Below are 490,493 nucleotides of genomic sequence, written 5' to 3'. Positions count from 1 at the left end.
GGGGGGGGGGGGGGGGGGGGGGGGGGGGGGGGGGGGGGGCGGATCACGAAGTCAGGAGTTCGAGACCAGCCTGGGCAATATGGTGAAACCCCATCTCTACTAAAGATACAAAAATTAGCTGGGCACGGTGGTGGGCGCCTGTAATCCCAGCTACTCAGGAGGCTGAAGCAGGAGAATTGTTGGAACCCCGGAGGTGGAGGTTGCAGTGAGCCGAGATCATGCCATTGCACTCCAGCCAGGGCGACAGGGTGAGGCTCTGTCTCAAAAAAAAAAAAAAAAAAGAAATGTTAGCCAGGCTGGTCTCAAACTCCTGATCTCAGGTGATTCCCCGGCCTCAGCCTCTCAAAGTGCTAGGATTGTAGGTATGAGCCACTGCACCCAGCCCCAAAACACCTAATTATTTCTAATGCCAGCTGTCATAGTATGGCTGTACCATAACTTATCTAAGCAGTCTTCTGTTGATGGACATTTAGGTTGTTCTCATTGTTTAAAGTATTACAAATTAATGATGCAACAAACGTGCTTTTACTAGTTCATGTAGGGCAGTATCTTAAAAATGGCAATGTTTAAAGGATATGCAGGATACTATTTCTTTCTCTCTCTCTCTTTTTTTTTTTTTTTTTTTTTTTTTGAGACAGAGTCTTACTCTGTCGCTCAGGCTGGAGTGTGGTGGCACGATCTCAGCTCACTGCAACCTCTACCTCCTGGGTTCAAGCAATTATCCTGTCTCAGCCTCCCGAGTAGCTGGAATTACAGGTGCCTACCAGCACACCTGGCTAAATTTTGTATTTTTAGTAGAGATAGGTTTTCACCATGTTGGCCAGGCTGGTCTCAAACTCCTGACCTCAGATGATCCACCTGCCTCAGCCTCCCTAGGTGTTGGGATTACAGGTGCGAGCCACCTTGCCCAGCCAGGATACTATTTTTCAACACGAGTATTTTTTTTTTAAGGTTAGTGTCATTGTTATAAGAAAAATCTACATTAAGCAGGATATATATATTTTTTCTTTGCAAAGGGCAGGTTTCTCTAGCCTTAACACGAAGAAAAGAAACAAATATATTTGTTCCTGGGTTTAGAAGGTGCTTATAAACTTTGAAGGGGACTTCTCATTTATTTAGAAAATCATGAGTGACAGGAAGTAGGTGATTATAAAGCAAGAGGTAGATTTCCTTTTCTAATGTTTTTAACTCAGGCTGATATGGAATTGAATGTAGATTCTTCAAAATTCATGTTGACACTTAGAGGGAGGCTCATCGGAAGGTGACAGCCAAGAGGAAACCAGCTTGAGGCAAAAAAAAAAAAAAAAAGTGTGATGTGTGACCCACCAAAAATGAATAAGAAAAATGACTCTGCTGGTCATACTGATGGATCATGGAAATACAGTCAGCCCTTCATATCTGTGGATTTGACCAATGGCAGGTCAAAAATATTTGGTTAAAAAAAAAAAAAAGCATGGTTGCATCTATACTGAGCATGTACAAACTTTTCTTCTTGTCATTATTCCCTAAACAATAGAGTATAACAACGATTTACATAGGTTTTTTTTGGTTGGATTGGTTTTTTTTAAGACAGGATCTCACTCTGTCACTCAGGCGTAATGTAGTGGTATGATCATGGCTCACTAAAGACTCAACATCCTGGGGTCAGGCAATCCTACCACCTCAGCCTCCCAAGTAACTGGGACTACAGGTATGCACCACCATGCCCAGCTAATTTTTAAAATTTCTTTTGTGGGGAAAAGAATAGGCTCTCACTATGTTGCCCAAGCTGGTCTCGAATTCCTGGGCTCATGCAATCCTCTTACCTTGGTCTCCCAAAGTGCTGAGATTACAGGTGTGAGCTACTGTGTCTGGCCTTGAATTAGGTATTGTAAGTAATCTGCAGATGACTTAAAGTATGTGGGAGGATGTGTGTAGGTTAAATGCAAATACTACATCATTTTATATCAGGGACTTAAGCATCTATGGATTTTGGTATTGGTCGGAGAGCCTGCAACTAATCCCCCTGCAGATGCCAAGGGGTGACTGCATAATGGATTCCAGTAATATGACTGTGTCAGCCTGTCCACCTCTTCATCCTTTGTTCACAGATGGCTAATCTGTAATTTTTGGGGGGTCTTTTTTTTCTGGCAGAGATGGGTTATTAAAAACTTCTTTGCTGGACATGAAATTCTGACACATGCTACAACATGGATGAACCTGGAGGACATTATGCTGAGTGAAGTAAGCCAGACACAAAAGGACAAGTATTGTATGATTCTACTTACATGAAATGTACAAAATAGGTAAATCCATAGAGACGGGAAGTAGATGAAGGGAGTTATCTCTGAGGGTAGGCGAAACGGGAGTTAGTGCTTAGTGGGTACAGAGTTGCTACTGGGGACGATGAATGTTTTGGAAATAGCGGTGATGGCTGGACAATATTGTGAGTGTGATTAATGCCACTGAACTGTACACTTAAAATGGTAAAAATGGCAAATTTGATGTTCTATATCTTCACACACGTCTTTGCTGGAGCAGAAGCGAGAGGTTAGGTTCTGTCAGTGTTCCCATGGCTTAGCCTTCCCTTTTGTTTTTAAAAGAACAACCTCTATTTTTAGGGATTTTCACACAAAGGCTTGTGGGCGTGGGAAGTTCTCCCAGCTGCCCTCCTGTTTCTCAGAAGCCCACATGGAAGCCTCACAAGTTATTTAAGGTTTAGGAAATATGCCAGATTGGGAATGGAGATAATTTAATCTCTCTGTATGTTAATTTAGGGTTTTTTTTTTCCTGCAACATGAGGCCCTGGAAACCTTACTTCACCCCTAGGAAAGGCAGTTCTGGGTCTTGCTGAAGGTGGTAAGGGTAATTCACCCCTATACAGCATGCCCAGAGCACTTTCCTGGCAAAAGCACTTCCATGCCCTCAGAGTCCTGATCATGCAGCCAGGCGCACATGGAGACCCCCGGTACCGGGGTCTCGGTCAGCTTGTCCAGACGCTTCTCGGCACCTGCCCAGGGTGTTGCGGGTTTCCCTGCACTCCGGGCTTACCCCGGGCTTTCTCAGTCCTGCGTGCAGTGCTCACAGCCATTCCTCAGAGCCGCACAGGGTAGGCTCCTGTCCCTAGCCCCCTGGTCCCGGGGCTGGGCACCTCCGCTGGTGGCACTGTCGAGGGGGGAGCGGCAGTGGCTGGTCACGTTGAGCCTGTGGGCTTGCGGCCCCTACTCCCTGTTTTCTCCCAGCCCTGCCCCTGCCCAGGTGAAAGTTCTTGTCCAGTTAGGCGCGAAGGCCGACCCTTGCGGAGGGAAAGCTTCCGCACCGCCGCCTCTCCACCTGGGCCCCAGACTCCCGGTGCTGGCGTGGCAGGGGTGCCCCCGCCAGGACAGGACAGCTGGGACCCGTGCAGCCGAGCCGGGGCAGCCACGTGGCGGCGGGGCGGGGACCGGGCGGGCCCGGCGCTGGGAGCTGGCTGTCCCGGGAGCAGGTGAGGGCGGAAGGGCTGTGGGGGGTGGAGAGGGTGGTCTCGGGACAGTTCCTCTCCCCGGCCCGCAGTTGGGAGCCAGGTCTGGGGTCACCTTTGCCCCCACCTCCCCGCCCAGGTGGATTCTCCCCTACCGCCGGTCACCCGCGCGCCGGCACACGGGCGTGGCCCCAGTACTCGGGGTGGGAGTTCGCGTCTGCGTGGGGTACCAAGGGGTCCGGGTCCCAGCGCGGCCCAGACGTGAGGGTGGGGGCTCCGCGGAGGAGCGGGCTCTGCGGGGCAGCGGGAAGGGCGGGTTGAAGCTTGGGGTCCCTTGCTCTGTGCGGCGCGGGCAGCCGGGGTCACCCGGGTGCTCTGGCCCCTTACCTTTACCTGTCACACGGCTTTTGGCAGGACTGCAGTCTACGAAGTCCCCCAGCCTTCCCAGCTTCCCACTGGGCTAACCCTGTTCCCCCAACCCTCCACTCTTAGTGCCCGGGCGCCTTCCCTCCTCTCCAGCGCTGGCTGCTGTCCTTAGTCGCCTTCTTCCCAGGATGACCAGCTCTACCCTTCCCTCTTGCTCTCGTCCTCCCCCTTCCTCCTTCTTCCAAAGGGTCCTGAGCCCCGTCTACCTTGCAGCACTGTGCTGGGGAGAAGGGCCACACAGATCAGGGGTACAAACTCCCCCCTCCCCTCAAGGAAAGCCAGGTCCAGCACGAAGGGGTGGGTGCCTGGGGGTGGACTGAGGAGCTGCCCTAGTCCTGTCCAGCCTTTTCTCACCCACCCTCTTCACTCCCCTACCCTTCTCTGGCCCTGCTCCAGAAGGGCCCCAAGACAGCCTCCTCATATGAGGCCGCTCTCCCCTCTGCTCAGCTACATTCACTCACCACCTGCAGCCAGGTCTAGTGAGTCATGGTGCCCTCCGCCTGGAGAGAGGGGTTCACGAGGCACCTGAGGGCAGGAGAGGAGTGTGACTCTGTGTCCTCAAGGCTGGGCAGCTGGGCTGTGACCCTCACATATTTAAGGAGCTCAGGGAAGAAGGAGAGAGCTGGGAGTGCCTGAGGCTTTAGGGCAGCAACGCTTGAGCACAGGTGGGCTCTGAAGGACCAGCAGGATCTACTTGGGTACCAAAAAGGTAACCCGGCCAAGTTTTCAGATGAGGCAGACAAGGCTTCTTCCCCCGCCAGGGCCTTGCCTGGTAGTTTGAACAATTCTAGTAGAGGGAAAGGATGGACAACAAGAGCAGAGGAGAGGAGGAGCCAGCCTGACCAAGGATGCTGTTACCTTCCAGAGCAGTCTCCCTGTCCAGATCACCAGGATCCCGTTTGCTGGAGAATGACCCAGATGTCCCAGGTGCAGGAGCTCTTCCACGAGGCAGCCCAGCAGGTAGGCTCCGGATGTGCTGGGTCTGTGATGGAGGCCTGTGAGCACCGAGATCCCCAGAGGGTGGGCTGGATGCAAACATTACAGTGCACTCTTTAGACGTAATTAACTCCAAAGTCTTTTTTGGTCATCCAGTTTAATGAGAAAATATAGCCAAAATATTATAGCCGTTATTAACTGTTGATGTACAGAAAACTTTTGGCATTATCTGTGGTGGATTTTGAATCCTGAGATCTCGCACAACTCCAAACCCCATCCTGAGAGGCCTCCCATGGACAGTCACAGTGAGGACTCACATAATATGAACTCATTTTAATTCTGGATCAAACCAATGTAAGAAGGTAAATTTATTTCTGAAAAAACTCTTATGTTCTGAAGCCAAAAGGATTTCTGGATGCCCTAGTGTTTGCTGTTTTTTTTTTTTTTTTTTCCTTTATCTTCTTCCTGCTGATCATTAGTTATGGCAAATATGCATTCTGTAGATATGGAATTGAAGTGGCTCTCCCCAGAAACAGAGAACTGGTCCCTGAAGAAATAATAATAATAATAATACACCATACTAAGGTGTTTATCCAGAAACTACGCACACCCAGGGTCTTTGCCATCCATGATCACTCAACATGAATTTTTCCACTATCTCTTGGGCTTCTGCCCTGCTTTCTAGAGAGGGGCAGGAGGGTTTCCCAGCCTTATAACAGGGGAACAAGCCCCACCAGTGGGGAGAGAACCAACATGAAACAGAAACCCAGATGGAAAACGTGAGGCCCCAGGAATTCCCAAAGGAGGCAAATAAGCCATTCTGGGCTCTCCCCTGTGAGAGCATCTGTTCCTCTCTCCCCTGTTTAAAACCTTTGGTGTCTCCTCATGTGCACCACTCAGGGCTCAAACTCTCCAGCCTCAGCCCTACACAGTCTGACCCCACGTGAGTCTCAAGTCGGGTTCCCCACGTCGTCTTTTTCCTGCCACACCTTCCATCCAAACCACACCATTCCCCAGGGCTTATATCTTTCCCTTGATCTTTGCTGATGCTTCTTATCGACAATTTGTCATTGAAACCTTCACCCAAGGTAGGACCTGGTATTTAAGTGGACAGTAAATGTTAGTTGAACAAACAACAGAAAACTACAATGCAAGTTAAATTGTCCTCAGTGCCCTGAGAGAGTTGATTTCTAAAATGTAATGGATACAATGACCTCTGTGTTGCCTCCTTCTCTCTTAATATCTAAACATAGAAGGATTGGACACTGCCCAATGCCCAATTTTAAGGCCTTCGGTGTTCATGATCTAGAAATCCATCCTTTCTTTCTCTCTCCTTCCCCTGCACTGTCTTGTTAAGGATACCATTTCTTGATTGGATGATTCATACTCTCCTAACTTCTTTTTCCACATTGCTACTAAAGCGATTCTTTTATGAAGCATACATCTGTACATTTGACCCCTCTGCTTAAATTCCTTCAATAGCTTCTCACTGTCTTCAGAATTCAGCTCAGACTCCTCATCTTGGCCCCCAGGGCCCTCCGTGATGGTTAACTCACCCCTCCTGTTCCACGGCATCCTGTGTCACTGCACTTACTAGGTAGCATTGAAATGAGCTGTTTCTTTTCTGTCTCCCTTAAGGCTGTGAACTTAAATTCAAGGGCATGTCTTATTTATTTTTGTATCCCCAATACCTGGCGTGGTGGGTTGTGTGTAGAAGATGCTCCATCAGTGTTGCTTCTACTGAACTGAACTCACCTGGCTAGGAATTGGGTGAGCTGCCATTTGCATTAAGTCTTAAAGTAATGGTGGAAGTGGAACATATGGTGGACTTGGGAAGCATATTCCAGGTGGGAGGGTGAGAAAATGATAATAGCTACCAATTAGTGGGCACTTACTGTATACTGAGCACTTAATATGCATTACCTCATTTATCTCCACTATAACATTCTGAAGTTGATATGATTATTTTGGTTTGACAGAAGAAGAACTGTAGCACTGTAAAGCCAGGGATGTTCGATGCCAAGTCCCAAGCTTTCATCCTTTTTGCTATGTGCCTCCTGCTCCAAATGGTATAAGGAAAGCCACCCAGATGGTAAATCAAGGACCTCTGCGGGGGAACAGAGTAGGTTAGGTGGCAAACATGTTGGAAGCTGAACTCTAGGAGTGGCTGGCCCTCAAGAAATTTCCTGTGAACCTTTGAAAAATTGTATTCCAGTCTTGGGGATCAGAAATTCTGCTAGGAGATTTGGGGCCTGCAGAACACAAGATGAGGAGGCAGTGCCCAGTGGGAAGACAGGCTAGTGAGTGTCATGCCACCTTCAGTCTTGACCTGCTCTTCTCTTGGTCACGGTGATTAGAAAGTAGCTCACAGGAAGTTTGGCAAGGGTGGGGACACTTGGAAGTTAGGTGGAGGGTGAATGAATTAACTCTTGGTTTGCTTTAATCATTTTAGGACCAGATAGGGTAGCTCTGTCTCTCTCTCTCTCTCTCTCTCTCTCTCTCTCTCTCTCTCTCTCTCTCTGTGTGTGTGTGTGTGTGTGTGTGTGTGTAGACTGGTCAGTAATAAGTGAACCAGCTAGGAAGGAGCTGTAGATCTGAATGTTAATGGTGTGGTGGTCGAGGGGGCATGTGCTACCTGGGTCAAGTCCTGGCTGTAATGCTTTGTGACCTTGAACAAGTTTTGTAACCTCACTAAGCCTCCATTTCCTCACCTACAAAATGACTGCCCGGTGATTGAAACTACTGTAGAGATTGAAGACAATTAAAAGAGATAATTTGCATAAATATTTGGTATAGTACTTGGTTCCTGGTCAGCATTCAGCTTATGTTATATAAATGGCTAATAATAAAACTAAGGTGGGGAGTATGTATTTAATCCAGGGGGTACTGGTATAAATAAGCAAAAGAATCCATTGGCAAATAAATGCATGACTCAGCACAGCTGAGTCAGACGGAAGACCTAAGGCAGGAGTCTCAAACCCAGAATCATACCTTGGACCAACACTAGAATGTAGGACATTGTTCTAGACAACCTGCTGGGTGGACAGTCTATTGAGGGTGGTGGGTGCTTTCTAGGCCTGGGTGAATCTGGAGTGGTTTGGGAATATGAGTGTGTGTTTGGAGACCCAACGAGCTGCCGGCAGGCCAAGTCTTGTTCCAGGGGCCTCTGTCCGGAGGCACTTTGTGTGCTTTGGTGGTAGACTCAAACCTGGGTTCTGGGTTTCCCATTCTGACCGTGCTGCTGGATAGGCTGGGCCCTTGGGCAAATTACCCACGGGTTCCCAGTCTATTTCCACAACTATGTGATGGAGTCAGTGGACCTGATTCTCAGGGTTTTTATGAGATTAAAGGAGATGCCATATGTGGAAGGGTCTGGGCCAGTGCCTCTCACATGACAAGCACTGAGTAAAATGCTCGTTTGATGATTGGATGAAGCCAATTGCACACGGAAACCCAGCGGAGTAGGCTGTGAAACCTGGGGCTTAAAAACTAAGAAAGAAACAGCCGGTGCAGAGGGATGTGAATGGAAGGCTAACGAGCCTTGATTGGGTGCTTGTCTCTGCCAGGTACTGGACAGAGAGAACTGTTGCAATCTGGTTGTTTCAGGAAGACTGAGCTGGCAGGAGAAAGCAGGTAGCCTGAGACAAAAACAGATGGCAAGCTGACAAGCTGTGTGGAGGTCTGAAGTCCAGCAGAATCTCATGCTCTTAGCGTCGGGAATAGGGAGAAAACTCGGTTTCATTTACCAGGTGTTTATTGAATGACAGTTCTTGCCAGAATCTCCAGCTCCTGCTGGAGATATTAAAACAAACACAAAAACAACAGCAATCTCCTAGTTCTTATGGAACAAGAAGTGCCTGCAGCTAGACTGAGGCTTTTGTCTTCCTTCTCTCAGGGTTGGAGAGTCTCAATAGCAACTTAAAAGGGAAGCTGGCCTGAGAATAAGTCACCAAAAGCCAGTTTACCTAGTATACCAGATTCATGCTCTTTCTTCTGCATTCTGCTTTACCACAGAGACTTGAAGTGTGGCACTAGTGGGTCCATGTGAACCCTTTTCAAGGAGGTCTGCAGGCCAAAGTCTGGCTAATTGTTCTAGGAAAAAACCCGCTGCCAGCCGTGGGAGTAGGCTCCCCATCAGAACCATGGTGTCTGGCCCCAGCGCAGGAGGAGGAGTTTCCAGGTCGCTGAGGCCTGCCTGGGTTCTGACTCTGCTCCCTGTCTTCTTGTGCAACGTCCCAGCTCTTTCCCTTCTGTGTCCTCTCCTCCCTTGCTGTCTCATGGTTTGGGTCTGTGTCCCCACCAGATCTTATGTTTCATTGTCATCCCCAGTGTTGGAGGTAGGGCCTGGTGGGAGGTGATAGGATCCTGGGGGTGGTTTCTCATGAATGGTTTAGCACCATTCCCTCGATGCTGTTCCCATAGTGAGTGAGTTCTCATGAAATCTGGTTGTTTAAAAGTGTGCAGCACCTCCCAGGACCTCTTGCTCCTGCTCTGGCCATGTAAGATGCCTGCCTCCCCTTTGCCTTCCACCATGATTGAAAGTTTTCTGAGGCCTCCCTGGAAGCAGAAGCTGCTATGCTTCCTGTACAGCCTGTGGAACCATGAGCCAATTCAACCTCTTTTCTTTATAAATTACCAGTCTCAGATATTTCTTTATAGCAATGCAAGTACGGACTAATACACACTTTTTCTCTGTCTTTTCCTCTTTAATTAGATGGCTTACCCGAGTTAGCTTGGCATGGTAAGATAGAGTCTGGTCAAGTTTTGGGGCAATGGTGAATAGGGAGGTGGCACCGGCAAGAGAGGCAGATAGAAACAGAACCAAACAATCAAGACACAGAGGAGTCCTCAGAGATCCTCTGGTCTAGTCCCTTTGCTTGCCGTGTCAAGAAGCAAGCCCAGAAACTTGAGTTCCAGCAGTAGTGGGTCCAGGAGGACACAAATGTTGAATGACTTGCCCAGAGCCACACACAAACAGTGGCAGAACCAGATTAGAAGCAAGGCTACTGGCCCCAGAGCATAGCCCTGAGTTGACCCTGACACATCCAATTTTGAGTATGGGTGTCCGGCTTCATTACAAAAGCTTAGCTCTTATTTTCTGAGTGTTCATTAGCCAGTGTATGGTTAAGAACTGACTTTTATTTTTACGATGCATTTTTCAGGGCTTTTTTAACATCTTTAAAAAGCCATTATGCAAAGTGAGCCTCGGTAGCCACATGCCAGGTAATAGCATATTGCTTTATTAGTAGATGTAGAGAAATGAATGCAGCCGAGGAGGAAGGAAAAGGGAACTTCAGACAAGACGGTCTTGTTAGCCCCTCTTTTTTTTCTTTAAACATATTTCTATCTCTTGAAGCCCCTCTTTTTAAGATGAGGACACTGGGGCCCAAATGGTTGGGTGGAAGAGCAGGACTCGCTTCTGGGATTCCTAGGGCCATGACCCCCTCACTATCCCAGGTTTTGTAGGGCATGAAGCTCATACCATTTTTATGGACTGTCTTTAGTAGAAAGGATACAAATTGCAAATAGAAAATTTGGCATAATCTTTGGAAGGGACCAAATGCCAAGTGATGCGTCCTGAGGCTTAAGCTGTTAGCTTCACCATAAAACCACCTCTGGCCAAGGGACAGAAGCAGCTTTACAGGCAGCAGAAGACAAGAGGCTAATGCTCCTGGAGTTGGAGAGAAATGGCAGATCCTGTTCTCAGGATTGAGATGCGGCACAAGTATTTCATGTGCACACTGATATCCTTTCCTCTATTTCTCCTCTGTCTTTCCACCTTTCCATTTTATAGCCCCGTTGGTTACTTTGCCTGAAAATGACAACTGGGCCCCAAATGCTGCGTATTTGTAAAAAATAGAGTGGGGATATTTTCTGGATAAAAGTGTCCTACCTAGAAACTGGAGTGACAGTGTTCTTCACTGAAATGAGTTAGGCAGGGTTCTGTGACTCATTTGTACCTGCAGGCTTTTAACTTACAGAGGTGAGAACATGGAGAGGTCAATGTCACTGAAAGAAGATTTTTGTTACTTACCTTGCTTGAGAAAAGAGAATACACTATGCCACGCAGGGCCACAGGGGAAGCACTAGGGATGCTCAGGGGGCTGAAGACAGGAGTGAGGGGAATGCCCAGCCCAAAGCCTTTATTGGGGTTTTTTCAGGAGAGGAAAGGCAGGGCACGGTGAACAGCTTAGGATTGGCAGTTTGAACAATTCTAGTGGGCTCTGGGTTGTAGGGGTGGCCTCTGGTTGCCAGATGCGTGGCTCTGGAATGATTTGGGTCAGGAGAAATCTTGGTGTGGTATGTGAGTTAGATGAGGAGGTGGTTTTTGGAGGTATAGACTCAGCATTGGTTATTTTGCTTAAGAAAGGTATGTTCATGGCTAAGCCTTTTGCTATCTCTGAGAATTGGCTAGGTCTGGGAGGGTCAGTCTTTCCTAGGCCAGCAAGATTTTAAAACATTTTGAAGTTGATATATAATAATTATACATATTTATGGGGTACATGTGATATTTTGGTATATATATACAATGTGTAATGATCAAATCAGGGTAATTGGGGTATCCATTGCCTCAAACATTGATCATTTCTTTGTTTTAGGAGCATTTCAAATCTACTCCTCTAGCTGTTTTGAAATATACAATAAGTTACTGTTAACTATAGTTACCTTACTGTGTTATAGAACACTATAACTTACTCTTTTTATCTAACTATACAGTTGTACCCATTAACCAACCTCTCTTTATCCCCCAATCCCCTTCCCACCTTCGGATAACCATCATTCTACTATTGACCTCCATGAAGTCAACTGTTTTAGCTTCCACATATGAGTGAGAACATGTGATATCTGTCTTTCTGTTCCTGGTTTATTTCACTTAACCTAATGACTTCCAGTTCCATCCATGTTGCTGACATGATGGGATTTCATTCATTTTTATGGCTAAATAGTTTTCCATTGTATACATTTACCACATTTTCTTTGTCCATTCATCTTTTGATGGACACTTAGGTTGACTCCTTTTGCTATTGTGAATAGGGCTGCAATAAACATGGGGGTGCAGGCATCTCTTTGATATACTCATTTCGTTTTCTTTGGATAAGTATATACAGTGGGATTGCTGGATCATGTGGTAGTTCTATTTTTAATTTTTAAGGAGCTTCCATATCGTTTTTTATAATGCCTGTAATAATTTACATTTTCACCAACAGTGCACAAGGGTTTCCTTTTCTCCGAAGCCTCACAAACACTTGTTATCTTACATTTTTTGGGTAATAGTCATTCTAACAGGTGTGAGGTGGTATGTCATTGTGTTTTTGATTTGCGTTTCCCTGATAATTAGTGCTGTTGAGCATTTTTTCATATGCCTGTTGGCTATTTGTATGTCTTCTTTTGAGGAATGTCTATTTAGATGTTTTGACCACTTTTTAATGGGATTAGTCATTTTATGCTGTTGAGTTGTTTGAGTTCCTTATATGTTCTGGATGTTAGTCCCTTGTTGCATGAATATCTTGAAAATATTTTATCCCATTCTACAGGTTGTCTTTTCACTCTATTTACTGTTTCCTTTGCTGTGCAGAAACTTTTTAGATCAATATGATCCCATTTGTCTGTTTTTGTTTTTGTTGCCTGTGCTTTTGAAATATTAGCCATAAAACCTTTTCCCAGACCAATGTCCCAAAGCATGCCCCCTATGTTTTCTTCTAGTAGTTTTATAGTTTGGATGTTACGTTTATGTCTTTAATCCATTTTGTGTTGCTTTTTGTATAGGTCGAGAGATAGGGGTCTAGTTTCGTTCTTCCGCATGTGGATATACAGTTTTCCTAATACCATTTATTGAAGAGGGTGTCCTTTCCCCAATATATGTCCTTGGCATCTTTGTTGAAAATCAGTTGGCTGTAAATATGTGGATTTATTTCCAGATTCTCTATTCTGTTCCTTTGGTCTATGTGTCTGCTTCTATACCAATACCATGCTGTTTTGGTTACCATGGCTTTGTAGTATATTTTGAAGTTGGGTGTTGTGATGCTTTCAGCTTTGTTCTTTTTGCTCAGGATGGCTTTGCGTATTCTGGCTCTTTTTTGTTGTTGTTCCATACAAATTCTAGGGTTTTTTTAAAAATCTATTTATGTGAAGAATGTCATTGGTATTTTGATAGGGATTGTATTGACTCTGTAGATTGCTTTGCATAGTATGGTCATTTTAACAACAGTAATTCTTCTCATTAATAATTCTAAGCATGGGATGTCTTTCCATTTGTTTGTGTCCTCTATTTCATCAGTGTTTTGTAGTTCTCATTGTAGAGGTTTTTCATGTCCTTGGTCAGCAAGATTTTTAAGTTGTCATAGCATCATTAGATACAGATTTAAAAAAAAAACAACGTGGTTAATACATTCTGCCTAGCTATTAATAGAGGGATTAGGTAACTTCAAACCTTCTCACTGCCTTAAGGTAAATTTCATCCATAGTCAGATATAGACAAAATACTGCATTTGCCATCATTTAATCTTCTGGGCTTTGCAAGGAACACCTAGATGCTATGGTAATGCCTCTGAAGTACTATTCTTGTAATTTGAATAAGGTGCCATTAGGTGGTGCTTTTACTCTGGCCACCTGGCCTCATTGAACACCCTAGCTTCCTGTAGGGGAGAGTAACTGAGTTTTAGCTTACTTTTTCATTCATTTTATACTTTCTCTGACCAAAATATCTCTCTTCAGAATAACGGTTAAAACATTAGACAGTTCTGTATTCCTAGAACATTTTCAATTAATTGTAGTAGGATAAAGAGAAATATGCATATGGCTGGGCGCGGTGGCTCACGCCTGTAATCCCAGTGCTTTGGGAGGCCGAGGCGAGCAGACCACCTGAAGTCAGGAGTTCAAAACTAGCCTGGCCACCATGGTGAAACCCCGTCTCTACAAAAATACAAAAAAAATTTAACCCGGTGTGGTGGCGGCTGCCTGTAATCCCAGCTACTCAGGAGGCTGAGGTGGGAGAATCACTTGAAACTGGGAGGTGGAGGTTGCAGTGAGCTGAGATCAAACAACTGCACTCCAGCCTGGGTGACAGAGTGAGACTCCATCTCAAAAAAATTAAATTAAATTAAAAAGAAATACACATACTTCAGTATAATTCAATTCAGTATCTCTTTTTGCTCTTCAATAATTATCAAGTATAATCGAATTCCTAAATTTTTTCTTTCTGAATTTTAACACCTTAATCAAAGGGTGGGTGTGCTTGACGTGAAAAGTCTTTAGAGGTAGTACCTAGCTTTGATGCTTCTTCTACTTCTTATTTTTTTCAATCATGACTTACTGTAGCCTCGACCTCCTGGGTCTGAGTAGCTGGGCCCACAGGTGCATGCCACCATGCCTGGCTATTTTAAAAATATTTTGTAGAGGCAGGGTTTTGCCATTTTGCCCAGGCTGATCTCGAACTCTTGGGCTCAAGCAATCCTCCCACGGGCCTCCCAAAGTACTGAGATTACAGGTATCAGCCATCTCACCCAGCTTTGATGCATTTCTAATACAATAATGCTTTAACATTTACCACTGCTTGGAAGAAAGGTCCTATTTACATTCCCTTTGTTTTGTGTTGTTTTGTTTTTAGAGACAGGGTGTCACTCTGTTACCCAGGCTGGGGTGCAGTGATGTGATCATAGCTCACTGCAGACTTAAACTCCTGGGACTCAAGGGATCCTCTCGTCTCAACCTCCCAAGTAGCTAGGACCACAGCACGTGCCACCATGTCTGGCAAATTTTTAAATTGTTGTAGAGATGGGGTCTCACTATGTTTCCCAGGCTGGTGATGAACTCCTTGCCTGGCCTCAAGTGATCTTCCCGCCTCAGCCTCTGAAAGCACTGGGATTACAAGTGTGAGCCACTGTATCCAGCCTGTTTTTGATTTGCTGTGTGAATGTCTTCTTCCCCACATGAACAGCCAGAAAGAAAAAAAAAAGGGTAGTGTGGTAAAAATCACTCACCTGTGTAAAAATTCTAGCATGTTCTTTTCCCAATCTGCAGATATCCTGTAAATAACATCACTGTCCCTGGTTACAGGCTTTAGGGGCTTACTGATTAACTTGAGGCAATGGTGGCCGAGCAACCTTCACTAAGCCAAAAATAGTTGCGTTCCTGCTCTGCCATGAGTCTCTGCATTCACAGAATTTAACTTAAAACAAAAAGCCATGACTCATTTTGAGTCACTTTCCTTTTTAATTTTAGGTAGTTATTAGTAACGAATAACACAAAGCAAAAACAAATTTAAAAACTTAAAGATACACAAAAAAATGTTGAGGTAGGCATTGATTTTACAAAAGGATTTACCATCTTTAAGTATTCCATTCATTCAATACATTTTAAAATGTAATTGAAATTACAGGAATCTTTTGGTGAATTCATCCACTGAATGAAATGACATATAGCCATAAATGGTATCCCTAACACTAGGTCAGCCAAAAAACCCATTCTGGTTTAAAAATATTTCTAATAATGTGGTAATTTTTTCTTTAAATATAAAATAAGTTAGTTGTTGTTGTTGTTGTTTTTCTTTGAGACAGAGTCTCTTTCTGTTCCCAGCTGGAGTCCAGTGGCACGATCATGGCTCACTGGAGCCTTAACCTCCCAGGCTCAGATGATCCTCCCACCTCAGCCTCCTGAATAGCTAGGACCGCAAGGGCACACCACCATGCCCAGCTTATTTTTTTGTATTTTTAGTAGAGACGGGGTTTCGCCATGTTGCCCAGGCTGTTCTCAAACTCCTGGACTCAAGTGATCCACCTGCCTGGGCCTCCCAAAGTGCTGGGATTCCTGGTGTGAGCCACTGTGCATGGTCTAGGGTTTTTGTCATAGAAGTACTACATGCATGCAGTGAGAAGGATTCACACAATACCGCATGACATGAAACGAAAAGCCTTCTTTCCCTCTTCCTTCACTTCCATTCCCCAGTGGCAGTCATTGCTAATGGCTTCTGGTTTTCATGTCTTCTAATTTTTCTCATTGTAACTTTAAATAATATCCTTATACCTTAGGTTCCTAATTTGTTATCATTTTACTTCCTATTTCCCATGTGAAATATAGGACATTGGCACACATACACTTCCTTCCATTTCTCTCATTTCATTTCCATTTTTTAATAGTTGCTTTATTATTTTTACATTGTCGAGGTTTATACCATTTTTTTCTGTAACTATATTTTTGTGTTTATTATAGTTGGTTATAAAAATTTATTTTATTTTATTTTATTTTTTGAGACAAGGTCTTGCTCTGTTGCCCAGGCTGGAGTGCAGTGGCGTGAGCATAGTTCACTGCAGCCTCGAACTCCTGGGCTCAAGCGATCCTCCCACCTCAGCCTCCCAAGTAGCTGGGACTACAGGCATGTGCCACCACACCTGCCTTTTTTCTCTTCTGCAGAAAGGTTCTGATTATGTTGCCCAGGCTGGTCTCGAACTCCTGGCTTCAAGTGACCCTCCTGCCTTGGCATCCTAAAGCGTTGGAATTACAGGCATGAGCCACTGCCCCAGGCCTACTATCTTAACTATTTTTATGTGTAGAGTTCAATGGTATTAAATACATTCATAATGTTTTGCAACCTATTTATTTATTTTGACAAAATTTTACATTTATAGAAAAGTTGTAATAATACAATAAAAAACCCCACATACTCTTGACTAAGTCGATTCGAATTGACCACTTGTTAACACTTTGCCTTTTTGCTTTATCATTAGACCATTCTCTCTATACATATGTATATATTTTCTTTAAACCGTATAAAAATGATTTGCAGACATCATGTCCTTTTATCCATGAATACTTCAGAGTCTATTTCCTAAGAACAAGAATCTTCTTTTACCTAACCACAATATCTGTTTCAGGATCAGGACATATAACATTCAAAAATCCTATTGTTGGCCGAGTGAGGCGGCTCACGCCTGTAATCCCAGCACTTTGGGAGGCCGAGGCGGGCAGATCATGAGGTCAGGAGCACAAGACCATCCTGGCTAACACAGTGAAACCCCGTCTCTACTAAAAATACAAAAAATTAGTCAGGCGTGCTGGCATGTGCCTGTAGTCCCAGCTACTTGGGAGGCTGAGGCAGGAGAATGGCGTGAACTTAGGAGGCGGAGCTTGCAGTGAACCAAGATCATGCCACTGCACTCCAGCCTGGGTGACAGAGCGAGACTCCATCTCAACAAAAAAAAAAAATAAAAAAAAAAAAATCCTATTTTCTAATCCATAACTCTACATTAAAATTTTGCCAGTTATCCCACTAACATCCCCCAGCTTCTCCGCCAGACCTCCTTCCAGGATCCAATCCAGGATCATACATGACCCTTAGTTGTGATAATTTCTCTCTTTATTTTATTTTATTTGAGACAGAGTTTCACTCTTCTCGCCCAGGCTGGAGTTCAGTGGTGCGATCTTGGCTCACTGCAACCTCTGCCTCCCAGTTTCAAGCGATGCTTCTGCCTCAGGCTCCCGAGTAGCTGTAATTACAGACATCCACCATCACACTCAGCTAATTTTTGTATTTTTAGTAGAGATGGGGTTTTACCATATTGGCCAGGCTGGTTTCGAACTCCTGATCTCAGGTGATCACCCACCTCAGCCTCCCAAAGTGCTGGGATTACAGACGTGAGCCACCACACCTGGCCAGTTGTGATAATCTCTTTAGTCTCTTTTAATCTGGAGCAGTCCCTTGGCCTTTCTTTGTCTTTTGTAGACTGTCCTCAGGTTTTCTTATTTTTGTTTTTTGATATTTTATAGGCAGAACTGGGGGTGATGTCCCTCAGTTTGGGGCATGATCTGTCACAGGTAGATTTAGGTTTTCTATTTTTGGTAGGAACACCACAGCAGTGATGGCGTGCTCTTCCCAGAACATCATAGTAGGAGCTACGTGATTTCCATTTGTTCCGTTGTTGGTGATGTTAACTTTGGCTGTTTATTTAAGGTGGTGTCCACTAGGTTAATCCACTCTAAAGTTACTAATTTCTCTTTGTAGTTAATAAGTAATTTGTAGAGGATGCTTTGAGACTATAGAAATACCCTGTTCCTCATTAATCCTTCACTCACTAGCATTAGTATCCATTGATGATCCTTGGCAGAACTGGCTATTGCTGTGATGGCTGCAAAATGGTGATTTTCTAACCCCCTAATTCCTTCCATATGGATCCGTTGGCTTTTCACTGTAAGGAAGGGCTTTCTCTTCTTGCTGCCACACGGGAATGATACCTTGGCCAGGGCCACATCAACATGAAAGGGGATATGTTTGGGACTACAGCAATTCCAGTTGCTCTTCCAGCCCTCAGCCTCCAGGTCCACTCAGTGACAATGAGCAGAAATAGATATATTATGATTAGTCATGGCCAGGTAGGGTGGCTCATACCTGTAATCCCAGCACTTTGCGGGGCAGAGGCAGGAGGATCACTTGAGCCAGGATTTTGAGACCAGCCTGGGCAACAGTGCAAAACTCTGTCTCTACAAAACATATAAAAAAATTAGCTGGGCATGGTGATACACGCCTGTAATCCCAGATACTCAGGAGGCTGAGGCGGGAGGATTGCTTCAGCCTAGGCAGTTGAGGCTGCAGTGAGCCATGATCACACCACTGTACTCCAGCCTGGGTGACAGAGCAAGATCCTGTCTCAAAGAAAAAAAAAAAAAAAAAAACAGTTAATTTATTTATTTATGTCCATATGGACTCAGATTCTTATTCTATTCCTTGAATATTCTATTGCTATTGTTTACTTTCAGGACCAAATTGTGCCAGATTTGGCTAGTGGGAGCCCCTTCAAGTGGGCTCTTGTGTCCTTTTGCACATCCTTGTCATTTTTTTTCTTTTTAGCACTTCCCTACTTTCTGGCACAAGATATTCCAGACTCATTTTGTACGTTCTCCGCCCTAGCCTTGAATTAGTAACTTCCGCAAGGAGCCCTGGCTCCTTAAAGTGAAGAATGATAGATCATTCTATCATTCTTAGAAATCCTTCATTCTAAGATAGATAGAATGATCTATCATTCTTAGAAATCAAGATCTGGGTGCTAGGTATGTTCGTTGCCACTGGGATGTCTTGGCTTATAGTCACTTTTTTTTGTTTGTTTGTTTGAGACAAGGTCTCCTCTGCAGCCCAGGCTGGAGTACAGGAGCATGATTGTAGCTCACTGTGACCTTGAATTCCTAGGCTCAAGCAATCCTCTTGCCTCAGCCTCCTATGTAGCTAGGACTACAGGCACGCACCACCACACCTGGCTAATTTTTCTATTTTTTGTAGCGGTGTGGTCTCACTATGTTGCTCAGGCTGGTCTTAAACACCTGGCCTCAAGCAATTCTCCAGCCTCTGTCTCCCGAAGTGCTGGGATTACAGGTGTGAGCCACTATGCCTGGCCTTATAGACACTTTAAGTGGGCAGAGGGAAGGAATGTAAATATAAATATGTACATTGATCTATCTGGGTCTCTGTATATTAAAAACCATAAATTCATACTAATACGTCTCCAATTCATCACTACGGGGGTTATTCTTCTCTTCTTTCCTTAGTTGGAATTCCTTCTCCAACCATGAGAAACTTCACTCCTATTCAATATATTTTGTTATTCGCTTACAATTCACAGAAAGCAGATTTAGAATTGGTAATTCATACTCCTACAAATACTCACATTTTCGATCCGGCCTTTAATATTACTTGCAGTTGTTTTTATTTTAGACTGTGATACATAGTCAAAGTACTATGTTCATAAGTTACTCCGGTTAGTTCTTTTTCCACTTTAAGTATGGTTATGACATTCATTTGAAATACAACTAGGATAATTTGTAGCTCTTTGCATTCTATTTAGATTTTGAACTCTCATCTTTGTTGATTTAATTGTATTTGATGTTGAGTATGTAAAATATTAACATGATTCCCAAAATTTTAACTATATGGATGGGTCTCCTCACTCCATACGAATTCTTAAATGTATAGAATATTGGCTGATCCACTGAAGCACCTGGAAGAATAACCTTTTTGCAGCTGATGTTTCAGTGGTTCGCCTGTTACTAGGGGGAGGGGGCATTAGGGTCTATGTTGCTCCTCCTTGTGTTAAATCCAGGTAGACTTCCTTGCGGCAGCCCGAGTCCAGCAGGAAAAGCTCTGCCCTTTTGCCAAGGAGGTTGGGAAGGGCAGAGGAAGCCCTTGTTTAGGTGGCCTTGGCATGGCTGCTGTGGCGTTTTGTTGTTTACCAGATGACATCAGGTGTCCAGAGCTCATCTCTGGGCTCTGAGTTCTGAGGCTGCTGTGTGGTTCTGGGAGGCAGAACTTCGGCATCAATGTTTTCACAGCATCTGACGGTCTTGCCACCTTGGATGCTGAGCCATGTGTGACCAGGTCATGCGCTTGTGAGAATCCCAGCCTTGAACAAGTGTGAAGATGCACAGGTATGGAGAAAAAAAAAAAAACAGATTGAGTCTGTGGGAACGACTAGATTTTGACCACAGCTTTCATACCAGCTCGGTGGTAGAAGAGACCGACACAGCCACGAAGATCTCACATTCCTAGGAATGACTAAATCTATACAGACCAAGGGTGCTGCCCAGATCCTAATCCAGGGAAATAAGACCTTGATGGCTCCAACTGGATCCTTGCTTCCTTGGCTGCAGAGCCATTTCATTTCCAGCATCAGTCGCATGGCAGAGCACTCACTGGAGGTCCATTCTGGAACTTCCACTACAAAACAGAAGGGATGGGCTCTCTTTCACTCAGAATGCCTGGGCTGGGCAGGGGTTAGAGACGTAGCTTTCAGGGCTGAGCTGTAGAGCAAGGATTCTACTTTAAACGTGAAGACAAGTTAGCTGGAGAAAACAGCAAATGCAGTCAAAAGACTTCTTTGTCTTCCTTCCAACTTCCCTGAAGAAATCCTCGTATGTATTTAAAATCCTCTGTTGTGTTTTGTGTTTACACAAGCTTTCACAACTATCATCTCATCTAAACTTTACAAACCCCTCCTGAGGCAGGTATGTAGCTGCACATATGGGCTGTAGCCCATGGAGCCCACGGCCATGCTGGCACCCGGCCCAGCTCTCAGTCCCTGTGGTCCAGCACATGGGGCCGGTTCAGAGGCAGGGGAAAGGAATGAGGCTCCTCAGTCTGCCCATTGGATTGCAGTTCAGCAGCAGCTTGGGCATATTCTCTGATGTTTAATTAATAATCCAATAATTAACTTTGAGGAAGCCATCTGCTGGTTTGCATGTGTGTGTAATCCAGGTGGAACCAGTCTCTGCAGGTGCACTTTGAGAGAAAGGGGCAGGCCAGGTCTTGCTTTGACCTACCCCTGACCTGCATGGACAGAAGCAGAATTTCTCAACTGATTGCTTTTCCTCCAGCTCCCAGAAGGGAGAAAAGGTGTCATCTCACATTTCAAATGCGTTCATGAAGACTTAGCTGGTGACTGAGGCAAAAGGCTTCTGGGGCTGAGCTCAAGTCACTGCCTCTGGCAGAACTTTCCAGCCTCTTACTCAGCTGCTTGCTGGATGCAGGATTGAGATACTTCCCACTCAGGTGCAACTTCCCTGCCTTTCTAGACAACCCCCTATCCCCCTCAACCTGCCCCCCACCTTGCTCAAGTATGGAGATTATTCACAGGAGAACGACTTCCCCTTCTGAACTAAAAACACCCACCAAGCAGTCATGGTTTTTCCAGCATGGGGCGCAGGCCCCCAGGCTCAGACAGACAGGAGTCTGGCTTCTTGTCCTGGGTGCTTGGGTAGGAAGACCCTAGCAAGGAGGAGCATGGCAGAGGGATCATCCTGGGCCAGGCGCCAAGTCGCCACACCCCTGGAACCTGTCAAGCTGGCCCTGCCAGGCTGAGGGTCTTCAGGGAGGAGAGGACTCTTGCCCTCAGGCATGTTTTATGCCTCTGCCCTTTCTGAGGGACCGATTTGCCCCTTGCTTTTCTTATCCCCCTTATCCTCTATCTCTACTTCGCAAAAGACCCAGTGCTGAGTATAGGGGACATTCCATTTCCCCAGCCCATTATGTCTATGTAATAGGATGTTGAATGGGATGCATGTTATGCTGGAATTGATGACTGGGGCCCAAATCTGGGACACTAGGTCCTAAAGAGAGCAACCCATGGCTGGGACCAGACCTCTCTCCTGGTGTTTCACAAGAGAGCCTAGAACTGGCCTAACCTTCAGCAACCATCACCCCAGCCCTTCCATCCCTTCCTCCCCTGGGCAACAGAAATGACTGGGTGGTGGCACTCAGAGAATCTTAGCGTGGACTTTGCGGGAGGGCCTATTTGGGGTGAGGCGTTCCTTCCTTCTGCCTTAGGGGAAGGAGTTGGGGATGCAGACTCAGGAGAATCCAGTACTTTGTGTGTATGTGGAGGGGAGCTGACGTTCTGTCCTCCTGTTGCGTGTCTGCCCGTACTGCAGACTGTGGCCCTGCCCCTCAGCCTGTCAGAACAGGAGCTGAAGAGAACGGGAGAGCACGCAGGACAGAGCCAGAGCTCTCATGATGCAAGGGAGCCGCTTTGAGTTCTCCAGCCAGTCCTCTCCCGAGAGGCGAGCTCTGGGCACTAGCTAAAGTCTGAATGGCGTCACAAATGTGGCGAGGCTGGACAAGGGACCTGTGAGAAGAGCGGAGACACACAAGCTGCTACTTCTTTTTTTGAGACAGGGTCTCACTCTGTCACCCAGCCTGGAGTGCAGTGGTGCAATCTCGGCTCACAGCAACCTCCGCCTCCTGGGTTCAAGTGATTCTCATGCCTCAGCCTCCCGAGTAGCTGGGACTACAGGCACGCACCACCACGCCTGGCTAATTTTTGTAATTTTTAGCAGAGATGGGGTTTCACCATGTTAACCAGGCTGGTCTCGAACTCCTGACCTCAAGTGATCCACCCACCTCTGCCTCCCAAAGTGCTAGGATTACGGGCATGAGCCACTGCACCCAGCCCCAAGTTGCTACTTCTATGCGGATGCCTGGGAGGCAGTGTGGCATCTGGGAAATATCCCTTGGGGGACTATTTGGTATTTTATTCTGGGGCTTTCCATCTCATCCTCTTCCCCTTTCTCTCTGTTTTGGTTTCTTCTTTTTCCTTCTTTCTCTCTCCTTGCTGAGCTTCCGTAGTGTCTGTCTCTTTCTCTCAAGAACATCAGGGTTACTCCCTTGGGGTCAAACCTACGCTCTTCCCACCCAGTCTCTGATGAGCAGACTGTGGGAAGACTTAGTTATATTTTTTTGTCACTCGGTGCGAAAAGGTAGGCACACACCCCTAAATATCCTGAAACAAGCTGCCAGGGCTCAGTCACCAAACCCATTTTCAGTCAGTTATATTTTCATTCTCTGGGTAAAGGGTTTCCTGAAGTTTCTACCTGCTCTAAGTTTCTACCCTTGAGGCTGATTCACTAGTCCAGTAAGATCAAGGAAATGAAAGGCTTTTCATACACCAGCAGGTAAACAAACGCATATGCAAACCAGCCTTCAGAGTGGGAAAATGAAGGCGCGCATGAAAGAGGAATAAGGTTTCTATCATCACAAAGGCATTCATGGTTAAGGCAGATGTATTTGCTGTTATGCAAAGTCCAGAGTGTTAGAATTTGAAACCCGAAAGACTTAAATTTAGGGGCAAAAAGGGCAAGTAATGTTTAGCTGAGTGTGGTGCAGGGAAAATCACAGATCTTGCAAGTGCTAGGGGAAGCCCTGGCTGTGAGAAGCCCTAGCTGTGAGATCGGGCCGTCAGGTTTCTTCTCTCAGCCTCCGTCTCCTCAGCCCTCAGCGGGGCCCCCTTCCTGCCTGCCTCACAGGGCTGCTGTGAGGAGCAGAGCAGAGGGCTCCTGATGGCACTCTCTATAGTATTAGTCTTTCTGTTGCTGAGAGTCACTGTTATTACTGAGGAACGGTAGGCCTGTAACAAGACACGATAGGAAGTGGAACACAAGCAGAGACAGGAAGTTGGGACCTATCCTGAATTTCGAGATTAGGATCCTGGGAAACAATCCTGCATTCCCCAGACAGGTCCTTTGGTACCATTTGCTCAAGGGCAAGCCTAGACTGGCAGAGTGTTTGTTCCGAACCCCGAGGACTGTTCTGACATTTATTGACTTTCAGGAGATTGCTCATTTGTGGTTTGCGAAGGACAGGCAAGCAGTCATGTACATGCATAAATGAAGCTTACAGAGTTGGAGACTGATGGGGACACAAGGGGTCCCCGGACTCAACAGTCCCATGTGGCTGAATTGAGATCCCTGAGTATTTCTCGAGGCCCCTTCTTGATCTGTGGATGTGTGTGTGATACAGGAGGTGGAAGAGGAGCTGGGATCCTCCCTTTTGGTTTTGAGCATGTGCCGTTGGCCTCAGCCTTTGGTCCTAGATCCTGGGCGCACCCATTGTTCTCAACCATTCAGCAGCCATGCCCCGTGGACTCTGGATCTTAGATTTTCCCCTAAACTCTTGATTTTTCTGCCTTTTTATTGTGTTTATGGATAACATTTGCTCACTGGTCCAGAATCATTGCACATGGTGACTCCTAGCTTTGGATGCCTCCCTCTCCCCACCCACCCAACCCAGCTGAGAACAGTAATCACTCCTGTAGTCGTTTGCCGTCACTGGAAGACTCTGTTCATGCCTGAGTTTAGATTAATTGCCAGATCTACATAAGAGCGTTCACAGTGTGAGTTGCTACTGGTTTTGTTTAAGATCATTTTAGTATGTCCACAAAGTTATGGTTTTTTTAGTAAAGGGTTTCCATTTGAGTGTTTATAAGTGCCTTTGTTATTTGTGAATTGGAAAAACGAGCAAGGAATCTGTTGATGTGTTATTCGCCTCTGATTCCAAACAATTGTCCAATAATGCTGTAGAATCCTGGGGTATCAGCAGAGATCACTGGTATCAGTGCTCAGTCAGGAAAACAGAAATAACTCCAGTCATTTTAAACAGGGAATCTCATCGACAGGGCTGATTGCAGAGGTGTTAGAAGGGCTGAAGGAACAAAGAGCACCCAGTAAGGTTGGCCATAGGTTAGTAACTGCCGGAAGCTGCTGTCCCTGCTAGGACTGGAGGATGAAGAGGGCTCATGACCATGAGCCCCAGGAGGTGAAACCCAGAATCTTACACTCACTTAGAAGCATCATCTAGTGCTTCTGCCCGCATTCCATGGGCTGGAACTCAGTCACACAGCCACAGCTCCACCTCCCGCAAAGGGGCTGGGAGTCTACCTGACTCCCTGGCTACTTGAATGATGACTAGAGGTAAAGGACTAGGTTTGTGAACAATGAGTCTCTGCTACATGTGGGTACGGGAATCACTGTTGTTATGAGAGAACAGTGACCCTTTTGTAGAGGTATGCTTCAGGATATGTGTGTGTGTGTGTGTGTGTGTGCATGTGTGTATACACACACACTTGCCCTGGCACAATAAGACAGGATTGTTTTTAAGCTGAGTTCTCCGACCTCCCTCCTCCTGTTCCACTCTCACTCCCTCCCCATGCTATCCCTGGCCCTCCCCTCAGCTGATTTCTGTGTGTTCTGTTTGCAGGAGGCCCTGGCCCAGCCCCAGCCCTGGTGGAAGAGCCAGCTGTTCGTGTGGGAGCCTGTGCTGTTTGGGACCTGGGATGGTGTGTTCACATCCTGCATGATCAACATCTTTGGGGTTGTGCTCTTCCTGAGGACAGGCTGGCTGGTGGTGAGTGCTGAGCTAGTGGCCTGGGGCCTCTCACGGGCCTGAGACAGGAAAGCTCTGCCCCTCTTGGCATTCTACAGTGCAGGCCACAGATTCCTGAAGCACAGATACTCCTGAAACATGAAACAGAAGCAAGCACTGTGAATAGCTAGCATTGCTTGTTAAATGAGCATCCTACGAACATAGGCTTCTGAGGTTGCGATGGAAACCTCACGCTGTAGATTTAACTGTGGAATAGGAGCACAGAAGTCGGGGTCATCATGGGCAGGACTCCAGATGGGTCGGAGAGATCATTGATGGCAATTTTGCCTCCAGCTTGTGGCCCTCTGTAGTTTTCCTGGTATTCTTCACTTCATCTTGGGCCTGCCCACATGGTTGCCTTCCCCCACTGTACCGCAACCCTGTGGGTAAGACTGTGCATGAGGATGCTTGGTCATAGGTGTGGGCCGCCTACCTCTAGGGATGGATCGCCTAGGATGCACTCTGCTGTGTGAGATCCTGGGGGTCAGTTCATCTCCCTCTGTAGAAGGAACAAAAGGCCTCTTCTTTAAGTCTTATGCAAAAGCATCCTAGGACCTTCCAAGCAGATGTGTGCCTGAAGCAGGTGTTCTCAGTCCCACACACAGTGCCATCTCATGCAGTGGGACTTCAGTAGACCACACAGGTGTGCAGAACAAAAGGCAAGCCAGTCACCATCTAAACATGGCTGAGCGCCTGCTGTGGGCCAAGCACTCCTTAGTGCCAATGGGATTACAAAAGACAAGACATGGCCTGGGGCCTCATCCCCTCTTCTCCTCCCCGCCCCGCCTCATGAGCTAACAACCATGATGGGTAGATATCACATTAGGAGAGTTCTCAAAACAGCATTAAGTCCCTTGGGGTGGAACAGGCTATGAGTGCTGCAGTCACTGAGGTGTCCAGGAAGGCTTCCTGGAGGAGATGTGGTTGAGCCAGGCTTTGAAGGGTGAGCTGGACTAGATGGGCGAAAGAGAGGAGGCCATTCAAGGTGTTGAATCTACTAGTCAGGATTCTCCAGAGAAACAGGCCAATGCCAGCAGGAGATGTAAGTATATCAGGTATATATTAGCAGGTAAGGATTGATGCTGCAGTCTTGAGTCTGAAGGCTGGAAATGCAGGAAGAACTTCTGTGTTGCAGCCTGGAGGCAGAATTCATTCTTCTTTAGGAAACCAGTCTTTGCTTGTAAGGCCTTCAACTGATTAGATAAGGCCCACCCATACTATGGAGGGTAATCTCCTTTACTTAATTAAGGTCAACTGATAGTAAATATTAATCACATCTGAAAATCACTTTTACAGCAACATTGAGACTAGTGTTTGACTAAACGTTAGTTGCCATAGTCTAGCCAAGTTGACATATAAAATTAACCATTACATGGGCAAATTTCGGGAGATATAAACTCCTTTATAGTGGGATGTACAGGATTCTTAGCCCCCATAAGAAGTCTGGGCAAGGTCAGATCTTCCTAAGCTCTCATTCTATGCCACACTCAGATCCTCAGCTCAGGGTTCAGCCTTAACCACAGCCAGGGTGGGTCTCAGATCAGCAGTGGAGCCCCTGAGCATTATATTATGAACACTGGAACAGAGTACAACTGACTTCCAGGGCAATTTTCCAGCTCATGTTAGGTCACCCAGCTCTTGAACTGGCTCTGCTCACTCCTAGTTCTCTCTCCAGCACCTGCAACACGTGGAGTCTTGACTATCAGGAGTCTTCCTTGCTTCCTATTGCAAAATATGTGACATTACAGCTCCTTCTTAGATGTGCTGTGTCCATTTCCTCTCAGGAACTCTTGCTTTTCACACTGAAATGTGTCTATCTACATGTGTTCATCTCCAGGCGTGCATGTGTTTGTTTATTCGCTCAACAAGCATTTAATGAACACCTATTTTGTGGAGGTTATGCTAAGCACTGAGAATATGAAGGGGAAGAAAACATGATCCTGCTCCGTATTAGTCCATGTTGCATTGCTATAAAGGAATACCTGAGGCTAATTTATAAAGAAAAGAGGTTTATTTAGCTCACAGTTCTGCAGACTGTACAAGAAGCATGGCACCAGCATCTGCATCTGGTGAGGCCTCAGAAAGCTTTCACTCATGGGGGAAGGTGATGAGGGAGCAGGCGTGCCACATAGCCAGACAGAAGGCAAGAGAGGTGCCAGCCTCTTTTAAACAACCAGCTCTCCTGCGAACGAACAGAGTGAGAACTCCCCCATTACTGTGGGAGGACACCAAGCCGTTCACAAGGGGTCCACCCCCATGACCCAAACACCTCCCACCAGGCCCCACCTCCAACAGTGGGATCACATTTTGACCTGAGATTTGGAGGGGATCCAAATCCAAACATCTAAACCATGCCATCCTCGCCTGGAGCTCACAGCCTAGACGTCAAAACCGGCTTGGAAACAGACTCAGTTTGGCAAGTCCTGTGAAAAGCACTAAGCCCCGGCACTGGAGGAGCCCAGAGAAAGGGTTACAGGGCCAGCTTCCTGGTGAGAAATCCTAAACACAGGCCTAAAGGATATGCTGCAGTTAACCTGACAAAGATAGAGAATGAGCAGGAGAGCGCTTCCAGGCAGGGAGTCAGCATAGGGAAGGGTGGGAGTGGGGAGAGAACTTGCCGCTGCATGTTAGGCACAAAGTGAGATTAGGAGGCACCTTGTGGGGGCATTGGCAGCTCTGACTGTACTCTACAGTGCGAGTAGAGTGCGAGAGTCATTGAAGAATTTGCAGCCAGGACGCTTCCCTTCAGTTAGAACTGCTTCCTGGCCTTGGCTCTTGTGGTGCTTGCTTTGTCCTTTTTAGTTGTCCTGACTCTGTGCCCCCACCCCCGGCCCCATTTCAATGCTGTGGGAGGAGGGGAGGTGGTCAGTGCTCCCAGCAGGGAGCTGGCGGGGCCTTCTCGCCTAACCTAGTCTCGCTCCTTGCTATTCTGCTGCAGGGAAACACGGGAGTGCTCCTGGGCATGTTCCTGGTGTCCTTCGTCGTCCTGGTGGCCCTCGTCACGGTGCTGTCTGGCATTGGTGTCGGGGAGCGCAGCAGCATCGGCAGCGGTGGCGTCTACTCCATGATCTCCTCGGTCCTGGGTGGGCAGACGGGAGGCACCATCGGGCTGCTCTATGTGTTTGGCCAGGTGAGACCCGCGCCCGGGACACTTCCCCTGCCTGGCCCTCTGCCGCTTTCTTGTCCATTTCCTCACTTGACCTGGTGAGAGGCGAGGGTGGGGACGATTGCCCCATGTGACAGACGAGCAGGCTGGGGCTCTGAGGGGAACTCAGCAGAGAGCCAAGTCACCATCTGGGGCCTGATCCGTTAGTCCAGCACTCCTTTCCCTCTGCCACTCCCGCCTCTGGGATGCCTGATGTGACCGCGGGGCAGGGCCTGGCCAGCACATTCTCGCTGTTCAATCTGGGGACCAGCATGTATGACAGTGGCTGAAGCCCGAGTGGCAGCCAGGTGGCCTGGGCCCTGGGGTGCTTTTTTACTGAAAGCAGGTATTTTGCCTGTGCCAAAGGGCTTTGCTAGAAGCAGGCACTTCTCAAATGAGCTGGAGCTCCCCGACAGCATTTGATAGCTTGGGTGGCCTTTACAGGGAGGCCGGCAGCCCCTTGTGTGGACGCCCGGTCTGAGAGGAAGAATGTTAATGAGGAGCCTGCTTCATCAGAATGGACGAAGGCACTCCGAAAACAAGCGAGTAGGGGGAAATCCTAAGGCTTTTTTAGCTAAAACACAGGCATGGTGACTTAATGCTGAGGGAACAAAGTACAGACATTAAGAAGTAGTTCTTTGTCAGCATTTCTTGGATTGAAAACGGCTTTTATGAGAGTGCAAATGGTGGTGGGTGGTTGAAAAAACAGTTTAAAGAGAAGAATTTGTCTAAGTAAGAGTGTGCAAGAATCTCCCCAGAGAAAGCATCGGTTTTGTTTCTTTTATTTTTAGGCAGCAGGAGCAGGGTGCTTCAGCATAAATACATCTGATTCTCGAACGGCACAGAGCCGCGTGTGTGCATGTGTGGGTGGTGGGGGTGCGTGTGTGTCTAGGACGGTGCAGGGAAGGCAAATGGATGGCCTCTGCACTCTTAAAAAGCACTTGCCTTGACTGCAGAAAGTTCTTTAAGTATAGTAGTTGGAAAGGGGAGTAATAAATGGTCAGTTTACTTTATTACCCTGGGGATTTGGGGGGTGTGTGTGTGTGTGTGTGTGTGTGTGTATATATTTTTTTTTTACTTCTCTGCTATTTTATAGCCAACCAGGCTGCAAGGTAGGCAAAGTCCTGCTTTCCCCCTCTCGGTGCAGACACCAAGTGAGCCTCTAGAAGCAGATGCCATGGGTGGACACCGGCGTGAACACCCCTGGACAAAGAGAGGGAGCTGGGCTGCTAAGAGTCCTCCTTATGTGGGCTGATTTGGAAAAAAGATGTTCACAAATAAGATGTTTTCTAAGCACTGGCAGCCACAGCCTGAGACACCATTGCACCAGCATCCCAGCTGTTTTGCCGCCTTTCCACTTGGGCCTTGGTCCCAAACATTAGAGTCCCCCTGGTCACTGTCTCTGGAGTGCCTGTGCTTTTAGCTGACGCAGGCCGGGAGTCCCTGATCAGGGTGTGGTTACTGTGTAATCCTTTTTATAAATTGCCGAATTTGGTTTGTTAACATTTTGTGGAGGATTTTCGTGTATATATTCATGAGGAATACTGGTCTGTAGTTTCCTTGTGATTCTTTGTCTGGTTTTGGTGTCAGGCTAATTCTGGCCTCACAGAGTGAGTTGGAAGGTGTTGCCTCCTTCTCTATTTTTTGGAGGAATTTGTGAAGGGTTGGTGTTAATTCTTTAAACATATGGTAGAATTTTGCCATGAAGCCATCTGGTCCTGGGTTTTTTTTTGATAGAAACTTTTTTGGTTACTAATGGAATCTCTTTACTTATATAGGCATATTCTGATTTTCTACTTCTTCTTGATTCAGTTTTGATAGTTTGTATCTTTCTAGGATTTTGTCTATTTCTTTTCTTTCTTCTTCTTCTTTTTTTTAATCTGGGAGTTTTTTTGTTTTGTTTTTTTGAGACAGAGTTTTGCTCTTGCCTCCCAGGCTGGAGTGCAATGGTGTGATCTCAGCTCACCACAATCTCTGCCTCCCGGGTTCAAGCAATTCTCCTGCCTCAGCCTCCCGAGTAGCTGGGATTACAGGCATGCGCCACCATGCCCAGCTAATTTTGTATTTTCAGTAGAGACGGGGTTTCTCCATGTTGGTCAGGCTGGTCTTGAACTCCCGATCTGAGGTAATCCGCCCGCCTCAACCTCCCAAAGTGCTGGGATTACAGGCATAAGCCACCACACCTGGCCATGAATTTGTTCGCTTCATGTAGGTTATCTAATGCACTGGCATATTACTTGTCTATGGATTTTCTTATAATCCTTTTTATTTTTGTAAGGTTGGTGGTAATGTCTCCCCTTTCATTCCTACTTTAAATAATCGTCTGTTTCTTTTTTCTTGATCAGTCTGGATAAAGGTGTGTCTACCAAGAACTAATTATTGGTTTGCTGATTTTCTCTATTGTTTTTCTGGTCCCTCATTCATTTCTACCCCCAGACTCATTTTGAGAAGATGGTTTAATTTTGGGCTGTTATTGCTTTCCTTAAAGTAAGTCTCTTTGGTTTCAAGCATCCTTATTTACAACTTATATTGCAAATTTCCAGTGATGGTGCCACCATCTATTTAGCATCAACAAAGTATCTTATGATATTCACAGCTAGCTGCTGCTTCCTCTTCTTCAGCTGTGAATAATAACAAAGTCATAATGATAATGATGGTAGCTATTATTATTATTATTATTTTCTGCCCAGGCTGGAGTGCAGTGGCGTGATCTCGGCTTTCTGCAACCTCTGTCTCCTGGGTTCAAGTGATTTTCCTACCTCAGCCTCCCAAGTAGCTGGGACTACAGGTGCGCACCACTGCGCCCAGCTTATTTTTAGTTTTAGTAGAGATGGAGTTTCACCACATTGCCCAGGCTAGTCTCAAACTTCTGGCCTTAGGTGATCTGCTCACCTTGGTCTCCCAAAGTGCTGGGATTACAGGTGGTAGCTATTGTTTCTACAACTCTATCAGTCAGATATTGTTCTAGGACTTTACATAAATCATCTCATTTAGTTCTTACAGTAACCTTCTGAAGGTTACTATCATTATCTGTGTTTCATGGAGAGGTTAAAACGCTTTCCCAAGTCAGCTAGGATTTGGCCTTAGATATTTTGGCTTCGCAGTTCATGCTCCTAACCACCATGCCCTTACAAGCCTCCTGAGGAGCTTCCCCTGCCCCCTACCCTGCCCCATCCCCTGTTGCTGGCATCTTTGGGCTAAAAAGCAATTTTAGATACAAACCAGAAAGATGAGATCCACTGGAGTTACTGGGAACAAAAGGCAGCATTTACAGCTTGGCTCACTTTGCATGAGCAAATTGTTCTGCTGCTAGGAAAAAAAAATCAATTTGGAAGCTTCAGATGCAAATGGTCCCATGGCATCATCCTCTGCATGTCAGAGACATCAGGTACCTGGGAAAATGGTGCCCATATTAATGGTATTCATTGCTACATTTTTGTCATTTCTTTTCTTTCTTTTGCTCAGATAATTTTGACCATGAAGAGTCCTGTTGACCTGGCCAAATACTGATGAAATAACCTCACTATCACACATCACACTCTTGGTGTTTAGTAAAGAGGAAGTTTGAGTTCTGAGATGAATGCAGGAAAACATTAGTCTCTCTCTCTCTCTTTCTCTTTCTCTCTCTCTCAGAAATGATTGTAATTCCTTCACATTTCTTGGGCTTTCCACCTCACCCTAATATGGATAGAAATGTTTGTCATTATGGGATGCTGGAATAACTGTTAAGCTGTGTGTAAATTTGGGGGATGCTGACAAACAGGACATGTGCCTAGTTGCAAAGTGAGCTGATCTCACTGAAGAATGGGGCTTTGTTCACAAGCTCCTCTCAAATCCAGAAGTTGTATTACTCTCTTGCCTTTACATGAAAGTGCTGGAACTCATGGAGCCTGCTTCCCAGAGCACCTTTTATATGATCAGCATATCACAAAATATTTATCGAATGTTTGCAACATACTTAGCAAATGCAAGTACTTGAAGAGGTACAATCAGCATAAACAATTTTTTAAGATAGTTGCATTCTTGGTGGTGGGGTAAGCAGACAAACTTATGTGCATGACATGATAATAGAATATGGAACCAGATAATTAATTGTATGGCCCTAGCAGTTTGCTTACTATTTATTCAGAAAAGGAGGTTGAGGAATTCATGGAAAAGGAGGGACTTGAATGCATGAGGCCCTAATAGAATTTGTTCCCAGAGAATGGCAAGGGCAGGGCTACAGTGATAAGAGTGTCCAGCTGGCCCTGGGGGCAGTGAAGGACAAACCCGAGGAGAGAAGGAGGCTGAGGCTGAGGAATTAGGAAAAGTGAGACTGATGTTATTTTCAACAATTTAATTTGAAATGATCTTTCAAGTATTTCCTAAAAGATAAAATCATGACACTCAGGCAAATATAAGAAAAACATGTGCCAAGGATTTCATTTCATTTTTATTTTTTAAAAAAGATTATATAACAAATATTCATAGGAAGCCTCACCTGGACCAGGGATTTTATTTATGAATTAATAGAGGAGCCAATAAGATGTTAAAGAGCAGTTGTGAAGGATGCTGGGTGGATAGAGGTCAAATTTGTAAATTCATAGTTAGGCAGTTGAATAAATAAATGTTAGGATAAGATTGATGGGTTAGATAGAAAACCAGCTAATATCTTACAGGACAACAAATCCTTATCTTTTGGGTTATATGTTCCACTGGACAGAAGTTATTTGCATCTGTACTGGAAAAAATCCATAAGGTAACATGCAACTTTATTAAATCTGGGGCATATAATGCATTTAATCAACAGCAAATAGCAAGTACAATGAAGTACATTCACCTAGATAGTCCTTGGGCAGCCTTTGTCACATATGACATTGAAAAAGATGTGCCACTCACTTTTTTTTTCTATTGCTAAGTTTTAGATAATTTTAAAAATAATACTGACCTACAGAGAAATGAAGAAAAGTCTGGTTTACTGCAGTGCCCTTTTAAGGCTCTGTAGATGGGACCTCCTGTGTGTTCTTGTTCTATATTTAGTACTTGAATAACTCCGACCGAGAAATCTGGAGGCCTCTTTGGCCCAGTGTCCCATCTTCTTCCTCCCATAGTCTTTTCATCTTTGTTACCACTGACAGCCGGCTCTCAGCTTGGGTTCCTCCTTCATTCTTTAGTTGAGATGTAGACAAGCAGAAATGGGGCCTGAGGCAAGTTCACAGGTGGGAAGGGCTGCTTTAACCCTGTGCTGGTCCCAGACGCTGAGCCTTGGTGCCAGTGAGCGCATCCGATGGGGGTGCAGAGTTCTCAGCGCTGAGTGGTTCTGCCTGTGGGCCCATGCCTTTCTGTCCTGCTGACTCTTCTACCTGGAATCGCGTGTCAGTGTGTTGCAGGGGCCATGTACATCACCGGCTTTGCTGAATCCATCTCGGATTTGCTGGACCTCAGGAATATCTGGGCTGTGCGAGGAATTTCAGTTGCGGTGCTTCTGGCCTTGCTGGGCATTAACCTCGCGGGTGTCAAATGGATAATCCGCCTCCAGCTGCTGTTGCTGTTCCTGCTGGCCGTGTCCACACTGGACTTTGTGGTGGGTTCTTTCACCCACCTGGACCCAGGTAAGCCTTTCGGAGTCCAGTATGTGGCCTTATAGATCTTCACTGCTTTATAGATGTTTGTAGGGTGAATTTGCCAACCCCATCTCCCCCTAACCCCATAGGCTTTACCTACAATTGCTGTGGGCTGTTCCTGGATCAGGTGAGCGGGTATGTCTTAGAGCAGCTTCATGAGGTTGGAAGCTCCTCTTCACACAGACGTCGCCTAGCACATTTTCTATGTGTCCTTTTGTTTTCTTGCTATTAAAAAAACCAGGCCAGGCACGGTGGCTCACGCCTGTAATCCCAGCACTTTGGGAGGCCGAGGCAGGTGGATCACCTGAAGTCAGGAGTTTGAGACCAGCCTGACCAACGTGGTGAAACCCTGTCTCTACTACATAAAAATATATATATATTATTTAGCGAGATCTGTTTGATGCTAAAGCTGTTCCCCGAGGTGAGAAGCGGGGCCTGTTTTTGCACGATGGCACGGTGACTTTCTGTGACAGCAACTCTGCTTTTCCCTTTGGAGGCCACCCCGATGTGCCTCTACACAATCCTGTCTTTTAGAAAAACGTTGGTTGTGGGAAGGTCAGCATTTGGTTGGCATCCACTCATCTGGCCTTAGTACTTCTGAGCATGTTAAAATCTTCTGTTGGAAAATTGTCACTCCTCTGAACTCCCTGAGTATCCCCTACCCTCTGGCATCCTGGTCCCTCCCCAGGAACCTTCAGACGGCCCAATGATCCGGCACCTAAAGGGTTAACCCTGGGGCCCACTCTTTGCTCGGGGCCAATGTGATGTCCATGCTGATCACCTGGAGCCCAGGCCTTGCAGCTTGCTAAATATTTGACGCATCTCCAGGAAGGAAACGGTGATTTTTTTTTTTTTTTCCTGGCCGTGTACCACCCTGCAGAGATGGCCCATATATGGAGGGAGATTGCTGGCCTTTGGCCCATCAGACTGTCAGTGAAGGAAAGACAGAGTCCACTCAGGGTCCCTGATTCCTGGTACTTCCCCCTCCAGTGACACAGTTGCTGGAAGAGCTTAATTAGTTAAATTGCAAGGCGATACTACTGGCTTCTTTGAAACCTCACACTAGCCTGATGTATTTTCCTTCTTCTTGATTAGAAGTTTTCTTGGCTGCTCTTCTAAGTTACTCCAAATATTTTTCCTTCCTTCTGGTCAATACATTAGTAGAGTGTAGTGTGAAATGAAATTTATTTTCAGTCATTCCCATAGCAACTGGCCCCTCAAGAATCTGTTTTTGGTATCACTGATGTTTCATATGGGATATTTTCTTTGTGGTTAAAAATCCAAACTGAAACCAAACTATAAACCTTCAGAATGAATTTAGCAGAGTGATTTCAACTCTTAAAAAATGAGGACATATACATAGACATTTGAAAAAAAGACTGGAAGGAACTATGCCTAAGAGTGACTATCTTTCTGTTGAGATTCTATGTGGCTAAATTATTTTATTTCTACTTTTCCTTCCATTGACCAATGTTACTATATTTTTTTTAATTAATAGATTTACTTTTAGAGCAGTTTTAGGTTTATGGAAAATTAAGCAAATAGTACAAAAGTTCCCACATACCCCTTTTCTCCCTCCCCCACCACAGTTTCCCCTATTATTAATATCTTGTATTAATGTGGTACATTGACGGGAAGTGATGAACCAATATTGATATGTTATTGCTAATAGTTTAGGGTTCATTCATCGTTACACAGTCTATGGATTTTGACAATGTACAATGTTATGTATGCAACATTACAGCATCATACAGATGAGTTTCACTGACTTAAAAATTCCCTGTGCCTTGCCTCTTAATGCTTCCCAACTTCTGGCAACCACTGATCTTTTTACTGTTTCCATAGTTTTGCCTTTTCCAGAATGTTGTATAGTTGGAACCATACAGTATGTAGCATTTTCAGTTTGGCTTCTTTCACTAGTAATATGCACTTAAGATTCCTCCATGTCTTTTTCTGGCTTGATAACTCATTTCCTTTTATTGCTGAATAAAAAGAAACTGGATGTAGCACAGTTTATCCATTCACCCACTGAAGGACATCTTGGTTACCTCCAGTTTTTGGCAATTATGAATAAAACTGATATAAACATCCATGTTCAGGTTTTTGTGAGGATACATTTTTAATTCATTTGGATAAACACCTAGATGCATCATTGTTGGAGCATATGGTAAGACTATGTTTGCAAGAAACTGCCAAACTGTCTTCTAAAGTGGCTGTACCATTTTGCATTCCCACTAACAATGAATGAGAGTTCCTGTTGCTCCACATCCTCATCAGCATTTGGTATTATCAGTTTTTTTTTTTGTTTTTGTTTTTCAGTAATTCTAGTAGATGCCCAGTAATAGCGCATCATTGTTTTAATTTGCAATTCCCTAATGACATATGATATTGAGCGTGTTTTTTATGCTTGTTTGCCATCTGTGTATTACCTTTGGTGAAGTGTTTGTCAAGATCTTTTGCCCTTTTAAAAAACTGGTGTTTTTTTTTTTTTTTTTTCCTATCATTGAGTTGTTTTGTTTTGTTTTGAGACAGGGTCTTGCTCTGTCACCCAGGCTGGAGTACAGTACAGTGGCATGATTTTGGCTCACTGCAACCTCTGCCTCCCGGGTTTAAGAAATTCTTGTGCCTCAGCCTCCCAAGTTGCTGGGATTACAGGTGCACATCATCACACCTGACTAATTTTTTGTATTTTTATCAGAGATGGGGTTTCACCATGTTGGCCAGGCTGGTCTTGAACTCCTGGCCTCAAGAGATCCACCTGCTTCGGCCTCCCAAAGTGCTGGGATTATAGGCATGAGCCACCATGCCCAGCCACCATTGAGTTTTAAGAGTTCTTTGTATATTTTGGATTCAAGCCCTTTATCAGATGTGTGTTTTGCAATTTTTTTCTCCCCAGTCTGGGGTTCTTTCATTCTCTTAACAGTGTCTTTTGCAGAGCAGAAGTTTTAAACTGTAATGGAGTCTATCTTATCAATGTTTTTCCATGGATCATGTCTTGGGTCCTTGTGTGCTATACCTAAAATCTCTTTGCTAAACTCCTAGATTTTCTCATTCTAGAGGTTTTGTTTGACATTTAGGTCTATGATCCAGATTGAATTAACATTTTGTGAAGGGTGTAAGATGAGTGTCCTGATTATTTGGGGTTTTTTGTTTTTTGTTTTTTGTTTTTTGGCACGTGAATATCCAGTTGTTCCAGCTTCAGTTGTTGAAAAGACTCTCCTGTCTCCATTGAGTTGCTTTTGTGCTTTTGTCAAATATCAGTTGACTGTATTTGTGTGTTTCTGGGCTCTTTTCTCTTCCATTGCTCTGTTTGTCTATTCTGTCTCCAATACCATACTGTCTTGATTACTACAGCTTTATAGTAAGTCTTAAAGTTGGTTAGCATCTATCCTCCAACTTTGTCCCTTTTTGCCAGTGGTTTTTTTGGTTTGTTTTTGAGACAGAGTTTCACCCTTGTTGCCCAGGCTGGAGTACAGTGGTGCAATCTTGGCTCACTACAACCTCCATCTCCTGGGTTCAAGCAATTCTTCTGCCTCAGCCTCCCAGGTAGCTGGGATTACAGGCATGCACCATCACATCTGACTAATTTTTGTATTTTTAGTAGAGACAGTGTTTCACCATGTTGGCAAGGCTGGTCTCGAACTCCTGACTTCAGGTGATCCACCCGCCTCAGTCTCACAAAGTGCTGGGATTATAGGTGTGAGCCACCACACCTGACCAGTGTTACTTTTAAAATCAGAAAAAAAGTTTTTTTAAAGTACACTTAAGCCTAACTTTATTTCTTCCCATTTCTTTAAATATAAAAAATGAAACAATTCCAAACAATCCTGAAATGTATAATGTATAATGTAAAAATGTAAAAAGTAAAGTAAAGAATGAAAGTCTCCTCCTTCACTCAGTTTCTCCACTTCTTTCCAGAGGGAGATTGGTCCATGTATTAGTTACCTATTATTGTCAAACAAATTACCCCAAAATTTAGTGGCATAAGATAACAAGAAACATTTGTTATCTCTGGCCTTTTCTGTGGGCCAGTAATTTGGGTGTGACTTGGTTGGCGGCCCTGGATCAGAGTCTCTGGTGAGGTTCAGTCAGATGTCCTCAGGGGTTGTGGTCATCTGAAGGCTTAATTGGGGCTGGAGCATCTCACTGGCAAGTTGGTATTGCTTCTTGTTAGGAGGCCTCAGTGGTCCATGTGGTCCTTTCCTGAGAGCTGTTTTAGTATCCTTAAAACAAGGGGTAACTGACTTCTCCCAGAGCAAACAATCAGAGAGAGAGAGAGACAGGGAGAGAGAGAGAGAGAGAACAGAGAAGATGAGAGCTTTTTTTTTTTTTTTTTTTTTTTTTTTTTAAAGAAGGAGTTTTGTGGTTGTCACCTGGGCTGGAATGCAGTGGCAGGATCTCAGCTCACTGCAACTGCCACCTCCCAGGTTCAGGTGATTCTCCTGCCTCAGCCTCTGGAGTAGCTGGGATTATAGGCACTTGGCATCATGCCTGGGTAATTTATATATTTTTAGTAGAGACAGGGTATCACCATGTTGGCCAGGCTGGTCTTGAACTCCTGACCTCAAGTGATCCCCCTGCCTCTGTCTCCCAAAGTGCTGGGATTACAGGCTTGAGCCACCATGCCCGGCCTAATTTTCACCTTTTCAATGGAAAAGTGTCAAAGAATTTGAAGGCACATTTAAAAACCACAATAGTTAATTTTAAAATCAGGAAAATGTTATAAATACACTTAAGTCAAACTTATTTTTCTCTTTATTTTTATTTTAAAGACAAAATCAACGTCTTTGTTTCATAAAAATGAAAAAAATTCTGAAATTTTTCAAGTGAAAAGTGAAAGTTTCTTCCCTTCACTCCATTTTCCCACTCCAGATCAGCACATAGCTTCCCAGTCTATTTTCTATACATGCACAAGCTCACATGCGCACGTGCCTGTACCTAAACACACGCAGCACGGCTCTTTGTAAAAGTATAATTAAATTCCACATTGTTTTGCTACTCCCCACTCTTTAACATATCATGGATATCCTTCAATGTCAGTACATTTAGGATTTCCTATTCTTTTAAAACACCCACATACCATTCCATATTAGAGTTTTAAAATACTTTACATTTAAAGATTAACTCACTGATGAGTATTTAGATTTTTCCAGTTTGTTGCTGTCACAAATATTGCTGATGTGTACATCCTGTACAAAAGTTTGAGCTAATTGCTGCAGGATCTTTGCTTATAAATGGAATTCACAGGACAAAGGTCAAACACTTTTAAAACTTTGTTAGGTTCTACAAGATTGCCTTCCAATAAAGTTGTTGCATTCTGAATGACCACTAACAGAAGCTAAAAGTTACTGATTCCCCATACCTTGGAAAAGATTGAAGGGGCTCAATTTTTCAAGTTTCTGTCATGTGATGGGCAAAAAAATGTAACTTTTTCTTTTAATTTGCCTTTCTTGAAACATTAATGAGGGTTTTTTTTGTATTTTATTCCCACTTGTATTTTTTTTTTCTTTGAATCATTTATAATCTTTCTCTGTTTTTGCTTTCTATTTCCCTATTTTCTTTTCCAGATTTCTTTTTCTACAATCTTGTTTTGCTCTCCCTGTCAGGTGCTGCCAGCTTTCTCCAAATGTCTGGTAGTCCTTGGCTGCCCATCCATTGTTGGTAATGAGGCACCACAGAGCTGATTGGGAGTTCCATCCACAACCCGAGTGGGTGGCAGTTGTGACAGGTGGGCATCACAGTAGGGTGATCGGTGGCAAACTGCGTTGTTTCATTGGAAGTCTCGCAAATGTTCGTTTCTGCAGGTCTTTCTCTGGTATAGTCATATTCTCCAGAGAAGAATTCTCTCATCTCCTGCCAGGGACATGCCCAGCTGCCTCAGTTCGGGGAGCAGAGTGGAGGTGGGTGAAAGGGCTGGCAGCCTCATAGTCAGGTGCAGACTGTCATTCGTCAGATGCTTTCCCCTGGCACACCCTTCCCTCCAGTGTGTCCTTCCATCTCAAGTTGTCTTCCCCTGTCACCCTCACTCTATGTCTTGTCTCTCATCTCATCTCCAAACTTCCCATAACAGTGGGTCCTCCTCATCGCCCTCACTTCCTCATCTCCTGACTTTTTGATCTGCAGCCTGGCAACCTGGGCCCCTCTTCCTTTCTTCATCTCCTGTCCTGTCCTTCCAAAAACAAGCATCATTGCATAAGGCTCTCTGAAGACACAGAGCTTCTTCACTGTAAAAAGCTAAATAGCATGAAAACTTAATTTAAACAAGACCCTCTCAAGAATTTGTTTGGCTTAAAGCTACTAAAATGCCATTCTGTTGGCTCATATTTTCATTTATGTAAGATGAGTGTCATGCCAAAATGATTTTATTGCCATAGAAGTCAGGCAAATATAGAGGAAATACATTTTAGAAAATAAAGTGACATGTGGCACATTTGAATTCTATGTTCTGCTTTTAAAAATGAAATCATGCCTCTCCAAGCTTAAGTTTTTGGTTATCTAGGAAGACGGTAGCCTGGTCTCTACAGGGTTCCACTCCAGAGCCCACATTGCACACTCTCTGCCCTGCCATGGCACTCTGCCATCTGTGGGAAGTGGGTCAGTTGGGCCAGGCCAGGCACAGGTCCATCTCACGCTGAATGTAGCAGACAGGAGCTGCTTCTGCTGGCTGAGGGAGGGGGCTTGTGCTTGGCTGTGAGGACAAGGTCACTGCTTTGGAGCTGTAAAAGGGGTGGGGCAAGCATGCCGGCCTCTGCTGTCTGCTGAGATGCCTTTATCTCAGGTGCCCATAATCTCCTGATCTTCAACCCCCGGACCTTGACTCATTTCTTATTCTTGAAACGTTTTGCACTGTTGACCACCTATGCTAATTTGAAATGGTCTCTTCCTATTTATTCCACAACGCAACACTGGCTTAGCTCTCTTCTTGGTTTTCCTGTTCCCTGATGTGGGCAGGGAGGCCACGGGGCTCAGTCCTCTGCTATCACAGCATTGTTTTTGTGCCTTTTTCCTCGGAAATAAACTTCCACCATTGCTGCACCAGTGCCTCTCCCCCGCTTCTCCAGCTTTCTTCAATATAGCTCTCATATCGCCAGCTCCTGTCGGATTTCTACCTGGCTGTCTGGGCACCATCTTGAATTCAAGTTTAAAATTTAAAAAACTGAATTTCTCACTCCTCTCTTTACTTAGTCTCTTCTTCCCGAACTGCCCTTTCACCAGTTAATCAACAAGCCAAGAATCAGCTCATCATCTGAGTGCCTATCACCATTCCCCAAGCCTGGAAAACCTGGAAAAGAACTTTCATTTCTCTGTCTAGTTTAAGCTCTTCTATCCTTTACAACCCCACAGTTCTCACCTTAGATCAGCAGATGTCATTTCCTCTGTGGGCCATTTAGACAATGTCCAAATCCAAATTTATCCCTTGAGGATCTTCCCTTTGGTTGTCCCCAGCCATTTCCTAAGGGTGACTGACACCTATGCACTGAAGCCAGGTCAGTTTTCCTACAACAGTACTTTGTCTCGGTCACTCTCCAGCTTAAACAGCATCAGTGTCTTTCTATTGCTATAGGACAAAACCCAAACCCATTCTGTTTGCATTCAAAGAGCCACATGGGCTATCCCTAAGTTAATTACCCATTTGGTTGGATCTCCAATTCAGGCCCTTTCTGAACAATTCCCCCCAAAACATGTTTATTCACTGATTTATGAAGCATATGAATACAGCTCTGCTTCTAATTCTGGAATTCTCTTCACCATGCTCTGTTGGACCTAAGTTCTTGCTCTTGGATGAAGTAGTTCGGGAAATTGTACACGAAGAAGGCATGGTCTAAAATCCCGGATCCCCTGTGTGGTCTTGAGCCACGTTAGATGTTCTGAGCCTTGGTTTTCTCATTGGTTAAAAACAAGGATGAAAATCATATTTACATCTCCAGGCTGCCTTCCTGACTGTCTGCGCATGGCTGCCAGGCCCAAGGCCCGTGGAGATCCTTTGGGTGAGGGGCTGTAACAGTCTGCTCGGGCCACCAGGGACTTTAATGAGGACATTTAGGACTCTGGTTCCTTGTTAAAATTTTTAAGGCTGGGCACAGTGTCTAACGTCTATAATCCAGCACTTTGGGAGGCCGAGGTGGGTGGATGACCTGAGGTCAGGAGTTTGAGACCAGCCTGGCCAACATGGTGAAACCCTGTCTCTATGAAAAATATAAAAATTAGCCAGGTGCGGTGCATGCTTGTAGTTCCAGCTACTTGGGAGGCTGAGGCAGGAGAATCTCTTGAACCCAGGAGGCGGAGGTTGCAGTGAGCCAAGATTGTGCCATTGCACTCCAGCCTGGGCAATAGAGGGAGACTCTGTCTCCAAAAAAAAAAAAAAAAGGTTTAAAAATGTACTGATGAACACTTCCAAGTATATAGGAAAGAATGTAACAGATATTCATTTCTCCACCACCTGAATTTAATGGATATTATTTTGCCAGTTTTGCTTCAGAGCTCTATTTAACATAAAATAAATAAAGTATTACAGATGTAGTTTAAGCTGTACCTTCACTGACCCCCTCCTGTCCCCCAAGGGACCACTGTCCGGAGGCTCATCTTCCCCATGTGTTTTTATTTTTCTACCATATGTAGATGGCCCTAAGTGCTGTCTGCTATTGTTTAGTGTTTGAAAATTTCATATACATTGTATCATACTGCATGGATCCTTTCATTTGATACATAATTTGAAAGGTGAATGAATGATTTTGCAATTTGCTTTCTTTCACCCAACGTATCTTTGCAATTTATCCATGTTAGTGCATGTCATGGCACTTCATTCATTTTAACTGTTCTTCGTGTAAGGAAGACCCAGAAAAGTTACTGAGTGGGGAAGGTGGTGTGAGAGGGGTTTGCACAGGGCACCGGAGCTCCTGGCACTCCCCGTGCAGTCGGAGAGGCAGGAAAGACTTTTTAGAGGAGATTCCCTGGGAGCTGTTAAGGGGGACGGAGGCAGAGGCTTTGTCAGCCACCCAGCGGGGCTTGACTCAAGTTCACATTTTAGAAAGATTGCTCTGGTCCCAGTACAGAAACTGGCCTTGGATAGGGATGAAGAAAGGAGGCAGGACTCACTTGAGAGGCTGCTACGGCAACCCAAAAGAGCCGGGCAGGGCCTCTGGGGTGGAAAAGAGACGAGATGGGGGCGGGGTATGGGGTGAGGCCAGGAAAAGGGATAAGGCTGACACGTGGCTGGCTGGCTGGTGGCTTCATGTTCTGGGACTCGGGAGGAATATGGCAGCTGGAACAGGTGTGGGGGAAATGGCGAGGCTAGTATGAGAGGTCAGCTGAAGATGGTGGCCCAGAGCTCGGAGGTGTGGTCACGGCTGGGGTGAAGCACCCTCAGCGTGGGAGCAGTAGAAGCGCTGGGCTGGGCGAAATGCTTGGGCAGCGTGTGCTGGTTTGGAAGCGGAAAGAGCCATATTTGTTGAGTGAATTTGATTTACCAGAAGAGGCGTTTTCACTGTTCTATATATTTTTTTAAAAACCTCTCTGACAAAATTCCAAACATACAAAGTGGGTAAGCTAAAAATTAATATTCTTTACCCAGAAACACACCCAGAATCTCCCCAGGTGGCTGTTCCATTCGGGATGCAGGGAACACATGGATGTTTTGGCTGCTCTCTGGGCCTCTCAGCTGGCCTGCACTGTGGCTGCGGAGGGCCAGGCCTGGGGTCTTCCTTCCACGGTGCTGGCCTGTTGTAGGTATTCAGGAAATATTTGTGCAAAGAGCGAACACACTGCATGGAAGACTCTGAGGCCTGACTCAGCGGCCTCTTCTACCTGGACAGGTGAGGATGGCTCATCCATGGGTGCCTGGAGGGAGCCCTCCACGCCCCCGTGGGGAACACCTGCCTGGGTCCCCCTTCGCTGGGGCTCTGTTATCCTCCTGAGATGAAGAGCCAGCAGTTAGCTATCACCAGAATTGTGTCCTCCCAGCGGGGCGTGTCCCTGAGCCTCCCTTGTGGCTCCCTTCGCCGCGTGATGGAAGAGCATCTGCGTGGCTTTGCCAGGAAGGGTCTTCTGGGCTCCGGTGAGCTAGGGCAGCCTGGAAGGGCCCTGCAGTGCCCAGGATGGCCTCTGTGTGGAGTAGTGATTCTGACTGTTTGTTTTCTGGCCTCTGATGGCTGGAAAGGCTCGTCCCAGGACAGCTGGCTCAACCCTTCCTCGCTGCCCACAGAGGTACTAAGAGAAAACACTCTTTTGTGTGAAATGGCTGTGGGATCCTGGCGTTCACACTCTGCTTCTGGGCTGGCGGGTGGGTGGTGCTACACAGCAAGGCCTTCCGCACGCTCTCATGTGACTTTCGTGATGACGGTGGCAGGGAGGTGTGCTGGGTTGCTCAAAGAAGCAGGACAGTGACTTAGAGAGGTGAAGTAACTTCAAAGCCCAGGCCTCAGTCTCCAGCCCCTTTCCTGGCCCAGCAGAAAGGAACAAAGTCTCGGAATAGCTGATGAACTGTTTAAGTGGGGGCCCCAGCTTCGCAGCCTGGCCTCCATCCCTGGGGTTCTTAACCCTGTCTGCACATCAGAAGCACCAGGGAAGCCTCAGGTGCGGAGAAAAGAATCCCAAGCTCCATCCCAGACCAAGTAAATCAGCACTCTGGGGTGGGCCTGGTGATCTGTATTTTCAAGTGCTCCCGGTGCTACTGTGCAGCCAGGGTTGAGAACCTTTGCCTTTCAGCCTCTACTCATGCAGGCTCTGCTCTGTTATCTGCAGAGATGGGCACCCAGGCTCAGTGGAGGAAACCAAAGCAATCCAGGCCAAGTACCTCAGAGCTCAGGCTGGCAACACCCTGGAGACAAGACTGTCATCCCGTTTACACTGGGCACGGGCTCAGGGCCGGGACTGGAACTCTTCTTCAGTTAGCCCCTGATGTAAGGACTGACTCCTTTTCCTCCTGTGTTTCCCACTCGACCTGCACTCAGCTGAGGGCCAAAAGTACAGCAAACATCTGCTTAGTTTTGGATATGGATGTGTGCGACGAACTGGGAAGGAGCGTCAACTCTGTGTCAGGCACTTTGCATAGATTATTTATCTTTGAAACAACTGAGTGAGATGGGTGAGATGGTTATTGCAGTTTTACAGACAGGGAAGTCAAAGTCCCAGAGAGGTTATGCAACTTTCTCGAGTTTGCATAGTCCATGGCTCATCCAGGATTGAAACCCAGAGGCACCTGACTCCAAAGCTCCTGCTTCCCTGGTGCTCCCTGGCACCTGCTGGCTCTGGGGTGCCCTTGGAGGAAGGTGGTGAACTCCTTACTGCTTCCTTTCTCCTTTCGGATCAAGGGGGTGTGAGAACCTGCCAGTCTCTGCTGGGCCCGTTCATGCCTGGTTAAAACTATTAGGGGTGAGCTTCTTGAAGGGAAAGCAGGAGATGAGGTGTGGACTGTGAGGACCAGCAGCTGAGGTGGCTAAAACATACCTCCCCAGTGCCACCAGGAACAGAGGCCATAGACACGCTCAGTTCAGGACCAAACTCAAGTCCCAAGTCAGGCGGGGAATGGTGTCCGGCCGGGCAGGGGCGCTCCTAGTTCAGCCCACAGGGCCTCAGCAGCACCTCCTCCTGGAGCACACAGGGTAAGGCCAGCTTGGGAGCCCAGCCGCTCGGCCCCAGCCCTCTGCATCCTTGGTCTCAGGCAGTCTGACCCCAGCATCACGGAGAATTTCTGCCCCTTTTTTGGATGATTCCTTGGAAGGTTGTGTTAATCAGAAGTACAAAGGGATCACAGGGCCCCTAAAGAGGCAGCAGACCTGCTGGAATTTGTGGCCACAATGAAAGAGATGGGAAGCACCAAGTAGCATTTCTTTTTTCTTTTCTTTTCTTTTTTTTGTTTTTTTTTTTTTTTAATTTCTGAGACAGGGTCTTACTCTGTCACCCAGGCTAGAGTGCAGTGGTGTGATCTTGACCCACTGCAGCCTCGAGTTCCCCTTAAGCGATTCTCCCACTTCTCAGCCTCCTGAGTAGCTGGGACTACAGTTGTGCACCACCATGCCCAGCTAATTTTTGTGTCTTTTGTAGAGATGGGGTTTCGCCATATTGCCCAGACTGGTCTCGAACTCCTGGGCTCAAACAATCCCCCTGTCTTGGCCTCCCAAAGGGCTGGGATTATAGGCATGAGCCAACGTGCCCGGCCCCAAGTACCATTGCAAACCTTTATTAGGCCTCTCTGGTTTCGTTTTTTTTCCTTTTTCTTTCTCCCCATCCCTTTCTGACTCTTTTTCCCCTTCCTCTTTTTCTGGTTCTGATCTCTTTCCCTCTGCCTCTATTCCTGGCTGGACCCTTGGGATGAGCTACTGGGTGGGGGTTTCTGGCCAGGCCTGGGATGCTTCCTCTTAGTGCCCTCATTCCTCTTTGTGAATCACCATTATGTGTATGTTATTTACTACCTAGGTAGGTTCTTCTTGTATTGCAGATGCCGATAATGAGCAGGTGTTTGGAGGATCCAGAGTGGGTAGCATTGATGGTTTAGTCTTGTAAAGTTTACTCATTCACTTGGTCCAAGCGCAACAGAGGCCAGTCACCATGTCCCGCCTGCCACTTGGCTGTGGCAAGAAAGTTCTTAAGACCAAAAACAATCTGAGTCTGGAAGTCCTTGCTGGTGCTAAGGGAGGGATGAAACCCAGGAGGTAAGGTTGGGCTGGTGGATCCACACCGTGCTCCTGTTGCTTTCACCCTCTGTTGGCTTTGTCTCTGGTGACGTGATCTAAGGGACGCTACTGGTGGGATCGATACTGGGATTGTAGAAAGGTGGTTTCACTGGGGGTTCCAGGAGTCCCAGGTGTCAGGGTTGCTCCCCAAGTGGCCTGTCTCAGCAACATGAGAGCCTTGAGGACAGGAATTTATCTCAGTCAACTCTGTGTCCCCCAACACCAGCACGGGGCTTGCTGTGGGCAGGAGCTCAATAGGTTTGCTAAGTGAATGAATGAAGGATGAATCAAAACCAGTAAAAGAAGTACAAGAGAAAGGCTCTGAAACCCACATGGAGGTATGGAGAACCCTAGCCCCTTAGCTGCTTATCTGCAGTCGCCTGGGCAATGGATACTCCCCAGGCCTCCCTCCAGAGAGGCGCCGACCTTCCTGTGTTGGCAGCAGTTTGCAGGTATTCTGTCTGCACAGAATGGCAGAGGATCGCACAATGCCTGTGTGGAGGCCCAGCCCAGGGTGGGGCCAGCTTGCAAGCCCAGTCAGACCTTCTTGGGAAGAAGGAAGGAAGGAAGGGTTGCAACTGAGAAGAAACTGTGGCTTTGAAAGTTTTCCTCCAGGGTTTTTTTGTTTGCAAGGAAAGGAGATGCTTAGGGAGGCGTTATATACCGGACAAAAGAGTGCGGCTGGGTCAGTGGTAAAATCAGAGTGCGTGTCTTTCCCACAGCAGGTCAGCGGGGATAGCTTTGTCTGCGAATGCCCATGTGCTGGGAAGACGTTGCAGCCTCTGGTGATAACAGCTCTGTGTTTCCGGATTTCTTTTTTCTTTTTTGAGAAAAGTACATGTGCTTCATATTACCTGTGTCCACAGCGCAGTGAGTAAAATGTAAACAAGGATCCAGATAGCTGGGACGAAGAGTCTCCTGACCTGTTCTTTCTGACTGTGCAGGTTTGAGAGAAAGATCAGGGATCTGGCAGTGTTGGCCAGACATTCCTGCAGGTCAGTTGGAATCCGGTTGGGGATTTGCTGATGTGAAACATACGTGGACACTCACACAACCCAACATATGGGGCCGAAAAGCAAGACCGACTTGACCTTAAACAAAATCCTCCTTTGCTTCTGAACTATGCATCAGGCAAGACAAATTCAGGGAAATGGGAGTATGGATTTCTATTTGTTAAAAAAGATACAGTTGTTTCTCATCAGGCTTTTCCAGTTATAGCACATAGGATTGCAGTGACCTCATTTTTGATCAATGGCCAATGCATTCAACTGTCTGGTGGAATAATCTATTAACTGGGCACCTGCCAATTGTCTAGAATAGGAACTAGTTTAGGCATATGTTTTAAAAAGTGATAACATTGTTACGAGCCCTGCCGAGACAAGGGGATGGGAAGCTCAAGCAGGTCAGCACTGGCTTTGAAGTCAGTTTGGGATGATGGACTGCGTTTTTCAGTAGACTCACTGCCCTGTAACTGACCTCCCTCTCTCCCTGCATTAATTACATGGTATTTAAAGGCAAACCAACAAACCACTTAAGAGTGCCAGAACCCGGGCGTGTGGAATCTGGATGAGTGACCTTCGCTGGGTCACACACAGCCACTGTTAGAACCCAGTTCTCCCAGTTCCCCACCCAGTGCTCTCTGCCCTGTGCCCCCGTGCAGCTTCCTCCGAGTCCCATGTGACCACCTGTGTTTATGATAAGTCATCACTCACTTCTGTGTATTGATTCTGCTGCGAAGAGGCCCCTTGTGGCACTGGCTGGTGGAGGAGGCAGCTCTGCAGTCTGACAGGCCACCAGCAGGCTAAGTTGGCCACTTTCAGGGATCCATGTCTTAATCCTGAGCGTGAAAAGACTTAAGATGTTACAAGTGTCACCTGCTTCATCTAAACTCGCATCTGCAACCAGTGGCTGATTGAGAGATGGCAAAGGCTGTGGACACCAGGAAGCCATGAGGAGAAAGACCCCCTCAGCAAGGCCCAGGACTTGTGGACCTTTGGATGGAAAGAACTTCACTTGCAGATCGTTATCATGTGTAGTCAGACGCTGCTTATCTGTAATAGTGAGGACAGTGGTAGCTAACCTTTACTGAGCATTACTATATGCCAGGCACTGGTTTTTTGTACTTTATATGTATTAATTCATTTAACTCTTACAAAAGAAGTAGATACTATGATTCCCATTTTACAGTGGGGAAACGGAGGTGGTGAGAGGTGAGTACCTCACCTACCATAGGTAGAGTTGAGAATCAAGTCACACTGGGTGCAGTGGCTCACCCCTGTAATCCCAGCAGTTTGGGAGGCCAGGGTAGGAGGATCACTTGAGCCCCAGAGTTTGAGACCAGCCTAGGCAATACAGTGAGACTTCATCTCTAGAAAACTTTTTAAAAATTAGCTGGGCATGGTGATGCACACCTGTTGTCTCAGCTACTCAGAAGGCTGAGGCAGGAGGAATCACTTGAGCCCAAGAGTTTGAGGTCACAGTGAGCTGTGTACTCCAGCCCGGGTAACAGAGCGAGAACCCTGACCCTAAGAAAGAAAGCAAAAAAGAAAGAAAGAGAGAAAGAGAGAGAGATGGGGAGAGAGAGAGAGAGAGAGAGAGAGAGAGAGAAAGGAAGGAAGTAAAGGAGAGAAAGAGAACATTACCAGTACTATTGCTTCTCTCCAGTTGCATCTCCACAGCAGTCACTCTTAGACTTTTGGTTATTTATTTACCTACTTTCTGTTCATAGAGTCAAATCTGAGTCCCAGGAAAGGGCATGTGTCTGGGCAGCTGGAGGGGCCGTTATAGGCCTGGGGTTCTAGATGACTGAAGGGAGTGCTTGGGAGAGCGAGCTGCTCTGTATTTTGCTTCTAACCTCCTCATTGCCTAGCTCTAGGCCTCGGGAGTGGGTCAAACCAGAACACTGCCTGGGGGCCAGTGGCTCACGCCTGTAATCCCAGCACTTTGGGAGGCCAAGGCCTCCATCTCTCACACCCACATCCAGAAATACCTGGTGCTGTCAGCTCCTGAGACCTCTGAGAATTTGTAGGGCTAAATCAGATTGGTTCTCAGATCTTCCCTCTGCTGACTTGACATTCCATTTTCTTGGGTCTGATATCTGTACCACTGGACCATCTACTTTTTAACTTCCAAAATTTTGTTGCTGTGTTCTCCTGTCTTCCCCATTCTTATGGATTTATATCCTTTAAAAAATGTCTTTGATGGGTACAATGACTCGTGCCTCTAATCCCAGCACTTTGGGAGACCAAGGCGGGAGGGTTGCTTGAGTCCAGGAGTTTGAGACTAGCCTGGGCAACATGGTGAGACCCCACCTCTAAAAAAAAGTTCTTTGATATACATTGGTGGATGTGGGGAGGGAACAAAATTAGGTTCATGTATTCAGTCTGCCATCTTAACTGATAAGTCTGGTATTAATATTTTTCAATGACAAACTAACCATACTTAAAATTTTTTAAATTAGATAATTTTATTATTTTCCCTCCAAAAAGTATTATTTTTCATTTAGAAAGGTTTAGTAGTACATCTCTTCGTGACACATCATTGTCTATCTCGCTCTGGCAAACTTTACAGTCCTAGATTCAGGACTGTGATCACTGCGGATTCTACCCCTGATTCTAGGGACCGTTTGTGGAAATCTGAATAGTGCTTTGTAAACAGATTTCTGAGTCTTTTTGAAGTCATTTGGGATGATATCATGGAAGAGATATGAAGAAGGTATTTTCTCTTGGTGGGTTGCTGCAATATGATTTCTGACTTAGTGTCATAATAAATATTTGAGGCTACTTGTTATTTTCAGTAGGTGTTACCTTATGGGCTGATACTTAATCACAGCAGTCAGAAACTGAATTTGCATGGTGACACCCTTCCAAAGTGACTGTAAGAGCTTTCCTCCCTGACTTTTGAGGATGTGCAAACAGCAGAGAAGCAAGTTTTAGGTATCGCTCCAGGGAAAATAGTGATTTCATGCTTGAAATATGTGGGAACAGTATCTAAAGAAAAAGCTTAAGTTGTCTAAAGAGGATCTTATAATAGTTGGATACACTTATGATTAGAAAAGCCCACTGGGGGTCCAGGTACTGTGGCTCACACCTATAATCCGAGCACTTTGGGAGGCCAAAGTATGCGGATCACTTGAGGTCAGGAGTTTGAGACCAGCCTGGGCAACATGGTGAAACCCCGTCGCTACTAAAAATACAAAAATTAACTGGGCGTGGTGGTGGGTGCCTGTAATCCCAGCTACCCGGGAGGCTGAGGCAGCAGAATTGCTTGAACCTGGAAGGCAGGGGCTGTAATGAGCCAAGACAGCGCCACTGCACTGCAGCCTGGGCGACAGAGCGAGACTGTCTCAAAAAAGAAAAAAGCTGATTTGACATTGGGGCTTACTAGGAACAAATAAAAGCAGAGAAATGGTCTACTTAGAAATGAAACCTTAGATTGAAACGAGAAAATGTATTTATTCCCGAAAAGATTTCCCACAGTGAGTCATCAAGTTGTGTCTTACTAACATTCAGTCCCAGACTCCTTCATTTCCACTGTCCTTCCTTGGCTCGTTTGTCTCTTCATCTCTGTATTTCTTTGTCTCCTCCCCACCTTGATTTCCTTCTCTCCTCCACTCCAACCAGTTCACTGGAAAACTTTTCCTGAGTCCCACTGTGTGCAGACCCAGAGCTAGAAATCGAGGATACACACAAGAATAAGGCACAGTCTCTCCCCCAGCCAAACAATCACCATTTCCTGGGTCAGTATTTTAAAGGAAAATATGTAAGTTGCAGGTGGAGGAGAGTGGAAGAACCTTGACCTTGGGGTTTCAGAGAGGTCTTCAAGGAGAGGGTGATGTGAGTGTACCCGAGAGGTCACGCAAGGGTTCACCTGGTAGTAAACTGGGGATGGTGATCCCAAGGAATGGGAACAGCATATGTGAAGACTCAGCGTGCATGGAAGAGTTCAGAAAGTGCAGGAAGGTAGGTGTGCTGGAGCTGAGTGTGCAGGGACAGGAGGGTGTGGGGACAGAGGGCCAGAAGGGTACAAGGCCTTTTCAGGTTCAAGAGAGAGTTCTTCCCAGTTCCCTGAGGTGATGGTGCTTCAAAGCAAGGAGGCAGAGGGAAGATCAGGGAACTCTCAGCTTCTAGGGCTTCCAGGACCGGTTTGTATCACAGACCTTGGTGAAAAGTGGAAGAGTAGCTTGTCTCTGTTCAGATCATAGCCATTATTTTTCATTTATCACAGGTTTATCGGGACATGGCCCCACTGAAGGTCAAGGAGCATCTGTATTTATAATTAGTATATTTCCTTCTGGTATTCTTGCCTTCCATATTTGTATTCATATTTGTGAGTAGATAGTACCTACTAAATTATAATTTTAACTTATTTTTATTAAGAACAATAAATATTTAATTTAAAAATATGTCTAAAAGCTATTTCCTTATAGCTTTTTTCCATCCTTTTTGCTTTTAAAACATAATTGAGCTCACATAGTATATAATATTTTAAAAGTTAAAACTAATGTAGCAACATTCAGAAGTCCCAGATGGAATGTACTATAAACAGAGGCTTGATGACATATCTTGAGAATTTTCTTAGTCTCTCTAGTTAGAAAAGTAAACAAACAAACAAAATAACCAGGAATAAGTTTAAAATTCAGCATGTGTTTTAAAGATACAGAAATCATAAAAGCTGAGCAAAAGGTCAGTAGGCTTTTCTTTGAAGCAGGGAAGGGGTTGAATCAGATTTGCTCTTTGGAGCCCTGCCTAGGGTTAGGGTGGGCACAAATGGGGAGGCACTGAGGCTGGGGACCTTCAGAGGTGGTTGCAATTGCCCAGTCTAGAGAAGACACAGCCTGGACTGATGCAGTTGAGGTGGGGTAGAGATGAAGACCAGACGCAGTTTGGGAGACAGTTTCGTGATCTCATTCTCTTGATTTGTTTGTACATGCCTCTTAATTGTTTCCATTCCCGCCCTTCTCATCCCACCTCCCATCCTGTCTTTGGTCTACCATCGCCATTGGGAACATACACTCAGTTGTTAAACTCAAACAAAATGTATTTTAACCAATGAGAACTTTGATTGATTTTTTGTCTCATTAGTTTACAATCCAAAACAATGATGAAAAAATTAAAAAGCGTCCAAGATCCTGCCGTAAGTATTTACTTTCCTCGCACCACTGGCTATGTGAGTGGGTGCACACATAGACCCATGCATGATCACACACGCTGATGGCCTGGCCCAGAGATACTGGAGAGAAAGCAGCCGGCACCATGTCTGGCGCATGAGCGCAAACACTTCACTTCCTCTGGTAAACCTTGGCCAGCCCCATCCATGATTCAGTGACGAAATGCCTTCTCACTCTGAACTAAATTCATTTGCATGGTTTCTAGTGTACTTTGTATTTTTAGTCTTTTTCCACACATGGCCTCTCCCATTGGATGGCAGACTGCCTCATCACAGCACTACAGCTCAGCCACATGCCCCGTGAGAGCATGATAAGGCAGCCGGCCGGGGTCTGTGCCTGGCCCGGGGCCTGGATTATCTCTGTATGTGGCCACCATTTGCATGTGAAAATCATGTCTGGCTCACAAGTCTGTGGCCCAAACAATAGTCTCTTTCACCCTGAGCATACAGTCTAGGGATGTGAAGGGAAACTTCCCTTGCTTCTCTGAGAATATGTGCCACTTTTCTGAAAAATTAAAAATAATTGAGTTATGAAGTTGAGATTTTATTTTTTGCAAGAGTAAGCAATACTGATTAAGAAAAGTGGTTCATCAACTGTTACCCAGCTCTTAGTCCTTTCAAACTGATTTCTTATAAGTCATCAGAAAATTATGTCAGATGTCTACATCAATTCCTGCGTCAGAATCTCACGGTGTCCTTATCAGACATTCTTTACCAAACGGTCTGGATAAAATTAATACTTTTTGAAACACTGAGTATATTTCTGCTGTAAGCAGAGAATAAAGTTAAGTGGAATAATTTATTGAGATGAGAAAAAAGTCCTGGGTCCATTCATATTGCTGTACATTTCTTGAATTTAAGATTTGAAGGTGGTGAGGTGAGCAAGGAAAGTAACACAGTAGCCCCCTCCCACCCACGGCTTCGCTTTCCATGGTTTCCATTACCCGTGGTCAACCACAGTCTGAAAATACCAAATGGAAAATTCCAGAAACAAACAGTTCATAAGTTTTAAATTGCCCACCATTCTGAGTAAGTAGCATGATGAAATCTTGCACTATCTCACCCGAGAGGTGAACCCTGCTTTGTCCAGTGTGGCCACACAGTACACACTAACTGCCATCAGTCACTTAGTACCTGGCTTGGTTATCAGATCAACTGTCAAGTAGCAGAGGACTTGAGCTCGAGGCCAGTAATAGCCAAGTGCTATGATGCCTGCGTCATCCGCCTCACTTCTTCTCGTCACGTAGGCATTTTATCTTCTTACATCATCACAAGAAGAAGGGTGAATACAGCATGGTAAGCTATTTTGAGAGACAGATGTTCACATAACTTTTATTATAGTATATGGTTAGAGTTGTTCTGTTTTATTGTGAATTATTGTGGTTGATATCTTATTGTGCCTAATTTATCAATTAAACTTTACCCTAGGTATGTATATATAGGGAAAACACGGTGTATATAGGGTTAGGTACTATCTGTGGTTTCAGGCATCCCCTGAGGGTCATGGGATGTGCCCCTGATGGATAAGGGAGGAGGGGATACTGTAATAGCTAATGTTTATTGAGCATTCTCTATGTGCCAGGTGCTATACTCAGCATTATACATCTCATTATATCCTAACGATATCCACAGGGTCCCTATGCTGTTATTATCCCTATGGTAAAGATGAGATAACTGAGGTTCAGAGAGCTTATCTTGCCCAGCAGTTGTCCAGCTGGTAAGCAGTGGAGCCAGAATTTGAGCCCTGGCTTCTGACCTCAGGGTTCATGTCCTTAACCATCAAGCTCACATTGTTTCCAGCCGCTGGGGCCGCCTGCTCTTCACTGACTGAATTAGAAAACAAGCAGGACACCTAAGTCCCATGTAGGGCATGGCATTGAAAATGCAGTTTGCGAAGTTGCTAACTAGTGAAGTGAAAGGGGACGGTAGTTGAAGTATTTTGCACTGGGAGACTTGAAGCCAGTATTCTCTTTACCACTGTCTGTGGGACCCTAGGCCAGCACCCTAATATCTGTGGGTCTTCAGTTTCCCCATAATAAAACTTGATTTTAAAATTCATCCTCTGGCCGGGCACAGTGGCTCACTCCTGCAATCCCAGCACTTTGGGAGGCCGAGGTGGCTGGATCACCTGAGGTCAGGAGTTCGAGACCAGCCTGGCCAACATGGTAAAACACTGTCTCTACTAAAAATACAAAAATTAGCTGGATGTGGTGTTGCGTGCCTGTAACCCCAGCTAGTCCGGAGCTCAAGGCCAATAATAGCCAAGTGCTGTGTCACGATGCCTGCATCATCCGCCCTACATCATCTCATCTCCTGCTGAGGCAGGAGAATGGCTTGAACCTGGGAGGTGGAGGTTGCAGTGAGCCAAGGTCACACCACTGCACTCCAGCCTGGATGAGACAGTGAGAGCCCATCTCAAAAAAATATAAATAAATAAATACAAAAAAATTCATTATCTCTTGGAAGTCAGCAGGCTGCCCAGCCAGGGGCAGAACTTAGTGTGACACTTGCCCAACTCCTGGTATTTGTCTCGTACTTCCCAGCATGGGAGATGTGCCCTAAATGAAGAAGCACAAGAACATGCTATTGAGAAGAGTCCCTCAACTGGGGCCATCATTTGGTGTCTCTGAAAGTAACAAAACAAGGCATCAGAAATAGCAGAAAGAAGCACTGGTGGTAGCTGAGAGTTTGATAGGCAGCTACAGAAAATCCCCATACCTTGGATGTTGAGGGCACGCGGTGCTGAGTAGGAAATGCAGAGGTCATTGTTTTTCAGGCTGTAAGAACCTCAAACACAGGAATCCCATCTTATTGCCGTTTTATCCCAGCATCTTGGAAAGTACCAGGCACATAGTTGGCTCTCAGTTGCACTTTGCTGAGTGACTGACTGGAAAACACACCAGAGTGGATCAGCATCCAGTGAGGCAGATGGATGGACACAGTCCTAGGAAATGTAATCTGAGCAGCTTGTGAAAGTGTGATGAGAGTCGCAGGAGAATGGAGTTGATGGAACAGATTGTCAGAGCACTGTCTCCAAAGAAGAGGAGTGGCAGGGTGGACAGAGCACCTGGCTGCACACACACCTGTTCCGCCTCCCTTTCTTTCTTCCTCCCATCCATCCACCCCATAGGTAGTCATTGAAGCCAACGGGGTGCCAGGAGGTAGGCTTTGGGTGAATAGTATAGCGATGGTCCCTCCCCTCATGAAACAGGGAATCCATGTCAGCAATATGTGCTTTTCTGATTAATGCTATCAGAACACATGCTTCTTGTTAGCTGTGTGGCTGTGGGCAAGTCACCGAAACCCTTTGAGTTTGTTCATCTGTCTAATGGAAAGAGATACCTTCCTGGAAGGGTGTTTTTTTAAGGATTAGAAAGAATATGTCCAAAGTAGCTATTTTTTCTTTGAGTTTTGGGGGGAGGGGTGGTTCCTTCTCCCCCTCCCCCTGCCAACTGTTTTCCAGAAAATAAGCACTTACTGGATATTGTAGAGAATAACTTTTGGGTTTTATTATTTTGAAGATGGTTTCTTCTGTTAAACTTCTTCTTGCATCCTCTTGGACTTGCAGAAATCAAAATGCTAGATTTTTAAAGGTATGACACTTTAGAATCCTGATTCTCAAAAATGAAAAACATTCTAAAGTAACAAATTTAAGCAGTGAATCTGTAATAACCGAATGAGCACCATTTTATTTATTTATTTATTTGAGACGGAGTCTCGCTCTGTCGCCCAGGCTGGAGTGCAGTGGCGGGATCTCGGCTCACTGCAAGCTCCGCCTCCTGGGTTTACGCCATTCTCCTGCCTCAGCCTCCCAAGTAACTGGGACTACAGGTGCCCGCCACCACGCCCGGCTAATTTTTTGTATTTTTTAGTAGAGATGGGGTTTCACCATGTTAGCCAGGATGGTCTCAATCTCCTGACCTCGTGATCTGCCTGCCTCAGCCTCCCAAAGTGCTGGGATTACAGGCGTGAGCCACTGTGCCTGGCCATGAGCACCATTTTAAACTCACACGTACCAGAGGTGATCGTGGCATGAGGAATGAGCACGGTACATTCTGAAGTCCCTAAAGTAATCAAGGGACTTTTGTTATTGCCTAAAGCAAACAAAGAACAGCCACCAAATAAACCTATATATATTTATATTTTTTTCCCTCAAATTTCTACTTGAAGCAAAAGGAAAGTCACTTCTTGCTTTCTCTGCCCCAGTAACTCTGGGTGGCAGTCACTTTTTGGAGCAGTTCTCCTGGAGCAATTACTCTGTAATCCCAAATTCCTACTGTATGAACAAATCTGCTCATACATTATCAGGGAAGAAATACTGGAACCTGGATTTTAGTCCCGGCTCTGCCACTTTCTCCATCCTTGACCTTGGGGAAATCACCTAAGCATCAGTTTTCTCCTCTAGAAAATAGAGAATAATATATGTCTCACAGATTATTTAGAGATTAAATGAGGTAATAAAACATATTTCCTCAATTCCAAGTCACCATCAATTTTAAGTTACACCAAATTTTCAGGTGGAAAAAAGCGTTACATTAAGTCCTCGTGTTGCTTATAAGACATCCAAATTTCAGAAAATCAAAATGTTTTTAAAAAATTATACTCAAAATGAGCAACTACTATAAGTACAATTGCCTTGGCAAAGGAAGGTTCTAAATAAATGTAAGACAGTCTTATTATCGGGGTCATTTTCCCTGGGTGGAGGATCTGCAATCTGTGCCTGGGTTTCCCTGTTGCCACCAGTCTGCTAAGCAGCCTGAAGCAGGGCTGCCCCTTTAGCATTTCTCTTGAGACTCACCCCACCCCCTCACAATCCCAGATCAGATGCCAAACCCAGTGTGGATCGGGCACCATGACGAGTCCAAACCAATCCATGCTGGGCTTGGCATCTGATCTGGGATTCTCCACCTTGCAGAGAATTGGAAAGTATCTCCACAATTTCTTTTGGACCGAGCTGTTCTTCCCTTTCCTTGAGTTTCTTTTACACCTGACCTAGAGCCTCTCAACCATTTTCATGTCACTGCGCAGTCAGAAAATGATAATATTTGTATAGCACTCCAGGGAAAAGGGAGGAACAGTTGGGCCAAGAGGCCAATGACTTCACCATCTGGAACCCATTCAGGGCATTCCAGTGTGGCCCACCTTCTCCAATTAGTCTCCTCAATGAAAAAGAAAGAGGGGGAGGAAGAGAAAGAGAAAAGAAGAAGAAAACCCTGGTAATGTTCACTGTTTTTTGCTTTAGAATTATAAGGGCACTTTAGTTTTTTGAAGCCTCTTTATAATGGTGATCTGGTATCGTGATCAAAATACCCTTGGGCTTGAAGAGCCATAAACAAACAAGTTGTGATACTTGCATGTGTATCAGAATCCCTGAGGAAACTTGGGGGGTGTGTGTATGTGTGTACGTGTGTGTGTTTCCTAATAGCCTGAGGCCTGGGAATCTGGATTGTAAGAAGTGCTCCGGGTAGTTTTTTATCATGCTTTTTAAGTCAGATCTGGGAACTACTGCCTTCAAGGCCCTGGGAAGGTTTCACCGGGCACTATACCTTTCATGTGCTGCATTACTCATTCTATTTTCCCCTGTAAAGGTAGCCTTTTTGATGCAGTAGTCCAAACCTCGTCTTGCGGTGCCCTTGCATATGCGCTCAGTCCTGCCCCCTAGTGTACAAGAACTGCACTGCAAGGAGTAGAGAATCAGCTGACCTGTGGGACCAGAAGCTCAGCCTCTCAGACTTGGAATTTTCTCTGAAAACAGTGTGTCTCAGCGTTTGGTGTGGGAATTTCCTGTATCAGAATTATCTAGAAACTCATTAGAAAAACAGTCTGATCCATACTCTCAAATTTTGGACTAGTAATCTACATTTTAGATAAGCATACTGGAAATTCTTATGTATATTCAGATTTGGAAACTACTACACATATGGGATTTATTAATCCTATTGATCTGTAAAGGGTTAATATGACTCACACATTGTTACCTGGGTCAAACACAGGCCCTTTACTGCAAAATAACCATCCATGTACACAGTGGACCCCTTGGAGTAGCCAGCCTTGCTTCCAATACGACTGCTGGGGTAGTAACCAGGAAAAGGTGCTTAGGCCCCAAATTCTGTCACTGAAGCCAATGGTATAATTAAAGCTCAATGTGATGACTTGAATGCAACACATCCCACCCTCATTTTACTTTCATCTGGCAGTTGAGGTGTTTTTGCTTTTGCCATTATGGGTCTCCCAATCAGAGTGGAGCTTCTAGAATAAGTATTTTTAACATAGAGTCCTTGAGCTCTGAAGTTGCATGCAAAATTGTATGAAAATAAGTGTATTTTTCCAGCACAGGGTTCAGAAGTACTGCCAGATTCTCAAAGGCATTCTTGACCTGAAGGGAGAAAGATTAAGGATTAGAACAGAGGCATTTTAAAGGGTTAGAACAGTGAAGAATTATAAACAAAGGCTCATGTCCAGGTAAGGATTTCTGAACTTCTGCAGACCAAGTCTGACCAATTGTCCAGCATTCCCCCAAATCCACCTGCTCTCCCTCCTCTTTTCTTTCTGCCTCATCCTTTCTTCCTTTATGCTTGTCTCTCTCTGTTTTTTCACCCCAATCCTTTTGTCTCTCTTTTTCCCCTCTGCCCCCACTTTGCCATCTCCCCATCCCTCCTCGCCTTCCATTTCTTCTCTTTCTCTCCCTTCGTGGCCTGAATAGGAAGCAAAGCATGTTCTTTGACTTGTTCCACCTGTTGAATATTTTCAGTATTACACTTATTTTATGTTGGTGGTTCTTGTTTGTCAAATTATGTGAGATGCACATTTAATATTTCTCTAGTTAGGTGAGAAACTAATGCTTTAGGCATCCTTGTTCCCTGATTGTTTGGATCCAGCCCTTGTTAGAAGGCTTTCTGTGGGCAGTGGTCCCCATCACCCCTGGCCAGCAGCAGGCATGCCTTAGGCCTCCCTCTTATTCTGAGATTGATTCTGATGAAGAAAAAATGGCTGACCAAAATCCCAGAGCCCTGGCTCCGAGCCCCTACGCTGATCCCACGACCCAGCTGTCTCTGTTGAGTTACTCTCATTTGCTGGCTTTGGCTTGGGGATCAGAGAAAGGAGCCATGGGTTGAGGAGGCCGTGTGTCCTGGTAAAGGTTGCAGAAGGAAGTGCAAGTGATCGCTGCCCAGCTTTGGCCCCTGAGTCTGCTCCCCCTCTGTGACTCTGTGAGCAGGAGGGATGGGCTGGCCCAGCTCCCTGTCTGGGCGTTCCGTTCCGGGGATGGATGCCACACTTCTGAGCCTCGCCCACCTCAGCCCTGAGCAGCTGGGAGTTCCGAGGAGGCGGTGGGTGACCGCTGAGGGGTGGGCTGACACATCCCACCTGTGCCCCCCGCTGCTGGTTTGTGTTCCTCTCACTGCACATGGCCAGTGTCCCCCGGCTGTGGGGAATTTGCAGATTACCCGTCATGTGACTGTAGAAGCGTACCTGAAGGCACTTCTGGCTTCACCATTTTGGGGGTACCTCCTGGGGTAGGAGGCAGGATGGTGGGTCTGTATAAGGCACAAAGTGGGAGATGTGCCCTCAAGTCACTCACATTTGGGTAGGGAGCAAGGCGGCCAGCTACAGACCCAGAGAACAAAGTGGGACGTCCTGGGCTGCGAGTGGGCGTGCAAGAGTGGACTCTGTGGTGTGAGGAGCCTGTGAGTGCTGGCTGAGGGTGGGGGTGGGAGGTAACCCAGAGGTAGAGCTGGCAGGAGAGTGCTGCCTCCTGAGGCTGGCAGGAGGTGATGCCCCAAATCGCAAATTTGAAAGTTAAATAATATACAAAGGACCCATGTGGGCCCCCACCCCCCACCCCCACTCTTCTCCTTGCTACCCTCACTCCAGGGCCCAGACAAGGCCAGTGCTAGAGCTTCCAGACCTGCTCACAATCCAACTTACATGTCCCTCTTGCCTGGATCTTCGTGCTCCCTGGGGACTGAGGCACGCACCTTCATCTTCAGGGATGTGTTCTGAAGAAATATCAAGGCCTCTGCCATAGGGTTGACCTAACCCCAACACATAGGTGTCCACACCGTAGGCCAGCACTAGGCAAGGGGGCAGCCTCTAGACATCTGCCTGGGGATTGCCTTTGCCTTTAAACCTCTGGGCCCCATAGAGAGTTGGCAAGTGGCTGTCACTGCTGGCCTGATGTGAAAGACTGCATCACATATACTACAGTCGTCAGAGACATGGCTTTGGAGTCAGACCTCCAGTTTCAAGTTCCGGCTCAGCTGTAATTTGCTGCATGGATTTGATCAAGTTAGGTAACCTCTCTGACCTGCTCTTTTTGTTTCTGAAAAGCAGGTCATAGCACCTGCCTCGCTGGGTTGCCAAAGCATAAAATAAGATAATGTTTATAAGAGGCCTAGTGTCATGCCTGGCACAAAGTAGGTGCTCAATAAAAAATTATTGTCATTATCATTGCTTGTCCTGGAAGAATAGTTCCCTGGAGGCCCTGGGTTATACTCTAAGACAGTGCTTCAGGATCTGGGGAGCTTGTTAAAATGAAGGTTCCAATGCCGCAGGTTGGGGACTATACTTTGCATAGCAAGGTGGTTTCCTGGAGCACCTCAATCACGTTCAGTCAAGAGCAGCAGCATCCTTTCTTCTCCTCTTGCTCTCCCCGCGTGCTCTCTGGGTTGATCAGTCATCAAAACACTTCTCAGGCTGTCCGGGCAGGATGTGGGGCAGGATGTATGGTCACTGGACTCAGCCAGCACCCCAGTGACTGCAGCCACCTGGGGATGAGGAGGCGTTCCCGAGGGAGGCTTGAACTTGTCTCTGACCTTGAGGATTCCTAATCTGACAGGGAGATGGTACAAACACACCTCGCTCTCCATAAGCGCCTGCAGAAAAGGCACACAATGGCTTGCAAAAGAACACACAGAGACACAGGAAGGGGCCACTTCTGGTTTCCTCCTCTCAGAGCCAGGAGGCCGAGAGCAGAGCGCCTCTGCCAGCCCCACAAAGGGAAGCAGGGTGCAGCCTGAAGCTGCAAGGTCAGGTGATATGGCACTAGCCCAGGGCAGCCCGGGTTAAAGGCACACTCACTCAAGGCCAGCTGTCATTTAGTGGGACCGCAGGTTAAACGCTGCTCCCAGGCCTTGGGTCCCAGTGACCAGGAAAGTTTTGAAAATGAGAACATGTGCTGACCATAGGAGTAGGACAACAGCACCCTTGATTTTGCAGAAGTCTTCCCTGGGAGTTGGGCATGCTTGATATTGAGACGCTGCAGCTTGTATTTCTTGACAGCTTTGCTGCGAATGCTCACACACCTCACCCTTGAGTAAAACTCCACGGATTCCAGATGTCAGCAAACTCCTGAGCACAATGGTCCTTTCCACCTAAACCCCTGAGCACACAGTGAGTTCGCCTACATTGGTGACTGGTGGTCAGAGGGCTTGCTGGACAGCTTCCCCGCCTCGCTTCTCGTGGAGGAAGGACCTTCCTGTGGTGAGAAGAGGTGTCCCCTGTGGCAACAAACTGAGACCTTGTCTCTACAAAAAATGTAAAAAATTAGCTGGGCATGGTGGCGCTGGCCTGTAGTCTCAGCTAGTCTGGAAGCTGAAGTGGGAGGATCACTTGAGCCCTGGGGGGTGGAGGCTGTAGTAAGCCGTGATCGTGCCAATGCACTCCAGACAGGGCGACAGAGCAAGACCCTGTCCCCACTATCCCGCCAAAAAAGAAAGAAAAGAATAAAAAAGACATTTCGAGATGAGGGAGAGAGACCACATTCGTAAAATTTTTATTACAATATAATTGTGTTTTATTATTAGTCATTGTTGCTAGTCTCTTACTGAGCCTAATTTATAAGTTAAACTTGATCACAGGTATGTATATACAGGAAAAAACATAGTATATACAGGGTTTGGTAGTATCTGCCATTTCAGGCGTCCACTGAGGGTTTTGGAATGGATGCCCTGTGGATAAAGGGGAACTACTGTAAAGGGAATTATACAACATTTGTCCTTTTGCATCTGGCTTCTTTCACTTAGCATGATGTCTTCAAAGTTCGTCTGTGTTGCAGCATGCATCAGAAATTCATTCCTTCTTATGGTGGAATAATATTCCATTGTATCGATATACCACATTTTATTTATCCATTCATCTGTGGATGGATATTTGGGTTGTTCCTATTGTTTGTTAATATTAATGTTTTATATTTTGTGCATGTCCCCTGGGGCTAGGTGCTGGAGATACCCCAGAAAATAAGAGAGCATGGTGCCTGCCCCCACCTGGCTCATAGTCTAGTGGAAAAAACAGGCAAGTAGCCAGCCAGTAACAGCAGAGAGACAGGGACGCATAGGACATATTGGACAAGGGCTTGGCCACACTGGGTTCTGGTCTCCCCTGAGCAGCTGCTAACTTTGTGATGTGGGTGTCTCCTTTCTCAGGCCTTAGCTTTCCCATCAGTAAAATGGATTTAAGGCTAAAGAGTGCTGTGATGCTAACTTTCTACAGTTCTATGATACCGAATCTTTAGCCATGGGATTCTAAGGGAGGCCCTGCTCTGTTTCTTGGGTAGGACTTGGGGTGGGGGAGAGCTGCCTATGGCTGCAGAACTTGGTGGGGAAGGGGGTCTGAGCATGTGAATATTTTCAGCCTGGTGCTTGGCAGGAGGGGGGCTCTGCTTACGTATCTGTGTGTTGATACTGACTGCCCCTTCCCTGCAGGGGCCACTTGACCTCCCACCCCCTCTCAGCTGCCTGCCTAGAGAGGATATCCAAGCAACAGTGGGGCAGGGCAGACTCCTTGACCAGCTTGGAGCTGTGCAGGGGCCGCTGATTTGAGGGGGCCATGAGTTGAGTTAGGATTATTTTGGGGGTGTTGGGGGTCAGGAGTTGAAGCGTGAGAAGTGGGATGCCAGAGGCAGAGACAGCCAGAAGGAATAAGTGGTGGCTGGGAGGGACCCACAGCCAGGGTGGAGACTTCCCGTTAAAACAGCCCCTTATCCTGGCGGGAGGGAGAGCGCATTCCTTTCCCCCAGGAGATAAGGAGGCCAGATTTTCCTTTCTTAGGGCTCCTTTCTAGGGCAGGCTAGTGGGGGCTCTATGGGCTGGGCTGGGGGCGGGGTCTCTCTGGACCCCTCTGCAGGGTCCCAGCTGGACCAGCTGGAGCCCCTGGCACTCGTCCAAGACTCCCTGCAGCCTTGGACAAGCACCGCCGCAGCAGTGGCAACACGATGTTTGAATCCCAGTTGCCTCTCTGTGCCTCAGTTTCCTTCCCTGAAAAAAAAATCCATCTACCTCATAGGGTAGTTGTGAGGCTTCCGTGAGTTAATACGTAAAGCACTTGGAACGAATGGTGCACAGGGAAGTGGACAGCACTGTTCTCACCCCGAGATGCCTCTTGTTTCCTGGGGCCCAGGCGAGAACCTAGTGGCTCCTCAAGTCAGATTCTTTTCACATTCTTGGACATTTGACAGCTCTTTCCGGCTGGAGGCCTCTCTAGGCAAAAATCCCCTCTCAGCTTACTGATCTCAAGGCCATTATGAGAAAAGGTTCATTAAGCATTTAAAATAGAGCCCGTGTTAACAGATGGAACAATTTCTTGGTTATCAGAAACCATTCTTCATGAAGAAAAAGCTTATCTTTCCTTTCACAAATGAGGAATCCTTAGCTCAGAAAGAGCCCCGGGACTGCCGTCCTAGACCACAGGGTGTGGCGGGAGTTGCTCTTTTTATGGAACACTTTCAACCGCTTCCCTCCCAGGCCAGGGAGGCTGCCCTGACATCCCCCAACCTGGCCCTTCATCCCCTGGGTTGCCCAGCCCTGGGGCTTCTTCCCGACAGCCAGCCCTCCCACAGGGTGGGGGCCCTCCCCATGGCCAGGCAGGGGTTCCAGGCTGCTCCTCCCTAGGCGGGCTGGGTGGGACTCCCCTGGCCCTCTGGGCAGGTCCAGCCCCACTTTAGATTTCCCTTCTGGCCACTGCTGGAATGCCCAGCCCTCCCTCTGTGTATTTTCTCTCTGGGTGGGGTCTTGGGCTGGAAACCCTGTGCACATCCTCTCTCCACCCTCTCTTTGGAGGACCAAAGTCAATAGGGCTGAAGCCAGAGAGGAGACTGTGGTCCGAGGAAGGCTCCAGGCTCACGCCCAGAACTCCGTGGGGACCTCTTCGAAAACTGTTATTATTTCCTCTTCCAAATCTCCAGGCAGTGATCAATACAAGGCAATACAGCCCAATTCAGTTTAATTTCAAAACAGTCCGATGCAATATAGCCCGAGTCAGTTCTATTTCAAAACACTTTTATTGAACACCAATAGTTGTACCAGGATTGTTATGACCCAGTTCAATGGGAGAGCCCAACAGATTGGGACTTGATACTATCTGGACTCCAAACTGTACTCTCAATTAGGGTTACTGTTCCCCTTTTGACTCTGCATGTCTTTTGAACAATTGGCTCCAGCTTGCCCTTCGGTTTCCTCAGTTGTTAAAATAGGCCAATGAATGAGACCATGAAGGTTTCCTCATCTCTCTGCCTTTCCATATAATCTCTCATTATCGGCCAGTAAGGTTTTATTAACATACGAAACTGTGGTAGGGAGCTTGTTTCACGGTTCTGGAGCACATCCCGTATCAACAACCACAGAGTCAGGGTAGAGAGGGGGGGCATGTTATGGAAGCTGGTTTGGGATTTTACCTCTGCCATTGGAAACCAACTGTGTATTTGGAGAGTGTGTCCTGAGAGGCCTGAGAGTGGGCTTCTGGCTGGGTAGACTTCAGAATTAGAAGGGTTCTGAAAAATTATCTCGTACTCCGCTATTGAGAGTGCGATCTGCAGGCAGGAGCGTGGCATTACCGGGGAGCTCATTAGGAAGGCTGGGTCTCTGGCCCATGCCAATCTCGCTGACTCAAAATTTGCGTTGCAAAGCTCCAAGGGAAAAGGGCTTGTTTACAGTCCCACAGTGAGTCCTCGCATAACCAGGGCCCTAACCCAGCTGTCCTGATTCCTGGTTTTGCCACTGTTCTTGCCTTCCTCCACCCAGAGATCTTCAGGGTCCTTGTGCCTGGAAGGGGGCCCTGTGCTTCATGCCGAGGGAGGATGAGCATGGCGGGGACTTCTCCCAAATCTATGCTTCTTGAGTTCAGTTTTGACTGGGCTCCTCCCTGATAACCTATAACTGCTTCACCCTTTGCAGCTCCCAGAAGAAAAACCCCACTCCCAGCCCAGGCAGACCGGTCCTGCTGTGTTTAATTGCCCATCTCTGTGCCTCTTAGCCCATCTGGGGCTGGGCAGTATCTGAGTGAGTGAGTGTCCGAGTGAGGGTGGGGCTGCTTGGGAAGGAACTCTTGTGGGTGACAAGTGGCAGGATGGGGCCTGTGGACACTCCCTTTCCTCCCCTTTCCTTGGACCCCCTGGGCCAGGCAGTTTCGGATTGGCTGCAGATCCCCGTCTCCGTGAGGCCGCGTCTGGCGAGGTGCAGGTGGTGAGACGCACCGGGCTGTCCAGAGGCTGCGCGCGAGGCCGGGTGCGAGGTCCCGCGTGCGCCCGCGCCCACTTCCTCTGCCGAGGAGCCTAGCGCAGTCTCCGGGGCCTCCCACTTCCCCTGACGCCCCTCCGGCGTCGTCGTGCGGGTACCTTCCCAGAAGCGGCCTCTCCTTTCCCTTTCCTCGCAGAGCCGCTCTTCCTGCGCCCTCCGAGCCCCACCCTCCTTGCTCCGTCCGGAGCCCTTCCTCCGTGCTGGCTATTCTCGGTTGCGCCAGCCTCTCCTATTGTCCGTTCCCAGGAAAGGGCTGTCTGACTGGTCGTCGGTCGCTGGTCCAGAGGTGGGGGACCCAGAAGAGAGCGCCGCCGGAAGCCCCCGCCGCGGCAGGAGCCCACAGCCCGCAGCCCCAGCATCATTTTTAGAAATCTCGCTTTCTAAGTTAGTCAGCAGTGCAACCCGACGCCCACAGGGAGGGGTATGACTTCCCGACTCCCTCTTCTAATTTCGGCAGCCCCCAGCGGCGTCGGTGGCGGGGGGGAAATGTCGGGGGCACCACAGGTGCCACCCAGAGCCCCCCAACAGCCACCTACCCAGGCCAAGGGCCCCATGCCCGGCTGCTGGGCACCCCAACAACCCTGCTGGAGCAGCTCTGGGTCCCACTAGTGACCCCCGCTGCCTGCCTTTGGCTAAGGGGAGGAGGGTAGGCTCCCGCGAGCACCCCTTGGGAGCAGATGGTGGGCCCTGAAGAGCCACAGCCCACTGGCCACATCACAAGAAGCCCGAGTTACCCGAATTCCGGGTGGTAAGATCAAACCTTTCTGCAGACAGAGCTTCAAGGACTTTCCCTCTGCCTGCTACTGCCTGGGTCTTGCCGTCATTTGTTCTCTCTCTTACCCGCCCCCCGTTTTGTTTTTGTTCTTCCTAAAAGCATACAGCTCAAACTGAACCAAAGTATTTTTATTCCTTGGATAGAGAAACAGATGTTCAGGTCAAACCCAGATCCATTCTCATGCAGCAGCTGCAGGGCCCAGGCATCCCACGCCTTTGAGAGTCGGAAGATGTCAGATGACAGGACCCCAGACCACAGTCTCAGTTTCACCAGCAGAGGAATGGAAAGCCCAACAGAGAGGCAAAGAGACTCTTCCGAGGTCAAGAAACAAGTGTTGGAAATCCCTGGGGAGGCCAGACGTCGTGGCTCACACCTGTAATCCCAGTGCTTTGGGAGGCTAAGGTGCGAGGATTGTTTGAGGCTGGGAGTTTGAGGTTGCAGTGAGCTACGATAGTGCCACTGCACTCCAACCTGGGTGATAGAGTAAGACCCCGTCTCTTTGAGAAAAAAAAAGGAAAGAAAGAAAAGAAAAGGAAATTCCTGGGGAATGACTTTGGGATGGATTACAGAGGGACAGTGTGGTAGATGGAGACCTGAATTCACTCAGATGTGGGGTCCAGGACGGGCTGTGTCCTCCCAGCTGTGTAAACTCCAGCCAGTCACATACCAGTTGGCACAGGATAGGACTCCTACCTGCCCTACACAGATGGGGCCGGGGGAGATGCCGTGATCTCTGTGGGCATGTTTCCTGGGGTTGAAAGGCAACCTGTGCTGTAGGTATCTCTCTGTAAGGGGGTGCAGTGCCAGGGCCTGGGGACCCACCTCCTAGAGAAAGAGGCCTGGGTTCTGCCACCGGGAGAGGCAGTGGGTGAAATACAGACACATCTGGCTATGTGACCTCGAACAAGATTTTTCACCTTCCGGATCCTCGGTGTCCTCAGTTAGTCGTTGTACAAGTATGACATTGTAAGGTCTTGGTGCTCAGTGGCTGGCACATAGGAAGGGTTCAGTCATTGGTTGCTTGGCATTATTTTCAGAAGTGAGGTTGCTCTGTGATGTTCTTGGGGTGACCTGCACAATCTCTGTGCACACAGTCGTGGCCATTGCTTGGCAAGGATTATGGCATTAAAACATTATTGGCTGCGTCACTCTCAGGGCTGCTGTCCATTCTGAGGCAGGGCACGGCGGCAGTCAGGGCTTGGGAAGTTGTGGGTGCCTCCTGGCGGGACAGTCTTAGGTACAGATGTAGCTGCTAGAGTAGAGGTCTCGAACCTTAAGGTCCGTGCCCTCCAGAGAGACTTCAGAAATCTGCCCTCTCCCAAAATGATATGCAAAATGTGGTGTCTATGGGGACAGGGACCATGGTTTTCATCAGACTCTCAAATGGGGCAACTAAAAGAATTAGGAACCTTTGGTCTGGGCATCAGCAAGTCAGGCATTAAGAGCCACTGTTGGAGGGCATGGCAGATGGCGTGGACCTCAGCCCTAATCCTGGGTGTGACCTGCTGACCTCACACCGTGCTTAACTAGCCAGTACCGGCCAGTCAGAGCCATCAGTTCCTCCCCTGGGCACCCACTCTGCATAAGCCCAACAGAGAGTCAGCCATGCCTCAGGTCTGGCTGGGCCACCAGGTTCAGGGTGTGGGAAGGAGACCCACGCCCCAGCAGGCAGGATGGGGACCAGTGAGGAAGACTCTTTGGGGACTGGCTCAGGATTGGGGACCCTGAGGCGGGGTGGTGATAGGTGAGGGGTGCAAGTCATAAGGGCCTGGGAAGATAGGGGCAGAGGAAATGAGGCAGGGTCCACTGTGCCAGCTTTGGGGGCTCCTTTTTGTCCACTGGAAAGTGGCCCATGTGAGGGATGGGCCACCAGATCCAATGCCCTGCCTCAGTGAGCTTGGTCAAAACAGAAAATTCTCTCTGAATAAGGCCTCAGACTGTGGGTCATGCAGGTACAAGTAGGGGTGTTCTCACCCTCTCTCTCTTTTGCTCAGTTTCTTTCTTCCTTTGGTCCTTATTTTATTTTCCCTGTCTTGTTTATGTTTTTCTCATAAGCCACTCAAATCATTTTGGGAAATAGAGTATAAACAGAAAGAAAGAAAAGCTCTTCATACATAGAAAAGCTTTCTGGAGAAAGTAGGCTTTCAATTGTGGGATGTTTTGTTTGTTTTCCTAAAAGGTATTATTTTTTGATGACAAGTAGATTATGTTCATTTAAAAAAATTATTTTGTCACCCAAACTGGAGTGCAGTAGCACAGTCACAGCTGACTACAGCCTTTACCTTCTGGGCTCAAGTGATTCTCCCACCCCAGCTTCTTGAGTAGCTAGTACCATGCCCAGATAAGTGTGTGTGTGTGTGTGTGTGTGTGTTTTGTAGAAGGGGTCTTTCTGTGTTGCCCAGGCTGGTCTAAAACTCCTGGGCTCAAGCAGTCCTCCCGCCTCAGCCTCCCAAAGTGCTGGGATTGCAGACATGAGCCACTGCACTCAGTCCATTAACTTAAATGTGGATGTTTTGTAGAAATAAAAAAAAAGTAAAAGAATTGCCTGTAATTGCATTATACAAACAACCACAGTTAGTATTTCAGTGTGTTTTCTTCTAGCTGTTTCTTACATGTATAGATTAATACACCTTTTTTTTTGTATTTATACTATAAATGGTATCCAGTTTTCTGAATTAACATATATTACATATAACATGGACAGTTTTCTCTCATACTAAAAACTCTTTATAAGCTTTTAAAATGTCTCAGTCTCACATAGTTAGACATTTAGAACCTCCTCTGATGTTTTTTATTTTATGTTTATTTTTAAATTTTAAAAAATTGAGATAGAGTCTTGCTCTGTTGCTCAGGCTGGACTGCAGTGGTGCAATCTTGGCTCATTGCAACCTCTGCCTCCCGGGTTCAAGCAATCCTCTCGCCTCAGCCTCCAGAGTAGCTGGGACTACAGGCGTGCCCCATCACACCTGGCTAATTTTTATAGTTTTAGTAGAGACGGGGTTTCAACTTTTGGCCAGGTTGGTCTCGAACTCCTGACCTCAAGTGATCCACCTGCCTCAGCCTCCCAAAGTGCTGGGATTATAGGCGTGAGCCACTATAATCGAGCCCTCCCCCGATTTTACATTATTGTAAATAAAGCATTAACACGTATTTTTGTCCATAGTGTTCTTTGCAAAGTTAAGACTATTTCCTTGAGCAAGATTCAGTACTGAGCTTGGCTCCAGCTCAGAGCAGCCTGGGCCAGCAGCAGTGTGAGTGTGAGTGTGCACTTGCGAATGTGGCAGGGCTCCATTTCTCATTAGCCCTGCAACAGAGGGCAACTGAGGCAGGCCCACAGGCAGCCAAGTGACTCATTATCTCAGCCTGCCGGTCTTGCTGAAGGAACAGGCGAGAAAAGGCTTCCCAGTGACTCATCTGTTGGGCCTGAAATCCCTCTGAACCTTCAGGCTGGCCAGAGCAAAGCCCTTCAGGCCCGGTGACCAAATATTCCCATGTGTCAGGGCCGCCCTTGGGCCCTTGAAGATGAATGCGCCTGATGAAGTGTTTTATGTCCTGCAAGGCGGGCCTGCCGGGCACGTACAGCCCTCCGCTCAGATGTGCTTTCCGATCTGCACATCGGTCCAGCTTGGCTGAGCTCAGTTCCAAGGCAGGCTGGGCTGGTTTTCTCCTCCTTAAGACTCATCAGTGAGGTCAGCCAGCGGATAAGCTAAAGTTAACTTAGCTATTATTGCTTTTTTGTTAATGAGGGGAGGGCCAGCTATGAAGACGCCAAACCATTCAGAAAAGTTGTACAGCACTTAGGATTGAATATGCCAGAACAAATTCTGTATTCAGGCAAAATAAAGCAATTGACAATGATTTAAGTCCTGACTGAACTCTCAAGGGTCCCTTGTGCTTCCCTGAGGTTTCGTTTTATTGTTTTTTTAAAAAATGTTTTTCTTATGAAGTTGTGAATCTTGGAAGCTGTGTGAAGCGCGGGCGACCTCACTGGACTCATCGGAGTGGCAGGAGCCTTCTTTTGTGGATGGAAGCTTGGGCTGTAATTAAGCTCCAAGTGGGTGGAGGATGAGGCTTGGGGAAATTCTGTCCCTGAAACCCTAGGGTTGGCTGTGGAGTGAGAGCTGAATACCCATCCTACGGCACCACAGGGGTTGAGGGAGAAGGAGTAGGGATTGGCTTCTCTTGGACAACAATTAATAGGAACAAACCAACTCCTTCTCAGAGATGAGATTCAGAAGCAGAGGCTGAATATCCTGGGTGTTCCTGAAACCAAGAACACTTGACTTGTGTCTTAAAATTCCACAGCTCACTAGCGTGTTCACAGATGCTGTTCAAAGTGACCTCCTTTGACAAAGAAGCAATGTGCCTGCAGGGTTGAAACCACTTGAAAAAACTTTGTTAAAGTCGATGTACAAAAATGTTTAAAATGCTTTGAGGAAATAAGATCTGAGATGTTCCTGCTATAAAGTAGTCTGTGAACAAGTCAAATTGAAAGTGTGGAAGCGAGATGTGCCCATAGGCTGAGAGATCTAAGAGAAAGGTTCTTTTGAGCGTGACCCATATTTGCAACCTAGCTACTGTGCACCAGTGCAGTGCTTAGCTCTGGGGGATAGAGACCTGCAGACCTGGATTTCGTGCCTCAAGGAATCTAGTTGGGGAAGGTCTTACTGTGGCCAGACCTAGCGCCAAGAGCAGTGAGGAGGGAGGAATAGATTCTGATTAGGGAGTCCTTATAAAGCCCAAAGGAGCACCATTTGAGCTGAGCTTGAAGAGTTGGCCCAATATGATGCTTAGAGATGTGGGAGAAGAGTCTGGAAGGCCAGGAGACTGCTTAACGAAGGCACGGGGGTGGGGGTGGTGGCCTTCCTCAGGGTGTGGCTGCTGGGGAGGAGAAAAAGCAAGGGATGAGTAGGGAGTGGTGGCTGTTGCCAGGTTGTGGAGGCTTTGATAGGAGTTTGGACTTGATTCTGTAACTATTAGGGATTCGTTGAAGGTTTTTGAGTAGGGAAGTAACTTGCAAATATCGATTGATTTTTTAAATGGAAAACAAACACATAAATACATGCTCATTGAAAGATATTTCAGCTATATTAAAGTCTGTGAAGCAAAAGATGAAAATGCTCCCCTTCCCAGAACTAACTACTGCTTCCTTTCATGTTATTTCATCCACCTGTGTCTATGGGATCAGCACACAAAAGTCAACCTTAGAAGTGGGAAGGAAGATGGTTCTGCAGAGCCGCTCTGTCACTCTGTGTCACACACATGCCCCTACCTTTCCAACATTTAAAGTAATATATGAAGTAGTACTGTCATCTGGGGAAATGCCTCCTGTGTCTTCTCACTGGGCTCATGTTGCTCTCCATTGCATTATTTCAGAACATGGTTTCATTGGATATTCACCCGAACTGCTACAGAACAACACGCTGCCCGATTACAGCCCCGGGGAATCTTTTTTCACTGTGTTTGGGGTTTTCTTCCCAGCGGCTACAGGTATTGTAATCTGGGTTCCTTTTTACTCTCAAATTTGGGATATAAGTTCTTGGTTCCAAAATTCAGCATCATCATTGGCCTACATGTGCTCTTGGTATGTATATCCAACTTTAGATATGGGCTTAGCTTTGACTAAAATGTTGTTATTTTGTTTATTTTTGTATGTATTTTGTAGAGACAGGGTCTCACTATGTTGCCCAGGCTGGTCTTGAACCCCTGGCCTCAAACATAAAAATCTATTATTTTAACAGAGTTTGCCGAAGGCCCTCAATATGATTTAATCCTCCTCACTCCTTACACATTGCACCTCTTGTTCATAGAAAGGACACATATCTCATAGGGCTGAATGGGACAGATTCCTCAGCAGGACAAGCTGCTCTTTTCACAGGGGAATAAGTGCATGCCTGGAATGGAAGGGAATGGAATGGAAGGGAATGGAATGGAAGGGAATGCCTTCCCTTCCCCCTGCCCATACCAGCACATCTTCTCCCAGAGGGCAGAGAAACACTATTGTCTTTTCTTGCTGTATCAGGTGTGAGCCAAAACAATATTCCAGGGGTGAGGAATGAATCTCCTTACCCTCCCTTCCCCAAGTTCCTGCTCTACAGTGACTGTAGAGGAGTCTCCCACAGCCAAGGTACCTGTAGGACCCCTGCCCCATGCTTGGGTCCCTGGCCTGGAAGGCAATAAGCTAACATGTTGACCAGATGCTCCATAAAAAATAACATTTGCTAGTGACTGGGTTTGTCCCAAGGGAACAGACTCTTAATGAAGAGAGAAAAGCATTTCACTCTTGATCAAGAGAGTGTTGATAGCCTGGTGTGTATTTGCCTCATCTCCTTGTCTCTCTCCCTTTTCCCTCTGCCCTCCTACATGTGGCCATTTCCTAACTTGTTGTCCCCACCCCAAATGGGATAGGGACAGAAAAAGAAGGAGAAGCTACTAGAATGTCTAAGATTGAGAAGATTGTCCATACAAGTGTTAGCAAAGATGTGGAGACATCAGAACCCTCATGCGCTACTGAAGGGAATGTAAAATGGTGCAATGACTTTGGAAAAAAGTTTGACAGTTTCTTAAAAATTACATCCAGCTATTCCATGCCTAGTTATCCACTGCAGAGGATCAAAGGCCTATGTTCATCTGAAGATTTGTACATGAACTTTCAAAGCAGCTTAAACTTTAATAGCCCCCAAACTAGAAATAGCTTGAATGTTCATCAACAGATGAGTGCATAAACAAACTATGGTGTAGCCACACAATAGGAAAACACTCAACAATCAAAATAAATAACTGGCTGGGCGTGGTGCCTCATACCTATAATCCCAGCACTTTGGGAGGCTGAGGAAGGCGGATCACCTGAGGTCAGGAGTTCAAGACCAGCCTGGACAACATGGTGAAACCCCGTCTCTACTGAAAATACAAAAGAAAATTAGCCTGGCATGGTGGTGACAGGCATCTGTAGTCCCAGCTACTTAGGAGACTGAGGCAGGAGAACCACTTGAACATGGAAGGCAGAGGTTGCAGTGAGCTGATATCGTGCCACTGCACTCCAGCCTGGGTGACAGAGCGAGACTCTGTCTCCAAAAAAAGAAAAAGAAATAACTATCGATACACACAATAATATAGGTGAATCTCAAAATAATTATGCTGAGTAAAAGAAGTCAGGTCAAAAAAAGAGCAAATAAATACGATTGTATACATCTCCATTTATATGCAGTTCTAGAAAATGCAAGCTATAGTGACAGATGCCTTGGAATGGGAGTGAGAGGAGCAGGAAGAAGGGATTACCAAAGTGCAGAAGGAAACTTTGGGGGGATGAAAAATATATTCCTGGTCTGGCATGGCGGCTCATGCCTATAATCCCAGCACTTTGGGAGGCCAAGGCAGGAGGGTCTCTCACGCTCAGGACTTTGAGACCAGCCTGGGCAACATAGTGAGACCCTGTGGTCTCTACAAAACATGATTAAAAAGTTAGCTTGGGCCGGGCTCAGTGACTCATGCCTACACTCTCAGAACTTTGGGAGGCCGAGGTAGGTGGATCATCTGAGTTCAGGAGTTCGAGATCAGCCTGGCCAACGTGGTGAAACCCCATCTCTACTAAAAATACAAAAACTACCTGGGTGTGGTGGCATGCACCTGTAGTCCCAGCAACTTGGGAGGCTGAGGCAGGAGAATCACCTGTAGTTCCAGCTACTTGGGGGTGGGTGGTGGGTGGCAGGAGGACTGCTTGATCTTGGGAAGTCAAGGCTGCAGTGAGCCTTGGTCACGCCATGGTACTCCAGCCCGAGTGACAGAGTGAGACCCTGTATCAAAAAAAAAAATTTGTGTGTGTGTGTGTGTGTATTACTGATTATAGTGATGATTTTACGGGTATATTCATATAGCAAAGCTTTTCAAGTTGTTACACTTTAAACATGTACATCTTATAGTATGTTAGTTATACCTCAATAAAGCTGTTAAAATGAAAAGGACAATAACTTTAATCATCTTTAATTGATTTTCCTCAATCCCATTTCTCTTTATAGCAATAGCCTTTCCCTCTCCTCTTCATAGCCAAACATAACATGTCTCGCCATCTCCATTCTTTTATCCCCATCCCCTGCTCAACTCTCCCACTCTTTCCTTTGGGAATTGCAAGCCTGTCTCTACAACGACATGGCTCTGTCACTAGTGACTTCCTTGTTACTAAATGCAGCACGCATTTTTAGTTTCTCACTTTATTTGACCTCTCAGCAACAATGCACTTCCCTTTGCATTTCTCTTGCCTTCCATGGTGCAGCCTTCTCAGCTGCCTCCTACTCTCTGACTTGCCTTCATAGGTGCATCCCCTCTGCCTGACCATCCAATGTTGGGGATCTTCAGGCTATTCCTAGGCCCTCGCATCTCTTTCTCAACTATTTTCCTTGGAGTCTCATCCATGCTCATTGTTGAATAACCACCCTCAAAACTGATGACTCTAAAATTCACACTTCCAGCCCAGACTTCTCCTCCAATCTTCACATCATGCATTCAGTTGCCCATGTGACATCTTCTCTTGAGTATCTTGGACCGAACAAGTTTGACCAAACCCATCTCACCTACCCCTCAACTCGTCCTCCTCCTGTACTCCTGATGTCAGTAAATGGCACCTCCACCCAGCCAATTGCTTATGCCAGTGATCAGACCACCCTGTTTCTTTCCAGTGCCCTCTAAGTCTTGTCAATTTTACCTCCTAAGAGTCGCTAGATTCTCTCTACTTCTCCTTATCTCTACCATCTGACAACTGTGGTCCCAGCTTCATCTATCGCTTGTATCACTGCGTCAGCCTCCTGCCTGACTTTTCTTAAGGCTCAGCCATGGAAATGAGCCTGGAACTAGGACTTGAAAGTGGCAGGTCGAATCCTGATCCACAAATCCAGATTTGCCAGAAATAGTGCGTTTTCATTTTTATAAAACAGGAAGAGTCAGTCTCTGACTCTAAGCCTTCATTCTGCCAGGATGGCTTAAAATTAACATCAGTAATTCAGCATGCCTCCACCTGCTCCTGCCATGCTCTGCACCAGTTCCAGGGGCTTAGGGTTTTATACAGTACCCAGACATGTTTGGGGGGCTCTGCAACTCCTTATCTGTAAACAGAACCAGGCCTTCCCATCGTCCTGTCCATAGGGCCTTTCAGGTTTGTGCTGCCTCTGAGCCGCGTTCAGGGACCAGAAATCTGAGATTGGGAACCCTATGCTTAGGGTCTGTGTACTCCCCAAGTACATAGACTGGGGGTCTTACCAGCTCCTCACCAGTGCTGCCAGGGAGTGGGGGGGGTCCCAGGTCCTCATTTCCCCAGAACCTGTGAACAGCCTCTCTCTCCCCCTGCCCCAAACTCCAGAACCAGTTTTCTGTCAAATATGGGGGACACTCCTGTCCAGGGCCAGCGTTCTGGGTGTGTGACCTATGCGTTCACACTGTCCCTACCCTGAGAAGGGCCTCATGCTTGTTTTAAGCCTTTGCTGTTTCTAAAATTCTTGGACCGGGCACAGTGGCTCACGCCTTGTAATACCACCACTTTGGGATGATGAGGTAGGCAGATCACTTGAGCCTGGGAGTTCGAGACCAGCCTGGCCAACATGGTGAAACTCCATCTCTGCTAAAAGTACAAAAATTAGCTGGGTGTCGTGGGACATGCCTGTAATCCCAGCTACTCAGTAAGCTGAGGCAGGAAAATCGCTTGAACCTGGGAGGCAGAGGTTGCAGTGCGCCAAAATCGTGCCACTGTACTCCAGCCTGGGTGACAGAGTAAGACTCTGTCTCAAAAAAAACAAACAAACAAAAAAAAACTTAATAATTTTTGATTCTGCATTTGTATTTTTATGTGGCCGCACAAACTATGTGATAGTTTTTCTCCTTGTGCCCCCATGGTTTCCCCAGGCATTCTGCTGTTTCTTTTCTGTTTCCCTCCAAAATCTTCTCAGGACCTAGGCTTTTGAGAAACAGAAGCCAAAACAGTGGACAGGCAAATTCTGCTTCCTCTCTGCCTCCTGTCTCCCACGAGGCAAGAGAATATAGGTCAGCTTCCTCTTGAATGGACAGAAAAGGAAAGGGGAAAAACAGAGGGAATTAAAACAAAATTAACATCTGTAGATGTTTCCCAGTCTCTCTTCCTCTCTCCTTCCACACACAAATTGAAAACCATCTGAGTGTTCCCCGGGGCCTGGCAGTGTCCCCACTGAGTGAAGACCCCTGGGCCGAGATGCCAGGTTAGCATTTACCCTAGAGGCAGGGGCAGAAGGCCTCTTTGCCTGGTCACACTGTGCAGGGAATGTCCCGGGCGTACTCCGGTGCACCAGGGGGTTGTCTTGGCAATGTGGCCCTGATGCGCCCCTCCACCCTGCTCCCACGGCTGGCTTTCCTAAGAGAGAGGATGCCTGGTGTGAGTGGGGGTTGAAGCGATTCTCGTGTTTCAGCTTCGTAAGTAGCTGGGATTACAAAAGCATGCCACTATGCCCAGCTAATTTTTGTATTTTTAGTAGAGATGGAGTTGAGATCAGCTAGGTTGGCCAGGCTGATCTCGAACTGCTGACCTCAAGTGATCCACCCGCTTCGGCCTCTCACCTCCCAAAGTGCTGGGATTAGAGGCATGAGCCACCATGCCTGGCCTATATTCCCTTTTGATAATGATACTAAAAGCCTCACAGACACGGGACATTCTGGCTCAGAGATGGAGTGTCGTTGTCCTTCCGCTGAGAAAGCTATAGCTACCTAAGACGATGAGTCAAGATTTGTTTTCTCTGGTTTAACTTATGAGTATTATTTTGTAAGATTTCAAATGTAAAATGATAATAGTGCATAGATTGTAACTACAAAGGCCTCTCTGCCCCACCCCTTTTAGGGGACATGCTTTCCTGTCCCTCCCACTCTCCTTTGGCCCAACCAAGGCGAAGAATCATTGATCCAATCCTTTATTTTACCAGATGGGGGAGGAGGTGTGCAGAGGAGCTTGTGAAGGACCTGACAGAGGTTACGCAGCTGATTAGTGGCCGGAGTTGGGCCGTCACCCTGCTGTGGAGAGCTGCCCTCCGTGTCTCTGTCTCTGTTTTTCAGGGCCCCAAATGTAAACACGATAGGCAGGACGAATGGTTTGTATGACTTGCTGTCTCCTGGCAGATGTTCAGTTAAGCTATGAAAAGCATGGATGATTGGCAGTTTCCATGGTGATAGATTTGCTAAGGATTAGCTCCAAGTGAGTCATGGCTGGGGCTCCCTCCAACGCCATCCTCTTCTGGAACAAGAGAACCTCCAGGCTGTGGCAAGGGGAGAGTTTTAAAGAACAAACCTTTCTGTCCCCCAGCCCCCCATCCTCCCGTCAGAGATATGATAGTTAAGGACGTTTTATCCCAAGGGCAGGCGACCTCCTGGGAGAGCGGCTGGAGATTTGGTCTGGGGGCTCCTCTGGATTTAGGAAGCTGTCCCCCTGCCCCCTCACTGCACTCTTCTCCATTACACCCTGTGCTGGTGGCTGCAGGGGTGGAGTGGGGGACTTGGAGTGGACACTGTACTTGCTTTGCTTCTCAACATGTGTTCCTTCTCCAAGCTTCACTACCAAACTTTCCCTGAGAAACAGACATCCCCTCTCTAGGATTTCACACACACCACGCGGATGCAGCCACTCCAGGGATCCAGGAACACCATTCACGGAGGAACTAGGAAATGGAAATTCACTGAGAAGAACGTCAGTCATGTGAAGTCCTGTAACCCTTGTTCCCAGATTCCAAACTCTTACTGGAAGGGATAAGAGCCTCTTTGGCCACAGCCAACACATGGGCCTGTGGTTGACCACACCCAGCACGAAAAAATGTGGTAGGAAACCTACAGCCTTTACTGAAACGTCCACAGTCACCTTCCTTTTCAAGAGCCCAGCTATTTCTGTGATGCCCTTTGACCTCTCTGGGCCTGACTCCTCTCTCCTGCTCATGTACACACTCTGAGAAGCTCTGGGAGTTTGCTGGGCCCTCCAATTGGCTGGTTGTCTCCAGGCCCCTCAGCCCGGCTGTTAGTGCTCACCCCTCCTCTGGTCTACTTCCCCGATTCTCCCCTCCCAGGCGTCCCCTGGGTCTCCTCACAAGTTATGTGTCTTATGAGTGAGAGGACAAGAACCTGCTTAAACATGGGGATCAGAATGGGGTCCCCATGTTTAAGGACTAGAGAGCCCCAAGTAGGGACAGTCTGAAGATGGGGGCTCACTCCACTCCCTTCATTCTGATGGACTTGTGAGCAGGAACAGGAGACAAGATGGAAGCTTTGGCTGGGCTCAGTGGCTCAAGCCTATAGTCCCAGCTACTGGGGAGGCTGAGACAGGAAAATTGCTTGAACCCGGGAGGCAGAGGTTGCAGTGAGCTGAGATTGCATCACTGCACTCCAGCCTGGGTGACAGAGTGAGACCCTGTCTTTAAAAAAAAAAAAAAAAAAAAAAAAGGCTTAGGCCAGGTGTGGTGCTCACGTCTGTAACCCCAGCACTTTGGGAGGTCAAGGTGGGCAGATCACTAGGTCAAGAAATCGAGACCATCCTGGCCAACATGGTGAAACCCTGTCTTTACTAAAAATACAAAACTTAGCCAAGCGTGGTGCATGCCTGTAGTCCCAGCTACTCGGGAGGCTGAGGCAGGAGAATCACTTGAACCCAGGAGGTGGTTGCAGTGAGCTGAGATAGCACCACTGCACTCCAGTCTGGTGACAGAGTGAGACTCCATCCCCCAAAAAAAAAGCTTTATAATTATTATACATGTCTATTTTTTGTGATTTTATTTATGGAATTAATTTATAATTGTTTTATCAAAATAATTATACATATCAACAGTTTGTATCAAAACAATTATAAATATCGACAATACTTATTATCATTACAGTAACCTATTATGTCAGGCACTAAGCACTTTGTGTATAGTTTTCCATTTAAACTTCTCCACAGCCTGACTGGTTCCATCAGACACAGAGCTGCCATGAAGTAGATGAAGCCTGGGCTTCAAGGTCCCTCACTTGTGTGGGCTCCTTCCAAAGCCCTGTTCCTAATTTTATATTCATAATTTTGTACTTTCAAAAAAATTTCAGGCCCCATGGAACCTAGATCCTCCCACAGGTTCTATTATTTACCCATTTTACAGATGAGGAAGCAAAGACAGAGAGAGGTTATTTCCCCAACTTCTCCCAGCCAGTAAGCGGTAAACCCCGTTACTTCCCACGTACTGAGAGAGGATGCTGAAAGACAGAACACACAATGTTGGTGCTGCCCCTCATTCAGAAGCCAATAAATCTTGCCTGGGTCCTGGAGATGGCAAGTTGCATTATTTGACACTGTCTGTCCCAGCAGGATCTCTAAAACATTGAGAGGGAAGGAAACTCACAAGTTTTGCTCCAAGAACAGAGAAAGAGAGGTTTAGAGATTTTTGCAGGAACAGCTAAACAAACAAACCAACAAGCCAGGTATGGGAAAGGAATGGGGTTTGGCAATCAGAAGGAAGGTAAGGAGAGGCAGACCAGTCTTTAGGAATCTGAGGGATTTCTGAGTAAGGAGCAGAGCCCATCTCTCCTGGGTGAGCATTTATTTAGCACCTACAAGGTGCCAGCCACTATGCTAGGTGCTTGTGAATATCTGTTCCAACTTCACCACAGCCCTGCAAAGCAAATAGTATAATCCCCATTTACAGGTGAGGAAAGCAGGGCTTGGAGCCACATTGCCTCCAGACAGTAATAGATCCCTTTTGTTTTTTCAGTTAAAAAAAAAGAAGGCAGCAGATGAGACTTGGGCACGTTAGTGCATGTGTAGTCTGCCTTCATAAGAAAGAAAAATAAAGTTACGAACTTAGAAAACAGGCAGCAGAGAAACAATTAGCTATAAATGGAAATAAAAAGTTGAAGAGTTTCTCAGGACACAGATTTAGATTGAAAAGTCCCCAGGAGGAAGCTTGGAAGTTCCTTGAGAAAGAGTCAGTTGTCCTTTGTGAACTAACAGGAACCTGAAAAGCCTAGAAAAACTGTTGGGCTTTTCTTTTCCTACGAATCTTCATTTTCAGGAACAGAAAAGGGAATTGGAGTGGGAAGTGGGCTTGTGGTAATTGGTGATAAGTAAGGACTTTGGTCTATGTGTGCCATTGGGTGATTCAGGGGGCAGGGAAGAAAAGAGATGAGCTGCCCACTGGCAAATGTTGGTAAGTGTTCATTGACATTTACACTGGTTATTTTACCCAAGGATGTATATTTGAGAGCTGTAAGGGGTTGATTCATCTTCTGGCCATCTGTGTCTTCTGTGAGACCAGACAACGGAACTAGGCGCTGACCCCAAGCCCCCTGTTCACCATCCATCGAAAGTGTAGGCGTAATGTCAATGTCTAGGTGGCTACGGATGCCACTCGAGGTGTAGCCTCATAAACCGAAGCTGGTCAAGTGATGGCTGACACCATCAGACTTGCATATTACAGCTGAGATCATAAAGCTGTGCCTGAAGGCCCCAGGACTGGTGTGGAAGACCAAGCCAGAAGGCTTTCCCCGTATTAAGGAAGCTGTTTACGTAAGTCACATGGTAACAGTGTGCAGACCAGACAGATCATCGTTGTGATGCAGGGAGAAAAAACATTTTTGGGTAAAGCAATTAACTGCTTCCTGGAACTGGCGTTGAAAACTCAGAAATGCCATCAATCCAGCATGGTCTAGAGATGAGGAACTGGTGATGCAAGCGCCTGTGGGGAAATCAATACGCTGTGCCGATTGTAACTGATAAGCTCAGCCTTGTGGTGGGGATGTAACCCCACATTAATCATGCAATTACTGTTTCAGAAGGGGAAATCTACAAAGAGCAGGGGTGTTAGGAAGAAATGGAGAGGCTGTGTGATGTAGTGGAAAGAACACTGATTTGGAATCAGGAAACTTGAGGATTAGTGCTGGTTCTGTTAGCAATTAGCTTGGAACACTTGAATCAAATGGCTTCCCTTCTTTGGGCCTCCGTTGCTTCATCTGTGAAATAAAAGGTTGGAGTAGATGATCGCTAGGGTACCATCTAGCCTTAAGAATCATGATTCTAAATAGCCGTTTTATTTTTTATTTTTATTGTTTTTGAGACGGAGTCTTGCTCTGTCGCCCAGGCTGGAGTGCAGTGGCGTGATCTCGGCTCACTGCAACCTACCCAGGTTCAAGTGATTCTCCTGCATTAGCCTCCCAAGTAGCTGGGACTACAGGTGCATGCCACCGTGCCTGGCTAAGTTTTTGTATTTTTAGTAGATACGGGGTTTCACAATGTTGGTCACACTGGTCTCAAACTCCTGACATCAGGTGATCCACCCACCTTAGCCTCCCAAAGTGCTGGGATTACAGGCACGAGCCACTACATCCAGCCCTAAATAGCCAAATATAAACAATTTTTGGAAGCCCACCAAGAAAAGTGTCAAGACCAAATAGTAATTATAAAATGGGCACTGAGTGTTTCCCAAACTGTGCTCTGTGGAACTTTAATAATGAACACAGTGTTTCATTTCTTTGAAAAAAAAAAAAGGGGTTCAATGCCAAATAAGTTTTGTGAAACACTGTATGCTGTTCTTAGAGATAGACAGTGAATATTAGCATATCATAAGCACTACAGTAGCCCAGCACTGAAAACCTCTCTAATGAAGGTTTTCCCAACCTTGTTTTCCATTGTGGAACTTTTTAAAAAATGTAATATTTGTAAAACACCTGGGCACTAATGCTCTGGGAAATAGTATTTGTTCTATTACGCCAACCCTAAATGTAACTCTAACCTTAACGATAGTGTTTTAAAATTGCACTGGATGCAAAAGGAAAGCAAACTAGAGAATTTCTGTAACACTTAACACAGATGGGAAAAAAAATACTAAGTCAAAATACTTTTTCTAGCTCTAACTAGCGAATCAGACATTTATAATTCACCGAAGCTAGAGAACATTGCCCAAGAATTATGTGGTAACACAGAGGTAGAATTTTGGAAATGACAGTAACAGTGTGTGAGCCCCTATAACAAATGTGCAGGCCGGGCACGGTGGCTCATGCCTGTAATCCCAACACTTTGGAGGCCGAGGCAGTCGGATCACCTGAGGTCAGGAGTTTGAGACCAGCCTGGCCAACATGGTGAACCCATCTCTACTAAAAATACAAAAATTAGCCAGACATGGTGGCAGGTGCCTGTAATCCCAACTACTTGGGAGGCTGAGGCAGGAGAATCACTTGAACCCAGGAGGCGGAGATTGCAGTAAGCCAAGATTGCGCCATTGCACTCCAACTTGGGTGACAGAGGGAGACTCCATCTCAAAAAAAAATCCAAACAAACAAACAAAAAAACACAAATGTACACTTTGCCATGGGAACCACCCACATTGCCCCAGCAGGAATCACCCATGAGACTTCTTGTCTGCAGTCCGAGTTGCCTGCATCTCCTTGTCTGTGACTCTTTGTGTCTGTGATACGATCTACTTTCTGGCTTCTCTGTTTTGTCTCAAAAGCCAGCTTTCTGGCCATATCTGGGCCTGGCTCATTCCCGTGTTACAGTCAGTCCTTTCTCCTCCCACTGACCAGCATCCTAATGTACTGCACATCAGGAAGCCTACACAGAACCTGGGGAAGGAGGATAGGGGGTTTGTTATGGAGACAGTATGTGTTTGGAAGCAGGAAGCAGTTAGGATCAATCAGTCACTTTCTTCCACAGAAGCATGTATCGCTGTAGTGTTCTCAGGGGTCTTCATGGGTTAACTTCTGTATAAATGATCTGAAGGAAGGTGTACAAAATGACCTGACAAACTGTAGGAGGTACAACAATGGCGAGGAATAAAGAGCACTATGTCATGATATGGTTAGGCTCTGTGTCTCCACCCAAATCTCACCTTGAATTGTAACAATTCCCACGTGTTGTGTGAGGGACCTGGTGTGAGGGAATTGAATCATGAGGGTGAGTCTTTCCCATGCTGTTCCCATGGCAGTGAATAAGTCTCACGAGATCTGATGGTTTTATAAATGGGAGTTCCCCTACACAAGCTCTCTCTTGCCTGCCGCCATTCAAGACGTGACTTTGCTCCTCCTTCACCTTCTGCCATGATTGTGGTGCCTCCTCAGCCATGTGGAACTGTGAGTCAATTAAAGCTCTTTCCTTTATAAATTACCCAGTCTCAGGTATGTCTTTATTAGCAGGGAGAGAACAGAGGAATACAGCAGATCCTGGATATTCCTTTTTTTTTTTTTAATCCAAATAAGACCTGTACATGATACAAAATAAAACAGCACAGGGGCTTGAAATACAAAGCAATAGTCTCCCACCCCACCTTTCGCTATCCCCAATACTCCTCCACAGGGACAACCACTTTAATCATTTTTAGTACTTTGAGAGCTGTGTATAACCATGCAACGTAAGCATACCTATAATTTGGTTAATCAAAGTCAGACATCGTCTGTTGACTTTATGCTAGGAAATATGAGAGTTAGCTCCCTCATCCACTTTCCCATGTTTGATAGTTATGTTTGTAGTTATACTTATTTTGATGATTACATTGATAATTTTAAAGAATATACTTAAATCTCTGCTATTCTATCAGTTTTAGGTTACATCCCTTCAGTTCTTGCTGTTGGTGTGGGAAATTGAGATTCTGTGTTGTGTTTTAAGATTAATGTATTAGAATTATATTTATTTTATGTGTATCTTTATTTTTATAAGGAATGCTTTAGTTATTGTCCTAATTTTAAGGGAATCTACATAATCCTTTTGTACTTGAATTTTTAGAGCATTATCAGGAAAACTATAGATAGCAAGTTGATTATTAGCAGGCGAGTGGGCAAAATCCTATGAAAAATGTAGTTTAAAACTTTAACTGAACAAATAGTTTCTCTCATACACACACGCGCACATACAAACACACACACACTTATTAAAAATATTTTTTGCCTTAAGGTTTCAAGTCAACTATCTTTGGAACTATGAAAACAAACTGCTTCATATATTTGACATTTCTTTGCTCTGCGTAGCAAACACTGAGAAACTCAACTTTATGATAACAAGATACAAAATAATTAACTTAAAATTTATTGCAACTGCTATGTAAATATTTGCTAGGTTTTTCCATAGCTACCTACCACATTTAACAGGTAGCTCAAAAGGCATGGCTTAGATTACCTTTTAAATTTGCTTATTAAACTAATTGAAGCTTGTAACATTCAAGTCAGGCCTAGTGAATGAACATGAGACTTATATATTTTTGTTTTCTACATTACTATGATGAAAATATTAGTGCTTTTTCTCTTCCCTTTCCTTCTCTTTCCTCTTTTCACTTCCTAATATCAGTTAGCTATAACCTTCTTTTACATTGTCAAGATAGATAATATTCATATTCTGTTTCATAACTATAGTTGCATTAGTTCATTCTGGCACTGCTATAAAGAAATGCCTGAGACTGGATAATATATAAAGAGGAGGTTTAATTGGCTCATGGTTCTGCAGGCGGTACAGGAAGCATGGCAGCATCTGCTTCTACGGAGGACTCAGGGAGCTTTTACTCATGGCAGAAGGCGAAGGGGGAGCAGGTGTCTTCATATGGCAGGAGCAGGACCCAGAGAGAGGGCGAGGTGCCACACACTTTTAGACAACCAGATCTTGTGAGAACTCTATCACAAGAACAGCACAAAAGGGATAGTGTTAAAGGTGCTAAACCATTCATGAAGGATTCACCCTCAAGATCCCATCACCTCCCACCAGGCCCCACCTCCAGCATTGGGGATTACAATTGAACATGAGATTTAGGCGGGGACACAGATCTAAACCATATTAATAGTTACGTCCTCTGTGCTCTGCCTATAGGCCAATTTTAGAAGTTAAAGAACAATAAGCAAATACACGATTATGACTGTGCAGCTGTTGCTCCCTGAAGAGCAAAGTGTTGGGCTGGAATTTCATTTTCTTCACTGTGATTCTCATATAGCCCTTGTGTCATTTAGGAGAGAAAGTTCCTATACCATGGTCAAATGGGAGAATTTTTCTAACATTTTATTAGTTGTTTAAAATCATGTCACATTTTGGTTTGCTTCATATTTAGACCTTAACTTTAATTTTTAAATTAAATTTTTATTTTTTAATTTATTTTTTAACTTTTAATTAAAAATTTTAAAATTGACACATAATGGCACATATTTTTGGGATATGTAGTGATACATATAATGTATAGTGATCAGATCAGAGTAATTAGCATATCATCTCAAACATTTACCATTTCTTTGTATAGGAGACATTCAATATCCCCCTTCTAGCTATTTGTAATCCTTAACTTTCTTGTTCACTTCTCCTGGAGTTTCAATAACTCTTTTAGCAGCCAAAATGATTTATTAATTGAAAATAAATAAGCATAGACATCGTTCTTTTCATGTAGATATATATGGTCACAACTACCTTGCCTCTTGCCTACACAAAGGTTTTGTCATTAACATTTCTTCTAAGAGCATTGAGTATTTTGCTAGCAAATTTTGCTTCCTTCTCAGAGTAAGTTCTCTGGCCCCACATCAGGACAGCACTCTATAAAATGTGGACCTGAAGATAAAATCCTGGTATATCATATTCTAAAGATGATTCTGAGTGGTAAAAATCACTCCACCTCGAACACAGCCAAGAGTTCACCACCACAGATTTAATGGTATACCTTTTCCCCATCTTTCCCATCTTCTACTAACTGTAACCCTTCCACAACCCTTTTTGCTGAACACAGTAGACTATATCTAACAATATAAATTTCTCCAATGCTCATAGGCTTACCTATACTGTGGTAACAGTTTGGACTCACAACTCTGAATCTCTGTAAAAAGAGTAAACTAAATGTATATCAAAATGAAAAATGCAAACTGAGATAACCTGTATTAACATGATTTAGTTCTTCCATGAAAACTTTACCCAGGAAAGATAAAGACTATAAACCACTAAATATTGTTTGCTTCAAGATATTAATGAAAATCAATTTATCTGATTCAGTAGTTTGATTTCTTGGACAAAGAGCTCACCTGTCAAATAATAGTTAATCAATTCTTCCCATAAGATACTCACCTTATTCTGTCCACCAATACTAAACTACCATATCACAAATTTTACCCAATCTCTATCCTCCTTCCATCATGAAATACCTTAGACCCCAACATCCTGTGAACATGCACTCTCCCTTGGGAGGTACAGCTGATACCCTGGCAAGGTGGTGGTCTACCTCACTGCAGTGAGTTCTAATAAATATATTTGGCTTTGCTGTATTAAATGACTGTTTTGTGATATTTGAAGTAGTTCAGCAAAAGGGAATGTCAACGGTGCTCTACACGTTCAGAGAAACTTCTCTAATAACAAACTATAGAAATGATCCCTGAAAGTTAGTCTTAATAACTCTTCTTTTTGTTGCCAAAATGTGCAGTCAGTATATCCTTAAAATCATTCAGTTTAATTTTATTGCCCATTGTGCTGGAAGCATTTCCTCTCCAGAGGCATCCCTCCAGGAGCCTCCAGTTTTTGCTTTAATCCCTGGCAGTTTCTCTGCTGTGCAACCCTTATTCTGGAACTTAACGCCATTCCTCAGTTATCACCACTGATATCTGAATCTCATGTTTTCCTTCTTCATGGTTTACATCCTCATTTTGCTGGAATACATACTTTAGTATCTTCCTTGGAAACAATATGGGGGAAGTAAATTTTCTGAACTCTTATCTGAAGGAGCTCTGTCACCCAGGCTGGAGTGAGTGGCATGATCTCCGCTCACTGCAACTTCTACCTCCTGGACTCAAGTGATCCTCCCACCACAGCCTCCCAAGTAGCTGGGATTACAGGCATGCACCACCACACCTGCCTAATTTTTGCATTTTTAGTAGAGACAGAGTTTCACTACGTTGGTCAGGCTGGTCTTGAACTCCTGACCTCATAAGATCTGCCTGCCTTGGCCTCCCAGAATGCTGGGATTACAGATGTGAGCCATTACACCCGGCCTCAAGTGATCCTTCTGCATTGACCTCCCAAAGCGCCGGGAGTACAGGCATGAACCACCATGCCTGGCCCTTAAATCTATTACATTTTTAATTTTCGTGATCATATTTTTAATTTCCAAAAGTTCTTTCTTGTTCTTGGATTTTTTTTTTTTTTTTTTTCACAGCACCTTGTTTTATAGATAGAATATTCTTCTTGGATGTATCTGGAGCTACTAATCAGTGTTTTCTTCCAAATTCTCTCTGTATCCTGATTTATATGTTTCTTCCAGCCTGGGTGGTTCTGTTTCTATTTATGCATGTATTTGTTTATTTGTTGCTGGTTTTCCTCACACATTGGGCGACCTTGGTTGTGGGCATGGATTTCCCCAGCTGCCATGTGTTTAGGTCTGTCTCCCTGCTGGGGCCCTACCTTGATGAGAAGTTTGTGAGTGCTGTTGATTCTTGAGCAGGGCTTCATTTGGGGTGCAAACGTCCAGCCCTGGTTTTCCTCGGTGTATTCAGATCTTGTAGAGAAGCATTCCGAGGCTTTCTTTCCTTCTCTTTTCCTCTGTGTTATGTTCTCCATTTTCTGTTCTATGTTCCAGACATTTATGTGAACCTTTCATCTACTTAGGGTCCCCTCCCAACTTCTCTTTACTTACAGGAATTTATCCACTTTCCCGTTTACTATGCTTTCTTTTTTTTTTGAGATGGAGTCTTGCTCTGTCACACAGACTAGAGTGCAGTGGCGCCATCTCGGCTCACTGCAAGCTCCGCCTCCCGGGTTCACACCATTCTCCTGCCTCAGCCTCCCTAGTAGGCAGAACTACAGGTGCCCATCACTACGCCCGGCTAATTTTTTTGTATTTTTGGTAGAGACGGGATTTCACCATGTTAGCCAGGATGGTCTCGATCTCCTGACCTCGTGATCCGCCTGTCTTGGCCTCCCAAAGTGCTGGGATTACAGGCGTGATTTACTATGCTTTTAATAGGATCTTGGAGAGGAGGGAATGAGAGGAAAGAAAATGTGCCTAACATGCCGTTAAAAAACAACAACAACAACAAAACCTTAGAAGTTAGTTTTCACGTGTTTCAAAATGATCATTGTAGAAAAGTGAGAAAATATAAACAGTCAAATAAAAATGACCTGTTCTTTTATCACCCAGAAATTACATTGTTAATGTTTTAAAACATGTTCTAGTTCCTTTTTCTATATATTTTTATAACAATGGGATCACACCAGATGTGTTCTGTTTTCTAATATGCTTCTTAAAACTAAGCAAAAGCTTCTAAACATCTTTCCATGTCACAACATATCCCTTACAATATTCTGAGACCTAGTATTTATTGAAAGCTATATCACTTATTTAGCCCATCCTCTATTTTTAGATGTTAGGTTGTTTCTAATTTCCACTATTCTAAACAAGCATTTATAAAAATGTTGGGCTAAATCTTCCCTCATAGCCTTGACTATCTACTTTGGGTAAAGTCCTCATAACGGAGTTGCTGGGTGACAGTATATGCACCCCCATCCACAGGCCAGCATTCAGGGTTCTCTCTGAAATACACTCCCCTACTTTCACTTTCTGGTTCCAAACTGTCACTTCACTGCTCTTCACTTGGATTCTGTGAAGCATTATGGCAGAGACATTGAGAGCATAATTTTCAGAGTCAGACAGACCAGGGTTGAATCTTAGCTTTGCCACTTATTAAATGTGTGACCTTAGACTGTTTTAATTAACCTCTTTGAGCACTTTTCTATAATATGAGGAAATAATTCTACTTTTCTGATGAGGTTGTTATGAGAATTAAACAGGATAAAAAAGTGCCTGTAAAGCACTTGACACAGGCCCAGGCAGGTTGAAAGTGTTCGCAAATCATGGTGTTGGATTCATTCCCGTCCCTAAGCCCGTTCGAATCCCTCTTTCAAGGCCACATTCAAGCTGCACCCCCTCTACGGGGCTTTCCTGAACAGGGCAGCCCATCACACTGAGTTGTTATGGCACTTGTGGGCTGGATCCTCATCCGATGTTCAGAACACCCTGTCTTGTTGTTTTCATATATTTGTTTGTAAGGGAAGAGGCAACACCCCCACCTCACCATGCAGCACAGTGCTGTGGGTCCCTTATGGATTCATTCATTGTCATTAGTGTTCTTGCAGAAGAGAGGTGATGATGAAAAGGAGCTTGTGACTCCATGTCAGTGGCATCAGGATTGGTTTTTCTGGAGTTTATTTCAAACCCTTTGGTAGCTCAGGGGCTTGGAGGATGGTACCTGACCCCAAGGACACAGGAAGCTCCCATGGAATCAGCGGGCAGCAGAGGCAGGGAAAGCCACTGAGCAGGAGGCTGCCAGACCTTTGTAACGCTGAGCCTCTCCAGGGCATTGTCCCAGCTCAGCACGCAGCGCAGGACCTCTGTGTGCCCTGCAAGCCGCCTTCCTCCCCCTGGTTGCTTTGCGCTGAGCGGTAGGATGCTTTTGGAGCCGACCTCCTGAGTCTCCTCCAACCCACAAAGGTCCCTTTCACGCCACAGGGATGCCTCCCTAGTTGCCAGGGGAGATGGAAAAGCAGCCTGTGCGCAGAGCTGCAGCTGGAGGGCTTGCTGTGGGACAGCTTCCAGGAGAGGGTCCGGGAGGAGAGGAAGGGGCAGCCCTGGGGAAGGTGATGCGTGGAGAAGGCTGCTCACCCCATTCCCCATCTGGGTGTCTTTCAGGAGTCATGGCCGGTTTCAACATGGGGGGCGACCTCAGGGAGCCTGCCGCCAGCATCCCCCTGGGCTCCCTGGCAGCTGTTGGCATCTCGTAAGTTCCCCTCATGGCAATCAGTCCGAGCTGGAGAGTGGGAGAGAGAACCCCAGGCAGAAGAGGGATTGCCCCTTTTGTTCTGAGAGTGCCCCGACTGTGACCAATCTATTTCGTATTCCGATCCTTCTTTTAACACTCGGTGGGCTGGAAAATTCACGTCTGGTGGGTTCAGACACTGCCCTTTCATGCACCCTGCCTGGGAATGCTGCCGAGGAGGAGTGTCAGGACCCAGATCACAGATCAAATCCTTTCTTTCCTTTCCTCGGCCTCCCGCCCCCGTCCCTCCTCAACCTCCATTTTGAACTTGGGGACTTTTTTAACCACCAAGTTTCCAGGATCCCTGAAGGGAGCATAAAGATGAAGAGTTTTGCAGTCAGACAAATTCTGGTTTGCCTCTCAGCTCTGCCGTTGATTGGCTGCGTGACTCTGGATAATTTACTGAGTTCTCTGAGCCTCCATTTCCTTTCCTGTGAAATGGGGATGATGACAGTATATGTGCTTCATCGACTGTGGGGGAGAGAGTAGAAGGCACACAGTGGAAGCTCAGCACCCAGCTCTCCTTCTTCCCCCAGTGAGCCTCCCCTCCTACTCCCCCAGGCCATCAGGCCTCTGGGGTTTTAGTTCACACTGTGCCACCCACACAAGCAGGCTGGGTGACTTTGGGTCTATTTCTGACTTTTTAGAATATTGTTTCTCTCTGTAACACAGGAAGAAGCTTCTCTGCCCTTCATTGGGTGGGTGTGAAGAGGCAATGAGATCAGAGACCAGAGACAATGACTTGAGAAGTTAAAAGGGCCTGTGTTATTGTAACCACAGTATTTAGAAAATATTAATGTATCTGTTTCACAAACACTGAATTTGCTCTTAGCTTATTGCAGTGACACCTTTGCTATCAGCCTGGAATACAGCATCAGGGTATTTTGTGCAAAACAAGGCAATACCATTGGGAAGAAAATGAAGACAACAGAGATAGAATTGAGTGTTGGGAAGGAAATAAAAGAAAGAGGCTTCTGTATGAGGACCCTGTCTTGTTTCTGGTCCCAGCTGGGAGGTTCCAGGATGAACCCTTGGCCCATCGTCTTACTACCCAGATGGGAGTGAGGAGACCACAGGAACCTGGGTCTTGTTCAAGGTTACAGGGCATCTTGGGGACAGAGCCAGGCCTCTGCTCTCTGCCTTTTGACTTTAGTTTCCCTCTTTATTATCTGATCTAAAGATAACAGACCAGCAGGACTTAGAGGCCTGAAGGATCATCAGCCTGTTCTTTTGCTGGAGGAGGCTGGGATGTGAGGCTGGGGGGCAGCCCTGGCCTGAATCCTGACAACCTAGAGGCAACTGGGCCTCCCGCTTCCCTACTCAGAATGCCCGTTGTGTAGTTTTCTTTTTTAATGTAAGAAAGAGAAAAAACAGTGCTCACTTCAGCAATACATATACTAAAATTAAAACAATACAGAGATTTGTGTGGCCCGTGCGCAAGGATGACATGCAAATTCATGAAGCATTCCATATTTTTATATACATTTAAAAGTAAAAAAATAAACAAAACAATGGTACTCCTTTTTTGGTAAGAAATATGCCAGAAGAGAAATAGTACAAAAAGTGTCCTCCCAAGCCAGCTGGGGAAGCTTCATGACTGGCCTTTCTCTCATTCTGAGACAGGTTCCCTTTGGAAACAGAAGGTTGAGTCGGGGGACTGGATGGGGCTGGGTGAGGTGAGTGGGGGGCAGCTCTGTTCTGCTCTTGGGTTTTCAGGTGGTTTCTGTACATTGTCTTCGTTTTCCTCCTGGGCGCCATCTGCACGCGAGAGGCCCTTCGCTATGACTTCCTGATAGCGGAAAAGGTGAGTAAGGCTTGCGCTCCTCGAAGGGCTCAGTCTGCTGGAGTCATTTGTTTGTTTTCACCAACAAATGGCCACCTTCCCCTTGCAGTACTGTCTGGGAATCCATATAGTCGTTTAAAAATTTAATTTATTTTTTGAGACAGGGTCTCACTTTGTTGCCCAGGCTGGTGTGCAGTGTTGCAGTCTCAGCTCACTGTAGCCTCAACCTTCCAGGCGCAAGCAATTCTCCTGTCTCAGACTCCCAGGTAGCTGGGACTACAGGGGCATGCCATCATGCAGGGCTAATTTGTTTTTAATTTTTTGGTAGAGATGAGGTCTCACTGTGTTGCCCAGCCTGGTCATAAACACCTGGCCTCAAGTGATCCTCCCGCCTTGGCCTCCCAAAGTGCTGGGATTACAGGCCTTGAGCCACCGCGCCCAGCCTCCCTAGAGTCTCTAGCCCAGGAATGAAGTGTTGGGTTGTGATGGGGAAGAGAGATGGTAGAAAAGGTACAGGCTCTGCTTAGGGATTTCGAGAAACAGATAACGATGCCCAGAGAGATTCACAAACATGAGGGGCTAGATAATGGTGACATCTCTTCCTGTCAAAAATCAGGACAGAAACAGAAGAATTTGTTCACCCCAAATTCCCAGCTAAGCAAGTGCCTCACTTTTGCTAATAGCTTCACCTTGCATGATGAATAGAATGTGCTGTTCAGAAGTGGCAAGTGGAGAAAGAGGCTGGGAACAGACAGAGGTGGAGGGAGAGGGAGGAAGCCCAGCGCCAGGGTGAGGGCCAAGGCCCTCCTTGTCTCTGAGGTCCTTGACCCCTTTTGCTTTCCTGAGAATCTCAGACACTGCGGGTTGATTTGGCTGCAACATCTTTGTTTCTAGAGTCCGCACCCTGCCAGGAGAGGATTAATGAATTCCTGGCGTTCCTCTGTTAGCAGGCTGGAGGTCATGTGACATCAAGGACATTTATTTGGCATCCTAGAATCCACATAAGATTTCCAGATATTTTTCTGGAAATCCCCAAAAACTCCTACCCTCCTTTAAGTTCTTGGAGAAAAAGTAAACCCTGAGATTCCCATCATTTTTCGGAGAAATGTAGTTGGTTAGGGAGTTTTTCTGTTAACTCCTGAGTATCGCTGCTTATATTTTATGTATTTTTAAATTTAACTTAATATTTTAACTTTTTAAAGACAGGGTCTCACTCTGTCACCCAGGCTAGAGTACAGTGACATGAACATGGCTCATGAGGGCATCAACTTCCAGGGCTCAAGTGATTCTCCCACCTCAGCCTCCCAAGTAGCCAGGACTACAGACATGCACCACTACACCTAGCTAATTTTTTTTTCAATTTTTTTGTAGAGACAGGGTTTTACCATGTTGCCCAGGCTGGTCTCAAACTCCTGGCTTTAAGTGATCCTCCCACCTCAGCCTTCCAAAGTGCTGGGGTTACAGGCGTGAGCCCCTATGTTTGAGGATGGAGTACCATTTTCTCTTGGTGTGAGGCTTTGCACAGCAGCCCTGCTGATCTTCGTGGAGGGCCAGTGCCTGGGGCAACCTGGGCCAGGAAACTCTGAATTTTCTTTTGAGAGATACGTTTGAGCTTGGTTTTCACATTAGCACAGGTTTCTTTTTAAGGCTTGTAGGCACCCATGCAAAGGTGATTATTTGTTTTCAAGAGGTTTGACCTTAGTATAAAAGCAGGTTTTTTGAAAGGCGGTGCAGTTCAGGTAGTGAGAGAACTGATACCCACCTTTCAGCACCCAAGGTCACAGACCCCCAGGCGGCAAGGTGTGCTCTCGAGGCAGGAGTCTATAGCCCTCCTTTGTATCTACATGCACGCTTCCGTCTGGAGTTTCACTCCCAAGAGCCTGTTCTCTAGCTGCGGAATGAAAAGCTTGGCTGCATGACAGGAATTGAAGGCCTGAGGGAGCAGCCTGGGTGAGGCTGGTTTAACCGGGGGAAATGCTTCCTGCTCGTCTGCAGCTTGCCAGTGGCTGGCCAGCTCTGCCTGCTTCTAAAGTTCCTTTCTCGTGCTTTCCTTCACAGAGGTCCTTCCACCCTTTAGAGACTCTGATCTGATTATCCCCTGGGCCGCGGCTCCTCCTTCCTCTCCTTCCCCTGCTTTTCAAAGGAATGCCCAGAGTAGGCATATGGGAGGGCAGGCAGCTTTGTATCTAAGGCCACAAACAGCACTAGGGTAAAAACAACCTAGACACAGCATCTGAGAGCCTTTGTGGGTGGAAATTCCACACCTAATAATAGGCACACGAACCGGGGGAGCCTCCTTTGGAATGCCACCTATCCCGACAGTGAGCAGGTAGGCAAGCACTTAGCCAGCTGGGGGCACCTGCGGCACCAGGCCCAGCAATGACACTTGGGAATGTAATTATGCACACACTGGGATGAAAGGTGGAGATGTAGTTTTTGGAGAGGACAAGAGACCGTTCCCTGGAATAGGCCATTGTAAAGCCTATAAAGGAACAAAGCTACTGCTCTTGGTTCTCAGTAGAAATGGGCAGGTGCAGCAAGTCAGTGAGCCGTGATGGAACCGACCCTGATGACTTCAAAATAGCAGCACCTGGGTCTTCTGGTTCCCACTACCCACTCCCTAAAGGGGACCACACAGGAGTTTCCTCCCACACCTTTTGTGCTTTCCTGCTCCCTGGTGTCGCTCCTTGGGACTGACTCCGCTGCCGCTGCAGGAGCAGGTACCATGCTCAGGCAGCAGATTGGGCCACAGATGTTTTTACTGGCAGTGGCTGGAGAAGGGGAGGGTGCAACCTACACTGGTTGGGAGGTGCAAGTGCAGAGTCTCTTTACCTTGGTCACTTGACACAACCTGCCACCCTGATAACCTATTCACCTCAGCTTCCTGTCTTACCTGTGGCTTCAGTTCTGAGCCAGCGCATCTCTGAGCTTTCCTGGGCCTGAAGAAAGGCCTCTTCTGTATGTGTGCCCCGTGCATCACCTCTGGACACTGAGACAGGGCGGGTCTCTGACCTACTCTCCTTGGCGCTCGTTCACACGCTGCTCCCCAACGCACTCCTCTCTCTCTCGGGGGCTTTCTGCCAGAACAATTATCTTCAATGGCTGCAGGCTGCCCTGGATTCCTTTCTACTGATTTGCAGCTGGTCAGTTAATCTGTTTCTGTCTGGGTTTCCTACAGCTTCTCTGATCTATTTCTAATTATTTGGCTTCTCAACTCAGTTTCTCTAAGAAGCGTCTTTTTACTTTTTCTTTTTTTTTTTGAGACGGAGTTTCGCTCTTGTTGACCAAGTTGGAGTGCGATGGCATGATCTCGGCTCACTGCAACCTCCACCTCCTGGGTTCAAGCGATTCTCTGTCCTCAGCCCCCCAAGTAGCTGGGATTACAGGCACATGCCACCATGCCTGGTTAATTTTTTGTATTTTTAGTAGAAACGGGGTTTCACCATGTTAGCCAGGCTGGTCTCGAACTCCTGACCTCAGGTGATCCGCCTGCCTCAGCCTCCCAAAGTGCTGGGATTACAGGGGTGAGCCACTGTGCCTGGCCACATCTTTTTACTTTTTATCCCAACCACAGAGGAATTTTCTCCCAGCTCTCAGGTGTATGTGCATTCTTAAAAGTCTTGTATACAGTGGTGGCTCTGAGATAGCCCATGAAAGCACGTAGTAGGTGCTAATTATAATACATTTTACCTGGCACATAGCAGGTGCTAATTAAATTTTAACTCCCTTCCGCACTCCTTATGGGCATACCCTTACAGATCAAAACATTTATTTTAGGAACACATTTTCTCCCCACAAATCCACCACATTTAATAGGAAAAGCCAAAATAGTCAATCTCAGTATTATTTAGTTAGAAAAGGAATTGTATAAACCACAGTGTTAGTTGGGGTGAAATAGATTAAAATGTTTCAAGATAAACTTGTATACAGTCCAGGAAACAGATGTTTATTACAAATAAAAAAGACCAAATATCTTAGGAGTCCTGGGGCTTGCTAACTAGCAAAATAAGAGCAATCTAAGAAGGAAAAATATCCCATAAGTATTGTTGTTAAGACTAGGGAATCTGGCCAGCTCATGCCTGTAATCCCAGCACTTTGGGAGGCCGTGGTGGGCAGATCACTTGAGGTCAGGAGTTCAAGACCAGCCTGGCCAACACAGTGAAACCCCATCTCTACCAAAAAATACAAAAATAAGCCAGGCATGGTGGTGCACGCCTGTAGTCCTAGCTACTCAAGAGGCTGAGGCAAGAGAATCGCTAGAACCCGGGAAGTGGAGGTTGTAGTGAGCCAAGATCGTGTCACTGAACACCAGCCTGGGCAATAGTACAAGACTCTGTTTAAAAAAAAACAAAAAGCCTAAAAAACTGGGTAATCCCACAGAGCAAACTCTGATTCCTGGATTTAATAGTCATGGTTTCACATATTCATGAGGGACCTTGGAAGCTCATGACACAAGCTGTACAGGGAAGATGGGGATGGGACAGCGCTGGTGACTAGGGAGTGAGTCCTAGTGGGCCACTCAGCACCTGGGAGTGGGTCAGCCTGAGTGTCCTCTGCCCTCCATCGTGGACACAGTCCTGCCTCTCAGGAAGGGAAGCAGACTAGGTCTCATTATGGAAAATGGCTCTCAAGTGAGAGGTAAAACTGGACTGAAAGTTGAGATGTTGATCAGTTCGTGGAGCGTGGAGAGTGCTAGGAAAGTCATGACTGTGGAAATGAGATGTGGGAGGAAAAAACCAAAGCGTTGTTGAGACACGGCCTTATTAATACACTTGGGATTGTAAAGGTTTTTAGGGTGCACTCCTCAGTGATGTCAGGGGGCCACCGGAATTAGATGAGACAGAATTAGCCCCTTGCAAATGACTTTAAATCCTGTCCTTCAAGAGAAGAGAGCAGCCAATGAATGAGTGGAGTCCCTCAATGACCGAAGCTCAAGTGGGAGCTGGGAGAAAATACTAAGAGCAGAGAGATGGAAGTAATTATTTTAATCAGTAGTTACTGAAGAGAGAAATCAGGGTAGTTCGCACCCCATGTAATATTTTGGAAAGAGCTTTGAGGGGGATGGCTCAAACAGGTGTATGCCGGAAAAGAATCACTTTTTATTTAAAAAGAACTGTTGACACACCTCTACACAAATAAATCCTCACTTCCACCTCCACTGGCACATTTAGCAAATTTTCAGTCTGATACGAATAGAGAAAGCAATTAGGTTCTTTTAGGGCTGGGAGCAGAGCTGTGTGGTTCACTGTTGTGTCTATAAGCCTTGCTCTGCCTAGCACTGTGCCAGGAACATAACCTGTCCTTGGGAAATGCTTCCTAAATGGGTGGATGGATGGATGACAAATGAAAGAAGGAGATAGGATTTAGGCAGGAGAGATGGAATGAAGTTTTTATAATTTGTCTAGATGTGGGGACCAACATTTCATATATTATTCAGAAAATAGACTGAATAATATTTTTATATTTTTTAAAAGTGGTAAGTGAACAGATCATTCTACACGATCGACAAACTGGACATAAACAAGTTGCTTTACTTGGCCCTGTCTGACCCCAGCTCTTAGGGCTCTGGAGGAATCCCAGGGTGTGTCTGTGGGAAGGCTGGCCAAAGACGGAAGCCACCATATCGTGTACTCATGGTGCCAGAGGCTCAACCTAGTTCCTGAAGTCAGTCCAACTCTAGGAGTATGACAGGCTGGAGCATTCCCACTCATTCCTGCTCTGAGTAAATAGACAGGCTTTAAATGAAAAAGAGTTGTAAAAATTCAAATATACATAACCTTTTAGGTAAGAAGCAGTGAAATTTCTGCAAAGAGATGCCACGCCTGACTCTCCCAAAGAATTTTTTGAGGGGAGAATGCAATGGCTACAATGTGTTGTGTCCAGGGGTTCGCCACATCGGCTGCATATTAGAATCACCTGGGGCCGGGGGGCTTTCTTAACATCAGCCACGTCTGTGTCTCACTCTACACTAATTAAATCAGAATCTCTGGGTGATTCTTATGTTTAGCCAGAGTGGGGAATTATTGACTTAACTTTTCAAAAGGCTCTTTCTTGATAAAATTTCATCATAGAATCTGTTTTTTTAAAAACCAGTCAACATAGGATGCATTTGGTAGAGAAGACAGAAATAAAGGTTATAGATGAATGATCACATCTCAGAATGGACTGAGGATTGATAATGGACCCAGCTTATCTAACAGTTTTGTAAGGCACCTAGGGCTCGATGACAGCAAAGTCGTGAAGCTGCATGAATTCAGCTGCTGAGCTCTGCTTGCCTGATTCTGCATGAGCTGCTGGGGGAAGGGGGCCAGGATTCATGATACAGCTCTACCCGTGAGGCGCTCAGGGTGCTGGCAGGATAAGCCATGAGCATAACTATCCCACAGGATGTAAAGTAACAAAATGCCATCAGATCACACAAAGTGATGGAAACACTAGATGACATTGATTTTCTGTAGTAATAAAACGGTGAGTAGGGTGGGTAGGACAAACCCAAGAAACCTGTGACATTGAAAAAAGAGACAGGCGAGATTCTTTGGGGATAAGAGAGATGATAAAGATAGGGGAAAGGAATCAACACTGAATTAAAGACAAGGTGGGCTCCGTAGTGGACCTTAGTCTTGTTCATCAAGCCTCTGACCTTCCTGACCATTTGGGGGTTATTCTACCAATTGTCTTGAAGGGAGGGAGTAGCCCTATTCTGCGTAATAGCAACCCAATGGACCAGACCTCTCTTGTCTGTCCCTTTGCACATGACCTACACTAGGCCATTGCGTGCTCCCATTGTAACCAACGAAGCAAAGATAAAGAGCTGGTGAGAATCCATCCACAGGGCAGCAGGGGTGCAGCAGCATCCTGGCCAAGCTGTTCCTGGGGAAGAGGCTGGGTATGCCTCCAGGCTTGGTCCTGCCCTTTTCTGAGCCTCATCCTTTAGCCTCCTGATGATTCTACAAACTGCCAGTGTCCTACAAATATATTCTTTTTTTAAGAAAAGTATTTTTTTCCCAATCAACTGTCCTGACTGATTCATCAGTCAGTCAAATTATTCCAGTGATAATTTATGAGCCAGGAAAGAAGTCTAGCCAGTGGCTTGTGTTCAGTGTAGCTTGATGACACGAATCCGGTGCTTTGCTGACACAAGGAAGTAAAAAATGGGGCAAGGAGAGCCTTCATCAAGAAGGGTGTAAGTGACAAAGCTGAATATTAACTCTAACCTATCTGTAAGCATTGGACACATGAGTACTTGGAATGTACAATTCTGGCCACTGTGCCTAAAGTAAAGTAGAATGGAGAGGGCACCTCAAATAAGAAAACAAAGGTGCTTCCCTATGGGTACAGATGAGGTCTGGCCCAGGAGGGTGAATTAATGAGTGAGAGCTTGGGACCTGGCTGCACATGGCAAGCAGTCATGCAGCCACCCAACCCCTTAGCACTTTTAGCACTGGGTTAGCTAGTAACATCTTAGACCCTGATCTTTTGTAAGTTGACACCAAGAACAGCTGTGCCCTCTTATTCTATCTATTGTTGCCTTGTGGGTCATGGATCTCATTCATTCATTCGGCATTTATATTTCTGTGTTGGGCACCAATAATTCTAGGGTAAACAAGACAGAAGACCTGCTTAAATGAAGCCTCCAGATTAGTGGAGGGGTCACCATGATAGGTGCTGTCCTAACGTCATGTTGGGGATGCTATGGAGCACTGAGAAGCGACTACTGTAGTCAGGGGAAGAGGGGATGGCCTCACAATGGAGGTGAGGTTGGTGCTGAGTTTTGTAGCACAATTAGGAGTTTAACAGACAATGAGTAGATTAGGGGGTGTGGACAGAGGCTTCCTACAGACAGAAAAATCATGCTGATCAGACTCTCAGTGTGCCAGGTGTGGAGCTAAAGAGGTCACAGACCATGAAGAGCCTTATATGTCAAGACAGGGGGAGCCTTTGATATGTCTGCAACAGAGACATTGTGATTAGATTTGAGTTTAGAGAGGTCACTCCCGCAGAGGCTTAGGGGATGATTCAGAGTGAATCATCTGAATGATTTAAACTCATCTTTAAGGGTGAGCTTAAAGGCAAGAGGCCAATGAGCATTGTAGTTGGCCAGTTTGTTCTCAAAGTGTGGTCTCTGGGAACCTGTGGGGAATCCGAATTTCTAGGCCCCACCCCAAGCCTACTGAACCAGAAACTCTGAGGAGGGGGCCCAGAAATCTGTCTTTAGCAAGCACTGCTGCTGAGTCTGGCAGACGCTTCATTTGAGGACCGCTGTGCAGTCCATATGAAATGTAGTGGCGGATTCAGCTGAAACCATGGAATGAATGGGGGTGAGGCTGGGGATGTAGAAACTGTATCCCAGAGATCAGATCCAGAGGACTCAGTGGATGATTGCATGGGTGCAGGTGGGTGGGTGCTGGGGGAGTAGAAAGGCACAGGAGCAGGTTCTGGCACTGGCGAATGAAACCACTTCTCACACAGGTGTCCCTCGTGGGCTTCCTGTTCCTTTTGGGCTTATACATCTCGTCCCTGGCTTCCTGTATGGGAGGACTTTATGGAGCTCCCCGCATCCTGCAGTGCATTGCCCAGGAGAAAGTGATCCCTGCACTTGCCTGTCTGGGACAAGGGGTGAGTAATCCTCTTTTCTGTTTGTTTGTTTTTTGAAACATGTTTTGCTGCTAACCTGATTGTTGGCCCATCAGTTGGTTAAGCTTCTCTGATCAGAGCCTCTGGTCAATTTCTTTGGGGTGACACAGAAAATAATGCAGAGGTCATTTCTTTCAGCCGTGTCCTCCGGCTGGCTTAGGTTAGGGCTAAGTAGATGAAGCATGTTAAATGTCACAGCCACCCAGCCCCTTAGCACTTTTAGCACTGGGTTAGCTAACCAGTCCTAGTAACATCTTGGACCCTGAGCAGCACGAAAATGCAGTGCCCCATCCTTTAATAAAAATGAATTCAGGATCCTCCAGGTTTAGCATAGAAGAAAGCATGTTTTGGTCAGGAGGCGAGCTGGTCCTTGAAGCTCTAACTCTGCCCTCAAGGCTCACCTGCCCCTTGGGGGTTGCTGTTTGATGATTTCCCACACCTCTGGCCTCTATACTTCCTGTTAACCGTCAAGAACCAAACCTTAACTGATACCTAAAGGACAGCTCAGTTGAGTTAAGGCTGGGATGATTAAAATAGACATTCTAAAGCCCAGGGGAGGACCAAAGAGACATAAACAGAGAATCCCACTTCCCAATAATATGGTTTGCAAGCTATAGTTCATTTTTGTCTTGTTGAGGTACCACAGAGGGCCTCCCCACCCACTTCCAATTTTCACCCTCCCCCTGGTTTAGGGAACACATCGTTGCAACTTATTCTTGATTTCTTCCTTTACCTTCTTTCAAAAACGCAGTTTGGTTTTGAACATTGTTCATTTGAGATCCTATTAGACATCCACTGGGAATGTTGTGTAGGCAGTTGGATATGTAAGCCTGGGTTTCAGGGGGAATGTTTTAGGCTGGAGATTCAAATTTGGAAGTTGTCAATATAATGCCAGTATTCAAAGCGTGAGTCTGGTTGAGCTCACCAAGGGAGGGAGTACAGACAGAGAAGAGGTCTGAGGATGGAGCCTGGGGCTGCTTTGAATGTGGAATTCAGAGATGTGAAAAGCCAGCCATGGAAACCAAGAAGGAGCAGCCAGTGAAGAGGGAGGTCAGTCAGGAGAAGTGAGGTGAAGAAAGTGTTTCGAAGAGGAGGGCGTAGCCAGCTGGGTCAAAGAAGACAGGGACTGAGAAGTGACTGTTGCTTTTGGCTCAAGAACTATGTCAGTGACTGTGATGAAGAGCTCCCGGGAGTGGCAGCTAGCACCTGTTTTCCATTCCTGTCCGCCTGAAGGTCACCATTACCCACCTTCATTAATAACAGGTGTGTGTAATGTGTGTGCGTGAGCATTTGCTGATGTTTAGGGTCAGAATTCCCCTCCTCCAGCCACCAGTGATTCTGCTGTGTCTTCCGGAATCTTCCTCTCCCTGGGAAGAATCAACTTTGCATCTCTTTGATTTTCTATGCTAGTATCAAAACCCAATGAAAGACAAAAGGAGAAAATAGTTGGGAAGCCAAAGTTCTATAATAATGCCACATGTTCATAGTTATTCATACAGGCTGGGCGCGTTGGCTCACACCTGTAATCCCAACACTTTGGGAGGCCGAGCTGGGCAGATTGCTTGAGCCCAGGCGTTTGTGACTGGCCTGGGCAATATAGCAAAACCATGTCTCTACAAAAAGCACAAAAATTAGCCATGCATGGTGGTGTGCACCTGTAGTCCCAGCTATTCAAGATGCTGAGGTGGGAGGATGGCTTAAGCCCAGGAGGTGGAGGTTGCAATGAGCTGACATCACACCACTGCAGTCCAGCCTGGGCAACAAAGCCAGACCCTGTCTCAAAAAATAAAGTTACTAACGCAACTAATATCTGTGGAGCTAATATCAGTCTATGTGAAGCATTTCACATGCATGAACTCTGATCTCACAATAATCCCATGGCTAGGATACTATTATCTCAAGTTTATAGATGAACAATCACATGGGGAGAAGTGGCTGAGTCATTATGAATTGTGTTTCTAGCCTATAACTTCTGAAATCTCTGAAGCATTCTATCTGAAATTTTATGGTCCTGCATGTTATTTTTGTTGCTGCAGAAGGGGCCAAACAAAACTCCTGTGGCTGCCATCTGCCTGACCAGCTTGGTGACCATGGCCTTTGTCCTTGTGGGTCAAGTGAACGTTCTGGCCCCCATCGTCACCATCAACTTCATGCTGACATACGTCGCAGTGGACTACTCTTACTTCTCCCTGTCCATGTGTTCCTGCAGCCTGCCCCCGGTGCCTGAGCCAGTGCTCAGGGAGGGCCCGGAAGGCCTCCACTGCTCTGAGCACCTGCTCTTAGAGAAAGCTCCCAGCTACGGCTCTGAGGGACCTGCCCAAAGAGTCTTGGAGGGCACGCTGCTGGAATTCACCAAGGACATGGATCAGTTCCTCCAGCTAACCAGAAAGCTTGAGAGTAGCCGGCCCAGGCAAGGAGAGGGTAACAGGACCCCAGAAAGTCAGAAGAGGAAAAGCAAGGAGGCCACCAAGCAGACCCTACGAGATAGCTTCCTCTTGGACCTCAAATCCCCTCCTTTCCCTGTCGAGATACCTGACAGGTTGCCCGCTGCCTCCTGGGAGGGGCAGGAGTCCTGCTGGAACAAGCAGACTTCCAAGAGCGAAGAGACTCAGCTTGGGGGATCATATGGAGAGCAACTGGTTCCTGACCTGTGCAACCAATCTGAGTCCAGTGGAGAAGGTGAGTGCTCTGGCGTCACACTGGGGCCTCTTATTTGGGGATGACCACTGATTATCCTATCTACCCAGTTATTGTGAATCAGTTATAGCTGGGTTTAAAATCCTTGTTCATTTTGTGCAATATTTTAAAACATTGTAGTCAGGTATCAGCTGAATTATTTGTAATTCTACTGTCGTAGATGGTTGATTTTAAACAGAAATTTCTATCTACTTCTGTATATTAGACCTGGGAGCCACAGCTAGTAATTGGGTATCAATTTCTTTTCACTCAAAAGTGAACTGAAGTATAAAGCCAGTGTGAGTAAAATCAGTCTCTCCTTACAAGGGAAGTGGAAATGTGTTGTGATAAACTACCTGTCAAGGACGCAATATGTTTTCTTTGTGGAAGATAGACCTCCCAAACCAGGCAAGAGGCGATGGAAAGAAGGTGGCTCAAACTTTGTTTTCTCAAATCTATAAACACAGAGACACAGAGAGAGACACTCACAGGGAGGGCATGAGCAATTCTGAAAGTGAGAACTTGTATTTTCAAGGACCTACCATATTCTAGGTACTTTACGTCTATTACTTCATGTAATATAATATATATTAGCATTTTCCATTTTACAAATGAAGACCTTGTGTCCCCATGAGGTCACAGAGAAGACCCTGAGCTGATTCTTTGCACAGCTGGACATCACCCTGCATTGTATTGTCTGTATTTGAGGCCCATGTACTTTCCTCTACATTATGCTTTCCCTGGAACTATATATAGACAGGTGTGGGCAAAGAGGAGGAGATGAGGGACATAGAAGGAGGTGTCTAAAAAATAGTGTTTTGGCCGGGCACAGTGGCTGACATCTGTAATCCCAGCCTGACCAACATGGTGAAACCCTGTCTCTACTAAAACTACAAAGAATTAGCCAGGCGTGGTGGCGGGTGCCTGTAATCCCAGCTACTCATGAGGCTGAGGCAGGAGAATTGCTTGAACCCGGGAGGTGGAGGTTGCAGTGACAGAAGAATTGCTTGAGCCTGGGAGGCAGAGGTTGCAGTGAGCCAAGATCATGCCACTGCACTCCAGCCTGGGCGACAGAGTGAGACTCCATCTCAAAACAAAAAAACAAAAACAAAACAAAAACAAAACAAGCCCCCAAAAACCTAGTGTTTTACGTTCTCCCAGAAACCTGTTTTTCCTTCTTTGCCTCTAAATTGCCGGGAACTTCTAATTAAAAATTAAAAATTATTTTATTTTAATCAATGTACTAAGCGTACGGTTTAGTAAGCCAAATAATATTAAAAGTCACGTAATCAGAAACAGTAGTTCCTACTCTTTTATACCACCCCTTTTACCCTTCTCTACTTCCAGTCCCATTCCCAGAAAATCCTACTTTGAACCAAAAATTTTCCTCTTCTGTTAATCTGTCACTAAATAATGTATTTGCATTGCTACTTCTTGATATTTCAGTTTCTGACATCGTCTTTTGACTTCCTCTTATGATAAATGAGGATTTGATGCAATCTCAGCTCACTGCAACATCCAACTCCTGGGTTCAAGTTGTTCTCCTGCCTCAGCCTCCCAAGTAGCTGGGATTTCAGGCACCCACCACCACACCCAGCTAATTTTTGTATTTTCAGTAGAGATGGGGTTTCACCATGTTGGCCAGGCTGGTCTTGAACTCCTGACCTCAAGTGATCTGCCCACCTCATCCTCCCAAAGTGCTGAAATTCCAGGCGTGAGCCACCACACCCTGCCTGGATTTAATTCTTGTATGCCACTCTGACTTCTCCTTATCTAATGCCCCAGAGTAGTTATCCCACAGTTTTTTAAATTAAATTAAAAGCTAGCATTTTTGTTATCATGACTAAGTAAATATTGCTCAGTTCTGAGCCATATGTTACACTATGATTACATTTCCTTATTTGCTCAACTTTTGCTGTTTCCTAGAATTAATAATTGCCTTAGTTTTTTCTTTGCTTGATTTTCTGTCATCATTTTTCTTTAAATGCTCTGGCAGATCTGTCAAATGTCTCTTTGCATTGTTTTCAAAATGCTCCAATTCTTCAGAAATATATTCTTTTCTTTTTTCCCCTCTGTCCTATGGCTCCATCTTTCTGTTCCACTCTAAAGTGTTTGTTTGCTAGGTCTGCTACAAAGCTGTTGTCTTAGAATTCCTCTTGTTACCACACTTCTGTGTCAGATCCAGGAAACAAGAGATTTCTTACCAAATTCATGCTTTTACATAGGTTTTCTTTGATAATTCCGCACCCCCATCCCTCCATCCCCACTCTATTATCTTGATTTTGTAGCTTCTTAAATGGGTCTCTAATTTTCTTTCTTTTCTCTTTCCTATTCATTTATTTGTTGTTTTTTCTGGACTATTTCATGGATTTTCTCTCCCAAGTCTCTAATGATTTTTTTTGAAGGGTTGGTTGTTGTATCAGTCATGATTAGTTTTGACTGAGGATAACAAAATTGCAAAATAATAGTGACTTCATCTAGCTCATACACAAGGATCCAGAGGTGGGCCGTCCTTGGATGCCATGGCAGCTCCATGGTCCTGAGTGACCCATGCTCCTTTATCATTTTCTTTACCATCATCCTTAGTATATTATTCTGTGATCCAACATGTGGTTGCTGGGGTCATGCCATTACATTTATATTGCAGGCACTAGAAAAAGGAGAGGGAAAAAGGGCAAAATGGTGAGCCTCTAAATTGAGTCATTTGGAGGAGGCTTCCTCAAAAGTCCCATTCCACACTTCTCATATTTCACTGGTTGGAATTTAGTCATGTGATTACAACAAACTGCAAAGAAGGCTGAGAAATTGTTTTTTAACTGGTCATATTACTACTTTACATAAAATTATGTGTTTTTTCTTTTTTTCCTAAGAAAAAAGGAGAGATAGGGTAGCAACTATCAGTCTATGCCACAATTATCCAGTTTTTAATTTCCAGGACCTCTTGGTTGTAATCTAATTTGTCCCTGTCTTTTTTTTTTTTTTTTTTCTAATTTGAACATCATCTCTTTTTGTTCTATGGGTACAATGGCTTATCTTCTGTCTCTGATGATATTATTTTTCTTTCCCCTTTAAAATTTTTTTCTGAGGCTAGACATGGTGGCTCACATCTGCAATCCCAGCACTTTGGGAGGCTGGGGCAGGAGGATCACTTGAGGCCAGGAGTTCAAGATCAGCCTGGGAAACATAGTGAGACCCCATATTTACAAAAATTAAAAAGGAAGTTAGCTGGGCATAGTGGCATGGGCCTGTAGCCCCAGCTACTCCAGAGGCTGAGGTGGGGGGGATCTCTTGAGCCCAAAAATTCGAAGTTACAATGAGCTGTGATCACTTCACCACACTCCAGCCTGGGTGACAGAGCAAGACCCTGTCTCTAAAAATAAAAGTAAAAATAATTTTAACAAGTTTTTCCGTTCCTTTCACTGTTCCTGTTTTCTTTAGTTCTTTTCTCTTTGGTTTGGGCTCTCTCTCTCTTTTTTTTAAATCTTGGAGGCTTTTTCTGAAATGTCCATTGATCTTTTGACTTCTTTTTGTACTTAAAAGTGAAGTACTGGCTGGGCACGGTGGCTCACACCTGTAATCCCGCCCTTTGGGAGGCTGAGACAGGAGGAATGCTTGAGCCCAGGAGTTCAAGACCAGCCTGGACATCATAGCGAGATCCGGCCACTACAAAAAATTTAAAAATTGGTGAGGTATAGTGGCACATGCCTGTAGTCTCAGCTACTTGGGAGGCTGAGGTGGGAAGACAGCTTGAGCCTGGGAAGTTGAAGCTGCAGTGAGTGGTGATCGCATCACTACACTCCAGCCTAGGTAACGTATTGAGACCCTGTGTCTACAAAAAAATCTTTTTAATGAGCCAAGTGTGATGGCACATGCCTGTAATTCCAGCTACTCAGGAGGCTGAGGTGAGAGGGTTGCTTGAGCCTGGGAGACTGAGGTTACAGTGAGCCATCATCTCACTACTGTACTCCAGCCTTGGTGACAGGGTGGGACTCTGTCTCTGTCTCTTTTTTTTTTTAAGTGAAGTACTAAAAATCTGTTTAGAAGAGCTTTGTACATTAGCAGGGCTTGTTCATTGGGGCACCTTGTTGTAGAATAAGGAGGAGTGGGCTAGACTTTTTACTGGAGGACCCCCCAAATGTGAATATCTAGAGGTTTTCTCTTGGACTCTTCAGTATGTTCCTCTAGAGGAGGGTTCTGTAATCCCTTGCTCGCGGGACACACAGATAGGTACTTGCATTCTGGGAACAGGACGAGATGAGTGAGTTGGAGAGGGGTCCCACTGTTTAGGGTATAGATGTGCATTTCATTCCCTGGCTTCAAGTTCCATTTCCCCACTCTTTGCTGTGCCTGCTGTGCCAAGTTTGGGCACTCTCTGGCTTGATTGTTTCAGAGGAAAGCCCCCTTGGAGAGGGAATTGAGCAACAGAAGGGTTGTTACTTGGCTGCATAGGCAGAGAAAAGGATCTTGGTGTACAACAAATATAGACCTCCCATCAGCCCCCTATACCTCACCACTGCTTGGGATGTGGTGCTTCCTGGTTCTGAACCTGGTCTGCCAGAGTGAACTGGGCTGCTGCCTGTCAGCACTCTCTCTGGAGGCCCTAGGGCTCATTCTCCTCTGCTGTGCTCAGTCTGTCACCACTGTCACCTTTCCATCTTCCAGGGCTTATTTTTATTTTTCCTCTCTCATTCTCTTTGTGTTTGTGGGTTTATGTCTGTCTCATTCCTTTTCTGTCTTCTCAGTGGGTTTTCAGGAGAGACGTGAACAGTCTGTAATGTTTAATCAAGGAAGTGGTCACTGTCCAGTTGCCTAGTCTTAGAAATGTCATAGACTATTCCCTCTCTCCCACTCCCTGCTGTCTTTACTTCGGTGCAGACCCTCATCATCTTGTACCTGGACTCTTTCTAAGTCTCCAAAATGCTCTCCCATCCCATTTCTCCTTCATGCTGCCCACTGAATGATCTTTCTAAAATAAAACTCTCATCATGTGTCTCTTACTTAAAAACCCTTGCTGGAATCTAACCCCTTCCAGGTGAAGTCCCAGATTGTGTGTGCGATGCAAGGTTCTTCGCAATCCAGCCCTAACCTACCTTCCTGGCCACCCTTCTCATGACAACCCATGCACTGTATGTTCCACTTTCACCCAAACTGATATCCTAAACACACCATGTTCCTATTCCTTCCTGCCTTCATACATCCTGTTCTGCCTCCTCTGATTGCTTCACCTCCCCCTTCTCCATCTGGAAAACTCTGACATCATTTCAAATCCATCTGACTTTTAACACCCACTTTGCCTCTTCTGAAGAAGGATTCTGCGATGTCTTCCACTGTGCAACCATAACATTTGATTCATATTAGTAATATAAACTATTATATTTATATCACATCATATTTATGTCATATTTGTTTACACATTTGTCTTTAGGTTTATTTGTCTATCTTAAGGAAATAAATATTAATCTCATTTGTTTGCCACTAGATTGTCAGATTCCTTTGTTTGCGAACTGTCTTTTCACCTCTGTACTCATCACCATATTCCCACACAGTACACATAATGTAGCCCTCACTAAAGCCTACTTTAATTGATGAGCAATTGAGCAAATATTGGCTGAAACGTTGAAGCATTGATCAAATAGAAAGAGTTAAACTATTACAAGAACCTAATCGTTGACAAACCAGATGCTATAAAATAGTAATAATCAAATCACGATGAAATAAATATTCCTGAGAGCATGGATTTTAAAAATTAACTTGAGGCTGTATTTTATGCCTTATGTACACAAGAATTCTTTATTTACAACAGCTGTGCAAGAGACATATTTCTGACTATGTAGACGTCATCAAAGACAAGGTATCTGATTAAATAGAAATAAAAAACATTTGCACAACACAGTGTCACAGAAGGAAACAATTATTCTTACAAACACAACTGATAAAAGCATACCTTCCAAAGCATATTATTTTTAAAAACAGGAAGGTCCAAAATCTAGATTTTACTGAAAAGATGTCAGGTGAGATAAATACAAAGTTTAACATTTGAAAAATCAATGCTCACTCATTCATGTCAAGTCAACAAATGAATTCTTATTGTTAAGTATTATTAGTAGCTAAAAATAGCCAGCACTTATCGAGCACATCCTATGTGCCTGGCACTGAGATTAGTATTTAATATGAGTTATTTCACTGAAGCCCAGATTTAGGCATTGTTCTGTCTTTCTACAGATGATAAAACTGAGGCTCAGAGAAGTTAAACACTTGCTCATGATATGAGACAGTCAGAATTTGAACCCAGGTCAATCTGACTGTCAAACCTGTGCTCTTAACCACTACACAATGTGTATGCCACCACTTGCAATGAGTATTTGTTTTGAACTAGGCCATGATATTGATTATTGAACACAAATTAAATCATCTTTAAGATATCATTAAGCTGGGCATGGTGGCTCATGCCTGTAACCCCAGCATTTTGGGAGGCCAAGGTGGGCGGATCACCTGAGGTCACGAGTTCAAGACCAGCCTGACCAACATGGAGAAACCCCATGTCTACTAAAAATACAAAAATTAGCCGGGCGTGGTGGCGCATGCCTGTAATCCCAGCTACTCAGGAGGCTGAGGCAGGAGAATCCTTTGAAACTGGGAGGTGGAGGTTGTGGTGAGCTGAGATCGTGCCATTGCACTCCAGCCTGGGCAATAAGAGTGAGACTCCGTTTTTAAATAATAATAATAATAATAATAATAATAATAATAAATACATATATAAGTGCATATCTATTAAGCTATAAAAAATAAAATAGCAGATTTGTGATAATTAGGTGTATGTACACATTTCTAGAGGCAACATCAGTTGATTCATTCCTTTCCTATTGATTAAAGTTTTTCATCAAATTTGGGAAGTTTTTGGCTAATATTTCTTCAAATATTTTTTCTGGCCTTTCTTTTTCTCCTGTCCCTATGAGACTCCCATTACATATTTGTTGATACACTTGACATTATCCCATTAGGCCTCTGAGACTCTCTTTCTTTTGCTTCCACCTTTCCTTCTCTGTTCTTCACTTTGGATTATTTTTGTCTTCAAGTTCGCTGATTCTTTCCTCTGTCATCTCAAATCTTCTATTGATGCCATCTAGTACATTTTTCATTTCTGTTACTGTATTTTTTAACTGTAGAGTTTTCATTTGGTTATTTTTTATAGTTTATATTTCTCTCTCTCTCTCTCTCTCTCTCTCTGTCTTTTTTTTGGATGGAGTTTCGCTCTTATTGCCCAGGCTGGAGTGCAATGGTATAATCTTGGCTCACTGTAACCTCCACCTCCTGGGTTTGGGTGATTCTCCTGCCTCAGCCTCCTGAGTAGCTGGGATTACAGATGCCTATCACTATGCTCAGCTAATTTTTATTTTTAGTAGAGATGGGGATTCACCATGTTGGCCAGGCTGGTCTTAAACTCTGACCTCAGGGGATCTGCATGCCTCAGCCTCCCAAAGTGCTGGGATTACAGGCGTGAGCCACTGTACCTGGCCTATAGTTTATATTTCTCTATTGGTATTCTTTATTTTTAAAGTCATTGTCATCCTAATCTTTCTCACTAACATTATATAATTCTTTAAACATATTTTTAACAGCTGTTTTGAAGTTTGAAGTCTTTGTCTGCTAAATACAATATGTGAACCTACTCAGTTTCTTTTACTTAATGTTTTCCTTTCCTGAGCATGGATCACAGTTTTCTGGGACTTTTGCATGTCCTGTAATTTTTGGTTGAAAACTAGATAGTTTAAATAATGTAGCAACTCTTTATTCTGATATGTATTTCTGAGTTTTTCATTTTTTGTTTATTTTAGTAAATTGCCTGGATTTAAACGGTGGCATCTGCCTCCCCTGTGGTGTGTGGCTGCTGATATCGTTAGTCTGCTTTTTATTCTTATTTTTATTTGTTTAGCCTGGTTTGCTAGGAGGTTGCCCCCTGTGTCTGCATAGCCCTTAAGGCTCTAATTTCTGCCAGTGGATCTGTGTGTCACTTGGGAAGCACAGTCAAAGTTGGATCCAATTAGTTCCCCACTCTCCTCTGGATTTTATGTTTTGCCAGGTTCTTTCAGGCCTCCCCAGGCATGGGCATAGTTTTCTAGTCATCCAGGGAAATGTGGGGAGGTTATCTAGTCTTTCTATGGTGCTCTCATTTCCAGGATCTCCCCCATTAGATTTCTGCTGGTCTTCTGCTCACCCTAGCTGGGTCTGCACTTCCAGGCTAGCAAGGATTTTCCCCCATTCATTTTTCTACTGTGCTTATCATATTTAGCATATAAAGCCACAGCCTTTTGCCCTGGCTTCAAATCAAGTTTGCCCCGTTGACAGCAAACTGCTGGTTTCTGACCAGCTCCATGCTGAATGGGAGCAGCTTAGGCAAGAAGGCCACAGGCTTTCATATTTCTTACCCTCAGCTTTAGACATTTTTGAAAAATAAACACTTCTCAATTTGTTTTCTTCATCTGGTAAATTTCTGGAGCTCTGAAGTAACTGTTTTGGACTATTTTGTCTAGTATAATACTTCTGTGTGTGTGTGTGTGGAGAAGATTCACTGACCTCTTCATACTGCCATGGCTAGAAGTCCCTCTGGTTCATTCTTTGTGGAGAATGATCTTTCAAGATGTAACAAGAAACACAAAACTGTTTAATTGCCCTGATTTAGTAAGTCTATTTGAGGGAAACGTTTGTCAAGGAAACAACCCCAAATCAGCCAAACAACAAACCAAAAAATATGTACAAGATTGTCATAGCTGCATTGTTTGTGCTAATGACAAATTAGAAATAACTTAAGTGCTCAGCATTTGGAAAGTGGTTAAGCAAATTATAACATCAACAAGATAAAATACCACAGGGATTTTAAACATGATTCTGTGTGTACTATGGCAATATACATTATCAGTTTATACATGCTAATTAGAACTACGTGTTTATTTATTCTGATAAAGATATGAAGTGAATTTTCACAGAGGGTTTAATGTTTAAGTAATTTCTATAAAATTAAATTTATTATTTAAAAATTAACATAATTGGGGTTTCCCCCTTTATTCTTAAAGTGTTTATATCTGCTGTGAATATAGAACTTATACATATCACTAGATTTTAAAAGTCAATTTAATATTTGCATATTTGTTATGTTTGACATTTTTAACATGCACGATGCATGCTTGTTTATGAGTAGAGGCTTGATATAACTTCCTAGTATTTCTAGCATGAGAAGCTGTCCCCTGCCCCCTTGACAAGTTTGTACAACTTGCTTTCTCTAGCAAAATTTGAGATGAGAAAAAAAATTCCTTTAGTCACTTTGGAAGAGTTTTGAAACCCTAGCTATTCAGAATTACGAATAATTGTCTATTTTATAGTACCTATTCAAAGAGTCATTGGGCATCTTCGCATAAATTCTCCCTTACATTGCTGATATATAAAACACCATTGTGGCTGCCTAGAGGACAAACTTTTCCTACTACTTCTGCCCAAGTTCCTCAGAACACACACACACGCACACAAAATTCCCTTTAGGTTCAGTAAAATTGAGGTTGTATAAGATCAAGTGTTGTAAAAGCGTGAGCTTAATAGGTGACAGATCTCAGAGAAAGGCAAAAATGTAAGTTCTTAACCAATAGTGAATAGTGTTTCTTCTTCTTCTCCTTCTCCTCCTCCTTCTCCTCCTCCTTCTCCTCCTCCTTCTCCTCCTCCTTCTCCTCCTCCTTCTCCTCCTTCTTCTCCTCCTCCTTCTCCTCCTCCTTCTTCTTCTCCTTCTGCTTCTTCTTCTTCTCCTTCTTCTCCTCCTCCTTCTCCTCCTCCTTCTCCTCCTTCTTCTCCTCCTCCTTCTCCTCCTCCTTCTCCTCCTCCTCCTTCTTCTTCTCCTTCTGCTTCTTCTCCTTCTCCTTCTTCTCCTTCTCCTTCTTCTTCTTCTCCTTCTCCTCCTTCTCCTTCTTCTTCTTCCTCCCCCTCCTCCTCCTCCCCCTCCCCCTCCTGCTCCTCCTCCTTCTTCTCCTTCTTCTCCTTCTCCTTCTTCTTCTTCTCCTTCTCCTTCTCCTTCTTCTTCTTCCTCCTCCTCCTCCTCCTCCTCCTCCTCCTCCTCCTCCATTGCCCAGGCTGGGGTGCAGTGGCGTAATCTTGGCTCACTGCAACCTCAGCCTCCTGGGTTCAAGCAATTCTACTGCCTCAGCCTCCCAAGTAGTGGGGATTATAGGCACGTGCCACCATGCCCAGCTAATTTTTTGTATTTTTTGTTTAGTAGAAACAGGGTTTCACCATGTTGGCCAGGATGGTCTCAATCTCCTGACCTTGTGATGTGCCTGCCTTGTCCTCCCAAAGTGCTGGGATTACGGGTGTGAGCCACTGTGCCCAGTCTAGTGTTCCTTCTTAATAACCAAGGGGGCAACTGTATTTTACTAAGCCTATGTTTGCCATTAATTAAATTGTTAAAATTAAACAATTTTTAAAATAATTCTGTTATGATTGCCATTAATTAAATTGTTAAAACTTCACAATTTAACATGCTGAATACACATAGAAGGTTTTTGCTGTTATAGAGCTTACATTCTGGTAGGGGAAGACATATGATAAATAAGCAAATACACACTGTGATGTCAATAAGTGATAAGTACAAAACTAAACAACCAATTTAATTAAATTGTTAAAACTATATGATTTAATTAATGGCAATCATAACAGAATTTTTTTTTTTGAAAAGTACTAGAGCCATCCATTCAGATCAATCTTGCAGACTTTATTTTAATCCGTAATTATTAAGGAGACTTTTACTGAGCGCTTCCTATATACAAACTTCTAAATGCCTAGAGTTGGCATTTAGAATATAAAAGAGGGTCCTTGTCCCTGAAGGTGTAGATGTATAAAAAGATAAGCATAATACTTGGAGGCACATGATGAATGCAAATAGATGTTGAGAGGATGAAGTCTTCTCAAGGTATAGAATGATTTATTCATTTACCCACATTTATGGAACACCTTGTACATTCCAGACACTGTTCTAAGTGCTGGGGGAACATGCTGAATAGACATAGAAGGTTTTTACTGTTGTAGAGCTTACATTCTAGTAGGGGAAGACATCTGATAAACAAGCAAATACACACTGTGATGTCAATAAGTGATAAGTATAATGAAGAACAATAAAGTGGAGTAATGGGATAAAGAGAGACCAGGGTGGGGAGGAAGATGCACTGTTTCAGATAGATTTATTAGAAAAGATCTCACTGGGAAGATGATATGTTAATGGGGAACTGAATTGCATGAAGCAGTGAGCCATGCAGAGAGGTAGAAGAAGAGTTCCAGGCAGAGGAACTGGCATGTAAAAAGGTCCAGGTGGGAATTGGACTGGCAACTCATCAAGAATGGCAGAGGCCCAGTAGTGACTGGAGAGCGGTGAGCCAGGGAAGAGAGGTGAGAGGAGTCCAGTGAGGAAAGTGGGGGACAGTGCTGTATAGGGCCATGTGGGCCATTGTGAGTGTGATGGAAGGCTCGGAAAGTTCTAGCTACAGCTACAATGTGACCAGAGTCAGGCTTTAAGAAGATCAGTGACTTTTAGAGGTAAAAGAGAGAGCCAAGGCCAATTTGGAGGTATATTAATTAGGGTAGGCTAAACAAATAACCAAAAAATGTTATTTACTTGCATTACAGTGCAAGAAGGGTGTTCCAACTCCGTGGGAGGCTCTCTTCCATGCATCCACTCAGGGATCCAGGCTCCTGCCATTTGTACGACTTCACTCTGCCCTCGAACCTAGTCATGTGCACAGTCAAGACTGAGTTACCACATTCAGATTTCAGGCAGAGGAAGGGGAAAGTGCACAGAGAAGAGGCACACGTTCTCTTGAAGACCTTGGGCCAGAAGTGGCACTTACTGCTTCTGTTCACTTTCTGTTGCTGAGAACTTAGTCACATGGTTACACCTAACAGTGAGAAATCCTGGGGACTGTACTCTCTAGCTGTGCTCTGTACCACAGGAGCCCACTACAGTAAATGGATGAAAGATGAAAGGGGGTTGGATTAGGACGGGAGCAATGGAGGCAGTGAGGAGTAATTGTATTCAGCATATATTTTGATAGTAGAATCAACAAGGTTTATGGATGAAATAAGTATAACTGTGAGAGAAAGAAGGGAGTCAGGATGAATCTTACATGTTTGTGTAAATGGTGGTGTTATTTATTCAAATGAAGATTTGAGGTGAATAGATTTCTGTGTTAGTCATGTTAAGTTTAAGGTGCTTATTAGCCAACTAATGTGTGATATTGAGAAGACAATGAACTATTCAAAATTTAAGTTCAAGGGAGAGGTCAAGAATGATATAAACTTGGAGTCATCAATATATCAGTAGCATTTAAAGCCATGGGACTAGAAGAAATCTCTTAGGAGTGGGTATACATGGGAAAAAGGAGTGCTGAAGACAGAATGTTGGAATACTCCAATATTTTCAGGCTGGAAGGAGGAGGCGAGTCAGCAAAGAAGACTGAGAGAGTGGGCAGTGACATAGAAAAATCAAGAGAGTGAGGCATCTTAGAGGCGAAAGTGTTTCAATAGGGAGAAAATGATCACATGTATCAGATGCTGCTTGAAAGATCAAACGGAATGAGGACTAGGAGTTGACCACAGATTTTGAAAAGATTCAAATCATTGGCAACTTTGGTAAGAGTAGTTTTAGTGGAAAAGTGGATACAATCTTAAGAGTGGGTTGGGGAAATAATGGGATATAGAGACTGCATAGGCAATTCTTTTGAGGAGGTTTGCTGTAAGGGAAACACAGAAATAGGGCAATAACTAGGGGTGACCTGTAGACGTTTGTTTAGGTGGGAGAGATGACAGTGTATTTGTATTTGATGGGAATGATTCAGTAGGGGATAGAAAAATTGATGATGCGAGAACAAAGTCCTTGAACAAGCGAAAAGGGATGGGATCACGGCACAAGTGGAGGGATGGGCCTTAGGATCAGAGGCTGTTCATCCACTGTGAAAGAAAGGAAGGCAGAATAGAGAGTATAGATGCAAGTGAATTGGCTGATTTGGTGATGAGAGAACATGAAAAGTTCTCTTTGGAGAAGAGAGCTTGTAAATTTGTTCTACCAGAGAGTAGGAGAATGAGTTGCCTAGGTATGAGGCTGCTGAGTAATGCTGAAGCATGGGAGCAGATGTGTATATAAGGGAATGCTGATAGTTTTAGATGGTGGAACCCAAGCTAGGTAAGAAGGTAGGGAAAGTGGGAGGTAGGTGATGGAAATCAAAAACATACTAAGGCAAATAATCTAAAGGTCCCTCTGTAGACTATGAATAGTTGGAATGAGGAACAGCAGAGCAAATGAGCTTAACATTGTTTTTAAAGGAGGTTATGGGCTGAGAGCAGATTGCTTAAAGTCATGATTTAGGAAGTGTAAGGTTACTGGTAATGGCACACTGCAAGTGCAGCTAAGGGAGTCGATGGTTGGGATGAGTGAAAGAAAATGTTATTAGCATGAGGATTTCAAGGAATCAAGAAAGCAGGGCCTTGGATGAGTTGTTTTTGTAGAAGTCACCAAGGATGACAATGGATGCTGATAGAGAAAAAGATGGTGAGCCAGGGGCTGAAATATTTAACAAGCAAGAGAAGAATAACAAGTTGGTAAAAGACTGTAATGATAAAGGGTAGGGTGTGAAATAGTCTGATGGCATGTGCTTCAAAGGGGCTAGGTCATAAAACCACAGTGACCAGAGAGGATGGGAGACTTGGTCTAGGAATACTTAGTGAGTTCTGCTGCATGCCAAGCCCTAGGCTCAAGATGGATGTGGACCCTGCCCCCATGAAGCATATAATCCAGTGGGCATGGAAACATGTAAATACGTATACAACTACAAATGATGGTAAGTGCTGTGAAGGAAATGGGTCATAAGGAAATATTAATGGTATGAGGGACTATATTTAGATTTTCCTGTGGGGGCTGATTTCCCCGAGGAAGTGATAACTGAACTGAGACCTGAGGGATGCATAAGAGTTAGATAAGCAGAGGGCTAGGGGATTCATGAGTTGTGGATCCCAGAGAGATTCCAGGAACCAACACATCAGGGGTGGTTGAGGTGGGGAAAACTCTGGTATATGAGACAGGTTCTGGACTGTAGTGAAGAAGGAAGGGCCGGGCAGAGGAGATGGCACAGTCAAGACAGTTTGGCTGAAGCAGGAATTTGATATTGGAGAACAGAGAAGGGCTATGTAGGGAGCTTTCTACTGTATTTCCTGAGCAACAAACTATGAAGTTGAGAACACCTGAAGTTTTGGTGTTGAAATGAAGTATAAACATACTGTGAAGTTAATCCAACATATCATTTGTTTGAAACATTATTGTGTGTTCATGGTGATTAGACCATATTGTTAAACAATCTAGATGCATTTTCATAAATTGAGCACTTCTGCAGAAATAGAAAGTCAACTGCCTCATGTTTTCACTTATAAGCGGGAGCTAAATAATGTGTACACATTGACACAGATTGTGGAGTAATAGACATTGAAGACTTGGAAAGGTAGGAGGGTGGGATGGTGAGAGGGGAATTGAGAGATGAGAAATTGCCTAATAGGTACAGTGCACACTATTTGGGTGAGGCTTACACTAAAAGCCCAAACTTCATAACTCTGACATTAAAAAAAATTATTATTTTTTAAATTGAGTGCTTTTGGAACCAGCTGTAAACTGAGAATGCAGAGCCAAATAGAACATGGCATAGCTCTGAGAAGCCCTGCTGTGCCTGAAAGGATGAGGCAGGACTATGCATTTGCTTATTGCTGGGCCCCTTTCCCCTCAGGCATTTCAATTGCCAGAGGAAGGAATCAGAGGAGCAATTCTCCCTCCATCTCTCTGCTTCATCACTTTCTGGTCGATACCTGAGACCAGTCTAACATGAGCTAACCTTCAGAGTCAGAAGGTAGCAAAGACCATCTCTCATTAGACAAAAGCCAACCTGCCCTAGCAGTCCCAGTGGTCACACCTGGGAGCCAAGAATACCAGATGTCTAGTTCTCCCACTCTAACCCCTTACATCCAAAAAAGAGGGGAGAGCTGAGTTTCCAATTCCCTCCCCCCAGATGACATATCTGGACAGATGTGCCTTGGGCATCAGAGGACCTTCCTCTCCACTCTGTCTCTCCCTTTCCTTTCTTTCTCAGATCATTGGCTGGTGGGAGGAGGCTGTAAACACTTCTTTCTTCCTCCTCCAAGAGCAAGCCCTGGGAGTTGTCTTTCAGGCTAAGTTACAAAATTGGGGAAGACGAGCTCATAGGTATTTCCTCCTAAAAAATAGTAGAGGGTTGATAGCAATTTGGCAGCCAAATCTTTGGCTATTTTTTAGATTTCTTCTTGAAGTCCAGGCTCCAAGAACAAGATATCTTGAGAAGATCAACTTCTTTCTATACCCACATGTGCAACCCCTGGGTCTCCCTGTTGGGGGTGAGTAACTTCATCTCGATCTCAATTGTTCTTGGGACAGAGTTCAGGTGGACACATATGTGATCTTGGGCTGAGGGGGAGGAAAGATGGAGGGCCTAATTACAAGCAATGTGATTTAATTGCCTGTTGTATTAGAATTTAGATGAGACTACATATGGCAAGATTACATTCAATGAACTGCTTATTTTAATCAATAATTTCCTTTTTAAATAATTAATTATCTATGATAACTTCTGGGTTACTAAATTTTAAGGTACAACTAAGTTATACTTTCATCCTAATTTGTTTCTTATAGGGAAGAATGGGACAAGGAGGTAAGATAAAATATCTAATTGATAGTTTTAATTAAAAAGTTATTTTCAGAGGGTATCTGCCCAAATATCTGCTTAAATGAGGTTTTTTGAATTATTCATAAACTTCAGTTATTCAGACTTTTACAGTGATCAGAAGTTGGTGAGAGGGAATGTTGCTGAAGACATTAGCCTTGTGGCTTGCTTACCATGTAGAAAGCCATTAGGTGATTTGCTCTTCCTATTCTGTTTTCACAGGCTGTTGGGTCCCTTCTCATCATGTTTGTGATACAGTGGGTGTATACCCTGGTTAACATGGGTGTTGCTGCCATCGTGTATTTCTACATTGGCCGGGCTAGTCCAGGGCTTCACCTTGGTAAGCAGCAGAGCCATTTTGCCACTGGTTCCCTCATTCTCTTTACCATTCATTGGAAACAACAAAAAAAGTTTTGAATGTCAATTGAATGCCAACACTGATTCATATGTGAATCCCGTTTTCAAATAGTTTATAGTCTAGGAGGAGAACTGTGACAAGCATATGAATGATTACAAATAAAAATAATAACTTAGTATGAGGTTTATAAGATATGTAGAAGTAAAATGGATAACAACAGTACAAGAGCCAAGAGTGAAATGAAAGCATACTGTTGTAAGTTTCTTATACTTTGTTAAATACTATAACATCACTTGATGATAGATTGTGGTAAGTTTAAAATGCATACTATAAACCCTAAAGCAACCTAAGATAACACAACAGTTATATTTCAGCCAATAAAGGAGATAAAAAGTAATCAAAATAAGGCAGAAAAAGAAGAAAAAGATGATAAAGGACAAATGAGACAAACAAAAAACAAATGACAAGATGGTTTATGTATATGTAATCCCAACCATATCAATAATCACACTAGATATGGGTGGTCTAAACACCCTAATTGAATGCCAGAGATTGTCAGATTGAATGAAAAAGCATGACCCAACTATATGCTGCCTACAAGAATCCTCATTTAAATATAAAGACACAAACATATTACAAGTAAAAGGATGGAAAAAGATATATCAGGCTAACACTAATGAAAAACAAAGCCAGGGTAGCTATATTAACATTAGGCAAAGTAGAGTTTGGAGAAAGGGATATTACAGGGATAAAGAGGGTCATTTCATAAAGCTGAAGGGAAAAACACATCAGGAAGACATAACAAACCTTAACATTTATGCACTTAAAAACATAGCTTTGAAATACGCAAACCAAAACCTGATAGAACCACAAGAAGAAATAGATAAGTTCACAGTCGTAGTCAGAGATTTCAATACCTCTTTCCTACTAATTGATAAAACCAATAAGTATACAATCAGTAAGTCTATAGAAGACTTGAATAACACTATCAACAAACCTGGCTTAATTGACAGAGAACATTCTACCCCCAAACAGCAGAATATATGTTATTTTCAATTATACATGAAACATTTACCAGGGGAGACTATATGCTAGTACATAAAAAACATTTCAATAAATTTAAAAGTATTCAAGTCCATTCAAAAACAGAGTATGCTCTCTGACCAAAGGGGGGAGTAATTAGAAATAAATAACAGAAAGATATCAGAAAATCCTTCAATAAGCCAGGCACAGTTGGCACACACCAGCTATTTGGGAGGCTAAGGCAGGAGAATTACTTGAGGCCAGGAGTTTGAGGCCAGCCTGGGCAAAATAACAAGACTCTTCCTCCTAAATAAAAAATTTAAAAAAAGAAAAGAAAATCCCCAAATATTTAGAAACTAAAGAATATTACATAACCCTAATTAAAATACAGAAAATAAATAATCCATGATTCAAAGAAGAAAGCAGAGTGAAATTACACTTTTATCTTGAACTGAATAAAAGTGAAAATGGAACAGCAAAATTGTGGGATGTAGCTAAGGGAAATTTATGGCATCAAATGCTTACATTAGAAAAGAAGAGCATTTGCAAATTAATGATCCTAACATCCAACTTAAGAAACTAGAAAAAGAAGAGCACATTAAACCTGAAGTAAGAAGAGAAAAGAAAACAATAAATCAGAATAGAAATTAATAAAATGTAAAACAGAAAAAAAATAGAGAAGGCAAATGAAGCAAAAACCTGATTATGTGAGAAGATCAGTAAAATTGATAAACCTCTAGCCAGAGTGATCAGAATAAAAGAAGCAGCACAAATTACCAATACCAGGAATGAGTGAGATGACATCATTAGAAATCTTATAGATATTAAAAGTGAAATAAATGAATAATATGAACAGCTTTCTCTTGATAAATTGACAACTTAGATGAATTGGACAAATTCCTTGAAAGCTCACTCAAGAAGAAATAGATATGGGGCTATTCAGGTCATCTCTTAAAGAAATTAAACTGGTCATTAAAAACCTTACCAGAGAGAAAAGCCTATGCCCAGAAGGCTTTACTAATAAATTCAACCAAACCTTTAAGGAAGAAAAAATACTAATTCTATAAAAACTCTTTGGAAAACTATAGACTGACATATCTCATGAATATAGATGCAAAAATTCTTAACAAAATTTTAACAAATTGAATGCAATAATATGTAAAAAGAATAATACAATATGATCAAGTGGGTTTATTCCAGGAATGCAAGGTTCATTTAGCATTTGAAGTTAATCAATGTAATTCACCATATTTACAGAGGAGAAAAGGAAAACTACAAAGCGTTTCTGAAAAAAAAACTAAAGAGTAAATTAAAGAAATAAATGAAGAGATATACTATGTTCATGAATTGGAAGACTTAATATTCTTAAAATTTCAAGTATCTCCAAATTTTTATATAGATTTAACATAATCCCAGTCGAAATCTCAGCTGCCTTTTTATAGAAATTGTCAATCAGATTCTAGAGTATTTATATGGAAATGCAAAGGACCTGATAGCCCAACCAATTTTGTAAAAGAAGAATAAGGTTGTAAGCCTTGCACTTTCTGATTTCAAGACTGATTTTAAAAGCTAAAGTCATCAAGACAGTATGGTGTGGAAAAGCTAGACATGTGAATCAATGGACAGGGTAGAGGATTCGGAAACTGACCCACACATATATGGTCAACTGATTTTTGAAAAAGATTCAAAGTTAATTCAGTGGGAGGAAAGAATAGTCTTGCAACAAATGGCACTGAAACAACTGGAAAGCCATATGCAGAAAGCAGGCTTCCACCCATATATCATACCATATAAAAATATAACTCAAAATGGATATTAGAACTAAATGTGAAACCTAAGCCTATAAAATTTCTAGAAGGAAATGTAAGAGAAAAACCTTTGCTACTGTTAGTTAGCAAAGATTTCTTAAATACAACAAAAGCATAAAAACATTTATAAATTGGACTTTATCAAAATTAAGGACTTCTGAGCTTCAAAAAACACTTGTGAGACTGGGTTTAATTTATAGTGACAGCAGATCAGTGGATACTTTTGAATGGGAGTGGAGTAAGGATATATGGGAGAGAGATCTTATGAAGTAGCTTGAGGAAACTTTTGGAGGTGCTAGACATGTTCATTATCTTGCTTATGTGATAGTTTCACAGTGTATACATGGTTAGATGTATGTATGTGTATATACACATACACACATATACACACACAGACCAAATTGTATACTTTAAATATACTCCTTGACTTAATGATGGGATTATGTCCTGATAAACCAATCATAAAGAATAATTGCAAGTCATGGACTGTCTTTACATGCAGTTTGTTCTGCAGATGTACCCAGGATTTGTTTTAATCAGATGTGGTAAAACACACAGACCTGGAAATGACTGTCATGAAGGAGGAAGATCATTAGAAACAGGAGGTTTGGCATGACATGCAAGGCCAGGTGGGGATGGACCAGGGTCAGTCATGGGGCAGAAGAGGAAGAGGGGAGATCATGGCCTAGAGCCTTTTTTGGGTTTTTGTGAAAAGGAATGAGCAAGGCAGGGTAGGTACACTGTGTAAGGTTAGGATTGAATAATTTGAGTAATAGTAGCAGACTCTGGGCTATAGGGATGAACTATAGTTGTCTCGTCCTGGTGTGATTTAGGGCAGGGGTAATATTGGCTTGGTGTGGGAGAGTTTGATAAAGAACTACATTAAAGGGAGGGTCCTGGATTGGTTGGTTTGTATATCAAAAGCCCACCCACTGGAGAATTGTTTGCTATTCAGTATCTAGGAATTAGCTAGACCCTCCAGGATCAAGATCCAAAATGCCCGAGCATCCAGAATATAGAAAAGAAGAAAATATAGTCAATACACAGTTTATTGCATATCAATTATTCCTTAATAATAAAGCTCTTTAAAAATACATTAGAGAGCCCTTTTCAGCAAAATTCTATGATGCCCCAATTTAAAATAAAGCAACTTATTATTAAAGTTAAAACTACTAACTAAATCAAATGGCCCATAACTATCTAGGCAAACAAACAAACAACAACAAAAAAAGGGTTTGCTGGGCATGGTGGCTCATGCCTGTAATCCCAGAACTTTGGGAGACCGAGGTGGGCAGATCGCGAGGTCAGGAGTTCGAGACCAGCCTGACCAATATGGTGAAACCCCATCTCCACTAAAAATACAAAAATTAGCCAGGCATGGTGGCAGGCGCCTGTAATCCCAGCTACTCAGGAGGCTGAGGCAGGAGAATTGCTTGAACATGGTAGTGAGAGGTTGCAGTGAGCAGAGATCAAGCCAGTGCACTACAGCTGGGCAACAGAGTGAGACTCTGACTCAAAAAAAAAAAAAAAAAAAAAGGTTCTTTAGAATTAGAATAGTCTGATGCACTTCAAACACTTTGAAAGAAATGCACTTCAAACATTTCAAGTCGTGTGTATTAAAAATACTGATTTAGAAAAACAGTAATGTTAAGAAGAGGTCCTTATGTTAGCTGACTTCATGGATAGAATGTATTTTAATTAACAGTGATTACTTCAGTGATTGCTTCTGTATTTCTTAAAAAGTAGTTTAATCTTAAGAAATTTCAATATTTCCTAGAAATCTATTCATAGGAAAACATGAAATCAAATTTCAGGCCAATGTCCATGTAAAATTCAAATAATTTAGAATCTAAATTATCACACTTAAGTAGGGTGAGTTAATAAAATGTTTATGTTTATTTTCTTCCTTCTGACTATCTCAAAATATATTAGAAATCTTCTCTTTGCAATTGCAAATGCAGATCTAAAATTTATCATCCCTTTAGCCATAAGGGCCTAAATTATATTGAGGAAACATGTTATCAGCTGCATACTGTTGATATTTGTGGAGATTCTAACATAAGCCTCTTAAAATAATGCTATTTTCCTGATCGTATATTGAACATTATCTAATCAATCAATTTGCAATCATATGTATGTATAATTTAGAAAAGCATTTTCTAAAATCACATTTGATTTGTTTCTCTAAAGTTATATATAATTTACTATGTGAATTTTTTTAAACCTACACCAAAGGAGGGATGGATTTTTATCAATTGATGAACCCTATTCTAATCAGTGTGTTTGATGTCAGGATTATTTGGCTAGAATCAATAACAGTGTCACTTCAAACTTCAGCTCTAACGTTTCTACATGTGGAACTATTTGATTCACTTAACACCCGTTAAAAAATTCTTAAGTTCCACATCCCGTGAGGTACTGTGATGATTATAAGGATGAAAAAGACATGTTCCCTATTCTCAATGACTGTATGGTCTAGTAGAAAATTTCATAGCGTGTATTCAACACTTGTCAGTATGAGTCTTAAAAAATTATCAAAGTTTTTTAATTGCTAGAACTAAAGTTAGCAAGTCTTCTGCATTTTTCCTTATAGCACTTTATCCAGTTTTTTGGGAGTGATTTTGGAGTTTAGAAATAAATTTTTGAAAGATTCACATGAGTAAAAGTCCTTAGTAGGCTGCTGTCATTGGAGGATTACAATGAATATTGTTTGGTTAGACTGAAAAAGGAAAACATTTGTGTTAATTCTGTGCGTGTGTGTGTACTGGGGTGTGCATTCACCCTATTAAAACTGAGCTTCTAGATGCGTATGTAGAACCTTCAAAAATGGTTATGTGTATGTCTTCCCTGCAGGATCAGCCTCCAACTTCAGCTTTTTCCGGTGGATGAGGTCTCTCTTGCTCCCCTCCTGCAGGTCTGTGCCAGTGTGGAGCCAGTACCAGAATGGATGAGTGTCCAGAGTCCTGGGAGGTGCCAAGGGTGTCCCATTCGTGGCTGGGCTTGGGCCTAGATTGTGGCATGGGAACCTAACAACTGGGCACCTCAGGGAGACCAGATATTGCTCTCATCTGCACTCCACCACTCGGCCCCCAGATTCGGCTCATCAGAAGCTTTCTCTAGGCTCATGTCCTCTTCCCTTCTTGTCCTCAGTCATCAAGAACAGAGGCTTTATTTAGAATCTGGTTGCTGGGGTGATAAGTCATTACTCTCAGTGAGTTTACAGTCGAAGACACATTAGCATCAATGCATAATCACACACAAGATTAAAGCCCAAGGGAAATGTAACGCTAGGACGCACATTATTCCATCTGAGTCAGAGGTAGTTGACATGATGGGGTTGGGGACAGTGCAGAGGCCAAGTATAGAAATAAAGTGGAGATCCTGGAGGATTTCTGTGGGACCTCTATGGTCAGATACACAGGAAAGGGGAAAAAAAACTTTTCCTAAGAAATAGAAGCCTCCTAGAGAAGGTATATTTCACATGTGCCCTAATCTCACTCCTTCTCCTCCACTCTTGCAGTACCACTGCTTCTTACCTTTTAAGGCCCTGGGATTCTGGGGAATGACACCCTTCCGTCCCCTTTCAATATCAGTGAGGAGCTAGAGCTGCAGGCTAGGAAAATCCAGGCAAAACCCAACCCAGTGTTCATTTGGTTGCATTTTGTTGGTTTTTGAGACTCTAGATGTCCGAGTTGTACTTGCTAGTATTTCCACCCTCCATGTCCAGACATTGCTAGTGGATCATGGGATCCTTTGCCGTTGATCCCAGATGTAACTTCATAGCCCTATGAAGTTGGGTGCTGTGGCTCATGCCTGTAATCTCAGCACTTTGGGAGGCCGAGGCAGGCAGATCACCTGATGTCAGGAGTTCAAGACTAGCCTGGCCAATATGGTGAAACCCCATCTCCACTAAAAATACAAAACTTAGCTGGGCGTGGTGGTGTGCCTGTAATCCCAACTTCTAGGGAGGCTGAGGCAGGAGAATCGCTTGAACCCGGGAGGCAGAGGTTGCAGTGAGCTGAGATCACGCCACTGAACTCCAGCCTAGTTGACAAAGTGAGACGCCATCTCAAAAAATAAAAAAACAAAAAAAAAAAGGCCAAGTGCAGTGACTTACACCTGTAATCCCAGCACTTTGGGAGGCCGAGACGGGTGGGTCAGCAGGTCAGGAGATCAAGACCATCCTGGCTAACATGGTGAAACCCCATCTCTACTAAAAAATAGAAAAACTTAGCCAGGCGTGGTGGCGGGCGCCTGTAGTCCCAGCTGCTCGGGAGGCTGAGGCAGGAGAATGGCGTGAACCCAGGAGGCAGAGCTTGCAGTGAGCTGAGATCGCGCCACTGCATTCCAGCCTGGGTGACAGAGCGAGACTGTATCTCAAAAAAAAAAAAAAAGTGAAATACATGTAACATGAGATGTACCATCCTAGCCATGTTTATGTGCAGTGTGCAGTTGAGTGGCATTAAGGACATTCACGTTGCTGTGCTATCATCACCACACCCATTAAACACTCTCCATTCCCAAGAATCCTTTTGAAGACAACTCTTCACGAACATTGCCAATCTATTCAAGATGGCACAAGAGATAAAGCCTTCCTGCTGGAGCTTGGGATGACAAGAAGGGCTATAGAAACCAACAGGGAGAGGGCCCAGGGATGGAGGCTGGGGTGCATGGGGAGCACGCTGTCATCTGCTTACTTGGGCCATCTGGGCTCAATGTCCCTTGTGGAGCTGTAGGGAGGGTGAGTGATCTCTGCCTCTTGTCCTGTCTGATGCACAAGGTTGGGTGAGCCAGGTCACAACACATCTTCACTGATCTCTTCTCCCCTACAACCCAGTCCTGAGAAAGAGTAGAGTTTAAATGGAAATAGATTCTGTGTAAAAGCTGCCTACAGATTCTGGAGCTGCAAGTGGTGTGTGGGTGAGACTATTTTGCCTTGCCTGATTTACAGGAATATTTTTAGTCATTTCTGGTTTTAAAGCCTAAAAATGCCATGGAAGGTCACCGTTCCTTATGTTGTACTCTGAATTCCTACGATTTCACCTTGGAGGCCACAGCAGTGCTATGTAGAAAGAAGAATGTACTAGGGGGAGATTATTCTTAGAAAAGGACAGTACTTTGGTTGGAGTAGAATCAGTCCACACCATTCATAACACAAAACCAGGCTCTGTAGGCTGTGAGGTGGGCGGCAGAGGCCTCAGCTAAATCAACATCAAACTTATTGGCCTCACCATGGCTGCTGGGTGATATTTTGGGATGGTTATTCAGGAGGGTGAAAGGACCAACAAAGGCTGGGTGCAGTGGCTCGCACATGTAACCCCAGGACTTTGAGAGGCTGAGGCGGATAGATCACCTGAGGTCAGGAGTTCAAGACCAGCCTGGCCAACATGGCAAAACCCTGTCACCAGGCATGGTGACAGGTGCCTATAGTCCCAGGTACTAGGGAGGCTGAGGCGGGAGAGTCGCTTGAACCCGGGAGGCAGACGGTGCAGTAAGCTGAGATCACAACATTGCACTTCAGTCTGAGCAATAGAGTGAGACCCTGTCTCCAAAAAAAAACAAGAACAAAAAAACCCAAAAATGGTGATTTATTTTAAAATAGAGATTGGCCAGATGCACTGGCTTATACCTGTAATCCCAGCACTTTGGCAGGCTGAGGCAGGTGGATCACTTAGGCCAGGAGATTGAGACCAGCCTCAGCAACATGGCAAAACACCATCTCTACTAAAACTGCAAAAGTTAGCTGGGCATGGTGGTGCACACCTGTAATCCCAGCTACTTGGAAGGCTGAGGCATGAGAATTGCTTGAACCTGGGAGGCAGAGGTTGCAGTAAGTTGAGATCAACCACTGCACTCCAGCCTGGGGAATAGAATGAGACTGTCTCAAATAATCAAAATAAGACAAAATAAAAAAAAAAAAGAGATTGGTAGCTGTGTTTCTGCTTTGTAGTTTTAAGTTCCCCTCCCAATCCCCAACTATAACCCCCAAAATGCTCTTCAAAACCAAAGAAGAAGAAGAAGAATGTAGAGTGTGTTTTGGCAGAAGAATTTGGCTAGGTTACTTCCTCCGTTATGCCTACAATTCCTGTGAACTCTGTGAAGTTGAGCCTGTCGTTGAGAGGGCTTTCTTTCTTGAAGCACTAGCAACTGTCCAAATGAGGATTTGACCGTCATTCTAGACTAGAGAGTGAAGTATTTTATTTCTCCAGACTCAGAAGAATGTAATGGTTTCACCTAAAAATCAAAACAAAAGCATTAGCAAGCAAAAACACTTACATGTTGACTGGTATGACATTTTTGTCACCTCCTAACCTTTTTGGAGATTCAGACTTCATAGAAGTTAATTCAGTTCTCAAGAACCCTCAGAGACCTATGTAATTTATATATGTTCTCAACAACTGGCTGTAATGTAGTCATGTAATCTGAACTTCTATAGCAGGACCTTTGGCCACAATCCATTGAAACTTTCTGTTTAAGTTCCACAGATCTATAACATTAGATTTCTACCTTTTCGCAACTCTCAAATATATTCCATATTCAAACAATTAAAGCTTACTATTCATAAAGTAGATGATTCTTTTAGAGTAAAAATTTTAAGAGGAAATCCATGTCTAAGTTATGACTTAAGGACCTAACACAGACTATAGGAACTGGAAGAGAACCGGGAAGATGAGAAAATAGAGACACGAGGAGGTAAAGAGGCTTCCGGAGGCCACCTAGCTGATTAGGGACAGAGCTGTGACTGGGTCTGCCTTCTGTAGCAGCTGCCCGGACAGCCAAGCTGAGCTTTCCTCACTCCTTTCTTCCTCTTAGCACTTTCCCTATGCATCCCTAACATTTTTCTTTCCCAGTTTACCCCAACCAAAACTATATGCAAAGACTCCAGTGACAATGGGATCCATATGGGACTTGTTCACTTGAGGCCACCTTGGTGTCAAAAGTCTTTGCAGTCCCTCTTAGCTGCTTGCTGTGTGAGCCTTAGCTCTTGAAATCATTCCTTATTCAACTTTATTTTCAATACATCTACGAGAAGTTTTCTCTTTCCACTCTTGTCAATGTTCCAGCCTCTCCATTCCATTATTTTTGACCAAAAAAGCAAAGAAAAGCTACAGAGCCCCAGCATAATACCATTTGGAAGGCAAAACCTCTCTTTGTCAGTTATTTCCTATCAGGTAGGTACAACTTTATACTTTCTACTTAGGGAGGGTAAATATCACACACACTCTCTCTCTATTTTATTTGATACTTTGTATTTCTCGTGCTTTGAGTTCATATATTCTTGTACATATACCTTTTAACAATTATGTTTTAAACATTTAAATGTATGTGTGTTTACAAATAATTTCTCTATGCCCAGTAGACTCACCTCTACTGTTCAGTCTCTGTTCTGTCCTCCTCACCATCCTCTGTGTCTCTCTCACTGCAGGAGCTTGCGGTCCCCTCAGGAGCAGATCATCTTGGCGCCATCCCTGGCTAAGGTTGACATGGAGATGACTCAGCTCACCCAGGAGAACGCAGACTTTGCCACTCGGGATCGCTACCACCACTCCTCCCTCATGAGCCGGGAGCAGCTGATGCCTCCCTACTAGATGCAGCGCTGGGACCTTCCTCTTTCGGAGCTGTCCCACGCACAGTGGACCCAAGCCCGGAACCTTCGTGGGGCTGCTTCTCCTCCCTGAGAAACTCAAGGCCCATCCTTCCACTGTCACTTTGGACAATAGAAATCTACATTTTCTTCCTTCCTTCCTTCCTTCCTCCCTCCCTCCCTCCCTCCCTCCCTCCCTCCCTCCCTTCCTTCTTTCCTTCCTTCCTTCCTTCCTTCCTTCCTTCCTTCCTTCCTTCCTTCCTTCCTCTCTCTCTTTCTCTTTCTTTCTCTCTCTCTCTCTTTCTTTCTCTCTCTCTCTTTCTCTCTCTCTCTTTCTTTCTTTCTTTCTTTTTTTTTTTTTGGAGACAGAGTCTTGTCCTGTCACCCAGGCTGGAGTCCAGTGGCACAATCTTGGCTCACTGCAACCTCTGCCTCCCAGCTTCAAGAGATTTTCCTGCCTCAGCCTCCTGAGTAGCTGGGATCACAGGCATGCACCACTACACCCAGCTATTTTTTGTATTTTTAGTAGAAGCAGGGTTTCACCATGTTGGCCAGGCTGGTCTTGAACTCCTGACTTCGTGATCCACCCACTTCAGCCTCCCAAAGTGCTGGGATTACAGGCGTGAGCCACCACACCTGGCCAGAAGTCTACGTTTTCTTAGAACATGTGGAAGAAGGAGAAAGAAAGACAAAAAAGGAAATCTGCATTCTGAGGACCACATCTCACCCAGGGTGATATCAGGAATGGTGCTAGCCTCTGCAACCTAAGACCCAGTCTGAAAAGCTCTATACAGCCACTAAAACTAGCAGGGGACACCAAAACTCCCAGGTGTGGAGAACTAGAACTGACCCACAACCAGATTGCCTGTGCAGAGGGCCACAATAAATGTATGTTTTATATTTTATTGTATTATTTATTTTTTGAATAAATAATACACTCACATGGTTCCAAACCCAAAAGTTATAATTATGTATAGAGTGAAAAGTCTCCCTCCAATCCTTGTTCTCCACCTGCTCAGTTCCTATCTACCCTGGCCTAGAGGTAACCACTGTTCTCATCCATACATCCAGCATTTCTTTATGGACACACAAGCAAAAATAGAAATGTAGAGTCTCACATTTTCTCTTTATACACAAAAGTTAGCATGTTATACACGTGTTCTGCACCTTTCTTCCCTTAACAATCTATCTTGGAGACATTTCATATCAATTCATATGCCATTTCTTCATTTTTTTTCGTTGTATAAATGTGTTATAATTTATGTCACCACTTCCACAATGATGAGCGTTTGGATTCTTTCCAATCTTTTGCAATGACAATCAGCTCTGCAGCGAATAATTTTGTACAAATGTACAAGCATAAAATGTATCTCTAGGATAAATTCCCAAAAGTGGAATTGCAGGATCAAAAGGTACATGCGTTTGTAAACTACTATTGTTTAGTGAGGGTCTTTCTAATTAAAGAGTTAATATGAATCGCCTAATGGTGACTCATGTTCTCAAAAGAATCTGTGGTCCTCAACTCCTGGAATGCCTTTGCAGCTGTTTTGCAGCATGAAAGACATGAGGGGACAGTACTCTTTTGGTTTCCTTATGAGCTCTGCCTGACATTCATCACAAGCACCCAGTACCAGGGACTGTGGCAGTAGCTTTCCCCAGAAAAATTTAGCACTTGGCCCAGGGTCAGACGCTTTGCCATCGAGCCACAGAGGGAAGTATTGTTGGATCACTTCTGGCTCCTTCTATGGTGGAAGTTCTCATGAGTCAGTGTGCTAACAATCACCTGGGAGTCTTGTCAAAAGTGCAGATTTCAGGCCGGGCATTCGTCGTTCAGGCCTATAATCCCAGCACTTTGGGAGGCTGAGGTGGGTGGATCACCTCAGGTCAGGAGTTTGAGACGAGCCTGACCAACGTGGTGAAACCCCGTTTCTACTAAAAATACAAAAAATTAGCTGGGCGTGATGGCAGGCACCTGTAATCCCAGCTACTTGTGAGGTTGAGGCAGGAGAATTGCTTGAATCTGGGAGGTAGAGGGTGCAGTGAGCTGAGGTTGTGCCACTGTACCCCAGCCTGGGCAACAAAAGCGAAACTCCATCTCAGAAAAAAAAAAAAGTGCAGATTTCTGCACCTCACCCCTAAACTTTTTATTTGGCAAGTCTGGGATGGAGTCCTAGACTTTACATCTTTAACAAGTGCCTCAGGTGATTCAATGCAGGCAATCCTTGGACCGCATTTTGAGAAACACTGAGCTGTTGAATGGAAGGGGCTTAGCGTGGGTGAGGGCTGGGAAGGTCAGGATGAAGGGTCAGCTAGATCCTAATGTTCTCTCCTGGAAGATGAGGTTTGATTTATAGTTACTGTTCTCGCAATCCGGCTTTGGTTAAATACCAGATTTCTGAGCATCATTAGAAAGCAGAGTCTGAATTGGCAGTAGGCATGTAGGAAGGAGAAATGCTGAAAAAGACAGATTGTAGCCATGAAGGGCTAAGTTGGGTGACCTTGGAGGACCTTTGTATTTATTTCTGAGACAGAGTCTCACTCTGTCATCCAGACTGGAGTGCAGTGGCATGATCATAGCTCACTGCAGCCTCCACCTCCTAGGCTCAAACGACCCTCCCACTTCAGCTTCCTAAGTAGCTGAGACTACAGGTACACACCCCCACGCCTGGCTAATTTTTTTGGTATATTACCCAGGCCCTTTTTAAAAAGAAGCTGTTCTAGTTTCCTATGGCTACTATACCAAATTACACAAATTGGATGGCTTAAAAACAACAGAAATTTATTCTTTCACAGTTCTGGAGGCCAGACGTCTGAAATCAGTAACACTTAGATGAAATCAAGGTGTCAGCAGGACCAAGCTCCCTTCAGAGGCTCCACGAGGGATTTATTCCCTGCCTCTTCCAGCTTCTGGTGGCTTGTGATCATATCACCCAAATCTTTAAGGCCAACATTTTCAAATCTTGCTGTTCCGTCTTTACATCACCGTCTCTTCTGTTTGTATGAAGTCTACCTCTGTCTCCTTTCTGTAAGGATACATGTGATTGCATTCAGGGACCACCCAGATGATCCAGGATCATCTCCACATGTCAAGAGCCGTACTTTAATCGCATCTGCAAAGGCTTTGCCAAATGAGGAAACATTCACAGGTTCCAGGGGATAGGATGTGGGTCTTTTGGGGGGTCCTTTTTCAGCCTATCACAGAACCTTTACTGAATCTGCTTTTTTGAATTCTATATAACAAGCTAAAAAAAAGTAACCACTGTTAAGCCCTTTGGGGGCCCTTATTGCCTCCCCATTGACAGGTTAGGTAAGGACATGATACAACCTTGGCCAAGAGCACCTGAGATGGGGTCTCAGGGCTTTCAGAGATGGTTGCCCTTTCTCGTGGATATTGTTGGCTCCACACATGATGCCTGTATGAGACTCATCGAGTTTCCAACTCTTCTAGCTCAGGAGTTGCCTGCCTTACACTGCCCTGGATTGTGTGACAAAGAGTTTAAGCCACTTCAATACTGGGGTTTCTGCTCATTGCATTGGATGGATTGAGAATAGAATCAGGCACTGCTGGCCTTAAGCACCAAGTGCAGGAGCCACCTGTGCTCCCAAGGCGTGTGCTTCAGTTGGTGCTTTGTCACAGTCATTTACTGGCAATAGTTTAATAGGGAAGGGAAGGCTTCTGTGGGGAGTCCTGACTTTGCTTCAGAGAGGACAGCAGAATGGTAGGGAATAGGTCAAAATTCAAGTGTGGTCTCATTTGCATTGTTGCCCAAGAGCTTCCTGGAAAGAGTACAGAGCTCTGTGGGCCAAATCCTGTGGCCTAGATATCATGACTACATATTGGGCCTAGAGCTCAGCCTAAGGGACCACAGTTGTGACAGCCTCTAGTAGTTCCTGGAGCAGCAGGAATAAGGTCTCTTGTTTAGAGGATGTCCCACACTCCTCAGCAGTGTTGCGAAGAGGCTGTCTCTAGCACCTGCCCAGGAGACTGGTCTCGAAAGTCTAGAAACCAGTAATCAGATATCACTGACTGTAGGATACAAGTGGAATGATATTCTACTAGGAAACAAGCATTTATTTAAAAAATTACAAAAATGTAAACTGGTAACTGTGATAAATGCTTAAAGCTGACATCTCTGATGGTGTCCATCTAGACTAAGCTTGATTCTCTCCATTTCAAGACCTCTGGGTCAGTCCTCAAATCTGTGTCCTGAGGGCTCGAGGTAATCACAGCAACTGGCCCTGACTTTTCAGTGGACAGATGCTTATCGTGTCTGCTCCTTTCCTTTTGTGCTGTTATGACTAATTTTTTTTTTTTTTTTTTTTTTTTTTTTGGCCTTTGAGACATGGTCTTACTCTGTCTCCCAGGCTAGAGTACAGCTCACTGCAGCGTCAACCTCTTGGGCTCCAGCCATCCTCCCGCCTCAGCCTCCCAAGTAGCTGGGAGTGCACCAGCATACCCAGCTAATCTTTGTAATTTTTGTAAAGATGGGATTTTGCCATGTTGCCATGCTGGTCTCAAATTTCTAGGCTCAAGTAATCCTCCTGCCTCAGCCTCACTAAGTGCTGGGATTACAGGTATGAGCCATCCCACTTGGCCATCACTAATCTTAATATATCTATTTCTGCTCCTTGTCGTTGAGTGGACCTGGAGACTGAGGGCTGGAAGAGCAACTGGAATTGCTGTAGTGCCAAGTATATCCCCTTTCATGTTGATGCCACCCTGGCCAAGGTATCATTCTTGTGTGGCAGCCAAGAGAAATCTTTTCAAAAAGAAGCTGGAGCTCTAGTCTTGTGGCTGCCAGTTGTCTTCAGGTCCTGGCCTTTCCTGCCCCCAGGCTCATCTCTATCCAGGACTGCCTGGAAGTCCAGCTCGTCCAGTCCAGAGGTAACAAGCAATGTTATTGTAGCTTTATGTAAAATAACCAGAAAGTAGAAATGACCCAACTCTGTATTGACAAGAATGGATCAACATCCTGTTGCATCCACGCAATGGAATCCTAGTGAGTATTAAAATACTGACACAGGAAACCATGTAGCTGAATTTTAAAGCACTGGGTAAGTAAAGGAAGCCAGGCACAAAAGATAAAATACTTGAAGTTTTATTTGACCTCCAGGAAAGGCAGTAGCACAATTGACAGAAAGCTGGGTCTGGGTCTGGGAGGGGATCGATTGCCAAGGGCATGACATAACTTTTTGTGGTGAGGAAATTCTTCTTCTTTTTTTTTTTTTTTGAGATGGAGTCTTACTTTGTCACCCAGGCTGGAGTGTAGTGGCATGATCTCGGCTCACTGCGACCTCTGCCTTACAGGTTCAAGTGATTCTCCTGCCTGAGCCTCCCGAGTAGCTGGCATTACAGGTGTGCACCACCACGCCCAGCTGATTTTTGTATTTTTAGTGGAGACAGGGTTTCACCATGTTGGCCAGGCTGGTCTCGAACTCATGACCTCAAGTGATCCTCCCACCTCAGCCTCCCAAAGTGCTGAGATTACAAGCATGAGCCATTGCACCTGGCTGGGGAAATTATTCTATAACTTGATTTTGGTGGTGGTTTTATGATTATATCCACTTATTAAACTCATTGAATTATACACTTAAGAAAGTAACCACTCTAAAAAGGAGAATACTGAGTTTGAAAACCAGTAGTCTGAAAAAGATGGTACCAAGCTTAAAAACCAAATGCCATAGAATATCCAAGTATCCAGGAAGAGTGTCCTCCTAATGTGATTGATTTTATGGAAAAGAATAAGAGAAGAATGGAGCGTGATAAAGAATTCAAACATTATTTTCCACATTGGGAACCACCAAAATAAATGGCTCAGTCTAGTGTAGGAGGCAGGTGCTACACAGGCTGACTTTCTAATGAAGTCCAAAAATCTTGTATTTCACTCCAGCTAGATTGTGAAAATAGTAATAGTAACCAGGTCTTAGCCTGGGTTTCTCAGAAAGTGGAGGCTTATGAGCTATCCCTTGATTGGAGAGTGCAGCCAGGGAAGCAGGATGAGAGGAAAGAGGGGTAAAGCAGGGGAGGAGGGCTAGCAACCACTTAGTATCACATGCAAATGATGCTTCACCTCAAAGGACTCTGCTGAGAAACCACAGGAACCCTAGGGGTAGGAAGGGATCAGAATTCATCTACTGGCTTCTGCTTCCCATAAGCAAAAGTTAGCTCTGGGTGGGCACCAGCCACCCTGCCATTGTGACCTGTACAACGTGAGTGCTTAGCAGGCTGCAGCAAGTGTCTTCTTGCTGCAGCCCACCAGAACTGGTTCCAGTGGCGGCTGAGATGGAACAAGGCCTTGCCCCAGAGATGAGTGGAGCAGAGAGGATCTGAGTTGGCACATTAAGAGGGATTATAAATAACCTGTATATTGACAGAGGTCAGTAGTAAGTACAGGTTGTCAGAAAGACAAAACATGCATGTCATTGGATCATTCTTATGTAAAGGATGCCCCCAAAATGTCAGTACAGCCAGTATATGTGACAGTGAGACCAGCAACATTTTCTAAGATAGGGAGAGGGGCAGATTCCTGGCCTGAATTTTACCAAGAAGTCCACAGTTGTAGGTGAGAACGTCTGAATGAGTGAGTGCTGTATCAGACCTTCTGGGCCCATGAATGTCTCCCTTCAGAGCAAACAGTCTATAGATTGACTCATCCAATGATCCATCTACCCACCCACCCACCTACCCATTGACCTACCCATCCATCCATCCATCATTCCATCCACCCATCCATCCAAGGCTGGAGCACCTGTACTCATAACTTTGTAGATGGGTGCCTGAAACCATCTCATCTGAGTCAGATACACCTCACCAGTCTCAGAGCTCTATCGTGTAAAAATATGATCATAGGCCATGCAGGTAAAAGCAGACTCCCCAGCCACCACCCTCAGACCTTAAGGATGAGTACAGCCCAATGCCAGAGCATTCTTAAACTCGGGTGATGAACCAGAACGGCAGTGATTTTCTCAGCTGTTTCCGGGAGTCATGCTAACAAGTCCTCTCACCTATACAATAGGGGGTATCCTGCACAATGATAAATTAGTGTGGGAGTTTCAGGTCCAGGATTCCATCATCCTTCCTTCTCTCTAGGTTTTCGACTGAGGGGATGGGAAACAATGTGTCTGTTAATGTATTAATACCAGGAAGAGGGTGCACAGTTTTTGTTAAGAGCTGTAGTGGAGAATGCAGTCGAGATCAGAGGGTTGACACAGGTCCTCTAGAGTCTACCTTTATTCCTCTTAAGTCTAAGAATCCAGAGACCCCATGAGGATGGATGAGAAGCTGGCACCAAGAGAAAGAATGCCCATCTGGGTGATGAGGGCAGCTGGTCTCATCACCCAGTGACAGATGGACGGAGACCATGTGGTGGCCACACATTACCTTTCAGCTCAGGGCCCTGCCTACCAATGCAGGGTGGTCCAGGCAGTGACCAATCAGATCGCCCCCCACCGTGGGGAGGAGGAAATACAGGATGGCAGAGGTGGAGCAGGGGACAAAGTGTTCCCTCTTCTTTGTCATGGAGGAAGGGAGTTGGGTGGGAGTTCCATCCTCTCCATAAGTAGAGGAGGGAAGTAAGGACTGAAGAAAGGAGTCCAGTGTGGTGACAGTGGAGAGAGCGGCAGAGCCAGGGTCCATGGGTGGGCAAAGGAGCCCCTAGCCCACTCTGACAATGGTCAGGGAGGGTTCCCTGGAGGAGGAGGTAAATGACCCACACCCAAGCAGTTAGCTGCAGAGAGGACGGCTGGGCATCTACACAGAGGGGACAGTGTGATCAAAGGCAAGGAGATGAGACACAGTGTGTGGGGACTGGCCATAATTTAGGCTTTCAGGAGCCTATGGGCTGCAGCAGCCTGAGGCAGGAGAGGTAGGCAAAGTCGGATCCTGAAGGGGCTTGCAGGCCACCCTGTGAGCCTAGAGAATGAGGAGGGAGGCTGGAGAGGGAGAGCAAAAATCAATCCTGTAAATGTTACAGGGTTTTATTTTTAAAATGAATTTGCATGATCCAGGTTCAGGAAAAATCCAGCTTATGATCCCCTCTTTCCCTGACACATTTGTTGGTTCCTGTTTCTGCTCTCCTTGCTACACTGGAGAATAGGGGGAGGGCCAGAGGGGGCTTTCCACCCCTGAGCCTAGGCCAGCGGGAGGAGAGGCTGAGGAGCCAGCCCAGACCCCTGGAGGGGCAGGGGCCAGTTACTTGTGGTTCTCGGAGCCCCCAGTGTATGCTGAGCTCCAGCGGCACTGGGGGCCTGTGGAAGTGGTCTTGAGGGAGAGTAGAGACAGGAACAAAGTGAGCAGTACACCCAGCCCTGCAGTGTTACTTTCCTGTGACTGCTACAACAAACGTGTACACGTTTAGTGGCTTAAAGCAACACAGATTTGTTATCTTACAGTTCGAGATGTCAGAAGGCTGAAATGGGTCTCACCGGCTAGAATCGAGGCGTCGGCAGAGCTGGGCTCCTGCTGCAGTCTCTGTGGGGTGGTCGGCTCCTTTCTTTCTCCAGCTTCTAGGGTGTCTGCTTTCCTTGATCGGGGCCCTTGCATCTCCAGCTCCAGCAGGCAGCAAGCACATCTCCTCCGGCCTCTGCTTCTGCCATCTCACCTCCTTCTCCGGCTCTCCTGCCTCCCTCTTCTGCTTTGAAGGACCCTTGTGATTAGATTGGGCCCACCTGGATAATCCAGCACAGTCTCCCCGTCTCAAGATCCTTAATTTAATCAAAGCTGCACAGTCCTTTTTGTCCTGTAAGTGACATCTTCACAGGCTTTGGGGATTAGGACCAGACCATTTTTGGAGGGGCATCCTTCTGCCTGCCATATGTGACTTGGGGGCATGCGGGAAATGGCTGGAGCGTAACCACAAAGCATACAGCACGCAGCCAAGCAACATGCTACAAGATGAATCCACAAGTGCCGGGGAGACAACCAGTGAGGGAGAAACCCAGGAGACTTCTTGGAGGAAGCGAGTTTCGAACCAGGTTGGTGAGAGGACATGGCAAGGCTTCTGAACCAAGAGAATGAGATGGACAGACACACGGGGCAGAAGGCCCCAGGCAGGAGAGGGCCGGCCTACCTGCAGCCCAGGCCTCTTGTTCCTGCCTTTTACTTTTAAGTGAGGTCACCTGAGAAGGAGGTTGGTGTCGCTGCAAATTCATGGGAATTGGGAAAGCAAATCTCTGGTTTCCATCTTGGCTCTGGCACTTACTAGCTCTGTGGCCTCGGGAGGGCTTCTTAATCTCCGAGCTTTGGTTCCCTTCTCTGTAACATGGGAATTATAATCCTACCTTCCTCCACGTGGAGTTGTGAGTACTAAAACAGTGAGACACATTTTTTTGGAGGAGATAAAGATGGGGTGTTGGTGGGGGATGTGGAGGAGCATCTCAAGAATATTCTCCTACCACCCCTGCTCATTCCATGCCACTTACTGTAGGCAACACTATAAGAAAAAAACAAAAAGCCATGAAAACTGCAGTGTGTCTTGGCACCTGCTCACCCGGAATTTCGGAGCACAGTGGGGTTCTGCTTCAGCAGGTCATGCGGTATCGCGTGAGACACAGACACAGCGGCGCACCCTCACTAGCCAGCGCCAGGAAACCTGCAAGCCCAAATCAGAGAGGAGAAGCTGCAGAGCTGCCGCTCAACTGCTATTTCAGCTCTGCCCACCGCCCCACCCAGCCACCCCCTTGGCCTATCAAATTTATTTGGCCACTACCCTGTATCACTCCTCTGCCCAGCCTTCTCCCTCCCTTCCCAGAGCCTTGGAAATTTTTTATTTTATTTTATTTATTTAGAGACAGGAGCCCACCCTGTCACCTAGACTGGAGTGCAGTGGCACAGTCATAATTCCCTGCAGCCTCAATCTTCCAAGCTCAAGCGATCCTCCCGCCTCAGCCTTCTGAGTAGCTGGGACCACAGACACTCACTACCATACTCAGGTAACTTAAAAAAATTTTTTATTCTTGTAGAGACAGGGTCTTACTCTGTTGCCCAGGCTGGTCTCGAACTCCTGGGCTCGGGCGATCCACCTACCTCATCCTCCCAAAGTGTTGGAATTACAGGCGTGAGTCATTGCACCTGGCTGGAAATGTTACTTAAAACCTACCTTGCTCTCCAGTTCTTTTGAACCGTGGCTTACCCGAGAGTAAACAACTCACGCCTTGCTCTGTCTTATCTCTTTGAGGTCCTCATAGACGTCTGAGAGGAGAGGATCCACTGTGGAAGTGTGTGGGCTGGAGATTTTTCTACATTGCTTGCACTTCTCAATCGGCAGGGGGATTGCAGAAATCTGTGCTCACCAAATACTGCTGAGCAGTCCTGCATCTTGGAGATGTACCTGGGCTCCTTTGGGGAGGCTCACAGCAGAAACAGATGCCAGTTTGTCAGCTTGAGGCAGGAAGGAGAGGCTTAAGCCCCTGACTCTTGATAAGGCACTCTTCTTGGGAAGAAGGCCACATTCAAGTAGAAGGCAAAGCAGATGGTGAGAAAGGCCCACCAGCATCAGGGGTCTCCAGCTGGCTGTGCTTCCGGGAATGCAGCCCATTCTGCAGCATCACGGCTGGCACCAGCTCCCTGTTCCCAACCTCCAACCAGCCAAGGGTAAGTGGAGGACGCAGGCTCACCACCATTCATTGGCGTGAAGGGGGACATAGCCACCTTCTAAAAGATGCAGAGTGATTCTCTAAATGAGAGTCTCTAAAATATTGGAAAGCCTGGGTTTGTTTTTTTCTGTTTTATCTTGTTTTAAATAACACACACCAGTGCATGTGTATATGTGTGTACTTTCTTGTTTCTGTTAGAGAAGGTTGAACTCACCAAATGTGAAGCCTGGCTTAAAATATGGGCCATGTGGTATACATCAGATTCACTTTGGGGAGCTCTGAGGGCAGGTGGCATTTCAAAGAATTAGCAGTCATGCCCCAGCAGCCAGCAGGAGGGCTTGACGAGTGCTGATCTGTGCGATGTGACGTATACCATATGTATTAAGAGGCTGACGATGGAGAAAACAACACTGGTTTCAAATATGAACCCCAAACTGAAAGCCATAAGGATAAATGCTCCAAATGGCAATGTCAATTTCTATTCTACTTAAGCTGCTTCTCACATAGGCAACTCAGTGTAACTCTGTGTGTCTGTGTCAGTCAGGCCAGAGTTGCTGCTGTAACAAGCAGCCCCCACATTGCCGTGACTGAACACTATAAATTTATTCTTAGTGCATGTTACAGTCCAGTGCAAGTCAGAAGGGAATGAGAAGTTTTTCTTTACACTGTCATTCAGGGACCTGACCTCCTTCAGTTGCATGGCTTGAACATCTTCTATGACCTCAGAGTCTTCCCCTGAATTCTCAGCACCCAGCTGGCAGGTGAAAGAAGAGGGACACATGGAGGAACCCAGAAAGGTTTTAGGGGCCAAGGCTGAAAGGGCTCCTGTCACTTCCTGCATTCAGTTGGCCAGAAGTAGACACATAATCTGTCAAACTGAAAGTCAGTCTGGGAGTTACAGAGCGGCTGTGTGTTCAGGAAGAAGAGGACTGCGTTTGGTGGGCATCTGGCCAGTTCCTGCCACCATGCTGCTGGATGAGAAAACTGGATGAGGTTCCTTATCAAGGGCAAATGAGTGAGTCTCCTGACTTGACTAAGTTTGTGCCTTCAGAGCTCTGTCTCCTGTGGTGAATCACACACTGCAGCCAACAATTCTGCCATTCTTCAAATCATGCTTGGGATTCCATTTTTGGTACTCTCTTCAGAGCCTTTGAATATTCTAATGAATGATAAATTTTTATCCTTTGAGAGTTCTTTTGATTCCTAGAAGCACCAGAAATCATTTGGAACCAAGCCTGGGAATAAGGGGACTGATCAAGCTAAATCACCTTCTTTGGGTCAAAAATGAGGTGTGACCATAAAGTAAACCAACTCTTGAGGCAAATTCCAAAGATGAGATACCCACGCAGCACATTTTGAGGATTGACTGTGTCACTGGAATAATTCTGTGAGGCTTCCCAAGGGGCTGATTTGGAAGGAACAACATTCATTTAGATGCAGTCTTATGCCGCATGATGACATTTGGGTCAATGACAGAACACATATATGACAGTGGTCCCATAAGATTGTATAAGAAAATTCCTATCACCTAGTGATGTTATAGCCATTATAATGTCATAACACATTACTCATGTGTTTGTGGTGATGCTGGTGTAAACAAACCTACTTAACTGCCAGTTGTATAAAAGTATAGCACATATTAATACAATTATATACAATACATAATACTTGATAATAAACAACCATGTTACTGGTTTATATATTTAGTATACATATATATTTAGTATATATATATTTTTTATTATTTTATTTTTTATTTTTCATTTTGTTTGAGACAGAGTCTTGCTCCATCACCCAGGGTGGAGTGCAGTGGCACGATCTCGGCTCACTATAACCTCTGCCTCCCGGGTTCAAGCGATCCTCCCACCTCAGCTTCCCACGTAGCTGGGATTACAGGCATGCACCACTACACCCAGCTAATTTTGTTTTGTGTTTTTAATAAAGACAGGGTTTCACCATGTTGGCCAGGCTGGTCTTGAACTCCTGACCTCAAGTAATCTGCCCTCCTTGGCCTCCCAAAGTGCTGGGATTACAGGTGTGAGCCACCACACTTAACCTTTTTATTGTTATTTTAGGGTGTACACCTGCTAATTATTAAAAAAGAGTTAAGTGGTGTAGAAAAAAGAAAAATTAAATCTGCTAAAATCTCTTTTTAAAATTTAAAGTAAACCGAATCTGGTATTTCCAGATTAAAAAAAAAAAAGAGTTAATTGTAAAACAGCCTCAGGCAGGTCCTTCAGGAGGTATTCTAGAAGAAGGCATTGTTATCACAGGAGATGGCAGCTCCAAGTGTGTTATTGGCCCTGAAGACCCTCCAGTGGGGCAAGATGTGGAGGCGGAAGACGGTGATACTGATGATCCTGACCCTGTGTAGATCTAGGCTAATGTGTGTATCTTGTTTTTAACAAAATAGTTTAAAAAGTAAAAACAAGTAAAAAAAATTTTAAAAGTGGAAAAAAATTAGAAAATTAGAAAAATAATAGAAAAGTAGAAAAAAGCAGAAAATATAGAATAAGGATGTATAGGATATAAAGAAAGAACATCTTTTTGTATAATACAATGTGTTTGTGTTTCAGCTAAATGTTAATACAAAAGAGACAAAAAGTTAAGTTAAAAAAATTAAGTTTATAAAGTAAAAATGTTACATTAAGGTTAATTTATTATTGAAGAAAGAAAAATATTTTTATAAATTTAGTGTAGCCTAAACACAGTGACTACATGAAGTCTACAGTCATGCACAGGAGTGTCCCAGGCCTTCACATTCACCCACCTCTCACTCACTGACTCGCCCAGAGCAACTTCCAGTCCTGCAAGATCCATTTACCGTAAGTGCCCTGTACAGATGTACCTTTTCAGATCTTTTATACTGTATTTTGCTGCACCTTTTCCATGTTTAGATAAACGACTACCATTGGTTACAGTAGTCTACAGTATTCAGTACAGTAACATGGTGTATAGGTTTGTGGCATAGGAATAGTAGCCTATGACATACAGCCTAGGTGCATAGTAGGCAGTACCTTCTGGGTTTGTGTGAGTACACTCTATGATGCTCAAACAACACCACAATTGCCTAAGGATACATTTCTCAGAACGTATCCTTGTCATTAAATGCCACATGACTGTATATACATTTTGATAAATTGAGTGTGTGTGTGTGTTTGTGTGTGTAGTGGATGACTTTGTAGTTTAGGTTCCTACACTGTCATTTATTCATGATCTGTGTTGGTCTTTTTGCCCAATCAACTGAATCTGCAGGAGTAGAGGTGTATCTTCTGTAAGCAATCATCTCAATTTATGGTTTTAAGTATTCTTGACATGCTGTCAGCTTGTATAACCCATCATGGATTTGTTCCGTCACTCACTAAGTATGTATTAAATGCCTACATGTGCAAAGCTATTTTGCTTGATTCAGACAAACTGTGATACTAGATGACAGCAACCGCTTCCCTAGCAGCCTGAAGCTCAGTTTGTAGGTGCTAGCAACAGAGTGTTCTAGGATGAAGAAGTGAGAATCGGGCACAGACCTCTTGGATGGCCAGCATGAGAGCAAACTGGTCTTGGAATAGGCTGCACTTGATGGTTCAACTGAAGTGTTCTGAGAAGAGAGATTACCCATAACATTTTCTTACTGGCTGAAGAACACTGGATCAGCTCTTCTCTGGACTGGTGTTTTGCTTTTCTGGATAAACCCAGTGTCTTGGAACATCCTCACATTTATTTCAGAATTACTCATGTTACCCCAAGAAATACAACCTCAGATTATCTTTTTCTCATGAGCAATGAGGAAGAAGCATAAGAGATAAGGGTGGACCCTGCCGTATAGCCGCAGTCCAGGAAGGAAGTTGGGGACCTCCTTGTACCATCATACGACTGCCTTGAAAGATGAGGAAGTAAAGCCTTGTGTCTGAAAGTGTAGTCCTCAGCTCACTGATGTAATAAAAAATCATCTGGGATGCTTCTAATATACAGATTTGGGGCCCTTCCATTTAAGCAACCCGTCCCCAGGTGATTCGTTAAAGCTTGAGAAGCACAGGTGGAAGGGCTTTGGGCTGCCCTGAGTCCATGACTAGCTGTCTCCATCAGCTCCAGGCTCTGCAGTGAGCAGCAGGAGTCCCAGACCAGAGCTTCATGTGCTGGTGCCAGTGAGACACACTGGTCCACACTGGGGTCCAATACACCACACGGCAGCGAGGCCCGTCCCTGTGGGTCAAGTTGATGAGCTGGAGACAAAGCACTTCAGAACCTTGTTTTACTAAGCATGGTGGAGATGGGCTGCATCATCTTGGTGTGTATGTGTGCGTGAAGTTTGTGTTTGTACCTGTGGGGTCTATTTCTCTGTAGATCTGGAGATATACATTTTGTTCTCTCTGCCACTGACTAGTAGGGCCTCTTCCTTTACCTCCCACCCCAGCCCCAACTCCTCCCTTCTTTCCAGTCTCACCTCTCTGGCTGCTAGGGCTCCAAGCCCTGCCTGGACGCCAGTCCACAGAAGAGCTGATCCATGATCAGGGAGCCCAGGCAGGGCTTGGAGCCCTAGGAACAGCTAGGGTCTTGCAATTCATAGTCAATCCTAAAATTAAATAAGAAAATCTTTATTGACCCTTATGCTAGCCACCTACATTCATTATCTCATTTGATTCTCAGAACAATGCAATGAGTTAGGTACTCTTTTCCCCCATTTTATAGAAGAGGAAACTGAGGCTCGGGATAAGTAAATAAGTAATTTACTGAAAGTCCCATAGCTAGGAAGTGACAGAGCCAGATTTGAACTCAGATCACTCACTGGTCACTGTTCCTGGGACCCATGGAAGCCAGCCCAGCCCTTGTCTTCTCTAAGTCCCCAAGTGCTCCTCCCCCTCCTGCCCTTCACCCTTCTTGCCCCACTGTCTAGATAGAACAGGTGTTTGCAAACTACAGCCCCATGGGTCAAATCAAACCCATGGCCTGCTTTTGTTTTAATTGAGGTGAAATTCACATAATGTAAAATTAACGATAGTAATCACTGCCTGTTTTTGAAACGAAAGCTTTATTGGAACACAGCACACCCACTCACGCGTTGTCAGTGGCCACTTTTACGCTGCAGCAGCAGAGTTCTGCAGCTGTTGTGACAGACACCATAGGGCCTACAAAGCCTAAAATTTTACTGTCTTTCCCTTTACAGAAAATGTTTCCTGAACCCCATTTTAGATAATTTTGATCTATTCTCTTTAGATAGGACCTGGAACCTGGGGAACGTTTTCTCAGACATCTCTACCTCTATTAAGAAATGCCTGCCCTAGTCAGGCGTGGTGGCTCACGCCTAATCCCAGCACTTTGGGAGGCCGAGGCGAGGCGGATGCATCACTTGAGGTCAGCAGTTCGAGACCAGCCTGGCCAACATGTCAAAACCCCGTCTCCAAAAATTAGCCAGATGTGATGGTGTGTTTGTAATCCCAGCTACTTGGGAGGCTGAGGCACGAGAATTGCTGGAGCCCAGAAGGCAGAGGTTGCAGTGAGCCAGATCATGCCACTGCACTCCAGCCTGGGCAACAGAGTGAGACTCTGTCTCAAAAAAATAAAAAAGAAAAAAGAAAAAGAAAAAAATAAAAAGACATGCCTGTCCTCTCTAAAGGCAAACTCTTCCCCCTCTGTTGGATGCCATGCTCCTGTGCCTTACGGACCATGTCCTCAGTGACTCCTGTTTCCCCCTCCTTTCTCTGGTCTCAACCCACACACAGGCCAGTCCTGGCAAATATGCTGGTACTTGATCTGCCAGGTGCCACCCCTGTTCTTTCCTTCTCCTGCCAAGTGCCTGGTGTATATAGTTTGTATCTGGATATTCCACTTTCTCTCCTTATATTTTCCTCCTTCACCTTCTACAATCCAACTTCGGTCCTTCTGCTAGCCTTTTGGATATATCTCCGTGTGGATGTCTTGGAGTTAAACAAAATTTAAGTCATCTACCCAGCGTCCTCAGTCTTTGCTATTGCTGTGTTATCTATCCCGTTGTCTCAAATTAGTCACTGTGGAGCCGTCTTCACCTCTCCCTCTTTCTTTATCTCTGTTCTGTTACCAAATTCCATTGCCTTTTTAGGAAATCTCTCTTGGGTTTCTCCCTTCCTCATTCCCATTGTCAATTCCTTGGTCCAGCCCTTCATCACCTTACATCTGAATCACTACCGTGGCTTCTAACTGGTCTACCTTCCTCTCTCTTTTCTGATCTGCCCTCTCTGTCTCATTGTTCAAATACTGAGAGCTCAGATAGAATTCAGGCCCTTGGCGTTTATCTTCCCCATTCTTTCCAGCCTCCTGTCCCCCTCTCCCAATATTCCCTGAGCACACCTGGTCCCCACAGGACTCAGCACCTGTGTAGTACTCTGTCTTCCATTTATAATGTTCTCCTCCGTTTTCTTTGCTTGGGAAACTCCTAAACATCTCTGAGGAAAGAGTTCTAATATCTCTAAGAATGCTTTCTCTAGCAACTTTCAATGTCCTTAGAGCACTTGGTTCATACTTATGTGAAATAACTTCCCTTACATCACACATATTTATGGATCCAGTTTTTTCTCCTAATCTGTTGGCTGGACAAGGGCAGGCACTTACATATATTGTTGTGTCCAGGCCATATCTTCTTCATCTTTGGATAGCCAGAGTAGGTGCTCACTAAATGTTCTTCTAAACATTTTATTTTAGATTCAGGAAACACATGTGCAGGTTTGTTACATAGGTATATTGTGTGATGCTGAGGTTTGGACTTCTCAGGATCTCATTGCCCAGTCAGCATAGTATCCAATAGGTAGTTTTTCAGCCTTGGCCCTCTCCCTTCAATAAATGTTTCTTGAGTGCCCTTTGATCATGTCCTTCTGCTGCTGAAAGCCTACACTGAGTCTCTGTTTCCTAGTGCAGTAAGTTTCAGTTCCAGGTGTGGCCGCACATTAGACCCACTTGGGAAGCTTTGGAAGAATACTGATGTCCAGGCCTCACAGCCAGTGATTGTAATGGAGTAGGGGGGTTCCAGGCACTGGCATTTTGTGAAAGCTCCCCTGGCACGTGTGATGTCCAGCCAGGGCTGAGAATCACCAGTTTCATGTAGTTTTCAAGGCTCTCACTCATTTCCCTGTCTCCCCAGGAAGCTCTCAGGAGCTCTTGCCTCAGAACCCCTCTCACATGTTGCTCATCCTCAGAGCCCCCTGGCACTGTAGACCCTTCCTCACTCATATCACTCTCTGTCATTCAGGCTATACTTCTCCCCTCACCCAGGTGGGAGTGCCCCAAGGGCAGGGAGCCTGTAGCTTTGTATCCCCAGAGCACTGACCGCAGGGCTGCCGGTGTGGTGGGTAATCACAAAGAATCTGTGGGCTGGTTGCTCAAGGTCTCCCCTTGTAGAAACCATCTTGGCAAGGCCTGAGGAAACAACACATTTCAGGGCATGAGCCTCAGGACACTAGGTTTGTTTTGGGTGGATGAGGAGGAAGAACTTGGGTGGGAGGGCGCCCTGCCTATCTTTACCAGTGTGTGGACTCCAGCAGACTCCATAAACTAACAGATGATCCATGCTGGTGGAGAGTGAAGAGTCTTAGATTGGCTCTGATGGTCGTCAGACTTGGAGTCCTGTCTCCTACCCACACTCTCATCAGATCCTTGCTATATGAGGTTGGGCAGTGTAAGGTAGAGGATGGGGCACTGGCTGCTGTCTGAAGACAGGTCCAGACCTGGCCTTCTGTGCATCCTCTGTGGGTACATGGCTTCCCTTGAGGGGCTGGAGTCTACCCCTAAGGTCCCTTACAGCTCATTCAGTCGGTTTTTCCGTTGCTCATCTAGACCAGGAGTCCCCAGTTAATGCGAGACAAGGGCCACCTGGAGGGGGAAAAACATGGCACAGGCCACATGTTACCACTTGCTCATGCTAAACATAGACCTTTGGAGATTGGACATTTTGAGACATTTCTCTTTCATGGCCCACAGTGGATCAGGGATTCAGGAGCTCTCATGTCTAATGAAAGTCACAAGTTCAAAATTTAAAACAGATAAATCAAGAGCATCACATTATTGCTGTTAAATTTTTCTGTAATAAGAGAAATAAATACCATACATTATTATTATTATTATTAAACAGGGTCTTGCTCTGTTGCCCAGGCTAAAGTGCAGTTGCATGATCATGGCTCATGGTAACCTTGAACTTTTGGACTCAAGCGATCCTCCTGCCTCAGCCTCCAAAGTAGCTGAGACTACAGGTGCATGCCATCATGCCTGACTAATTTTTATTTCATTTTAGTTTTATAGAGACAGGGTCTCACTATGTTGCCCAGGCTAGTCTTGAACTCCTGGGCTCAAGAAATCCTCCTGCTTCAGCCTCCCAAAGTATTAGGATTACAGGCATGAGTCACCACACCTGGCCATTATTTTTTGCATGATACCTTAAAAATTTTTTTTTCCTCATGTCCATCATCTCATTTGATTGTTACAGTTACCCTGTGAGGTAGTAATGCCTACCAATGACAGGCATTACTGTTCATATTTTATAGATAAGAAAACTGAAACTCACTGAGGTTAACTGATTGGCCCAAAGTTGTAGAATTGAGAATGGAGAAGCCAGAATGAAGACTTGTGTTCTGTCTCCTACTCCAGAGTCCTTTTATGAAAACATCCCACTTGGCCATCCCCATCTTTCCAAATAGAAATAGTTTTCTTTCCCCATCTTTCCAAATAGAAATAGTTTTCTTTTTTTCTTTCCTGATTATAACAGTAACACATGCCATTAAAAGACATGTACATGAATTTTAACCACAGCATATTTGTAACAGCTGCAAATGGAAACTACCCTAATACCTATTAACAATAGAAGAGAGAGTAAATTGCAGGATAGCCCCACAATGGCTACCACCTCACAAGGACAATGAAGAGTCCATGCCTAAATGCAACAAAGTGAGTGAAGCCCTGGACAGTATAAGCTAGACCCAACTAATCAATATGACTGCATTTCACTTCCATAAAATACAAAACCAGGGATTTGGTCTTTTATCAAAGACAGGAATCCATGCTGAGAGAAGTCAGGGCAGTGGTGACACATGTGGAGGAGAATATTGAAAGGTAACATAAGCATCTTTTAGTCCAAGATGTGGCTACACAAGTGTGTTCAGTAAGTGAGATTCTTGGAGCTCTGCATGGCATGTTTTTGGCATTTCATGGGCACTTTTTCCCACAGGCATTGATATGGTTTGGCTTTGTCCCCATCCAAATCTCTTCTTGAATTGTAGCTCCCATAATCCCCGTGTGTCATGGGAAGGACCCAATGGGAGGTAATTGAATCATGGGGGTGGGTTTTCTGTCCTCATGATAGTGAGTAAGTCTCACAAGATCTGATGGTTTTATAAAGGGCAGTTCTCCTGCACACACTCTTTTGCCTGACACCACGTAAGACGTGACTTTGCTCCTCCTTTGCCTTCTGCCATGACTGTGAGGCCTCCCTAGCCATGTGGAACTATGAATTCATTAAACCTCTTTTTCTTTATAAATTGCCCTGTCTCATGTACTTCTTCACAGCAGGATGAAAATGGACTAATACAGGCATTGTATTTTAATAAACAGTTTTAGAGAATTACACATACTGTTATAAGAAAATCAGACAACACTGAAGAATACAAACATTTTTCAATCAATTTTAGAACTAAACACCAGAGAATGTGAAAGCATATTCCACAAACCTAAGAAAAATGTATTTAGTTCTGTGTCAACAGTCACTTAAGGAGAAGAAACAGAAGAGGGAAGGAGAAAAAAAATGGGGATGAATTGATTAGAAGAAAGGCAGACTGATGGAGAGGTAGAGGAGTGGCTGGGCTGGGAGGCACTTGGTGACAAAAAGGGAGACTTGAAGAATAGAGACTGCGAGACCCAGAAACAGGCTCAAGAAGAGACACCTGCAAACAGAAAGCAACAACAGAAAAGCCAACAGAATGAGGGCCCAGGGGGCTGGAGGGGAAGAATCCATCCAGACTCACAGAGCGAGTGAGGTAGAGAGGCGTGTGGACATTGCCCCCGACTGTCAACCTGGACTGTGTGAGGAGAGGAAATCATCGCTGCTTTTTGCAGTCATGTGGAAACACCGTGTTTCCAGTGACTCCACCAGAGCCTGGCGCTTGGGACGTGTCTGGCAAATATTTGTTGAGTGAGTGATTGATGAACAGATGATTGAAAACCCAGGTCCCTCTGCCCACAATGGGAGCTCCACCTCTAGACGTTCTGCTCCTTCCCTGGGGCCCTGGACACTCTGCCCAGTGTTGTGGCATCCCAGGAATTTCCCTGCTTGCTGTGGGGAGGATGTTTCACACTGGAAGGTTTTGCAAAATAGGACTGCTTTATCAGAATCCTGTTGCACTGGAGAATGTTCCTGGCTCATTGATGTTTACGGTGTGTAACCAATTTTTATCAAAGGAATGTTGTTTGGAATGGAATGGTCCTTTCAGATGGGCAGACAAGAAACGGAAGGTCATTTGAGGACCTGCCCCAAGCTGTGTTAAGTTGGAGCTCCGGGATGCTGCGTATGATGTTTGGGAGCCTGGCCAGCCCATGAGCAACCCTTCCTCCCTGGAGGAGGTTCCAGCCAGTTTTCAGAGGGATTGCGGTGTTTATATTCTCACCTTGGACCTGCAAGGCAAACTCCCCTGGAGCTCAGCACTGGTGGGTGGAGAAGCAGCAAGGGCTCCCTATGCCCAGGGTCCAGCAAAGAGGTCAACGCAGCCTGGACAAAATGATACTGTTTCTGACATTCCAGAAAGGAGAGAATAAGTCTTCTTCTGGGGGATTAAAAAATAAGGAGATGGGTTTATTCCTTTCATTCTTTGGTGAAAATCCCAATGCACCTGCTTCTTGGAGCTCTGAACAAAATACTGTAGATGTAGCCCATGTGCCATGGGGGGCTGCAATTCTGCTCTTCTATGACATCTCTGGCCCTGCAAGAGTTCTTCATGTATCTTGGGGCAGAGAAAGGGACGGAATGGGAGGTAGAGATGGAGGCTGAGGCAGGAAGGGAGGAGGAGTCAAGAGAGGTCAGAAGGTTCCGTTCTTGTGGGAGGGAAACCTGCCCTGCAGCAGGAGAGGGCTGGGGTGCCCCAGCTCTGCCCAAGGATGCCAGTGAGCAGAGAGGTACAAGTGGGAGAGCAGCTGATGCTGCAGCGTACTCTCATTATTGGTTTATCTTCACCAGTCCCCACGGGCCTGTGACAGGGCTGGGCATGCTGGGACATTTCTCTCCCTCTCTACAACTGTTTCTAAATGTCTTAATGATGATGGATAGAATTATGTCTCCCCAAAAGATATGTTCAAGCCCTAACTTCTGGTATCCATGAATGTGACCTTATTTGAAAATAGCGTTTTTGCAGATGTGAATAAAATGAGATCAGACTGGATTATAGGGGGTCCTAAATCCAGTAACAGTGTCTTCTAAGAAGACCATGTGAAGACAGACGCACACAGTGGGAAGAAGACCATATGATGATGGAGGCAGGGGCTACAAGCCAAGGAACAGCAAGCATTGCCAACCACCGCCAAAGCTAGGAAGAGGCAAAGAAGAGCTCTCTCCTGGAGCCTTCAGAGGGAGGACGGGTCTGTTGACATCTTGGTTTCAGAATTCCAGCCTCCGCAACAGTGAGAGGATACATTTCTGTTGTTTTAGGCCACCCAGTTTGTGGGACTTTGTTACAGCAGCCCTAGGAAAAGAATACATTGGTGTTTCTCAGAATTTTAAATCCCTCATGCCTGCCCCTTCGTTCCCTCCACTCACAGCAAGTCGCCTCTCTTACAAGTCAAGTCCCCTACTTTACCAAGAAAACTGAAGTCTCAGAGGGAAGTCCAGGCCCTGCAGTACCCCATGCCCTCCTCTTTTCCTCTTCACAGTCCGTCCACCTGGGCTAGGGATTCCATCCCGTCCTGCTTCTCAGAAACCTTATCCCATCACCTTTGACTTTCTCCCTCCCACACAGACCATTTCCATGTCCAAATGTTCCCCCTAAAAACAAGAACTCCCCTCTGCTCGTTTCCCTGTAGTTACTGTCCCAGCTCACTCTCCCACTTCAGAGCCAAACTCTCTTGAAATGTTATCTCCACCAGCTCCACTTCCTCGGCTCTCACTCCTCCCACTGTTCTCCATGTGGATTGTGCTCTGAACACTCCTCTGAAGTCACTTTTGTTAGGATCACTGGTGATTTCCACGTTGCTAAAACGAATGGCTATTTTCAGTCTTCACCTCACTTGACCTTTCGGCAGCGTTGCACACTGTGAGCCAGGATCTCCTTCCCTTTGCTGGGGTGATGTCACCTTCTCCTGGGTTTTCTCCTATCTCTCAGAGGCTCCTTTCCAGTCTTTTTTCTGGCTCAGCCTCCTCTCCCAGCCATTTCATGTTGTGTTCCCCAGGACTCATTTTCAGCCTGTCTTCTCTGACTATGATACTCTCTTCCCTACGTAATCCCATCCCCTTGTACTACAAACCTTAAACTGGGACCTCTCCCCTCAGCTCCAACTCTGCAGATTCAAATAGTTCTTGTCCACCGTTCCCTCTCCTTGTGAATGGTACCACCATCCATCCAATCATGCAAACCAGAAACCTGAGAAACCTTGCCACTCTCTCTCTCCCTCATCCTCCATGCCCATCAACATGTCTGGTGGATTTTACCTACTGCAATCTCTCAAATCCATACTTTCCTCTGAATTCACTTTCATTACCCTTATCTAAGAATTATCACTTTCCTCTTGGACTCCAAGAGTCCAGGCATCAGTTCTTATTTCTTTCTAAATTATTCCTCTTATCATATTATTCCTCTTATCATTATCCTCTTATCATCTTAGAATGACGATTTCCAATCCCAAATCATGTCGCCCTCACCCCTTATCTCCCCCTCCTCTCCTCCACCTTCACCGTACTCTACCTTCTCTATTTAACACTTTATAATGACTTCCTTTAACTCTTAAAATAAATAAACAAATCCTTAAAATGAACTGTTAGGTCTCCCTGATTTAGTTCCTATCAAATCTCCAGGCTTACCTCCTTCCATGCTCTTCCTCACTCTCTATCTCAGTCACAATAGCTTTCTTCCAGTCCTTTCCGTGTATCCCACTTCCTCCTGTCTCAAGGGCCTTGTACATCCTCTCCCCAGTCTGCTTTGCCTGGTTAACAGCCTACACAGCTTTCAGATCAGGGTTCAATTTCATGTCCACGGGAAAACCCAACACACCCTCCTGAGTGCTCTCCTTCAGGCACTTACACATGACAAGTTTACATTTATACTCTTCTAATTACTGTCTGTCTCCTTCAAACCCTTAAGCTCTACGATGTCACAGACTTGCCCAGCACTCAGCACAGTGCCGGGCACAGTGCAGTCACTCAGTAAATATTTGTTGAATGACTAAATAAAAGAAAGTCTTATGTTGGATTCTGAGGATATAAAGATGAATAAAGCACAGAGCGTCCCAGAAAGCACCTTGTAGATTAAGAGTGGGAGGGGACAAGCAGATGAGAGGATGAGTAAACAGACTCAGGGTTTAATAGGATGATGAGCAGATAACAGAGAAGCCATCAGATGCCCCAGTGGAGACACTGATCCCTGGGCCCAACCTACCTGTCCCTAGGTGGAGCTCAGTCCAGGTTCTATTAACTGATCTGTCAGCCCTCAGGTACCCCTAGGCATCAGAGTCCTGAGTGTCCCTGGGACATTACTGCTGTGCATCTGCCACTGCATCCCAGCCATGGCAATGCCAACCTGCGTGACCACAAATCCTGCACAGGCACCATCCTCAGGAACTGGGCACACCGTGGGGCCAGGTTAAAATGCAGTGTTATAAAAGTCTCTGGCTACCATAAGGGCACCATGCAGACCACTGTAGTCAGAAGAGTTCCTGGTACCTTCTGGGCAGTGATCTCATCATATCCTCAGACCAACCCCAAGAGGCAGCAGAGGGAAATGATTTTTCTCCCTGCTGGGCAGCGAAGGAGACAGATCAATAGAGATCACCTGACTTGGCCAAGGAATGAGAATAGCTTCGGAACAGAAGTTAGAGAGAACCCAAGGTCCTCTCTGTTGAGTCTACCAGTCAAGCTGCAGATCCGCTGTGGCAGGAACCTGTACAGTTTGTTCACTTTGGTGTGGAAGGACATTTCATGGCCCCTTCATACCACTGAATGTTAGATTAGGTGGCCTTGAGAGATCATTTGATTCAACACCCTCATAAAGAAGGAAACGGAGACCAAAAGATGAATCTTTTTACTCTCCCTTTCTTTCCCTGCTCTACTGATATCTAGAGGTAGGGCAGAGATTGTTAGCAGTCTACCCAAATCCCTTCTCCCCTTCTTTGCCTCTGTGGTTAGACTACATTTCCCAGCCTCCTGTGCAGTTGGGTGAGCCATGTGTCCATGCTCTCTCCAGTGGAATGTAAGAGGAGATGAGGCACTTCCAGACCGGGCCCACCAAAACCTCTGCTCACACCACCATGTTCTTTTCACCTCTGGCTGACTGGGATGCCAATTCCCAGAGCAACTTTGGAAGCCATAGTAGAGTATGGCAGACCCACCATAACATGGATTCATAATGTGGATTCCTGTTCCTTTAACAGCCTTACACACTGACGTTCAGCTCAATGGGACAGCTTCTTCACGCAGCCTATTGAGCTGAACATCAGTGTCTAAGGCTGTCAAGGGAACAACAATGAAATGCATAGGGTGTTAAGCTGCTGCATCTGAGTGGCCTATTTGTTACTACAGCCTAGCCTAGTCTGACTAACACAAGTAGAGGCAGGAAAGCCCTGGCAAAAGCTCTGACTACATGAAGTTTCAGGTGGCAAAGACACTGGGCTCCCTGCTGATTTCACTGTCAATTACATTGGGGTGCCCCCACTCCTACCTGTGGAGAGGTCAGGAATGCCTGTTAACTCACTCAGTCCTGGAATTTGTTCTGAGCTGTCTTCCCAGCTGTTTTATCCTAGATCAACAGATTCCCAGGGCTGGAATGGGTCTGAGAAGTCATCTGATTTATGACCCTGGCTCCAGATAGGACCTCTCAAGCTATCTGAGATGATCAAGAATCTTGTCTGGATTTTCACATCCCTGGGAAGGAAACACTACAGACGTTCTTAGATAATTGTTTTAGTCTATGGCCGTACCACCCTAAAAGTGCCTGATCTTTTCTGATCTTAGAAACTAAGCAGGCTTGAGTCTGGTCAGTACTTGGATGGGAGATACCTATTTCATATGTCCTTGCTACTGTGCCGGAAGTTCTTTACTGAACTCTAAAACATCAGAGCTAGAACTCTCCTTAGCAATCATCTAGGACCATCTTTGTTTTAGAGATTGGAAACTGTGGCCCAGATCACACAATTAAACAGTGGTAAAGGCCGGGAAAGAAGCAAGGGCTCTAGCACCAAGTCAACTGTTCTTTCCAAGGTTCTATACTGCCTCCAGCTCTCTCTTGCTGTCTTGCTGTTTTCTCTTGTTCTGCCCTAGGAGGAGAAGAAAAAGAGCTGGAATCCATCTACACCATGATCAATCTTTCCACGTTCTCCCTGTGTGTCCCTCCCCTAATCTGCTGGTTAAGCCCTTTCTAGTTGGCAGTTACCCTGAACTTGGGCATTTCTCTTAGAAGGCAGAGAGAAGATTAGAGAGAGATAAACCTGTGGTACTTAAAGTGGGAAGGGATTGGGGGAGTGAGGGAGGATTGTGGGGAGGTGGCAGGTACGTGTTTACTCCTTGGGTCTTAGTAGAGAAGGCAGATTCTCTCATAGGATCCCTGAATCCACACGAGAAGCCTATAAGGGCCATTCTACCCTTAAACCTTCCTGCTTGCCTGGGAGTGCAACCAATACTATGTGACATGGTCTCCTTGGAGGGGAGGGAGTGGCAGTGACCAGAACCTCTGAGCACAGTCCTAGTCTGTTGGGGCTTGTCTGACTGGGTCTGGGCAGCTGTGCAGTCCTGCCTGTTAATGTGAGAGCAGCATCCAGAGAAGTTGAGCTCAGGCCATGAGAGCAAACCAAGTCAGTTTCAGGGGGGTTATTGTTTGGTACTTTCTTGGAGAGACCTGGAAGTTCTGTGTGAGAGCCCTGGAAAGCTAGTTTGTTTAAAAACAAAACAAAATAAAACCAAATCTTTACTCCTCATTCCCTCGTTTAAGGTGAGTTTGTTTATACACAGCCTCCTTTATGTTTTTTTTTTGCCAAATGACTCACTTGTACTGAGTCACCAGAAAGTGGGCCTAGGCCCATCTGCAGCTGCCCTGAACACCACGATCTCATTCTCCTGGAGGTGGGTCATGGAGATCTGGAGACAGAGAAACAGAGAAGAGCAGAGAAACGGGATGGAGAGCCAGGCCTGAAAGTGAGGTGCATACTCATATTTTCATGAGCATTTGGTTGTCAGACAGGGGCCCCCAACAGAACTGGCAAGATCCCCAAGGAGCTGCAACATTTGTTTCTGTTGCAATACTATTTGTTTCTGTTTGCAAATTATTGCAAACTGTGAATTAGGAGACCAGAATTAACAATATCACACGGTCATTCACAGATCAATCATTTCGTCTTCGGGTCTACCTTCAGAATCTTGAGCAAGTTATTTTCCCATCTGAGGCCCTCTTTCTTCACTTAATGAGGAGGCTTACAGTCCTAAACTTTAGACATTTTATTATTCATTTACTGGGGAGGGAGTGGTTGTGGAAACAAATGGAACTTTATTTACCAAGAAAATTTGTTTACATGAAATCTTTGAATCTTTCCCCATAGGTTTCCATTTAAAATTCTGTGATCTCTGGGCATCATTTGGTTTAATTTGCGATCTGCAGCTCTTTTCCTGATGATGAGTTTGCCCTAGCCTGCCTGAATTCACAGTTTTCTTTTCCCTGCAGCCTGTTTGGGTGTCCTCGCGGTGACATCTCTGCAGAACTCTGGTGTGAGCCAAAGGCAGTGGTCGGATGGGAACAGCATCCAAGCTTGAGAGGGCGTGGGGGATACTCGGATTCTCGCGTTGGCCGGAGGGTGAGGTGTTAGGTTTGGCAAACACGAGTTCATCACCAGCCCTGGGGCCTGAAGAAGGGGAAGTGGGGGTGGGAGTGGGGACACTTCAAATCAATTAAGGGCGGTGACAGCGCGGGCTGGGGACCAGGGGACCATTCCCTTTCTCTCTCCTATCAAAGCACTTGGGATAATCTAGTCTGGTGCTAATCACATTACCCAGGACCTGCTTTTCACCTACTTCTTGTGCGTTTAAGGAGTTGGGAAAGTGGTGCCCGATTCAGAAGACTCTATGCGGAGCATGTGTGTGACAAAAGTTGCAGCACCGTGGCTCCGCTGACCTCATCCCGCTGTCCCGGGCCGGGCCGCTCTCCAGGCGCCGGGCCCCAGCCCCCTTCCTGCCCTCTCCCCGCCCCCGGGCCCGCCGCGCGGGGCCGGTGATGTCAACCGAGGAGGAGCCGCCCGCCCGCCAGCGACCCGCCCGGGCTAATTAGCATGTAGCGGCGCCGCGGGCCGCCTCCGCCCAGCCCGCCCGGCCCCCGGCCGCCCTCCCGCGGCTCCGGACAACTTTTGAGGCGGGGGAGCGCGCTCGCAACCTCACTCTGCTCACTTCCCCCGCCCCGCGCGGCCCCCGCCGCCCGCTGCCCGCTGCCCGCTGCCCTCGCCTCGCGGCCGCCTCGCGGCCGCCCCGCGCCCGCCCCGCGCGCCGGGCATGTGAGCGCGGGCGGGCGCCGTCACCATGGCCTCACCGCGCGCCTCGCGGTGGCCGCCGCTGCTCCTGCTGCTGTTGATGCCGCTGCTACTGCTGCCGCCGGCGGCCCCCGGGACGCTGGACCCGCCGCCTTCCCCGGTCCGCCGCGCGCCCCTCGCGGGCGCGGGGCTGGAGCTGCAGCTGGAGCGCCGCCCGGAGCGCGAGCCGCCGCCGCCGCCCACGCCGCCCCGGGAGCGCCGCGGGCCCGCGACCCCCGGCCCCAGCCACAGGGCCCCGGAGCCGGGCGCCGCGACACAGCGGGGACCCTCCAGCCGGGCCCCCAGAGGCGGGAGCGCGGGTGAGTGAGAGCCGGGAACCCGGCGCCGGGCCAGCCTGGGCTGGGGGCGTGGGCGCGCCCCGGGCCGTATCCCCAGCCGTAGGCCCCTCCGCGCCGCGCGACCCAGGGTGGGGGCTCCTCGCCCGGCGTGTGCGGGACCCTGAGGGTCGGCGGGTAGGGAGGGACGCTTTCGCCGTTGGCTGGACTGAGGGATGTGATCATCCCGTTCTCCCCCAACCCTTTGGAAGAAAACTTATTTCCTATGGGGTACCCTGTATCTCTTCCACCCCACTTTAAGAAAATGGAAAGGAAAGGAAAGCAAAAGGGAAAAAGGCTCCAAAGCATCTCTCACCTCTGATATCTGGTCAGCCTGTCCCCAGTTTCATTTTTTCCGCTATACAGAACTGGCCTCTCCAGGTACAGGGCTCGACTTTCTCATCTAAATAACTGATTTTTAAGGGGTTCTAGCACGGGATATTGTAAAGGACAAAGGATGTACGTAGTTTGAAACAAAACGCTCTACTGGTTCGACTTAAAAGCAAAGGAACGCGGTTGGGGTTGCATGGTTGAACCCCTACAAGGCACAGGCTGATATAGGACCATCCCTGAGCCTCCTCCCTCCCCTTTCCTTTCCCAATGAACTGTTGCTCCGTGATAGCCACTGCCCGTTCCACGCAGAGAGAAGGAACTGACCTCTTCTCCCTGCTACCTTTGTGTCCAGTTCTTTCTTATGATCTGGAAAAATATGTCACAGACTGAGTGGAATTCTAACCATAATACCATTATGACCTTGGGAATGTTGTTTCTTTGAGCTCACTTTCTCCATCTGTGAAATGGAAGTGATGATGCCTGTTCCTTCTAGCCTCCTAGTGATGATGTGACAAAATGAAAGTAAAAATAAATGGAAAGTGCTTTGAACAAAGTCAGCAACGTGGTGGTGTTAGCCTTTGCCTTCCTGTGCGTGACACAGGGCATATGCTCTGTCCCGGCTATTCAAAGAAGCTGGGTTGCTTGCAACACTGGACCTTGATTTGGAGGTTCCCTGAAAGTTGAGTTTTTTGTCTGCGTAATTGACAATTCATTTAAGTTTCTCATATCATGCAGACTTTCTGGCATGTGAATTAGCTTGCTTCCTCCAACCTAGAGGTGCTTCTTAGAGTTAAATAAGAAAAAGTTTGGATTTTTAAAAATCAAGTTCTCCTGTAAAAACTCAATTTCATATTCAACAGTATTCCCATTATCGCAAAATGCCTTATTTTGTGAATTTTTAAATCACTGGTATAAGATTGAGAAACCCAGGAACAGTAAGAAAAGGGAGAGGAGCGATAAGCTTCTGAAGACTTGTAGGAGACACATCCCAGAGTGACCCTGACTTGAGATTACTTACAGCATACACTGTTTTGCTAAGTTCCATGGGAAGGAATCAAGAACATAAAAGAGCACATTTCCCGACTTTCTCCAACTAGAAAAGTAACTGAGGAACACTGTAGTATTTTGTGAGTTTTTCTAAACAGAAGATAGAGTGCAGAGAATTGAGAACATTTCAGAGGAGACACCCAAGAGCTGAAGGCAGATTTCTCTGGGTAGTAGTCAGGCTTTGTTAGCTAAATGGCCCCCATCTTGTTGTTAGGGGATAGGTGGGAGGGACACTGACTTGCAGGGGCCCTGGCTGGATGGGGCTGGCACATGAGTCTCTTTCCGTCTCTTAGGGGTAGGATCTCCAGAGACCGTAGAGAGGTAGGTATTACAGAGATAGGGACAGTGGAGGCAGCTAGCTTACAGGACTCAGCTGGTAAGAATTGGGGCCTTATGTGACCCAAACATCCCTCACAGGTGTGGCAGGTAGCACTGCTAGTCTTGGCTTTGTGGCTTTCCCAGTTTGATTCCTTTGCAGAGGTGAGTGATGGAGTCTTCAGGTATATGAGGTACTGGAAGGAATACGTGTGAGAGTCCCAGAAAGCAGCGAGAGAGTAGTTGGAATAGTGCCCACCTTCTCTTACCTAAGTAGGCTCTCCTGGTCTCCTGCTGTCCCACAGACACCACCCAAGGAGTGCCTCCTCATCAGTGGCTCGAAGGCCCAATCTCTGAAGAGATGTTAGAAAGATGCGATTAGAAGAGATGAAATGAACACCTGTTGAAGCTGCTAGAAGCTACTCATATGGCCAAGGATCTAGGCATGACCTGTGCTTGTTTTTCTGGTAGTGGCTCAAGCAGTGTCATTTAGGGATAAAAAAGAAACAACACATAAGAAAACCAGTGTTCAGTGATTTCAGTGAGTCTGACTTTTCTAATAACCAGGATTGGGGGCCTTTTGGATTAGCCCTCATGTTTCACTAGATGCTATCACTTATTTCACAAGGCAGCAAGGTCTTGATGCTGAGAGGTCCTCCACAGGTCCTCCAGTCCACACTGTGTTGCAGCAGATGTCTGCCCCTGCAGCACCCCTGACAGATGGTCATCCCTGCTCTCCCTCAGCATTTTTGTGTTTGGGGAGGTGCCATGCTACTGCTGCTAACAAGCCCTGAGTCTCACAAGTAACGTGCTCCATTTGGTTGCTGGGGAAGCTGCCTGCAGCCCCTTCGTGCCATGGGGATGCTGGTAGTCAGGGCCTGGCCCCTGGGACTTCCAAATACACTAGTGTCAGCAGCAAGGGCCACAGATGTCCTTTTCTTCCCTGTGGGCCATTCCCAGCTCTTCTCTTCCTGGCAGAGTTCAACTTCTCATTGCTGAGTAACCGCATTTGCATTCTATTATGTGGGTTGTTTGCCTGTATTAGACTGTAAGTCCCTGGAGAGCAGCTCCCTGTTTATATAGCCATTGTTAAGCTTTTGCGCCCACCCGTCACCCTGCTGGCTGTTCAGTTGATGTTTATTGCTGATGTTTCAGCCAGTGGTGACAAGATGCTGAGACCTAGAGGTTTTCTTTTTATGCGTGTGTTTTTCTGCCACTCAGGACTTCCGAGTCACAGTTCTAAGCTGAATGCAAAGTTTATGTGCCTTGATTTTGTGATCCATATGCTATGCTTTAATTGTGAGATCTGCAGATGAGAGGGAGAGAAGGCTTAAATCATAATAAAAATCAATGCAGAAGGAAAGAACTTTCCCACCCAAAGGGGAAATGACGCTGAGTAGCTGAGCAGCCAGCCCAAGAAATAATAATCTTAGAAAAATGCAGCTCCCTAGAGGAAAGGAAGTGCTTTGAGCGGAGCCCCTTCTGAACTATTAAATAGCTGTCGCCTGAATTGCTCTAACTTTGTGGGCCAACTTCGTCATTTAGCTTGGCTGCTGGGAGAACCATTACAAGGTGCAGCGGGCAAGAGGCAGCCCCTCAGGGCAGGGAGAGTGGCTTTCCTCCAGAAAGCCGCTACCTCACTCCTGGCGGAGGCTTGCGGCGGGTGGTAGTGGGGATTCCTGAGAAGCCTGTTTGCTTTGATGGAGGGTGTCCCAAATAGAAGGGGGAAGGCGGGAGGGGGCAAGGGACTCTCCGTGGTGCATGAGTGTTTAAAAGCCACATCCTTTTTACTTTGCAAGAACCCTTTTATTGCTTTCCTCAGCCTGTGTGCACATGCTGAACTGTTATTTTTTGCCAGAGACCTGAATGGTGTGGACTGAGGGAGACTGAAAGGTATTTGCTGCCTAGGTGGGCAGTTTCTGCATCCTTGTCCTGGAGGCTGGGGAAGGAGCCTCTGCCCTCCCGGTGATCTCTCCTACCTTCCAGCAGCCCTGCCCAGCTGGCCGAAAACAGTGTTCCTGAGGTTTAACTTGCCCTTGTCCAGAGACACTCAGAAAGCAAAGAACAGATGGCAGTTGCGGTTTCGTTAGCCACTTACTGCCTTCTTCAGTGGCTTCCCTCTGTCTCCAGCGTCCTTTTTGTATGAATGGGAGGTTTCAGCTGCAGTAAATGTTCTCTTCTAAGAATCCTGGGGAGGCAACAAGGAAGGAAACTAGTTGGGGTCTGACTTTTGACTCCTTGGCCTTTGAGCACCTATGTATGGTCAGTGCCTTCACACTCCTTGTCCATTTAACCCAAAAACAAGCCTGTGAGGGATGTTATTTCCCTTTTACAGTTCTGGAAACAGTAGCCTGGAGAGGTTAGATCACACAGTAAATGGAGGCAGCAGGATTCAAAAAGATTTTGACCAAATCCATTTGCTAGTCCCACAATATCAGGAGGTCTCAGTTTTCTCATCTGTAAAATGAGGTGCCAGTTGTCCTAGATCTCTAAGATCCTCTCCCGCTCATCATTCTTCTTCCTCCCTCCCTCCATTCCTTGCCTTGCTTTTTTGTAGAGATTAGGGGCCAGCGTTGGGGTGGGGAAAATATGAGGAGATGGCAGTAGCAATGAGTTTTTACACCTATTGAGTAAAAATGTTTTAAAAATTTTGTTTGAAATTGCCTGAGACAAGACCACAAGTCTTTAAAATGACATTTTATATAGAGATTGTAAATTATACGCTACTCATATGCCAATCCATAGGTTATTGATGCTAGAGGTTGCTGCATTAATTATAAGCCAAGCTGAATGAATTGGTGACTTTCTGAATGGGCCCTCTCCTGGGAACGTGGAGCAGCAGCTGACATTGGGAGGCAGTTGTTATGAATACCTGCCCAGTAGGAGGCGAGGTTAAATGGTACTCCATACAGATGCTGTCAAATTGCTTTCATTTGAACATCTATGTATGCTGTCTTCTACCCACTCACCATTCATCAGGCATAGACAGAAACAAAGACGTTTCTATCCTGGTTTTTCACTCTTCTTTTGTTGGAGTATGGCAGATGTCTCTGTGTCGAATTGGACTGATTTGTAAATCAGGAAATATTTGCGGAAGGCTTGCTATGTGGAAGAGTCACGCCAGGTGATGAGGTTGTATTGCATGTCTGTGATGCCCCCAGGGAACATTCAGTCTTGTTGGAGCACACACATCAAGGTTGTAAAAAGCAAACTAACGATGCATGAGTGATTCACAACTGAAGAAATGCCACAGGAGATCATACTGACCAAAGGAATGGTGAGGGTGGAGATGGGCATGCAGACGTGGAAACCACTGGGGGCTGGATAGTCCAGGGAGACTTCAGTGGGAAAGGGGGGAGTTGATTTAACTTTGAAAGTTGACTGGGATGTGGATAGACAGAGAGGTGAAGGATGGGCTGGGCACGATGGCTCATGCGTGTAATCCCAGCACTTTGGGAGGCCAAGGTGGGTGGATCACTTGAGGTCAGGAGTTCGAGACCAACCTGACCAACATGGTAAAACCCTGTCGCTACTCAAAATACAAAAATTAGCTGGGCATGATGGCATGTGCCTGTAATCCCAGCTACTCAGGAGGCTGAGGCATGAGAATTGCTTGAACCTGGGAGCCGGAGGTTGCAGTTAGCTGAGAATGCCCCACTGCACTCTATCTTAGGCAACAAAGTGAGACTTCATCTCAAAATAAATAAATAAATAAATAAATAAATAAAAGAGATGGAGGATGAATGGCATCTGCAAAATCCCAAATGTTGAAAAGCTCAAGACTTTTCAAAATGGAGGTGATCAACAGCCAGTAAGGCTGGAGAAAAGGAATTGAAGAGGCCAGTTAGGCTCCCAAATCAACTAATCATTGAAGACAAGACTGGAAAGGAGGATTAGACCTGATTGTGGAGGGCTTTAGAGGCCTGTTAAGGTGTTTGTCTTCATCCCATCCACACCAAGGAGTCCCGGATGGCTTTTGAACAGGGAGAGCATAGTTTGCTTGTTCATTTCTGCTTGAAGCTGGGGTCTTATAGATGAACCACATGCATATCTGCCCTCACTACAGCCCCGTAGTTGTTTAAGAGGCACTGGAATGCTGCTGGGCCTCAGATTGATATGTTGGGAGGAAAGACTGAGGACAGAGCCTGGGTTAGAGTGGAGGTAGTGGAAATTGAAAGGGAGAGATGCAAGTGCCACTAAAAAGAGTAAGGCTGGAGTACTAGACTGCCTGGCCACGGGGATGATGGGACAGAATGGAGAGGAGCTCTTTGCTGTTAAAGAGGCTCCTTCAGTTTCAGCCTTTCAGTGTAAAGATTGCATGTCCCCTTGGAAGTATTCTGTGGATGGCTGAGAATGTGGAACTGAACTAGAGGGAGGCCAGGACCAGATTCAGCCCTGAGGGGAGTAGTTAAAGCCACAGAGGAAGAGGAAATCAGCTCCAGTCGGGTGGAGAACATCCAGTGTGGATGGTAGGGAGGAAGGGATGCCAGCCCCGCATGAGGGCGCAATGAGAGGTGGGGGTGACTTGCAGGCTGGCTGTGGATTGGCAGATAATCTGAATGTAGCACGGTTTACGCATCAAATGTGGAGGTCTGTGAAGGTCCGTGTAAGTTATCATATTTCTGCTTTCTGCTTTGACTTGTCTTCTCATCTGGAAACTATCTGAGTTAAAAGGCAGAGGGAGACTGGGGAGAATGAGGTCTGGGGAAAGGCCACTGGCCTCTATTCTGAGCTGTTTAGTGGGACTTTTAAAAGTGCGGGAAGAAGCCTGCCTACTGTATGATAGGCATGGAAGGCCTGCCTGTGACAAAGTTTGACGGTGAAAAAGAATAGGAAAATCAGAGAGAATCAGAATCCTTGATTCTCACCCCCTAACCCTGCGTCAACTCCTGCCTCTTCCCATGTCGGGAGTTAGCAACACCATGCACCTAGTTCCTTAAGCTAGAAGCCTAGAAGTCACCCTCTATTCCTCTCCTTTCCTCACCCACTACCGTGATTCTTTCTTTGGCAACTCCAAGTGATTCTGTTTCCAGAATACATGGTGAATCTGGTCTCTTCCTCCCCACTGCTCTTTTCTGTTCTCTGCATCCACTTATGCTCTCTCTCTAATCTGTACTCAGAGAAGCCAGAGTGATCTTCTTAAAATGTAACTCAGGTCAACCTTACTTGGAGGCTTAACACCCTCCAAGAGCTTTGCATTGTACTTAGAATAAAATCCAGACCCCCTAAATTGGAATATGAGGCCTGCAGGATCTGACCAGCCACCTCTCTCACCCTCTCTTGCTCTGCTCCCCACTTACACCAGACAATTGTTAATACATGCCAGACTCATTCCTGTCTTGGAGACTTGGCACATGGCGTCCCCCTGCCTATAGCAGCAAGAGCCTTCCAGGCAGGGGGAGCAGCCAGGGCAGATGATCTAAGATAGGACTCAGCTTGCCTTGTCTCAGGATTGGCAAGAAGGAAGGCCAGGGTGCCTGTATCACCCAGGGCCGTGAGAACCATGGTAAGGAGGTCAATTTTCCTCTAGGTGCCATGGAGGATCATGCAGCAGGGTCTGTACCACCACGTGGTATGGGGCTCTAGTTGCAAGGATTCTTAAGGAGCTGGAAGGACCATCTGCAAAGTCTACAGAGGCTATTAAAAATGGACAGTTTCCTTTTGCTTAATATTTTAGCTCTGAAGTACTTGAACTTCATTCTAGCTTTCCTGTCATGTAAACGTTTTTGAGGAAAGTTTACAGGTCAGATGGCATGGCAGGGAGGCAAGACCATGTTCCCAACTCCTGGAATGTCTTGGGGGACTTGAGGGAGGATCTGACCTCACTGAAGACCCTGAATAACAGGAGCCCCCATCTATCCGTGCAGAGAAGGTGCTGAAGGCAAAGATGGATTTAAGTTGGCAAGTTTCTCCTTAATGTCTCTGATAGGCTGGGAAATGAAGATGGGAGAGGAAGAAAAGTGACAAGAAGAGGGCAGAGGCCAAGGTCAAGCTCTTCAGGTGGCCCTGCAGTTCCACCTTGGAACTGAAGAATCAAATTGGAGGAAGGAGTAGCAAGAGTCAGGAGAGAGATGCCTGCTTGTCATCTGGAGGGATGTTCCTTGTGCAGGGCTGTGACTAGTGATTATCATATGTTGGGCTAGAATTGAAAACCACTCCATTTTCCTTTTCTGGGTGATAGGAGATGGAGACACTTCAACTTAGGGACGGGTTTCACTCCTGCCACCTCCCTGGCCACCAGGACCTTTATTACGGCCATGTGGTGAGACTTTTTCAGGGGTCATCTTTTGCCAGGGTGTGGATGAGAGTCCTGCTGGTGTTGCAATCACAGGCCACAGAGGTCCCGGCTTGGAAGGATCAGACAGTCTCAATTCAAACCCCAGCAGTGCCACTTGCCAGCTGTAGGACTGTGGTAGGTTATTTAGCCTCTCTGTGCGGTCAGTTTGTCATCTGTCAAATGGGCTATTAATAGAAAGAGCCCTGCTCAGCATGGATAAGTGCAGTATAACACCTATAAAGCAGACGGCTTGATGCCTGGGCAGGAGAGCTCTAGAAATGCTACTGAAACCAGTGCCCATTTACACTGGTCATTGTGTTGACAGCAACACTCTCCCCGCCCCCAAGCGCACCTTGCCCTCCACGTTTATTGGACAGCGGGCAAGCTCCCTGCCTAGGGTTCAAGTCCATGTTCCAAAGACCTCTGTTACCTGGTCTTCCCCTCGTTGGACCCCTGCCAACCTCACCCTTTGGTATCCCTAGAACTCTCTCTTGCTTCTTAGCCTTAAACATGAAGAGGAAAGAGCCAACTTTCATGATTTGAAGTCAGAAAAACCAAGTGCAACAGCCCTCACCTATGGTCATCTGAGGAGACCCGATGACCACATAGAAGGCAACTAGGATTAAATAAAAGCAGTATGCCAGGTGTGACCTCAAAATAAGAAGCCTTTGAAAATCAGTCCCACTTGGACCTCTGTGGTCAATGAATATTCTTCAGATCAGAACCTTTGGGGGTTATCAATACGTGCTTCACAAGTGTTTGAAGGAGTTGAGAGCCACCTTCAGAGTGTGTGTGAGCCACACAGGCAACTCCCTGTTGTTTCTTGCAGCAAACCTCCTGGATTGAAAATGGGGTCGCGGATCTCCATCTCCTGCATCTTTCATCAGATCGTCTTTGAAGTTTTGTGTTTCCAAAATAATCCAACATCATTATCAAGAGTTGGAAATGTATCATTATTCAGGAAACTCAAGAGAATAATATTCTGCAGGCTCTATTGAAAATTAGCCAATTGGGTTGGGCACAGTGGCTCACACCTGTAAACCCAGCACTTTGGGAGCTGAGGCAGGAGAATTGCTTGAGGCCAGGCGTTCAAGACCAGCCTGGGCAACATAGTGAGACCTCATCTCTATAATTTTTATATATATATATATGTATGTGTGTGTGTGTGTGTGTATGTGTATATATATATGTGTATATATATATATGCACATACATATATATGAAAAAAAGAAAAGTAGCAAATTTTAGAAAATGGTTTGAGCAATAACAGTATTGATGGAGTAAGTATTGTCTTATTGGGACCTCTTTGAAGAGGACCATATCCACTTGGGTAGGGGAATTCTTGTGGTTTGTTAGGAATTATTTCTAGTACAGTCATGCTTTATGGTAATGGAGTGCTACTGACTGTGGCTGCTGGCAGAGTTGGGGAGAGATGCCGTGGAGCTCTGGCGGGGGTTGGAGGACCTGTGCTTAACCCCTTCTGCTTTCCGCCTCTGTGGCATTGGATAGCTGCCTAATGTCTCTAGGCCTTAATTTCCTCATATTAAAATTGGGGATAGTAAAGACTTTCCTGCTCCTAACAAGATTTTTGAGGAGGGGCAAATACAATTATGGCTGTGAAAGCACTTGTAACTGGACAGAACAATGTTTTAGTTGTGATATAGTGAACTGGCTATGACCTTGGGCAAGTCATTTAACTTTTGTACCTGCTTCCATATCTGTAAAATGGAGACGATAACTGTTTTGTTGACTTCACAGTGTTGTTGGAAGGATGAATGGAACTGATCCACATGGACACGCTTTGTAAACATTCATGTGCTGTGTACATGTTAGTCATGAACGCTTCCTGGGAACACATCAGGCGTTATGTCTCTAAGAGAGGCAGGCATCAGGAAGAGGTAGACATGGAAGGATGAGTGGAAAGTTGGAGAGGAGCTGGAGAAAGGGAGAACATTTCTCGGAAATCTCAATAGCCTTTTCAGTTGTTCGTCTCTGTCCTGTCATCTGTCTGTGATTGCCATGGCTAACGCTTTCCCATCTCTTCTGCCTCCCACCAGATGGGATGTCCTTCACAACTCTACCCTTGACCTTCTGCCTCCCCCTCGGTTCAGTGAACATTTATGGAGTGCCTGCTGTGAGCCACAGTCTCTCATAAGAGACCTAGGAGTGCGAGAGAATAAGCTAGAATTGTGTAACAAGATAAAACAGTCCAGAGGGAGAGAGTTGTCTCTGGGGAAGATTTCTTGGAAGGGGTGATCTCTGAGCTGATTTTGCCAGGAGGCCAAGGGGAAGGAAGTAGGACAGTCTAGGTAGAGAGAACTGTGGGACAAAGGATTGGAGAGAAAACACAGTGTGGCTTCACTTGTGTGAGCGCTTCCAACTATAATCCAGTTCTGCGTCTTCCGCCATCTGCCAGCATTCACACAGGTCTAGTGAGCTTCACTTTAAACCAACAGGTAACAGTTATACATGCAAATACGTCATCCCTTCCTCCTCCAAAACCTGACCTCCCTTTGCTTGCTAATGGTCCCAATAATCTCCCAATAATGCACTCAAACCCATCATCTTCGTCCTTTGCCGCCTTTTCTTACTTGCATGTAATCAGCATGGATTCCTCGCTCTCCCTTCCTCCCATCCTTGCTCCTTCCCTTTCTTCTAAATCGTATCAGAGTGCTGAATTCCATTTGGACAGTGAGTTACATAGGACATCAAGATGTCATATCCCTGTTTGTGTCAGGAAATTGCAGTTTGGATCCCAGTGTTGTTAGTGGGACATCCCCGAAGCCCACAAGGAGGAAGCCTGGCTCTGTCCTTTCTGGCTTTTGCTTTCAGTCCATGTTACCCTTTCTCTGGAGCGCTCAGTCTTAGTTTTGCTCTTTCTTATTTCATTCTTTCTCTATTTCTGAATTTTTTTAAACTGGGTTTTCATTGCAGTCAGACAGACCTGGGTTTGGATCCAGTTTTACTATTTGCTGTGTAACCGTAGACAAATTACTTAATCTCACTACACCTCAGTTTCCTTATCAGAAAAGCAGGGATAATCACGGAAGGACCTCATAAGGCTGTCGTGAGGAGGACTGAGACAGTGCATGTGAAATGCTTAGCACAGTGGCTGGCGTGGAGTGGATGCTACCTACGTTTTGGCTGCAATATAATGATAATAATCATTATTATTGTCCTGCTCTGGTATGTCTTTTGAAAAAATTCCTTAGCTTCATTTCTTTTTGTCTTATTTCTCTTTTCAGCCCCCTTCCTTTCTTCCTCTTTCTCTGTTTTATCTCTTTCTTAACTGGCTATGGTATACAACTGATTTTTTAAAATACTGGTTATATTTGAACAGAATGTCAGGTTTCCCAATCTTGATTTACAAAACGCATTCGCAGACTTTACATTTCTCCCTTAACTAGATTTTAGCCTCTCCCCTCGGAGGCCCTGAGGCTCCCTCCCGTCAGCCAGCGCAGGCCTCAGAGCCCTTCGTGCTGAAACATCACTCCACGGCTCCATTTTCTAGCAGTCGTCAACTCTCCAGACAAATTATTTCTATGATTTCCTCAGAGTCCTGGGCCACTTCACAGAGGTCTGTTGAGTAAATTAACCGCAGAGCTTCTGAAAGTCAGCCTCCAGCCATGTGGCCTCCGGGGCCCGGGCCCAGGCCGGGCTGCCCAGTGCGCACACCCCCGGGAGCAGGCCCGTTTCCTCCCGCCCCTCCTGCGCCCGCCTCTCCCCCCTCTTCCTCCTCGGAACCAGGATGTTTTTCCTTGCCTTTTTATTGTTTCGCTAACCTGGCAGGTCTCCTTTGGTGGAGCCCTGCCACCCAGCTTCCTCTCTGGGTGTGATCGAATGTGGCGGTGACAACACAGGAGACCCGGAGGCCTGCACCACCCCGCTGGCGCCCTTGGCCTTTGTGTCCAGCGGGGACTGGGAGCTACCGGCTTCAGCTTCTTTCTGGAAACTCCCCCTTTACCAAAGAGCCTCCTCTTCAGCCACTCTGTTGGATATTTATTTGTCAAAGGATGAGAGGGGCAAAGAAAATGGAGGCAGCAAGGAAGGTGCCCCTAGAAACAAGGTAGACCCCCTTTCCTGCCTGCAGAAAGCCTTTTTGTTCACTTATTTAACCAAATGGGAATCTTGTGACCTTTGACCCTAGGACTTTTTCTCAAGGCCTTGGGGGGAAAAAAAAACCTATAGAATTCTTTTTAAAGCAAAGAGCTTGAGGTCACCTCAAGGTCCTTCATCTTTCACTCCTGCTGGGATAGGCTGCATCCCTCCTTCATGCCCAAGGCCACCTCAGAGCCGGTTCTATTTCTAGAAGGCTGACCCTGACTTGGGAGCTCCAGGCCAGGCCTCCCCTGGGTCTGGGTTCAGTCCAGCAGACGTCTGTCACCCGGAGAGAATGCTCAGCTGAACAAGAGCCGACCCCTCACAGGGAGGGGAGGTAGGTTTTACTTTCTTCGTCACTAGAGTGCTTGCAGGGGAAGCATTTTAAAAATCTGATCGTCAAATCTCAAGTCCAGCACTTTCCAACATGCTTGATTTTTCTTAGGGCTGCCTCTTTCAGGGCAAGAACAAGGAAGGAAACGAAACTCCCCGAGAGCCCTGGACAGTCCAGATCGAGGGCTGAGTCTTTTGTTCACAGAAACTCATTTGGCTTCTAAACGTCCTCCACCCAAAATCATTACATCCGCAGCAGCGTTTCAAAACACAGCCCAGAGTGGCCTCGCTGAGTGGGTGGCTGCTTTTCTGGGGAGGCTGCAGCCACCTTCCCACAGGCCCCCAAGGTTCTTGCATGTCCCAGAATATCCCACTGCTGGCCACTGGCCTGAAATCCCCCTCATCGGGAGGACCCTTGGGGGAAGGTATCAGGCCAAGAGGGCCTGCAGGGGAAGGGCTCCTGCTATCTGAAGGGGACTGGGACTGACAGCCGTGGAAGGGAGGATGGGTTTGTAGTCCCAGCCTTGCCCCTTCCAAACTCCCAGGCACAGTCTCAGTATCTACCCCTGGGGGGCCCCTTCTCATACCTCAGAAGCATCATAGAGACCTATTAACATGGTCCAGCTCTCCTGGAACTCCTGGAGGCAGATTCTATACCTGATTCATCCTTGTAACCCTCACAGTGCCTTGCTTATGGTTGGTGTTCAGTAAATACATACTTTTTTTTTTTTTTTTTTTTGGAGACAGGGTCTTGCTCTGTCACCCAGGCTGGGGTGTAGTGGTATGCTCTTGGCTTACTGAAACCTCTGCCTCCCAGGTTCAAGCGATTCTTGTACCTCAGCCTCCTTAGTAGCTGAGATTACAGACACGTGCCACCATGCCTGGCTACTTTTTGTATTTTTAGTAGAGATAGGGTTTTGCCATGTTGGCCAGGCTGGTCTCGAACTCCTGACCTCAAGTGATCCACCCGCCTTGGCCTCCCAAAGTGCTGGGATTATAGGCATGAGCCACTGTACTTGGCCTAGTAAATACATACATTTCTTATTGTAGTAAAATATGCACAACATAAACTTTACCATTTTAACCATTTTTAACTGTACAGTTCAGTGGCATTGAGTATAATCACAATGTTGTTGCAATCATCATCACCATCTGTTTACTGAAATTTTTCATCATCCCAAATAGAAACTCATTAAATAATAACTTCCTGTTCCTCCCTGCTCCCAGCCCCTGAAAACCTTTATTCTGCTTTCTGTCTCTGTGATTTTGCCTATTCTTGATACCTCATGAAAATGGAATCATATAATATTTGTCCTTTTGTGGCTGGCTTATTTCACTTACCATCATGTTTTTAGGGTTTACCCATGTAGCATGTGTTAGAATTTCCCTCATTTTGAAGGCTGAATTATATCCCATTGTACATATATACCACATTTTGTTTATCCTTTCATCTACTGATAGATAGCTGGGTTGCTTTCATCTTTAGCTGTTGTGAATAATGCTATGAAAATGGGTGCATAAGTGTCTGTTTGAGTTCCTGCTTTCAATTCTTTTGGATATAGACCCAGAAGTGGGATTGCTGGATCAACTCATAACTCTTAAGGTTTTGAGGAACTGCCATACTGTTTTCTACAGTGGCTGCACCATCTTACATTCCCGCCAGCAATGCAGGAGTGTTCTGAGTTCTCCATATCCTTGCCAGCACTTCTTTTCCATTCTTCGTTTTTGATAATAGCCTTCCTAATGGGTGTGAAAGTATTTTTTGAGTTGATAAATGCTACTCATTAGTTGGATTGCAGATTTGAAACTGTTACTCTTCCTCTCGGACCTCAGTCCTGTGATGGTCAGGCTAGCTGGTTGCTTTGGTCCCTAAGGGTAGTGGTCACCTTTGCAGAGGGATGGGGGCACCAGAGACAATCCAGGTAACTTTGACCAGAATGAAGGAAGTAAATCAGTGTGGATGCTAGCTAGTAGAGCTTGCCATACGCCGGAAATCAGTTTAGCAAGAGCTTCTCTCTGCTCAGTCCTCACTGGTTTTCGTTTGAAAGTGGTCAGTGAGGAAAGACACTGGAATGAAGGGGCTGGTCTCTAGTCTCCGCTCTGCCACCTATTTTCTGGGTTAACCCGGGCAGGTGACTTCTGTACGGAGCCTCAGTCTCCACTTCTGTAAGACAGGGCAAGAATTACCCTCCTGCCTGCCACTCAGAGGGTCAGAATCTAAAGGGATAATTTAGGCCGTGAAATTATCCCGTGAAAAGTACTTTGTCGATTGTAAAATGTGTGGGAATTTTTTTCTTAATTTGATCTGTGGGAAGAGAAGCACAGATTCACTCTCCTGGCAAGGACCTGTGAACTGTGAACAGTGCTGTGCCCCTCTTCAGTCTGTGGCCGTCCATCATACTCAAAGGGGATTTTTAAAGGAGGGTGCTGAAAGTCCTTTAAAAAAAAAAAAGAAAAAGAGTCTGTTTTCTCCCCTCCCTGTATGAACAATTAAATTTTAGGAAAATGTTTTAAAATGACAAAGAAACCCACTCTCATAGGTGTAAGGATCCGTTGCCGGTATCTACAACAGTGTAGGTATATTTTCATTTGAATGTGGTCCACCAGACCCCAAATTGAGGATCCCAGGAATGCTCTACCAGGGAGGCAGGAACGGGGAATTCCGCAGCTGGGGATCAGTGTCTTACTGTTCTGGAACCTCTTCCTTTTAAGCAGTATGACTTTCATCTTTCTTCTACCAGGCAACACCCTAGAAAGGCCTAGGGACTTTCTGTAGGGCTGGTCTCACTGCCTTCCTCTTCACTGGCTCTTACCTTTAATTTTATCCTATCCTTCCCTTGTCATCTGTGTCTCTGTCACTGGCTCTTCTCCTGTCTCCACATTCAAGTTTTCCCCAAAATCAGTCCTTGATCCTTGATTTTTCCCTTCGTATATCATATCCTGGCCTTCTCCTAATCAGCAGTCCTGAATCTTTAACTGTCTGCCAGACGTTTTCACTTGGAAGTTGTAACATCACCCCGAATGTCACGTTTCAAAAACAGACTTTTCTTGTTCCTCAAGCTCGTTCTCCATTATGGCTCCACTCTTTCTCTCTTATTCTTTCGTTATGCATAAAAATCCTTTCTGAGTTAGAAGCTGATTTTGAAGTCCTCTTGCTCAGTCTTCTAGCTAATAACGTGCAGCTGTTGTCAAATCAAGTCTGTCTGATTCCAAAGCCCATGTGATAGGCAGCATTTCATTCCTCTTAGGGAGAAACAAGGTCAGCACAGTTGTGTTTCAAGCTGCAGTTTGGCTTTTTGTGGGGGGCTTTTTTTTTTTTTGGCTCTGCTCTTCTGGCCAGTGCCTTAAAGCCTCACGGAATAAGCTGCATACAGTGTGATGGAATGAGCCCTGGGTTCAGACTGTGTCTGTACTGCTATTGAGTGCGTGACCTGGAACAATCACTTAATCTTTCTGACCCTCAGTTTCCCCATGTGCCGTATGAGGATAATAATACCCGCTTGACAGGGTATTAATGAGATAATGCATGTGAAAATGTTTAGCACGTGGTAAGCCCTAAATAGATGTTAGTGAAATCTGAATCCAAATGGAGGGAAAAGAAAATAAAGGGCTTGTTCTTCAACTGTGTGCCTCAGAAACACAAGCTTGTAGCTGGCAGTGCTTGTCATTTGGCCCGCTGCGGGGGTTGACGCTGAGGTGTGGGGGTGGGGTGGACCCTCCAGGAGGAAATTGCCTCTTTGGATAACACAGCACACTCCCTGTATGCTCCTACTCACTCCACTGCTCCGAAACAATGCAAGTTGAAAAGCCCCAAATCACGGGCAGGGAGTGGAGGGTGGCAAGGAGTTGACTCTGTAGCAGCTGCTAATTAGGAAATCCTATTCTTGGGCTGTGCTAGCATCCCTGATGATGCTGGTTCACAAACAGATGTTTTGGAACATTAAGACGCTACAGAAGTGGAAGTTGTCAATTAGGAGGAAAAAAAAAAAAACAGGCAAAGCAAGCAATAAAACTCTCTTGTTAATTTAATCTCCATTCATGGTACAAGGGAAAGTTACAGCCCAGCACAGGGGGCTAAGTACAGAGGGAAGGATGGTATTTTCAGCTCAAAAGATACCTGAGAAATGGGATGTCTCGTCTCCAACATGAAGAGGGTTGGTGTGAATGGGGTTTGAATGATCATCTCCGACCATCTGCGAAGCTGGCCTGGGTGAGGTGCACAGCACCAGTCTACTGAGCCTCCAGGGTGCCCCCTCCCACCCCATGAATGTCTGAGGGGGCACAGCCTCTTCTCCTTACTCCTGACTTCATTGGGCGCAGGCTCTGAAGCTTGAGGAATCTTGTCTCCTTTCCATTTCTCCATGGTCATTTCTCTTCTCCACCAAGAATAAGAGCAGGTTCTTTGACACCTCGCCCCCCATGTGGCAGGTTTATTCCAAATTACTCTCTATTCAGGGTTTACACAGGTGCTGAATAGGGAGCCATACCCTCAACAGAATTCATCCACAGCGGCCCTAACTAACTCAGGGCTTCAGAAAGGATCAGTCATTGGACTTCAGTACATATTTTAGCATTTGACCCGTTGTCCCTGCTGAGATGCCGCTGGGAATGGTGTAAAGCACTTGGATGTTCACAGTCAAACAAGACCTCCAGTGGCAGTAGGGGTGGGCTGGGGGTGTTGCCTGCCCCAGCTGTGTGGTTTATTAATCCCTTTCCTAAGGAAAAGTTCGTAGGCAATAAGAGATATAGAGGGGCACCCGGAGTTCAATAGGGGACAGTGGGATGTCTTTCATATTGTTTCATATTGTTTCCCAAGGATCAGTGAGGAAACTCATCAGTCTTTCAGCTATGCCATCAAAAGCCACTCACACGCTTACATTATGTTTCAGAAATGTCACTGGAACTCCTACCTACACACTTGGTTAGTAGCAAATTGCATGAGCCAGTGACTTCAAGAGCTTGCTGTGCTGGAGGTGGTCCCAGGTCTCCCCCTGTGCGCCCTAAGCTCTCCCTATACCTCCTAGGAGAGGTGTCGTGGAGTGGAATTCAGCGAGGCCCAGACTGTTCCTGCAGCCATTTGTCTAGCCTCAGTCCTTTTGTTGGAGTGGATTCCTAGCTTCTAAGAGGGCTTGGGAGCCTGGGGCCGCTCTGGTACGGGCTCTGGTCCACTACCTGAAGAAGGATTATAGGACACTGAGCTTTGATTGATTAGCAGTGCCTGCCAAGGTCGTCTACCCAAATCTATTTCTTAAAAGTTGACAACCCTAAATCCATTTAATAGCTATGACATATGTAGCATTCACTATGTACCAGGTACTCTTCCTACGCTCTTACATGTCTACATTCCACTGGTTTTCACAACCACCCAGTGAGGGAGATACTGTTAATATCCTCATTTTACAAAAGGCAAGCTGGGGCATGGAGAAATTAACAATCTCACTTAAGATCATAGGGTATGAAAGAGGTGGAGCCAGAAGTCTAACCTCCATGGTCTCACTTGAACTACAGTCTGTGCATTCCCCCACTGCCTCTCTTATTAAGAATTGAATTTCTAGAGACACGGAAAGCAGTAGCTTCTCACTAGTGCAGGCGACTCTGGTGCCCGCTGACTAAGGAGAAGAAGTGGAGGTGGAACCACAGAAGGCAGGTCCTTGGGGCCAGCAGGGGCCAGCAGTGGCTGCACTGGCCAAGGGTGTATCTTGTGTCTGGCTGCTCTGGGGAGGTGGTCATGAGCCACCAGTTACGGCCAGGACTGTTACTGAGAGTAGTTAGGCATCCAGGGGCAGAGCAGCCAAGGCACAAGGAAACTCATCAGTCTTTCAGCTATGCCATCAAAAGCCACTCACATGCTTATATTATGTTTCAGAAATGTCACTGGAACTCCTACCTGCACACTTGGTTAGTAGCAAGTTGCATGAGCCAACTTTCTATAAAAGGTCTACAGACTTCACCTACCTTAGGAGGCAGTCTGGGGATCCCAGAAAGCCCATTCCTAAGTGGCTTCTCCAGGTCCGTAGACCTGGGATCCTTTTATCAAGACACCAACCATTTTTGTTCTTTTTCTTAGGAGACACATTTGTCATAGATATATTTTTAATAACATGGAATCATATGATACATACTATTTTGTAATTTGTGTTTGCATTTAACAATATAGTGTGAGCATAATACTTAAGAAAAACTGTATCAACAATATATTTTGGTCAGTCCTTTAAAATGTTGTTGTCTCGTAATTAAGTTAACTAACTCCCTATTGTTGAAATTTAGGTTGTTTCCACTTTTCATTATTATAAACAATTCTGTGATAAACTTCCTTATACCCGAAACTTTGCACACTTCCTAATCATTTCCTTAGAACTCATTTCCAGAAATGGAATTCTTGGGCCAAAATATATACCTATTTTTAATGCTTTTGCAATGGATTGCTAAATTCCTCACCAAAAAGACTGTTAATTGTATTTTTACCAATATCGTATGAAAGTACCTGTAACGACATTAGATATTATTCTTAAATCTTTGCCAATTTGATATGCAAAAATAAACAACTAATATAAAAGGTCTTTTCTAGTTTGGGTTTGTACCTTGCTTTTCAACAACGCTTTCATGTATTTATTCTCCACTTATATATTTCCTTTTGTGAATTGCACATTCATGTTCTTTGTCTACGAGGGGTACATCTTAGGGATTTGAAAAAGTTCTTTGTGTGTTAAGGATGCTAAACATTTTTATCAGGCACTGCAGACATTTACCCTTGTTTGTCATTCAACTTTTTACAAATATAGCTTTTATTTTTGTCAGACTTATACATAGTTTGAAGGTCAAATAGATTGTATAAGGCTGTAATAAAACTCTGATTACTCCTATCATCATCATTTTTTGTTCCCCACAATCAAACATTCTCAACCCTTTTAACTGATTATCTTAGTATTTTTTTCCATATCTCTAACCTGCTTATGTTGCTATCTATTATTGATTTTTTTTTAATATTTGGTTTTAGGCAGTATTCATTTTCTATCATTCCAAGCTCTACCAATTTGGAAGTGACACATTCTATTTCTATTCTTTTTTTTTTTTTTTTTGAAACAGGGTCTTGCTCTGTCATCCAGGCTGAAGTGCAGTGGCACCATCACAGCTCACTGCAGCCTTGACCTCCTGGGCTCAAGCGATCTTCCCACCCTAGCCTCCCAAGTAGCTGCAACTACAGGCATGTACCACCATGCCTGGTTAATTTTTTTTATTTGATAGAGACAGTATCTCACTATGTGGCCCAGGCTGGTTTCAAACTCCTGGCCTCAAGTAATCCTCCCACCTCAGCCTCCCAAAGTGCTGAGATTACAGACGTGAGCCACCATGCCAGGCCTCTATTTCTATTCTTTAGAGAGATATTTTAAATGCGTTTTTCACAGAACTCAAAGTTAACCTTCTCCTACGCACCATGATTCTAATTATCCCATGCCAGACTTATGAGCTATTGTTATGCAGGATTTGTTCCATCTTGTTTTATTTCACAAATGAGAAATTATTGTTATTATTTCATAAATTCAGTGTTCCTTTAGATTTATTCACACATGTGTTGTTTTCGTTGCTCATTACATTGACTTGCATCTGATATCTTTCATTAAGGATTGTTTTTCTTCTGCTTGAAAGAAATTTGTTATAATTTCCTTTGGTAGGAATGGTTGAAAAGCTTAATTTTGACTGAATGTGTTTTTATTTGATAGTCTGAAGATGTTTCTGAAAGATAGCTTTGCTGAATGTACGATTATAGTTTTCTCTCTCAGCACGTTGAAAATATTTATCCACTGTCTTTTGGCTTCCATTGTCACTGCTGAGAAATCAGCTGTAATTGTCACCTTCTATGGATGATTTATCATTTTTTTCCCCTCTGGTTGCTTTTAAGACCTAGTCTTAGTCTGTGGTTTTTGTGCAGTTTCACTATGATAGAGGTATATGTTTCTTTTTCAATTTAGTCTCCTAAGAAGCCTCCATTAAAATGAAGGTTTATAGTTCTCATTAGTTTGGGAAATTTTCCAGCCATTACCTTTTGAAATATTACCACTTCTATAAGCCCCACACTTTGGGAGGCTGAGGTGGGCAGATCACCTGAGGTCAGGAGTTTGAGACCAGCCTGGCCAACATGGTGAAACCCCATCTCTACTAAAAATACAAAAAAATTAACCAGGTGTGTGGCACACCTGTAATCCCAGCTACTCAGGAAGCTGGGGCATGAGAATTGCTTGAACCCAGGAGGTGGAGGTTGCAGTGAGCTGAGATGTACTCCAGCCTGGGTGACAAAGTGAGACTCTGTCTCAAATAAAAAATAAAACAATAAAAATTAAAGAAATATTTTCACTTCTACTTTCTCTGTTTTCTCCTCCTAAACTCCAATCCATTGTGTGTTGGACTTTCTCATTCTTTTTGTCTCTTAACCTCTTTTTCATATTTTTCTGTTTTTAAATCTCATTTTGAGCGTTCTATTATCATTTATTTTCTAACTCTTTTTTTTTTTTCTTTCGAGATGGTCTCACTCTGTTGTCCAAGCTGGAGTATAGTGGCACAATCACAGCTCACTGCAACCTTCATCTCCCGGGCTCAAGCGATCCTTCCACCTCAGCCTTCCAAGTAGCTGGGACCATGGGTATGCACCACCATACCCAGCTAATTTTGTTTATTATTTGTAGAGACAAGGTCTCACTATGTTGCCCAGGCTGGTCTTTAACTCATGGGCTCAAGTGATCCTCCTGCCTTGGTCTCCCAAAGTGCTAGAATTATAAGTGTGAGCCACCATGCCTAGTGAATTATAATTATTTTCTAATTCTCACTTTGGTCATATCTAATCTGCTGTTGAGTTTTTAAAATTTCAATTACTACTTTTTTATTTCTAGAATTTCCATCTAGCTTTGTTTCAAATATTTTGGGTTATTATTTATAGTCTCTTTTTTAAACATTTTTTTCTAATGTAGTTTTATATACTTCTTTGTCTGGTAATTCTAGCATTTGAAGTCTTTGCTTGTCTAATTTGTTGGCAATTGTTTAACAAGCAAAGACTTCAAATACTAGAGTTACCAGACAAAGAGGTATGGATGTCTTGTTTCCTCATGGATGCCTCATTTTCTCATGTATTTTGTGATTTTTGACTGTGGTCTCTTATTCCTTAGAATGTTATCAATAAGTGATAACAACTGGTTTGAAGATATGTTTATCTGGCGAGCATTTGTATTTGTGTCTACACAATACAGGTACCTGAAGGCACTATCCATCAGGACCGCCCCTGCTCCATTATTAACAGGATGTGTGTGTGTTGGAGATATAATTTACATCAGTGGTCCCCAACCTTTTTGGCACCAGAGACCGGTTTCATGGAAGACAATTTTTCCACAGATAGGGTGGAGTGGGGTGGGCTGGGGGTTGGGATGAAACTCTTCCACCTCAGATCATATCAGGCGTTAGATTCTCAGACAGAGCATGCAACTTAGATCTTTCGGACATGCACAGTTCACAATAAGGTTCTTGCTCCTTTGAGAATCTGATGCCACTGCTTAGCTGGCAGGAGGCGGAGCTAAGGTGGCAATGCTCGCCCGCCCACTGCTCACCTCCTTCTGTGCAGCCTGGTTCCTAATAACCCATGGACCGCTACCAGTCCGTGGCCTGGGTGTGGAGGCCCCTGATTCACATGCCATAAAGTTTACGCTTTGAAAGTATACAATTCGGTGGTTTTTAGTACATTCGCAGGATTCAGGACCACTCGTAAATACATCCTTAGTTTAGACCACAGAGGTAATGTGACATGCGGCACACCCATACGAGGGCTAGCTTTATGGTTATATATTCTTGGGTGAGATTTATTTCTTCTTTCACTTGAAACCAAGATTGAAGGGCCAGGTTTCTTTGCTGTGCCCTTCTGTGGGGCAGGTTTGTTTCTATTTGCCTTACACCCAAGACATAGCTGTGTAAAGTCCCAGCTTTACACAGTGGTTTCCTGTTGGATTGCCTCCTTGAGAATCGTGTCTCCCATCTCCTGATTCTCGGCAGCCATCAGAACAGAAATTCAAGGTCACAAATGTTGAACAGGTGCCTCCAGGGCAGCTGCCAGCCTCAACATTAGCTCATTTCTCTGGATTCCTAGTCATGGTTCATTTTTGGCCTCAGAAGATTTGATTCTTTACTTACTTGCCAGCTCAGCAATGCTTTCAGAAATTTTTTTAAAAATATATTTTGTTCAGCATTTTGAGTTGTTTTTAGTGGCAGGGTCATTGAGGATACTGCAGGACTATTGTCTGCCTTTTAGTGTTGTTTATAGCATGCATTTTTTCTTTCTTACATCCTTAGTCACCCCTCCAGGAAGAGAGCGCAGGTCAGTGTGGGTCCTGCCCTGTCTGCATGTGGCCGTTCTTTTCCCCTCGGAGACTGCACTGGAGTTCCCTGAGCTGACTGGGCTCTGGGACCTCCACTCCTGGTCCCTGGAGAGGAAGGGAACAAAGCTGCCTCCTCAAAGGCCCCATCACACTCACCAATGGCTGAGTCTCACCTTGTCTGAAGGTTGTAATGGAGCCAAGTTCATTGCCTTCCCTTTGCTCACAGCTGGCCAGCTTTGGGGCATAGGTTTCGAGTCCCTTCTGCTTCCCCACAATCGCTTCTCTCTGGCTTCCTTGGGGAATAATTTCTTATTGTGTACAGTTAACCAAGAGGAGAGAGAAAGCATCCTCAGACCTTTCACCTCCTCCCAGGAGACCAACTTGCCTTTGTAGCTCCCAGAGGTAGAACAAAGGGAGCGTGTCCTGTGGGCCACTGCTGTCTGTAACCCTAGGCTCTCAAGTTGAACTTGGAGGCCTTGTGGCTACCCCTGGAAACGCCCTTCCACGTCCCATTTCTAGCTGCACGTGGGTCTTGCCTGTCTGGAACTGGGCCCCAGAGGAGCCCAGATGCATGGCAACTTCCCTCCCCCTCCAGGAAGCCTCTGTTAATTATCACCCACAGGAAACAGATCAAGAGGCATAAAAACAGTAACTCTCAAGGGATTTGGGGAGGAAGTGATTCTCTCAGGAAGGTTTGTCAGAATGTCTTCTGGAAGTTTTTTGCAATCATCACCCCCTAACCCCAAATAAGTGAGCCACTGCTTCTAGAAGGAGTGAATCAGGGTGGAGAAATGTTCAGAACCATCGATCTAGAACTGCACTGGCAAGTGATGCAGCCACCAGCCACGTGTGGCTATGGAACTCTTGAGATGTGGTTCCCAAAACATTCACTGGATTTTAAACGTTTAATACCAAAAAAAGAATATAAAATATCTCAATATTTTTATATCAATTACACATTGAGTGATAATATTTTAGATATGCTGAGTGAAATAAAATATTAATATTGAAATTAATTTCATATTTTTTAATTTTAAAAATGCAGCTACTAGAAAATTTAAAGTGTACACTTGTAGATTGTGTTTGTGACTCAGTATCGCTTAGGCAGCACTGATCTGAGAGATAACTTGTTCCGCGCGTGTGTGTGCGTGTGTGTGTGTGCGTGTGTATATGTGTGTATGTGTGCGTGTGTATGTGTGTGCATGTGTATGTGTGTGTGTGCGTATGTGTGTGAGGGGTATATGTGGGGGTGTGTGTGTGTATGTATGTATGTATGTATGTGTGTGTGGTATTTAGATACAAACTGTAGGTTCTGCCTGCAGCTTCTACTTGTCTGACGGTTTGCCATTTTTGTTTGATTCATATGAATAGAAGTGATTCCATTCATCCCCGCAGAGGTTTCTCACCAGTGCCCACAGTCCCCATTCCCAAGCAGAAAGAGAAATACCATTTCCAAGTGGGGAAAATTAAATGTTGTTTTCAGGGAGTCACGTAATCAGCGACAACGTCACGTGGTCCTGTCCTCACCCTTTCTCAGTGTCCCTCAATTGGCACCCATATTTGATATTGGATTCCATATTGTTTTGGATGTATGGGGAAAGGACAGTGTTCTCAGAATCCTGTTTGGTTTTGGTGCTATTTTTTAGGGGCCCAGCACCCAGCAGTGGCCCAGCTTTGGCTTCTGAGCAGTGGCCAGGCTGGGTACAGACTTTTCCAGAGTAACAGGGCAGCTTTCTTGGACTGGACTTGGGCATCCCACACACCTGCTCTGACCCTGAACCTCCTGCCTTGACAAATGGCATTTGATGCTACACATGACTTACTCTTGCCCAATTTAACCCCCAACTTTAACTATCCTCAGAACATTTTTAACTAATACCCTCTTTGCCACCGTCTTGGGCATTATGGACGTTAACTATCATTTAAATGTATTTTCTGACTAATATAAATACATTCCTAATATACAGGCTTCAAGTAACAGTCCATACTCAAGAGCATTATTTCCTCAGCACTCCCAACTGGAAACCAAACTCCTCTCCACCATTTTCCCTTCCAGCTGAGCACAGCTGGCGGGCGAGGGGCCTGGGTTTGGAGCAGGCTGCCTGGCCCTCCTGCTTTTTGACTGTGCGACTTGGGCAAGATGCATGACCCTCCCCCGCTGAATGAGTTTTAGGTTTAGTTCTTTCTTTTCCTTTTTCTATTGTAAACAATGCTGTAATGAACATCTATGCAGCTAAATCTTTGTCCACATTCTTGACTATCTCCTTCAGATAAATTCAATTTGGAATTACTGCCTCAAACCCATTCATATCACACAAGTTTTAGTAATATTGCCAGAGTCTTCATGTTTTATCAGAATTGTGCATTACACCTCCCACCTGCAAGAGTAGGTGTCAGGGCCAAGGGCTGCCAGCTTGTATAATAGCTTCCTACCACCCCAGGAGGCAGACTTAGCAACTTTGGCAAATATGAGATGCTTCTTGCCTTATGCTTACCCCCAATCTTCCTTCTCCAGTTCCCTCTCTGACCTGCACAGGTGCCAGAGGTTCAGTTGCTCTTCCATGAGCCCCATGCTGATCTCTTTCTATCAATAAATTGTTATCATTTATTCTATGTACAATGAAATTTAATCCTGTATTGTATTGTGGCTTCATAATTCCTTCCTCTGGATTATAAGAACAATTAATATGGGGAAAAAAGAAAGGAGAAATTATTATTATTATTTTTTTTGAGATTGAGTTTCACTCTTGTTGCCCAGGCTGGAATGCAATGGCACATTCTTGGCTCACTGCAACCTCCACCTCTCGGGTTCAAGTGATTCTCCTGCCTCAGCCTCCCTAGTAGCTGGGATTACAGGTGCCTGCCATCACGACTGGCTAATTTTTTTGTATTTTCAGTAGAGACAGGGTTTCACCATGTTGGCCAGGCTGGTCTTGAACTCCTGACTTCAGGTGATCCTCCCGCCTCAGCCTCCCAAAGTGCTGGGATTACAGGCGTGAGCCACCACACCTGGCCAAAATTCTTTTATTTACATTCCCTCTCTACTGATGTGTCTCATAGTATCTTTTCTGAAGGTTTACTTTTCTTTTCAGAAGCCTGCAAGTTCTCCCTGATGTATCCTCTTCTTGTTTCAGATGCTGCCTGGAAACACTGGCCAGAAAGTAACACTGAGTCCCACATAGAAAACATCACCTTCTATCAGAATCAAGAGGACTTTTCAACAGTGTCCTCCAAAGAGGGCGTGATGGTTCAGACCTCCGGGAAGAGCTATGCTGCTTCGGATGCTCCAGAAAACCTCACTCTACTTGCTGAAACAGCAGAGGCTAGAGGAAGGAATGGCTCTTCAAGTAGAACAAACTTCACCAATTTGCCTGTTGGGTACTCGCTGGAGATTGCAACAGCTCTGACTTCCCAGAGTAGCACCTTAGGTGAGCTTGTGCTGATGATGTGCGTTTCATGCATGCGTGTCCAGTCCTGGAAAACAAAGTTTCTGCCATTCCCCACAACCCCCATTCTGAACCATTGTGCCCTTCCAAGTTTCCTAGGCTGGGGTGGGTCAGACCTGTGACTTAGGCCTCATTTGTATTATGCTTGTCAATACAGACCAGACAAGGATGCAGATTTGCTGAGCAGCCTCGCTGGTCCTGTGGTATCTGTGATCCACGGCCAGTGGAATCCAAACTTTGTGCCTTTTCCAGGGAGCCTGCCACACCCGAGGGTCTCAGAGACACTATATTTTGTGGGATGCATAGCTGGGACAGGCTTGGGTTTGGTTTGTGTTCATGTGGCCCAAACGGTTGTTCTTGCTCTGGTGTGCACAGCCTGGTGGTTTGCTATTTTTAGCAAAGAATGTCAAGAAGGTGCTGGGGCTCAGTGGGTAAGATTTCATCGAGGAAGAGAAGTCTAAGAAAAACTGGCATTAATTAGGGACCTACTACATACCACCGTGTCTGTTCTTTCAATCCTTCCAGCAAGCCCGTTAGATCATGTTGTTCTCCTTTAAGGCATTTGGAAACTGAAGCTCAGAGAAGTTAGTCGACCCAATACGTGTGGGTCAAACAGTTAACAGGTTTCCAAACTGGGATTAGAGCTTATGTGTGTGTATCTGAGCAAGGTGGCGGGGGTGCTGAGGTGTGGAATGCCTGGACAATGAGAGTGAAGTGCAGAGGAGAGAAAGACAGGTGTGGCCTGTCTGTAGGGTGGCAAGGCCAGCAGCCTCCCTTGGGAAGGGTATCAGTTGCCCACAGAGGAGAGGAGGAGCAGGCAGGACCATTGTGTGGATGGGGTTAGGGACAATCAGAGAGGACTTTAGAAACCTGGCAGTTTAGATTTGGTGTGGTAGGAAGAGTCAGTGAAGGTTTCTGAGCAAGTAAGTGACATAGCTAAAGTGAATTTGAGGAGGATTCACCCGGCAGGCAGGTACAGGATGTCTAGCATGGGGGTGGGAGGATGGAGGGAACCTGGAGTCAAAAGGACCACCCAGGCAGACAGAGAAATTCAGACATCAGGTGCTGCAATGTGGCCTGGTGGCCACAGGGATAAAGAGGAGGGGATTGGTAGAGACTTCACCAAGGAAAAGTGATAGGATCTGTTGATGGCCTGAAAGTAAAGGATGAAGCCGTCAGGGATGACTCCATGGTTTCAGGTCCTAGTGGCAGGAGATCTGGTTGGGAGGGGCTTGATCCTGTAAAGATGCATATGAAAGTCTTTTGTATTCATAAATGATTCTTACAGAGCTTAGAAACTCTGCACGTGATATTCCCTGGTCTTCTTGGTCACCTAGATATTGGGAATTTTGTTTATATTGCATTCAGGTAAATTCTGGGACCAATTTGGTGGAATGTGGATGCTGGGTCCTAATGATCAGAACCCTGATCTCCGATTCCATACTTACCTCCAGTGAGCCCCTTTTCTGAGAATTTTACCACAATACACAGAATCTTTGTGAGATCTAATAACAGTCTCTGGCTTGGTTTATGGTCTCTTTCAGGAGTTTATTTTTTGTAGAATGAATTATTATCCTAATTTCTTCTCATGTGTGTATATTTTGTAGGTGTCAGAACTGAGCCCCCTAAAAGCATATTAAGACATTTTGAAGTCTGCTGGTGGAATTCTAATTGTAGCTGTCTGTTTTCAGCCTCGGAAAGTCTTCACCTGCCATCCAGCAGTTCAGAGTTCGATGAAAGAATTGCCCCTTTTCAAACAAAGAGCGGAACAACCTTGGAGATGGGAACAGAGAGGTTGATGGGGCTGTCAGAAGAAGTGACTGTGCACAGCCAAGAGGCCACCACTTCGACTTGGAGCCCGTCCTCTCTTCATGCTTTGGAGATGGGAGAGCTGACCATGCCCTCTAGGAAGATAAATTCCTCAGGACCAGATCTCTCCTGGATGCATTTCTATAGGACAGCAGCTTCCTCTCCTCTCTCAGACCATTCCTCATGTGAGTGCCACATACCCAGCTTAACACTCAGAAGTCACCCGAAGTAGACATAAATCAATGTGCATAGCCAGCTAGTTACATACTCATAATAGGGAATAAGGGGAAAAGACATCAAGCCAAAATGCTCTTCCTCTAATGCCAGGTACTTGGGGTGGAAGTAAGTACAACCTACCCAGTTTATCTCAGTATTGAGGCCCATGTTTAACAGTTTTTCTTTTTTTGTCGCCCAGGCTAGAGTACAGTGACGCAATCTCAGCTCATTGCAACCTTTGCCTCCCAAGTTCAAGTGATTCTCCTGCCTCAGTCTCCTGAGTAGCTGGGATTACAGGCGCCCATCCGCATGCCCGGCTAATTTTTGTATTTTTAGTAGAGATGAGGTTTCAGCATGTTGGCCAGGCTGGTCTTGAACTCCTGACCTCAGGGAATCCCCCTGCCTCGGCCTCCCAAATTGCTGGGATTACAGGCGTGAGCCACTGCACCCAGCTATTGGTGTCTGTTCTCAAACAAGAGACTTTATCTTGGGGTGCATGAAATGGTGAGCATTGTACCATTTGATTAGGAGTGGGATTTTATTTCTTCATTATTGCAAAAATGTTTCCTTTGGTGGTAAAGAAAACAGGAGTGTACATTTTTCTAGGTGCCATTTTGGAAAAAAAAAAAAAACAAAAACAGATATAACGCAGGAGTTTGCAAGGTGTGGTATTAGTAACTACAGCTGTGGAGTGCTCGCCTCTCTCTCTGCTGTTCCAATTACTACTCATCAGTTAAGTCTCAGCTCAGGGATTCCCGAGCCTTTCTTCAACCATCTGGTCCTCTGTGCTGTACACCTTGTCACAGCAGGTCATCTAATGCCTCTCTGCCCAGAGAGACTGTAATCCTCTTGAGGACATGGGCTGTGTCTGTTACTTCTTTTAGGTTCCCCCTCGCCCCAGAACAAGGTGTAGCCGATAAGACATAGGGATTAGCATGTGCCCAGATACCCTCACAGGGCACATCATGCCATGGGCCAAAGAGAATATTGGAAGCTCTGACCATCTTTTTTCTTCTCTGAGGTTTTATTCAGTGTTTGTTTGTGCTGCTTGTGTTTTCGTCCTCGTACCGTAGGGAGCAGGACAGAGAGGGTTGGAAATATTCTTGGAAAATAGAGGTTAGGTTGCCTCTGAAATTGCCATTGCAAAATTTTTATAGGTCAGAGGTTTTTAGAAAGTGCCTTGTGAGACTGGGAGTTTGGGTTTGTGTCATCAAAGCCAAAACTAAAGCCAGAAGTCCCTTCTGGAGTGCCCGTTTAAAGCAGCCAGTTCTTCTTCCACATACCCTGTACACAGTTTCCTGCTGACTGGATTTGGATATAATTTATGATTCATGTTTTTAGAAGATTGCTTTTTAACATTATTCATAAACATTGGTTGGATTGGATAAAAGCTGCAATTCTTCCAGCCTCAAAGTTCTGTGGTTCAGTGATTTACAACTTTACTAAATGGTAGAAAGGAAGCATTTTCTAGGAAGCTATGCTTTGATTCTGGTCAGGATCATTTAATATTTATAATTTAAATTCAACCTACTTTGGTGGTATATTTGAAAAATCAGCCTATGTTTCCAACTTTACTGGACTTGACTCTATGACTCTATATCCACCTATATATTTTTTTCATCTATATTTTTCAACACTAAAAAATATAGTTGTTCCTGAAATTCTTTTACCATCCATCCTTTTAAAAGCTTATACTTTTAACTGCTGGTGAGTTTCATCGTATCTTTCATATCTCTTGAGTCTTTTACTGAGCATTTCTCTTCCTTTTTAGTGAACTGTGTGTGCAGTTTGAGGTAGAGTCCCACCACCCTTTTAGATATTAGAAATGGCCTTGGGTGCTGTTAAATGGGGTTCTTACCAGGCATCCAAGTATGTCTGAATCCATCCTGCCAGCCTCCCCTCCTCCCTGTGGGGATGCAGAGGGTATATGCACAAGGATCTGAAGTTACATGGGAAACAAAGTTCTGCTCTGTTTTTAAAGCTGGGCTGGCATCTGCTAACCCACTAACCAGAGTCTTCCCCTTGAATCTAATTGTTGAGACATGACTGTCCCTTTCTGACTACACGATACAGGAGCTCTAGGCACTCAGGCAAGAGTGCTGAGAGAGAGCCAGCAGGACCTGCCAGGCAGACCTGGAGTCGACTCAGCCTGGTTGGCCAGCTCTGGAAAAACAAAAGCAAAGGGGGAATGCAGCGGGGCTTGTGAACACTTGGCCACTCCACCCACTAGGAAATGTGACCCTGTGAAAAGCCTGGCACTTGCACCAGTCCGATGAGTGATGCGCCTCACTAGGTGAACACAAGAAAGATAGCTAGGAGCCTGGCACAGAGAGGAGGGGGCTCCTTATTTGGAACATGAAGGGATTTGAGCAGATGATCTGAAAGATTCTTTCTAGTTTCAGCCTCTGTGATTCCACGTGTATCCAGCCTTTGTATTCTGTGCCTCGTTTCACTCTTCACTCAGCTACCCAGACACACGCATGCAACATAACCTTTTCCGAGGCTGGGATAGCCAGGAGTTACCTGCTTCCAAAACCAAATTGTATGCTTTACAGTGTTAAAGCAAGTATAGGCCTAGGGAATGGAATCAGATTTTTAAAAAGAGATCAGAAACCATTGGAAGTTGTTTTTCTTGCTGCTTTACATCTTTTGCTGCTTTATATCTTTCTATACATTCCGTATTTTTAAATAATGACCATTGTATTGTTTGATCATCGGAGGGAAAAGCAAACAAAGCAACAAATGGGAAAAAAGCTCCCTTTTGAAGGTGGAAAGAGATATGTGTATGTTGAATTGTGTGAGAGTGGCTACAATTGAGCACTAAATTTAGTACTGAGCTTCCTGGAAACCAGGGCACAAAGGGAAACCGGGTGGGGCATGCGATTGTTTTCAGATAAAGTAAGCATACAATTTCATCCATAGGCATAAGTGTTTGGGGGCAGTACATTTTAAGAGGACGGTTTATATAAGAAACGTTGAGAATCATAATGCAAAATGCCTTCAATTGCTGTTTTGTGGAAATTGTGCTAATGTTCTTTAAAAGCTGATATTTTATATGGATTTTCAATAGGAGCTGAGGGTATACTAATGGATCTCAACTCATGTAAGTATTTCTGTGGGTAGCTAAGCTACTGTGGTCAGGTAAATTGCTTTGTGGTGATTTCACTTTGTAAAGAAAGAGAGCATAAATAACTCTGAAGATTGTAGATGTGGCGTATCTTTCTCAAATATCAGCTGCTTCAGCTGCACTTCTGGCAAGTTCTGGATTGCGGTCAGGTCAAGGTTGAGCATTCCGACGTGTTCCTGAGGTTCCAGTGTTTTGTGCTATGATTGAAGAGAGACCCATGTACTTTTAGCAGATGAGCAGGCATTCTTGCAACCTCCCATTATAAAGATCAGGAATTTGGCTTGTTTCTGCCCCCAGATGGATGGTCTTTCCATCTTTGTTTTTTTTTTTTTTTTTTTTTTTTTTTAGACGGAGTCTTGCTCTGTGCCCCAGGCTGGAGTGCAGTGGCTCGATCTCGGCTCACTGCAAGCTCCGCCCCCCCGGGTTCACACCATTCTCCTGTCTCAGCCTCCCGAGTAGCTGGGACTACAGGCGCCCACCACCTCGCCCGGCTAATTTTCTTGTATTTTTAGTAGAGACGGGGTTTCACCGTGTTAGCCAGGATGGTCTCGATCTCCTGACCTCGTGATCCGCCCGTCTCGGCCTCCCAAAGTGCTGGGATTACAGGCTTGAGCCACCGCGCCCGGCCGGTCTTTCCATCTTTGAATGGCTGCTTTAGGGGTAGAAATGAGCAAGAAGGGCAATTATTAAATAACCAAGAATCTAGCCTGTTGATTAGAAATGTGGTACATTTCCCCCTAGATTTATTTAACAGGTGCTCATTTAGTAATATAAGTGGTGTTTGTAGATTAGTTTGACCAAACATTTTCTCTTTGTACAAAGAGTCACCAACTCTGTCAAAGTATTCACACACATTTCATAGCTTTCCCATGAGGACTAAGTGAGATTTGTACATAATGTACTTAGCCCAATTCCTTGCAAGTCATAATTGGTCAGTGAATGGTAGTTTTTGATAATGATGATAATGATGAGATAATGAGATAAAGAAGCAATGTTCTGCAGAGCTCTCAGAGTCAGGGAAAAACAGAGCCATTTTCCTTTCCTGACTTTCAGCATTTGTGACTTTTGTAATTATATTTCATTTCCATTGATTTGCTAAATCCACTAGAGGTGGACAGGCCTGGGTTTTTCAGGCTGAATTCAGTATCACCATTGGAGTTTTTTGTTTGTTTGGTTTGGTTTGGTTGGTTGTTTGTTTGTTTGAGACCAAGTCTCTCTTTGTCGCTCGGGCTGGAGTGCAGTGGCACAATCTCAGCTCACTGCAACCTCCACCTCCCGAGTTCAAGCAATTCTCCTGCCTCAACCTCCTGAGTAGCTGGGATTACAGGCACCCACCACCACAGCCAGCTAATTTTTGTATTTTTAGTAGAGATGGTGTTTCACCATGTTGGCCAGGCTGGTCTCAAACACCTGTCCTCAGGTGATCCACCCACCTCGACCTCCCAAAGTGCTGGGATTACAGGCATGAGCCACTGCACCAGGTCGATCACTGGATTTTGATGGGAATGTTGAATGGATGAAATTCATGCAGTTTCCTGGGAATAGAAGTGTTTTGAAAGAACCTCCAGAAAGCTGATGAGGCTGTAATTTGGTGGATATAAATGATGACTCTAATGAAATTAGGGCTGAGAAGCCATGTGGTTGAGTGAGGATTTGGGGCATGTCTATTATGCTTTCTTTTCTTTTTTTCTTTTTCTTTTTTTAAATACTGAAATATGTTTTGTTGGTTTGGTTTGGTTTGGTTTGGTTTATGTTTTTAAGTAGAGGTGGATTTTGGTGGTCTGGGACTCTATTTTTGTGTCCAGGTCTTTCTGTTTCTTGTTTCCATTACTAGTTTTATAGATTGCCTGCATCTTCATTTTGTCTCCATTAAGGTGGGGTGACCAGAGCTGCTGGCTGTGTTCTAGATATAGCTGGTTTTATGGTTTTGCACAAGAGTGAGAGGAACCTTTTTGTTTCCCATGCTTGCTCGCTCTCTTTCTCTCTCTCTCTCTCTCTTGCTGTAGTGATATTTAAAATTTATTTGTGGTTGTGGTCACAACTACACATAGGACTGGTCTTCAAGGAATTGTTTGTAATGACAACTTCCTTTTTCCCTTTTCTAGGCCATAATTAACAGCTCAAAGCCTTTTATTGTATAGGTGTAGAATACTTTTTATTATTTTTAGGCTAAAAAGAAGAAAGACACTCTCTTTTTGTGCCTTTAGTCTTACCCACCATGTTTCTTTCCATTCCCTAAGCTTTCCTGCAGTTTATTCCCGTTTGGAGTGAAGATTTTAATAGACCTTTCTGGAGGTCAGTTCTCAGGGCATCCTTTAGAAAGTTATTTATGGAAGGGAGCCACCTGTACTTATGTGGAGCAGACTATGCCTTTTGACCAATAGTGGCTGATTCACTCCTTGAGGTTCTTGACAGTTTCCCCGTGGCTGCCGTCCATCAATGAGAGAAACTGCTCGTGGAGTCCTTGATCTCCAAGGGGCCCACTGGAGTAGTATGAAGATTTGAGAGCTGGTCTCTAAAGCTTAATGGGGCAAAGTGTGACAATGAAGCCTGTTTGCTTTTGGGTGGAATTAAATTTGTGGGGTAATAATAAGTATTTCCTGCTGGTTAGAAATTCTGTTACTTAACAAATGCAGTTTGGTGAATAGTCTTTCAAAGCATAAGGCTTAGGGTGGCCATGAGGTGGGGAATAACAAAGAACCCTTGATGGTGACAAGGCTGGGAGTTACTGCTCTAGGCCATGAGCGTTCCAGCTGTGTTCTGCAAAACCCTAGGCCTCCTTAGTAGTGACCTGGGGTGGGTCACCTTGCAGCAGCTTCACTTTTATTCATTTTATGTATGAGATTTTAATCAATAACAGCATTTGAACAAAAGCATTACATTGCTAAAACAAAACAGAGCAAAATAACAAAAACCTTATCACAGTGGCCAGTCCTGTTTAAGCTGTCATGTAAAATTCAGCAGACATTTTCATCTTCCTTTTTAAAAAACAAATAATGCAAATAACATATAAGCTTCTCATTGTGCCTGGCGAGGGATCTCGGTGTTCTCCACCTTCCTCTGTGAGAATTAGAACTAGTAAGGGGAGAGTGAGGGCATGTGTCCTGGTCACATGTGTGTGTATAGATATGTTTGTATCTATATTAGGTCCATGGTATTTCGATGTATCCGCCAAAATGTAAGAAACATCATTTGTATCTCTAATACAGTGATTTTCTTACACTCCTGAGTAATTTTGAAGCGTATCTTTTTCCGTTGTAGCTTCTGAAAGTACAGAGAAGCTTAACAGCTCCACTGGCCTCCAGAGCTCCTCAGTCCGTCAGACAAAGACAATGCACGCTGCCACGGTGTTCACTGATGGTGGCCCGAGAACACTCCGATCTTTGACGGTCAGTCTGGGACCTGTGAGCAAGACAGAAGGTTTCCCTAAGGACTCCAAAATTGCCACGACTTCAGCTTCAGTCCATCTTTCACCCTCTGCCGTGGAATCAAGAAGAAACAGTAGAGTAACTGGGAATCCAGGGGATGGGGAATTCATTGAACCATCTACAGAAAATGAATTTGGACGTACATCTTTGCATTGGCAAAATGATTCCCCAAGTAAGTATTCCATCTTTACTTGATCTATTAGGGACATTTGTAAATTGTTGAATTTTCTTAGGGGATCTCTTCAAGACCATTTGTAATCTCCAGAGAAAAGTATGCTTTTTAATGGCACTATTGCATTTTCATGGTCACTCTTATGAGAACATTGTGAAGTTAGTCAGACAGGTGTCATTCCTCCTGCTTTCTTATAGATGAGAAAACTATGGCTCTGAGGATTTAAGTAATGGGTGCCTGGCCATCTGGCTCACTCAGTAGAGTTGAGACCTTAGCCTCAGCGTTCTCAGTTCCATCTTCTTTTCACTCTACAGCATGGTCTTCAAGCTGAGAGCTGGCCTGCTCTTTATGTTTTATTTTGTTTTGAAGACAACATCTGGCTCTGTCACCCAGGCTAGAGTGCAGTGGCATGATCACGGCGCACTGCAGCCTCAACCTCCCCAGGCTCAGATGATCTCTCACCTCAGCCTCCGGAGTAGCTAGGACTACAGGTGCATGCCACTCCACCCAGCTAACTTTTCTGTTTTTTGTAGAGATGGAGTCTTGCAATGTTGCCCAGGCTGGCCTTGGGCTCTGGCCCTAAGCAATCCTCCCGCCTTGCCCTCCCAAAGTGCTGGGATTACAGGCATGAGCCACTGTGCCCAGCCTGGCCCACTCTTTAAACTAGCTTCAGTTATTTTGTGTACACATTGTCTTTCCACATAAATGTGCAGATGTAAATATTGTTCCCAAATTCGTGGTTTAGCTTGATCCTTATAATTGATTTTTGTTTCTGCTATACTTTGGTATTAGAATAACCTTTATTCATAAGAGAACGGCTTTAGGAAAGTGCTCTGACTGTGCGCTATGTTTATGTGCATTGTATTTGTTGTATGTAACCACACACTCACTCTCTCAAACACTTTCTATGGGAAAGAGAATGAAACACTCAAGCCTATAGGTTACTCTGCTACTTGCACATGCTGTTTCGAAAGTCCCCTATTCAGCAAGTTATCCTTTTTTGTATTGCTACCTTGCTGCCACCCAAGAGTTTTGAAATAATTATTTAGAATATGATAGTGCATAATACATTTAATAAACACCATACCAGGTTCCTTGGCAAAGAATCTTTCCCTAGAGAGGTCTCACTTCTTTGTTGCCAAAGGATCTCTTTCATATCTATGTCATGGCCTTTTTTCCTATGATACCTTACAGCCTTTGGAGAACATCAGCTTGCCAGCAGCTCTGACGTGCAAAATGGAAGTCCCATGTCTCAGACCGAGACTGTGTCTAGGTCAGTCGCACCCACAAGAGGTGGAGCGAGCACTGAACACTGGCTCTTGACCAACAGCACAACATCTGCAGATGTGACAGGAAGCTCTGCTTCATACCCTGAAGGTGTGAATGCATCAGTGTTGACCCATTTCTCAGACTCTACTGTACAGTCTGGAGGAAGTCACACAGCGTTGGGAGATAGGAATTATTCAGAGTCTTCATCTACATCTTCCTCGGAAAGCTTGAATTCATCAGCACCACGTGGAGAACGTTCGAGTGAGTTTTTCCATTGCATGCAACTGTGCCCCATGGAGGAGAGAGGGACTCACGATGCTTATGAAATCCGTGGCATATTAAAACCATGCATGAGGGCCAGGGGTGGTGGCTCACGCCTGTAATCCCAGCACTTTGGGAGGTCGAGGCGGGTGGATCACCTGAGGTCAGGAGTTCGAGACCAGACTGACCAACTTGATGAAACCCCGTCTCTACTAACAATACAAAAAATTAGCCAGGTGTGGTGGCGGGCACCTGTAATCCCAGCTACTTGGGAGGCTGAGGCAGGAGAATTGTTTGAACCCAGGAGGTGGAGGTTGCAGTGAGCTGAGATCACACCACTGCACTCCAGTCTGGGCAATCAAAGTGAAACTCTCCCCCCCGCCCCCCCAGAAAAAAAGCATGAGTGAATGAAAGAACTCCTCAGGCCCCTCCACCTTTCTTCCTTATTTCCCAGGCCCTTATTCTGGCTGGTTGATACAGATACACCTATATATCCCCCAGTTTTTTCTGGTACATCTCTGAGAAGCTGTTCTTGCCACTTCCTCTTCCCACACATAGCTCAGGGACTTCTCTGTCCACATCCTCTCATTCCCTGTGGCCAACCCATAACTCCATACCTGCCTCAGTCACAGAGCTTCTGGAAGGTGAAAATCTCACCTTCTTGTTAGTAGTTGTCGGCGCATTCATTCAAATAAATTCTCTCTTTTTAAAAAAACAGCTTTATTGAGGTATTTCACATTCCATAGTATTTGCCCATTTAAAGTACACAATTCAGTGATTTTTAGTGTAGTCACAAAGTTGTGCAGCATCACCACTGTCTAATTCCGGAACATTTCCATCACCCCACAAAGAAACTCCAAACTCATCAGCAGTCACCTCCCATTCTCCCCTCTTCCAGTCCCTGGCAATCACTCCTGCGTTTTCTGTCTCTGTAGATTTGTCCATTCGAGACATTTCCTATAAATGAAATCATACAATATGTGGTCCTTTGTGTCTTTCCCTTAGTGTCATGTTTTCAAGGTTCATTCATGTTGTATCACAACTTCGTTCCTTTTCGTGGCTTACTAATATGCCATGGCAGGGATATGCCACACTTCGTTTATCAATTGTCATCGATTGATGGATGTTTAGGTTGTTCCCACCTTTTGACTATGATGAGTAATGCTTTGGTGAACGTTCGGGTGCAAGTGTATACATATACAAGAATAAAGAATTTTCAATTCTTTAGAAAGGGCCAGGTTATGTGGCTGTGGCTGTTCTATTTTTAACCTTCTGAGGAACTGCCGAACTCGTTTCCAAAGTGGCTGCATCATTTGTGCTTCTTGGCCACTTGTATGTCTTCTTTGAATATGTCTATTCCAACCTTTTGACTATTAAAATTGGTTTATTTGACTCTTTATTATTAAATTGTAAGAGTTCTTTGTGGCTGACTGTGGTGGCTCACACCTGTAATTCCAGCAGTTTGGCAGGCTGCGGTGGGCGAATCACTTAAGGTCAGAAGTTCAAGACCAGCCTGGCCAACATGGCAAAACCCTGTCTCTACTAAAAATACAGAAATTAGCCAGACACAGTGGCACATGCCTATAATCCCAGCTATTTGGGAGGCTGAGGGAGGAGAATCGCTTGAACCTGTGAGGCGGAGGTTGCAGTGAGCTGAGATCGTGCCACTGCACTCTAGCCTGGGTGACAGAGACACTCTGTCTCAAAAAAAAAAAAAGTTCTTTGCATAATCTGGATACAGTCCTTTATCAAATATATAATTTGCAGACATTCTCCTGTGGGTTGTCTTTTCTCTTTCTTGATGGAATCATTTGTAGCACAAAAGTTTTTAAATTTGAAGAAGTCCAATTTGTCAATTTGAGAAAATTTTTCTTTTGATGTTTCTTTTTAATAATGCTTTGGGATAATTTTTTAAAACAATTCTCAGAAGTCTTTTATCAATGTAAAGTATATTCTGACTAAAGCAAAAATGTATTAGCTTATCATTTAAGCTTTGAATAGGTTTAAATTCTTACTTCTCAAGTCACTAGTAATAGCTTCATTTCCCCCATATGAGAATCCTAATTGATGAGGAAGATTAGCATTTATTAATACTCATGTGATGTGGAAAAGCATGCATTTATCATGAAAGAATACCACACATACGAGCGGGGGATATTTATGCTCTTTTATGTCTGTGCCTGGAAAACGCATTATCTGTCTCCTAAGCAAAAGGAATCATTTTTCACCCTCACTACTGTGGAGGTCAGGACTTCTACCTTCTCAAACCAGGATCTTGAGTTTCATAGCCTTTCCCTTTTACATCTCTTCAGTACCCTCTTCTCTACAATTAATGCTCAGTTGGTTCAAGAGGAAAATATGATTTCAGTGTGATCAGATCTTGGAGTTCAGTTACAAAGAGCTAGATAGAAAGTAGCCACATTCCTGAAACCATCTCACTGTGGGTTAACACAATGCTTTATCTCGTTCCCTCAGAGTCACCCAAAGCTGAAGGGTTCTGCACTCCAGCCTTTTAGAGTTCTTGACCCGCTGCCTTTTTTGCATTCAGATTCAGCCCCTCCATTTCATGTCTGACTCTCTCTCTACTTTGTTGAGCCTGTAACCCTGATGTGGTCATTGGCCTAAATTTCATTTAACAGAGAGTTTAAGATCTCCCTATCCAAGGCCTTTTTCTCTTTGCCCAGAGAAATCATACTCAGTTAGATCCTGCTCTTGAGCCTCTCCTGGTTGGCTCTCCACAGGTCTCAAGCCCTTCAGCCTGGCTTGAATTGCATCCCTCTCTGGCTTCTGGCTTTCTCAGTGATGCTCATGGCCCATGCTCATTCCTGTCTCTTGTCATTTCAAACCTATCCCAAAATGAATTTAGCCAACACTCAGCTTTACACTGTTTTCCATCAAAGCATGGCCGTGGGGTACTGACAACCAGTCTGGGCTGGGAATGTGAATAAGAACCAGAAAAGAGCCTGTTTTTTTGTTTGTTTGTTTGTTTGTTTTGTTTTGTTTTTGTACAGCCAGATTAGGAAGGATTTAGGCCAAGGAGAATTGGACCTCATTTTCATCATTTCTGAAAAGAAGGGTTTATCTGATAATCTAACAATCTAAGATTAGTTCTAAGACCCTTTAGATTTGTAGCATAAACATATACCCAAAAGAGAATGAAAAGAACATTTATTCATGTGTCATCTTCCCCATTCCATCCCCATCAATGGAATAAAACACATGCATTTTAAAAAATGAAAGAAGACAAAAAACAAGCCCATCTTTCACCCCCAACCCCAGGCTATTTCTTTGCCATCGTACTAATGCTCTGGAATGACCGGCCCTGTGGCCATTCATGTATTCCTGGTCCTTCCAGAAGGAAGAGCCTTCCACGGAGGACTATGGCCTTCCTCCTGGGCCTTGTGCAAATGTCTAAAGCCCCAGTAGGGTTATTAGTCTTTCACCCACTGTTTACCTCCTCACCACCACTACCAATTTCTCTGACATAAACTCTATTTATTCTGTATCACTGAGCAAAAATCCAGTATCAATCCCATTACTAAAGTAACGTACCCTCCTATAAATCCAGGGTGCCTGAACAGATGTGCTGATCCACAATTCCTCTTGAGGTTTCAATCACTGAGCCATGTTTACAAGAGCAACAGACATCTCAGATAAAGACCCTAAGAGTACAGGGAAGTGTCTTGGCTCCCATGGCCCAGGAAGTGAGGCTTGGTACACAATCCTGTTGCTGCAGCCCTGCATTTTTCAGCCATCCTCTTTCGCTCTACTTTTAGCCTTGGAAGACAGCCAAGAGCCGGGCCAAGCGCTTGGTGACAGTTCCGCCAATGCAGAGGACAGGACTTCTGGGGTGCCCTCTCCCGGCACCCACACCTTGGCTACTGTCACTGGAAACGGGGAACGCACACTGAGGTCTATCACCCTCACCAACACCAGCATGAGCATGACTTCTGGGGAAGCGGGCAGCCATGCAGCGACCATGCCCCAAGAAACAGAGAGCGCCTCTCTGCATGTGAACGTGACAGACGACATGGGCCTGGTCTCACAGTCACTGGCTGCCTCCAGTGCCCTAGGAGGTGGGATGTCTTCCACAGTCTCTTTTAACACATCCCTTCAGCTCATCTATTAATTTACTCACAGTCCTGGGATGATTCAGTTAGCTGTCAAGCCAGAAAGTGCCTTATAAGCTCTTTATGGAGAGAACTTTCTAGGTTCTCCCATGTCAGGAAGGTGAACACCCCTCCCCAATTCCCACCCCCAGCCCTCCACACACACTCACCTCAGGAATTTGGGATAGTGTCTGCTGGGAGACTTAAAATAAGAGACTAACCACTTGTGGCTGAGGTCAATCTCCTAGGAAAGAAATATCTCATTCTACAGAATGGCAAGTTGGGAAGGTTTTCATTTTTTCATTTAGACATAACAGTTATTCTATTTGGGGTCTTAAGAGCTTTTCAGATAGCAGTTTGCTTTTATCAAAAAAGGCATGTGGAGGGAATTTGGAACTCCTCTCCATTTTTAGACTCTTAGTCCCCACTTCTCTTTTGTTACCATTTCCACTGCCACTACCACTGCTTCTGTCAGAAGGTCAGTCTGCTCAGAGGAGATACTGACCACTCCTGCCTGCCCACAATGTCTTTGTTCAGAGTGCTCACCATTGAAAGCCACCTCTCCAAAGCAAGTGTTTCACCCACTTGAATTCATTGAGTTCCAGGACACTGAAAGTCTGTTTGATAGTGTATATTTCAGAGATTTGTTGTTCTTTTATTTGACCTAACTTTGGCTTTTCCCTTTACAGTCACTGGGATTAGCTACGGTCAAGTGAGTGGCACAGCTACTGAACAAAGGACTTCCAGTGACCACACAGACCACACCTACCTGTCATCTACTTTCACCAAAGGAGAACGGGCGTTACTGTCCATTACAGATAACAGTTCATCCTCAGACATCGTGGAGAGCTCAACTTCTTATATTAAGATCTCAAACTCTTCACATTCAGGCTATTCCTCCTTTTCTCATACTCAGACTGAGAGAAGTAACATCTCATCCTATGACGGGGAATATGCTCAGCCTTCTACTGAGTCGCCAGTTCTGCATACATCCAACCTTCCATCCTACACACCCACCATTAATATGCCAAACACTTCGGTTGTTCTGGACACTGATGCTGAGTTTGTTAGTGACTCCTCCTCTTCTTCCCCCTCCTCCTCTTCCTCCTCCTCCTCCTCTTCTTCTTCTTCTTCAGGACCTCCTTTGCCTCTGCCCTCTGTGTCACAATCCCACCATTTATTTTCATCAATTTTGCCATCAACTGGGGCCTCTGTGCATCTACTAAAGTCTACCTCTGATGCATTCACACTATTGTCTTCCTCACCATCACCTTTACCAGTATCCTTAACAACATCTACATCTGCCCCACTTTCTGTCTCACAAACAACCTTACCACAGTCATCTTCTACCCCAGTCCTGCCCAGGGTAACGGAGACTCCTGTGACTTCAGTTCAGACATCAACAATGACATCATTTAAGACAATGCTCCATAGTAGTCAAACTGCAGACCTTAAGAACCGGAGCACCCCACACCAAGAGAAAGTCATTACAGAATCAAAGTCACCAAGCCTGGTGTCTCTGCCCACAGAGTCCACCAAAGCTATAACAACGAGCTCTCCTTTGCCTCCATCCTTAACAGAGTCCTCCACAGAGCAAACCCTTCTAGCCACAAGCGCCAACTTAGCACAAATGTCTCCAGCTTTCACCACCACCATTCTGAAGACCTCTCATCCTCTTAGGACCACTCCTGGCACCCTGTCAAGCACAGCATCTCTGGTCACTGGTCTTACAGCCATACAGACTACAGCTGGAAAACAGCTCTCGCTGACCCATCCTGAAATTCTAGTTCCTCAAATCTCAACAGAAGGTGGCATCAGCACAGAAAGGAACCAAGTGAATGTAGATGCTACCACTGGATTGATCCCTCTGACCAGTATACCCACATCAGCAAAAGAATTGACCACAAAACTTGGCATTACAGCAGAGTATAGCCCAGCTTCACATTCCCTCGGAACATCTCCTTCTCCCCAAACCACAGTTGTTTCCACAGCTGAAGCCTTGGCTCCCAAATCTGCCACCTTTGCTGTTCAGAGCAGCACACAGTCACCAACAACACTGTCCTCTTCAGCCTCAGGTAAAACACAGTCACGCAAGCACATGTTAACTGCAAGGCCCAGTACAGCACTGAGAGCTACATGGGGCTCGGGGTTCATGTGAATTTGTAGAAATGGCTGGCATTTTAAATAGCCTCTGTTTTGTGACCTAAAATGCTTCCTGTTTAAACACTTAAAGTGTAAAAGAAGGTCATGGGTAGGCCTAATTTTCTCACCCCTGTGTTGCATAATGCTTCCTGAATAAAGAGGAAAGGATGCATTGGCCATGTGTCACATCAGTAGATGGTACAATTGCAGCTTTTAGCGTCCTGTAGTTGTAAGAGCTTTTCAAGCATGCCTTTAACTCCTCAGAGGTCAGAGGAGGGTAGTGAAGCAGGATTGCAGGGTGGAGAAACTCAAGTAAAGAAGCTTAGATGGCATGGCCGGACAGGGATCAACTGGGTATCTGCTTCTGGATTAGATCTCAGAGTCTCTTGAGTCAGGGGCTCCCCAGTCACCAGGGGGCTTCTTGGTATCACTGGGTTTCTCTTGATCCAGGGAAGCCCAAGCTCCTTTGTCTCCCAAAGAGTGTGTGGCTAGTTGATAAATGGGAGTGGGGAGACATGTAAATGAAAAGATGGTGAACTAACCTTTTCTCACAGTGACTGCACGGCCAGGGCTCCTTTATATCACACTTAGGGTGGTTTTTATAGCCATGTTGAAGTTGCTGGTACCAGGAAAGTAAAGTCAGCCCAATAATCCTTTGTCATTTAAGGAACAGTAGAAGGAAGTAGGATGATGCATCTTTTCATGTCATGTTCAAAATTACACTTTTGGCTTGTCCAGACACGGGAAAGGAAAACTGCTGTTGGAGAAGGAGTGAAATGGAAACTGGCGTCTTAGGGAAGAAGGAAAGAAGAGATGATGCTTTGTAGTGGCTGGAGCAGAAAGCTCAGTGAGCAGTACAGTTCCAACCTGTCAACCACAATCAACCTGGACTGGAGGCTCATAAGCAAACCATCCCCATGCCAGCCCAAGAGAAAGGACAGGGCATGTGTGCACACACGGACACAGAGTAAATCTTCTAGCAGGGGGATGAGTTGATCAGAGATCCTTTTCCCCCCTAAAGTGTGCTTTCAGTTGACATTGATTCAAGTCAAATTTTCTAAGTGTCACCAAAGCGATATAATCATCAATCCTGACTGGAGTGACCTGTAAGCTGCATTTGATTAGAATCAGTTCTTGCATTCAGAGATCCCATTGTCTAACATTTATATCTGAACACAAACTAGTACCAGGACGCAGTCCCACTGCACCTCTGGGAAACCCATTTTAGTTTTGTAATGTTGCCTTTCAGGGCAAGTAAACAAAAATAAGTAAGAATCAAATATTAGCTGGGAGAATTAAATATTTACCTAGAGCCGCCTTTACATTTCCTGTGTGGTTAACTGCTTTACTCCTGGAATGTGTTTGCAGTCAACAGCTGTGCCACGAACCCTTGTCTTCATGATGGCGAATGCATCGCAGACAACACCAGCCGTGGCTACCACTGCAGGTGCTCGCCTTCCTGGCAAGGGGATGATTGCAGTGTAGGTAAGAGAAAAAGTAATGCCCAGTGGTCTACACTATAGTAGCACATTAGGCTACCCAGTAAACTCCTTTTTCCTCCAAAATGTGGACGAATACACTATTTTAGTTAATACCCTGCTTACTCGAGAGTTAGCACGCTTGTAGGTTGTGATCTGCAGGAGAATGTCAGGAACTGTAGTGTGGCATGGACTGTAGTGTGGCACTCACAGACTTCCTGATCTGTGTCTGTTCCCGACACTTCTGCCACACTGGACGCTATTCCTGCCCCTGGACTTTACTGTGCTGATGCCTCAGCCTGGAATCCGCCTGCTGCCGCCCTAATCTATTGATTAAAGTCCTTCCAGTTGTAGTCCAGATGTTATGTGAAACAGTCTTTAATTCTCCCCTCCATTAAAATTTGCTGTTTTCCCCGTATATGCAAATCTTGTCTTGTATTTACAGTTATTTATATGGCCACCTCCACCCTCAATAGATGGCAAGCCCCCTGAGGGCAAGGGTGTTCTCATATTCATCCTTTGGGGTCTCACCACACCTAGCACATTTGGCCCTTACTAAGTACTTGCTATACTGGGTTATGGTTTTGCTGTTTGCTACAGATTCAGGATGGTCTTCTTTTCTCCTCTACAGATGTGGATGAATGCCTGTCGAACCCCTGCCCATCCACGGCCACATGCAACAATACTCAGGGATCCTTTATCTGCAAATGCCCGGTTGGGTACCAGTTGGAAAAAGGGATATGCAATTTGGGTAAGAGACTTGGTCTATTTCGGACTTTATTCTGTACCATAATATATTTTACAAGGTAACGTTTGTTATTTTTCTTCCTAATCAAAATCAGTAGTTGTCCAAGGTACATTAAGGAATATAGAAAAAAAGTGGAAGCTATTGTCCGTTATTCTACTACCTGGAGATAGAGCACCCTACTTTGCGTTATGTTTTTGATGTGCAGTATATTTTTACATAGTTGAAATCATAGGACATTTGTATAAACTTTATATCTTAAACATTTTCCTATGTTGTTAAAAACATTGTACAAACATCTTAATGAATGGATATTATGCCATCATTTGTGTATAATATTATTTGCCTAACCACTCCACCCTGGAGCTAGGAAAAAAAAAATCAAAAGGATTATTCTGACTACATAGTAAAAAAAGAAAAAAGAAAGAAAGAAAAGAGAGAGTAAAACTCTGATTGTCCTACCACATTCACACATTCTTTCGGTTTTTAAAAGTGACCTTCGTGCTCTTGCTCACAGGCAGATGCGTTCTGAGTAAGCTGCTATCCTAATTGTATCGCACAATTTGTCATATTTTGTTCGCTAATTTGATAGATTCATGAAGCTGTTTGATTTTGAAAATAATCTCCATTTTACAAGTTAAAAAGCAAACAAACAAACCAAACAAAAGCCAAGGCCCTCACAAGGTGCTGAGTGGCCAAGCTTACTTAACGCGTTGGTGGGAAGCCTAGTTTCCAGCCCACAGCTCTTTCTATTACACCATAATGTGTTAATTTCAGGAGCTTTCTTGCTTGCAGGGTGTGACCCTTGTTAGAATATCAAGTTTAATGCATAACTTGTTGAAGAAGTTAGAAATGAAAGATACAGAGTTTTTTTTTTTTTTTTCTTTTTTCTTTTTTTTTTTTTTTTGAGACAGAGTCTCACTCTGTTGCCCAGGCTGCAGTGCAGTGGCACCATCTCAGCTCTCTGCAACCTCTACCTCCCAGATTCAAGCGATTTTCATGCCTCAGCCTCTGCGTACCTGGGGTTACAAGTGTGCACCACCATGCCTGGCTGATTTTTGTAGTTTTAGTACAGAAGGGGCTTCGCCACATTGGCCATGCTCTCGAACTCCTAACCTCAAGTGATCTGCCTGCCTTGACCTCCCAAAGTACGGGATTACAGGTGTGAGCCACTGTGCCTGGCCAGATACAGAATTTCTAAGCTCAGTAAGGAAACTGGCAGATAAAATAACTCATCTTTCTATTGTCTTAAATTGCCCAGTGTGACACTTAACACACAAAAAGCGCTCAGTGTTTTTGAGAGAGCAAATGTCTGTATCCTTTGAAAGTGCTATTAGCTGTGGGCTGAAGGGAATTTTTAAGAAGTACCCTACCAAAATCATGGTAGAATTTTGAAATTTGTTTAAAATACAAAGATCAAGTCAAAACATTATTTCAAAAAGAAGGATCTAGAAATAGAGACATCAGTCAAAATCAAGAATTTCTCTCATTCTGGCCTGGCTCAGTGGCTGATGCCTGTAATCCCAACACTTTGGGAGGCCGAGGCGGGCTGAACCCTTGAGATCGGGAATTCAAGACCAGCCTGGTCAACATGGTCAAACCCTGACTCTACTAAAATTACAAAAATTAGCCAGGCATGGTGTTACACACCCAAGTAGTCCTAGCTACTTGGGAGGCTGAGGCATGAGAATTGCTTGAACCCGGGAGGCGAAGGTTGTAATGAGTCGAGATTGCACCACTGCACTCCAGCCTGGGCCGTACAGCAAGACTCAGTCTCAAAAAATAAAAAATAAAAAAAATAAAAAGAATTTCTTTTATTCTAATAATGCACTTGCGTTTTAGTAAACTATTTAGCCACATCCTAAGAAATAGCCAGGAGTTTTCAGTTTAAGAACAGAGAAGCTGGAAATGATTTTGTTTTTAAGGATTGTGGGGAAAGTATATTTGCCCAGGACTCAAATGATTTGCTTCCAGCTCAAGGGCCACTACCTATAGCATATGGCTCCTGAGCCCTGATTTCCTCATCTGTAAAATCAGATTACCATCGGTCCTGCTTCCCACTCAAGATTATTGTGAAGATCAAATAAAGTAATATATTTGAGCAAGCTTTGAAAATGGTAAAGAGCTGTCCAGATGGGAGGTATCATTTAACTTTAGTCTTCAAACTCTCGGACCAGAATTGAAAGCATTGAAAACAATAAACTGCTCTGAGTGCAAAGTAATAATTATGGCTCTTTCCCAAAAAAATCATTTAGATAATATATGGAAATCAACATTTCAATTGTAAGTAAAAATTCTACTTAAAGCCAGGTGCTGTAACTGCAGGCATAAAGGTGTAATAAGTGTCTTTAAAAACAACAACAACAACAAAAAACCCTGCCTGGAGTGAGTGCAGGGTTTGGAATGAAACCGATATATCTTTATATTCACACAGAAAGCAGAAGCCACATTTACTGTCCTGACTCAGAATAGACCTATGAACCTGACATTTGCAATATGAATTTCTATACAGAGAGTCTGGGTATCAGCCTAGACATGTGAGATGGAAGTGAAGAAGCGGGACCGTAGTTCTGGAAGCCTGTGTGCAGAGGGTCCCACAGGTAGCATGGCTCAGGAGGAGAACAGCACTATGGCATTCACAATCATCTTTCCCTTTTCAAGTCATTTAGCTTCATTGTTCATAAACCTCAGAGGAACATGCAAATTAGAGCATGCTGAAATGCTTTCATTTGGCCAAGAATGTTTTCAGAGAGCTCCCTGCTGCTCAGAAAGAGTCCTAAGCAGCTGGCTTCACTGAACTGTAGAACAAGCAAAAAGATGTTAAGTAAGGATTAAGCGCTTTAGACAGTAAGTGTAAGATGTTAAATGTTTTCCCTGGCTCATTTGTGGGTCTTTTTCTCAATTCAGCATGCAAGCTTTTGGGGAAAGAGCAGCTTCATGGACTTCTGTGTCTTGAGTTATTTTTTTTTTCCATCTGGAGGGAAAGATAAGCATTTAATATCAAGGAAGATAAGAGCCAGCAATAAAACACGCCATACTAAATTTTGGTTGCCTGCCCATTTGTAAGTCCCATTCTCCTCTGGCCCAATCAGCACAAATTGATGTTAACTGGAATTTTATTTTTTGAGTGAAATGGGCCTTGAAAATGAGGCTGCTTTTTTTCATTTCCGAACCCAACAGTGTCTTAAATATGGGCTGTTTTCATTATGTGGCTTCTAATCATGGAGTTGGCAGCCCCATGGAGTATAGGCCCAAGACAAATGCTTGGCACCTTTCTTTCTCTCAAGCCCCTTGGGTGTCCTTAGGATATCAGATTCCTCAGGGCACAGAGGTTATAGGGGAAAGAAGAGCTTTGAAGATGGACACGCATATGCTCCAATGCCAGTGGTGGCCCTTGGGAGCCTGGGTGAACTTTCTTAGGAAGTTGCCCCCTTTATCAATGATAAAATGGGAATTTCCTCTGACCAAGCGGAATGGGGTTTTGGATGGGGGTGGCTCTAAGGACAAGAGAAACCTGAAGCACCCCCTTGAAGTGGAGGGCATGACTCAGTTGGAGACCTCAGAGGGCAAGAGCTTTCCTCTGTCGAAAGCCTGATGAGGCCTGAGGAGCATTTTTAGTGTCTAACACATCTCCCTCCCTCCACCTAGGATGACATTGTTTAGACCTGTTCGTTTTTCTTCTTTGTAACAGCTTTCTTGGGCATCTATTATGTGGGAGGCCATCCTAGGGACATTGCAAAGGGTCCTTCTCTTAGCAGCCTTGCACATACACAAAAGGCTCTTTGGAGTTTCTCTCTCTCAAAAGTTTGCTCAGTCTAAGCCTTTAGCACTGTCCAGTAGATGCTCACTTTGCTAGAGAAAAACCTAGAAGAGGGAGAGCAGGTCTCCACCCATAAGGAGAAAGAAATGCACAGAGATTGTCCTGTGAGGCAGAGTAAAGCCAGACACCCCAGAGATTTACAAACACACAGCCTTGTGTAGGTTCTTCTGTTGTGTAATCTAACAAGTTACGTTCTCATTTTCAGTTAGAACCTTTGTGACGGAGTTTAAATTAAAGAGAACTTTTCTTAATACTACTGTGGAAAAACATTCAGACCTACAAGGAGTTGAAAATGAGATCACCAAAACGGTAAGTGTCCTGAATGGCATCTTTCTACTAGTCTTTTGTTTCCTAGAACAGATTTTATTCCAAGAGGGAACTGCCTAGGGGTCAGCTCTATCTCCTGGGCTCTTCACTTTTGTTATATTTGGAAGGAAAACTTCACGGTAAAATAAAAAGGCTTTCAGAAATGGAAGCGAGGTGTGGGTGCCCAGTAGAAGAGTTTCTTCAGATGTGTCCTCATGCACAGTCTTTATCTGCACCTTGGTGTTTCTTTTCCATGTGCAAACTCATAGTCACAGACATGCAGATGACAGGCACCAGCAGGAGCTGTTGGTGAGGAAGAAGGACCCAGAAAATCTTACGGTCCCATCTGCTGTTGACAGGCTGTGTGACTTTCCCCTTGTGTTTTGGAGCTCGGGGGAATGATACTCTTTCCTCAAAGGAATGCCAAAGGTGCAACAGTTAATCCTGATGCCCTAGGGTTTGAGAACTCACTGTATAGATGACTGAGGGGCCTTTGATTCTGCTTCTTTCCCTCTTTGCCTGCTTTCGATCAGAAATTTAAAAAAAGAAAAGAAAAGAAAAATGCCATCCTGGGCAGCATGGCAAGACCCCGTCTCTACAAAAAAGACAAAAATTAGCTAGGGTTGGTGGCCCGCACATGTGGTCCCAGCTACTCAGGAGACTGAGGTGGGAGGACCATGTGAGCCCCGGAGGTTGAGGCTGTGGTAAGCTGTGATCAAACCACTGTGCTCCAGCCTGGGTGACAGAGCGAGACCGTGTCTGAAAAACAAAAGAAACCCCCCAAAACAGCAACAACTAAAAAGGAAAATGGAGAGGAGGAAAGAAGAGAGGAAAATGAAGCTCATATAATAAACTTTGCTTCTCAACTGCTATCTGAGTCAGAGATTTGACTCGTCTGTACAGTGAGTTTTTAAACCCTAGGTTCAGAAAATTGAAATTTACCATTAAAAACTTTAGAGATGAATTGATTTCCAATCTCAATGTTACTTGTTCTTTGTGGATAGGAGTTAGTATATTAGCCAGGAATTATGCATTTCTATGGGGCTTTGGACTTTATTTATGTAAAATGTGGATCCAGTTCTATTTCTCTATCTCCTGAGCATTCCCTTCATGATAGGGATGATGTCAGATGGCGCACTCCTGTGACAGGCATTGCCGGCACGTCTACAGAGAGAAACCCGGGAGGTCTGGAAGTGAATGACATTGCCTGAGTCCACGCACAGCAGGTGCAAAGTTGGGGAGCAGTCCATTAACCCACCCTCACTACTGATACCAACTTCAAGTTCAGGCATCCCCAAGATCACCCTCAGTTTCAATATTCACTAGAGGAGTCACAGAGCTTACTAAAAGCAATTATATTCGCAGCTACAGTTTATTACAGTGCAAGTCAACAGGTTTAAATCAGCCAAGGAAAGAGATGCACGGGGCAGAGAGGGCAGAGAGTCCGGGAGAGTTCCAAACACAGAGCTTCCAGCTGTCCTCCCGCTGAGGAGTCATGCACAGTGTTAACTCCTCCTGGCAACAGTGTGTCCAGTATGCAGGGAGTTCTGCCAACCACGGAAGCTCTCCAGAGCCTTGACTGGGGCTTTGTCATGTGGCTGACCTCAATCTCTAGCCCCTCTAGAGGTTGAGCTGATACCATGTTACCCAACCCCACCATAAATCACATTGTTGGACTCTGGCATGGCCCAGCACCCCCAGGTAAACAAAGAAGTTTTTATTAGACAGCACATTCCGAGGGCTTAGAGATGGCCTCCCAGGATCTAAGAGCAAAGGCCTGACTTCCCTGGGGCCAAGGTTAAATTCTTTACTACACAGCAGAATTTTATGTCTACTAATCCTACGCCTTGTCCCCTCGCCATAGCTGCCCCTTGGTCATGCTGCAGGTGGATATCTCCTGCTAAGACAGTTTAGGGGTTTAGAACCCTATGCAGAAGTGCAGTCCTTCACATTACATGGTGCTGAGTGACTCATTTGACTTGCTATTTTTTGCCCAGTATCAATGTATAATTTACTGGTGATGTGACGCACCTGTCCCCAAGAACGAGTGAAGATTAATGAATCATTGGCTGGGAAAGCCACTCACATGGTCTTTCCCGAGATGTTATTCTGTTTACCAAACCTGGAAAAACAGGTTAATAATAAAACAACAGTAATAAATCATTGCTATTAGGCTATAAAATGATGTCATAGGAAGCCAGAAAGGGTTTGATAATGCCACATGTTTGCCCCCATCTTCTGTAGAGTGGCATGTAGACAGGTGGGTCTGCACTGGGCCCAGTACTGAGACCCTCCACTCTGGGAAGGGAGTCTCGGTAGCTCCTATTGTGCAGGGCAGCAGGGAAGCAGGCCTGATATTTCATGCTGTAGAGGGATTTTCTACTGTCTCCAAGGGCACAAGGCAAACATTGGGAGAGTAGCTCTTAATTTGCTCTCAACAAAAGGGCTCTTGACCCACGTAATGTAATTTCTCACGGAGAGCCTTTTTGAAGAAGACCTGTCTTTGAGTTAGGTCAACTCATTGTAGATTATAAGGCGTCTATGTAGGGCCTGTCAGAGCTAGGGTAGCTAAAAGGAGCCTTTCCAATGCAGCTCGTTCACTATGCAAAGTCCAAATAAACAGTTGCCTCTGAGTTGTTTGAAACCCTGGGCCTTAGAAGAGAGCTGCTCCTTTGAAGATGTTTTGCATCCAAGGGTGCTATTCTGAACATCATTTCCTGCCAAGATTTTCCCCACTGATTTACTCTCTGCCTCTTTCTCTTTGTACTCGTGGAGCAACAGAAAGGCATTTAAGAGGGGAACAAAAAAAGGACACCACTTCTGTGCAAAGCCGCCTGCTGATAACTTGATGGCTGGAAAATGCCTGTTTTATCCTGAAAATAGGAAACTGGTTCTAGGTCCAAGGCTTTTGTCTAACTCACAGTTAACGACAGACTTGTTCTTCCTTTCAGTTAAATATGTGTTTTTCAGCGTTACCTAGTTACATCCGATCTACAGTTCACGCCTCTAGGTAAGTAACAGATTACATTTGCTTGTGAACTAGTCTGTAGAAAGGGGAGGCTGTTCTAATGTGGGTGATAGCAACAAAACCGGGCTGTTTTCACCCAGCCATGGGGCGATCCAGGGACAAGGTCACTGACCTTCATGCTCTCCCATTCCGTCACTGGAGAATGGTGATGACGCTCATTTCCAAAAGCCTTGGGACCTACGTGTCATTTCAGGGCTATTAAAAACCCACAAACTTTGCCTATAGGGAGTCCAACGCGGTGGTGATCTCACTGCAAACAACCTTTTCCCTGGCCTCCAATGTGACGCTGTTTGACCTGGCTGATAGGATGCAGAAATGTGTCAACTCCTGCAAGTCCTCTGCCGAGGTCTGCCAGCTCTTGGGATCTCAGAGGCGGATCTTCAGAGGTAAGAGGGCAGCCCTCTGGGAGGACCCTACCCATATTGTTAGGCAAGACCTAAGATGGAAATGCAAGGCATCCAGGGCTCAGACCAAGGAAAGGCCCTCACAGAGCCTATTTTTGGCATGGGTGTTAAGTCAAAGACCTTTGTGCACATGCGTCTTCCTTTATGTGTGCGTGCATGTACAGACACATGCACACACACACCCAGAGTCCTGTACACAAGCCTTGAAGACACCTGGTCCTTGGCATGCAGCTCCTTCTATTTCTTTTATCCAGTGTTGATGTGGGAGGGGGAGGGGTATAGGAGCTGATGTGACAAAGCAGAAATCACTCTTTTTCCCTTGAAAAGTTCCAGCTCTCTTTGGGGAAATAGAATGTACATGCTTGTCAATGATCCAAAAAAACCTTCATCTGGCCAGAAGCAGTGGCTCGCATCTGTAATCCCAGCACTATGGGAGGCTGAGGTGCCCTTAAGCCCAGGAGTTCGAGGCTATGATTGCACTGCTGCACCCCAGCCTGGGCCACAGAGTGAGACCCTGCCTCAAAAAGCAAAATAAACAACCACCACCAAAACCTTCATCATGATACATTATTAGGTTAAAAAAAAAACACAAAACAAACCCATGTGCATTATTACCCATTGTTTGTGTTTGTTTGCACATTATAAATGCACAGAAACGAGACCAGAAGAATGGAGGCCAGAATGCCCACAGTGGCGCCATAAACAGTTATTTTCCTTTTCTCATTCTTGCTTTGTCTGTTTTGTCAAAAGCTTCTATAGTGCCTCTGGTGTGAGGCAAATGAAGAAAGGATTGGAGACAAGTTCAAAAGGGAAGTTTGGGTCTTGGAGGGGAAGTTTCACCTCCAGGACAGGAAACTCAACTGGAATCTAAAGTACTTCTTTGCAAAGGGGGCTTGTCCCTGTTGCCACATGCTATATGATCAAAGTTAGCTCATTTTACTGCACAAGTAGGGCTGGCATGAGGATGGAGAATCTAGTCTAAACCTCCCATCTGGCATCCAGATGCTGGACATGAGTAGAAGATATCAGATTGTAACAGTCTGCTGGTAGATCCATGACATTGACATTCCCAGTGGGCCTGGGTTCCGTAACTGCTGGTCAAGAGAGCTTTCTGGAGTGGGCCTGTATATTACAGAGCTTGAGAGCCAGATTGTTAGCCCTTCATTCTAGGATAAGAGCTGGAGCTTGGCCCATTTAAGGCTAGTTATTAATTTGAAAAAAAAAAAAAAAAAGCTAAACCTCTGAAGTTGAAGTTATTATTGATGGGGGAGTGAGGTAGAAAGGTCATGCCCCATTATATCATGGTCATGCCCCATTATATCATGCTCGAAACTTTGAGACTCTGTGGTTTTACTTTTTTGTTTCTCTTGCCACGGATTCAAGGGTACCAAGTTGTCCTCCCCACTGCAGTAGGAAAGTCACCTTTCAGTTCACTAAAATTTATGGAGTACATTCTGTGTGATCACTATTGTACCAGGTTACTTTTTGTGCCCCATAAATGCATTCGTGCCTTTACAATTCAAATGCCAGTCATTTGGATTTGAAAGAGCCTGCTCATGGCAGCCCTACCCACCCTCTGACTCCCATTCTTCCAACTGCTTGTATATGGTTTATGGGAAAGTACCTCTCACCCTTGCTGCCTTGCTGAAGTTCCTATTTACTTCTCCTTTCAGAGCCCATGAGAACAAAGACAGCTATGCATATCAACTGAGAAAAAGAGGCTTGTTTCCCTGTTTTTCCTCCCAGGTCTTCTTCAGGTTTTGCCAAGACCAGCCTGGTCTCATGCTAACCTTTCTGAGTACTAGAGAGGTGGCCTTGACAGCTTCTGACATCTGGGTGTTTCCAGCATATGGGCAGTGCTGGGCTACTCTGGACACTGCCGTTGGAAAGGAGGGTTTTCTGTCTTCACTTCATAAAACATCCACTTCCTTGCCTTTCAAAGAAGTGCAGCTCTTGTCGTCTCCAGAGGTTTAGTCTTTGGAAATCCCCCATGGAACGTCTCAGCTTTAGATTTACTTAAGAGTCTCATTGTCTGTGTTGGCGGATGTTATGCCCAGGAAAGACCATGGGAATTGTGAATGTAGCAAAATCACATCGCCGGGCTTTACATGAAAATGGGGTTCTATGTGGTCCTATTGGATGGATTTATGGTAGAATATTCTTTGAGAATTTGCAGGGTAGCGACTCCTCCACTGCAGAGGCGGGCCCTGTGTCCCATGCTTTTGCGTAGATCTGCTTCTGTGCAGGGCACAGTTGCTGCAGCAGAGTGTCCTTTTTGCCAACGGGCTGGATTAATGGGCAGGGTGGAAGGAAGACGTGACATTGGCTTCCAGAAAATATCTAATCAGGCCAGGCAACTCTGGCTGGCCGCTGGACAAGGCAAGTGTCAGCCTGGACAGGTTTCTGCCCTGGAGGAATTTCTTTATATTAAGGCTTGAGGACTGGCAAAGCCTTCAAAGAGTGGAGATGAGGGATTGTGGAAGTTCATTACCTCCCTGGTGCCAGCTTCGCAGTGTTTGCCTGGTGAGATTTTCCATTTTTAATTTTTCTCCCTTAAATACAAACTTTTTACAATAAACAAAGGAAATTCTATCGCACACACAAATGTGGTTCTGGTTGAGCACGCCAGCTTCCACTGATAAAGGCAGGAAATTCAGCTTTGAGAACTAGAGTTGTGTCCTAAGTTTACCTCGTGTGACCAGGCTGTCCACCGGCCCTGAGCTCTCAGGACTCACAAAAGGGGGCAGATGTGAGGAACCCCATGTGGGGTGGCAGCTCATGTCACCAAAACCTGCCTGGGCAGGGGCAGTTGTGCACTTTTAAAAGGGGTACCTGGCTTCTGAATAGGTTGGCTTCCTCCTTTGGGTGGGAAATGGGAGACCATGGCTGGAAAATTGGCAGTCATTCCACCCTGCACAATAGATACATGGCCCTTCTTCTTGCATCTTTCTTCCCATTCTGAACTTGAGCTTGCCCCCCAATAACAACAGCAAGTATCTAGCTTGCCTTGCCCTGCACATGGGTGTAAATAAGGTACTATCCACTATCCAGTTGGTTTCCTATTTTTGTTCCATTCTCTGTGTACCCCATATACACAGTAGGCCTATGCACCCTTATTGTGTCTGCTGTAGACAACTTCACAGAGGGCCATATGCCCCATAGGAAATGCTTTCTGATAATAATGAAATGATTCTTTGTCATCCATAAAATGAATAAGGCCCTAAAGTGAATGAGGTAGCAAGCCTGAAAGATGGGCTCCTTCTCTGCCTGCCTCTGTTTCTCTCTGCCTGGTCAGTGACAGGCTGCCATGTGTACCAACCAATCCCTGTGCAAGGCACTGAAGACCCAGAGATGAAGAAGCCTCAAGAACCCATCAGTGGAGTGGGGGAGACTGCCTGATAAACAGAATTACACTGCAGCCCGGGGCAAGTAGATTGTCTTTCAGACCCCTCCTCCTCACCAGTGGGCAGGGTGATGTAGGCAGCACGCTGTCAGGACAGCGAGCCACCCTGCCACAGGGAGTGGTGCTAGGTCCCTTTTTAGGCCATGCAGAGACGCAGAGATGAGATGCACTTCCACTTGAGATAGGTGTGGCCTGCACTCCTGTTCTTAGCCTGAGTCTCGGCTTCCTAAGAACTTGGCCGTATTTTCTGGTTGTGCTGATCCTTCCTCTGCAGTCGTTTGGAAGATACCGGGTCATTAAGGGCTGTATTTGCAGTGAGCACCAGAGGAGGGAACAGGGCCCTATTGATTCCAATTTGGTTTTTCAGTTGGTCCGTGGCCCGCCGTGAGGGTGTTTTCAATGGGGAAGGCTGGTGCACAGCCTGCGGCTGATCAGAGAAGGAGTGGCAGAAGGCAGTGCAGATGGACTCCTGAGAGGAGTGTTGCTCTGTGGAGACTTTCTGGAAAACTGTTCTCAGCCTCTTGAAATAGAAAGTTCATGCAGACACACGAGCTTTGAAGTGGAGGAGGTTTTAAGGTTTGAAGTGGAGGAGGTTTTAAGGTTTGAAGTGGAGGAGGTTTTGTTTTATTTCACCGTCTTGTTTTTCCATTCCAGCGGGCAGCTTGTGCAAGCGGAAGAGTCCCGAATGTGACAAAGACACCTCCATCTGCACTGACCTGGATGGCGTTGCCCTGTGCCAGTGCAAGTCGGGATACTTTCAGTTCAACAAGATGGACCACTCCTGCCGAGGTAGCCACAGCTTCGCCTGGGGTTCTGTGCCCCATCCTGGGACTCTGCCTGGTGCTCTGTCTCTCTCTCTCTCGCTCTCTCTCTCTCGCTCTCTCTCTCTCTTGCTCTCTCTCTCTGCTTAGGCGTGACCATTCTAAACTGAGGGTAACTGGTTCTTGTTATTTTGCTCGTGGCAAGATTGAATACATTATCTCCTTGGAATAATAGCATTATCTTTGACTGGTGCATGCTGGTCTGGCCAATTAAATTCAAAGGAAGAGAGAATGGAATGCCTGTGGTAGCAGTGCCTTTTCTTTTTTTTTTTCCACTTAAAGGAAGTTAGAAAAATTATTGTTTTAATTCCCAAAGCTTTATCTATTGTCTGCTAATCTTTTAAAGTGGAAGTACAGGCATAGAGTCAGGCTTATATCTTTCAGAGGCAGCTGAGGCCAGAGTCAAAGCCTGACTCTGCCTCACTGATCGTGTATCCCCTTGGGCAAGTTACTTTGTTTCTCTGAGCCTCAGTTTCCTCTTCTGAGAAATGGGTATGGTGATCCTCTATTGGATATTTATTCTAAGAGTTAAGGAAAGCAGTGGATATAGAGGCCCTTTGTAAGCCGTCAGCATCTGCTCTTGTATTTGGTCCAGGTTGTTGTTGAATTAATGAGTTCTGGTTTTAAAGGTCTCATGCAGTGTTTGAGAGCAGAAATCTAATGCTACTAACCTTTAAGATGAGGCTTAAATTCATTTAGTTTGAGGGAAAAACTGCTCAAAGAATGTAGTCCAAGAATACTGCTTTAAAATAAAATTAATTCAGGTCCAGAGCACCACGCACCCTGACTTATAAAAAGGCTGCTGCAACTTGCAATCACCAGAAAAACTAATGATATAAAGGCCATCGTGGATGGCCAGTTTGCCTACTCAGTCAACACCTTGTTGGTGATAGATGTCAATGGATGTTACTGGAATCTAATAAAAATCACATCCTGGGGCGAGGTGACATGCCAGTTTTCTCTATCAGGACTTCCCATTGGAGGACTTGTTCATCACAGATAAAAATATATTTCAGGGCAGCACTCTTATCCTGAGCTTCAGACCCTCTGACTTTTTTAGGTTTGGATACAGAGTTCTCAAGTGCTCATCATTAGCTCTCCAGGTGAGACCTGTGATGGGTTTTGAAGGGGAGGGCCAACTCTCTGTTGGGCCTAGGTCCTGATGTGTGACTAGCACACAGCATGTCTCAATGCCATGCCAGACTGCCACATTGCTACAAAGAGACGATGCTTCCTCATGCCATCTTATCTGCTTTAATGCAGAGGGTTCCTTGCACCTCTTAGAAATGGGGAGTTGAACCGGGAGCAGTGACTCACGCCTGTAATCTCAGCACTTTGGGAGGCCGAGGTGGACGGATCACCTGAGGTCAGGAGTTCAAGACCAGCCTGACCAACACGGAGAAACCCCATCTCTACAAAAAATACAAAATTAGCTGGGTGTGATGGCACTTGCCTGTAATCCCAGCTACTTGGGAGGCTGAGGCAGGATAATCTCTTGACTCGGTGGAGCGGAGGTTGCAGTGAGCCGAGATCATGCCATTATACCACTGCAGCCTGGGCAACATCCGTCTCAAAAAAAAAAAAAAAAAGAAATGGGGAGTTGAGCCTATCTTCACGTGGGAAGGGGTTGGACTAACATCCATGTGTGTTGGGGTGCTGTGCTGCTGACAGGGGATGATACAAGGTAGGCAGAGGATGGGCATGGTGCTGTGGTGTTCCCTATGAAGAGTATCTCAACAATGGCCCTATCACCTTTGCTTCTGGCTGGCCTGCGCCACTTCCTCTGTTTCCAAGTCAGCAATTTTATAATCGTTTCACTTACAGGCTAGCATTAACAATAGCTGTTAAAGATTTACCGAGTGTGCTGACACAGGCACCAGCCACCTTATGTTGACCAAGTAAGGACCCAAGAAGCAGCATAAGGAAACCTTAGTTTGCCTTTGGGCTTGTTGCTGAGACCCGGTGAAGCCCTTTCTTGGCAGTATTTGCACCATCAGGCCTCTGATGAGTGGATCCCGGAGCTTCTTGGGCCACAGTCCTTTAGGCTGGATTCTGATGGGTTAGCAGTGACATCTTCTGGCCATCAGTGCTGGAGCACTGACACCTCAAATCAAGGCTCAATCCTGTGTATAAATAGAGGATAGAGGAGTGTGTGTTCTCTAAATCACTGCAGTTCAAGCTATACATTAGCAGGTCTCTATGTTCTCTGCTGCGTGTGCACGCATACACACACACACACACACACACACAATGTGTTTGGTGTCTCACAGAAAATGTCTTTACCAGACTTTCAAAGCTACCTATAAAATCAAAGTAGATACCCCTCTCAATCCCTCTCATAGGTTTCTTAGCTTCCTTCCATCATGCAGGCATCAAGATTAATTCTTTTTTTTTTTTTTTCTTTTTAGAGACAAAGCCTTGCTCTGTCACTCAGGCTGGAGTGCAGTGGTACAATCAGGTCTCATTGCCGCCTTGACCTCCTGGGCTCAAGTGATCCTCCCACCTCAGTCTCCCAAGTAGGTGGGACTACAGGTCCTTGCCAGTATATCCAGCTAATTTTTGTATTCTTTGTAGAGATGGACTTTTGCCATGTTGCCGAGGCTGGTCTCAAACTCCTAGGCTCAAGCAATCCACCCACCTCAGCCTCCCAAAGTGCTAGGATTACAGGCGTGAGCCACCACACCTGGCAATGAATTTGCACAACCTGTTTGCATGTCTCTTTCTTTAATCAGACTGCCAGTGCCTTAGGTGCCAGAACCGTGTCCTGAACAGTGCAGGGTTCAGCAAATGTCTGTTGAATAGATGAATGGATAAGGCAGCAAATAAGATAGGAAAAGATTGGCATGGCTAGATACAATCTCCCACAAGGGAACACAAGAGTTTTTAAGAAGCCACTGGCAGCTGGGCACTGTGGCTCATCATGCCTATAATCCCAGCACTTTGGGAGGCCAAGGTGGGAGGATCATGAGGTCAGGAGTTCGAGGCCAGCTTGGCCAATATGGTGAAACTCTGTCTCTACTGAAAATACAAAAATTAGCTGGGTGTGGTGGTGCACGCCTGTAGTCCCAGCTTCTCAGGAGTCTGAGGCAGAAGAATCGCTTCAACCCAGGAGGCAGAGGTTGCAGTGAGCCGAGATCCCGCCACTGCACTCCAGCCTGGGTGACAGAGCGAGACTCCATCTCAAAAAGAAAAAAAAAAAAAAGATGTCACTATCTACTTATTTCTATTTTTAAGTCCAGAAGACTTGAATTCACTTGTGCCTTATGGCAATAGGGGAAGCCCAGTTTGTGAATATGTACTAGCTGTTGCCACATTCATTTCATCTTCAGTGCTCTGGGTCAGAATACCTCTGGGGCAGGAGTCTCCAACCCTACTGGTTTGTGGTCTATTAGGAACCGGGCTGCATAGCAGGAGGTGCAGTTAGGAACCGGGCTGCACAGCTGAGCTCCACCTCCTGTCACATCAGCGGTGGCATTAGATTCTCGTAGAAGTATGGACCCTGTTGTGAACTGCACATGCGAGGGATCTAGGTTACGTGGTCCTTATGAGAATCTAATGCCTGATGATCTGAGGTGGAACAGCTTCATTCCTAGACCATCTCCCCGAGACCGCCACCTTGCTGGTCCATGGAAAAATTGTTTTCCATGAAACCGGTCACTGGTGCCAAAAATGTGGGGACTGCTGCTCTAGGGTGAGTGAGATGAGAAGCTGGGTCGTAAGGAGCACAGTAGCACCTCACTGACAAGTTTCCCCAGAACAGCTCCACAGCATAGTAGCACTCAACCACCAATGAATGACGGAATGAGCCCATTTGAAATAGAGAAATATCATGACATCAGGGAGCCAGGTCACTCCTGAAACAAAATGGAAACAGCCCAACCCATCAGCTTGTGGCAGGACAACAGATGGACCTTACATCTGGCTGGATGACAGCCATGGAATGGACCGCCTCCACCCAGCAGATGAAATCTAATGTTGGGTGGGGAGATTGGATGTAAAAACATTTCCAGGAAGAAGTGTTCAAAATAGAACAGACTGGTGTGACATCACCCTGCCTCAGTGCCGAGATGGGTGGGGAGGAGTCACTAAGAAGCAAGCAATCCCCAGTGGCTGCCCTGCAGCCTTAGCCATCCACAGATCATCCAGGGCAGCTTTCCCCACTCCCATGACCTGCTGCAGCATGAGGCAGAGGCACACACAGGAGGAGGGCCACCGGACACGGGAGAGGCAGGAGCACTCAGCTGCCCCCTTGGAGAAGACCCCACCTGAGTGAGGCCAGCCGAGAACTCAGGTATCAAAGATTGGGAGATGGGGCCTCGTTACTCCTTCCCTAAACGGGATGCAATTATGCTCTACCCGTGGCATAAAGTGAAAGCACCTAGTGAAAATTGATTTGATAAAATAAGATTGAAAAATATGTAAAAGGTAAATCAGGTTGAAGGGGAAATTAACAGACTGTTTTGTTGAAGCCAGAAGGAAAGTGAACATGCAGAATGAGACACAGCAGGGTCCTGCACGCTTGGTAAAAGAAGGCCCCTCACTTAAGTGCTGCTGAGGTTCCTGGACACTGAGGCAAAAAGAGAAACATGACTTTGAAAAGAGTCAGGGTCCCTAAAATAAAGAACGGCTGTTCAGGAGCATCCCTGTCTTTTAAAACAATGGGGCCAAGAGAAATTTCTCTGGGGCATCCTCATCAAGAGGTTACTGAGTGATATTGTAGCAAAGCAGTCCATGACATCCCCAAATAAGTACCACAGGGACTTTCCATGGCTGCTGCTTATAACAAAAAGGCCTTTAATACAAGAGATTGCAGCTCGGAAAAGTGATTTTGTGGGGCCAAAACAGTGCAGTCCAGGTGCACAGCTCTCTAATATCTTCCGTGAGACACATTACAGTTGATTTTGTTTTTGAAACTGTATTCCACAACCCTCTAGTGATATGTTAATAGAAAGTCTGTAACAATAAAGCAGATGCCAGAGATGTTCAACTGCTAACATTAAGAAAGTAGGAGGAGGGGCTGGGCGCGGTGGCTCACACCTGTAATCCCAGCCCTTTGGGAGGCCGATGCGGGCGGATCACGAGGTCAGGAGATCGAGACCATCCTGGCAAACACAGTGAAACCCCGTCTCTACTAAAAATACAAAAAAAAAATTAGCCGGGCGTGGTGGCGGGCGCCTGTAGTCCCAGCTTCTCGGGAGGCTGAGGCAGGAGAATGGCGTGAACTCGGGAGGCAGCAGAGCTTGCAGTGAGCGGAGATCGCACCACTGCACTCCAGCCTGGGCGACAGAGTGAGACTCCGTCTCAAAAAAAAAGTAGGAGGAGGAAGAACATTCAGCACATCGTCATGAGGAAAGTTATCATGCACAAGGATGCTGGACCCAGCCCACAGGGCCCCTCTCGCCAGCCCCCCGTCCCTCCTCACCCCCGGCCATGCATGCTGCTGGCCCCCCCTAACCCACCATTAGCATGTCTGCTATCCCATCAAGTATTGCAGCTCTACCACTCTGTACCTTTTCTTATTCGGGATCTTTTATGCGATGTATCTCATACATTAACCCTGAATCACATTTTTATCATTCCTTGCAGCAGAGAATTTGTCTGTGAGGCCATTTTTCATTGTCTGCTTTCATTCAAGCATGCATTATAGCTCATGGTGTTCTGTCATCTTATCGTTGTGTTGAAAATGTTCTCTGATCACAGAAATTTAGGAACTGCTGATCCAGGGAAATGGCCGGGCCACAACTGCTTCAGTGAAGTAGTGTTCCAGGAGCCGCACCACCCAAGGGTTCAAAGTTCTGTTCTTGGGCAAGGTGCCAATTAACACACATCTAGATATGTCCAAAATCCCCTACACAGACTACAGGGTGAGCATTCTGTTATGAAAACCTGGGCACACACCAGAACTGTGCCCCAGAAGATGTCACCCAAAGCTCCCCCCTTCTCATCGAAGGGTGGCAGCAGGGCCGTTATCAGGTTACAGGTTTGATTTACATTAAGAAGGTGAGCCATATGTTTTTGCGATGGAAGGAGGTTCCCCAGGGGACATTCTTCAGCTATAGAGAGCTTCTAAATGAATTGCATTGGTCATATAATAATTGTAAATCTTATCTAGAAGTTATTTAGATAAATTGCCTCTATAGCTGAAGAATGACACGGTGGCTCACACCTTTAATCCTAGTACTTTGGGAGGTGGAGGTGGGCGGATCATCTGAGGTCAGGAGTTTGAGCAGCCTGGCCAACAGGGCGAAACCTCATCTCTCCTAAAAATACAAAAATTAGCCAGGCTTCATGGCGGGCCCCTGTATTCCCAGCTACTTGGGAGGCTGAAGCAGGAGAATCGCTTGAACCCAGGAGGTGGAGGTTGCGGTGAGCCAAGATGGCACCACCGCACTCCAGCCTGGGCGGCAGAGTGAGACTGTGTCTCAAAAAAAAAAAAAAAAAAAAGTTACGCTGGCAACAGTATTTAAATGAGGATCATTCCAAACCAATTTGCAGGCTTCTGGTACTAGAATAATCCTGTGGACTTTAGGGTGGCTGGCATTTAATTAACTGGGAGTTTGGGAGAGGTAAACAGACACACTCATGCATTTTCCTTTTCTTTTTCAGCATGTGAAGATGGATATAGGCTTGAAAATGAAACCTGCATGAGGTAGGCTCAAAGTTCATTTAGTCTCATTTTGTTACAAATCTTATCTAGAAGTTACTTAGATAAATTGCCTCACTTATTTCTTTTGAGATTTGAAACTAATTCTTACCCTTTTTTCTTTCTTGGCTTGCAGTTGCCCATTTGGCCTTGGTGGTCTCAATTGCGGAAACCGTAAGTGTACAAAAGTGGACCATTATGCGTGGGCAGGGGCCTGGCCCTGTTGTTAGTGCACAGGTGTCAGTCTCCTCCCACTTCCCTCAGTTCACACCCACTGTCTTCTTAGGTTCTGTGCCGATGGCATGGGGGCAACAAAGAGAAAGGCTGGGCATGGTGGCTCACGCCTGTAATCCCAGCACTTTGGAAGACGGAGGCAGGAGGATCACTTAAGGCCAAGAGTTAGAGACCATTTTGGCCAACCTGGTGAAACCCCATCTCTAGTAAAAATAAAAAATTAGCTGGGTGTGATGGCACGTGCCTGTAATCCTAGCTACTTGGGAAGCTGAGGTGAGAGAATCACTTGAACCTTTGAGGCGGAGGTTGCAGTGAGCTGAGATCACACCACGACACTTCAGCCTGGACAACAGAGGAAGACTTCATTTAAAAAACAACCAAAAAAAAAAAAAGAGAGAGAAAGATTTGACTGGTGCTGTTTAGGGGCTCAAGGTCTGGGCAGGAAGAGAAACACTTACTCCTAAATAGCCCTGCTGTGTACTGAGTGTTACTGTGATAACTAGACATGGGGTGTGGGACGGGGAGGCAGGGACTGTGCCCAGAGAAGAATGGGAGGACAGTCAACAGTACTTCTTGGAGGGAGTGGAATTAGAGGAACAGTTGGAAAGATTTAAACTGACGGGTATGAGGGGAGGACATCCCAGGCAGAGGGAACAACGTAGACAAAGGTCTTGAGGCAGCCATGGATCCTTGGTGTTCTGGGGACAGTATGTAAGTGGGCGTGGCTGGAGGATAGGAAGATAGGAAGGCAGAAAGTAGAGGATTTGGGCTGGCAGAGTGTATGGGGTCTGAACTGTTGGCGTTGGGATCACCAGGCTGAAGAGTGTAGACTAACCAATAACTGTCAGGCAGGGCAAAAGTCTTAGAACAGGAAAGCAGTTTGATCAAGGAAAGCAATTTGGGCTGCATTGAGAACAGACTGTACGGAGGAGAATGTGGGGGTGCAGCTTAGAGATTTCCAGCATAGTCCCCCAGGCATGCTAGAGACACACTTAGGAATCCTCTCTGCTCCACGTGGAAGTAGAGGGTGGAACTCCAAGCAGCCAAGAGTGTTGGTGGGGACTGTGAGCGTGGTGTGTTTTGCACCTAATCCAGTTCTTGGAGAAAAGCAACTGTGATTCATTTGAGATTGCTTGCACTGACATTTTCTTATATTGATACATTAGAAATGGAAATTATCAGCAAAATTAAATTTGGGGATATAGCGTATCATAGGATGTAACAGAAATACTAACAATGAAGATTTTAGTTTAGGACAGCTTTGTCTCTCATCCTACAGACAAATGTGCCAGGGGACTGTATTCTCAGTTTACTAGAAGGAAAGTAGACACGATTTTATTGAATGTGTGTAAAAAAGCCCCCTGTTTCTATTCCCCAATGGTATACCTTACATCTGATTTCTTCAGTGGTGTTTTCTTTGTTCGTAAAGGTTTTCTATTAGCAAGTTTCATTATTGACCTTCTTTGAGCATAACTAAAAAATAAAAATAATGAAATAAAATCAAACACATTCAATGCTGAATATAAAACTGACATAAAACTCTCTTGGTGCACCCAGCATGGAGCTACTCTCAGGCCAGAGTCTAGAGACTTAGAATTACATATCCATTTAGGATTACTGAGGACTTTGGTCATCTGATTTATTTTGACTGCAAACTAGCAAGAGGTTACAGAAGATAGTCTCAGAGGAAGACTAGGGAGGCACTTCTAGAAGCAATTATATGTATAGTCTTATTGAGTAGAGAGGGAGGAGCTCACAGAATTGATATTTGGTTTTTTGTTTGTTTGTTTTTTTGAGATGGAGTCTTGTTCTATCTCCAGGCTGAAGTGCAGTGGCGTGATCTCGGCTCACTGCAACCTCCGCCTCCTGGGTTCAAGCGATTTTCTTGCCTCAGTCTCCCAAGTAGCTGGGAAAACAGGCACACACCACCACGCCCAGCTAATTTTTCTATTTTTATTAGAGACGGGGTTTCACCATGATGGCCAGGATGGTCCCGATCTCTTGACCTCGTAATCTGCCCACCTTGGCCTCCCAAAGTGCTGGGATTACAGGTGTGAGCCACCGTGCCCCGCCGATGTTTGTTTTTTAAGTAGCAACCTGCAACCCTAAGTGGTGTAGTAAACAAGCCTGTACTCTTTAGAAGTCCCAGAGGACACTGTGGGGCCATAGCACCGTGTGAGCACGGCCCTTCACTCCGATGGACCCCAGTCATCACCCGCTAAATGGTATTTGGTGCACTCAGTTTAATAAGGCAAGGAAGTTATCATAGTTTAGCCTTTTTTGTTTAATGAAGAATAGTCAGAATTCTTTCTAGGTGTCAATGCTTCACAGGGTAGGCTTGAGTATTTTGGAGATTTGGCTTATGTAAAACAGTATGGATGGCAGTGCATGTCCTTTTCTAAAGATCAGTATTTAGGCAAGTCAGTTTCGCAGCTGGGCTCAGGGTCGTTATGCTCTCGTGTTTAGGAGGCTATCTGTGCCTTAAAGGGGCTGCCTAGTCTACAGAGTGGTGTGTGTTCACTTTTTTGTGTGAATCTCATTTCTCGCTTGAAACCAGAACAGAGTCACAGAGAGCTCGTAAACTGATCAGAGAATGGAGTAGCCTGTGCACAAAAATAGATAAGAAAATCTATAACGTTTCAATGTGGAAAAAGGAGGCTGAACAATCAGAAATTTAAGATGTTTGAGACTTGTTTCTCAAATGCTGGAATACTAGAACTACATGATATATATGTGTGTGTGTGTGTGTGTACGTGTGTGTGTGTGTGTGTGTATATACATATATAGTCTTTCAGAAGAGATGCCTCAAGGCTAAGAGTAGAGGTTGCATCACAAGCCTGCAGACCTGATCCTAAGATATTATAATATTAGGAACAGAGGCTGAGACAATTTTATGCAGCATGGATTAAAAATAATGTGAGGGAAGGAGGCTCAAGGTGCAGCAGACCTGTATCACGTGTGCAAGAAACTCATCTGAATGCAATCCACCTGATGGCAGAGAAAGAGAGATCCAGTGAGACAGGTGAGAGGTGTGGAGGTGTGGCCACCCTGTTCTCCACGTGTGCCCCTTGGGTGAGCCAGGGAGCAAGAGGTAAGAGATATGACCTGCTCAGTCCTCTTGGGGCCTCTCGTCCCTGACAGGCCTCTCATAGAATGAGCTACTGCTTTAACCCTGCGTTGGTCAGACAGCTCCCTAGTTTTTAATTTTTATTTTTAGGGATGAGGTCTCTCTCTGTTGCCCAGGCTGGAGTGCAGTGGCCTCCCTGATCATGGTTCACTGTAGCCTCAATCTCTCAGGCTCAAGCAATCCTCTCACGTTGGTCTCCCAAAGTGTTAGGATTACAGGCGTGAGCCACCGCACCTGACCCCTAAATAAGTTTTATTAGAAAATGCTTCATGTTTCTCATCGAATGGAAGAGTGATCCATCGAGGGAACATGAGTCTATAAAGGGTTGCAGGACAGGGGTGTGAGCTGCAGGGCATTATTCTGAGTGGCATTGGTAATTTTTCTCGGAGATTATTAAGCACTATACATGTTTGGGGATGCTATTTTCCTATGTCATTGACTAGTCTGTAAATTCTTAAGTCAGGAAAAAGCCAAGCCCTCCCCATTATGTTTGTGGGGTTCTGGAAGTAGCCAAGATTTCTCTCTGATGCCTCAGACTTCCTTTTCCTTCCCATTAATCCAAGTCACTGTCACTGTGTCCAGCAGAGGGCAGAGGCCTGTCTGGATGGTTTGCTCCTGGCCACCTTTTGGAACTGGCAGCTTATCATTAGTGTGGTAACTGTTGTTATTCTGCAATGGCATGTAAATATCACTTTATCATTTTGATATCTCTATTAGTTTCAGTGTTGCAAGGCAGTTAATATTATAGTGGCTGATAATAAGTAGCACTTGCCACCTGCCTCTTTCTCTGAGGTCTGGGCCCAGACCTGAGTATTGGTTAAGGAGATGGGAATTCATCCCTCTCTATGGTGATAGCATCTTGGGAGTCTGTGACTCAGCATTCAATGTTTTGTGCCAAATATCAGCGTTCTGACCGCCCACCACCGTTACTCCCATTATTGCCACCTAAGACAGCAGGGGCCTTCCTGGGGCTGTGACTCAGGCTGGATTTTTCATAGGCAAGAAATGCTTCTTCTCTATGCAGACTTCTTAGGGCACGTACTCTACCCAAGCCCAGTGAGGCTGGGGAGGCTGGCTTTTTCCAGCCAAGCACACAGTCTTAAGGTTTTCTTGCTCCTACATTCCTTGCAATCATCCAACTCCAGTAGATTTGGGCATTAGGCATAACCTATGTCCTACTCCTGTAAAAGTTTCTGTTCACTTTCTAGTTGTGCCCAGAGTTCAGTCCTTACTCCTTACAGAGAAACTGGAAAGGGCTGGGCACGGTGGCTCACGCCTGTAATCCCAGCACTTTGGGATGCTGAGGCAGGAGAGTCGCTCGAGGTCAGGAGTTCGAGACCAGCCTGGCCAACATGGTGAAACCTCGTCTCTACTAAAAATTAAAAAATTAGCTGGGAGTGGTGGCATGTACCTGTAATCCCAGCTACTCGGGAGGCTGAGGCAGGAGAATCACTTGAACATGGGAGGCAGAGGCTACAGTGAGCTGAGATCGCACCATTGCACTCCAGCCTGGGCAATAAAGTGAGACTCTGTCTCAAAAAATAAATAAATGAATAAATAACTGGAAAGGGCAGGACAAGCCTTTCTCTCAAGTCTTCACCACCTGTGGAAGAGCAGGCCCTGCTAGAGCAGAGGCCCCGCTCCTGGGCAGCGCAGGTCTGCACCTTTCTTATCACTGCTCTCCTTTTAATTTTCTAAACATGTAAAATATCTCTCTGTTTATATCCCAGATTCCACCAATTCCAACAGCAAATATACCATTTGCCAGATGGCCCCAGAATTCTTTTAGGAATGTGTCATCAGACGTGTCTCTCTCTCCCCCTGCCTCCACCCTTTTCTTAGGGCGTGCGCATTTCCTCTGTTGCTGGAAGCTTACGTTGGTTCCTCCTCACAGTTTCATAATTGCTCTCATGACACTTTAGCCTTTTTTCTGTTTTTAAAATAAATTCCTTTTTTAAAAAATAACAATACAGCACATGCCCATTAATTTCCCCTATTTTAACCCAAATTAATTAGAAAATAGAAGTTAAGGGAAGAGGAGAGTAAAGTAAACAATCTCACCACCCATTAAACACTATGTTCACCACGTTTCCTTACTACTAAGTGTGGGGCATAGGCCAGCAGGATCCATGTCACCTTGGAGCTTGTTGGAAATGCACAGCTTCGGACTCCCGACTCCAGACCCACTGAATCCAAATCTGAATTTTCACCAGGCCCATAAATTTAGTTAATAGGCAGATTCATATGCATATTAAAGTTTGAGAACGGCCGGGCGCGGTGGCTCAAGCCTGTAATCCCAGCGCTTTGGGAGGCCGAGACGGGCGGATCACAAGGTCAGCAGATCGAGACCATCCTGGTTAACACGGTGAAACCCCGTCTCTACTAAAAAATGCAAAAAAAAAAAAAACTAGCCGGGCGAGGTGGCAGGTGCCTGTAGTCCCAGCTACTCAGGAGGCTGAGCCAGGAGAATGGCGTAAACCTGGGAGGCGGAGCTTGCAGTGAGCTGAGATCCGGCCACTGCACTCCAGCCTGGGCAACAGAGCTAGACTCCGTCTCAAAAAAAAAAAAAAAAAAAAAAAGTTTGAGAAACACTGGTATTACGTATTTTTCCACAGATATATATGTGTGTGTCTTTTTAACAGAAATTGAATCTCACTGAATATACTGTTCTGTGACCTGCTTTTAAAACTAGTAAACTGTGGAATGTTTTCACTTACATGATTTTATAATGTCACTTTTGATAGTCCTGTGGAATTCTGCTCTATGGACATACTGTAATTTGCTTAACCATTTCTCTCACTGCCTTTCAAAAGTCTCTTTTTAAAATATTCTTGTCATCTAAGCCATTTTTTTCTGTTTTTTGTTTGTGTTTGTTTTATTTTTTGGTTTTCTCTTCTTTCTTTCTTTTTTTTTTTTTTTTTTTTTTTTGAGTTGGAGTTTCACTCTTGTTGCCCAGGCTGGAGTGCAATGGCATGATCGTGGCTCACTGCAACCTCCGCCTCTGGGATTCAAGGGATTCTCCTGCCTCAGCCTCCTGAGTAGCTGGAATTACAGGCGCTCGCCACCACACCTGGCTAACTTTTTGTATTTTTAGCAGAGACACGGTTTTATCATGTTGGCCAGGCTGGTATCGAACTCCTGAACTCAGGTGATCCACCTGCCTCAGCCTTCCATAGTGCTGGGATTACAGGCATGAGCCACCATGCCTGGCCCCATTTTTCTGTTTCATGGTTATTGTCATTTTGTGATTATAGAGCTCACATAATTCTCCTAGATTACTTTTTTCTGACCACAGACTTTTTTTTCCATCCCTCTGTCATATTTGCCACATGTCTCTTTTGTAGGTCATCCTTTCGTTCAAATGGTCTGCACCTCTTCAGAGGAGAACTCTTCCCCACAGCCTCCCAGCATAGCCAGCGGGGAGTGAGAGTCTGCCTTCCCCACTGACAGCCCTCTTCCTGTGAAGTCAGACATTCCGCTTAAATGTCAGTCTGCACTGTCTCCCCAGCCCAACCCATGGTCTCACGGCAGGTGTAGAAGGTGTCTTCAGTTGTGTTCACCCAGTCGTTGCCTTGTGTTATAAAAGACTTAAACCAGTAGAAGTGCTGCATGTTGGTGGGAGTCACTCAGAACATACATCCAGGAAGACAGCACTAAACTGCTTAGGAGGAAGGAGGGAGAATCTATTAATATTACCCAGAAGGCAACTGGAAGTCTCATTCAGCTAAAAGCAGTCATTTTATTCGGTCTTGACTGGCCTCCCTTCACTTCAAACGGGGGAAGGCAGGGATTGGGGAGAAGGAACTGCTGCCCTGTACCCAACCCTCCTACTAGCGAGGACTGTTTGGTGAGGTGGAAGGGATAGAGTTGTGTAAAACATCAGGAGAAAGTGACAGAATCGTGTGGGGCACTGTCACAGTGGAGAGTGGTGGGCACTGGGTATGTTCACACCCTGCCTGTAGACTTGAAAAAGGTGAATTTCAGAAGGGGCAGGGGAAAAGAAGAACGCTGTGAACAGAGATGGAAGAGGAATGGAAAGATTTTAAAGGCAAAAATTGTCTGAGTGCAGTGGCTCACACCTGTAATCCCAGCACTTTAGGAGGCCGAGGAGGGAGGGTTGCTTGAACCCAGAAATTTGAGACCAACCTGGACAACACAGTGAGACAAAAAAAAAAAAAAAAAAATCAGCCAGGCATGGTGGCATGCGCTTAGTGTCCCAGCCACTTGGGAAACTGAGGTGGGAGAATCACTTGAGCTGGGGAGGTTGAGGTTGCAGTGAGCTGTGATCATGCCACTGTACTGCAGCCTGGGTGACAGAGCAAGACCCTGTCTCAAAAAAAGATTAAAAAATAAAGGCAAAATTCTAACTATAAATCATGAGTGAGCTCAGTGAGGAAAATATGGAGAGAACTGAATGCATTGTAAGATAAAAACTAATGTGGCTACCTAGAAAGTTCTGTAATGTGTTCAAGAATCTTAAAGGAAGGTTGGCTAAGGTTCTCCTGGAGTAAGTGAGCCTAGCTAGCCTAAGCGACAAAGAGAGTTTATTGGAAGGATCCTGGCATCAGGAGTGGCAGGAACCAAGGAAGTAGGGGAAGGAAGTTCAGCAGCTGAGGGTAGCAAGGGGCTTCCTATGAGAGCACACGTTGCCATGACTGCATCCTCACGTCTCATCTCCGCTCTTTGCCGTGTGTCTGTACACAGGCTCTCCTTCCCAGACAACATGATGGAAAATAGGGTCACCAAGCAGCTCTTGGTCAGGGGTGGGGAGGTCACTAGCTCACAATTTTGAAAGCGATGGCCCTCTCTTTCCCACATTCCTGGGAAGTAACTAATGGATCCAGTTTGGATGATGGGTTTATTCCAAGACCAGCCAGCTGTGTCCAGGGGATGGTGTTACATGTCGGAGTGTGCCCACCCCCAGCTGCAGTTGGAAGGGGTGCACAGTTCTCAGAAGGGGGGTGGCTAAGCAGATAGTCCAGTAGATCCCATCCAAATAAGCATATAAACATAGACAAATATGGCTCTGAGGAAAGGCTAAGGCCCAGAATGTGCTGTTGGTTTGATGAAAGATGCTAACAGTGATGACAACAAAGTCAAGCTGTGAAGAATCAGGGAAACATGGAGGCATTGCTTGAGAAAGACTGAAATGTCAACAAATGCCAAGAAGAAAGTAGGACTAAGAATTCCAAGCTCTTCATTCCGGAAAATCTTTTCACACTAGAAAGGATAGGACAGACAAACCTAAGATGACATTCACTGCCTCTGTCTCACCTAAATAAATATTCAGAGCACCTCTGAAGCTAGGACACACTTCAGCTGGCACTTATTCAAATCCGTGCACTTCTACATCATCATAAATCTAAAATCAGTACTTAACCCCAAAAGATCATTTGTAGAGTGATTTTAAGATCTGTGGGGGATATTACAAGGTTACAGTGACATGGCTGCCAAAGAACCTCAAATGAACTCTTTAAAAAATATGTGTGTGTATCTATACACAATGTCAAGATTTCAGGGAGGGGTGTCTGTATGTGTGTGTGTGCGTGTGCACGTATGTAAATATGTAAATAAAATTTGGGAAGTGCAGAAAAGCACAAAGAAGAAAGCAAGTTCTCCACCATTACCCGAGGCAGTACTAACTTGTGCAAACATTTTGGTGAGCTCCCTCCCAGGCTCTTACTCTCTGCTTGTGTGCTGGGTGGTCTCCTGGCTTTCAGCCCAGTGCTTTCCTCTCCTGTGTAATCAAAACCAGTGCTACCCACGGTCTGGTCCATTGGCTGGCAGCAGCACCATCCCATAGAAGCCTCTAGAAGTGCAGGTTCTGAGCCCCTGCCCAGTACGACTGAACCAAATCCCTTGGAGCAGGGACCAGGAATCTGGGTTTTAACAAGGCTTGTGGGTGACTGAGATGCAGACAGGAGTTTGAGAAGCCCTCATCTATGCCAGTGCTACGCAACTGGTGGTCTGCCGTGGGAAGTGTTACTGGACTGTGGCAAGATGACACAGAAGTTGAGAGTGAGCACTTAGAAATGTTTATATTAACTTGACATAACTGTGACATCCAAGCATAGGAGCCTTGGAAAAGAGTTCTATTATATTTTACAAATATACCAGCCCACAGTCAACTCCTTTAAAAAAAAAAAAATGGGAAAGTTAAATTTATGATAGTTGGTACCTGTGAGGACAGATGAGGGAAGGAGCACATGGGACTTTATTTTCTTTATTTAAAAAGAATATCAGGCTGGGTGCAGTGGCTCACACCTGTAATCCCAGCACTTTGGGAGGCCAGGGTGAGAGGACCACTTGAGACCAGGAGTTCAAGACCAGCCTGGACAACATAGTGATACCCTGTCCCTACAAAACCCAAAAATTAGCTGCGCCTGTGGTCCCAGCTGCTTAGCAGGCGTCCGTGGTCCCAGCTGCTTGGCAGACTGAGACAGAAGGATTGCTTGAGCCCAGGAATTGAAGGCTACAGTGAACTGTGATTGTGCCACTGCACTCCAGTGTGGGCAACATAGTGAGACCTGTCTCAAAAAAAAAAAAAAAAAAAGGATAACCAGAAGCACAAACAAGCAAGCAAAAACTGGTCCTCAGGCCAGGCGTGGTGGCTCACACCTGTAATCCCAGCACCATGGGAGGCCAAGGCGAGCGGATCACTGGAGGCCAAGAGTTCAAGACCAGCCTGGCCAACATAGCGAAACCTCGTCTCTATTAAAAATACCACAAAATGAGCTGGGCATGCTGGCACCTGCCTGTAATCCCAGCTACTCAGGAGGCTGAGGCATGAGGATTCCTTGAACTTGGGAGGAAGAGGTTGCAGTGAGCCAAGATCACACCATTGCACTCCAGCCTGAGCGATGGAGCCAGACTCTGTAAAAATAAAAAAACCCAAAAAACTGGTCCTTGACCACAGATAGTTTGAGAAGCACTGCTCTACACCATCTGTGTCTCTTTTTAGACAAAACTGCTTGTTTCAAACAGGAACCTGCCACAGCTGCAGCCACTTGCAAGGGTCACTTCTAAAATGGATACTTACTTCTTTTGTTGGAAATGAGAAAATTTAACTTGGTGTGGAAGGATAAGCAGGAGCTAGACTCTGGTCTTTAGGAAAAAAGGGAGCCACGGAGGGTTTTTTAAAGCAGGGAAATGGCAAGATCAGATTTGCTTTCTGTAGTGAGTGGACAAGACTGGGCACAGGTAGATGCGTTGGGAAGCAGCTACAGTTGTCCAGACAAGGGATGATGGTAGCTCAGAGCCATGATGGGGGAGATGAAGAAAAGTGGATAAATTCAAGACGTTTGTTTTCTGTCTTCACTTTTGTTAAAAAAGAAACTTTCAAATATATGTGTTGGGAGGTAAGGAAGAGAATGTGTTTATTCTGTGGCTTGGCTTTGTTTCCTGTGTATCTTAATACTGACAGTTTTTGTATCCTAATACTGATGGTTTTACATAATAGTCAGGTTTCTATGCTATTTATTTAAATAAAAGGATAGGTAAATTGTTGCATGGCTTGTATTTGCTCACAGTCTGCCTGCTGCCTGTCTTCACTCTCAACCAGCACCTAGTGCTCTGGGAGCTTGGTGAGGAGGGGAGGAGCGTGTCAGCCCTGTACCTCATCCTTGTTTACAAGGACAAGAGAGCATGAGACCCTAGACAGGATGGCTCCAATCTTAATTTACTATCGAGAATCCGGCTACTGGTGTTTCATCCTGGATCCTACAACTAGAGAACACAATTTTCATTGTATTTCCACAACCAAAAAATCAACCGGAATATTTAATAGAAGTTATTGAATATGGGCCGGGCGCGGTGGCTCAAGCCTGTAATCCCAGCACTTTGGGAGGCCGAGGCGGGCGGATCACAAGGTCAGGAGATCGAGACCACCCTGGTTAACACACTGAAACCCCGTCTCTACTAAAAATACAAAAAATTAGCCGGGCGTGGTGGCGGGCACCTGTAGTCCCAGCTACTCAGGAGACTGAGGCAGGAGAATGGTGTGAACCCAGGAGGCGGAGGTTGCAGTGAGCCGAGATCATGCCACTGCACTCCAGCCTGGGAGACAGAGCCAGACTTTGTCTCAAAAAAAAAAAAAAAAAAAAAAAAAGAAGTTATTGAATATATGATTTTGCCAGAAATACATAGATATAAAAGCAACTAAAGCTTTTAATATTGCTTTCTACATATGATATGTACTTGCTTAATCACTGCTAATTTCTGGTAATTAAATTTGATGTGTATTTATTGAGGAGCTACTCAGTCCCTAGCATGATTGATGCAGTGATTCCCAGACTCTGGACTTAACTGATCAGTAATGTTCCTTATAAAATTGGGGAGTCTAACCTAGGGTTGCCTCCTTTTTATTTTATGAAGTAAAAATCTAGAACTGAATCAAGAATTTTTAGGTCAGGCATGGTGGCTCAAGCCTGTAATCCCAGCACTTTGGGAAGCCAAGGCGGGCGGATCTTCTGAGGTTAGGAGTTCGAGATCAGCCTGGCCAACATTGTGAAACCCCATCTCTACTAAAAATACAAAAAAATTAGCAGAGCATGGTGGATGTGTCTGTAATCCAAGCTACTCGGGAGTCTGAGGCAGAAGAATCGCTTGAACCCAGGAGGCAGAGGTTCAGTGAACTGGGATCGCACGGTTGCACTCCAGCCTGGGCAACAAGAGCAAGACTCCGTCTAGGGGAAAAAAAAAAAAAAGAATTTTTATATCTACTATTACCATTAACTCAAAAAATTAAACAACACCAAAGGGTGGGAAGTGGCCAAGAAAAGATTCTGCGTTATCTGCATTACTTTTTTATTTAGTTTTATTTTTTTGAGACAGAGTCTCACTGTATCGCCCAGGCTGGAGTGCAGTGGCGGGATCTCGGCTCACTGCAAGCTCCGCCTCCCAGTTTCACTCCATTCTCCTGCCTCAGCCTCCCAAGTAGCTGGGACTACAGGCGCCCGCCACCGCGCCTATAGTTTTTGTATTTTTAGTAGAGACGGGATTTCACCGTAGTCTGGATCTCCTGACCTTGTGATCCGCCCGCCTCGGCCTCCCAACGTGCTGGGATTACAGGCGTGAGCCACTGCACCCAGCCCAAAAAAGGGAGCTTTTTGGCCAGGCACGGTGGCTCACGCCTGTAATCCCAGCACGTTGGGAGGCCGAGGCGGGTGGATCACGAGGTCAGGAGATTGAGACCATCCTGGCTAACACGCTGAATCCCCGTCTCTACTAAAAATACAAAAAATTCGCCAGGTATGGTGGCAGGCGCCTGTAGTCCCAGCTACTCGGGAGGCTGAGGCAGGAGAATGGCTTGAACCTGGGAGGGGGAGGTTGCAGTGAGCAGAGATCGCACCACTGCACTCCAGCCTGGGTGACAGGGTGAGACTCTGTCTCCAAAAAAAAAAAAAAGAACCTTTCTCAATACGGAGAGGCTTGGAGATAGCCATTGAGGATCCCTTGCCAGAGAGCAGGGAGTTGTAGGCACGGGCACCTCTCAAGGCAGGGTGGCGACTGTAGAGTCAGGGGAGACCATTCTTGAGAACTCACTCATTCCTTCATTACCTCCAGCCAATCCGCCTTTTTGTTTGTTTTACGTTTAGCCTATCAGCTTATCACTGTGGTGATCGCAGCTGCCGGAGGTGGGCTCCTGCTCATCCTAGGCATCGCACTGATTGTTACCTGTTGCAGGTAAGTGATGAGAGTTCAGATTCCAGTCCTGTTCCTTTGCCTGTGCTATACAAGGGTCAGATTCTATTCTCTTACAGAATACTTGAGATGGTTCACAATATTAAATCGTAATGTGACTAACCCATTTTAATAAAAGGAAAAAGGGAATTCACGATAGTTGGTGCCTGTGAGGAAAAAGAAGGGTAGTAAATGAAACTTCATTTTCTTTATTAGAAAAGAATAGCTGAAAGCACAAGCAGGAAATGAGAAAGTAAATAAATTAGGCTTCATCAGAATTAAAAACTTTTATACTCTGAAGAACACTATCAAGAAAGTGAAAAGACAACCCATACTTGCAAATATGGATTGCATGAGAAAATACTTGCAAATTATATGTCTAATAAGGGACTTGTATCTAGAATATAGAAGGAACTCTTATAACTCAACAACCTAATTTTAAAAATGGACAAAAAACTTGAATAGACATTTCTTCAAAGAAGATATACAGATGGCCAGTAAGCACGTTGTCTTAGTCCATTTTGTGTTGCTGTAAAGGAATGCCTGAGGCTGCATATATTAGTCCATTTTCATACGGCTGATAAAGACATACCCAAGACTGGGCAATTTGCAAAAGAAAGAGGTTTAATGGACTTACAGTTCCTCATGGCTGGGGAAGCCTCACAATCATGGTGGAAGGCAAGGAGGAGCAAGATACATCTTACATAAATGCAGCAGGCAAAGAGAGAGAGCTTGTGCAGGGGATCTCCCCCTTATAGAACCATCAGATCTCATGAGACTCGTTTACTATCATGAGAACAGCATGGGAAAGACCCTCCCCCGTGATTCAGCCACCTCCCACCAGGTCCCTCCCGCAACACGTGGGAATTCAAGCTGAGATTTGGGTGGGGACACAGCCAAACCATATCACTGGGTAATTTCTCAAGAAAAAGGTTTATTTGGCTCACAATTCTGATGGTTGGAAAGTTTGAGACTGGGCATCTGCATCTGCTGAGGGCCTCAGGCTGCTTCCACTCCTGAAGGAAGATGAAGGGAGCCACCTGATGAGAAAGGAAGCAAGAGGTGGGGGACTGGGGGAGAGGTATCAGGCTCTTTTGAACAACCAGCTGTCCCAGGAAAGGCATTAGTCCTTTCATGAGAGATCTGCCCTCATGGCCCAAACACCTCCCTGTAGGCCCCATCCCCCAGCACCTCCACACTGGGGATTAAATTTCAGCATGAGACTGGGTGGGGACAAACCATATCCTGATCATAGCACACACAAAAGGATGGTCAACATCATTAGTCACCTAGGAAATGCAAATCGAAACCACCGTGAGACACCACTTCACACCCACTAAGATGGCTATTAAAAACAAACAAAACCCCAGAAAATAGCAGCTGGGCACAGTGGCTCAGCCTGTAATCTCAGCACTTTGGGAGGTTGAGGCGGGTGGATCACTTCAGGTCAGGAGTCCGAGACCAGCCTGGCCAACATGGTGAAACCCCTGTCTGTACCAAAAATATAAAAAATTAGCCGGGCGTAGTGGTGGGCACCCGTAATTCCAGCTACTCGGGAGGCTGAGGCAGGAGAATTGCTTGAACCCGGGAGGCAGAAGTTGCCATGAGCTGAGATCATGCCACTGCACTCCAGCCTGGGCTACAGAGCCAGACTCCATCTCAAAAAAAAAAAAAAAGAAAAAACCCAAAATAACAAGCACTGGTGAGGATGTGGAAAAATTAGAACCCCTGTACACTGCTGGTGGCAATGTAAAATGGTGCAGCTGCTTTGAAAAAGTCTGAAAGTTAAAGACAGAGTTACCATTTGACCCAGCACTTCCACTCTTAGGTATATCAAGAGAAGTGAAAAGGTGTACTCACACAAAAACTTTACATGAATGTTCACAGCAACATTATTTACAATAGCCAAAATGTGAAAACTCTACCAGTGTTTGTCAGTAGATAAACAAAATATGATGTATTTCTACAATGGAATATGATTCCAGCATAAAATGAATGAAGTACTGATACATACTATAACAGGGGTGAACCTTGAAAATATGCTAAGTGAAACAAGCCAGTCCCAAAAGACCACCTATTGTGTGATTCTATTTGTATGACTCATCTGAAATAGGCAAATCTAATAGAGTCGGAAAGTAGATTAATCGTTGTCTAGGGCCAGGGTGGTGGGAAAAAGGGGAGAATTGGAAGATGTTGGCTAGGGGATATGGAGTTTCTTCTTGGGGTGATGAAACTGTTCTAAAATTGTGATGATGGTTGCACAAGTCTGAATATGCTAGAAACCATTAAATGAGTGAATTGTATGACATGTGAACGGTTTCTCTGTAAAGCTATATACAGAGAGAAAGAGAAGCAGACAAAGAAAGATGAAATATTTTTGCAGTAGAGAGGTTGTAGCAGCAATGTGGAATGCTTTGGGCTTCCTGGAAGCCATTGAGATTGGGTTGCTATTGGAAAAAGAAGGGAGAGGAGGAAATTGATTCCCCTTCTCCATGATGATCTATTCAGATAGGGGAAAATTATTACCTCTGACTTAGATGATAATAATGGCAGGAATTATCTAGATGTAACAGATGAGGGGAACCTCCCAAAATAGCTAGTTATCTTTTCTACTGCTGACATAAAGGACATTTTAAGATATCCTCTGTCTCCAAAAAGGCAGCAGAGAGCAATGTGCTCTAACTACCCAACTAGGAATGCAGGCCTTATGGTATAGCCTTTGCCTGTCATTTTCCAAATTGCTAGCAAATCATCAAGGATAAACCATATGAGTGGAAATAAACTTCAGGGGATGAGACTAGGAATGGTTACCTAGAGGGACATAACCTGAGCACTCAAGGGACAGAAGTCTCATATCTGCTATGTGTTCTGTACTATATGGTGTACCCATTTGGGGAAGGAGCCTGTACCTGCTGGCTCCTGAGAAGAGAAGATAGTTGCGCATGAGTATATCTTTGTCTGAGCCCAGGTACCCCACCCACCAGGAAGCAACGCAGTGCCAGGTCTGTTCCCAACTTCCACAAAGAGCCAGCACCTAAGCCACACGCTGGGCATTCGGTTTTATGACCCTGAGTCACTTTATGCCTTCCCTGGAAAACTTATTTGTAGATTAAGTGAGGTAGAAAGAAAAGACTTCGGATTATCCTATCAGTGACAAATATAATTTAAAACTTCTGGTCCTGGGCCGGTTAGACAGGTGAAGAACACAGATTCCAACAATTTGCCATCAGTGAAATCTCACAAATAGCGTTTCTCTAACCTGCTGAAATGAGAATTGTACAGGTATATAAATAGGTGGACTTTTTCGTAAACAAACCGTTCTGTTTTTATGACTTGTGAAATATTTGCTTCTTGTAGTAGAAAGAGCACTGCCCAGAGACTTGGAGGCTTGAATTCTAGTTCCAAGCCTTCTAGTAGTAAAAGGTGACCAAGAGGACAAGTCAGGTCTCTTTACTGAGCTGGAGCTGCCGTATCCTATCCCCAGAGCTCCTGCTTCAGTCAATCTGGGGGACACCCAGACTCTTCATGTAAATTCTGATGTTTGGGCAGCTCGGGATCCACTGGACTAGAATGAGTCTAAGGGCCCCTCTGGCTCCAGCATTCTGTGAATTTATGACCCTTGTTTTCCTGGCCACCCCCAAGACACAGTAATCTCTGTCCTGTAGAAGAGTCTAGATCTGCTCTGTTGCCACTGTTTTTGTCCCCCTACCCCTGATAATCTGGTCCTTTGGGATTGGAAGACTTTTTGCATCTTTTTTTGCACCTAACTGCATATTTACTTGTTGTAGGCAAATACCAAATAAAACAATACTAATAATACTCAGCGGGCAGCTACAAAGAAATATAATGGTAGCTTTCAGTTGAATTTACATTATAAAATCATAGTTGGTGCTTTCACAGATATCACTTCCTTACAGAATTGAGCTTTACAAATATTTTTGTATCCCACAGAAAGAATAAAAACGACATAAGCAAACTCATCTTCAAAAGTGGAGATTTCCAAATGTCCCCATATGCTGAATACCCCAAAAATCCTCGCTCACAGGAATGGGGCCGAGAAGCTATTGAAATGCATGAGAATGGAAGTACCAAAAACCTCCTCCAGATGACGGATGTGTACTACTCGGTGTGTATTCCTGTGTCAGGATGACCCCAGGGCCCCTGGTTCCTCTGAGAAGTAAAATAATTCTGTTTTGTTGTAGTAAAAGCATTACAGTTAGTTAAGGGTTAAAGAGTAGTGGCATGTACCTCTGATTTGCTATTCAGTTTACCTGCAGTCTATTTGCATGGTACTTATCAGTGTTGCTATGAAGGATATTTCCATAAAGCACATTATATTTATGTGGTTGTAACAGTAACCTTCTTGTTACTAAACTTGCTTTTAAGTTATAGGAATGGAAACTGAAAGGTAGAGCAAGAATTTGGTGATATTTAGGCTTTGGCCCTTTCATTTTTATCTCCTGTCTGCCATGCTTACCTTGTGTGGTTAAGTATTTAAAACTAGAGGATTGGTGGCTGGGTACAGTGGCTCACACTTGTAATCCCTGCACTTTGGGAGGCCAAGGTGGGAGGATCTTGTGAGTCCAGGAGTTTGAGACCAGTCTAGGCAACATGGTGAAACCATGTCTCTACAGAAACCACACTCATCTCTACAAAAAGCCTGGCATGGTGGTGCTTGCCTGTGGTTCCAGCTACCTGAGAAGCTAAGATGGGAGGATTGCTTGAGTCGGGGAGGTGGAGGTTGCAGTGAGCTGAGATTGCACCACTGCACTCCAGCCTGGGCAACAGAGTGAGATCCTATCTCAAAATAATAATAATAATAAAATAAACAACCAAAAAAACCAACTAGGGGATGGGGAAAAGGTATAAAGAGAACAACAATTCAATGTCATCCTCAACAAGCACTTCTCAGGTTTAGAATATTGTATACTCAGTAGGCCTTTAATAATTTGCTATGTCCAGCCTGGACTGCATCATTTGGAAAGGTAGGAGACAACCTTGAACTCTTGCTGCTTCTCTCCCACGTTGAATTTAACCTGTGTCATATTCCTGTAAACTGTTCAGCTCATTTCATATCACTGTATCAACCATAAAGCAAACATTAACAGGCTTATCTGAGCTGAAAAGTAAATGGTTATCAGGTGACTTCTCGTGCCGTGTGTAGCTGTTTGAGGAATAGCAATAAATGTGAAACCTTGCCCCATGGGGACTTAATGGTGTTAGACAATCTTGTTACAGAAACCGTAATCCCTCTGGGTTGCTGTGGGAATTAACCATGAGGATTCAGACTTTGGATGGGAGGGACAAGTTTGTTCATGCTAAGGAGCTGTTTATTTCCGTGGACTCTTTTTGAAAATTTTGAACCTAAAGAAAGAACAAAAAGTTATAAATAAGGATAAAAACATAAAGAGATACAAACTTAGCTCTAGCGAAAATATTCCCATTAATATTTCTGCATAGGGCTTTGTTTCTGTGTTCATCAGGAAAGTCCTTTTCCTTTACTAACTGAAGCCATAACTGAGCAGGTGTTTTACCCCAGTGTGTCCCCACACTGACATCCTTTGCTCAGGACCCCTCAGCCCCAGCACGTTACAATAACCAGCAACAAACAGGCCTGTGGCATCATAGGAACCAACTTCACTGCATGTTTCCATGGTATTAAAGAGTTGCCTTAAATAAATATAGTCAAGAATGTAAATGAACCCCATTTTTATTCCAAAAATAGCAGGCTGGCCAGGCATGGTGGCTCATGCCTGTAATCCCTGTAATCACTTTGGGAGGCCAAGGTGTGGGGATTGCTTGACCCCAGGAGTTCAAGACCAGCCTGGGCAACATGGTGAGCCCCTGTCTCTACAGATTTTTTTTTTTTTAAATTAGCCAGGCATGGTGGTGGACCCCTGTAGTCCCAGCTACTCAGGAGGCTAAGGCAGGAGGATCACTTAAACCCAGGAGGTCAAGGCTACAGTGAACAGTGTTTGTGCCATCGCACTCCAGGCTGGGCAACAGAGCAAGACCCTGTCTCAAAGAGAAAAAAAAAAGGCCGGGCACAGTGGCTCATGCCTGTAATCCCAGCACTTTGGGAGGCCGAGGTGGGCGGATCGCGAGGTCAAGAGATCGAGACCATCCTGGCTAACACGGTGAAACCCCGTCTCTACTAAAAATGCAAAAATTAGCTGGGCTTGGTAGTGTGTGCCTGTAGCCCAGCTACTCGGGAGGCTGAGGCAGGAGAATCACTCAAACCCAGGAGGCAGAAGTTGCAGTGAGCCAAGATCGCGCCTCTGCACTCCAGCCTGGCGACAGAGTGAGAATCCATCTAAAAAAAGAAAGAGAAAGAAAAAGAAAAGAAAAGAAAGAAAGAGAGGGAAAGGTAAAAAAAAGAAAGAAAGAAAAAGAAAAGAAAGGGGAAGAGAAGAGTAGAGAAAAAAGAAAAGAGCTGGCTGAGCAGTCTGTAGAGGCAGAGCCTAAGCTTAGGGCATGAAACTGTCACCTGGGTAGACAAGCTGTTCCACACAGTGGGCTCAGGTGTCATCCAGGTGATTCCCACACTGGGCTCTCCTGCGACTCATTTATGATACACAGTAGCTAGTATTTTATTTCTGCCATGAAATAATTTACCTTTGGTGCTACTATGAAGGCCTCCTCAAAGTAGCCCCTCTTATTCCCAGAGAGCCTTTTTTTGAGATCAAACTGGTCACTTGAGGATTGCTGTTGGCCTCCTGGTTTGGGGTCCTAACTCCACCTGCAACTAGGTGGTCGTAGGACTTTACAAAGGTCATTTCCTCCAGTTGCATTAGTCGCCTTCTGCATGGTGGCAGGGACAGGAAAGATTTAAAGCGGGTTGTGCTCCAGAGAGAAAGACACTTTAAAAAAATTAGAAATAATCAGTAGAACCACATCATACGGAATAAACCCAGATCTTTTCCTACATTGGTCTAAACTCATTGGGATTTAACACTGTAATTTAAACCCAAGAAAGATAAATTGACTTTTCTTTTCTCTTTGGCCACCAGCCCACAAGTGTAAGGAATCCAGAACTTGAACGAAACGGACTCTACCCGGCCTACACTGGACTGCCAGGATCACGGCATTCTTGCATTTTCCCCGGACAGTATAACCCGTCTTTCATCAGTGATGAAAGCAGAAGAAGAGACTACTTTTAAGTCCAGGAGAGAGAGGGACTCGTTGCTCTGAGCCAGTCGCCTGGGACCTCTGACTCAGAGGACCGCACCAGGAGGCTGCGCTCAGGATTTGTCGGAGCCACGCTGAGTGGCAAGCAGGAAGAGGGACAGGCATGCGGGGCGTGACCACAGTGGAGGGGACAGGTGGATGTGGAACCACAGGCTGCTCATTCGGCACCTTTGTTGTTACTGTGAACGTGAATGTGGGCCAGTATCAAGAGAGTCTCTCTGAGTGACTGCACCATGGCACTGGCACCAGGGCGACTATTAGCCAGGGCAGACCACTAGACATCAGTGCAGGGACCTGGTTTTCCCTTCATTTGCACTTTAGTAAATTGGATGGGAGGTTTCCTTTTGGATCTGTTTCAAGACTGTTCCAGAAAGAAGGCTTCCTTTCCTGAGACACTTCCATAGGCAGCAATTTGGTGATTCATTTGCAGCAAAATACTGGCTTGTTAATTATTTTCCTGCCCAGCGCCTGTGTGCTAAACAACAGATATGGATGAGCGTACCACTAAAGTCTGAAGATGTCGCCGCTGAACGGACGGTGTTTTCATATGTTTCTAGGTTGTCTTATGCTACAGTTTCCAAGCCAACCCCCACAATGAGGAATGTGTGAGGCACAGCACACAATTGCAATGTGTTTTTTTTAAGTCAAGGTGACACATTTATTTAAGATTTTTTTTTAATCTCTTTGCAGTTAAATCTCACTTTTTCAAACAAGCCTGGATCAAGGCAAAACAAATTACATTTGGTTTCAGCTGGAGGCTCCGCAGGCCGATTGCAGGCAGGGGGGCATTTTTCATCCATGAGGGTCCAGCCTGGGGCCTGGGACTCTGACCACCATCGTGGAGGCCAGAGGCAGCTGCGTAAGGAGGAGAAATGTCAAACTGAATGCAGGTTTCACCACTCTGGGAAAGTAGCTTGATGAGCCCCTGCAGCTGGATGTGTTTAGAGGGACGGGCTGAATAGGCAGGTTAGATTTCCTGCATCGACAGTGCTTTGGGAAGCTGCGTGGATTCCTGAGGAAGAACAGGGAGCCGAGATGGAGCCACATGTGAGTTTGCTCACCTGCTACTGCAGCACTTTGTACCCAGAATCTCGTCCACAAACCCCATGTAAACTTTCAACCACTCAAAGCTGTTTATTCGGCTGAAGAAATAACTATTTTTTTTCTCACCCAGTCATTTGTACCTCTTTATATGGCTGTGTCGCACCCTCCAGAAATGTGGTTCTGCTTCCAGTCAGTGTGGGAGAACTGAAGACTTCCGGTTGGTCGAGGAAGTGAGGGTTGACCTTCGGGAAGGAAGTTCCACTCGTCTTATTTATTATGCCTGTGACGTGGGTCCTGCCAGGGAGACATCCAGTACTCGGTGTCTTTAATTGCCACCTGTGGAACTGTCTGTTGGCCTGCTTTGGGGCATCGTGGTTGTGGATGAAGTGAAGGGATACAGAGGTAAAAGAATTGTCTCCACCCTGAGGCGGGGAGCGCCGCAGCACACACATTTCTGGAAATGGTGCAGCCACTGGGACAGTTCTGCCCCGGGCATGGTTGTTTCTTCAAGGTCCTCTAAATATAATCCCTATTCTTACATAATCCTTGGCCCTGATGGTTTTAAGCGTGAACTCCTGTGTCCCATGGTCTCCACCACTCACCATCACCCTGCTGTAGCAAGAGCCCTAGTTAGGGGAGGTGCATTTTAGTAGTTAAATTGCACTCATCCATGAGATAAATCAAAGGAGAACTGCTTTTATCAGTGGAGGCTAACCTAAAATTTCAAAGTATCACCTTTTTGAAATCTTGGGCCTTGCCTCTCTCTCTCTCTGTAGAACCAGTGGCCCTTTGTGGCTCACAGCCTCGCACCTAACTGGAGAGCTCCGAGCTCCTGCAGCTCACCTGAGCCCACAGACTTGGCTTCTTGGCTCCTTCCACAGCATGCCTGCTCATCCCCAGGACCCGCAGCTGTGGGAAGAGCCATGCAGGGAGGCTATTCCCAGGCACACACTCCTGCTGCCTTCAGCTGACATCACAGCTGACAAATCATCTCCTCTATCGGAGCCAGAAACCTTCAGCTCCACAAAATGAAGTGTTCTGTCCCAAAAGCATTCTTGGGAAGAATTCCAACATCCAGAAAACGGTGTCCTGTGAGTTCCAAGAATGCTGCTTCTTCATGGGTTTCTTCCGTATGGAGTGGATTATTTATTTTGTTGTTGTTTTAACTGAGAAAAAAAGGAGGCACCCACAAGGTTGAGTTCACACCGTCTCCACAGTTTCCAGGAGGCGTGTGGGGGTGGGGAAGGCACCTCCAGAGCATGAGGCTCTAAGGGGACATGAATAAAGCATGGCTGTGAGCCTGTGAGGGAGGAAGGGCCAGCTGCACTCCTGCATGGGGTTCCTAGCTGCAGAAGGGTCCTGCCTAGGCCGAGGGGAAACACCCGGTAGCAGAAGAGGCCTGGATGCACACTTGGCACACCAAGGCTCTCGGCCCAGACACTGCTCCATGTCAGCCCCTGCAGCTGGGGGCTGGGGTGTGTGATTCACGTGCACAGATGCCACAATCCTGCAGCAATATCCCACAGCTGGGGGAAGGTGAGAGGACGGGGCAAGTGATGTGTAACTGCTCAAATGATGCTTAAACCTCTGTAGAGCAGAGCCGGGTGCAGGGCATCTGTGTGTCCTATCACACACTGCAGCAGGGAAGGGTGGCTGGCTGGCTCCCTGGCATCAGTGGTTTGGTTTAAGCTCCAGAGGGTCTTATTGCATTGTCTTTTCCTCTGCCCCTTGAGCCAGCCCAAGGCCCTGGAGTCTGTGTCTTTAGGCAGATGAACTGACATGCTCCTACCATGACCAGGCTCTGGGCAAGGCTCCTCACAGCATCCTCGAGAGGTGGGCATGGAAGTGCCCATTTCTCAGATACAGAAACCTTCAGAGAGGATACATAGCTTGCCTTGTAGAAGCAGGACTGAAATCCTTGTCTGCCTGACTCCCCCAGCTGCTCTGCCCACTGTAGCCCCTGCCTTACTGTCCTGGCACACCCGTCACCATCCTGTGTACCTTAAATATCAAAGAGGGCAAGGGAGAAAGGGCTTTTAAAATAAGTTTCTTTTAAGGAACCTTAATATTATTTTTAAGGAGTAACCAAACTAATGATATGAAATTCAAAAAAAAAATGCTGAATACCCTTTTGAAAATGTGCTTTCAGATTGGCTTTTACATATCTTTCTTAGACACTTGTCATTAAGAAAATAGTGGCTGGCTTGTGCTCAGCAAGAAGCACACCGGCACGTGGCTTTGGTATAGGAAGTGTAAGGCGAGGACCTGGGTTTCTGACAAGCGCAGTCAGACATACACATCCATCTGAGAGCTGCTTGCCGTGTTCCCATGGTAAGGCCATGGCTCCCACCTACTGGAAGCATATTTTTGTGAACTGTTTTCAGAATTGGGAACATATTCAGTGGAATGTCTTAAACGCTGACACATCTTCCTCCTTTGAGGGGAAGTATATTTTCAGAAGCAGCTAAGTCATTTAGAGCCAAAATTGCTGATAGGTGGTTCAGTCAAGCTGGCTGATGGCATCTGAGGTCAAAAACTTCAAGATGTGATGATTGAGTTCTTAAAGAGGTAACTCTTAAAGTGGGCCCAAGGCAGAAGGCAGCATCTTTGGACTCCTAGGCTGGATGGCTAGCCAAGAATATGCCGTTGAAGGATGACACCTATTCAGATGTGAAAGTTCCCAGAGCAGGCACCTTTGGGTCACCCACCTCGCGTGGCTTTTTGATGCTTGTGTGAAACTGTGTTGGCCCCTGGTGAAGTGCCCGGGTATCCTGTAAGCCAATTTAACTCTGCCTGAAGAAGAGGAGCTGTCCAGTCCAGTTGCCCTTGGCTAAGTTTAGCCTAACACACCCAAAACTAGGGTTTTGACCCATAGTTCTAAAATATACCAATTTTAAGACTACAGCACTTCTTTGGAAAGAGGAAGAATGCAAAGTTCAGTATTTCAATATTTTGTATTTTACTTGAAATTACCCCTAGTATCATCTTTTTTTTCCTATCTGAAAGCTTTTGTGTGGATGAGAAGGGACATTTCATTTCCTTCCTTAACAAAGTGTCATTCTGAGGTTCTCATGTGTGTTTTTGGAAACAGAGATACTGGTTTTGTAGAGTTTGCCTTTGGGTATGTTTTCTTTTTTCTTTTTCTTAAATCTCCAAGGAAGAGAACTGGCTAAAATAGTAGGAACATGAAAGTATTAAATGCCAATTAATTGTTGTAGTAAAGTATCCTCAGTAGCGTTACACTCCATCATATCTGGACCCTGTGAAACCAAAGGGGACCATTTAGGTCTAAAAAGAGACAGGTCTGAGACTGGGTCTGTCACCTGGGCATTTTCAAAGAGGACATTTTGAAGAATTTGCATATTCTGATTTTTAAATTGCACTTAACCATACTTCATTACAGATTTTTTGGGTAGGGAGGATGGGATAGGCCAGGGATGGGATGGAATCAGTTCTGCCTCGGAAACTAATCCGACTCATTTACCTTTCTTTATTAACCTTGGCCTGTCCTAAAAAGAGAATGACTATTTCATCATGAGTTGCTCTGAGTTTTGTTAATGTTTGTGTTGGTGGATTGATGGTTAAATGAAGCATGTAGCTGGAATATGAACTTTTGGAGTTTTCATGTTGTCCTGGATTTCTCTTTGTAAACCTTTAAACCTTAGCCCCTGATTGATTGTGTTAAACCTATTATGAGAATGTTATTTAAAGTTGTATTATAATTGCAACCTCCACTAATTATTCAGTACTGTAGCAGCAAAGTATTATTTGTAAGAATTTGGTTATTTTTATACTTATATCCACTATAAGTCTGGCGTTCTAGTCAGCAAAATGATGCAATAAAATTAATATCATTTTCATTGTGTGTTTTCCTCTTACAAACAAGAAAACCAGACTAGAATGCAACAGTTACTTTACAGGAGGGCATCACTTAAGCAATGAAACAGTTGTACAGTGAACTTCCACATGGCAAATGTGGAGGCTGAGTCATTTCTGTATTCTCAGTGCCCAGCACGGGGGAAGTACACTTTTGGTGATGGATGGATAGATGGATGGATGGATGGAGGGAGGGAGGGATGGACAAACAGACCTAAATGGCAGAAAGCCAAACTTAGATATCACATCTGCTTTTATTTATGTGAATTGGAGAGCATAAGTGACCAATTCAGAAACTTAAAATTTCCTCCTCAATGTCTCCCACTACACCTTCCATGCCAACTCTTCATGGGTTGGAGGAGAGAGGGGAAAGTAAGCCTTTGTGTGCTCTGGTGGGGAGAATCTGCAGAACTTTAAGATAGTGGGCCATGGACCTTACACTCATGGTGGCCGAGGGATGTGGCTGCCTGTCTAGATACACATTCGTGAATGAATTGCTTCCTTGGATACCTTGCAGGTTGGGGATGATGAGCCTCTCATATGCTTTATGGCAAAAACCTTGGCACTGGGGGAGGCCAATAATGGCAGTTTGGGGCATGAAGGTGACCTTTTGGCAGGTTGGATCAGGGCTACGGCTTTCCAGATGAATGGAGGTGGCCAGTAGCGCTCTCCTCTCCCGAGCCAGCCCCACCCACTCAGCTCTCCAAGCCCCACAGCTCACAATCCCAACTGAGGTCTGAGCAGGAACCCAGGACTGACCCCTTTCTTGCTCCCACTCAGCTTAGGCAGACTTATAAACATCACATCATTTTCAGACTTTCTCTCCTCTCATACTAGTTTTTTTTTTTTTTGTATTTTATTTTTTTAATTGTATATATTTAAGGTATACAGCATGATGTTTTAATATACACAGTGAAATGGCTATTATAGTCAAGCAAATTATTATATCGTGTGTGTGTGTGTGTGTGTGTGTGTGTGTGTGTTAAGAGCACCCGAAATCTATTCTCTTAGCAAATTTTCAGTATACAACACAGTATTACTAACTGTGGTACTCAGACCATACATTAGATCTCGAGGCTGATTCATCTTACATAACTGCACGTATGTACCCTTTGATCTATTTCTTCCCATTTCTGTACTCTCCCACCGTTCCACTCTCGTTTCTATGAGTTCACCTTGTTTCTAGATTCCACATGGAAGTGAGATCATTCAGTGTTTGTCTTTCTGAGCCTGGCTGACTTCACTTGATAATGTCCTCCAGGTTCCTTGTTGCCCACATTGTTGCAAATGGCAGGATCTCTGTTTTTAATACTGAATAGTATTCCACATGTGGTAATATATGCCACAGTTTCTTTATCCATTCATCAGTTGATAGGTACTTATGTTGTTTCCATATTTTGGCTATTGTGAATAATGCTGCACCCTGGTAATTGTTGTGAACCTAAAATGGAAGGAACTTCTGCTGTGCACGATAAGCTGGCCTGAGTGCTTATCCTGCTTGTGCCACTGACCTGGCAACACAGAACCTCCACCTCAGGCTTTGATTGCCAGCAAATAAAGAGCCAAAAAGTGGTTTTAGACTGTTGGGCTAAACCTCAGCAATGCGCAATGAGCCATTTTCCGGTTGCTTGGGAAGTCAAAGGTAAGGGGCACAATGCGTAGATCACACAGGTCAGAGTCCTCTCCCATACTGGATATTGAACGGCTGTGGCAGCTTTCAGTTCCTAGGGCTGGATTGTGGTAGCCACTTGGCACAGTGAGCAGGAATTTCAGGTCAGAAAGATAAAAAGATGCCAGGCATAAAGGTATTTATGTTGATGTGTATTGACCCCATGCATACTTGCAGCACCATCAACTGGTACAAGACACTCTCCAGCCATTTTGTGGCTGTTTTCCCAGATCATGACATCAGGCCTAAGAGGCTGCCCAGTTCTTTGACCCTCAGTGTCCTGATCAGTAAAGTGGGGATAATAATCTTTGCCTCACAGAGTTACCATGAGGGTTAAAGGGAAGAATTCATTAGGAAAACACGATGAGTGTCTCCTATGATTTCAATACAAATCAACATAAATATCGTTACTCCTGGGATCTTTTTATCTTTCTGACCTGTAGTTCCTGCTCATTGTGCCAAGTGGCTACCACAATCCAGCCCTAGGAATTGAAAACTATGAAGAAATAGCACATTGGTTCTCTTCAATAGGGCCCTCCTGTTACCAAAAGAAGAAAAGATGACACTTTGGGAAGCCGAAGTGGGAGAATCGCTTGAAGCCCGGAGTTCAAGACACCAGCCTGGACAACAAAGCAAGACCCTGTCTCTACAATTTTTTTTTTTTTTTTAATTGACCAGCCATGGTGGCTCATGCCTGTAGTCTCAGTACCCAGGAGTCTGAGACTGGAGGATCACTTGAGCCCAGGAGTGCAAGGCTGCAGTGAGTTAGGATCAAGCCACTGTACTCCAGCTTGGGTGACAGAGTAAGACACCACCACCGCCAACAAAACAATAACAACAACAAAGTAGAGGAAAGACAGTTGCAGAATTGAATGTCCTCTCCATACTGATATGCTAGTAACTGCCCCTAAAGACCTTGGACTTGTAGTCAAAGTGTTCTCATCATCTCCCCTTTACTCCTTCTCCAACCTGTTTCCTATGTCATGAAGGGATTAATGAGCTCAAAATCATAAATCCTGTGGGGATAGGAACCAATCCTATCCTTATTAAATACTATCTGCTCAGTGCCTGGCACTCAGTTGGCATTCACTAAAATAAAGAACGAGTGAGTGGGCAGACTGATCAGCCAACAAAACAAATAAATCATGACAATTAAAGATTCTGGAGTTCTAGCTCCTCTAGTAGCTGCAGGCCGATGACTGGCTGATGGTGGAAAAATATATAGCTATGACATATCACTGAACAGGAGCACTTAGCAAAGATCTCTTGTAGCAAAGCCCAGGCAAACATTTGTGGAGGAAAGACTTTTAAAACACACTAGAAAGTCCTTTCCCTGGGGAATTGTGGAAGTGTGCAACAGAATCTCACTCAGCAATTTAAAGGAACAAAGTACTACAACAGGCGACGACATAGATGAATCTCAAAGTATTGTGCTAAGTGAAAAAAGCTGGACACAAAAAGTCTCAAAGCAATGTGCTAAGTGAAAAAAGCTGGACACAAAAAGTCTCAAAGCAGTGTGCTAAGTGAAAAAAGCTGGACACAAAAAGTCTCAAAGCAGTGTGCTAAGTGAAAAAAGCTGGACACAAAAAGGACACAAAAGGCTTTTCCATTTACATTGCATTTTGGAAAAGATAAAACTATAGGAACTGATTGCCTGGAGGTAGAGAAGGAGATTTCTGCTATTTACCAAATATGTCCAGCTTTCTTCCTTCCAGGCACATGGTAGGATGCACTTTTCTACCCCTTTGAAATGTGGCCACGTGAATCGCTTTGACCAAAGAAATGTAGATGGGAGTGAAATGTGTCACTTCTATTTTATTTTATTTTTTTGAGACGGCATCTCTGTCGCCCAGGCTGGAGTGCAATGGCATGATCTTGGCTTACTGCAACCTCTGCCTTCTAGATTCAAGCAATTCTCCTGCCTCAGCTTCCTGAGTAGCTGGGATTACAGGCATGCGCCACCAAGCCCAGCTAATTTTTTTGTTTTTTTTTTAGTAGAGACGAGGTTTCACCATATTGGCCAGGCTGGTCTCGAACTCCTGACCTTGTGATCCACCTGCCTCGGCCTCCCAAAGTGCTGGGATTACAGGCGTGATCCACCGTGCCCGACCCCGAGAAGATGCTTTAAGAGCCTGTGTGTGATGTTCACTTCTCTAGCTTCAGCAATCATGGAACTATGTGCTGGGATGGAGCCGTTCGTGGCCTAGGACGCTGACTGCCTCAGACGAACATAGTGGCTTGCTGACCAGAGTTGGACTGGTATGAGAAATGTTGTTATGTTAAGGTACTGAGACTTAGGCATCACTTGACTTGTTACTGCAGCATTACTTAGCTGGAGTACTGATGAGTACAGCTCTCCAAAAGTAACCCTAGTTACTATAGTTCATGCCGATTGTTTGATTCCTAGTTCAATGCCATGGGACATTTATGTTATCTTTTTTTTTTTTTTTTTTTGGGGACAGATGATTTTTTTTTTGAGACAGGGTCTTATTATATTGCCCAGGATGAAGTGCAGTAGTGCAATCATAGCTAGCTGTAGCCTCAAACTCCTGGGCTCAAGCAGTTCTCCCATCCCACCACAGCCTCCTGAGTAGCTTAGACTACAGGCATGCACCACCATACCCACCTAATTAAGAAAATATATATATAGATATAAGATCTTGCCATATTGCCCAGGCTGGTCTTGAACTCTTGGCCTCGAGCAATCCTCCTGCCTTGGCCTCCCAAAGTGTTGAGATTATAGGCATGAGCCACCATGCCCAGCTCCATTTATGATTATCATTAACATTCTTCAACCAAGTTGTTTTAATTTGTTTTTAAAAATTTAAATCAGAAGCACTTATTGTATGTCTAATATTTGCCAAAGCTGCTGTGTGAAGCTTTGTGATGTGAGTGGGCTGTTGAACCACAAGGACCGAGATTTGAAACTCCCCTCTACTGCAGTGAGACCTTAATTAATTTCTTAACCACTCGGCATTCGTTTCCTCCTGTATAATATAGAAGCAATGAAAACTAGAGAATTTAGATGTATGCTGAGGGATTGAATGATAGGATGTCTCTAAATTGTGTCTAAATGATGGGTGCATCTAAGGCTCTAGGCCTGAAAGGAAGCAGGTGTGAGGAACTGTGTATTAGGCTCTGTGGCACGCACACTTGAAGTAGCTGTCTTGTTATATAACAGAAAAAATTAAAGTATTAATTCCTCTGCCCTTCCCTCCTGCTTACTTCACAGTTGCACAAGTAAGGCATTATCACTGTGATACTATTATCATCAATAAGATAAGAGCAGCTGGGCATGGTGGTTCACACCTATAATCCCAGCAGTTTGGGAGGCCCAGGTGGGAGGATTGCTTGAGCCCAGGAGTTCGAGACCGGCCTGGCCAACATGGCAAAACCTTGTCTCTACAAAAAATACAAAAGTTAGTCAGGCATGGTGGTGTGCGCCTGTAGTTCCAGCTACTCAGGAGGCTGAGGTGGGAGAATCGCTTGAGCCCAGGAGGCGGACGGTGCAGTGAGCCAAGATCATGCCACTGTGCTCTAGCCTGGGCAACAGAGTCAGTACCTGTCTTAAGAAAAAAAAAAGACAAAAGCTGTATTGGACAATACGTCATAATTTGATAATCCATGTAGAACTCAATCTATATTTAGCCTGATGATAATTAAGTTAACAGGAGCAACGTCCAAGTTTCCTGACTGTCCGTACCCACCACTCCCAATGTAGAGTACCTTGTCCCTCATTTCCTTTCTGGTTGCTTCATATCTTGCACTGAGGCTAATTCCTTTGTAAAGATCAAGGGACAGATTATAGCCATCTTAGCCTGCAAAATAGGAGCAGCTTTCCCTTTACTCAAAGTATCAGAATGTGAGACCTGGACAACGTTTTAGAGAGGTCATGTGGGCCAAGGCTTTAGAAATCCTGCTCATAGAGAGAGAGACAGATGCTGATTCAGGAAGACGTTATCACTGGGCAGAGGTCAAATGCATAAAATAAGTAGGGAGATTTTTAAAAAGCAATATTTACTCAATTTAAATGCTACCTCATTGATATGAGATAATATCCTTTCTACTTTTTTGGTAATAAAAATGTTCCTTATAATGGTGATAGAAGATGGTAGTTTTCTGTACCTACAATTAGTCAGCAGCTCCATGCCAGTCCCCTCCACAATCAGTTTTTTTTTTTTTTTTTTTTTGACATGTCACTAATTTTTCTAAGCCTTTAAATCTATGAGCCACTAATGTGGTCCAGGTCTGCCATGTTACAAAAGAGGATTTTCAGGCCCAGTGAGGCTGAATGACTTTATCCAAAGTTTCCTAATATCCCTGGTTGTATTTTCCCCAGCAGGACAGAAACATCCTCATACGGTGGGATAGAAGAAAGCAGGCTTCACAGACAGATCTAGATGCAAATCCTGGGCTCAAATGAGCTATTTACTAGGATAGGACCTTGGCAAGGCCATGGAATTCTCAGATCTTAGTTGTTGCTTTTGTTGGCTACTTTTAAAACCAGGACAGTTTAAAACCAGGCATTAAAAGGAAGTCCTGGCCGGGCACGGTAGCTCACACCTGTAATCCCAGCACTTTGGGAGGCTGAGGCAGGTGGATCACCTGAGTTCAGGAGTTCGATACCAGCCTGGCCAACATGGTGAAACCCTGTCTCTGCAAAAATACAAAAAGTTAGCCAGGTATAGTGGCAGGCGCCTGTAATTGCAGCTACTCGTTAGGCTGAGGCAGGAGAATCACTTGAATCTGGGAGACCGAGGTTGCAGTGAGCCAAAATCATGCTACTGCATTCCAGCCTGGGCAACAACAGCAAAACTCTGTCTCAAAAAACTCTGCCCTTTGAAAGGGCAGAATCAGACTTCTTCACAGCAGCATGCAAAGCCAGAAGACAATGAGTCAACATCTATAAGGTTATTAATTTAATCATGAAAGCAATAGGCAGATTTCGTCCAATAGAAATGATTTGAGGGAACCTGGCATGCAAGGAAAAGCACTCCATGGGGACATCTGCCAACTAAGAGAGGAATCAAAACGCAAAATTTGGGAATGAAAAAGCTATGAGGGATAAGTATTGGATGTGTTTAGATATAGAATTAATGCTAAAAACTGAATGCATTAAGATTTGGAAATAGAATATGTTATAAAACCCTGATAGAGTAAAAATAATATAGGCAACACAACAGGAGGTATGGAAAGAAGAATATGATGTTCTTCTGCTTATTTTTGGTGTATATCTATATATATCCTAGCACAGTTCCTGGCATATTGTAGGCACTCAATAGATGCTGAGGGCTATTATTATGGCTTTCTTGAGGAGGCAAATAAGAGCTTTAAATTCTAACTATCATACCCCCCTGTATTAGTTGGGTTCTTCGTTGCAGACGTAAGCATCCAATCTGTTTGATTTAAAGGATATCAGATGACTCACAGAATTGCCAGAGGGTCTTGGAAGATCTGCAGACAGGAACAGGGGTCAAGTCACTCCACAGGAGGGCTCTAGTGAAGACAGCCCCACTGCCACCACCAAAGGGCATGGACCACACAGCACCCACCACTGACCCTGGCAAAAAAAAAAAAAAAAAAAAATCTTTTTTTTTTCCCTATTCCTTTCCCCTCTTTTTCTTTCTTTTTTTTTTTTTTTTTTTTTGAGACAGAGGCTCACTGTCACCCAGGCTGGAGTGCAATGGCATGATCTTGGCTCACTGCAACCTCTGCCTCCCAAGTTCAAGTGATTCTCCTGCCTCAGCCTCCTGAGTAGCTGGGATTATAGGCATGAACCACCATGCTCAGATAATTTTTGTATTTTTAGTAGAGATGGGGTTTCACTATGTTGGCCAGGCTGGTCTCAAACTCCTGACCTCAGGTGATCTGCCTGCCTCATCCTCCTGAAGTGCTGGGATTACAGGCGTGAGCCACCGCATTCGGCCCCTTTCTCTCTTCTAAATACAAGTCCTAGGCAGGTGCCTCTGACTTACGGTGCCAAATCACAGGCCATTCATGCAGGCTTCCTGGACGCACCTCCCCCACTTACTAGCTCCGTGGCCCTGGGCACATTATTTTGCATCACTTTGTGCCTTAGTTTCTTCAAATGTTAACAATAATAGAATCTACCTGTTGGAGTTATGAGAATTGAACGAGTCAATATTCACTAAATACAGCATTTACTAATACAATCATATGTATTAAATTACATGTATAATGTACCTATTTGTTAAATGTAATACATTTTGTAGTTCACACTGTGAATCAATCAACTGAACTGTGACTTGGGTTTCACCATTTATGTAGCTGATTTCACATAATAACGTGTTTCTTTTTTTTTTTTTTTTAAGCATATTCCCAACAACCTCCTAAACTGTGAAACAAGTTGAGAAGCACACTGTAATGAGAGGAGCACATCCTACTCACTCTCTTGCCCCCCAACACTGTGCTTGTGTCCAAAGAATTAAGTCAGAGTAACCTTCAATGGTAATGAACTTTGAGGCCATGAATGTTCACTGAGCCTCTCTCTGTCCCCTTGTTAATAGGCATCACAATAAAGCAAATTTTCTCCTCCTACTTCTCTACAGTGGCAGATAGGTCAAAAGACTCACTGACATCAATGCTATTCATTCATAAATGTGTATTATTCTTAAATTTCTATTGTTAGCTTCTTGGTCATCACCCACTAGACTGTGGACTCCTCAAGAACAAAGACCTCAGTCTTACTTATCTATTTGTTTTGGTATCAACCCCTGCTCCCCGCTGTTAACACATGGTAGGTGCTTAATAAGTACTTGTAAAATTGGCTTTCATTTCAGTCCCTCCCCATTCCATAATGCCCCATTCTCTACCCTCTTTAGTTCATGCAAAGATCAAGTTGGCCTCTGACTAATTTATTCTTTTTTTTTTTTTTTTTTTGACGCCCAACAGGAAACACAGTTAATTTATCCTTAAATACCCTTGTGAATGTGCCAACCAGTTGACATTTCAGGGGTGGCATGTTTATTATAGACAATTGTGTCATATACCTGAAACAAGGTTCAGGGTCTATGCTACTCTAGTCTATCAGCAGTAATAACTTTCTGTAAGTTACTAATAGTGTGACGTTGCAATATGTGGGTAATAAAACAGGGAATCAATTGACTCATGGAAGGCTAAAATTAGAAATGAGCTCAGGAAATGTTGGTATTGCTCAACTCCCCAGTCCTCCTTTACAGAAAAGAAAACTAAAGATCAGAGAGGGCAAAGTATTTTGTGGGTTACATAGCTGGTTTATAGAAGGATTGGAATAAGAGTCCAGTTTATTATCCTTTCTGCGATACACGTAGTCATTGAAAGTGTGTGTCATAAAAGCACGTAAGCTACAGAAGTGTATGGGAGAGGGCAGGCCCGCAAGCACAGCTGTGTTGACTGACTAGGCAGGATACAGGCAGATGTCATCGGTGATTCTAGAAGAAGGCCTGGTTGGAGAACATGGGCAGAGATGAGGGGCAGGCGTAGATTAAGTGTCTAGATTAAATAGTAGTAGTGTGGCCTGGTGAGTACAGCATGGCTTTGAAACCTGGGAATCCCAGATCTGACACATATCCCTTTGTTACTTTACTTCTCTATTGCTGAATTTTTTAATCAGTAAAAATGTGCCCATAAAACTGACTTCTCAGAGTTGAGTTAAAGGAGACAATGGATGTCTTATAATATTCAACCTAGCCTCAGGAAAGAGTTCTGAGAGATGGTGGTTTCTGACATCCTAATGGAGGTCAAGCCTTGTGGTCATTCTAGGAGGTTAAAATTGAGAGCCTATTTCCCCTGTCAATCTTCGGGACACTGCTGGGCAATGATGAGCTCTTATGTTGGTGAGGGAGGACCTATCCTCATTGAGCTGATAACTCTCTAGATCAGGGGTTGGCAACCTGTAACACCATGAGTTAGAATCAGTCAGCTGCCTATTTTTGTAGGATCCACAAGCTAAGAATGATTTTTGCATTTTAAATCACTAAAATAAAATTTTAAAGTAATAATTTGTAAAATGTGAAAATTATATAGAATCCAAATTTTAGTGTCCATAAAATTTTATTGGAGCACAGCCACACTCATTTGTGTGCATATAATCTGTAGCTGTATTTGTGCTGTAATAGCAGAGTATAGTAGTCATGACAGAGATTGTATGTGATGCTCTCATCACTGCACGCTGAAACAGAACACCACACATCCCATGATGCAGCTATGGCTCAACAATATTTCAAATGCCATGCATATGGTCATACTGTGACATTCTCTATCTTTCTTTCTTTTTTTTTCTTTTTTAAGACAGAGTCTCACTCTGTCACTGAGGCTGGAGTGTAGTGACACGATCTTGACTCGCTGCAACCTCTGCCTCCTGGGTTCAAGTGATTCTCCTACCTCAGCCTCCCAAGTAGCTGGGATTACAGGTGCCTGCCACCACACCCAGCTAATTTTTGTATTTTTTGTAGAGACAGGGTTTCACCATGTTGGCCAGGCTGGTCTCGAACCCCTGGCCTCAAGCAATCTGCCCGCCTTGGCCTCTGAAAGTGCTGGAATTACAGGCATAAGCCACAGTGCCTAGCCCATTTTCTTTTCTTTTTATTAAATTACCAATGCATACCCATCGTGTCAAAAGAAGAAAAGAAGAGAAAAGGGGACTTTAAATGTCATGCATTTAAGTCACAGTATGAATTATTTTGGGGTGTGGAACAGGGATTATTTTATTATCAAAATAGATGGCAAAGCATTGTGTGTACTATGCAATGACAGTATAGGTAGCCTAAAATAATAGTTCATGTTAATATTACTACGCTAAGCACATATCACAATATTCCCAAGTCACAGGAAAGCAGCCATAGAAAAAAACAGAAAATGTAAAATGGAATATCTTTTCCTAGCGGAATGTCTTCTTAAAATTAAATATTGAAAATGAGGCTGCAACCAAAGCAAGTTTCTGAGTGCTTCATTTGTAAGCCAAGCAAGGAAAGCCATTTAGGGATGAGTTGATTACATTATGTTTGATTGCAGCAGCCAAAGAAATGTATCCAGAGGAAAGAAACTTGTTCAAGACCATGCAAAACTTGCTTAAGACTGCTTTGGAAAGAATAGTTGCTCGGAGAGTTGAAATCACTGGGAACAGTATCAATAGTTAATTTAAAAACAAGGCAAATGACTTTGAGTGGTTTTCTTTGAGTCTTGATGAGCTGACAGTTGCTACCAATACTACTCTGCTGTTTATTTGAGTCAATGACAAGTTTGAAGTGACTAAAGAATTAGCCTATATAACTTCTGTGGAACAACTATAGGCAAGAATAATTTTAATGAAATTATACAGTTTAAATGAGTGAATTTTATAATATGTGGATTAAATCTCAATAAAGCTGGGTTTTTTGTTGTTTAATGAATATTTTCAAAGAACAGAAATGCAATATTTCAGTATAAACTGAAGTAGGATCCTCTAAGATGTATGACAATTGACAGTGGTAGAAATATGTTGGAACAGAACCATCTGTAGTTGGGCATATTTGCAAAGCTTGTAAAATTGTGAGGCATTTAAAATACATGGTTATTCACTGCACGCATGAGCAAGTATTTTGCAGAAAATATTTGAATATATCATGTGTTATTGAACCAGTAGTGTCAAGAGTGAGCCTTATACCCTCTAAATAGATTTAACCATGATTGGTTCCATGAATTTTTGTCAGATAGAGAAGCTGAATACTGTCACTCACCCTACTGTACAGCAGTTTCGTGGCTTAGTAGTGGCAACATTTTATTGCAAGTTTTTGAGCACAGGGCTAAGATTAAAATTTTCAGTGAGAAGAACCACTTTTAACCACTATTATTAAACACTGGATGGCTTTTGAAATAATCTTTTGTTGAAGGTTAGATAATGCTTCTTTTTTTTTTTTTTTTTTTCCGTGAGATGGAGTCTTGCTGTCGCCCGGGTTGGAGTGCAGTGGGCCGATCTTGGCTCTCTGCAACCTCTGCCTCCTGGATTCGAGCGATTCTCCTGCCTCAGCCTTCTGAGTAACTGGGACTACGTGTGTGCCACCACACCTGGCTATTTTTGTATTTATAGTAGCGATGGGGTTTCACCATGTTGGCCAGGTTGGTCTCAAACTCCTGACCTCAAGTGATCTGCCCTCCTCAGCCTCCCAAAGTGCTGGAATGACAGGCATGAGCCACTGCGCCTCACCTGACCAGATAATAATGCTTCTTAATGAATTCAACTTACAATTACAAGGCAAAACAGCACTTACATGCAAATTTTATCCTGCGGTAAAGTCATTTTAACAACTAATGTATGACTCACAAGTAATGTAAAACAGTTTTCCTTACTTACCAGGTGGTCAAAAGTTACAATGAGAAGCAAGATCTCCCTTCCCACACAAATTTGCAGCAGACATATTTTATGAAGTTAAACTATCGTCTCAACAGCTGCTTTTTGGCCCCCAATGCAAGTGCAAAGAAAATTTTTTGAAATTTCCGTATCTCAAAATCTATTTTCTGTGGTCATTGCAAAAGATTATGTGTAGCAGAGGGAGGCCTTTTCTGAGTAAAAATTTCCTTTAAGACAGTCCTCTCTCAAATTGCCCTGGAGGGGTTTCCATCTAATCAGTCCTAACTCATAGAAAAAAATTCTCTCTCTTTTTTTTTTTTTGGTAACAGCTTTATTAGGTATCATTCACGCACCAAACAATTTAATTCACTCATTTAAATTCAGTGCATCAGCCAGGTACAGTGGCTCACACTGCACTTTGGGACGCCAAGGCGGGAGGATCACTTGAGGTCAGGAGTTTGAGACCAGCCTGGCCAACATGGTGAAACCCCATCTCTACTAAAAACACAAAAATTAGAAGGATGTGGTGGTGAGAACCTGTAATCCCAGCTACTCGGGAGTCTGAGGCAGGAGAATCACTTGAGCTCAGGAGGCGGAGGTTGTAGTAAGCCAACATCATGCCACTGCACTCCAGTCTGAGCAATAAAGTGAGATTCCATCTCAAAATTAAAAAATAAAAATAAAAAGTAAATTCAGTGCATCACCACAATCATTAACACAATCAATTTTAAAACATTTCCATCATTCCAACAAGAAACCTGAACTTCTCAGTCATCATACTCCAAACCTCCCATGTCCCCCAATCCCTAGACAACTGCTAGACTGCATTTGGCCTCTGTGGATTTGCTTATACTGAACATTTATTATAAAAGGAATCATACAACATGTCATCTTTTTGTCTGGCTCCTTTCACTGAGCATAATATTTTTGAAGTTCATCTATGTTGTAGCCTGCGTTAGTATTTCATTCCTTTTTATGGTCAAATAATATAGATGGTCTTGACTTGTAATCATTTGACTTGTGATCTTTTGACTTTACAGTGGTACCCATACTGTTTTTACTTTCAATACCAGCATTCAAGAAATTACATGAGATATTCAAAACTTATTATAAAATGGACTTTGTGTTAGATGGTTTTACCCAACCATAGACTGATGTAACTGTTCTGAGTATGTGTAAGGTAGGCTAGATTAAGTAATGATGTGTGGTAGGTTAGATGTATTAAATGCACTTTCAACTTATGATGTTTTCAACTTATAATGGGTTTATTGGAACGTAACTCTATTGTAAGTTGAAGAGCACCTGTATTCCATTATATAGATATACCACATTTTGTTTATCTGTTCATCAATTGATGGACATTGGGTTGTTTCTACCTTTTGTCTATCATGAATAATGCTGCTATGAGTTTTCTGTGTGGACATATTTTCATTTCTCTTGAGTATATACTTAGGAATGGAATTACTGCATCAAAATGATAACTCTATGTCTAACTTTTTGAGGAACTGTCATACTGTTTTCCAGATTGGCTGAACCATTTTACATTCTTACTAGCAGTATATCACAGTTCCAATTTCACCACGTACCCACCAACACTTGCAATTACCTTTTTGTTGATAGTTATTCTAGCAACTATGAAATAGTATCCAGCGCACTCTTAATTCTCCAAGTTGGGGCAATGGGGAAAGTGATCATTCATACTACTCCATACTTGGTCCATGTGAGGACACCACCCTGGGAGCTCAGCTCTGTAAGAACATCAGGTCATTTCCATTGAAAATGTAAGTTTTATTCAAGGTAGGGAAGAATTCCAAAGATTATGTCCTATTGGTAACTAGTTTTTCTTTTCTTTTCTGGGATTATAGTTGTGAGCCACTGTGCCAGGCCAAACTTAATTTTAAAATAAACGTTACAGCTTGGTGTGGTGATTCACACCTGTAATCTCAGCGCTTTGGGAGGCCAAGATGGAGGATCACTTGAGCCCAGGAGTTTGAGATGAACTTGGGCAAGATGCTGAGACCCTGTCTCTATGAAAAAAAAATTGTTTATGATTTAGCCAAGCATGGTGGTACATGCCTGTAGTTCCAGCTACTCAAGGGGCTGAGGTGGGAGGCTCTCTTGAGCCCAGCAGTTTGAGGCTGCAGTGAGCTGTGACTGTGCCACTGTGCTCCGGCTTGGGTGATAGAGCAGGACCCTGTCTCCAGAAAATAGATAAATAAATAAAATTAAATTAAATTGTCATTACCATCCCAAATTTAGAAGAAAAAAAAAAACTAGTTTCCTTTGCCATGGATAGAAAATAGCCATAAGAAACATAAACAAAAATAAAGTGTTATTAGATTACCAGGAGTTTGATTGCCAAAGCCTCTGTGTCTGGGGCCTGATCTCTATTCCTCACAAAAAGGAATGTGTAATTATTAGAGAAGAGTTAAAGATATCTTAGCAATACATGAGATTTTCTCATTGTGTAATCAGAATGACTGAAATTTGAAAAGGCATAACTTTCCCCTCCAGGTGAATCACTGTTATCTAATGCTGTGTCCGTGGACACTTAAAATCATCTTGTGTGTCACAAAGGCAGTGGTCCTCAGAGCAGAGCACAAGCAGAGTCACACTAAAAATACAAAAATTATCCGGGTGTGGTGGTGCATGCCTGTAATCCTAGCTACTCAGCAGGTTGAGGCAGGAGAATCGCTTGAACCCAGGAGGCCAAGGTTGCAGTGAGCCGAGATCGCACCATTGCACTCCAACCTGGGCAACAAGAGTGAAACTCCATCTCAAAACAAACCAAAACAAAACAAACAAAAAAACACAGATTGCTGATTCAGTAGGCCTAGGTGGGGGCCTGAAAATACGCATTTCTAAAAAGTTTCCAGGTCATGCTGGTGCTGCTGGTCTGGGGAACACATTTTTGAGGACTGATGCCCTAGTTGTGTCATCTCTCATTTTAGGAATAACTGGACTGGGTAAGGTTGAGAGGTACAAACCCCAAAGAGGGGCAAACCTATTCCCACCCATTGTTTTCAATTTTCCTCTTAAAGAGCAACAAGTCCAGGCCTGGTGCTAGCATCTCTGGGGACAATGTTTTAATCTCTGGAACCACTCGCTTCCTCTCTGAAGAGATGTGAATTACAATTTGTGGCCACTGCAAGAGCTTTCTGATCTCAGTCAAACCTCCCATAGTCTTGATGGGTGAGTAGAGGAGGAAGTAGGTGAGAAATCAAACTCCTTCCTGGGGAAAATCTCTTTATAGAACTCCAAGAGTTTCATTCCAAAAGATAATAAATAAAATAAAATAATAAAATAAGAAGCCCACAAAATCTCTTATGATGTGAAATATATTTTTAGAGCTGACTAAATTCAGTGAGGTGAGTAGATAAGCAATTGTGAAATTTTATAAACCAAGACTCAAAAAGCCAATGCCTGCTCCTTTCGAAGGTCAAGGTGTTTTGGAACACATCTCCAGTGGTTAAACACATGGCTGGGCGCAGTGGCTCTCATCTGTAATCCCAACACTTTGGGAGGCCAAGGTGGGCAGACCCCTTGAGCTAAGGAGTTCAAGACAAGCCTGGGCAACATAGTGAGACCCCATCTCTACTAAAAATACAAAATTTAGGCAGGCATGATGGTGCACTGCCTGTAGTCCCAGTTACTTGGGAGGCTGAGGTGGGAGGATTAGGCAGAGGTTGCAGTGAAGAGAGATTGCACTACTGCACTCTAGCCTGGGCAACAGAGTGAGACCATGTCTCTCAAAGAAAAAGAAAATCTTTACGTTGGTACTTGACCCTTTCTCTGAGCCCATTACATTGTTTGTGTACGAAGAGGAAGTTGCCACAGGAGTGCTCAGCCGCTGTCCTGCCACCCAACAAAGCAAGTCATTTTCGTGTGTTCATGTTTCCTTCCAGTGCTTATCTTTATGGAGGCATGGTTTTTACATAATTAGAGATATAACGAGAATCCTGCCTCTTCAACTTCTATCATAGTAGAATAAGCACTTCCCGTCAATGCTGTGGTCTTCTGCATCGTTCTGTGTGTGGGTAGTCATACCTCTCATCAAGGGTGGTCACCACATTTAAACCTCTGTTGTTGGGTAAGATTGTTTTCAATTTTTTATACTGTATATATGTAATACTGCAGCAAATATATTTGTGCATATAATGTTCCCTTCATTTGAAATTATTCCTTGACCAGGCACTGTAGCTCACGCCTGTAATCCTAGCACTTTGTGAAGCTGAGGCAGGAAGATTGCTTGAGGCCAGAGTTCAAGACCCCCGTCTCTACAAAACTCAAAAAAAATTTTTTTTGAAGAAATTATTTAAGATAAAGTTCCAGAAGTAAATTTCTCGATCACAGGGTAAAAACATTTTGTTTTGTTTTGTTTTGTTTTAAGACAGGGTCTGACTCTGTCACCCAGGCTGGAGTGCAGTGGCATAATCACAGCTCACTGCAGCCTCACCCTCCTTGGCTCAAGCTATCCTCCCACCGCAGCCTCCTGACTAGCTGGGACCGCAGGCATGCGACACCATGCTCAACTAATTTTTTAATTTTTTGTAGAGATAGGGTCTCACTATATTGCCCAGACTTGTCTCAAACTCATGGACTCAAGCAATCCTCCCCCATTGGCCTCTCAAAATCATGCCCAGCCAAGAACATTTTTAAATTGCTCTTAATACCTGTTGCCAAAGTGTAGGATATTACTATGTAGCAATTGTAAAGCATATTGAATTATTTGCACCTACACCAGAGTTGGATATATCATTGTACACATTTTTAAAATATGTAAAATATTACACCAGTGTGGTGGCTCACACCTGTAATCCCAGCACTTTGGGAGGCCGAAGCAGGTGGATCACTAGAGGTCAGGAGTTCAAGACCAGCCTGGCCAATTTGGTGAAACCCATCTCTACTAAAAATACAAACATTAGTCAGGTGGGGTGGGTGGTACAAACCTATAATTCCAGCTACTCAGGAGGCTGAGGCAGGAGAATTGCTTGAACCCAGTAGGTGGAGGTTGCAGTGAGCAGAGATCGTGCCACTGCATACTAGCCTGGGTGGCAGAGTGAGACTCTATCTCAAAAAAAAAAGAAAGGTAAAATATAATCTCACTTTTGTTTTAGTTGTAACGTCTTTAAAATGAGTAAAAAATTAAATATTTTCCCCTACACATTTATTTAATAATAATATTTTCTCTTTTGTGAATAATTTGATCATGACAACCAACTTTTGGAAGTTAAATTGTCTGAATGCACTGTGGGTCTGAAGACCCCGGACTGTGTCTTACTTACTTTGCATTCCCTGTTCCTTGCACCTAGAACAAATCGGACGGCCTTCATTCATTCCTTCCTTTCTTCCGTAAATCTTTACTGAGCACCTGCCATGTGCCAGCTGTTCTGGATGCTGGAGACAGAGGAGTGGACAGGGAAGAGAAACTCTCATGGAAGTTAGGCAACAGGTAGCTAAGCCAGCAAAGAGACAAAGTAATTACATATCGTGATGAGGGCCATGGAGGAAACGAACTGAGGCGGATGGTCAGGTGAGTAGACCAGCTCCTTTAGATAAGGCCCCCAAGGAAGATCTGGCCTGTTGTTCTTCTGCTTAAATGTTCCCATGGCTTCTGCCATTGTGCTTAGAATAAAATCCACCCTCCTTTCCACAGCCTCTAAGATCCTGCAGCATCAGGTCCCAGCCTGTCTCTCTGACAACATCTCCCCACAATCTCCTCCTAGATCATGGTGCTTTTCAAACACACCAGACTTGTTCTGGCCTCAGGGCCTTTGCACTTACTGCTCTTCTAGCTGGAATGTCCCTTTTCTGATGTATATATGGCAGGCTTCCCTTCAGTAGCAGCTCTCAGTTCTGATATCAGCTCCTGCAAGAAGATTTTGCTGACCATCCTATTTAAAGTAGCATCTCATACCCCACAAGTCACTATCCCATTGTTGTGTTTTTATTTTCTTCAGAGCATTGATAACTGTCTAAAATCATTGTATTTAATTACTTTTTTACCCACTCCCACTACCCATCAGCTTATAGAAGCTCCGGGAGAGCAGCGACCTTCATCGTCTTGTTCACTGCTTCATCCTCGATACCTGATGGATGTGTAGAGATGCCTCGAGTACCAGGGATCGATTGAACAGCCCCCTCCTGAACATTACTCGTGTAAAGCAACCATTTGCTGAAAAGTTAATTTCAGAGGGTATAAAAAACAAGAGTGGAAATGGTTCTGTCAATGTGTCATCAATTAGACATTTGAGTTGGGAATATTGCTTTCCACAAGTCATTTCTCTGGGAATGGTCTTCTGAATTAGAGAGGAAAATGCTGATCAGCTTCATGTAGTATCTAAATGTGATATCAATAAATGGTAGTAGTGACTCTAGGAAAGCTATATTCACACCTCTGTTGAGGGGCTGGAATTAGAGAGAAGGAGATAGGAGCTTAACAAGTATTTACATCTGGTTCTATAGACAGAAAAAAATCTTTGGGTCTAACTATTTAATCTTGATAGAAATGTTATGTTTTAATGATGCTCTAGAGCCTTATCATGGTGTTGCGGTGTTGCAGTGTTGCAGAATCAAAGTAGCTGAAGAGGGGCTCTTTTGCTTGAGACAGGGTCTCACTCTGTCACCCACGCTGTGGTGCAGCAGTGCAATCTCAGATCACTGCAACCTCCACCTCCAGGGCTTAAGGGATCCTCCTGCCCCAGCCTCCCAAGTATCTGGTACTTTAGGCATGCGTCACCATGGTCAGATAATTATTTTAAAATAGTTTTGTAGAGACAAGGTCTCACTATACTGCTTAGGCTGGTCTCGAATTCCTGGGCTCAAGCAACCCTCCCACTTCGGCCTCCCAAAGTGCTGAGATTACAGATGTGAGCCACTGCACCTGGCTAGAGGGGCTCTTGATGGATTGAATTCTAATTCTAAAAGGCTCCGATATAGCTCTCTTGAGTTTACTTTATGCCTATATAACTGGATATTACTTTAGATTAATGGGCATGTCCCATTCCTCTGCATAGTGAATAGAATCATTGAAAAGCTCACCCTGAACAGTAGTTCTTTTGCAACCAGGTAATTATGGGTAAAGAGCTTTTCGTTTAGCTGACTTGGTGACAACGTTACCAACATATAACATTGTTTCTATGGGAAAATGGAGTCTGTGTTCTTGACTTATAGATACTTAGAATTTAGCCATTTCATACTAATAAATATCACCCCTTTTTCCTATCCAGGTTTTGAGTTCTGTGAGAAGTAAAATAAAGAGTACAACAGATGGACACAAAATATTACTTTTATAGAAGCTTATTTTTGAGAATGTGGCTTAGGCCTTCCTCCTACTGGATCATTACCTTCTTGGCACAACAATCCTGAATCCAGGTTCTCTCCCCAAAGGGAAACCGCAGGATCTGAGGTGAGTATTCCCAGTTTATTCTGAAATAAGTCACTACTCTTCATTTAGGGCAAAATGAATAAAGACATGCCAAGAGGCCAGGAGTGTTTCAGGAATTAAACTCCCTCCATATGCAAGGAAACATCAGCCCTGAGGAAGAAGCTGTTCCCCTCATGAAAGCTCTGTGCATTGTCTCTGTCATCCTGCAGTACTGAAGTCGAGTGTGGATTGAGTTAGGAGGGGGCATAACAGTGATTGCTGATTTATACTTTGAGGACTGCCTGACTTTCTTGCTGCCCATATTTTTCCAGATGATAAAGCCAGGGAAGAGTCAGGGAGCCAGATGCTTGGCAGTCCTCCATGCCTTCCTGGTTATACTTTTCATTCTATGCTCAGCAGATAAATAATATAGAAAACCATGGAAATATTGACACTGTTATAATATGGTGGCATCAGTAGACACTGGTGATGGAGCACTGTGGGCACTACTCACTTGATATCTTGAACCTAAGACGTGAAGGGGTGTGATAGGCCCCTCCCAGTTTAGGAGACAGGATTTGAGACCCTGCATTTGAGATCCTGCTGCTACTTACGTGACCCCAGGCCACTTTTTCAAGTTTTCTAGATTCCTGGTTAGGCTTTTATAAAGTGAATATAGTAAGTTTAAAATGCCATATAAAAATGTCAGAAAAGGAGAAAAGATTAGCAATACATATGTGAAGAACTTTTATCATTAAAAACCAAGAAGAAAACCAACTCAATTTTACAACGTGCAAATTATTTGAACAGGTGCTTTACAAAAGAAGAGACATGAGTGTCTAATATGCACATAAAAAGATGTTCAACATCATTTGTCATCAGGAGATGCAAATTAAAACAAAAGTGAGATGCCACTACATACCCTTTAGCATAGCTAATATAAAGACTGACAATACCAAGTGTTGGCAAGGATAGGGAACAACTGGAATTCTCATATATTGCTGATGGAAAATGGCATAACAACTTAGGAAAACCATTTGACCATTTATTAAAAAGTTATATACCTACCATGTGATGCAGCCATTCTATTCTAAATATTTACCCTAAAGAAATGAAAGTGTGTGTTCATAAAAAAATGTGTACATGAATACTTATAACTTTTTTTTTTTTTTTTTTTGGAGACAGAGTCCCACTCTGTTGCCCAGGCTGGAGTGCAGTGACGTGATCTTGGCTCACTGCAAATTCTACTTCCAGGGTTCAAGGGATTCTCCTGCCTCACTCTCCTGAGTAGCTGGGTTACAGGTGCCCGCCACCACACCTGGCTAATTTTTGTATTTTTAGTACAGATGAGGTTTTGCCACATTGGCCAGGCTGATCTCCAACTCCTGATCTCAGGTGATCCACCTGCCTCAGCCTTCCAAAGTGCTGGGATTATAGGCATGAGCCACCACATCTGGCCTTATTTATAATATTTTTATTTGTAATAGTCAAAACTAGAAACAACTCAAATGTCCATCGACAGACGAATTGATAAACAAGCCATGGTGCATCGATACAGTGGAGTAGTGTTCAGATATAAGAAGAAACAAACTATGAATACACACAGCAAGGATGAATCTCAAAATGATCATGTTAAGTGAAAGAAACTGGCCCAAAAAAACAAAACAAAACAAAAAACTACATCTGTATGATTCCATTTACATAAAATGCTAGAAAATACAGACTAATCTCTAGAGACAGAAAGCAGATCAACGGTTGCCTGGGGTTGGGGTGGAGTGTGGGGGATGCAGCACTAAAAAGGGACGAGAGGAAAGTCTTGGGTGTGTCGGGAATGCCTGGTATCTTGGTTGCAATGGTAGCTACACATGTATATACATCAATCAAAACTCGTTGCACTGTACACTGTAAATAGGTCAGTTTATTGACATAAATTATAGCTCAATAAAGCTAGTTTAAAAAGAAAAGAAAAACAAGCCTTTGTTTAAATACTGATTCCAGGAGTTATTCAAGCTGAGAATAATAGCACAACATAATGGGTCTTAGACGTGTCTTTGTTTTGGAAAAAGTGTTTAAATGGACCTCTCAGCCATGTAAGAACAAACCCCTATCTTATTCTTGAATGGAGACTCTAGGACAAAAAGCACTTATGGGCGATCATACAAAAATGTTTTGTTTTCATCAAGGTCAGAGTTAAAAATTTAAACCCAAAGGCCAGGCGTGGTGGCACATGTGCTTGTAATCACAGCACTTTGGGAGGCTGAGGTGGGGGATTGCTTGAGTCTAAGAGTTTGAGACCAGCCTGGACAACATGACAAAACCCCATCTCGTCTGAAAATACAAAAATCAGCCAAGCATGGTGGTGCATGCCTGTAATCCCAACTACTTGGGTGACTGAGGCAGGAGGATCACTTGAGCCCTGGAGGCAGAGGTTGCAGTGAGCTGAGATTGTGCCACTGCACTTCAGCCTGGGCGACAGAGTGAGACTCTGTCTCAAGAGAAAAAAGAAAGTTTAAACTCAAAACTCTAGCCACAACTCAGAAGGTATCATTAGTTTACATTCCTCTGGCTGGGGTTGGACACAGTAGAGTTGGGGCCCTGGACTTTAAGGAGGGAGAACTGGATTAAGAAGACCCAAATCCAAGTCGTAAAGCTGGTTCCTGACACATGGTGAGAGGTGAGGGGCTGAGGAACTAGAGAGAGGGTGAGAAAGGGAACTGAGAGGTGGGGACCTGCCCAATGCGCAGCCAGGAGCAGAGAGATCAAATCAGCTGTTCTAGGTTTTCTCTTTTCTGTACTTTATTTCCCACTCCCCAACACACGAGTCACCCACAAGACTTCAGTAAAGTTAGGTTAGATGCCATGATGTGATGTTCATTATGCTTGGAAACTTTACTGGGGGGCTGTATCCAGGTAGAGTCATAGAAGCTTGGAGATGTGATTACCAAGTTGCTAGATATGGCCATCAGAGAGGCCCGGAATGGTGGTCCCCAGCATATGGTGACTAAAGTTAAGCAACTAATAATTTTGGGAAACATGTAAGTTCTCTTCAGGGATTCTCAGAACTACAGCTGGAGGAAAGTGGGTTTCCTGCACTCAAATGCGGGTGAGTAGAGCACAGTTCATTATTGAATGTTTAATGGAATGGTGACCTCCTAAAACATGGTAGCCTGGAGACATTTGAGATATCAAGAGATTAACCAAACTCTTGTGCCACCAACCTCACAAGGATATTTGGAATGTCCTAAGTTATTTTGGGCTTCAAGTCAGAAAAATGATTCGTAAGGCCAGCTCCACCTCTTCTATCTCAAAAGCTCGGAAGAGACCTATGGTATATGACAAAATGCTGGCTATAATTGCCTTTCTCTGGTTTGACGTCAATTAATGACCGGACTTTGTACCTGAAAGACAGTTAAAACTAAAGGTAGCCGGGGAGGGAAATCATTTCCTCCTTGGATTACCAAGCAAGAACAGCAAAAATGAAAGCCGTCACTCATGTTACTCTTCTTGCTCTCCTTTTTGTACACACAGGTAAGGAATATTTTTACATTTTAATTCTTCCAATCATGTATGTTGTCTTTGAGGTAGAATCAGCAGGCCTACGGCTACGAATTCTCCCAGCCCAGCACACGGTCTATTTTATAAATGAAGTTTCCTCTCCAGCTCAGCTCAAAGACACAGGCATTTTATCCTGTGATGGGGAAGATAGAGCAGCAGCAAAAGTGGTCTATGGGCTGGGCGTGGTGGCTCAAGCCTGTAATCTCAGCAATTTGGGAGACCAAGGCAGGTGGATCACTTGATGTCAGGAGTTTGAAACCACCCTGGCCAACATGGTGAAACCCCATCTCTACTAAAAATACAAAAAAAAAAAAAAATTAGCCAGGCATGGTGGTGGGCACCTGTAGTCCCAGCTACTCAGGAGGCTGAGGCAGGAAGAATCGCTTTAACTCGGGAGGTGGAGGTTGCAGTGAGCTGAGATGGCACAGGGTGACAGAGCCAGAGTCCATCTCGGGGGGTTTGGGGAGAAGAAGTGGCCTATGGAGTAAGACTTGGGGGCTCAGCAAACCAGAGGTTTGTCTTTGAGAGTTCCTGAGGCCAGATAAGAAGGACTAAGTACGTTCCAAGGACCCAGTTCTCTACTGTAGCGTTCTGGATCCCCCCCTCATGATAATCAGAGAGCTGACCGCAGGAAAAAGCCTTCTTGCACAAATGTACTTGAATTTGAGAAGGCTAAACCATAGGGAGTAGTTGTCATGTTGATTAGACTTCAGACATGTACTCTTTGTTCTGAGTTAGGAAGGGTTCTATGGGCCACATGTGGGTGAGATCATCAATACGTTGAGAGGTGAGGGTTGTGGGGGCCAACTGGCTTAAAATTGTGCTGAAAAATCACTGCCATGAAGTAGATGGATTAATAGGGAAAAAGGCATACAAGTGTATTTAATGTGTGTACCCAGGAGCCTTCAGCATGAACACCCAACTTCCTGAGGAGGTATAGAAGCTTATATTTCATCTTGAAGTTACAGAAAGAAAGGGGGCTTGGATCTTGATAAAACAAGTTACGGAAGAAGGGAGAAGAGGAATTCTGTTGAGGGGCAATAAATGATTAGTAGGGAGAACAATCTGATCTGGGAACAAAAATGAACTTGTAGATAATTTTCCTTGGAATTTAAAGATCCTTGGAGACAGTCATTATCTTGACGAAGGGTCTGCTCAGGGGTGGTTTCCTTCTTGGTCTTCTTTCCTGTAGTAGATAATGACATAACAGGGAGGGGAACAGGAGCAATAGTTCTTCTTTGGTGGGTCAGTCCTTACAGCACTTGTTGACCTCTGAGAGTTTTTAATTTAAAACACTCATTATATCAGGGAGTTATATTTGAGGGTGAAATATTTTGATTTCCTTCAGGTTCAATGAGTTGAAATCTAGAAGCTGCTTGCAGAAAGGAAGAAAGTCTTTGATGAGGCAGACATATGAAGAGAAATTAAGCCCTTTCAGAGAACAGGAATGAATGGCATCAGGATTAGAGTTTTTGAGAGCTGGTTTCAAGCTTTTAATGCGGGAAGTTTGGAAAAGGCTAGGTGCACAGGAGGGGAGGGCTCACCAGATCTCTCCTGCCAATCCTGGGGGCAGATGCCAGGTCCAAGCCTTCAGGACCAAGGAAGAATTGGTGAGGCTTGTATGACTTTCAGGAGCCACTATTTAAAAAGGCTTGACTTTTAAAAAATAGAATAGAAGGGCGGTAGAAAGGGGAAAGTTGGCTGGGAGGGCCAAGGAGATGAATAGAGAGGTAGGGGAATCAGGAATCATTGAGGCTCAAGGTACCTTAGGGGAGTGGAGATGTTTCTCGACCCAGAGAACCCAGGGGGAAGGGCAAATCGTGGAGCAAGCAGGGATTCAGACAGCATGCCACCGCTTATTAGCTGTGGGGTGTCTCTGACCGTCAGTGTCTTCCTGTGCAACAATAGAAGAGAAATCCCTATACTGAAGAGTGACTGAGAGGATTAAATGAGACAGAGAGCCTGATGTGCTGGGACACTCCCTGGCACATAGTAGGGGCTTATGATTTCCCTTTTTGTCATGTCTGCACTTGGATCTGATCTTTCTTTCTTTCTTCGTTTCTTCCTTTCTTTTTTTTTTCTTTTTTGAGACTGAGTTTCACTCTTGTCGCCCAGGCTAGAGTGCAATGGCACGATCTCGGCTCACTGCAACCTCCGTCTCCCAGGTTCAAGTGATTCTCCCGCCTCAGCCTTCCGGGTAGCTGGGATTACAGGCACCTGCCACCACACCTGGCTAATTTTTGTATTTTTAGTAGAGATGAGGTTTCACCATGTTGGCCAGGCTGGTCTCAGACTCCTGACCTCAGGAGATCCACCTGCCTTGGCCTCCCAAAGTGCTGGGATTACAGGCATGAAGTACCACGTCCAGCCTGGATCTGATTTTCAGACTTTGGTTTTGATTTCCTCTTCTTTGTTTAAAAAAGTTATACAAGTAATGCAGACCCACTGTAACAAATTCAAACAAAACAGATGTATATGAAATAAAAATTGAGCATCCAATCTGCCTTCCCATCAATCTACCTCCAGATATATTAATATTGACAGTTTTTGTGGCTATTAAGGTTTGCTTTTGAAAAAAAAGTTTATTTTATTGTTTACTTATTTATTTTGAGACAGAGTTTTGCTCTTGTTGCCCAGGCTGGAGTGCAATGGTGCGATCTCGGCTCACTGCAACCTCCCCCTGCCAGGTTCAAGCAATTCTCCTGCCTCAGCCTCCCAAGTAGCTGGGATTACAGGTGCTCACCACCATGCCTGGCTAATTTTTTTGTATTTTTAGTAGAGATGGGGTTTCACTACATTGGCCAGGCTGTTCTCAAACTCCTGACCTTGTGATCCGCCCACCTTGGCCTCCCAAAGTTCTGGGATTACAGGCGTGAGCCACCATGCCCGGCCTTATTTTATTTTTTGAGATGGAGTTTTGCTCTTGTCGCCCAGGCTGGAGTGCAATGGCATGATCTCAGCTCACTGCAACCTCTGCCTCCCAGGTTCAAGTGATTCTCTTGCCTCAGCTTCCTGAGTGGCTGGGATTACAGGTGCCCACCACCATGCCCAGCTAATTTTTGCATTTTTAGTAGAGATGACGTTTCACCATGTTGGCTAGGCTGATCCCAAACTCCTGACCACAGGTGATCTGCCCACCTCGGCCTCCCAAACTGGTGGGATTATAGGCATGAGCCACCGCACCTGGCCTGATACATTTTAAAAAGTTGCTTTTTTTTTTTTTGAGACAGAGTCTCACTCTGTTGCCAGGCTGGAGTGCAGTGTCACGATCTCGGCTCACTGCGACTTGTGCCTCCTGGGTTCAAGCAATTCTCCTGTCTCAGTCTCCCAAGTAGCTGGGACTACAGGCGTGTGCCACCATGCCCAGCTAATTTTTGTACTTTTAGCAGAGACAGGGTTTCACCATGTTGGCCAGGATGGTCTCAATCTCTTGATCTCGTGATCCACCCACCTCAGCCTCCCAGAGTGCTGGGATTACAGACATGAGCTACCGCTCCTGGCCTGAAAATTTTTTTAAAGTTGCTTTTTTCTGTAATGTTAAGGATTTTGGAGGTGTGTGTAAGGAATCACTACTTCAAACATGAGTTGCCTCTCAGGATTCTGAGCAACCAAGGGCAGGAAGTGTGTCTTGTACACCTTTACGTTCCTCCTCACCCCTAGGCCTTGTATAGCACCTTGACTGCAGGGACCTCTATACAAGCATTTACTGAAACAAACGAAAAATGTGCCAGTGACATTTGAAGTGCCTTTAACAGGCAAAACTTTCCAGGTTGTTTTTGCTTTCTCTGAGAGATTAGGACTGCATTATTCCACAGAATCTGATGAGTGCCTTTGGGAACCAACATCTCATCACAATGAAGAGTTTAGATCTGGGAGAAAGGTGTTTGATTGTGACTTTCAGCTAGCTTTGAATAAAGCAGTTATAGATGTGCCCTGGACAGGGGTGGTGATTATGGAGTCTTCCCCAGAAAGAAACCAGGTCAGGGCATATATTTTGCCACTGAAACCTATGATTTGTACCTCCGTGGACATTGTGCTATCCTTGTGTTATTTAGAAGTTTTAGGACCTAAGGAAATAAAAAGACTAAAGCTATTTTTACTGCACAGATGTCTTCATATATTTCTGTTATCTATAGATTGAACAGAATAGGTTATTTTACAATTCTTCTTGGGTATTTTTACTAGATAATTTAAGCCTGGGATATCAGCTCTAAGCTGTCTTCCCTAAAATCTGTACAACCCTCGGATAAAACACACATATACACATAGACACACACAAGTATATTTTAGTTATTTTAAAAAATTGTAGCTATTCACAGCAATGAGTTGCTGTCAGCTTGGAATGTGTCTCATTTATTCAAACTAATTGATTATTCTGAAATGTAATCTCCCTAGTGAACAGAAATTTAAAACCAAAATAAACAAGCCTAAAAGTCCAAAACTCCTTGTCATAATTCCAAAGACCTGCAGAAAACCTCTTAAGATGTCCCGATTTGTTTTATGCACATATACAGAAACATGTTGGTTCTTTGGCATCGGCCGAGAATGAACATTTCCAAAGCATGAAATTCAGGGTCTGGTGGGGTTGGAGCTGTTTGCACCCACAGTCTGCCAAGCCCTTTTCTTCTGTCTAGAGTTTTCCATGGCGAGAGCCAGCCCCTGGCCACTCTCACTGCTACCCCAGTGATAGAGGGCACCGTGGAGGTCACTTCTGCTTCCACTGCTTTCATTCTGATCTCCAATTTTCTCTATTTGCTCTTCTTGTGTGTGCTCCTCGGGGATGTCTTGGTTTTTCATTAAATGGATGGCCTTCCCCGTAACTTTAATCAAGTGGTAGTTAGGACATTGTCATCTCACAGACCTGGCTTTGCCTCTGGGCAAATTTCTTAACCCCTCTGAGTATTGGTGGGCTCTTCTGTCAAATGAGGGCATTTACGTCTACTTCACAGGTACTGTCGGGCGCAGGGCCAGCGCTTGATAGATGAGAACTACCCTGAGTGGCAGGAATAGGAAGAGTGGCAGTCAACATTGCCAGCTGATGATGTATTTCTTGCTTAGGAAGAGCAATTGCTGATCTCTTCAACATTTCTGAATGGCTATGTTAGCCAAGCCCTCTTCAAGGTGAAGAGCCAGGCTCTGCCCTCAAGGGGCTCATAGACCCATGGGGGAATCAGGAAGCATATTCCACAGTTCTCTGTACTCTAAGGTTTGGAAATTGCTTCCTCACTAAAACTTTTTCTTTCAATAATTTTTAACCTATTGTCAAGGTCAGAGTTCTTAGAGACAATGAAAATTTCTAGAAAACTTATCACTGGGCCAGGCAAGGTGGCTCACACCTGTTATCCCAACACTTGGGAGGCCAAGGTGGGAGGATCACTTGAGCCCAGGAGTTTGGGGCTGCAGTGAGCTATGATGGCACCACTGCACTCCAGCCTGGGTGACAGAACAAGACCATGTCTCTAAAAAAAAAGAAAGAAAGAAAGAAAAGAAAAAGGAAAAGAAAATAGATCACTGAATCACTAGAGTTTACCACTCCATGTATCCAGGGGTTCCTAAAAGTTGTGAAAATGCAACTTTGATACCCATCATAGCTCAGAAAGCAAAGATCACTTATTCATCTTACTCTTAGTCAATGTATCGAGAATTGTGAATGGGAAAACACTACTAGAATACAATTTTGGAAGAAGTATAATAAGCACTTAATGAGGTATTTTTATTTTATTGTTCTTTACCCAACCCTAACCTTTCCCTCCCTCAATCTATCAAGGTAATGAAAAATGGGGGCAGTTGCGTTAAAGTGCAGAAAGACAAAAGGAGTCCACTTCCGGGTAGTCACTGCGCCACCTTGTGGCATTCTCAATTGTCGTCACTGAGAACAGTCTGAAGTATATTAAACCCAGATCGACAGTTGTACAACTACAGGCATAAATAATATTGCTTCTTGGTACTCAACTTAAAAAATATTAATTCCTCTGTGGGACTGGTGGGTCACGTCTGCAATCCCAGTACTTTGGGAGGCTGAGGCAGGAGGATCATTCGAGGCCAGGAGTTAAGAGACCAGCCTAGCCAGGATAGTGAGACCCCCATCTCTAAAAAACAAAAAACATTAGCCAGCCATGGAGGCGTTACAATTGTAGTCCTAGCTATTTGGGAGGCTGAGGTGGGAGGATTGCTTGAGCCTAGGAGCTCAAGACTGCCGTGAACTATGATCACACCACTGCACTCCAGCCTGGGTGGCAGAGGAAGACCTTATTTCTAAAATAAATAAATAAACATTAACTCTGTCATATTTTTCAATAACATTTTTTCCAGTTTTGTCTAATTTTTAATTTTGTTTATTGTGGAATTTTTTGTGTTTAGAAATAACCATGTATTTTAATTTTTAATATAGTCATATATATTCATTTTTCCAGAAAAGAATGAGTTGAGGCTGGGCATGGCAGTTCATAACTATAATCTCAGCAGTTTGGGAGGCCAAAGAGGGTGGATCGCTTGAGCCCAGGGGTTTATGACCAATCTAGGCAACTTGGGGAAACCTTATCTCTACAAAAAAAAAAAAAAAAAAAGAATGAATTGGATACGAATTAGTATTAAGAACTGCCATTAGTTATTCAATGTACTGTCTGCTCAAACTTGGTATCTTTGTTCCTGCAGGCACTATCCAAGGCCAATCACCTGTTGCTTTTAAAAACATAGAAACTGCAACTAGTCATCCTACAGCAACTACAACTGATGCCATTGAAACTAATTCCTCTGAAACTGCTGGCATCACAACTACACCTTCTTCCCCAACAGCTGCTTCACCTGCTTCCCCCACAATTAATATACATAGTTCCTTCACAATTCCTACACCTACTACTACAGACAATGAGTCAACTGCAAATGCAAATTCATTAACTACATCTGACAGAATCACTGCTTCATCTACAAATGATGGATCAATCACAATGGTTCCTTCTGAAACACAAAGTGACAATAAAATGTCCCCCACCACAAAAGACAACCAATCATCAGAGCCTCCCACTGGCAGCACTTCACTGGAGACCAGCACCCTAAACACCACAGGTAAGGGCGATTCCCTCAAAGACTCCCCAAGAATGGAGCATACCACTGTGGAGGGAGGGAGATGGGTATGTTCTGGTGGGCCAGGAAAATGAGTCTAAAGAAGCCCAAGGTTTCCTTGGAAATTAACTGTGGGTTTGAAATCTGGGTCACAATGTAGTGATGGCAGAGATCCTAAAACCCTCAGTTTCCTTCTGTTCTCCTTTCCTTTCCTCCTATCCTACCTCAAGTTATTTGCTAGCTGTGCAGTATTTTTTTTCGATGAACTTGGGCTTTGTGAAAGGTATCTCTATAGCTTTCCTCTCCCTAGAGGATTTTTAGAAATAGTTTTAGCTTCTCTGAGAAGACCAGGTCCAAATAAGCATGGACTGTTCAGCCCCACTGATCTAGCTCTCTGGTCTACCTAAGGAAGAAGTCAGTTCTACCCTTGAGGTAAGATGGTGGCTGATCACAACGTGGAACTTGTGTCAAGCCAAGAATTTGAGACTGACGCATAGAAAGCAAAACAACAGCAGTGTTCAAACAGTCCTAGGCATAACCAGGGCCATTGTCCAAAGGACAGATGCTTTGGGAACACTAAGAGATGACAAATGACCTCAAGCAGAAGTTAATGAAACAGGAACCATTTGCTTCACTTCCCCAAGCTCAGTCTATAACAGAAATCAACCAAGTTTATCAGTAAAGGCTAAATGGCCTTGTGGACCATGTGGGGTCTCTGTTGTAACTCCTGCACTCTACTATTTTAACATGAAAGCAGCCACAGTTAACAAACAAAAGGTTGGTCAGATATGACTCGTGAACTATAGTTTGCCAGCCCTTGATCTAGAAGAATCATCACACTTTAGAGCCTGAAGAATCTAGATAAATGTTATCATTCTCAGACGGGAAAGCTGGGACCCAGTGAGGGCCATGACTCACCCAGGGTCAAAGACCAAGTGGATGTCTCCCTACCCTTAACTTCTGGTAGCTTCCTCAATGTTCTTTGATAGATTTAAGAAGTGGATGGTTAAGCAAGTAGAGCCCAGAGGCTGTATCTAAGACGTCTTTCCCCAGTCTTCTTTCATGTTTGGAGGGGCCACTCTGAAAGTGGGATCCAATGGGACACAGCTCTCCTGGAATCAGGAAAGGGAAGTTTTCTAAGCCATTTCTGCTTTGCCAGGTGTTCCCTCAGAGTCAGGCCGTCTTCCTGTGTTCTGGCCCTACCATGAATAAACTGTGGGGTCTGGGGCAAGTCATTTCTCTCTTGGCTTCAACTTACTGATCTGCAATAAGGCGAGACTAAACTAAAAAGCCCCCAAATCTCTTCTGGCTGTAACATCCTGTGACTTAATCAATTCCTGGCCATGAAACAAGCTAACAAGTCTGTCCTTCGTTGCCGAAGAGAAAGCACCCGGGAGTTACTTGTCTGGTATCTCCAGAAGGAGATACATCCAATCTCTTCCCTAAGATGTCCCAAGTCATCTTTGCAAGGTGGCTGAGGCTTTTCTTAAAGAAGCCATTAATTTTATTTAGAAGACTGGTTCATACCTTGTCAGAGGGGTGACCCTTATTTTGTTTATAAGATACTGAACTATGTCTCCTTTTATCCTATATAGTCTATTTTTTTCTCTTTAAAAAATTGTTGGCCGGGCGCGGTGGCTCACACCTGTAACCCCAGCACTTTAGGAGGCTGAGGCGGGCGGATTACGAGGTCAGATCGAGACCATCCTGGCTAACACAGCAAAACCCTGTCTCTACTAAAGAATACAAAAAATTAACCGGGCATAGTGGCGAGCGCCTATAGTTCCAGCTACTTGGAAGGCTGAGGCAGGAGAATGGCATGAACCCAGGAGGTGGAGGTTGCAGTGAGCTGAGACTGCACCACTGCACTCCAGCCTGGGCAACAGAGCAAGACTCTGTCTCAAAAAAAAAAAAAAAAAAAAATTGTTAATGGAAGCCGGGCATGATGGCTCACGCCTGTAATTTCAGCACTTTGGGAGGCTGAGGTGGGTGAATTACTTGAGCTCAGGAGTTCAAGACCAGCCTGGGAAACGTGGCAAAACCCCATCTCTACAAAAGAAAAATACAAAAATTAGCCAGGTGTGGTAGCATGCACCTGTAGTCTCAGCTACTCAGGAGGCTGAAGTGGGAGGACCACTCAAGCCCTGGAGGCAGAGGTTGCAGCCAGCCAAGATTGTGTCAGGCTGGGCACAGAGCAAGACCCTGTCTCAAAAAAATAATGTTAATGGACTTTATTTTTAGAGCTGTTTTAGACTCATAGCAAGATTTAGAGAAAGGTACAGAGGTTTCCTATATACTCCCTGGCCTGACACACACATTATCAACATCCCCTACCAGAGCGGTGTGTTTATTACAATTGATAAACCTCCAGTGACACATCATTATCACCTACAGACCATAGTTTACATTAGAGATCACTCTTGATGTTATGCATTTTATGAATTTGGACAAATAAATGTATGGCATGCATCCACTATTATGGGATCACAACCCTAAGAATCCTTTGCACTTTTCATCCTCCCCTCTAACTCCTGGCAACCACAGATCTTTTTACTGTCTCCATAGTTTTGCCTTTTCCAGAACTTCATACAGTTGGAATCATACAGTATGTAGCCTTTCGAGATTGACTTCTTTTACATAGTAGTATGCATTTCCTCCATGTGTTTTCATGGCTTGATAGCTCATTTTTGAGTGCTGAATGATATTCCATTGTCTAGATGTACCAGTTTGTTTATCCATTCACCTACTGAACGGTATCTCGGTTGCTTCCAAGTTGTGGCACTCATGAACAAAGCTGATATTAACGTGGATGGGCAGGTTTTTGTGTGGACATAAATTTTCCACACCTTTGGTTAAATACCAAAGAGGGCGACTCTCAGATCTTCTCGTAAGAGTATGTTCAGTTTTGTAAGAAGCCACCAAACTTTCCTCTCAAAGTGGCTGTGGCATTTTGCATTACCACCAAACAATGAATGAGAGTTCCTGTTGCCCCATATTCTCACCAGCATTATTTTACTTTTTATTTTTTTAAAAGAAGTAAATTAGGCCTATGATTATGGAAAAAGCAGCTCAAACAGGGCCAAATCATGTGCAATAAAAATTAAATCTCGCTCTCATCCTGAACCCCTAGGACCCAGACCCCGAGTTTCCTTCCCCAGAGGCAACTTCTGTGGCCAATTCCTTGTATCTCCCTCCTGAAATTACCTATGCAAATATAAGCATACATATTTGCTTGTGTATAATCCTCCCCTTCTTTTATTCACAAAAGAGAGCATGTTATACACATCGTACCTTACATACAGCTTTTAAAGAAATCAGTGGTTTCTACATATAGGTTTGTAAGACTCTCAAGACAGCTTTGAAGGTTATCAAACACATAAGCTATTCTGCCATCGCAGCTCAGAATCATTCCACTTGACAGAAATGAAGAAAACTGGCAGCCCAGATCACCGTTGGACCACTGAGCTAACTCTCCTCCTCAGACCTCATCAGTTCCCAGAGATAGAAAGATACTGCACTCTGCTTGGCCTGGGAGTCTCGGCCCGCAGTGTAGAACCCATTGCAGTGTTATTTTCACCATTTATTCAAGTGATCCACTTAGAAAGCCAGAGGCTGGAGTGTCTTCTCATGGCCTCTTAGAATTTTCACTGAGTTAATCCACATTCTCTCCTTTCCTGTCCCATTCCTGTTTTTATGGCTATGTCTCCTAGGTATGCTTACCAGAATATGACATCTAGTTTCTTTTCCGAGCTTCTTGGCTGTTCGATTCTTCATACCTTTCTAAAAATAAGACGTTTTATCTAGAATGTTTTAGGGAGCCCCACGTTGTGTTAGAGGACCGTGCTTCAAGGTTCTGGGGGGACTTTGAGATCTGAAGATTCCTGACTCCTTGGCGTTAGAAGACTGCAATCTCTCTTTCTCTGGGCAAGCCCTTGTCCACTAATCTCTGATCTTTACTATTGACAAGTATTATATTTGGTTCTAGAATTTCAGAAACAACTCTCTAGAGACCTAAGCAAGCAAATATTTGTTTTTAACTCTTCCAAAAGTGTGCTGTGGAGTAACACAACCAAGGAATGGAAAGGGCCCAGGAGGGAGGCAAGAAGATGGAAAAATACATTTCCTCTTGTTATTTATTGTCATTTCTCTGGATTTCTAATCTCTTTCTACTCCATCTAAGGTCCCAGCAATCCTTGCCAAGATGATCCTTGTGAAGATAATTCATTATGTGTTGAGCTGCATAATACACATTTTTGCCTGTGTTCAGAAGGGTATTACTACAACTCTTCTACGTGTCAGAAAGGTGAGTTTCAAGGGATGAGCCATGTCTGAGCTCTGTATCTCATACCAAAAGTGGAATCGAAAACTCAAAATGATGGCAAAAGGAGATTCCAAAATATCAGAGATAAAGAAAATGTGGAGGCAACAAAGGCCAGCAAAGTAGAGAAAAGTGCTGTTACTTAGGGACACTGAGGTAGAACAAGGTGATCTATCTAAGACCACATAGTCCAGCAACCCTGGGAACCTGATCTTCAGTTCTGTGTCACAAGATTTGTTTGCTCCACAACATCAGATCCCCCTCTTAGAGATATAAGAGCCCTTCAGCTCTAAAAATGGATTTCAGGAGTACATTTATACACCTGTGGCATAATGATGTTTTGATTAGATCAAACACCAGGGTGCAATGAAGGTCTGAGGACTGACTGGCTGAGTTCTAGTTCTGGTTTTTTTCTGTTTTATGAATGAGAAATATCTTCATTTTCCAGAGCAGCCAATTCTATAAGAAATTAATGCATTGCATTGCCCACTGGGTTAGGGATATATCAAAAGCCCCCCAAATGCTCATATTTTTAGCACTAATAATCTCACTTCTGGGAATTTACTCTAAGTAAGTGACCCCAAATACAGAAGAACAGTTTGTGTGTGAAGATGTTCATTGCAACCTTTTTCTTTTCCTTTTAAATAATTAAAAGCACTAAGTCCAATAACAAAAAATGATTACATCAAAGAAGGGAAGATATACTTCATAGAATATTATACAACCTTTAAAAATGATGGTTATGAGACCAGGCATAGGAGCTCACACCTGTAATCCTAGCACTTTGGGAGGCCAAGGCAGGAGGATCACTTGAGGCCAGGAACTTGAGACTAGCCTAGCCAACATACTGAGACCCCTATTTCTACAAATGTTAAAAAATTGCCTGGCTGTGGTGGCATATACCTGTAGTCTCAGCTAGTCAGGAGGCTGAGGCAGGAGGATCCCTTGAGCCCAGGAGTTCAAGCCTGCAGTAAGCCAGTTGTGCCACTGCACTCCAGCCTGGGTGACAGAGCAAGACCCTGTCTCTCTATCTCTTTCTCTAAAAAAAAAAAAAAAAAAAAGACTAGGCAACGATTTGGAAAATACCTATTATATAATAAGAAAAAAAGAAATATGGCATAAACTTGGAATTACAACAATGATGTAAACTGTGAACGGAAAGAAATATACCAAAATGAAAATGGTTGTGCCAGGTTGGGTGGGATTATGCATAACTTTAAAAATATTTCCAGATTTCCTGTAGTGTCATTATACAATGTTGGGAATTCTAAAAAATAATCTATGTTTTAAAACAAAATGGAAATGACCCTCTTTTCATTAACTAGTACAGAAAGATTCTGCTTAACTTTCAGGAAAGGTATTCCCTGGGATGATTTCAGTGAGCGTATCAGAAACATTTGATCCAGAAGAGAAACATTCTGTGGCCTATCAAGATTTGCATAGTAAAATTACTGACTTCGTAAGTATTTTCCAGCTTTCCGTTCTGTAAAACATTCTTTTGTTCTAACACTGAGTTGCAGAGAGTAGAGCTGGTCTTCAGGTGGTTCACGCTGGTACCATGGTACCAGTTGTTCAAACAGTGAAATGTACCTTTACTGGTTGGTAACCAGCAGCTGTCCTGAGTGCCTCCACTGGTGCCACCACTTCTTCATTGCCCAGGCCTCTCCCCTGGGACCCTTGGACCACCCCATCGTCTTGCACCTGGAGGCATGGCACCTGGCCTGGCATGGCAGAGGGCCTGCAGAAGCTGGCTCCAGCCATACCATACCCATTGTTTTACAAGCTATTAATACAGTTTTAAATGGACAGATAAATATTATGAAGTTTTAAAATAAATTGTTTCCACAGAATGAAAGAGAAAAAATTTAAAGATGTTGTTTTTCTTTTTTATATTCAAATTTGCATACATTTTCATACTAGTCTGGCTTTAAAAAAATGTCTAGAAGAATAATTATATCTGAATATCTGTTACTTATTTTTCCCATTTTCAAAAATGTTGGCATGAATAATACTTTCCCATCGTTTAGGTTATTGTGACCGAGTGCACACGTGTGAGCGAGCATGAAAGGAAAGGGTCTTTCCATTTTGCAGCCACAGATGTTAGCCCTGGAAGGACTCTCAGAGAGCATCCAGCCAATATAGCTCAAAGTTCAGTTTTAAAGGAAAAAATATTAGCCTTAAATATGTCTTAGAAGTTGAGGTGGAGGCTGGGCACGGCGGCTCATGCGAGTAATCCTAGCACTTTGGGAGGCTGAGGCGGGCAGATTACTTGAGGTCAGGTGTTTGAAACCAGCCTAGCAAACATGGTGAAACCCCATCTCTACTAAAAATACAAAAAAATGAGCCGGGCGTGGTGGCGGGCGCCTGTAATCCCAGCTACTCAGGAGGCTGAGGCAGGAGAATCACTTGAACCCAGGAGGTGGGGGTTGCAGTGGCCCAAGATCATGCCACTGCACTCCAGCCTGGGTGACAGAGTAAAAAAAAAGAAGTAGAGATGGAGAGACATTTTTTTAAAGCTGAAGTCTTATTCCATGACAGTGTCTCTCAATTTGAAATTATATCACTATTAGAACTGGTAACATGTAAAAAACGTATCATGGAAATGATTTTACAGATGGTGCAAAGAGAGCTAGTGCTTCCGACTGCACAGCCAGCCAGTACCTGACAATGCTAGGATAGAATCTGTGGCTGCTGTGTCACAGAGTTTGCTCTGCCCCTTTGCCATGTCACCTCTGCCCTGTGGGCCAGCTGGCAGTGACTTGCCCTCTCATCTCGGATCTGCTTTCAAATTTGCCAGCATGGATGGTTTCAATACATTGAAGACAGCAACATCAATGTGGTCCTACTTCCAGGGAACCCCTGAAGTACTTCATGTGGTTTACTGAGCAATGGTCACTTAGCACTACTTTCCTCAAACTTGACTTTGAGTGTGAGTGCCACAAAAGCCCCCTCCAGTTACAGGCCTTATGCCCCGGTCTTCAGAGATCAGATTAGAGACTTGCTCTCAGTCAGGGTTTGATGTTCCTGGGGAAACCAGTGAGGGGATGAGGCATTCTTATAGTTCCTGGGAGATTTATAATCCAGAAGGGATGCACCAGAGCTCCCTTGCAACCATTAGAATCGAGTTAGAAAAATAGAGACGGCTTACTTTCTTCACAGTCCTCTGCGCAGCCTTTGTAGGGGCAGTCCCAGCTCAGGCCCTAAGAAGTCCCCCAGGATCCATTTTCTACCCAGTTGGGTCCTGTTAAAAGCTAGATAGACTATTATTTTTTTCTGCCCATTTGATTTGTAGAAAATGTGAAAAAATTTGTTTTTTACTTGTTATTAAATCTGTTCTCCTCCACAGCTTAAAGGTGTATTTGGCACATCTGTTTATGGACAGACTGTAATTCTTAATGTAAGGTAAGTTTGTTATGGACTGCCGAGGTACTCTGGAGGCAAATGTGTGTCTAACTTCCGAGCTTCTCTTGAGGTCTGCATGTAACATTAAGACCCTCTGTGGCAAGCCACAAGTTAAGAGGAGAGGGTCAGTCTCAGTCTGAGCACTGCAAAGGGGACTGTGTGCCTTGGCCCTGCCTCTGATGTCACCCCAACTCTGGGCAGCGTGTGGCCTGCGGAAGACAAGATTCTGTCTGTGCTTGGCTGTGCAACAACTTGTGCACACGGCCCAGGACATCATCTGGATCTCTTTGTCTTGATCCCATGGCTGCAAACCATACCTAGTCAATCCCTGGAATGTGCATTCCAGCGGGCCAGGGGGAGACTGAATGGCCCGTGATCATCTCTTCCCTCATATGGCAAGTGGGAGGCGGACAAGAACACCCAAATCACACACCTCGCTACCGAAGGGTCAGTGGTGAGCTCTTTCTGCAGTGAGAACAAGCACTTATTGAGCACTTCAATAGGTAATGGCAAGTGCTGGGTGCTCTGAAGCACATTAATACACAAGTACTCAGGCTGAGGAAAGAATGCTCTAAGACAAACGAAGTTAGGTAGGAAAAGCAGTCCTCGTGTAGCAATGCACTATTTACATCTTAAGTCTTACTATTGTATTTATCCTTATAAGCCATATCAAATCCTTTGTGGAGGCCAGGCATGGAGGCTCACACCTATAATCCTAGCACTTTGAGAGGCTGAAATTGGAGGATCACTTGAGGCCAGGAGTTCAAGACCAGCCTAAGCAACATAGTGACACTACATCTCTACAAAAAAGATTTTTTTTTTTTCACTCCCATCATGCAGGCTGGAGTACAGTTGCATGATCTCAGCTCACTGCAACCTCTACCTCCTGGGTTCAAGCGATTCTCCTTCCTCAGCCTCCAGAGTAGCTGGGATTACAGGTGTACGCCCCACACCCGGCCTAATTTTTGTATTTTTAGTAGAGACGGGATTTCATCATGTTGATCAGGCTGGTCTTGAACTCCTGACCTCATGATCCACCCGCCTCAGCCTCCCAAAGTACTGGGATTACAGGCATTAGCCACTACTCCCGGCCTGAAAAAAAAGTCTTTTAAAAATCTTTTGTGGAATGAGAGAGAGAGGGAGAGAGAGTTTATGTATAAAATTTCAGAGAGGTCTTTTGAAAGTGATGGATTTCTAGCTTGGTCTTGAATGAGGGGCAAGTCTGGTTGGCAGTGAAGAGGCACAGTTTGCATGGTGGGAGGCTGGCAGCAAGCAGACGGGCTGGGCCCAAACGCAGAGACTCTGTAGCTGGAGGTGTACGGCAGACAGCTGCTGGAGGGCTGTGACTTGTTTCTAGGGATTAGGTTTGGTTTAGGGGACAACAGCCAGTTCATGGGTAGGGGATGACTGGATACAAACAGGAACGGTGAAATTGGAATGGAGTTAGCCAAACCTGTACTTGAATCCTGGCCTTGGCACTTCATCCTTGAGTGACCAGGCAGGTGTTCTAACCTCTCAGAACCTTTGTCACTGCATCTGTGTAATTGGGATAATCTGATCAACTTCCCTGGAGCCTTGTGAGGAGTAACTGAGATAACATTTGGAAGATTCCCTGTACGCAGTGCCTGGCACATGGTTGATTTCGACACCATTCTGTTTCCTTTCTAGAATATGGGACCCTGCAGTGTGATGGAGAGCTGGTCCCACAAGGTCATTTGGGGGATCCCCAAAACTGTGGCACTCCTTTGATTCTTAAGGAGTTACTAAAAGGGAGCCAAGCTTGTTTGGAGGCAAACCTTCACCCGTGAGCGCAGAGGCATGGAGGGAACTACTTCCCCCACCTCGGGGCCCATTGCAGGGCAAATGCACCTGGGGCTCACCTAGAAAGGCATTTCTTAGGCTCCAGCCCAAAATTATCTCTCCCCTCTGACTCCCGAAGCTCTTTCCTACTACAGCAATGTTAGAATTGGAAGGATCCTCAGAATTTCTCTCTTTAAAACCTCTCTTTAAAACTCGGGCCCAGAGAAGCTGACTGGTCTTGGGCCACAAGGGTCTGGACCTCATGTCTTAACTCCAAGCCTAGTGCCCTCGTCATTTATACTCAAGTGTGCAGTGGCTCCAGTATTCACTTTAACTGTTTCACAGGTGTAACGTCTTGCCTCCTGAATTAGAGTATAAACCTGTAGGTTCTTTTAACGAATAAATTTTGGATGGCATTTGCTTTCCTAGCCCCAGTGCAAAGCTATACCATGTATTTCAACCAATATAGAATAATTTTTATCAAGTTCACCTTTCTCACTGCCCTATTACATTCCACTCCCACTCCCCGCCCCCGCCCCACCACCAAATCCCATCATGAACGAATTATGGTAGAAAACATTAAATTACAATGCTGAAGCCCATTTCATTTTTTGGACTCCATTTTGAGATGATTGTGCCTAAAAATGGAATTTGGTTCATGTTTTGGATTTTTCTTGATTGTTCTGAGGACCCAAGGTGGCTGCAAACATTGCCTAAATAGGTTGGCTATATTTTCAGGCTTCTGCATTTATTTGAAAGTCAAAATGAAATTTTAGCTGGGCACGGTGGCGCGTGCCTGTGGTCCCAGTTACTTGAGAGACCGAGGCGGCAGGATCGACTGAGCCCAGGAGGTCGAGGCTGCGGTAAGACGTGATCTCACCACCGCACTCCAGCCTGGTGACAGAGCAAGATCCTGTCTCAAAAAATAAAATAAAATAAAATAAAAAATAAAAAATAAATAAAAGTCAAAAAGGAGTTTAGAAAAAAATTTACACAACAAAAATATATCCTGAGGCTTAATAGCACAGAGCGACAAATCAGATAGTGAAGAAGTTTTTAAAAGTCCCTTTTCCCCCTCTCAGTGATTGTATTGCTTGATTCATTTTGGACAATGAAATAATTGCACAGCTGTGCTTAGGGCTCCGAACTGCAGTGCTGATTAGAGAGAGAGACAGTGGCAATGTCTTGCTCGTGGCAGGCACTTCATATTGCGGGTAGGATTTGGTAGTATGTGCTCATGTTTCCTGCAGCCCTGGCCCTCTTTTTCACTTCTCCTCTGGGTCGTGTGTGTCCAGGCCAATCATGTTCCCACTTTGAAGCTGCCTGCTGACTTCCTGGTCCTTTCTGGGAGTGATCCAGGCTCTCTATGGCTGATTGCCGCTTTCTCCGTGTACAGGGAGGGACACGCGCCTCTGTCTCTCTCAAAGAACCAGTCTGAGATTTAACAGTTCAGCAAGACCTACAGTTCTCGCTGTCCTACAGAAAGTGACAATTTCCCATTTCAGGTGTTACTTGTTCTAATTCTGGTTAGCTCTAGGCTCCTAGATCCTTCAAATGATGATTCACAATTCTTCCAAAAATGATTATCCACAATTTTCCTAAGTTTTCTCCAACAGAATATTGTTTTCACCATAGGTTTCCTCTGAATACACATCAGACAGAGACCTCCAAGCCCGCACATTGCCATCTTTTTGCAGCCCCTGGCCTCCATATGTGGGTCCCAATCGTAGGGACAGGACAGCGGGTCAGGACTAGGGCCGGGAGATTCGGGAGTCTGGGAGATTAGAAGACTTATTTGTTGATTCTTGAGTTCAATTCATTAAGTGACAGCAGATTCATCTCATTTTTAGCACACCTCTGTCCTCAAGATCTGAAATGCGTGCTGCTGACAAGTTTGTTAATGTAACAATAGTAACAATTTTGACAGAAACCACAAGTGACAATGAGACTACTGTGTCTGGTAAAATTAAAATAGCAGTTGGAAAGAACTCAAGCGGCATTCTAAGCTATGATTGTAAGTATCGTATAATTTTATTCAAAGTTTACCTGAAGACTTACCTACCTTTTTTGTAAACCTTTTCACTATATGTGAAAAGGAGGCAAGAACTGCGTCATTGAACTGACAACTGTCTCTAAATTTCTTTTTAACCAATTCTTCTTCCCTTTTCTTGCTCGCTTGCCCTCTGCTTCTTTCCAGCTATCTTCCAAGTCATCAAACTGACCAGTGTGTTCCTCTCTAGGGAGGTATAAATGACCAGACAAACCACTGCTGGACAGGGAAAGGAAAAGGAGAAACAACGGGGCTTTCTGTCGAGTTACAGCTTTCCAAATGATTACAAAAAGTTTTACCTATGGCTGGGTGTGGTGGCTCACGCCTGTAATCCCAACACTTTGGGAAGCCAAGATTGGCAGATTCCTTGAGCCCAGGAGTTTGAGACCAACCTGGGCAACATGGTAAAATCTCTACAAAAAAATACAAAAAATCAGCCAGGTGTGGTGGTGCAGGTCTGTGGTCTCAGCTACTTGGGAGGCTGAGGTGGGAGGATTGCGCAAGCCCAGGAGGGTGAGGCTGCAGTGAGCTGAGATCATGACACCACACTCCAGCCTGGGCAATAGAGCAAGACCAAGCATTACCTGTATTATTTTCCCCTTTAGACTGACACACAAACCCACCATGTAGCTGTAGCAATTTGCATTCGCTGTGTTACAACGGTAGTGGCCGAAAACAACCACCATTTATTTATTGCAACCCTGGAATTCTTTGGGTCTGAATTTGGGCTGGGCTCAAGTGGATAGTCTGCTGATCTGGGCCAGGCTTAATTGATCTCTACTGGGCTCACTTAAGCATCTGCCATTAAGCTGCTGGGTCAGATAATTGGTTTGTCTCTGCTCCACATGGTCTCTTATTCTGAGCAGACCCATCCAAAGGATTTCAAGAGAAGCAAGGGGGTAAAATGCACAAGTATTTCTCAAGGCTCTGCTTACACATCAGAGTTACAACTGTCCAGTTGGCTAAAGCAATTCTCATGACCAAGCACAGTGTGGAAGGGCCCTGCCAAAGGGGTACAGAAAGGTGTGAGTAAATTGATGTCATGACTGCAGTCAACCCACCACAGCAGTCATCAGAAGTTCCTCACCCCAGAGGTGACCCATTGGGGCCAGTCCCGGGAAGAGGTGTTTGCAGCTGGTTCTCAGTCCTGGCTGGCTGCCAAATCCAGAATCCTCTGTTGGGCCACAACTTATTTGACTTTTCTATAGCATTTGACACTAGTATCGTTCCCTTCTAGATGTTCCTTCTTCCTGGGCCTGCATCCACCATTCTCCTAATCACCTTCATGCCTCCCTCATCCTTCTTTTTGCTTCTTCTAAGACTCCTTTCTTCATCTCTTAAATGTTTGCTTGTTTGTTTGTTTGTTTGTTCATTTGACAGGGTCTCACACTGTTGCCCAGAGTGCAGTGGGATGATCTTGGCTCACCGCAACCTCCAACTCGCGGGTTCAAGCGATTCTCCTGCCTCAGCCTCTCAAATAGCTGGGATTATAGGCATGCGCCACCACGCCCAGCTAATTTTTGTATTTTTAGTAGAGACGGTTTTCGCCGTTTTGGCCGGGCTGACCTCGAACTCCTGACCTCAGGTGATCTGCCCGCCTTGGCCTCCCAAGGTGCTGGGATTACAGGTGTGAGCCACCACACCTGGCCGGAAAATACTTTTTCCTGTTCTCTGGCTTCAGTGGCAAAGATAAATTGTTTTCTTTGCCCAAAATTGTAGAATCTCTTGCTCTAGGCTTTTAATCCGAGGCATTTTCATGTGGCAGTTGATGAAGGAGGCTCAGTTACAGTGTGGGATGTTTAGTAGAGAGAAGCCATATGACTCTAACTACTCCTATTCTCTCCCCCTAATCCATTCTCAGACTCAGTTGTTTTTTTTTTTTTTCTTCCCAAGACAGAGTCTTGCTCTGTCACCCGGAGATGGAGTGCAATGGTATGATCTCGGCTCACTGCAACCTCTGCCTCCTAAGTTCAAGCAATTCTCCTGCCTCAACCTCCTGAGTAGCTGGGATTACAGGTGCCTGCCACCACGCAGCTAATTTTTGTATTTTTAGCAGAGACAGGGTTTCACCATATTGGCCAGGCTGGTCTCAAACTCCTGACCTCATGATCCACCAGCCTCAGCCTCCCAAAGTGCTGGGATTACAGACGTGAGCCGCCACGCCCATCCCAGACTCATCTTTTAACCCTAATGCCTTCCAACCCATTTTTATTTATTTATTTATTTTTATATTTCGAGACAAGGTCTCACTCTCGCTCAAGTTGGAGTGCAGTGGCATGATCATGGCTCACTGTAACCTTGAACTTCTGGACTCAAGTGATCCTCCCACTCCAGCCTCCTGAGTAACTGGGACTACAGGAGCTTGCCACCATGCCCAGCTAACTTTTAAATTTTTTCACTGTGTTGCCCAGGCTGATCTTGAACTCCTAGGCTCAAACGATCCTCCTGCCTTGGCCTTCTAAAGTGCTGGAATTGCAGTTGTGAGCCATTGCACCTGGCCCCAAAACTTATTAAAATGCAAAGTATAATAGCAATGGGGTGGAGTAATTCTCACAAATTACCTTATCCATATTGTCATGCTGAATATATTTTAAAATTATTTGTGCTTCTCAGTGACCCTTAGGTGTGATTATTATGGCTGTAAGCAGGCTGTGGATGAATGCATCAATGGTTTGGCATGCGATTGCAAACCTGGCCTGCAAAGGACTAACCCACAGAGCCCTTTCTGTGTTGGTAAGTGTTTCACCTGCTTTTAAATATTCTTCACAACTCCACTTTCTCTCCTTTTGCAACAAAATTCACTGCTTAAGTTTCCACATGCATTTCGGAGTCCGAGTGATGTGACTTCTGACTTTAGACATATGGACCATGGCTGGGACCTTTGCTAACCCATGTCCAGCTTCACAGGGGACACATCATGTGTGGAGTCAATAAGCATCTCATTTTACCTAGAAGAAGCCATGTGAAAAACACTGTCATGTTGTCACATGTGACTTTGGAGTTAAAGAGATTATTTCTGAAAATTACCCAGAAATCATTCTGTTTTGAAGCTTCCAGTCTCAAGTGTCCTGATGCCTGCAACGCAGAGCACAAGGAATGCTTAATAAAGAAGAATGGCGGGGCCCCTGAGTGTACGTGCGTGCCCGGCTACGAGGAAGATGGTAATGGGAACTGCCAAAAGTAAGAAAAATTACTTTGTTTTTGTCTTGCCATAGCTAGAGCTAGGCAAAGAAGAGTGACCTTAAAACACGTATATAGGCGTTGAGTCAGGAAGTTGGTAAGCTGGCATAGGTTGGCAGAGACAGAGCATCTTTATCAACATCATCAATAGTTTTTTTTTTTTTTTTTTTTTTTTTTGAGATGGAGTCTCACTCTGTCCCCCAGGCTAGAGTGCAATGGCGCAATCTCGGCTCACTGCAACCTCCGCCCCCGAGGTTCAAGCGATTCTCCTGCCTAAGCCTCTCGAGTAGCTGGGATTACAGGTGCCTGCCACTGCGTCTGGCTAATTTTTGTATTTTTAGTGGAGACGGGGTTTCACCATCTTTGCCAGGCTGGTCTTGAACTCCTGACCTCATGATCCACCCTCCTCGGCCTCCCAAAGTGCTGGGATTATAGGCATGAGCCACCGCGCCCAGCATCATCGATAGTTTTTGAGCATCGTCTATGCTCCAGGAAACACACTAGGTAATACCTATCGCACAGCAACACTGTCAGGAAATGTCTTAATTTCCCATTTTCAGGTGAGGAAACTGAATGTAAATAACATCCTCCAGCTCACAGGGCAGCAAATAAGTGGCAGAGCCATGTGGTGTCACAGCCTGAGAGGGTCCCACTACCCTCCATGCCTCTTGGGTCCAGTTTTGCCTGAATTGCAGAATCTTCCTGAAGCCTGGAGGATGGAGTGTTCAGTCAGTAACAAATGAGCCTGCATGGGATTGCATACCCCCCTCACCTTTCCAGAACCCCATGGAAGGTGGTCTCCTGGAAGAATGAGAGTGTAAGGAAGACAAAAGAAAGAGCAAAAAAAAAGCAAGGGAGGACAGAATAAAAGGAAGATGGAAAGGAAGAGGTGGAGATTGGGGTGGGAACTCTGACACGCTCCCCATAGGGGCTCTTTAACACTGTTTCCTATCGCTCACTGTATTTCAGGTGTGCATTTGGCTACAGCGGACTCAACTGTGAGGACAGTGAGTATGAAAGTCTTGCTATTATAAACAAGTTATTAAACATCTGAGAAATCAGTAGTGACCCCATTCAACATCCTGCCCAGTCCTTCAAAGTCTCTGTCCTCTTTCATAAAGAGAGAGACTGTCTGCCTCCAGTTTGCCTTCTGGGTCCTGCCATGCCATGCCCACCCTTAGGTTATGAACAGCAGCCCCTCTGCCATAGAAAATAACAGAACTCAGCCCCAGGAGTGGGCTGGTACCTCTGGACTTGCTTGAGACCAGAGAAGGGCATCTTAGCATTATATTGATTTCCTACATTAGCTTACCTATGTGTTATCTGCTGCTACTAGAGATAAAAGACCAGTACATTCCAAAAATTCTGGTGATTGTAGAAGAGCAGACCTAGAAACCAGACATTTAAATACTCAAATCCTTTTGTCTCAGAGCTATTTACTGGTTTGGGATATTTTGCTGCAAATTCAAATTCTGTTCCCTCCCATGCCCCACCCCCACCAGATTAAGACAATACTAGCTTTAAATTTTCAATCATTTTATATTCTAAAATGTACATAATGAACTAAAGATCAGTCTTCCAAGATGAAGGAAATATTACTGTCAGCCTTCCTGCCAGCCATGAAGATAGTGATGAGTGACATTCTCCATTTTTACTGTATTTTATTGCAAGGAATAATTTGCTAAGTCTTTTTTCAGGGCTTTCAATTTCCACACCTATAAAATGAGAAGTTTGGACCAGACAAACTTTGAGGTCTTTCCCAGATTTGCTAGTCTATGGCCCCATGAATCCACATTAAAAGTGGCATTTGTGGAAGTCATATAACAGAAAGAGACAAAGAGGTCTAGAGCAGTGTTGTGCATTGTGCAATAGAAATATTATGCGAGCTACACATTTCATTTGAAATTTTAGAAATTTCAAGTAAATTATCAGAAGTAAAAGGAAACAGATGAGGTTGATTTTAAGAATATATTTTATTTAACCCATATAGCCAAAATATCATTTCAACATGGAATCAATAAAAAAAAGATAAACCAATTATCTCACATTTTTTTCACATGAGGTGTTTGCAGTCTGGTGTGTCTGTTACATTGTGTCTCACAGCCGCAGTCAGGTGTCAATAGTGCCAACCAGGGCAGAGTTAGGAGAGGAGAATGGGTGATAATGAATGTCTAGACTCTTCCCTCATTGATGTTATTATCAAGCCATTAGCTGGCTCCTCTAGCAGTGACATTTAACTCCAACCTGGTTTCCTTAGCTTATCAGTAAGGTGAGGTATGGAGGGCAGGCAAAGGCAGCAGAGGTAAGGAGGGAGGTGTGGCCCTCAGTTAATACTCCACTCCCCACAAAGTCCAGGAAGACCCTGCCACCATCGGCCTCCTTTGTATTTACAGTCTTTTGTCTGGCAAGGCTGCCCTTTCCAATTGAGTTCTGAAGGCACAGTTTAGGAGGTGTGAGGGGCGGATGCTAAAGGAAATAGGCCAACTATCCAACCGGGCCTGGAGGGTTGGAGACCAGAGCCTGATCGTCTTCACAGCTAGGAGTCCCTGGGAATCACGAACCTGTGCAGTAGACAGTTGGGGGCCGGCTTGCTGGAGACTGTTCTTATTTTCTTCTCCCTTTCAGAATTTCAGCTGATCCTCACTATTGTGGGCACCATCGCTGGCGTTGTCATTCTCAGCATGATAATTGCATTGATCATCACAGCAAGGTATGGGATGAAAGTGTCCTTTTTAATTCTTTTTTTTTTTTTTATAGAGAGATAGGGGTCTCACTCTGTTGCCCATGTTGTTCTCAAACCCCTGGATTCAAACCATCCTCCCACCTCGGCCTCCCAGAGTGCTGGGATTACAGGCATGAGCCTGTCATGAGCCACCACCCCTGCCAGAAGTGGCCTTTTCCTGTGGCACAGAACCACCAGCATGACACTCTCTAGTTTCCAAACACATTCATCCTCTCCTGGGCAAGAGAAGGGAGAAAAGGAGAGGCATTTCTAATACCACTAAAGTTTTTTCCTTACCTTAGTTTTCTTCTTATTATATAAGCAATAGCATGATCATGGAACAAAATCAAGAAAATAGAGAAGTAGGTAAAGGGGCGGAATTTAAAAATCACTCACAAAACCCACCACGCTGAGGCAACTAACATTTTGAGATGTAACCTTCCAGATTTATTTCTATCTTTTAAAATAATATTATATACATAATTTTGTATCTTTTGTGTTTTTAAAATTTTGGATTGAGGTTTTTTTTTTGGTTTAACACCGTAAGATGACATAGCAACCATTTCCTTATGTCATTAAAAACTCTTTGTTAATGTAATAGTATTAACTCCACTGAAGTTGTGAAATACAGTTTTCATCACGTCACTTCCCTGTCCAGGACTCTGCTACAGATGGTCTAAAATCAACCTCAACTGAACCCCTGGGTTTTTTAAAACTTTTTTTAAGAAAGGTTATTTCGTTAGCCGGACATGGTGGTGGCACCCCTGTAATCCTGCTACTCAGGAGGCTGAGGCAGGAGAATCCCTTGAACTGGGAGGCGGAGGCTGCGGTGAGCCAAGATTGCCCCACTGCACTCCAGCCTGGGTGACAGAGCAAGACCCTGTCACACACGCACACACACAAACACACATGTGTTATCTCTGCAAGGCTATTTCTCAGCTTGGTGCCTTAAGGTCTCTTCTCTTATGGAAAGGGCAGTAGAGTTCATTCATTCAACAGATATTCAGATAGACTAAAGGTCCTCCCATTAACAGGGAGGCAAATGCTGTGATCTCGTTCCCATTCTACATGTGCCAACTGGGGATCCACTTTGATTTTTTAAAGCTACTGTTTTCTAACATTTAGTTCATGTCTTATATTTTGGCAAAATAAGTAGTTTTCCACTACAATGTGAGAGGATAAACAGATTTTAGGTTCCTGAAATATTATGTTCTTGTTTTTTTTTTTTTTTTTTTTTTTCTTAAGACAGAGTCTTGGTCTGTCACCCAGGCTGGAGTACAGTGGCATGATCTTGGCTCATTGCAACCTCCACCTCCCAGGTTCAAGCGATTCTCCTGCCTCAGCCTCCCGAGCAACTGGGACTAGAGGCACGTGCCACTGTGCCTGGTTAATTTTTGTATTTTTAATGGAGATGAGGTTTCACTATGTTAGCCAGGCTGATCTCGAACTCCTGGCCTCAAGTGATCTGCCCACTGCGGCCTCCCAAAGTGCTGGGATTACAGAGGTGAGCTACCAAGCCCAGCCTCTTTTCACGTCTTTGAACTTATTTTACTCATTTTACCCACTGAGGTGATTCTTAGATGTTGACTTTGCTTGAATGAAATGCTGTATCACAAATTATCTTTTCTCTTTGACCTCTATTATCATTTCCAGAAATAATTCAAAAGCACACTTAAGAATAATAATATTATGAGCAAAATATGAATGAGGCCAGTGGAATTAGATGGTTATGTTGGATCAGCATTGAAGTCCAGGTTTTGTAGATACTCAGAGCTCATGAGCTTAAACTTAGGGAACCTACACTGAAGAAAATAATGAAGTGTTTTATTTCATTCTTAGTGGGGCATCAAGTCTGCAACTTATTCTTTCATAAAAAAACTGTTGGTGTTCTTTGATTATGCAACTTATTCTTAATTGGTTCAGAAATGTTAATAATTGGGGAATCTGGGTGATAAGTGTGTGAGAACACTGTAATATATGTATTTTGTAACTTACAAACAAATGTGAAATTATTTCAGAATTTGAAAATATTTTTTAAAAGAACGTTAACATTTACTTCAAGAAACTTTCTGCCATTGTCAAATCCTAATTCCTCTTACTGATTACAGATCAAATAACAAAAAGAAGGATATTGAAGAAGAGAACTTGATTGGCGAAGACTTTCAAAATCTAAAACTGCAGTCGACAGGCTTCACCAATGTTGGAGCAGAAGGGAGCATCTTTCCTAAGGTCAGGATAGCGGCCTCCAGAGACAGCCAGATGCAAAATCCCTATGTAAGCCAGAGCAGCGTGCCCCGCCCTGACTATTAGGTGAGTCAGTGGGCTTTTGCTCCTGCTTTTGGGACTGAATGCACCAGGGCAGAGCAGAGACCTGGTTGTTGGATCTTCAATCCTTGGCTGCCCTGCAGGCTTTCTTTTTCTTTTTCTTAACTGAAAGAACGAGAGATCAAAAAGGGAGTTCTCTGCTGTTGTAACTCTGAGCATCTATGTGATTTCAGACACATCACTTAATTTCCCTGGCCTTTGATTTTCTCATCTGTAAAAAGGGCAACTTAATTTAGATACCCCAAAGGTCCTTTAGATTACCAACTTCCATGAATATGACTCCAGAGATCATGATGATACTTCTCAGGCTGTTTAAAGACCTAGGTCCTCCGCCAGGACCAGGGAAGGACATTGGATGTAAACATTGTTCTGTGGGATCCTTTTCACCAGGCTGTGTAAAGGCAATGCTCTCTTTCCCTGCTGCTTGATCTCAAGGCAACTCAATCTATTTTTTTAGTTCTATTTGTTGTTGTTGTTGTTATTGTTTCGAGACAGGGTCTCACTCTGTCACCCAGACTTGAGACCAGTGGTATGATCTTGGCTCACTGCAGCCTCAACCTCCTGGGCTCAAGTGATTCTCCTACCTCAGCCTCCCAAGTAGCTGGGACTACAGGCACATGCCACCATGCCCGGCTAATTTTGGTATTTTTTGTAGAGACAGGGGTTTCTGCCGTGTTGCCCAGGCTGGTCTCAAATTCCTGAGCTCAAGGGATCCTCCCACCTCATCCTCCCAAAGTGCTGGGATTACAGGCATAAGCCACTGAACTGGGCATCAGTCCATTTCTTTTTTTTTTTTTTTTTTTGAGACAGAGTCTCGCTTAGTTGCCCAGGCTGGAGTGCAGTGGCGCGATCTCGGCTCACTGCAAGCTCCGCCTCCCGGGTGCACGCCATTCTCCTGCCTCAGCCTCCCGAGTAGCTGGGACTACAGGCGCCCGCCGCCTCGCCCGGCTAATTTTTTTGCATTTTTAGTAGAGACGGGGTTTCACCGTGTTAGCCAGGATGGTCTCGATCTCCTGACCTCGTGATCCGCCCGCCTCGGCCTCCCAAAGTGCTGGGATTACAGGCGTGAGCCACCGCGCCCGGCCAGTCCATTTCTAAAGAGATAAAATGGAGCTTAGCTTGTTGGCTCATCCCCATACTCCTAGCACTTTGGGAGCCGGAGGCAGGAGAATCGCTTGAGCCCAAGAGTTTGAGACCAGCCTGGGCAAATAATGAGACCCCATCTCTACAAAAAATAATAATAATAAAAATATAGCTTTTTTTAAAAGGAGATAAGGCTAGTTAGGCTGGCAATACTGTATTTCTCTAGGGAGAACTTTCAAGGACAATAGCTTGTACCCACTGGGTTTGTACTGGATAATCATAGCTGGCACTGCTTAGTGTGATTGAATGAAATGTTGAAAGGAGGAAGCCTGTATGAGACTTTTGGAGGAAGAGTGACAGGAGACTGAGATGGAAAGAAGGAAGATGGTGAAGGAAGAGGAGAAAGGGAGCTGGGGAAGAGATGGGGAATGGAAGAGACACGAGAGAAACGATAGAGAGAACGTGGGAGAAAGCTGAAGAAGACAAATAATGAAAGTAATGTTAATAATTTACAGATCTAAATGATCTCATATGTTTCTGTTGGAGCATTTTCTAAGAGTATTATCTCTTCCTCTCTCTTTCTGTCTAGAATCATAAGAATGTGGAACCCGCCATGGCCCCCAAACAATGTACAAGCTATTATTCAGAGTGTTTAGAAAGACTGATGGAGAAGTGAACACCAGTAAAGATCTGGCCTCCCGGGTTTTTCTTCCATCTGACATTTGCCTGCCTCTCTGAATGGAAGTTGTGGATGTTTGCAATGAATCCAGCTCACTTGCAAAATGAGAGTCTATGACATTAAATGTAGTAGATGCTATTAGATGCTTGTCAGAGAGGTCGTTTTCTTCAATCGGTACAAAGTACTGAGACAATGGTTAGGGTTGTTTTTTAAATTTTTTTTCCTGGTAGGGCAACAAGAATCATTTCCAACGTAGAGGAAAGCTCCCCAGCATTGCTTGCTGAATGTTGCTCTTGAGTTGAGATAAATGACCTAATTCCCCTGGGAAACATATGCATCAACTGTGGAGGTCTGAGGAGATGAGAAGAGATACTCACCATCTTTCAAGGGTCACAAGCTCACTCTCTGACACGTCAGAATAGGGATACTGCTTCTATCCCTCCAGTGGAGGGATTTTGGCAACCTTTGAACAGCTCGGAGCTTGCAACCTAGCCTCACCCAAGAAGCCTGGAAGGAGACATATCTCTCAGCTTTTTCAGGAGGCATGACTGGGAATCCAGGAACTTTCTGATGCTAATTAGAAGGCCTAGACTAAAAATGCCCACTATGGGGTACACTCTACAGTTTTTGAAATGCTAAGAGGCAGAAGGGGCAGAGCGTAAAAAAACATGACCGGGTAGAAGGAAGAGAGGCAAAGGAAACTGGGCGGGGAGGATGAATTAGAGAGGAGGCACCTGAGATCCACCTTCTTCCTTAGGTCCCCTCCTCCATCAGCAAAGGAGCACTTCTCTAATCATGCCCTTCCAAAGACTGGCTGGGAGAAGATGTAAAAACAAAAAACCCAGGAGTAAGAGCCTTAGGTCAGTTTGAAATTGGAGACATGCTGTCCGGCGAAGGGTGCGAGAGGGAGCTTAAGCTCAGGGGTCCAGCCGCCCAGCCTCGGGGTATAGGTTCCTGAGGTGTGCCTTTGGAGCCTCAGCCTTCGCTGGTGACAGAGGCTTAGCTGTGGCCACCAACACACACAGTCGCACACACACACACACACACGAATGGGGGCAACCACATCCAGCACAAGCTTTTACAAATGTTATTAGTGTCCTTTTTTATTTCTAATGTCTTGTCCTCTTAAAAGTTATTTTATTTGTTATTATTATTTGTTCTTGACTGTTAATGGTGAATGGTAAAGCAATAAAGTGCCTTTGTCAGATCGTGTCCTTTCTTGTGTTTGGGGCTTTTTTTTTTTTTTTTTTTTTTTTTTTTTGAGACACGGTCTTGCTCTGTCACCCAAGCTGGAGTGCAGTAGTATGAACATGACTCACTGTAGCCTCAAACTCCTGGGTTCAAACAATCCTCACACATCAGCATCCTGAGTAGGTGGGGCTACAGGAGTATGCTATCATGCCCAGCTAATTTTTTTTTTTGGGTAGAGACAGGGTCTCACTATGTTGCCCAGGCTAAGTTTGGGGGTTTTGATGATGCACACAGCAGTTAGTCTCATTTTAAATAGCAAACATGACACATGGTAAATGGGAGTGATTGACATCTGCTGTCCTTATTAGGGGTTATTGGATTACCCAAGGTAACATTCTACTGGACAGGAGACATTTGCTTCTCCCGTGCACATCCCACTCCTACCCCATGATGAAGCGGCCAAGCATTTTGGGTGGGGCTGATCCTGCTCCCAGCTACAGAGGTTGGCCCTAGTTGACTCAAGCCAATCAGTGAAATCCCATGCCTCCTTGCCACAGTAATTGTCCTAAAAGTGAACATGTGGCATAAGTGGATACAATTAGAATAAAGCCTAAACTTTGGTAGGAAGTTTGGAGAAAGAGAAACTTTCTTCTTCTGAAAAGTGAGCTTGAGGGTGTGAGGTCTTAAACTGCTTCTGTTTTGCTGGGGACAAAGCTGACACACACACAGGAGAAGAGCTGAGAGACCCAGAGAGAAATGGACCTGGCACCTTGATCAAACCATACCTGAAGGCTCTGGCCTTTCCTCAGCTACAAGGCCAATTTGAGTAGTTTTTTCCTGTTATTTGCAGTCAAAAAATCCTCACTGATACCACTTATGTTTATTCTTGTATTCTCATGGCTAAGTGGTGAATCACATACAAGAAACATACTCTTGTGAGCTATTAATGCCCCACTAAAGAAATCAGCCATAAACCAATCAGTTAACAGCAGCCGAGTTAATGCAGGCAGAACTCAAAATTGGCTGGCCACTGTAATTTGTCATCACAGACTCTATTTCTGACCTGCATATTACCCCCTTTATATTTAAATATGGTTCTGGATTCAGTACTGGCAGAAAGCTATTGGAACCTTATTTCTAAAGAGGCTTTTCCCCCTTCCTGATCCCCCTTTGAACCAGAGCATGCCAGCTCCTTTCAATTCTCAAAGGTCCTGAGCCATACTAATTCTGGGCTTTCTGGGCCATTCTTCAAAGACTTCCATTGCTATTGTTTGAATAAAAGTAATCTCCTAAACATGTATATGTATAATGTTTATGAAAATAACTTTTGCATTTGCATTCAAAAAGTTCTTTTTTATTATTGTGCAACATGACCTATAATTCATTTGTTTCTGCCCGCTGGTACCATTGCAAAGGTTTCCTTACTAATCGTCCTGCCATCTTGGAGGGCTGTCACAGTGAACTTTCTATGACGCATACCTGATTGTGACACTCCCTTGCTTAAGCTTTCAGGGATCGTTCACTGAGAAATAGAGCTCATAGAATAAAAGACTCCTGGTGGCATGGCACTTCTAGATACCCGGTTACTGCCGCTGATTGTGCTGGCTTTGCCTCATGCCCCTCCCTACGGTGCACTAACACTTTGGCCCACCTGCTGTTTCCTAAACACACCACCTCTTTAATTAATTAATTTTTTTTTTTTTTTTTTTTTGAGACAAGATCTGGCTCTATTGCCCAGCCTGGAGTGCAGTGGTGCGATCTTGGCTCATTGCAAACTGCCTCCCAGGCTTAAGCCATCCTCCCACCTCAGCCTCCTGAGTAGCTGGGACTACAGGCACATGCCACCACACCTGGCTAATTTCTGGGTTTTTGTAGAGATGAGATTTTGCCATCTCACCAGGCTGGTCTTGGATTCGTGAGCTCAAGCAATCCACCTGCCTTGGCCTCCCAAAGTGCTGAGATTACAGACATGAGCCATTGTGCCCAGCCAACATACTATCTCTTCATGCCTCCATTCCTTTGCTCATGCTTTCCCTCATGCTCATGCTTTCCCATTTGGGAATGCCCATTTCCTTCAACTACCTAATGTCTTAATCTGTTCGAGCTGCTTTTATGAACTACTACAGACTGAGTGGCTTACAAACAACGTAAGTTATTTCTCACAGTTCTGGAGGCTGGGAAGTCCAAGATCAAGGTGTCAGCCAATTTGGTGTCTGGTGAGGACCCAGTTCCTCATCTTTTCACTGCAACCTCACGTGTTGGAAGGGGCAAGAGATCTCTCTGGGTTTTGTTTTGTTTTGTTTTAGATGGAGTCTCGCTCTGTCACCCAGGCTGGAGTGCAGTGGCACAATCTTGGCTTACTGCAAGCTCTGCCCCTTGGGTTCAAGCAATTCTCCTGCCTCAGCATCCTGAGTAGCTGTGACTACCAGTGCCCGCCATCATGCCCAGCTAATTTTTTATTTTTAGTAGAGATGAGGTTTCACCCTGTTAGCCAGGATGGTCTCCATCTCCTGACCTTGTGGATCCGCCCGCCTCAGCATCCCAAAGTGCTGGGATTACAGGCGTGAGCCGCTGAACCCGGCCTGGGGTCTCTTTTATAAGGACATTAATCCCATCCATGAGGGCTCCACCCCCATGACCTAATAACTTACCAAAGGTCCCACCTTCTAATAGCATCATATCAGGCTTTAGGATTTAATACGCGAGTCTTGAAGATACCTAAACATTTAGACCATGGCACCTAATAAATACTTCCATCTGTCTAGATCAACTAAACCATTATCTCCTCTGGCTAGCTTTTCCTAATTCTTCCTTTCTTCCACCAGCACTCTCAAGTAGAATTGCCTCCTTCATGTTCCAACTGGTCCTGTAACCAGTTCCCCCAGGGAAATGGTTGTATATGGTTCCTTCTCACCCAGCACAATGCCTGACATAGAACAAGTATTAAATAATTGTGAAATCGGAGTGTAAAACAGGACTCTTGCAGCTCAACCTTGAAGAATATGTTCATTATCTTGATTGTGGCACTGGTTTCACAAGTATACACATACGTCAAACATTGTCCAATTGTACATTTTATAAATGTACACTTTGGTGTATGTCAATTATACCTTCACAAAGTTGGGTTTTTTTATTTTTATTTTTTAAGTGGGGAGTGAATTATTATGTAGAGCTGTCTCCAACCTTGAGGACACCTTCTAGGTACAGCCCTAAGACAGGATGAGAAAACGAACATGTCACACTGCTGGCTCTCCACATTAGACTGAAGGTCCTCTGAGGTCAGCTTTGGGTGAAACAGCATGGGATGGCCCACTGCCTTGACAGCAGCAGGTCTTAGCTTCACATTGGGATCCCCTGAGGAGCTATAAAAGTCACTGATGCCTGGGTCCCATTCCAGAGCACTTCATCAGGCTAGGGCAGACCTGAGTCTCAGGAGTATTTAAACTCTTACCTGCATGGTCCTCTCCCTCTCCCTCTCCCTCTCCCTCTCCCTCTCCCTCTCCCTCTCCCTTCCCCTCCCCGTCCCTCTCCCCATCCCCCTCCTCCTCCCCCCACCTCTCCCTCCCCCTCCCCCTGCCCCTCTCCCTCCCCCTCCCCCTCCCCCTCCCCCTCTCCCTCTCCCTCTCCCTCTCCCTCTCCGACACCCAGGCTGGAGTGCAGTGGCACAATCGTGGCTCACAGCAGCCTCTAACCCCTGGCCTCAAGCCATTTTCCCCTCAGCCTCCTGAGTAGCTGGGATTCCAGGAGCCACCCGCCGCGCCCGCGCTCCCAGGTGCTTCGAATGTGCGGTGGAGTTTGAGAAGCACGTTTCAGGTCACTGAGTCGGCTAATGATGGTCCAGCTCGAGGTCACATCACATTATTTCCCATTCTTTCCCCGAGAGTCTAGAAACCAAGAGTCGCATTGTGGACAAGAAGCCTCAGTAAGCTCCAAGTCTCTTATAGAGAAGGTGACCAGGCATCCAGATTGCATCAACACCAAAACCGCTTGAGGTTGAACTCTTTTGTGCCATTTTGCCCCCAAACCCACCCTGTCCTCCCGCCCCTTTCTACAGCTGGGCAAATCTCGGGGCCGGTAGGTGGCGCTGTCTCCTATGGCTTGCAGAAAACTCAACTTCCGGCGGGGCGGTGCTTTTAAAAGGCTTTTTTGAAATCATTAACTTTAATTTTATTATTTTTTCTTATCGAGACAGAGCCTCACCCTGTCACCCAGGCTGGAGTGCAGTGGCGAGATCTCAACTCACTGCAACCTCTGCCTCCTGGGCTCAAGCGATTCTCCTGCCTCAGTCTCCCGAATAGCTGGGATTACAGGTGCGCACCACCATGCCCGACTAATTCTGTATTTTCAGTAGAGACGGGGTTTTGCCATGTTGGCCAAGCTGGTCTTGAACCCCTGACCTCACATGATCCGACCGCCTTGGCCTCGCAAAGTGCTGGGATTACAGGCGTGAGCCACCTCACCTGGCCTTGAAATCATGAACTTTTAATGCACCATTTCTAAATTTCTTTTTGGACTTTTCCTTGGTCTCTTTATTCCTTGATCTTGTGCTAGGGAAAAACGAATGTTACGCTGTTTGCTCTTGAGATATTTGCATCATTTTTACTGAACCATTAGAGATCATATATTGTCCTCTTTATTGCTCTTATAATATCCATAAGTAATGTTAATGTCATATTAATGGTGCATAAAATTTGGTACAGTTGTTCAGAGAAATGAACGTTTTATTTAGTGGTGATTGTACAAAATTTAAAAGGAGATAAATCGATTTTCACTGAAAAATTCTTCAGTTAAATAAAAAACGAAATGCCATCCGTGGGAGGTGAGGTGAGCAAGATCTGCCTAGGTTTTCCTTGAAGGTTCTCCGAGAATTCCAGTTTGCCATTAATTGGCAATCCACAGTGCAAAAAGCAAGGTTGGAGATTAGGTTGGGGAGAGCCCTGGAAGACATATGGGGGTGTTCTTCTCAACCTCAGGGCTGTGAAATATGGTGCTGTTGTTCAAAGACAGAAGCCTGGGGCAAACCATGAAAGGCCTCATAATTTCCGCAGGCCTGGTAACATTTTTCCTGAGCCCACAATCATGACATGTGGGCCAATAATTCTCTGCTACTTCCAGATGAGAGAACCAGTTTGAAAATCAACAACTATAATAATATTTAATATATTATGAAGTACTCCCTATATGCCAGGCACAATTCTTGTGCCTCACACATATTAACCCCTTTAATTCTCACGATAATTATGAAGTAGGTACTATTTTTATGCCTGTTCAATATTAGGAGAAATAGAGGCAAGTAACTAGTTTGCAGTCATATAACTAGGAAGTGACACAGCCAGGACTTGAGCCAGGCAGTCCGACTGCATTGCCTACCTCTCTGTCATTTAATGTTAAAATATTAATGTAATGTGGACATCCCTTAAAGAGGAGAGGTGATCATTTTGAGAGTCCACCCATAAGACAGGCCCTCATAGTCTTCCCACATAAAGAACACGTTCAAACAGGCATTCCATCCTCTATGTAAGAGCAGTGCTTTTTTGTAGAATAATTTTTAGTCGGTAGATCAGGTTATGTAAAGTAGAGCCTGCTGCCAAGTGCGGAACACATTTGGCTTTGCAAGTGGTAATTATAGAGCCAGCTCTGGCAGGAACCAGGCCCTTCACTTTCCAGATGAGCACACTGAGGTCCGGAGGGTGGCAGGCAGTTGCACGGTTGCTCAGCTAGTTGATGGCAATGAGGACTGGAACTCAATTCTTCTGATCCTGGGCCCAGATTTCTCATTTTCCTCCACTAGCAATTGAATATGAGGGGCCATATTCTACAAAAGGGTCATCAGCTGCTGCAAACAGGCAAAAGTTGGGTCCTGGGCTGGTGGCTGATGGCTGAGCCATGGCTTCTTGTGTACCTGGTCCTTGAGCAGCTGTTCAGCCTCCATTCCCCACTCCAGCCCCAAACATGACACCCCAAGAAGGGTAGGGGTCCAGAAGCTTGTCCCACCTTTTGAAAGGCTGCTGAACTGCTAGCTAAGCATTGTTTTAAAGGCCACTGGTATACCTAAGACAAGGTAAAGGTGAGAGGCATGATGGTTCACACCTGTAAAAAGCCCAGGATGGTTTTGAATGTGGCCCAACACAAATTCGTAAACTTTCCTAAAACATTGTAAGATTTGGGGGGAAATTTTTTTTTTAAGCTAATCAGCTGTCGTTCGTGTTAGTGTATTTTATGTGTGGCCCAAGACTACTTCTTCCAATGTGGCCCAGGGAAGTTAAAAGATTGGACACCCCTGGTGTAGACCGTACCTGTTCTGTGTCTCTTCTCCATCTCCTGCCTACTCCCTTATTACTGGCATTTACTCAAGAAGTCTCTAAACATGATTGGTTTAAAATATAGTGTGTGTGTGTTTATGTGTATTTGTATTCATTCATTCTACTTTTTACTGAAATAACTGGAAAGGAATCTATACCCTTTAGGTGATATGAGAAAACATCCAGGAAAAGAGGAACGCATTGTGATTGCTTTGCTCCAGTGAAAAGGAGGCATTTAGAGAAAGAATCCAGGAGAGTTTCCTCCAGGTCTAAGCTCTACTGATAATCTTAAAGAAAATTTTACATAAGCAATATCCTATGTGAAAAAATAAAAATAAAACAAGCATGGCAAACTTAATTGAAAAATATCACAACTTTTACTATAATTTCATCAATGGATTTGTTTTAACATAGTTCATGAAAGCTGTAAAATATATATTTCCTCTGGAATATATAATTAAAAAGTATTTTCAGAGTTAACCTTTGAAAAGTTGCCCTCAGAAAGATGTAATAATTAATAAGTATTTTCGGAATTGGTAATTAAGCGCTTGTGTGTGCTTCTTAACAGCTTCAGAGAAATACATTTCTATGACTTATAGCTACATTTGCACATTAAAAGCAACACCACCAAAGAGAAACACCTATCCCTATGTTGAAAATTTCTGTTGAGACTTGTTTGGTACTCTCTCTCTCAACGTGAAATTCCACCCCCCCCCCCCTTACACTTGGCAATGACCACTATTCACATGCTGAACCTAAAAATAAGCCATCAAACAAAAATTACAGAGATCTAATATATGCCAGTTACTATAATAGGCTATTTTCACTAACAGGGAACCCAGTGTGCCCCGGGGCTTGTCATCTGCTTGTCTCCCATGTTCATCCATCATCTAGGTGTCATTTTTGGGTCTGCCCTCAGTAGTCTTGCATTGGCTGTGGCACAGGGATTACTTTTTCCTAACCAGGACCATGGTGGACAGGGAAAGAAAAACTTTGGCAGAGCATTTTCCTACAAAAGGGAATATAATTTGGTATTTTTAAAATAAAAAGTTAATCATTTTAATTTAATTTTATTTTGAGACAAAGCATCTCTCTGTCATCCAGGCTGGAGTGCAGGGGCACCATCTTGGCTCACTGCAACCTTCACCTCCTAGATTCAAGCAACTATCATACCTCAGCCTCCTGAGTGGCTAGGATTACAGGAGCACGCCACCACATCCAGCTAATTTTTGTATTTTTAGTAGAGATGGGTTTTCACCATGTTGGCCAGGCTGGTCTCGAACTCCTGACCTCAGGTGATCCTCCTGCCTTGGCCTCCCAAAGTGCTGGGATTACAAGTGTGAGCCACCACCATGTTCAGCCTAAAAAGTTAATCTTAACATTAAAGAAAATTGTATACATGTGTCATAGGCCTATCAATCTCTACAAAAGAATTTTGTAATACTCTGTCACCAGAGTCACTCATTTCTTGCAGTGTGGCAAATCCTAGCCGTGACAAAAAGCAGAGTAAATTAAGTGTCTTATCTAAACTAAGGGATATAGTGTAGGGTAGTTGTTGTTCTGCCCCTGAACTCTTTTTCTCCCTGCATGTTAAATTACAGGTATGCCTCAGTAAAATATTTCTGACCTGGATTACAAATTGAATTGCCCAATATAAAAAGTCACTTTGGGTGTGGGTAAATCTGAATTGTGAAATAGAAAACTTAACGAATCTGATTTTTAAGTTTTTTGTTTGTTTATTTTTATGGATAAAATAGACGTAACATAAAATTTACCATTTTAACTTTTTTTTTTTTTTTTTTTTTAAACAGAGACTTCCTCTATTACCCAGGCTGGAGTGCAGTGGCACAATCATGGCTCACTGCAGCCTCGACCTCCGGGGCTCAAGTGATCCTCCCACCTCAGCCTCCTGAGTAGCTGGCACTACAGGCACATGCCACAATGCTAATTTTTTTTTTTTTTTTTTTTAATAGAGACGGGATTTCACCATGTTGCCCAGGCTGGTCTCAAACTCCTGGGCTCAAGCAATCCACACTTCTCCACCTCCCAAAGTGCTGGCATTATAGGTGTGAGCGACCACACCTGGCCCATTTTAACCATTTTTAAGTTTACCATTCAGTGGCATTAAGTACGTTCACCATGTTTTGCAATTATTACTACCATTTATCTCCTGAACTTTTCCATTATCCCAAACTAAGGCCAGGCGTGTTGGCTCACTCCTGTAATCCCACCACTTTGGGAGGCTGAGGCAGGCAGATCACTTGGGGTCAGGAGTTCAAGACCAAACTGAAAGTATTTACACATTAATTTAATTAATACTCTCAATTCTCCTCTCCCTCTAGGGCCTGGTAACCTCTATTCTATTTTATGTCTCTGAATTTTTCATTCTATGTACTTCATCTAAGTGGAATCATACAATATTTTGTCCTTTTCTATATGGCCTATTTCACTTAGCATGTTTTCAAAATTTACCCACGCTGTCGTATAACAGGATTTCTCTCCCTCCCTTCCTTCTTTTTTTGAGACAGGGTCTCACTCTGTCTCCCAAGCTGGAGTGCAGTGGTGCAATCATGGCTTACGGCAGCCCCAACTTCCCCAGGCTCAGGTGATCCACCTCAGCCTCCCAAGTAGCTGGGACTACAGGCATGCCACCACACCCAGCTAATTTTTGTATTTTTTATAGAGATGGGGTTTCACCATGTTACCCAGGCTGGTCTCAAACCCTGAGCTCAAGCAATCCTCCTGCCTTGGTCTCCCAAAGTGTTGGGATTATAGGCGTGAGCCACTGCTCCCAGCTGCATGTCAGAATGTCAGAATTTCATTTCCTTTTTTTTTTTTTTTTTTTTTTTTTTGAGGCAGCTATGCACTCTGTTGCACAGCTCGCTTTAACCTCCAGCTACAGGCCTCCAACTCGAGGGCTCTAATGATTCTGCCTCCTCAGCCTCCCTATGTTGCTCAGGCTGGTCTTGAACTCCTGGCCTCCAGCAGTTGTCCCGTCCCAGCCTCCCAAAGTTCTAGGATTACACCCATGAGCCACTGCAAAGGCCTTCATTCCTTTTAAAGGCTGATAATAGTCCACTATATGTACCTACTACATCCTATCTTCTGTTCATCTGTTGAAGGACACTTGGGTAGTTTCCACCTTTTAGCTATTGTGAATAATGCTGCTATGAACCTTGGTGTACAGGTATCTGTTTGAGTCCCTGCTTTCAATTTTTTGGAGGATATACACAGAACTGGAGTTGTTGGGTCATATGGTAAGTCTATATTTAATTCTTGAACTCATCATAGTTTAAAACTAACAAAAAGAAACATAAAATTTCTCTGGGTTATCCATGCTCAAACCCCATAGTCAAACCGATCCAAAACCAGCAGCCTCCTTTGGGTCCAGAAGCTTAGCAGTGATCAGACATGGAATGTTCCAGAAGTAGCCCACAAAGGAAACTGTTCCAGTGGCTGTGGGGAAGTTTTGCCTTGAGGTGAGCAATCAGTGCATACTGAATTTAATGAGTAGACAAAAGTTAAAGCATTTGAAGGTCATCTCCACTCTCCAGCTTAATTAAAAAAAGAAGAAGAAGAAGAAGAAAGGAGAAGGAGAAGGAGAAGGAGGAGAAGGAGAAGAAGGAGGAGGAGAAGAAGAAGGAGGAGGAGAAGAAGAAGGAGGAGGAGAAGAAGAAGGAGGAGGAGAAGGAGGAGGAGGAGGAGAAGGAGGAGGAGGAGGAGGAGAAGGAGAGGAAGAAGAAGAAGAAGAAGAAGAAGAAGAAGAAGGAGGAGGAGGAGGAGGAGGAGGAGGAGGAGGAGGAGAAGAAGAAGAAGAAGGAAGAAGAAGAAGAAGAAGAAGAAGAAGAAGAAGAAGAAGAAGAAGAGGAAGAAGAAGAGACAAGAAAAAAGGCATAAACCAGAAAGCAAAAGCTCAGAGAAAAGGCATCTCCTAACCAGTTTTAAGATATTGGAGACTGGATCACTCAGGATTTAGAGCTTATGGCAGGTCTGGGCAAGTTAGGGGACTCAGGAATCCACCCAGGTGGTATAGGACGGGGGCTGGTAAGAAGGGAACCAGGGGAAGGTTTGATTGCAGAACTTTCCAAGTGCGGTTTAGGTAAGTGGAGGTCTGTGCTGGATCTGAGTCTGAGACAGATCAAACTGATATTTCAACAGTTTGTAAAGCACTGGAGTTGAAAGAAGGAAGGTGACACACAGAGGATCTGCTGCTCCACAGAGCCTAGGCTTAAAGAATGCTAGATAAATGCTAATTTTTATTGTAGTTATTAATGCAATATTTACCCAGTTTCCAGGACTCCACTCCCCTTCCATCTAATCCATCCTACACTCCCCTGACAGACAAATCTTTTAAAATCACCACTTGGCACACAACATCTCATAGCTCAAGCTCTTTCAGGGCACTGACTGACTGATTGATTGACTGAGACAGAGTCTCGCTCTGTCACCCAGGCTGGAGTGGAATGCAGCGGTGCTATCTTGGCTCGCTGCAACCTCTACCTCCTGGGTTCAAGCGATTCTCAGGCCTCAGCCTCCAGAGTAGCTGGGATTACAGGCACCCGCCACCATGCCCAGCTAATTTTTGTATTTTTAAAAGTGACAGGGTTTTACCATGTTTAGCTAGGCTCGTCTTGAACTTTGGCCTCAAGCTATCCACCTGTCTGGGTCTCCCAAAGTGCTGGAATTAGACTTGAGCCAACGTGCTGGCCCCATTATTTATAATCACTGCCTCTCAAACTGGGATAAGAGTAGCTCCAAGGCCACTGACCTGAGAGACAGGTAGCTCTGAGATAAACCCAGGACACCTCCTGTAAAATATTTAGGGACAAGCATTTTACATCAAAACAAACATGAGGATATTATAGAATATGTTAACCCAAAATATCAGAGACCAGTCTCATTAAATTTAGAAAGTTTATTTCGCCAAGGTTAAGGATGTGCCAGTGACGGGAAGTCCTGACAATATGTACCCAAGGTGGTTGGGGGTACAGTTTTCTTTTATACGTTTTAGGGAGACATAAGACATCAATGAATATGTGTAAGATGTACATTGGTTCGGTTTTGTAAGGCGGGACAACATGAAGTGGGGGCTTCCAGGTTAGAAGTAGATAAGAGACAAAAGGCTGCATTCTTTTGATCAGCCTTCCACTGAACACACAATTTAGTCTGGCTCAGTGAATCTGCATTTTTACATAAACAGTAGGCCAGAGGGAGCAATCAGGTATTCATTTGTCTCAGGTGAGCCTCAGAGGGATGACTTTGAGTTCTGTCTTTTGTCCACAAGGAATTTCCTGTGGGTAAATTGTGAGCGAGGTATGCAGCTTCTTAGCTATCTTATTTAGGAATAAAATGGGAGGCAGGTTTGCCTGACCCAGTTCCCAGCTTGACTTTTCTCCTGGCTTAGTGATTTGGGGGCCCTGAGATTTATTTTCTTTTCACAAATACTATAAAGGAGCTTGCTATGGACTGCTGCATCTTTGCCGCCAGGCACACTATATTGTACTTCAAGAAGTTTACTTCCTCAGGCATTGAGGCACCACCTTGTCAGAGTTTGGGAGGAGGCCGACAAATAAAGGTTAACAGCCAAACTCCTTGAGCTGGGCAGTTAGGACAGTTTTCCACTGGGTCCTCCAAGCCATTCTTCCACCAGATCCCTGACCTGCAAAGGTGAGACCCCTTTGTTCTTTACCCCTTCCTGCTTCAGTTTTAGCCAAGCCATGCTGCACTTTTGAACAAGGCATCCCAGCTGTCACTTCCTCCAGCAGTTAACCCCTCTGTCCCTCAGTTTCCTCAACTGGATAACAGTAGGGTTGTCAGGAGGATGAAATGAGCTAATATGGGTAAAGGACTTAGAACAGCGCCTGGCTGGCAGTGTGCTCTCTGTACTTGATAGGTATTCTATCTTTATCTTCCCCTACCTGAATGTTGCCTCTTCTCTTGCCTGTAAACCACTCCACTCTAAATGCACTTGTAGCGAATCCAAGCCCAAGGTATCCTTTGCTGCACCATCTGAGGAAGACCCCACCCCACTCCTTATTGGCCAGTTCAGATCCAGCTCATATGTAAACTGCAAGATGAAAGCCTGAGCATATGTTTTTGAGTCTACCAGTTTGATCATGGAAACTGACAGATTGTCAGTAAGGACAACGAAATATAGTGGCATATTGGCCAGTCTCAAATCCTTGAAAGGTACAAATGTTAAAAAGTGAAAAGCTGGCCGGGCGCGGTGGTTCGCGCCTGTAATCTCAGCACTTTAGGAGGCAGACACAGGAGGATTGCTTAAGCCCAGGAGTTCGAGACCTACCTGAGCAACACAGCGAGACCCTCATTTCCACAAAACATGTAAAAATTGTCCGGGTGTGGTGGCGCGCACCTGTAGTCCCAGCTACTCAGGAGGCTAAGATGGAGGAACCCTTGAGCCCAGGAGGTCCAGGCTGCAGTGAGCGGAGATTGGGCCACTGCACTCAAGCCTGAGTGAGAGCGAGACGCTGAGAAAGGGAAGGGAAGGGAAGGGAAGGGGAGGGGAGGGGAGGGGAGGGGAGGGGAGGGGAAGGGAAGGGAAGGAAAGGAAAAAGAAAAGAAAGAGAAAGAGAAAGAAAAGAAAGAAAGAAAAGAAAGAAAGAAAAGAAAGAAAAGAAAGAAAAGAAAGAAAGAAAGAAAGAAAGAAAGAAAGAAAGAAAGAAAGAAAAGAGAGTAACGTAGGTTTTACCTGTGCCTCCACGCCCCACCGTGCCCTCCCTTGCCCATCCAGAAGTCGCTTTGCGGTTCCACGCACGGGCGTCTACGTCCCACCTCAGGCCGCCGGAGGTGCAGCTTTGGGAGGATGAGATGGGCCCGGCACGACATGACCCCGGTACCTGCTCTCCCTTTCAGAGTCTAGCAACCGCCTTTGGCCCAGGTAATCTCAGCTCGCCTAATGCAGCGTGCCCCGCCGCTTTCCCGTGGCGACGGGCGGCGAAGCAACGGGAGCGGGCTCTACTCAGTGGTTTCGAGCCCCCCATGCCCCAAGTGAGTCGCAAGCGATTTCCACCTGGGCCCGTAGGGCCTCCGCGTCCCGGGCCGGTCCCCGCACAGGGCGGAGCCGACCCGGCCCGGAGCTCGCCCCGCCCCGCCCCGCCTCGCAGTAAGCTGACCGTGTGGCGGCCGGGCGGGGGCCTGGCAGGGGAGAGAAGGGGAGGAGAAAGGAGAGGAGGAAAGTGGAGCCTGGCGGGACGGAGGGAGGAAGGGAAGGGGCGGAGGCGAGGGGCAGAGTGTGCCGGCGCGCGGGGGAGCCTCGGCGCGGGGCGCGTCTCGGAGCCCAAGTCGCGGCCCCCGAGTGGAGCCAGCCCCTGCCCTGCCCGGAGCCGCCCGCCGGGGCCGTCCCGAGCGGCGACACCCTAGGCGTCCCGGCCCGCCAGCCAGGGCAGCCGCCGTCCCGGGACTCGGCCGTGAGCGCTGCGGAACAGATGGTGGCGGCGGGGCGCGGGCCAGCGCGGGCGCTGTGAGCCGTAGCTGCGCACGGGGCATGTGGCGGCGGCCCCCGGCCCTCGGCCCCCGCGCTCCGGCCCCCGCCCGGGCCCCGGCCGCCGGCCCCCGCGGAGTGCAGCGACCGCGCCGCCGCTGAGGGAGGCGCCCCACCATGCCGCGGGCCCCGGCGCCGCTGTACGCCTGCCTCCTGGGGCTCTGCGCGCTCCTGCCCGGGCTTGTAGGTAAGCCGCGCCGCCCACGGCGCCCAGAGAAACTTTGTCGCGCACACAGCCGCGGGCAGGCGTCTCAGAGGGGCGGGGAGCGCAGGCAGTGCCTGAGGGCAGAGGGCGCCTTCAGGGCACTCCCTGGTGGATGGACCAGTCGCCAGGGGACAGCCCCGCGGGGCCGTCGTGAATCTCCTGTCCCCTCCCGGGCTGAGGAGGAGCTTCCCTTCCTGTGTAAACAGCCTGGCCGGCCTGCTGACCTAGCCCGCCAGCCCCGTGCCTAGGGCACGGAGAGGACCATCGCCGGCCCTGCCTTGGGGCCCGGGCTCTCCGTTGGCGGGCACAAAGCGGTCCTTGTGGCCGGCCGGGAGCGGGCGGGCTGCTGGTGGGGGATGCCGCCGGTGTCCTGTTCCCGGGGAAGCAAGGGAGTCTCGAAACCCCAGCCAAAGCCCAGGGCCACCTCCACTCCTGAGGGCTCGCCTCCTGGGACTGCGGGTGCACAGGGCCCACCGCGAATCCTGGAGTTCTCTGCGCCTAGGTTAGCCGCCTTCATTTGAAGGTGCAGACCCACTTCCCCACCCCGCCCCGCCTGCTTCCGCCTCGCCTAGGCCACCGCAAACCCGAGGGGGCACCCGCGTCCCAAACCACAGCCCCACCTGGGACTTCCCTATTAGATTCCTTCTGCCCGACTTTATCCCGCGATTTGCACACGCTCGGAGCCTCACACTCCCCTAACTGTGACGGATTCTGGAGTAGAGGACAGGGGCTGTGGAGATTGCCTTAGCCCGACGCTGCCATGGGCTGGCGGCGGTGCGAGGATCCCTCGGTTACCTGCTCTTAAGTTTTCAGGGTTGGGAGATGACTGGACGTGGCAGTTCGGAGGCCCTCGAGGAAGGATGCACTTGTTTGGGATGCGGACTTTCTCCCTTCCTTTAGGAAATAATAGTGCTCTATTCACTTTGGAGCCGGAGATACTTGATTGCTCTTGTGAGCCAAGCGGTTGCCTGGCTGCCCAAGGGGAGGACTGGTCCCCCCCTCCCCCCCCCGTGTCTCATTTACATGAAGGCAGTGGAGGTTTAGGTTTAAGAGCGGAGGAGGGGTCTGAGCAAACAACAACTTCGTTCAGACCCTAATTCAAACTTAATACTGTAGCAAGGTTTTTGTTTTTTGTTTTAAATGGGAAAATAATCACTCCAGAGCTCGGAGGGTAGATTAGTGGATTCCAGACACCCATCCGGCAGCCAGTGCCCATCACGGATAGTTTCATGGGTCCCTCGGGAAAGCGAGCAGAAGGAAGCTGTAGCCCACATCACACAGGAATGTATTGTTGTGAACGCTCCCCTGCTCCACAAGGACTTTCCTTTAGTTTGAAATTAGGCACTTTTTCTTTTTTGGTGGGAACATTTTCTTTTAATACTTTTAATAATGTTAGTAGTTTTTAATTTTGGCAAAATAAGAAAATCTGGCAACCCTATGTTAAGCTCCCCTTCTCATTTTCTGTTTGTTTCTTTTGTTTTGTTTTTAAATCTTAGTTTTCTTTGAAATCCAAAAGTTTGGAAACTACCAAAGGAGATGGCTTCTAAGTTCCTCTCCAGCTTGACATTCTGTAATTCCGACAAACAGAATTATAATAATAATTTCCACTTGCAAATAATTTTTTTTTTTTTTGAGTCAGAGTTTCAGTCTTGTAGCCCAGGCTGGAGTGCAGTGGTGCCATCTCGGCTCACTGCAACCTGCACCTCCCAGGTTCAAGCGATTCTCCTGGCTTAGCCTCCCAAGTAGCAAGGATTACAGGTGCCGCCACCGTGCCAGGCTAATTTTTGTATTTTTAGTAGAGACGGGGTTTCACCATGTTGACTGGGCTGGTCTTGAACTTCTGACTTCAGGTGATCTAACCGCATCGGCCTCCCAAAGTGCTTGAATTACAGGCTTGAGCCACCGTCCCTGGCTGCAAATAATTTCTAAAAATACATTATTTTCCACTTGCATCGTGCTTTCTGTTTTTCAAAGTTCACGTACATCTTCATGGTGATGTCCATTTTCTCATATGGGCTCAGGAAGGAAGTGAATTGCCCTTCCCCTCTACTTGGGTCAGGAGTGGCGGACCAGGGACCATGGCTTTTGGTCCAATGCCCTCTGTCCTACCTGACTCAGCTTAGGGAAGAGAAAAGCACTGAGCATGGTGGTTCATTTGCAACTCTTTTGGGGTCCCGTTTTCCCATTGCCCATCTTTTTTTTTTTTTTTTTTGAGACAGAGTCTCGCTCTTGGTGTGCAGTGGCATGATTTCAGCTCACCACAACCTCTGCCTCTCAGGTTCAAGCGATTGTCCTGCCCAAGCTTCCTGAGTAGCTGGGATTACAGGCATGCACCACCACACCTGGCTGATTTTGTATTTTTAGTAAAGACGGGGTTTCACCATGTTGTTCAGGCTGGTCTCCAACTCCCAACCTCAGGTGATCCGCCCACCTCGGCCTCCCAAAATGCTAGGATTACAGGCGTGAGCCACCACACCCGGCCTCTGCCCATCTCTTTGACTACAGGTTTTGGTGATGGTGCTGGTGGTGGTGGAGCAAGCCATGGCACTGGCCTCCAGAACTTGCTGCCTACCTCTTAGGGCTCTGAAGCTTCTCAGGATTAGCAGAGGTTGACTCACATCTGTGTGATTTCTCCTAGTTTCTCAGTGTTGCTGAATTAACTTCAACATTCTCTCTCTCTTTTTTTTTTTCTTCCCTTCCCTTCTTTTTTTTCTTGAAGCACTACAGGTACTTTATTCAGGGTGTGTTTCTGTATTGCTACTAGGAACATTACTATTTGAAAGGAAAAAACGTAGTTACTTAGAGAAAAGAAAGAGATGACCCTCAGGGCCATGCCTGCCTGGCTGTTCCTGGACCAGTGGTTGAATGGCTCTCTCTGCTGCTCTAACCTCTCTTTCATCTCGGTATGGATTTCCAGCCGGAAACCTTAGGTTTCAGGGGCTCATTTCCAACAAGTCCCTGGCCGACTGACAACCCCCTCCCGTCCCCACCAAGGGCTATCTCCTGTTCTCTTTATTATCTTTCGGCCAAGAGCCTTCAGACAGAATCCTAGGACATGGTCTTCCCCCAAAACCAGGGGTCTCACTGAGGTGAGGCTTTTCCACGCTGCCTTTGCTAAGAGAGAGAGAGGAATACCATCTTATAAAGAGGATCCTGCAACACCACTGGAATTATGTGTGCTATCACATTCATTTCTTTTTAAAAAAGCAATCAAATGTTCTTCTGGTGAATGCTCTGCCCATCCTAAGACAGCCCTTTGTTTTATTTAGTGGACTCATGTTGGCAGCACCCTTCCTCTACCCCCCACCCCCTACCACATTTCCTGTGGTCTGTGATGGGGTTGTTGGAATTTGGCTGGGTCTGCAGCTCTCTGTAGGTAACCAGACACAGGTTTAGAGCTGACAGGACAATGAAATACAAACAGTGGGTTTGGTGTGTAGACTGCTGTTTATCCTATGGATTTACATTTTAACTCCATCATCCTTGAGTTGGGGGAGCTTTTTATAAAGGGGATTGAGGCAGAAGAGGGCAGGGTCTAATTAGCTCTAATTAGTATTCCCCGCTTGCTTGTTCTCCATGCTTATTTAGCTACTGAGGCAACGGGGAATTAAAACGTCTAAGTAGTTTGGCAAAAGGCCTTTTGTGCCTGCGTGCCCTGGTAACTACTTTTTCTTCTTCAGCCTGGCCACGGAAATATTCTGAGATGCTTTAACGATATCAGTAATGTGGGACAATTACACACTACTTAAATAATAGGGCCCCTTTCACATGGCAGTGTGCAGCTGGGTTAATGGGATAGGGTCTCTTTTCACAGGTATTTCCAGTTGGCTGGAGCTGAGGGCCTTGGAGAACTGACTGCCGTGGTTTGTTTTCCTTCTTTCCGGTTCGAATGGGATTAATGGCCTCTATAAATGTAAAGGAATGCTTTATTTAGAGGCGCCCATTTGTTTCTGAAGCTTCTTGCTTCCGTTGAGTGCAGGGTTTGCTTCCCGGGCCTCATGGTGAAAAGTTTGCTTCAAGACAGGCTTGACTCATCCCCTAAGGCTGATGCTTTGAAGGTACTGCAGGGTACCCTGCGCTCTCTTTATAGGATTCCCTCCGCAACTCCAGCCAGACATTTTCAGAGCTGGTTGTCTCTTGAAGAGCTGAGACCTACTTCTGCAACTTGTTCCCTTTAGTTATTCTCAACTCTTACTCAGCGTGATCCTGAGATCCAACTCAAGTCAGATCATGTCTCTCTGCTTAAAACCTTCAAATGATTTCCCAGAGTCCTGCCAGGCTCCACGAACTCTCCACTGACTTCCCTGACTTTCCTTCACCACTTTCCCTTCAAGTCCTTTGCTCTAGCAGCATGGGCCTCCCACTGTCCCTCCAGCGTGCCAGTCATGCCCCCATGGCAGCCCTTCTTCCTGCCGGTAATACTCTCCTGCAAGAAGATATCTGTATGACTGGCTTCCTCCACCCTGCAACCCTTTTCTTATCGTCTATTGCTCAGCCAAGGTTTCCCTGGCCGCTCCCAGCTAAAGCTGCAACCTCCTCCCTATATCCCGCGTTCTTTTTATCTGCTTTCCTTCTTTAATTTTTGTCCTTAGCACTCATCACCATCTAATGTAACTACATATCTTGTTCACTATTTCCCCTAAGTAGAATTCTCCCCCAGCCAGGATGTGAGCTCTGTGAATAAGGGAGTCTTTTTGGGTTTATTCACCTCTGTATCCTCCATGCCTGGAACAGCACCAGGCACATATTTGTTGATTGAAGAATGGATGAACCTGAGTCTTGGTAATTGGGAGGTGAAGAGGGCGATGTATCCCGTCCTCAACTCCCTGTTGCCTTCTACAGCTAGCTTTGAAGTCAGGGACTATGCATGTGGCTTGCTAGGAAGAAACATCCTGGGAGAAAGAGATTCTGTTGGAATGTGTCAGGATTTTTTTTTTTTTTTTTTTAATGGAGTCTCACTCTGTTGCCGAGGCTGGAGCGCAGTGGTGTAATCTCCGGTCACCGCAACCTCTGCCTCCCAGGTTCAAGCGATTCTCCTGCATCAGCCTCCCGAGTAGCTGGGAGGCAGAGGTTGCAGTGAATCAAGATCACGCCACTGTACTCCAGCCTAGGCAACAGAGTGAGACTCCATCTCAAAATAAAATAAAAAAGAAAGGGAAAAAGAAAAGAAAAAGTACATATGTAAAGGTTTTTTTTTTTTTTTTTTTAAATTGAGACAGAGTCTCTCTCTGTCTCCCAGGCTAGAGTACAGTGGTGTGATCTCAGCTCACTGCAACCTCGGCCTCCAACGTTCAAGCGATCCTCCTGCCTCAGCCTTCCAAGTAGCTGGGATTACAGGCATGTGCCACCAAGCCTGGCTAATTTTTTGTATTTTTAGTAAAGATGGGGTTTCACTATGTAGGCCAGGCTAGTCTTGAACTCCTGACCTCAGGTGATCTGCTTGCCTAAGCCTCCCAAAGTGTTGGGATTACAGGCATGAGCCACTGTGCCAGGTGTCTCTTTTATTCATTCATTAATTTATTTTTTAAAAGACAGAATCTCGCTCTGTCACCCAGGCTGGAGTGCGTTGACGTGATCATGGCCCACTGCAGCCTGAACTCCTGGGCGCAATTGCTCCTCCCACCTGGGCCTTGCAAAGTGTTGGGATTACAGAAGTAAGCCAGTGTGCCCGGCCCTTAAAAAAGCCTTCTAAGAATTGAGAAATCCAGAAAAATTGAGAAGATAGTGATAAGAGTTCCCATCTACCTCACACCCAGTTTTGCCTATTATTAACATCTTACATTAGTATGGTACCTTTATTATAATTAATGAATCATATTGATATGTTATTATTAACTAAAGTCCATCAGTTTAGATTTCTTTAGTGTTTACCTAAGTCCTTTTTCTGTTCTAGGATCCCATCCAAGATACCACAGTACATTGAGTTGTCATGTCACCTTGGGTTCCTATGGCTGTAACAGTTTCTCAGTCTTTTCCTTGTTTTTTATGACCTTGACAGTTTTAAGAAGTACTGGTCAGATATTTTGTGGATCATCCCCTTCTTGGGATTTGGCTGATGTTTTTCCATGATTAGACAGAGTTAGGTGGTTTTGGAAGAAGAACATAGAGGTAATCAATTGCCTTAAAAAAAAAAAAACCTTTTGATAGGTAATATAGTCCCATAATTTTTAAAAGTATAACTCATTAAGTGAGAAGCCTGTCTTTCTTGTTGCCCATCAGTGCGGGATATTTCTGTGACCCCCTTTCCTAAACAGATTATGCCTACATAATTCCTATTATAAAGCTACTAAGCTTTCTTATGTATCCTGAGGGTTTCTATGCGTGTGTTACAAATATCCCTCTTTCATTTTTATTCAGAGGCAGCACAAAACACAGTGTGTATCTTGCTTTTTATTTTTAACTTAACAATGTATTGGCGTAAGCTTCCTGTCAATACAGAGTGCATGCTCATTCTTTCTTTATAGCTGTATAGCACTCCATTATATGAATTGGTGCTTTAAAAATAGAAGTCAGATCTGTAAGGCTGATATTGTTGAGTGTTGTGCAGATGTCTGATGTTCATAAAGGCAGTGTAGAATGAGAACTGCTGGGATAGAACCTTCCTAGGGCATATTTGCATTTCATGGTAACATTTAGACATATGGCTATTTAGTTGCTAGAGTCTATACTGGGACTGTTTTGTCCATTGTGTGACAAATGTGAGGGCCTGGTTCAGGGTGTGGGGAGAAGCATTCCAGGGCATTGCCAACTTCAAGGCAGAAAGGCCATTTCAGCTTCTGTATTCGCTTCTGTTATCCCACGGAATATTTTGGATCAGGAAATTCCAACTGCAGATGTATGTTTTAGTAGTAGTTGTCTGACCTTGGACCCATGGGGTGTATAGAAGTGGAGAGAGGCTGAATGGAAGGAGGCCAGTCGGGAGGCTATGGCAGGAATTTAGACCAGAGGGCCTGGCTTGGACTGTTGGGGCTAGAGGTTGCAGACAGGAAGGGTTGGCTTAGGATAAACATTTCTTGCATCTTGAAAGGAATGATCAACCGGATGTGGTGGCTCCTTGGATGATTGATGAAACACAGGGGTGAGTCAGTGGGTTTTGGAAGAACATATTTTTAGATTACAGTTTGCAATAAACACTGGGCTTCAGAGATGTGAAGCAAAAGAGATACAGGGAGTTGCCACTGAGCTGGGAATAGTCACTATGCAAACAGCAACGAAGATGAGATGTGGCTATCGTCTGGGCTGCTAGTTCCTGTTTCCATGACCTAGACCTAACACTGACATTTGTGAACTCTGAGTGTTTAGTTTTTTATTCATTGCTTCCTTCCTTTTCAAAGTGCTTATTGGTGCCAAGTGACTCATCCAGCAAAGTCCAAACTCTCTGAAATATTAATAGGTGGAGAGAGGAGAGATGCCAAAGGGAGTGAGTCTGACACTCCACATATCAGCACACAGCCTGTGGTTTAGGATCCTGGAGTACCTGTCTGGTACCTGGCACCCGGCACACTGTGAGTTCCTGGACATCAAGGGCTGGTAGGTCATTCACCTGTGCATCTCTAGCATCCCCCCAGTCCAGTGCTCAGCATTTAGGGTGTGTCAAGTGCAGAGTTTCTTGAATTTGAATTTGTCCCAACATCAACCGAATTTTAGGGCAATCATTTTGAGTACAAACGACTTTACTTTTCTATGTGAATAATAATAACAGAAACAGTTAGTATTGCCATATGATAAATTGTTTTACAGTTGTTCATGATGTTTTCATACCAGGTGACTATCACATACTTTGAGTTTCTTTGGTATTGTGTCCAATATTCAGTAAGGGCTTTTAGGCTGCTGGACCAGAAGACCAGAGCTCAGTCTGATGTGGGTCAGAATTGAGGAGCTCTTATTGTACTGAGCCCTGGACCTCCAGCCCAAGTTCCCAGAGCTCAGTGACGAGGCTCTGGTAATTATAAAGTGTTGTTTGTAAATGTATGTGGCTTTGAAGCTGGGTGCGGAGGCTCAGGCTCACGTATGTAATCCCAGCACTTTGGGAGGTTGAAGTGGGTGGATCACTTGAAGTCAGGGGTCGAAGTCAGAAGACCAGCCTGGCCAACATGCTGAAATCCTATCTCTACTAAAAATACAAAAATTAGCCAAGTGTGGTGGCATATGCCTGTAATCTCAGCTACTCGGGAGGCAGAGGTTGCAGTGAGCCAAGATCATGCCCGTGCAGCTTGGGCAACAAAGCAAGACTCTATCTTTAAAAAAAAAAAAAAAGAAAAAAAAAAGTATGTGGCTTTGATCAGAGTCCTAAGTGAAGCCTTTGACCTCAAATTCCTTTCTGATGAAGGGGCTGTTACGGATCTCCAGAGGACCCTAGAGCTCAGCAGGTCACACCAGCCCTACGTCCAAGATGGCAGAGGGACCCCCAGGCAGGCAGGCATCTCATGTGGGCACTTGCTGGCAAGGACCCCATCTGACCTCTTTTTTGTAGATAGGGCTCCTTGTTTCAAGTCACATACGCTTGTTATCTTACATTTTCATCTGTAAAAAGAGGCAACTTGACTAGCTCATCTTAAAACAATCCTAGCCCCAAGGTACTGTAATTTCATGATTTCATGGAAATGATTTTATATATCAGAGAAAAGGATATGCCTCAAGAGCCTGAGTTTATATTTGATAAGGTTGAGGAGAGGAGAAGCAAAGTTACTTTTGTTCTAGATTTGTTTCTTTTCCCCTGCAGATAGTGGTTGCTGACAGGTACGGGGATTTGACCAAAAAATGGGACTAGCATTTTGCAACTCTTTTCCTGCACACACTTTTGTTTTTAAAGGCTTAAGTGCCTATTTGAAAATCACTAAGTGAGCCAGGTGTGGTAGCTCATGCCTGTAATCTTAGCACTTTGGGAGGCCCAGGCAGGAGGATCACTTGAGCCCAGGAGTTTGAGACCAGCCAGGTGTGGTGGTGTGTATCTGTAGCCCCAGCTACTTGGGTGGCTGAGGTGGGAGGATCACCTGAGGCCAGGAGTTTGAGGCTACAGTGAGTTATGATCACACTACTACACTCCAGCCTGGGCAACACAGCCAGACCCTGTCTCAAACAGACAAGCAAAAAACAAACAAGAAATCTAAAAAAGAAAAGAAAACTCACTGAGTGAGTGAATTCATTTAAAATTAGAAGGAGTTTGTCAGTAGCAGGTCCAGCTTCCCAGTAGGTTGTGTTCTCAGACCTTCTTGGTCCTCATTTGGGTCTGGGATGGCTTTTCCTGCTGAAGTGAGGTCAGGCATGGTAGGTGGGTCCCAGCAGCACCAGAGCCTCCTGCTGCAGGCCTCCCTGGGTGAGGTAGATAAGGATGAGGAAGCCTAGGGTTCAGGGTTAGGGCTGGTGGAGACCTTTGTTCTCACCTGCTGTGGGCTCTCAAAGCCTCTGTTCCTTTCTTCCTAGCCTCTCAGGTTCTGCCTGTTTCTCCCTCCTGTCTTGTCCCAGCTACCATCCTTATGCCGATTGGTATTTCTTCCTTCTGAAGTCCCTGGGGTGACATGATAAAGCTTCCTTCCCCACTACCACCACCTCCTGCACCCACCCCTCTCCCAGTCAGCAATTTTGCCATTTGAGATTTCTGTGAGTTTTTACTGCTGGTGACAAAGGAGAAGCAGGGAGTTAAAATGAGCAAATTAGGGAAATGTTCCAGTTGCAAGATATTGGTTTTTTTTTAACCCCTATTTTGGCATTTCTTCTCTTTTACTTTTTAAATGTTTCTTTTCTTTTTCCAGCTTTATGGAGGTATAGTTGACAAATAAAAATTGTATATATTTACAGTATGTGATTTGATGTTTTATTATATGTATACATTTGTAGTGATTACTACAATCCAGCTAATTCACATATTCATCACCTCCCATAGTTATCTTTGTGTGTGTATGTGGTGAGAGTATTTAAGATCTACTGTCTTAGCAGTTCTCAAGTACACAATACATTGTTATTAACTGTAGTCACCATTCTGCACAATAGATCGCCAGAACTTATTCATTTTCTCTAAATGAAACTTTGTACCCTTTAACCATCTCCTCTTTCTCCATTCCACCTCCACCCCACCAGCCATGGCAACCACCATTTTACTCTCTGTTTTTCTGAGTTCATTTTTTTTCCATTCCACGTATAAGTGACATAATGCAGTATGTCTTTCTGTGCCTGGCTTAATAGTATCCTCCAGGTTCATCCATGTTGTCACAAGTGACAGGATTTTCTCAATTTTTTAAGACTGAATAGATTTCATTGTATGTATATACCACTTTTTAAAAATATCACATTTTCTTTATTCATCTGTCTGTTGACTCCATATCTTGGCTGTTATGAATAGTGCTGCAAGGAATATGAGAGTGCAGGTATGTCTTTGACATACTGATTTCATTTTCTTTGGTTATATACTCAGCAATGGAATTGCTGGAACATGTAGTAGTTCTGGTTTAAGGAACCTCCATGTCGTTTTCCATAATGGCTGTACTAATTTACATTCCCACCAACAGTGTACAGAGTTCCCCTGCTTCCCTTTTATCAATATTCTTGCTAGCACTGGCTATCTTTGTTTTTTTCTTTTTTTTTCTTTTTTTGAGACAGAGTCTTGCTCTGTCGCCCAGGGTGGAGTGCAGTGGCGCTATCTCGGCTCACTGCAGCCTCCGCCTCGTGGGTTCAAGTGATTCTCATGCCTCAGCCTCTTGAGTAGCTGGGATTACAGGGGTGCACCACCACACCCAGCTAATTTTTGTATTTGTAGTAGAGACAGGGTTTCACCATGTTGTCCAGGCTGGTCTAGAATCCCTGACCTCAGGTGATCCGCCCACCTCAGCCTCCTAAAGTGAGCCACGGTGTGAGCCACAGTGCCTGGACTTACAGGAGTGAGCCACGGTGCCTGGCCCATTGCTTATTTTTCTAATTGGGTTATTTGTTTTCTTAATATAGAGTTGTTTGAATTCTTTATATATTTGGGTGTTAACCACTTATCAGATGTATGGTTTGCAAATATTCTGTCGCATATGGTAGGTTGTTTCCCTACTCTGTTGATTGTTTCCTTTGTTGTGCAGAAGCTTTTTAGTTTGATAGATTCCATTTGCCTATTTTCATTTTTGTTGCCTGTGCCTCTGGGATAATATTCCAAAAGTCATTGCCTAGTGTGATGTCAGAGAACTTTTTTCATATGTTTTATTTTACATTTCAGGTGTTACGTTTAAGGTTTTAAACCATATAGTTGATTTTTTAAATATAGTGTGAGATAAGGGTTCAGTTTCATTCTTCTGTACATGGATATCTTGTCCCAAAACCATTTATTGAAGAGACTAGCCTTTTCCCATTGTGTGTTCTTGACAACTTTGTTGAAGATCAGTTCACTGTAAATGCCTGGATTTATTTCTGGGCACTTTATTCTGTTCCATTGGTCTATATGTCTGTATTTTTTTTTGTTGTTGTTGTTGTTTTTGAGACGGAGTCTCGCTCTGTCGCCCAGGTTAGAGTGCAGTGGCCGGATCTCAGCTCACTGCGAGCTCCGCCTCCCGGGTTTACGCCATTCTCCTGCCTCAGCCTCCCGAGTAGCTGGGACTACAGGCGCCCGCCACCTCGCCCGGCTAGTTTTTTGTATTCTTTTAGTAGAGACGGGGTTTTACCATGTTAGCCAGGATGGTCTCGATCTCCTGACCTTGTGATCCACCCGTCTCGGCCTCCCAAAGTGCTGGGATTACAGGCTTGAGCCACCGCGCCCGGCCTGTTTTTGTTTTTTTTTTTGAGATGGAGTCTCGCTCTGTCGCCCAGGCTGGAGTGCAGTGGCCGAATCTCAGCTCACTGCAAGCTCCGCCTCCCGCCTCCCGGGTTCACACCATTCTCCTGCCTCAGCCTCCCGAGTAGCTGGGACTACAGGCGCCCGCCACCTCGCCCCGGCTAGATTTTTGTATTTTTTAGTAGAGATGGGGTTTCACCGTGTTAACCAGGATGGTCTTGATCTCCTGACCTCGTGATCTGCCCGTCTCGGCCTCCCAAAGTGCTGGGATTACAGGCCTGAGCCACTGCGCCCGGCGTATATGTCTGTTTTTATGCCAGTACCATGCTGTTTTAATTACAGTTGCTTTGTAGTATATTTGAAATCGGGTAATACAATGCCTCCACCTTTGTTCTTCTTGTTTAAGGTTGTTTTGACTATTTAGGTTTCATACAAACTTTTGTGGTTTGATAAAAATTTTAGGATTTTTTTTTTCTATTTCTGTGAAAAATGACATTGGGATTTTGATAAAAAGTGAATTAAATTTTTAGACTGGATAGCATGGACATTTTAACAATAGTAATTCTTCCAAACCATGAGCACAGGATATCTTTCCATTTTGGGGGTCTTCTTCAGTTTCTTTTTCTTTCTCTCTTTCTTTCTTTCTTTCTTTCTTTTCTTTTCTTTTTTTTTTGGCTTTTGAGACTGGGTCTCCTTCTGTTGCCCAGGCTGGAGTGCAGTGGTACGATCATGGCTCAAAGTGTGTACTATTACACCTGGTGAAATTTTGTTTTTCTTAGAGACAGGGACCCTACATTGCCTAGACTGGTTTCAGCCTCCTAGGCTCAAGCAGTCCTCCCGCCTTCACCTCCAAAATGTTGGGATTATCATAGGCGTGAGTCACCATGCCCAGCCTTGGGTTTGCTTTTTTTTTTTTTTTTTTTTTTTTTTTAATTTGACCTATTAATAGATATGTAGAATCAATGGATTTCCTCTATCTTAATTCAACATTGTGTTCCTGGGATACATGGTTTCTTTCAGTACACTGTAAATTTTGATGTGAGAGTATTTGATTTATAATTTTCTTTTTTTAAAAAAATTCCTGAATAAAACCAATGTATTGTTTTTTCTTTCCCTTTTTTTTTTTTTTTTTTTTTGTACTATTTTTGTCATTTTGGACAGACTAAGTGTAAAGGGGCCTTTCTTGTTCTCTCTCAGAAAGAGAGGATTTGCTGAGTTATGGAGAAAATGAGAATCCAAGTGGGTCTACCAGAAGAAATGGAAGTTGCTAACACAAGCATGCATGTTTGGTGAATGCTTCAGAAACTCAATGTTCAGCCTCAGCAAATGAGTCTTAACCTGCAATTAACAATGGGACCTGCACCCTTTAGACTCAGAGAGGCCTCCTGTTAAAGAAGGAAGTAATTCTCCCAACTTATTCAAAGGCCTGATCCATGAAATTTATAGCCAGGAACTAATTAGTGCATCATCTTTATCTTGCTTTAAAGGTCTCAACATATGCACTAGTGGAAGTGCCACTTCATGTGAAGAATGTCTGCTAATCCACCCAAAATGTGCCTGGTGCTCCAAAGAGGTATGTAGGTGGGGGAGGGGAGGAAGACGGGAAGGAATGTTGCGAGGGTGAGGGTGAGGAGGGGGCAACACCACAACACACCAGTTCACTGTACCTAAAAATCCTATGCAGATTCTGTAAGCTGCCTCTTCCCCGTCAGGCCAGAGTGATGACAAATCCAAGTTTATGAGACAATAAGATAAACTGGGTTTCTTGATAGTGTGGAATGCTAATCCTGTTTTGGGGAAACAAGACTTTCCTTCCCTTTTGTTTGGAAACCAATTAGGATTCATCTGTAGTTTTCAGATCTTTGGTTTAAGAACACCAGAAGACCTGAGCTTGTGAATCGAGTTTGTTGCATAATGATTCAAAACATGTCTAGATGGGTGGCATGTTGGTGGAGGCCAGTCATCTTAGTGTGCTTACTTGAAAATAAATATTAGGAATTAGTCTTTATGGAATGATTTTATTTAAAAATAATGGCTGCCATTTCTTTAAGCCTTTTAGAAAGAGATATAAGTTTGGGACAATGTTAGGCTATTGATATCATAAAGCAATGTGGGCTGGGTACTGTGGCTCACACCAGCATTGTGGGAGGCCAAGGCAGGAGGATTGCTTGAGGCTTGAGCTTAGGAGTTTGAGTCCAGCCTGGACAACATAGAGACTCTATGTCTACTAAATAAATCAGGAAAGAAAGAAAGAGGGAGGGAGGGAGGAAGGAGGGAGGGAAGGAAATGTAACTTTCTAGACTAATCAGAACATGATTGATTTCTAAATTTCCTGTCTTGAAGGAAATTTCTGGGTCACAAACCCTCCATGTAAAAGGGCCCCATTAAGGTTATTTGTAAAAGAACCCAGGACTTGCTGTTTTGGACTGGCTCAGTCTGCAACTCAGTGTGTGATCCCTGTCAGGAGGACCAAGAGATGGCTCTCGGGAGGCTGGGGTTAGTCTCCATCATGGCAGCCTCAGAGGTCTGGGGATTCCTTTAACCTATGATGGCTAAAAATGATCATGTGGGGACCTTACTAGATGTCATACCTTTTGTACATCATATAATATCTCTGATTCTCACAACAGCTCTGTCGGTGGGTGTAATACACTTGTTTTATTGATGAAAATATGAGGCTCAGAGCAGTAAAGTGACTCTCTCAAGGTCATACATGTGTGCCAAAGCTGGGGTTTTAATCTGACTTCTGAGCCCAAGCTTTTCCCTCCAGACTATATGGCCTCTTGCTTGCTATATGAACTCTCTAAAATGTCATTTTAAAACTTTGGGAGTTCTCAGTTTACTTTGAGAGAGGAATCTTTCCAACATATAAACCTTTAATCATATTTGTGATTAATCGTACCATCTTTGTTATCACCCTTCTTTAAAATCTTCCTTTTGTTCTCTGTGACCTGCAGGGCAGGTCAATAGAGACCTGCTCTGTGGTCTCTTGCCTTCCTCCTGCCATCATCTCTTGTCTGACCTGAAATTTAGCCAGAGGGAACCACCTGCAGATCCCCAGAGAACTCAGCTTGAGAACCCTGCCTGATCTTCCCGGTGTTGCTCCTCTCCCCAGAAAGCCTTCCTGGCTTTTTCTTCCTCTTTCCTTCTTTTTTTTTTTTATTTTTTATTTTTTTGAGACAGGGTCTTGCTCTGTCACCCAGGCTGGAATACAGTGATGCAATCGTAGCTCACTACAGCTTCCCTTCTGGGCTCAAGCAATCCTCCCACCTCAGCTACTAGGTAGCTGGGACTACAGGTGTGCGCCACTGTGCTCGGCTAATTTTAAAAAAATCTTTTAGAGATGGGATCTCTCTATGTTTCTCAGTCTTGTCTGAAACACCTGGCCTCAAATGATTCTCTTGCCTTGGCCTTGCAAATTGCTTGGATTACAGATGTGAGCCACCATGCCCGGCCCCTCCTTTCCTTGACTGATAACCTTGTTTTATCATTTTTAAGAATCAATTCGGCCAGGCGTGGTGTCTCACGCCTGTAATCCTAGTACTTTGGGAGGCTGAGATGGGCGGATCACAAGGTCAGGAGTTCGAGACCAGCCTGGCCAATATGTTGAAACCTCATCTCTACTAAAGATACAAAAAATTAGCTGGGCGTGGTGGCGTGAGCCTATAATCTCAGCTACTCGGTAGGCTGAGGCAGGAGAATCGCTTGAACCTGGGGGGTGGAGGCTATAGTGACTTGAGATTGGGCCATTGCACTCCAGCCTGGGCAACAGGGTGAGACTCTGTCTCAAAATACAATACAATACAATACAATAACACAACACAACACAACACAACATATTACATTCAGGCCCAGCGTGCAGTGGCTCACACCTATAATCCCAGCACTTTGGGAAGCCAAGGTGAGTGGATTGCTTGAGCTTAGAAGCTCAAGACCAGCCTGGGCAACATGATGAAACCCCATCTCTACAAAAAATACAAAAAATTAGCTGGGTGTGCTGGTGCATGCCTGTAGTCCCAGCTACTTGGGGGACTGAGGTGGGAGGATCACTTGAGCCCAGGAGGAGGACCTGTAGTGAGCCGAGATTGTGCCATGGCACTCCAGCCTGGGCGACAAAGCAAGACCCTGTCTCAAAAAAGAAAAAAAAAAAAAAAAAAGAACCGGTTCAACCTCATCTACTCCATAACGACCTGCGTACCTGATCGTCTCCATCTGTCTATCCAGTCATTTATCCATCCATCCATCCATCCATCCATCCATCCATCCATCCATCCATCTGTGTATTCATCTGTGTATCCATTTGATATGAGAATGTAAGCTCCCTCCACTAGAGTGTTAGGGACAGGGGTTCTTTTTTTCTTTTCTTTTGAGATGGAGTCTCACTCTGTAGCTCAGGCTGGAGTGCAGTGTTGTGATCTCGGCTCACTGCCACCTCTGCCTCCTGGGTTTAAGCAGTTCTCTGCCTCAGCCTCCTGAGTAGCTGGGATTACAGGCACGTGCTACCATGCCCGGCTAGTTTTTGTATTTTTAGTAGAGACGGGGTTCACCATCTTGGCCAGGCTGGTCTTGAACTCCTGACCTCGTTTGTGATCCACCCACCTCGGCCTCCCAAAGTGCTGGGATTATAGGCGTGATCCACCATGCCCAGCTGGGGCAGGGGTTCTATCTGTTTTCTTCATTACTGTATTCCTGAATGGTGCTTACCACATAGTAGTTGCTCAAAGGATTTCACTGGATGACTATTTATTGTGTGTCTGCTAGGTGCAGGCCATGACTACCTTTTTGTCTCCGTGTACTCTGTGCTTCTTTAGCACTTATAACCTCGTTTTGCTTTAATTTGTTTTCATGCCTGTTACCAACTAAATCATCATCTCCTTCAGAAACTGAACTGCCTTATTCATCTTGGATACCCTGTATCCAGTCAAGAATCTGGCAGGAATTTGTATTTGATATAAGAGTACTGTTAAAAAGACATGGAGTTAGAAAAACCAAAGTTTCAATCAGCTTTGCCATGATTTAATTTCTTGATATATAAAATGAAGGTGACAGTTCCCACCCTCCAGCATAACTGGGAATGTAAAATGAGATCGGTGCATAAGAGGACTTGTGGACGGGGCTGATTAGCTGAGCCTCCTGAATGGCTGCCACTGTCATCCATAAGTATTTTCTAGTGACATGTGGCTAGAAAATCCAGAAGCCAGGTCCATTTTTACTTTAAGTAGCTTCCTTCCTTGTGCTAGTACTTCCACAAGTCAGACTTCCTGATGTTGACAGTAAATGAAGGTGTCCCTAGGAGCTTGTTATCACCCCAACCCACATTTGGGTTCCCTGTCTAGCTCACTGGGCTGCCTCTCTGCTCATCGGAAGCCTCATTCTTAGCTGAAGAAATTCCTATGATCCCTGCCCTGGAAGGCAGCTTCCCATCTTCTTTGCGGGTGACCTCTCCCCAGGGCATGGATGTGTTTTAGAGAGCTAGGTTGGAGAGTTCGGGAACGGTTATTTATTTATTTATGGCAGGGTCATCTCACTCTCATCATCCAGGCTGGAGTGCAGTGGTACAATCATGGCTCACTCCAGCCTCAACCTCCCAGCCCCAGGTGATTCTCCCACCCAGCTTCCTGAGTAGCTAGGATTACAGGCATGTGCCACCATACCTGGCTAATTTTTGTATTTTTAGTAGAGCTGGGGTTTCACCATGTTGCCCAGGCTGGTCTCAAACTCCTGGGCTCAAGTGATCTGCCTGCCTCTGCCTCCCAAGTGTTGGGATTATAGGTGTGAGCCACCATGCCTGGCCATGAATGGTTTTGATCAACCCCTTCTCCTTAGCAAGACTGAGTAAGTGTCGCTGGGTGCCTTCTTAACCATATATCCCAGGACATCATCAAAAATGTAATGAGCGTTTGATGTGTGTGTACGCTGAGGGTTGCTGCCCAGTAGACAGCCAGTGAGGGCCACGTTCCCAACCTATGAGGATGAATCCCACGGCACATTCCATGGGGATTCTCCTGCTCTAGGTCCCATGAAGACTTACCCTTATTTTACTTGAAGTGGGCATGGGCACTCCTTATCCCTGCATTTCACATCCCTTGTAACCTAATTCCATGCCTTCTGGCTCCGTCTCCTCCCACAGGTATCATGTGTGAGTCCACCAGTGTCCTTCCCCACCACCCCCTGAATGGTGCTCTTGCTGGTTTTCTCTTAGTTGGCTCTGTGCCACATCAGCACTGGCTCTCTTGCCTTTGTTTACTTTTTTTTCATTTTTAATCATTTAGTTTATTTTTGGAGACAGTGTCTTATTCTGTTGCCCAGGCTGCAGTGCAGTGGTGTGATCATAGCTCACTGCAGCCTCAATCTCTCAGACTCAAGTGATCCTCCCACCCTGGCCTCCCGAGTAGCTGGGACTATAGGCCTATCCCACAACACCCAGGCAAAGTTTTGATTTTTTGTTTGTTTGTTTGTTTGGTAGAGAACAGGTCTCACTATGTTACCCAGGCTAGTCTAAACTCCCGAGCTCAAGTGATTCTCTCACCTTGGCTTCCCAATGTGCTGGAATTACAGACAGTGAGCCACTATGCCTGGCCTCTTGCCTTTATTTTCTCACCATGGTTTACCTGAGGGTTTCAGACCTACTCTCTGCCCTTATATCCAGAGTCGCCAGACTCTCCCCTACTCTGAGACCAGGATGTGTGGGTCACTGCCTGTCTTGGCCTGTCCACGCTGCCCCTGCCTCTCTGCAACACGCTTTCTACCTTGTTCTAGACAGCCTTGGCCGCTTGCTTCTCAGCCACTTATGGTGCTGTTTGTACAGGACAGCTTAAGACACATGTATTGTGTTCTCACATTGCTATAAGGAAATACCCAAGACTGGGTAATTTATAAAGGAAAGGGGTTTAATTGACTCACAGTTCAACATGGCTGGGGAGGCCTCAGGAAACTTAGAACCATGATGGAAGGTGCAGGGGAAGCAATGCACCTTCTTCACAAGGTGTCAGGAAGGAGAAGTGCCGAGCAAAGAGGGAACAGCCCCTTATAAAACTATCAGATCTCAGGACAACTCACTCACCATCAAGAGAACAGCATGGGGGAACCCGCCCCTGTGATTCAGTTACCTCCACTTGGTCTCTCCCTTGATTTGTGAGGATTATGGGGATTATAGGAATTACAATTCAACATGAGATTTGGGTGGGAACACAAAGCCTAACCGTATCAACACACAATAAACCCCAGCAGTTTATGATCTATTTTGTCCATCATTTTTTAAAATGGACATTTTGTTTCCCCTCTAAGATTGTAAATTTTACAACCCAGCTAGTTGTCTTGAGGAATGTGCCTGGAGGAGAGTGTGTGGATGCTTTCTAGGCAGGGTCTAGGGGTAGCCCACATTCTTCCTACTCACACTGTTGCCTAAAACCCAGCCACATGGCAATGCCTAACTGCAATGAGAACTGGGAGACTTTCTCTAGCTTTGTGCCCCAGAAGAAAGGGAGAATGGGCTCAGTGTACTGGCAGCTTATGGTCGTGTCACTCGCAAGAGGACAGTGGTTTGGGAGAAGTGGGCAAGGCTTAGGGATCTGTGCTCCCTGTGAGAAAGCAGGTTTGGGGAAAGCAAGAGAGTAGGCAAAGACAGGCAGAGAGATTGCACTTAGGCCTTGCAGAAGCTGGGAGGCTGTCAGGGTGTGAATATGAGGCTCCGTGAAATGGCGTGGCTGTGGGCAGTAACAGGCTGCTGTGAAATCCGGGAGAAGGACCAGGTTAGGCAAGGCCACCACTGTGGAGCTGAATTCCCACAGGGAGAAGAACGATGAGGCCTGAAGTATTTGGATGCGTGGAAATGGGGTCAGGCATGGGAGAAGACTAGTGAATTCTGGGCTGGAGTGAGCAGTCTTTGCCTGGGGAAGTAGGTGTGGAGAAGAAGCAATGCATCAGCAGGATTGGAGGTAGGAGCATGAGGAGGGAGACAGGTGAGAGGCTGGGAAGCAAGATGGGCCAACTGAAATGAAAAGAATCAATATTCAATCCAGCTCACATAAACTATAGATTCCTTAAAGAACATCTCCTTGTGGTCAGACTAAATGAAAGAAATAATATTGGCCTGTTGTAGACACTTCATAAATATTTGTTCAATGAATTAAATAAGTCCATTGGAAGCTGGTAGAGGGATTTCTCCATCCCCCAGGCAGGAAGTATACGTGGCAGTGTGTTGCTGACACACAACACACATTTTGGTTGTCATCAGCTACCTTCTCACATCCCTGAGGGTTCTGCCAAGTTGGAGCTGCAGGCATGGTTGGTTAGGGGGCCAGGCTGTGCTGTATCCCAGCCAGAAAGGTCAGCCTCAGCAAGAAGCCAGCTCCCCACCTGTGTCCACTTCTCCCCTGGGTTCTCTGCCTGTTTCCCAGTTTGTTTCTTCCCTCTTCATCCCAGGGATTGGGTATGCTGGCCTCCTTTCTTGCTTGGCCCTTTTGTTCAAGGACCTACAGTTCCTCAACTCTTCTACTCTGTTTCAGAAGCAAACAAGAATTTGTCTTTTCCCCCAAAACAATCACCCTCGCCTTTTCAGAGTTTTAGCCTTCAGCAATAGTAGGTAGGATGGCACTCAAATAATGTAATGTCTGGTCTGACATAGAGGAACCTGAATGCACTCACTGTGATGCTGGACAGCCAAGCACCCATTGAGCACTAGCCTTGACTGCAGGGTAAGAGATCTTGATTAGCAAAAAATATATAGGGGAGCTGGGCATGGTGGCCACGCCTGTAATCCCAGCACTTTGGGAGGCTGAAGCGGGTGGATCACTTGAACTCAGGAGTTTGAGACCAGCCTGGCCAACATGGCGAAACCCCATCTCTACTAAAAATACAAAAATTAGCCAGGCATAGCGGTGGGTGCCTGTAGTCCCAGCTATTCGGGAGGCTGAGGCATGAGAATCACTTGAACCTAGGAGGCGGAAGTTGCGGTGAGCAGAGATCAGGCCACTGCGCTCCAGCCTAGGCGACAGAGCGAGATTCCATCTGAAAAACAAACAAACAAAAAATAAAATATATATGGAGTCAGATGTTACATATTACAATAAGTAGCAGACCTCATCTTATCCTCCATGTAACAGTGATGATGGGGTGAGTGAGCATGATGGCCTACAATAAGTTGCAAACACCAGTGTTCTAACAAACTAAAAACAATCTAAGTTTAAAACACCTCTCTTTTCTCTTTTATATTATTACCACCTAGTAACTAAAAGCAGCAAAAGGCCAGGCGTGGTGGCTCACGCCTATAATTCCAGCACCTCGGGAGGCTGAGGCGAGAGGATTGCTTGAGCCCAGGAGTTGTAAACTAGCCTGGGCAACATAGTGAGACCTGGTCTCTACAAAAAAAGTAAAAAATCAGTGGAGTATGGTGGCACCTGCCTGTAGTCCTAGCTACTTGGGAGTCTGAGGTGGGGAGGCAGCTTGAGCCTGGGAAGTTGCAGCTGCAGTGAGTGGCGATCACGTCACTGCACTCCAGCCTGGGTGAAAGAGCGAGACCCAGTCTCTCAAAAAAAAAAGCTGCAAAGGACACTTCAAGTTTCTGTTTCCATTCTGCTGCTTTTCCCCTTTGGAGAGTTTGATAAGGGCATTTCTGGAGACCAGGGATCAATGCTTTGTTTGTGTATGGGAACCTCTTGCAGCATAGAGCATAGGGAGCATCTGCAAGCAGTTGTGTTGTGGCCTGTTAGAAGCCCATCCTTGTTTGGGCTCCTTTTGTTCAAGAAACAAAAGGTTTCCATTTTTCCCTGTTGAAATGAAGTCCCCCCTCCTCTTCTATAGGTTGAGGCGCTTCTGTACCTGTTTCTCTGCAAGAGGATATTTATCCCTCATGTTTGGTAGGTAACAGATCTCTGTATTTGGGGCAGCAAAGAAATGCTCCCTTCGGAAGGATGGAATCTGTGGGCCCAAAGTTAGTTTCCTGCTGCAGAACTTGGCAGTGGCCTTGGCTAAAATGGGAGGCACACACATGCTGCAAAGAGCACTGGATTTGGGCTCAAGAAGCCTGGGCCAGATGAACTTCAACTTCTTGGGTGAACTTGGGCTTGTGGACCTCTGATTTCCCACCTGTGGAAGCCAGGGGATGGCACCAGGTGATGCAGTCAAGGGCCCTTCCCCTTGGAACTTGCTATGTCTGACACCTGGCAGAAGGTCTTGAGTGTCAGGTTTCTGGGATCTGAAGCTGTTACACCATCAGACATCGGGATGTCATTCATGTCAGGAGGACTTTCTTTTTTTCTTTCTTTTTTTTTTTTTTTTTTTCAGCTTTCATGTTAGATTCAGAGGATACATGTGCAGGTTTGTTATATGGGCATACTGTACTCAAGTAGTGAGCATAGTACCCAATAGGTAATTTTTCAACCCATAAACCCTCCTGCCCCTGTAGTTCACAGTATCTGTTGTTCACATGTTTATGTCTGTGGGTGCTCAATGTTTAGGTCCCACTAATAAGTGAAAACGTGGTATTTGGTTTTCTGTGCCTGCATTAATTTGCTTAAGAAGGAGAATTTTCTTAAACATGAGTCTGCCTTTTCTCTAAGTCTTTATGATTTGAGGCATCTGTATTCATTGAATTTGGAGCTTAGAAATATAGACATTGAAGGGCTGGGTGTGGTGGCTCACACCTGTAATCCCAGCACTTTGGGAGGCTGAGGCCGGTGGATCATGAGGTCAGGAGATTGAGACCATCCTGGCTAACACGGTGAGACCCCGTCTCTACCAAAAATACAAAAAATTAGCCAGGCATGGTAGTGGGTGCCTGTAGTCCCAGCTACTCGGGAGGCTGAGGCAGGAGAATGGCATGAACCTGGGAGGTGGAGCTTGCGGTGAGCTGAGATGGTGTCACTGCACTCTAGCCTAGACGACAGAGCAAGATTCCAAATCAAAAAAAAAAAAAAAAAAAAAAAGAAAGAAAGAAATATAGGTCTTGAGACATTTTCTTTCTTTCTTTCTTTCTCTTTTTCTTTCTTCTTTCTTTCTTTCTTTCTTTCTTTCTCTCTCTCTCTCTCTCTTTCTTTCTTTCTTTTTTCTCTCTCTCTCACTTTTGTTTTTGTTTTTTTTTTTTTTTACCTTAAACTACTAAAGGTTAAGAGACGTTTTCCTGATTTATAATGTTTGTATACCTGGAAGGTCATAGCCATTACTAGATATGCCCCTGGTCTCTGTCATTTTGGTTTTCTCTCTTTAAATATGCATCTACCCTTGTTCAAAATTAAAATATCTAGGCCAGGTGTTGTGGCTCATGCCTGTAATCCCAGCATTTTGGGCGGCCACGGCCATCATCTGAGGTCAGGAGTTCGAGACCAGCCTGGTCAACATGGCAAAACGCCATCTCTACTAAAAATACAAAAATTAGCCAGGCATAGTAGCACACGCTTGTAATCCCAGCTACTCAGGAGGCTAAGGCAGCAGGATCACTTGAACCAGGAGGCGGAGGTTGCAGTGAGCTGAGATTGCACCACTGGACTCCAGCCTGGGTGACAGAGTGAGACTCTGTCTCAAAAATAAAAATAAAAACAAAAATACTTAGAAAAGAGCACACAGAATAGAAGCGAAGCTCTTGGCTTGTGGCCTGACTCCTTCTGCTGAGGTCTGCAGCACTCTCAGTTCCTTTTCTTGGGCAATAAGAACCTATAGCTACAAATCAGTTATGCTTACTCATTCCTTATCGGGTCAAAAATAAATCAATCAAAAGAAATTTGTCACAGCAATTTTTTGGACTCTGTGCCAAAAGAGATCTTCACCTCTTAGGGGAATTTCCGTGTTAAGGCAGCTGTCTTACCCTCAAAAGCTTCTTTGGACCTGCCGTGCCCCGTGGTGCCTCAGCTAGTGGCTCTGAGTCCCTAGAGCTCTGGGACAATAATGACAGGACTTGATATATAGGTAAAGATGTCTCAAAGTTATTGAGCACGTCAATAAAACCACATGGCCTGACCCAGGTAGCAAGAAAGCGAACTTTGACACTGATAATAGAGATGCATGGCACTGAGAAGAAATCTAACTTTGGTCCACATGGCATATGGGTGTCCTTTGCTGTCTATAAAGCTGGAGTTACTGAGAATAGGACTCCCTTTGTACCATCACGTTGCTGACTCGGTCTGCACTTCCGAAGTCAGTGCAACCCTGCAAGTTGCAGCTTTAATGTGATTAATAGTGGTTTCCACACTGGCAACCAGGTGACAGTGCAGGAGCCCATGATTCTTGTTAATGCAGCTAACTTCAGGGAAGCCTCGTATGCACTGGAGCTGAGGTTTATCACAACCTCAGCTGAAGAATGTTTTTAAGGAGAAACATGGGAAAGCTGCTGCCAATGAAGGGCATGAAGAGGGCTTTGCTCCTAACATCCTGGAGAATAAAGAAGCCCCAGAGCTGCTACAGTGTGCACTTGGGAAAGCCAACGACACAACTAGGGTTATAATCGGCATTTATCTGGCTGCCTCACAGTTCTTCAGGCCTGGGAAATATGATTTGGACTTTAAGTCTGCTGATGGTCCCAGCAGATACATTTGGCCCTGTACAAGTCCTTGATCTATGATGGGTAGTGTCCATCAAAAATCCCTTTGAGCAGGATGTTGGGAAGCTCAGATGAAGTTCACTGCCAGTGCACGTATCCCAGCAGTGGGGGGATCATCTCATTGACCAACCTAAAGGAATTGTGCACCTGCCTCCTGCTTAGGTGAAGCAGGTTGGCTCTGTGTCCTGGTCTATTCCAGAGTGTAAGCTGGTCCAGACCCGTAGGAGGTGTGTCAGGGGTTCCCATTACTCTGAGGAGACTGACCATGCTTCCATTGCCACCCTGGTGGTGGGGCTGTGCACTGGACTGATCAAAACAGGTACACCTTGACAAACAGAACTGGGCCAAGTATAGTCAGGTCCTCAGAAGCAGAGGGGCCGGATAGCAAGGCTCAGTTCGCCAGTGAGAAATTCAGAGATTCTCTAGCAGAGTAAGCACTGGGCAGGCAAGTCGCTGAGCTCTTCAAGCTCTGGAAAGCTAATTAGACATCTACTTCAGACAGCTCAAGACAGCAGAACCAAACTGGCGGGGCCCTCAGGTTGTTACCCCTCCTTTTCCCAAACCCTGTGTTTTTCTTCTCACTGCTTCACTAGAACTGCTATATGAGAGTCAAGCTTGACCACCTGAAACCCCATTTAGAAAGCTCTGCTTTTAAATCTAAGGCCAGAGGCTGGGCGCAGTGGCTCACACCTATAATCCCAGCACTTTGGGAGGCTGAGGCGGGCAGATCACAAGGTCAGGAGATCGAGGCCATCCTGGCCAACATGGTGAAACCCTGTCTCTACTAAAAATACAAAAATTAGCTGGGCATGGTGGCACGTGGCTGTAATCCCAGCTACTTGGGAGGCTGAGGCAGGAGAATTGCTTGAACCAGGGAGTTGGAGGTTGCAGTGAGCTGACATTGCGCCACTGCACTTCAGTCTGGTGACAGAGCAAGACACTGTCTCAAAAAAAAAAAAAAAAAAAAAGTAAGGCCAGAATAATATATGTGTGTGTGTATAATGTGTGTGTGTGTGTGTGTGTGTGTGTGTGTGTGTGTGTGTATATATTTTAACAAAGTCTCACTGTTGCTCAGGCTGGAGTACAGTGGCAAGGATCATAGCCCACTGCAGCCTGGAGCTCCTGGGCTCAAGCGATCCTCCCGCCTCAGCCTCTTGAAATACTGGCATGAGCCACCATGTCTGGCCAGAAAACTCATTTTTCTAACCTTGTTTCACAACAAGTGTTTATGGAGCCATTTATACCTTTGGTGTAGTCCTGGAGGTTGTTGACAGGCAAGATCCTTGGGGATTTAGTGCACAAATAAAAAAATCATTATTTAAAAAAAGAAAAACCCAGAAAACAAACAAACATACCATAGGCTTAGGACAATACCTCTGGCTTTACTTGTTTAAAACACTGCAGTGTCTTCTTGACTTCTTGTTCTTTTTTGTGTTTGCTTTTTGTTTTTCTGAGACAGGCTCTTGCTCTGTTGCCCAGGCTAGAGTGCAGTGGCACAATCGCAGTTCACTGCAGCGTTGAACTCCTGGCCCAGATGATCCTCCTGCCTTAGTCTCTCAAAGTGCTGGGATTACAGGTGTGAGCCACCACACCAGGCTGGCTTCTTAATCTTGAATTTTACAAGGATTCTAAAGGGCATTGGGTAGTTCTAGGATATCTAAGACGTTGAGGGAGGGTGCATTCCTCTGATTTTTGTGCCTCTGCCAGCAGTCTGGCTTCTAACAAAGTGGTCAAGGGATGCTGACTCACGTGAGGCTTCTGGCAAAGTGTTCCAGAGGGAAGAGCAAGAGACCAGTGTCCTAACTCCTCCAGAAAGACTCATAGGACAGCACTGGCCTCCAGCCTGCCAGAGCGGGAGGTGGAGGGGGGATCTTGTTTTTTACATTCACCAGTGAAAAGGTGCTCAGAGAGAAGCCTGGGCTTGCTTTGCCATTAAAAACCCCTTTGCTGGAAATGACCAGGGAGGCTTCATGTTTTATAACAAAGTATTTTGTTTCATTGTAAAATTAATACCTTAACCTCCTGCTGTCCCAAAAGAGGTTGAGTTGTTCTGACGTCCAGCTTTCTCCCAAACCCAAAGAAAGACTTTTCCTATCAATGTGTTGTTATCACACAAACAACAAAGATAAAAACAAAAATGTTTTTGTCACTTTACTATAGCACCTCTTTTAAAATTTTTCTTTTAAATCCTAATAAATACAGTTCTATATTCTGGGATTTTGTTTTCCTCCTTAGTGTAAATATTTTAAATTTCTTCTTAATTCCCATAATTATTTGTAATGACTGTCATCTATTGAAGTGATATGCTATGTTATTGTTACGGTTTAAGGATTTAGGTTGGCAAGTTTTAAAGATTATATTACAAATAATACTGCCATATACATCACAAAGAGTTTCTCCTTTCTCTTTAGATGATTTTCTTGTGATAAGTTTCTTGGAGTAGAGCACTGGGTCAGTGGATATGACCTGTACTGCCACGTTGTTCTCTTGAATGATTATTCAGCATCCAATGCCAGTGAAAGATGTGAACAGCTTAAAGGTTAACTCTTGAATGCCCAAGGGAAGACTTCTCAGCCACTTATATGTCATCTTATTTATTTAACTATATATTATTTCATCTACTTATTTATTTATTTTTAGAGTTGAGGTCCCATGTTGCCCAGGCTGGTCTCAAACTCTTGATCTCAAGCGATCCTCCCACCTCAGCCTCCCAAATAACTGGGATTACAGGCATGAGCCACCACGCCCAGCAATATATAACAACTTTTAAAAAAGTTTAGCTATACAACTTTTGATCATTTCTGTTTCTTTCTCTTGCTAATCATGTAGGCAGTTAGGAACATTTTAACCATCAAAATAACAATGAAACCGAACATTTTTATTATGTGTTTACAGTTTACAAAATGCTTTAATATCCAGCAGCTCAGTTAATCCTTACAATACTTGGTGAAGCACCTGGGATAGGGATTACCATTTCCTCCATTTTCAGACAATGAAAATGGAAAGTAGAGAATTTAAGGTCAACCGGATGGAGACGCAGCCACAGCATGCCATGTTTTCGGGAGACATCCTGACCACCTCCTGCTCTCTTCCTCTTTTTCCCTGCCTAGGACTTCGGAAGCCCACGGTCCATCACCTCTCGGTGTGACTTGAGGGCAAACCTTGTCAGAAATGGCTGTGGAGGTGAGATAGAGAGCCCAGCCAGCAGCTTCCATATCCTGAGGAGCCTGCCCCTCAGCAGCAAGGGTTCGGGCTCTGCGGGCTGGGACGTCATTCAGATGACACCACAGGAGATTGCCGTGAACCTCCGGCCCGGTGAGTTGCCCACAGAAAGGTCTGGATGCTCTGGGATCAGGAAGGCCCATGGAGGAGGTGGGACTTGTTAATAATGGGGCAGTGAGTCAGGCCAGGCTGAGAACAGAGCTACAAGATGGTGATGGGGAGGCGAGGCTCAGACCTCAGGAAGCAGAGTATGTTCTTATTGGTGTGTCTGTGGATAGGCTCCTGTGGACAGAGGAAGATCTTTGCTATTTTTAAACAATTGTGGTGAAATATACATAACATTTACCATTTTAAGTGTACAGTTCAGCAGCATTAAGTACATTTACAATATTGTATAAACATCAGCAGTATCTATTTCCAGAACATTTTCATTGTCCTAAACAGAAAACCTACACCCATTAAACATTAATTCCTCATTCTCTCTTTCCCTTGGTTCCTGGTAACCGGCATTCTACTTTATTTTTTATTTTTCATTTATTTTTATTTTTAAATTTTGTTTAAATCAGGGAGCAACTGATGGCAGAAATTACAGTCATTCAGGGTGTAGTGGCTGCCCACTCTGCTTTCCGACTCTGAATTTCACTAGTCCAGGTACCTACCATAAGTGGAATCATCCAGTATTTGTCCTTTGAAGTTTGACTTATTTCACTAAGTGTAATGTTTTCAAGTTTCACACATGTTTTGGCATATGTCAGAACTTCATTCCTTTTTTGGCTGAGTAATATTTCATTGTATGGGTGTACCACATTTTGTTTATTCATTTGTCTGTCAATGGACATTTAGGTTGTCTTCAGCTTTTGGCTATTGTGAATAATGCTGTGGTTTATTCTAGGAGGATGCTGGTAGATTTACTCCTTAGTGAATGCAAGTTGCTCAGGAAACACGCCACTTTTAGGAAAAAGTGTTTTTCCCCATCAGCAAATTCCATTTGAGTCTGTAGCATTCTGGAAGGACAAACTTTTAGAGTGGATATTTTTTTTTTTTGTGACCCTCGGAACCTGCAAACCTTAGAGTTGCTTAATATAAGGAAATGGTAATATAATTACTTATAATGTAATACAAATAAACAGTTTTGCATACCTACTATGTGCTAACCACTTGACCTAACTTTAAGGTAGCTATCTTTTTTTTTGAGATGGAATATCGCTCTGTCACCCAGGCTGGAGTGCAATGGCACAATCTTGGCTCATTGCAACCTCCACCTCCCCGGTTCAAGAGATTCTTCTGCCTCAGCCTCCCTAGTAGCTGGGCGTGCACCACCATGACCAGCTAATTTTTTTTTTTTTTTTTTTTGTATTTTTGTAGAGACAAGGTTTCACCATGTTGGCCAGGCTGGCCTTGAACTCCTGACCTCAGGTGATCTACCCTCCTCGGCCTCCCAAAGTGCTGGGGTTACAGGCATGAACCACCATGCCCTGCCAGGTAGCTCTCATTTTACACACAAGGAAACAACCTGCTCAAGGTCTCTCAGTTAGTAAGTGGTGAATCAATTCAGCCCCAGGTCTTGGTAACCACAAACCCGTGGTTGTTTCTAGTTCACCACTTTTATCATCGAATATTCTGCATATTAAAAGCCTTACAATGTCAAAGGGTTGGATGTGCATGTGGCTAAATTGGAAAGTATTATGCTATTGGGAAGGGGCAGATTTTTTCACATTTCACTGATTTTTTGCCGTTTTCTTCTATCCCATGGTCTAGGAAACCATTGGCAGTAACTGTTTGTAGATGGTTTATGTAGACTCCAGGGAAGCTTATAGCAGTGGAAAGATCATGGATCTGGCTGGCTCTCTTGGGTTCTAGCTCTGCCTCTGTCCCTAGCTCGGAGACCCTGGGCAAGTTACTCCATCTCTCAGCATCTTAGGGTCTTTGTCACCTTTGTTCCTCACGGGCGTGTTCAGAGGCTTAAATGGGACTTTTTGTATCAGTGAACTTTTCAAAGTTAAAATTTTTATTATTTTCAAAGAGCAGTGGCCAAGGGTGCCAGATGGAGGTTTGACCAGGGATGCTCAGTGCCTCAGAAATGGATTTAGCACAATGCTGCATGTGGCAAGCACTCAGTAAAGCTTGTTGTTGTTGTGGTTGTCATCATATGGTCTGCACCATGAGTTTTTCAAGAAAGAGCTGCAAGTCATCATAAGTTGAGAAATGTTTTATTTTGTCTATTTTAATTGTCTTGAAAATAAGAAACAAAAGAAGAGTGTAAGATGGCCCTGCTGGATAGAGAAGCCTAAACTATTGGGTTGCCTGTCCAGGAATCAGTGTTGAGATTAATTGAAGTTAGGATTTTTGCAAACCTTCTCACTGTCAGCGACACTCAGCCTTTTTAGTGAGATACTGAGTTGAGAGAGAAAAGGAAGGGAACTCTTACAGAGCTGGTGAGTGGGTAGAAAAAAGTCAGCTGAACCTTTATGTGGGCAGATGGTTGGTGATGTCCTCTGGGGAAAGAGAAATCTCTTATATGAAGACAGGCTCAGGGTCAAGGGTTTGGACCTAAAGGGGATATAGGAGTTGTTGTAGACTATTAATATATTGGAACGTTGTGTTGTGTAAGAATAGTGTATTGACTAATATGAATGCCATATCTTCTTTTTTATCATAGTAACAGTATAGCAATAGCACATGAAATTCTAGAAAAATAATCCACTTTAACATAATATTATTTTTCATTTTTACTATGTCCTCTGTCTTTATTCACCTCTTTGTATTTTTCATATACTTATTATCATAAGGTATGTATAATTGTGCTATTTTCATTCAATAATCTTTGAAAATGAGGACAAAAATTCACACCTCCGAAAGAGTCTGTAGTTTCAGAGCCATTGTGGAGGAAGGTTTTAATTTACATTTTTGGAACTCCTTACCTAGAATAGCTCTCAAAGCCTGTGGTGTTCTCTCCAAGAAGTATCCTTTATGGTGGCAAATCTCTCTTCTTTAGGGTAGACTTAACTTAGGAAAGAGTTGCATCACACAAATCCAAAGATGTCCACACTTCAATAATTCCAGTTTTTAAAATCAGAATTAAGGTGTGAGTGTGAGCAGAGATGGTTGTCTGGTTTGACTACCAACTGGCCTTTATGGCAGTCCCTGTAGAAGAGTTAGAGAAGGCCAGGTAAGGTGGCTTATGCCTGTAATCTCAGTGGTTTGGGAGGCTAAGGAGAGAGGATCGATTGAGGTCAGAAATCTGAGACCAGCCTGGGCAACATAGTGAGACCCCGTTGCTATGGGGGAGACTGAGGTGGGAGGATCACTTGAACCTAGGAGTTTGAGGCTCCAGCCTGGATGAAAGTGAGACTTTAAACAACAACAACAACAACAAGAACCCAGAATAAAAAGCAAGTGATTTGAGTAACGGCCGGTTTGTATGCAATCCCATATTTATGCATAAAACTCAATATATGCTCAATTAAAGAAAAAAATCATTCTTATTTGGCATAGTTACATCTCCTGCTAAGCATTATTATGATATGGTTTCTGGTTTTAGAAATAAAATGGAAACCATGACCCTATGTTTATACAAAAATACGGTGTGGGTGCTGTGTACAGCTCTGTCTTGTGGAAGGTGTCGTGGTGGAGAGCCCAGTGCTGGGGGTGTCAAGTGGATGGAGGAGCTGACTGCCTTCTGGAAACACACCCAGACTATGAAGAGGGTTCAGTCTGAAGAGATGAAGACTAGGAAGAGATCTGATGAAAATACGAGTTCCTAAGACCTACAAGCATTGTGAATATGTTTCCCAAATGTAGAAACACTTGAAACCAATGATGCCTGTTAAAATTTTGAAAATATAATTTTAACATTTATAAAGAGATGTGCAGGCAAACCCCAAGAATTTATTTGGGGGGAGAGAAAAATGGTATGTCACAGTTAGCAAAATTTTCAGTTATGCAAAATGCATATTTGCCTCAGGGTATTTCCCCCCTGACTCTGGAGAGGGCTTTCAGTTATATAGGGGTTGGTTTTTCATATATCTATCTATATATATATAGAGAGAGAGAGAGAGAGAGAGACAGAGTCTCGCTCTGTTGCCCAGGCTGCAGTGCAGTGACATAATTTCAGCTCACTGCAGCCTCCCAGGTTCAAGCGATTCTTATGCCTCAGCCTCCTGAGTAGCTGGGACTAGAGGCACACACCACCACACCTGGCTAATTTTTGTATTTTTAGTAGAGACGGGGTTTCACGATGTTGGCCAGGCTGGTCTCGAACTCCTGGGCTCAAGTCATCAGCCCACCTCGGCCTCCCAAAGTACTGGGATTACAGGCATGAGCCACCGCGCTGGGCCTCCATTGTATATTTTTAGAAATGCTTTTGTGTCTCCTCCCTTGCCCTACCCCCCATGCCTCGTAATAGTTATTTGTTGAGTGAAATATAAGACTTTGCCAGACTTATTGCAGACTAATCAAGGACAAGCCTCAGCATAATATGAAAGACACTTCATGAAGGCAAAGTAATTGTTCCAAGGTAAGTCTCAGGAAGGAAATAAAAAGAATTTCTATCTACTTTAAGCAGGACTTTTAAATTTTTTTAAATTGAGATATAATTCACAGACCATAAGATTCACCATTTTAAGGTATACTTAGCATATTTGCAAGGTTGTACAGTCAACACCACTGTCTAATTCCAGAACATTTTCCCAAAAAGAAGTCCCATACCCATGAACAGTGACTGCCTACCCTACTGTCTCCCACCCTCCCCTTTCAGCCCCTGCTATACACCCGTCTACTTTCTCTCTAGTTTTGCATATTCTGGGCATTTCCTATACATCGTATAATGTGTGGCTCTTTTAGCTGATTTCTTTCACTTAGCAACATGTTTCAAGGTTCATCCATGTTGTAGCATGTACTTCATTCCTTTTTGTGGCCAAATAATATTCCATTGTATATGTATATTTTAGTTGATGGACATTTGGGCTGTTTCTACTTTGGGCAATTCTTTTTTCTTTTGTTTTAATAACCCCACAATTAACATCCTATATTTTGGGGCAATTATGACTAATGCTGCTATGAACATTCATGTACACACTATTATGGGGACATATGTTTTCAATAATCTTGGGTCTATAGCTAGGAGTGGAGTTGCTGGGTCATATAGTAATTCTATGTTTAACTTTTTGAAGGACTGCCAAGCTTTAGGCAAGATTTTGTGTAAATATAGGATCATGTTTTCCATTTTATTTCCATACTGGAAACTACATGTCAGGATAAGAACCTTAGAAAAAATCATTAACAAAGAGCATAAAATCCTTAAGAAAGTACATAAACTTGAAAGTAAAGCTTATTGAGAATGGTCAAAAGCTAAAGGTGGTTGTGAAACACTGAGCAATTAAAAAGGGTTTATAAGTCATTATTGGCCTCAGTCCTTTAACCTCTTAAAAAATGACCCTTGATTGGTAGCTTTCTTACATTTTGAAACAATTTTAGACTTACAAGAAGTTGCAAAAATAACACAGAGATGTTCTATGTACCTTCCTCTGCTGCCCTCAATGATAACATCTTAATATAACAAGAGTACTTTATTAAAACCAGGAAACCAACACGGTTACAATACTATTAACTAAACCACAGGTGATTGGTTGCTTTTGGGTTTCCTGCCAGCCCCTGTTTTTTTCCTCCCTTCTTCTTCCAGGTTCTACTTGGAAGTGCCAGTTTTTAGGTATTGCTTTTGCAATAAAGTTGCCACCCTGGGTGACAGTGTAGATAGCTTAAATAGATGAAGAAAGTATTTTGATGATGGCTGGATAAGGGGTTATTTTAAAGGAAACTGAAAGTGTAGAGCCCTGGGCTTGGAGGCAGACACTGTAGAGGACAACCATGCCTTCAGGTGACTTGTTCCTTTATTCCATTGGTCAACAGTCACAATTCTGAGGGGGGGAGGGGGGGCAGTCAGCCTGGCATCCTTGTTCTAGACCAGTGAGGCAATACTTTGGTTCTAGATCTGGATTTAATCCTGGGACACTAAGTGCCTTCTGCTGTAGTGACTGGAAGAGCTGTCTGCTCATTTATAATGTGTGCACCAGGGCCCTAATTTTCTGTTCAGTTGTAGTCCTGTTATAATAGAGTTGATTTTCATGTTTCCCTTCTTTCTTTCAGTTTCCAGCACAGAATAGTACTTCTAGGGAATCAAAAACCACTTGCATTTATTTTGGGATGGCAAAGATCTTTATTTGCTGAGGTACTACTTTGTCTTAACACTTTGAACAAAATCAGTCTTAAGAGTTTTTGGCTCAAAGACAGGAAACCTGAGGGAAAATAAGAAAGCAGAAAAAATAAAAATTAAAAAAAAGTTTTTGAGGCTGGGCATGTGGCTTTAATCCCAGCACTTTGGGAGGCTGAGGGGGAGGATCACTTGAGCTTAGGAGTTTGAGGCCAGCCTGGGCAACATGGCAGGACTTTGTCTCTACTAATAATTTTTAAATTAGCCAGGCATGATGGCACGTGCTTATAGTCCCAGCTACTTGGGAGGCTGAGGCGGGAGGATTGCTTGAGCCCGGGAGGTTGAGACTACAGTGAGCTGTGGTTGTGCCACTGTACTCTAGCCTGGGTGACAGAACAAGACCCTGTCTCAAAAAAAAAAAAGTTTTTGCTGAAATTCTCAACTCACTCTCTAGAAATGTTTGTTATTTGATATATATCCCTAAGGAAAATGCCAACTTTTCACTTTTTATTAAAGGCAAGGCAGAGAGAAGAAAGCTTTAAAAATACATTTCAGATGGAATGCTAGTTGATACCTGATTATAGTGGAAGAACCTGCACTTACAAACTGAGCAGCACAGAAATTCTGTACAAAATGCAGTTGGAGCTGGGTACTCTGGAACCAGGAACAAGCAGAAGGACATGAGAGAGGCTGCCTGGGGTGGCACATCACAGGTGCCAGGTGATCAATTTCTCTTTTGAGTTTGCCATTTCTCTGGTCCTGCTCCTGGTCCCGAGGCTGGCAGGAATTACATGGAACAGCCCCAGAGAGAGGGGATATAGCCACAGGGATACTTGAGCCTGTAGAGACCCTAAGTGGAGAGGGAAGGAACAGAGAAGGATGAATCCTGACACATGGGCCGGAATGGTGTCACCAGAGACAGGCACAGACCAAGACAGGCAGATTAAAGATGAGAAGCGCTTCCCACACTGCTAGGCAGCAGGAGGTGGTGACTGGCTTAAAGTCTCAGGTATTTTTAAAGGAAAGCAGCATGGCCGGGAAAGTGTTGGAAGGGAGGAGAGTGCTTAAGCGTGCATGGTTCTGGAAGTGTACCCAAAAGTGGAACACATACCCAAGACCTTCTCTCAGCAGAAAGTGCACTTCACATGCAGTAATGGCTTCACCTTCAAGCTGCTAACGTTAGAGGCCTCCCTTTTTGGGGAGTTGTTGGTACACTGGAAGCTTAACTCCCACAGCACGGATCTGACCAGGAATGTCAGTCCCTCCAGGATCTGCTGACAGAACATTCTGTCATTGCCACCGCCTATTCAGGAGTCTGTGGCATTTAAAATCAAGCATATTAGAGGCAGCAATAAATCCTCATTCTGAACATCAGTGGTGTTACCGTCTTTCTTACATCCCTCTCTTTCTGGAAAAATGGGACAGTATTTCTTTTTAACAACTTCAGCCTTCCTTTGGGAAGGGATGTGTGTGTGTGTGTGTGTGTGTGTGTGTGTGTGTGTGTTTTCTTACTGATCAATTTCTCTTAGAATGTAATGCCAAGAAGTTTCTTGCTTCAGAATAGATAGCCTCTTAAAATACAAAGGGACCTATATATCATGCCTTGTTTCCCTCAGCCTTCCTGTCTGGAAAATTTAGGGTTAAATTTGTATGCCCAAGGCTGTAGCTGTTGAAATTCAAGTTGCTGGCAGGATTTGCTGTCTCTCTTTTTATCCTCACAGGAAATTGCTTCAGTAATTGACTTTTGGGAAAACCGAGGCCAAAGTTTTCTTTGTATAGGAACATTTGTGCGGTGTTTATCTCTTTTAATCCCTACAATAGTTAATATCCTCCCTACTTGACTGATGTAGAAACTGAGCAGTGAGTTGAAAGGAGCCTGAGTTCTCCCTAGTCCTTGGTGACCGGGTCTGGATTCAAACCCAACTCTCCTGCTTCCAAGCCTCTATCTCATAGATGCCTCTCCACCTCCCAGAATCCAAGGCAATTATTTGTTTCCTGGTTTTAAAGTGCCCATCTGTTAATTTCTTATAATTCATAAAAAAGTAGAAGTAGATTTTGGATAAAATAAGTTGGAAGTGGGAACTTGGGGGGACAGGTGGCAGAAAATGCAGAAGACCTATGAAAAGATCATGGCATCAGGCAAAGGAAATAGGATTGCAGGCTCTGGCCATTTGGGGTCTGTTGCCTGCCCATGCAAGGGCCAAGGAGGGAGCTCCCTTGCCCCCAACCCCCCCCCCCCGCCCCTCCCTACTATGATGTGGCACCCAAGGAGCCCTCTGGTGGGACCGGCTGTGTCCGTCTGACCAAAGGCAGACACTGCAGCAGCCTGGAATTCATTCTGGAAGAAAAACTTGAACATTCCTCTGTTTGAGTCAGACTCTGATGTTTTTAAAAAATAGGCTTATACCAATAGGCAACTCAAACCTCCATCAATCCTGAGGTGCCTAGAACTGTACACGCAAAGACAAGTCAGGGGAAGCAGGTTCAGAGCTGCCACTCTGACTACAGGCAGTAATGATCATAATCATACTTCATCTGTGCAAGCCTGTACTGCTCATAAAACACTGCTCTCCCTCATGAGCGCATAATAGGCTTAATTGATGCTGTGAGCGTTGTTCTTATTTCCATTTTATATTTCAAGAAACTTGAAATATATTTCATTTTATATTTCAGGCCCAGGTTGCACTCCTGCTCAAGGGACAGGGCTGGAACTTGAACTAAAATCTTTTGATTATTTGATTCTTCATGGTCTAGTTAGTGAAATATGCCTTGTTGTCGCGGTGGGAGGAGGAGAGGGAGTATAGAGGATTGAGTTCCCTGCAAGTTAAAGAAGGCTTCAGTTTGCTGGTTGTCAGCCTGAGATGAAAGACTGGTTGCTCTGAGATGTGGCTGCCGGCAAGTCAGGTGTAGACTCGCTGGGCAGGAGTGAGGCCATCTTTGCTGTTGTGCCTCTAAACACACACAGAATCTATCCAAATTTCAAGTATGTATACACAGTTCTACTGCAGGATAAATAGGACATCTTTTGGCTCTCCTGAAAGGTTAATGAGCCCAAGGCAGATATGAGTTGAACTGAGCCTTAAAGTTGGTTCTAAGTGATTTGTTTTTAGAAATTATGAAATGATTTCAAGATCATTATCCTGGCCTGGGTCTTCCAGTTATTGCCCTGACTTGAGCCTCACTTTGAATTCTATAGAGTGAGACAGCAAAGACCACACCTGCCAGACACTGGCTTTTTTCTTAGTTCTTTTCCTCTGAATTAATTCCCCTTTTCTGTGCCTGTCAGCTATCTTATTGTAGCTGGTAGACAAATCTAGTGCTATCTTTTCTCTTGCATTCTTTTTTCGATAGAGCTAAAATTTGGAGTCTGTCTTCCTGTATTTATATACGTAGTTTCTGATGATAATGAGTTGTACCTGTGATGTCCCGAAACATCAAAGATGCCCCCCAAAGTAAATACTAGTCTGGTAAATGGTGAGGGAAATAGAAACAAAAACAGGTGACGTGGCATAGGCATGCATATTTTTGCCCATTGGGGTATTTTAAACAACGATCTTTGTTCCTCTGTCCTCCCTTGCCTTGCACATCTCTCTCCCCAGCTTGGTTCTTCCCCACTCAGGCTCTTTTGTTCATTTCTTCCCTGCCTTTTGTTTCAAACACACATTCCCATTGTGGCTGGGTCTTTCTCTGGAGTTGGTATGTGGTTCGTGGGCTATTCTCCACCTAGTTTGTGTTCATGAAGTTGTCTGGTTCACGGTCCACTGATTACCCAAGGGTCCTTGTTGCTGAGAAGACAGAACACCACCAAGGAGCCTGGTCATTAAGGAGTTTCCTTAGAAATGCTAAGCCCAGGCCAAGCGTGGTGGCTGATGCCTGTAATCCCAGCATCTTGGGAGGCTGAGGTAGGTGGATCACTTGAGGCCAGGAGTTTGATACCAGCCTGGTCAACATGGTGAAACCCCGTCTTTACTAAAAATGCAAAAATTAGCCAGGCATGGTGGTGGGTACTCAGCTACTCAGGAGGCTGAGGCATGAGAATCACTTGAACCTGGGAGGCAGAAGTTGCAGTGAGCCGAGATTGCACCACAGCACTCCAGCCTGGGTGACAGAGCAACACTCTGTCTCAAAAAAATAAAATAAAATAAAATAAAAAAAGAAATGCTAAGCCGAATGTTTGGGAAGGAGAAACCAGGCCTCCATTCTCAGCACCGTATTCCCTTCAGGCACTTTACTTCCAAGAAAAATCTTCTGGGAGGCACACAATCACTAAAGAAAAGTAAGAGGTGAACTAGCTTTGAAAGCAAATCCCATCCCTCAGCCCTTAGCAGGTTGCATGACCTCTAACACGGGTGGCCTCTCTGTTGGTGCAGGTGACAAGACCACCTTCCAGCTACAGGTTCGCCAGGTAGAGGACTATCCTGTGGACCTGTACTACCTGATGGACCTCTCCCTGTCCATGAAGGATGACTTGGACACTATCCGGAACCTGGGCACCAAACTCGCGGAGGAGATGAGGAAGCTCACCAGCAACTTCCGGTTGGGATTTGGGTCTTTTGTCGATAAGGACATCTCTCCTTTCTCCTACACGGCACCGAGGTACCAGACCAATCCATGCATTGGGTAAGTGACCATTTGCCCTTCTGTTGGGTACTTAAGGGTGGGAGAATGGAGTAGCAGGAAAATTTAGCTCAAAGAAAGAATTAAGGAAGGCATGGTTAGGAGGGGTGGCCAGACTTAGGTGTTTAATTTGATTAATGATAGGCATACATTCTCTCCTTTCCTGACCTGTCAAGAAGTGAGTGAACTGTCACAAGGTTGTAAAGACAAAATGATCACAACCCCTTGATTATCCTGCCTGCCATGTGCAGCACCACTTGCTCACATTAATAGAATTCAGAAAATGTCCTCAGGGAGTGATGAATCCAGATTATCAGGGAGGCAGCAGGCAGGGCAACTTAAACTTTCCCCTTGCTTGTAATAACTGAGGTGCCTGGGGAGAAATGAATTCAAAATTTGTCCCTGTTGTTTTTCTATAAATAACTATAACTTATTTTCACATAATTAGACTAAAATCCTATTTTAAAGGTAAGCATTTTTTTTTTCAACATAAACACCTGAACTAGAAAAGATTTGACATATTATTAGAAAACAGGTGTCTCTAACTGCTGCAACAGAGTCTATAATAACAAGGTGTATAATTTGATGGAAGTTTATTTCCTGCTCCTCAAGTCCAACTGGGTCTCTTCATTTGTGGAACTTCTCCTGCAAGCAGTGACTCAGGGACGTAGGTGCCTTCCATCTTCCAGGCTTTCCATCTTCCACACATGGCTCCTAAGGTCATGCTGCCTAGAGGGTCATGCATAGGAGGATAGGCCTTTGCCATGCCTGCTCCCACATGTGATTAGACGGAACAGAACTGAGCCAGGAGGCTGAGAACTAGTATAGCTCTATGCCCAGGAATCAGAAGAAATAGGATTATTGAGCAGGTCTCTGCCATGGGGTGTTTGTGTGCATGTTGGGGGTGGTGGTTGTATGAGGGGATCGCATTCTTCAGCCCATGCAACACAACCTCTACTAGGTTGGTTTCTTTCCTTTTTAGTCTTTTAGGAGTTCCTTTAAATGTCAAGATTATGCAAGTGACTGCAGTGAGTGGTAACTTCCAACTCTTGCTTTCCTTGTCTCCATATTTAACTTTAGTGAGGGTTTGTGTTGTAAGGTCCAAAACTAGTCATGAGATAGGGAACAACTAAGACTTAAGTTTTCACTAAGTGTCAAGCCCTTACTAAATATTTTCTATAGATTATCTCATTTAAATCTCAACAATCTGGTGAGTTCTCTAAGGTAGGTATAAGCCAGATGTTAAAGATGCAGACGCTGAGGCCTAGAGAGAATAACTTACCCAATATTATACAGACAGCAAGGGGTAGAGCTGGAATATGAATACAAACTACTTTTATAGTCTGCATTTGCTTTTTTTTTTTTTGAGACAGAGTCTCACTCTGTTGCCCAAGCTGGAGTGCAGCGGCGCAATCTCGGCTCCCTGCAACCTCCACCTCAGCCTCCTGAGTAGCTGGGATTACAGGTGCATGCCACCACACCTGGCTGATTTTTGTATTTTTAGTAGAGATGGGGTTTTACCATGTTGGCCAGGCTGGTCTTGAACTCCTGGCCTCAGATGATCCACCCACCTTGGCCTCCCAAATTGTTGGAATTACAGGCATGAGCCACTGCACCCGGCCTGCATTTGCATTTAATATAATGCCTTCTTCCCCATTAAAATCACACTACAACACAGATACTTTACCTTAGGCTGAGTAATAATACTTGATCCAAAACCACCCTACCCCCATCTCCTAGGCTTACCTGAGGATAATGGTAGGCTATGTGGCAGCAATGTACAGTCTCCAAATCTCAGTGGCTGAACACAGTGAAAGTTTTTTTTTTTTTTTTCTCGTGCAAAATCTGATGAGGGCTGAGCTGCTTTCCTTGGAAGCTCTCCATGCAGTAACTCGGGGATCCAGCTCCTTCCATCTTGTAATGCCATTCTCAATTCTTGGTCTTCCAGCTGCCACCAAAGGAGAGAAAACCCCTGAGCCCTTCCCTCTCCACAAGTCCTCTTTGGTAGCCTTCAGAGCTGCCAGCTCCAAGTTGGGCTGGGTGGTGGGAGTGAGTTAGTGTGCTGGTGGCGTGGGCTCTTCTGAATCCCTCCAAATCCTTCTGTACATCTCCTAGAAGCTGACTTAGATCTTCTCCAGGGATTGGGAACTGACACTGGTGGAAAAACAGTAAGACAAGAGAAAGTTTTAAATACAAATGAAACTCTAAATTCTTTAACCACAAAGAGGCACTAGGCATCATCATTTGCTGGGTTTAGCTTCCTCCTGGTGACAGGTGGCCACAGGGACTATTATTAGTTTGATCCTATCTCCAAGGCCCTTTTCAACTAAGTCCGGGTGCCAAATGTTTTTTGTTGAAATTTTGCTACTTACCAGGAGCAACAGCATCTTAACGGCAAGCCTTAATCAAGCCTTTTTAAAATTCATCTGGAATAGTGATTTTATTTGCTTCTTTTCACCTCTGTCCTAATTGGGCCCTGTCTCCAGACAGATAGGGTGTGTCCCCACTTTCATTCTTCCACGGCCCTTCCACTGACTGAGACACTAGATTGGAAGCTGGCAGAGAATCAAGGGCTGGCTCTAGGCGCACAGCATTTAAATATTCAAAGTTATGACACATTACTTATTCAGAGCTTACTCTCTCAGTCCTCTAAGGCAGAACCCGTTGCAGACAGTAAAACTCTTGACAGTGAGTACAAGGCACACTGAAAAGCTGCTTGTAAGGCAGGAAGTCCAGTGAAGAACGAGAGTGTGGAAGGAAACCTCGGGCCTGAGTTATGTGAAGCTCTCTTCTCTGAGCTGGGGGGCACACGCAGTGCGGGGGCACACTGTGGCGTGGTGAGCAGGCTGAGCTTTGTCTCCCCAAGTCCAGGCAGCACGGCATCCTATGTCTCCTGGGTTCAAATGATTCTCCTGCCTCAGCCTCCCGAGTAGCTGGGATTACAGGCACATGCCACCATACCCAGCTAATTTTTGTATTTTTTTAGTAGAGATGGGGTTTCACCATGTTGGCCAGGCTGGTCTTGAACTCCTGACCTCAGGCGATCTACCTGCCTCGGCCTCCCAAAGTGCTGGGATTACAGGGGTGAGCCACCGCGCCCGACCTAAAGTATTTTAAATTATTCTGTTTCTGTTTCTTGAATTGTGGATCCTTCAGGTGGATCCACAGCAGGTCAGTGTATTGGACCTGCTGACATGCCTTCATGAATTGTTTTTCATGCGATTTGTAAGCTTTTCATTAGTACATCTTCACTGGAGGTTGTAGGGGCATCCCTGCAGAGCAGTTTTATGTTTGCTGCTGTCGAGAATCTCCAGGTTCACCGTGGGACTAGTTTTTCTGTTAACTTTTCAACTGGAGATGTCTTCACCATAAAGGCAGTGTATTCCAGTTGCTCAGGCCTGGAATTACAGTTTTTATGGGTAATTCATCTCATTCGTGACAGACGGTCAGCTTCCGTGCCGCTTTCCCAGACCAGTAGCTGGAGTTTTTCTGTTTCTGGTTTTAGTGGCACAGCAGCTCATTGTAGTGTTGGGCTTTATGCAGAGAGCCCTATTCCAGTGTTCAGCCCTGTGCAGGACTGAGGCTCAGCATCTCTTCCTGGTAGACCCTGCTCCAAGCCCGCAGGGCCTCAGTCAAGGCCTGACGCATTGCAGGGGTCCTTGGCATGAGTGCCTGCCCATTTCCTACTTTTTTTTTTTTTTTTTTTTTTTTTTTTGAGACTGAGTCTCGCTCTGCTGCTCAGGCTGGAGTGCAGTGGCACGATCTCAGCTCACTGCAACCTCCACCTCCTGGGTTCAAGTGATTCTTCTGCCTCAGACTCCTGAGTAGCTGGGATTATAGGCACCTGCCACCACGCCCAGCTAATTTTTGTATTTTTAGTAGAGATGGGTTTTCACTGTGTTGGCCAGGCTGGTCTTGAACTCCTCAGCCTCCCAAAGTGCTGAGATGACAGGCGTGAGCCACTGCACCCGGCCCCCACCTATTCTTTTAAGTCCATTCGTTTGTTTTTTGAGTTTTTTTTTTTTGTATTTTTAAATTTTATTTTGTTTTATTTTATTTTATTTTATTTTTTCCAAAACCAAATACTTCTGAAAGTTTCATTCATTTATTGAATGGTTTCCTCTTCATTTCTGGGATTTACTTTCTGAGCTTCCAGTCTAGGCTATATATTAAAAATTTTTTAATTACATTTTATCCAGCAGTTCTATATGGTTAGCATTAGAAGAAGCAGATAAGGTGTTTTCATTCCTGTTCCATGACATGAGAGCCTTTCCATGTCAGCTTGATCCATGATATTCTCCTGAGGCATTAGATTGTTTTCTGGATTTGCCTAGGTCTGGTGTCTTCAAATTGGATTCACTCTTTATACATACAGACACTCCCTTGGCTTTTTAACCATATATATTTTATTTTTTATCTCCCTTGTTAATAATCCTTAATTTAGTAACTGTGTGCGTGGTGCTTATTTGGGGTCTCACAGCACAGACACACAAGAGGGGTGGTATAGTCTCCTGGTATGACCCCAAAACATCTGGATTTTCAGGCCACTCAGACAGCTGTTCTGGGGTTAAGTCAGATAACTCATCACAAGTGACATCCGATTCCAGTGTCAATGGAGACACTCCTAGCGTCTGTGTGACAAAGCTCTTTTCCTCTTGGTATGAAGTGACTCTGACTTGGTTATACTAAATTCTCTGCAATGAAGGCTTCTGTCTGGCAAACACATTTTCTAATTCCTAACTACTTAACAGACATTCTTTGAAGTAAAAATGTATCTGCTTATTGCTGTTTGTGGGAGTGAAAGGGAGGAGGTAAAACATGCTGAGCTGAAGCTGAGTTTCTCACAGCTTTCCTGGTTAAACAACAATTATTATTCAGTTTATTTCCTCCCTGCCCACCACCAACTGGACCAAGTGTAAAAAAACATACACCTGAAGTCCTAAATCATGGGCCAGAGCCACATAAGCAAGGGCAGGATATTGGAGGAAGAGAAGGGGGAGAGTTTGAATAGACTTACTTCCTTCTGGGCCTATGATCCACTTGCCAAATAGCTACAGATGGGACCTCAGTTCCTTCTTCCGGCTGGGAATGTAATTTCCATAATTGTTATTTTCATGACAAAACGAGGAGGTAATGGAAAGTTTGGGTGGCCTGAGGCTGAGGTTAAAAAAGAGCTCCACCTGTCCAAGTACAAGGTGTTCGTGAAGATTTCGGGAAAGGAGAAGGGAGAAACACAAAGGAAAGCCAGGCAAGGAGAGCCCATTGCTGCCGCTGGCCCGAGAGGGAGAGCGTGACTGTCACAGGAGTGGGGCTGATTGATTCTGTGCAGGGTGGGCCTGTTGCTGGGGACTCTGTGCTGTGCTCTTGTGACTGTGTGGATGGAGCAGGGACTGTAGCCCTGAAAGGGAATGGAATGGCTCCTTAGAGAGCCAATGATTGCCCCTTTACAGAAGGGAGCCTGCCCAGACCTGCCCTGGTGAAGCTGATTTTGACAGCAGTTAAGGCAGGGTCCTCCTAGCTGTTGCTAAGGCTGTTTTCTTTCCCATGTATGCAGCTTGAATTAGATTATAAAGCCTTTCCCTCAGGCCTGTTAGTGCTCGTTTCCCATCATTTATCCTGAAAGAGGGACTTCCTTAACACGGCCAGAGACCCTGCACATTCTGGCCCAGCCTGCCTCCCAGGCTCCTCCTCGTCCACCCTCACCCCTCACTCTGCACTACAGCCCCCCTGGCCTCCCTCTGTCCCTGGGCTCTGTGCTCCCTCCTGTCACAGGACTCTTGCACATGCTCTTCTCTGGCTGGAACACTCTCCCCTCTTTACTTTGTGAACCCATTGGTAAAACAATACAAGCTCTTTCTTCCAACTTTATTAGCTCTAGATCAAGCTGAAACTCTTAGAGCTGTAATGGAAAGTAACTTCTTCAGGAATGGGGTCACCTGGAGTCTCCACAGGAGACTGAAAAGGAGATCACCCAATATTTCAAGAGAAAGGCTGGGTATTAACCTACTATTGATGTGTAATGCTTCCTTCTTTCCCAATTTCCAGACATCACTTTCCATTTGAAGATGCTTAGTTTCTAAATAATTTTTTATTGCATTTAGCAGAATTGATAGTTTGTTGGTACAATATTTCGAAACGAATGAAGAAGCAGATAAGATGTTTTTATTCCTGTTCCATTGAGCATTTGTCCATGTGCCTGCACATCCTGGTCACTGAGGGGGTTGACATGGCAAGGTTATATGATCCTGTGATCCTTTGTTGTGTGGCAGCAGCATTGATGTAGAAGCTGGTTGCATGGAGTAACTTCACTTACATTGCCCTCACTGGGCATTATCCACATTCCTTAGCCCAGAGGACACTTCCTGTCCACTCTGCCTAGGCTGGCCCACACCCTGGGTCCCATATACCTTTCAATGCCCATGTCAAGTCTTCCTCCAACCACGGTAGCCTACTGTTATCTCTGTTTCCTTTTAACCATTTGTCCATACCATTCATTTACAACTCGGCATATACAGCCTTGCCTGCAGTTTAGGGCTGATGTTTAGAAAGTAGGGACTATGTTATTTATCTTTGCTCTCTCCACTGTGCCTGTCCTAGGGGCATGTAGTAGGTTCTGGGTAAATAGTTATTGGTGCCTCTCAAGGCACTCAGTGAATGCTCAGAACACTTGGTAAAGATTTACAGACAATGATGGAAAAATGACTCTTCTCTTCTTTCTCTCTAGTTACAAGTTGTTTCCAAATTGCGTCCCCTCCTTTGGGTTCCGCCATCTGCTGCCTCTCACAGACAGAGTGGACAGCTTCAATGAGGAAGTTCGGAAGCAGAGGGTGTCCCGGAACCGAGATGCCCCTGAGGGGGGCTTTGATGCAGTACTCCAGGCAGCCGTCTGCAAGGTAACTTTCCTTTCTGGTCCTGTCCCTGCACAGGGAGGTCAAGGTAGAGAGCATCAGTGGGTGCCGGTACTTCCTGCAGGAGACTTTGAGTGCCCCAGCATATGGCTCCTGACCACTCCAAAGTCAGAGGGTGAGCTCAGTGGAACCTCTGGGAAATCTACAGCAACCAAATCAGCCAGAGCTCAGGAATGGATTGGGCTGGTGTGTGTCTCTCTGTCAGGGTGTGGTTGTGTGCAGTGGAGTACTGTCTACCAGAAGACAGCTGTCTGCATTTATGCATTGGCTTTTTGGTTTATTTTCAGGGGAAAAAAGTAAAGGTCAAGCCATAGGCATAGAAGCTTGTAGAGCTTTCTGGACCAATTTTGGCAAACCTTAGAGATTGCTCTCTTGGGAAACCCAGTTGAAAAAAAATTTGTGGCATCTTTGGTTGCAATTCTAGTTGTTTTCCTCCTGCTTCTCTGTGATATATGAATCCAGAGGGAGGGCCTAGACTTAGATCAGAAATGAACTCATGCTTCGAGGGGTTCCAGTCCTAGCAAAACATATAAATGGAATGTTGGTGATAACATAGTCTTAAAATAATTTTCTACTGTTGAAACAACCCAATAACAATAACAAAAAATATCTCTCTTGAATTTACTCTCGTAACACATACTTTAAAAATGTGTGTGTCTCTTCTTAGTCTTTGTGCATACATTTAGTATTTTTTCATAGTGGTCATCAATAGAGTGTGAATAATTGGTGATGCTTTCTTGAAAATTCAGGCAGATTCCTTAATAGGTGGGGACTCTTCCCTTTGGGGAGGGTAAGGTCAGAGGCTAGAACTCAGTCTAGAGAGGCTGCATATGGCAGCTGCTATTCACTTACTAAGTGATAAGCACTTAATTGCTCACTTACATAGTTTCTGACCTCAGAGCTTGAGTCTGGTGTGTCACACAGACTCCTGTTTCCTCTCCACTCAATCCTTGACAAGATGGAAAGAAAACCCCAGATATCCTTTCTGAAATAAAAAACCAAAATGGCAGAAGGAAATGGATAAGGAGAAGGTAAAATGTAAAGAAAGCAGCAACAGCCATCTGCCGTTCTCTTGGTCCCACTGTGGTTCTGCCCATCACAGAGTCCGTGGGCCCCTCCTGGAGAAGAAGGTAGCAGTGGCGTCCTATCCAGGAAGGCTGCAGTGTGGCCTCTTCCCAGCTGCTGGCCAGAGCCAAATGGTTTGATTCAGAAGTCCCTGGTGTCTTTTAGCAGTCTGAGAGAGCCACATGGAACACAGCTAGAATGTATTCAGTTCTGAACCTTTCAAATGTTTCACAAAATAGTTTATGAATTTGATTCAGAAAGAAAAATTATATTTTTGACTGACTTTCAGATATTGACTATAGGAGGCGTTTTCTCCACAGACATTCAGCCAAATTCTGCTTTTTGGTAGGCAAAAAAAATAGTGCAGAGAAGACATAGGATCCCCCTCATCTCCCCACCTTGATAATTGTTTGGATTTTCTTTTTTTGGGAGATAAATTCAATCTTTCTCTGGAGAAAGAACCTAATTGCAGGCCTAAGCAGTGTCTGAGTACATTTTATTTAATTAGGTAAATTGGAAAGGCATGTTTGATCACTTGGACCACAGTGGTCTTTGCAAAGCCATTTGATCCAGTCTTATGTCTATGGAACCTTCCTGTGCCATCCCTGATGGATGAACTCTTCAATCCTTTGAGACACAGTATTTCAAGACTCAAGCATTTCAGAGGCAATGCTAGCAGATTTTCTCAATTCATTGCCTGGACCTGGTGAATTATTGTTGACGGAGAGGCACTTTATGAGCAAGTTTCAGGCTTATGCCTGTTGAAATTTGCTCTTATTCCTCACCACGACCTTTGCAAAAGGGAATACCTTTGCAAAAGTTAATTGCTCAGAATTATGCAGCCGATGAGCCTCCGGCATCTCTCTTCGCCTTTTCTTTTCCATTGTGCTGTTAGTTTATGTTCTGGTGCATACTAAACAATTTATTTCTCACTTGACATCACCTATTTATAAAACATGTCATCCTTCTGGCTCACCACAGCCTTATGGTAACAAAAAATTGGAAGTAGTTTATGGACTACCTTTGGATAAAAGACTATGCAACAGTCATACTATTTTAAATATTTAATGACTTGAATAATATGTAAGATATTAGTATCAGATGGCTCTAATAGTAACTTTGTTCTCTCTTGGCTCTCCTAGGAAAAATTGTCCTTAGGGAAGATATAACTCAATGTTTTACATTTTAAGAATTTCCAGAATAATACGTAAGATAAATTACGATTGGCATAGGAAGCAGGTTATAAAACAATATGGACAGTATACTTCTGTTTTGCAAACAAAAGAAAAAAAATGTGGGCAAAGATTGGAAATAGAACAAAATGATAACAGTGGTTGTCTCAGGTGACAGGATTATATTTTTCTGATAGGTGGGTGATAGGCTTATTTTCTTCTTGGTGACTTTTTGTTTAATATTTACCTAAATTTCCACAGTGAATATGTATGATTTCTTTTTTTTTTTTTTTAATTCTGGAACAGTTTCAGAATAAAGAATGGTGAAATGAAACCCCATGTACTCATTGTTCATCTTTAATGATTACTAACTCATGACCAGTCTTGTTTCATTTGTATTCCCAACCACACCCATATTTGAAGCAGACCTTGGCTATCATTTGTAAGTCCTAGGTATCCCTTACTTTGTTTACTGAATGCTGTGTCTCCTCCTGGTCTGGCCAGATTAAAGGCCCTTCCTGGATCCTGCAAACAGTGGAACAGAGGGAGAAGGCCTGGAATCTTGTGCAGTTGGCTCATGCGTCACAGGGGCTGGAGTTGGCCAGGCAATTCCCCGGCAGCTCTGCACGCTCTACTTCCCCTGACCCTGTGCCCTGGAGATGGAACTGATAACAGGCCTATCTCCCAGCGCCACAGGGAGCTCTTTGTCCTGGTTTTATTCTCACTCTGGTTTTATTCTCATTTCTGTTTCCCTGAATGGACTGTTAGTTATCAACTTGTGGGATTTAGGGGTATGGAATATTCACATGTCTGACTTTAAATACACCTCTGTGGCCTGCTCTTGGAAAGTTGTTCTTTGCAAAAAGAAGGAAACAGATAGTTTCTTCTATTTAGGATTCCTGAATAGTTTCTATTTAGGATTCATTCCATTTATGATAAGGACTCTGCTTCTATGAATGGAGGTTTTGAGTTGCTTTATATATCCTCTGCCGGTCACATTGCTGTGAGAGGTCATCTAACAGCATCCACAGCTAAGCATCCACAGCTAAGGGATGCCTGTCTCGTCAAGGCAGGCATTTTTTCTAATGCACTGTTCCTGGCTGGAGTTAGAGAATTCCACTGCCTGTAATTTTTTATCTTTACCCAGAGCCTATGATTGAACCTGTTTATAGGTTTTTATGGTCAGAATAAGGGTTTCTCTGCCAGGACCTTCTAGAAGTTGACTCTAAGTTGTTTGTTCTGAAATTGTACAGGCGGAAGTGTGATGTGTGGTTCAGACTGGAAATATGACTGCTTTCCTATTAACTCAAAACAGGGCACGCCCTTGGCCTAGGGAGGACACAGGGTGAACAGTTGCCTGGAAGCTCTGGGTCCCAACTTGTCAATTATCACTTTGCTCTTCTTCATGGCTCTCAGGTTAAAGAAGTTACTTATACATTTGAGCTTGGCTGGGTACATGCTAGCAGAATAGTATTCTATGTGCTGCGTTTTTTGGTCAGCCAGAAAATAAATCAATGCAACCAAGCACGTTTCCCTGTTTGTTTCCACTGATAGAGCCCTGGCACTTATCCTTTGTGTTCTTGAGACAGAGTTTCTGTTTTAATCCTGATTCTCTTAATTTTGCATTATGTGTTCAATTTTTAAAGCATTTATGTCCTCTCAGAAATGGGTGGATGAATAAGTCTTTTTTTTTTTTTTTTTTTTTTTTTGAGACGGAATCTCACTCTGTCACCCAGGCTGGAGTGTGCAGTGGCACGATCTTGGCTTACTGCAACCTCCACCTCCCAGGTTCAGGCCATTCTCCTGCCTCAGCCTCCCAAGCAGCTAGGACTACAGGCACCCGCCACCACGCCTGGCTAATTTTTTAGTATTTTTTTAGTAGAGACAGAGTTTCACCACGTTAGCCAGGACGGTCTCAGTCTCCCGACCCTCGTGATCCACCTGCCTCGGCCTCGCAAAGTACTGGGATTGCAGTGTTAGCTCTGCGCCCGGCCAAATAAGTTCTTAAAGCAAACAAGGTAAATTTATGTATTGAATAACATTTTTTTGGGCAGGAATTGAGACCTTTATTCTTCCCTGGCCTGAATATCTTATCTAAAATGAAGACCACAGGCTCAGAGGAGCCATGATTCTTGTTGGAGGATCCTTACCAGAGCCCTACAATATATTGGTAGGACTCTGATAAGGGTTGTTCCCATTTTACACGGGTGGAAACTGAGTGTCACAAGGGACTAATTGCACTTAGTAAGGAGTAGAACCAGAATGTGAACCAGTTCTATTGATTTGAAATGTATTACTTAGTGACTGTGTGCTCTGGGAAGTAGCAATAATGCACTGTTGAGCAAGGGACACTGCATTTATTTATTTAAAAAAAAATTTTTTTTTTCTTTTTTTTTGAAAGGAGGTCTCACTCTATCACCCAGGCTGGAGTGCAGTGGTGAGATTATGGCTCACTGCATCTTCGCCTAGCTAATCTTTTTGTATTTTTAGTGAAGACGGGGTTTCTCCATGTAGGCCAGGCTGGTCTTGAACTTCTGGGCTCAAGTGATCCGCCCACCTCAGCCTCCCAAAATGCTGGGATTATAGGTGTGAGCCACGGCACCCAGCCTATTTATTATTATTTTTTAAATAATACATTCCAAACCTAGGAAGGCACTGAATTTAGAGTCATGTTTTCCTGACTCAAGCTCTGCCTCTTCTGCTATCGGCTGCCTCCATGGAAGCCAGTTGACTTCTCCAGGCCTCAGAGAGCACATCTGGGAGAGGCAGGGAGGCACGGGACTGGAGGAAGGTGCTCCAGGTTGCCTTCCATCTGTGCCAGCCAGTGCCACTTCTCGCAGAGGACTTGGTCACAGCCCTGTCTCCTTTGCCTGGGGCCTTTGATTTTGCTTTTTTGTCTCTTCTGGCTCAGGCTTAAGTAGGGGCTGCTTAAGACCCAGTAGGGGCTGCTGCAGATTCCTGTAAAATGTGGAAAATTCCCCAGTCCCAGAGTCAGGCACAACATTGTCAGGGTTTCCTCTTGCCCCCTCCCAGCTCCCAGTTCCTGCAGAATTGACTTGCTTTCTTTTGCTTTATTGCCTGATTTCTTTTAGACCTCAGACTTGTGTCACTTTTCCAAGCATGAGTTCAGAAATACAGGAATTGCCTTTCTTTCTTCAAGGAAGGCATCCCCCCACTCCTGAAACCTCCGCACCACCTGAAGAGAGGGACCCGCCACATGTTCTGCTTCCCAGCTGTCTGCGTTGTCTGTCTCAGCATGTGTGAGCTGCTTCTGCTAGCACATCTCACCACAGGTTTCCAGGGCTTGATCCAGTGCCAGGCTGCCTGCTTCTCCTGTGCTGCTGTGTCTTTGGGAAGCACCATTAAAGTATTGGATTTCCCTGGGCATTGTGCATGCAGGTGTGCAGACCCTCTGCTCTGCGGGGTTGTTGTCAGACAGGTGTGGCGCAGCTTCTCCTTGGCTTTCTGTGTGGCAGAGGGCAGTGGTTTCATGTGCACCCCTGAATCCTTCTACTGTTTTGGTCTCTGAGGCGGCACCCCAAGTGCAGGACTTTGTGTTTTCCTTGCTCTGCCTTCTGCTGTGAGCTGTGTTGTGGGCACCGACAGCTGCTGTTCTGGGTTGAGCGGTGGGAACTGGCTGAGTCATAACTCAGTATTGTGAACAGGGCACATGGGAGAGTTTGCATTTCTTTTTGCCCTCTAGTGTAAACCAGTCACATGCCTGCCTTGCACCTGTGCTTAGGAGGTGTCTGCACATGCCGGTGGCTCCCTTCACTGGTCGAGGCAGGGAATAATCATCCTGGGGGAAGGGTAGGAGGCCCCTTTGATGGCTGGGGCTCTATTTGCGTACCAGGCGAGAGTGTCAATTTTTTATTTTAAGTCAGAGTCTCCTTGCTTGGAATGTCCGCTGGGCAAAGATGAAAGGAGACAGGAATTTGCTCTTGGGCTCTTGTTGCAAGGCTCTCTGCCTGTGGCCTCTACCTGTGGCCTCTGCATTCCAGCCACAGTGACCTGGAGTCTGTTACTCTGACTCAGGCAAGGCCTTTGCACGTGCTCTTTCCTCTGTTTGGATACTCCATTCCTGTATTCCTGGTTTTCTTTGATACTCCTTCCCTGTATTCCTGGTTGGCTGGCTTCCCTTCCTCCCTCCCTCCCTCCCCCCCGTCCGTCCGTCCTTCCTTCCTTCCTTCCTTCCTTCCTTCCTTCCTTCCTTCCTTCTTCCCTTTCTCCCACCCTCTCCTCCCTCCTCTCCCTCCCCTCCCTCCCCTCCCTCCCTCCTTCTCCCTCCTTCCCTTCTTTCTTTCTCTCTCTTTCCTTCCTCCCTTCCTCCCTCCTTTCTTTTCTCTTTTCTCTTCTCCTTCCTTCCTTCCTTCCTTCCCTCCCTCCCTCCCTCCCTCCCTCCCTCCCTCCCTCCCTTCTTTCTTTCTTTCTTTCTTTCTTTCTTTCTTTCTTTCTTTCTTTCTTTCTTTCTTTCTTTCTTTCTTTCTTTCTTTCTCTTTCTTTCAGTAGATTTTATTTTTTATAGCAGTTTTAGGTTCACAGCAGAAATGAATAGAAAATAAAGAATTCCCACAACTGTCCTCTGACCACTGCACACACAGCCTCCCCCACCATCAGCATTCCACATCCGTGTGGTATATTTGTTACAATCAGTGACCCGGTCAGTGTTGACACATCATTATCAACCAGAGTCCATAGTTCACAGTAGGGTTCACCCTTGGTTTGTACAGTTCTGTGGGTTTTAACAAATGTACGACAACAGGTAGCCACCATTAGATACCACACAGAGTAGCTTCCCTGCCTCGGAACTCCCTGTGCTCCACCTGTCTATTCCTGCTTCCTCCCCCTGAATCTGTTTTCCTTTTGATGTCTAACCTGTGCCTGTTTGTGTTTCAGATCTCAGCTTCACTGTCTATTTGTCAGAGAAGCCCTCCCTGATGGACTTCCCTGACTAGGTCAGGATGCCCAGGCTCCAGGCAAACCCTTAATCACTTCTGTCCTGGTTATCATCTTATTTTTATTTATTTGAAGCATTCCTGGAATGCCTGCCTCTCTTTGAGATAGTGAACTCCCTGAAGGCAGGGATATGTCTTTTTTCTCATGACTGTATTCCCAGCACCACACACTGCTGGGCACATAATAGGTCCTTGTTAAACATCTGGTGAACAAAGGCTTCATTCTCACAGTTGCCTTTATGCTCCTGAAGTTCAGGAATACCAGGTTCTTCTGGCCCCAAGCTTGTCCCATCCTGGATGGGACTTCCACCCTCCCATCCACCAGGCTGCCTCCATGGAATTTATAGTGCTTCATGCAAATTCATTAAAGCAGAATCAGAAGTGCTATTACTTGGTAATACCTTTCCATTCAGAAAGCATTTATTGGCTGTCCAGTAAATGCTCAGTGGCAGGTATGGTGGAGAAAACTAAAGATAGATGAGAAGTCTCTATCCTCTGGGATTTGATTTGAGCCTGCAGATCCATTAGAAGGGAAATAAGACAATCAAGTTTGGAAACATTAGAGTGAACCATATAAAATTATTGATATTTAACTATTGGTGATATTTGTTCTTTGCCTATTGATGTTTTTCCCGCAAAAAATGGAAAATTCGTATGGTTCAACCTTCTTCATTCCAAAATGTTCTATAATTCAGATTGAACTCTGTCACAGAGTACACATTAGAAATGTTATCCTGCACATTGCTGGGATTTGAGCTCGAGAGGAATGTCTGTATCCTGAGTCATAGGCCAGGATTTCTTTTTCCCAAGGAAAGAAATGCTACACTTTTGGCCTTATTAAGTTTAGCCACAGAACAAATTTTTTTTAAAAAAGATATTTCATTGCAAACAGTGGATGGAAGTAGGAAAAACAAACTAAAAAGAATGTGTGTATTGTTATAAAGGGATGGAAATATGCCTGAATGTCAACATGATTCGGGAAACCAATCACAGAGACCCTCTAACTTTGTTTTGCCTTATGTGCTGTGGAGACTCCTCTGTCCCCAAGCTCAGATCTACTGTGGGAGCTGCCCACTGGCTGCCCAGGTCAGTTCCCTTTCCTGCCTTGAAACCTGTCCCCTCTTCCTCAGTGCTTGCCTGAAAGGTTAACGGACAGCGTTTTGTTATTACATTTGAAAACGTCTTGAGTACTTACTGTGTACAAGACGTCCTGTTAGGTGCTGTGGGGAATGCAGAGTTAAAGTCGCCGGGTGCCCGTCTCCATGAGCATCACTCTAGTTGTAGGACTGAAGTACGTGTAGGATCTAAGGCACAGCCAGAGCACAGACTCTGGAAGGACTGGCTCCTTCGAATCCGTGGTTCAATTATAGCATTTTTTCCTCTCAGTGGGTCATCCTGGTCTCTTGCTTCCCAGTGATGCACTGGTGCTAATGATGCTGTTGATCACCACTGGCTGAGTGCTTTTGAGAGCCAGGTTCTGTACCAGGCATTTAACAGGGTTTCTTTCACATACTCCTTTGAAGGTAGCTTTACTGTCTCCTTTGATGAGGAAACAAGCCTAGAAAGGTGGAGTAACTTCTCCAAAGTCTTACAGCCAAAAAAGGCTGCACCAGAGTTGGAAACCATATCCACCTGCTGGTATGGCTTAACCTTGACATTAGAGTATCTGCCATCTTTTGAAGTCACACGGGAACAGAGAAGCGGGAAGGGTGTGCTTCCAAAGAGAGCACAGTCCCAGTCTAAGGAACTGTCACAGTTACCCACATGACCCAGTTTGCCAACTGTAGAATGGTACTGAAACAGTCCCAGGGGAAGACAGTTGCATGTGCCACTTTTTTCTGGAGCTAAGAGTTTCCTCTCTATCAGCAACAGTTATCATGTAACCTATCAACCCTCAGGATTTTCCAGGGGGGGCCACTGGTACTGTCGCAAGTTAGCATGCTGATGGATATGTGAAATGCTTATCTTTGCCCCTGACTTCCCTGTCTGTAAAATGGAAACTCTGATATCTGCCTTCTCATTCCTAATTTGGAGGGCGTCTCAGACCTATTGCCTCTGCTCCCTCGGGTTTTCTCGGATGGCATTGAGGCACAATGCTGCTTTTCACTTGGTAGATCTTTCCCAGCAGAGAGAGTACATGTGCCTGGCGACTCTTCTGTGACAACTGGGGCCCATGGGCTGCGTTGATAACAGTCTTGAGGGCCTCTTCATTTGGACAATTGTTAATTTTAATTAGGCAGATTGACCTCGGGATCAGAGAACCTAGAAATTTAAAGCTACAGTCTCTGGGATGGCATCTTTATTCCAAGACTCCCTTGTGTTTGAACTAGCAAGCCAAGGTCAGTGAGCCAGCCCATGTTCAGGCAGGCCCCACTTGTGTTTTCTGACAGCTGAGTGGGATGTTGGCTTTCCTCAGATTCCCAGGAATTGGTGGTCCAGGCTTTCCCCTGCACTTTCCCACGGGGCGTCCTTGAATCTGCCTGTCTCACTTGTCATGCTCTGCCATTGTCCATTTGCGTAAATAAGTTACTATGAAATGGGCCTGGGGATCCCAAGGCTTAACATGAGCCAGTAGGAAGATTCAGCTGCCAAATACAGGCCACGTGCTCCAGGTCCAATTCAGAGTCTACAGGCCACTTTTTCAGCCTAGTTCCTCTGTGCAGGTCAGACCACACCCAGGGAACCATGCCTGACCTGCCTCTGGGAGCTGTGTTTAAGACAGACGTTGACAGCGAGAGAGCAGAGGGGATAAGTGGGTGGTGCCAGGCATGGGAACCAACCACATCCTCAGAGGAGAGACACCATGGGAAGTAGCATGGTAACTGACTTCAGATATCATTATAAAAGAGGGAATAGACCCTTTTGGCTATTCCAGGGCATGTACTAGGGTAGCCACAGGAAAGCAGGTTGGAGTCCAACATAATGAAGAATTTTCTTGTTTTTTTTGTTGTTGTTGTTGTTTGAGATGGAGTTGCACTCTGTCACCCAGGCTGGAATTCAGTGGTGTGATTTCAGCTCACTGCGACCTCCGCCTCCTGGGTTCAAGCAATTCTCCCACCTCAGCCTCCCAAGTAGCTGGGATTACAGGCACCTGCCACCACACCTGGCTAATTTTTGTGTTTTTAGTAGAGACAGGATTTCACCATGTTGGCCAGGCTGGTCTCGAACTCCTGACCTCAGGTAATGCACCTGCCTCGGCCTCCCAAAGGGCTAGGATTACAGGTGTGAGCCTCCGCGCCCGGCCATGGAAGAATTTTCTGTCAAGGAGAGCTGTTCAGCAGTGTGGCAGTGAGTATGTGTGTGGGCCCCACACCCAGGTGGCAGGTGCTGGAGGAAAGATCCCTGCACTGGATGGGAGGCTGTACAAGAACCTCTGAGGTTCCTTCCAGGCTTCAGGTGCTACATGTTTTCTCTGTTTTTCTACCTAGTCATCCATTGGTGCTTTTGTCCTGTTGTAGCCCCTTGGAGCCTGTCTTCTCTGGTTCTCAGCAGTGCACCCTCTAAGCTGCCCCTGTATTTGGCCACAGTGACCATGAACTCTGCTATACATGCTCATTTTATTTGCCAAGTGCAGCTGACTTTGAGCTGACTTCTTCCTGGCTCCTGTTGGCTTCCCATGGAGCCACTTTACCATGTGGGTGAAAGTCAGGTGGGACAGAGACCAGGGGCAAACTGTGGAGGGTGGGGCAGAGAAGGATGGAAGCTATTCTTGGTTCTCTGCGTGAGCTTCCTTTTTTTGTCAGACCTATAGCCACAGAGTGTGACTTCTTTCAACCTTAAGAAGCCAAATTGTCCCACAGGCTGGAAGCTTGTGTCCTCAAACTAGTGAAACCAGGTCCTTTACTCCCTAACCATTTGTTTCTGTCTCTGCCAGTCCCTATGTTCTCTGGGGCCAGATGCTGGAAGTGAACAGGCCGGCGAGTCTGTCTTCACTTCTGTGAGGAGTCCATTTTTGTGAATTTTCTCAGTGACTGGGAAGAGCTGGTCTTCCATCTCATTTCTGCTTCCCCTTTTCATGGATGACTGAGAGTGAAGTCAGACTTTAAGGAACTGAGAGGAGGAAATGGAATAGGTCTGCTAGTCTTAAAAAAGAGAGAGAGACGAGTGATGAGAGTTTAGGGGCATAGCAGGGTGAAGAGAAGGCTTGTTATTAGTGGGCCATGAGCATATTTGTAGGCACATGGAAGGGACCAGAGGACAGAGTGACGAAGGAATAAATTCTCCAAAGAGGGTGGGGTTTGCAGTGCTGCGTTTCCTCAAGGAGGGAGGAGCACTTCTTCCCTTGGGATGGTGAGATCAGAGCGAGGCTGGGAGGACACGCCAGTTTGTTTAGGACGGAGTGGAGAGCGCTGGGTGAAAGGCATCCTAGGGCCTAGGAGTAGAACTGTGAGATCCTGGGAATAGGTGAAGAGAGAAGTCCTTTTACCTATCTCTGTGGGTAACGAAACAGGTGAGGTCATTCCCTCGAGTGAGTGTGAAAGTGGGAGTTGGAAATAGACCTCATGGTAAATTTCACCAGTGAACACAGAGAAGTGAAGACTTGCAGCCCTGACAGAATGCCTGGCTTCATGCATCTGCATCCAGTGCATTTCTGCCCCACGCACTCCTGACACTTTCATCTGAGGCTGGCCTCTGTCATGTTTAGTGAAATTGGTTTTGTTTATATTTTGACTTTACTCAGAGACGTAGAGAAAAGTTCAGCTAAATAAACAGGTCTTCTCTTTCTTTTAAAAACTATTTTTTATAAAAAGAGTTTGTTCAACATAAAAAATTAGAAAATGTAGATAAGCAGAAAGGAAATAAGCATCACCCATAATTCTATCAATATAATCTAAAGATAAGATGATGTGCTTCTGAGTTATAGACATGAGTGAGTTTTTCAACTTCATGGAAATACTATGATGATAATTATTAATCACCATTTATCCCATACCAGGTACTGAGTGGGGTGCTCAATGTGTATCATCTTCTTCAGTTCTCTCAACAACCCTATTTTATCAATACTATTATTATCTCCCTCTTATAAACAAGGAAGCTGAGATAGGGAAAGATGAAGTAACTTGTCTAAGATCACAAAAACAAGATAAGGGAGACATGGGACCAAACTCAGATTAGCCAGATACCTGAGCCCGTGCACATAAATTCTGTGTGGATACTGCTATTAAATAAAAAAGTATTTGGGCCCAGCGTGGTGGCGCATGCCTGTAATCCCAGCATTTTGGGAGGCCAACGCAGCGATGGCTCGAGCCTAGGAGTTCAAGACCAGCCTGAACATTGAAGTGTAATTGACGTACAATGAGCTATACATATTGAAAGTATACAGTTTAACAAATTTTGATATTTATGTACACTCACAAAAGCAACTCTGCAATCAAAGTAACAAATATATCCTTCACCCCCAAAAGTGTATTTATGCCCCTTTGTCATCATTTCTTCCTCTTCTCCCTCCTGCCTCCCTTACCCCAGGCAATGAATTTGGTTTCTGTCACTGCACACTAGACTGCATTTACTCAAATTTCGTATGTCTAGTATACACTCTTTTTTTGCCTGCCTTATTTCCCTTAGCAGTTGAGATTCATTCATGTTGTTAGTGTATCCATTCATTCTTTTGTTGCTGAGTAGTATTCCATCACATGGATACACAACAGTTTATGTATCCATTCATCTATTGATGGACATTAGTTTTTGCCTGTTATGAGAGAGCTGCTGTAATTGTTCATGTTCATGTCTTTGTATGGACGTATGCTTTCATTTCCCTTGGGTCAGTACCCAGGAGTGGGATGGTTGGGTCATATGGTAGGTGTTTAACTTTTTAAGAAACTGCCAAACTGTTTTCCAAAGAACATTTATCATTTTACATTCCTACCAGCAGGGTGTGAGGGTTCCAGTCTCTACATATCTTTATCAACATTTGATGTGGTCAGTCTTAAATTTTAGACACTTTAAAGGCATGTGGTAGGATCTTATTGTAGTTTTGAATTAATGCAAGGCTTTTAAATTGTTTAGCATGCAATAATTGATACTTCCTGTAACAGTCATATAGCTTCACATATCAATTAGTAAAAGGAGAAGAGAGGAAACGTAAAAATTATTACTGGTCCTAGAATAATAACTACAAGTTCCCTTTATATACTCCCTTTTATGTGTTAACTATAATACTTTTTAATACATTCTGTCTAAACCTAGCAACAGCTCTGCAAAGCAGGCTTATTTCCATTTTACAGAAGAAGAACTGAGGCTGAGAGGTGAAGTGACTGACTCAGGGGCCCACAGTTAGAATAGGGTAAAGATTTGACCTTAGAATCTGTTCCAAAGCTGATGTACTCTGGCTCTCATGCTATATTCCATTTGTAGTTCATTGTTTTCCTTTTTTTTCAATCCACTTTCCTACTATTGCTTTCTTCCCCAAATGTGGAATACAGAACTCAAGCCTTCAAAACAGCTAGCTCTGCCAGCCAACCCAACAATAAGGGAAATTATTTTTAATGTAAATACTCTGTGGAGTCACCACTTGTAAAGCCTCCAAGCCTGAAAGCCTGGGTGATGAACAAGCATGTCCTGACTCATTCCCAGCAGCCCAACCTCTGGGCCAAGTTTGTTAACACCATTTACATAACAAGAGCCCACTTCACAGAAAACAGAATTATTATTCTTATGCTGAGCCATCCTTCACTTGTGGAGCTATTTCCATTTTAGATGCAACCTTCCATTCAACAAACATTTATTTTGGATCCAGCAGCCACAAGCTGAGAGCCTATCATGAACCAGGCACGTTTATGAATTATCCCATTTATTACATGCACAGTTCCTCTCTGTACATGAATGTGGGCAAGAGTTTGGTCATCTGAATCTGGCTTCTCTGGCCCTTGCTAGTTGATGGGATGGTCACTTCATCTCTCTGAACACCAGTTTCCTTACCTAAGAGATCGCAATATATTACCTATGTCACCAAGGTTGTATTAAAGATTAAGTGGAATAATGGAAGTGCATAATACATGTTTTGTATTATTATTACTGTTTTACTGGTAAGAAAAAAGATTTTGAGGCGTTGAATAGTTCGGCTGAAACTGCACAGGTAACTAGGGGCAGCAAGAAAATTCACATGCTTATCAGAAGGCACCCAAATTCCACATTGTTCTGTCTTCTCACTCCCACCCCGCTTTGTGTCCCCACAAGACCCTCAAGAAGCTGGCGTGGAGGAACTGGAGACTGAAGAAGTTAAATGATAGAGCCACATCCAGAGCCCAGTTTTGCAGAAGTTGTGCCCGCCTATTAAAGACAGCTTGGAAAATAATGGGAAAACAAAAATTGTCTATAACCTTAACTCCAGTCCCAACCACAACCACATTATGGGATATTTTGTTCTCTTAATGGAGAGTTATGCTTGTTTCTTAAGTAGTTTGTAATCACACTACAACTATAGTGCTAAATTCTTTGTTTTCAGCTTATATTATAGATATTTACACATAATTTTATACTTTCTATGAATAATTTCTGATGGGTGTAGAGGAGATATCTGAGTTTATTTACCTTTTCCGGCACAGTGGGATATTCATGCCTTTCCCTTTTTCTCACTATTAATAAAAATACTGCTGCACGTATTTCAGAATACTTCTTGTGGATAGATTGCCCTGAAGTAGAATCACTGAGTCAAGGATAATTTACACAGAGTAAAATTGATCCTTTTTAGGTATAAAGTCTTATAGCCACCCCCACAATTGAGATATGGATTATTTCCATCACCCCGGGAAGTTTCCCAGCATGCCTTGTCATCCATCTCCTCCCATGACCCTAAGCCACTTTGGCAACTACTGATCTGTTTTCTGTCCCTGTATTTTTTTCTTTTTCTGGATACCATATGAATGGAATTAGCCTTTTGAGTCGGGCTTTCTGCCCTTAACATAATGCTTTGAGATTCATCCATGTTGTGGTGTGTTATCAGTAGTTTGTTCCTTTTTATGGCAGTGTAGTATTTAATTGTATGGATTTATATAATGTGTCTATTCTCTACTGATGGATACTTGGATTGTTTCTAGTTTATGACGATTGTGAATAACATTTTTATAAATATTTGCATATAGGTTTTTATTTGAGCATAAAGTTTAATTTCTCTTGGGTAAATACCAAAGAGTGGAATTGCTGGATTGATAGTAAATGTATATTTAACTTTGTAAGAATCTGTCAAACCGCCTTCCAAAGTTGGTGAAACATTTTGTATTCTCATAGGCAATTATGAGAGTTCTAATTGTTCCATGTTTTTATCAGCACTTGATACTGTGAGGGTTTGTTTGTTCATTTGCTATTCAAATAGGGATCTAATGGCTATCTCGCTGTGGTTCAGATTTGCATTTCCTTAATGAATAATGATGTTGAGGACCCTTTCCTGTGCTTGTTTCCACCCGTAGCTCTTCTTTGGTGAATTGTCTGTGCAAATCTTTTGACCACTTTTTAAATTCAGATGTTATTTTCTTAGTGACTAATGAGAGCTCTTTATATATTCTGTAAACAAATCCTTTTTCAGATTTTATTTTTTTCAAATATTTTCTCCCAGTCTGTGCCTTGTCATTTCATTTTCTTAACAGTATTTTTCAAAGAAGCTTTTGAACAAGTAAGTTTTTGTTTTGATGAAGCCCAGTTCATCAACTTTGTATCCTAGGAATCATCTTATCTAAGAAATCTTTGCCTATGTCACAGTCACACAGATTTTCTCCTAGGTTTCCTTCAGAAGTTTTATAGCTTTAGGTCTACGTTTAGGTCAGTGATCCACTTTGAGTTAATTTTTGTGTGTGGGAGATGTATGGGTTGAACTTCATTTTTCTTGCGTATGAATGTCCAGTTCCAGTATTCTCTGCTAAATTGACTAGATATTTGTAGATCTATTTTTGCTCTATCTATCCCATTCCCCACTGATCTATGCATTCTGTCATTGCATAGATTTTGTCATTACCATAGCCTTGATGACTGTAGCTTTGTAATAAGTCTTGACCTAAGATAATAAGTCCTCCAACTTTGTTCTTCTTCTTCAAAATCATTTGGCTAGTTTCCATTGCTTATAATTTCATATAAATATTATAATCAGCTTGTCATTTTCTCAAAAAGGCCTTCTAGGCTTTTGACTGTGATTGTGTCAAATCTATAAACCAATTTGCAGAGAGATGGCATCTCAACACCATTGGCTCTTCCAATCCTGAAATGATATCTCTGTCCATTTATTTAGGTCTCTGATTTTCCTCAAGGTTCTTAATACAATTTGTCAAATTAAAAGTTGGTTTTCTGCTTCCTTACTAGGGTGTTGAGCACATGGCTGTGCCCTTGTGGATAACAGATCACATGTTTCCTGCAAAAAACTCTACTAGTTTACACTTTCTGTTGATTGTGTTTTATTTCCCAGGCATCTGGCTCCCTCTTTTCCACACTCCATGGCTTATAATGCATTGCCTAATTTATTTAATAGGTTTTAACTCTTTATCAAAATATACACACAGAAAACTATATATAGTTATATATATATATTTTATATATAGTTATGTATAGTTTATACTGTACATCTCGATAAATGCTCACAAGGTCAAGAAACAGAACATCACCAGCACCTTGGAAGCCTCTCTGTGACCTCTTCCAATCCTGACAGCAAGGGGAACCACTATGCCAACTCCTACCCCTAAGTGATTTTGTTATGGCTTAGCATTTCATTACAGTAAGGGACCTTCTAGGCTTCTCACTCCAGGTTCCTAAAATGTGTCTGGCCTCCTCACTGTGCTCCTTTGCCTTCTGAGCTTCTGTTAGCGCCTAGAATGCCCACTTCCTCTTCTGCCTTCTCCCTTCCTATTCCTTCTTTCAGCTTCCTTTAAATTTTTAAAAAATTGTTTGTTTTTATTTTTATTTATTTATTTTTTTACAGACAGCATCTTGCTCCGTTGCCTAGGCTGGAGTACAGTGGCATGATCATAGCTCACTGCAGTCTCAAACTCCTGGGCTCAAGTGATCCTCCTGCCTCAGCCACCTGAATAGTTAGGATGACAGGTCTGTGTCTCCATGGCTGGCTAATTTTTTTTGTACCTTTTGTAGAGATGGGGTCTCCTTATGTTGCCTAGGCTGATCTTGAACTCCTGGCCTCACGCCATCCTCTCGCCTCAGCCTCCCAAAGTGTTGGGATTCTAGGTGTGAGCCACCCCACCCTCTTTCAGCTTCTTTGAAGTGTCCTCCTCGTTTTTTCCAGCTCAGTTTAACTTTCATCATCTGTGCTGGGAAGCCTCTCCCTCCTCCCCCTCTCCCTGGCTTCCATTAGCATTGGACTTCCCTTCATTAACACTCTTGTCATGGTGTATTGAAGTTGTTGTTTCCATTTGACTGTAAGCTCTTTGAGGTCTGGAACTAGCTCTTCTGTGGACCCAGTGCCTTCTATGGGGCCTGGCATGCAGTAAGAAGTCAGTGATTGAATGCTGGATGAATGTTGAGTGTCTAGGAAACTGATTCCCCAAAAGGCTAATCACTTTGTTCACAATAGGTCTCCTGGCTGTCAGTCCTCACTGGCTTATTTTCAAACTTCTTTTCCTCCTCATGTGGGTGGACTCTTTTGTGATTTATTTTGTATTTCCATGCTGCCTCTGGAGCAAGAGAGAAAATATCATAGCTCTTTTGGCTGTTTTATCCACCATTATGATAAGTAAGAGAGGATGATACCCTCTACTCTTCATCTGTTGTAAGAGAGCAATAGCTTTTAACCTGTAAGGTCTGTGAATCCAGTCCTCCTATTTCAATAGCAAGTGTGCAGGTATAGAAGACTCTCAGCAGTGTTTAAATCCTTCATATATTCACACTGCAAAATCCAACGCATTTTGGGATTCACCATTACTAAGAAGGCGACCATATCCCAGTGTTTGTTACTCTGTATCAAGGTCTAGCTGCTCGTAAAAATGATGACTGGGAGTGTTTTTGTGTAGGGTTGGCACCACAGTGGCTGAATATGAAAAATGCAGAGTCCTTCCTTTGCAATACAGACTGTATTCAGCTGTGCCTCAGTCTGAAGACTGGATACATTTCAGATAGTGGAGCAGTAAAGGGAGAAAAGGGATCTGATTGACTTTAAACACCAATGTGGCTCAAGTAACGATTGGAGTGGTTTATATCTACCAGAATAGATGGCAGGTTTTACAAACCCTCAAAAGACAAACCCACCTATTGGTCATTTGAGTGCTCTGTTCTGATTGACTCAGGTCTAATCGGGGGACTGACATGTTCACTTAACTATCATCTTAGACTAGCCCAGCCAAACAGGGGATGTTGATGGGGGAGCTGGTGGGGGGAAGGTTAAAGGTTGTTCTGGGGAAGGAAGAGTTGCTGAGGCCAAAAGGGGAAGCGTCCAGGAGGATCAGCCCTCAGGGTACATCATTGAAAGGAGCAGAGAAGAGTACGATGGGCTGGAGGGAGGGGGTTCCAGGTGCATGGGCCAAAGTGGGCAAAGTCGCGGACATTTGTCTGTGTGCATCTGGGCTTCCCCAGTCCAGGCTGTGTCTCTTCAGAGCGCTGTGGAATGGTTTTGTGAGTGTGCCCCAGGTACACATGGCAAAGGGAATGCCTCTGCTTCAGGCCATGACTCCGGAGACGGACCAGTGCCCTGCATGACCAGGGCAGGAGTGGGCAGAAAGACTGGTGTACCCATCCACCTTCTGTCCTTCAGGAGAAGATTGGCTGGCGAAAGGATGCACTGCATTTGCTGGTGTTCACAACGGATGATGTGCCCCATATCGCATTGGATGGAAAATTGGGAGGCCTGGTGCAGCCACATGATGGCCAGTGCCACCTGAACGAGGCCAACGAGTACACTGCATCCAACCAGATGGTGAGTGCTGGGGACCAAACCCCCATTCCCCGATGCCTCTCCTGTGACCCTGCCTGTGGTCTGAGTACTTGCCCAGCCTTGAAACCTTTATCTGGCCCTCAGTATTCACTGGCTTTCTGATCCATTCTTGGTGTTGGGTTTCATTACTCCATCTTCTCCAACTGGGTTTCCGGAACTCCTAATTGACTTACAACATTTCTCAGGGATTTCTGTAGCTGGTTCATCTTTCTGCCAATGTGCATCTAAATGGGGAGTGTTTGGTTGGGATACAGATGGCCCAGGGGAAACAGGATAGATTTCATAGTGGGGAGGGGATCTTAAAGGAGGGTGGGTGCTATGCCTGCGGAGGTCATAACTGGTATAGAAGTTATAGGGCAGGACTTCCTGACTTCTAGACATGGACTCCCAGAGGTGGTGAGTTGCCTGTCAGTGTCAGTGGTGGGCAGAGGTGTTCTGCACGGAATGAGAACCACAGTTATGCAGTGTAAAAGAATTTGTGCACAATTTCAAGCATATATAATAATAGACCAGCAAAATGAACCCTACATGCCCATCACCCAGACCCAACAATGATCAAGATCTCGCATACTCACTATGCAATTTTCCCCCCAAAATCTCCACCCTTTTCTTTCTCAAATCCATTCTGGTGGCCAAAGAGGAATTATTCCCAATTTTCCTCCCTAGAGAAGCCCATTTTCTCCAGTTTCAAGAGGTGGTCGGTGCCCAAGCCTTCCATCTTGTCTAGTAATAATGGAATCTGAAAAAAGGACTATAACTGTAGGACCTCACTAGATGCGGACCTGTACCCATCATTAGTCCTCAGAATCCCTCAGGACACTGTTAAACTGCCTCTCAGCTTCCTCTCTTCTTCCTCTCTCTGCACCCCTGCCCCATGGCCCAACTTTTAGTCCAGAGCTCGGCACCCTCCTCTGCCCATCTGAGCCACAGCAGGATGAAGCAGGACCTGTGGGGGATGTTGGCAGGCCTAACCGTTAGGCATAGGAGAAGGAAAATAATGCAAGGAGGCAGGGAGGAGAAGTCTTAGAGGAGAGAGGAAAGGTAAGAAACGCTGATGACAGAGGGTGGAATGTGGTGGCTATTCTCTAGGGCATCCCCACTTGTCCCCCTCCCTGCTGAAAGGATGGAGACACAGACCAGATATGGAAAACCTCCACTCATCACCTCTCCACTCTGGGATGAGAGGAGTGAATCTAGTTTGGTGGATGCCACAGGGTCCTTTCCTTGAGGGTCTCTTCTACTCAGTTCCTCCATTAAGGAGCTACCAAGGAGGCTTAGTTATTAAGGGACTCTAAGGGGCCACCTAAGGAAAAGGTGCTTCCCTGGCAAATGCTGGCTGCTGAGTGTGCATTGGAGCCAGGTGCTGGTATCTGCACCTGTTAGGAATGTCATAGCCTTGACTTTTGCCTTGGCCCTAGGACTATCCATCCCTTGCCTTGCTTGGAGAGAAATTGGCAGAGAACAACATCAACCTCATCTTTGCAGTGACGAAAAACCATTATATGCTGTACAAGGTATGCTGGGAGGGAGGGAGGCTAGTGATTTAATTCTAGGGGCCAGGCTGACCCTAAGGTGTTTGGGAGATTAGAATGTGGGGTGGAGTAGAGGGGATGGTGAGGAGTGTTTACAGCTCTGCCTATATATATGGGGGAAATTCAAAGGAGGGGTGGAATATAGCCCAGTCTTGATCTAATGGAAAATAATAGGATGAAACAATTAAGCATTCGCATAGCAGTGAAGACCTTACAAGAAATTTGAACATATAGTATCTAATTTGATTCTGAGAAAAACCTTGAAAATAGCACAAATTCCCATTTTTTGGGGTGATGAATTGGAAACAGAGAGAGGCACACTCTACTACAGAAGGAAAATACAAAATGAAGATATACCCAAAGAAAAGTAAGGCATCTCATCAGGCTACATCACTAATCCCAATATTCCAGAGCTTTATGCCTGAGCCTGCAGACTATAGGAGACCAGTGGGCCAGTCTGGCACAGGAATTCCCAAAGAAACCAATAAATGTCCTGAGTGAATACAGCAGTCTGGGTACAGGTCTGTTCCATCTAAAGAAACTGTTCCAGGTCACCCTGGACTACCCCATTTAGTCTGGGGCAGGAATTCCCAAAGAGACCAATAAATGTCCTGAGTGAATAGAGCAGTCTGGGTACGGATCTGTTCCATCTAAAGAGACTGTTCCTGGTTTACCCCAGACCATCTTCAGAGACTCCCCACATGAACATGCTCCTTCTCAGTCACAGATGAGCCACGTTTGAATTACAGATCTCCTCGGTGTGCTCATGTAAGCTAAGTGTAAACTCGCCTCTGAGATTCTTTTACATGGTGAAGCAATGAGAACTTAATCTGCAATCCTTCTCCACCCTCCACCCCCAAACAGCTGGCCATAGTTCCCTCTCCTCGCTCTTAAATGTCCACAAAAGAACCTTTGTCTGATTGTGTTTTTCTATTGCTCCTGCCTGAGATTATCACTGATAAAATGCCACTTACATTTTCTTGAGTTCTTTATCCTCCTTTAGTCCAAATCAATGTTAGAAGATGAAACAAGGGAAAAGGATTGTTTTTCTTTTTTTGTTTAGTGGAAGATAGCAGGATAAAGCCTATTCAGGGCATGATGGTGTGTGCCTACAATCCCAGCTACCAAGGAGGCTGAGGCAGGAGAATCTCTTGAACCTGGGAGGCAGAGGTTGCAGTGAGCCAAGATTTAGCAACCGCATTCCAGCCTGGGGGACACAGCGAGATTCTGTCGCAAAAAAAAAAAAAATAATAATAATAATAAAAAGAAAGAAAGAAAAGTTTTCACTTACAAATAACGTTTTATGTTTTTAGAGGGCTCAGTTGCACAGACTATATTGGGTTTCCAGATATTTCCAGAGGGAAGAAGTCCACGTTGGCTTAAGCATCCTTCCTCAGAGCTAAATACACCTTGCTTGGGGGAGGGAGCCCATCCAGTCCCAAGGCAGGGAAAGGGTGGTGGATGTCTCTGTCACTGTTAGAAGTGGCAGACTCAGGAGTTAGCACAGATGAAAGAGGAAAGGTGGGTACTTCAAGGCTGCCCCTTTGCCACCGGACCTCAGAGGTCCTTGGGAGGGTGCCATTCATATCTCAGCTTCCTATTAAAAAAGGGTCTATACTTGAGACCCTTGGAAAAGTTGCCCTTTTCACTCCTTCTGAACAGATTGAGCAGATCCTGAAAGCTGAACCTGTGAATACCTCAGAGACCGGGGGAGAGATGGCAAGAAACTGTCAGGAGCTGTGACCTTAGAAGACGGGCTTTGAGAGAGCTGTCTGTCACCGTGGGAGGGGAGGGGGCTCAAGACACTATCGTTTAGGGAAAGACCTTGTAAGCCCCTTTCCTATGGATATATAGGGCTGGATATTCCACGGCCTACTGCAACAACTCTTCCTCTGTGCCGTTTCTTCTTGCTTTTCCCTGTGGGATCTTTTTTAGTTCATGGTGGGAGAAGGTGGCAGGATATGGTGCTAGGAGCCTTTACTGTTCTAGCTCAGTGTAGCAATGCTCACTCTGATGGTTGGCAGGGCAAAATTAACTTATTTCTTCTCTTTACTTTTTTTCCCAAGAATTTTACAGCCCTGATACCTGGAACAACGGTGGAGATTTTAGATGGAGACTCCAAAAATATTATTCAACTGATTATTAATGCATACAACGTAAGTCACCAGTTTCTTCCCCCACTGCCACCTCCCTTCCACCCCCTCCCACTGAGGCCCTGCAGCTGCCACAGGCTCAGGTGGGCAGTTCGCCATGCTGCTCTGCTCCCCCATCCCCTCGAGTTTGATATCTTCTTCCTGCTTCACTCGGGGTCAGGGTGGAGAAACCCATCCTGCTTGATGGGTCTCCCTCTCACCTCTGCCATCTTGACTCTCATCTGCAGGTCTCAGTGAGCCAAGGAGTGGCTCAGACTCAGGCTGGCGGCCTGGGAAGTGCTTAGGTTCTGACACCTCACGTAGGCAGGCAGTGGTATTCGCCACCTACCCAGTGCCCAGGCTAGCCCTGCCACTGTATCCCCTGCCTGAGGGAGCAGAGCGTCCACCAGTCACACTGCAAGAAGTGCAAAGCTTGCACACTGAGCTCAGCTCACAGTGGCAGGATGGGAATCCCTCAGCCTCATGGACCTCAGCGTAGAGCTGCAGACTAACATGGGAGAATCGACAATCCGTGTTTTTTGTTTTTGTTTTTAATTTTAAAAAATAGAGAGATTGGGGTCTCACTGTGTTGCCCTGGTTGGTCTGATCTTGAACTCCTGGAAGCAGTCCTCATACCTCAGCTTCCCAAAGTGCTGGTTTTACAGGCATGAGCCATCAAGCCTGGCCAAAGGGTCAATGTTTTGCCTACCTACTTAGGATGTGATCGTAATCAAGTCCTTTCAGAGGGTTTGTGAATGGGGCTGTTAAATTTTATGCTATTGTAACATATCATGTGAAGTTGGCCCTAATATAATAAGTGCAAGTTCTTATAGATGTGGTTTAGGTATCACTTTCACATTCCAAGCCATGCATCCACAGACTCACCTCCCAAACCTTTGTCTTTCCTACCCTCCTTCCCCTCAACTCGTAACACCCCAGAAGTATTTGACTCAGACCTACCTTCTCTCGGGCAAATGGCAGGCAGAGCTCTTGTGCTGGGAAGTGTGTACCCTCTGCTATCCCTTCCCTTGTGGGTCCCAAGATGGTTGTAGCATCCAGTGCCTACCCACCTGCTCAAGGGGCCAGGTAATTTCTAAATTGGCATTCAGAGTGCCTCTTCCTGTTGAAACTAAGTTATACACAGACTAAGTGTGGCTTAAGTAACATTATTAATCCTAAACTTAGGTAAAATAGGTTTTTCTGGCTAACCTGGGAACCTAAGGAATCAGTGTGGTGTCACGCATCTGTGAGAAAAGTCATCTTGCCTTCCCAGCAGTGACTGGTTACAAATGCGTATTTGGAGCTCAGCCTTTCCCAGTGTTGGCCTTGTCCACCTGCCGATGTGGCCCTGTTTTGAGTTGCAAAGTACTGCTCAGCTAGGGGGAACCCTGGGGCTTGGGGGTGTGGCCAGCCCTGTGCTTAGTTCCCTGGAGCCTTTGTGTCCTAAAGGCAACGTCTTCGTGTCCTAAAGGCTGCCAGGTGGGCAGCAGTGAGGATTTTTGGCTTGTTTTTCTTCCCTTCCTTCCCCCTTCCCCCTTCCCCCTGCCCCATCATCTCCTGTTATAGCCAAGGGTCCTCTTGCTCTCACAGATTCAGATACTCCCGGAACTTCCTGTTGTGAGAAACTGAAGACTTCCTTCTCTCCTACCCCATTGCCCACATACTAACATCCTCTTTTCTGTTCTCTGGCCTTTAGAGCCTCACCAGATCCCATAGGCACTTCAGAACCCAGAGTGCAGTGAGAGGGTTTCCTAATGAACTTTACACTGTAGTGACTTTCAGATTCCACGGTGAGTGATTTGCTTTACACTTCAGGAAAAGGGGGAACACGTAAGCTGGTTATGTGGGCACAATAGGTCTGTTGAAGTGTGACACCCAGAGAGGGTTTGGGATGTGAGCCTGCATGGGAAGGAGGGGCAGGCCTGTGAATGTCACCCTCTTTCCTGGGGTGAGCTGGTGTGAGCTGTGAGCTGCTTGGGTCTTAAACTCTGGATACTGAACTAAGAGAACCAAATCAAGAGCCAGAACCCCTGCCCTGCCACTCTCCCCTTCCGTCTGAGGATGCCAGAGCTGGGCGACCCCACGGGGCAGAAGGGGCACTGCTGCTGGACCCACTTTCACAGGCAGGGAAGCCACTGCTTGCCTCCTGCCGTGTCAGGGCCTTTGGGAAGAAATGGCTGAAGAGCAGCTCGTCTGGGCTCTGTGGAGTGGGGTGAGGTCCCTCTTTAGGGCTTCTGAGGAGGGGCCACTTGTCAGCATTTCATTGTCAGTCATCTCCTGAATTCAGAGCTCTGGGGCTCCCCAAGATCATTGGCTGGTGAAGGCCCAGGCCCCCTGCTCCTGGTGGCTTTGATATCGGAGGGCATCGTGGCGCACAGTTCCATAGACCTGGCTGGGCAGCCTTGCAGCAGCAGGGAAGGCACACTGCTCAACCAGCTTCTGTGTGACTGGCGGGTTCTGTGTGTCTGTGCTCCTGCTGGGACCATTGAAAACCGGGGAGCAGGAGGCTTTCTTATTGGTTCCCTGCATGGGATCTCATAAGTGCTTAGCCCTGAGCAGGATTTCTCATATATCTACATTCATTTTCTTAGTGGAAATCCAGGGGCCCAGGGTCAAGGAGTGAGAAGGGAAAGCATTCCCTGTGTGGTAGGCAGAGGCCAGGAGAGGAGTGGGGACCCCTCCCTGCTGATGGGGAGTGGGGAGTGGGGATGAGTACAGGGAACAATTGTTCTGGGCTGGAGCTGCTTTTGGAACCTGGAATGAATTCCCAGAGGAACTGTGGGAGCCTAGCACTGTCGCTTGACTCTGCGAGTTAAACTGATTCCTGTAAACAAACATGTGAAATGAAGCTGATGACTTATGAATGAACTTTGAAACTCAGCACTTTTAAAAATGAGTGATGATGACCAGGCATGGTGGCTCACACTTGTAATTCCGGTGCTTTGGGAGGCCAAGCTGGGAGGATCACCTGAGGCCAGGAGTTTGAAACCAGCTTGGTCAACATAGTGACTCCTAGTTTCTACAAAAAATTTTGTAAAAATTAGCGGGGCATGCTACTTGGGAGGCTGGGGCAGGAGGATTGCTTGAGCCCAGGAGTTCAAGGCTGCAGCGAGCTGTGATCGTATCACTGTGCTCCAGCCTGGACAACAGAGTGAGACTCTGTCTCTTTTTTTTTAAAAAAAAAAAAAAAAAAAAAGGAGTAGTGATTATTAGAATACTCTCAACAATAACTATTTAAATCCCGTGGAAAAGAATTGTAAAGCCTTATTGACATATAATTAACATACAGCAAACGGTACTGATTTAAAGTATATAATGAGTGTTGACACAGGTATATTCCTGTGAAACCATCGCCACCATAAATATACTGAACATGTCCATTACTCCAAAAAGTGACCCTTGATAATTCCCTTCTTCCACCCCTTCCTTCAGGTGAAATTTAAAATATATTTATTAAATATAGAAATGTGAAACTGCAAGATATTTGAAGCAAGTTCAGTTGATCAAAGCCATGTTAGGGGTATGTTGGTTTTCTGTGTTGATTAGAACCTGTGATACTGTGGTATAATAAGATATATATACAGGTCTCTACCCCTAGTTCCTAATATAAAGCCCTTAAAACCTTTGTAGATAAGGACACTAGGAGAATCTTTTGTTATAATATTTGGTCTTTAACGCTGGTTCCTGACACAGAGTTTTCAAGACCATTGTAATTTCCTGGGTAATAAGAACATCTTTTGTTCTAATGAGGTGACTCTCGGGGGCGCTCCTGGACAGCCTCAGGATGGGGGCTGGTTGCCAGGGGAACCAGACATGTGATTAGAGGGTGGGAACTTTCAGCCCCACACCATGACCTCTGGGGAGGTAGAGAGGGGCTGAAGGTTGAGTGGATCACCAGTAGTCAGCGATGTGACCAGTCAGGCCTATGTAACAATACCTTCATGAAAACCCAGAAGGCCTGGATTTGGAGGGCTTTGGGAAAGCTGTGGGACAGGTTCCTGGAGAGTGGCCCCAGAGAGGACAGGGAAGTTCTGCACCCTCCTCACACACCTTGCCCTGTTTCTCTTCATCTAGCTGTTCATCTGCAGCCTTTATCTCTTATTAATACGTGGGTAAGTGTAAACAGTGTTTCCCTGAGTTCTGTGAGCCGTTCTAGCAAACTGATGAAGAAAGGAAGGGGTTCGTGGGAATTTCAGTGTATGGCCAATCCGTTGGAGGTATAGGTGACAGCCTAGTACTTGTGATTGCCATCTGCGGTGGGGGCAGTCTTGTGGGCTGAGCCCTTCACCTGTAGGACCTGACACTATGTCCAGGTGGATAGTGTCAGAATTGTGCTGAATTAGAAGATAACCAACTGGTGTCCAGTAGAAAACTGCATGGTGTGTGGGGGAAACTCCTCACATCTGGTGTCAGAAGTGTTGTGTTGAGTGGTGTGTGAGCGTAGAGTAGGAAGAACAGTTTGGTTTTTCCTTCCAAGTACTCATCTTACTTGCTGCTGTCCTGGCCAATGGGAAGGGCTGGGCTGGGATTCAAGCTCCTTGCACTTGGACTTTTCCCAACTTTGAGCCCCAGCACGGGGGCCCTGGTGCATGTGGGGTGTGCCAGGGCAGCAGGAGAGGCTTTCGTCAGCTCTGCTCTCCTTTCACCTGCCCCGCACCCGGCCAGAATCCAGTCACAGCTCTCTCTGGACCGCTTCTGTTTCTGTCACCTCACCATCCGAGTGGTTTGTGTTGGATTTCATGAGTCATGCAACACATGACTAAGTGTGGGTGTTGGCTTTTACCTCCCCTAGAGTGCTGGCAGACCATCTGTGGGGACATTCTGAGCAGATTTGGGTTGGAACATATGTAACAAATGCAATGGCTGTGGTATTTGGCCAGGCTGAGGAGGGAGCAGAATGGAAAGGGTATGTTTAATTTCATGTCTTGTAGAATCAACTCTGGTGTACACATCTCTCAGAGTGTGAAATCTTCAACTTGGATTTATGCATTTTTTCTTGCTGTGCCAAATTCTTCACTGTGAGAGGTCTTCCCAAGGGAGTTTGGCAATGTGGTGCTTTGCTCTGTAATACATGCTGGTGAGAGAATCTCTTCCAGAACTCAGCCGTGGAGCCCTGGGTCTACACGTGCAGAACAGAAGCCCTGGGTCCACACGTGCAGAGGGGACTGGCCTCATGTTGCACCCAGGAAGGCCTCTTTTCAGTGTGGGAGTGAGCAGAATGAGCTGGAAAGCACTGGAGCTGCATGTGGACGGTGGCATCAGAATCTGTGGTGTATTTTTTTCCTAGCAGAGCACATGTTTCTCTTTTTGTTGTTGCCATAAAGTCTGCTCCCACCCACTCCACAGCTGGCCCGACTTAAAGCAATTGCAGATGTGACCTAACCTGACTGAGTATTTAATAGCCTTTAAACTTCTGACATTCCCAACATCGTCTTGTTTCCTACTGGAGAAGTAAGGAGTGCACCTTGAGGGGCGAATCTGGTAGGAGTTAATGAAATTTTAGGAGTCACACATAAAAGTCTTCATGCGTAAGAACTGCACTTTGACCCTCTACTATATTTTATACTCCATTCGTTCATTTATTCAACAGATATATACTAACAGCCTAATGTGTGGCAGGGATCGTGCTGCACCTTGGAAATAAAATAGTGCGCAAAACACAGTCCTACCCTTCAGCACTCATAGTTTTGGGAGTAGAGACCCTTACAACCGGGATACAACCTGACAATCTCTTTCCAAAGTCACAGAGCCAAATTCCTTTTTATTTTTTTATTTTTTTTTTTTTTACCTTTTCTGTGGACAGAGAGCCAATTTCCAAAGAAAGAAGTGCGTATCAGGTGTGGGGATTAGAAAGAGCCCTGGGTGAGTGGAGAAGGCCTGCACCCGGTCCTGTGCAGCAGAGTCGTCCCAGGCCACCTTTTCCTTGCCCTGACTTCCAGCTTCCATACACGAGAGGTTTGGGCTGCATCATCTCCACGGTTCCTGCTGCCTGAAATGTCTTAAGAGTTTCTGATTCCAGAGACTCTGTGGGTAGCAGGAATAATACAAACTTCACATCAGAACATGGGGCCTATGGCCTGAGTAGAACCTAAGAGTCCATTTCCATCTAATTCTTAGTTGCTGACTCACAGAGTAGGAGTCCAAGTCCCTCTTGTTTTTTCCCGGATCCTCTCCCAGATCCTCCCTTGGGGCTTTCAAGTGGCAGCTTGGGCAGACCTTGCTGGGGAGCACTGGTGCTTCCTTCCAAAGTTTTATTTGTGAACCACAGGGCCCCCATATTTCAAGTGATCGTTCCCAAGTAATTTTTTACATGCCTTCACTCTTCAGCTCTTTTACGATACTGTTTTATCTCATCCGCATACTTATTCACAGTTATAAATTTATTTTTTAATATTTGTCTTAAGAAATATTTTCATCTACTTGGCCTGAGACCTTAGCATAGCTGCTAAAACATTCATCTGTCTACCCGTCCATGTGTTTATTTATTCCGCAACAGATTGTACTAAGTCCCAGAGAGATCTATGATACAGCCCTTGGACTTCACAACATGGTAGGGAAGACAGATCTGTAAATAACTAATCACAGGCAGCAGCTGAGCGCGGTGTGTATTGAGTGGCGCTTTTGTGACCCTTGGCCAGTTAAGGCTGGCAAGTTGCAAAGGGAAGTGGATTTAAGACGGATCGTATTTTTAGAGTTGTAGAAGCACTTAGATAATTTGTTGCAAAGAGAGAGACTTTTTTTTTGCAGAAAGTATTTTCAACAAGCTGTTAATTTGCTGGAAAACTGCATATTTCACTTATTCAACTTTAGCACTATATGCTCAGCAAAAAAGAGAAAGAAAGAAAACCCACAAGAGCAAGAGGCAAGTCTGTCTGCTGTTCTGTCCAACTGCCACGCTCCCTAGAGTGCACCCGAGAAGGGAGAGGGAATCTGCAGGGCTGTCTGCGGATGTTGGGGTCCTTGTCTCTCATATGGGTGCATCTTGCTGTACTGTGTGTTGAGTGTATAAACAGACAGTTGTTTTAAATTTTCTGGTAAAATATGACCTCTGAATAAAAGCTACTTACTTCATTTGGCCTCAGTCTCCAAAGTGGCATCTTCCTTAGAGATTTTCAAGGAAATTATTATTATTATTAATTATTATTATTTTTTAAGAAACAGTCTCACTCTGTCACCCAGGCTGGAGTGCACTGGCATGATCATAGCTCATTGCAGCCTTGAACTCCTGGGCTCAAGCAATCTTCCTGCCTCAGCCCCCTGAGTAGCTACAGGCATGTGTCACAAGGACAATTTTTTAAACTAATAGACGTATGGAAAATTTCACAAACTTTTCACAAATTAAATAAACCTGAGTATCCAGCACCCAGGTCAGACACACAGAACATTAGCAAGGCCTAGAAGTCCCTATTCTGCCCTCTTCCATCACAATCCCTCAAGGGCAGCCATTAATTTTGCCTGTTTTTGAATTTCATATAAATAGAGTTATACGATATATATGCCTTTGTCTCTGCCTTCTTTCTAGTAATGTTATATTTGTCAGATTTATCCATATTGTTACATGTAGTCATATTTTGTTATTTCTCATTACTGTATGTTATTCCACTGTATGAACATACTACAATTTAAAAAAATCCATTCTACTATTGATAGGCACCTGAGGAATTTCCAGTTTCTAGCTATTACAACAGTATTGCTGTAAACATTCTTGTCCGTGTCTTTTTGGTGACGCATACACTTCTGTTGGGTATAATCCTGGGTGAATGCTAGGTCTGAGGTTGGCCTAAGCTTTAGTAGATATAGCCCAATGGCTTTCTATAGGGTTGCACCAATTTTCACTCCCACCAGCAGGGTTGGGGAGCCACAGTTGCTCTACATCCTTTCCAACACTTGATGTTCTTAGTCTTTATTTTTTTCTGTTCTGATAGGTAATTTTGACTTGATTTTTGTTTGATTCACTAGCTTAAGGATGTAATCCACACATAAGATTGGATTCTCTCATTATGTAGTTTCAAACTCAGGCATATGGACCTCATCTGATGGGGATAGGTATGGATGTGAATGATACGGTGGATTCCTGGAGAAAGTGCCTGCTGAGCTGATTTGAAGGATGACAAGGAGCCAGCCAGGAGGAGTAAGGAGAGGAGCCGTTGTGCAAAAGATCATTACCCTGGGTACACGGAAAGGCTCAAAGCCTGGAGTGCACACTCCAAGACTGAGGAACTGCATGTCTGAAGCCAAGTGTGGGGATGAGAGGTGGCTCTGGAGAAGCAAGCAGGGGATGGGGCATAACCCGTTTGAAGCAGATAATATCATATGGCAGGTCGACCATTATCAACTTCTCCAAACTCACAGAGGGAGACCTCAGGCTGAGTCTAGCAACATGTTGTGTGAGTGCAGAGAGAAGGGAAAGGATGAGGGAGGGCCAGGGAACCAAGCTCACTGGCTCTTCCATTGGCTTGGGATTCCTGAGTTAGAGGAAACCACGTGGGCCTCAGAAAACCAGTGTGGGAGCACCTCAGCCACAGCCTTTATTAAATGTTTGGGCTTCATTTTCTCTCTCCGTTCAGAGTATCCGGTCTAAAGTGGAGCTGTCAGTCTGGGATCAGCCTGAAGATCTTAATCTCTTCTTTACTGCTACCTGCCAAGATGGGGTATCCTACCCTGGTCAGAGGAAGTGTGAGGGCCTGAAGATTGGGGACACGGTAAGTCTCACCCCAAGTTTGTATGAACTCTTATTAGCATTGGTCATCAGTCTTTGGGTTCTAATAACTTTTGTGACTTATTAGAGTCCTTTCAGAATTTATATTCTGTTTTCCAATTCAGCATCCCAGAGGAGTCTCCTAAGCCTGTTTTGCATGATGTGTTCAGAGTCTCAGGTGAACTTGTTAAAGAGCCCAGTCAATAGGCAGCCCTCAGCACATTGCCACCTGAGGCTTTCTCGGGTTGGCATTGTGACTTTGGTGTTTTAAACCATTATCCTCTTAGCTTGACACAGTTGTAATCAGGAGGAAGAGTACAGGTGGGAATCCAGGAGACCTGGCCTTCATTCCTAGTCTTCTGCAAATAGCTGTGTTCCTTGGATAATCTGACCGTCACGTTTCCTTTCTGTGAAATGTAAAGAAAGCCACTCCCCCCATTTTGTTTGGTGAAATAGAATGGATGACTCTACAGGAATGGAGGACACAGATGCCTTGTCCAGATTAAGTTTATTCAAATGATGTATGAAGATGTATGCCTGTGCACTAAACCAAGGACTTGAGTGAGGGAGCAGGGAGGAGGACATGTGGGCAACAAGAACACAGACACAGACACGGGCACAGAGGCCAGTGAGTGGTGATGGACAGCTAGCCACACATCTTCTGGGGGTCCTGCTGCTGGAAGCAGGTCATCAGCTCCATTCCTGACTTGCTTTGTTGATAGGTCCAGTGCTCAGTAAACAGAAGACCAGTGAGGGATAATTCTCTTCCACACTTAAAAGAATCTAGTTAGAAACAGAAAAACTATAGAGACCTTACAAATAGATGGCTATATTCTCTTGGCATTCATAGCACTCATGACGGCCAAGGCGGATATAAGCTGACTCATCCCCTGGCTTCAGGGAAAGAGCTTGCGGAGACAGGGACAGTCTCGTGGCTGGTAGCAGTGGTCTCCTCGGGCTTCTCCACATTCCACTGTAGATCCTTTCCCATCCCCGTCTTCACACTTGTCCGTCACCCACTTCACAACACACAAACATAGCTCTTACCCTTCCCAAATCTTACTGCAGTGCCTCGCTCCCCCAAATAAAGGGACAGTTCAAAATATCATATGGAAGTTGAGAAAATGAAAGCCTCTCATGACTGGCTAGCAAGGCCTTTTCTAAGACATGTTGTTTCCAAGTTTATTTTGCTTTTAACAAGCTTGAAAGAAGGCCTAATCAAGCTGTAGATGATAAGTCATTACAAATGATTATTATTGATTGATTGATTGATTTGGAGACAGAGTCTTGCTCTGTCACCCAGGCTGGAGTGCCATGGCATGATCTCAGCTCACTGCAACCTCCGCCTCCAGATTCAAACGATTCTCATGCCTCAGCCTCCCAAGTAGCTGGGATTATAGGCATGCACCACCACACCTGGCTAATTTATGTATTAGTAGAGATGGAGTTTCACCGTGTTGCTCAGTCTGGTCTCGAACTTCTGGACTCAAGGGATCCTTCCACCACAGCCTCCCAAAGTGCTGGCATTACAGGTGTGAGCCACCGCACCTGCCCACAAATGATTATTTATGGCTTTTAACTCAGAAGACATTCATAGAACAAGGTGACATTGCTGTTAAAAGACTCCTGTTCCCATCTTTCTATTAATGTGAACTTTTTTTGTGTTTAAATCTCTACAAGTGAAAAACAGAAATATAATTGATGTGAATCCGTCTTGTTTAGCAATAATTAATATTATTTTACATCTGGGGGAAAGCCTTATCTCATTAAAGAGGTACTTCCAATAACATTTTACTGTTTATTTTTAATAATTGTAGGAAGTTGCAATGTATTTATGTTATTTTCATGCATTATAATGATTACTCAATCCAGATGATTAAAAAAACAAAACAAAACAAAACACTATTGCTTTACAGTTACAGGACAGGGTTTAAAGAGATAGTTATAAAAAATGAAATGAGGCCGGGCGCGGTGGCTCACGCCTGTAATCCCAGCACTTTGGGAGGCCGAGGCGGGCAGATCATGAGGTCAGGAGATCAAGACCATCCTGGCTAACAAGGTGAAACCCCGTCTCTACTAAAAAATACAAAAAAAATTAGCCAGGCATGATGGCGGGCGCCTGTAGTCCCAGCTACTCAGGAAGCTGAGTCAGGAGAATGGCGTGAACCCTGAAGGTGGAGCTTGCAGTGACAGGGCGAGACTCCGTCTCAAAAAAAAAAAAAAAAAGAAATGAGGCAGAAATAGCCAAAAATCCCCAACAACATGTAAGTGAATTCTATAGATCTGTGGGTAGAATGTTTGGTGCACCATGTCAGGAAAGCTGAAGGATAAAGTGGGAAATATACCCAAACAAGGAACCCTTTACTTGGAGAAATAGGTATGATGGAAAAGAGAAGGGAGGGGGATGGACTCTCTAATCTAGCATACACCAGGTTTCAGGAAGGCTCTTGACAATTTCTAATGACATCCTTATAAATAAGGCAAATATTTAATAGTGTGAGTTGACAACAGCACAGTCATGCGGATTTGTGGCTGGGTGAACATGCTGTCTCAGAGTGTTGATAATGCAGCCAGTGGGAGGACTTGACTGAGGTTCCAATGTCTTTTGTCTGTTGTGTTTGTCATTGGCTTGGGTTGAACTCATAGGAGACCTGCTTATCAAATGTGGGAAGGCCGCAGAGCTGGAGAAAACAGCTTATGTTATAAAGCAGGAAAACCAAGATTTAAAAATATTTTTCAAAATTGAGATGGATTGAAATCATGAAGATTAATGTCTTACATTTTAGTTCAGAATATTACTAGGATATAGGAAACTTGGTTTGATAGTAAAAGAAAAACATCTGGCCGATTATAATGGCTCAAAGGCTCAATGCAGATAAACAGTGATTAAAAAAAAAAAAAAGTCCGCCAGGCGCAGTGACTCATGCCTGTAATCTCAATACTTTGGGAGGTCAAGGCGGGAGGATCACTTGAAGCCAGGAGTTTAAAACCAGCCTGGACAATAAAATGAGACCCCCATCTCTACAGAAAATAAACTAGCCAGGCATGGTAGTGCACACCTGTGGTCCCAGCTACTCAGGAGGCTGAGGCGGGAGGATGGCTTAAGCCTAGGAGTTCAAGGCAGCAGTGAGCTGTGATCACACCACTGTATTCTAGCATAGATAACAGAGTGAGACCCCGTCTCTTTAAAAAAAAAAAAAAAAGTAATGGCTGGGCACAGTGGCTCACTCCTATGATCCCAGCATTTTGGGAGGCCAAGGCTTGTTGATTGCTTGAGCTCAGGAGTTTGAGACCAGCCTGGGCAACATGGCAAAACCCAGTCTCTCCCCACAATACAAAAATCAGCTGGGCATGGTGGTCCCACCTACTTGAAAAGCTGAGGTGGGAGGATCGCTGGAGCACGGGAAGTTGAAGCTGTAGTGAGCCATGACTGGAACACTGCACTCCAGCCTTGGTGACAGAGTGAGACCCTGTCTCAAATAAATAAAGATAAATAAATAGCAGGGTGGGCACAGTGGCTCATGCCTGTAATCCCAGCACTTTTGGAGGCTAAGGCAGGTAGATCACCCGAGGTCAGGAGTTCAAGACCAGCCTGGCCAACATGGTGAAACCCTGTCTCTACTAAAAATACAAAAATTAGCCGGGCGTGGTGATGTGCGCCTGTACTCCCAGCTACTCGGGAGGCTGAGGCAAGAGAATCGCTTGAATCTGGGAGGCAGAGGTTGCAGTGAGCCCAGATCACACCACCACACTCCAGCCTGGGTATCAGAGCAAGACTCCTTCTCAAAAAAAAAAAAAAAAAAAAAAAAGATAAATAAAAAGTAATGCCAGTTGAAGCTGTATTTAATAGATATTTTTTGAAACCTCACACTTGGAGTTCTATATTCAGTTCTTTATTTTTACTTTTATTTTTATTTTTTTTAGCTTTAGAGACACGGTCTTACTCTGGTTCCCAGGCTGCAGTACAGTGGCTTGATCATAGTGCACTGTAACCTCCAACTCCAAGGCTCAGGCAATCCTCCTGCCTCAGCCTCCCAAGTAGCTGGGACCACAGACCTGCACCACCATGCCCAGCTAATTTCTATGTGGGTTTGTTGTTATTGTTGCTGTTTTTGTAGAAACAGAGTCTCGCTATGTTGCCCAGAATCGTTTTGAACTCCTGGCCTCAAGTGATCCTCCTGCCTTGACCTCCCAAAGTACTGGGACTATAGGCATGAGCCACTGTGCCCAGCCCAGTTCTTTTTGAAAAAGAAAAGTGACAAGCAACTATCATGATGTATTGTTTAGAAGCTAGGAAGGTCAAAGGAACTAATGTTTGTTGATAGTATGATTGTAAAGTCAGAACTCTTTTCAGATGCAAAAAAAACTGAAGCCAATTTATGCTGCCCAAAGTGAAAAGGAGAAAGTCATTCTAAATATATTGGGGTTCCTCATGGAAAGCAGGAATACAGTTAGTCTTGGGAAGGACCAGAAACAATCTAGACAATGAGCAGTCTGTGGTCACTAATTCTCTGGAAGGAAGGCATTGTTATTCACGCTGACAGATGGGGAAGACTGAGGCACGAAGCATACAGGTACATAGCCTGTAAGTGTCGATGTGAAAATTCAAAGCCAGGGCTTTCTGTTCTGAAGCCAGCTCCCTCACCACCTTTATCCGGCTTCTTGGTGCCCACAATTCTATTCTCCCAAACCTATTTCAAAGGACTCTACCAGCACAAAGTACGATCCTGAGGAACAGGAGCCTCCACGGGAGAGTGCTGCTGACTGAGCCCCCCTGCACCACGTGGGGAGCCCAGCACTTGCGCACTGCTGACAGGCAGCCTGGGATTTGAGGATCAGCGTGACCTGCCCCAGCTCCCCCAGCTAAGAGGCAGTGAACTCACAAGCCAAACCAAGGTCATTCCCCCTCCACACCAGGTCATCTCGCTCATCACTGCCTCCCCATTACAGAGCAAACTATATTTGTTTGCATGGAATGGGGACATCCAATGTGCCCTGTCCAACGTGCCCCTTACTGTGGTGGGGGCATTACTGTTGCTGTCTGCTTCTTACAGCAGCTTTGTAAGGGAGCTTTTCCTTCCCCATTTTATGTATGAAAAACTAAGACTCAAAGTGGGGCCTGAGAAGTGTGCCAGAAGCCTCAAGCATCGGGAGCCAAGTTGGGGGCTGCTTCTGAGGCCACAGGGCATGTGTTTGCCCTATGCCTCACACACTTTGGGAGTAACAGCTTCTAGGAAGCATACAGTGGTGTCATGGCCACTTATGGATGGACACTCCAGCGTACAGATTTTCATTTTTACTGGGATACCTCAGAAAAATGGGGAAATTGTCCAGAACTTGAAAAAGATTTTACATGATTTTGCAAATGCTCTGAAAATCTCAGATGTATTGAAGTGGTTTTTAGAGCATTCGAAGTGACACTAAAGAAGAGGGGAACTTCTGCTCAGGCCGGCACCTTTGACAGCTCTCCCTGTGGGATTGGATGGGCCGCAGCCCTGTGGGAACCGCAGGGGCCCTAGGCGACTGACCCGAGCTGGCCCTTTGTTTCTACTCACTGTCCCAGTGTTGTTGTCTTGCTGTCCAAGGGCCACGGTCACATGGCCTCAGCTCCACTGCGAGGGCTGTGGGGTTTTTGTTTTCTGTGGACGAAGACAGGCTGGCACAGGGCAGTGGCCACTCTGCTCTTCAGAGCCAGACATGATTCTGTTCACAAGGGCCACACCAGGCCATGCAGGCCAGGAGAGGCAGCTCTCTTGAGGAGGGCTGAAGGCCATCAGGGGCAGAACTGGCTCCATCATTTGTAGGTCCCAGTGCAAAATGAAAATATGGGGTCCATGTTCAAAAATCATTAAGAATTCCAGCACAGCAACCACAGAGCATTAAAGTAAGCATGGGCCCTTCTGAGTGGGGGGACCCTGTGACTGCACAGGCATATATGTGCCAGGGAGCCAGCCCTGGCACGGGGAGTTGAGGGGCTTTCCCTTTGCGATGAAGGAGAGGGGTCTGTCAATTCCTCTGATCCCCAAGACAGAAGAGGTGCACTTACAGCTGGGACCAGTCTGGTTTTCTTAACCCTGGCCCAAGAAGGCAAACTTTCCATCCCTTCTCTCAGGCTGAACTGTCTCCAAAGCATTGACAGTTGGGCTCTGGCAAGCAGAGGTGCTACTGAGTGTGTATATCCCTCTGGATGTGTGTCCCAAAGCCATACATTTCAGAACTTGCCAGTGACTGTGCTGACATCCACTCATACTCAGTAAGTGTTTATGTACCAAATCCCTTGCTCACTCAGGATGGACAGATGAGGCCACAGATCAGGGATCTAGTGAAGGAAATAATGTGCAGAGGAGTCAGCTCCGTAGAGGGTGACAAGTGCTGTGGGAAAGCCAGGTGTGGCACTGCAGGAACCCAAGGAAGAAGGGCCCAGCACTGCAGAGGGAGCTGTTGGAGCTGAGGCTCAGAGCACCAGTAGGAGTTTCCCAGACAGAGAAAGAGGGGGTGGGCTGGTCCCATCAGTGGGCCTGCCACGTGCATATTGGCAAGATACGTCTGCTAGGGTGTGAAGAGCATGGTCCTTTGGCCAGTGGAAAGCAGCTGATGGTGATGGCCATGGAGGCAAGAGGAGTGGGCTGAGGAGGGAGGGGAGAGTGGCTGGCTTGGGCCACAGTGGTGAAATATACCCGCCAACCTAAGGGGTCTGGCCATTGTTTGGTAAGTGGGTTCCATTCTTTGGTGGCAGGAGTTGAGAGGGCTATGGGCAAGTCAGGGAATGGTGGTGGGGGTAGACAAGAATACTGAGCATAGCTAGAGGGTCTGGGGACGCCCCTGGAGAAGAAGGATTAGGAAAAGCAGGCAGGGTTCAGCTGTCATCAGGGATCTCAGGGTCTGGCCTGTGGACAAGGACACAGCCCATGTAAGGGGCAGCCAGATGGACCTCGCCTCCTCATTATCACAGCTTCCTGCAGAGGTGGAGGAGGTGCAGGCTGTGGTTCTGTGACAACCCTGTGTGCTCTGGGTCAAGATAGATGTCTAGCAAGAAGCAGGAGAGATGGCAAGGGCTGAGGGGCAGGGATGTCCTCAAAGAGAAATAGGCTTAAATCAAACCTTGAAAGCCCCAAATCCAATGAGATTCTCTTTCGCAGTTTTCAATTGTTTCCCTAGTTTTCCTCCCTTTATCCTACACCAGCCATCAAAAGTCAGTTTACTTAGGAACTGGCTTCAACAAATCAGTATGCAAGTGGCTGGCTGTGAGGCTAGCATGGACGCCCAGCACAAAGCAGCCAGTGAACCCCGTCGTGGACTTCCCACAGCACCCCCTTCCTGCTCCTGTCCACTCCTTGGGGCCCTGTAGCCTGTGCCCATCCCAGCTCCTTTTTTGTTGAGATCTGAGCAGATTTGGCATCTGCATTGGATAGCCCTGGATCTGGTGGGTTTGGGGGGGGGCTGGGCAGCCCTTTTGAAAGGGTACATCAGGCCAGCAGCCCCACAGGGGAACTAGGAGAATCCCAATGAAGTTCTAATAACAAGACTGGGCGGGAGGGCTACTGTGTCTGTGACCTTCCTCTGTAATCTCGGAGCTAGTGAATGGAAAGTCTCCAGGAACTGGGGAGCCTTCAGTATCAGTTGAAGTTCTCAGGAATCAGGGAAGGGACTCGAAGAGGCCTCATTCCAGCTGCCTTCCAGCCTCTCTGGATTCTTTCCAAATCCAGTAGGGAAAATGGACCCTCTGAAAGGAGGGGTAAGTGAACAGATTTCTTTGCTGGTCCTGAAGTGCTTTTTATAGCACTTCCTGTGCCCAGCAGGAGCTGAGACCCAGTAGCTGAAATAGACAGAACATTCTCTGGTTATCAGGCGTCTGGCTGCACTCCAGGCTGCACAGGGCCAGACAGATAGCACCTCACTTGGACCGAAGCCTTGGCTGGGGAAGGCCTCAGGACCTGCTTGAAAGCTGGACCCTCCTTGTTTGCCCAGCTGGGCAGACAGTGCCTGAATGTTTCTACATGCTGGTGATTGGGCACCAGCACTTTAGGGGTGCCCTAACCTCCCACTTTCTCCCCGACACATCAGCAAGATTCTGGAGACTTAACTCTCACTTTCATTGCTTTAACCCCAAGGCAGGCAAGTTTCCATGGGAGAAGGTTTTACTCACAGGTGTGCACTCCCCACAGTCTTTCAATACTAAATGCCTTTGGCCCTTGGTCCAGGTCATTCCTCTGTAGTTTATTCAGTTTCTGACCTGCAGATGCCTCTGCGGGCCACAGGCTTTTCATTGAACAAGTCCAGCAAGTTGTAGCCCTAGGAGTACAGGGTTTCAGCGGTAACTTGAAGCAAGCTACAGGTAGCTTCAAGCATGTCACTGTAGTGGGAGCTTCCAGCAAGTAGTAATAGGAGATGCAAGCAAGTTTCTCTCTGGGCCTCAGAAGGGAGGGATGGCATCTGCTCCTCAAAAGCTCCATTCACCTCTGCATTCTTGATGGCCCCACGAGTGGCTTCGAGCAGGCATAGTCCCCACTCCCATCTCATCTGCAGGCTCAAATCATTCCCAGCCCACGGCAGAAAGATGTGGAGATGCCCCTGGTCACCACTTTGGGGATCACCATCAAGGGGTCCCTTTAGTAAGCCAGGCTGGCTCTCCCTCTGTACCCCGATGAGGTAGACCTCATTCCCCCTTCTAGGAGGTGATACGCTAAGGAGAGCGCAGGCCCTGCTTTAGGCCCGGCCCCACTCCTCATCAGCTATGTGACCGTGATTAAATCCACCAATCCTGTTTTCTCTCTGGTAAAGTGAGGACACTTCCTTCTAGGGCATTTAAAAGAGATGCTTGTGGAAAAGTCCAGCACAGTGCCTGGTACATAGTAGGTACTTGGCAACTAATAACTATTAGTGGTTTTGTTTTGTTTTGTATTTTTCTTTTTGAGACAAGATCTCACTCTGTCGTCCAGCCTGGAGTGCAGTGACATGATCATAGCTCACTGCAACCTCCCCCTCCCGGGCTCAAGCAGTCCTCCCACCTCAGCCTTCTGAGTAGGTGGGACCACTGGCATGTGCCAAAACGCCCGGCTAATTTTTCATACTTTTGGTAGAGATGGGGTTTTTCCATGTTGTCCAGGCTGGTCTCAAACTCCTGGCCTCAAGTGATCCTCCCAGTCTGCCCACCTCGACCTCCCAAAGGGCTGGAATTACAGGCGTGAGCCAGTACGCCTGTCCTATTCGTGTTATCCTTTAACCAATTTCATTGTCCAAGTGGATTGAATCTTTACTTACCTTGAGAGACTCCCTGTACCTCGAGACCTTGGAACTTAGCCTTGGAATTGTTTCTGTCAACCTTTCCCCTTTGCCTCCTCCTGCTCTTCCTACCCCACAGAGATGGAAGGTGAGGTGGAGCTAGTCCAAGCTGTGCAGCTGGCCTGGTCCCCGGATTGTCTTCTGATCCTGCGCTCCTAGCTATCCTCAGCTCACCTATCCAAAAGCCTCTCCTGTTGAACCTCTTCGCTATCGCTGAGTCCTGGGTGTCTGTCGTCAAGCCTTTGAAGCAGCAGTTTGCTGCCACGCAGGACTTTCTGCAGGACTTAGAGAGCAGGATCTATCTTCCTGCTCAGTCCCATACCCTCTACCCTCTCCCCGTGTCCTTAGATGTCACAGCATCTGAAGGGAGGCCTTTTAGAACCAGTAAAAATCTCAAAGTAATAGGGATCTATATGTTTAGAAACAGGTATTTATAATGTTCTCAAAAAACGAACATCGTGGGCCAGGCACAGTGGCTCACGCCTGTGATCTCAACACTTTGGGAAGCTGACGCGGGTGGATCACTTGAGGTCTGCAGTTCAAGCTGACCTGCCTGGCCAACATAGTGAAACCATGTCTCTACCGAAGATACAAAAATTAGCCAGGCATGGTGGCAGGCACCTGTAATCCCAGCTATTCGGGAGGCTGAGGTGGGAGAATCGCTTGCACCTGGGAGGCAGAAGCTGTAGTGAGCCGAGATGGTGCCACGGCACTCCAGCCTGGGTGACAGAGAGAGACTCTGTCTCAAAACAACAACAACAACAACAACAAAAACATTGTTACCTGAAGATTGTCCAGTAAATCAGGTGAATGATGACATTTTAAAAATTAGCTATAATGACTGGGTGCAGTGGCTCATGCCTGTAACCCCAGTGCTTTGGGACGCCGAGGTGGGTGGATCACGAGGTCAGGAGATCCTGGCCAACATGGTGAAACCCCATCTCTACTAAAAATACAAAAATTAACTGGGTGTGGTGGCGCGCACCTGTAATCCCAGCTGCTTGGGAGTCTGAGGCAGGAGAATTACTTGAACCCAGGAGGTAGAGATTGCAGTGAGCTAAGAGCACGCCATTGCACTCCAGCCTGGCAATAGAGCGAGACTCCACCTCAAAAAAAAAAAAAAAAGCTTTATTCCAACCCAAATAATAGAATTAAGAATAGTAATAGCTGAAAGTGGTTTCTAACCTATTCTGAGCTTCAGAATGATCTGAGGAGCCTTTTGAAAAATAAAGACATTTGGACCTAGATCCAGTGAGTCCGTTTGTGGGATGGGCCAGGCCTCTGTCTGTTTAGGGAGTAAGGGAGAACCCACCCTGAGTAAAACTTCACAACGGCATTTCATCAGGGTGCACAGGCCACCTGTCTGTGTGTCTTCATAGAATCCACAGTGCCTTGCTCCGAGGGACCTGCTGAGTGATTCAAACCTCACATGGCTCTCCTCAGGGGGGTGAGGAGAGGGTGGGGGAGTCAGGCTCTAGTTCCTGAATCAGACCAAGCCTCATCCTTGCTTTCCCTCCATCCCAGCCCTGTGGGCAGCTGACAGGCATCCCTCCCGCACCATCTGCCACCCAGCCAGGCCCACCTTGAGCCTGTTTCCAAGGCAAGCTGTGAGAAGCTCCTGAATGAGAAACACTTCCTTATATATTCTGTTTAAAAAGAAAAGGTCTGTCCATGTGCACAGTGCATTTCATCAGTGGCGACTCGTCTTTAAGACCTCACGGCATGGGGGGATTGTGAAAGATGCAGCTATGACAAGCACTCACAGAGGAGGAATTGGGGCACGGGGGGCTCGGGGGTGTCTGAAGAACAAGCTCTGGAGTCAGCTGAGCCCTTTGCCAGCAGGCACGGAGCCCTCTCTACGGTGGGCCAGGTGGGTCCCCTTCACCCAGCACCCTGTGAGAGTGCCACCATGCTCCTGCATCTAGCATCATGCCTGGCACAGAGGCAGTGCCCAGGAAATATTTGTCCACTGAATGACTTTTTAAATGAGAAGAGAAGAGGCATCTGCAGTGGGGCTGGGAAGAGGATAGGATAAAAGAGAAAAGAAAGGGAGAACAAGAACTGTGTGAACTCGAGGAAGCCTTGTATCTTTCTGCAGAGGTCCATTTCCTCAGGGTCATGAGGATGCAAAGAGATAATGAATCTTTAAAAAATCGTCTGTCAAATGTGAGCCCACCTGTACATTCTGTTCTCCAGGAATTGTGGGAGCTTGCTGGTTCTGAGGTCTCTTCCTACTCAGGCCACCTCGGTGGTTCTACCTGTGTGCATGGAGAGGGCTGGAGTTCGCAGCTGCTCTTCATCAACGAACGGCCCCGCCCCTGAGTGAATGGGAGACCCTGACTTGCCACAGCCATGACATCCCCTCTCTTCCTTCTGCCCAGGCATCTTTTGAGGTGTCAGTGGAGGCCCGAAGCTGCCCCAGCAGACACACAGAGCACGTGTTTGCCCTGCGGCCGGTGGGATTCCGGGACAGCCTGGAGGTGGGGGTCACCTACAACTGCACGTGCGGCTGCAGCGTGGGGCTGGAACCCAACAGCGCCAGGTGCAGCGGGAGCGGGACCTATGTCTGCGGCCTGTGTGAGTGCAGCGCCGGCTACCTGGGCACCAGGTGTGAGTGCCAGGATGGGGAGAACCACAGCGTGTACCAGAATCTGTGCCGGGAGGCAGAGGGCAAGCCACTGTGCAGTGGGCGCGGGGAGTGCAGCTGCAACCAGTGCTCCTGCTTCGAGAGTGAGTTCGGGAAGATCTACGGGCCTTTCTGTGAGTGCGACAACTTCTCCTGTGCCAGGAACAAGGGAGTCCTCTGCTCAGGTAAGTGTCCCCAGCAAGCGCTTTAGCTCTGAGCCAGGCCCAGATGCTGTTAAGACACCCTCCCAAAGCCTGCCTTTTACTCGGTGGTGGTAGAAAGTGTCACTACCATGGCTCTCCTTGGAGAAGACAGTGGGCCAGCCTTGCTGCCCGTAGGCAGGAGGTGGGGACCAGTGTGCAGAATACAAAAGCAGAAGGCATTGCCATAAATTGTGGACTCTCAGAGTTCGAGGGGCCTGCCTGTGGGTCATCCACCTTACTTCCCAATTCACGCAGGACGGGCCTGCACAGCATTCCTGACAGGTAGAGATGGTCAGCCTCTTCTTGATTGCCTCCTCGGATGGGGAGCTCACTGGGGCTGGTAGTGGCCATCTGCCCCTTAGCCAGTGGATTCATATCTTATTGCTGCTCCCACAGCTCACCACAAACCTGCTGGCTTAAAATGATATACATTTAATCCATTACAGTTCTGGAGGCCAGAAGTCTGAAATGGATCTTATTTGGCTAGAATCAAGGTGCCAGCAGGGCTGCACACCTCTTAGAAGCTCCAGGGGAGGGTTTGTGTCCCGGCCTTTTCCAGTTCCTAGAGGCCACCTGTATTCTTTGACTTGTAGCTCCTTCTTCCATTTTCAAAACCAGCAGAGTAACATCCTCAAATCTCTCTGACTCTGACCTCTGCTTCTGTTGTCACATCCTTCTCCCTCTCCTATGGACCCTTGTGGTTACAAGGGACCCTCAGGCAAACCCTGGAAAGTCTCCCTGTCCCCAGGTCCTCAGCTTACTCACACCTGCACTGTCCCTTTCACCATGTAAGGCCACACAGTCACAGGGTCCAGGGATTAGGACGTGGACATCTCTGGGGCTCTTATTTTTCCTGTCAGAAATCCTCTTTTTTTTAAAAGGGAGTCTCACTCAGTTGCCTGGGCTGGAGTGCAGTGGCATGATCATGACTCACTGCAACCTCTGCCTCCCGAGTAGCTGGGATTATAGGCGCCCGCCACCACACTCGGCTAATTTTTGTATTTTTAGTAGAGACAGGGTTTCACCATGTTGGCCAGGCTGGTCTTGAACTCCTGACCTCAAGTGATGCACCCACCTCAGCCTCCCAAAGTGCTGAGATTACAGGCATGAGCCACTGTGCCTGGTCCAGAATTCCTCTTTATATTGAAGAGAAACTTGTTTCTCAATAGCTTCCACCCAATGGTTACCATTCTAGAGTCCCTCTTCCACGTCACAAGCTGTCAAACATCTAAAAGCTTCTTTATGGTTCTCTGTTCTCTCTTCTGATGTAGGCTAGACACCGCAAGTCTCTTCCTTGTCTGAGGGTGCTTTCATTTGTGAAGCATGCTTCACAGAATCGAGTACGTTACTTGTCATGCTGGATAATGAGGGCTTGGTCCAGGGTTCAGCAGAGCGTTCGTTTCCTGTGATTTGGACATTCCACTTCCGTGGATGCACCCTGACAATACATTCACCTTTCCTTTTCCTTTTCCTCTTCCTCTTCCTTCCTTCCTTCCTTTTTCTTTGTTTTGAGATGAAGTCTCGCTTTGTCGCCCAGGCTAGAGTGCAGTGGCGCAATCTCAGCACACTGCAACCTGTGCCTCCTGGGTTCAAGCAATTCTCCTGTCTCAGCCTCCTGAGTAGCTGGGATTACAAGCACCCACCACCACCCCAGCTATTTTTTTCTATTTTTTTGGTAGAGATGGGGTTTCGCCATGTTGGCCAGGCTGGTCTTGAAGTCCTGACTCAGGTGATCCACCGGCCTCGGCCTCCCAGTGTGCTGGGATTACAGGCATGAGCCACTGTGCCTGGGCCACCTTTTCTTTCTGTTAAACAGTCACAGTACACTCTTGAGCTGGTTTTTAACTTCACTACCAAAAGTTTGAGGCTTTTTATTTATTTTATTTTTTAGAACTGTGGTTCAGAAGGATAGGTACTTTTTTAGTGCGTTGTGTTGGAGCTCTTAATTTTCTGAATCTAAACACAGGACTTTACATTGATTCCAGTTAAATGACAAGTTGGCAGTTCCCACTCTGGTATTGCATTCTGATTAAATCCTTCAAAATTGTATCTCAAATTTTATCCAACACCATGCGACCTGTAAAGGTAGTAAGTAAAACAGTTTTAGGCAGGGCTGTGGTTTCTTCTACACATCGTTTATTCTGTGGTTTCTAGGGCTCCCTCCTTAAGAATGGTCTTCCAATTGGGATGGGTGGATTTGAAAGGAACTAAGGGTTCAGCTGGGAAAGAAAGCACAAGGTGTATCTGAAGCAAACCAGGAACGTGCAGATACTGCATCCTATGGGAGGAGGAATTGTACCTCCACGCAGGGTTGCACAGATGTGGCTTAGCAAGGGAAGCTTCCTGGAGCAGACTTTGCCATGAGACAAGCGTGAGTTCACCCACAGGTGTCATGGGACCAGCATGTCTAAAACTTGAGTTGCCCTGGAAAGTGCAGGACTTAGTAATGTCATCGCAGAGTAAAGTAGGTGGGAAAATCAGGATTCGACATGCCAAGCATGCAACAGGGATCAACGCTTTCCCCAGCAGAGTGATGATAGGTTGGTCTTAGCTGGATGGTTCTATCTGGTTAGTAGAAAAAGTTTGGGCTAGGCCGGGCGCGGTGGCTCAAGCCTGTAATCCCAGCACTTTGGGAGGCCGAGACGGGCGGATCATGAGGTCAGGAGATCAAGACCATCCTGGCTAACACGGTGAAACCCCGTCTCTACTAAAAAATACAAAAAACTAGCCGGGCAAAGTGGCGGGCGCCTGTAGTCCCAGCTACTCGGGAGGCTGAGGCAGGAGAATGGCGTAAACCCAGGAGGCGGAGCTTGCAGTGAGCTGAGATCCGGCCACTGCACTCCAGCCTGGGCGAGAGAGCGAGACTCCATCTCGGGGGAAAAAAAGAAAAAGTTTGGGCTCAATAGCGGGAGGCCTGGGCCTAAGTCCCATCATACTGTATCTGCTGGTGTGACGGGCACAGAGTTGTTATGAGGAATAAGAGATGTGCGTGAAGCACCCAGCACGTTGCCTGGCACAAAAGGAAGACACACCCAATGCCGGCTCCTCTATGAGTCAGTGCCACACCACTCTGAGGGGGCCGCACTTGCTGCCTGGTGTGCAGGAGGGCCCCGCCTTCTCCCAGACAGTCCCCAGGCTTTGCCTGAAAAATTCCGGGGTGGTGGAATGGAGTTTCCATTCCTCTTAGTAGCCACAGTAAAAGTTCTAAGCAGCCTGGCAGGCTTTTTAGCAGCTTTTCTTTTAAAGAAATATTAGCAAACATGACAGAAGTCGTCCCTCCTTCCCCTTCAGGAGCCTGAAATAACCCTCTGGTATGTCTTCACCCTAGAAGCCTGCATGTGTCCATGCAGCCTGAGAGCAAGGGTGTCTGAGTCAGATGCTGTGTGCACGGTTCGTCTCCACAGTTCATCAGGCTGTGGCCTTGGTTGTCTTGGACTTTGGCTTTTCCTGTCTGCTAAGATGGGCCAACACCACTTGTTTCTGCATTATTTTGAGAATTGAAGGAGAAGACAGAGATGAAGGCCCTGGCCTGGTGCTCAGTAGGGAACAGGACCCAGTGGATGTTAGATGCCTCCTCCGTCTCGCTGAGACTGGGCTTTCTCTGAGTACCCAGCCTGGGAGACAGGGCAAGTGGGAGATGAGGTATGAGAGGCCCTCAGTGGGGGAAAACTGGTCATTTTGGAAACAGGAATATTCCACAGCTGAGTGAACATGCAGCTTTTTTTACTCAATCATCAGAACCCACAGTCCTGAGTTAATCCTGCATTACAGAATTCTGCCAGACTTCATATCCAAAAACCCCTGGTGCTCTATCTCTTTCTCTTCCCTTCACCCCATACAATCCTGCGGGATTGGGAAATGCTCACATCATGGGGTAGAGAAACCGGAGGTTTGCCAAGCCCTTGAGGCTCCCAGATCAACGATGCCTCAAGTCACTAACTTCCCTGAGGTTGCAGAATGGAATGTCTTTTTTTCTTCCCCGCTGGAAAAGCCATAGACAATCATTAAAGAAAACTTGAAAAATACAAGGAAGTTGATGGATGTGTGGCCAGTTGGTGCTGTCCATCTTCTTGGTGACCAGGAGTAATTTGGACCATCTGGGAAACCAGACCTCTTTTCACCCAGGCTGTTTCGTGTGCATCACTTCTGAGGCTGTGTGCTCAGTCAAGACCTTGCCAGAGAGTTGGGGGATTAGCCTTAGGTCAAGAATATTCTGAGCAGTAGTAAGAAATTTTAAAATCATCCACAGTTTCATCACTCTTATTTTAAGAGATTAGTTTGTCTCCTTTTAAACTTTCTTCTAAGTTAGTGTATGTGTGTTTATGGCCTCATACAATTTTGTATCATGCTTTTTTTCCTATAATATTATATCCTAAGGAGCACTTGAATTTAAATTACTTTAGTAAATCGTTGATGAGAACATTTTGAGTGTCTTTCCATTGCAGCCCCAACTAACCTCCTCCACCTCTTCACTTTGAAAGCAGCAACTAGTTGAAACGTGATGCTATCCAAGTCTTTCCGGAGAAAATAGTTTCTGGAGTGAGGTCATTGTTGTTTGACAATTTGGGGAAAGACTTAGACTGAGTCCAGCTCCAGGCACGACTTGATAACATATGTGCATGCAGCAGCTTCTTGCACAGTGTTATAGCACCAGCCCTTGTTTCTCAAACCTTATAGCTCAGGAGGGGCTGTGAATGGATGGGTAAGGAATTCCAGTCCCTGGGTCCTTGGCACTTGTGGTCAGCATGAGGCTCACACTCCAGAACTGCGTGCGTTGGTTTTGAGCTCTTGGGTCACGGCTGCATCTGGAGTTGTTGTGGCGGAGAAGCCTGTTTCCCAGCCACCACTCTGCTCTTGAAGGTGCTGACTCAGAGACTCCCAAGCAGCTGACTTCAGCATTCTCTCACAGTTTTACACCCCCTCTTCCCTGCAGCCTGTCTTGGAAGGAAATCGTGTGGTTGTGGTCTGTCTTCAGAGTGGGGTTGAGGGGTGCACTTGAAGAAGTGGCTGAGGCAGAGCCAGGACCAGAGTAGGTAGGGTCACCCCAGAGAAACTCCTTCCACTTCACTGGACTCTCTTATCAATAGGAGGCTTACAGTCCTTGCCCCTACCAAGACAGGGCTGGGGGGAAAGTGCAAGAGATTCCAGGTTTGCAATATGTTATCCGTCATCAAAATGAGTAGTGAACAAATCCGACTAAGGTCTGGAAGCAATTGAACAACTCTGTTATTACTTTTGTGACACATTGTCATGGGAATGTGTGTGAGCTTGGGGCTCTTATGTCTTGGTTTCTGGAGGCAGCTTGACTTAGAGAATGGTTCTGTCCACAAACTGTTTCTGTGTGTTTGAGGGGAGCTTCCTGGGACCATCTTGAGGATTTGTTTTCTTTTGAGTCTCGTAAAGTATTGACCCATAGAATATGAGAAGCAGGACATGTTCTGTTCAGTTGTTTTTCGTGTAATAAAAGATTCTTGCTCAAACTTTCAGTTTCTTTGTTGGTTTCTGTGTCCAAACAGTGTATTTTCTGGGATTTGAGCTACTCCCTTGTGGTACACTGCCGGAGGTCAGTTTCAACCCAGATGCTTTCAGCCTTCTCTACGCTTAAAATGACTGCACTGGAGTACACTGAATCATTAGCTAATGGTCAGCCTCCTTCTTGGGTTCCACATAATGAGGAAATTTAAATCAAATAGGGTATGGAATTTTGAACAGAGGCCTTTTGGTCTCGTGGCTTTAAGATCTCAAAAGCACCTCTGAGTAAGGTCTCATATATGCATCTCACCTTTATTTTACCCAAAGTTTGAGCAAGAATCTTTTATTATTATGTGGCAGACAACTAGAAGTCAAGGGGCATCCTCTGTTCTCTCCCAAATATTAAGAAAAAAAAAAAAGAAGAAGAACAAGAAGCCTGGTACTAGTAGCATCATTCCTAGTGGGTCGGGACCAGCATCCAAGCATGGGTTCTGGATCTGGGCTAACAGTTCCCGGCTGATTTAGCAAAGTTCTGTTAACCCTGTCTAGTTAAAGGCTGTTCTGTTAACCCGTGTCTAGTTAAAGGCAGTTCTGTTAACCCTATCTAGTTAAAGACAGTTCTGTTAACCCTGTCTAGTTAAAGCCACTCCTGAGATTAAGACCACATCCTAGGCTTCTTGACTCTTGCCAAACAAAACACCTGCCATGGCAACAGTTATCCAGATACAGTTTTAAAAGTGTTTCTCGCCGGGCGCGGTGGCTCAAGCCTGTAATCCCAGCACTTTGGGAGGCCGAGACGGGCGGATCACGAGGTCAGGAGATCGAGACCATCCTGGCTAACACGGCGAAACCCCGTCTCTACTAAAAAATACAAAAAACTAGCCGGGCGAAGTGGCGGGCGCCTGTGGTCCCAGCTACTCGGGAGGCTGAGGCAGGAGAATGGCGTGAACCCGGGAGGCGGAGCTTGCAGTGAGCTGAGATCCGGCCACCGCACTCCAGCCTGGGCGACAGAGCCAGACTCAGTCTCAAAACAAAAAAACAAGAAAAAGGGAAAAAAAGTGTTTCTCCCCATATTTATATTGTTTTCTTTAGTAATATAATTTTCACACTCAGAATCAGTAGCCTGGCAGCTGTCCTGGGGGCCTAGGTTACTGCTATATCTCTGTCATTGCAATTGGCATATTTCACAAATGGCTTGTTACAGGACTGTCTTGAAGGTGACCTCTAAGGCAGAGTTCTCCAAAAGTACCTTTTGTTTGTTTATTTGTTTTACAGTAGAGACAGGGTCTCCCTATGTTGCCCAGGCTGGTCTCGAACTCCTGGGCTCAAGGGATCCTCCCACCTCAGCATCCCAAAGTGCTGGAATTACAGGCCTGAGCAAAAAGTACCTTTTGAATGAACCTAGATTGGACATACTTAATCTCCAGGAAAGGGACCTCTTGGCAGGATCACCACCACTGTGTGCCCCTGCTAGGAGCACCTAGAAGTTCTTCAGGTTTTTCCACATACATTAATCTCTGCTCAGTTTGATGTTTACCCAGATGCTTCTAGCAAATACAAGGATGCAAAATGTATCTTCCAGAGAAAGGACCCCTCTCTCCCAAAGGAAGCCCCCAGGCAGAGCTTCAGAAACCAGTATAACAATTTCTCTCACCTAATATCATAAAAATCCTAAATATGTACATGACCGTAAGGGCCAGGAGAGTCCCATTCCATTTTGGAACAGGTGGCTCTGAGAACAGAATTTGTTACAGGATTCTTCAATAACTGTCATCATAAGGAATGAGACACCTGTGAGTGGTAGTAATACTTCTACAGGATACTACATACAGGGTGGCTAAGGACAATGCATGTTCCTTAGGCAATGATAACACAGGCAGAGCTGCCAGAAACCATGTCAGTAACCAGCAAAGAGATGTTTCTCCTTGTCCCCTGCCCAGGAATACTTCAAAAGCCTTTGGAGGCCTCCTTATATAATGGAAAGGAAATGGCTTTGGAATGCGGGATTGCAGCAAACCTAGATTTTTTTATTTATCAAATAAGGAGGAAAAACCTACCCCAGAAGGGAGTTGTGAGGAACCAACAGGACAGTGTCTATAAAGCTCCTTGCAGGGGCCCTACCACCAGGGGCACTGAGTACATTGTTCTCCCCGGGGGCTGGATGCAGTGGCTCACACCTGTAACCCTAGCACTTTGGGAGGCCAAGGTGGTGGGTGGATTGCTTGAGCTCAGGAATTCAAGACCAGCCTGGGTAACATAGCAAGACCCTGTCTCTACAAAAAATTATCCAGGCGTGTGCCTGTGGTCTCAGCTACTTGGAAGGCTGAGGTAGGAGGATCGCTGGAGCCCAGCAGGTGGAGGAGGTTGTAGTAAGCAGAGATCACGCCACTGCACTCCAGCTTGGGCAACAGAGTGAGATCCTATCTCAAAAAAAGAAAAAAGAATTCCATCTGTTTCTAGCCACTACTCAAGTTGAAAGGCAAAAAGGTACCAAAATGTGGGGCTTGTGATCCTATAATGAAATAATGCATCTTTTAAACCAGTCACATGAGCCATCTGGGCTGCTCATCTCTGGAGTCAGCCAGCCTCTTGCAGCTTGTGGTTGGAGAAACCAGAGCTTTGGAAAAACCAGAGCTTAATAAGTATCTGGTCTGAGACAATGCAGCTACAAATATAGAAACAACAATCTCTCATTGAAGGTCATTTTGTGTTAGGCAGGTTGCCGCATTCATCTCATTCAACAAAAGTTCATTGAGCATTCTTCATAAGCCAAGTGTTGTACTGGCTGCCAGGGATATACAGCTGGAGTTTCAGTCTTGAATTAATTTCTAAATTTTTATTGCCCCTGGAATTTTCCGCTTCTTCTCTTGAAACTTTCTGGAAATGAAGAATGGGAACATGAATCATCTTATGCTTCTACCTTTACCATTCAGACTTGTTTGAGATCTTGAAAGACAAAAAACAGAGTGTTGGGAAGCATTTTGAGAACCTGCCTTCTCGGTGCTCTGAGCTTAGCTCAGTAAATGGAGTTTTTTCACTGCTTTTGCTTACCACTCAGATCCTGTGTCTAGAAACATCTTAAGCAACAATTCACCTGTGATTCTGAAAATCTAAGCATTGGGCCTCCCCTCACTGTCCACCTCCCTCTACTTAGGAAGAAAAGTTTGCAAACAGAACCCTGTGGCAAGGATTCTATGTGTGCCTTTGAACTTCGGTCCTGTTGCTTAAGGTCATGAGGTTTTGGTTGTGAAGGAAATAATGACATTTAAAAAGCAAAGGAAAATACTAGGAAGACGTAAGAATGCCAAAGATAAGATCTTAGTCATGTAGGCTTGAGGTGTGGGTATTAGCCTTTTGATATTATAGGATAACATGTTGGAAATTTTTCCATGTTTAAATTTAAAACTGTGAGAGACCTCTGGTGGCTGAAATGGTTATTCTCAAGGATCCTTTTGTTCCATTTCTTAGGGATTGAGCTGACACTTTGAGTTTGGTCTTGGTTTTAGATCCTTCAACATAGTTGGTTATTTATTGGCTTCTGCAGCTCAGTGCCTCTGGTGAGGTGGGGCAGGTCTAGATGGAGCTATGTTGATCTTTGGGGAGTGTCTGTCCCGCTCAGAACACTGACCTAAGAGCTCCACCCAGATCCAAAAGCTCCCTTGAGTCTGGAAGTTGCTCCGAGTCTGATCTGCTCGAAGGTTTTCTTCCTCTTTCCAGGGCACCTTCCTGGGCTCTGACTGTTGCTCTCTGACCCAGAGGAGGGAAGCTGCTGTCACTCCACCCCATAGCCACCACCCCCAAAGTCTATCAGGTGAGTCCAGATGTCCCTAAGCTAAAGAAATATGAAACCCAGGTTGGTATGTTATTTGACGTCGTGAAGTTGGCCTTTAGCAATAGGCAAAACTATAAAAACACAAGGATAATCTTTTTTTTTTTTTTTTTTTTTAAAGAGACAGGGTCTTGCCCTGTTGACTAGACTGGAGTGCAGTGGTACACTGAATAGCCCACTGCAGCCTCTCTAACTCCTGGGCTGAAGCAGTCCTCCCTTCTCAGCCTTCCAAAGTGTTGGGATTACAGATGTGAGCCACCGCACCCAGCTGAGAATGTATTTTAATGGCCTTTTCACTATATTGAGATCATTTCCTTGGAAACAAACAGGCTCATTTATTAGTATTTTGCACTCATCATGAGCAAGCCCTAACTAGGAGGATTTTTTTTTTTTTTTCATCTCATGCCTTTCCTAGCAGAGCCTGTCACACATGATGTGTCTACAGTGCATTGCCTGCTTCATGCCTGCTTCCACCGTTTACATTGGGGAAAATTGAGGCCCAGAACCTGAACTAGGGCTCCTTGTGATTTTTGATTATAGAGTCAGACAGGGAGAACCTTGCACTGCCTTTTGCGGGTAAACAATTAGCTCATTTCTACCTAAATTTACTTTTTTTGATTAGCTTAAGACCCTTCCCACCACCCTGGCACTTAGCCTACATTTTCCAAGTCCTACCTTATAAGCGTTCTTTATTTCTGTCAAAATTTTAGGCAATATTTAGCCCCTGTTTCCCTAAGTGAGTTTCTCTGCATTATGTAAGGATATGTCAGACACAGCGAACCAGGCCTGAAAGACACACGTGGACCAAGCAACTGGCTGAGGTGCTCATCGTTTCGTGACTATAATTTGATGAAAGACACAGAGCTCCTCTTAGTATTCAGTGGGTATCTGGCTGTTGTTATTGATGATGCTGAACCTACAAGTGCACCTTTGTCAGTTTCTTCTAATTTATAAAACGCCCTTGACATGAATGATCTCATTTACTTGTTGTTATTACTGTGCCAGGAGATTGGTGTGCTGTCACTCACCCTGCCCATGTGGGAGACTAAGGCTGAGAAGACTGGCATGTGGGCCACACTCCCCACTGAAATTTTGGGCCAAAAGTCTTGACCCAAACAAACAAACGAAAAACAAACACAAGTCTACCTCCCCTAACCCTAGGGGGCTGCTCTTCTGCCGAGCAGCTGCTTCCCTGCCGTCTCATGGCTTGACTGGGGTCCGGGCAGCCAGGCTTCAGTGTGGCCTGCACATGGGACGTTCCAAACCACCTCCGTCCTTTGAGAATGCAGCTAGTCTCTGAACAGTGGCCAGCCTGGGGTGGAATATGGGAACTGTTAACCAACCACAACACCATGACAGTTTCCAGTTTGAAAATAGTAACCCTCGCATCCTGTTGCAGTGACCAAGAGGGTGGCGAGTTCACACTTTCCAGATGTGCTTGGCATTTCCCCAGAAGTGCCTGCCAGGCGGATTGGGCAGGTTAAGCCAAACCCAAGGTGTTGACCTGAAGTACCTCTGTTTCTTTTGGCTACAGCCTTCTGTTTTTCTTTCTGAATCAGCATTCTCGGGGTCCTAGAAGAGGACTGTGGTTGATTTCACTCAGCTGGTTTTAGACTTCTTTGAAACTGGAAAGGTGAGTTCATTAAAGAACACGGGATTTTTCCATCTTTCCTCCACTGCCTTAATCTCCCTGTGACATGGCAGCTGGGCATCCGCATTGATTTTGGCTTTTTTGTTGTTGTTGTTGTTGTTGTTTGAGATAGGATCTCACTGTCTCTCCTAGACTGGCAAGTGAATCACAGCTCATTGCAGGCTTGAACTCCTGGGCTCAAGCAGTCTTCCCACCTCAGCCTTCCAAGTAGCTGGGACTACAGGCATGTGCCACCATGCCTGGCTAATTTTTAATTTTTTTGTAGAGATGGGAGATCACTATGTTGCCCAGGCTGGTCTACAACTCCTGACTCAAGGGATCCTCCCACGTCAGCCTCCCAAACTGCTGGGATTACAGGTGTAAGCCACTGTACCCAGCTGGCATCAGCATTGAGAAATCAGGTGGCTAAGACCAGAAAGGCAAAGATAGCCTTTGAGACGGTTCTGTTGCTTTTTACAGTGGAGTCTTAGCTTTCCAGCCAGTTCCATCATCTCAGAAAGTTAATGTTGAGGTTTGGAGAACCTTGGTTTAAAGCACCATCACCTTATTTTTTTTTATAGTAGTGGTATTTTGCTACTCAGTTACAGAATGCCCCACGTGGTCTAGCCGATGAAGGACAAAGGGTGAGGGGCTTGTCAGGGCACTGCCTGTGGGGAAAGACCATCAGCTGACTGATGGGGCTGGTTTGTTAACAATATGCCATGGACAGAGGAGCAGCTGTCCCTGAGACTAAGGATGCGTCATAGTTTGTATCTCTAAAGAGCCTTTTGCTGGCGAAATCCAAACAATGTGCAAGAACAGTGGGAGATGCAAGGCTGCGATTTCAGTGTGACCACAACCATGTTCTGCCAGAGGAAAGAGAATTCTTAATCGTCTTCTTCTCATGTTACTCTGAAGTCTCTGGGTTTCTTGGACATTTGTTAAGAATCTGAAATATCTCAAGGATCACATTTAAGTTCTTCAGGTATCAATAATACTTCTGTTCCTTTTCTTATGTCCAGCATTGGATGTCTTCCCCCAGGGTTTGAGGTTTGTCCTGGTGATGTTGTCAACCACAGCCAACCAACAGCATGTTCTGAGCATCTTCTACACGCCTGACACCATGCTAGGCGTGGGGCACAGAAACATAAAACACAGGCTTTGATTGTGTGTGGGTTTGTAGGCTAATGAGATGAGGTAGACCAGCAAACAAACAAGTCCATCAGTGTGCTAAGTGATTCTGTACCTACGTCTCTTAACTAAGTCTCTGGTCAGCTTTTGAACATGCTCAGGTCTGTTTAATCTCTCTCTCTTTTTTTTTTTTTGAGACGGAGTCTCACTCTGTTGCCCAGGGTGGAGTGCTGTGGTGCAATCTTGGCCCATTGCAACCTCCACCTCCGGGGTTCAAGCAATTATCATGTCTCAGCCTCTGGAGTAGCTGGGATTACAGGCGCCCACCACCACGCCAGGCTAATTTTTGTATTTTCAGTAGAGACAGGGTTTTGTCATGTTGCCCAGGTTTGTCTCGAACTCCTGACCTCAAGTGATTCACCCACCTCAACCTCTCAGAGTGCCGGGATTACAGGCGTGAGCCACCACGCCCAGCCTGTTTAATCTTAAAGTATTTAAAAAATAAAATAAAAAGGAAAATAAAAGAACAGACAATAAAAACCCTGCCATCAGCCTGCGCCACGCTCACTGTGAGCTCCTCTTTCCTCCGTATTCATGATCACAGTCTTCTTTTTTTTCTTTTTTCTTTTTTTTGAGACTGAGTTTCACTCTTGTCACCCAGGCTAGAGTGCAGTGGCGCAATCTCAGCTCACTGCAACCTCCTCCGCCTCCTGGGTTCAAGCAATTCTCCTGCCCTCCGCCTCCTGACTAGCTGGGATTACAGGCATCCGCCACCACACCCAGCTAATTTTTGTATTTTTAGTAAAGACGGGGTTTTACCATGTTGGTCAGGCTGGTCTCAAACTCCTGACCTCAGGTGAGCCACCCACCTCGGCCTCCCAAAGTGCTGGGATTACAGCCGTGAGCCACCACGCCCAGCCCACAACCACATCCTTAAAACAGTTGTCTACACTTGCTGCCTTCCTTCACTGCCCCCGCTTCAGTCCTTAACTCAGTCTAATTTGGATTCAGTCCCGTGACTCCACTAAAATAGGTCTTCCCAGGTCCCCAGTGACCTTGTCTTGATAAATCTCATGGGCTCTCAGCCCTCATCATACTTGACTTCTCAGCTGTAGTGGACTCTGTTGACCATGCCCTCCTCGAAATGCTCTCTTCCCATAGTGGTTAGGAGTATGGGCTTCTGGTCAAACAGATGTGGGTCAAATTCCAGCCCTGCTACCTGCCTGCTATGTGGTTTTGGATCAGTTACTTGGCTTCTCTATGCCTCATTTCCACATCTGTAAAAATTAGAGTAATAATTGTACCACAACATAGGGTTATTATTGGGAAGGCTAATGAATGAGATAATCCATGCAAAATGCTTAGAACCATGCCTAGCCTATTGTAAGAATTCCATAAAGTTTTACTATTATTAAGAGATTTTAATGGCTTGTTATCTCAGTGGAATTACAACTTCCCGGAAGGCAGTAAACATTGAAGTAAAACATACATTTCTCTATTGCACATTGACTAAGAATATGCCTGATCCTATAAGAAAGACAAGGTACTATTTCTCTCTTATTAGTGAGGAACCTGTACCGCTGCCCACAGCCAGCAGGTAGGTAGGTGAGGTTGCATGGCAGCACTGCTCAGAGAAGACTTCCCCAGCAGGTTTGAGGAGTTGCACAGTGGAGGGACAGGGGCAGGACCAAGGAGAGCAGGGGAGACGTTCCCCCAAAGCTGAGTTCTAGGGATGGTGCTAAGCAAGGGACAGGTGTGCTTTCTTTGCGAAAGAAACAGCCCTTAGTTGGCAAGTTCTCCAATCCATAACTGCCCCCGGGCATGGTAATGCTGTTTACAAGTGCAGGAAACCCATGGTGAGAACAAAACTTTTCAAGAGCAACTTCTCTCTTGCCCTTGGAGGTTTATTTAGTTGCTACTGAGGTGCCTGGACCCAAGCTGAGATCCTTTGTGAGGGAGCTAGGAACACGTCCTGTGCATTTCAGAAATCTCTGTTCTTTACTTTTTGTAGAATCAGCACCAGCGCATGGAGGGGAGAGGGAAAATAGTGGGATGGGCACATTGCCGTGGGGACCAGGCTTGGAGACACCCCGAGAACACGAGGCAGCACAGGCCAGGTGGGGACACGTGAGGGCATGGGAGGACAAAGGGTGTGTTACGTAATCCCAACCTGCTTGTCAGCAGAGCCAGGAATAGTGCTTCTTAGGAGGGATTTTCCCCCAGGAAATCTTCAAAGCCCCAGACAGAGGCCGCAGTCCTCGCAAGCTTATGTATGTGTTTGGCTACAGACAGCCCATCCCGGCTCTGGCTCTGGTGCTCCAGAGAGGACGGTGGTTGGCCTAGCATGTGAGTGCCAAGCAGGTCCGTCACTGAGCTCTCCCCAGCGCCCAGCTCTCCCCAGCCGCTGCGCATTCCGAGCTTTGTAATCTCATCCCAGCTGCCCTGGCTCGACAGCGTCACACGGCCCCAGTCACACAGACACCAGCGACCTGAAGCACACAGCTGCTGACTTGGCTTCCTGCTTTGCCTGTGGAAGTTGATGGAGAGTTCCAGAAGCTGGGCCCAGAGTCTCACACAGAGCTGTCTAGAACACACATGAAATCTGACTTTGGGTGATGGAGAAATTACCTCCCAGGGGTAAAGGCTTCCAGCCACACTCCCTCTGTCTTTGAACCACTTCCTGTTTACATGGCCGCCTGTTCAGAGGAGAGGGGAAGAGGGAGGAGGAGGCAACACTGTTGGAGAGAGGGAAGGGTTCCTGGGGGATGTGAGGAGAGTGGGGAAACATGGGGGCGGGGGGGAACTAAGGCAGAAACTGAGAGGAGACGATGAGAGGAAGCAGGAGGAAGTGAGTGTGTGTGCAGGACACACCGACTGGGGGAATGGGGGAGGGGGACCGGGCTGTGAGAAGAGAGAAGGGGGACGGCCCTCCTGTTTCAGGCGCTGAGCCCAGTCCTCCCTCTTCAGCCTTCTGTGAGCCAGAATGGACTCCCGGAGGGGATGGAGCTGCGCTGAGGGAAGCCAGGGAAGCCACAGTGCATTCCAGAGCTAGCGGAAACTATTTTTGAGCCAGCTATGGAGAGATGGTTTGTACCCTGAGGGCCTGACGTCTGCCTGGTTATAACACTGAGCTAGGTGAGGATGGGAAGAAGAGAACCCCTCCTCATTTCTGCCTTATCCCAAGCTGGCTCTTTCCTTCCTGCAGCCCCACTGCGTTCCTGCTAGTCCTCTGCGGTCACCCACGGCTGCCTTGGGCCTCTGCAGACCCAGAGTGGCGTTTGGGGGTAAATGGAGCAGTGGCTTTGTTCCTGGGCCAGAGTTGAGGGTCCCCGTGCCCTGCCTCAGAGGCCTCCCTGAGGGTCCCCGTGCCCTGCCTCAGAGGCCCCGCTGAGGGTCCCCGTGCCCTGCCTCAGAGGCCCCGCTGAGGGTCCCCGTGCCCTGCCTCAGAGGCCTCCCTGAGGGTCCCCGTGCCCTGCCTCAGAGGCCCCGCTGAGGGTCCCCGTGCCCTGCCTCAGAGGCCCCGCTGAGGGTCCCCGTGCCCTGCCTCAGAGGCCCCGCTGAGGGTCCCCGTGCCCTGCCTCAGAGGCCTCCCTGAGGGTCCCCGTGCCCTGCCTCAGAGGCCTCCCTGAGGGTCCCCGTGCCCTGCCTCAGAGGCCTCCCTGAGGGTCCCCTGCCCTGCCTCAGAGGCCCTGCTGAGGGCCACTGTGCCCTGCTCTGGCATGCCTCAGGGAGCTCCCCACGCAGGGCTGAAGGGGGCCTCTGTGGTGTGAGCCTCCCTGTCAAGGCTCAGACTGGCCAAGCAGCTCCCTCAGGCCATGGGTGTTCTCAGTCCTGGCTGTTCTTGCCTCCAACTGGGCATGGTCTAGGTAACCTCATGGGGCCCTTTAGCTGTGGAAGTCTGTGATTCAAGCTGACAAAAAGGGTACCCCTGCACATCCTCCAAAAAGACCTGTGCCAAGCTTCCCCAACACCCCGCCATGATAAGGCAGTGATGTTTAATGAGCCAACACTCTTCTAAGTGGTTTATAGAGGTTAAGCGAGCTAACTCAAACAACAACCCTACCCGCAAGGCATTTTTACTGGCCCCATTTAAAAGTGAGGAAACCAATATACAAAGGGGTGAAATGGCAGCCATTGCTGGTGAATAGCAGATTCAGGAGACCAGCCCGGGCAGCCTGATTCCAGAATCCCTGCGTTAACTGCTGCACTCCACTGCCCCCTTTTCCAGGTGGTTCTTCATAGCCCAGCTCTGTTCTCCACTGCCCATGTTTCATGGTGAACAGGCTCCTCTTCAGCCTCAGCCTTATGCACAACTCCCCACCCGCTCCTTCTCCTGGTTCTGTTGGTCCCTGAGACCACAGGGTAGTGGGAGGTTGGGGAGGCTGGTGGTGGGGGGCCTCTCACAGCCAGGTCACATGTTTCTCGCCCCCTAGTAGTACCTTTGGCTCATTGCCTTCCATTCCCTTTGCTCCCTCTCCTCTTTTGAGATTGTGCCATCCCTCCACTTTTCCTGTCATGTACCTCCTGGTCACCCCATACATTCCCCAAAGACCTTGATCCTGCCTCACACTCTCGCCCTCTGCCCCAAGTCCTGCTGTTCTGGGTGCCTTGCCTTTCCCTGTGGACAAGCTGTACTACATGTGGGCTCTGAGTTCCTAGAGTGTCAGCTCCAGTGGCACCCACAGCAGTGCCGGCTCCCATGTCCTGATGCCCCATGTGTCAGAGATCACTTGGAATAGCGCTGATATTTCTGACAGCATTCCTGCAAGGGAGGCATTATCCCCATCGACACAGGAGGAAATGGATCATCAGAGAAGCTTAGGGACCTGCCCAAGGTGACACAGGGATCTGAACTGAGCTCCAGCCCATGCCCTCAGCTTGTCACGCAGCTGGTCACCCTGTTTCCCTGAACTCCTCTGCTGTTGGAACTTAAGGCTTCAGCATCTCCCCATGGCCACACCCTTGCCCTCAGCCCAGCCTCTCCTTTCTCCCAGTCTGTCTCTACTGTGATCTCTTCAGTTTGCCATTCCCTTGATTCCTTCATTTCCCTGCCCCACCCGGACTTTCTTCTGAATCGTTCTCTTTAATCTGAAGAATGTTCAAATCTATCCCATCTGCAAAATCCCCCATCCTCCTTGTCCTCCATCTCCCCCTACCTGTGGGAATTACCTGTGGGAGTTCCCTACGCTCACTATCACCACCTGCAGGCTGGATTCTGTCCTCGCTGGTTTGTGGTGCAGCCTGGTAGCTGCTTTAGGATTTGCCTTCCTTGATGTCCACAGAGCGTTGATGCTGGGGCTTCCTCTCATGTCTTCCTGGGTTTACAGGGCCACTGGCTCCCCTCCTACCTCCCAGCCTGCCCCTTCCTCTGAATAGCCAGCATTCAATTTTATAAGAGGAGGCAAGAGGCTGTGTCTTGGCCCATAGCCCACACAAGCACTGTTTTGCTGATGGAAAGCTGTTGAATTCTATAAAGCTGAAAATCTGTATAAATAGACACATTTACAACTTCCTGTCCATTTGGCTATCAATCATTGTAACAAAGGTACTAATAATAACCCACATGTGTAGTAATTCACGGCTTGCACAGGGATTTTGCATGTCCTTCAATATCCCTATCTATGTGTAATGAAAATATTTTTTCTGTGGGCATCATTAAATTCAATTCCCTTTGCCGAGGTAGCATTAGACGTTAGCTTTGTTTTGATGAAGAGTCCTGACTTAGGTCCTCTGAGCACTGTCAGCCAGTTGGGATGTTGTTCCCAATCCCCATGATGGTGAGTGATAGGTTATTGATCCTTGGGACAGGCCAAATGACCCTGGTCCTTTTAATGACATGTGTTCCTCCTAGGACATTAGGAGGGTCCGGGGCTGACCAAAAGATGCTGGCAATCTCTGAGCATGCAGGCTGAGGAAAAGGCAGGTTCAGGCTCAATGGCAGGAGCTGAGACATGTGAATTGGGATACAATGTGACCAGGCGTATGTAGCTTTTGACTGTCTGTTGGGTCGTGGAGTCTTGGACGTCTTGGTTTCAACCAAGGTGGCAGGTAGTTGTGACTTGTGTGCCAGCTCCCACCACTTGGTAGAACCTACTTGGAGGACTGCATTGAGGATGCTGAGGGCAAGCCCAGGCCCCTTGGAGAAGAAGGGGCCTATGTCCTGTGAGGATACAGCGATGTCTGCCACAAGTGTGGAGAAGGAGATGTGCAACGTCTGCTATCGCTGCTTTAGGCTACGATGAACTCTGAAAGGCAGGGAACTACCCAAGGTAAACTCAACTGGGACTATTATCAGAGTCACAGAGGACAAGCCTTCTGGTGGCTTCAGAGATTTCATCAAGCGTGAAGCCTAGGGCTTATTTTCTGGTTTGGCCAGCTAGGGCTTTGCTTTGGAGTCATCAAATATTGGAGGCCAAAAAGTCATGTAGATGAAGGTTTTCTGATGTCCCACAGCCCCTCCACGGCGCCCACTGACTCATCCCCAGAAGCAGGCTGGGCTCCACACACCGCTGCTTTCCTGGCAGCTCCTGGCTGGGCTCAAGGGTGGTAGGAAGCTTTTAGGAATGGCCAGCAGCTCTGGCCATGAGTCCTGTCCCTCTCCAAGGAATGGTGGTGACCTCTGGTGAGCCACCAGCTCCCACCCTCTCCTACCCTTGACTCCTAACTCTTCTCAGACCCTAGGTCAGGGGCACACTCAGCCGCCTTGACCTTGGGCTGGGCTGTGGAACTCGGGCCTGCAAGGTATCAGACATACCCAAAGCAGCTAGGCTTCCGCGCCAGCCATCCCGGGGGGAAGTGAAGAGCAGCAGGCACCCTGCCTGACTCGCTGCCTCCCTGCGACAAGCAGGCCTTTTCACATGGAAGGCCAGTTTCCTCAACACAAATGCCTCACCCCAAGCCCAGGCCCTTCAGCAAAAGAATAGGCTACCTCCAAACCTTTGACACTTTGGCACATTGTACCACATTGTATTTGGATAATTTTATGGTGCTGCCAACAACAATTAGAGGAGGAAAGAAAACAATACCCACCTGGTCTCTGTGCCGTCTTTGTTGCTTAGCACTGAGCATGCCTTTTACTCTTTGTATGTTAGTGTTTTGGGGATGGCGTGATGTACAAGCCATCGGAGAGTGCCCGAGCCGTATTAAGTCTGCCCTTAGAGTACACCAGTGTCTGCAACTCACTTTGTAATGCATCTTTAAAAATACGGATTGATGGAAGGGCAGACAACTGGATAGGTGTGCAGTCAAGCAGCAGGTCATATGCGAAGGTAGGATCTGCGTGGGGAGGATATGTATGTGTGCACTGCACAATCCTTTCAACTTTGCTGCAGATTTGGAACTTTTCCTAACAGAATGTTGGGGTGCAGGGAATAATCCCCCGACAGTGAGCCGTTGTAATTGAAACCAGGCTCTTGACCAATGTGGTCCCTGAGGCCAGAGAGTGAGGGAGCAGTGTGGATTGGATCCATTTCACCTCCCATGGGGAGTTCCTGCTGCCAAGGCTCAAAAGTGGCACTGGTCCCAGACTGGTGGAGAGGAGGGGCAGGGCCGCCCTCTGCCTCCCGGGGATGAGCTCGTGCTGCCCATTCCCCCAGCCTCCACTATAGAATCCTTGAGTGGCGGGGCACTGCCCTTCCCAGTGGCTTACCCCTCACATGCCCGCATCTACACAGTTAAGACTGCATTCCACAGCGGACTCCGGGCCCGAGTCTGGCTTTCCTCGCCTCTCCTGGAGGGCTTGCCATCTGCCTCAGTGCTGCCTGTGACATGGGAGGGCACCCCCTCAGCACACATTTGCTGTGGCTCTGAGCCCCCTGAGTAAGCAGAGAGGCTGTCTGAGCACAGGAGGGTTGGGAGGCTTGGCTGTCCAGATGGTCTCCCTGCCGCCTACAGGTTCTGGGCACCAGAGAGTGGACGGAGCCCGGGGAAGCAGGGGCAGGAAGTTAAGTGGCGGGTGAAGAGGCTTTCTGGAGTTGAGTCCTGACCTATATTATGTTGTGGGCCACACACATTGGTGGTCCCAGGGAAGGTGCTGGGATCCAGTTAACAAGCCAGGTAACTGACTCAGATGTGGAAGTAAAATGAAAGGACTCCCCACTCCGCCTCTCCAGTCACCCACTAGTTTGTGGGTGGTGCTCAGCAAATGAAACTCTTGGTTGTATTAATATCAGCCTTCACATAATGGCATTAGGGAAAAAAATAATACAAAGTCGATTTTTTGAAAAGTACCAATTATAGCACTGTATTCTGCCTCTGATTGTGTAGAAAATGGAGAATCCACTGTCAGGCCCTTGGTCCCTTGGAAGATGGCGCTGTCTAGTCTTTTCACAGTCCAGCATGCTGACACTCCAAAACAAACATACACTCACACTCCAACACACAGACTCTCACACTCAGACACACACACACATCCTCCCTTACACACACTTGCACTCAACACTCATACACTCACACTTTAGCACACTCACACACACTCATGCACACTTGCACCCACACTCTCTCACACACACACTTACACACACTTGTACTCAAACACACTCATACACACACTTGCTTTCTCACACACACACACATTCCTCTGAGCTGAGTGATACTCCTGCCCTCACACCTGCTGAGTGGGGCAGCGCCCGCCTCTCCACCCTTGCAGGCTATGGAGAGGACCCCCTGCAAGGAAGGGCCAGGGCATCCCTCCACAGGTTCTCGCCCTGGCTGGGTGTGCTCATAGGAGGCAGTAGACCCTGGCATTGAGATCATGGACTCTGGAGCCAGACTCTCTGGGTTTGAGTCCTGGCTCTGCTGCCACCAGCTGTGTGACCATCAACCATTGCTTCATCTTTCTGGGTCTTGGTTTCACCCCTCATATAACAAGGACAATAATGCCTGCCCCATAAGTCGCTGTGCGGATTCATCACGTTTCTACGTGTAAGGTGCTCATATAGGAAGCCCTGGTGAGTGTTAGCTGCTGCTGCTCCTGTTCTCAGCATCTGCTCCTAAATCATCCATTTCTGGGCTTCGGGTCCCTGGGCAGGAATTCAGCTTCTAACTGGGACTCAGGGAGAACAACTGTGTTTTCTGCTGTGGCTGTAACAGATGACTGCAGATTTAGTGACATAAAGCAACACGGCCTTATTTTCTTACAGTTCTGGAGGTCAGAAGCCTGAAATCATTTTCACTGGGCTAACGCAGAGGTATCAGCAGGGCTGCACTCCCTCCAAGGCTCCCAGGGAGCATCGGCTTCCTGGCCTTTCCAGCCTCCACAGCCACATTCCTTGCATTCCTTGGCTCTTGGCATCCTCCCCATCTTCAGACCAGCAGCCAGCATCCTGCTTCTGTTGTCCCACTGCCACCTTCCTGCGTAGTCCAGTCTCCCTCACTCCTTCTCAGAAGAACCTTGGTGATTACATTTGGGGCCCACAGAGATAATCCAGGAGAATCCCTCATCTAAAAATCCTTAACTTAATCTCATCTGTGAAAGCTCTTTTGCTGTAGAAGGTAACATTGATACTCTGGGGATTGGAGTGGGAACATATTTGGGGGCCAGTATTCATACAACTGAGGCAGGAGGAAGCTTCCCTGGGCCCTGGCCCTGTGGCCCAACTTGGCCAAGTTCTGGACCAACCTGGAGCACTAGTCTAGACCCAGCCTGGCCACACCAGCTGCCAGGGTCCCCTGCTGTCCCTTCATGCTGGCTCTAGGCCCTCTATCTCCCCAAATAGGCTCTGAGGGCAGAGCTGGTGTTCCATTCTCTGCTGAATCCCAGTCCTGGCATGTGGGGCACCAGATGGTTCTGCACTCGTGTGTAAAGGTGAGCAGGTGCTGATATGCCACATGTATCCTTTTAGGCCATGGTGAGTGTCACTGCGGGGAATGCAAGTGCCATGCAGGTTACATCGGGGACAACTGTAACTGCTCGACAGACATCAGCACATGCCGGGGCAAAGATGGCCAGATCTGCAGTGAGCGCGGGCACTGTCTCTGTGGGCAGTGCCAATGCACGGAGCCGGGGGCCTTTGGGGAGATGTGTGAGAAGTGCCCCACCTGCCCGGATGCGTGCAGCACCAAGAGGTACTGGTTCCACCGACAGCCCCACCTTACTTCTCACCCAGGCCAGGCCTGTGGTCCAGCCTGGCAGCCCTCAGGGCCGGCCAGCCTCCACTCCCCACCTCCCACATCTCCCACCCGGCCAGCCTCACTGGGGAGCCGCACCCTTACCAACAGTAACTGAAACTGTGGCTTTCAAACACTGGTTCCATAAGGGTTTTGTAAGAAAACAAAAACACAACAAGAAATACAAAACTGCTACTCTGTTCCTAAACACATTTAGAAATTACAAGATCACAGATTTAAGTGAAATTAAACTGGTGTTGGTACCAAAAATAGCACCTTCTCAGAGCCTTGAGTGTACTATTGTGTGCTTTCACAGGAGAATACCGCGTGCATCTTTTTTCAAATGAATTTAATCCTCCACACTGATATCTCCCATGCAGTGTTTCACAGAACCCCTATGGGAAATTCTGACAAACATCACCAGAAGGTAAATTGGAAAGAGGCTGGGCGCGGTGGCTCACACCTGTAATCCCAGCACTTTGGGAGGCTGAGACGCGGGTGGATCACTTAAGGTCAGGAGTTTGAGACCAGCCTGGCCAACATGGTGAAACCCTGTCTCTACTAAAAATACAAAAATTAGCTGGGCGTGGTGGCGCATGCCTGTAATCTCAGCTGGTCTGGAGGCTGAGGCAGGAAAATGGCTTGAACCTGGGAGAGGGACATTGCAAGATCGTGCCACTGCACCCCAGCCTGGGCAACGGAGTGAGACTCTGTCTCAAATTGGAGATAAAGGCACCTGACCTAAATAAGGCATGCCAGAAACCCACTGCAATGGCTTTTGAATTTTCTGCTCCATTTATACAGATAATAGAACGCGGGCTCTGTGCTGCTGCTGAACGCAGAGATTGTCTAGACCTGGGCCCCAGCCTTCGCTGACTCGGCCACGGCCTCCCGTAGCCGTGCTGACCTCCTTCTGCTCAGCCCCGCACGCTCCACCAGAGTGCAAATGAGAGGGAATTACAGAATGATGCCCCTGGAAAGCAGGAGTGGCATTTGCTCTTGGAGTTTGCTGGAGAAACAGCTGTGTCATCATTATCCATGCTAAGGAGGCAGGGACACAGAGGATAAGAAACAAATCATCATACAAACGTCGCTTCTCTTTGGCTGAGGAACGCATCTGTGATTTTCTCTTGGCAGATTTCCCTTCCAAATGTCTGGCTCAGGCTGATAATGAAATGAGTTCATGCTCCCTGCGCCTGCAGTGGCTGCTGGTCAGTCTGTGCTCAGAAACGTTCTGGGTGGCAGAACCCCTGGTTGGACATTTGCCATAAATAACCCAGGCGTGGGTAATTGAAAGCTGGCTGCAGATGGAGAGACAAGATAGACAGGACTGGGTTTTAATGTGTTTAATTGGAGGGGATGGGGGAGAGTAAGAAAGAAGAAAAACAGATCTTCTTCTTTAGATCTGCTAAGAGCAGAGAAAAAACAGATCCAAGTAGAAACAGCCTGGGGAAGGTTAGGATCCTGGATCTGGAGCCCAGATAGCTGTGGCCATCCCAGCATGGAGTCAGCCATTATCCACGTTTTGTACCCGAGGGAGGTGCCCCCACCTCCAGCTCCCAGCAGCAGAACCTTTTTGAGTCTATGCTCCTAGTCCTTGGGGCACACTAGGTTAATGGGGAGTGGGGGTCAAGCTAGGACAATACACATGGAGCCCATCAAACGAGTCTTGCCTTCCTACAGCACAACAGGCAATGGAGGATTGGCCTTAAGTCAAAAGCCCAGGGGAAAACAGCTCTAGCTTTAAATGTTTAAAGCACTGATTTCCTAGAAGACATAGACTTAACAATTTATTATTCATTACACAATATGAAGGGAGCAAGGAGAGCAAAGAGACGCCACAAGGGAATATCATGATTCTTTCTTCTTCTTCTTCTTTTTTTTTTTTTTTTTTTTTTTTGAGACAGGGTCTCGCTCTGTCACCCAGATTGGAATGCAGTGGCATCATCACAGCTCACTGCAGCCTTGAACTCCTGGGCTCAAGCGATCCTCCTGCCTCAGCCTCCCAGGTAGCTAGGACTATAGACTTGCACCACCACAGCTGGCTAATTTTTATTTTTTATAGAGACAGGGTCTTGCTATATTGACCAGGCTGGTCTCAAACTTCTAAACTCAAGCGATCCTCCCACTTCAGCCTCCCAAAGTGTTGGGATTACAGGAGGTGTGAGCCATTGCACCCAGCCCACTATTCCTTCTTATTTGTCCCTGGGCCACACTGACCCTCTCTGTCTCTTTCACAGCCTAGTTGAAACTTTTTTTTTAATGAAGTCCTTTTGATGGTGACTTATATCAGTCTGTTTTTTCTACTTGCTGCTTGTTAAGAGGCACCAGGTTTTGAATGTCCTACGTCCTTTTTTTTCTGGGGGTTTCAGAGCAGCCAGTCTTCATTTTCTGGATCTAACCAACCACACTCTTCACTTCGGGTGAGTTCACACTCAACCCCAGCTGATTTCAATTAACAGGCTCTCAGCGCAAAGTCTCTCTAAACAACTTAATTTTTTTAAAGGGCAGACTTATTTTAGTACATGACTACAATATATTACAAGTTTCAACCAGTACATGGGGCATATGAGTTAGACTGATATGTCCACATGGATACTTAGGGAGTGTTTCCTGGAAGCGGCCTGGAGCTGTGGTTTAACAACAGAGAATCAGACGGCAGGGACAGAGAATCCTGGCCCGGAGCGAAAGCAGCCCTCTTCTTAGCCCTGTGCTAATCTGGGAGGCTGATGGCGGGGAGGGGTGGGTCGGGGGCAGCTGGGTCAGCATGAATGACTGAAGCTGGAGCCACCCCTTCCTGGCCCCCAGCCAGGTCTCAGCTGCCCGCCTTCCGGGGCTGTGACTGTTGGGAGAGTTACCATCTTGTTTCTAACTTCAGAATGTTTCCATAAAGTCAGTCCCAGGAGAGCGGGATTTTGTGGCCAGTTCAGGGATGGTTGAGCTCCTAAGCATATCAGAACCTCTTAGGAGGCCTAGTCTGAGAGGTGGGGCACCTGGCTGCAGAACCTCAAGTCCTCCTCCGTAAAATAAAGAGGACTTAGTGAAATGGACTCAGAGCTCCCAGCCAGTTCTGCTCCTCCACTTCGCAGTTTCTGTACTGGAAATGTTTTAGTAGCTGGTCTCTTAATCCCAAGGTGTTAGGAAACAGATGCTGATAAAGGCACCACATTGCAGTTGCACATCCCTCTGTATTTTTGGCAGAGAGCTTTCTGGACACACAGCCCCTTTGGTCCCCACAGGCCTGTGGCGGCACAGCAGCTGTCCCTCGTGTAGTTGAGGTTCTGAGGAGGTCACCCCCTGCACTCTGGTGGCCTCCCCAGCACACCTGGCTCTTGAGTCCTGACCCGGTTTCCTAGGCGCCTCTCCTGGGGTCTCACTCTCCTCAAAGGCCACCAGGCAGCACGGCATCACAAAGTCCTTGAGAACGACACGCCCCAGCCCTCTCCTCCCTGGAGCTTTGTGCTCACCATCCCCCAGCCACCAGCGGAGCCTGGGACCTCTCCCCTTGAACATCAGCTTTACAGTCCTGCAGCCAGAGCGTAGCTCCCCGCCCTGTGACCTCAGGAATCCCGTTCTCCCAAATGTCTCCTAAGACAGAGAAAGAATGTCTGGAACTTGGTTTTGATGATATAAAGTATAATAATGACTATTTAATTGAACTTTGTAGTCAAGCATTTTCACCCACTATCTGATTGAGCCAGCACCCGCCGTTAGCCTGAGGTGGGAGGAGAGAGGCTCAAGCTGTCACTTTTGGGCTGCTCATCCATTTTCTAGAGGAGGCCCCTGTTAAAGAACAAGGGTTCCCTGGGAGGGAGCCATCACCCTAGAGCCTGTGCCAGAGCCTGGTGTAGACTGATTCGTGGGTTAAGAGGACAGCAGGCCTGGGGGACCTGGCAGGTGGACTCTGTCTGAGAGGGAGAAGGGGGCTGGAGCCCGAGATTCTCCAGGACAGTGGATCTCAGCCCTCGGAAGCCTGGCCCTGGGGGTGTGGTTGGGCTCAGGTACTGGGAGTTTCTCTTGAAAGCTCCCTGGAGAGTTGAATGTGTGGGAGGGTTGAGATCCCTGCCCTGGGTGATGACCAGACGCCTCACCAGGCATTAGATGGACCAGAGTGCAAATGGATTTGGCTCCTGGTGTCAGAATTTGAAAGGTCTGCAACTTGACATGTAGACAAGACATGCCACTAAACTCACACAGGTTCCTCCAAGAACCCTTGGGCTTCCTCGCATAGCAACAAGAAAGGCAGAGCAGACACATTCCCTGAGGCTGAACATCTGCGGCTAGAAAGAAATGAAAGCCTTCCCAGGTCCTGCACTGTTGGGAGCTCAGGGACAGGTGTGGGACTGTTCTACATTGTCTGACACCCACCTTTATTTCCTCTTTTCCAAAGAGATTGCGTCGAGTGCCTGCTGCTCCACTCCGGGAAACCTGACAACCAGACCTGCCACAGCCTGTGCAGGGATGAGGTGATCACATGGGTGGACACCATCGGTGAGTGTGCCGCCGCCGCCTGGGCAGCCACGGTTTCTCTCCTCCCCGGGGAGGAGGGTGGTTTTAGCCTTGAGTCAGGAGGCACAGCCCAGGCTTCCTGGGCATAACTGTGGGCTCCCCATGAGGACCCGGTGCTGGAACCGTCATCCACGGCTGATGGGAATGTAGAATGGTACAGACTTTGGAAAGCAGCTTGGCAGTTTCCTAAAAAGTCAAACACAGAATACAATGTACCAATTCCACTCCCAGTTATACAGCCTAGAGAATTAGGTCCATATGTCCATATAAAAATGTGTACAAAGATGTTCACAGCAGCATTATTCACGATAGCCAAAGGTGGAAACGAACTAATGTCCATCAATGGATGAACAGAAAACTAAGTGTGGTCTATATACAGTAGACACTATTGAGCCACTGAGAAGTATGAAGTACTGACACACGCTACGGCACAGTGAGGCCTGACCACAGTGCGGAGTGAAAGAGGCCATGTATTATATGGTTCTGTTCATACGAAATGTCTAACATAGGAAAAGCCATGGAGACAGAAAGTAGATTAGTGGTGGCCTGATGCTAGGGAGAAGGGAAAATTGGCACTGACTGCTAACAGGTGTGGATTTCTTTCTAGGGTGATGGAAATATTCAGAATTAGTAGGAATGGTTACACAACATTGTGAGTTCAGTAAAACGACTGATTGTACACTGTAAAATGGTTTAAATGGTTGGGGGGGTGGAATTATACACCTTGAAAGGGAATCTGCATCTCAGGCTCCCCTCACTGGCAGGCTTCCCCCCATCTTCACCTCTGACTTCTGCAAACTCCTGGCCCCCAGCTGCCTGTCTGTCTTGGTCCTAACTTACATCTTTTGTAGACTTCCTTGTTCCCACTTCCCTATTTTGACTCACTTCAGTCATGGCTTTTGAGGGATTTTTTGTCTTCCAGACACGGTCTCTGTCACTCAGGCTGGAGTGCAGTAGCACCATCATAGCTCACTAAAGTCTCGACCTCCTGGGCTCAGGGAAACCTCTTGCCTCAGCCTCCCAAGTAGCTGGGACCTACAGGCATGTGCCACCATGCTACCACGCCTGGCAAATTTTTGTATTTTTTGTAGAAACAGGGTTTCACCATGTTGCCCAGTCTGGTCTCAAACTCCTGGGGTCAAGCAATCCACCTGCCTCAGCCTCCTAAAGTGTTGCCATTACAGGTGCCATTACATGCCACCATGCCCAGCTACTTCTTAGTATTTGAGCTATGTATGCATCCAGCACATATTCACTGAGCGCCTACTGTGTGCCAGGTGCTGTCTATCTCCTTAGGAGACTGTGGGGAGTAGACCAGTCTGGTTCCTCACATGCCTGTCTTCCTGCCCCTGCTTCTGTCTTGCGGCTCGGCCTGGCTGACCTCAGGTTCTGCCTGCAGACCTGGGCTGGTTGCCCCTAACCAGGTACACATGGTTAGAGAAGGAAACAATGCCTTCCTGTGGCCCAAGGACTGGTTCGCTTGGTTCATAGCAGTGACAGCTGTTCATGCACAGCTGCTTCCCAACCCAGTCCTCTGAGATAGAGCGGCAGAGAAAGCTTATGTTCCAATCCATCATTTACCCTTCTTCTTCCTTCTTCCAGGCTTTTTTTCATACGCACACACTCACATGCTCACTCACATTCACCCAGTCTGGAAGGGAGCTGAGACAGAAAGTCCAGGCTTTCATGTCTGATAACCACACAAATTCATCTGCTTCCAGGTTACAGCTCCGTCTAGCAGCAAGGTTAAAAAGGTTAAAAAGGCAAGAGCTGGAAAGCGTTTCCCGCCCTGATGTTCACCTTCTGTTCCTCCCCAGGACCCATTGCCATCGCCGCCGCATTTCCTCACCCCTCGCCTCTCTTTGCACTTCCCCTAGTTCCTTTCCCTCCTAAAAAACAGCCTGCTAACCCTCTCCCAGGGAAGCCTTGGAATGTAGATAATGCCTGGACAGGGATGCCTCCACCTTGGGCAACAGTAGCAAGCGGGGAGGGAGTTGCTGAGGCAGCTTGAGGAAGGGGCTTCTTAATATGGAGGAGAGAGGCCAGGCAGCCTGCAGGGCTGGGCTGGGGACAGCCTGAGCTCCACGCTGTCTCACTTTATCTCCAGGCATGGGCACCAAGGTGGGCACCAGCCTGTCACTCAATGTCCTCATTGTCCTGTGGTTCTTTTTGATTTTACATCCCAGGAAGGAGTTGCTGCCTCTTGGCCACTGCGGCCAGCTCTCAGCCCCAAGTGGCCTGGGCTGTTTCTCAAATATGAAGCCCCACTCAAGCCTCAAAGGGGGCTGGGATGGCTCTTTCTTTCTTTTCTTTCTTTCTTTATCCCTTTAATTTCCGTGGCCAATCCATTCACCCGTCCCCACCCCGATACCATTAAAACCTTCTCTTATTTCACATCACCCCTGACTAACACCTCAGAGGCTTGGAGATCCTCTAATGTGTTCCACGTGTCCCCAAAGCCATCTAAATTCAGCCCTGGGCCTGCATTCTTGGTGTGAGAAACCTGAACTCATCTTCAAAGGCCCAGCCTCCTCTTAAGACTTTCTGCCCACTCCCCCCATGCCCTTTCCTTCTTCAAGGCGCTCGGCTCCCTGCCCCGACCATCAGCGGCTGTGGGCTGCTCAGAGAGACTCAGGCCATTCCCACTTGGTTTTCTTCCAGTGAAAGATGACCAGGAGGCTGTGCTTTGTTTCTACAAAACCGCCAAGGACTGCGTCATGATGTTCACCTACGCGGAGCTCCCCAGTGGGAAGTCCAACCTGACCGTCCTCAGGGAGCCAGGTAGGTGAGGGCTGCGAGGGGATCGGCCCACTCAGCCAGCCCTCAGTTCTGATTTCTGATGCCATTCCCTTCTCTGGCACCACTGCCCTTTCTCTCCTCATTGGCCTTTCCAAACTCCAGGGAGAGGAGGGATACAATTTCTTATTTTTCTTTTATTTCTTTTTTTTTTTTTTTAGACAGGCCATCACTGTGTCACTCAGGCTAGAGTGCGGTGGTGCCATCATGGCTCACTGCAGCCTTGACCTCCTCGGGTTCAGGTGATCCTCCCACCTCAGCCTCCCGAGCAGTTGGCACTACAGGCATGCACCACCACACCGGGCTAATTTTTGTGTTTTTTTGGTAGAGACAGGTTTTCACCATGTTGCCCAGGCTGGCCTTGAACTCCTGGGCTCAAGCGATCCACCTGCCTTGGCCTCACGAAGTGCTAAAATTATAGGTTTGAGCCACTGCACCTAACTAGTACAATTTCTCATGAAGATCAGATCTAAGGTCACTGCTGCTCCACTCCTAGAGTTTAGAAGAAAGATGAGTGTGCAGCTGGGGGCCCATTCTTGGGGCAAAGCTCTAGGGGGGCGTGAGTCAGGGCAATGGGAGTTATAGAAGGATAGGGCCCTGTCCCTGGGAGAGTCTTCTCTTGGAGGAGCTCAGAGGTGAAAGGAACCACAGGACATACCTACCCTGCACAGCCAAAGGCAGCAAGGAGCTGCTGTGTTCTGCAGGGAGGGTGCAGGGCATCTGGACCACCTGGGCTGGGCAGGGTATCACTCAAGTCAGGGAGCATCCAGCTTCACACACAGCCCGGGCAGGGCCGCTGCTCTTCCCAGCGTGGATTCCAAGGACAACAGAACGCTGGGTTCAACATTCCTGCTGCTCCCATGCTCAGCTTCCAGAACCACTGAAGAGGTCAAACTGTAATCCAAATACCAAAATGCTGCCTCTGCTTGGACTCAGGGACCAATAGCCTTTGCCTTGGAGTAATTGGAATTTCTGATATCACCCCTTACATTCTTCTTGGGGGTGAGGAGGCAGGGGTGGAGCAGAAAAAGATTTGCTCTCTTCAGTTGACAGCACTGCAAACTATTTTTCCAAATTGGGCCCAACCACATAATGTGCCTTCCTGAGGCCAGAGGCAGAGAGAAGTGTGGTACCAGCCTAGGACACACGCCTGTAAGAATGAAGCTTTGTTTCCAGTGCTGTCTCTGCGGTTCTTTGAAAATAAGCACATTTACTCCAAGGAATTCCACACTAAAGGCTTACAAATGTTGGCCCCCAGCCCAGACCTTGTGGAAGTGGCTTCATGGTACCTCCTGCCTGCCAGTCTGCTCCTGAAACCATGTACATGAAAGCTGAGTGGGTCCAGCATCCCACAAGGGAGACCGGGCCAGGCAGGGCATGGGTGCTGCCCATGAGGGGAAAGGCAGCTGTGCCCCAGGGCTCTCATCTAGACTTTGCCACACTTGCTGTGTGACTTTGGAACAGCCACTGGCCCTTTTGAATCTTTCATTTTTTGTATATTGGGGAAACCTTCCTGAGGATCTAAGGGAGAGCCAAGGAGAAGGCCTTTGGGAGGGGTGCAACTTTTATCTCGGAAATGCCTGCAGCTGGGGGGTGGGAGGGGCATGGTGATGCTAATGGCTTTCCTTACCATGTTTCTGGTCCCCCCAGAGTGTGGAAACACCCCCAACGCCATGACCATCCTCCTGGCTGTGGTCGGCAGCATCCTCCTGGTTGGGCTCGCACTCCTGGCTATCTGGAAGCTGCTCGTCACCATCCACGACCGGAGGGAGTTTGCAAAGTTCCAGAGTGAGCGATCCAGGGCCCGCTATGAAATGGTAAGCATGTGGGAAATGGGAAGCAGACACTTCAAGCTCAGAGGCGTGGTTGAGTTCAGTGGTACGTTAGCAATAGAGGCTCACTAATGTCTTTGGCATTAAAAACAAAGAACACCAGAAAGACTGTGCCCAGTTCTGAACGGAGAGAACTGCACAACCCCAGTGCAGAGTGACCTGCACAGATCCCTGTTCCAAACCCAGATCAGGAGGGTCATGGGGGCAGAGGCGCTGGGCGTGCCTCAGGAAGAGTCTGATCAGTCTCAGAGAGACCACAGACCCACAGGAAAGCTCAGATTCTTATGGTCCATTACAACACTCACACCTGCAGTCTGGTCAGCCCAGGCGGACTGCAAACGCCCAAAGGACTGAGCGCAGAGTCAGTGCCTGCTGAACCTGGGCTTAGTTTCTGTTAAAGCTGGAAGGGACTTCAGAGACCTTCTGACCCAATTCCTCCTTCCAGAGGTGGATAGTGCAAGCTTAGAGAAGGCGAGGGCTTTCCCGGGGAACACAGAGCTGTCCTAGAGCGCATGGCCATCTCCTCCTGAGTGCTCTGCCTACTGCTGTCGTGGGTGGCTGACCTGGGAAGGGATCCTAGGGCGGCGTCTGCTGGTTTGAGTGTGTGAGCTAACGTGTCCTCATCCTCTTCCCCACCATGTTCTGTAGGCTTCAAACCCATTGTACAGAAAGCCCATCTCCACGCACACTGTGGACTTCACCTTCAACAAGTTCAATAAATCCTACAATGGCACTGTGGACTGATGTTTCCTTCTCCGAGCGTCTGGAGGGGGGAACTAATGAAAAGGTCAGACTGAAACGCCTTGCACGGCTGCTCGGCTTGATCACAGCTCCCTAGGTAGGCACCACAGAGAAGACCTTCTAGTGAGCCTGGGCCAGGCGCCCACATTGCCTGCGCAGGAAGGTGCCTGGCCATGTCACCTGGCTGCTAGGCCAGAGCCATGCCAGGCTGCATCTCTCCGAGCTTGGGATAAAGCAAGGGGACCTTGGCGCTCTCAGCTTTCCCTGCCACATCCAGCTTGTTGTCCCAATGAAATACTGAGATGCTGGGCTGTCTCTCCCTTCCAGGAGTGCTGGGCCCCGAGCCTGGCCAGACAAGAGGACTGTCAGGAAGGGTCAGAGTGTGTAAAACCAGCATACAGTTTGGCTTTTTTCACATTGATCATTTTTATATGAAATAAAAAGATCCTGCATTTATGGTGTAGTTCTGAGTCCGGAGACTTTTCTGCCTGATGGCTATGCCTTGCACACAGGTGTTGGTGATGGGGCCGTTGAGATGCCTGTCGAAGGTACATCGTTTGCAAATGTCAGTTTCCTCTCCTGTCCGTGTTTGTTTAGTACTTTTGTAATGAAAAGAAACAAGACTGGGATTGAAAGTAAAGATTAAAACCAAAGGAATTTGTGTTTGTCTGATACTCTCTGTATTTGTTTCTTTCTGAACGGACTTAAAATGGTGCCCACAGTGAGGACTGAAGCGGCCGTGTACTTCCTCAGGGGTGGGACACAAGCTGGTCTGATACTCCAGACTACAACTTATCAGTAAGCATGAGGTGCTCGGGGCAGTCAGGACTGTGCAAGTGAGCACTGAGCAGATGCCTTTGGCCCCTTCCAGCTTTTACTGACAGAGTTCCAGGCTAGACACCATAAAAACCACCCCCTGGTCTCCCTCCCTTGTTCTAAGGAGCTGAGGCTGGAAATAGATTGTGCAGACAAGCAAGGGTTGAGTGGTGGTTCCCACACAAAGTCACCTCTTAAACATCATTAGCAATAGCAGTTCCCTTCCAAGGCCTCCCCTCACTCCCGAAACACTTATGTCCCATGCAGGCCCAGTGCAAAAAATACATTTGAGCTTTTTTCCTGCAGGGCCATGAAGTCCTCTTAGGTTCCCATATCTGAGATGGTTGTCTGACCCTCTCCCCTTATGTACAGAAGAGGAAACTGATTCTCAGAGAGGGGAAGTGGCTTGCCATTCAGTTAGGAGGTTGCTGAATGACAAACTGTTCCTAAGACCCCATCTCAGGCTGGCCAGAGGGCCAGCCTCCTCATTCCTGCTTGTTCTTAGAAAATCTTTCACTGATCATTTTTTTGTCACTGGAATAACTTCAAGGTTATTATGCTTTCATTCCAAGTGGATCTATCCTCAGCTGTGGACCAAATTCCCCTTACTTCATTTTGGCAAACATTAAGTCAAGTCAAATAGTCAAATGCCTGTCACTACATAGAGCCTATCACCTGGGGCAAATACGAACAGACTGAGTTTCCTCCATCTTGTGTAAATAGGATGGAACAGAGACCTGGTAACTTGGTGACACTGCCTTAAACCCTTTTTGGGATAAAGCCAAATGTAAATGAAAACATTAAACAGATAAATTGTGGCGCTGAGACTTTCTGAATTGAGAAAAATAAATGTAATTTTGGAAGAAACTTCGGGTTTCTCTCCTGTTTAATTTTGGGTTTCCTGGAGACAAATCATTAACTGGCTCAGAATCTCATTTTCTGTGAGGGCATGCCATTCTGGTTTTTTTGTTGTTGTTAGAGGGTCTCACTGGGTCACTCAGGCTGGAGTGCAGTGGTGCGATCTCAGTTCTCTGCAGCCTCAACCTCCTGGTCTCCCGTGATCCTCCCAACTCAGCCTCCTAAGTAGCTGGGACTACAGGTGTGCACCATCACGCCCAGATAATACTTTATTTTTTGCAGAGACAAGGTCTCACTATGTTGCCCAGGCTGGTTGGTCTAGAACTCCCAAGCTCAAGCGATCCTCCCACCTTGGCCTCCCAAAGTGTTGGGATTACAGATGTGAGCCACCGCGCCTGGCCTGGGCACAACATTCTTGAGTCACAGATAGCAAAGGAAGATTTGTTCTAGTTCCACCTGACGTGGAAGCTGGGGGTGTTTAGTCTGACGCGGAGGGATGTTACGGAACCCGCGCTCACGGTGCCTTGCTGCCCCCTGCTGGAAGCTCTTGGGATGAGCTGTTTGGAGATCTGACTCCTGAGATTCCGACCCAATGTATGATTTAAAGGTTATCCAGCGAGCTGCCAGTGACCACAAAGATAATCTATTCCAAACGCTTCATTTCACAACCCACCCCCAGATAGGTCATTTTGTAATTTTAAGATATTTTTATCAAAATGGGCCTTTGGTCGGGCACGGTGTCTCACGCCTGTAATCTCAACACTTTGGGAGAGCAAGGTGGGAGGATTGCCTAAGCCCAGGAGTTCGAGACCAGCCTGGGCAACACAATGAGACCCTGACTCTACAAAAAAGAAAAAAAAAGGGAATTCTCATACAGCTTGATTGACTAGTACTTTAGGAAACTAAAGTGACCAATAGCTACCTCTTCCAGGGAAGAAATGTGATTTTTAAATTTGTTTAATCAGGATCAAAGCTTGAGGTGATTATCATGAAACTCTTGGGATGAATTTCAGGTAAGAGCAAACAGATGGGGAAAAACTGTCAGGGTGGACAGAAGGTCCTTCTCTGTTGGAATATGCCCTTTAGCTCCTCCCCCTCCCTGGAGGATGTCCAATACCATGGTTCCTACTTGCTGCTGAGGACAGCCTTGTATACTCAGCTACTGTTATGGAATGGATTGTGTCCCTGCAAAAATTCATTTGTTGTAAGCCCTAAAGCCCCAATGTGATAGTATTTGGAGATGGAGTCTAAAGAATGAATTGCGATTAAATGAGGTCATAGGGTGGCACCCTAACTCAATGCAGCTGGTGTCTTTATAAGACCAGGTAGGGACCCCAGGGCTGCAGAGAGGAAAGGCTGTGTGAAGACACAGCGAGAAGGCGGCTGCCTGCAAGTCAACAGGAGAGGCCTTAGGGGAAACCATTTCTGCTGACACATGATCTTGAACTTCCACGGCCTCCAAAACTATGAGAAAGTAAGTTACAGTTGTTGAAACCACCCAGTCTGTGGTATTTTGTTACGGCAGCCTGAGCAGACTAATACAGCTAGTAACACGCTTTGAGACTGGCAGAGAGGGGGCGGGGAGAAGAAGTAAAAGACGCAAAGGCCGACAGTGACAGTGCTGGGATGAGGCTCCGGAGGAGGTGTTGCGCCTGTGGGGTGTGAGGTGCCTGAGGAAGCTGGGGTTTTGTCCAGTGGGCACTGGAAATGCAGACAGGGCATGGCATGTGAACATGCCTGGAGCTGGGTCACTGCCTGCATGGAGGCTGTGAGCACTCAGACAGCTGTGGCCTTTCTCCTGGCTGCGACTTGGCACAGGGGCTCCTCTGGAGGTCCCCCAGCTGAGAAGGCCTAGTTAAGTCTCTCCCACCTGGCATCCTGTTCTCCCCCAGGGCTCCAGGCTTCATAGTCAGGACCCAGCTCCTATTCAGGCCTTCAGACCCTCCAGGGGTGCAGACATGGAGCTGGAGGGAGAAGAATAGGAGAGACAGCTGAGCAGGCTCTTGTGCTGGTGAGGGGGCTGTGCCTGAGGAACAGTTCTTCTCAGCCCCCAAAGGCCCCGCCTGCTCAGTTGCTGCTTTGGGAGGGACCCATGGGAAGCAGGGAAGGACAGTTGCTGCCTGGCCAGCCCCATCTGACAGAGCCACCTCCAAGACGGGTTGGGTGATGTGTCAGTGAGAAGGCCTTCACATCCAATTTCTTTCTCTTGGATATGAATGTCGGGAAGTCCATCTCTCCCCATGACTGATGCTTCCTTCTGTCACACAATGGGGACTGTATAATCGGTACAGTATCTTGATGGTTAGGAAGCTGGGAACTGAATGCATTTAGTGGACCAGAGACTGTTCAAAACATGGGGACAAGAGAAAAAGAGGCTCGGGTTCTTAGTGCCACCCCTTTTCCTCTCAACCCAACTCCACTGCCCCCTCCATTAACAACCCCATCCTCTTCCTACCTTCCTCTTCTACACGTCCTGATCCTTCTGATAGATACCTGGCTGCATAACGTCTTCACTTTAAGATGCCTCGAATTCTTGGTGCAAAAAGGCAAGCTCTAAACTGCAAGGAGCAACCCATCAGGGGCAGCCACCTCACTGACCTTCTAGGGTAGGAGTTCTTGACCCTTTTGGGTCATGGGCTGCTTTGGCATTCTGGTGAATGCTACAGACACCCTTGTCAGAACAATGCCTATAAATGTGTAATAAAGAAGACGCTAAAAAGACCAAGCCTATTTCTCAGGGTTATCATTTCAGTTTGATTTCAAAACCACCCTCCCTGGAAGACACATCATTGAAAGCTTCATTGGTCCCACCCACATAGAATGTCAGATCCCTGTGACTGAAAGCAAACTCCTCATTTGATCCTCACAACTAACCCACAAATACCACATTCAGGGAAGGTATTTTCCCATTTTACAAAAGGGGAGATGGAGAACAGTCACACCTTGAGTGAGGGTTGGTGAGACCCAAGCTCAAGAATCCCTTCTCTAGAGTCCTCTGCTCTGCACCTGCTCCTGGAAAAAGTCTGACTCTCTTCTTATCCCAGAATTCTGCCACATGATGGGGAAGTTATCTGAGTCTCCGTCTTGGGGGCATACATCTCTACTGAACTAAAATGAGTGCTCTAAGAGCAGACTGACACATTATAAAATTTCTCTCCTTCCTCCTTGAATCTTTCTCTTTCGTCCTCATCACAAGAGCAGTCTCTGGTACCCACATGTGGAGGCCAAGGCAACTCCAACTTGGAAGTGAATCTGCCATGTTGACTTCTGATTAACTCCTGTTCTGGAAAGCTCTCTAAGATTTCCAGTTTATCTATTGTTCCTTGTGTAAGAGTAGGTACTAACTAAACAACCTTGATGTTATTGTATTTACCACAAGTTCTGCCCTTAAGCAATTGTCCTACACACCCCTTCTGAATCACATCCATCCTTTCCCTGCGGTCTGTAGCCCTAGGTTTAGGGGATGATGGCTCAGGGATCCAACAACTTGTCTCACCACTGCCCAAGACACAGACATAGCTTCTGTTCTTAAGTCCCCATTAAATATTTCTTTCTGAGAAACTGGATTTGTTAGCCTCTTTCTCTGACCTCTCAGCTTCCTCAGACTTTGAGGGGTAGATTTGCATAGGCCTGCCAATGGAGAACAACACACGTTAACCAAGACCCCAGGAACTGTTCTATTTTTTTAAATGAAGGAAGATGACAACTGACACAAATGTCATGTTTCCTGGCACAGAAGTTCAATCCTTCAAAGACTCCTTTCCATTAGGGAGACACACAGGTTGCTCTGGCAGGGTTTCATATCAGGGAGACCCCAGGTATAAGCTGACATGTGCTGGCTGGCACTCATGTCCTGACACATGATCATAAAACAATTTTTTAGAAAACATACACTGAACAAAACACATGATCACCTGAGGGCTGCGGGGGTCACACCTTGTGTGAGCATCTCCACGTGGGTGACGAGCTGCACCTTAAGGACCCAGGGGGATGGGAAGCTTGGGTTTCCCTCCCACTCAGCACCTTTTCTTAGGGTCTCTTTTCAGCTCAAGCCATAAGGATTGTAGGCTTGATTTCAGTTGGGAGACATCCCCCATTGGATGGCAATGGAGTTGAAGAGGGGAAGAAGGCAATAGAAGTGAGGAAGAGGTAATGCTATAGCCCGAGAAGAGAGCACAGGGGCTTCGGGAAGTCAGAGGGCAGCAAGATGGTGGGGGTGAGGGAAGTGTCAACAAAAATAGTGGAACTCTGTAAAATATTTGAAGGGGGATTAATTCTGAGCCAAATATGAGTGACCATGGCCCATGACACAGCCCTCAGGAGGTCCCAAGAACATGTGCCCAAGGTGGTCAGGGTGCAGCTTGGTTTTATACATTTTAGAGAGGCATGAGACATCAATCAAATGCATTTAAGAAACGCATTGGTTTGGTCCAGAAAGGCAGGACAGCTCAAAGCCAGGGGTGGTGTGGTGGGGTGGAGGGGCTTCCAGGCTATAGGTCAATTCAAACATTTTCTGGTTGACAATTGGTTGAGTTTGTCTAAAGACCTGGGATTGATAGAAAGGGAATGTTCAGGTTAAGACTGTGGAGACAAAAGTTCTTTGAAGTCTTATAAGTGGCTGCCCTGAGAGACAATAGATGACAAATGTTTCCTATTCAGATCTTAATCTCTCTAGGATTGGGAGAGTCTGGAAGAAAAAGATCTAGCTATATTAATAGAGATTCTTTACAGATGCTAACTTCCCCCCACAAAGAACAGCTTTGCAGGGCCATTTCAAAATACGGCAAATAAAGATGTTTGGGGGTAAAATATTTCGATTTTCTTCCTTGTCTCGTAAGGTTATACCAGAGTCAGGTTGGAAAATAAGTCATGATATATAGGGTTAAATAAAACCCATCTGATAAAAATGTATGACTTGTAGGGCATGACTCCCCAGACCCCTTAGATAGGAATTTGGGCAAGATAAAAAAAAAAATCAGTTTAGTCCTCAGAAGGCAGAAGAAAGGATAAGGGAGGAAAGGAGGTCAAAGACTACCTACACCGGTTTTCCTTGAGCAAATGTGAATTTTTAGGCCATCTATACAGTTTGAAAAGAACCCATATTTTTATGTATTTTTTTTTTTAACTCAACATCATCTCTACTTCAAGTGTCTATTCAAATGGTGGCAGAAAACAACATTACTAGGTTCCAGGTAAACAAGGACAGCATGCCTTGTTACACACAATCATGATTTCAGGATCCTCCCCACCTCTCATCCTGCAGGGCTGCTAAGTACAGGGAGACAACGCAGTGTTGGGACGTTGGAGGCAGGGCTGTGGAGCTGTCTATGCAAAAGGGCACCCCCGAAGACATGGTTGTCCTCATGAGAACTTTGGTTGTGCGGCCCGTCCACTTCCCACTGACTGTCCTTACGTGACGATTGAGACTCTCAGGCCCACCAGGTTTGCTTCTCAGTTAACTCCCATGCCCTTTTCAGAAAAATAGAATTCAGCTTCTCTATAATGTTACTCTGGAGCCACAGGAAGCTCAGGTCACCTCAGGCTCTGCCCCACACACACACGGCCTGAGTCCACTGCCCTGCGCTGAGCTTGGGCGAGGGATCTCTGGACCTTCACTGCTCTCCTGGGCTCCCCGCAACCCCAGCGCTGAAAATCATGACACAGACCTCCTCTGCTGACAGTTCCCCACCCTTATTTTGGGTGTCGACTGCCCTTCCTCCCTCCTTCCCTGGGATTCAGCCGCAACACATGAGAGCCCACACCAGGATCTGACTCTGAGGAGCCCTCTGCCTCTTGCCTAGAGGAAGACTTTCCCCCTTGGTGGGAAGGACAGGCCTAGGCAAATGTTCTTCTAAACCAGACTTATGCCAAAACCTTGAACTTTAGAAGTTAAAAAATATTCTAATTATTTTGTTTCTCTTTGTATTTCTATTGTGGCCTTCCTTTGGAAGGGTTATGGGGAAAACAAAGGGATTGCAGGGTAAGTCATACAAGGCCAAATTACAAATGTGAAAGGCCCTGTGATCTAAGAAAAATACAGCATTCTACATCCTATAATCCAAAATAAAATCTGCATTTAACGAAACAGCATTGATTATAAAATAAATGTAAAGAACTCCAACAGGCCAGGCGCAGTGGCTCACACCTGTGATCCTAGCACTTTAGGAAGCCAAAGCACCATTTGAGCTAAGGAGTTCAAGACCAGCCTGGGCAACATATATTATTTATATATACTATTATATATTATATCTAATATCTATAACTGTTAAAAAATATATTTTAAAGATATAACTCCAATGAGCCCTGATTTTTCTCATGCTTTTTTTGTGTTTAATGTTAGATTCCTTCAAAAAGGAATGCGCTTTCTCATTCAGCCCTGGCACTGAAGACACAATTCATACCCACCTGTTAAGGGGCAAAGGAACCAAGCTGCAGAGTCCATAGGGTTACTCATGGTCATTTTCAATGACTGACACTCGGTCCACTGTGTTCAAGTACAGGATTCACACAAGACCAAGCGGCTATTTCGCTGGGAGAGATCACGGATGCAGCCAGAGGTGATGGTTGGGAAGGCAGAAGACTGGTTCTTGGTGGAGCCCAGTTTTTGTCTTCCCGGTAACCAGGCTGGATCCAGGGAGCTGCAGCACATGTTAAAAGTATTTAGCTAGATATTGCTGTGTAATAAACCACTCTGGAACTCCATGGCATGCACTACTAAGCATTTATCACGCTCCCAGGCTTACAGATCAGCGGGGCCTTCGTACATTGGACAGGGGGAGGCTGGAGTAGGCTCTGCTCTACTTTCTCTTGCTCTTCGGAGGTCATGGGCTAACCAGGGCGTATTCTTCTCATTGGTGGCAGAAGCCAGAGAGGGGTTAGCAGAAACACAAGAGTTTGGACTCAGGCTCAGAACTGGTACTGAGGGACTCCCACCCACCGGGCACTTTGGATGAGAAGTGCACCCAGGGCAACATTAGCAGCTATCTCAGGCGCCAGCACCCTCTGCAGTTGGCTCTCCTGTGGCTGCACCCCTGGCAGCCGGGTCTGATGACCCAGATGGCAACCACTGTAACTGGTGTGGCTGTGGGCTCTGCTGTTGGGCACACACAGAGTCACAGTGAGAACCCCTCCACCGTCTCTACAAAAAATTTTAAAAACTTAGCCAGTCGTGGCGGTGCACGCCTGTAGTTCCAGCCACTCGAGAGGCTCTCAAGAGGATTGCTTGAGCCCAGGTCAAGGCTGCAGTGAGCCGTGATGTACTCCAGCCTGGGCAACAGAGTGAAGACTCTGTCACAAACAAACAAAACAAAACAAAAAACCGGCCCTAGGCATACTTTTGGCAGATTTTCCTAGAGCTGACTCCGTAGCACAAGGGTGAGCGTTGGGACTGAGATCCACAGGCTGGCTGTGAGACTGAGCAGATCCCTTTACGATTCTGGAGCTACACTTTGGGAGTTCTAAAATAAGAGAAAGTGTACCAAATAGTTTCTTAGGTTCCTCCAGCGTGCGCGCGCGCGCGCACACACACACACACACACACAATCTATGGGCTGATGTTCTGCAGAATGCCTCCAGTAGCTGGAGAGGCTGGGGGTGGCGTTCTCCACTCCATCAGTCTCACAGATATTCTGTGCACCCCACGGAGACATGGGGTCCCTATATTTCCCACTAAGACCAGGAGTTACAATGCCCAGAGATCATGTTCTGTAAATATTCCTTGACTAAGAAAGGGTTAAATTACCTAATGCCTCCAAAATACTTCAATGCTGAAGAACAGCATTTGTATAGCCCAAGTTCTTCGCTGCCTGAATCAACTTGTCTTCTAAAGTTTTCATGAAAGACTGGGCTTCTGCTTAGGTAAGAGGCCTGCAGTACTGGGCTGACTCTTAAGAAACCGCCAGATCACTTGAGGCACCCACTAGAAACGCACACGCCCAGGCTGCTGGGCAAACCACAAATCTGCTAAGGCAGAATCTCTGATGGTGTGGGGCACAAGGACCTACGCTTTCAGTAAGTGGCAGTGGCTGGGTGATTATTCCAGCCTCCTCTCATTTCCCAAGTCATCTTAGCAGGGATCCTATAAAATAGGGTTCCTCAACAGGAACAGTGCCTGCGTCCTGGAGATGGCAGGAGCTCACATTTCTAAAGGAAGGACAGGAGCGTGTGACTCTCAGCAGGAGGAGGCAGACCTCCAGGCTGTCTCACTGCAGAGGCAGAAATGTGAATAACCAGTGCAGTGGTTCTCAAAGTCCAGTCCCTGCGTAGGCAACCGCAGCATCACCTGGGACCTTTTTGGAAATGCAAATTCTCAAGACCCATCCCAGAGGTACCCAGAGTCAGAAACGCCGGGGGTGGGGCTGGGCACCTGTTTTGACAAGACTCCAGGTGACTCTGATACCTGCTAAAGTGGGAGAACCACTGACACATGGAAGTGACAGCCAGGGAGGTGGGCACCTGAGACCTCAGCACATCACTCCAAAGGCCTCTCAACACTGAAGACACCTAAGAGATTTCTGCAATTTTTTCTCAGAAAGTTCTCTCCCCTTCATGACTTTTGGCTTCCCCAGAGTAGCCCCGAGGGCCAACTCCCTTCCTGTTCCTTCTGGTCGCTTCTTCCTTGATAGCTGGTCTCTCTCCCACAGACCAAATTTCCCTGGAAATGCAGCACTGGGGACATGAAGCTCAAATTGGACTTTAGAGCAGAAGCTCTTGAAGTAGAAACTTCAGGAGGGAACATAATAAAAACCTGAGTTAAAAATCCTAGGCTTGTAGTCCCAGCTACTCGGAAGGCTGAGACAGGAGAATTCCTTGAACCAAAGAGGTGGAAGTTGCAGTGAGCCGAGATCGTGCCACTGAACTCCAGCCTGGGCGACAGAGTGAGACTGTCTCAAAAAAAAAAAAAAAAAAAAAAAAAGTACTAGGCATTCCTCTGAGTCATTAGAGAAGAGTGGGCCATCGGCTGACAAGGGTGGGGAATGGCTGATGCTGTGCCACTTCCTGCAGGTGGGCCCCAAATGAGAAGGAATGTGAGTGTGCTGGCGCAGTCAGCACCGGGACAGCCCTCACCCTGCCCCTGCTCAAACACCACCTTGAATGTGGACTTTCTCTTTATTAATGAAGGCTGACCTCCCCTCTACTAATGACAGTTGGGACAATTATGTGGGATCCTTAAACAAATCCCCAAATGAAATCTTAGACCTCCTAATTGTGAAGTCAGTCACAGGAAGCGGTCACTCGTGTTACCACTCTTCCATAATTGCTGGCTAGGGAAAAAATGAGCCCAAACTCCAACTCCAGTTGTTGAAATAACAGCCAGAGCCAGGCGCGGTGGCTCAAGCCTGTAATCCCAGCACTTTGGGAGGCCAAGACAGGCGGATCACAAGGTCAGGAGATCGAGACCATCCTGGCTAACACGGTGAAACCCTGTCTCTACTAAAAAATACAAAAAACTAGCCGGGCGAGGTGGCGGGCGCCTGTAGTCCCAGCTACTCGGGAGGCTGAGGCAGGAGAATGGTGTAAACCCGGGAGGCAGAGCTTACAGTGAGCCAGATCCAGCCACTGCACTCCAGCCTGGGCGACAGAGCGAGACTCCGTCTCAAAAAAAAAAAAAAAAAAAAAAGAAATAACAGCCAGATACCAGCTCAGGAGCTGAGCTGCAGTCACCTTCCCCTTCCCCACCTTCCCCTCTTTGGAGAGTGAGCAATGGCAGTTCTGGGAACCAGCCCATGTGGATACCTGGATTGTCACTTTTAGGCTGGAGATGGAGGAGAATGGCTAACAATTAGATATTATTTGGGCAACACATTAGACAGAGAATACAGGACACAAGAAAAGTTGTGCTGACTTTAGCCTATTGGTGCTCTAGAATTTTTGTCTTACTGCAATTAGGCTGGGCACAGTGGCTCACACCTGTAATCCCAGCACTTTGAGACTGAGGCAGGAGGATTGCTTGAGCCCAGGAGTTGACATCAGCCTGGGTAACATAGCAAGACCTCATCTCTACAAATAATAAAGAAGTTTAGCTGGACGTGGTGGTGCATGCCTATAGTACCGGCTACTCTGGAAGCTGAGCGGGGAGGATCACCTGGGAGGTCAAGGCTGCAATGAGCGGTGATCTCACCACTGCACTCCATCCTGGGAAATGGAGCGAGATCCCGTCTCAAAAAAAAAAAAAAAATTAAATAAAAGAATAACAACGCAGTCTAGTCCCATGCAGAGATAGGAAGGATCCTCAAATGTGGAAGGCCCTAACCCAGACAGGACTGTGGCTAACAAACACCAGTCTCAAAAAAAGCAAGCTTGAGAATGAACTTATTATAGTATCAATGCAGTGATTACAAATTACTCAATATTTCCTAAAGTCCATGATAACTCCAGAACCTATTCTTACACAGGCCCTGTGGAAGAATCTAAGCAGGAATAATTGGATTATTTCCAGCTAGTGACTTTCAGGGGGACTGTCACATCTTCAATGTCTTCACAAAAATGTATCTGAAGCATTCAAACACCAAGTCTACTCAAATACGCTTCCCAAGCAGCTTTTCTGTACATCTCCGCTGCTTCCAGACGATCAGCTGCTGAGATTATGCCGCGGCCTACAATGATGATATCGGAACCTCGTTTGCCAATAACTTCTTGTGGGCTATTGTACTGTTGGCCAAGATTATCTCCTGCAAGAAACACAAAAACTATAGTTTCACATAATACAAAAATCAGAAAACCTGTCACATGACTTCTCAGAAAAAGTATCTAACCAGCTTTAAATAAAAATGTGCCCCTACTTTCGTTCCGCTTTTGTATAGCAACCGGGTAAAAACAGGAGCTGAAGAGACTCACTGGGTAGGCCAGAGACATCAAACGGAGAAAGATGCTCACCAATTCTTTTCAATGGTAAAGTTTATTTTTATTTATTTATTTTATTTATTTTTTTTGAGACAGAGTCTTGCTCTGTCACCCAGGCTAGAGTGCAATGGCGCAATCTTGGCTCACTGCCACCTCCACCTCCTGGATTCAAACAATTCTCCTGCCTCAGTCTCCCGAGTAGCTGGGACTACAAGCGTGCACCACCATGCCTGGCTAATTTTTGTATTTTGAGTAGAGACAGGGTTTCGCTATGTTGGCCAAGCTGGTCTTGAACTCCTGACCTCAGGTGATCTGCCCACTTCGACCTCACAGAGTGCTGGGATTATGAGCGTGAACTACTGCACCCAGCCTTATTTATTTTATCATTATTTTTTTCATGTAATTTTTTTCCAGAAGCATAGATTCAAGTTGCCCTAAATATACACTTTCTCAATGTCAAATTTTAGATCATCTGTAAGCTTAACAATATATATTAAAAAAAAAAGTAAAACTCATATATTACCAAGAAAGGTTCAATATCAAAAAAATACAATAAAGATTGGCCTCACAATTGAAGAAAATTTTAGCATACATCTCGGCATCACCACAAGGCACTGTTGAGCAAGTCTAACCTGACCACTACCATATACAAGAACCTTTCTATCACAACCTCATCAAGTGGTCACACAGACTATCCATAAACCCTAATCCTTAGATTTTGCTTTTTTGTTTTATTAAATTCTGCTGTTCCAGAAGCATTCTGTTAAATGGCTTATTATCTTCCAAATCCAAGACACTTTAAGTATTCTTAAAAGCCTTGACCCTAACTATAGTATCTAGTCAAAGAATTATGAGGGCTTATGAATAAGGGCTTACAAGTACAGAGTGTTTACTCTGTGCCAAGACATTGTGTTAAATATTCTACATGTTACCTCATTAAAGCCTCTTGATTACCTTATGAGGTCAATACTGTTATCCTCCCCATTTTACAGACAATCAGACTAAAAGAAGTAAACTGACTTGTCCAAAGATACATAGTTACCAAAGGCCTCATTCATTATTGTTCTAGACTAAGAAGGCTTCTCTTAAGCAAGTGTTTAATAACATGCAAAGTTTTATTTTGCCTGCCATGGGTAAAGAAGCATTTTTGGAAGAGCCATGACCAGTGACCAGATTTACCTCCTGCTTCCAACTGAACTCCTGGAGTCAAGTGAAGAAATTCTGGTTTCATGCTTACTCGGGAGCCAGAAATAAAACCAACAACAAATTCAGAGTGTTCCTCAGCCATTCTAACCTAAATGGAATGTAATAGAACATATTACAAGAAAACAGTTAATCACACAGAATAAAAGTAAAAATATGCTCTATTTTTTTAAAACTTACAAAAAAAAAAAAAGAAGACATGGGGTCTCCCCATATTGCCCTGGCTGGTCTTGAACTCCTGGGCTCGAGGGATCCTCCAACCTTGGCCTAACAAAGTGCTGGGGTTACAGGTGTGAGTCAACATGTCCGGCTTATGCTCTATTATCTAGTTAGAAACTTTGCTGTATTATAGATGCCTTTTCTCATTCCATATATATAAAGTTACTATATCTGAACAGGTCATCTTAAATAGAAACCATAATAAAACACATTTGATTCATTAAGACTCTGAGATGACCCTTTCCTTTCCCTTCCCTTCCTGCAATAAATCATACTTAAAACAGAAATCCTATACTATGTGCATCTAAAATCAAGATGCTGCATAATTTCTTATTTCTAATAATGCTTGGTGACCCACCTAGTTCCAAAAAGGATTTGAGGTGAGTACTCTAGAACATATTATAATGGTATGAAACCACATTCAAGGCTTACTGACTATCTACAGACGGGGTACTCCATATTCAAAGGCAGCTGTCATATAAAGAACAGCTATGCTTTCAAGAGCTAAAGAAATCTTACCTCTACCACTTTCCCTCTTCTGTAACATCAACTGGTCTCCCCATTTTCTATACTATTATCTCACATTCATAAAAGTATCTTTAGAAGGCCTGCCTGGCTTTCTGATTCGGTACTTTCCCCTCCCGGAGACATGACTCTGTACTTCCCTTCTTATTTGATACTTCCCAGAGAGCTGACTGGGTACCACCACTGCACTCTAGCTTCGGTACTTCGAGACCTGAGACACATTGATACATTCTTGCCACCAAGTACTACTGCCAACAAACAAGTCATGTCTTGTCCTTGAGCCAGACCCAGACTCCCAGAATGCCAAATATTAAAACTGACCGTGCTTATGAGACTTGGGAAATCAGACATTTATAATCAATTCAGGGATAGGGTTAAAACGTGACTGTAGGGCCATATGAGTTGTCTCCAGATAGTCTTTGAAATAATACGAAAAAATAGAAATCCTTTACTTCTAGATTCTTCACATGGGGGGAAAAAATCATGGGGATTTTCTTGGGGCTTTTTATTTGTTTTGATAGGCTCTTACTCTTGCCCAGGCTGAGGTGCAGTGGCATGATCATGGCTTCCTGCAGCCTTGATCTTTAAGCTCAAGTGATCCTCCCACCTCAGCCTCCCAAGTAGCTGGGACTATAGGCATGTATCACCATGCCTGGTTAATTTTCTTTTTCATTTTTTTGTAGAGAGGAGATCTCACTATGACGTCCAGCTGGTCTCAAACTCCTGGCCTCAAGCAATCCTCCCGCCCTGGCCTCCCAAAGTGCTAGGATTACAGGTATGAGCAACTGTGCCCAACCCCCGATGACAATTTTTTAAAAGTAATATAATATTCTAAAATATCTGACAAGAATAAGAGAAAGCCACTGCATGTGGGCTGCTGTCATGGGAACGTGCATCTCTGTAGGACTTGGGAGATTCTGAGAAACTGCGTGTCTGGGAAGCTCTTCTCATCTTCTCTCAATTCATGGTAAGATGAAAAAGACAATGGTCTTAAAGTCGTGGTAGATTTAGTAAGTGTTTGTTAGACTAACTATCTGGGTCTCAAAGTTTCTCCTGGAGTATAATTCAAATTCCTGAAGTGTCCACTACATGATATAAAATGCTATTAACTATCAAGGAATTCTATCCAACTACTATTAATATACTGTCACACTAACAAGAGCTGGATTTTTTTTGGCAGAGGTTCCAGAGATGCCAGACCAGAGATGCCAGATTAGGAGATATCTTCTTGCCCTATAGCATGCAGCATAGCAGCCCCTGCCCCCTCTCACCCAGTCCCCCCAAAACTTACCGCTGCTCTAGTGTAGTTCCCAGTGGCCAGGGAGCCGCTGGAGCTCATTTCTGCAATAAGGAGGCACCCCCGATGCAAAGGCAGGCCCACTTCTTGCAAGCCTTTCACAACTCCTGAGCCTGGCACCACGTGAGCATTTACCAGATCTGCCCAGGAAGCTATTTTAAAGATACCTCCTAAGAAGAAGGGGAAAAAAAGATATTTGCCGATTTTCAAACAAAAACCTCTAACCTCTTGTCCAACCAACTGCAATATGAAATAATCTCGCAGTAACATGTTAATGAGAGAACCAAACTCTTCAGGAACTTTAGTGATTATCAGCAGACCCATGGTTCCATCTGTGAAAACTGTATCTGTTATTTAGGTAAGTAGCTGGGTAAGAGATCACAACGAGAAAAAAACTTCCAAGGTCTGTGCTTGGCTCATCAGGAACGCTAACAGGACTGTTTTTCCTTACAGGCTGAAGCTCATGACCACAAATAAAACTCATGCTGTTAAAAAGGGACTCCAGTGAAGACAAACATTTATTGATGTCAAGGATAACAACATTTAAAAATTCCTCTTGAAGCTGGGCATGGTGGCTCATGCTTGTAATCCCAGTACTTTGGGAGGCTGAGGTGGGCAGATTGCTTGAGTTTAGGAGTTCAAGACCAGCCTGGGCAACATGGCAAAACTCCATCTCTACCAAAAATACAAAAAATTAGCCAGGTGTGGTGGCATGTGCCTGTGGTCCCAGCTACTTGGGAGGCTGAGGTGGGAGGATCACTTGAGCCCAGGAGGTGGAGGTTGCAGTGAGCCAAGATTGCACCACTGCACTCCAGCCTGGGCGAGAGAGCAAGACCCTGTCTAAAAAAATAATAATAATAAAAATAAAATTCTTCTTGAAGATGACAAGTTTTCACTCTGCAGGGGTCTCTCAGTAGCTTTACTATTGCTCAATATTTCTACAAGTTCCTTAGATCTCCTTAGCTATCTAATTTCAATAGGCAACTATATTCCTTTTAAAAGCGGACAGTAAGAAGCCTAATTTTCGAAAAAACTCTATGCAGAGCTAAAGAAAGTTTGTATAAAACTCTTACATCAGTCAATTAGCTAAAGTAAGCTGGACAATGTGATGAGGGCAGGACATCTTAAGCACATGAAGAAGTCACTTAAAGACAAATCTGTTTTAAACAAATAGCTTATGAATATGCATACATTAAAGAAAAGTTACCTCAAAGATACCTACAAAAAATGTTACCTAACACAACCAAATATCTGTTACAAGGTTAACTGAAAAATGCATTAAATATACAGTCTGATCACACAGTTGTAAAAATGTAGACAGAAATTTGCATAGAATAGGCAGCAGAACTAAGCATTTTTCTCAACCAACACATGCACTACTTTAAGTCCCTACTTGATAAAATAAAAATCTTTAAATAATGTTTATCAATAGAACTTTTTCTGCTACAAATAAATCTTACCATTTTATATTTCTTTTTCATTGTTTCCTTCATGTGGAATTTTCATTCAAAACATCATATTCTGCTAAGGACATCTGTCGAATTTGCTAGACCAGACACATACCCTTCTTTTGGTACTAGCACACCCATTTTATTTAAGGAAATTATCCCTGCCTGGTTCTTATTTCAAGAAGGTCAGAGTTAACAACCTTACAGTTGCAGAGCAGATTGTCCAGGCTAGTTAATGAAGGTATTCTATATCCCAAGCTAGAGCGATTGGTTTACGGTGAGCATGTAGAGTATGCCTACCTGAGAAAGAAGTCAACAGAGAAGCAGAGCTGAGAGATGGAGAGAAAGCAAGTCATGAAGATATCACTTGAGCTCCTGGATCCAACCACGCTTGACAGCCTGCTCTATGAATGGACTTTCAATGACATGAGCATTTCCTTTTTCTCTTCAATTTAAGCTGGATTTCTGATTCTTGCAGATTCCTGAATAACACACTTACCTTCATACTGCTTTTTCACTGTGTTTCCTATATCTGCAAACTTCCGGTCTTCAAATATCAAGAACTCATGGCATTTTGCCAGAGTTATCAACTCCTTCATCACATCCAGAGTAAAATCATTCAAAATATCTACATGAGTCTTGAGCATGCAGATACTGGGTCCTAAAGCATCTGCTAGCTGCAACAGCTCTCTGGCCTCTGAAACATCAGCAGATAGACATAGATTTGTCTCCTTCTTTTGCATAAGCCTGAGAAGCTTCGATGCAACTGGGTGGATCCTGGGCAGCTCTGCACGTGCACCGAAGCTGAGTTCTCTGGGTGCTTCCTTTATAGAAAGGGCAGAACCATTATGATTCGCTGCCACAAAGACATTCTCCTGAATAAATCTCTTCACTCTCCCAACTGTCTCAGCATCAATTTTTTTCTGCTGCTCAAGAATCTCCAGCATTTTGGACAACGTACACACTGAGTGGAGGCGGATCCCGTGCGCCTGCAACTTGTCCTTGCCTCCCTGCTCTCTGTCCAACAGCACTATGGCATCAGTGACCTTCAAGCCCTCCTTCTGAAGAACCTCAACAGTTTCCAAAACACTAGATCCACTGGTGACAACATCTTCAATGATTAAACAGGTTTCTCCTGGATTAATAGTTCCTTCTACAAGACGCTTAGTTCCTAGAAAAGAAAAAATTTCGCTGATTCCAAATTTAAATATGTAGGTATATGTGTATATATATATACACAAAACTTGCCAGTTATACATACAGTATATGTGTATACCAACTCTGTATACCAAACTTGCTAGTTGCACATACAGTGTATTTATGTATAAAGCCAACTCTGTATACCAAACTTGCCAGTTATACATACAGTATATTTATAGTAATTCAAGTGAATTATTTTACATTATAAACATGGCTTAATGTGTTTTATGATCAAATTTTCAAATATAGGTTTCTTTTTTATTTAAAAAAATTTGTTTTATCACAGAGATGATGTTGCCCAGGCTGGTCTTAAACTCCTGAGCTCAAGTGATCCTCCCGCCTGAGCCTCCCAAAGTGCTAGGATTATAAGTGTGAGCTACCACGTCCAGCCTAAATACAGAGTTTCTTACAGCAAGATCACCGAGATCAAGGAAAGTTATGAAACAGAATAATCCAATATCATCAATGAAATAATTCCTTTTTCCATCAAAGTATTATAAATTCACTATTCAAGATCAGCCAAATAATTGGCTTTTTGAAGATACAAATTCAGAAGGAAAAATACTCAGCAATCATTTAGACCCATTACTACAATCTAAAGAATTATATAATGCAACGTGATTAAATATATACTTCTCTACCCTAAATTCCACTACAGACTATTTTCAGATAATCTACAAAATGTAAGTAACTTGGGCTGTGGACTTCACAGACTCATCAAATCCTTTCTGTCTCTTGAACAATTGGCAAGTTTAACTGAATCAGCTTAAGCTAGAACACAAGACTGCAAGTATTTATAGTATATTTAAAAATGCATAATTTCATTCCAGCAACATTTTTTAAAACATAAAATAAGAAAACAGAAATAAGAGTTTTCTTATGGGTAGGGATTCATATACTTTTTTTTTTTTTAGCTCAGAAAATCTCAGCTGGGTGCAGTGGCTCACACCTGTAATCCCAGCACTTTGGGAGGATGAGGCAGGAGGATGGCTTGAGACCAGGAGTTCAAGACCAGCCTGGGCAGCAGAATGAGACATTGTCTCAAACAAAAAACAAAAAACAGAAAAACTAACACTGCCCTTACGCAGCAAAAACTCAACTAATGTTTCTTTTTTTATCATAAAAATTTTTAGAACACATCTGCAGAAGGATTTGTTTAAAAAAAAGTAACAAAACACTAATACACCAACATAAACAAAAAAGCCCATTAATTCCTTACTATCATTAAGATTGCTTTTCAGGTTTTATTTATTTTTTGATAGCCTTGCTCTGTCACTCAGGGTGCAGTGCAGTGGCACAATCATAGCTCACTGCAACCTTCAGCTCCTGGGCTCAAGCCATTCTCCTGCCTCAGCCTCCCATGTAACTGTGACACTCAGCTAATTGTGTATTCTTTTTTTATTTTTGTAGAGACAAAGTCTCACTATGTTGCCAAAGCTGGTCTCAAACTCCTGGGCTCAAGCTATCCTCCTGCCTTGGCCTCCCAAAGTGCTAGGATTACAATTGGCCACTGTGCCTGGCCAATTTTCAGGGTTTTTTTTTTTTTGTTTGAAATAGGGTCTCACTTTGTCGCCCAGGCTGGAGTGCAGTGGCACAATCTCAGCTCATTGCAACCTCCACCTCCTGGGTTCAAGCACGTCTCCTGCCCCAGCCTCCCCAGTAGCTAGGACTATAGGTGCACACCACCACACCCAGCTCATTTTTGTATTTTTAGTAGAGACGGAGTTTAACCATGTTGGTCAGGCTGGTCTCGAACTCCTGACCTCAAGGTGATCCGCCCACCTCGGCCTCCAAAAGTGCTGGGATTACAAGTGTGAGCCATGGTGCCTGGACAAATTTTCAGGTTTTAAAGCAAGTCACCTGATAATCTATTGCCATGAACCCACACGAATATCTCTCTGAGGTGTTTATGCTACTTTATGAGAGTAATTTTATCCATGGATTACTTTTCATGAAGTTTAAATACAAACATACTGGGAAAGTATGTGCTGTTACATTTTGCTGATGAGAGAAGGGCTGGTAAAAAAAAAAAAAAAAAAGGTTGGGGTTTCATAGATACAGTACCAAAAAAAGCACTTTTCATTTCCTAATCAATGCAAAGCTTTTTAGACCCCTAGTCTAAAAAAAGGAAGGTGACTTATAGTAACAATTACAAATTCCACAAGCAGTAATAACTTAAGGGACTCAAGATGACTCTGGTAAAACATTAGTGCACAGAAGCTGAAAAATTCTAACAATATGTTACAGATTAATTAACTTAATGCTTTATGTTACTTTTATTTTACCATAATCCTTTGTTTCTTTCCTTCTAATAAGCATTGGAATTTGATTGGTTGAACAGATAACTGTAGCCAATGGCAAAGCTGTATAAGGCACTCCACACACGGTGTCAAAACTGATCCCTGCATTTTGGGCAGTTTGGAATAAAACATCTGCAACCTGTAAGAAAATGAACACATAAACAATGTTTTATTGTAACTATTTTAAATAGTGTATAAACATGTAACAACATAACAGTAAAGACAGTAATAAACTAGTGGGGGTAAGTCTCAAACCTGATTGGAGAAAAAAAAATGCCTTTTTATTACCCTCTCCATAAACCCAGTACATAAACATAAATCTAAAAACACAAGAATGAATCTATTCAGCCAGACTCAGAATCTGTTCTGAAGGCAACCTGAGATGTGTTGGGGAAGCTCATGATGTTGACCCCAAAGACTAAGGATGGTCCCCTGACTCCCTGGTTTCCCTCAGTAACCCATTACGCTGAGTATCTAAACCTATCATCTTTTAGTTATATTTCCTGAAAGAAGCCTTCAATTAGGAAGTTTCGTAAATACAGACTATTGTGCGAATTGCTATTTTATAATCTCCTTTTCCACATAAATCATCACTTTTTAATGTTAGAATACATATTCCCACCCAAGACCACCTCATTTTTAAAAAAGAAAAGCAAACAATCACTGAGTTGCTTTGTGAACTAGATCATAGGTTTACTCCAGTACTTCTAAAGAGTAAAAAAAGCCAAAATCTATTGAAGGGGTGGCCTCCCCCTTCACACCTGTGGGCATTTCTTGTTAGGTGGAACGAGAGACTTGAGAAAAGAAATGAGACACAGAGACAAAGTATAGAGAAAGAAACAGTGGGCCCAGGGGACCGGCGCTCAGCATACAGAGGACCCACGCACCTGTCTCTGAGTTCCCTCAGTATTTATTGATCATTATCTTTACCATCTTAGAAAAAGGAAAGTGGCAGGATAATAGGATCATCGTAGGGAGAAGGTCAGCAGTAAGACATGTGAATAAAGATCTCTGTGACATGAATGAGTTTAAGGAAAAGTGCTGTGCCTTGATATGCATATGCAAACATCTCCATAAACCTGTTTAGTGCATAAAGAGCAGCATTGCTGCTAGCACGTCCCACCTTCAGGCGGTTTTCTCCTTTCTCAGTAAATGTTCCATTGCCCAGGGACGGGCAGGAGACAGATGCTTTTCTCTATCTCAACTGCCAAGAGGCCTTCTTTCCTCTTACACCAGTCCTCCTTAGCAAAGACCCTTCACGGGTGCCAGGCTGGGAGATGATCAAGTCTTTCCCTTCCCATGAGGCCACATTTCAGACTATCACATGGGGAGAAACCTTGGAAATACCTAGCTTTCCTAGACAGAGGTCCCTGTGACCTTTGGCAGTGTATGTGTCCCTGGGTACTTGAGATTAAGAGAATGGTGATGACTTTTCACAAGCATACTGCCTTCAGGCACTTGTTTAACAAAGCACACCCTGCACAGCCCAAAATCTGTTAAACCTTGAGTCACCACAGCACATGTCTCTTGCAAGGACAAGGTTGGGGGTAGGGTCACAGATTAACAGCATCTCAGATACAGAACAAAATGGAGTCTCTTATGTCTACTTCTTTCTATATAGACATAGTAACAGTCTGATCTCTCTTTCTTTTCCCCACAATCTATGACTATTTTAAGTTGCAAAGAATGTAATTTCTAGTACTAAAAATATTAACATATTATCTCAGAACTGTTTTATCACTCTTCTTAAGGAATAAACTTGGAATACAAATGCTACAGTGACTGGATACCCACCATCTCCATTTAAAAAAAAAAAACAAAAAACATGAAATTCCTGACTATGAAAAGTTGAAAATTTTTTACATCTTTTTTCAACTCAAAGTTTCACTCTACTGTGTCCAGAGAATTTTATTCTAAAGCAATATATGATTATACTAGAAAAGCTTTTACTGATCCCTCTGTCATACTTGTCTATATGTATGTAAACTGAAATTTAAAATGGTAATTTAAAAAAATTTCCCATGACCTTAAGTCTCTAGGTGTCAAGAATTCTTCTGTAGTTCTCTCAGGTCCTTATTTCCAAGATGACAAAGAAAAGAAAGGAACAATGATCGTGCCAAAAAGGGCTGTGGCCAGTAGTTGCACATACTATGTCTGATACATGCCCAAGGAAAAGACTATTAAGAAGCCCATCATGCAGAACACAGTAGAGGCCGCAGCAGTGAGGGACATTTCTGCAGTGAGCATCTTTGCCTCCTATGTTCTTCCCAAACTGTATACGAAGCTACATTACTGTGTGAGTTGTGCCATTCACAGCAAAGTAGTCAGTAGTAATCCATCTTGTGAATCCCACAAGGACCAAATACCCGACCCTGATTTAAACCTGTGGGTGCTGCTTCGACCCACAACAAAGCCCATGTAAGCAGCTGAATCCTTAAGGACTGAAGAGAAATTATTCTCTTGAGGAAAAGAAAATGGAAATTGTACTTTTTAAAGAAGAGAATTCTTATTAAATTATTACAAGCATATGATTAATTAAAACATGTTTTGCAAATTTTGACAGAGGGATAAAAACAGACCTGGAAAATGCATTTTTAGTGAGTTAATGCTACCTTTCCTCTCCAATTACTTTATGTACACTAATGTATATATAGTACTATAGTCAAATATCACTTATTAAGGGAGGTTAGAGTTTAGCATAAATTATATTGCTTTTTGGGGTGTAAATACTGAGAAATTCTATTCGCATAAATAAGATGTGAAAAGGAGTTTTGTTATACCCAAGTCTCTCCATGTTTTGAACTTCTCACCAATTAATCACCAAAATACACACACACACACACACACACACACACACCATGATCTAGTTATCAAAAAACTTTTTCTGTCATTTATCAGCTGGCTTATTAAAATAAATCAATTTTTCCCTAGAAAATCCTTAGTAATTCTCCACACTGCTGAGATACACCATATCAAGATTCTGGATGATGAGAAGTTAATAGTCCAAAGTACCACAACCTTAATAGTCCAACCTACCTTAATACTTTTTACAATAACCACACAAAGTGGTCCCTAGTGAACATAAACCCTTAAGTGGGCTGAGGAAACTCACATGTCTTCTAGATAGAACTTTCTGCAATGATGGAAATGTCCTCTATCTGAGCAGTCCAATATGACAGCCACTGGTCATACATGACTATTTAAACTTAAAAATTCATGATGCTCAATAGTAACTAGTGGCTAGTAGCAAACTCTATTGGAAAACATATTTACGGCCTCTACTCAGTGTGGTCTGCAGTTTCAGCTGGAACCTTGTTAGAAATGCACAACCCCAGGTCCAGTCTCAAGAGCTACAGAACTGGATTCTGTATTTTAACAAAATTCCCAGGTAATTCATATATACTCAAAGTTTAGAAGCACTGTATTAGAAACTTCTAATTTGTACAAAACTTTTCCTTATATTGACTAAAAACCTGCTTTCCCAATATGTCCACCTTCTGGTCTTAATTATTGCTTCTGGCCGCACAGTGCAAAATTCAACTCCCCTTTCCAAACAGCCTAAAAGGACCTAAAAGGAAGAGGCTGAGGCAAATTAATACAAGTAGAACACAAATGTGTGCCAAGTTCGAGGAGTGCAACCCGAAGCACAAACTTAAGTTGCCCTGATTATACAGTAGTTACAAGTGGATTTTTAAAGCAAAAGGGGCAGTTCCTATGTTCACCAAGAATTTGCATTGAAATAACATGAGGTAGCCCAGTGGTGGCACCAGGCATTTGTAGTCCCAGCTACTTGGGAGGCCGCCAAGGCGGGAGGATCTTTTGAGGCCAGGAGTTCGAGACGAGCCTGGGCAGTATGGTGAGACCTCCTCTCTACAAAAAAAAATTTAAAAAATTTGGTGGGCATGATGGCACACGCCTTTAGTTCCAGTTACTCAGAGGTTGAGGTAACAGGATCTCTTTTTTTTTTTTTTTTTTTTTTTTGGAGACAGTCTCCCTCTGTTGCCCAGGCTGGAGTGCAGTGTCTCAATCTCGGCTAACTGCAACCTCCTGATTCTCCTGCCTCAGCCTCCTGAGTAGCTGGGATTACAGGTGTGCACCACCACACCCGGCTAATTTTTGCATTATCAGTAGAGGCGGAGTTTCACCAGGTCAGCCAGGCTGGTCTCAAACTCCAGACCTTAAGTGATCCACCCCCTCAGCCTCCCAAAGAATTAGGACTACAGGCATGAGCCCCTGTGCTCACTGGAGGCAGGAAGATCTCTTAAGCCCAGGAGTTCCTGGCTGCAGTGAACTACGATCACAGAGCTGCACTTCAGCCGTGGTGACATAAGAGAGACCCCCTCTAAAAAATAAATAAATAATTGTCCCCAGGGCTGCATGGGGGAGCATGGCTGAAGTCTCTCTAGGCGCTGATAAATTTTGTATACATCACAGGGTTCAGGTTGTTCTATTTTTCTTTTCTCACAAGTATTTTCCCAGCTACTGAATTATCTGCCCCCTCACGTTTTCCCGGTCTGTTTGTTTGTTTTTTGAGGCAAGGTCTCACTGTCACCCAGGCTGGAGTGCAGTGGCACAAAGACAGCTCACTGCAGCCTTGACCTCCCAGGCTCAGGTGATCCTCCCACCTCAGCGTCCCAGGCGTGCGCCACCACACCCAGCTAATTTTTTGTAGAGACGGGGTCTCGAACTCCTGGGGCCCAGGCTGGTCTCGAACTCCTGGGGCTCAGTTGATCCGCCCACTTAGGCCTCCCAAAATGCTGGTATTACAGTCATGAGGCACCACGCCCGGCCTCAAGTCTAATCTTCTTAGAGTTAAATACACAGAATTCATTCAAGTGTGCTTCAGCGCCAGACAGGGTTCCAAACTGGGTTTCCCGACTTTTGCAAAACACGTGTCTAAGCCTGTGGGTGAAAGAACAGACGACTCTCAAAGAGTCCAACAACCCCTGGCCTCTGTGCTTCTCATGCTTACTCCCCAGACCAAGAGTAGGGCTGGACTGCCTGCTTGGCTCTTTTGCTCTCACTCACGGCCCAACTCCTGTCACCCTCTTCCATTTCCTGGTCCTCTTTCCCGCCACCTAGCCCTGTCCTTCCCCTTCCTGGGCTAGCACCTGACTCAGAAGACGCGGTCGAGACACGATGCCCCGCAGATCGATGTAGATGGGGGAGGAGAGTCCGCTCTTCAGCACGAAGTCCCCAAACTTGAAAGCCTGCACGTCGTACAGACCCGTCACCAATGGCCCCAAAGCTCCACCAGCTGCCGCCATTGTCGCGCGCTGCCCGTTTGCTTCAAACTCCCAGGCGCAGCGGGCCTCCGGCGCCCCGATGACGTAGCCCGCGAAGCCCCGCCTCTTCCGCCTGCCTCGTCTGCAGCTTCCAGAGCTTGCTGCACCCACCTCTGGGTTTCCCCGGGCTCAAGGGTCGGGCAGGTGGTAGCGAATCTGGCGCCAGTTTGTGCTTCTCCTGGTTTCTTCTGGATGGGGTCACGGGTTCAAAGCACAGAACAGCTAGATTGACTGTAGGATCATGAAGTCCAGCCTTTCATGAGAGTTTTCATAAATCCTGTCCATTTTTTAACAGCCAATGCCTTCTTGACTAGTTCTCTTAATTATCTCTACTGCTTGGCCTAGCATGTTATATTTGCTAGTTATTAGCCACGATTTTCCCCCCATGTTTCTCCAAATAGAATATAAGTTCTCAAAGACAGGGACCTTTACTCAATTCTTTTATTAACTTCATAGCATCTAGTACGTGACAGCACTTAGATCATTACAGTATTCATTACCTCTTTTGTCTGTACTCTGCTTCCTGAAGGAGTACTTTTTTATTTCCTTTGGCGTATCTCAAATGCTTAGGTAATAGGTGTAGAAAAGGTTAGGGAGGGAGGGAGGAGAGTTAGAAGATGGTGAATTGATTGGTATCAGGGTTATCCAGGAGGATAATATTGCTAGACAATCTGAAAATCCAAACATATTTGGTCTTTACAAATAAATCTCTTAGAGAAATAATCTAAGAAATAATCTTTACAAATACATCTCTTCTCCATTGTGTATATAAGGCAATACTTTCTTCTAGCTTAAGGAAAATAACCCTTAAATTCACGTAAAGAATGAAACCTTGTCATTTGCGGCAAGGTGGATGAACCTGAAGGACATTATGTTATGTGAAACAAGCCAGGAACAGAAAGATAAATAGCAAATGTTCTCACTCATATGCAGAAGCTAAAAAAGTTCATCTCATGAAGGTAGAGAGTAGAATAGTAATTACTAGAGGCTGGGAAGGATAGGGGGTGGTTAAAGGATACAAATTACAGCTAGATAGGAGGGATAAGTCCTAGTGTTCTATAGCACTGTAGGGTCACTGCAGTCAATAATAATTTACTATTTATTTTCAAATAGCTAGAAGAGGGAGTTTGAATGTTCCCAACACAAAGAAATGATAAATATTTAAGGTGAGGAATATATGAATTACTCTGATTTGATCACTGTACATTGTGTGTATTGAAATAGCACTATGTACCCAATAAATGTGTATAATTATCATGTGTCAACTATAACAAATACTTTTTTAAAAAAGAGGAACAGATAAGGCATGGCAGTATTGTGCACTACAAAGAACATGAAGTTTCAAACCAAAACATTTGGATTTTAGTCCCATTCTACTTACTGGCTGAGTGATCTTTGGCAATGCATTTTGAGTTATGAGTCTCAATTTTCTAAAAAATGGAATGAAGATAATATACTAACTTTCTCCAAAGATCACTATTAAGATTCAATGAGATAGTTCACTAAAAAACACTTGATAAAAAGTTGGTGGGGCTGAGCGTAGTGGCTCATGCCTGTAATCCTAGTACTTTGGGAGGCCGAGGAAAGTGGATCATCTGAGGTCGGGAGTTTGAGACCAGCCCGGTCAACATGGTGAAACCCCGTCTCTACCAAAAAATACAAAAATTAGCCAGACATAGTAGCACGTGCCTGTAGTCCCAGCTACTTGGGAGGCTGAGGCAGGAGAATTGCTTAAACCTGGGGTTGCAGTAAGCCAAGATCATGCCACTGCACTCCAGCCTGGGCAACACAGTGAGACTCCGTCTCAACAACAACAACAAAGAAACAAACAAACAAAAACAGAGGAGGACATAGATTGTACCAATTCATTTTGTGTTCTCCATTTCATTTACTTAGGCTGGGTAAAGAATCTTGACTTTAACCAATATTTAGTCTTACTGTTTTAGATATTTATCCTAAAGAGTTTCCATGAATGTAAAACTTCAGGCAATAGTTCAATCTAGAGCATTTTCATGGACCTAGCTCTATATTGCTCGCTGAATCCCTTCTATATTCTACTCTGATATCTATTTTAGACTGAGCTTGTGGGGTTCTGATTATCATTGTATTAGGGCTTTTGCTAATATTCCTTAACTATGTTGGTGATTCCTCTCAACCACTCCCCCTCAAAAAAATACAGGCTGAGGTACTGTTATTTAATTATTTATTATTGTTTGACCTACGCTACACAGACTCAGATACACTGAAACACATACATATACATTTATTTTAAGTTATCTTCTAGGGCCAGGTCAGTGGCTCATGTCTGCAATCCCAGCACTTTGGGAGGCAGAGACGGGAAGCCCAGGAGTTTGAGATCAGCCTGGGCAACATGGCAAGACTCTGTCTTTTCAAAAAATTAAACAAATTAGCCAGACATCATGGCACACACTTGTGGTCCCACCTACTGGGGAGGCTGAGGCAGGAGGATCACTTGAGCCTGGGAGTTTGAGGCTATAGTGAGCTGTGATCATGCCACTGCACTCCAGCCTGAGTGACAGAGTGAGACCCTGTCTCAAAAAAAAAAAAAGTTATCTTCCAGTGAATGTCTCAGTGACCTTGAACAACCACCTAGATTCTGTGACTCAGTTGTCTCTAATCCAAGTAAAATAAGTTACTTCATAAGAATTTGTTGGGATTAAATGAAAAATTAATTACAAATGGGCTTCTATATATATAGGTGCTAAAATACATACAAATTCTAGATCTAAAAAAAAGAAAGCCCATAAGGGGCTTATGATTTTAATTCATAAACCTGATTCTGACTTCATTTCTAATATTCTTTATTATCTATATTTTCTGAGGAGATTGTGCTGACGAGCCAATGTGAAGAGCCCATGCTTTTGACAAGTGTTTCTCATTACAAATAAATGCGATAGCATCTTGATGAAAATAGAAGACAAATGTTAAAACTTTTTTTTGTTTTTCTTGGCAAAGTAAGCTAATCAAAACACTTTAACACTCTGGCTAATTGACAGTATACCATGAATCAGCTTCATTTGCACTTGGGTGGCACGTTTAAACTTTCAAAGCCTGATCATATCTGCATAGGCTAACCCAGATTGCTGGAGTCCACACCAGAATGTATAAACTTGTGAAATCCAGACCAACATACCTTCCAAACATTCTGACATTATCACCTGAAATACCAGTATGAAATTAACAACCACCCGAGGCTTTTTTTTTTTTTTTTTTTTTTTGAGATAGGGTCTCACTTTGTTGCCCAGGCTAGAGAGAGGTAGCATAATCACAGCTCATTGTAGCTTCTACCTCCCGGGTTCAGATGATCCTTCCACCTCAGCCTCCCAAGTAGATGGGACCACAGGCATGCACCAACACACTCAGTTAATTTTTTTAAAACAATTTTTTTAATATGCGGGGATTGAGGGGAGGTGGGTGTCTCCTTATTTTGTCCAGGCTGGTGTCGAACTCCTGGGCTCAAGAGATCCTTCCACTTCGGCCTTTCAAAGTGTTGGGATTTACAGGTGCTAGCCACCGCACCTGGCCCTGAGGTTTCCTTGGCGTTTTTGGGTAAATGCTTTAGAATACTCTAAGGCACAAAATTGTTGCTTTCTTTCTAAAATCCTGGGCCTAAAGTGTTGTAATAATCATGTGATATTTTTACCTTTTCAAAGTCTTTTGTATATTTGGAGAAAGCAAAAAAAATTACTCTTTTCTTTGAACAAAGGTTTAATTAGGAAAAAAGAGACGACCATATAGTATCTTTAGTATCGTATATTTATAGGAATGCATAACATGTGAGATGTACATTTTGAAGTTTCATCCATAACTTATAACATTTACTGTAGCAGTAACAAGACAGCAGGTCATCACTTTACAACATTACACATGAGTGATTTTGACTTACAAATAAAATATTTACAACCTACCTTTACAAAACGACATTGTGTGCATACAAAATGAACAACAGCAGAAAAATTTAAAAATAATAAAACAACCAAAAACCCAGAAGATACACTTAAGGCAGACCAGCAAGACACTGAAATAATTAAGGCTGTGGAATTCTTCTGCACCTTGAAAATATAGAGCTATTTATCAATACTGTGGAGTGATTTTAAACCAATTGTTACAAGCCTGATGGAAGTATGTACTTATATGTATATGTGTGATGGTCCCTATGGGGAAACCTGTCCACTTATGAATAAGGCCCTTTGTCGGAATGGCCAGTGAAGCCCACTCCAAATTTGCAAAAGACTTGGGGGGGCCGGGGTCACTCAAAACCAAGAGATGCCAATACGGTTTGCAAATTGACTATTAATAGTTCAAATATAAAGATAGTTATAAGTCCAGATATGATAACCTAAATGATGGCCCCTTTATGTTTCACACTTTGTTAGTTTGGCTTTGTGGATGTCAAAAGACAGTAAATTAATTCCAGAATGAGTAGAATTCATCTCCACAAATTAGCCCTAATGGTTTTGAATGGCCCTAAATGGTCTTCCAATAGAAAAATTGACCCACCTGGGCTGTCTGCAAATGGATAGATTTCTGCATATGAGCAATAACATATACATACATATTATACACTATATACATGTACAGATGTACATATATCCGTATTTTCCAACAGTTTGCACTTTGATCACTACTGTTCTCTGAACAGGATCTCATTCTGAAGAGTATGTTTCATTTTTTTCACAGTCTTCATATTCGTTCTAACTAATAGTTTTACTCACCTTCCCCATAGAGTAGGCTGAAGTTTGGCAGAAACAGAAGTAAAAGCACCAGGGTCAGAAAAATCAAACAGAGTGATGACGGATATGGCTTAAGTTAGTAAGAGAAGATGTATGTTTTGTTAACTTCAGATTCGTAGCCACAGTCTTTGAGGTCATAGTAACAGTCTCTGTAATACTCCAGAACATGGATTCAGTTCTTGATGGAAGTCAGGTATTGATGGAAACTCCTATGCTGGCCATCCCTGGGCCAACAAATTAGCTTGGTTAAACTAAGCCTCAGGGGTTGACATTCCAAGAATTGTTATTTGCATTTCTTCTACCATGCTCCCTTTTCTCAGCTAACCCCACTATCTGAAATAGCAGTTATCTAACTAATCCGTTATCTTGATCATTTGAATAAAAACTAAATCTGAACACATTTTAGAATCTCACAGCAAAGGGGCACATTTCTCACAGAAAAATGCAATAGCCTGTGCATATTAATTTCAGGCTTACCATAATGTCCCTCAAAGATTAGAAGTTGTCTTTGAGTGATTGCTTTTCCTCTCCTCTAACTTCTTTATATTTATTGAAAATGAGGAAGAAATGCCTTTCATAGAAAATATGTTCTTACGATAATCTGTGTTCTACTACTGCTGCATAAATTTTTTATGTGAGTAAATTTCCTACTAAAAACATTTAGTGCTAGAAACAAATTTCAGCCCTTTTTAACCCTTTAGAATTAATGAAACAACTGAGAGCCTTACTATTTTTAGAAAATAAATATTAACATAGTAGCTTTCCTTTTCTTGATGGAGCATGTGTGAGCTCTATCGTCTCTAAGCCCACCCTGGGTTTAATCATTCATCCTCAAATCATCCCTAGGCTTTAAATAGTGAAGAAAAATCAAGGTGCAGTTTCATAAATAAATTCACTGAAAGGTCACATATTGCATTTGTCTAACCCAGACTCCGTAGAGGTGCGACCCAGGAGAGAAAGGAAGAAGGTCTACATTCCTCAAAACTCATCCAGCACAATTCGTTGACCACACTGAATAAGGACATGGTGAGTTTGAACTTTGCCCTACTACGAAGACCTCTTACGTACCAAATTATTTCCTCCTCTATTAAATGCATGGGACAAAGTTTTAGTTAATGCAAAATTTAGTTTATATCATATTTGCTCCCTCGTATTCTCACAAATCTAAATTGCCATGCTCTTCCACAGAGGCAAGAAAAAAGTAACGCCTGACTCGTGGGCTCTAATCATGGAGGTTATGGGATAGCAAATATGCAACTCCTGAAAGACCTAACCACCTTAAAAAAAAAAAAAAAGATTCAAGGTTTGTTCTCCAAAAATGAACAGTCCAATTCATTTCTATGCATTTAATTTGCCTGTGCATTTAATTTGCCTCTTAGATTCCTGTGAGACTGTGAAAAATAAATTGTGATATGAGAAGATGTTTTCTTCTCACTTCTGCCCTCCCAAGTGAAGAAAGTGGTTGTTGGGTTCTTCTCTGTCCATTTTTCCAGAGCGTAAAGCTTGAGAAGGAAGGTAGCAGTTGCTTTCGAGGCCTTTTTACTCTTCGCATCTGCCATAAGAAATACTGGAGAAAACGGCTTATGAACATAAGACTTCATCAGCTCTCTGAACCCTTTTCGGTAGACAAGCTCTTAAATGATCGAAATTATAGGCTAAGACCAAATAACATTTAGACGAAGAGCACCTGATACTTCTAACTGAAAGCAATTTACAGAATTTAATCTCATGAGTTTATAAATGGTATCTAAAGACGTGAATATTGAAAACCTGGAATGTTCAAAGTTACTATCAATAAAATTCTTAGCACTGGCAGTGTGTAGCACTTTAAAAAAAATCAAAGTGTTTTATAGATGTCCCAACCAAGGTCATTTCTCAACATTCCTGTAAGATTAATGTCCTCCCTCCTTCTCCATCCCCCAGCTCCCATTTTACCAATGGGGACATTTGGGGAAGAAAAAACAAAGACTTTCTGTAAGAAAAGATGAATCAGGAATAGCTGAGATTGAAACTCAAACATTCCTGGTCCCACCCCTATATTCAGATGTTTTCATTTACAAGATATTTTAAAGTAAAGAAAAAATGCTGCAATATCAGTAAATCTAAATGCAACGAACTTCTTTATCTCCCATCCTCCCCTCTGAAAGGCACTACTATTTATAAAGGCTTTGTGGACCACAAAGCAGGGAAGCTAGCTTTCTCCTCTGCTTCCTCTACTCCCCCTTACACTGTTTATGGCTGAGAGAGACCTGAAGGATATCTCCAACATTACCATTTTTTTCTTAAAAATTTTACCACATTCAGCTATAAGTGGATATATATCTATTTAATTTGAAACAAATGTAAAGATGTAGGAAATCATCATATTAATACTTCTTAAAAGTTATTATGGGTTGTCCCTGATCTTTTCATCCTTTATCCCACCCTTACAAAACAAAACAAAAAGCTCAAAACCCTATGCAATGAATATAAGCCAAGCAAGAAACTTGTGACCTTGACCATTGTTTGTTTTTCCTATTTCAGCTAAAAGTTCACTCCCACTGTGAACTACCATCATTATGATAGAAGTGGACTATTTTCTCCTCTCTCCTCTCTTCTTTACTACCAAGTAATAAATCTCTCCACCAAAACAGGAACAAGAGGGGCCCCTGATCCTTCTTCCCTAACCACAGTTGCCCTCAGAGCAACTTAAAGTACATTCCCCAGGCTCATCGTCTGGGATTCCTTGTTATTTCCAACTTGCTATGGAGAACTCTTGAACCAAGACTACTCTCTTATCTCTGTTGGGAGAGACCAGGAGCTTTGCAGACAGGGAGCCTCCCTGTTAGTTTCCTTCCATTATCAAACTATATAAAATATACCCCCTTTCTCTTGGGGCCTCTATTAAGTTCCTTCTGGTCTAACGATTGTACCTTGGCTCCAGTTAACAAAATCATCCTACTTTTCCCAGGTCCCTCTTTTCCTGTCTTCTCACTTCCCAAATATGTGTACTTGGGGGAATTCCATGTAACCCCACATCTGGATCTGGATCCTCCCAACTCTGTTGTAAAAGCTGATATGAAAGCTTGAGGTCTAACATTCTGTCAACTGCCCCCATAACATAATTTCAACAATACCATCCTTGCCTCCCACCTGCCATGGTCTGTTCACCATTGTCCTGGGCCCTGGCCTTCTCAAGAAGAAACTCAACTTGTTACAAAAACTCAGAATGGCTCAACAGGGGGATCTTGATTCAGGTCATCCACAGTGGACAGAACAGAACTTGCCAAGCTGGAATTTATGGATATTGGGAATCCTCAGAGCCTACAGTTTGACAAACACTATGGGCCAGGCTTTCCTCTCTTTTTTTTTTTTTTTTTTTTTGAGACGGAGTTTTGCTCTTATTGCCCAGGCTAGAGTGCAGTGGCGCAATTTTGGCTCACGGCAACCTCCGCCTTCCGGTTTCAGGCGATTATCCTGCCTCAGCCTCCTAAGTCGCTGGGATTACAGGCGATTGCCACCACGCCCAGCTAACGGGCATGAGTCACCGTGCCCGGCTCAGGCTTTCCTCTTTTATGCTGTATACCATAATGAAGGCATGTTTACTGAAAGGGTTTTAGTAAACATGTTTACCAAAAGGATTATTAGTAAATATGTTTTAAATTTTTTAAACACAATGAAGACATGTTTACTAATTTTTTTTACTAAATATGTTTCAAACTTTAAAAAATTTTAGTAAACATGTTTAATGTATGTTTTAAATTTTTATGTATTGTATCATAGAGTATTTGCATATACATAAAGGTCCAAATGAAGACTATAGGGGTTAGTCAAGAGAGACCTCTGAGGGAGTGAGGCTTAATGACCCAGGGCCATTTGAAAACTGGAAACAAATACAGTCGGAGTCGGTTTCCACATATTTGGTTAATCCCGAAAATACTAAGTGCTATCTAGTCTTATTGCTTATAATTTCCATTAGTTTATCAATCTGTAATCTTGGATGGGATGAGGTGGAGGGTGAATGAGGAAGTTGTCTTTGAAACCAATGGAAAAAAAATGATGATGATTTTTAATTTTACATTTCCACTGTGGGAATAATGCTTTTTATATGTAAAGTTCAGGCTTAGTTTCCACCATTTCTTTTTCATTTAGATAGGTTTGTAGTTCTATTCGTCCTTCATATATTCTCTTCTTGCACTTCTGTACTGTGTGATTTTAATTTTCTCTATCCCATTATAGGAGAGAAGCAACGCCGTTAAACCTGATTTGAACAAACACTTGAGTTACATTTTTAAAATCTTACTTGCATAATAATATCTATTTTCAACACATATTCTAGAAAACTAAGGGTGGATCATGTACAAACACAAAAAACAAACTCCCTCCCTCCAAAACAAACGAACAACAATAAAGAAAGAAAACCCATGAAATGCCCAGGTTTAATTTTTTTTTCCACCAGAGTGAAAAAGAGCAGTTAATAATAATCTTTTATGGAGAATATACACCAGAAAGCAGGATTGGCCTCAAAGCACAATTAGTCCTTTTGGTTCAGAGAACTATCAGCGGCTGAGTGGTGACAGGTATTGCAATCTCAGTTACAACTTAATGCTCTGTTAGGGTGGTGTATCACGTTTTGTTCCATGGCTTTAAAAAGGACTTAGGACCAGGCCTTTAAAAGGCCTATATGGCTGCCTCCTTTTAGTAAGCACCCCTTAGCTTCAATAAGGAGTTAGAAATAAAGTCAGCCAACTTTCTGAAAGATGGTATTCTACAGCCGTAGAAGAAATCAGAAAGTGTTGGTACGTTGTTCATAGGAACTGTAGGAAAGGTTTTCATTTGCCCTTTTGTATGAACCTCTTATATTTGTTTATTTATTTCAAACCTGGTGTAGACACAAAAATACCCCCGCAGCTCATAGTGTATTTGAACTTATTTCCTGGCGGGCTTTCTTGCCAGATTAACTCTGAGCTGCCAGTGAATTTGCGGGTAGCATTTCATATACAGAAAGAACCTATCTTAATCAAATAACCTGTGATTGACAGAAAAAATTATCTCATTCAAAAGGGCAATGTTGCTTTCTCTTAATGCACAGGTTCTGGTAAAAGATTGCTATACAAGATTTATAAAATGCTCTACAAAACTTGTCATCTAATTGTGCTTAGTCAAAACAATGTAATGCTTCGATAAATAAATTACTGTCTTAACTGGAGCACTCAAAGTTACTTGTGTTTGATTTAATATATATATATATCTCTATATTAGAAAACTCTGAAACCTGAATGGGATATATTATACTGTATGTGTATATCTATCCTATTAAGAAACTATATCTAAGTTATCTAAACCAGAATAGTTGATATACATGACATCTCCATTAAATAGAACTTTTTGCTTAAAATTTCAGCAAAGCCAGAGAACTTTTACACTCTTGTGAGCTTACGGTTTGCCCAGTTAACCACTCATTTTGGAAGATACAGTTAAAATTTCATAACAGCCAATATTGTTCTCATCTTTGTCCTTCTTCTGAACACTTCTGTGACTCTTTGCCTCTTTATTTCTTCAGAATGACCTTCTGGAAAGCCCCTGGATTTAGGGTGACTTTTACTGCTGCTCAGACCCTGAATAACCACTGATGAGGTTTAAGAGGTACATCTCTCAATTCAGAGAACTGCACGGAGTGAAATGATGAACAGAATTATTTACAATCACATTCAGTCTTGCTTTGGTTCACACTGTACTTCTATGTGAAACCATAGGGGCTGGGAGATGGCTACGTCCCTTGGTTCACCCGGTTGACAATGTAGCTCTTGACATTGGGAATAGGCCGCACATCATTCTGGTGTTTGCGGCGTTCTATGAAGCATGCTAGGCGGGAGGTGTCCAGGGGGATCTTAGAGTAGCTGCCATTATGGGGCTGCAGCCATGGATGCTGTAAGCATGTGGCTGCCGTGGGCCGCCTCCGAAAGTCCTCCTGTAAGATCACATTGATGAAATCTCTGGCAGCGTTGCTCACACCACAGAAGTATTCATGGGGGAAGCTGAAATCCACCCTGCATACATTGATACATGTCTCCTCTTTGCTCTCATCCAAGAAGGGGGAGACCCCACTCAGCATGACATATGTCAGAACCCCGATGCTCCAGATGTCTGTCCCCAGGGAGACGGGGATGCCTTGGATGACTTCTGGGGCAGCAAACTCAGGGTTCCCCAGCAGGTGGTGAATGTGGAAGTGACCCGAAATCTGGACAGCATCCTCCAAGTCGATGAGCTTCACTCGAGGCACTGGAATCCGTAGGTCAATGAGCAGGTTTTCAGGCTGCAGAGATCCAAGGAGGAAGGGAGAAAAGAAGGGAAGTTCAGGCCTCTATTTTGACTACTCAAAAGACCTCATTAATTCAAACACAATTATGCTATTCTTTGATAAAGCCTATGGTGTATGGAAAATTCCCTATGCACTATGGAAACTGCATAGGAGACTTCAAAGTATCATTCTGAGCTTACTACACTTTGAGTTTGGGTTGTAATTCAGAGAAGTAGTTTGACATTGAAAATCATGTCTTCTTAACTACATTGCTTCTGCATTGAGTCAAGGAAATAATAAATTACTCATTTTGGTGAACAGAGGCTTCTTTCTGAGCAGCATGGAAGAAAATGTGACATTTGTTGGCTTACTTCTATGAAGTTAGATTAGGTAGGTAGAACTTCCCTACTTTCTCTCACACCAGATGTCATTGTGGCTCTGGTATATTCTCATTAATTCATGGATGATATACTTAAATTGTATGACAACCCAGATTCTCTTTAATAGTCACAATGGGATGGGCGTGGTGGCTCACATCTGTAATCCCAGCACTTTGGGAGGCCAAGGCGGGCGGATCACTTCAGGTCAGGAGATCAAGACCAGCCTGGCCAACATGATGAAACCCCATCTCTACTAAAAATACAAAAATTAGCCAGGTGTGGTGGCGGGCACCTGTAATCCCAGCTACTCGGGAGGCTAAGGCAGAAGAATTGCTTGTACCCAGGAGGCAGAGGTTGTAGTGAGCCGAGATTGCACTACTGTACTCCAGCCTCGGCAACAGGGTTGTCTCAAAAAAAAAAAAAAAAGTCATAATATTCTACTCTAAGTAAATAAAATGAATTTGAATTTATATTCCTTATGAGTAATGACTATAAGTTGGACTTGGCCATTTAAGGTATTCCCTGCAAAGTTGACACTTCTTATTACCTTTATGTCCAAATGTGCAACCCTGCAGTTGTGAAGGTACTGCAGAGCCTCCATGATGTCTCGAATATAGAAGGCTACTTTTTCCTCCATCAGTTCATCATGATTCATAAGGTAGTCTAAGAGGCGGCCATCATCCATTCTGAAAGTAGGCAGAGAAAGGCAAAGGAAATATGTTTGATATGAAGAAATAGAAAAATAACACATATACAAATCAGTAAGAGCTCTAAGCTCTCTCATACTTCTTGTTATACATGAAGACTAAATGTGCAACACATGCATATTTAGTTAGAGCCTAAAGTTATTGTAATATTCAGAACTAAAATAAATATATTTACAAATATGGTGTACTGCGGGGAAGAAATATGAATGACCTTGTTTAGGAAACATTCTCCTTCATTAACTCTAAAAATTGCTCACAACAAAATGTTGTGATGCCCATTTAAGAGGTTCGATTGCTAAGTAAAGAAAGCCTTCACCAAGAGAGGCTTCAGCAATATTCTGATTAACCGTAACCTAGGGGCTGCAAGCAACCCCACGTGTGTTTTGCAAAGTACTTCTTAATTTTATTTTATATTAATTTTAGAAATGAAGTCTCACTGTGTCACCCAGGCTGGAATGCTGTGGCACAATCATAGCTCACTGCAGCCTCGAACTCCTGGGCTCAAGTGATCCTCTTGTTTCAGCCTCTCACATAGCTGCGATTTCTGGAGGACGCCACTGCATCTAGCCAAACTACTTTCATTTGTCAGTTTTTAGTTGGGGAAAACAGAAAGTAGGCAAAGTTTGTTCTTTGCATTATTGATTCTTTGCCCCACTCCCACCCTGCCACCTTTTTTTTGTTGTTGTTATTTGTTTGTTTTGTTTTTGAGACAGTCTTTCGCCCAGGCTGGAGTGTAGTGGCATGATCGCGGCTCACTGCAACCTCCGCCTCCCAGGTTCAAGCGATTCTGGTGTCTCAGCTCCCCAAGTAGCTGGGATTACAGGTGTGTGCCATCTCACCCAGCTAATTTTTGTATTTTTAGTAGAGACAGAGTTTTGCCATGTTGGCCAGGCTGCTCAGTAACTCCTGGTATCAAGTGATCCACCCGCCTGGGCCTCCCAAAGTGCTGGGATTACCGGCATGAGCCACCGTGCCCGGCTCTTGATCCCTTTTTGAATCCTTTGCCTTCTGGGCAACTTTTCCAACCTTGAGAACTGTGATTGAGAACATGGTATATGGAGCCATCCAGACCCAGATTCGAATCCTGGTTCTGCTACCTACCTGCTGAAGGCTGGGAGCAAGTCATTTGAACTCTGTGTTTTGGTTTCACCAAAGTGAACCATCTTTAAAGTGGGAATAAGAACAGCAACAAAATAATAACAATTATTATTCATTATATTAATCTAATATAATGAATTAATATTATCTTATAATATAGTGGGTGAATATTACTATTCACCTATTTCATTATGAGGATTGTGCAAGGATGGAATGAGATGATGAAGCATTTAAGCATAATTGGTAGCGTAGGTAAGCGCTAAATAGATGGTAGCTATTCTCAGCCACCCTCTGTCCTCTTACACCCAGGAGTTACCAAATGCATTGAGTTGTTAAAGGCACATCCCCAGGAAATCCCCATGCAGAGGAGCCTAATCCAGGGTCAGAAATGACTTTCAGTTACAGCTGAAATCACCCTGGCCAAGTTTTCCTCTTCCCCTCTAGCTTGCTCCTTCTCACTGGTGTCTCCTACTTCCCCTAACAGGAGCAAAGGCTAGAACCCATGCAAGCCTCTTTTGCTTTCCTCTGACCCTGCTAGGGGTGAGGTAAGAGTGATCAGAGTAGATGGAGTAGGATTTGGCTTGTTAAATATATTCCCCTGAACTTCTTGGGGTCATTAAGGGAGCAATTAACAGCAGCACTGCTCCAAGTGAGAGAGTCTTAGCCACCAAGTTCACCTTTAGAGTTTTTGGGTAAGGCAGATGCCTGCATCCCATCCCAGAATAGGGAATCCAAATCTCAGTTGCCTGGTAAAGAAAAGCTCTCCCAGCAATTCTGGTGACCACCTAAGGGGAGGCCACTGTCACATAATTGGCAGCATAAGTATGTGCCACATAAGCATAACAGGATAATGAGATCCAGCACAGGGATTAGCTCAGGCACTGCCTCTCCACAAACTTCCCCTGAACTTCAAGTTCAACCAAGCACCTACGTTCTCACAGCAACCTTCTCCAGTGCATGCATGTCTTTCTTAGTATTTACCATGTTATATTAAAATCATCCATCTATCTATCTATTGGTCTTCCTCATTAGACATGTAACTCCTTGAGGGCAAAAGTTACATCTTTTCCCCCTGTTTTTTTTTTTTTTTTTTTTTTTTTGAGACGGAGTCTCACTCTGTGGCCCAGGCTGGAGTGCAGTGGCATGATCTTGGCTCACTGCAACCTCCACCTTCTGGGTTCAAGCGATTCTCCTGCCTCAGCCTCTCGAGTAGCTGGGATTACAGGTGTGCACCACCACGCCCAACTAATTTTTGTAGTTTTAGTAGAGATGGGGTTTCACCATGTTGGCGAGGCTGGTCTCGAACTTCTGACCTCAAGTGATCCGCCCACCTCGGCCTCTCAACGTGCTAGGATTACAGGCATGAGCCATCATGCCCAGCCCTTTCCCCCCTATAAACTCTACCTCTGCCTCCTCTAAACTACCCTTATAACTATACCTTTGTTCCCCCAGCCCTGGCCCTGATCTGGATAGTGGTTGGTGCATAGTGAGTGCTCAGTAAATGTTTGCTAAACTAGTTCAACCCACTATTCATCTAACTTAATTCATCTAACAACATCTCTGGGATGTTGGAGGAATTTCAGTCTTCACAGATGAGAACCCGGGGCCCTGGCAAACTAAGTATTCTGCTTCAAATCACAGAGCTGGGACGTGAGCCCAGATTCCTCATTCCAAGAGCAGCTTCTTTCCATTGCACTGCAGTAGCCCACTATCAGCACCTTCCCTTAAAACAGTAGTTGGCAAGTCTGAAGGGGCAGAAGTTCTGGGTCAGCTGAATTCAACCTGGTACATAGTGACAATACCTTTCATTGGAACTCAAGCGCAGATGCTGTCATCTGTGGACAAGCATAGTTCACTAGCAATAGAATATGCCTTTTGAGTTAGGAGGTTCCCTACAGACAGGTCAGGCTCTGAAAAAGACTGTTAAGTCTAAAGTGACAAACTGCCAACTACTTAACCACATACAGTTTAAGTTTCACAAAAGGATTACAGATGCTAGCAGCACTGCTTTTGTCCCCTCTGTTTTTTTTCCAGCTGATTTTAAAAATAGCCAAACTTGCTTGCATTTTTGCTTTCTTATTTTATCATAAATAAATTTGTGGCAAGTTACTGACTCAAAGATCCCGTACAGACACACCTAGACTAACAATCACGCAATAGCTGGACTAATATGGTAGTTGAAAAGCTGAAAATGCAGGCACTTCTTTACTGAAAACGGGTTCTTGTGGAGCCATACACAGCAATGGTCTTTGGCAGAAATGTCTGTCTCCTGTCTAGGCCAAGGGCCTCATTAGCACCAATCTGATCACATTTCTGTTACTTGTATCACTTCTGAAAAGACTCTGTTCTCTTTCATCTCTGTGATCTTTATCTAAACCACAGAGCATACTGTTTCTTCTTAGTCTGGGGTAGTGGTGGGGAGAATGGGACATTATTGCTTTATTAAATCTATTCTAGGGGTATATGGTTGCCTAAGTCCCTAGAAAATCTGGAATGAGTGGAATGTTTTGAAGGTAAGGCTCTCCCCTAGAAGGAATTTCTTGGGTGGTAAACTGGAGATGCTATGGTGGTGAACTGACACAGAGCCCTCTCTTTCAACTCCACCCTGTCAATCAGCCTACTGTCGACAAGCTCTTCCCAAACTCAAGCCCAGCCCAAGAGTCCATAATAGAAAGAAAATAAACATGGAAGGGAGAGGGATATGGGTTCAAGTCCCAGCTTCTCTATTCCTAGTCTTAAGGAGCTAGTTCTAAGGACTTCCCTTATCCCTACTATGATGTTTTAATCTTTGAAATGGAAATGACATTGATTATAAAATGGGGGAGAGAGTGCATGTTATATGCAGCACTTTGCAAATGATAGGACCTTGTATAAAATGTAACTGTCTTTTCCATTAATTGTGGGCAAGAGCTAACCCAAATGGATGGGGGCGACTTTAGAGAGACGGCATCTGTACTTACAGTTCCAAGATCAGGATGTAGGACGTGGGGGACTCATAGGTGTCATGGAGAGTGATGTACTGAGGGTGCTGTAGGTGCTGAAGCAGGGCAGCCTCGTGGGCAGCCTGTTCTTTCTTCTTCATTTTTTTACTAACAAATTTCACAGCCACATCTTTGCGGGTAGCTTTGTGAATGCATTTCTTTACTATAGAGAAACGGCCTCTGGAAAAGCAAAAGGGAAAGTTTACCAACATTCATCAATTAACTAGATATATTTTATTCATGGATAAGTAAAGTTTTGCGTGAAGTGGTCAGATAGATTTTATTAGGAATCCTACTCTCCTATATTTTTAATTATAATGTTATTCAGAAAATCCATTTTCCTTCTTTAGCATTTTAGGTTTTTTTGAGATGTCAAAAACTAATATATTATATAATTATATTATACATTATATTTTTGTATATAATATAAAGCTTTTTTTGTTTGTTTGTTTGAGACAGGGTCTTGCTCTGTTACCCAGGCTAGAGAGCAGTGATGTGATCATGGCTCACTGCAGCCTCAACTTTCCAGGCTCAAGCCTCTTGCCTCGGCCTCCCAAAGCCCTGGGATTACAGGTGCGAGCCACTATGCCTGGCCTAACTAATGTAATTTTTTTAACCAATATTTTTCTCTGCCATTTTGACCATCAACGGCAGTTCAGTTTTCTTTTCTAGGCAGAATACATATTTCTGTGAAATACAACAATAGAAACAGCAATAATGTTAAAGAAGGAGGAATTCTACTCAATGATAATTTTTAAAACATTTTTATTGTTTTTTTCTCCTTCTCATACATACCAATTCTACTTCCTTCAAGGTCTAGCACAAATGCTACCTCTTTATGGGGCCATAACATGATGAAAAAGCCAGACTGTAGAGCCACTGCAAATTGGATTTTTTTTTTTTTAATTTCAATAGGTTTTTGGGGAACAGGTGGTGTTTGGTTACATGAATATGTTCTTTAATGGTGATTTCTGAGATTTTGGTGCACCCATCACCCAAGCAGTGTACACTGTACCCAGTGTGTAGTCTTTTATTTCTTACCACCGTCTCACCCTTTCCCCCGAGTCCCCAAAGTCCACTGTATCATTCTTACGCCTTTGTGTCCTCATAGCTTAGCTCTCATTAAAAACATTTTTAAAGAGTCCATTGTTTCATTTTATTTTATGTTTGTTATCTTTTTATTATGAAAACTTTCTAATATACACAAAAGTGAAGAAAATAGCAAAATAGATCTCCTATGCAGCCAACCTCAATAATCATGAACATTTTAATCAATTTTGTTTCATCTATCTCTTTTCTATCTGCTGCTTTTTTTTTCCCCTGGAGTATTTTAAGCAACAGATATAATGGCATTTCACTCATAAATACTTCAGTTTACATGCCTATTGACAAGAACACTTAGAAATATATAACCACTCTGTCATTATTACATCTGACAAAATTACCAACTCCTGAAATAGAATGGTTCCCAGATACAGCTGTTGCCCTGTGGAAGGTGTCAAGAGAGCTCTGTAGGGGCACAGGTCAGCAATGGGGCAGATGAAGGGAGGGTCAGCAAGGTGATAAGGCAGCACCATCCAAGCCCTGCCCATAAGGTGTCCTAACCCACGAGCAGAGGAGTGAACAGTCTGAAGACCAGCCCATTCCTCCAACAGAAATGGGTGTGTCATGGCCACCATGAAGATCATCTAACTGCCTCCTTGACCTGGCTCTGTGCTCAAAAGGCAACTTTTTAATAATACTTTTTTTCCCATCATGTATTTGCATAAAATAAAATAATGTGCTAATAAGGCCAGGTGCAATGGCTCATGCTTGTCATCCCAGTGCTTTGGGAAGCTGAGACACAAGGATTGCTTGAGCCCAGGAGTTTGAGACGAGCCTGGACAACATAGTGAGACCCTTTCTCTTTTAAAAAACTTGTTTTTTTAAAAATAATGTACTAATTAGTAAAACAAGTCTTAGACAAGTATTTATTGAACATATATTATTTACCAAATATCATTCTTGGCACAGTAAACAAATATTTGGTCAAAATGGCAGTTTTGTGTCACATTATAAATTAATAAATTGCCATTCTGGTTTTTAACAGTGCTCTCTTTTTGAGTTTGATTATCGTAAGTTACTTCTTGCAGAGGAGTGAAATGGAACAATGAAAACAATTGAATGTTGAGGATAGCTCTCCTGAATTTAGTGGCCACATCAAGGTACTGCTAGCTTCATTTTTAGAAAAAGGTTTGTAGTTGTTAAAGTTATGCAGCCCCATGGTTAAAAAAGTCAATTATCTTTACAGATTTGTTATTAAAAAAAAAATGCATCCCCATTTTTCCTTCCCTGGAGTCTTGCTCTGTCACCCAGGCTTGAGTGCGGTAGCATGATCTTGGCTCACTGCAATCTCTGCCTCCCAAGCTCAAGTGATCCTCCAACCTCAGCCTCCCAAGTAGCTGGGACTACAGGCATGCACCACCATACCTGTCTAATTTTTTGTACTTTTTTTGTAGAGATGGGATTTAGCCATGTTGCCCAGGCTGGTCTTGAATTCCTGAGCTCAAAGCGATCCATCCACCTTGGCCTCCCAAAGTGCTGGAATTAGGCATGAGACACCGTGCCTGGCCTGAGAGGCAGTTTAATACATCAATTTAATATAGTTTAGCAGATTATTGAAATATTTACTTATATGACTCTCAATCATATGCTTTGAGTGGCTACTTCTTCATTTTTCAGTTTTAATTATTTCTGTTGACATCCCACTATGGAAGATGAGATTTTAGCCTCCTTCCTCCCTCTGTCCCTGCCACATAACTACTATCCCCATCCACTGTCCTCCCAATAAAATTATAATCAATATTCAGTGTCTACATTACTACACTATGTCTATGCTATTCACAATTGAGCCTCTAGTAAACTATGAATACTTTTCCTTTTTCTGACAGAATGCAATCTTCAATCATTTCTGACAAAGAGTGCCTGGGAAATAAATTGTTTCAGACTTGCATATCTGAAAATTTGTACTTATTCTACTTTTATACTTGATTGTGAGTTTAGCCGAGTATAATCCAGTTGGAAAATTTTTCAATCACAATTTTGAAGGAATTATTCTGTTGCCTTCCAACTTCTATTGTTATTGGTAATGTTAACTGTTAATGTCTAAAGCATTATGATTCCTAACCCTTCATGACCCCTTCTCTTCATGGAGAATTTGTAGGCTCTTCTTTCTTCCTAAGTGTTGAGAAATTTCACAATTATGTGCTGCAGTATGATCTATTTTCATCCATTAGGTTGGGCACTCAGGTGCTCTCTCAATTAGTAAACTCATGTCTTTTCATTCTGGGAATATTTTATTTTTTAGAAATAATTCCTTCTTCTCTGTATAATTTGTTCTATTCTCTCTTTCTGGAATTTCTGTTTTTCAAATTGGACCTTCTAGCCTAGTCCTCTAATTCTTCTTTTCCTATTCTATTTCCCATTTTTTTTCCCGGTTACTCAGATTTCTGGGAAATTTCCTCAACACTGTCTTCCCACACTTCTATTAAGGCTTTCAGGCCAGTTGCAGTGGCTCACGCCTGTAATCCCAGCACCTTGGGAGGCCAAGGTGGGTGGATCACTTGAGGTCAGGAGTTCAAGACCAGCCTGGACAACATGGTGAAACCCCATTTCTACTAAACATACAAAAATTAGCCAGGCATGGTGCTGCGTGCCTGTAATCCCAGCTACTTGGAAGACCGAGGCACAAAAATCACTTGAACTTGGGAGGCAGAGGCTGCACTGAGCTGAGATTATGCCACTGCACTCTAGCCTGGGTGAAAGAGCAAGGCTCTGTCTTAAAAACAAAAAAAAAAAGGTTGTTTGTTGTTTTTTGTTTTTTGTAGAATTATGCTCTTGTTTTATAATTTCTTTTTTCTTTTTCTTTTTTTTTTTTTTTTTGAGACGGAGTCTCGCTCTGTCGCCCAGGCTGGAGTGCAGGGGCCGGATCTCGGCTCACTGCAAGCTCCGCCTCCCGGGTTTACGCCATTCTCCTGCCTCAGCCTCCCGTTGTTTTATAATTTCAATATTATCCTTTATCTAAGGATACTAATGAGAGTTTTTGGAAGTCTTTTGCTATATAGTGTGTTTACTTTCTTCTACTTTTGTTTTGATTTCTGTCTTTAATGTTAAAGATTTTCCTCAACTGTTCATAAATTCTTAGTAGTTAAATTCATTTCACCTGGAGGATATTTTTTGCTAGATTTAGAATTCTTGGTGGCTAGCTCTTTTCTTTCAGCATTTTAAAGATGTTGGTTCTGTTGTCGTCTTGCCTCCATGGATTCTGATGAGAAATCTGCTGTCATTTGAGTCACTGTTCTACCTGAATGTAATATGTTGTTTTTTTCTCTTGTTTCTTTCAAGAATTTTTTTCATATATTTGTTTTCGGCAGTTTGATTATAATGTGTTCTGGGCATGGTTTTTGTTTGTTTTTTATTTAGGTCACTAAGCTTCTTTAAAAATTTGTGTCTTTTGCCAAATTTGGGACATTTCTAGTCACTATTTTTTCAAAAATTTTTTCTGCACAAATCACTTTTTTCTTTCCCTCAGGAGTTCTAATGACATGAATGTCAGACCCTTTGATATTTTTCCATAGGACCCTGGGGTTATGTCTAATATTTGTAAAACATTTTTTCTCTCTATTCTTCATGTTGGATAATTTATATTTCTTCCTCTTCAATTTCACCAACTCCTCCATCAGCTTTGTTCTGTTATTGAATCCATGCTGTAAATTTTAAAATGTTAGATATTATATTTTTTGTTATGCAATTTTCATTTAAAAATAATTTCTATTTCTCTGCCAATAACTTCTATCTTTCCATTCATTTCAAGAGTGTTCACCTTTACCTTACAGAAGATGGTTGTAATTGCTACTTTAAAGTCTTTGTGGGCCGGGCGCGGTGGCTCAAGCCTGTAATCCCAGCACTTTGGGAGGCCGAGACGGGCGGATCACGAGGTCAGGAGATCGAGACCATCCTGGCTAACAGGGTGAAACCCCGTCTCTATTAAGAAATACAAAAAACTAGCCGGGCGAGGTGGCGGGCGCCTGTAGTCCCAGCTACTCGGGAGGCTGAGGCCGGAGAATGGCGTGAACCCGGGAGGCGGAGCTTGCAGTGAGCTGAGATCCGGCCACTGCACTCCAGCCTGGGCGACAGAGCGAGACTCCGTCTCAAAAAAAAAAAAAAAAAAAAAAAAAAAAAAAAAAAAAAAAAAAAAAATAAAGTCTTTGTGTGATAGTTCCAATATTTGGATCATCTCAGAGCTGGCATCTGTTGATTGTTTTCTTCCCGAGGATTTTTTAAGTTTTTTTCTGCTTTTTGTAATGTTGAGCAATTTTAGATTGTATCCTGAACATTTTGAATGTTATGTTGTGAGACTCTGATTCTGTTAAAATCCTCTGGAGAAGGTTGATTTTTGGTTTATTTGTATGTTTTGGTCAGTAATCAGCTTGGTTAGGTTCAGGCTGCAAGTTCCGTCTCACCTTCTGTGGGAGGTGGTTCTATTGTCAGTTCAGTTTTCAAAGTGTTTACTATGCTTTTAGGTCTGCCTCTTGTGAGCACCACACAAAGAGTAGTCTGAAGCTAAACAGTCACTGCGCAGTGGTTTACATCATAGTCCAGTTCTCAGAGCCTTGCTATATTTCTTTGAATGTGCCTTACACATGCACAGCCGGAAGGTGGCCCAGGATTTGAGTCGTTTCATATAGAACTAGGAGATCTTCTTTTGCTTTCTCCTGAGATTTCCCCCGCATTCTTTATCTCCTAAGTGCCCCTTTTTGAAGTTGTCTGGCCAGAAAGATGGGATTCCCTCAGAGGTTTAGCTTCCTGCACTGTCATGCAGTTTCACATGACTGCCCTTGGGGTGAAGGAGTGACAGTAAGGAGACAGAAAAAAACAAACAAAGCATGAATTATTCTGTTCTCTCCACTCAAAAGGTTCCCCTTTCTTTGTCCTTTGGCCAGAAATGTAGGTTTTTCTTGGAGTTTTTGCTCTTTGTGCATGCTACATAGTTCTTTGATTTGGCCCACACTTGTATCAAAGCTGGGGAGATAAAGGAGAAAAGAGGAAAGAAGAAAAAAGGAAGGAAGGAAGAAGGGATGGAAGGAAGGAAGGAAGGAAGGAAGGAAGGAAGGAAGGAAGGAAGGAAGGAAGGAAACTGCTATTCTCCTTGTCATTAGCCATTCTTCAAATTTTTACTTTTCTTTCTTTCCTTTTAGTTTTTTGAGACAGGCTCTTGCTCTGTCGCCCAGACTGGAATGCAGTGGTGCGATCTCGATCTCCTAGGCTCAAACAATCCTCCCACCTCAGCTTCCCAAGTAGCTGGGACTACAGGTGTGCACCACCGTGCCTAGCTAGTCTTTTCTTTTATTTTTTTTAGAGATGAAGTCTCACCATATTGCCCAGGCTGGTCTTGGACTCCTGGGCTCAAGTGATCCTCCTGCCTCAGCCTCCCAAAGTGCTGGGATTACAGGCGTGAACCACCACATCCAGCCCAAGTCGCTTGACTTTCCATTCTCATCTCTATTATTTAATTTAATACCCAGGTATTGCATTTTGTATCTTGTCCGGGATTCTGGTTGTAATCAGTGGGAGATAAAGGCTACAGTGGGTTTACTATATCATGGCCGGCATTGGAAGTTGGCTCATTTTGAAAGTTCAGGAATAAAAACGTGTTTGGTGGCAGGGCATGGTGGCTCACACCTGTAATCCCAGCACTTTGGGAGGCTGAGGCAGGCAGATCACCTGAAGTCAGGAGTTTGAGATCAGCCTGGCCAACATGGAGAAATCCTGTCTCAACTAAAAATACAAAAATTAGCTGGGTGTGGTGGCAGGCACCTGTAATCCCAGCTACTCGGGAGGCTGAGGTAGGAGAATCGCTTGAACCTGGGAGGTGGAGGTTGCAGTAAGTCGAGATTGCATCATTGCACTCCAGTCTGGGAGACAGACTGGAGTGTCTAAAAAAAAGAAAAGAAAAGAAAAAAGATGTTTAGAAGCTCTGAGCTTGTGGGTGAAGCCTGTCAACTTTTACTTTACTACAGAGTAATTTGACCAGACTGCTCAAATGGGAAAGCTCCATAATCAGTATCTTTAAGTCTTTCCTTTTGGGCTGGTTAGAGTTCCCAGAGAAAGAGCCCCCTGCTTTCTGCCTAGAGGGTGAAACCCTGGCTGTCAACCTCTGGAGGTCCAGCGGATAAGAGAGCTGGGTTCTCAGTACCCAGCATGCATACATTCTCATATTGTCCCTGTTTGCAGAATGGCTCCACTGTCTTCAACTGTGCGTGGTGTCCCCAAGGGCAGGGATGCTCCATTTTTCCCTTTCCAGAAAATAAAACTCCAGGCCGGGCATGGTGGCTTATGCCTGCAATCCCAGCACTTTGGGAAGCCAAGGTTGGGGGACTACTTGAACCTGGGAATTCGAGACCAACCTGGGCAACACAGGGAGACCTTGTCTCTACGAAAAATTTAAAAATTAGCTGGGCATAATGGTGTGTGTCTGTAGTCCCAGCTCCTTGGGAGGCTAAGAGGATCACTTGAGCCCAGGAGGTCAAGGATGTAGTGATTGAGCCACTGCAGTCCAGCCTAGGTGACAGAGTGAGAACCTGTCCTAAAACAACAACCACCACCACAACAAAAGAAACAAAGAAACGAGAAAGAGAGGAAGAGGGAGGAAGGGAGGAAGGCATGGAAGGAGGGAAAAAGGAAGGAAGGAAGGAAGGAAGGAAGGAAGGAAGGGAAGAAGGAAGGAACAAGGAAGGAACCAGTCTTTTCTTGGATGAGGAAAGACAATCACACAGATATTTGAAGCTGGGGAGCAGATTTGGAGCCAGCTTATCCCTTGAGAATGCTGACCGGTTGCCTGTATAGAATCTAAAAAGGTAGGACCAGGCCTCCAGGTAAGGATGGCAGGCTGAACACAGACATTAGTTTTCACTCCCTTCTGAGACACAACTTCTCAAAAAATTTTGGCCAATCCTTTCAATTTTAGCATCCTCCTTCTACCTACTTCCAGAGTACTTGATGCTCCTAATACCTGAGCCTTTGGGTAATTCTGCTGCAAAAATTACACTGGCCCTCATTTGACCCCATGACTGACTGACTCAGTTCTTCAAGATCATTTATCATTCTTTCATCTGTTTTTCTGTGTCTAATACTTTATTTTTGTCTCTTCTTCCAATGTCCTCATTCTTATATGCCTACTTTAAAAAAAAAAAAAAAAAAAAAAACCCTTCATTGTAGTTTCAATGAAATTTAGGAGGAAGTGAAAATAGATGCCTGTGTTCAACCTGCCATCTCACCTGGAGACCTGGTACTGCTACCTTTCGGTATAGCAATGGGTATAGGCAATGGTCAGCATTTCCAGTGACAACCCCCTGCCTTCTTTATACTGCATTGTTGCCTATATAGTTCATTCCTGGTTAAACACGCCATACTCAAGTGCCCTTTCCTTCTAGGATGTGCTGTAGGAGAGAACATATTCCTTCCTGCACTGTGGTTTTTTTATAGTATTTAATTACCAGAGCGCTCCTTTTAACAGAATAGTCACAAAGGCCCAGAATTCCAGTTTAGGTATGATGAAGAAAGTCGATTCACTTCCACAGCCCTGACACAAATACCTTTCCTGTGTCTCACATTAACATCTCCATGTATTATTTTGGCCGGGTGCAGTGGCTCACGCCTGTAATCCCAGTACTTTGGGAGGCCAAGGTGGGTGGATTGCTTGAGCTCAGGAGTTTGAGATTATCCTGAGAAACATGGTGAAACCTCGTATCTACAAAAAAATGCAAAAATTAGTTGGCTGTGATGGCTCACGCCTGTAGTCCCAGCTACTTGGGAGGCTGAGGTAGGAGGATCACTTGAGCCTGGAAGGTCGAGGCTGCAGTAAGCAGTGATCACACCACTGCACTCAAGCCTGGGCAACAGAGTGAGTCCCTGTCTCAAAGAAATAAGGAAAAAGAATAAGAATTTCCATGTATTATTTCTATTCTGTTAATGTACAACATTTTGAAAAGATCTTCTGAAAATATGAGGACTATTCTTGGGAGAGAGGAAAAGCTTCAGGCTGTTAGAGACTTTAAAATAAAAACATTGATTACTTTTGAACAGATAAGAAAATTGATCTTCCCTTTGAGAAATATCAAACTAGCCATCTGTTTTAGCTAAAACATGCCTTAATCTATGGCTAATAATAGCAAACGCATGTCTCCAGGAGGAATTAACTGGGACATCCAGGTGATGAAACCGATTTCATTTAGAACTAGCTGGGGATTTAATTGGCCCATTATTGGGGGTCATGTTTAGCTTCACAAATTTCAACATAATAGAGCAAACTAGATTTCAGTTACTAGAGCTTATTTTGGACAATAATTGATATGATGAGAAACAATATATACTAGTAAAACAAGCCCAGGCTTGGAGTTAGGTAGCCCAGAATTTGAATCCTGGCTCCACACCTCCGAGTTGTGGGACCTTGAGAAAGTTACTTAACCTGACCCTGAGTTTCCTTTACTGAAAATATACTTCAAGCTGGGTGAGATGGGTGGCTCATGCCTGTAATCCCACACTTTAGGAGACTGAGGCGGAAGGATTGCTTGAGCCAGGAGTTTGAGACCAGCCTGGGCAACATAGTGAGAACTCCATCTCTACAAAACAAGAACAAAAAATTCTTGTAAAAGTTTGCCAGGTGTGGTGGTGTGCACCTGTAGTCCCAGCTACTTGGAAGGCTGATCATCCTCCTGCAAGCCTGGGGGGATTGCTTGAGCTCAGGAGATTGAGCGTGCAGTGAGCTATGATAGTGCCACTGTATTCCAGCCCTGGTGACAGAGACAGACCCTGCCTCAAAAAAAGAAAAAAGAAAAAAGAAGACAAAAAGACAATATACTCAGCCAGGTGTAGTGGCTCAGGCCTATAATCCCAGCACTTTGGGAGGCAGAGGTAGGAGGATCGTTTGAACCCAGGAATTCAAGACCAGCCTGGGCAACATAACAATACCCGATCTCTATCTTTTTTTAAAAAAAAAAAAAGAAAGAAAGAAAAAAGAAAGAAAATCTGCTCAAACAGTATCTCATAGTGTTGTATGGATTAAATTAAATAATGTTTGTGTATTAAGCAGTAGGGCTCAAACAAATAAACAAAAATAACATTTGTATGTAGGATCTGCTTAGTATCTAGAATGCTATAGATACGGAGATCCTCATTATCATCATCATCATCACATACATTTCCTTGGCTTTTTTCTTCTGTTTGGCTACACAAAGAAGACAGGAAAGGAGAGGTAGAGTTTGTTTTTGATGAAAGCTGCTGTAACGGAAGGCAGGAATGACATGGTGACTCCTGCCTAAGACACAGGAATAAGGACCATTTGGCTTCCTCCACAACTTCTGTCACAACCACACCAGTTAAAAAATGTTATGCTTCACTGAGAGATGCCAATCAGAGATAGAGATGATGCCGACGGCCCATTGTTAGTGGGTATTCTTTTATTTATACATCCGGGGGGATGATCTTATGGGTGGGCAACTGTAAGATCTACCCACATTCCCTCACCCAGACCACCTGGAGGCTAAAGCATGTATAGGGATGAACCCCTTTTGTTTCTTTCCCATCAACTATTTTGTGGGCCAGGTGATAGAGTTTTAATTTTTCTGTTAAAAGTCATATTTGTATCCATTTTATTTTTGAGGACACACTAAATGTTCTCTAACCAAAATACTGCAAGTGAGAGAGAGAAAGAGAAAGGTATGGATGTGTATATGTGTGGCAGGGGGAGGACTGGGATTAGAAATCCTCATAAAATAATTAATGTGCTTGGTACACGGGCAATATAGAGATCTATACCCAACAATTAGTGATTATACAGTCTTCCCAGCAACATATGGAAGTTTTTACAAAAATTAATCATGTGCTACTCATAAAGCAAGTCCAAACAAAAACCAAGGAATCAGTACCATATAGATTTTCTGACCACAATGCAAATTAAGTCAGAAATCAGTAATAAAAAGATACTTTTAAAAACTCATACATTTAAAAATCTCATATATATAAAAACATGTTTCCATTATAACAAGATCAAATAAAAATTCGTGGTTGGAGAAAACTACATATAACTAATAAGGAAAATACTGCATATCAAAACTCAGACCTATAGCTAAAATTGTAGTTTGAAGAAAATTTTGGGCCTTAAATTTTCATATTAGAAAAGAAGAAAGGCTGAGAATTGATGAATGAAGCATCCAACTTAAGAAGTTAGAAAAATAACAGTAGAAATGGCCGGGTGGGTGGCTTATGTCTGTAATCCCAGCACTTTGGGAGGCCGAGGCTGGAGGATCACCTGAGGTCAGGAGTTCGAGACCAGCCATGACCAGCATGGAGAAACCCCGTCTCTACTAAAAATACAAAATTAGCTGGGTGTGGTGGCACATGCCTGTAATCTCAGCTACTCGGGAGGCTGAGGCAGGAGAATTGCTTGAATCTGGGAGGCGGAGGTTGCGGTGGAGCCGAGATTGCACCATTGCACTCCAGCCTGGGCAACAAGAGTGAAACTCCATCTCAAAAAAAAAAAAAAAAAAGAAAAGAAAAGAAAAGAAAAAGAACAGTAGAATATATAAATATTTTAGTTGTTTTCTTGCTATGGAAAGAATTGCATTTGTAAAAGAAATAAACAATGACAACAACAAAAAGTTATTATTCTGATGTGATGTTGCTAGGTGTTCATGAATGAAGGAATAGAAAACTGTGTCATTACCTTCCAATTTCATTCAACTCAGTGTAAGCTGAGTCAAAATTTTCCTTCCAAGAAATGGTGGCACCATCAGCAGCAGCATCTTCGGAAGAGAGAGAATCCATTTACAATATCGAGGATGTCATATAAGAATAAAGAAAAAATTAACAGAAAAGCTCCAGAGCAACCCCAAAGCAATTCTCATGACCAAATACGGAGTCTGACTTAGTGGGAAAATGCCATGATTCTCTGGAATGTTATTTTAAAAAATCTTCCAAGGGGAAACTGACATGACAGAGTTGGCTTCTCTCTCCCGTCTACTTAAACAAAGGGAAAACTCAGGACAATCAGAAATATGACTTCTGGATATTTTAAAAGATAAATTTGGGAGAAAAATTTAAAAGGGATAAAAGAACACTTTGAAAGCCTAGAAAAGCTGGTGAAAATCAGGGGTATAAGGAGGATGCAGAGAATGAAGGGAAAAGTTACAAGGTCAAGAAAGGAGAAAAGGAAAATACATTTTAGAAATTTCTCTTTCTAGCCTGAGCCACATAGCAAGACCCTGTCTCTACAAAAAATTAAAAATCAGCCAGGTGTGGTGGTGTACACTTGTAGTCCCAGCTTCTCAGGAGGCTGAGGTTGGAGGATCACTTGAGCCCAGGAGGTTGAGGCTGCAGTGAGCTATGATCGCGCCACCGCACTCCAGCCTGGGGGACAGAGCGAGACCCTGTCTCCAAAAAAAAAAAAAAAGAAAAAATTCTCTTTCTTATCCCACTCTTCTCAGGCATTAATGAGCTTATCTGGTATACTGAAGGATTTAACTTAACCCACAATATATGCTTGGGTAGATTCTTTGGCAGTATTACCTTGTGCGATGTGTCAATTCCTTGGCAATAATTCATGCACGCGTGCACACACACACACACAGCATGCACAGCAATACGCATTTGTGTCATCTGTTGGGGACCAAGGTTCACAAACAGCAAAACACACAGCATCATCTGGGGCTGGAGCAAGTGAGCCGCCTGGGAGGATAGGGGTCACATGAGCAGCCTGGCTCGGCTGACCCTGGAGCCAGTTCCCTCAGGTTTCCCAGAGCACAGCCTGGCTGAGACTGAAGGCAGC

At 45.0% G+C, this 490,493-nt stretch overlaps 6 protein-coding genes, 1 non-coding gene and 1 pseudogene across 17 annotated transcripts in view; 5 read left to right on the top strand and 3 right to left on the bottom strand.

Moving 5' to 3' along the window:
- The first annotated feature begins 3,403 nt into the window (after positions 1–3,403).
- SLC12A8 (solute carrier family 12 member 8) lies at positions 3,404–130,891 on the top strand. The gene is made up of 14 exons (XM_025376334.1): positions 3,404–3,463; positions 4,731–4,825; positions 25,308–25,454; positions 28,411–28,602; positions 33,977–34,208; positions 72,719–72,832; positions 90,982–91,069; positions 92,825–92,912; positions 101,361–101,507; positions 103,562–104,204; positions 119,542–119,639; positions 120,188–120,305; positions 126,008–126,068; positions 130,581–130,891. The coding sequence occupies exons 2-14, from the start codon at positions 4,775–4,777 to the stop codon at positions 130,741–130,743; spliced, it is 2,142 nt and encodes a 713-aa protein (XP_025232119.1). The 5' UTR covers positions 3,404–3,463; positions 4,731–4,774; the 3' UTR covers positions 130,744–130,891.
- LOC112620003 lies at positions 87,619–87,691 on the bottom strand (annotated as a pseudogene).
- Positions 92,482–92,585, top strand: LOC112619844. Its single transcript, XR_003118344.1, has one exon. It is a non-coding gene; the product is annotated as a U6 spliceosomal RNA (small nuclear RNA).
- A 28,119-nt stretch (positions 130,892–159,010) lies between the features above and the next one.
- HEG1 (heart development protein with EGF like domains 1) lies at positions 159,011–247,880 on the top strand. Of its 2 annotated transcripts, XM_025375895.1 has the most exons (18): positions 159,281–159,346; positions 185,254–185,547; positions 187,257–187,559; positions 193,979–194,317; positions 195,512–195,847; positions 199,624–199,923; positions 200,646–202,031; positions 203,467–203,583; positions 204,208–204,327; positions 208,347–208,450; positions 211,399–211,457; positions 211,701–211,861; positions 215,937–216,071; positions 222,710–222,752; positions 222,883–222,920; positions 235,704–235,791; positions 239,740–239,914; positions 242,799–247,880. In XM_025375895.1, the coding sequence occupies exons 2-18, from the start codon at positions 185,364–185,366 to the stop codon at positions 242,946–242,948; spliced, it is 4,038 nt and encodes a 1,345-aa protein (XP_025231680.1). In that variant the 5' UTR covers positions 159,281–159,346; positions 185,254–185,363; the 3' UTR covers positions 242,949–247,880. The 2 variants fall into 2 exon arrangements, with proteins under 2 accessions (XP_025231679.1, XP_025231680.1); XM_025375894.1 differs by lacking the exon at positions 199,624–199,923 and having other exon boundaries at positions 159,011–159,346.
- A 22,821-nt stretch (positions 247,881–270,701) lies between these two features.
- Positions 270,702–300,646, top strand: MUC13 (mucin 13, cell surface associated). Its single transcript, XM_025377647.1, has 12 exons — positions 270,702–270,786; positions 277,468–277,878; positions 282,056–282,178; positions 283,546–283,652; positions 285,540–285,595; positions 289,246–289,409; positions 292,059–292,178; positions 292,496–292,625; positions 293,595–293,632; positions 295,251–295,335; positions 297,456–297,657; positions 299,345–300,646. Exons 1-11 carry the CDS (start codon positions 270,735–270,737, stop codon positions 297,655–297,657), a joined length of 1,488 nt encoding a protein of 495 aa, XP_025233432.1. The 5' UTR covers positions 270,702–270,734; the 3' UTR covers positions 299,345–300,646.
- A 4,149-nt stretch (positions 300,647–304,795) lies between these two features.
- On the top strand, positions 304,796–436,112 carry ITGB5 (integrin subunit beta 5). 4 transcript variants are annotated; one of them, XM_025375273.1, is made up of 16 exons: positions 314,105–314,133; positions 314,536–314,615; positions 327,867–327,952; positions 342,022–342,226; positions 352,712–352,961; positions 359,683–359,851; positions 378,739–378,900; positions 380,337–380,432; positions 382,517–382,606; positions 391,150–391,284; positions 402,944–403,373; positions 425,296–425,518; positions 429,951–430,051; positions 432,731–432,850; positions 434,516–434,682; positions 435,346–436,112. In XM_025375273.1, exons 2-16 carry the CDS (start codon positions 314,546–314,548, stop codon positions 435,439–435,441), a joined length of 2,400 nt encoding a protein of 799 aa, XP_025231058.1. In that variant the 5' UTR covers positions 314,105–314,133; positions 314,536–314,545; the 3' UTR covers positions 435,442–436,112. The 4 variants fall into 4 exon arrangements, with proteins under 4 accessions (XP_025231059.1, XP_025231061.1, XP_025231060.1 ...); XM_025375274.1 differs by lacking the exons at positions 314,105–314,133; positions 314,536–314,615 and adding an exon at positions 304,796–304,935; XM_025375275.1 differs by lacking the exons at positions 314,105–314,133; positions 314,536–314,615 and adding an exon at positions 313,703–313,935.
- An 11,294-nt stretch (positions 436,113–447,406) lies between these two features.
- UMPS (uridine monophosphate synthetase) lies at positions 447,407–461,513 on the bottom strand. 3 transcript variants are annotated; one of them, XM_025374839.1, is made up of 7 exons: positions 461,258–461,442; positions 460,390–460,488; positions 456,132–456,285; positions 453,146–453,817; positions 451,193–451,368; positions 449,134–449,248; positions 447,407–447,782 (listed from the first exon to the last, which is right to left on the bottom strand). In XM_025374839.1, exons 3-7 carry the CDS (start codon positions 456,163–456,165, stop codon positions 447,613–447,615), a joined length of 1,167 nt encoding a protein of 388 aa, XP_025230624.1. In that variant the 5' UTR covers positions 456,166–456,285; positions 460,390–460,488; positions 461,258–461,442; the 3' UTR covers positions 447,407–447,612. The 3 variants fall into 3 exon arrangements, with proteins under 3 accessions (XP_025230624.1, XP_025230622.1, XP_025230623.1); XM_025374837.1 differs by lacking the exon at positions 460,390–460,488 and having other exon boundaries at positions 461,258–461,513; XM_025374838.1 differs by lacking the exon at positions 456,132–456,285 and having other exon boundaries at positions 461,258–461,427.
- Positions 461,514–470,210: 8,697 nt separating this feature from the next.
- KALRN (kalirin RhoGEF kinase) overlaps positions 470,211–490,493 on the bottom strand; it is a 638,197-nt gene continuing 617,914 nt past the window's right edge. For 3 of the 5 annotated variants that reach the window (XM_025374820.1, XM_025374821.1, XM_025374830.1), the window contains 4 exons: positions 489,393–489,471; positions 477,611–477,811; positions 473,393–473,531; positions 471,935–472,480 (listed from right to left, as the gene is read on the bottom strand). In XM_025374820.1, coding sequence (XP_025230605.1) covers positions 471,935–472,480; positions 473,393–473,531; positions 477,611–477,811; positions 489,393–489,471 — 965 coding nt within the window. Of the gene's footprint in view, positions 472,481–473,392; positions 473,532–477,610; positions 477,812–489,392; positions 489,472–490,493 lie in introns of all 5 variants that reach the window. The other 2 variants (XM_025374829.1, XM_025374819.1) reach the window with 2 other exon arrangements.

This window comes from Theropithecus gelada, chromosome 2 (genome assembly GCF_003255815.1).
Source record: "Theropithecus gelada isolate Dixy chromosome 2, Tgel_1.0, whole genome shotgun sequence".
NCBI lineage: Eukaryota > Metazoa > Chordata > Mammalia > Primates > Cercopithecidae > Theropithecus > Theropithecus gelada.
Note: the sequence above shows the minus strand (reverse complement) of the source record. Positions and strands in the feature narration are given on the sequence as shown.

Excerpts from the sequence above, each read along its gene's own strand:
- SLC12A8 (XM_025376334.1), top strand. The coding sequence starts at position 4,775 with ATGACCCAGATGTCCCAGGTGCAGGAGCTCTTCCACGAGGCAGCCCAG. Across the intron at positions 4,826-25,307 it reads TCCACGAGGCAGCCCAGCAG|GAGGCCCTGGCCCAGCCCCA; the intron begins GTAGGCTCCGGA and ends TTCTGTTTGCAG. Across the intron at positions 92,913-101,360 it reads ACTTCCTGATAGCGGAAAAG|GTGTCCCTCGTGGGCTTCCT; the intron begins GTGAGTAAGGCT and ends CTTCTCACACAG.
- UMPS (XM_025374837.1), bottom strand. The coding sequence starts at position 461,413 with ATGGCGGCAGCTGGTGGAGCTTTGGGGCCATTGGTGACGGGTCTGTAC. Across the intron at positions 451,369-453,145 it reads AGTGAAAAAGCAGTATGAAG|GAGGTATCTTTAAAATAGCT; the intron begins GTAAGTGTGTTA and ends CCTTCTTCTTAG. Across the intron at positions 449,249-451,192 it reads GGAACTACACTAGAGCAGCG|GTTAGAATGGCTGAGGAACA; the intron begins GTAAGTTTTGGG and ends CATTCCATTTAG.
- HEG1 (XM_025375894.1), top strand. The coding sequence starts at position 159,037 with ATGGCCTCACCGCGCGCCTCGCGGTGGCCGCCGCTGCTCCTGCTGCTG. Across the intron at positions 211,458-211,700 it reads TCTACAGTTCACGCCTCTAG|GGAGTCCAACGCGGTGGTGA; the intron begins GTAAGTAACAGA and ends CTTTGCCTATAG. Across the intron at positions 222,921-235,703 it reads TGGTCTCAATTGCGGAAACC|CCTATCAGCTTATCACTGTG; the intron begins GTAAGTGTACAA and ends TTTTACGTTTAG.
- ITGB5 (XM_025375273.1), top strand. The coding sequence starts at position 314,546 with ATGCCGCGGGCCCCGGCGCCGCTGTACGCCTGCCTCCTGGGGCTCTGC. Across the intron at positions 391,285-402,943 it reads GCCTGAAGATTGGGGACACG|GCATCTTTTGAGGTGTCAGT; the intron begins GTAAGTCTCACC and ends CCTTCTGCCCAG. Across the intron at positions 403,374-425,295 it reads CAAGGGAGTCCTCTGCTCAG|GCCATGGTGAGTGTCACTGC; the intron begins GTAAGTGTCCCC and ends GTATCCTTTTAG.
- MUC13 (XM_025377647.1), top strand. The coding sequence starts at position 270,735 with ATGAAAGCCGTCACTCATGTTACTCTTCTTGCTCTCCTTTTTGTACAC. Across the intron at positions 292,179-292,495 it reads ACAGAGCCCTTTCTGTGTTG|CTTCCAGTCTCAAGTGTCCT; the intron begins GTAAGTGTTTCA and ends TCTGTTTTGAAG. Across the intron at positions 295,336-297,455 it reads GCATTGATCATCACAGCAAG|ATCAAATAACAAAAAGAAGG; the intron begins GTATGGGATGAA and ends TACTGATTACAG.